The 571,588-nt window shown below is 47.0% G+C and overlaps 13 protein-coding genes, 4 long non-coding RNA genes and 1 pseudogene across 40 annotated transcripts; 11 read left to right on the top strand and 7 right to left on the bottom strand.

Annotated features, from left to right (window-relative positions):
• Window positions 1-10,803: 10,803 nt before the first annotated feature.
• On the bottom strand, window positions 10,804-12,941 carry CLDN3 (claudin 3). The gene has a single exon (XM_083714872.1). The coding sequence runs from the start codon at window positions 12,829-12,831 to the stop codon at window positions 12,184-12,186; it is 648 nt and encodes a 215-aa protein (XP_083570998.1). The 5' UTR covers window positions 12,832-12,941; the 3' UTR covers window positions 10,804-12,183.
• Window positions 12,942-21,549: 8,608 nt separating this feature from the next.
• Window positions 21,550-34,772, top strand: LOC310832676 (claudin-4-like). 3 transcript variants are annotated; one of them, XM_083714849.1, is made up of 3 exons: window positions 21,564-21,664; window positions 29,819-29,946; window positions 32,585-34,772. In XM_083714849.1, exons 2-3 carry the CDS (start codon window positions 29,832-29,834, stop codon window positions 33,247-33,249), a joined length of 780 nt encoding a protein of 259 aa, XP_083570975.1. In that variant the 5' UTR covers window positions 21,564-21,664; window positions 29,819-29,831; the 3' UTR covers window positions 33,250-34,772. The 3 variants fall into 3 exon arrangements, with proteins under 3 accessions (XP_083570977.1, XP_083570975.1, XP_083570976.1); XM_083714851.1 differs by lacking the exon at window positions 29,819-29,946 and having other exon boundaries at window positions 21,550-21,664; XM_083714850.1 differs by lacking the exon at window positions 29,819-29,946 and having other exon boundaries at window positions 21,565-21,664; window positions 32,588-34,772.
• Window positions 27,105-29,085, top strand: LOC310832693 (claudin-4 pseudogene; annotated as a pseudogene). The gene has a single exon. The product of its transcript is annotated as a claudin-4 pseudogene (transcript).
• A 2,970-nt stretch (window positions 34,773-37,742) lies between the features above and the next one.
• On the bottom strand, window positions 37,743-47,957 carry METTL27 (methyltransferase like 27). 2 transcript variants are annotated; one of them, XM_083714884.1, is made up of 5 exons: window positions 47,761-47,950; window positions 43,688-43,816; window positions 42,600-42,735; window positions 39,225-39,317; window positions 37,743-38,064 (listed from the first exon to the last, which is right to left on the bottom strand). In XM_083714884.1, the coding sequence occupies exons 1-5, from the start codon at window positions 47,887-47,889 to the stop codon at window positions 37,841-37,843; spliced, it is 711 nt and encodes a 236-aa protein (XP_083571010.1). In that variant the 5' UTR covers window positions 47,890-47,950; the 3' UTR covers window positions 37,743-37,840. The 2 variants fall into 2 exon arrangements, with proteins under 2 accessions (XP_083571010.1, XP_083571009.1); XM_083714883.1 differs by lacking the exon at window positions 43,688-43,816 and having other exon boundaries at window positions 47,761-47,957.
• Window positions 47,958-49,696: 1,739 nt separating this feature from the next.
• On the bottom strand, window positions 49,697-51,934 carry LOC310832695 (uncharacterized protein). 2 transcript variants are annotated; one of them, XM_083714876.1, is made up of 2 exons: window positions 51,395-51,934; window positions 49,697-49,876 (listed from the first exon to the last, which is right to left on the bottom strand). In XM_083714876.1, exons 1-2 carry the CDS (start codon window positions 51,917-51,919, stop codon window positions 49,853-49,855), a joined length of 549 nt encoding a protein of 182 aa, XP_083571002.1. In that variant the 5' UTR covers window positions 51,920-51,934; the 3' UTR covers window positions 49,697-49,852. The 2 variants fall into 2 exon arrangements, with proteins under 2 accessions (XP_083571002.1, XP_083571001.1); XM_083714875.1 differs by having other exon boundaries at window positions 51,320-51,934.
• A 2,682-nt stretch (window positions 51,935-54,616) lies between these two features.
• VKORC1L1 (vitamin K epoxide reductase complex subunit 1 like 1) lies at window positions 54,617-69,563 on the top strand. Of its 2 annotated transcripts, none has more exons than XM_083714894.1 (3): window positions 54,617-55,032; window positions 62,270-62,379; window positions 64,024-69,563. In XM_083714894.1, the coding sequence occupies exons 1-3, from the start codon at window positions 54,839-54,841 to the stop codon at window positions 64,248-64,250; spliced, it is 531 nt and encodes a 176-aa protein (XP_083571020.1). In that variant the 5' UTR covers window positions 54,617-54,838; the 3' UTR covers window positions 64,251-69,563. The 2 variants fall into 2 exon arrangements, 1 of the variants encoding a protein (XP_083571020.1); XR_014558365.1 differs by having other exon boundaries at window positions 54,727-55,032; window positions 62,270-63,232.
• On the bottom strand, window positions 69,486-85,641 carry GUSB (glucuronidase beta). The gene is made up of 12 exons (XM_083714545.1): window positions 85,373-85,641; window positions 82,462-82,650; window positions 81,553-81,734; window positions 80,576-80,718; window positions 79,706-79,893; window positions 78,489-78,641; window positions 77,192-77,370; window positions 75,556-75,702; window positions 74,258-74,342; window positions 73,280-73,456; window positions 71,934-72,069; window positions 69,486-70,640 (listed from the first exon to the last, which is right to left on the bottom strand). The coding sequence occupies exons 1-12, from the start codon at window positions 85,577-85,579 to the stop codon at window positions 70,462-70,464; spliced, it is 1,965 nt and encodes a 654-aa protein (XP_083570671.1). The 5' UTR covers window positions 85,580-85,641; the 3' UTR covers window positions 69,486-70,461.
• On the bottom strand, window positions 69,486-281,061 carry LOC310832741. The gene is made up of 2 exons (XR_014558392.1): window positions 280,913-281,061; window positions 69,486-69,823 (listed from the first exon to the last, which is right to left on the bottom strand). It is a non-coding gene; the product is annotated as an uncharacterized lncRNA (long non-coding RNA).
• On the bottom strand, window positions 87,681-107,675 carry ASL (argininosuccinate lyase). 2 transcript variants are annotated; one of them, XM_083714701.1, is made up of 17 exons: window positions 107,532-107,675; window positions 101,398-101,469; window positions 98,345-98,539; window positions 97,745-97,828; window positions 96,468-96,524; window positions 93,938-94,035; window positions 93,300-93,377; window positions 92,937-93,014; window positions 92,478-92,530; window positions 92,110-92,172; window positions 91,791-91,905; window positions 90,772-90,856; window positions 90,482-90,541; window positions 89,896-89,979; window positions 89,233-89,313; window positions 88,508-88,614; window positions 87,681-87,932 (listed from the first exon to the last, which is right to left on the bottom strand). In XM_083714701.1, the coding sequence occupies exons 2-17, from the start codon at window positions 101,407-101,409 to the stop codon at window positions 87,788-87,790; spliced, it is 1,395 nt and encodes a 464-aa protein (XP_083570827.1). In that variant the 5' UTR covers window positions 101,410-101,469; window positions 107,532-107,675; the 3' UTR covers window positions 87,681-87,787. The 2 variants fall into 2 exon arrangements, with proteins under 2 accessions (XP_083570827.1, XP_083570826.1); XM_083714700.1 differs by lacking the exon at window positions 107,532-107,675 and adding an exon at window positions 101,673-101,782.
• On the top strand, window positions 107,704-125,263 carry CRCP (CGRP receptor component). Of its 2 annotated transcripts, none has more exons than XM_083714899.1 (6): window positions 107,704-107,810; window positions 113,930-113,966; window positions 114,442-114,540; window positions 115,605-115,699; window positions 119,770-119,827; window positions 123,349-125,263. In XM_083714899.1, exons 1-6 carry the CDS (start codon window positions 107,803-107,805, stop codon window positions 123,493-123,495), a joined length of 444 nt encoding a protein of 147 aa, XP_083571025.1. In that variant the 5' UTR covers window positions 107,704-107,802; the 3' UTR covers window positions 123,496-125,263. The 2 variants fall into 2 exon arrangements, with proteins under 2 accessions (XP_083571025.1, XP_083571024.1); XM_083714898.1 differs by lacking the exon at window positions 107,704-107,810 and adding an exon at window positions 108,153-108,219.
• Window positions 115,695-130,772, bottom strand: LOC310832740. The gene is made up of 4 exons (XR_014558391.1): window positions 130,526-130,772; window positions 127,627-127,800; window positions 118,136-118,222; window positions 115,695-116,679 (listed from the first exon to the last, which is right to left on the bottom strand). It is a non-coding gene; the product is annotated as an uncharacterized lncRNA (long non-coding RNA).
• TPST1 (tyrosylprotein sulfotransferase 1) lies at window positions 130,813-148,318 on the top strand. Of its 4 annotated transcripts, none has more exons than XM_083714729.1 (7): window positions 130,927-131,066; window positions 135,246-136,171; window positions 140,592-140,790; window positions 141,754-141,804; window positions 142,169-142,240; window positions 143,260-143,308; window positions 144,488-148,318. In XM_083714729.1, exons 2-5 carry the CDS (start codon window positions 135,327-135,329, stop codon window positions 142,211-142,213), a joined length of 1,140 nt encoding a protein of 379 aa, XP_083570855.1. In that variant the 5' UTR covers window positions 130,927-131,066; window positions 135,246-135,326; the 3' UTR covers window positions 142,214-142,240; window positions 143,260-143,308; window positions 144,488-148,318. The 4 variants fall into 4 exon arrangements, with proteins under 4 accessions (XP_083570856.1, XP_083570855.1, XP_083570854.1 ...); XM_083714728.1 differs by having other exon boundaries at window positions 142,169-142,232; XM_083714730.1 differs by lacking the exon at window positions 142,169-142,240 and having other exon boundaries at window positions 130,813-131,066.
• KCTD7 (potassium channel tetramerization domain containing 7) lies at window positions 148,707-162,735 on the top strand. 4 transcript variants are annotated; one of them, XR_014558351.1, is made up of 7 exons: window positions 148,708-148,879; window positions 152,769-152,907; window positions 153,617-153,797; window positions 156,795-156,964; window positions 159,629-159,807; window positions 160,518-162,245; window positions 162,286-162,735. XR_014558351.1 is itself a non-coding variant. In XM_083714824.1 (6 exons), the coding sequence occupies exons 3-6, from the start codon at window positions 153,666-153,668 to the stop codon at window positions 160,892-160,894; spliced, it is 858 nt and encodes a 285-aa protein (XP_083570950.1). In that variant the 5' UTR covers window positions 148,708-148,879; window positions 152,769-152,907; window positions 153,617-153,665; the 3' UTR covers window positions 160,895-162,735. The 4 variants fall into 4 exon arrangements, 2 of the variants coding, with proteins under 2 accessions (XP_083570951.1, XP_083570950.1); XR_014558350.1 differs by lacking the exon at window positions 152,769-152,907 and having other exon boundaries at window positions 148,707-148,879; XM_083714824.1 differs by having other exon boundaries at window positions 160,518-162,735.
• On the top strand, window positions 163,855-199,312 carry RABGEF1 (RAB guanine nucleotide exchange factor 1). 9 transcript variants are annotated; one of them, XM_083714601.1, is made up of 10 exons: window positions 163,855-164,013; window positions 174,293-174,481; window positions 176,375-176,541; window positions 186,366-186,386; window positions 187,454-187,620; window positions 188,218-188,299; window positions 189,983-190,115; window positions 191,429-191,520; window positions 193,053-193,309; window positions 195,046-199,312. In XM_083714601.1, the coding sequence occupies exons 2-10, from the start codon at window positions 174,303-174,305 to the stop codon at window positions 195,442-195,444; spliced, it is 1,497 nt and encodes a 498-aa protein (XP_083570727.1). In that variant the 5' UTR covers window positions 163,855-164,013; window positions 174,293-174,302; the 3' UTR covers window positions 195,445-199,312. The 9 variants fall into 9 exon arrangements, with proteins under 9 accessions (XP_083570727.1, XP_083570730.1, XP_083570723.1 ...); XM_083714597.1 differs by lacking the exon at window positions 186,366-186,386 and adding an exon at window positions 177,191-177,310 and having other exon boundaries at window positions 163,904-164,013; XM_083714598.1 differs by lacking the exon at window positions 186,366-186,386 and adding an exon at window positions 177,191-177,310 and having other exon boundaries at window positions 163,924-164,017; window positions 174,296-174,481.
• Window positions 266,391-388,069, top strand: TMEM132E (transmembrane protein 132E). Of its 2 annotated transcripts, none has more exons than XM_083714383.1 (9): window positions 266,391-267,284; window positions 353,541-354,441; window positions 358,310-358,450; window positions 373,318-373,510; window positions 374,403-374,546; window positions 378,767-378,972; window positions 379,563-379,842; window positions 382,231-382,422; window positions 386,406-388,069. In XM_083714383.1, exons 1-9 carry the CDS (start codon window positions 267,209-267,211, stop codon window positions 387,438-387,440), a joined length of 3,168 nt encoding a protein of 1,055 aa, XP_083570509.1. In that variant the 5' UTR covers window positions 266,391-267,208; the 3' UTR covers window positions 387,441-388,069. The 2 variants fall into 2 exon arrangements, with proteins under 2 accessions (XP_083570509.1, XP_083570510.1); XM_083714384.1 differs by lacking the exon at window positions 266,391-267,284 and adding an exon at window positions 348,854-349,012.
• Window positions 388,070-392,797: 4,728 nt separating this feature from the next.
• On the top strand, window positions 392,798-416,553 carry LOC310832778. The gene is made up of 3 exons (XR_014558432.1): window positions 392,798-392,894; window positions 413,873-413,960; window positions 416,487-416,553. It is a non-coding gene; the product is annotated as an uncharacterized lncRNA (long non-coding RNA).
• On the top strand, window positions 399,486-401,062 carry LOC310833023. The gene is made up of 2 exons (XR_014558517.1): window positions 399,486-399,550; window positions 400,659-401,062. It is a non-coding gene; the product is annotated as an uncharacterized lncRNA (long non-coding RNA).
• A 130,803-nt stretch (window positions 416,554-547,356) lies between the features above and the next one.
• LOC310832466 (uncharacterized protein) lies at window positions 547,357-549,993 on the top strand. The gene is made up of 2 exons (XM_083714226.1): window positions 547,357-547,469; window positions 549,340-549,993. The coding sequence occupies exons 1-2, from the start codon at window positions 547,464-547,466 to the stop codon at window positions 549,946-549,948; spliced, it is 615 nt and encodes a 204-aa protein (XP_083570352.1). The 5' UTR covers window positions 547,357-547,463; the 3' UTR covers window positions 549,949-549,993.
• The last annotated feature ends 21,595 nt before the right edge of the window (window positions 549,994-571,588 follow it).

Below are 571,588 nucleotides of genomic sequence, written 5' to 3' on the forward strand. Positions count from 1 at the left end.
AGAGCATTTGAACAGTTTCTTAAGCTCGTTGTAAATCATTTCCCAAAACTGTCTGATGGAATGAAGCAATTTCCAAGCAAGATGACGTGCAGCCACTCAGTTTTTGTTTTACTTTGTAGATGGTAGCTGTTGTGTATTGAGTCAAAGGATTTTATATCTGTATTATTATTGTCTGTATTTGCATTAGGATAAAGTAACTGCCTTTTGGTTCCAGAGGGTACAGCTACTATTGGTTCATTTAAGCTGCTGTCTTTGGATCCTCTGTCTTATTGGTTGCCTCCAAAAGGCAGGACTGTGATTGCCTGATATTGTTCCCTCCAAAATGTATCCTTTCTAGCTAGTTCCCTGTCCCTATAAATGTAGCTCTCCCCTCCTCAAGTTTCAGTCTTGTTGTGTTAATAAAGAAGTGTTACTAGAGAACTGTCTCCAGCATATTATGTCAAGAGAGCTGAAATCACAAACCCCATGTCACAACAACTGGTGACGAGGATGGGATCCGGAATGCTGAGGAGCGGTCAAACGCAGCCCTGCCTCAGAGTCCGGATTGTAGCTAAGATCAAGACTCACGGGCCAGCTGAGAAGACGACCCTGCCCACAGGACAATGGAGAGTCCAAGGGTATTGGAGCCCTTCCAGCCATCAGAGCCCCACACGTGGGAAGACTACGTCGAACGCTTCGAGTTCTTCGCAGTGGCTCAAGGGATCACCGATGCCAGCAAAAGAAGGGCCACATTCCTGAGCTACTGTGGGCCTGAGACCTTCAAGCTGGCCAAGGCATTGCTTGCCCCAGCGAAGCTAAGTGAGACATCTCTCAAAGATATTCTTGCCTGCCTAACAAGCCATTTAGCGCCTAGAGCAGAAAGTGCTTCCTCTCCTGAACCTCCTGTAAGCTCAGAAGAAGTGTCAACATGGCCACACTTGTGGAGAGTGAGACCAGCTTTGGCTTCTCAGGGAGGAAAGTCAGAGTGCTACCAGAGAACCCTCCTGGCCCAAAGATGGAAATCACAAGACATACCAACCATCCAGGAGTGGAAGGTGAAGTTGATAGAATATGCAGAACTTTTTTTAAAAAATAGTATTTATTCAAATTTTAAAGATTACAAAGAGAAACAATAAAAAACAAAAGAAGAAAAATAAAAAATACAAACAATTAAAAAAAAGATCAAACCTTTACATAGCTTTCTTTCCTTTACTTATTTCCTTGACCTCCTCACACCTCCCTTTTTTGTATTCTAGTTCAGTTAGATGTTTCAGCAAATCCTTTCCAGCTTTGTTTTTATCCTAATAATTTATCTTAATATACTGTAATTCTCGTCTTTCACCAATTAATAAATCAATTTTAACCTAATCCTTTATATCATTTCTGTTAAAACTACATTACTTCATTCCAGCAACCTTCTAACATTCCTTAATTTTGCAATGTTTCTGTAAATAAACTTTAATTTTTTCCCAATCTTCTTCCACTGACTAGAATATGCAGAACTTGCCAAATTGTCAGGGAGGATCCGGGACCAGGAAAATCAAAGATACCAAAATAATTGGAGTAAATTTATTGAATATTTAAAGAAGAATTGTAAAGAGGTTAAGACACTAGCAGGATTGACATAATACCTCCAATGTATAACAGTATTATTGTGAGAATGATGTGCGCGATAGAAAGGGGTTAAATATACCAATTGTAGGGAGGGAGGGGTGTCGCGACTTGGCAGGGTCAAAGGGAATGTATGGTATTAGTATGGTTTGTTGGAAAAGAATATGTAAGGAAAACAATAAAAATTCATTTTAAAAAAACCAGTGCTACCAGAGTGGTAGAGCACCTGCTTTGCATGCCGAAGGAGGTTAAATTCCCAGCATCTCCAAGCAGTACAGTGGTACCTCGGGTTACATATGCTTCAGGTTACGTACGCTTCGGGTTACAGACTCCACTAACCCAGAAATATTACCTCAGGTTAAGTACTTTGCTTCAGGATGAGAACAGAAATTGTGCTCCAGCGGCGTGGCGGCAGCAGAAGGCCCCATTAGTTGAAGTGGTGCTTCAGGTTAAGAACAGTTTCAGGTTAAGAACAGACCTCTGGAACGAATTAAGTACTTAACCTGAGGTACCACTGCACTGGGAATGTCCCCTTGTCTGAAACCCTAAAGAGTTGCTGCCAGCCAGTGTAGACAATACCAAGCTAAATTGATGACAGTGAGATGGTAGCTTACCAGTAGAGCATCTGCTTTACATGAAGAAGGTCACGAGTTCAGTCCTCAACAGCATCGCTTGCTAGGTCTGGGAAACACTCCCTGCCTCAAATCCCGGAAAGCTGCTGCCAGTCAGTGCATAGGTAATGCTGAGCTAAATGGACCAATGGCCTGACTCAGTATGAGGCAGCTTCCTGTGTTCCTGTTAAAAAGACCCATGCAGAAAAGGCCCAGTCTCGTGTTGCCACAAAGGAGGCACACAAAGAAGGGCCTCAGATGATGATCACAGGGTCCGGGTTGGTCCTTAGGGGGAAAGGCAGACCTTGACATACTGCTGTCCTGAACCGTTTTAAGGTTTCATTGGTCAAAACCTTCACTTTGAATTGGCCTTGGAAAGTATTATATGCTCAAACCCTTTTACCCTGGAGAGCAACCTGTCTGCTGAATGTGGCACCAGCTGAAGTTTCCAAACCATCTTCAGAGGCAGCCCCACATATAACACATTGTAGTAATCTAACCTATAAATTGCCAGAGCATGCATGATGGAAGTTAGGCTATCCCTGTCCAGATAGGGGCGCAGCTAGGCCATGAGCTGAAGCTGATGGAAAACGCAGCCTGCATGTGCAAAAGCAGCAGGGCAGATGACAGGAGCAATCAATGGGCATTTTCATCGCTTGTGAGCTCCCAGGAGATATTTGGCTGCTGCTGGACCAGAGAGACCTCTGTGGCCCGATCCGTCAGGGATGTTTTTATCTTCCCCTTCACAACGTTGCTTGGCTCGCTTCCTTAAGTCACCTGGAGCTATGTTGTGGTGCAACCACTTCTTGTACACTCTGGTGGTTGGGACCACATGGATCTGTGTGGACTGGTTATGAGTGTCTTGCCTTTGGATTGGGTGGAGCAGTAGTGGACTGGTTGAATTGCCATTTGGTTCCATCCAACTACGAACTCAGAGCAAAATTCTGCCATTCCCCTTCCCAGGACTTAATTTCTGCCAAGACTCAGCTATGAGAAACATTGTGGCATGTGAAGAGCAATGAGTTTGCCTCTGAGCATGCACTGTGTGCCTGTCCCAAACCATTGTGTAATGCCTGCCACATGTAATTTCTTATATATTTATCCCATGTTTCATCCAAGGAGCTCAGGGACCATACATATCCTCCCCACCACCACACCCCAGCTTTACGACAGTGGGAGGTAGGTCAAGCTGAGATATAGCTAGTGGGCATTGCATCACACTGACAACTTTATGCACAAGAGAACTGCATAACCAGTGACAAGGTGTGCTGGTGGTAACTGGCTAAATTCCCTCCCCCATTCTCTCCCCCCCCCCCCCATTCCTCTCTGACTCACTGCAAAACCAGGGAAATCATCCACGGCACAGAGAATAACCACAATGGCTGTGTTCCACCTTCATTGTCTGCTTCTGAATACCAGTTGCTGGAAACCACCGTGGGAGAGTGTTCTTATGCTCGGATCCAGATGAGGCATCTGGTGGATGCTAGACTTGATGGGCCAGCAGGGCTCTTCTTCTGTTCTTAATAACAACCTGGCAGGGTAAGCCAAAGCATGTTGTGTTTTGGGTTATGGAAAGAAGGCAGTGCCGTATTTATCCGGTGAGGCGGGGCAGAATGGGGGCTGGATGTCTTTCTCCTCCTTGCATTGTAGCCAGCACTATCGCCTAACCCTCAGCCAGCACCACCCAGCTCTTCCTAGAAGGACTTGCTGGGCCCAGGAAAGGGTTAAACTGAAGCGGCATGCACAGAGAGGCTGGCAATGGGCCAAGTATCTTGCACCTGTCTCAGTATCACAGGTATCGGTCATGTGCTTTGGGGTGTGACGGTCGCACAAACCCATTCTTTGTTCTGCACTCAGTTGCACAGAGCAGTCCTTGTGTCCTCCGCCGTTAGCCTGCTACGGAGCGTTTCTTAGGGTGCATGGCAGCCCCCACCCTACAGATGCCTTTGCTCTTTTGGCCAAAGCCACAACTCCTGCACCACCCATGCGCTCCTAAGCAGAGACTGGAGCAGGATAGCTGAGTGCTTGTTGTATTTTAAAGGCAACACACGGGACGAAGAGTGATTGCTGGGGAGGACTCTTAACAAAAGTGTGCAGTAACGGAGGTTTGCTGAGTATGTGCAGAGTGCAACCTGGCTAGGCGAAAATGGCCTGCCCAGATTCTCTGCCCTGTTTATGGGTGGTGGAACAGTGTGTGTGTGTGTGTGTGTGTGTGTGTGCATTTCACACTGAACATCCTGCCCTCCAAGGGAAAAAGGTGATCAGCACATTTCTCAGAAAATCCTTCTGAGGAATGCTGAACCGTGCTACCTTTGAAGAAAGTGATAGGCTAAGGAAGAGAAGAATAAAAAGTGTGTGATGGGGGGGCGGTACCTTCAACAATATTTTTTTGGGGGGGAGCCGTGTTACAGATTCTACGCACAAAAGCTCATGCCTTCATAAAAATCGTTTGTCTTTTGGGCACCACTAGACTCTACATCAATTTTGCTTACACACACCCAGTGAGTTGGATCCACTCTGTCCAGAGGACTGAGAAGTTGAAGTCACCCAATAGTCTCCAGGGAAGGGCTTGACTTTAAGAGAAATTCTCAGGAAAACTTTTTTTCAGACATTTTGGCCACCTTCTGCCCTGAACAACTGACCCACACTATATATTTAAAGCCCATCAAATTCTCATTTAAAGCACAAGACTCCCCCCCCCCATACTGTGAACAGTAGCTAACACCCCACAGCGCTACAATTCCCAGTGCCTTTAACAAACTACAGTTCCCAGTATTCTTTGGGCGAAGCCATGAACTTTCAACAGGTGTAGGACGTGCTTTATAGATGTACAGATCTGCCGTGAGTAACTGAAAAGCACGTCTTCCAACCTGAGCTGGAGTCCTCCCAGTCAAGCTTGCAGCATTTTACTAGCTTTTGATTGGCATTAAATGGGCTTAGCCAGGGACTGGATCTTTTATGATGAGGGTGAGGTCTTTGGGAACACGCTGTGCCCTGCCTGCTTTGAGAGCAAACACGGTGTCGTGAAGGGCAGAGTGCAGTTCGCTCCCCTGGATGTTTGAGACTGGAGCAGAAAAGAGCAAACTGACCTCTGCAAACTACGAATTCCCTCTTTAGCTGTGATTCTTGCATTGCAGGGGGTTGGGCTGGATGACCCTTTGGGTCCCTTCCAACTCTACAATTCTATGATTGCTTCCCAGACAGGCAGCTCCTAGTGCTAGTAAGCTTCTGGCTTCTCCGCTCTGAATTGCAAGCAGAATTGCAATTACAGTAGCTTTCTGCCCCATCAGTCGGGCGACTGCAGACTCCTTGTCGAGAATGAAGACTCGGATTTGCAAGAATGTCCTCCTTTGTAAGAAGTGCTGCACATTTAGAAATGGATGAGATGGATGAGGGAGGATCCAATTCGCCAGACTGGATATTTGTAAAGTGGGTGGGAAATCTGAGTATTGGTTTTTCCAAAAAGCACTTAAATCCCGTTACTTGTTTGTCACAAAGTGCTTATTGATTTAAGAGTGATCGTCCTTTATTGCCTGTTAAATGTCAACAACATGGTGTTAAATGTTTGCTTTGGATTGGAAGGGATATTAATTAGGCTGAGGAAACAGATGCTAAAATGATGATAAGCCAGCCTTTTTTTATTCATATATATATATATATATATATATATATATATATATATATAGTGTTTAGCTGTTATAGTGCTCCAGAGCCTTTGGTTAAGCAGTATGTTGTTATTGCTATTTCTTTTTTTTGTTTTTGAAAAAGCCTGAAAAGTGTTTTGAGACCTAATAAAATCGTGATAGTAAAAAAAAACCCCACCAAAAATACAAATGTCCACTTTTTAGGTTTTTACTCTTGCTTTTCGTGTGTGTTTAATGGTTTTTCATTATATTATGTGCAAATTGCATTGAGAAGCTGGTTTAGGAAGTGATTAATGACTTAATTTTAATATTAATATATTTTTTAAAAAATAATGAAGGTGAAATGTAAGCTGAGCTGTGAGGGGTTCAATTGCCCAATAGCACCACTGCCCACTTCATAGAATCAGTTGAAGAACTGGAATGGGCCAAAAAGGTCCTCTAGTCCAGCCCCTGGCAATGCAGAATTTGCAGCTAAAGAATCAGCTAAAGACCAGGCCTCTCAGAAAAAAGGGAAAGAAGTGCCTTTGCCAACCAGGGGCTGATAGGAATTGCAGTCCAAAACATCTGGAGGGCATGGAGTTGGTGAAGGCTGTACTGAATGGAGATGAGGCTAACTAAAAAAACCCGAAAGTTAGACTTCATACAGTAAGGAGAAAATACGGATGGTGCTATCCTACCAATTCATCATCTGATTGACTGCTAAGTTCCTTAAGTCCATTTATTTCAGTGTGTGTCCTCTGAGGAGTGGCTGACATTGGCTGCCCCCAGAAGCAGCACTGGGGAATCATGGGAAGGTTGCAGAAGGATGCCAGGGGGCCGGTGTGAGGGGTGGGCATAACTGGGTGCCTGCCAAGACCTGCTGCCTTGAGGGTGGGCACTGGCATTGTCTGGAGCTCCACAATTTTGCAGATCCTCCTCCTCCTGCCTCTTTCATCTGCCTTTCCATCAATTCCCTCTGGACAGTTGTGCAGCTTTGTGTGAGAAAGAGAGGGTGGGCGTGGGAGAGCTTGGACAGCCATCTGCCAATGATTCTTTAGCGGCGATTCCTGCATTGCATTGGGTTGGACTGGATGACCTTTGGGGGGCCCTTCCAACTCTACAATTCTACGATTGGGGGTGGGGAACCTGATGAAGGCTCCCTTGTTCCACTCCTCCCTCCCCCCAAAATAAAACCTGGCACTGATGATGTATGGACATCCCACCCCAAAGAAATGTGAATGAACAAGGGCTGGGCCATTTTGCTCCCCAAACCACTCCACCCTGCTTCTGTTTCTGCTGAGGATTCCCAGCCCCACCTGCCTCTCTCTCCCCACCCCCAACTCCGCAAGTGTGCTGATCCAAGGAGGAGGGTGTGGGAGCCATTATCCATCACGCTCCCTGCACAAGGAACAGGCGGATATAAACAGAAGCTTGCTCAACCCACTCTCGTCTGGGAACACACCAGCGAAAGGTGGCCAAGGGCTGCTTCTCTTCCTTCTCCCGGCTGAAACGAAGCAGGTTTAAGCCACCCTCTGCAGGAAAACAAGGAACGGGCATATATTGCCAATTCACGTCCTGGTTCAACTGTTGAGATTGCCATTTGCGAGAGCCTTTTGTTTGAGAACCTGCATTCAGCATTTGGGATGGAATGGGGAAAATAATAATAATAATAATATTGCATCACATTGCATAGAGCCAGTGGTGGTGTAGCTGTTAAGAGTGCTGGGAGACCAGGGTTCGAATCCCTAATCAGTCATGAAGCTCACTATTTGTGACCTTGCCTCTCAGCCTGTCCCACCTCACAGGGTTGTTGTGTGAGGATTAAACAGGAGAACCATGCACACCAATTTGAGTTCCTTGGAGAAAAAGGCGGGATATAAATGCAATAATAACATGAGGAAGAGTGCCTCTGATCATGTGCTAAGTGTATTGTAGACACACATGTATGGAGCTCACAAAGTTTCATCCCCCCCTTTTCATTTCCTAAACAGCCTTGGTCCAGTATATCTGAAGGAGCGTCTCCTCCCCCATCGTTCAGCCCGGACACTGAGGTCCAGCTCTGAGGGCCTTCTGGCAGTTCCCTCACTGCGAGAAGCCAAGTTACAGGGAACCAGGCAGAGGGCCTTCTCGGTAGTGGCACCCGCCCTGTAGAACGCCCTCCCACCAGATGTCAAAGAGAACAACAACTACCAGACTTTTAGAAGACATCTAAAGGCAGCCCTGTTTAGGGAAGCTTTTAATGTTTGATGCATTACTGTATTTTAATATTTTGTTGGAAGCCGCCCAGAGTGTGCGGGGTATAAATATTATTATTATTATTATTATTATTATTATTATTATTATTATTCCTTGTTCTTAAACCTTGCTCTCAACCTCTCACCCCAGAACCTCTTATTTTGAGAAACAAAGCCCCGGGCTTTATTTGATGCATTTTGTAATCCATTTCTGATATAACACGGCTCAGTCCTGGAATGATAAACAGACGTAGACAGTTGCCTTTCTGCCTCTCACACTTGCAGTGGGACCCAATCCACCAAGTGTTGCTTCAATTCACCCATTTAGCTCCTGTTGTCATTCGTTATATAATTGTTGACCCCATTGCCACTTCCTCCTCAAAGGATAAAGGTTGGCTGCAGTTGAGCCATATCTTCTTACCTCACCCTGACAACAAGCAACGAACTTTGAATTCAGGGACTTCCCGTAACCAAGAGTAAGGATTTTGGCCCGCAAAGCATCTTACACACATACACAAAACACACACAAAATGTACGAATTGCCTGACTGCGGTGGTAGTTCGGGGATGGGGAACCCTTTTCATCCCAAGGGCCTCATGTCCTCAGAAACCTTCCAGGGGCCAGATGCCAGGGGTGAGTGGGGCCAGTAGCGAAAGTGGGTCGGGCAAAGAATGAAGATGTTTACCTTTGTACAGTCAGGTTGTTTCCACTCACACACCTCTCTTTTCTACTTCCAGGCAACCAAGAAATACGCTCAGAGTTCAAGGACACACTCCAGTCAGGCCAAAACCCTCAAGGAAGGCATGAAGTGTGGTGGCCTGGGGAGAGTCCCAAGGGCCAGAAAGAGAGGCCTGGGGGCCGTATTTGTCCCCTGGGTCTGAGATTCTCCACTCCTCTGACTGAACATCTGTCTTCCAAGAGTGGCAGCTGAGGTGCCTCTGGGAAGTTTCCAAGTGCAGCATGACAGTGATGGCCCATCCATCAGTGTCTATTCCCAGACATCTAATATTCAGAGGTAGACTGTATTTGTGCATGCATGCTCCATTTTGGCATCCTGGGTCCTCTTGGCCCAGTGGTAGGTTCTGCATCCCACAAGCAGGGTATGAGCAAACATCTGGTACTCAAAACTATCCTTGACAAATAGTGACATTCATCTGTTTAATTATCTGTCGTGTCCAATAGCCTACTTTCCTTCCCCTGTCCACACTGTATTTTGTCTAATTTTTTTCCCTCTCACCTCCCATCATGTGGCAGTGAGTCCCTCATGTTAATTACACCTCCTGTGGAGAATGACACCTTTTTGCTACATCCTGAACCCCTTGCAAACTGACTTCCTTTGGGCGGAAAACATTCCTCAGTCATCTTCTTACAAAGCTCCAGTTTTGCTTCAAACTGGACATTCTGGCAGCTCAGCCTTCGCCAACCTGGTGCCCTCCAGATATTTTGGAGTACAACTCTCATTAGCTGCAGTCAGCACAGTCGATGGTCAGGGACGATGGGAGTTGTAGCATGGACATCTGGAGGGCGCAGTGGCTGGGGAGGCTGCAGTGGTTTATGCCCTATGGATCAGACCCGAAGGCTTTTCACTATACAACCCTTAACGTACTGTAAAGTCCTCGCAATGCCACCTCCCCAATTGAGAGCTGGATTATGGCTGCTGCAAGATAGTAAATAAGACCTGCACTTTCTAAATCATTTGTGAAAGCTGGTGGGTACTGTACACCAACTTCTCTCCCCGGCATCAGAATACTTCATCATAGCCACTCAAATTTATGATTTCTAAATTGTTTGTAAAACAGGGCCAGAATACGTCATCATGGACACTCAAAGCTGCAATTTCTAAATCATTTTTTAAAGGTGGTGCACCGATTTTTATCCCTAGCATTGGAACATTTCATTGTAGACACTCAAAACTCATCATTGTACTCTGCTTATAGTATTGTGTGAGGGTCTGGAGTTCCCTAAATTCCCCAACAGTTATAGTTATGCTTAGCACTGCGGCCGGTACAACACAAGCAAACTGTGCAGGTGAGGGGGGAGTGCTATGAAAAGATCCCCACATATCCTCTTGGGACAGAGGATGCTGAAGATGCACATTTTCCCCCTGACCTTTGACACCCAAGAGATGCAGGTGGCCCTGTTACAGGTGCCACATACAACCCCCTCTGCATGTGCATTAAATTGATATTTGAGTATGGCAGCCCCAGAACTCTGGAATTCCTTGCCTCTTGACATCAGGCAGACACCTCCACTGTACTCTTTTCGGCGACTGCTAAAAACATTTTTGTTCAGACAAGCCTACCCAGACATGTAGAATGCAGGTGCATGTTTTATTCTGTTTTGCATTTATTGCTAATTTTATCTTTTGAATGTTCCAAAGAGTTGATTTATGGTTTTCATTGCTAATTTCATTGTTTTATTCTTTTTGCAAACTGTTTTGAGGATTATTGTTTTTATAAAAATCAAGAGGTATATGCATTTTGTGAATAAAATAAATATTTTCAGGCAGACCCACCATTTTCTTCTGATTTTAAACTCTTATTACTGGTTTTAATTTCTTTTTCGCTACGGGATCTCACAGTGGAGGGCAGCCAAGAAACCAAATTAATAAACACAATGACAACAGCAGCAACAGCAATAATAATAGTAAAACAAACTTTGGAGCAAAAGAACAACAGGGGAGCTCTGGAAATGTGGCCAGCCCAGGTTGCCGTTCCTGGAAGAATGGAATTTGCCAGTCCTGGATTGTCAAGTACACCAGAGTTTTATTGGCGCAAAGAAAGTGGGATGGGGGATGAAAGAGAGACAGAAAATACCACATAACTTAGCATATCACAAAGCAAAAGAGGGAAGCAAAACTGCGTTCTTGCATGTGTAACAAAGTTCACCACCACCAACATTGTGTCTCCTTTCCAGAGGAGGGTTGAGGGGAAAAAGGTGACAGGGATCCACCGCAAGTCAAGGTGAATTTTACTTGGCTTAAGCTGCCATTGGTGGCAGATGGTGACCACCGCTGGACATCCTCAAGGAGCCAGACTTGCTGGGCCACTTGTTCCCTTGCGGCCGAAGGGAACTCACTCCGAAGGGCAGGAGGGTGTGACGAGGCAAAGGCTGTCAGCCATCTTTACCCCTCATCTCAGCAACCTACAGTGAGCTTCCCCGCCTGAAGAAAATGCCTCAGGTGCTCAGACGCAGCCTCTCTCTTTTTGTTTTGTTTTGGTTTTTTGCCTCATAGCAACTGCTTTTCTTCAGCAGGACTGTTTGTTTTCTCTTGGATTTCTCTTCATTGCCTCGGGGCAAGATATGGCAGCGTGCACTCTTTCCAAACTAGTCCCTGAAGAGTAAAGAGAGAGGAGGAGGTCTGCAGCCACTAACCTTCTGCCATTTTGCTGACGGAAAAAGACTGGCCGTTTTTGAGACCGGTTCAGCCTCCTTCTGTGCCCTCCCCAAAGTGGTCTATTTTATCTTCCCAAAGCCTGTTTTCTTAACAACTACCGACCTTCATTGGACCTTTTCCCAACACAAATCGGCTCAGGAACAGACTGGGGGGGGGGTGTGTCTCTTTCTGCACCAGAAAATTATCATAGCCCTCCCCCACCCGTTGATTGGTTTCTCAAGTTACCCCTCCATGGAAAACAAAAAGACCCAAACCCACACAAAACAATCCATAGTAGAGAAAATGGAGGCCTAACACAAGGGTGGAACGGCATGAGGCAGGCCATCTGCTAGGAATCTCCCAGGCCTATACAAACCGTCGGCGGTTATGTCCTGGCCCCATAATGGGGATGAGAGGCAAAGTTTGAGCCATGGGGTTTGGGGGTTCAGTCTGCCAGGTGTTGGGTCGAAGTCCAATAAGGGAAGCAAGGAGTGTTCAGCTCAAAGGCAAACAACATCCACACAAAAAAGGAGAGGACAACGGAGGCAGCCAAGTCCATTCCTCTCCCAAGGATGACTTTCAGGTCCTCGGGCGCAAGTCCAGTCCCTAAAGGGCAAGCTGAGCAAAGTCTCTGAACATCTATTCTCCCTCTCAGCGGCTGCTCTTTTCTGGAGGAAGCAAAGGTGAGGGTCAGGAGAGTCCCGGTGGGCACCTCAAACTTCACCCTCGAACAGGGCTGCCCTCCCACTTCACACGTAGTTCTTCTTGTCGTAGCTGGTTGCTATTGACCTGGGTGCTGCAGTGTAAGCCACATTGGTGGGTCTGTACTTGTCCTCCTTGGGGGGGCAGGAGCAGCAGAGCAAGGCACCCCCAAAGAGAAACAAGGCGGCGGCTGCCCAGCCGATGTAGAGAGCTGCTCCCAGCTCTCGCTTCTGGGGTTCGGGAACCAAAACGTTGTAGAATTCACGGATGATTGTGTTGGCCGACCAGCAGACCGGGATGAGGGTCACGACGCCGGCCAGCAGGAAGATCGCCCCGGAGACAATGGTGACTTTGGCCTTTACAGACTCTTCCTCGATGCAGCGGGTGCACTGAGCCCCAGTAAGGAAGAGGAGCACCCCGAATGCCCCAAGGACAATGGCGATGACTATCAGGGCTCGGGCGGCTTGGATGTCCGCCCCCAAAGCCAGCATGGAGTCGTAGACCTTGCATTGCATCTGGCCAGTGCTCTGGACCACGCAGCTCATCCACAGGCCCTCCCAGGTGAACTGAGAGGTGACGATGTTGTAGCCGAGGAAGGCGGTGACTCTCCACATGGGCAGCCCGCAGCACAAGATGGAGCCCACCCAGCCCAAGAAAGAGAGGGAGATGCCCCCGATCTCCAGGCCCATCGACATGTTGTTGCTGCTGCGGAGTCAGTCGCTGTTTCTCCAAGCACAGTGTCGCGGTGGCGGCCTGTCGCTCGCTTGGTTTCGGGCAGAGCCTTTGAGGAACCCAAGCTCATCAGGGTTGATTTATAACAGTTCTGCAGCCAGGGCGGGGTGTGTTAGCACAGGCAGGGGCGTGGCGTCCCTAACGGACTCTCAACATGCCCTTTCCATGCTGTGAACATCCTCTTTCTGCGTTTGTTTGTTTGTAGAAATGGCATGCGTGAAAGATGGCGCTTTGCTAAGGAGGGCAGAGCTGGAAACGGGCCCTGAATTCCAGCTGGTTGCTTGCCGTGACGATCTGGCTAGCAGGCGAGGGCAGGACCCATTTGCAGCAGAAGGCAGAGGCCATACCTGTCGGGGGGGGGGGGCTCTTCATCTGTGGGTCTTCCTTTGTTGAACCTCAGCTTGAAAGTGGATGTTGCTAAAGGTGTGCTTCTGGGCTGATTCATGTTGTTATGTGGCTCCCAGAGCTGCTATCAGGGACGCCTTTTGCCTTGTGCTATAAGACAAGCAACTTGAAGCCCTCTTCAGACATGGGTGCAAATAGAGAGAGGTGCCACATCGGCCATTGGCAGGCAGTAGGAAGCCCCTCACTCATCTTGGCTTCCTATATAAATCAGAGGTGGGGAACCTGAGGCCTGTGGGCCAAAGCTGGCCTTCCATGCTTCTCTTTCTGGTCTGCAGGACTCTCTCCATGCCCACTACCTCACCTGTCCTGTTCCATGCTGCCCTTGAGTACCTTTTCCAGGCTAGAATGCAACCTTGAACTGTAATCATAGCTCCTGTTTGCCCAGATAGACGATGGAGAGATGCAGAAACCTCAGATTTTGTCTGGCTGGACCATTGCGGACAATACAACGTTAAGAGTTGCACCCGTTGTTCTGCCTACATTTGCCTCTAGTGATCATACCCAACAAGGGCATGTGACTATGGAAAGTGTCCTACAAGGGGATGTTCCCCTTGAGTTTGAAAAGTTCCCCCATCCCTGGTACTTGGGTTAAGAACTTAATTCGTTCTGGAGGTCCGTTCTTAACCTGAAACTGGTTACCACTAGTGGTACCAAAACTAGGTACCACTTTGGCTAATGGGGCCTCCGACTGCCGCCCTATGGCAGTGATTTCTGTTCTAATCCTGAAGCAAAGTTCTTAACCCGAGGTACTATTTCTGGGTTAGCGGAGTCTGTAACCTGAAGCATCTGTAACCTGAAGCGTATGTAACCCAAGGTACCACTGTATATATATTGCCAGCTTCACCCTCTTTTTGTCTGTCCTACAGAGCCTGTTGCACTGAGAGATCCTTTCTCACAAGGATGGGGAACCTCCAGATGTTTCTGGACTCCATCTCCCACCATCCCCTGCTACTGCTCATGCTGGCTGATGGGGGTTATATCTGGAGGCTCAGAGGTATTCCCTGCCCTGCCTTTAAACATTAAACCGTTGGACTCAATAAGATTTCAAAGCATATGACCTTAATAGATGGCCAATAAATAAAGGTCCATATTTACATCATATGCACACCCACATGTATAGTGATACTTTCTTTTTTTTAAAAAAACTAAACTGGTCAGAAGTCAGTCTCTGATTGACTCACTCACCGAAAGGCATCAGAGCTGCCAAGGGAATTTCCTAAAGGCTAGAAATCTCACGCACACATATAATCCCTGATTATAGAAAGCCTGGGGAATGAGACACCTTTATGGACGCTCACCCCAAATGGGTGCCACAAAACTCCTCCATAATACCAGCTGGCCCCTCAGTCCATGGGATGCAGACGCAGAAAAGCTTTCCCTTCACACACCACACCTAGGGAGCATTTGCAGTGGCAGAAAAATCCTGGAACAGCAACCACATATCACAGAATAGGGTCGCAGCAGTATGGGTGTCCCCCCCCCCCTCCATGCATGCTATGGTAAAGGGCCACAGTTCAGGGCAATAGGGTGCCTGCTTGGCATGCAAGAGGTTCCAGGTTCAAGGCCCAGGTATGGATGGGCAAAATCTGTCCATTTTAGTTTCTCTAAGATTTCCCCCAATCTTCAGATCTCCACATTGGGGTGCAGATTTCTTTTTCTTTTATTAAGCTGCATTTCCAAGGAGGAAGCTGCATTTCCCAAGGAGAAGGGAGGTTGCCACCTTGAGTGGGCGACTTTGGGGCATCAGCAATTTGCCAGTTATTTAATTATGGTAGTTATGAGCACAAGACCATTTACATTTTTTTTAAGTGCCTAAAAACTGAGATAGAACAGATGTATGATGGAATGCATAGGAATATAGGAAGCAGCTGCTGGATCATCTAGTGGCCCATCTAGTCCAGCATCTAGTCCTCGCGGCAACCAACCAGATGCCCCAATGAGAAGCCCACAAGCGTGACCTGAGCACAACAGCAATTCTCCCTACTTGTGATTCCCAGTTCATATTCAGAGGCATGCCTGCTTTGACAATGGAGGGAGGACATAGCCATTGTGGCTAGTAGCCATGGGAAAGAAACTAGGTGATCTATGGTCCATCCCCAGCTCTACGAGACAACTGGCTGACCATTCTTGGAGTCAAGCATCCTGGACCACAAGCCTTTTCCTGCTCTGCCCTGGAGTTTATGTAAGTGACGATGACCTCTGCAGCAGCCTTGTTTAACCAAGCAGCCCGAGCAAAGACTGTTTGTTTGCAGTTGCTTTTATTCTATCCTTGAGTACATATTCCCAGGCGTTTCTTATCAACAGTTTGGTTTCTCTATAGCTTCGTTGCCTCTTTAGGACCAGGAAACAGAGAGGAGGCGATGAACCATGTCCATTTTTCTTACGAGGCTGAAACCGTTCCCTCGCCCCACACCAACTTGTTGGAGGTGGGGAACCAGGAAGTGAGTGAGTTTCGCCCTCCGCATCACACAGCCCAGAGTTTTATGGAAAGGCAGAGCGATACCTTATAAAAAACCTTTTACAGTCTGGGGCATAAGGGATAGTTTTCTAAATAAGGCAAAGGTGTTTTTCAGCCAACATTTATTGGATGAAAATAGGGACGTCCTAGTTCATACCCTCCAGCATTTCTCTGATGAAAATAGGGACATCCTGCCATACCCTCCAACATGTCTCTGGTAAAAATAGGGGTGTCCTAAGAGAAAGCGGGACATTCTGAGATCAAATCAGAAACTGGGATGAATCTGGGAGTGTCCCTAGAAAACAGGGATACTTGGAGGGTCTGCTCACCCACAGAGCCTGATATATTATGTCACGTGTGGGACAAGTGTATGGTGGTTGGGGTGGGGAATTCAATACAATTAATTCATGGGCCAAACTGGACCCTGGACCTTTACTGGTGGACCAATTGTTACCAGCTGGGTGTTGTGGTTCTCGTTGGTTGGGATGGGTCTTTGTCAGACCCATGTATGCGGTCATCTTAGACTTAAGTTGGGACTTAACGGTCTTATGGGCCCCCTCTCTTTAGAAGGTGTATATATTTATATCAATTGTATACCACTTGAACAGTCATGGTTTCCCTCAAGGAATCCTGGGAACTATAGTTTGCTGGGGCTGCTAGGAATTGTCAGGGGATTTCTATCTCCCTCACAGGCCTACAATTCTCAGAGTTGCCTGGGAAGAAGGATTGACTGTTAGGCCAGTTTAAGTCTATGGAGTGGATGTGCCCTTAGGTCTCCAGAGGAGACCCTGCGGTTGTTTCGTGACCTGAGGATCATTCCTCAGTGGTAACACCGAAGCAGTTCTCCTCAGTCACCGCACACACCCCTCTGGAACGCCCACCCTTGAGTGGGGCATGAGGCGGAGACAGTCACGACCTTTAAACACTTCTTACAAACTTGTATGTTTACCCAAGCTTTGCTGGACTCTGACTCTTCCTTTTTTCTACATGGCTCAGTTTTTATTTGAGATATATGCAGTGGTGGTTTCTTAATCTTATTCTTAATCTGGTTTTCAAGGTAACTGCATTGGATGTTACTTGCATTTTAATTGCCGCCATTGTATCTTTTATTGTAAACCGCTTGGATATTGCAATTATTTGAAGCAGTATCATTTTTAAAAATTGAATAAATGCATAAATAAGTAAAGCTTCCAAATGCAGTAATTGTATTGGGGGGGGGGGCTCATTCTCAGTCTGCATAACAGAGGCCCCAACCTTTGCCGGAAAGTCCCACCTTGATGACCCCAATAAACAAGCATCTTGTGAGATGCTTCTGAACGCTGCTGAGCAAGTACGTGCTTAGCATAGGTCTCTTATAAACTAACCTCCTCCGAGGTGGTGAATTCTTGCTCTGTAAATTTAGAAGACACCAATGGGACCTTAGGGAATTCCAGAAAGGATGGGGAGAGAAGCACAAATGAGGCTAAAGTGATCCTATCCTTTCTCAAGCGCCCGCGCTGCAACATCTTGTTGGCGCTTACAGGACTCTCGGTGGCTTATTGCTGCTTCAAACTAAGGTCACATCCACACCATACCTTTACCAGGTATGGCTTCCTCTGAGGAATCCCAGGAGCTGCAGTTTGTTAAGGGTGCCGACTTCACAGACCTACAGTTCCCAGTATCCAAACTACAGTTCCCAAGATTCTCCATGACTGTTAAGAACAGCCTTCTGGATCAGGCCAGTGGCCCATCTAGTCCAGCATCCTCTTCTCACAGTGGCCAACCAGATGACCGTAGGAAACTCTCAAGCAGGACCCGAGCACAAGAGCCCTCTCTGCTTCTGTGGTTTCCAATAACCGGGATTCACCTGCTTCTGACTGCCAAGGCAGAGCACAGCTGTCATGACTAGTAGCTGCTGGTAGCCCTATGACCCTCTATGAATTTGTCCAGTCCTCTTTTAAAGCCATCCAAGGTGGTGGCCATCGCTGGCCCATGTGGGAGTGAGTTCCATAGATTAACTATGCAATGTGTGAAGAAGTCCCTTCTTTTACCTGTCCTGAATCTTCCAACATTCAGCTTCTTTGGCCATGCCATGCTTAATTTTATAAGCTTCTCTCATTTTATAAGCTTCTATCATGCTGCCTCATACAGTACTTGTCTTTTCTGTATGCTAAAAAGTCCTAAACGCTGCAACCTTTCCTCCTAGGGGAATCTTTTTTTCCTTTATGTTAAAGTGCTTTAAGGGGGCTTTAAATCTGTAGTATGAATGTGACCCAAGACATTCCCTCTCTTAAAATCTGGAGGCCCCACCTGGTTTCACTTCACCGTTTTCCCAACGGGACTTTCTGAACGCTGCTCCTCTCACGTATCATATTTGGGAGATGAGAGAGCCAGGACCTGAGTCATGACGGCTGCTCCTGGGTTTCGAATTTCTTCACTAGAGCACTGGTTTGCAAACACTGCACCTGTCACTCTTCCGTAACGGCTGATTTGCTGTTGCTTAAGAACGATGGCAGAGAGACAGGCACTGGGACAGAGAGAGGGACGTTCTGGTTCACCTCCCTGAACCCCACGAGAATTCATGTGGACTAGCATCAGTTAGAACAAACATCCCCCACGTGGCCGTGTGTGTTCCTCACCAGCTGTGGTTCTGTGACATGTGGGGACTGAGCGAGGGAGGTAACTATGGGAGGTGGAGACCCAAATGGGCAGGTCTTCAGAAAGCAACCCGGTGAAAGATGTCTGCAGAAAAAGCGTGCCTGGAAGGAAAAGCATGTTTGTGTGTAGGCCTGTTCACTTGTGGACACTGGACAAGCCGTCTCTCTACACATCTGCAAGCTTTTGTGTGAAAGGGTGCGGAATCGTTGTACAGCTCAGCTGTTGATTACGGAGGACCACAGACACTACCCTCATTGACGATTATCTGGGAATAACTGTACAGGTGTCGGTTCAACTAGTGTATAAAAAAGCGCACAGATTGTACACTTGTTAAAGATATCATGTGGACACACCTTGTGTGTTTGGCTTTGTCTAGAGAGTAATTTCCCTTATTGGTAAAGAAGCCTAGGAGAAAGAGGGCAGGAAAACCCCAGAAGTCATCAGTGAGCTTAAATGATCTCAGGGCATCAGAGCATGGCAATCCATTGCGACCGCAGAACTCTGGGTCACTGAACATGCTCTAGTGGGACATGAGTGGTGCTGTGGGTTAAACCACAGAGCCTAGGACTTGCTGATCAGAAGGTCGGTGGTTTGAATCCCCGCGACAGGGTGAGCTCCCGTTGCTTGATCCCAGCTCCTGCCAACCTAGCAGTTCAAAAGCACATCAAAGTGCAAGTAGATAAATAGGTACCGCTCCGGCGGGAAGGTAAATGGCATTTCTGTGCGCTGCTCTGGTTCGCCAGAAGCAGCTTAGTCATGCTGGCCACATGACCCGGAAGCTGTACGCCGGCTGCCTCGGCCAATAAAGCAAGATGAGCGCCGCAACCCCAGAGTCGGCCACGACTGGACCTAATGGTCAGAGGTCCCTTTACCTTTACCTTACATGCTCAAGTAGCAATTTTTGTCATTTACTGGAAAAGGGCTGTTTGGGAAAGCAAGTTCAAGACGTTCTGACTGAGGAGGAGCAATAAAATTCTGCCTAAGTGGGGTAACTGAGAAACCCTCCATGCTCTGGCAAATGGCTGGGGAGATAACAAGGCTTTCAAGTTGGTTTGAAACAGCTTATCAAAGAGGAAGTAGGGGAATGGTTTACAATTTTATGACTGTCAGCTGGTCTAAACACATTGGATATGATGCTTGGTCCTGCTCACTGATCACAGCAATAAAGATTTGAATTGATTTGGGTCTTATCCTGTTTGTTTGTTTCTGTTTGTGAATCACTTCCTGTGAAACATCCTGGAGCACCTCAGCAATGAAAAACTCTCAAAAATAAAACATATATAAAACAATTTTATGTATAAAGGCAATTAAAACATTTTCATACACACACGCACACACAAAAACATATATCAGATTAAGACAATTCCATATAAGAGAACAATTTCAAATTGAATACGAGTTCAGACTGGGATAAAGAATCCCCACTGAAAAGGTTGGTTGGAAGAGGAATGTCTTGAATAGACCCCAGAAAGACAATAAGAACTTGTCTGAAACCCACCTGCTATTTGGGGTGGGTGGGTGTAGTTACCAAGAATCAACACATCTGCTGCCATTTTGGGACTCTCTTTGGGGGAGTGGCCATGTGGGCTATAAGGTAAGCCCTTCCCTACTTCTGAAAGTCACTGCTAGGAATGGGGGAGAAATTTGAGCCCACTCACATTCGAAGCCGAACTTAGCAAATCTGTGTTTTGTGAAATAACTTGCAACCCGAAATGCAGCCATCCTTTTAAACCCTAGGGATATGAGAGATTTCTCCCTGCTGTGCATAATGTTATAGGCTTAGTGTGGGAGTGGGTCAATCTGGATGACCCTTCAAAAGCTATGTCTTTGGGGATCGCCCTGGAACTCTAATGGGGAGGGCAGATCAGTTGGGATGTTAATGCTGCGAGTTCCTCCATTCTATGCTCAGGTTGTATATATGTGTAAACAAAACTATATAATCCAAAAGATACTGCAGTCTCTGCTGACCCTTTTCCCAAGGAAACTGAACCTGGATAGGTGATAGAACCTAGTCTCTTGCTGCTCAGAGATTGGGGAACATGCAACACTGGTGTCAGAAGTGGGCTTCCTGGAGGAGGAAGTATGAGCCCTTCCATCCCATGCTCAGGATGTATATATGTGTAAATAAAGCCGTATAATCCTAAAGACACCACAGTCTCCACCTACCTTCATTCCACAGAAACCAAAGTCTGAGTAAGTGCTGGAACCCCTAGATTCTCTTGCTGCTCAGAGATTGGGCTGTGTGTTACAATATCTATCGCGTTCCCAGCTCTTACCTATTTTCTAAACATCATCATCATCATTATTATTATTATTATTATTATTTCACCATTATTATTATTTCAGCCAGCCTGGTGCAGTGGTTAGAATGCTGGACTAGGACTTGGGAGAGACCAGGGTTCAAATCCCCCACTTGGCCATGAAGCTCACTCGGTGGCCTTGGGCCAGTCACTGCCTCTCAGCCTAACCCACCTCACAGGGCTGTTGTGGGAATTAAACGAGGAGGGAGAGAACCATGCACGCCACCTTGAGCTCCTTGGAGAACAAAGTGGGATATAAATGTAATATATCAGTCACAAAATAAAAAATAATCAACGAGGTATCTGGGGTGGGAGTTACTCTCTGTGACAGCTGCTGCAGGAATTCCTGAGCGTGCACTGACATTCTCTCCCCCCATCTCTCTCACAGGAGAGCCAGTGTGGTGTAGTGGTTAAGAGTGGTAGACTCATAATCTGGTGAACCGGGTTTGCGTCCCCGCTCCTCCACATGCAGCTGCTGGGTGACCTTGGGCCAGTCACACTTCTCTGAGGTCTCTCAGCCCTACTCACCTCACAGAGTGTTTGTTGTGGGGAAGGAAGGGAAAGAAGAATGTTAGCTGCTTTGAGACTCCTTAGGGTAGTGATAAAGCAGGATATCAAATCCAAACTCTCCTCCAGGATTCACTGTTGCAAGGCAGGATGAGTTGGAAAGCAGTAGCTCAGCCATGCAGGTCTTTGGTTGCACTCACGTCCTCGCTGGGCCTCCTTAGCCAAAGCTGCCTCCTTCCCTTCCCTCCAGGACAGGCTGTTGATTCCAGGCACACATTCCGCACACCTGCTCTTGATCCCCTGTGGCTTTCTCCGCCTCCCCTGGCGACCTGCCTGGCCCAGCCTTCCCCTCTCAAGGAGCTCGCTCTGCAGCTCCACTCCATGCCCAGGGAGAGACCCCTGCCAGCCGCCCCTTCCCTCCCGTCCCCTCCCTCCCTCCGCCATCTCCTGGGATCCTTCGCTCGCTGGAGGCCGCAGAGAGCTCCGCAGGTGAGTGGACCTCCCCCCATTTCCCCACCCCAGCCACGTCCTGGCCCAGCTGGGCATTTCAGGGGCTCAGCAAACAGGGGGCTAACCTTCAGTCTGCCTGAAGCACCCCAGATTGCCTTGGCAAAGGAAGAAGAGGTTTCTGGGCATCGGTGCCATGGGCCCAGCTGTTGTGGGTTGGGTCAAATGCTGCCTGAGACAGGCTGGGATCCCACCAGAGAGAGACTGGCACCCCACAGGGGTATTTCCACATGCTCATATAGATTCATAGAGTTGGAAGGGACCCTGAGGATCATCAAGTCCAACCCCCTGCAATGCAGGAATATGCAGCTGCCCCTTATGGGGATCGAACCTGCAACCTTGGCATTACCAGCACCATGCTCAAACCAAGTGAGCTATTCAGCTGATATAATGCCCAGTATCATTTCTCCCCAGATCAGCCTTTGTGTGTTCAGGTAGTCTTTGTTTGTTCTGAGAACTACCAAGTCAGACCCTTGGGTCCATCTAGCTCAGTACTGTCTACACTGACTGGCAGCTGCTCCTTGGGGTTACAGGCATAGGGGTGTCTCCAGGGAGGGTCTCCCAGCCCTGCCTGAAGATGCCAGGAATTGAATCTGTGACCTTCTGCCTGCAAAGGAGGTGCTCAACAACCGAGCTAAGATTCCAGTTCCAAACCAAGGGCTGCTTTATAGAGGATTGTAGAAATCTGCCATATACTTCAACAGACCCTTGGTCCATCTAACTCAGTACTGTCTGCACTGACTGGCAGCAGCTCTCCAAGGTTTTAGGCAGCGAGTCTTTTCCCCAGCCCTATTATGAGATGTCACTGAGGATTGAACCTGGGTCCTTCTGAATGCAAAGCAGATGCTCTGCTGCTCAGCTACATTTCTTGATCTATGGAGATGCAACTCAAATCCCACTTTTGTTTTCCTGAGACAGCATCCTTGATTTGCTGCTGGCTCTTAGGCCTGGCGCTGTCCTGGTTGACTTAGCCTTGGTCAGGTGGAAGTGACGGCAGTGACCTGGCCTTACACATTAATCTCCTTTCCTGACCTTTGACCTCTCCAGTTTGTTTTTTTGTGGGACAGTTCCACCTTTGGTGACATTTCCTGTTGACAATCTTCCTGGCTGCTAAGATAAGCTGTTCAGATGCTGTGTTTGTAAGACCTGAGCTGTGTTGCAAACCACTTTGCCTGGATCGATTCTGCTCACACTTGACAAGTGCTGCAGAACTTTCAAAAACATATTGAGTTGTGGAAAGGGCCTGTTCCAAGGCCTTGGGAACTCTGCAAACAGACGGAAATGAATAACTAGCTCAGCTCTATGGTTTTGCAAGCAGAACTGACGGCATGGGCTTTCTCAGAACAGTGTCACCATTACTGGTGTATGATGACTACTAGCTGCTAACTCGTTCTCAGAGCCAAAACTAAACCGCCCAAGCAGGGAAGTATCAGCAGGCTTGCATGAACCTCAGTTTTGCAAAAGTATGACAAATATTTAGAAAATAAACCCCTAAGGGAGAGGGAACCTCCCCAAACAGCCCACAAAGACGTAAGAAGAGCTTGCTGGAACAGGCCAATGGCCCATCTAGTCCAGCACCCTGTTCTCACAGGGGCCAATCAGATGCCCCAATGGGAAACCCACAAGCAGGATTCCAGCACAAAAGCACCCTCCCCTTCTATGCTTTCCAGCAACTGGGATTCAGAAGCCTTGCTGCATCCAACTGTGAAGGCAGAGCACAGCCATTGTGGCTAATAGCCCTTGATAACCTTATGCCTGATGGGACGCGGGTGGCGCTGTGGGTTAAACCACAGAGCCTAGGACTTGCCGATCAGGAGGTTGGCAGTTCGAATCCCTGCGACAGGGTGAGCTCCTGTTGCTCAGTCCCTGCTCCTGCCAACCTAGCAGTCAAAGTGCAAGTAGATAAATAGGTACTGCTCTGGCGGGAAGGTAAATGGCATTTCCGTGCACAGCTCTGGTTCGCCTGAAGCAGCTTAGTCATGCTGGCCACATGACCCGGAAGCTGTACGCCGGCTCCCCTGGCCAATAAAGCAAGATGAGCGCCGCAACCCCAGAGTCGGCCACAACTGGACCTAATGGTCAGGGGTCCCTTTACCTTTACCTAACCTCATGCCCTGCAAGCGTCCCGGAGAAAATGGCCACTGTGAGAAGAGCATGCTGGACTGGATGAGCCACTGGCCTGATCCAGCAGGCTCTCCTTATGGTCTTAGTTCCATCGCCTGCTTGCTGTAAGCATGGAGGGCAATACGGGGCAGAGATCTCTGGAAGCCAACAAGCTGTGCAGATCCCTCGCTGGCCCTTGTCCAGCCTTTCATGACAAAGAACTTTTCATTCTCGGCCCCTGCCCTTCACATTCCTTTGCCAGAGTACGTTCCTAGATAGGTATGCCTTGAATACCTGAGAATTCGCCTCCTCAAAAGGAACACCCGCACATTTGCTCTTGCAAATAAATCTCCCCAACAGAGTGTCGCGCACTTAATGCACCCCGCGTGAGCCACACGCTGTTTTCGCCAGGCGTCTGAATGCATTACCTTTATTTTATCTTCATCATCTATTCAACGTACACCCCTCCCTTCCTCCCTAAGGAGCCGCAGGCAGGAAACTGATCAACAACAACATCGTTCGGAAACATCATGCAAACAGCTTTAAACAGTTGCATTCACTCAGCTGGTAGTTTCAGTGTTATCTGGGACAGTGTCTTTCTGCCACCAAGGCTTGGGTAAAAAAAAAAAATCCTCCTGAAAGTCAATAATGAGGGAAGCAGATGCACCTCACGAGGGAGGGCATTCCACAACCAGGGAGCCACCACTGAAAATGCCCTTTCATGGGTCAACATCAACCAGGCAGCCCAAAGAGGGTGGGTGGGGATACTGGGCAGCCCCAGCCCCAATGTTATCGACTTGGTCTATGTCGCTCCATGAAAATGTGCAGAATTAGAGCATGAGAGTGTTGGTCTAGGACTGTGGAGACCCAGATTCAAAACCCGCAAGCAGGACCTGAGCACAAGCACCATCTCCCCTCGTAGCAGTTCCCAGCAGCAGTTCCCAGTAATGTCCAGTAATGAACCAGCAGTTCGCAGTAATGTCCAAAGCATTACTGCCTCTAGCTGTGGGTCCATGCTAGCCTTCTCCTATGAGAATACTGGGGGGGGGGGTGTCTTTCCAGTACTCCGCTTGTGAGCTTAACAGTGTGCTCAACCTTATTAGGGCGGTCGCTTGATTAAAGAGATCTTATCCGATTCACCGCGTCGTTTAGGGGCTGTGATCCTAAAGATGTTTACAAGGGAAGGAGTGGATGGCAGCAGGTTGCCCTGAGTGGAGCCACCCTCCACGTTCCCTGGCTTCTATTTCCACAGACCTCTGAGATGATGGTTTGCTGGCTGCTGCTGCTGTTGTTGTGCGGTGTGTCTGGTAACATTCACTGCCCAGACCGGTTTGGTGCTTTCAGTGGCAGGGGCGTGGCCCTGCTGCTTGTGGACCTCACGCCTTCCAAGGAGGACAAGACGATGTCTGGAGCAGACTGCATGGAAATGGGAGGGCCATTGACCTAGATAGCTTGCTCTCATAACACTGGCTGGCAGCAGCAATGGCTCTCTGTGGTTTTAGGCAGGGAGTCTATTCCCCAGCTCTACCTGGAGATGCCAGCAGGGATTAGACCCAGGACCTCTTGCATGCAGAGCAGATGCTCTACCGGCCAGAACTACAGCCTTTCTTCTATAAACAGCCCAAGGCTCCAGTCCTCATTGTTCTGACTAAAGGTTTAACACAGGAAGCTGCCTTTTGCCAAGTGAAACCACTGGTCCATCTGGCTCAATATTATCCATACTGACTGGCAGCAGCTCTCCAAGGTCTTAGGGAGTCTTTTCCCAGTTCTGCTTGGAGATGCCAGCAGGGATTGGGCGCTTTGCATGCAAAGGAGACGCTGTGTCCCACCCTGCTTGGTAATCCAATTGTTCCTGCTTTTCCTGATTGAACCTGGGAGCTTTTGCAAGCAAAGCTAATGCTTTGTCACAGAACACCAGTCCTTCCCAATCAGGAATGTAGAAAGCAGCTGCCTTAGAATGAGTCAGTCCAACTTTCCACCTAGTTCAGTATTGCTCACACTGACTGCCAACATGCAAAACAGGAGCTCAGTTACGGAGCTGCAGTCGTCCGCCTTTCCATCATCTCCTACGTGATTCATTTTGACCTGGAGATCAATTCTGGGACTTTCCTTACTGAAAGCAAATCTTCTGTCCCTGAGCTACACACCTGGCACCTGTCAGAAGCTTTCCTGTGGATTAGAGCCCACTTTTACCTAAGGCAGGGAACACGTTCCTCTATTGTCAGGTGTATCCCTCTCTATGCACAAATGGGTGATAAGGAAACAAAATGGCAAAGGTTGGCATTAAGTGGCAATGGCATGCAACAGCTACAGTCCGTGGCAAGTCGATCAGAGCCGAAACGTCAGCAAAAAGACCATTTGAAGCAGTGGTAATTAGTGACAACAGAAATCATGTTTACGTGGTGGAAAATAGAGCCAGAGTTGAAATGATTGCAAAATGAACCCGATGGACCTTCACAACCCACAATTTACTTAGCACTGCTGAGTAAATCAGCCCCTGGAATGGGATAGGAAACTGTTGTCTTGATTCAGACCTGAATGTATCGAATCAAACTATTCAATAAGTTAACCTAAGAATATAAGAAGATCCTACTGGATCAAGCCAATCTAATCCAGCACCCTGTTCTTGCTGTGGCCAGCCAACGGAAAAGCTGCACGCAGGATTTGAGCACAAGAGCTCTCTCTCCCATCTTGGCATTTCCAGGAACTCATATCCAGAAGCATTACTGCCTCCGAACATGTAAGCAGAGCATAGCCATCATGGATATGAGTCACTGATAGCCTTATCTGCATTGAATTTGTCCAATCCTCTTTTACAGCCATCCAAGTTGGTGGCCATCACTGCCTCCTGTGGAAGTGATTCCATCGTTTAACTATTTGCGGTGTGAAGGACTTTCTTTTCTCTGGCCTGAATCTTCCAGCATTCAGCTTCATGGCATGTTCATGAGTTCTAGCATTATGAAAGAGGGAGAAAAAACTTTTCTCTATCCTGCAATGCAGGAGGTTGGATTAGATGACATTTTGGGTCCCTTTGAGTCACTTTCCCCGTGCCATGCATAATTTATTAAGTGTCTATCTTGCCAACTCTCACTCGCTTTCCCCCTGAACTACGGTGCCAAAAACATAGCAAAATCTTCACACCTATGGGAGTGGCTGCATCTCTGGATCATTCCGGAAGCCCTTTTCTGAACTTCCCCCAGCTCTGCAACACCTTTTCTATTCAACAGCATCCGGCCAGCCTCTTTCACCCATCCCATCTTATCCCTGGCTGGTTTCCCCAAGTGATACAGGAACAGGGAAACTCAGCCCTCTCGTCCCAGATGTGCCGCAACAATCCCAGCCTATATGATGCAGAGGAATCCCGGGGAACAGGTTTGAGCCTCTGGGTCCTCTCAGCCAGGATGCAGCCAGGAAACTCCACCCACTGTTGCAGCCTATAATTTTCCCAAATTTCCCCACCTGCCTCACACTCCCAAGTCTTCCCGCTCACCATTCGGCTGCAGGTGCGCAGCAGGGGAGACCAAAGTTCCAGAAGCCATGGCCTCCATGGGAATCCAAGTCCTGGGCATCTCCCTTTCCATCATCGGCTGGCTGGGCTCACTTGTGTGCTGCATTCTCCCCATGTGGAAAGTGGCCATCTCCCAGGAAGACAACATCCTGCTCTCCAAGCGCATCTGGGAGGGCCTGTGGATGAACTGCGTGATGCAGAGCACCGGGCAGATGCAGTGCACGCAGTATGAGGCCATCCTGGGCCTGCCGCAGGACATCCAGGCTGGCCGGGCCCTGGTGGTCATCGCCATTGTGCTGGCGGTGGTGGGCACCTGCTTCGCCATCCTGGGCGGCAAGTGCACCAACTGCGTGGAGGAGGAAGTCCCCAAGGCCCGGGTCATCATCGCGGCTGGAGTCTTCTTCATCCTCTCGGGATTCCTGCTTCTCATCCCCCTCTGCTGGACCACCCATGCCATCATCCAGGACTTCTACAACCCCATGCTTGCCTACAACCAGAGGCGGGATTTCGGGCCCTCCTTGTTCATCGGCTGGGCCTCCAGCAGCCTCCTGATCATCGGCGGGGCCTTGCTGTGCTGCAACTGCCCTCCGAAAAGTGAGAAGCCATATTCAGCAAAGTACATGGCGGCGCGGTCAGTGCCTGCCAGTAACTACGTCTAAGGATCATCCCCTTCTCCTGAGGGACCTTTCCACCATGAAGGCGACTGAGTAGGTTTTACTGCAGATGGAGAGCGACCCTCCTTCGCTGCCTGAGTCTCTCTCCCACCCCCTGCACTTTGTGTCTTGACTCTGGAAGCAGGCCTTTGTTTGCTGTGCCCACCGAATCCTAAAACAGGAATGCGGCTAGGTTGACCACCACCCACCTACCCAAAGCAGGCCGGGAACTGGCTTCCACCACACCGCCTTTGAGCTGCAGAAGCAGAGTGAGATTCCAAACCACCCGGCGGATGTTAGATTTCTAAGCTGGACTGCAGCTTTTGAGGGAAGACTTTGAGACTCAAGAGCCACAAAGGGATGGGACTAACAGCCCCAGGATGGTGGGGGTTGAGGGTTTGTGTGTGTCTCTGTGTTCCAGGAGCATTTCTGGGTTTGCCTAGGATTTGAAGCTGCATCTCGCTACCTGGCTTGGAACTGTGGAGTGGCAGGGGAAGCCAGTGAGAGTTTGGGTGCTAAGACTCTGCATTGTGGTGTTGTGGTTAGAGTGACAGGTTAGGAACTGGGAGAGACCAGGGTTCAAATCCCCACTTGGGCACGAAGCTCACAGGGTGCAACCTTGGGGACCAGTTGCTGACAGAAACGTTGTATTTGGGGCTAGGGACCTCCAGAGACTCTTCAGGATGCTCCAGGTCAATTTCTGAACCTCTTTCCCTCTGGTTTTTCAGTCAGTATCTTTTTTGGGGAAGTGGGTGTTTTGACCTATGCTGGCCTTCTCAGTGTGGCACCCTTCCATCAGTGCCCCCAGCCAGCAGGGCTGTGTGCTCCCATCAGCTACAGTAACATCCAACTATCCTGTTTTCTGTGGCCCAAGCGATGCTCTGAGACTGATCTCTCCTTTGACAGCCAGGCTTTTCATATCCTGCCTCTGCCTGAATCAGGGATGCCCGAGTAGGAAGAGGGGGAGAGAGGTGGGAGAGAGACAGAGAGATAGAGAATCTCAAGTTAGGCATTCTGGTGTTTGTGCGCGTGTGTGTTTCAGTATTTTATTTTTGCATTTTCAAATTGCCTTTTATTTGATTGTAAATTCCATCCAGCAGCCTAGAAACGCTTTGAATAAATAACAAAAAAGAAGCATACCTTTCTGTCCTCTCCATTCCACATACTCCTTTCATCCAATTTCTTTACATCATTTCTGCACTGAGGGGGAAATGAGTCACTTTCTCATTAACGGTTGCAAGATCTTCTATCATCTTCTTGGGGCTGTGACGTTTAGCCTTTTAAGGGAGCCAGCTGTGGTGTAGTGGTTAGAGTGTCGGACTAGGACCTGGGAAAGACCAGGGTTCAAATTCCCCACCACCCCTGAAACTCACTCTTAGCCTCATCTACCTAGCAAGGTTGTTGTGAGGATTAAATGAGGAGGAAGAGAACCATGTAAGTCAATCTGAGCTCCTTGGAGAAAATAGGTGGGATATAAATGCCACAAATAAATATTAAATAAATTATGGGGGCTCTTGTGCCCCTTTTTCAGGGATTGTATTTGATCACTGACCCTTATATATTTCTCTTCAGTTGTTTTTTGCTAGATCATTAACAACCTTGAAGGTCCCTGAGGTAGAATGGGGTGGAGGGTGGGGGAAATGAATAAACACTGGCTTGTGTCTAAGGGCAGGGAGAAATTTGGTTTGGTTTGCATTTCAAGTTGAGCCTGATTTGCTTTCCCAAAACATTTTGCAAATCAAAAAAGTCATCCTTTGAAATCCTGCAGCTCTCTGAATTTTGCACAACCAAATAATGTGTACATGAGGGGAAAGGGCACATTAAAAAATGCCAACATTCATGTAAATAATATTAAAATGCATTATATTGCAGGGGGTTGGACTAGATGACCCTTGAGGTTCCTACCAACTCTACAAATCTATTATTCCGCAATCATTTTGTAGCTACTTCCCCCACCTCCACAATATCCTTTCTGTTAGGTGGGGCAACACGAACATCAGGTAAATATTCCTAATAGGACTGAACCATCTTTCCGGCTGCTTAGTGGGCGGGCGGGCAGGGAGGGAGGTGGGTGAGTCTTTTAGTAACCTGATTGCTCTGACACCTTTGTGTTGGCACATTGGTAATTCCAAGGAAGAGGAAGAAGACACCGTATACCAGATTGGGGCGCATGTGTGTGCCAGGGGTGGGGATAGAACTGGTTTTGAGAGGTAAAGAGCTGAGATAGGTCTCTTGAGCAAGAAAAGGGGAAGTTTTGAGTTTGCAAACAGCCCAGAGGAACATCAGAAGCTGCCTTGTATGGAATCAGGTCATGGGCTCATCTAGCTCGGCACTGTCTAAAGTGATGGGCAGGATTTCAGACTGCAGCCTCCTGTGGAAATGAGTTCCATGGTTCAACTATTTGTGGCAAGAAGAAGGACTTTATTTTCTTTGTCCTGAATCTTCCAGCATTCAGATTAATGACATGTCCTTAGAACATTATGAGAGAGAGAGAGAACACATTCCAGTCAAGCTCCATCAGCGGACCAGATGAGAAATTTAAGCAAAGCAAATGCTTGAAAGGAAATGTTTTCTCTCTGACTTTCTTCTCCCCTTCTCTCTCTTTTTGATGCGCTAAACATTCACAGTAGAAAACCTGATCAGTCAATGGGGCATGGTCTGCAGATGCCAGTATTATACTGGTTGGGATGTCTTGCTTCAGCATTATAGCGGGGGACACAGATAGATCTGAAGTCCATGTTTCTATAAAATAAAAGCCATTTGGAGCTGTGTAGAGGGGAGGCCGGGCAAGTCTCTATATTAGTCTGTCTCCATCCTTTCAACATAAACAGTTCCATACTATCTGCAGGGCCCTGCGGCCTTCTGAAGACTCCTAGTAGACAGCAGAGAAAATGGCGAGAGCCATAGTTTAGCACATGGGTAGGCAAACTGAGGCCTGGGGGCTGGATCCGGCCCAATCGCCTTCTAAATCCGGCCCGTGGTCGGTCCGGGAATCAGCGTGTTTTTACATGAGTAGAATGTGTCCTTTTATTTAAAATGCATCTCTGGGTTATTTGTGGGACATAGGAATCCGTTCATTATTTTTTTCCTCAAAATATAGTCCAGCCCTCCACAAGGTCTGAGGGACAATGGACTGCCCCCCTGCTGAAAAAGTTTGCTGACCCCTGGTCTAGCAACATCATTCTGGAGCAACGGCAGGTTATTTCCTCACACTACAGCTTCTTTCTTAGGTGGAGATGTTTTTGAACATCAGATTTTTTGAACACTGTTCCCACGCGAGGGCTGAAGCAGGCAGGCCGTCCCTTGCCTCAGGCCGCCTCATGGCTTCACATCGGCCGCCATCTTGGGTGGGAGGGCAAACAGAGAGAGGGTGCGGAAGGAGGCACTCCTCCCTCATGGCCAGCGCCACAACAGGAGACTCTTGCTCAAGAGGTGGCAATGCAACGCAGACTCCATGGGAGCGCTTGGGTCTCCTCCTCTCTGAGCCGGAAGCCGAGACTAGTCTCCTAGGGCTGGCAGCAGCTGAGCTACAACCCCCTGAACTACACCCCCTCGTACCCACTCCCTGCCAGGTGTGGCGGCCAGAAAAACAGGCTGTGGGCCTGCTCAAAGGCGGCTGCATTTGGGGTGGAGGTGTTTGCTGAGATCTCTTTGATAACTCAGCAAATGATTGCTCCATCTTCCCACCTGGCAAATTTGAACCTGTATACAAAAATGGAGTGGGATCTGAGAAGTAAAGAACTTAATATTCATCTCTCGGTGGCAGCCTGGGGCTGTGTTGCCGAATCCTGGAAAACCTTTCATAATTTGGATTGCTGGCGCTCTAGGGTTTGGCAAATTGCCCTTCTTGAAAAGGTATCTCATAAGCTAAAAGTATCTAAGGGGCAGAGCTCAAATGACCATATACATATGGTCTGTGTATGTATGTATGTATGTATGTATGTATGTATGTATGTATGCAGTGCTTTTTTTCTTAAAAAACGTTTAGGGGTACTCTCATTTTGACTCAAGAAAACTACCATTTTATAGTTCAAATCGGGAAAAATAAATAGTTAATGGACAAAAGTACAAAGATTCACAAACTGTGTAGGGGTATGCATAACCCTGCGTACCCCTAGGTAGGTATATGTACGTGTAAACAGCCAGAGCTGTTTAGCTTCTTTGAATAAAGGGTCAACTTCACTGAAACCGGGTGTTTTGTGGTTGACATACTCCTGACTCTGGCTCCTGACAATATACAGTGGAACCTCAGTTTTCAAGCATCTCGAAAATCAAACGTTTCGGCTTTTGAACGCCAAAAATCTATAAGTATATGGTTATACCTATAAGTATAGTTATACCTATAAGTATAACTATAACCTATATGGTTTTCGAACGCTTTTCAGAATCTGAACGTGCCACATGGCTTCCGTATAGTTTTTTCTGGGCAGAAATGCTTCCGGAAATGCATGCTTCAGCTTTCAAATGTTTTGGAAGTCAATCGGTCTTCCAGAACTGATTACGTTCAAAAACTGAGGTTCTACTGTATTCAGAATCCCCTCAATCTGCTCTTGAAAAGTTTGGGAAGCTTTATCTGGCATTCTCCCAACCCCAAGGCTCCTGCTTCCAACCTAACCGCCCTCTGTGCTGTTTCCCCAGCAGGGGGGAGCACGATGGCGGTCCTGGCCTTGCAGATGGGAGGCCTGGTGCTGTCGGTCCTGGGCTTCCTGGGCGCCATCTTGGCCTGTGCCATGCCCATGTGGAAGGTGACGGCCTTCATTGGCTCCAACATCATCGTGGCCCAGGTCTTCTGGGAAGGGCTGTGGATGAACTGCGTCTACGAGAGCACCGGCCAGATGCAATGCAAGATTTACGACTCCCTGCTGGACCTCCCCGCTGACCTTCAGGCAGCCCGCGCCCTGGTGGTGGTCTCCATCGCCATCTCCGCCCTGGCCCTGCTCGTGGCCATCACCGGAGCCGAGTGCACCCGCTGCGTGGAGGACCCAGAGGCCAAGGGGAGAGTCTCGGCAGTGGCCGGTGGGGGGTTCATCATGGCCGGGCTGACTCTGCTTGTCCCCATCTCCTGGTCTGCTAGCGCCATCGTCAGCAATTTCTACAACCCCCTGGTGCCCGAGGCCTTGAAGCGAGAGCTGGGCATCTCGCTGTACGTGGGATGGGCAGCCAGTGCCCTCCTGGTCTTTGGAGGGGCCATGCTGTGCTGTCACTTCCCACAGAAGGGGAGCACCAAACCTTACCCAGTGAGATACTCGGTTGGGGGGAGGCACTCCACCCCGGGCAGCTATGCCCGGAAAGACTATGTTTGACTGCTATGTGGGGGCGCACCTCTCGCTTCAGGAGGGGAAAGGTTTCTCACTTCTATAGGATTTGTGAAGGGGGAGAACAAAGAAGCTGCATGTTGCTTCTTGCAAGTCACTCCTTGCTGGAGTATGAACTCAGGGGGCGTTTGGTACTAAAGGGACACCCATCCCTGGCATGACTCGTGATCAGGGAATGGTGGGAGTTGTAGTCAGTCCAGCAAGATCTGGAAGGCCACGGGTTCTCCAGCCATATCAACCTTCGGCAGATCGAATCACATACCCTCCCAAGTGTCCCTGTTTTCCAGGGTCAGTCCCAAATTACAGAAGCAGTCCCAGTTTCTGTTTTGATCCCACAATGTCACAATTTCCCTTTTTCCTCCCCTCCACGTCTCGGAAAACAATTAAAAGTGGTGTGTGTGTGTGTAGTAGCTGCAAAAATGGAGTCCTGTTTATACTGAGAATAAAATTCCTGCACCAAATGAAGGAAATGGTGAAGCTGGTGTATGAAGCCTTGAAGGAAAATGTCGCCAATCCACTTAAAATTGCAATGCTTCAACAGCAAGCCATTTTTAGGAAACGTGTTTATTCCTTGATTGTAAATGGAGCCTTACGTTGTCTACTGTAGAGAAATGAGTCCCACTGTATTCAATGGAGCTTACTCTCAGGTAATTGGGTAAAGACTGTGCAGCTTCACACTGAAATCCTAAGCATTTTTACTCAGATCTAAGTCCCACTGAGTTCAATGGGATTTACTCTCTGGTATGTTCCTGATCATTCTCACACTTATCATCATCGTCATCATCATCTTCATATTAGTATTATATCCTGCCTTTTTCCCTGACAGGAAGGCAGTTTACAGCTTAATTTTTTTCAAATTCCATTTATCTGTTGAAGGTGTTACGCACATTCCCTTCCCTCGCACCTTTTTTTCTTTACAACAGTCCTGTGAGGTAGGTTCAACCGAGAGGTTGTAATTGGCTCAAGGTGACCGATGTAGATGTGAATATGATGTATATGTTTGCAGCAAGATCAAATGTAGGAGAAGCTTCTTGATGTGGAAGAGAATGTCAGAGAAATGTCGGAGGATATGGAATCATGGAATCACAGAATCACCAAAATAGAGTTGGAAGGGGCCTCATCGAGCCCAACCCCGCTGCTATGCAGGAGCCACAGCTAAAGAATCCCTGACAGGCCCCCATCCAACCTCTGCTTAAAAACCTTCAACAAAGTAGAGCCTTTCTGAGAGAGTCAGTTCCATGTTGCTGGACACCCAACTTCCATCAACCCAAGCTAGCATGAGGCTGTGTAACATTTCCAAAAGCATAAATCTGCGCTCGCACGCCTTTGTTCAGCTTCTGCAAACCCCACCCACATTCGTCCTGTAAAAAGAGAGGAGGGAGAGAGGTGTCCTCCCTATGTAAACTTTGGTGTTTTAAAATAAGCAGTGACTCCTCAAAAAAGAGCACAAGGAAGTTGGTGCAGGTTGTAAGCCAGGTGCAAAATGCAAATAAAAATACAACTTTAATGGAGCATTGATGTATCACCGCAGGGCTGTGCTGTGGCAATCTTGCCTTAAAGGCAAGAATCCCATTTGGCCCGGGAGACTCCCAAGCTGGGGCTTTTCTGCCCACAAGGAAGCTGTTGGAGCCAAGAGGTCCTGCGACTCCATTAATTGTGGGCAGGAAGTCAGTATTTATCTGGAGCCTTGATCTCCTTTAAATGGCCCACACCCATTGTTCTTTAGAAGGCATGCATGCACATTGTATTAAATCGCCAGGAACTGCTTTTATATATCCTTCTCTTCTCCATTAGGCTAAGTCAACTTTAGTTAAGCCCTTTACAGAAAGAAGCATTTTCTCGCTCTCTGTCTCGCCATCCCTTCCTCCCTTGCAGACCTGCCGAATTGAGTTATAACCCTCTTTTGCCCATTGGGGAACCAAATTTGGCAACATGGAACTCACCCTTATCCATATTTCTGCAAGGATTTGCCGCTTTCAAGGCCCTTGTTTCAGATTGTTTGGAGAGAGAAGGTGCAAACATTCACACATTTGGGCTTCCTTCCCCCCCTCCCCATTTGGATTTAATATTTCTCTAGTTCCACCATTTTCTGAGGGTTTGTAGAGACTGTCCTGACTATATAGGGTGTTGGGGGGAGGGAGCACCTCTGGTGGGGAACAGATTGTGCTCCTTCCGGGGTAGCTTGTCCACCTTTGGTCCCCACCCTGTACTCAACTCTCACCTGCAACTCCCAGTGGCCACATGTGACAGCAGCCACACCCCTGCAATGGCTTCGACTGGCTGCCTATACCCTCATGAGGGTAGCTGGTGGGTCTAAAACCCTTGGCAAGTTAGGGGCTTTTCCTGCATGCAAAGACAGGCTCCAGAAGATTGAACGGACGAGACCAGCTGTGGGTCCAATGGCCAAGAAGGCAGTTTCTGTGTGTGCCGTAGAAGAAAGTGAGGGGCAGATGGGACTCGTCAACCTGAAAAGGGAGCCCATCTAGGAGAAGGGAAACTCTCATCCTAAGCCTCTGCTGTCTTGCAGGACATCTTCAGGAGAATAAAGGCTAAGGACAGGGGCATCTTACCCACAGAGGTTGGTGGCGCAGGGCGCCAGGGTGCAAAATTCTGGAGGGTGCCAGGGAAGAGGCGGAGGCTGGATGCACCTCCTCCCGGCATCAGCTCGCCACCCTTGCCCACCTCCACCATGCGGCCAGCTGAGCCGGGAGCCGCCGCGTCCAGCCTCTGCCTCTTCCCCGCCGGAGGAGCTGCCCTCAAGCCTCTGCCCGCCTCCTTCAGCCCCGCAAAGCTGGCCTCATTGCTGGCAGTGCCGTCCTCCCTAAAAAGGTCGGCAACTCCAGGAAAGGGCGGGCGCCAGAGGGATCTTCGCACCACGGCACCGGATATGCTTAAGGCGGCCCTGGCTAAGGAGTAAACTCTACTCAAAACTGGAGTGGAGTCCCTGAGACAGTTGGATGGCGCCTTGTACGCCTCCTTCCGGCAACTCCTGCAGCCAAGCTGGTGCCAAACGTATTGATCTGCTTTCCTTTGGACCATATCAGTGAGGCTGAGAGGGGGGTCTTGTCATCTAGGCAGCCCTGGACCTCCATACACACTTGTGCCCTGGGAACGTCACTTTGGTGCTACCAATGCAACAGTTTGACTTCACCCCTGGAGGTGCACTCCATTGTCTCTCGAGACAGACAAATGCCAACAACAGAAACTGTCTACAAACATCTTAAGAGCGTAAGAAGAGCCTGCTGGATGAGGCCAATGGCCCATGTAGTCCATATGTAATAATGTTCACACAATGACCCATCTTGTCTAGCATCCTGTTCTCACAGTGGCCAACCAGAGAAGGAAAGGGCTATCAGTGGCTAACTAGTCACGATGACTATACTCTTCCTTCCCAGTTTGAGGCAGTAAACCCTCTGAATAGCCTTTTCTGGAAACCACAGAAGAGGGGGAAAGGGCTCTTGTGCTCAAATCCTGCTCTCAGCTTTCCCCACAGGGATCTGTTCAGCCACTGTGAGGACAGGATGCTGGATTAGATGGGCCACTGGCCTGATCCAGCAGGCTCCATTTATGTTCTTAAGGGTGGTGCCCTCCCTGCCTTCTCAATGACTCTCCGCTCTCCTGTTCATTTTCAAGGTCCTTAACCAGGTATCCTTCCAGCTACAAATGTTTGCTTATTTTGGTTGCTAGGAGAAGCAATACCAGGGCCAAAATAACAAAGGGTATATTGCCTGAGCTACAAATGAGGAACAATTAAGGAAAAAACCTCACCACCACACACTTCCTTTTATTGCACCGAAAACTGATTTTGCTCAGAAACCTTGATGCCCCATTCATACCACGCACTTAAAGAACTACGATAGCACGTTAAACTCTCAGGGCTTCCCACAAAGAATACTGGGAAGTGTGGTTCATTATGAGAGCAGACAGTTGCTAGGTGACCTCCAATTCCCCTCAGAGAACTATAGTTCCCAGTGAAGAGGGGTTGACTATTAAGCCGCTCTGGGAGTCGTAGCTCTGGGAGAGGGGAATAGGGGCCTTTCCCAGAAACTCTTAGCACCCTTAACAAACTACAGCCCCCATAATTCTTTGGGAGAAAGCCATGACAGCATTGCAAAACTCTGAGAAGTGCAGATTTCTAAGGATAGCTGTGCTTCAGTTCACATTGTTTTGGAAAATGCGACATCGATAAGCTGGGCTTTAAATGCAAATTGAACCCAATTTCTACCACGTTCTGAATCTGAGCCACTGCAGGAGGTTGAGGGAAGGCTGACCCAGTGAAAACCGAAATCTGCCTGTCCTAGCTGGGGTTGATGGGAGTTGTAGTCCAAAATGATGTCTATGTGTATGTACCAAGTTGGAAAAGGCCAGCCTAAGGAAATTTGCCTTTAAGATATATGAAGGTCCCATGGCCATAGAAGCACAAGCCTGGGGTGTGGGGTTTCACGGTGATTATTTAGTGTCCAAAGGCACTCTGCACATGCTCAAGGCACAGACTGCTTTATTAAATGCTCCACCCACTGGACAGCAAAGTTCCAGCCTTGCGGGGTCTCTCAGCAAGTAGAGGAATGGCAGCTTTTCCTCACAAGATAGGACTCTTTTGATACAGGTACACTACGCCAGGGATATACTCCACACCCTGTGCAGACTCCTTCTCCGATGTCGCCCGCTCCCATGCCTCAACTTCCTGCTCCATGACTTTTTGCCACAGTCCCCGCTGCTCCAGCTCGTTCAGGACTTGCTGCAGTTGGGCCTTGTATTCCAGGTTGCCTGGGTTGCTCCGAGTGGTCAGGCACAGGTAGCCTTCTGTTATTAAAGGAGAATGTTGGTCAGATCCAGGGAAAGCCCTGACAGCATCACAGGGACTTATCCACACTTGTCCTGCTGCTTTCCCCCCAGGGGAAACCATTCTTCCCACCCCCCGCCCCCAAAGCGTTGGTGAAACTGACCCCCAAAAAATTCCTCATCTGGACAGATTCATTGGCGGACAGGATGAAGGGAGAGAGAAGGAAATCTGCATTGGCTAAACGGAGAAGGCCTTTCTCCATCACACTTCTATACAGATTAAAATGTCAAGATTAAATGTGTCCAATTCTGTGGGGAAAGTAGTGGAGGATTGAACATGAAATTTCAAGGAGAGTACAGCTCTTTAAGGGGGCATTTCTTTTTTTAAAAAAACCCACAATCCCACAGCAAAGTTTAAGAAACATGGCTGTCAATCCTCACTCCTGGCTGGCAAAACAGTTTTAAAAACTCCAATACAAACACATGTTAAAAGGCATTTCTGCCTTTCATACATTCAATTGAAGAGCACGGGAGAGGCTTAAAAGTGGTTCAGTGTGACTGGTCTGAATTCAAGGAAGTCTTCCGAACAACCAAATGCAAGTGAACTATTCCTCTTCCCCAGCTCCACTGGAGTAGATCTCCTTAGCTGCGGCTGGTTAAAAGGTCTCCCAGCACCATCTAGCGGCCACAGATTCATGGGTGCTCCCTTGGTGGATCAGCCCAACCGCTTGCATGCAGGAATCCCTGACAGACCCCATCCAACCTCTGTTTAAAAACCTCCCTTGAAGGAGATTCCATCACCTTCCAAAGGAACCCATTCCGCTGCCGAACAGCTCTAGCTGTCAGGAAGTTCTTCCTAATATTTAGTAGGGATCTCCTTCCTTGCCATTTGAAGACATTGGTTTGGGTCATCCTCACTGGAGCAGCAGAAACAGGCTTGCTGCATCTTCCATGTGACAGCCCTTCAGGGACTGGAAGATGGTTATCCTATCAGTCTTCTTTTCTCCAGGCTAAACAGACCCAACTCCCTCAACTGTTCCTAATCAAGCTAATTTTGGTCGCTTCTCCTCTGCACACATTCCAGTGATGAACAGTGATGAACCTAGGTGATGCTTCCTGATACATATATATCCACACACACAACCCCCACTGCAACAGGGCATCTCCTACAAAAGCCCCACCTGGTCTTGTGACACGAAGCAACTCTGGAACCACGCTGGTGGGCACCTGTCCTTCGCTGAGTGCCCCCACGATCAGAACAGCGTCATAGCACCCTGGTCAGAAGCAACAGCACTGGTTATTTATTTGTATTTTTTCATCTTAAAAAATTGCCTAACTCTTTGAATTGGGGCTCGGGGATGAACAGACAAATGGCACAGGTGTTTAAGGACAGGTGTAACATGCTCCTTGGCAGAAAAGCCCATCATGTTTCTGGTTGCTGTGTTTTGCACAAGCTGCAGTCTCCAAACCATCTTCAAGGGCAGCCCCATGTAGAGAGAATTACAGGAGTCCAGATTGGGGAGGTTATTGTTTTGTTTTTACTACAGGATGAAGGGCTGTGCCCAGGAATAGTTCGCACCGGCAAACCGGATGGAACTGTGAAAACGACACTCCGCATTACTGATCCCACTTGGGTCTCAAGTGATGTAATGGGCTGGCTAGATCAGGCTTCCTCAACCTCAGCCATTCAGACATTTTTGAGACTACAATTCACATCATCCCTGACCACCGGTCCTGCTAGCTAGGGATCATGGGAGTTGTAGGCCGAGGCTGAGGAAGCCTGGGCTATATGCAGAGGAATGGTGGGAGGAAGGAGCCGGGGAACTCCCCTGGGAAGAAGGCTCAGAGCCAGGGGATTGGTGGTGGGACAATGTTGAGTGGTCAGAGGGGGAAGACTGGGAGGAGGTGGTGCCGGAAGCTGAAGAGGTAACAGGGTTTAGTGAACAGGAAGGGTCTGTGGCAGAAAGAAGTCCAGAATCAGAGACAGAAGCTGAAGCAGGAGAGGAGGGAGGCCAAGAGGCAGAGATCAGGCAGGCTGGTTAAGAGGCACAGGTGTCTTCCCCTCCTGCTGCGACCAGCTCCCTTCGCCTCTGGTCTCCCAGAACCATAAGAGGTATGAAGAGGGAGGAGTAGAGACGGGTGTACCAGCGCAGTCTCAGATTGCTTGGGAAGGACCCAGGAGAGGAGGAGGCTTAGCCAGCTGTGGGAAGGCAGGGATCTTCAGTCCCCACAACTGACTCAGAGGGGCAAGATCTACTTGCTGTGCTCATTAGGCCTGGCACTACTGAGCAGAACTTCTTTCTTCTCATAAAGAGTTAACTTCACTTGCTCCGTGTGATTTATTGCTGACCCACTCCTGACAAGTGACAGACTATTGTCATTCTGGGAGTAGCCCCAGACGATGCACCAGGTCCCATAGGCGCCGACTCCATGGGGCCTGAGGGGGCCCGAGCCCCCTCAAAAATTCGTTTGGGGGGGCTCCGCCCCCCCAATAATTTAAGAAAATTATTACCGTATTTTTCCAGCATTCTGCCTCAGAGTCTTACTGCCCACCCTGCTCTGTTTCCTTGCTGTGTTTGCTCAAACGGAACAAAGAGCAGGGAAAGCCCCTCCCCTCCAGGCAGAGGGAAAGCAGAGTGTGTCTCTGTGCTCCGTGCAGGAGGGAGAGAGAGAGAGCGAGAGAGAGCGCGCGAGCTGGCTGACTTGGGTGGGTAGGTGAGGGAAAACTTTTGCCTTCCTTTCCTCCCTCCTCCTGTTATACCCCTCTCCTGCATTCTTAGCCAGCTGCTTCTCTGCACACCCCTCTCCTGCTCCGTGTCCCTTCTGTGTTTTTCCTTCCCTCCCCACTTAAAATGTGGTTACAAAACATGGATCCACATGGATCCTCAGAATCTTTGCATTGGGTCAGCCCAAATTCACCATCAGAGCACATAGCATGTCCATGGCTACAGCCTGCCCCCCCAAAATCACGCACCCACTGTTGCCTGGGGCTGCAATGGTGCAAAAACGTGGTTACAAAACATGGATCCACATGGATCCTCAGGATCTTTGCACTGGGTCAGCCCAAATTCACCATCAGAGCACATAGCATGTCCATGGCTACAGCCTGCCCCCCCCAAATCACGCACCCACTGTTGCCTGGGGCTGCAATGGTGCAAAAACGTGGTTACAAAACATGGATCCACATGGATCCTCAGGATCTTTGCATTGGGTCAGCCCAAATTCACCATCAGAGCACATAGCATGTCCATGGCTACAGCCTGCCCCCCCAAAATCACGCACCCACTGTTGCCTGGGGCTGCAGTGGTGCAAAAATGTGGTTACAAAACATGGATCCACATGGATCCTCAGGATCTTTGCATTGGGTCAGCCCAAATTCACCATCAGAGCACATAGCATGTCCATGGCTACAGCCTGCCCCCCCAAAATCACGCACCCACTGTTGCCTGGGGCTGCAATGGTGCAAAAACGTGGTTACAAAACATGGATCCACATGGATCCTCAGGATCTTTGCATTGGGTCACCCCAAATTCACCATCAGATCACATGTCTGTGGCCACAGCATGAAGCACAAAAATGATACATCCACTGTTTCATTCAGAATGTTTTTTCCCCTTGTTTTCCTCCTCTAAAAACGATGTGCGTGTTATGGTCAGGTGCGTGTTATAGAGCGAAAAATACGGTAGTTATATTATGCTTTGTAAAATCACAAAATTATGTTGGTATTTTTTATTTTCCTTGTTTGATGATAGTTACCTTTTAAAATACATTCAGTAATGAGTTAAAACAAATAATTATTACGGTAGTAAAAGAGGCGGCGCGAGTAGTTTTGCTCGGTGCGTGCGACTGGCCCAGCCCCTCTTTCCTTTTCCTCTCTTCTGCTCTCCCGCCGGGCGCCTGAGGGAGAGTTACTTAGCGGTTCTGAGGAGCCGCTGTTGTTTCGGCAGGGGAAAAACTGCCGCCCGCGAACCGCCAAGCTCCCTCTCTCTTTCCAGCCTCTCTCTCTCTCTCTCTCTCTCTCGCGCGCGCGCTATGGCCAAGGAGGAGGAGAAGCCCTTCAGCCAGTCTATGGCCGAGTGGCGGAGGTTCATCTACAACCCCAACAGCGGCGAGTTCCTGGGGCGAACGGCCAAGAGCTGGTGTGAGGAGGGCGAGCGAGCGCGCGCGGGGAAGGGAGGGGAGGGGGCGGCCGGCACGAGGGGCGGTGGGAGGCGAGGCGCGGCGGGCACTTGCCTTGCCCACCACGCATCTCTCTCCTTCTCGGTCTCTCTCCCTCCCTCAGCTGGCGAGGGGGCCACGAGGCGGGTGGCAGCAGCAGCAACGGGCCGGGAGCAGATCTTATAAAACTTCCCGGGGCAGGACCCCAGTATGGGCCCCCCCAATATTTTTTATAAGTCGGCGCCCCTGCCAGGTCCTCTGGGGTGAGTTCCAGAGGTTAATGCAGGGAAGCAGCACCAACAGCATCGCCTTGTCCACCCCAGCCTCACCCCCTGCACCCTAACCCCCACCCACTCAACCCATTTCTCAGGAAGGGGTGCACCTCTTGGTCTTGTTACCTTCAGGAGCTGGTAGGGCTTCCTGCCCCAAGAGGCACCTCTTCAGATCCTGGTAGATCCCCTTGCGACACGCGTGTTCCAACATCCCCTGACTGCCATCCAGGCCGTGGAGGCGGCAGAAACCTTTTGCCTGCAGCTTAGAAGGTGCAGCTTAAGTCACATGACATCAGCCTGGAACCACACCCACTCCTGCCTGCCAATCAAACGCAAGCTTACTGGACACCAGGTGGGGGTGGTGTCGGGGTAGCTGGGCAATATCTGGTTTTCAGCATTATGATAAATCACCAGCTAAACATCATGATATACCGATACAGTGTCTGAAATAAAGATGGAGCTCTGTAGAGGCACTGGCTGGCTTCACAGTTTTCCCTATGATTTACACAAACATTTCATGATTTGTGATATATTGCCAAGTGAAAAATTATGAAACTGGTATAACAATATGGACTTCAAACTGATTTTGGACAATATAAGCACAGCCTTCTGGGTACCAGTTGCTGGAATCCGCAAGAGGGGAGAGTGTTTTAGTGCTTGCAGGTTTCCAACAGACACCTGGTCAGCCACAGTGAGAATGGGCTAGACGGGCTATTGGCCTGATCCAATTGGCTCCTCTGACGTTCTTACGGAACTCTCTCCAACTGGAGGCAGGGATAGCTACCAACTTGGATACTTTAAAAGAGGACTAGACAAAACCGTGGAGAAAAATAAGGGTTTAAATGGCTACTGACCACAATGTCTATGCTCTGTCCCCACAGGTGGATGTGGGCCCCGGACTGCAAAATATTTGCTGCCCCAGTTTAACTGATGGATCAACTCCAAACAGCAGCACAAAAATATTAATGAACCTCCTAATCCATTAAAAATTAGATTCAATGAAATAAGACCCCATGACTCAAGTGGCAGCCTCATTAAGATACCCGTCTTTCCCAGAGACGAGAACACCATCAGACTGGGGCAGTCACAGCAAGGTGAGATCACTGTGCCCCAAATAGCTTGATACATCAGCTGATGGTCCCTAGGCCTGGCCAATGACACGGGTGAAGACACACCCCACGATGCCACCTCTGAGATTGGGGCGCCCCAATTACCTCCTTGGCCACAAGTCCTGTGCCACAGGCCACATCGAGCACTAGAGCATCCTGGAGGGGTTCCTGGAAAACGGAGGCCAAACAGGCAGCAGCCACTCGGGGGGCTTGATACTGCAAGACAGCAACATCCTACAGGGGAAAAGAGGTCTAGTCAGGAACAGGGTGGGGACCAAACGTCGTAAGTAGAGCCCGATGAATCAGGCTAATGGCCTATCTGGTCCAGCATCCTGTTCTTACAAGGCCAACACAAACACATGAGCAAACCTCCCTCTCCTGTGGTTTCCAGCAACAGGTTGTTGTTATTATTATTATTGCTATTAGTAGTTTGTACCGCACCCATCTGACTGGGTTGCTCCAGCCACTCTGGGTGGCTTCCAACAGATATAAAAAACATAATAAAGCATCAAATATTTTTTAAAAAACTTCCCTGTATAGGGCTGCCTTCAGATGTCTTCTAAAAGTTGTACTGTATAGCCATTTATCTCCTTGATATCTGATGGGAGGGCATTCCACTTCTTGCAGTGATGAGGGAACCACCAGAAGGCCCTTGCAGCTGGACCTCAGTGTCTGGGCTGAATTCAGAAGCATTACTGCCTCCTTTAAAGCCCTCCAAGTTGGTGTCCAGTGCTGTCTCCTGTGGGAGGGGGTTCCATAGTCTAACCACGCATTGCGTGAAGAAGTCCTTTGACGAGTGCTGAATCTCTGAACATTCAGCTTCACTGGTCCACAAGTTCTAGTGCTATGAGAGAGGGAGGCAAACTTTCCTCTACCCACTTACTCCTTGCGGTGCTTAATTTTATAAACTCCTATCATGTAAGCTCCTATCATGTCAGTATTGTTTTTAACATTCACTTGGGAGCTGCCTAGAGTGGCTGGGGAAACTCAGCCAGATGGGCGGGGTATAAATAAATTATCATCATCATCATAATTATTATTATTTCCAAACTAAAAAGTTGCAAATGCAGCAACCATTCTTCATAGGGAAGTTGCTCCACCCCTGTATCATTCTGGTTGCCCCTTTCTGAACCTTTTCCAACCTCCTGGCATTGGTACTTTTAACCCCTTGCAGCATATGTCTAATAAAATACCGTGTTGGCTGCAGGAAGTGAAAGGAAGGTTTGTCACACGCAGAACTTATGGCTCTGCTAGGAATTGTACTTTTGGCCTTTTCACATCCAAAGAAAACATTCCATTCCCCCTGCTGCCCTGATTTTATTGCTCCAGGTGTTCCAGGGCAGTTGGAGAGCAGATATCTTGGGCTCTGCCCAGTTCCAGAGATGGAGACATTTGCAGTAATAAAATCCTCCTTGCCCCAAACAGGTTGGGCCTGGGGAGGGGCTGGCAAGGCGGAGCAAAAGCTATCAGCATTTCGGATTTTTCAGTCTAGAGAAAATGCGAGCCAGAAGAGACACGATTAGGCGTTTATAGGATAGAGAATGGACAGAGGAAAGTTTTCTTCTCTCTCCAAGGAAACCAAATGTTGGAAGTTTCAGGACAGAGAAAAGAAAGTCCTTCACACAGGGCATAGTTAAACTGTGTAACTCACTGCCACAGGAAGCAGTGAGGGCCACCAACTTGGATGGCTTTAAAGAAAGGATTGGAGGAATTCATGGAAGAGGGAACTATTGATGGCTACTAGCCATGATGGCTCTGCTCTGCTTCCAGAGTCGGAGGCTGTGATGCTTCTGAATATCAGTTTCTGGAAACCACAGGAGAGGACAGGGCTCGTGTGCTCAGGTCCTGTTTGAGGGTTTTTCATTGGGGCATCTGGGTGTCTGCTGTAAGAACAGGATGCTGGACCACATGGGTCATTGGCTGAATCCAGCAAGTTCTTAGCACATGGAAAATGAGTGGAGAAAAGGATGTGCTTGTAGCTAAATGGCCATGGTAAGGATGGATGGAGGATGGACCTGTCATTTTCAGACCTCTCTTTCTCATTTGTCCAGTCTTGAATTCACTTCTCTGCATTTCTGCATCCATTTGCATTAAAAAAAAAATCCTCAGGAAAATTCAACAACATTTTCATGTGAATTTCTTCCAATAAACCGATTTTTGGTTAAGAGTGGTAGTCTCGTAATCTGGGGAACCGGGTTCGAGTCTCCGCTCCTCCACATGCAACTGCTGGGTGACCTTGGGACAGTCACACTTCTCTGAAGTCTCTCAGCCCCACTCACCTCACAGAGTGTTTGTTGTGGGGGAGGAAGGGAAAGGAGAATGTTAGCCGCTTTGAGACTCCTTAAAGGGAGTGAAAGGCGGGATATCAAATCCAAACTCTTCTTCTTCTTCTTTTTCTGTACGTATGCAGTTTTGACCAGCAAACATTTCTGCAAGCAATTTCCCCTAATATAATCCATTTCTGTATGTTGTTTTTAGTGGCATATTTATTCTTACACACATTTTCTGCTAATATATGCATTCGGGTAACCGTTGGGAGAGCTGCATGGCAAAATATGGAGAACTGCAAATTTTGAGGGGTGGCTGTGTTTTGTATTGTTCTGGAAAGAACCTGTTCACCTGTAAATGTGAACTGAATCAAAATTCTCCCCCAAACCTAACTGGTGACTGACTCTTTTTTAAACTCCCATCCTGATTAATTCACCCTCCTTCTGATATAAGCAATTCTTCTCTCTGGCCTCATCACTTGGTTGGATTCTATGTGAGGCATGGATAGTCAAATTGCGGAACCCGTGGCCACAGGAGGAAATAATGGCTACCAAGTCGGATGTACCGTATTTAAAAAAGGATTGGATAAATTTGTGGAGGACAAAGGCTACAGGCCACGATGACTCTCGGCTCTGCCTCCACAGTTCGAAGCAGCAATGCTTCTGAATACCAGCTGCTCGAAATTGTAAGAGGGGAGATTGCTGCTCCTGTGGTCAAATCCTGCTTGTGAGTTTCCCATAGGCATCTGACTGGCCACTGTAAAAATGCATGGATCACATGGGCCATTAGCCTGATCCAGCAGGCAGTGGCGTAGCGTGGGTTGTCAGCACCCGGAGCAAGGCAAGTAATTTGCACCCCCTAACCCGTGGGTTTGCGCCCCCTAACCCGTGGATTTGCGCCCCCTAATCCCCAGATGTTGCGCCCGGTGCGGCCGGCCCCCCCTGCACCCCCCACACTACGCCACTGCCAGCAGGCAATACTTACGATATTGTGTGTGTGTTGAAATATCTTCTTTTCATTATCTGCTATTATTAACTTTATTTTTATACCACTCTTTCTTCCAGTAGGAGGGACCCTTTTCATTTTCCAGCCTTCCCCAACCATCCAGATATTTTGCACGCCAGCTCCAATCAGCCCCCAAAGCAAGCCTGCCCAATGGCAGACTACCTTCCTGATGCCGGCACTCTACACATGCCCAAGAACACCCTCTCTATTATTAATTATGGTGCCCCAGGTGGAGAAGATGGGTTTTGGGGTATTTAAATTCAGAAGGGGGGTGTGCTTTGCCAAAATTGGTCCAAAAGTCCACTAAGCTAGGTATCCACTTTATTTTAGAAGCACCAGCTGCCTCTGAGAAGCCCACAAGCAGGCCTGTTATTTGCCCAACTATCTCATGTATCCTGTGGCTGCAATGGGTGTCAAGGTAGATTGCCTCTGAACATGGAGGTTTTATTTAGGTGAGATGATGGTAGCACCTCTATCCATTAATTTATTACTTATTTACGTATTCCTTTTATATCCCAGCTTTCCCTCCAAGGAGCTGAAGGTGAAGCAAATGGTTCCCCCCTCACGTCTCATTTCATATCCACAGCAACCATCTGAGGTAAGGGCAGGCTGGGAGACAGCGAACCCAAGGTCTCTGAGCCTCATGGCTGAGTGGTAGATTTGAACCTTGTACCCCCAGGTCCTGGTCCGACACTCAATTTCTCTAATCCCCACCCCCAGCTTGGCCTTTAAAATGATGGCTAAACTGCTGACCCGGGATTCGTAGGAGGAGAGAGAAAGGCAGAACTCTGCACGCGCTCAAGAGTCTCCTTAGGGAATGAAAGAGAAGAATGCTCCCAGGAGGCAGAGGGGACGAACTAAGGACAGAAGCGAAGCGGGGTGAGGAGGGGTGGAGGAGGAGTAACCTCTTCGTATTCCGGGGCCCAGCTGTCGTAGAAACGGAGCTGCTGCTCCGGATGGCCTTCGTGGTGCACCTGGGCGACGCGGCGCTGAACCTCGGCAAGGCGGCTGCTGTCTGCGCTGTCATCAGCCATGTCCGATCCGCCCTTCCGCGAGAGCAGCAGCCGCGGCCGCCTCCTTCCCGGCTCCTCCTCTCTCGCCCGCCTCTCTCCTCGTCCTTCCCCTGGCAGGCATGGGGGAACTCCAAGGAGTCGGCTTTTAACTTGTGCTGCGCTGTTTTGTGCTAGTTCTGTAAGAATTGTTTTTCAGCGGTTATCTTCCACATGCTTTTCGCCTTATGTGCCTATATGCCGTTTTAATTTGTGTAAGCAGTTTGGGGGAAAGGTGGGGTATATAAGCGGATCTCAGGGTCATGGATTCCAACCGCATGTTGACATGGGCTTAACCTGGATTTTTTTTGGGGGGAGGGGCAGGATTTATCTGTTAGGGGCCAGAACCTCAGTTAAGTATTTCTGTTGATTTACTTGATGGGGGGCAGCTGCGCCCTTCCTGCCCCCCTGGCTATGCCCATGCACGTTGGGCAAATGATTCCTGCATTGCACGAGGTTGGGTTAGAACTCTACAATTCTATGGTTCTATAACAACATCTGGCAGCCCAGTCCCCTATTCGTGTGGCCACTCAGGATTTTGGTGATGGCATATATATACACACACACACACACACACAAATACAGTGGTACCTCGGGTTACATACGCTTCAGGTTACATACACTTCAGGTTACATACACTTCAGGTTACAGACTCCGCTAACCCAGAAATAGTACCTCGGGTTAAGAATTTTGCTTCAGGATGGGAACAGAAATCGTGCTCCGGTGGCACGGGAAGCCCCATTAGCTAAAGTGGTGCTTCAGGTTAAGAACAGTTTCAGGTTAAGAACGGACCTCCAGAACGAATTAAGTTCTTAACCCGAGGTACCACTGTATATGGATGAATTAAATTTTAGGACATTTCAGCACTGAATTTACTGGGTGCCGTGACAGCAGTCTTTTGTGTGTGTCCCCTAAATTGGCTGTGCATTTTTTCGATCTGCCTGAGAAACAGCAGAAATGGGGGCTGTTCAGCCCAGCATTTTTGGAGGCTGGGATAATAAGACTCCCATGACAACCAGGGTACCTCTCTCCATGGCAACCATCCCATATCATTTGTACAGGGAATCAGAATGCCGAGGCCTTATTTGGTGGAACACAGCGGGGGGGGGCATGCAGGAGTTCCGGGGGAGGCTGGCTAGGGGCCATAATTAGAAGTCTAAACTGTAGATCATGCTTGAAGATGCCTCTGCAAACCATTCCCGTTTATGTGGTGTCTAAAAACATTTTGCTACCTCTATGAGGTGTAGCAACAAATCTCCACCCAACCCTGCTTTGCATGCAAAGTCTCTCATGTTGACAGGAGGCATCTGGCCGGATCTCAAGGGAATGCAGGTGGAGATAGGCCTTTGGTCCAGTCCAGCTGGACTCTTATGAGCCCAGAGTTGTGAGGACAAGGAAATCTACTCCAGGATGGTCAAGGGATTACAGTGCATGATAATTCAGTGGTGCATTATGACTCAGTGCAAGACAGCGTCTTATGTTCATTTTCTACTTTAAGTATGGCCCCAGCCTTCCCGCAACCTGGTACTTCTTATATTTCAGACCACAACTTCCCAACGTCCCCGATGTTTTGGAGCATGTATTCCACTCACCTTAGCCCCAGGAGCTTCAGACTACAACTCCCATCAGCCCCAGGAGCTTCAGACTACAACTCCCATCAGCATGGCTGGAACCAACAAGAGTTGTAATCCAAAACATCTGGAAGGATGTTGGGCAAAGGCTGTCCATACATATTCCAACTTTTATAAATGTGTGTGATCTTGGGAAGTGCCAGACAGATCATGAAACTAAATTTTGCCGGAGAACTTTTGTGTTATTGAAGCGAAACAGCCCTGGAGGATGAGAACCCGGTGGTGTGAAGGGACTCTGCAGCACAGCAGCAAACTCTGCCCAAGGTGTTTTTGGCTACAGAGGAGCTGACATCCAGGATGGCGGTGATGGAAAGCCCTCAGTAGGTGGTCATTTCTTCAACCTGCAAGATAACAAAAAAGGGCCTTGAATTGTCAGGACAAGAGGCTCCCTGGCTTGGCACAGCCAACCCTAATTTGCAGTAGTTCTATAGGGTATTACTTGGATGCTGGCCTTTGGAAGCAGGATCCAGGATCTCTTTCACCCTGACCCCAGGTGCTATGGGCACTTAGGATACAGATACCTCTCCGGAGCCATGGAAGGGGCAAGTCCTATGGTTTGAATCCGTGGGCATCCAGCAGCCTTCATCAACTTCAGGTGCCCTGAATATGTTTTACAAATCTCTCCAGTGGAGGGCAATTGAGGTGATGAAGTCCCTATGAACCTACTTGATGGTAGAGCTTCTAATTTTGAAAAGCCACGGAGAGGGGAGCTATTTTGGCCTTTGAGGGGGTATTATTGCATTTGGGATTCCCAATCGCACCAAGACTCAATGGAGTCATTTAGGTATATCTGAACTCACAGAATTCACAACCACAAAATGTAGAGATGACCGCCAACTTGGATGGCTTTGAAAGAGGATTAAACAAATCCACAAAGGGTAGTCAATGGCTAGTAGTCACAATGGAGATGCCAGAACACAGGCAGTCGCAAGGGAGATGCTCTATCACTGAGCTGTGCCTATGAATAACAGTTGCTGGCAATTGCAGTAGGTTGGGGAAGGCTGATTCTACTTCAGATTAACTTGTCCCAGCTATAGAGAACTACCTTTGGACATGGGATGCAGCAAACCCAAGCCTGGACCCCCAAGGATTATTGCTCAGTGGTATAGCATCTGCCTTGCAAGCAGATCTCTGGTTCAATCCCTGCTGGCATCTCTAGGTAGCATTGGGAGAGAGACTCCTGCCTGAAATTCCAAACAGCCACTGCCAGTTAGTGTATGGTCCAGTCTTTCTATCTTCCTATGAGCTGCAGCCACCAGCTTAAATGGCTTCAAGAGGGTCAGACAAATTCATGGAGGATAAGCAGGCTATTGATGGCTACTAGCCACAATGGCTATGTTCTCCCTCCACTGTCAGAGACCGTAGGGCTCTTAATACTAGTTTCTCAGAATTGCAAGTGAGGAGTGTGCTGCTGCTCTGACTTTTCAGCTTCCCGTTGGGACATCTGGTTAGCCACTGTGAGAAGATGATGCTGGACTAGATGCACCCCCTTTGGCCTGATCCAGCAGGGCTCTTATGTTCTTAGCCCCATTGACCAGGAGCCTCTCAAAGATGGGTGGGGTGGAGCACTGTAGAATACTGAGGGGCCCATCCATATTTCTAAGGATGTATTGGAATCAAGTGTGGGTGCATTACTGCATTGAGCATAGCAGCCAACCCGGGGGAGGGAGGTCCCTTTGCTCCATGAAATATTTGAGGGGGTGTATTATTGCATAGAGGGGGCCAAGTGTGTGCATGTGGGTTCAGCTATTGCAAGGGGGGTTGGGGAGCCAAAACATGCGTACAGGATAGGAGGCGCATAGTTGGTCAGAACAGGGTGAAGAGGCTTCCTCGCTCTCCGATGCTCCTGACGGGCACACCTGCTGCTGGGCAGCAGAGTCGGGGCCTGCCGCTGCTTCTGGCCCCGGGGAGGCGGTGGCGGTGCGGCGCCGGCTCCTGCTGCGGCTCCGGAGCTGGGAGGATCGGGGCCCGCTCTGCTGCTGGCGGCGGCGCTTGGCGATGCTGGCGCGGATCTTGGCGGCGATCTTGCGCTCGTGGCCGGACGGGGAGGTCCAGTTGGTGCGCTGCTCCCTCTCGCGGCGGCTCCGGCCCTTTCCGCCCGCGCCGGGCCCCCGCGGGCCGCCCTGGTGCGTCCGATCCCGCAGCCGCTCCACGCGCTCCTCCGAAGGCGACGAGGAGCGGCCCGACTCCTGCTCTTCCCCGTCCACGCCGGTGGGGGGCTCAGCCGACACAGTTGCCAGAGCAACCTTGGACCGGCTGCGCTCACGCCGCATCTTGGCGCCGCCCTCCTGCTCTGCGCTCCTCCTCCTCCACGAGCTGCCCGGCTTCTGCTTCGCTATTGGCGGCGCGCGGCGCAAATACAGCCCTCCCCCGGGTTGCGTCATAGAGCCATCACCCCCTCCTTCGCCGCAGGGTTGCCATAGCAATGCGTTGCCAAGGCCTAGTGTGAAGCAGGCCCGGCCTTTGCCAACCTGGTGCCCTCCAGGGGGTTTTGGACCACAGTTCCCACCAGCCACCTCGCAGTCCAAAACACCTGGGGGGGGCATCATCACCTTGGGCCTGTGCTATCAATAGCAGATCTGCTATATATATCATATAAAAAGCTGCTTATAAACATTGCAAATAAATACATTTTATTTTATTATTCTATATTATCATTACATTTTTGCATGATAGATAGATGAGGCGTTTCTGTGTGCTGCTCTGGTTCTCCAGAAGTGCCTTAGTCATGCTGGCCACATGACCCGGAAGCCGTCTGCCGGCTCCCTTGGCCAATAAAACAACCCGAGTCGGCCACGACTGGACCTAATGGTCAGGTGTCCCTTTACCTATTATCATTACATTTATTATTATTTGAACATATTTATATATGATGTTCCTATATTTTTGTATAATTATTTAAATCCATTTGATACCACCTTTTATTAAGAAATAACCCCAAGGTGGTTTTCAATGATAACAATTCAATGAAGACATAAAACACTGATCTATTTAGAACAATTCTTAACATTTTTTTAAAGTAGGAGATGAATTTTTAAACTTTATTTTAAAGCCATTGTCATCTCTCTTTTCATTAAGAATAACTCCAAGGTGGTTCACAATAATGATGCAAAATCATTCGCTAAAAACATAAAACATTTATTTATTGGCGGTGGGGAGCATAAGCCACTTCAAGTGGTGAATATCACAAAAAGTACAGTAGCCAAGAATCATTCAAACTGCTAGCAGTGGCCAGGAATTCCCTGGCCAAAAGGTGGCAAAAGAGCCCATTACATTCCTCACTATGGAGATTACATTCAAAAAAGATGTGACCCAAAGTTTTGACAACTTCACCTCTACAGGGACACAGATGACCCTCCTATGGGACAGCTCAGTAACACCTTTCCAAAATTGTGGGAGACAATATTTGGGGATTGTCAGATTATTTAGATACAAAAGGCTTGGTGATATTTGGGGATAGTAAAATTATTCAGATATCTAGCATACCTAGGAAATTCCAATGTTGAATCAAGATATATCGGAGAGCAAGTTCTATGGGCGTATGATATAGAATATTGGCAATCAATATCCTTTGCCCGTTGTGCCGGGAGAATTATTTTGTTTGCAGGGGTAGACCACAGAGAGGCCTAATAGATGCAGTTTAATAGTACTGTATACCATGAACTGATGGTTTAAAGTCTAATTTTAGATTCTCCCTCCCCCCCATGACAATTCCCTTGGCGCTGTTGGTCATACTTAGCGGATGGCGTTCCAGTGCGTCCATAGAATATTCACTCCCATCTTTCTTCCTATGGTCCAAGGGACAATAAAGTCGCACAAGGGTAGCATTCATGGCTCCAAAGGATGTCATCAGGACCCTCTTTGTTTCTCTGAACAAAAGGGACTCATAATGCGGAACGGCCGTCCAGCAAGCCCCAGATAGAGCCAAACAACAGGGGACCTACTGTCTCGATCCAGTGTGTAGATAGTAACTATGCCTGATGTCTTTTAATGCTCTGTCCTTTCAGTATGCGTTAATATAAAGACTGGAGGGGAGAAAGATTGACCTAGAAAATACAGAATAATAGAACTGCAGAGTTGGAAGGGACTCTTAGGGTCATCTAGTCAACCTCCTGCTTCCCATGGCTTTTAACTGAAAAGGCGACTGCTGCATTTCGTTTGTTGAATTTTACAGTACTACTGGCTACATTTAAAGTGGCTGAGTTATTGTGACTGAAACAGTATGTTATAGAGACATTACAGATTTGCTGTCAATGTAAGCTGCTTTGGGAAGTCTTGGAAGAAGGGTTTGAAAATCTCAGGGATAAATAAATAAAACTGGTTAAACAACAAAAACTCCACAAAACAATATTTATAAATCACAAATTAATACATTCAAATAAAAAAGCCGCACATTAAAAGTATTTACGACATAGGGATTCTGCCTGTTTTTAATTTATAATGTTCAAATTGTTGTAATTTGACCTGGGACCTGCTGTTGAAGGGTGGCTGATACATTTATTAATAAAAATAAAAATAAAACTCAATAGCAGATCAATTAAAATGAATGTCTATGATTAATTTAGTTTGGATACAGCTCACTATCAGAAGCATCAAGAGATAATAATCTAATCGGGCCACACACTTGCTGGATTAAGTGGTTGATAATTTTCAAAATAAGATCATTATCATTATATTTATCTACTGCATATCCCATATATTTACCAGATGGGAATGTATGCTGCTTACACAATTTAAAGCAACACAGATAAAACAGGAAAAGCTAAAAACGTATTTTAAGATAATTTAAAACTGTAGTGGAATAAAAACAATACAAAAAAATTAAAGTAACCCCCTGCCAGGAATTGTCTAACAAAGGATTCGAACTCTCAGCCCCGCCAGAATGTAGCAGTGGAGGACCACGCCCATTGGCTTCCCTTGCCACGCACAAGCCTCGCGATATCCTCCTATCTAAGCGCTGCTAGCGGTGCGGTGGGTGGGGCCGGACGGAAGGATGAGAGTGGGCGGGGCCATGAGAACGCACGCGCCCGTTGTTCTGATTGGCCGGCTGGCTCCGCGTCTGAGAGCGCCACGTTCAGAGAGGAGATAGAGAGAAAGGAGGAGGAGGAGGAGGAGAAGCCGCAATAAGAACCCAGGCCGAGGGGCGTGAGGGGGAGGGGGCGTGGCTCCTCTCAGCCAATAGGTGGGTGGGAGGCAACACGCGCGGGCGTGGCGCGACGTGGTTTGCGTCGTGGCGTGAGCTTGCGCGCGCGCAGGGGCGAGAAGTCTCCTGCCGGGTCCGCCTAGGCGAGGGCTGGGCTAAGATGGCGGCGCCCGTCCTCCTGCGAGTCTCGGTGCCGCGCTGGGAGCGGGTGGCCCGCTACGCCGTGTGCCTGGCCGGCATCGCCCTCTCGCTCTACGCCTGCCACCTGGAGCGCGAGAAGGGCCGCGACCTCCACTACCGGGCCCTCTGCGACCTCAGCGACCGCGTCCGCTGCTCCGCCGCCATCGCCTCCAGGTCAGGCGGGCCGGGGAGGAGACCCGCTCGGGGGGAGAGGGTGTCCCCGAACGTGTGCAGAGCGCGTCTGACCTACTCCCCCGCCGCCCCCCGCGAGGGTCTGGGGTGGCCTGAGTTATTTCCCTCCACGGTTCAGAAGGGCCCCTGAGCATGTACAGACCGCACCTGCCCCTTCTCTCTCGCCAGTGACGCCCCGACGCGTATGTCCTGCTGCTTCCACGTCCTTGGCTGGTTTCGGGTCTTGCTGGGCAGGTGCAGAGGGTTCAGTTCCTATTCTGCCCATACTTAGGCCGGGACTGATAGCACCAATGAATTTGGGTGATAAAAGAGTGGAAGGAGTTAGCTGTGGGTAGAGGGTCGGACTGGGAGACCAGGGTCCGCGTCTTAATTCAGCCATGAAGCTTATTGTGTGACCTTGGGTGCCAGTCACTGCCTCTCAGCCTGGCCTACCTAACAGGGGTGGCGTGGGGATTAAATGAGGAGAGGGGAAACCATTTATGCCACCTTGAGCTCCTTGGAGAAAAAGGTGGAAAATAACTGCAATAAGTAAATAAAAAATCTTGGGTCTCACCACTGTATAACTGCCCTAAGGGGGTGATTAATGCTGACCGGTCTACCTACAGGGTTGCAGCTGACAGGTCTTGGAGCAAATATTGGTCACTGCTCTTCAATCTAAGAGCTCTAGCTCATCATAGGATAGTGTGAGAGAGGTTTTGTGGACAAGAGTGTGCTTCATCAGATATGTGAAGTGGTCTTAGTTACCAGACAGAAACATTACAAGAGTGTGAGGCCAAAAGACCACTTGTGTACATGAGAGAGGGTACTGTACATATCACATAGGAAGAAGAGAAGGTATCAAAAGAGTAAAATACCCAGTCAGATTGGGTGTAGCCTTCCATAAGATGAACAATATCTGCTAACACCTAAATTGTTGCATTCAGGAATTTCTGTTGAGGTCACTTGGTGACAAATCTGCAACATTATAGTCAAATAACCCCTAAGATTAGCTTGAAGAATGCCTGTCCTGCAGGGAGTGGTTTTAGGGTGTGCTTTTTGTGGAGAAACTTAAATAAATTGATAAGACTTTTAACCTGAGGACAGGGTTTGATCTTTGTAGTTCTTCTGATCTACTACAGTGGTACCTTGGTTTGCATACATTTTGGATTACAAACACTTCAAATCCCGAAGTGTGTGTCCCAGTTTGCAACCTTTTTTTTGGATTACAACCCTTTTTTTTTTGAGGCCCTATTGGCGAAAGCACGCCTTAGGTTACAACCTGTTTTGGTTTACAAACGGACCTCTGGAACGGATTATGGTTGTAAACCATAGTACCACTGTATACTGATATTTGTAATGAATTCTGGGAGCCTTTTTCAACTAAAGAGTGAGATAAAAGGCTTCAAATGTTGGAAGATTCAGTTACTGAACCAAGTTATGTTGGACCTGTTTGGGAACTTTTTCCAGCAGAGAGTGAGGAGGAGAGGGAAGGCCCTCTATACGTGTTTGGGTTGTTGTATTTGAACAAGTGTTCTAGATCTAGACCGTTGGCTGAATGTAGCCTCTTGTTTTCTCTCCAGACCCTTGGAAGAAATTCTTTTGCAAAGAGGCTTGGGCTCCAGGATAAGAGCTGTGCATGCCAGGAATCTGTATGTGTTGAGCAACATTTTTGAGTAGGAGAGGGAGTGGCAGTGAATGAGTGCAAGGTGGAAGCAGAGAAGGGGAAAAAATGGGTGAGGCTGTGTTAGCCGACGGGTGTGTGTCTTGGACTGTTTTGATTTTGGCTTTGATCTACTGTGTGGGTTTAGAATGTCATGACTGGCGACATCCAGCAGACCTCACTGGGTGGACTGGGTGACTGCTGATAGAAATTAGGCTGTGGGGAGGAAGCAGGAGGTGTCAGCTGACAGATTTATTTGGACTGAGACCAAGTTCCGCAGTAACCATGTGTATCATTGTTAAAGCAGGAACTTGCATGGTGTCTCAGAAGCCAGCAGGTGGGGTGAGGTTGGGTGTGGGAAATGTTTGGGAGGTAAGGTTGGAAAGGTTTATTGTGGAGTGTTGGTTTGGGCAAGCAGCAGTGGGAAAGGAGCTTGTCAGATTGAGGGATGAATTAAATGCACTTATCCAGATAATGTCAAAGAACGTTGTTTATTATGCAGATACAGCCTGTGTTCCTACACCAGCATTTCCCAACCATAGTAAGAGAACTCAGTTCTGTCTTGATCTCCACTGGTGAAAGAGGCCCCAGTACAGGGCAGTTTGACGCATTGTTAAGCCTTCAGTTCTGTTGGAGATCAGCCTCCTAATGCTGTGGTGTTTGCTCAAAGCTACAAATTCCATTCTCCCAAAACTCTCATGCATTTATTACTGCCTTGTATTAGTAATATTGTTGACATCGGTTACAAGGAACTATATGTGGGTGATTTTCAGTGAGCAGATGGGAGGAAGAGGACAGAGTACTTTGACTCGACTCTCATGGGAAGCACAACTATGCAGTGGGCCAGTGCAAGCAGAACAGAGCTTTCCAGGCCTCCTCCACCAGGCTAGTACATACCTTTGCAGGCTAGTGGTTTTTCCTCTTTTATGCAGATATTCCCTAGGTTCTGCACCAAAGTCCAGTGCGTTATATTGACACGCTGCATTTTGCCACAGTGCTAGCTTGCTTGGTGTCATAATACTTTAATCCTTTTCAAAAAGATTTTGTAAATTCCTTGTGCTTTCATAGGGAATTGTGATCCACTTCCTAGAGCCAGAAGTGTTGTGCATGCTCCCTAATACCATGGACTTTTATCAGACATGCTATAGATTTTGCAATATTCAGATACAGTTTTCACCACATTTTGAGCAATTCAGTGAAATAGATTCACTTTTTTTTATTAAAAAAAAGACACACCCTGTGCAAAAACTTCAAATTGGTTTTAAAGCGCTGTGTAATGGGGAGTGTTGTCAGACAAGAGGCTTACTAAACATCATAAGATCCCTGGGGAAATCTTATTTGTGTGAAAGATTTTCATCAGTACACTAGCAGTCTCAGAAAGTCTCAGTTTTGCTATTTATCATGTTGACTTGCGGATAGTTTGGCAGGCAGCAGCTAGGGGTTTTTTGCCTGTATTGTGTGGAGGCTGGATTGACAGCTCATTCCTGTTGGGACAGGGTAGGGGCCCTGTGGTTTGTTTTATCAAACAAATCCCTCAAGTAAAAGCATATTTTCTCCACTCCTTAACAATAGTGTGCTGTTTTATCTTTTTAGTTATACTTTGAACAGAGTTTCCCAACCCATTGTCACAATGACCTTCAGCTCCTATTTGCTGCTAGGCTTCCTGACCTTTCTGATTGACCTCTCCTGCCTCTTTTCCCGTCACATCTTTCCCTGCTGCCCTGCTTATTGAGCATGGCTTGATTCCTAGCTGTTGTTTGCCAGAGTTGGCCAGTAGACAACTGATAGAGTGAGTCGTGGCACAGTAGGATTAGCTTGGCATGCAGGACAGTGTAGAGTCCATCCAGAGGGTCAGTTGAAAGCTAGAGCACTGCCAGGTCAGGGGCTGGCCCAGCAAGCCCATCTAAAGACTGCTGTGATGTGGCTGAAACAAAAGAGAAGCTAGCAGACTGGAGGAACAACAGTTCAGTTGGTTAGAACATGATGCAGATCATGCCAGGTCACAAGTTCAATCCCCCATATGGGACAGCTGCATATTCCTCCATTGCAGGGGGTTGGACTAGATGATCCTCAGGGTCCCTTTCAACTACTATTCTACTATATAGCTTGGCAAAGATACAGGCTCTGGGGAAGGGCCATAACACAGGGATGGAGCATCTGCTTTGCATGCAGAAGGTCCCAGGCCCAATCCCCAGCACTCCCAGGTAGACCTGGGAAAACACCTAACTTGAAACACCAGTCGTTGTTGACAGTACAGAGCTGGATGGACCAGAGGTGTGACTCTATATAAGGCAGTTTGCTGTGTCACTATTGTCCCAACACCCACCCCAAGAAGGAACGTTTTCATTTATATCATTAGCTGATGTGTTTGAAGCACATTGTTGGTCCTGCAAGGGAACTCCCTGAACATTGCAGGGCTCATAGGTCAAGATATGCTCCTCTGGCAGAGCCGAGCAGGAGATCTTGTGCACTACTGGATGAATATCATTCTTCTTTTCACCTTAATTGCAGCCAGATATGAAATTTGATGCCCTGGTAATAATTAGCAGCAATATGGCATAGCTAAAGGGAATTAGTAATCTGGAGACTGGAAACCAAAAGGAATGATTGATTTAACTATTTCTTAAGACCTCCTTCATTCTGCTGTGCAAGGATGTCTTCTGCTCAGAATCGCCCTCCAACCTTTTCAGATGGCACACAAAGTTGTCTTGCTTCTCATTTGGGACTGGAGAAGACCCAGGTGTGTCGTTGTCTAGAAACAGTGGAATTTTCCCTGTCATGTATTCTGGCTAGTTCCTGGAAAATCAATCTTTTTTGGAAGCTGGCTCCCAGACCAGGTGTGCTAGATTTAAACATACAAGGTGTTCTAAGATTTTCACAATTAAACTACAGAAGTACTGTATGGGACCTTAAAAATACTGCCTAAATTGCTGCCAGCTCCACTGTGTTCAAGGTAAAGCTGAATGCTTGCTGGGAAAAAGGAGGCTAGCCTAGCAGGTGTAAGTGTAGGAAAGTTACTAGCCTTCCTCGCCACACATGCTGTATGTTAGCCATTTGTGGCCTTAAAAGGAGCCAAGCTTTCTCTGCATGGTGGCCTAGAGATGAGACTGTTCATCATAGGGGACCAGGCAACTGATTTATTTTCGGCCCTTTGCTACAGCTGAAGTTGGTGGACTTTGCATTAATCACATATGGAATTTCTGTTGGGGTGTGTGGGTGTGTGTCGGGTGTTTAACCTTGGCAGCTCCCTGCACGTTCTCCTGAAATATTTGCTAGCAGTCGTACCATCTGTAGGTGAAATGCTTTCTGAACTTGTGTAATGTTTTAGAATATTTTTTCCCAAACGCATCATGGGTTGGGCATTTGTGTGCTTAGGTAGTGATTAGCAGTGGTTTCCCAGTCTGGAATTGGGTAATGTGGGTGAAACTTGAACGGGAGTGTGAGAAAATCCTTATCGTGTACAGGAAGCCTTCCTTAAAGTTAGGCACTCATTACACTTGGAACCTAAGAAAAGCCCTACAGCTGGATCAGGCCAAAAAGGGGTGTCTTAGTCCAGCATATTATTCCCACAGCAGGTAATCAGAAGCCCCGGTGGGGAGTCTGCAGGGAGGACCTGACTGCAACACCCCCCCTCCATGGTTTGTGATTCTTATCCTCAAGCCCAGCTCAGGCAGAAGTGGAAGGCCAAGGATCATATTCAGTTTTAGTCATACTCAGAGCAGAGCTACTGGAGTTAATAGAAGTGGTTAATGTAGAGCCACTAATTTAATGGGTCTCCTCTGAGTAGAACTTTGATACAGTCTTGAACTCGCCCCCGCTTTGGATGGCATTAAAACAGGATTAGAGAAATTCATGGCAGCAAAGAGGGCTACTATCCAGGATGGCTCTGCTCTGCCTCCACAGTTGGAGCCTCCAGTTCTCCTGAATACAAGTTGCTGGAAACCCCAGGATGGGAGAGTGCTGTTATGCTCGAATCCTGCTTGCTGGTTTGGCACCTGACTGGTCAGTGTGAGAAGAGGGTCTCTGGACTAGATGGGCCATTGGCCTGATTCAGCAGGCTTTTCTTAGGTTCTTATGAACCCCTTTGCTGGCCCTGCCCATTTTAACAAACTCGAATTCGGCCATGGCCCATTCATAGCCTCGCTGGCTACACTACAGTGCAAAAGGACTTGCTAATAACTGGTGCTGCTCATCTGAAACCTGAGTGATTCTTTTAAGGGCAAGTTACATTTCATCTGATGTAAAACCAAAACAAAACAACCACAAAAAACTACAATCCAAAAACCATCAAAAACTAGTAAAGCAGAAAAATTAAAGAGAGCAGCTGACAGAAGACCCACAGTTCCAATAGCAATGCAAGCAACACAGCAAGTTTATGGACGTACTAATTCCCAAATCCTTTATTATCCCATAACAAATTTAATTACTGAGCAGAGGAGCCACAGAGCATCCCGGGAAGAATTAGCAGGAGCAGTTTCTCTTTGAGGTTTGCATAAAGGGTTCTGTTTAGCGGTGGTATGAAGCTGAAGGCTCACCACACTTGCCTGAACTCCACAAATGAGCCCTTTTTATAGCGGCCCTCAAGGGCCGTTGAGGGCACTGCCTGCATTCCTAATGCTGCAGAAAGCCTTCCTTGGCTTGTCTGGAATTATGGTCAGAAATTAAACTCTGAGGTCATGGTTTTAATATGCTTAAACCACTGGGAGAAATGAGGTTGAAAAAGCGGTGAAGTCAGGCTCAGTCTTTGTTAGGGCTAGGCAATATCTGGTTTTCAACTTCGTGATATATCACCAGCTAAACATCACAATATTTCACCCTCAAAGCCAGCCACTAGATGAAAGGAAGCGCTTATTTCATAGTTTTATTTATTTCATAAAATTTATACACCGCTTGACTGTAGGGGAGAAAAACCCCTTTTAAGTGGTTTACAAAAAGCATACAATAAAATTCATAAGAAAAATTAATGGCAATAATTGAAAACTTTCACAAAGTTAAAATAACAATAGACTAAAAACGGATTAAAACTCATCTCAACTTTCTGAAGATCTGTGTCGCCTTGTCTAAACAAGAATGTTTTTAGAAGGTGCTGAAAAGAGTACAGTGAAGGCGCCTGCCCGATGTCAATAGGCAGGGAGTTCCAGAGTGTATGTGTTTGTTTTATTTATTAAATTTGTACCCCGCACTTCCTCTGCAGATCACAACATAAAGTGTAGGTGCTGCCACACTAAAAAGTTGACTTCTTACGATTGTGGAACGGGTATTATGTGGCAGCTAACAGGGCCACTTCTGCTGACTAAATGGTGGGTAAATGGTTCTCAAGTTGTTACGGGCTTTATATGCTAATAGTAGTACCTAGGAAATTGGTAGCCAGTGAGATCTTTGATCACAGTTGCTCCATGCTGTCAATGACTGGGCCACAGCATTTTGCGCTATAACTGCAGCTTCTGAATCAAGTGATTCCAGTCTTCTCTGTCATGTTGTATGTGTGTGGCAGATGTGGCTGAGCTGTGTGTACCCACTTGCCGGAGGCAAAATAATCAGATTCATGCAATGCAGACTAACTGCTCCACTGTCTTTCAGATGGGGTCGAGGTTTTGGCCTGCTGGGTTCCATTTTTGGAAAAGACAGTGCAATAAATCAACCGAACAGCGTCTTCGGTCTTGTGTTCTATGTTCTACAAATGTTACTTGGTAAGTGTCAAAACTTCCCTCCCTCCATTTTCCATTATCTTTTGCCTGTGGTGCTCAGGGTCACACACCTTTTGTTGAATAAACTTGGTTCTTGGCACAGCTGCATCCTGTATCCTCACTGAACTGGCTTTCCTATTCCATGGTCTGAACAAGCAGGTCAACAGCTCATAGTCCTTAACCACAGTAACACCCACAAATCCTAAAGCAGAGCTGGAAAGAATAGCCAATTCCCAGCCATCAAAATTAACACACATTTGTTAGTTGTCAGCCATGTTCAGGGCTGGGGAAAATGTCTCAGCTGCATCAGAAATGATGGGGAATGTGGCGGCAACCATCCCCTGTGTTCCTCACTTCAGATTCCCTCCCCAAACTCCCTTCAGATAATCAAAAACCATATTTTCAGTGAATGCATAGGCTTGCAAATAACCGCTCGTCTGGTTGCCTTTGGTGAGCTGGAATCCATTCCAGGCAAAACCAGGCTGTAACTCAGAAGGAAGCTGGCCCTTCTTGTTTTCAGGCTCCCGGCGGGTTGCAAATCCTTGGAGTCAGTATAACTTTGATGGGGCTTCTTTGCAAGCCTGAGTGGGTGTTTTGCAGCATTTGCTCTCATTAACCCTTCCTTTCCTCCCACCCTCCCCACTCCTGCTGTTCCTGCTCTCCCAGCTGTCAAACTTCAGGTTGTCAGCGTCTTGTGGCAGTGACCACTCTGTGCTTGCAGCTGCTTTAAAATGCTGTGCCCGGTGTTGGCGCTGCATAATGTAACAGAGGAAGGACTTGCACACCTTCTCTGCAAAGGTGCTGTGCATTAAATTTCCTCGCTGGATATCCCGGGAGCCTCAACTGAAGTGTTATGGTAATTGGTGGTCTTTGATATTTTGGTGGTGGGCAGCATTGTGAAGTACCTTTTTGGGTGGAATAGCTGAGGACAGGCCCTGCTTCTCCCTCTATGCGTTTATCTAATCCCCCTTGAAGGCCTTCTGATCCTTACTACTTTTTACAGCCAGTTTCCATGAATCAAGTAAGATGCAGCAGACTTAACATCGGCCCCAGGGCTTGGAGCTCGTAACCTCTGAGGCTTTAAGCATTTTAAGAAAGCAAAAATCCTTGAACAAATCCTGTTTCTCTGCCTGACAGTGGGCGGTCTGTTAGTGCTGCAGTGACTGACCTATTTCTTTCAAAAAATTGATACAGTACACCACTTGATTGTAGTAAAACCACAAAGCGGTTTACAAAAAAAAGATAAAACAATAAAATTATCACTAAGAAAAATTAACCAAAATAATTGAAGACATTCAAAAAGTTAAATTAGCAAAACAAAAAACTTGCATCAGTTTTAAAAACCTGCATCAGTTTTCTAGACATCTGGGTAGGCTTGTCTAAACAAAAATGCTTTTAGCAGATGCCGAAAAGAGTCATGTGAAAGCACCTGCTTGATATCATTAGGCAGGGAGTTCCAAAGTGTAGGTGCTGCTGCTGACTTCAAGCTTCCAGCTGGTGTGTGTGTGTAACATAACACCTCTCCATCTTTCCAAGTCTGCTTTTAATGGTATATTAAAGGTATCTTTTTAAAATTGAGAAATAGGAATGGCTTGGCTGGGCTGTGTTGGGCAAAACTGTGCCAAGTAACTGCTTTGTCTTTTCCAGGTATGACGGCAAGTGCGGTAGCGGCGCTAGTCCTCATGATGTCTTCCATAGTGTCGGTAATAGGATCCTTGTACCTGGCCTACATTCTGTACTTTGTCCTGAAGGAATTCTGCATTATCTGCGTTGTCACGTACTTGCTGAACTTCATTCTCTTTATCATCAACTACAAACGACTAGTTTACTTGAACGAAGCCTGGAAGCGGCAACTCCCGCCCAAACAGGATTAACCCCCTACCCCCCCTCCATGAAAACTTTTGACTGACAGTCTGAAGACCCGACTTCCGTTTCGAGTTTATTTCACAGTAAAAGAAGGTTTTTGTTGTTGTTATTTTTCTTCTCCATATCAGATGCTTTCCCCCAAGGATCGTCACTGGTTTAATGACAGTGAGTGGAAAAGAACCGGGCTCTGTGGTAACTTCTGTCCAATGAATTCAAGGTGGCATCGGTGGAAGTCCTAACCCAATCAAAGACCAGCTTTAACTCTACGCTGAAGGAGTTCTTAGCTGCAGATTCGTTGCACCCTCCCACTCTGTCCTCCCCCCAATATTTCAGGTTGGTAACACTTGCTAGGAAGCCCCCTGCATTCTATGTATAAATTCAGTTTTGGGAGTCTTTAACAGAAGATCATGATAACTTTATTCTAGACTTTAGAGGTACCGTACGGAAATGTTGCTGTTTACATTATGTGTATTTGTAGCTAAGGGGATTTCACTTAGAAGACTTACTGCAACATTGTACATAAGGCTCAGAAGCGCTGGGCAGCGTCCGTGTGAAACCAGAAGCTTATCACGGCTCAAACCGGTTTTTGTTCAGAAGCTTAGCGACTTGAAAAACCTTCCAATACTCGTTGGAATATTTTATTTTTTAATGGAGGATGAAATGAGCCCATCTCTCTGGAGAAAACTGTTGCAGCGAGGGAGAATTAGTTGAGATTCCTTCTTCCTTCTTTTTCTTTGGACATGAAAGTAGAATTTGATGCGGCAAGTTGTGCATGTCTTCAGAAAGCGGCAGGACTTAATACGTGTTCCTGTGCAACACGTGAGCTGTTTGGCGTGGGTGACGAAAGATCTCCTGGGAGGACACTAAGAAGGGTTTGACCTGGGGGAACGGAGGGTTGTGGCATTGGGAGAGCCATCTTCTCAAATAGGCAACCTATAGAAAAAGGGGAGAGCCGGCCTTGCGCTCCAAATCGACGTCAGGCGGCCAAACAGTATTAATGGTTTGAGGTATATTTCAAGCTGCTGCATAGAATTACAACGTTACACTGGATCCCAGTGACTTACTGGCAAACTGATGCACTGAAGTCTTCTTATGCAAGCCAGAATGCAATGGAGGGCAATGTCCAAGGGCACTTAGAGTTTCCCCTGGGCAGTTTCCCTTTGTTTCAATGAGGCTGGCGCATAAAATGATTGTGGCAAACTTTGTAGAGACCTAGTGGTCCCGGATCCTTTTATACAAAATTGGGAGTGAAGTTTAGGGTGGATATTGAACTCTTCCCCCCGCTCCTGAGATGAGGGGTAGGAGGGCTAGGGATTGTGTTAGAAGAAAATGGGCAGGCGAAATGAATAGGCTCGGTTGAAAGGGAAGGCTTAGGATTCCGTAACGGTTCTTGTTGGAAACTGTACGTTCAAGCGAAAGAGCGCATCACTGTGGGTTAATTTCTTTCATTCCATGGCGTCCTGAAATGCAGTGTTTCTTTTTCCTTTTTAAAAAAGTGCCTTCTGTCCTTAAAAAAGAAAAAACCCAAATATTGGGCCAAGGGGTTGGAGGTGTTTGAAACTGGCAGGCAGAAGTATATGAATGAAACAAACCTTTGCAGTATGTAGAAAGTGTTTCTCTTCCCATTGGGGCTCCCCACATAATCAATCACCTCAGATGGGTTCCTCCTATGATCACTTTGGCTAACCTCATGGTTTGGACTATGGTTGAGGAGAGTTGTAGTCCGAAGGCGCCCAGGGGGAAGGCACAAGGCTGCTGTGAAGGCCTTCCAAGGACGTTCCTATGAAGCCTGGTTGGAGGAGGCAGGAATGCCAGTTCTTCGGCCACCACCCAAAACTGGTCCTTTCAGCCAAGTCAATGCTTGGTGCCCACTGCCGACCAGGGCAGCAGTGTGGGCTCCACAGTCCCTGTGACTGGCTTCTGCTCTTTGTGCTGGAGCATCTCCTGGCGGGAAGAGGCTACCTGCCCTTCCTTCCCACACTACATTACCCAACCGTGGAGGCTTTGCCCGGCCAGTTTTGACAGGAAGGCAGGAGCCCGCAAATGGACCGTTTTGCAGGGCTCGAAATCTGGGAAGGCAGGAGCAGCTTCCAGTCTTGACACAGCCGCCACACTCAAAAGATCCCTCCATGGAAGTGCTGCTGTCTTTCCTATTCCCCCTGCCCCCAGCTTCCCGCAGCGGTGGGAAAACGAGGTTGCCGCTTTGTTCTCGTAGAGCAGCAAGAAGGCAAGTGTTTCTGGAGAGCGAGAGTGTGTGTTTTAGAGGTGCTAAGGAGAGTTTGGAAGGGCAGTCTCTGTGGATGACCGTAGCCCCTGTTGGAACCGCACAGCTGCTACAGTCACCTGGAGGCTTCTCTGCATGGGAGGACTACTTGAGGCTCCTGTATGAGTTAGCCTGTGGAATTGATATAGTCACAACAATGCTTCATCCCCAAATATCTCCGGCAGTTGCTTTGGGTGTGCGTGACTACGCACGCTTGTGCAAAAGTATTAAGGGTAGCGGGTTCATTGAGCTCAGTGGCATGTGATCAGAGCACTGGCACCCGACATTCTTTCCTAGGCATCTCACAGTGCCTGTCCTGGGTTGCACAGGACAGTGAAATATCTTGGGGCAGATCTGAATGTATCTAACCAATCCCAAGAGAAACTGAGAGATCCCTGTTCTCCCAAGCGTGTGATGCCAAAAGGATAGCCCTGCACTATTCCCACTGCCCAGTCCCAGTGCAGGGCAGACTCTTTCCTGCCTTCGTATCTGAGAGGGCTGAAAACCTCCTCCGAAGAACCTCCTTCTAGAAAATTCCATTCTGTCTGTGTCTAAATACTTCTCGTGAGTCTGTGTAAGAAGTCCTTGTTTTGATGTACCGTTCTCCTTTTTAAAACAACAACACAAGATTAAGGTGTTAGAATGAAATCCTCTTGTGTCTTGTGAAAAACGCAGTGTGTTTTCAGTGGGATCGGCATCTGCCCCCAATGGTCTTTTTCGACAGTATTTTTAAAGCCTGCCAAATGAACAGTCCAGTTCTCACAAGGGACCACAACTGAGCACAAGAGGGTGGCAGTGGAAGCCTGGTCATATGAGTACTGTTTGATATGTATATGTATTTGTGTATATGTGTGTGTATGTATGTATATATATACACATATATGCATACATGCAGTGTATAAAAGAAAGAAAAAACACTAATAACCGCTCGTTGTCTTCGTCAGGGTGGGGAAAAGTTTCTCAAAAGACATCTTGTGTTAACAAGAGTAAAGCTGAAGCTTGTCTTGAAATTTGTCCGTGGTATAGATTTTTTTTGTTTTTTGCCCTTGCTCTGAAAGATTTTTTTTTTAAAAAAAAAATTCTTGTAATGATGAAATGTAAGGGTTTATTTATTGATTATTATTATTTCTTGACATATCTGAGGGCGAGAGAAGGCTTTGCTTTCCTTGAACCTTTGGTCAAGGAGAAGAGTTCCATTTGTACACGATTGTAACCTTGGCCTTTGTGTTTCCTCCCCGCTTCTTGGGACCAGCCTTTTCCTGCTTTCTGGGGCCAGCAAGCCTCATTGCTCCCACGCAATTTGGCCTGCTTTGCCTGCTGATCTTGAATTGCAAAATCAAAACCTTGGGTGTTGACTTCATCCCTCCCCGTTCATTTTCTTCCCGATGGAGAGAAACCCACCATTTTGTTAAGTGTTCTTCGCAGGCTCTGTGCATCACAGATGTTCCCAGCTTGGTTTGTTTTGACCCCTGCGTAGCAGCCACCCAGGGCACTCGGCAGTTGACTTGTAGCTGCAGGAGAGCCCATCTGGGTCCTTCCCCCTACTCTCATCACCCGGGGGGATGGCAACCCTTCTCCTTTGGCGTAGCCAGGCCCCTTAACGCACTGTGGTGGCTGGACCTGCCTGCAGGGTTGCAAGAAGTGTGCACGCTTCCTTATCGCCCACCCCAATGGGACCCCCAAAAAGCTCCAGCCAACTTTCCCCATAATGTGTCTCAGCCATGAGAGGATAGGACCATCCATGCAAAAAAGCAGTTTCAGTGCAGGTTGCAACATGGTGGTGCCCCATGCAGCACCAGTTGCAACTTGCTCACATGATTTTCTCTTGAGGTCAGCAGACTTCATGGACCTATGTAGAAGAGGGAACCCTTGCCCCTTTTTCCCCATGCGCCTGCCAAAATCCCGTCTTTTTACACAACCATGCTTGGCCAGTTGCATCTGCCTCATTTTATGCCAGAGAGAAACAGGGAAATGCTTGTTGTCTTTCGGTGATCTAAAGGTTCAAGTTCGTATTAGCCCTATGTGTGGGGAAGCCAGACTTTCTGGAGACCAACCTCATGCTCCTCCCTCGCCTGTCATTCCAACCCAACCCCTGAAAATTGAGTGTGGCATGTCCAAGTCCTGCAGACAGGGAGCAGGCAGCTTTTTGCTTAGTGGCGGATGGGAGACAGGGAGCCCTTGTGGGTTGGAGAAACCCATTTTTGTATTACACGTGGGACCCTTCACAGTAGAGTAGGGGGTAGCTGTTGCGTCCAGGAGCTTGTGAATGAAGGCATATTATTTGAGGCAGACAACAATCCAGCTTCCACTCACCCCTTCAAGGTTTTGATCTAGATGAACTGACGTGTTCATGTTGCTTTTGTGCCGCCTTCGCCAACCACGTCTGGAGGGAGCTGGTGAGAGATTGGGGGGGGGGGGTTCCAAAACATCTAGAGAGCATCAGGTTGGCAAAGGGCGGTTGGCGAAGGATGGGATAAATCTGTAGTCCAGGGTGGGTGTGTGTGTTTCTATAAAGGTCCGCTGCTTATGGAAATAATGTTAGCAGACTGCAGAATCAGAACATCTTTTGAAAGGGGTTTTCTTGCTACTTGATGTGGTCTCTGATCCAAAAAGAAAGCTAGGATTTCAGCTAGCAGCTCCTGGCCTACCTGGATTTAAAAATAAAATAAAATACTTTGGCCTCTGTTCTGCCAACGCTATTGAAACACACCCTTGCAAAACTAAGGAAGCTGAAGTATTCCATTACCATTTTTTTAATTAAAAAAAAAAACCTGTATTAAGCATGGACTAAATATTCAATGTGTGTTCTGTCTCGTATGTTTTGATCTGACAATTATTATTTCTTTTTCATGTGTTTCGAACTCGCCACCTGTGTCTAAATTGGAGTCGTTCCGTTTTTCTGTTCAACCTAAGACTGCGACATTCTAAGGTCTGGGGTCCACTTTTTGCTAATGCGAAATTAAAACAGAAACCATGTAAATAATGTAAGAATGTTTTATTTGTTGCACATAACTTTTTTGGTATAAAAAAACAAAAATAAATGTAGAAATTATCTGTGGATGTCTTTGCAGTGTTGTTTCATAATCCGTGCTGCTGTTTCATGTCCTTCTCCCCAGTAAGGCCCCCAGTACTTTGATGTTTAGTCACAGTCTGCATTACAGTGCATAAAGTTATGCACTGTGGAGAAAGAATTGGGAGAAGTTTTTCTCCCTCACATATAATGCTAGCACCCAATAGGGTCATCCGCTAAAGTTGAATGTTGAAAGATTCAGGACAGACAAAATACCGGTAATTCCTTCACACAGCACATAGTTACAACTCTGGAACTCTCTCCCACTGGAGGCAGTGAGGGCCACCAACTTGGATGGCTTTAAAGGAGGATTGGACAAATTCATGGTGGTTAAGGCCACCAATGGCTATGCTCTATCAATCGCTGAGAATTACAAATGGGAAGAGTGTGTCTGTTGTGCTAATCTCCTGCTCAGGGGCTTCCCAGAATATGCATCTGGTTGGCCACTGAAATAGACAAGCATTTCTGCTGAACCAGCAGCTTCTTGCTCATACACCATACTTGTCAAAAAGACCCAAGAGATTGCGGTGATTGTTACACAAGGCTACACTGGCTTTGTGTAAACCAGAATCTATAAACGTGTTCAAAGTGAGAATGTCATGGATGCTTTAGTTGACTTTCCTCCTGCATTGCAGGGGGTTGGACTAGATGACCCTCAGGATCCCAACTCTACAATTCTATGGTTCTATAAGAAAATCTTTGTCCGTTTTCATTTACATTCCTTTTGGCTTTATCATACGGAAGAGCAGAGCTGTGGTTCCTCCGCTGCTTTCATGAAGAAAACACATTGGAGCAAAAACAATCACGGAAATTTAGTCTCTTATTTGGATGCTCAGTAGTGCCTCTCCTTGAATTTCTTCTGCTGTGCTTAACGAAACAGCGTAAGTCAAGTGCACTTGGAGGCCTGAGTTTGGGGCAAACCAATGTCATGGTAATTGGGCCGCGCAAGGGGCCTGCATTCCTCAGCCAGCTTCCAGTATCTCTCCCTTAGGACAAAGGCGGCCGATTTGGGTTGTCGTTGGCGGGTGAAAATACCTTTCTTGTTACCCAAAACCCGCGTTGTGCCTGCAAGATGGGAAAGAAAGTTACAAAGGGAAGGCTCAACGGCAACAGCTTTGTAGAGCGGGGAAGGAACTTGCAGGTAATCCAGACCAAGGATGGGGAATCTGATGGCTCTCCATACATTGTTAGACTCCCAACTCCTATCATTTCTCAGCGCTGGCAAAGCTGTCTGCCTGGGGCTGATAGGAGTTGGAGTCCAACAACATTCAAAGGGCCATGCAGGTTCCCTGTCCCTGATCTCTGGGCCACTTCCTGTCCAGTGCAGGATGCACCCCGCCAGATGCGGTTCAGCTTAAATTCCTTACATGAATGAAAACCCCCTGCTTCACCAGGCAGTCTGGTCTCTTGCCTCAACAGCTCTTGAACACCTGGGAGCTGCTGCCCTGCATTGCCTGTAGCAGGACAGTCCCAACTTTTCATACCAAGTGGGCCGCAAGAGTACTTAGACACAGAACCTGTGGGCTGCACATAACCTTGTTGCACTGGAAGTGCGAGCAAGACTAAAATTTGACCCCCCACGAGGCTGGGGCAGGGTCCAAGAGCCCTCCCACCTCCTTTCTAAATTGGGAAATGCTAACTAAGCTTTTGGAATGAGGCAGGAGGACTATAGGACCCTGCCAGAGCCTCGGTTTTTGAGCGTCTCGGAAGCTAAAAGTTTTGGAACCCAAACACTGAAAACCCAGAAGCATTTGCTTCCGTTTTTGAATGCGCCTCGGAAGTCGAATGGCTTCTGCTGTGTGTTTTTCTTTTTTCTCCATTGACTTTGCCGACCGTCCTTTGTGCCTCGGTTGTTGAACATTTTGGAAGTCGAACAGCCTCCCAGAACGGATTATGTTCTACAACCAAGGTACCACTGTACCTCCAAACCAACGTCAAAAGTTTCCAGAGATTTAAGACTTCCGAGGAGCTGTCGCCAGGGGGCAGCGCTGACTCTAGCATTTGTTTATTGCTGATGAAGATTCTGCAGGATGCTGGAAGCAAATCCCAAGAATTCTAAGACGCCCCTGCCCCTGCCCCATTCCCACCACACCAGAGAAGCTGGCTTGTACATTTTTGAACAAGCAAAGGTAGTCAAGAACCATAGGGGATCAGGCAGGTGTAGAGGGAAGAGAAGGGGTTGGCTAGATGTGGAGGTTTGGGAAAGTGATAGATGGAGTTAGCAAGGCAAAGTGAACAAGGGCGGCATCCCCCATTATTAAATTTATGAGTTGCTTCCCAATGGCAGAGTCCTAAAGAAACTTGGGAGCGGAAGACTTTTGCAGAGGACACGGCAACTTCAACCTGAGACGCCAGTACCTTGGTCTGTCATGAAGTCAGCGAAATTCCAGATGAGTTCTCCAATCACATAGTCCTTCCTTTTTTGGTCTAGGACAGCATGATACTCCTTTAGCACAGCTGCCTGGTATTCCTCAGAGAACATGAGAGGCGGGTCCTGCGGGAATAGGGAAAGGAAGAGGCCTCTCTTGCGAAATGAACAGGAAGGAAGGAAGAGCCCTTATGCGCATGGGACCAGTACAGGCTGCGCAATGCATGAGAGAAGCCATCCAATATTTGGGTCGCTGTCATCCTCTGTTGCTTTAGAGGGGTGGGGGACCTTTGGCCTGTTGTGGGCCTCAGATTGGCCTGCAAGACCACTTTCCCCAAGCAACGCCCACCTATTGATCAACTGATGTGGATGCGGAGCACCTGTTGGGTGCTGTCTCTCCACCATGTTCCCTGTGGAACTCTGCAGAGAGCAGCATTGAACCCTACGCTCATCACCTGATAATAATAATTTTATTATTTGTGCCTCGCCTATCTGACTGGGTTGCCCTGGCCACTCTAGGCAGCTTCCAGCATGTACAAAAACATAATTAAACATTAAAAACTTGCCTATACAGAGCTGCCTTCAAAAGGTTGTATAGTAACTTATCTCATGATAAGTGGAGAGCTCAGTCCTGCTGGGTGCAGGTACACCAGGGTGTTCTGGAGGGGGGGGGAGTGGTGCTGGCAAAACAGACCCCTACCCCCACCTCCCCATGGGTCAATTTCAGATGACTGACAGCGGGGAAGGACCCAGCTTTCAAACTTGTCCCATGAATCAAAAGATTGGCCCACTGGGCCAAAATTTCCCACTGCTGATCTAGAGGGCAGGACTTTTTGTTTGTTTGACTTTTAAACCACCCTTCGTCTAATCAGGATTCCAAAATCCTAATTATTTGCTTATTTTCCTCCCAAGGAGCTCAAGGTGGCATACATAGTTCACCCTGTCCCCATTTCATCCTCAGGCTCACAGACTGTGACTGGCCCAAGGCAACCCATTGGGGTTCCTGGCCAAGTGAGGGATTTGAACCTGGGTCACCCAGGTCTTGGCCCAACACTCTAGCCACTACAACACACTGGCTTAGATAGATATCTGTGAATGTGCACCAAGGAGGGAAGAGGCCTGAAGAGTTCGTGATGGACTAGAAACTTGCTTAAAGGCATAGGGTACTATTGTACCAGTATTGGGTCAAAGCCCAATATATAGAGCATTCTGAGCAGCCACAGATCAGCAACAAGCAGCTGCTCAGTACAGTTCTCCTCTCAGATGTTTGCCATTCTTCATTGGAAAGAAATGTTTTCTGCCTACAGGTGACTGGCCTCAGAAGAGCCGGACTCACCATGTGGAGGCCAGCAATGGCATCTGCTCCGTACTCGCTCTGGATAATGGGCTTCTGGTGAGTTTGGTACCAGTTCTCAAACTGAGAGTTCAGCTGCAGGCGGATGACCTCCAGGTGTCCAGGGTCGTGGTACCAGGAGAAGTAGCTATTTACACAGATGACGTCCACGTAAGGGGCCTGCAGAAATTTCAATTTTGTTTTTAGCTGATTTTGAGGCATGTCCACTAGACGGCAAGCGTTCTCTCTCTCTGTGCCCCCTTTCCCCCATCCCCAAACATATTGGGGGGAAGAGAAGGGTGCAAGCAACTCATTCTTGCATAAGCTTCATAGAATTGTAGAGTTGGAAGGGACCACGACAACGGACAAGACCTGTATCCAGGTGGAATCAAGGTCTCACCTAATTATCCCTGGACTAGATGATGCTTTGAGTCCCTTCTGACTCTGTAATTCTATGAGGACTTGGGGTTGGAGAGTCCCCACCGCTTGGCCTGGATATTCCATGCTGAGCATCTTATGAAATATTGGCATAAAGAAAGTGTTCTTTTTTGGAAGGACAGAAAGCCAGCCTTAAAGGTAAAGGTATAGGGGACCCCTGACCATTAGGTCCAGTCGTGGCCAACTCTGGGGTTGCGGCGCTCATCTTGCTTTATTGCTCGAGGGAGCCGACGTACAGCTTCCGGGTCATGTGGCCAGCATGACTAAGCCGCTTCTGGCGAACCAGAGCAATGCACGGAAACGCCATTTACCTTCCCACCGGAGTGGTACCTATTTATCTACCTGCACTTTGACGTGCTTTCGAACTGCTAGGTTGGCAGGAGCTGGGACCGAGCAATGGGAGCTCACCCCGTCACGGGGATTCGAACCACCGACCTTCTGATTGGCAAGTCCTAGGCTCTGTGGTTTTACCCACAGTGCCACCTGCGTCCCAGCCTTAAATAACATTAAATAAGCAACAGAGACAAAAGGGATGGTGCTTACTCCAAGATCTAGAGCGTAATTTGTGTTCGTGATGAACGTGACTGGGCGCGTGGGGTCCGTGGCTTTGGTGTGAGCAATCACCATCCTGCGTGCAAAGGGTGAAAAATAGACAAAACCACAACTGTTTCTCGCTGTGCAGAATTAACTCATCCACATGTGATTCCACCCTCCTGCACCTCTGAGGCTCTGCATGGCAACCTGAACGGAAGGTTAGTTTGCGTTACAAACTATTTGTTAGACTTGAGAACATAGGAAGAGCCTGCTGGATCAGGCCAGGGTCCCATCTAGTCCAGCATCCTGTTCTCATGGTGGCCAACCAGATGCCCTTAATGTGAAACTGCCAGGCGAGATTAGAGCACAAGAACCCTCTCCCCTCCAGTGGTTTCTAGCAATGGGAATTCAGACACATTACTGCCAGCGACTGTGGAGGCAGAGCATAGCCTTTGCAGCTAGCAGCCATGGATAGCCATGAATTTGTCTCATCCTCTTTTAAAGCCTTCCAAGTTGGTGGCCATCCCTGCCTCCTGTGGGAGGGAGTTCCATAGTTTAACTCTGCGCTGCAAGGACGTTCTTTTATCTGTCCTGAATCCTCTTAAAATTCAGCTTCCTTGGATGTCCATAAGTGCTACTGTTCTGAGGGAGGGAGAAAAACTTTTCTCTATCCGCTTTCTCCATGCCATGTGTAATTTTATAAACTCCTCTCATGTTGCCTCTGACTTACCTTTTCTCTAAACTAAAAAGTCCCAAACACTGCAACCTTTCCTCATAGCGGGTGTCCCTCCATCCTCTCTGTTATTTTGGACTTGTTAAACACTTGGTACCTGTGGGTCTCCAAGCACCTAACAATACTGTTAAACACACAGACATATGTATAACATCTATTTATTTAACGTTTGAGGTTCCGTTTGATTGTAAAAAACAACAACAAAACAATTCCCTAAATTGTTTACTAAAAGAAACATTCTAATTAGCAGATAAGCAGTTAAAAACTTTGAAAAGGTGATCAAGAGTAGCTAAGAACGAATAAAACATGCCTAACTTATACAGGTCTGAGGAGGTGTTTTCTCTAGATAAATAATGTTTTAATTGGGGAGCAAAAAGCACAGCAAAGGTGCCTGCCTGATGTCAAACATCCCCTCAGGTCCATTAAAACCTGGATGAGGGAAGCGAGAAGTCTTTACCTGGTGCCAAAGGTGCCTTTGCTGGGTAAATATATGTGATACTTGAGTTCACTTTGGGCAGGCTGAGTGCCAGGGTACAGACTTCACAGCAGAGTTTTGTGTGTGGCAGATACTCACTTGAAGTAGTAGCCGGCTGGGGGCAGCCAAGAGGCCGGCTCATTGGCCACAGACCACATCACGACTGAGGGACGGTTCTTGTCCCGGCGGATCAGCTCCTCCATCACGGTGAGGTGGTGCTGGAGGCTTTTGTTACCAAAGTTCATGCTTAAATGGAGAGAAGTAAAAAGGGGGGACAAGGGGTCCATCATAAAGCACACTTTTGGCCTCTTTTATAATAATCATAATCATCTTTTATTTGTATCCCACCCTTCCTGGCCGAAACCAGGCTCAGGGCAGCTAACATCGAATATATAACATTGGTATAAATATATAACATCAAATATATAACATTGGTATAAAATCAATGGTAATTAAATTACCTTCTAAAAACAAGTCAGGATCAAATTTAAATCCAATTAGATGGTTTTCAGCAGGATTAGGGTTGGGAACAGTAAATGCTCATCAGGCCTAACTGTTTACGCTGTTCTTATATGGGCCTGTGAGAATGCTGGGAGGATTCTTTCATACTAGTTCTTATACAAAAATAGAAGGGGAGTCAGGCTGAGCCCTGACCAAAGGCCTGGCAGAACAGCTCCATCTTGCAGACCCTGCGGAAAGATGTCAAATCCCACAGGGCCTTGATCTCTTGTGGCAGAGCGTTCCACCAGGCCCTGGTTGAGGCCAGCCTAATCTCCCTGAGGCCTGGGATCTCCAAGATGTTATTATTTGCAGACCGTAAGGTCCTCCGTGGGGCATACCAGGAGAGAGGTCTGAAAGGACCAACCCAGCAGTAAATCACACCATGCAAGTTAGAGTTAACTCTTCATTAGCGGAAGCAGGATCTACACAGGAGTGTCAGGCCTAATGAGCACAGCAACTCATCTCTAGTAGGTCTTGCATCATGGATTGAAAGTCCCTGCCTCCCCACAGCTGCCTAAGTCCCTTCTTCTCCAGGGTTTTCCCCAAGCAGTCGGAGACTGCACCTGCACATTGCCCACCTCTCCACTGCCCTCTTCATACCTCTCCCAGTTCTAGACCAGGAGGGAGAGGAGCTTTTTGCAGCAGGAGGGGGAGACACCTGTGACTCTTCACCAGCCAGATCTCTTTGCCTCTTGGCCTCCCTCCTCTCCTGCTTCAGCTTCTGCCTCTGGGTCTGGACTTCTCTCTGCCACATACTCTCCCTGCTCACTAAGCCCTGTTGCCTCTTCAGCTTCCGACACCACCTCTTCCCAATCTTCTCCCTCTGACCACTTATCACCATCCCACCGCCAGTCTCTGAGCTCTGAGCCTTCTTCCCTTGGGGGTTCCCTAGATGCTTCCTCCTACCATTCCTCTGCATCCAACCAGTCCATGGCATTCTCACATGCTCCTTCTTCACCTCATGTGCAGCCGAATTATTCCGGTCTTCCTCCTCAGCCTCCTGCCTACTAAGGCCCTTACCGTAGTTCCCAAAGTACATCTGCTCCCACTCAACCTCTCGGCTCAGAGCACCCAAGCCAATGGGAGCCTCGGATCCATTGCCCAGCCCCGCCCCTTTGTGACATGAGACTATCTCAGCCAATCATTCCCAAACACTTCACCACCGCTGCCAAATTACCTCAGCGCATTGCTCTATAAATCACTGGGGAGCGCAGGGAAATCGCCACTCGCTCACCTGTCCTTCATGCCCACGGCCGGAGACTCATCGATCACCACGATGCCATAGGCGTCACAAAGCTCCATGATCTCCTCGGCGTAGGGGTAATGGCTGGTACGGAAGGAATTGGCGCCCAGCCACTGCAGGAGGTTGAAGTCCTTCATGATGAGGGGCCAGTCCAGACCTTTGCCACGGATCTGCCACGGGGAACAAACCCAGTGAAACAGTAGAGGCTACAAGTTAGAAGAGCAATGGTCCTTTGCCAACATTTGGCTTCCAGCTGAACTGCTGCTGAGTGATGGTCCTCCTCCTCCAAGATTAAAGCAAGTTTCTAGTCCTCATGGGTCTGAAGGGTTGATTTGACATGGGAAACTATCTCATGCAGAGCCAGTCCGTTGGGCCACCTAGCTCGGAACCATCTAGACCAGGGGTTGTCAACCTGGTCCCTACCGCCCACTAATGGGTGTTTCAGGATTCTAGGTGGGCAGTAGGGCGTTCTACAGCACAAGCTGAAATCTCCTTCCATTGAGCACTGGTGGGCAGTAAGGAAATTTTACCATCAAGAAAGATGCATTAGGGGGTGGTAGGTGTAAACAGGTTGACTACCCCGATCTAGACCAAAGGTTCCCAGACTGGGCGGTACCACTCCATGGCAGGGTGGGAATAGCTAGGGGGGAACTAAGAGGCAAGGGGGCAGCAGAGGGGCCCTAGAGATGGGCCCCTCCGAGTGTATTGATCTCTTATTACGACTGACCATGCTAGAGACTACAGCAAAGCACTTTCCTCACTTCGTATTTAAAGTTTTGCCATTCTTACCGCTTCCCAAGCTATTTCCTTGGGCCATGCTTGTTTGTATTTACAATGCTGAGTTGTCGCAAGATAGCCAAGCTGTTGGTTTTCTTATAAATTAGTTACGACACATCTGTGACAGGTCCATGTTTGGTAAGTCATTACGAATAAATATTTTGTGCTATAAACTTCCTAGTTAAGAATGTGTAAAAATATTTTTCCTACAGTATCAGGTATCATGGGATCATCGGTTTTGTTGAATTAATTAAACTAAATAGCTTTTAACTGAATGCGCAATTAACCATTACCGTTTTGAATTTTATAGTGTTATTAGCTTCCTTAGTGGGTCATGGAAACCACAGTTCTGAATGATGCTTTTTATGGGTGGGTAGTTTGGGAACCACTGATCTAAACCCAGGTTGAGATGTTTCTGGGTGAGGCCCATCCTGCTTCTTAACCCAGCCCCACAGCCCATCACCAGTGCTCAGCAATAACAGATCTGAAAACAAGGCGCCACTCAACTCACATCAGAGTCTTCGTGCTTGTTGACCCCATGGAAGTAGAACGGTTTCCCGTTGATTAGGAACTTGTTGCGGGTGACCTGCACAGTCCGGATGCCTACCAGCTGCGTGTAAGTGTCTTCCGAGACAGTGCCGTCCACCTCGGCAGAAAGCGTGATCTATGGTCCAAAAAAACCACCCTTTTTGTGTCAGCTGTCGGAGCACGCAAGCCTACACCCAACAATCACCAGCCCCCGAATCTGAGATGTAGCATCAGGGGAAGGAGAAATTTCTGTGCTGTGCCAAGGTAACCCATAATCTGCACCCTGCATAATTTGCAGGGAATTTGCTAGACTTGAACCCAAGGCCTCGTTCTCAAACCCAGGAGTAGGCAAAAATGTGCTACAAGGATCAGATGCGGTAGCGGGTGGGCAGGCGGGACCACACCCCTTCTGCCCTCTGTGTATTGTCCTTCCCAACACAATTGCCCCACAAAACTGGCAGTTTTTCACTGGAGGGCTCCCACAAGAGCTGTGAATGGGAAGGATCATAGGAAGTCAGATTGTTAATCCACCGAGCTGAGCATTGTCTACTCTGGCTGGCAGCAGTTCTCCAGAATTTCAGGCAGCCCTACCTGGAGCTGCCACTGGGGATCAAACCAGCTCTACTGCTGAGCTACAGCACTTCCCTAGAATTTGAGTAAAGCGGGCATGGAGGAACGCAGAGATTTATAAAAATGGTTTTAAGCAACGCCAGAGGTACAGACAGATTCCCCAATTCCCTTCTCACTGGACTCAAACCGTGCTTTAAACTGCCATTGCTCCCTCTCCTCAATGTCTCCCCTTGCTCACTCAAATCTCTGCCATGGTTTAAGACCATCACTTTCCCCCTCTCAGTTTCCTTCCATTCCTGCTTTATTCAAACCTCTACTGAAGTTTAAAGCCAGTTCCCTGTGTGTCCCTCCATCCCTTCTTTTCCTGTTGGCAGAGCAAGACAGGAGCCCTTCCTTGCATTGCTCTTAACCACTGGAAATCCTATTCCGCTATGCACACCTGCCTTCTGGATTTTCAAGTCAGCATTCTCTCCTACTCAACTAAGCCCTGAGCAGGGGCCAGAACATTCGTTTTCCACTGGAGGGCAATGCAGATCTGAGGATCCTGGACAGGAGCCACATGCAAGATCTGTGCCTTAGTTTCTCTCCCCTCCTCCCCTCAGGATTGAGTCCAAATAAGGCTTAAGTTACCTTTAGGTAGTAAAGGTATCCAGGACGTTCATGCATCAGGTATGGCCACCAGAATAGAGGGTTCACTACTTTCATCTCGCCAGCGGACCCGTTTCCAGTTGCCACAGTGACACCATCTTGGTCACGCAGTGTCAGGGTCAAGGAGTAACGGGGGCTGCCCCGGACTGAAACCAAATACTGCACCAAGCCTGTCCCAGCAGAAGCAAAATAGGTGAATTGGTGAAGACAGCAGGCTACAAATCAGAACCGCTCCATTTCGGATCCCACTGCTACCACCAACTGAATCCCTTAAGCCCTTTTTAGGGAATGGCCCTGTTTAGGAAAATTTTTAATGTCTGGTGCTGTATTGTTTTTAATATTCAGTTGGAAGCCGTCCAGGGTAGCTGGGGAAAGCCCAGCCAGATGGGCGGGGTATAAATAATAAATTATTATTATTATTATTATTATTATTATTATTATTATTAAGCATCCTAAAGTAGGCCATTTTCTCAGCTGCTGCTCCCACAACAGTTTGGGGAAAGCAACCCCGGCCTACCTCACAAAGTTGTTGTGAAGATTGTGGGATAAACGGCTCTGAAGAGAGAGAATTGGGGCCATCGTTTGGTTAAATAAACCTTAGCTTGTGGGATGCCATCTGGAGGCTAAAACAATCGTTTGGAGACTTCCTGAGGTTGTAGATGGTGTGAATATGTCACGGCAAGAATATTCTAAGGTGAATTTCACTTTGATAAGTGAAATCATTAACAGGTTTCCAGCCACAAACAGCTTGTTCCCACAAGAAGCTTTTCCTCCATAGACACTGCAGGATCGTCGTCCCCGCCCCTTCCAACTTTCCAAATGCTGTTTAGCTCTGGCACTTCAGATACCTACCGACATTTCCCATCACGTCTGTGGTCACAGTGATGTCATCAATGTAGGCCAAGGGGGTGGTGTACAGCAGGACAGGTCGGTGGATCCCAGCGTAGTTGAAGAAGTCAAATTGTGTGTTTTGAACAAAATAGCCTTTGGGGTACCTGGATCAAGGGGGAACGGTTCAAGAAGACATTGAGAGGAATAGGAAATCCCCGCACTTGGAAACAGGGTTGAAAGGCATGATGAAAACAACCAGGTTTGATTCACCGAACACCTGAGGTTCCACGTATTTACGCTGAAATGATAAGTTCTTATCTGGAGGTTGTTTCCTGCAGTCTTGCATAAAATATGGATGTTACAGATTTATTTTAAGTGGATTAGGGAGTAGAATTATAGATGTGCTTCTACTGGTTCTCTGCAAATTTTGCTGTTGATCCATCATCAAAAACTCTTTGAATATTCAGCGAGTCACAATATTTGATTTTGCTATTATGTACCCAATAATACCCAGTTTTAACAGCTGAGGTATGGAAGGTTTTGATAATTGGTCTGTAATGTTTGTAACATTACAAGTTAAAAGGCAGCTGACATGTAATAACACATGGAAGTTCAACAGCTGAAGAGACTTCACAATTGACGGAGAGCAAACCAATAAGAAATGCCAACATGCCTAAACCGCTTGGTAAAGTTGCAGCACCTGGGATTTTGTAAATTCCACAAAATTACAAAATCTGACTGAGGGAAACTGAATTGATTGTTTTTCCTGCAAATAATATGCTTAATCCATTTTTTTAAAGGGGGGGGGAGGGAAAACCCAAGAAAACACCCAAGATTATGTGCGAGAAGAAAGCCTCTTCCCTACACCAGTGGACCACAATGGAATAAAAGCAGGCAAAACGCATTTTAGAGCGACTTCCTTCACCTGTTCTAGACAGAACGTCCCAGAATCTTTGGCTAGAGGGTTGCTGGGTTCCTCAGCGAGGCCTTCAACTCACATAGACTCGTTCTCCATATAATGGATGGTCCCCGGAGGCAGCGTGTGGGGAGTCAGGGTGTTGTTGACAGCAATGGTGATTCGGCAAGGCTCTCCTGGAGCATCGTGGAGGAACTGGTTGATCTCGGCTTCAAAGGGGAGGTGTCCGCCCTCGTGCTCAGTCACCTGGACCCCATTCACCCACTACAATGAAAGAAAACGGGGTATCTAGGTGCAAAGACTCTAAACAATGGGGCCTCAAGGGAGGCATGCAGGTCACATGACTTGGAGCCGTGGGAAAGCTGTGGCTGGACTACAACTCCCAGCATCCCTTGCTATTGGCCATCAATACCCAGAGGGCCACAGGCTCCTCATTCACATGTAATAACTCCTGAACTTGAGAGGCTGTGGTGGTGCAGTGGTTAGAGTGTCAGACTAGGGCCTGGGTTCAAATCCTCACTCAGCCAAGAAGCTCACTGAGTGTGTCTGGGGGTGTGTGTGATCTGGGGAACCGGGTTCGCTTCCCCGCTCCTCCACATGCAGCTGCTGGGTGACCTTGGGCCAGTCACACTTCTCTGAAGTCTCTCAGCCCCACTCACCTCACAGAGTGTTTGTTGTGGGGGAGGAAGGGAAAGGAGAATGTAAGCCGCTTTGAGACTCCCTAGGGTAGTAATAAAGCGGGGTATCAAATCCAAACTCTTCTTCTTCTTCTTCTTCTTCTTCTTCTTCTTCTTCTTCTTCTCTCAGCCTATCCTACCTTGCAGAGTTGGTTTTGGGAATTAAATGAGGAAGAGAGAGAACCATACACACCACCTTTGGTTATTGGAGAAGAGTGCAGGACATAAATGCAGAAAATAAAAAAATGCAATGGTTCCAGAAACCAGGCAGGCTTCCATGGGGAGCTGCACTGCCCAGGAAGCCCCATACTCACCACAATCGAGTAGTAGTTTGCACTGCCAACCCGGAGCACCACTCGTGTCCCAGGATCTCTCAGGAGCCAGCGGGCTGGCGGGAACACCTCCTTCTCGTACCAAACCCAGCCAATGTACTGACGCAGCTTTGGATCTTGCGTGATCTCGTTGAAGCTGGCGGGGACTGGCATGTCAATCACTGGTCCAGACTGAAAGAGATGAGGAAGGTATGCTGGGCATACAGGGCAGAGATGTTCTCCCATGCAGCCCTGGAATTTGGTCCAGACACAGAAACTCTGGGTTCACCTACTGAAAACATGTTGGAAAGGTTGCACAAGATTCGGGATTTTACAGCTGGGACATGCAGCGCTATACCAGGGGCATGATTCTTCTAGGTTTTATGACCTGTATTCCATTTTGTGTTTCATTTCTACATAGCACTCGTATATTCTCCAAAACTATAGCAGTTTGTACATTCTGACAAACAAGCAAACTCCAGAAAACTTTTATCTAGGTTGCCAACGTATTTTTTTTCTGCTCTTCTGCTTTCAAAAATCTGCCTGATACAGAGCAACTTAGCAAGTTATTATTTTTTTCTGCTTAGAGCATAGTGCCAATAATGCCAAGATTGCAAGTTCAATCCCCATATGGGACAGCTGCATATTCCTGTATTGGACTGGCCCAATCGACTTCTCAATCCAGCCTGCGGACAGTCCAGGAATCAGCATGTTTTTACCCAAGTAGAATGTGTCCTTTTATTTAAAATGTATCTCTGGGTTATTTGTGGGGCACAGGAATTTGTTCATTTTCCCCCTCCAAAATATAGTCCGCCCCCCCCCCCAAGGTCTGAGGGACAGTGGACCGGCCCCCTGCTGAAAAAGTTTGCTGACCTCTGCACTAGAATGATCCTCAGGGTCCCTTCCAACTCTACAATTTTGTGATTCTCTGACCTGCTAAATCATGTCTTGGCCTCAGGCGATTCCATTTAGAGTACAGGATCATTTTGGAAGATTAAATGTGGCAATCACACCCAGAAGCCAGTAGAGGGCACTAATGTACAGGCACTGTTTTCCATTCATTGAAGCTGCAAAGAGCTCACTTGCACAAGCAACCCACTATTTACATTTCTATTTTCTTTGGCCTAAAGTCTAACGTGTAAACAGTGGAGAACCACAAACCCAATCTTTGATTTTACTCACCTTTTCTGAAGCACACAGTAAGACTTTTAAACTGCTGTTAGCAAGTTACTAATGATCATGCACATTCTGCTTTTCGAAAACCTTTCAATTCCAGGTGATTATTCAATCAACTGTGCCTGAGTTTGTTTTTCCCCTCCTCCCTCCCAATGCCCTTTCCTTTAGTGTTGCATACTTGAGTTTGGAATACTCAAAGGCATAGACTGTCTTAATATTGATATTTGCAAAGTGCTCTCGGAAGACGTTTTCAGCTGAACAGTGAAATAAAACAATGCATTAAATTTACATCCTTTAAATTTAATGCATTAAATAACATATTTAATGCATTAAATAACATCCTTTCTGTTTCCTGATTCACAGATGCACGTGCCTACTTCCTGCTCTTTGGGGAAACAATTATTTCACCAGCTTTCCACTTAACAGTTCATTTCCTCACTCTTGCACATAGAAATGCTGAGCCACTTCCTGATATTCTAAACTTCTCCTATCTGTTGGAGCTGAAGGGCAATCAATGGCAACTCCTTGCTCTCTCAGCTTCTATCTTTCCAACGAAACTGTTCCAAAGATCCCAGGGCACTGTTCACAAATACAGAAAGCCCACATCTACCCAGTGGCTGTGTGCCCAGAAAGCTAAGTCAAACCTCCATATTCAGTGGCAGTGTACCTCAGAGTACCAGATTTTGGGGGGGACCACAGGGTCTGGACATTGCATTCCCCCCAACCCCCCCCCACTTGTTGGCTCCCTCAAAGCATCTGGGCAGACAGAACCATGGGCATAGCCAGGATTGAGGGGGGCAGAACCTTGGTTTTTATTGATTTTTATTTATTTAGGGGGCCAGCTGCTCCTCCCTGCCCCCCTTGGCTACACCCATGGCAGCCTCTGTGTTGGTTATTTAGGTGAACAGGGCTTTTGGCTTGATCCATTAGGGATTCTCAGATGTTGCTATCAAACAAGAACTAAAAAACTAAACCCATAATTCACTATACTCTTTTTGGCGCCTTTTTTGTTTCGGCAAAACCTACCGAAGCATGTAGAATATCGACATTCGTTTCAGTTTTTCAGCTTATTGTTGATTTTTCTTTTTGAAGGTTTCCAATCGTTGGTTTTAACTGTTTCTTACACTTTAGCTGTAGCTCCTGCATTAAAAGGTAAAGGTAAAGGTACCCCTGCCTGTAAGGGCCAGTCTTGCCAGACTCTGGGGTTGGTGCGCCCATCTCACTCAAGAGGCCAGGGGCCAGCGCTGTCCGGAGACACTTCCGGGTCACGTGGCCAGCATGACATCGCTGCTCTGGCCAGAGCCAGAGCCAGAGCCGCACATGGAAACGCCGTTTACCTTCCCGCTGGTAAGCGGTCCCTATTTATCTACTTGCACCCAGGGGTGCTTTCGAACTGCTAGGTTGACAGGCGCTGGGACCGAGCAGCGGGAGCGCACCCCGCTGCAGGGATTCGAACCGCCGACCTTTCGATCGGCAAGCCCTAGGCGCTGAGGCTTTTACCCACAGCGCCACCTGCGTCCCTGTATTGCAGGGGGTCAAAATGGATGACCCTTGGGGTCCCTTCCCCCTCTTCAATTCTACGGTTCCACGACAAGCTTATTGCTTTCCTTCTTTTCGTAAACTGCTTTGAGGTCGCTGCTTTTGCAATCAATTTATTTATTTCATAAAATTTATCTCAGCAGCTTAAAAAAAAAATCCCGCCTCACCTTGATGGTGCCCGCCTTCTCCGCTCACTCACCTGGGAGAGAGGCTTCTTGTACCAGCCTTCCACAAACCCCGCATCCCTGCGCTCTGACCAGTCTGCCCTGAAGCTCCAGAGGCCTCCCAGCTCCTTCAGCTCCCTGGAAGGAGATTCCCGGGGGTACAGCATCCCTCCATCCAGGGCGCCTCCCTGCTGGCAGCACCCCAGGACCAGGCACAGGGCGCAAAGAAGCAGCAGCTTCATGCTGCCAGACAGCCTGACCCGCTCTCTGCTGAGCCTGGAGAGGCAGTCGGCTGATCTCCAGCCCAGCTGACTGTCGGGAGCCAATCCGAGTCTGTATGCTCAGGAGACGCCCTCTTCCCGCCATGGGGAGGCAGAGGCAGCCATCTTGCTTGAGGGTACTGCCAGGGCTTTGCTAGTATTAAGGTTTTGATATGTCAGAGGGAGTAAAACAAACTAAAAAAAGGTATTTGGATGACTTAAAATATTTATTTCCAGGAACCAAGTAGGGTCAGGGAATATCTGTGGCTTTCCTCCCAATGTTGCTGGACTCCAACTCCCATCATCCCCAGCGAAAATTAGGAGATTATCAGGTTTGTTTTATTTATTGATGGTATATCCTACTCTTCTCCCCCAAGAAGCACACGACTCCCCCCCCCCATTTAATCCCCACAACAACCCTGTGAGGTAGGTAAGGCTGGGAAGCAGTGAGTGGTCCAAGGTCACCCAGTGAGTTTCATATGGCTGAGTTGGAATTTGAACCCTGGTCTTCCAGGTTCTCATGCAACTCTCTAACCACTACGCAACTTTGCCTCCCTATGGAAAGCTGACTCCACAATAAACCTATTGCTTCTTTTTCTACTGTCACTCAAGTTCAATGATTAGCAGACTGCGGAGTTACGCAGTTGTCACTTATTTATGCAAACGGTCCAAACCAGAATCAGCAGCATGGATTGCAAGCGTGAGGGCAAAGTCTGTGCCTTTCATGCGTTCTTTGTATTTTCCTGCTTTGTATGTGTTGTCTTTATAAAAGAAGAGAAAGGGTGGTGCTTTTCAAGAGGCGAGATACTTTGTATGTGCTTAAAGACACTCTGCCTTTACATTTTTATGCTTTTATGATATTTATTTACTGACCTTTTATTGTGGCAGTACCTACACTTCGGAACTCCCTGCCTATTAAACACCAGACAATAGCATTTACTGTACTCTTTTTGTCGACTGCTGAAAAACATTGTTAAGGCAAGCCTACCCAGATATGTAGCGTGTTGACATGTGTTTTAATCTGCTTTTAGTTTACCCCTGATTTTAATCATTACTTTAAGGTTTTAAATAGCTGCTTTTAAAGTGTTTTTGCCCTGTTAATTTTGTTTTATTATTGCAATCCCATCATTCCCCGGGTGGTGGTACCACCCAATTCTGCTGCAATGCTTTCCTCAGACACACATCCTGTTATATTAAAATTGCAAGTGGCTTGGGGCAGAGACATCTTTTCAGCATCTTGCTTATATTTTCCTTTGTGAAGCCTCATTTTTTGTTCAAGGACCCTGCTATAGTAAAGCTTCAGTATTAGGAAGCCGTTCAGACCTCATTCACAAGTGCACTTTGACAGTTAGACCACTGAGAGAACAATTAAAAGCAGGACTAGTGGGGTCTTTCTGAAGACGGGGAATATCCATAATCTTTCCCCCCCTCTTGAACTGAAATTTTGTTAGGAATGAGTGTGAAGGCCTACATTTTCCTCAGAACACCTTATACCACAGCAGGCTGCCAAACCACTCCCCTCACATTCACTTGTGAATACAAAAGTGTTTTAAACACTCGCTTTAAGTTGCAGTGCACTGCCACCCACAGCATTTCCCACCCCTCTGCTTCAAACCATAAGGACTAGAAACTTGATTTTCCAGTTTGTTATCAAACTCTCAGGTGTCAAATTCTCAGGTGTGGATGCTTTCCAAAATTCTCCTCAGGATTTACCCCTGGACAAAATGGCTGCCAGCAGCTACCCTCAGTGAAAACTGTACAGGAGCTAACCTGAGTTTATTTTATTCATTAAACCATGAATGTGGTTTTGTGTGTGAGAGAGATTGTACCCCATACGCAAACCGTCTGATAGGGCCCTCAAACTCCTGGCATGCTGACTGCTGGGAGTTAGGAGTCCGTCACACCAAGAGGGTGTGATGGAAGGAGGATCCAGCTGCCCTTCCTTGTGAGAGAACTTGTTCATTAGAATCACAGAATTGTAGAGTTGGAAGAGGACCTTTGGGTCATCTAGTCCAACCCCCTGCAATGCAGGAAGAGTTGTAACGAAGGAGAAAAGGAAGGGGAGAAAAACCACGCAACAAAGTTTTCTCAGTGAAATCCAATACACCACTGTGTTTATTAACTCGGGATTAAACGTGATAAGCACAACCCGCAGCAAAGGGATAGTTTCCTTCCCCCACACTCAAAAGCTTAATCCTTCTGCTTCTTCAGGAGCTCCTTCAATTGCTCGATCTGGGTGGTCACGCTGCTCTTGGCCGTCCCGCCAGGGGAGGTGTACTGCTCCACGCTGCTCTGCTGGTTGAACACCTGGGAGATGTCACCTCCCAGCATGGGGCTGGAGGGAAAGAAAATGCAGCCAGAGGTCAGTCGGTGAGTATTCAACAATATCCAGAGAACTTTCTCTCTCTCTATATATATATATTTAAATATAATGTTGGTCACTCTTTCAAGTGACCAAGAGACAGTCATGCAGGGCAGAGCTGTGTCAGAGGTGAGGGAACTTCAGACCAGGAGGCCAAATGTACACCTAACAGGTTACTCTGTCCAGTTCTCTCGGCCTTCCCCAGGCCACACATCTCTGAACAAAAGCCATACTCCTTCAAAGCCCCCAGAATATATATATTTTTTTGACTGGCTGGAAGTATCCTTGAACTGGGATGGCTCTCTTTGGCCACCTAACATTCTGCCTTAGAGAGACTCTTGGAAGGAATGGTTTTAACGCAGTATAAGATGTCGACGCCTTGGGTCTGCAGCCGTGAGGGCTAGAAACAGCAGAGGTTGGATGCCCTTTTGTCATGTATGATGCAATTGAGGTTCCTGCATTTCACAGGGTTGGACTAGATGGCCGCTGGGGTTCCTTCCAAATCCACAAAACTTGGTTTTCACGTTTTGCAAAAGGGTGACACTTACTTGATGCTCTTCAGGTCCTCTGGGGATAGATGGTTAAGAGTCACTCCTTTGGTCTCAGCTAAGTGGACTGCTTTCCCGACGGCAGTGTGGGCTTGTCTGAACGGCATCTGCAATCACAAAAGCACACAGTCAGGAGCTTTCCCTTGCGTAGACCTATCTGATCCCTGCAATCTTCAGACTGAATCTACGAAGAGTAGGTGGTTGCTGTGGCAGCTTCCACCCTAGAATAACCTTAAGAGCACAAGTAGAGTCTACTGGATCAGGTCAGTGGTCCATTTGGTCTGAGGGGTATCGCGCAGACAAGGAGCACCCAAACACCTGTTGGAGAGGGGGGTCATCTCTTGGAAAACCAGCCCATCTTGCATCAAAAGGTTGTGCTATCTGAAACTCGGGGTGGGTGTTCCCTGCTGAATTATGTAGTGGAATGTAATGGAAACAGATGCCCACATTTACTGTGCAAGCAGAAATTTGCAGTGGTTTCTCCAGGAGACCAGTTTTTGGTGGCCCTGCATGGTGGTGCCCACCCAGGCCCAGATCCGCTGGGGAAGTCGCTGGATCACAGCTCTCAAGTACAAATGCAAGTGGAATCTACCACTTTGGATCGGGAGTAACCAACATGGTGCAGTGCCCCCTCCAGATGTTTTGGGGCTCCCATCATTCCTGGCTGTTGGTCCCAGCTTCTAGGGAACACCATTGGGGTGGCTACCCCTGCTTTAGACACTCACCCCCTTGCGAACCAGGAGGTTGGCAAGATCCGTAGCCAGCATATCAGGGCTGAGGGCTTTCTCCATGGTTTCCTTGTTGATCTGAAAGAGAATATTTATTTTGTTGTTTTAAAATTTTATACACCACTTGATTGTGAAAAGCAGCAACCTCAGAGCGGTTTACGAAGAGAACAAAACAATCAAGTTATCAGTCAAAGCAGCTCTTTAAAACATTCCAAAGATACAATTGGGAATAAGAAAACAACGCCAAAAAACAGATTAAAACTAACATCCATGTTCTACGTAGGTCTCTGCTTACAAATCCCCTATTATCACATTGAACTTGTTGGTTGCTTAAAAACACACTACACAAAATGCATTTATAACAAAAACGCATGAAATTCATTAAAAAGAAATAAAGAAAAGAAACCCAATAGCAGCAGAAACCTTTGGCAAGAGTAATGAATGCTCCATTGCAAGACATCAGGTATAATGGATAGCCAATTTAAAATACTGTAATCAAATCCACTTTAATTGTGCAACCTGGGATTTGGTGGTATACCAAATTTGAGAAATTGTAACAGTCTGGAACCAGCCTTAGAAAGAGAGGGGGAGAGAATGGGAACGCATATGTGCTTCCTCAGCAAGTAAGGGCAAACCTTCCTAAAAAATAATAATTCTTACCTGGAGAGTAGAGATCACACCAGTGGTGACCTGAAGCACGGCACTCAGGGTGTCAATCACATCGATCACGGCCTCCTTATCTTCCTGTTTGCAGGGGGAAAAACAGACAAATGCTTTTATCTTTTTACATGAGAAATGTTCTGCTGGACCAGACGAGAAGGCCCACCTGGTCCTGCAAAACATCACATACCCTCCAATATTTCTTCAATGAAAATAGGGACATCCTAAGGAAAAGCAGGACATTCTGGGATCAAATCAGAAACAGACGGCTTCTCTAAATCAGAGATGTCCCTGGAACATAGGGACACTTGGAGGGTCTGACATCAATGAGTCAGTTTCCCCCGGGAAGCTCATGAGCAAGGCCTTGTAGGCGATGGCCGTCCCCTGCAATTTGTCCACATTGACCCAGAGAGCAGACTCAAGCCTTCTCTCAACCTGAGCGCTGCACACATCTTGTGGCAAGAAGTTCCGCAGATCCTCTGCTTCTTACCCTCGATCCAAGCCCCAGCTGCAACCCAGCTGCGCCAGAAGGTGGCAGTCTGTAACGGGGACCTAGGTAAAGCCATTAATGCCCCCATCCTTTTACCTGCAGGTCTTTGTTGTAGGCACTGGGGAGTCCTTTCAGTACCACAAGAAGTCCAATAGTCTGCAAAGAACAAGGAAGGAATGAGATGGGAGAGGGCATTTAATAACACTGAAAAAGTATGTGTCACAAATACATTCATGTATGGACAAATCCACTGGATTTTTCTTTTAAAGGAAAGATCAACATATCCCCAATGGTCATCTAGTCCAACCCCCTGCAATGCAGGAATCACAACTAAATTTTTCGAGGCTTTGTCACTGACTGAACCTGAACCAAGCCTGGGCACTCACCCTTCCAATCACACGGCCAGTCTTGCTACGGATCAGTTCGAGGCTGTCCGGATTCTTCTTTTGAGGCATCAGACTGCTCCCGGTGCTTTGAAAATAAAACAGAGTATGTCACACTTAGAGAAAAGCAAGATCTGGTTCAACCTCTCAGGCCGCAGCAGTACTTTTCAGCCTCTCTGTGGGTGGGAGAAAAGCAACCTCTCTATACTGTATTGCTCTGCTTGAAATTGCAGAGGATTCTGGAACATGCCCCATTAGGGGCAGTGGCAGGCACAAACAAGGCTATGAGCCACAGATCTCAGAGTGTTTGAGTAAAATAAAAATGAATTTGGGGGAAATTGAACTGAAGCTGGGTTGAGCTGAGTAACTGCCTGGCGTATTCATTTGGGAAGGGGAACAAATTAAAAGTTTGCATTACCTTGAGATGATTGGTGATAATATAAGGGGAACTGAAATTATTTGGAGCACGATCCATGTGGAAATTGAATTGAATGGAAGGGAAACCACTGCAGAGTGCAAATTAATGGAAGAATTTATCCAAGACAATTTGGGTGGGGGATTAAGTTTTCTTTTCACTCCTCTGACTTTAAGTTCTATGTTTGCTTATACTGTATTAGCATATGCAAATTTGTGCCCTAGTCCCAAATCTTTTAAGTATGTCAATACCTCTGTGCCTTACAGTGCACAGTCAGACCACAAGCTGCAGTTCATTAATTGTGCCATGTGGGCTAGAAGCATGACCCCAGGAATATCAGTGTAGTGGAGGAGGAAGCTGTCATCTTTGCAAGGGGGTGTCTTTTAATCCCCTATCAGCCATCTCGTTCAGAAACTCCTGATAAGTGAGAGCAAGGAAAACAGATCCCCAAATGCCTAGCTTAAAAACCATTGGACATAGAATGATAGATTTACAAGGGACCCCTGCATTGCTAAATATTCTCTGAAAAGGTGGCCCTTCCACCTCTGTTTGGGCAAGGCTGCCGGAGGAATCCCCAGAACAGGGTTAAGAATTTCCACAGCGTTACCAGAATGCATCGGAGAGAGTGATGAATCCGAACTCCTTTGTGGCAAAGAGAATCAGGTCTTCAGCTAATTTGCTCAGGTGGATCATGAGCAGAGAAGAAGTGGAAAGGAACTCCACTGGAGGGGAAAAATGAGGGGAAAAGAAATCTCATTGGTTGCCCTCAAACAGGGAACAAGAATAGAGTCCATCAGGCTGTCCTGTTTGAACTAGCTCACTCTTATTGCAAAGCCTTCAAGGTTCTAGTCCTCTGCAAACCTGCCCCCTGCAACCGATTCCAAATATTCGGAACTCTGCCCTGACACAAAAAACAGCACACTTACCCGCAAAGTCACGGTCGCTCACAGCATCAATGCTGTTGATGCTGATGGAGGCCATCTCGAGTTCTAGAATGAAAAAAGACAGACAAAAAGAGACACGTCAAGGAAATCTGAGCAAAAGAGTAACAAAGTCAGATTGATTCACTTTGCATGCAGATGTTGTCGCAAGCGAAGAGTAGATTAATGGGGTGAGAGAGAGAAAGAAAGTGAATGTATTGTTGTGCGAGAGGGGGAAAAGAGAAAACACCTCAGACCAATTCAGCGTAAAATCTAGGCTCCTTTTATTTTTGGCAGTGTGTAAATGAACTCCCTCAACTTCTGGAAGAATGGTTTTGCTCTGTTTCATTTGGAAGGGAAAATGCACCACTCACCTTTACGGATAAGTTCACGGTCCAGGCCAAGGGGGTTGCCAGCCAGAGCACCACTGCAAAAATAATAATAAAATAAAATAAATGGAGAGACGAGGTAGAAAGAATCCCTCCTCCCCAAAAAGGAACCTCTTCTAACCTCCCGTTCAGAGGAAGGGCAGCAAGGGCTGAAGCCGACTAGCAGGGGAGGCCCACATTGCCCAGCCAAGATCCTTTGCATCCCTGCAGGGAGGTTGTACATGGGGTGGGAGCCATGGAATTGAGAAAACACTTCCCTCCTTTCCCTATGCATACTAACAATTTGCTGTCAGCAGTTACAGGATATATTGGTCCATTACATTACAATTATTCTTAAAGGAGACAGGTGTACACGCAACATCCTCAAGATTCACAGGTGATGATGAGCTACTGGTCTTAGCTGGCCCAGGTGTAACTAACACCAGAAGGAGGTTCAGTTTTTACCTTCCCAAAGGCAGGACGTCAATCCTCTTCTTCACCTCCGAGAGACGCTCAGAATCCCTGGTCAAAGCCACGGCATGGCTGTTGGAAGTCAAGAGGAAGAGACTTGGAAGTCAAGAGGAAGAGGAAGAGGAGGAAGCAAACCCACATCTCTGAAAAGAGGCGCCCGCCCGCCTACCCGCCAGGGCCAAGGAATTTTACTTCTTGGATCTGGAGCCTCCTGGATCATAGAAAGCAGATTTTGGTGACCTAGCACTCTGCACACGCTCAGAGACTACCTCTCCCTTCCAGGTTGAAAGCTGCTGCAGGATGGATTGGGGCAACTTACTAGAAGGAACTGCAGAAGGTGGGGAAGGCATCCGTTACCTTAATAAGAGATGGCTCCATCTGATTGGCTGAGCCCTCTGCAGGTGGGTGTAACCAGGAAGGATCACTTCAATTTCACTGCAAGGAAACACAGGAGACCACCAAGTTACAAAATCACATTTCACTGACTTTGGACCAAGTTTGTTGCCTACTGCACAAAGATTTGCAGTGTTGTCTCCACCCATTATTGGCCTCTGGCCTTGCCCTTTTCTGACACATGGCTCACAGATGGTTGCCCAACAGGGAATGTAGTCCTCGGACTGGGGAAAAGGAAAAGATTCCCTCCTCCAGCTTAGGGCTTCAGAAAGCCAATACCAGCCATTAAAGATGTCCCCAGAAATGAACTGGCAGCCAGTGACTAGTCCAAGAAGAGGGGACAGTGTGGTTTAGTGGTTAGAGTGTTGGGCTAGGGCAGACCAGGGTTTGAATCCACCACTCGGCTCACTGGGCAACCTTGGGCCAGGCACTGCCTCTCTCAGCCTAGCCTACCTCGCAGGGCTGTTATCAGGAATTAAATGGAGAAGCACCATGCACACCACTTTGAGTTCCTTGGAGGAAAAGGATGGGATATAAATGCAATAATATATATATAAGTAAAATGTGGCGGAGGGGCAGGGAGAAAATAAAGAGAAGCTTACGCAGAAGCACGCTCCACCAGGGTGCGGATGAGCTGCTGCAGGTGGCCGGAAAGCACTGTGATAGAGCTCTTCATCAACAACCTCAGGTCGGTCACCACCTGGAAGAAAAGCCACACAGTATCTCACTTCTCAGGCCTCATGGAAGAAAGACCAACAATTCCACCTGGAGACGCTGATCTGGCCCCTTTCACTGAGGATGCTGAAGAAGGTCATTTGGGATCAGTTTAGCCGGTCAAGGATACCGTTCCAAAGGCACGCACCACGTGTCATAGTGGCTGGGCAGTTGCTAAGATTGGGGGGTTCACACTGAAAAAGAGCCCTGCCCTGTGGCCCCTGGCTAGCTCACTTGGCTCTTTTCCTAGTGGGCATGCCAACCGCAACAGTGCCAAGGAAGAGGAGCAGTGAAGGGTGTTTTGTCCAAGCCCTTCTACCCAAGAAACCTGCAGAAGGTCCCGATGGCATCCAAGAAAACTGTTTTAGAATCCATATAGCATTCGATTGCTTGGAGTGGACATCCTTTACCCTGGCCTCAAAGAGGTGCATTATTGGAGCACAGCTGTTACTTCTGAGAAACACGTTGTTCTCTCCTCCTGGGCTGGAGGGTGTGGAGGATAGGAGTGAAGGCCTCTTAGTTTCAGGTTCCCAGCCCTACCCAGAGACACCATTGGAGAACAAACCCAGGACCTTGTGTGCAAAGCAGGTGCTGTATCACTGAGCTATAGCAGCAGCAGCAGCAGCAGCAGAGTGCAGGGCTAGATCCCATGGGCTTGACTTAGAGGAGAGTAGAATTTGGTTCCATAGGAAGATGCCTTCTACAGAACCCATTGGTCCATCTAGCTCAATGCCGGCTCCACTCACTTGCAGCAGCTCTCCAGTTTGCAAACTAACAATCCAGGAGCAAAGCATTGCTCTCCCACTGAGCTATGACCCTTAACTGTCTTGCACACATATGCTCACACACTTTAAAAAATGAATTCATTAAAACACATTTCTATTTCCTACAGCTTGGAAACATTTCTTCCCCTTTTCAGTGACATTCTGGGCAAACATTTTCCTGCACCTCGGTGGCTAATTGGGTAGGACCACATCCCTGGTCTGCCCCTGCTTCCATCCCCCAACTCCTTTGCCTCTGCCGTGGGTTAAAAATTGGTCATTTAATAATGTATTACTATTACTAATTTTAAAAAATTCAGGTAGTGAGTCATGGAAACTTGTCTGCAAAAGCAGATTTTTCTGCTGAGGGTCTCCTGATAAGAACCTGCATGTCTTGGTCCTATACACACTTACCTGGGAGTAAGCCCTATTAAACTCAGTGGGAATTACTTCCAAGTAACCATGTATGGAATTGCATGGGGGGGCACTCAGCTGGAGGCCAGTTAGCTCCCTACAAGGCCTGAAGGGCCAGTATCTGGCTGTGGGGAATGCAGGAATCAATATACAAGATATATTTGCCACAGTTCAGGTACCGCTTCATTGCTGAGTGAACTGGAGGCGGCCATCCAGTGTGAGAATAAGCAGGACTTGAACCCATGGCCTTCAGAGATGCTGACAAGCTCCTTAACCACCAGGCCACTTTGCCTCTCAACTGCAACAGCTCTGGGCTAGAGGAGGAAAAGAGGGCTTTGGAGGAATCAGCTATGGAAAGGGGCCACCTTGAAAGAGCAAACAGACTCCGAATTTTACACAAGCAACTGGTCCCCAAGACCAAGAACATATTTTTAATAATAATAAAGGAGAGACAGAAAGCTCAGTAGCTATGAATGAATAGCTCGTTGTACTCGGTTCAGAGTGTTGGGTACCAGAGCTGTTGGGCTAGGGAGAAAAACAATGGCAGCTGAGTTGGAGATACGGTGGTAACTCAAAGCACATTTGAGTTATACTGTGTGCTGTTCTGGTCGCCTCATCTCAAAAAGGATATTGGAAAAGGTTCAGAAAAGGGCAACCCTAATGATCAAGGGGATGCAGTGACTCCACAGCGCCACCCGCTCCCTCTGATGCTTGACTAAATGGACCATTGACCCGATTCTCTTATTTATGTTGTTACAACCTCAGCAAGGAGGAAGGGCCCTTCCCGAAAACACCATCCCCACCCCAGTGGAGTTGCAGAAGAGGAGCCGGAAAGCTGATCACATGCAAATAGATTCAGAGCATGATGGTGCAACTCCCGAGTTCAGAAATGTGGGATTACTGGCTGTTTATCCTCTGTATCAGAAAATCCCTAAACCTCGCACAATCTGACTTCGGCTGGACACAGGAAGGGGCAAAGGGCAATGGCTTAAATCAGGGTGTCTACAAGAATCCCTCCTCATTTCCCCACCATCTTGTGAGATTTTTTGGAAGTGTGACTTATCTGGAAAGCTTCAAGGACCAGAAACTCAACCTTATATTTTAAAATAGAATAGCTTTTTCAGAACGCTCCCTCCCGCAATACCATCTGCTACTACATTTAGGAAACAGGACAGAGAGAGAGAGAGAGAAACAGGTAGGATAGCTAAAACTGCTAATAAGCCATCCACTCTTGTTTTCCTACTTGATCGTTTCTGCTTCTTCCGGTGTGAAGTTTCCCAGCCACATCACCAATCAGCTCCTGGAAAAAAGGAGTCATCGTCATTGTCAGTCCAATGCTAGATCTTGAAAACAGTTATTCATTGGCTAAGTTTGCATGTAATGCTAAGCCATGGTTTGTCTGAAGCAATGCTTTGCCAAATGAACCATGGTTGTCTCCCCAACAAACAAACAAACCATGGTTCATTACTTTAAAGCTGGGGTCCTTGATGTGGTGTTTGCAGGCGCCATGGTCTCCTCAGACAGCCCCCTTGGCACCCACTTAGGCCCCATGTCCATCCCTTTTTTATTTTCATAATTTGAGGTGATTTATTTATTTTTGCTTGGGGATGATTCTGAGAGGTTTGCCTGTTTGGGGAGGTAGGGCTCTGGGGATCTAAAGCTTGGTTTGTTTTCGACCTGCTTGTGCTTTCGGCCTCTATAATCCTGCTGTCCTATAGTTATCCAACCGTGTTTGTAGCCCAAAAGGGCCATTAGGACACTGGAAATTAGGGTATGGATCTCTTTTGGTGGACAAACAGGAGGTAAGGGGAAGCTTGCTTCTTCCTGAAATGGACATAGCCAAAAATCCCTTAGAATCCCCATTGGAAATGTAAAGAAAAAGAAGGTACCTTTTTTCATATGTGGTGGGAATGTAAGAAGGTAAAATGCTTTTGGGAAATGATTTATAATGAATTGAAGAAAATGTTGAAATATACATTTGTTAAGAAACCAGAAGCATTTTTACTAGGCATTACAGGTAATGAGGTAAATAAGAAAGAAAAGAACTTATTTTTATATGCAGTGACAGCAGCAAGAATATTGATGGCCCAGAAATGGAAACAGGAGGAATTACCTACGATAGAAGAATGGAGAACTAAAATGATGGATTATGCAGAACTGGACAGAATGACAGGAAGGATCCGGAATCGACGAGATCAAAGATTTACAGAAGATTGGGAAAAGTTTATCCAATATATGCAAAAAATGAGTGATAATAAAATTACGTTTGTAAGCTTTAAGAAAGCTCTGTGAGGGGAAAGGGTTAAAAGGACAGAAATGTGTAAAAAGTAACAATAGGAAGGAATGGCAGACAAATTGAGAGAAGTCAAAAAAGAGAAGTAAGTTGTAATTAAGATGTATGGAATGTATAAATTTGTTTTTGTATTTGAAAACTAATAAAAATATAACATAAAAAAATAGAATCTACAGTCCCCAGAAGAAAAAAAGCCACAGAACGTAGATTGAACAGGTGCGCCAAACCTTGAGCCTGCGTTCAATGGTAGTGTGGATGTCCTCATCAGTTTTGGTGATCACCAAAGTGCCCTTGGAAATCTCCTCAGAAATCTACAAAGACAGCAGAAAAAGGGCTGGTTAGTAATTAACAAGGCGGTCTTTGCTGCTTGTGTTTGTGGCGGGATGAGTTAGAGAGCCATTCATGCATTTAACAGCTGAGCTCAAGAAGCTGTGTTTAGGAGCCCTGCTTCTTTCCAGGAGAAAGTCAAAAAGAGCCAGCATGCACTTATGGGTGTCAGCATAGTGGGAAGTGGATGACATCACCCACCACAGAAATATTTTTGGTTCTGGGGTGCTCTTATAAAAGGAACTGTACATTGGATAAGGAGAAGTTGATTCTTCCTTCTAACAAGGAATCCCAGACTGATGTGATGGGGAGATACAAATTGCATGCTCTTGAAGTAGAGATTTACTAACCTGTTATTGGCAAGGAAAGAGGGGAAGCAAACCCACCCAGGCCCCAGTTCTTAAATTCTAATGTTCCCTACTCAAAACGAAACAGTCCCCGCCTCCCAAAGCACCCTTTCTGAATCTTGTAAGCTTGCTTTGAAGTTCCCGGATCAATACCTTCTCAAGGCCACTGATGATCTTCTCCACTTCGGCTTTGGATAAGATCCCAGCTTTCTCCAGAGCCTTGGCATAAGCTATACTTGAGCGGACGTCAACCTCCGCCAAGCGATGGTCTACCTCTATCGAAGAGTTGAGCTTCTCCATGATGGGATCAAGACTCCCCGTCAGCCTTCCTCCGTAAAGTTTATCACCCTGGGGAAAGAAGGAAGATGCCTTGCGCAGGTTAGCAAGAATGAGAAATTAAGAAGGAATGTAGGAAATAACTCTAGCTAAGTACTGTTCACATGGACCGGATCTCTAGGGTTTCAGACAGGGAACATCTCCTAGCCCTATCTGGAAATGCAACTGGGGACTGAGCCTTCCTTGGGCGGGGGGGGGGGGGTTAGCAGAGCTTGGATGGCAAATCTATCATGTATGATTCAGTCAAGATTCCTGCGTTGCAGCGGGTTGGACTAGATGACCCTCAGGGTCCCTTCCAATTCTACAGTTCTATGATTCTAAGCTGCCTTGTACATCGTTACACTGTTGGTCCATCTAGCACTGACTGGTAGTGGCTCTCCGGGGTTTCAGGCAGGGCACGTTCCCAGCCCTACCAGGGTTGAACCTGAGACATCCCCCCCCCCCACGCGGCAGAGCTCCCCTCAAATGTTGAAGTCTGATTCTGAAATCATAGGACTCACAGGTCTACCTCTGGAGCTCACCGCCTCTCCCTCCCCCCCCCCCCCAGCCAACATTTTGGTGAATCCAGCACATATAGCTTATTATTGATCTTCAGCAGAACACTCAGTGGATCACAATCTGCTTCTGTCAGCACAGGGATTCCGTTGCTGCAACTGCTCCCGTTGCCTCAAAACAAATAGGCGGACAACATGTGACTGCTCTGCCTCTTCAGGAGCCAAAGGTCAGCCGGCCAGGAAATATCATTTCAGGGTCAAGCCACACTGAAGCCTGCATTCAGCACTTAAAAAAATAAAAATGCTTCTTTTTCCCAGGCAATGCCAGTAATGGAGGTTAGCATTGAGAAGCATCACTTGCAAATACTCTTTTTTTGCAAGAGACAGCGAGTCTTGTTAGGGGAAGATTCGCTTTCAAAAGGAAGGGTCTCTGAACGCAGGACTGAGTCAGAGCTGCCGGTCCATCCCAGCCCTACTGCATGCAGAGAAGATGCTCTGCCACAGTGCCACAGCCTTTGCCCTGAAAATAAAGTTAAGATTTTAGTCCTCATGCTTTTGAATCAAAGAACTCAGGAAGCTGCCTTACGCTGAGATGCACCGCAGGTCCATCTAACTCAGAATTGTGTGCACTGACTGGCAGTGGCACTCCAGAGGTTTTGGCAGGGAGTCTCTCCCAGCCCTACCTAGAGATGTTATCTGGGAATGAACCCGGGAGGTTCTGCACACCAAGTTGATGCTCTGCCACTGAGCTGCTTGCCCTCTACCCTATGGAGGTTTTCAAACAGAGGATGGGCTGCCATCTGTCAGGGATTATCTAGCTGTGGTTCCTGTGTTGCAGGGGGCTGGACTAGATGACCCTTGGGGTCCTTTCCAACTCTACAGTTCTAGGAATCCGTATAGATCCTTCCAATACAGCATGTGCAAATCAGACTGTGGCTTCACCTTGCCCAAGAGTGTCTGACGTGACCAGAAAATGGCCCTCAGCCATGTGAGTTCCTTTGAAACGGACGTGCCAGGGAGGGCGTCAGACTCCCCAGGAGCCTTCTGTATGCAGTGCAGGTGCACCACCACAAAGCCTGGCCCCTTCCAATCTCTCCCCAACCCCTGGGCCTTCCAGCATTGCAAACCCCTCACATTCCCACCCTAAATTCATTTGCCTCTTGAACATAAGAACCGCCTGCTGGATCAGGCCAGTGGCCCATCTAGTCCAGCATCCAGTTCTCACAGTGACCCCACCCAGATGCCTGTGGGAAACCCCTAAGCAGGGATTTGAGCACAAGAGCATCTCTTCCTTCCTCTGGTTTCCAACAACTGGTTTTCAGAAGCATCGCTGCCTCCAGCTTTGAAGGCAGAGCGCATCCATGATGGTTCCTAGCCACTGATAACCTTCACCTCCGTGAATTTGTCCTATCCTCCTTTAAAGCCATCTAGGTTTGTGGCCATCCCTGCCTCTTGTGGGAGGGAGTTCCATAGTTTAATTATATGCCCTGTAAAGAAGAACTTCCTTCTATGTGTCCTGAAATCTGCCAACATTTAGCTGATGGCACACTATAAATAAGAAGGTTCTATGATTCAATCCTACGACGGGTCAAAAAAATAAATAAATGAAACTTAGATACTCAGCAATAGCTGTTGTCTGAAAACTCAGGCACCAGATGTCAAGAATCTAAATGCTATAAATAAAACCATAAGAATAGCCCTCTTGGGGCTGTTTAGGTCAGTACTCTGCCTCCAACAGAGGGTAGTTCAATGAACTCGCATATATGCATGGTTTAACAGCCAGGCCCTTGTTCACTAATAGCAGTGAGAGAGGTACACTGCCTGTAACCATGGAGGGTATACGAGTCTCAGCTAACCATGCTAACAACCCCAATAAAAGGTTTGCAGCAATGGAACACACCATGTATTTTATTTATTCACATCCTACTCTCCAGCCCTGGAAAAAGTGCTCATCAAGTGGTTTACAAATCTCAGTAATAAAACAACTCCTGATCTCCGGCTTAAATTGTAAAGCACATAACACAAAAGGAAAAGGGATTCGGAGGGAGGAGGAAAAAAGTAAACCCAGAAACTGGTTCTTAGCATGTAAGACCCTTCACCAGCTCTTTGGTGACAGTCAATTCCATCATCCCAAAAAATCCTTATCCCATGCTGCAACCATGCCCTCTCCAGCATGCAAGCTACTGTCGGTGCCATCAAAACAGAAAATGAATCACAGAAATAACTACAAACCCTAATTTTGCTCAAACTCATTTCTGATGTGAAGCCTCTGCGATGACAAATCTTATTGTGAAAAAGGACAGGGATGGAAAGTGGGGTTTTTTGGGGGGTGCAGGGTGGGGAGGGGAGGTGAACTTCCAAAAACTCCCAGCTCACCTCGGATGCCATGTCTGGCGATGTATTCTCCTCCTCCAATTTGGCTTAGAAAGAAAGCAAGCTTTGCAAAATCTGGAAGAGAGCCAGAGATTGGGGGTGGTTTGACACTTGCATAAGAAGCCTGCCCCTCTACCATCCCAGACAGACAGACAGACAGACAGACAGACAGACAGACACAGCGAGACAGAGAGGCGGTGCTTCATTTCCCCTCTCTGCAAAGCTACTGGAGAGACCGCCAGGGAGCGCCCCGCAGCTGCTTCCCACGATGGGCTCACCTGCTGCGCCTCTGAAGCACCAGCCAGCCGATCTGTGCTGTTCCAAGCTGCCCAGGGCTCCCCTTTTCAAGCGGCAGCCTCCAGCAAGCCACGCCCCCTGGGTGGGGCTTGCTGTCAGATCGGATAGTTGGCCCCACCCACCGACCCTCTGGCTTTACCCCAACGCTTCTGGAAGGGCTGCTCTCAAATCTGTATTCCTAATAGCTCGAAGTGATTAAGCTCATCAAGAGATATCAAACTCGCTCTTGTTGCAGAGTTTCGTTTTGTTTTTTTTACCGACTCTGTCTCCAAATCTTAGCAAGTTATGTGTGTGGCGGGGAGAGGGAAGTATTATATGTATAGCTAGATTATGATGATACCTCCCCATCTCTATCATCTATCTATTATCTATCTATCTATCTATCTATCTATCTATCTATCTATCTATCTATCTATCTCTATCTATCTATCTATCTATCTATCTATCTATCTATCTATCTATATCTATCTATATCTATCTATATCTATCTATCTATCTATCTATCTATCTATCTATCTATCTATCTATCATCTATCTATCTATCTATCTATCTATCTATTGCATTTATCTCCCACCTTTTTTTCGAAGAAACCCAGGAGGACTTAGAAAAGTCAGTGCACAGCACTGATTAAACATGTTGGTTGTAGGATGCTGACACGTGTTTTGATCTGTTTTTAGCTTATTGCTGGATTTTTTATTATTTGGATGTTTTAGATTAGCTGCCTTTGACTGGTTTTACTCAGTGGCGTAGCGTGGGTTGTTAGCACCCGGGGCAAGGCAAGTAATTTGCGCCCCCTAACCCGTGGATTTGCGCCCCCTAACCCTACCCCCCAAATGTTGCGCCCGGTGCGGCCGGCCCCCCCTGCACCCCCCACGCTACGCCACTGGTTTTACTGATCATGTTATGTTTTTGTTCTTTTTGTCGCTCTTCCCCTTTTGTATCAAATATTCCAAAATTAGAGGTGGTGTGTTTGTGCAAGGCTTTTGCCATCTAAGAACCAAGAGGCAAAGAATGAAGTGCATCAAAGAATGTCACATTCCTGCTTTTATCATTTATTTTTTATGCTGTGGTGATTTTAAGTTGCTACTCCTGCATTCCAACAGCGGTTGACAAATCAGATCAAGAAAATGGTTTCAAAAGCAACCCTGTCCATCATGTCCAAATTCCTTTCATATGTATCAATCTCTCCCTCCTTGCACCATGTAATAACCTATGTTGTTTAATGGGTTCCCCCCTTTATTAATGGCACAAATCAGATAAGGTTAAGCACTTTAGCTTACTTATTTAAGTAGGAGATGTTATATTCCCTCCCCCTCCTCGCTGGCTTTATCTGGATTGCTTAATTTCTATAAAAAATCTGTCTGGAAATCTAACTTTTGGGTTGCTGTTGTGATGAGAAATGCAGTCTGCACTGGCTCAGGGAAGCAAAGTAACATAGGAAGCTTAATATTTATTTGTTGGTTATTTATTAAATTTGTATACCACGGTTCACAACATAAAAATACAAAATGAGAATACAAAATATATAATAAAAACAAGACCCAAATACCCCCACAAACCAGTAACTCCCCTCCCATAAGCCTCCTTATGCTAAAACCAGGGGGTGAGTCCGCCAACCCTCCTGGGCCCATGTGGAAATCTGAGCAGTTAAGGCACCACAAAATACCCATTTTACAGAAGGAAAAATGGGTGATGTTCAGAAACCACTACCCACAACACAATCCAAACCAGCATGGATGTAGTGGTTAGAGTGTTGGACTAGGGTCCAGGACATGAATTCAAATCTCCACTCCACCATGAAGCTAATTGGGTGTCTTTAGGACAGTCATCTTCTCTTAGCTTTGCAGAGGATAAAATGGAGAGTAAGAGGGTGAGAACTGTGTATTCCACCATGAGCTGATGGGAGTTGTGCTCCTAATTTCTGAAGGGCAGCAAGATGGTAAAGGCTGACCTAAAGGAACAACTGAAGCTGTGTATCCCATTAGCCGATTGCAAAAAATCTAAATTCATATGCAACATTTTGATATGCAGATTCTTATTTCCCCTGAAGGTACTGAAGATGTTGATTTCTGCCTCCCTTTCCCCTGTTGTTGTGTTTTCCCCTATGTCATTTTGTTTATTGTAACCTCCTTGGGGCAAGGACCTGCCTTCTTGTCCCTTGCAAAGTGCCAGGCACATTGACAGATGGACCACAAGCAATTATACTGAAAAAAATTCAGTGTAACTGAATCTACAAATGGTTGGGGCAACGTCTTGTGTCTTTAAGAGTAAGCATATAGGCAGACCCTATCTGCCTGCGGACTGTCTAGCCAGAGTGGTGCATGCTCTGGTTATCTCCCGCTTGGACTACTGCAATGCACTCTACATGGGGCTACCTTTGAAGGTGACTCAGAAACTACAACTAATCCAGAATGCGGCAGCTAGACTGGTGACGGCCGCCGAGACCATATAACACTGGTCTTGAAAGACCTACATTGGCTCCCAGTACGTTTCCGAGCACAATTCAAAGTGTTGGTGCTGACCTTTAAAGCCCTAAACGGCCTCGGTCCAGTATACCTGAAGGAGCGTCTCCACCCCCATCATTCTGCCCGGATGCTGAGGTCCAGCGCCGAGGGCCTTCTGGCGGTTCCCTCATTGCGAGAAGCAAAGCTACAGGGAACCAGGCAGAGGGCCTTCTCGGTAGTGGCGCCCACCCTGTGGAACGCCCTTCCAGCAGATGTCAAAGCGATAAACAACTACCTGACATTCAGAAGACATCTTAAGGCAGCCCTGTTCAGGGAAGTTTTTAACGTGTGATATTTTACTGTATTTTTGGTTTTTATGGAAGCCGCCCAGAGTGGCTGGGGAGGCCCAGCCAGATGGGCGGGGTATAAATAATAAATTATTATTATTATTATTATTATTATTATTATTATTATTATTATTAAAAAGTATTTTTTAATGTTGCATTTTGCATTGCTGTCACCCACTCTGGGACTTTCTGGTGAAGGACAGGTAAGAAATTCCTAGATTTGTGTGTGGTATACTGTAGTGGGTAGTGTCGAACTGGGACCTGGGAGAGACAAGGGTCCAAATAAAATTTGCTGGATGTGACCTTGGAGGCCAGTCACTGACTTTCAGCCTAACCTACCTTGCAAGGTTGTCACAGGGATGAAATTGGAGGGGAAGAGGGGGTTGTAAGTCAACTTGAGCTCCTTGGTGAAAAAGGTAGGATATAAATGCAACAAACCAACAAACCAACAAACCAACAAATAAATAAATAAATAAATAAATAATAAACATCTAATAATAAACATAATATAAAACTCTTTTATTTCATTATTCTTAGATTTATGTGTACAAAAAAAATAAAAGTTCCTTTTAAACCATTTTAAAACTGAATATTATAGCAATGATTCTTTATTCTTTAAGAAGCAATTATGTTTAATGAATGTGGGGTGCTAAAATGAGTTTTTTAAAAAAGTATGTTCAGCATTGCAAGAAAGATTCTGTATACATCCTGAAACTGCTGGTGAAATGCTTGATCAGCTGAACTTGTATGGAGAGGTGTTGACATTTTTATTTTTTTAAAACCAGTTGTTATAATGAATAGGGAATGTTTGTGCGTGTTTCCTTTTTTATAAAAAAGAAAGAAACAGAAAGAAAAGGAAAGGAAAGGGGAGGGAAAAAAGACACTTTGGTGTCATCAGCAAAATGCTGAGCGTAGTAAACATCTTTCATGACAAAGAATACAAAAACTCACAATAGCTGGCGCTGGGCCTCTCTGCTTTCAATAGTTAATACCGACATGCACACAAGCGACCCTGGGCCCCCCTGCCCTCTCACTCAGAACACTGCACCGAAAAACGTTGCTATGCTGAGCACACTTTTTTGGGGAGGAAAAAGGGGACAAAGTGCCTTTGTTCTCTCTGTGTTGTCTAGCAACATGGCTGGGCCAGGGACCAGCAAGAAAGCTCTGTGTGTGTATATATGTTTCTCTTTTGCTAACCAGAGGCTGCTTTCATGCAGCCACTTAACGTAGCTGCTGTTTTTATTTCATAGAATCATAGAACTGTAGAGTTGGATGGGACCACCAAGGCCATCTAGTCCAACCCCCTGCAATACAGGAATCTTTTGCCCAACGTGGGGCTCGAGCCCGTGACCGTGAGGTCAAGAGTCTCTCACTATCTACTAACTGAGCTCTCCCCACTCTGATGTTATTAAGGTGACAGGTACAATAGAGTTCAAAGCTATATATTTCGGAAATTAAGGCTCTCATGCTCTACTGGCTGAGCTATACCATACGGACTTAGCTGTTGCCAAAAACTTACACACTGCTCAGTTGTAGCAGAAAAACCTCGAAGCGGTTTACAAAGAGAATAAAACAATTAAATTATCAGTAAAAACAAGCACGGCCAACAGCCAGGGATTGTAGGAGTTGTAGATCTGCATTAGTAAAAGGGAAAACAATTTCTGTAGCTGCACTGCGTTAGAACGTAAGAAGCGCTTGCATGATCAGGGCCGCGGTCCCACACCAAATGCACATTTTATTTGTTTATTTAATATCCCACCTTTCTTCCAAGGAGTTCAAGGTGGCGTACAGGGCTCTCTCAAAGGGCTGCCTTTGAAATGTGATCAGAAACTTTGACTGGCTCAAAGAGCTGCAGCCAAACTGTTGACAGGGGCTGGTTATAGGGAAGCAGAATGACTCCTTTGCTACAAGAGCTCCACTGTTTCCAGGCACAATTCAAAGTGCTGGTTGTGACTTATAAAGCCCTACATGGCTTAAGTCCAAGCTATCTGAAAGATGGTATTCCCTCACTTGCCCAGGCTCTGAGATCTTCAGGGGAGGCCCTTCTCTTGGTGAATAAATTAAAGCACATCGCTTCCCCCAAAGGATCGTGAGAACTGTTCTCCCCCCCCCCCCGCCCCCAGAGCCACAATTCCCAGAACCCAAACTACTGTTCCCAGGACTCATAGAAGGGATCCTCAGGGTCATCTAGCCTAGCTCACTGCAATGCAGGAATCTCAACACACAGTCCTCCATCCAATTTGAAACCATACCGGACTCTGCTTAGCTTTGCAGATGCGCTAGCATTTTTATTGCTGCACCACATAAGGGGAAGTGGCACACTTTATAAACGTGCCTTGGCTATGCTCTAAAACACATGGTGTGGTTTACTAGGGATAACCTAACAGGTTGTTAATGAGTTTTAGTATCTGCAAGTTGCTTTGAGTCATTTTCAGTGGATAAAGTGACAACAACAACAACAACAACAACAATAATAGATTCAGGTAGGTAGCCGTGTTGGCCTGACGCAGTTGAAATAAAAATAAAAATTGTCCAGTAGCACCTTATAGACCAACTAAGTTTGTTCTGGTATAAACTTAGTTGGTCTATAAGGTGCTACCGGACAATTTTTTATTTCATCATCATCATAATAATAATACACTTGATCTTAGCCAAAAGGCCGAGAAGTGATGTTGATGATGATAATAAAAAATGGGGTAATAGCAGTGGTGGGAATACGATGTGTACCTGCTATAAGGTGGCTGCTGGTTCAATTCTTTTCTATGGTAGAAGTTATTTTACACTGTAAAAAGTACTCTTAAAGTTACATAATAAGATTAAGAATGGTCCTACGAGAGGGACGTGGGTTCGATTTCTTTCTATGCTAGAGGTTATTTTAATTTACACTGTAAAAAGTATTCTTAAAGCGACCTAATCTGTCCCTTCACTAATAATAATAATAATAATAATAATAATAATAATAATAAGGATGGTGCTGCGAGACTGACGCGGGTTCGATTCCTTCTCGGGGCAGAAGTCATACTCCAGCGTGAAAGGTATTATTGATACCTTCATATACTATTTCCTCCCTTTCCTACGCAAAGAGCCGTCCGCCCTGAACTCCCTCGAGGAAGGCGGGAGGAGGCTGCCGAGATCTCCGCTCTGACAGGGCCGCCCTCCCGTCTCGGAAGCGTCGCCCGGAGGGGAAAGAGGCGAAGCGGCCGCTGCCTCAGCAGCAACGCGGACAGAGACAACGCAGCCGGGAAAGGCGGCGGAGGGCCGAGGGGAGGAGCGAGCGAAGGCGGCGCGAGAGGCAGGAAGAGGCCGCGGCGTGGGCAAGATGGAAGTGTAAGATGGCGGAGCGACTGTGCAAGCCCTGCTTGCTCCGAAGACACCCCGTTTCTCTCCCCTCCCCGCCGTAGGATAAGGGGAGGGGTTCCCTGCCTATTAGAGGGGGGGGGCGTGTAAATTCAGGGGAGTGGGTGAGGCCGTTCAAACTCGGGTGGGAGGAAGAGGGGGATTCCTGGAATGGCCCTTTTTCCTGAGGTGGATTTCCTCATATTTAGGTGGCTGAGGGAAAAAAAAAAGGGGGGGGGGAGATATTTCCTACTTGGGGGGATTTTTGGAATTGACCTTTCCCGAGGCAAACTTTCTCACATTTAGATAGCGAAGGGTTTTTTGACGGGGTGGGGGGAGTTTCTGTGATGTGGGGGGAGCAAATGGAGGGGTGGATTTCCAGGAACTGGCAATGCCTGAGGTAATTTCCTACCCTTCCCCACCCCCACCCCCCAAAATACCATTGGAGGGATGGCTGAGGAAAAGTGTGGGGGATAGAAAATGAATCGTTCCTAACAGGGAGAGATGAAATGGGGGTCCTGGAATCGGCATTGCTTGATGAAATTTCCTAAAATAAAAGAACACCAATATATTTGAAGGGATGGTGGAAGAAGTGAGGGTGCTGGTGGGATGTCTATAGAAATTCCTCTCCTCATAAAAGTTCTGAAGGGGTGAATGAACAATCGGACGGGTGCAGGCCTCCTTCTTGGGCACACAACATTATTTTTATTTTTTTCATTTCATAAAATTTATACACCAGATTGTAAAAAAAAAGAAAAACCCTCAAAGTGACATACAATACCAAAAAAGATAAAACAATAAAATTATCACTAGAAACAATTTAAAACATTCAAAAAATTAAAACCAGTAAGGTAAAGAAAAGTGTAAAACAGGCACCAGCATTCTAAGTATCTGGGTAGGCTTGTCTATAAATGATAATATTTTTAGGAAAGACTGAGAAGGGGCTGCCTGATAAACTTGCAGAGATAAAAGGAGAGGACAGTCCCTCCATGCAGGCTCACAATCTAATGCACACAGTACAAAATGAAAAGCGAGTGAGGAGGGCAGAGGAAAGCAGATAAACCCAGGACCCAGTTCTTGAAGTTATATAATCTCAGTGGCATCATCTGGCTCAATGCTTTCAGTGGCCCTGTCAACATTAATTTTAGACTCTAGGTTTAATGTTCTGTTGGGTGGCAATATGTATTTATTCCACTTTTGCCTCCCTCCATTCTGCTGAGGGGAGCTCTGGGCTTCTGCACCAAAATCCTGCCCTGACCATTGCCTGCTTTTTAAGTATACTACACACAATATCCAGCAGCTCTCAGTCTTCTGGCTAATTCATGGGGCCAGAGTGTGGGTACATCTACTGAGAGTAAAACATGCATAGGATTGCACTGTAGATTTTGTTAAGATTTCCCTAACTGCCGGTCACCTGTTTGTGTCACCTACAGGTTACCAGATCTGTGGAGATTTTTATGCATGATCATCTTTTTCTATTTCAGAATGATTAATCTACAAGGGACGGGGGGAAGCACATTTTCGTGTCACATGAATGTCTGTAAAATATTTCCATATAGTATCCTTCACCAACCTGGTATACTCCAGATGCTGGGGACTACAATTCCCACCAGCCCTAGCCAGACTTAAACATCTAGAGCAGGGGTCAGCAAACTTTTTCAGCATGGGGTCACCCTACTATCCCTCAGACATTGTGGGAGGCCAGACTATATTTTGAAAAAATAAATGAACAAATTTCTGTGCCCCACAAATAACTCAGAGATGCATTTTAAATAAAAGGACGCATTCTACTCATGTAAAAACACACTGATTCCCGGACCGTCCGTGGGCCAGATTTAGAAGGTGATTGGGCCCATCCGGCCCCTGTGCCTTAGTTTGCCTACCCATGATCTAGAGGGCACCAGTTCAGCAGTGGCCTTTTTTACAACCGGCACACATAACAGTTTGTGAGCTTAAGTCTGAAAATAGAAAGGATCCTGCACACTGGACAATATTGCCAGCTTTTCTTTCTTCCACACCCTCATCGTTGCTCATTTTCTGCTTTGCTCTGTCCTGGCCCAGTCCCACCCTTGCAAAAACAAAAGTAACAAACAAAAATGAAATGCCTGGGACTGGATAAGTCAAAAGCAAAGTCCATTAGTAGTTGCTAGGATAGAGCAGCTTCATTTTCATGAAGTGAAAATCAAATCCCTGTGTAAAGTCTTTTCATACTTGAGAAATGATCAGATTGGTTCTTCATTTACATAGAAACACTAAGCTTTAATCAGTGCTTCTACAAGAAATGATTAACTGCAGGGCTGACATGTTTATATTCAGATTATTTAATATGAACTCTTTACCTCTGGAGGGCTCCAGGTTCCCCATTCCTGCACTATAGAAATTGGACTTACTCCATCTTCCCATATGATATGCATCATTCATCTTTACTATTTTTTTAATGAAGCTGTTAAAGATAACTTTTAAAAAATAATATGGTTACTGTTGAGTGCCAGATGGAGAGTCATTTTTAAACGCTTTACACATGTAAAAGCGTTTTTCAGAGCAGATTGTGTGGGATGAAGGCCACCATCATGCTGAAGCTAAATAGGTCTTGAGTCTGGTCAGTGTCTGGATGGGAGGCCGGCTGGGAACCACATGTGGGTTCCATGATGAAAAAAGACAGGACATAAATGTAAGAAAAGTAAATTGCAAGCAGTTTTTGTTGCAGATGAAAACTTATGGGTGATAGCAAGGGTCTTGACAAAAAGATGGGTTTTGAGAAGTTCACTTTGAGTTTCTGTTCATAGAAATGTATTTGTTTAATTTGAAAGTTGTACTGGGCATGATTGTCTTTATTTAAATGGAAACCATCTTAAAGATGCACATTTTCTTCGTTTATTACTGTGTCTTCCCCAGAAAGGAAAAAGGTTCTTCCCCCCAGAGTGTCCTGAAGTAGAAATGGATGGGGGTTGTATTTGGTACAATCTGACCCTATGCACTTTTACTCAGAGGTCCCACTGACTTTACTAGTACCCAGTACCCAGTACTTAGGTTGCAATCAAACTGTGTGTGTGTGTGTGGCAATGTCAACTGGTATCATTCTTAGCATATTGATGTAGTTGCATTCAAGATGAAAATAGATTCAATTGTGTGATAGTAGTTCCATATTTTCCAGCAAGACTTAACACACTGAAAAGAGCCTTGACCTCCCTGAACCTTCTGATTTATTATGAAACAATGCAAACTTTTTCTCTTTTTGCTCCAAATGGGACCACCCTTTGTTTTAAATGCACTTCATCAACAATAATTCTTCCTAGGCCCATTGGTACATTCAGTTGCTTTCTGTACTGTGTTCTCCTTTATTTTATTTTACGTGGGGCATTAAAAAAATAGGCTTTGGTCATAGAGAATCTGCAGGGATTTCTCTAGATGTAGATGGAATGCAAAGATAGCCCTCTTCCAAAGAATCAAATATACGTATCAACAAAAAGCAGCAACCGTTTTTGCAATGCATGAATGTGTGTGTTTGTGATCTTGCTTGCTTGCTGAAGTTTCTGCTGGATCAGCAAAATGTGTGATGAGAACTGCACCTCAGCGTATTTTCAGAAGGGGGTCCCCTCTTTCCCCCCTCGCCCTATCCCAATGCAATTTCAAAAACAATGCTAGAAACTGTGGAAGTTTGTGGAAGAGGCGTTGAACTTGTTTGAAAGTGATGAGTATGACAGTTCTATTCAAACAGTTGGCTGTGCTTGACATAATACATTGTACTTTTAAATATGTTGCAATAGGGGGACCCGAGAATAGCATTACCCTCCTCCTTTTATATAGCTGTGGCAACTTTCTGTTGTTAGTGCTGTCTGTCTGTTCAGCAGAACCCATTGTCCTGAGGATGTATAGCGGTCGCGGCTTTGTGGTGTTTTTGTTTTGTTTTAAAAACTAACATTCTATTTATTTATAATGGAAATAAATTAAATAATATTGTCTGTAGCTTAATCGGGATTGTGCTTAAATAGTAAACAATAGCTAGCAAGTCCCAATGGAAGTGAATCTAAGCACTTGTAAATAAGTGTGGGTTGCAGTAGTGCTTGTTGGCTGTGGAACATGCCAGTCTGCTCCATCTCTAGTTGTGCTTTAAAAAGGTATTTATGTGTGGCTGGTTGCTTAAAGTATGAGGGTCCACATTTGTGAATGGTGTTGATGGCAATGTAGGAATCTTGGGAGCTGCCTATCTACCCAATGGAATGACTAAATAGCATTCACAATTGGATGTACATTTGTTCCCTGATTCAGCAGATGATATGATGTTTGTTATCCCACTTCTCCATTTCTAAAGAAACAAGGCAGTGCGAAATTTACAAATAACAAGTAAAGCAATTCAGAAGGTACTGAGACAGTCAGCAAAAGTTTCATGGCAAGTTCAGGCAGCATAGAAAGGGACACCAGCAACTCAACAGGGCCAGCACAATTGTCAAGGTTTCAAGGCAAGCTCAGCCTCCCTAGGCAGGGAATTTTGCAGCCTTCTGATACTGCCAACAAGGCCCTCTCCCAAAGAGCTGTTGTGATCCAGCCAACATTTCTGTTGTTGAGGCACAGAAGGAAACTTCTCCAACAGACCTAAACTCATGGGAATGTTTATAGCTTAGGTCACCAGGGGCATAGATGGATGGTTACTGGTCATTGCTAAGGGGAAAAAATTAAAAGTCCTGCTCAGAAACAGTGTTGTGGTGCTGGAAATATCTGCTCCCTTCATATCTGACAGTTAGTGGCTCTTACAGGGGAGCAGCAAACCCCCACTTTGCATTTACCCCTCCTGCCGCTATAAGCCTTTTGCTGGAAAAATAATAATAAGCAGCAACAGCCGCTACACACAACCAGTGGTTTGAAACTGATTTACAGTGGAATCCTATATATGTGTCTATTTAGAAACAAGACCCATTGGTTTCAGTGGGACTTGCGTCCAGATAAGTGCTTATAGGACTGCAGCCTTAAACATGCAGGAAAGCTCTTTCCTTAGCATATATTTTGACTCCATAGAGGTAGTTTATAGCAAAGTTAGATTATGCATTTCTAGGACCAACTCATGTTTTTAAACAAGGACTTGAGAAGAAGAGTCCTGCTGGATCAGGCCTTAGTCTAGCATCCTATTTCCCACCATGGTCAATCAGATGTCTGTAATCAGCCAACAAAGAGACATGAAAGCAACAGCACTATCCTACTGGTATTCCCCAGCAACTCATATTTACAGGTACTCTGCCTCTGGATGTGGAGGTACATGGACTGTGTACACTGCATAACTTTAAAGCACACCCCTGCCCCCTCCAAAAATGATTATTTAATTTACCGAGGGCCTTCTGGCGGTTCCCTCATTGCGAGAAGTGAGGTTACAGGAAGCAGACAGAGGGCCTTCTCGGTAGGGGCACCCGCCCTGTGGAACGCCCTCCCTTCAGATGTGAAGGAAATAAGCAGCTATCCTATCTTTAAAAGACATCTGAAGGCAGCCCTGTTCAGGGAAGTTTTTAATATTTAACGCTGTACTGTTTTTAACACTTGATTGGGAGCCGCCCAGAGTGGCTGGGGAAACTCAGCCAGATGGGCGGGGTATAAATAATAAATTATTATTATATTATTATTATACCCCTCATAAAGCTGTAATTCCCAGTACCCTTAACAAACTACAGTTCCCAGGATTCTTGGGATACAAAATGTGTCTCAAATGTATGGTATGTGCACAGAAATGATTCACAGACACTGATAGACAAATTCAGAGTGAAGTCTGATCCCTGTCTAAAGCCATCTTGTGGCAATGAATATGTGCTGTGGAAATTAGTGTATCCTTGCCTATTTGGGCAGTGAGTTTCTGAGTTTGCCAGTTGAGTTCTCTTTCAAGCAAAGCTTGTATGTAAGCTTAATTGTAATGGTTGGCTTTGATGAGATGTGTCCACTCACACATGTGTAGCCTCACCCAAGCCTGGCACAAAACACTGGGGAAAAGGGAACTAAGGAAATATACTTTTAAAAAATAGTTCTTTTGGAGCTTTGTAACGGGAGGCAGGGGTTTCTAAGGTGGATTTTCCACACACACGCCAACACATCTAAAGCACCTTAACATATTTTATTTATTGTTTTTCTAGGAAAGATGGAAATGCAGCACTTCTGAGCAATTATGAGGTAAAATCATTTTACTGCAATTATAATTTATGTAAAGTTCTGCCCTATTCAGAATGCTAGTTTTAACCTTTGTTCCATGCCAGATCAACGAACAAAGCTTGCATTGTAGTCATACATTTCTTGGAGGAGTGGGGAACATAAATGTTGAAATGTTCCTACAGCCAAAATTTTAAAAGTTCTTCTCACTGGGGTGAAAGCCGCACCCCTCTGGAAATTTGTTTTTAAGGTCCTATTTTCCATAAAAATTTGTGCTTGCTCTCTCTATCTGCAATAGAATGATATATGCTTGACCTACAATAGTTGTTATGAGCTCATTTTGAAGACCGGGACCTCTTTCAAAAATGGAAGAGAGCCACATACCAAAATTAGCAGAAAGAACAGGCATTAAACAGTTCAGCTCACATGATGAGCTGCTAGCATTATCAAAGCTCTGATGGCGTTTGAGGCCACCTCATAGCAAAGTTCTTTCTTTCAGGTGTATAAGTTGCTGGCTGATCTTAAGCAGCAGCGCCGAGAAACCGGGAGAAGCAAGCAGAGTGCTGGGCAGCAGAATTTGAATACTATCATGTATGAAGTGAGTAAAACCAACGGAAATGATCCTGTCCCAAGCTGCAACCTTCTCTCCACATCCCACTAGCCATGCTTCTATGCACAGGATTTCCTTTTTGCCAGCTCCCCCTCCCTCACCTCTCCCAGCCCTCCTCATACACAAGAGCATTTGAAAAAGAGAGAGAGAGAGAAGGATGGGGGAAAATGTGCTTCTGCTGTCTTGATATCATTCATAATTTTAGGTAGCACAGTTATATCCACATGCAGTTTTCTAAGCCAGAAAAACCAACCCATTTAAGCTCTCTTTTTTTTAAAGGGAACAGAGCCTTTGACTGAACCAGACCAATATGTCTATCTAGTTTTGTACTGTGAACACTGAGTGGCAGCTGCTCTCCAGGATTTCAGGTGGGGTCTTTCCCCAGCCTTACCTGGAGATGGTGGAAATTGAATCTGGGGCCTCCTGCATGTAATGCATGTGTTGTTTATTCCATTGAGCTATGGTCCTTTTCCTGAAAACGAAGATTTCAGTCTTCATGGTTCTGATAAAGGTCTGATTTTAACTAGGAACGTAGGAAGCTGCCTCAGAGTGAATCATAGTGTTGGTCCATCTAGCTCAATATTGTGTACACAGGTAGCCAGTGGCTCTCTGGAGCTTGAGGCAGGAATATTTTTCTAGCCCCACCTGGAGATGCTATTGCGTATTGTACCCTGCAACCTTCTGCATGCTTTATCAGTGAGCTGTGTTCCTTTCCCACATATGCCCCAATCATTTTTATTTATTTTTCTGTACTCTCTTTATTTCTAATTATGAACATTAACAGGTGTGAAATAAGAAAATGTGTTATGTCACCATTAAACATTTGACCTCTGGATTTCCTGCTCAGTGAATATTTTAAAGTTCCCAACAATTTGATTATCATTTCCCTATTTGGTTACAACATTCCTGTGATACATTTGCTAATCTGAAGAGCAGTGTTGCTTTCAGAGAACATTGTTCGTGGCTTGGAGGGATCGGCTTTTGAATTAGACTTGAAAAGGAGGCATGAAGGTAGACTGAATCTGCACAATTATCTTTTTCTGCCCTTCTAGACACTGAAATACATATCTAAGACACCATGCAAATTCCAGAATCCTGAGGTTGTAAGAGACTTCCTCTTGGCACTGAAAAGCCACAAGTTAACGAAGTAAGTCATTAATATTGTAATGTGGCCTGATGGATTGTAGCTGCCAGGTGAGAGGTTCAATTATTCCAACAGTTGACAAGAGGATGGAATTCCTTCCCCCGATCTGCTGCTTCTCCCATGAAATCCCCTCCATCCCAAGCTTTGCAGGAGTGAGGCAGCAACCCAGCACTGTGTTTGTTACTGACTGCTGTGCTTGGCCTTGATGTATGATGCTTTTGAATTTCTGGTTTCAGTATATGCTAACCCATAAAAAAGCATGAGTTTCTGAAGCACAGGGAGGTGTCAAGTGATGAAAGAGCTTGCCGCTGCCAGCAGTCATCGGCTAGGACTTAATTATTTGGTCTGGGCACACTCAGTGTCTTATTTTTCTTCCAATGAACCACTGAAAGAGTGCTTGTAACCTTGGTGGTTGTATATACAGACAGCCACCCTCTTCACAGTCCCTCCAGGGTGTGTGTGACAACTGCATCTCAAGTCTCTTTCTGTGCTCCAGAGGGACTTTGCTATATATTTTTCTCCCAAAGTATGTATGTCTAAATGTATTTTATCCTAAAATAACAATTTTATATACATACTGGTATGCTCTTTGAGCTGAGAGCTGCAATATAGAATTCAAAGAAATACAAAATCTGAAAGGTAACTGCATTCATGGGATTTATGTATTAGATCCATTTGTATCAGAATTAGCAAAGAACAAATTTCTCAGGCTCTTCTGACAGTGCCATCCTGAAATGAGTGGGAGGGTGCTTTCCCTTACCCCCCTTCAAAGCTGACCAAACTCTGTGTTCTGTTTTCAAGCAGATTGGATTGGCTTTTCTCATTCTTCTGTGAGGCGCCAGCGCTAAGTCTTTATCCTTTAGTGCTACTTAGCAGATGTTTGTGCCTTTGCAATCCGGTGGGCTCCATGTTTTCAAAGTAGCAATGAAACTTGTCAAAAGCAATCAGTCCCAAGAGATGGATGAGTGAATCTGCTTTTCAATCTGTTATCTTTTACCAGATTTTCCGGTTTGAAGCATTACTTTTTCCTCAGTGGCTTTGTAGATCTGAAATGCATTTTATTTCCACTGGGCAGGTCCAATTTACAGCAGGAAAAAAAATCCAAGAGGAACATTGCTGATAAGCATGGGATATAAAAATAAAACAAATGACATACCTTGGGTGTCAAAGACCAGTGCATACAAGCATATAGCAGTTATAAATGTGAAAATATATTTAATGACATTCAAGGTACCAGTGTTTTAAACTGAAAGTCCAGGCATTCACTTTAAAAAAGTTTTTATTAATATATTTTCCATAAGTAAAAAAAAAAAATCATCATCTCTGTTTTCAAATTGTAGAGTCCTTCATACAGGTTAGTTGTAGTCAGTTTGAGACATTGTTGTTATAGGCATTTTTTTTTTTTTTTTGGATTTGATACCCCGCCTTTCACTCCCCTTCAGGAGTCTCAAAGCGGCTAACATTCTCCTTTCCCTTCCTCCCCCCCAACAAACACTCTGTGAGGTGAGTGGGGCTGAGAGACTTCAGAGAAGTGTGACTAGCCCAAGGTCACCCAGCAGCTGCATGTGGAGGAGCGGAGACGCGAACCCGGTTCACCAGATTACGAGACTACCGCTCTTAACCACTACACCATACTGGCTCTCTATGGGGTTGACGGGGAGAGTGGTCATTACTTCTCCTAAACCATAAGCATGCAATTTATGAGAAAACATGGAACCGCAGAATGTAAAGTGGGTATTAATTCTGGTGGACTTACCATTGATATCCCTTCCATAAGCCTTTTAAAAATGTATTAGTGATATGCAACATGAGTCATACTCAGAGTAGACTCATTGAGAATGGTAGATACTCTCTGAGTATAAAAAGGTAAAGGACCCCTGACAGTTAAGTCCAGTCACGAATGCCTCTGGGGTTTCAGCACTCATCTCGCTTTACTGGCCAAGGGAGCTGACGTTTGTCCGCAGACAGTTTTCCGGGTCATGTGGCCAGCATGTCTAAGCCACTTCTGGCGAAACCAGAGCAGTGCATGGAAACGCTGTTTACCTTCCCGCCGGAACAGTACCTATTTATCTACTTGCACTTTGACGGGCTTTTGAACTGCTAGGTTGGCAGTAGCAGGGACCGAGCAATGGGAGCTCACCCCGTCGCAAGGATTTGAACCACCGACCTTCCAATCGGCAAGCCCTATGCACAGTGGTTTAGAGCACAGTGCCACCTACGCCCCTTTCTCTGAGTATAACCACCCTGCTATAATTATACAAAATCACAAACGGAACTAGGAATGCATGATACAAAAATATGCCAAAGAACAGTTTGAAAAATAAACGGCTCCCAGTCTGTTTTGAAGTTTGCCTCAAGATTTTGGTGTTACCCTGTAGGAAGTCAGATTTGAAAGATCGGTATTTTTACAATGTTGATTAAACCAAAATAAAAGCTCACCAGATTACATGCAAGGATACTATGCTGACAGCAGAGGGAGCTACTAGTTCAGAGTTCTTGTTTGCGGGATTAGTACGTTATTGCTTCCTGAGTGGAAAGATAGGCAAGAGAAGTAAGTAAATATTGAGCCACAATTTGCCAGGGAGTTCTCCTGAGCAAGCCTTGCTGGATTGAATGGAGACTGAATTTTCCAGGGGGTCTTAAGGCACGAGAAGTTCCCAGTGCCCTTGAATAACCATTGTTCCTTGCTTCTGTTCTTGCATTACCACTTCAGAATAATCTATTTGGTTTAGTTTTGTTTGTCTGGACCTAAACAAATAGAAATTGTTTTTCTATTATTGTTAATATTTTTAAGAACATAAGAAGAGCCTGCTGAATCAGGCCTGTGCCAATCTAGTCCAGCATCCTGTTCTCACAGTAGTCAACCAGATGCCTGTGGGAAACTTATAAGTAGGATTTAAGCACAAGTGCACTTTTCCTGTGTTTTCCTGCAATTAGTATTCAGAAGCATTGCTACCTCCAAGCATTTAGACAGAGCACAGTCATCATGGCTAGTAGCCATTTATAGCTTTTTCCTCCATGAATTTGTCCAGTTGTCTTTTAAAACCATCTAAATTGGTGGCCACCATTGCCTTCCAACTCCGCTCTTTTTTTAGGTGAAGCAGCCATAACTACACAGTACAGTAAGTATGCAACTTGCACACATATAACTTGTGTGCATTCAGCTTTAAGTGAACGGTAAATTAATTTATTTTTTTTCAGAGGGTGGGGTTCTGGGAAAAATGGCTTTGGCAATTTCACCTGCCATTGAACCTTTAGGCACAAACTCTGGAACATAACTCCCATGAGGGCCTAATGTATTCCAAATGCGGCTGCACTGTGTATTTGTGTAGCTACATTATTATATTAGCACTTTTATTTTCAGTTCTGTTCCTACTTATCCCTACCATGGAACTTGCTTTTTTCACAGTTGCTGCTCATAAGAGGATCATACATTCAGCTCTGGGAGATGTTTTAATTGAGTTCAGATTTTTCCTGAGGTTATTTTAAAAACAAACTTATATCTTAACGTTGTTAAGAAATTAAAACTGATTTACATGTTTAAAAATCCATGGTTTTTTTTAAAAAAAATATTTTTATGTACCCTTCTGATGATTCTTCCCTACTCCACTTTTTGTCTTCCTGGAGCATATTTGTGCACCCTAGAATATGAGACTCCTAAAGGGTTTTTTCTGGCGCCTCTGAACTTGAAATATTTTCTTTTCCAACTGTCTCTGGGACAGCTCTATGGAAAAGTGTGCTGTGGGTTGTAGTCGGCATCCAAATAATCCTGGGTTCAGAAAGAGTAGTGGTTTTGAGTGTGTCTGAACAAAGAGTTACAATGAAAATTGGATGGTTTAAAAACTTTCGGGCCACTAAATGCCACAGTGGGTTTGGGTTATGGATGTGGCCATGAGCCTGTTTGCAAGCTCCCAAATGGTTTCATTTTTGCCTGTTGTGCATCTCATCTGAGGTCAAGCTGCAACTTTGGCTCTTCAGCCATTGTTTTGTGGCCAAGAAGTGTTAGCATGCGGATGGCTCCTGTAACCAGAATCCCTAAATTATATGGTGTTGTGTTCTTTGCATTTGCACAGGGCAGAAAAACTGCAACTTCTCAACCTCAGGCCTGTGACTGCCGTTGAGATCCAGTTGGTAAGTTGCGAAGCTTCTAGGTATCCCAAGCCCTTGAAGTGCAGTAACTCTTTTCCTTTTGTTTCCTGAAATGTTCAGAGTCTTTTGATGCTGCTCATTGACCTTTTGATATTTCCTGCTCCTTGTTTGTTGTTTCCCTGACTGCCCTCCACTTACCTTGCTGTTTAATCGGGCCCTAACAACCCCAGTGATTTTGCCAGTGTTGTCACAAAGTGACTTCTGATGTGATGACATCATGGACAACAGTAAATGAGCCACGTAGTTGGACACACCTGCACTGCTTAAATGGCATTCAGGGGGAAATGGGGTGGGAGCCAGCAGAAGACAGATAAATTTCATGCAGCTGTTTAAAATTTTTGTGCCCTGCTTTTTAGTCTGTAGTCAGTTTTTCTTTTCAATATTTTTTTATTGTATCTTTGCTTTTGTGCTGTAAGCCTTCCTTAACAATTTATTTGAGGGCTGGGATCTACATTTCAGGAATAAGTATAATTAATAACTAGATGCTCAAAAAGCAGCATTGGAACAGCACAAAGACATTCATAATCAGAAATCATTTGTGTTTTTGTCAGTCATAAGAATGAACATGATTATTGCATTTCTAGCCCACCTTTCACTCTACGGGGCTCAAGGCTTACATGATTCTCTCTGCCATTTGATTGCCACAACAACCCTGTAAGGTGGAATAGGCTGAAAAAGAATGACTGGCCCAAGGTCACCCAGTGAGCTTCATGGCCAGGTGGGGATTCAAACCCTGGTCTCCTTGGTCCTAACCACTACACCACACTGGCTCTCAAATTTAGTGGTTTTGGCTCAGACCTCTTTATGGCCAAGAGGATGATTGGCAGGGGTGGGCACCAATCTCGTGCCAAAGTGTGTTGCACAGCATAGTGGTCCACATGAGAGGTGGTGAACAGTGAAGGGTGAGGATGCAGGAGGGGAAAGTCTGGTGGCAGTGGTGTATCCTGAAGGAGTGATATGAAAGGCCAGAGGGAAACACATGGAGAAGCAGCGGCTATGTTTGGCTGCCCCCTTTGGTGAGCCAGCTGGGGCTGCAGTTCAGAGGGTTCCACTAGATCAGGGGTCAGCAAACTTTTTCAGCACGGGGCTAGTCCACTGTCCCTCAGACAGTGGGGGGGGCGGACTATATTGGGGGGGGGGAATGATCAAATTCCCATGCCCCACAAATTACCCAGAGGTGCATTTTAAATAAAAGGACACATTCTACTCATGTAAAAACATGCTGATTCCCGGACTGTCCGCTGGCCAGATTTAGAAGGTGATTGGGCCGGATCCGGCCCTTAGTTTGCCTACCCATGCACTGATGATGATGTACCCTCTGTCTCTAGAACGGTTTGCCCTAATCCTGGCTCATTGAGTTGATCTACAAAGGCTAGAAGGTGAGCCCCATTGGGTCTGCTTGCCTGCCTGCCTGCCTGCCTGCCTGCCTGGCTGGCTGCTATATGTGGGTTTTCTCCCTCAGCCACCATTCAGGGACTTGATAAGTCCCAATTTCCACTCTGCTTGCCTCTCCAGGTTACCTAAAGCCTAGCAACCGAAGCTAACAGACCTTAAAGTACTGTGTAATAAACAGGTATTGACTGATGCGTCATTGAGAACCAATGTACCCTTGAGCACATAAAATGTCTGCTGTTTTAGAAGGAGATGAATAGCTGAAGTAAACACTCCGAGATGGCCTCTGCACCCGCTGAAGCTGTGGGAGTTGTTGAGTCAATGAAATGGGAAGAAGGCAATTTCTCTGCTCCCTCTCGCCGCCCCCAACAAAAGGACGTTCATTAGGTTACAGCAGATTGAAGACAAAATGTGACTGCCAGGTTAATCCCCCCAATAAAAGCACTTGTTTCTAAACCTCTTCCTGAATGCAAAGCCTAGGAAATGGATTTGGAAGCTGAAGCATGTGGATATCATTCCATGTTGCAGAATTGACTTAGCAGTAGATTTCCCCTTCTTTATTTATTTGCGTGTCTGTGCTGTCTCTTTTCAAAGCAATGTACAGCAAGCAGGAGGAAAAGAAATTGAAATAATTCACCCAGCTTGAAAAGTACACATATGTGGCAGGCAAGCTATTGCAAGGAGAAATTAATTTGAGATTGAGTATAAAGAAGTTAGAGTGTGGGAGCCTCCGTCAGCAAATGGTTAAGAGATGTTCTATTTCTCATTGAGATAAGAGTTTATGGGCAGAGGCTTATGGGTCAGAGATGGAGACTTACGTATATCTGATTTTACTTGGCACAAGGAATAATTTTCTGTTTGCTCTTGTCATGATCATCATGATATGAAAATGCGACCATCCTTTCAGAGAGTCTTTCTTTATTCCATTGAGGCAAATTCCCTGCAGTTCCAGAGAACAAAGGCCAATTTAAAGGTGTGGGTTGGCAGTTGCCATAGAAAAAGAAGGGACTATCTGGGTGTGTGTCCCCCCCAGAACAAGACATTTCTGAAAACATGATGTGTTAATGTTTGAACATTAAGGGGATTCTGTGTGTGTTTTCCCCCCAATGATCTCTTTGCAGCTTGTGAAAATTTGGTATTGGTTACAGTAATAGTTCGTTGAGTTCCTTTATTCAGTACCATCGCTGTACATTTTTACACTGCCCAGTTTGCTGCTTGAACGACCACAGCAGGACGGCAGCAGCTTCCTGATCTTATCTCTCAGCTTAGCAAAGATGCAGCAGATCTGTGAAGTGCCTGACATCCTGGCATGCTTTGCCCAAAAGGGCCCTGTGGGAAAAATTCAGAGGCCTGGCAGGCCTAATGAGGCCCACAGGCTAGAGATTCAGCAATGCTAGTCTGTCACATAGAAGGAAAACCTCCCTGATTTAGTGACTCTGTCACTTGCTTCTCTGTTTGATTTTATGTCTTTTTCATTGATCCTCTTTTAAAAAACTTTTTAAAGAAGATCTTATTTTTTGTGTTTTAATCTGCTGCAGGTTTTATCCTGTTGTTTTGTGCTTTCTATGAACTGCTGTGTCTCTTGCTCCAAAAGCAGAGTGTTCCAAGCACAAGAGAAATGTCCCAAATAAATAAAGTTAGGTTTGCCAAACTTTCGAGGAACATAAGGAGCAGTTTTAGAAGACACAAGGAATCTTGGATTGAATTCACTGGGTAGAAATGAAGGGTTGGATCTAGACTAAGTTGGAGTGACAGCATGAATGGTTATCCAGAAATAAGTCCCAATGAGTTCCCCTGTAACTGCTTCTAGGATTGCAGCTGTTGGTTTCCATTGAAATCAGTGAAATTTGAGCTCATCACAGCTATCTCTTCACATTTATTTCATTGGGGCCTAAGCATCCCTAACTTAGCCTTGCACCACACCCATTTTGGCTATTTCTGCTTTTACAGTATTAGCCAACTGGCTGGGCCTGATGGGAGTAGTGGTCTGAAAAATCTGGAAGGTACCAGGTTGGCAAAGTTTGTCTGTGCTTTGCCCTAAGGAACGGTTTGCTCTTAGCATGTGATGGTGGCAAGAGACCAGAGGTGGCTCACTGCTTTTTCCTCTGCAGATCGTGGAAGAAAGTGAGGAGAGGCTCACTGAAGAGCAGATTGAATCCCTGCTCCAGACGGTCACTAGAAATCTTCCTGGAGACCCAGAGCAAGAAGAGCAGCAGGAGTCAGCCATGGCTGCAGAGGAAGAAGGAGATCGGGTATAGAAAGACGTGGACCATGTGGGTGGCCTTGCCAAAATGTTATCACTGGGGAGAGTCAGCCAAACATTCCAGTTGCAAAGAGGTTCCAGGGAGGATGAAGATTCCCCCCTCCCTCATTTGCTGACGAACACACAGTGATATCACCCTGCAGTGTGTTTCGTGTTTGTTTATCCTCCACAAGAGCAACAATTACCAACAACAGAATTCTTAACAAATGTTCTATTTGTGGGATAAGAAAACTGGATTTGTCTGAGATGCAGATGCTGTGGTTGGTTCCATGTGCCTTTTATGTGTGTACTCCTTTGAGTAAGATTTACATGCAGTTGGCCTTCTGATTACCAGTTGGTTTCTAGTGCTTCTGAATGACCCGACCTGTTTTGTAAAATACGTCTCACAATTGATTGCAAAATCTTGTTCTGCTTCTTTATTTACTAGAGAGGTGTATCCAGTTTTTCTTCTCTCACATTACCAGAGTGCATGATCACCCAACAAAGTAAACTGGCAGTAGGTTCAGGACTGGCAAAAGGGAGCAGCTCTTGACGCAACACATGACCTTACAGAATTGATAGCCATCACATGAGCTCAGATAGCTGTAAAAAGAATTTGAAGGGCTGCAACTCAGGGGCAAAGCATCTGTTTTGCATGCAGAAGGTCCCAGATTCAATCCCCAATGGCATCTCCAGATAGAGCTGGGATGGACTCCTTGCTTCAAACCCTGGAGAGCAGCTGCTTGTCAGTGTAGACAACCCTGAACTAGATGGAAAACTGATGTTACTTGTATGAGTAAGTGGGGTGACACGATAACTCAATGGAACTTGCATGCACAGAAGCACTAGTACTTCTGAATGCCAGAGGCCAGGGACAAACGAGTGGAGAGTGTTAGATTTGTGCCCTGCTTGTGAGCATTTGGAAGCATCCATCCAGCATTTGGCGGAAATTGAATTCTGGACCTCATTCTGATCTCACAAGGCAAAACTTTCCCTGCTTTATGCCTTTCAACCAACAGCAAACAGTCTCTTATGTCCTTAGGCCCTGTGAATCCCATTTTCCCTTCCCTTATCTTTTATATCCACACCTCATTCTATTAGGCCCTCTGACCCCAGTCATCATCCTTCTCCTTCGCCCAATCTGTGTTCTTCTCTCTTCAGCCTCGTTGCCTCTGGGGCCCCTCATCTCCTTAGTTCCTCAGTCTCCTGGACACTTTTCTCTCTCAGCTTCCTAGATCTCACATACTCTCCCTGCTTAGAACTGGTTTGGACTTAGAAAGCATAAAACATGAAGGACCTGGCTTGCATTACATCACTGTATTTAGAACACCAAGGTTGGAGACATCTGGCTTTTGCTATAGGGTTCCTGCCCTTCCCTGCTCTTGCAGTTCTGGGCATCTGTCAACATCTGCCCACCTCCCTCTCTCCCATTCATGGGAACACAGGGCCCATTTCTGAAACTTTGCATTTTGTGTTTGTAGAAGCTGTGTAAAGAATGAATGCATGAAAAGATAAGCAGAGATGTGATTTAAATTTGGGGTGTGTGCTCTGTTTATCCAGGCAATGATACATATTTTTGCACGGTCTTTATCAGAACTTGACAGTTAATTATTAGGGCCTGTTAGTGTGTGAGGGACCAATCCCTGAAAGCAAAAACAAATAGAAATGTTCCTCAGCAGCTAAGAATGCATTCCCTTTCCCTCCCAGCACATTCTTCTGTTTGCGGATGTCGTGGTTTGTAAGCTTAGCTCGAATAAACCCCAGTCTGCTGTGCGAAGCAACTGCCTGAGGTGTGTCTTGAAAGGTTTTGGAGACCTGGAATGTTTCTGCACCATTTGGTGGCCCAGCCAATAGTTTGGGGGTCCAGCAACATTTGGAGGGCCAAAAGTTACCTATCTCAGATCTAACTCTTCAGAAGCCACATAGTAATGTTAAGTAGTTCACAAATAAACATCATGATCATATTGTGTTATACCTCTTTAGGTATAAAAACTTTGGTCTAGGATACCTTAGGGACCACCTGCTTCCTTCTATTCCTGTTTGATCACTGAGGATTTTTGGGGGAGTAGTCTCCCATGATTCACATGCTGTTTTAGTATTGTAGACCCAATTTTGTAGAACTCCCTCCTGGTTGAGGTCAGATAGACCCCCTTTCTGTTGAACCTCCAGCACCCAATGAATAGTTCTTTATTCCAGCAGGCATTTTAAGTGAATTCTGATGTTATAATTTTAACCACTATTGTATTGGGTTCTTGTATATGCCACATAGAAGCAACTAATTTAGCAGCATATATAAGTTGTCAAAGTAAATAAAATACTTAGCTTTTTTGCTTGAGAATAGCGAAATGAGGAACAGTTCAACCTCCTATGCCCTTTTACTCAAAAGTAAACCCAGTGCTTCCATATACACTGCCCAGGCTTGCACCCCAGAGAGGTCACTGCAGGCGCTGTGATTCTTTAGTGGTTTGACTTCACCCCCGAGGTGCACTCCATTGTCTCCCGAGACAGACAGATGCCAACAAGAAGAAGTAATATTTTAGTTCCTTGAGACTTATGCCCAAGTAAGTCAAGTACAGTACAGGACCTCAGCCTAATACATTTGCTCTGGCAGCGGGTGAGGAAGTGCTACTTGGGCTTTCCTCCTTCACGGCCTCCAAGGCAGATCTCAACAAGCCAGAACACATTTACCAGCCTCTGGTGTTGATGGGAGTTGTAGTCTCTTTTTAGAAAACTGCCTGAAGATTTCTAAGGCAGAAAGCTTGGGAATCTATAAGCAACTATATGAAGTCTTGTTACCTTTTAATTAGATGTTGCATTTTTATTAGATGTTATTTTTTGTGGTTGATTTTTCTGCAGTTGTAACCTCCTTGTAATTTTTAATGTTATATTTTAAATTGTAACCACGCTAAGACCTAAGGGTGGAGGGTGGGCAAATAAAATACAATAAATAGTCTAGAGGGTACCAGGTTGTCAAAGACTGAGCTCGAACAATCAAATTGATTAGAAAAAGACAGCAGCAAGCCACAAATACATTAAAGTTGAATTGAAAACAACTGTTAAGAAGCAGTGGAGCCAGCAGCAGAAGCCTAGGAGAATAAAAAAATGTAACAGAGTCTAGACAATAAATTTGGTAGTTTTTGGATCTCTTTGGAAAAAGATCAAATTGGGGAGTGGGGTAGTTTGGCACCAGAACTTGGGAATGCTTATGTTTCCTGCTACTGAAATCAGCTGGGGGGAATAATTCAGAGAGAGGACATCAGATGAGAGAGAAACAGCTCAGCACTGTGTGTATGGAGGAGTGGGACCTCAGATGGGGTGGATTTGGGGGAGAGGTCAGCAGGAAATGTCTGGGCTGCCAGCTTGAAGTTTTCCCACTCCTTCATTTTTAGGCCCAGGCCAGGGAGACAGCTAATGATAATGCTACAGCCATGTGTGTGCTGCAGGGCTTTCCTAGATAACGCTTCTGTTGATTTTCCTAAGCTTTGCTTTTCAAGCCTCTGACTGTTCCTCAAAAATGACTAGCTTTTTTAGAAAAGAAAAAGATGAGAAAACAAATGTGCTCCTGGTTTTCCATTTGATGCCTGGGTTTAGCCAGTGGTGTTGGGCACTGTCAATGGAGCTGCTGGGATTAGAAGACCTTTCTGGTTTTCCTGCCTGCTGAAGCAGAGATACCCCTCCTGGGTGTGTTCCAAACACACCATACTTAACTTTTAAAATAAGAGTTGTGTGTTTTAACCTTCTAATTATGGCACAGACTGTTCTATGAGCAGGTACGGTCTTTGATCCTTCTGACTCCGGCCTAGTGATGGAGTCAACTCTCTGACTCAACCCCCTCCCCAATCTGCACCATGGTGACAATAAAAGCAGCCTATCCTACAGGGCTATTGTAGAGATTGCTGAGAATCATGACTGTAGAGTTGCTAAACATGATTTCTAGTTTTCCATAGGTTGGAAACACTTTGGGGCAGAGAGATACTTCAGAACAAAGCTTATGTAGGCCGCTAACACACAGCACACAGTCATCAAAACATCTTTAAACGTCCTTCTACATAAAGAAAGGTTAGCGGTCATGGGATGTTAAATACGCACGGCTTCATAATGAGATCAATTTCCTTGGGGTGTTCCAAAACATGTGGTCTCAACTTACAACTTATCAGGCAGTTGTCTAGACAACCAGACCTTCAGTGGAGGCTCTTGACGTTCTTTTCCTGTATCTGTCCCTGGAACTTCTCAAGGAGATGCGGATGCTAACGCACGACAGACATAGGAACACATCCTTCCAGTTGTGCCACTTTCAGGGTCAGATAGGAGAGATGGAATGCTACGTAGGAAGGAGGCATGAGTCACAAAGTGCAGGCATGCAGCAATCATTCATGGATGCATTCTAGTCATTGGCTAAATGCAATTAATAGAACATTTTTAAAATAAAAAAATCTACACCCTGGGTCTCTTAATTCTTATTTCATTAGTGAGACCAAGGCTGCAATTCTATATCCATTTACCTTTGTGTGATCACTGAATACAGCAAAGGCTTACCTCTCATTTAATCCCCAAAACAGGCCTGTGACGTAGGCTAGGCTGAGACATAGTGATTGGCTCAAGGTCACCCAGTGAGCTTCATGGTTGAGTGGGGATTTGAACCTTGGTCTCCCAAGTCTTAGTTCAATTCAACCTCCCAAAGACTCTCTGCACAAATTTCTGAAATAGAGCTGTAGGCTTCCAAAGGGTCTGGAACTTTGTTCCCAGAGTAGATGTTAACAGCCCCCAGACATGTTCCAAAAAGAAGTCAGTTTGAATGAGCACCCCACCCCACAAACTCCAGCCAGGAAACTCCACCTGCTACATTATTTCAGGTCATGCTGCTCTTGAAGGTGCAGAATTAAATGTACACAAAAAACTTACTACATATGTAGAATTATGAGGTTAATTTGGGATGACAGAGAGTACTACATATATGCACAAATGCTTCATGTCCGAACTGAGAGCAATCCATTTCAACCTGTCGGCTCATTGATCGCCCTTTAATCTTCTAAATCCAGGCAGTTCCATTTCTGCACTGTTGCTGATGCAACCCCCGTTCAAATATATAGATTTGGAGGCTAGCATTGCGTGAGTTGTCTCCAGGTACTGCTTGGCGTGTTTAACTTGCTTTTATTAGCAGACTCTCATCTCTCTGCTGTGACACGTCCCAGGTTCAGCTGTCAGCCAAAGTCTGATAGATCAAGCTGCACAGCTGACTTCTCCTAATGCACTGTACGCATTGTATGCATTTTATTAAGCTTCCCTCCTGCCCAGCAGAAAAGCAGATGTTTAGGAAGGTAGAGAGGTTGGGGAAAAGATGGGAGACCTGCAGAGTTTTTAAATACAAGAACAGTGCCAAACATAAATGGTATGGAGAAAGTGGACAGAGATGTTTTTCCTCTGCTGTAATCCCGGGGGGGGGGGGGGGAGGGTCATCCAGTGAAACTGAATGTGGGAAGATTCAGGAAAGACAAAAGGACCTCTTCATATGCTGCAATGGCTACTAGCTCTGATGGTTTTCTCTGCCTCCATGGTTGGAGGCAATGATACTGCTGAATGACATTTGCTAGAAATATTGATATTGAGGTATCTGGACTCTAGCCTGCATAATCCTGAATTCTAGATCAATGTAGAATGACTGCAAGCCCCACAGCCAGCAGAAAGTATTCTGGACATGGGTAGAAGCATCCTGTGGCTGCCTGCAGGTTTTGGGAACCAAATAACTTGTTGATGATTAACATAGAAACTTTGGACTCGCATGCATAATCCGAACTAGTGGCTTGAGAGTTTAGTTTGTATAAAGTGCTTTTTCCTTCCTCCTAGAGGTGACTTTAAATTGGTAAGGCTGCCACCCTATTTCATCTCCCCCAAGTGTTTCAGGTGGGTTCAAATGGATTGAGTGGTGCCAAATAATCTCTCAGTTTGCTCTGAAATCTTTGGAATATCTGGTTTTTATTTCTAAGAAATGTCATCATTCTTTAAAAAAAAAATGAATACACAATGATCCAAGGCAGTTAACAAAAGTCACTATAAAAAAACAACAACAACCACCCACCTCTCAATCAGATTAAAATTTGTATCGTAAAAGACCAACAACCAAAAAGATAAAACATGTTGAGCCATAAAAGGAAGGCTGTGATTCCAAGTATGCTTATGTGGCTGTGCATCCCATAAGAAGAGCCTGCTGGATCAGGCCAATGGCCCACCTAGCCCAAACAGGAAACTCAAGCAGGGCCTGGCCACAAAAGTAGCTCTCCCCTCCTTTGGTTTCCAGCAACTGGCATTCAGAAGCATTGCTGCCTACCTAAGTTAAATATGCTTATCAAAGAAATGCCGGAAATTACAAAAGAGGGGGAAATGTAAAAACCTGCAGGCATAACTTTGAAAAGAGACTTACTGGACTCTCTTTTTAAAAGAAATTGAGCTCTGTGAACCCTGGTGTTCAAAGCAGGTTGCAGGGATGACGTCTGTCTGAGATGCCTCCACCCGATGTGCCATGGATTAATAATTGTGATGCCTCCTCCCCTTCTTTACACTTTGCTCTGGCTTCTGATTAGGCCTCCTTAGCCCTCTGGGGTCATTTGTTCCAGTCTATGAGAAGAGTCTGGCTGCTGGATCAGGCCCATCTAGTCCAGCACCCTGTTCTCACAGTGGCCAACCAGATGGCTGTGTGGGGAAACCCAAAAGCAGGACCTGAGCACAAGAGCCTGCTCCTTTCCTTTGCATTCCAGCAACTGGTGTTCAGAAGCATTGCTGCCTCCAACTTGGAGACTGAGGGCAAAGCCAGCACAACTAGTAGCCACTGATAGCCATATCAGCCATGGATTTGTCTAAGCCTCTTTCTAAGCCCTCCAGGCTGATGGCCATCACTGCCTCTTGTGGCAGAGAGTTCCATAGTTCAACTATGAGCTGCCTGAAGAAGTATTTTCTTTCATCTGTCCTGAATCTCCGAACAATCAGCTTCATGGGGTGTCCACAAATTCTAGTGTAATGAGAGGGGGAGAAAAAACATTTTCTCTACCCACTCTTTCTGTGCCAAGCATCATTTTATAAACTTCTATCGTGCCACATCTTAGTCGTCTTTTCTCTAAACGAAAAACCCCCAAACCTTTCCTCATGAGGGAATCGCTCCATCCCGTTTTAATCTGCAAGGCTTTCTCATGCCTTATCCACGTTGTAGGGAACAGTAGCAGTACTCAATGCAGCTATTATTAGGGTTACGATGCCCATATTTCACGTTAGGTCCATCGTTCCAGCTGCGCTTCTTCTCCCCCCCCCCCCCCGCCGCCAGCTGCCTGTCCAGATGACCCACGTGGGTGGTGATGGGGGAAGCCCAGGCTGGAAGGAATCTGGGGGTGGGGTGGAGCCGGAGGAAGCCCCGCCCTCCTGCCCATCACCCCCTCGCGCCACCAATGGGGCGCGGCGACACAACGGCCAATCCTGGGAGGGCTTGTGATTTCCATGGCAGCGCCGCAGCGGACAGAGCGGACTAGGAGCCTGGCGGGGCTTGGGGGCACAGCGGAATCGGCGGGGACAGGATGGGATCGGCGAGGAGACCCCCGACAGGTAAAGTGGGAGCCCCCACCCCTTGCATCGCAGCGGCTTTCCTGTGTTGTGCATGCGGCTGATCCCTGAACTCCCGGGGGCGGGTAATCGGGAGCTCGGATCCCATTTAACCGACCGCAGAGCCGAGAAGACGACATCCTCTCTGCCTGCGTGGGTGCTGGCTTGATGCTTCTTACTATTTCTTTCTCGTGCTTTCTACAAACTCTGCGTGGTTGCTTTTTCAAAAAACGGGGATCGGGGGAGAGCGTCTCTGAGCATGCACAGATTCCACCAAGCCTGTTTCTTCGTATGTAGGCTTGTTCCCCAACAAAGGGTGCCTCCCACGTGCTCAGAGGTGCTTTGCCCATACCCTGATTTCCCCCCCTTTTTTGTTGAAATAGAAAGTTTCTGACCACGCACAGAATTCCCCCACCTGCTTTATTTTAATCTGCTTTTACGCAAAAGACTGAAGCAGTATGTGTGTCGGAACTGTACTCTGCATGTGCTCGGAGGCGTTTTTAAAAATGCTCTTTTAAAGATACCAACCTCTTGAGAAGAGCAGCCAGCCAGCGTTGCCACCGAGGATTTTGAATGACTCAGTTGCCAACTAAATAATTCATATTTGTGTTTCATTAATTGAGCAGAAAGTTTGTTAAGCCAGAAAAACCAGATATTTGTTTGTCTTTGATCATCTGGATGGTTTCTATTAGAGGTGTTTGTTTAAGATGTAGATAGAAAACCTTTCTGGTCATGTACAATAACTCCATACCCTGTGGTTTTGTTGTTGTTTTTTTTTAAAAAACTGAGTATAGTGGCCTGTACATGCTCAGAGAAACTCTGTTCTTTGCTGTATTTTTAATCTGCTTTCTGTTGGAAATGAAGGATGTTTTATACCTGCTGGGATATACAGTGTCTTTGCTTTGATTGTAAATTGATTCTGACATACATGGGAATCTCTGAGCAGGGCATTTTAAATTTAAAAAGATTGAGAAGGGGCCTCTGAACCTGGTTAGAATGCCCCTTTGAAGAGAATCCTAACACAGCTTTCAGGAGATCTCCTCCACTTACTTGCAAGAGGGCATCTGTCCCAAATAATCTTTCTTACAATGCCTCATAGCACCCTGCAGCAGGTGGGTTGCATAAAAGATTAAGAGTCTGTAGACACAAACTTAAATGTCACAGGAGATGAGCCGGCTAATTTCCTGTCCAAGCTTGCCCCAGGTGAGCTGTTCAGTCAGTCGGCAGCAGCCCACCCAAATTGGTTCATCCCAAGAGAGTTCAGTTCATTTACTCTTTATTCATTTCACAAGAGTTCCTGCTGCAAATCAATTTAGCCCCCCCATCATCTCGAGTTAGTCATCTATGATTAATTTATTTCCCGACGTTAATATTCTGCCCGTGAACCCAGATCACCTCCTAATTCAATTTCCTCTGGGTTCGTTACCCACCCAGAAACACTTGAGGTATTTGGGGGGGGTGTGGGGGGGAGAAATGTGCAGTGGCTTTCCTGCTAGAAACACTCCAGTGTCCCTTGAATATGTGAGTATAGGACAAATTCATGGCTATTATGTGTCTCCACGGTCAGAGGCAGGAACACTTCTGAATACCAGTTGCTGGAAACCGCAGGAGGGGAGAGGGCTCTGGTGCTCAAATCCTGCTCTCCGCTTTTCCTACAGGCATCAGGTTGGCTACTGTAAGACAGGATGCTGACTAGATGGACCATTGACCTGATCCAGCAAGCTTCTCATGTGTTTCCTTTCTTCCCACTAGTCCTCTTTGCTGCTGGATCCAAACTATATCTAGTCCTCCTTCCCATCTCCCACAGTGACCCACCAGATGGTTTGGGGAGGCCTACAAGTGGGGTGTGATTGGAACAGCTTTTGCCTGCAATTCCCCCATAGTAACATCATTTGGAGGTAGACTGCCTCTGAGAGATCTGCATTGGCTCCCAGTACGTTTCCGAGCACAATTCAAAGTGGTGGTGCTGACCTTTAAAGCCCTAAACGGCCTCAGTCCTGTATACCTGAAGGAGCATCTCCACCCCCATCGTTCAGCCCGGACACTGAGATCCAGCACCGAGGGCCTTCTGGCGGTTCCCTCATTGTGAGAAGTAAGGTTACAGGGAACCAGGCGCCCGCCCTGTAGAACGCCCTCCCAGCAGATGTCAAAGCAATAAACAACTATTTTACTTTTAAAAGACAACTGAAGGCAGCCCTCTTTAGGGAAGTTTTTAATGTCTGATGCTGTATTGTTTTTAATATTCAGTTGGAAGCCGCCCAGAGTGGCTGGGGAAACCCAGCCAGATGGGCGGGGTATAAATAATAAATTATTATTATTATGATGATGAATGTGGAGCTTGCTTTCCTGTCGTAGCTGCTGATAGCCTTTTCTGTCTCCATATGCTGATGCAGGTCCCCTTTTATAAGTCTTTGCAGCGACAAACAATAGCGGCTTGCTTTAAATAAAAAGATGGCTTTTTTCAAGAATTGTCGAGGTGGAAAGGGACCTTGAGGGTCATTTAGTCCAACCCCCTGCAATGCAGGAATCTTAGGTAGAGAATCCATGACAGATGACCACCCAACCTCTGCTTAAAAACCTCCTGTGAAAGGGGGTCTGTTTCCTTCAGAGGTAGTCCTCTAGCGATATCCGATCCTCTCCCATGAATTTCTTTGAGCTGCGTTTAGTTAATGGAGCCTCCATGTGCAGAGATGGTTCACCTCTGCATACAGTGCACTTGGGGACAAAGAGACACCTGCCTTGCCACCGCTGGGAGCAACATGGTGATGGGCCTTTGGCCTCACCCAGCAAAAGCAGCTGTCAAAGCAAGATGGAATTAATTTGTCCAAATAGTCAGAACCTCAGCTGTTGGAGGCATCCGTCCCTCGAGGGGCGGCTTGGCGGTGCTTTTGGCTGCCTCTGCTTCTTAGACGGGCAGGTCCAAACCTGTGTTTCCTCTCCACCTGCTGCTGTTGTGGAAATGAGTTGTGGTAGTTCAGCACCAAACAGCTGCTGGAGCAAGCTGGGGGTGGGGACAGGTGAGAGGGTAGAAGAGGCATAAAGTGAGGGGCTTGGTCAGGTGTGGAAGAAGCGTAAAGAGGGGGAGGTGGGGGAGGCACACCCTAATATAGTGGTACCTCGGGTTAAGTACTTAATTCGTTCCGGAGGTCTGTTCTTAACGTGAAACTGTTCTTTAGCTAATGGGGCTTCCTGCCGCCGCCGCATGCTTTCTGTTCTCACCCTGAAGCAAAGTTCTTAACCCGAGGTACTATTTCTGGGTTAGCGGAGTCTGTGACCTGAAGCGTATGTAACCTGAAGTGTATGTAACCTGAGGTACCACTGTATATATATTATTATATGGCAACAGGGACTTAAAACAGTATCTGGGCACCCTGCAATGGGCTGCGCTGGTGACGTCAGCCCTTCATCTTAATTCCCCAGAGGCATCCGTACATATAAATGAACACCTTCAAATCTTAGGCTAATTTGTCTCATGGGCCTATGGCCCCAAGATGTTGGAAGTGCCAAGGAGCACCCTTGTTTCAGTGTCAATAATTTAATCGCAAAATGGCACCTTAAACCTTGGTTGCCACAACAGAATGTCTGGGTGCCATTTTTTCTCCATTGATCTTTGGTGTTCATTTCATTTCTATACTTCTTTATATTTTGAAGAATGAATTTCGAAGTAATTTACAACACATTAAAACCATGCAGAATAAAACAAATTCAAGTTTCACAGAAAATATTTCAGATCCTTCCCTAAGTGACATTTTGCTTACCCCAGTCGCCAAACTGGCACCCAGAGATCTTCCATGTGGTCACAATTGGACCTGTTGCCAGACGCAAAAATGTGCCTTGTTAATTTTGAACACTGCCTTGCTCCTCCTGGGGCAAACGGTACCATTACCTGGGTGCGGCTGTTTCTGAGAACTGTGTCATTTTGACCATGAGAAGAGGCTGCTAGATCACCGGCCAGTGTCCCATCTAGTCCAGCATCCTGTTCTCACAGTGGCCAACCAGATGCCCTTAATGGGAAACCCGCAAGTGAGACCCAAGCACAAGAACGCTGGCACAGACAAGCCTTATTGCCTCTAGCCACGGAGGCAGAACACAGCCTTTGATAGTCCTCCATGAATGTGTGTTGCTATGGGCTGGAGGAGGTTGTATGCAGATTGTCCTGACCGCAATTTCTTTCGCTTTCAGATTTAGCTTCTTCATTGTCTGAATCGTTGACGTGGCCCAAGCGATCTGCTTCAGTCGTGTGAGGCACTGTTCTGCAGGAAGATGGTTGGCAAACTCAAGCAGAACCTGCTGCTGGCATGCTTGGTGGTCAGCTCAGTGACGGTCTTCTACCTGGGCCAGCACGCCATGGAGTGCCACCACCAGATGGAGGAGCGCAGGCAGATAGTCCGCCCGGAGCCGGTCAGGGCCACTTTGAGAGCTGGTTTGGGTTCGCCAGAGAATGCCACCTTGGCCTACCACAAAGACATGCCCTTGATCTTCATCGGAGGGGTCCCTCGAAGTGGCACCACCTTGATGCGGGCGATGCTGGACGCTCACCCAGACATCCGCTGTGGGGAAGAGACGCGGGTGATCCCCCGGATCCTGGCCGTCAAGCAGATGTGGGCTCGGTCGAGCAAGGAGAAGATCCGGCTCGATGAGGCCGGCGTCACGGACGAGGTCTTGGATTCGGCTATGAGGGCGTTCTTACTGGAGATCATTGTGAAGCATGGGGAGCCAGCCCCCTACCTGTGCAATAAGGACCCCTTTGCCCTCAAGTCCCTGGCGTACCTCGCCCGGATCTTCCCCAACGCCAAGTTCGTCTTGATGGTGCGGGACGGCCGGGCCTCCGTCCACTCCATGATCTCCAGGAAGGTCACCATCGCTGGCTTTGACCTCAGCAGCTACAGGGACTGCTTGACCAAGTGGAATCGGGCCATAGAGACCATGTATAACCAGTGCCTGGAGGCTGGCTTGGACCGTTGCATGATGGTCCATTACGAGCAGCTTGTCTTGCACCCCGAGAGGTGGCTACAAACGCTCCTCAAGTTCCTCCACATCCCGTGGGACCCTGCCGTTTTGCACCACGAAGAAATGATTGGGAAAGCCGGGGGCGTCTCCCTCTCAAAGTGAGTCGGTTCCTCCCTGGGGTTGGGCATCCCTTGTGGGTTTTCCAGAAAATCTTTGTAGGGAGAAAATTATCTTAAGGTGGTGTCGGGGTCCTTTTGGAGCCACTTTTTCTTGGAGGGAATCTTCTGTGGGGCACATAGGGGTGGCAAAATTTTCGCATCTGGCGACCAATGCTGGTTTCAGATAGTACATGGGTAGATGAGTCTAAATAGCTCTGGACACAAATATTCATGGCCCCCTAGCGCTTATGGTGGCTCATTTACCAGACGTAATGTGTTTAGCATTAACTCTGGAAGTGTATAGTTTGGTCAGAATCGAGTATGCATTTTTAGAGTTCTTCAAAAACATGCATACTTCATGCCTGACTGACCATCCACTGTATTGTGTTTATCGTAGCTCTAAAGTCTGCACACCAGGGTGAATCGTTATTGCTAACACTCCTGAAATACTTGCAACCCTGCACAGAGTATGAATCCCACCAAGCTAGTTCTAACACAGATGCATCCATTTCCCTCATAAACCACTATTAAACTAAACTCTTTCCTAGCACTAACAGAACATAAGATGTATTGAGACTGTGCTCCTTTCGCACAACATCTAATGCATGTGCTCCATTCACACAGCCCTAAAATCTGCCCCTGCTGGGGATAGTTTTAGGGGGCAGGGGGGGCATTCAGCTATTGGGCCTGAACTTCCCCACGCCACTGCTGCAGATAGTTTGGTTCTACAGTATACAAGGTCTTTATTGTCATTGTCCCATACAGAACAATGAAATTGAAAATATTAGCATTTTAATTTTGCTTACCTTTCGTAAGTAAGTGTTCCATTTTACGTTCTGTATAAATCTCCACCCCCGCCCTGCTTTACTTCGGTCATATTTGATTAGGAAAAAGAAACTTAAAATGTGGTTTCCGTAGTAGTCTGAAAGGGCAGGGGAAAGACTTTTGAGATGGGCTTGTCTGAAAGGCTTTTTGAGGTTGGTTCTGGCGTTGAGCACAAACCCCCATGCTCGGTGTATGCTCAGAGGCACCCCGAACCCTAATGCGGTTCACATGTGTGCCTGGCTGAGTTAATGATATTATACTTGGTTCTGAGTGGTGGGCACTGGGGTTCCAGTAAAGGCTGAAGGAGGAGGTCCCGCGGGCTGGAAATCTGCCCTCCCCTGATGATTGTGATTGGCACTCTTGAGACACCCCCACCTAGCAGTGAGGACTTCCAGGCCAAGGTTTGGAACTTTTTTTGGCTTGGGATGCTTCACCACGAAGCTGTCTTTGATACTTCTCTGTCTGCAGCCCTTGTAGGCTCCTAAATCCCACCTTTGAAGAGGTGGAAGGGTCCCCTCTTTGTAGGGTTCCAGTGTGTTTTGGAGCCATGCATGAACAGCGCAGTTAGCTCAGTGGCAGGGCATGTGGACAGCTTTGCATGTGGACAGGGCATTCTCATTCTTCTGCCCTTCCACCTGCATGTGATAAAAATAGATCTCTTTGGGTGCCTCTCATCTTAGCTGGGGGCTGGCAGGATTGGGAGGAAAATGCCATTTGAGGAACTTCTCTTGATCAGCCTTGCTCAAATGGCTTGAGGCTTGCGGCGGTACTTAAAAGCAGTTTCCATGGGCTAATCAAGCTCATTAAGACAATTTGCAAAATATACGTGTGTGTCTTTTGGGGTAGAAGAACAGGGGAAGAGTTAAAAGAGGGGAAAGGAAGCCCAGTTCATTCCTCCCTTCTCTCTCTAATGATTCCATCCATCTCCCATTACGAAACAATATTTACTTTGAGCTCAGTGGCCTTTGCTGGCGTGTTCCAGCCTGAGCTGTTTTCTGGCCTCTGGATAACCAGGCCTTCTTGCATTTGTCGCTCTGGGCGACTCCGCAGCCCTCTAGCAATTTCCAGGCGTGTTTTTCCTATCTCCCGCGAGCTTGCTTCAAAAGCCAGCGCAAGGGCGTCCAAAAGGAGGCTTTTCGCAGGGAAGGGGTTGGCACCGGCGCAGATCAGCACGGGACTCTCTGTGGCTTGGGGGCATCGCCAGCGTGGCTGCTGGCAGGCAGCCTTGCCATAGCTGAGTGCTGAAAAATTCTGGCATTTGCCCTCTCCTTGATGGAAAACATCTGTGTCTGCAGCAGCCTCTGAAGGGGGGGGGGGAGGTGTCATTTTCCCCGGAGAGGATCTGGGCCAAGTTTCTTTTCATTACTGTAAGCAAAACCCACAAATCTGCAAGAAGGAATGTGCGACGTTTGTGTGTGTGTTGGTTTCTTCACTTGCTTATCTTCTCTTAGGATGTGGCGATGGGGGTATGTGGTGTCTGGATTTCAGTCTGTTCAGACTGACCAGATGCTACCAGGAAACCTACTGGCCAGAGTCATCCCCTGCTCTCGCTCATTCTAGGATGGGGATGGAGAGAGACTCTGCTCCCATCCTCCTTTTTTGATTTTTGTATTTGTTCCCCCCTCCAGCCTGGGCTGCTGTGAAAGTGTAGCACCATATTGACAATCCATTAAGGGAGTTCTGTGTCCAAGAGCATCAGAATGCCTGGGATTCTATTTTAATCTGCTGTGAAATCCAAGGATTGGCAGTTCAGGGCAGAGCTTCTGCCTGGAGCAGTGCTTTACCTTGGCAGATGCAAGTTCCCAAAGCTGACGTTGGCTGGGTAGTGAGAGGGAGAGAAGGGCCATAGCCCAGTGGTGTCTCTAGGCAGGGCTGGGAGGGAACCTTGTCTAAACCCTGGAGAACCATGCTGCCAGTCTGTGTAGACACGACTTAGCTGGTTGGGGCCAATAAGGCAGTTTCCTGTGTTTGGAAAGGAAGGCAACTCCAACCCCCTCCAAATTCTCCTGCCCCTAGCTGTGCTCTCCCTCTTTGCTGGGCTTATCTCTGGCCTCTTTGAGTCATCCACAGAAGAAATTGCGATGTGTGAGCCTTCCCCTGCCCTAGAAAAGTGTGTGTGGTTTAAACTAATTCGCGGAGGAAAAACCTATGATAAGTGGCCGCTAGCCATGATGTCTATGTTCTGCTTTCACTGTCAGAGGCTTCTGAATGTCAGCTGCTGGAAACTGCAGGAGGAGAAAGGGCTCTTGTGCTCAGGTCATGTTTGTGGGTTTCCCTTTGAGGCACCTGGTTGGCCACTGTGAGAACAGGGTGTGGACCAGATGGGCCTGATCCAGCGGGCTCTTCTCATGCACCTTTGGAAAGCTTCCAAGCCACTATATTCTCCAGAATATACAGAGCAAATCTATGGGCTCTGGGTGGCTGTAGTTTTTTTGTAGCTGTCTTGATGTATTTTTTTTTCAGCAGGCTTCTCTTAAGTGTGCAAATAAAATCCAGTGTTCTGATCAATATATATATATTTAAATAAGATATTTATTAAAAATTTTAGAGGTACAAAAAGAAAAGAAGAAAAAATATCATTTTTAACAAAAAAAAGATAAAATACAAAAAATAAAAAAGAAAGAGCAGAGAATTAAAATCCATTAAGCAAAAAGAAAAAGGAAAGAGGAAAAATACAACAAATCTTCCCATTACTTATCTTTCATTAGCTTGTTTCCCTGACCTCCACACCTCCCTTTTTTGTATTCTAGGTCAATTATCCATTTCAGCAAATCCTTTCCCTCTTTTCAAATTTTTGTCCTGTAATTTATCCTGATATTAATATAACTTTACTTTCCCTCCTTTCACCAATTAACAGTCTGTTTTTTCCTAAATCTTTGTAACATTTCTGCTAAAATCACATAAATTCATTCCAACATCATTCTAACATTCATTAATTTTGCAATGTTTCTGTAAATAGTCTTTCAATTTCTTCCAATCTTCCTCCACCGACTCTTCTCCCTGGTCTCGGATTCTGCCAGTCATTTCCGCCAGTTCCATGTAGTCCATCACCTTCATCTGCCATTTTGATCAATAGTCATACCTCAGGTTACAGCCACTTTCAGGTTGGGTTTTTTCAGGTTGAGGACCACCGAAACTTAGAAGTACTGGAACGGGTTACTTCCGGGTTTCAGCGGTTGCGCATACTCAGAAGTGCCGAATCGCAACCCGCACGTGCGCACACACGCGAACACGGGTTGCGAACGCTGCGGGTTGCGAACGTGCATCCCACACAGATCACGTTCGCAACCCGAGTGTCCACTGTACCTGGAAATACATGTATTGCATGTATATCCCACCTTTTCTTCCAAGGAGCACAGGGTGCTGTACAGGTGTTCTCCCTCTCATTTAACCCTCACAACACCCCTGTGAGGTAGGTTAGGCTGAGAGGCAGTGCGTGGCCCAAGGTCACCCAGTTGAGCATCATGGCCAAATTTGGGAGGTGGAGGTGGGGTTGAACCCTGGTCTCCTGGGTCCTAGCGCAACACACTAACCATAGCACCATACTGGCTTTAAATGTGATCATTTTTTATAAACAAAATCCTTTCTTTTGCAGAGTTGAAAGATCTACCGACCAAGTAATCAAGCCAGTGAACGTGGAAGCTTTGTCAAAATGGGTGGGGAAGATCCCCGATGATGTCCTTCACGACATGCCTGTGATCGCTCCGATGCTGGCAAAACTTGGCTATGACCCCTATGCCAACCCCCCTAATTACGGGAAGCCGGATGAGAAAGTTTTGGAAAACACTAGAAGGGTAACAGACAAGGCTTATTGTTACTATAATATTGTTATTTACCTAGAATGATACACTGCACTGTTGGCAAAACTGAAGCATTTGCCCCAAGGAGCATACAGTTAGCATTTGACGTATCTTCATGGTCTTCCACACTCCCCTGCCCCCTCAAAAAAGAGAAAGTGCTTGTGTCAATTTTTATGGTCTTTTCTTTAAATTTATTAAAGCTTTTCAAGTGGCTTTAAGCAGGCTTATTTTTTCTGTTTCTGGAATTTTTTTTAGCTTGATGCTTTGTTTCACTGCTGATATTTGTTATCTGAGTTGAGCATCTTTGTAATAGTTTTTGTTCCTTTGTTAAGTTGCCACATTCATCCTGTCTGAAAGGTACCTGAGAGAAACATATATTTCCCAAGGAGCTTACAGCAGCCTCCATTTTAGCTCCATAAAAACCCAGTAAAGTAAATATGGTGAGAGGTAGTGACTGGGCCAGAGGGACACGGGTGGCGCTGTGGGTTAAACCACAGAGCCTAGGACTTGCCGATCAGAAGGCCGGTGGTTCAAATCCCCACGACGGGATGAGCTCCCGTTGCTCTGTCCCTGCTCCTGCCAACCAAGCAGTTCGAAAGCACGTCAAACTGCAAGTAGATAAATAGGTACCACTCAGGTGGGAAGGTAAATGGCGTTTCCGTGCACTGCTCTGGTTCGCCAGAAGCGGCTTAGTCATGCTGGGCACATGACCCGGAAGCTGTACGCCGGCTCCTTTGGCCAATAAAGCGAGATGAGCACCGCAACCCCAGAGTCGGCCACGACTGGACCTAACGGTCAGGGCCCCCTTTACCTAGTGACTGGGCCAAGATCACTCAGTGAACTCCATAGCTTGTGGGGGGCTATGAACTCGGATCTAACCATATCACTGCACCGGTTCTTAATTAAATCAAAACTTGTGTTTAAAAAGGTTTAAAAGCGCGCTTGTTTTCTTTGAAGGTCTACAAAGGAGAATTTCAACTTCCTGACTTTCTCAAAGGAGTGCCACAGGTAAGGCGCTTTGGAAGCATTCGTCTTGCCTGTTGCACCATAAATATTTTTGGCCCTGTCCATCAACTCATTTGGAGGAGCTTTCTTCATCTTAATTGAGTTTGAGCTAATGGAGAATTTAAAAATACATGACACATGAGGGGGGGGGAAAGCAACAGGAGGGCAGACAAAAAAGCAAGCTCGGGTACAAATTCTTTTAAAAGTTTTACAGTTCAGATTACCAGCCTGCCTTTGGAAATATAACACACAATACTATTCCCCTGTGAAATTAACCCCTTTTTTAAAAAAACCCACTTGGTCAAACTCGAGGCGAGAGCTTTCGTTCCATCCTTAAATGAGCCGTGGCCCTTTCTTCTCATTGCAGCTGCGGAAGACTGTAGAAAGGAAGCCCCAGGTCAAGATAAAATGATTGAGGAGCTGATGTGAAAGTATAGTAGTGTGTGGTGTCTGTCTTGTGTTTTCCCAAACACGGACCCCCCCCGCCCCCCATTTTTGGCTGCAGGCACTGGAATTGCTCGCACCCAGCTCCTTTCATTCATGTGCATGTATGTGTGTGTCTCTGTGTTTCACCTGCTTGGTGCACACAGGGAGGTAGTTCCTTTGGTCTCTCCTGTCCTCTCTGGGCCTCCCTGCCTTGGCTGGCTGTTTCTAACCTGAAGCTGTAGAGGATCTGCCCCTGTTTGGCTTCATATGCTGCCTTGGCTCTGCTCCACTCCAGACTTTGTGTGCTCATCTCCCCCATAAAATAAAGTGTTGCAGAAGCTGTGTATTTTCATTAGAATTGGCATCTAAGTAAAGTCTCTTTCTCTCTCTTTTTTAGTTCATCTGTCCCCCTATATTCTCACTCAACAAATCCTGTCTCTTATGGAGCCTAAAATAATAATTATTTATGGCAGCCTTTGGCAAATGGGGGCACACCAGATGTTGTTGTTGGACTACAACTCCCATCAGCCCCCAGACAGGCACTGTGGCAAAACAGTATGCTGGTCTAGACAGAACTGGCAGAGCCCTTTGTATGCTCTTATTAACAGACTTTTTTTGTTCCAGTCTGCTTTTAAATAAGATGCTTCATAAGGAGCTCTTTCACTGATTGTCCCCCAGCACCTGCTCTTCTTGGGTAGACTGTCTCTGCAGTGGGATGTTCCATTTAGTCACCTAAACCCCAAACCACCAATAGACCACTTCCCCCTTTCCCCTCCTCATTTCCATGTATTTCTGTTGTTCTGTTATTTACATTGCTGGCCGTCACTAAACTTTGCGGCAGTGAGTTTCATAAACTCATTCTGCGTGAAAAGCATAATTGAATTGTTACCAGTCAGTTTTATGGGGTGACAACCCCCTCACTGGTATTTGCCTTTTTCCTTTTCCTGTTTACTAACAAGCATAATTGATTTTAATAGACAGCTGGTATTTACTTGTGAAATTAATGTGCCTTCCATCTCTCTCTCTCTCTAGGCTGATGTGCTGAAATAGAAGTCCTGGTGGAGTTAATTGTGCTTAATTGGTAATAAAAGGCAACATCCTGTCTTTCAACCTTTGTTTGTTAACACACAGTATATGGCTAGGGTGGGGGAAGGTTTATTCTTGCTTTCTGCTTTGAGCCCACCTTCATTGGGCTGTGTTCTCCACAAGCACTCTTGAGATGAGCATGGTAATAAGTGTAAATGTCTGGTGCGTTGTCTCCAGCGAGAGTGAAAACCTTGCAAGCTGTGGTTGAATGTGATGGGCCCCTTTTGGGAGGAAAGCCGCCTGCTGATCACCATACTCTGAGTAGACCCACTGAAATCCACACTATGCAATTAAAGCACTCTCGTGCCATTTAATGCAATTAAAGCACTATAAACTCATGGCTTTCCACAAGTATCCTGGGATCTACGGTTCCCAGAGTTCCCTTGGAAGACGAATTGATTGTTAAACCACTCTAGAAACTATATGCAGCATTTAGCATTAGCTGAAAAAAGTAACTCATAGATTATGTGATGCCAAAGGCTCGGAGGACCTTGAAAAATTTTGTTCTGCTTAATGGGATTCTGAACTCCCTCTCCACAGCACAACTTAAAATTAGGCTTTCCTAACAGTCTTAAGTACTCTACCATCCCAATATTAAGACTTTTATGGATATACTGTGCTGCTTTTGTGGATTTTTGATATATTGATTTTAATTTGTTGTTGTTGTTGTTTAGTCGTTTAGTCGTGTCCGACTCTTCGTGACCCCATGGACCAGAGCACACCAGACACTTCTGATTTTAACTTAGATATATACAAAAAGAATTAGTAGGTTCTGGCTGTCATTGACTCTGGCGCCACCTACTGTTTGGCTCCTTGCCTTCCGCCCTACCAGCCATAATAGGCAGCTGCATCAGTCACTGAGCAGAGGTGCTTGTTCCACGTGTTTGCATGCTGAGCTCCTGTCAATAGCCCAGAGTTGTGTTAACATATGGGGCTGCCATACACTGAGTCAGGCCATTGGACAATCTAGCCTTGGTATTATCTACACGGACTGGCAGCGTTTCACCAGAGTTTCTGGCAGGAGTCCTTCTCCCTGCCTTACTTGGAGATACCAAGGATTGGAACCTGGGACCTTCTGCATGCAAAAAGGAATGAGTCACTGCCCCAAAGCTGCTGCAGGTAGCTCACCCTTGAGTTGCACTTGTTGAAATCTTTTTTCCCCTCTTTTGACCAGGGACGTCAGCTGCCTTTTTGAGGAAACCATTGGGGTGGAATCGTCAAGAACCTGCTGAGCTGTTCTGTTTGTTCAGAATTTTTTCTTTTCATCCTGTGGTTTTTGTTTTGCTTTTTAAAAAGTGGGTATATTTGTGGGAGGGGAAGGGGGTTGTGCACACATGTTAACCCTCTGTGTCTTAGTCCTCGTGCCATTGACTCCATAGCGGCCCCTCTGAAATGCTGGAGCTATTTTGAGTGAGTGATTCCAGGATCACTACACCAAAGAGGGTGCACTGCAGCTGGCGATATCTTCTGTGCAAACCTCTTCAGAACGAATGGACAGTGAGCAAAAGTGCTTTGCTGTGCACACATGCCATTTGATATGTGCAGGAGACGTTCTCCATGAATTCATCCCATGGCCAAATTCTTAAGACTCGTTGCTGGAAATCCAGGACTGTCTTTCTCCATTTACACAGCTCCTCTGAAAGCCATAGGAGCAGAGATTGTTTGGACTGAGCTTGGAGATGCCTAGGCTGCCTGCCTTTTCTCTCTTGTTCTTGCACCTTAGTTTTTACCAGAGCGGGTTTTTGTAAAAACAAAACAAAACACAGATTTGGAATGTCAAATATGTGATTTTTTTGGGGGGGAAAGGTGTTTCTCTGCTGGTTTGAAGATATTTACCTGTGGCCTGCAAGTGTGTGAGCAGCGGGCTGTGACCACACTGGTGAATGTTGGTTTATCTGCATGCCTACCCACTGAGCTAACAGTAGGTGGTCGTTGCTTGACATGGACAATGTCAGTCAATTGTACAGAGTATCTGTGAGGCAATTATTCCCATGAATGTCATTAGGGGCAAAGATCATTCCACACCAGGAGTGCCACCACTAAGAATGCCCTGCTGTGGCTGCCACCTGCTTCACTTCTAAAGACATTGGCATCCGGAGCAGGGCTTCCTGACACAGATCCTAAAGAATAGGTATGTTAAGATCATAAGAAGAGCCTGCTGGATCAGGCCAATGGCCCATCTAGTCCAACATCCTGGCCAACCAGATGCCCCAATGGGAAACACGCAAGCAGGACTCGAACACAAGCCTGTGGCTTCCAGCAACTGGAATTCAGAAGCACCACTGCCTCTGACCATGGAGGCAGAGCATAGCCATTGATCACCCTCTCCCCATGAATTTGCCCAGTCCTCTTTTAAAGCCGTCTAGGTTGGTGGCCACCACTGCCTCCTTTGTGATGGGGTTCAGTAGATGCTGCATAACCCAGTGCTTTCTTTGATCTGTCCATAAATTTGCAAGGGAGCAGATGGTCCTTTGGATAACAACTGTGGCTTGGCATGCCAGATCAAAACTTTAAAATGTTTTCTTTACCTTCAACTCTCAGGGACTGGTGTAGAGCAGACCAAGACTCTGTGGTGGCTGAGCATGGGGAATTGGGAATGGCAGCAAATACGATCTCACTGCTGAAAGCTGCCCATGCCAAATTCCCCCTCTGCCTCCCATGTTTACATTTCAGAATTGCTGAGCCCTTGGGCCTCAGTGGTACAGCATCTGCTTTGCACTCAGGAGGTCCTAGGTTCAATCCCCAATGGCAGCATAGAATCATAGAATCCAACTCCAGGTAGGCTTTGGAATCTCCTGAAAGCCCAGGGGAGCCACAGCCAGTCAGCGTAGATAGTGGTTGGACTCTTCTTGGTAGAAGGTCAGATTTCAGTCAGGGTGCAAAGCCCTGCTCACCTCTATAAGCAAAGTAGCCATTTTCCAGTTCAGCCCAAGCTCATCATTTGGGATTCTTATGAATATGGAATAAGGGTAATCCCACATTCACCACCTATCAGATGCTATAAAAAAGAATAAAAGTGCCTGTTTTCCTGTTTTCCAAATTGACATACTAGAAGGCTTAAGATCAAGTCTGTAAAGGGTGTCAAAACCCAGAACTATTGGAAGACAAAAAAATTATAAAATGCAATAGACAAGCTGAGGGTAACCTCTGCTGGAGGAAGGAGAAAAAGCTGCTTTGGAAATCCTGAGTTGCAGCAACACCCAACATAACAGAAAACTGGCCAATATTTTCCTTAACATTTAAAGGCTTATAACTGGTAGGCAAGCTTTTGCCAACCCGGTGCCCTCCAGTTATTTTGGACTACAATTCTTATCAGCCTCAGTTGTAGTCCAGAACATGTGGAGGACATGAAACTGGTGATGGCTGTGCTAATCCATTTGTCAAAATACCACTTTTTGGCAATTCCTATTTAAAGTTTCGAAACCAGTTTCACTGAGGTATCGACAGACACCCAAGATTAGGAAAGTGTCCTCACAGGTCACACTTGTTCCTTATCATTCAGCTGTGAATTAAAAGGCCAGGAGAAGAGATCTCTCCCCAAATGCACAGAGTTTACAATTTGACTGATCTAAACATCTTTTCATCTTCTGATCACTCTTCAGAGCAACCAAGAGACTGGACAGGGCAATATAAAACAGAGGTGCAATGCAAGACTTTTTCTCAGACACTGTAGCAAACTTCTGTTTGACAGTTCCACAGCTTGAGCTGTAGACTACTCACAACTCCCACCTGGAATAAGGAGAGCTATAATTTTAGCTTGCAGTGGGTGTCAGGCCCATAAAAAAGAAGCTGGCAACCTTGTCCCTGCCTTTTTCTCCCTCCAATAATATTTAATGTACAGGTGGACGTTTTAACATTGGTGGAAAACCTGTTTCAGCCAAAGATTTGCATTCTTGGTGTTTGGCACATTGAGAGCAAAAGCAGGCAAAGTAATGCATGTAATTCTTGCCTTACCTTAGTAGGTTATTTTCTGGCTAGAGAAAAGTCAGTTTGTTCTACAGCTACACCTCTTCAGGGCAAGCAGGAGGCATCATTGCAGTGCAAGAAAACATTCCACCCAGGCAAAACCACCTAAAGGGTGCACAGCAGGGCTGGCAAGGGTGTGTGGCTTGATAAGGCAAAACTCGTTCTGGGGGAAATTGCTGAAACAAAAAGGCAGAGGATCTCTCACCCCATTTTTACACAACAATGAAAGGGCCAGTAACCCACTCATCAGCTGCACCTTTTAATGTCAGATAGGGAGAATGATCTTTCAAGAGCCATAAGGTATGCTTCTCCTAAATAAGACGTTCATTGTTAGCAAAGCTGTCAGTCTTATACTAGGTTTTTCTGAATGTGTTGTGTGGTTATAAACTGCAGCAGGAGAGGGTGCTCTTGTGGTTGAATCCTGCTTTCAGGTTTCCCATTGAGGCACCTGCTTGGCCACAGTAAGAAGAGGATGCTGGACTAGATTGGCAGCTGGCCTAATTCAGGAGGCTGTTATGTTCTTAAATTCTTAACTGGCATATGCCTTGGTAATGCTGCTGCCATTTATAAATAACATTTTTTAAAAAGCATTGTTGTATGACCCCACCCCCAACGCCAATAATCATTATCTCTTTATCCAGGGAATGTGAATGAAACACACCAGATTAATTTTGTGTGCGTGTTTAATTCTAGTTTTCTTTCATTTGTTGTTTTTCTTTCATTTTTTCGTTCTTGTGTGTTTTTGAAGTGTATGTTCTTGTTTAAATAAGTAAAAAAAATGTTTTTTAAAAAATACTGCTGCCATTACCAGTATTTCAGGACCGCTGTATGTATTGTTTTTGTGCTATTGCAAAACTGACAAAGTTTCAGGAAGCATATGTAATTCTAGTCATGTGTATTTTTTAAAAAAAGTTTTGCTGATTTATTCGACCGTCATTGGTAATTCTATTAAGTACACAGCTTCGGGAATTTTCTGATTAAGTGGCCTATAATTTGTTTTCAAAATAAAAAACTGGTTTGTGTGGACTATGCCCATAAATGTGTCCTATAAATGAATATAATTCAGCAGGGGAGGATTTTCCCCATTTGCTGTGGGGAAGAGGATGAAGATTTGGTCGCTTCTCCATCATTAGAGGCCTGCATCCTGTTGCCATGGAGACGGGATGAGTCAAGATGGTACCCGCTCAGACAGTAGGCCGAAAGAAGAAAGCGACCCTCTCTGTCTCTATGGCAGCAAGAAAGCCGCAGGCTCACCGCTTCTCGTCGCTATGGGAGACAGAGAGCGTTCCCTCTCCCCGCGTATTTTGGACTGAACCAATAGGATGTGGGGGTTCCTTACGACACGCCCCTTCCATTGCAACGCCTACATTCCCCCGCTCTGCCTCATCCCCTCCTAGGTCCCGTTAGTTCGGGAGGTACCCGGATGGAGTGGCACGCATGCGCATAAGCTGACAGGCGCGAAGCTGACAGGCACTGAGGAGGTGCTGGTGGGCCTCGCGTGAGGGGGTCGGGGCTGGGGAATAAATATATATACTTAAGGTGGGACGCGCTGAGGAGGAGTGAAGCGCCGTCATTTCCCCACGGAGGGAAAACCAGACAGGTGAGGGCGAAGGCGGGGCTGGAGGGGAGGTTGCTGTGGCAACATGGCCCCTCCCCTTCTTCGGAGAGGGCGAGGTGTGATGACCACGCCCCCTTCTCTTTAAATAAGTCCATCTGGAGGTACATATTAGTAGATCGCTCCTTTTGCGGGTGGGGCATTGTTGCCTGTTATTAAGTGGGGGAGATCCTGCTGGTGTCTCCCCTTTTTGGCATCTGACCCAGAAAGGAAGCCCATTAACTATGGGTGGGTGGAGAGAGGGCAGAAGAAAGGAGGGCGAAGCATTTGCCACCCCACTCCCCATTGGACCACCTCCTGGGCGCCACTGGCTCAAACTTGGGTCCGCAGATGTAACTGGTCTCCAGCTCCCATTAGCCCCAGCCACTAAGGCTGGTGGTTAGAGGACTATTCGAGTTGTAGTTAAGCAAATAATCAGCCAGGGTGGCATAGTGATATTGTGTGGGCTATTGGGATAGTGGTTAGAGTGTTGGAGCAGGACCTGGGAGGCCAGGGTTCAAACTCCCTCTGCTTGGCCATGATGATCTGCTGGGTGACCTTATGCCAGTCACTGCCTCACAGGGTTGCTGTGGGGATTAAATGGCGGAGAGAACCACATACACTGCATTGAGCTCGTTAGAGAAAAAAGAGGGGAATACATTTATTTCTTTCCAACCCCTTTTTAAAACAAAACAAAACAAAACAGTATCTAAAAACAACTAAACCACAGTAAAGAAATATACTCATTAAAACCAGCATAAAAACAATGCAGAGAAAAATCTAAAACAATCTCCTGGATCCAGATTTGGAAAAGTGTGGTCCATTTTGTGGCCCCTCCCTTTTCTTTGTGTGGCATCTCTCTGCCAGAGAAATAGAGGCTATACATAGCTTGCTCTTTTAGATCTGTGAGTGTGGGTTGAGTGTGGCATGTTTCTCCGGGCAGAGGGTTTTTTTTCTTTTTAATTTTATTTATTGCATTTATAGCCCACCTTTCTTTCAAGGAGCTCAAAGTGGCAAAGCGGCCTGTCCCCATTTTATTTGTGCAGTGGCCCAGTGAGGTACAATAGGCTGAAAGATAGTGGTTGGCCAATGTTGCCTAGTAGAGTGTTGTGGCTGTATGGGCATTTGAACTTCGGTTGCCGTGGTCTGACGTCAACCAAGTTGGCAGTTGTCAAATTGTCCCTTGGGTGAGGGAGAGAAGAAGTTTGGGAACCAATGGCCTATATGCATGGAATTTTGCGGAGCATATACAGGGACTATTCTGCTGGCACAGGCTGCGTGGCTTAATCACAACTTTAGTGGCTCTGATACACAACAGGTCTGTCTAGCACAGTGGCACACTACACCTGTTGCGATACCCAGCTGAAAAACAGCCTGGAGCCGCCTTGCCTCTCATCATCCATATAATTGGTGCACCTGCGTCCAGGACCCTGTGGGCAAGACTGGTGTTGTGATCTGCACTCCGCTCCCCCTGGACAGCAGAGGAGGGGGGAAAGTGGCTCCTTTGGTCCCTTATGGCTGAAGCAAAAAAGAGCCATAAACCAAGCCAACTCTGCTTCACTTTTATTGAGCCTCCTGAGCAGCCCTTTCTGCTAATCCACTCAGATGGAATGGCTGTGGATTCCCATTGTGAGAACTTTACTAACAGTGGCAGGTGGTGCCCATTGGGGCTGATGGGGCGGAAGGCAGGGAGCCCAGTAGAAGGTGCAGCCAGAACCAATAACAGGCAGGGCCAACTCATCCTATTTTTGTCCCCATTCTCTTCCTCCCTGCTGAGTTTGACAAGGGCAACACTGAGATTAAGGAAGAAGAGGAGGCTGCCAGCCAGGTCACCTCCCGGGCTGGTTGTAAGTAAGAGGACAGGCAGATCAGGGCTGGATGAGGATAGACAGAGAATGGTGAGGTGCTGCCCATTTGCCCTAATAGACCAGCCTCCACTATCTTTATATAAGAACTTTAGCTTGTCTATAGGTGGTGGGCAACAGCAGAGTAGAAGACTTTAAAGACCACTGTGTAAGAAAGTTATACACCGAAAGTTGTTGAGCTTCTTTTTTAGGAGGCCACCGAATCTAAGGTCCAGAACAAAGTGCCACCTTTTGGAAATTTCTCCAGGCGTCAGTTCCACCTTTGTAATGTCAGGGAAAGTCCAGGCGTGTGGCAGCTCTAAGTATGGTGTAGTGCAGGCATAGGCAAACTCAGCCCTCCAGATGTTTTGGGTCTACAACTCCCATCACCCCTAGCTAACAGGACCACTGGTCAGGGATGATGTGAGTTGTAGTCCCAAAACATCTGGAGGATCGAGTTTGCCTATGCCTGGTGTTGCGGTTAGAGTGCTGGATTACGATCAGGGATACTAGGCTTCTAATCACCACCAAGTCAGCCATGAAGTTTATTGGGTGACCATTGGAGCAGTCACTATATCTCAGCTTAACCACAGGGTTGTTGTGAAGATACAATGGAGAGGTGAAAAAAGTGTGTGGACCAACCTTGAGCTTTATAGTGATTCTAGCTTAGTGCTGGCAGTTTCAGGCAGTGTAGATTCTCAGCCCTTCTTGGAGATTCCAGAAATTGAAACTGGGATCTTTCGCAAGCTGGTGTTCTATCACTGAGCTACAATCCTTCCTCTTTGAAATTTGCTGTATTTCTGTGCTGTTGAGAGAAACCTACCTATTCCCCTGGCTATTCAGTGTGATCCTTTATTTACTATGTTTTGACAGATATTCCCTTTGCCCACTCAGAGACTCATGATCTAAGGGCATAGCTTCTTGGGTTCTTGGGACTGCATTACATTAAACAAAATATGCCAGAATGAGAGCTGGAGAAATACTTCAAATTCCTATGGGTCAGCATTGCAGTTTCAAAGCAGTGCCAGACACCTGGGATGTCTTGAAGGTTGGTTTGAATATTTCCCCCCTCCTTAAGCAGAGAATAGAATCAGTGGTAGCTGGGAGATTTGTGTCTGGTGGTCCCTTGCATCATTTTAAAAAATGAAGGGTTAAGGTCTTTCTAAATCAAGTAGGAACAATTATATTGCTAAGTTCTTCTGTCTGAAAGTTGACATTTCAAATACTGGTATTCTTTCAACTGGGCAGCAATTTTCACAGCAAAAAGAAAATCTTGCAGGTAGCAGAAAACAACAATGATTTCTGTGACATTTTGAAGACATTTAAATTTATTTTATGACAGACTCTTGTGGGAAGCTCTTGCCTTTAAAAATGTGTTAGCTTTTAAGGTGCCACAAGATTTGTTTTTACTGCAACAGGCTAACTCTAACCACCCAACATCAGTTGTAGGAAATGATTTATCCAGCTATGTGGAGAGGTGACAAAATTGCTTGTTGAGGCATTATGAGGAAGTGATCTAATGGTAAGTGATTTGTAAATTGGGAGAACATCTTCCTACGTAATGGAATCAATTAGATGAGACTGTCTTTCAAGCTCAATTTAGAACAGGAGTTTCGATGAAGCTGCACACCAGACCTTTGCAGCTTACCAGTTTGGGGCTCTGAAACAGTTGAAATGAGAGGAAATCGCTGCAAATAAATAAATAAAGTGCAGAGAGGTTTATTCTGTTTGGCCTTTTGAGGTGGACTGTGAAAGATATCAATAGATTTCATTGTGATTAAATCAGATTAATTTATTTGAGACATTGCTGGCTTTGAGCTCACTGTCCTGTGATGTACTGATTCCTTGAGAGCTGCTGTTTTGATTGCCTTTTTGTGTCCATGTGGTAACTTTGCCCGATTCCCTCGTGTAGGCTCATGCCTTTTTGCCATCTAGAGAGAAAAATAGCCAGTTTGTGTCTCCCCCAGCCTGAAGTGCAGGGGTCGGAAATTCATTCTGTAGTACAAACGGATCCCCTTGCAATCAGTCCAGCTGACTTACTTTCATTTCAGACGTTCAGGCAAACCTCCTTATTCCAGCGCCAGTTGCTTGCAGTGCTCTGTTACATGTCAGGATTTGTTTGGACAACCGAGAAATGAAATGGTTATAAGAAGCAATTTCAGCGATCTCTGCATGCACGTCAGAACCCAGGTTAAACTAACTTAAAAATTAAATCCACATCCCTTTTCTGATTGACCATTAGTATGCCTAACTTGATTCTGAATGTCTATGCTGCTGCCAAAACATCCCCAGCCCCCCAGTTTCCCCACTAAAAATAATGTTGGTGGAACTCTGTGGATCGGGCAAGGAATGCTTTCCTTTGTCCATTTCGAAAGGGGCTTGGAGGGGCAGTGTGGTGTTGGGGAACCACAGGCTAGTGGGGCGTGGCCAAGCGCATGCTGAACCAGTCAGACAGCACCTTCGGTTGACAGCTGTGTGGATTGCCAAATGGCTGCTCAGCAGCAGGTGTCCCCAGCAGCTAATCAGATTTGAGCAAGTAAAATGACAGCCTGGGCAGCTGAGAGCAGGTTGAGCTGGTTAGGCGGCCAATAAGAGTGGCTGGCTGTCTCCTCCAGTGAGGGAGTCTCTGGCTGCGAAAGCTGACAGGGAGGTTTCCTGGCGCTGCTGTGCAAATTGGATCCCCTCCCCGTGTGCGCGTGTGCTCCTGACTGGCAGCAGATAGAACAGTCCTGTGTGTTGTGACTCACTCCTGAGAATAGCAATGACACTCGTAAAGGGTTGGCGTGGAGCATCTCTGGGCACCTGCTGCCCCTCAGTGGCCTTTCTTTATTAAGGAAAGTGCCCCCTCCCCTGCTGTGGTCTCCCATCCCAATGAATATGGCCCTTGTCTCCCTGCCAGCTTTGCCACGGCTGCCCGCCCAGCAGACCTGCTTACAAGAGCCGGAGGGATGGTGGTAGTCACGGGGCAGACCAAAGTGAGCGATGCCATGTCGAGTTCGGATGCGGAGGATGACTCTCAAGAACCTGCCACGCCAACGGCCACCCAGGCAGAGCACGCCCTGTCCCTCCTGCCTCAGCAGGTGAGTGAGCTGGTGCCTTTTGCACCCTGGTTGCTTCAGTTTTCAGGGGCTGCCGCTGGAATGGTCCTCTCCCTGGAGGCTTCTCCAGAGCAATACTGAGGATCAGCTTCAGAAACAATACTCTGCTTTCAGCCTGGCTTGTAGCGGTGGGGGCAGGGCAAGCCCCAGAATCAGTGGTTCCCAAAGTGGGTGGTACCACCCCCTGGGCAGAGTGGTGGGATTACCTAGGAAGGCACTAAGAGGCAAGGGGGTGGGAGGGGGATGTTGGAGGTGTAAATGACTATTCAAGTTCAGCAGTTTTGTTGATTGGATTAAACTCAATAGTGTTAATTGGATTTTGAGTAAATGGGCAATTGTTACTGTTTTGAATTTTATTCTGTTTTTATCTGCCGGAGTGGGTTGTGTAAACCACTATTCTGAATAATGTTTTTTATAGGGTACGGTATGGTTGAATGTATGGAACCAAGGGGGGGGGGCAAAAAAGTTTGGGAACCACTGCCCTAAATGGACTTACTTTTAAAAAAAATGTATATTACTGATTTCTTGTTTTTGTAACCAACCCTGAGCTTGAAGGGTGGGGTGAACTAGAAGCTATTCACAAATCATGACTTTCAAAACAACTTTGATTTTAAAAAAGTGTTTATACCTAGCATTTTTAATACCCTGGCTGCTAAGGTTTTTCCAGCTTCACGACTGAGAAAACTCAGTGTAAGTTAGGAATATTCAGACTTGTTAGGTTTCCTGGCGTTAGCATGTTCTATACACCCAACTAGGGGTTGACAGGTGGAGTCTGGGCACAAAATGAGCAGATATCAGTCCACTGGGCACATCACATGACTGTCCTGTTTTTGCAGCTGAGGGAAAACAGGATACTTACAAACTCCTGCTAAGCTGTGTTTGCTTGGGGCCTTGCAGTTCTGTTAGTGCTCTTGAATAGTTGAAAACCCCTACAGTCTGCAGCTCCAGCTGATCTTGGAGATGGATGTGCAGAACTGGGTGCAAGTGCCAGCCCAGAGCGACTGATCACTTGCCAGTACCACCCTTCCTTGTCTCCTCACAGACTGCCTCCTGCTTCTGCCTTCTACACAAAGTCATCTGCTGCTGAGTCATTTTTGAGCAGTGACATGAGCCTAAGAGGAGCCCTGCAGGATCAGTCCAAAGGTCCACCTAGCCCCGTGCATCCTGCCTTCTGCAGTAGCCGACCAGGCGCCTCCATGAAACCCACCATGTACAGGGCAGCAAGGTGACAGCTCTCTCTCTTGCTGTTGCTCCCCTGCAACTGGTACCCAGTGACATCCTGAGCCTGGGAATGCCATATAGGGGTGGGAGTGAACCTGCACTGGGCTTTGGTGCTTCATGGTTAGACAGCAGCTATGGTCCAAGGTACATTGACCTATCTGAGACTGGTGCACCAACTGGGAATTTCAGACCTGAAGGCATGTGCCATAGGCTGGATTGCTGCTTTGTGTGGGGCTACCCCTTGAAGGGACACGGGTGGCGCTGTGGTCTAAACCACTGAGCCTTGGGCTTGCCGATCAGAGGGTTGGCAGTTCAAATTCCTGCGACGGGTGAGCTCCCATTGCTCGGTCCCAGATCCTGCCAACCTAGCAGTTCGAAAGCACGTCAAAGTGCAAGTAGATAAATAGGTACTGCTCTGGCGGGAAGGTAAACGGCATTTCCGTGCGCTGCTCTGGTTCAACAGAAGCGGTTTAGTCATGCTGGCCACATGACCCGGAAGCTGTCTGCGAACAAACGCCAGATCCCTCGGCCAGTAAAGCGAGATGAGCACTGCAACCCCAGAGTAGTCCACGACTGGACTTAACGGTCAGGGGTCCCTTTAGCTTTACCCCTTGAAGCATCTCCTAAGATACTTCAGGCAGTTGATGATGTGTCAGTATGAAGAAAAAGTGCAGCGTTTGGGACTCTTTAGTTTAGAGAAAAGGTGAGTAAGAGGTGGCAAAATACAAGTTTATAAAATTATGCATGGCGTGGGGAAGGTGGATAGAGAAATTTTTTCTGCCTCTCTCATAACACTAGAACTCGTGGACATCCAATGAAACTGAAGGGTGGAAAATTAAGAACAGGTAAAAAAAAAACCATTCTTCACAGAGCACATAGTTAAACTGCCCCCTTGTTTTTGTTTTTTAAAAATTAAAGTTTCAAGCTGTCCCTTTGTTTTTATCTGCCCTGCGTTCATTTTTTTTATTGTTCTTAACTGATTTTACTGTTTTGCTCATGTTATTTTATTTTGTAAATAGATTTGTAATTAGGAAGGAAAGATATACACTCTTTTAAAGAAGTAAAATATAGACCACCTCCCTCTTCTCAAATTTGTCTAGTCCCCTTTTAAAGCCCTCTGAGCTGGTGGCCACTGCCCATATCTTGCAGCAGGGATTTCCACAGCGTGTGACAAAGTCCTCTCTTTTGTCTGCCCTGAAACTCTCACCCTTCAGCTTCCTAAGATTGCCCAATCAGGTTCTAGTATTCTGAGAACCAGCATGGTGTAGTGGTTAGCATCTCAGGCTAGAACCTTGGAGACCAGGGTTAAAATCTCCACTTGGCCATGAAGCTCTCACAGTGGGTGACTTTAGGGGCAGTCATTGCCTCTCAGTTTAACCTACCTCACAGGGTTGTTGTGAGGATAAAATGGAGAGGAGGAAAACTATGTATGGCACCTTGAGTTCCTTGGAGGAAAATTTGGGATACAGATGCAATAAAATAAAAATCAAAAGTATAAAAAGAGGGAGAAATATGTTCATCTACTTTCTCCACACTGGCTTGTTTGTATTCAGTGCAGCCTGAATTAACTTGATCCATCACTGCAAGAAACTGCATACCCCCTAAATCTGTTCTAGGGGGCAGATTTGGGTAGGATGTGGGGCATGGGGAAGATTGGGAAGTTTTATTGGGCAAGCGTAAATTTTCAACTGATGGGAAATGATACTTGAATGCCGACCTATTTGCTGAATTTCGACACAAATTGTTTCTTCCTCCCAGTTCCCTGAAGTGGTTCCACTGAATGTTGGAGGAGCTTATTTCACTACCAGGTTGTCAACACTGCGGCGCCACGAAGACACAATGCTCTCGGCTATGTTCAGTGGCCGTCACTACATCCCAACAGATGCGGAGGGGAGATACTTTATTGACCGAGACGGGAAGTTCTTTGGGTATGTCTTCTTTGCCTGCAGCACTCCCTTAGCTACAAAAGCTCCAGGAGCAAGGCTGTTCCTGTGTCCCTTGGAGGTAGCGTGATCTGTATGCCCCTTCTACCTTCGCACTCATGTTCCCATAGGGGTGATGGGAACTGCTCTAGGCGGCCAAAGAACAGCAGCTGGCAAGGTAGCATCTAGACTTTCAAGATAGGAGATTCCAACTAAACATGAGAAAGAACCTTCTGATGGGAAGAGCTGTTCAAGAGTGGAATGGACTCTCTCAGAAGGTGGTGGACTCCTTCATCTGGGTTTTTTAAGCAGAGGTTGGATGACTGTCAGAGATTCTTTCGCTGTGATTTCTTTGCTGCAGTGGGTTGGAGCAGATGATCTTTGGAGTCTGTTCTAACTTTACGAGTCTATGCTGCTGTTATTCTAAGAAATGAGGGTACCGTAATTGTTTTGGAGGACAATGTTGGTGGAGCTGTTTGTGGTCAGAATGTCAGTCTGTCTGCAGTCTGCTGGACCAGGTCTCCCTGACATATTCCTGTGGTTGGAGGTATATATTGTATTACTGGAAGTGGTGGATTTTGAGTGCTTTTTTGGGTGGCAGGTAGCAGTGTGGCAATGGGTCTTTTCTGTGCTGGATCCACATTGTCCACAGGGCAGCTTGCCTGGTGCCATCATTACATATTTTTAGGCACCAGGCAAAAACATTTATTTTCTGTCAGGCCTTTGGCTTTTAATTATCTGTGGCCTCTTTATTACTTTATTAAACTTAAACCCCACCTTTTTCTCCAAGGAGTCCAAGGTGATGTATGTGGTTCTCATCCTGCCTCATTTAATCCCCCACAACAACCCTGTGAAGAAGGTTAGGCTGACAGGCAATTAATGGCCCAAGGACACAACCAGTGAACTACATGGCTGAGTGCACATTTGAACCCTGGTATCCTGGTCCTAGTCTGACACTCTTAAAAAAAGTACACTACACTGGCTCTCTTGAGTGGGTGGGATGTCTTAATCTTGCCTTTTAAAAATGCAAATTTGCTTTAATACCTTTTTTATCTGTTTTGTTTAATGCTAGTTTTGATGTAAATGCTATTTAATTCTTTCTGAGAATTTGAGTTGCTTTTGTAAAAAAGTGACTAATAAGTTTAATCAATCAATCAATAATACCATATTGGCCTGAATAGAAGCCGCACCCAAATATAAGCTGCACCTTTAAAATTGGAGGGGGTAAAAGAAAAGAAAAAATACCCGAATATAAGCTGTCCCATTCCTAGCTGCTCCTGGCTGCATACTGAGTGGGGGGAGCCATGCTGTGTTGTGAACAGCCTTCTTCGCTCTCTTCCTTCCCAGCCTTTGGGGAGAGGATGGGGGACTATGCGTGGGGTGGGCTGGGCGCCTCTTTGCCACGCTCCTGGTGCGGCTTGCCCCTTGTTCCTGGCTGCATACCGTAAGGTTGCAAATATAAGCCGTACTTTAACTTTTCATGGTCATAATTTGGGGGGAAAGTGAGGCTTATGTTCAGGCCAATACAGTAATAATAATATGAATGGAAACTGCATAAGAGCTTCAGCTCAAGAAATGGTTGGAATGGGGTGGGGCACCCTTCGGATTTTCCGTCTCATGCCTTGACTTTGAGCGCTGGACAGGGTCAGATGGCAAGTAACAGATGCCCTTTGTTTGTGCTGCATGTGGTCACTAATAGGATTGATTAGTCAAAGTGACTGTGCTGCTTTTGCCTCTGGAAACAGGATATTAAAAGGTTCTTCAGCCCTTGGAATGCTGACCTTCCTGTTTCAGAATAAATGTGTAATATCCTGACCTTGCAAAGTCAGCTACTTAAATTAGTGCTGCCATGCGTCCGGAATTTCCTGGACATAGCTGGGATTCAGCCCTCGGAAATGGCATCTGGGTGGAAATAGCTGAAATGTCCGGGAAAATCCAGATATATGGGAAGCCATGTCAGAAGTGTAGATTTAGCTGAATTCCCTTAAAAATAACTCAAAGCCTCATGGTGGGGGTTTTTGGTGGTTTGTTTTTTTTTTTTTGCTAAAAAAACTCAACAACTTTTGTGTCTGGATTTTCATTTTTTGAAATATGGCAACCCTACAAATAGACCCCGTCTTGTTTTGTTCTTATATCCCGACTTTTAAAATAGAAATGGCTGAAAACTCTGAAACACATGTGCAGTGTTATCTTGACAAACATGAAAACAGTATGATTCCCCTTGAGAGAATTTCCCTCTCGGGGCTAGCCCCAAAGACCTGCAGCATTTGTTCCACCATGTGCATCCCAGAATCCCCTGTGGTATATGGCTGCTTCATTGAAACATGTTGGATCTAAGCATCTGCTTGGGTTGCTTGGGTCAGCTGGAGTTTCTTGGGTGAAGATAATTCTAGCTTTAATAACATTATATTATCTAGTCTAGAGCAAATGCAATATATAGTATTAATAAAAGTTATATGATAAAGTAAGATTTAAAAAATCTGCGCTATATCCTTTGAACCCTTTTGCATATTCCCGGAGGTACGAGTTCCACAGTTTGGGAAACTCTGATCTACAGCCCCAGTTTTGAACACATTGCCTGCAATGTAATGAGAAGGAGATGGGGTGTGTGTTTTGGGAACCATCAACCAACCTGTATACTCAAGTTCCTTCTGCCTTATGTTTTTTTAGGGACGTGCTCAATTTCCTGCGGTCTGGCGACTTGCCTCCAAGGGAACGCGTGAGGGCAGTTTACAAGGAAGCCCAATATTATTCCATTGGACCCTTGCTAGACCTTCTTGAGGAGCTCCAGCCCCTCAAAGGAGAAAAAGTCCGGCAGGCTTTCCTGGGCTTGATGCCATATTACAAAGGTAAATTGAAGGGGTGGGGGCAGGCAGCTTGTAGGTGTGTCTTGCAGCAGGCCAGAAGTGCTTTTGAAACAGTGCCCCCCAATGTTTTGAACTGCAACAGAAGCAGATTTAGGGCAGTGCAAGTGGTGTGGTTACACCAGGTGCCGTAAGGGTGTCAAATGGCACGGGGTGGCATATTTCTAAGGTCTGCCCCTGACTGCAACTCCTATCACCTGCAGCCAGCATAGCCATATAATAAAGGTAAAGGGACCCCTGACCATTAGGTCCAGTCGTGGCCGACTCGGGGGTTGTGGCGCTCATCTTGTGGCGAGGGAGCCGGCGTACAGCTTCCGGGTCATGTGGCCAGCATGACTAAGCCGCTTCTGTCGAACCAGAGCAGCGCATGGAAATGCCATTTACCTTCCCGCCAGAGCAGTACCTATTTATCTACTTGCACTTTGATGTGCAGGAGCAGGGACTGAGCAACGGGGGCTCACCCCGTCGTGGGGATTCGAACTGCCGACATTCTGATCGGCAAGTCCTAGGCTCTGTGGTTTAACCCACAGTGCCACCTGCGTCCCAGCCATATAATACTTGGTCTGAAAGGAGCTTGGTTGTGCTGGTTGGGGCTGTGGAAGGTTGAAGTCTGAAACATCTGAAGGCATCCGTTTGAGGAACGCGCATCTTCTCAATGTTTGTTTTTTCACACACCTCTCCTCCTTGCTTTTCAGAGCACCTGGAGCGGATTGTGGAGATTGCAAAGCTGCGCGCCATGCAGCGGAAGGCCCGCTTTGCCAAGCTGAAGATCTGCGTTTTCAAGGAGGAGATGCCCATCACACCCTACGAGTGCCCGCTCTTCAATTCCCTGCGCTTTGAGCGGAGCGAGGGCGAGGCCAAGCTCTTTGAACACCACTGTGAGGTGGACGTGTCCTTTGGGCCTTGGGAGGCCGTGGCGGACGTGTATGACCTTCTCCACTGCATTGTGACGGACCTCTCCAGCAAGGGCATCACGGTGGACCACCAGTGCATTGGGGTCTGCGACAAGCACCTGATCAACCACTACTACTGCAAGCGCCCCATTTACGAGTTCAAGATCACGTGGTGGTGAGCCCATCCGGGCGTGGGAAGAGGTAGCTGGCTGGTTTTGCCATCTTCTCCATGGCCTTGTTGCCCTGCGTTCCGAGAAACGGTGGCACTGCTGATAGCGTGCTGGAGTCTTATCTTGGCAGGAGAACTTAACCTCCATTCATAGCTATGCAGCAAACTGGGGTCTCTCCTGTGATTCTTGCTTCAAGGAAGAGAAATCCTTCTGGAAGGACACATGCTACTGTGGCTGATACATAGGGTCCCAGTAGAGGTATATGCCAGTTGGTGTGTATTGAGGTTTTTGGAAGGGCTCTAACCTGCAATTCAAGCCTTTTTCGGCCCACGCTGGTCTCACTTGCCTGCACTTGCCTAGGGGGCACCGCCACACCGTTGCACAATCTTCCAACTGCACCCCTGGAGACATAGTTAGCTGTTCTGTAGCCACCTGGCGTTGGAAGTGCACAGGAGCACTTTATTTTTACACCACATCCGCTGGCATGTGACTTTTTGCTGCTGTTTCGACCTTCAGGACAGAAGGACAAAGTACTTTTCAGAGATGCTGAGGTTTCAGAAGTGAATTATCTCTACAAATGTCTGAACTTTCTCTGTGTTAAATCCCTGCTTTATTTATGTGTCTGTATTGGTTAATTCTTTTACGTGTTTGTGTTGAAATTTAATTTATTTCCACTCCCCTGACCCCAAAGGGCAGGTGTTGGGTGGTTCTTTTTAACTCCTTGGTGCTTGTTCAGACCACATAGGTTGCATTCTTAAATGAATTCAAAAATAACGGTTATATATATATTAAAAAATGTGCCTGTTTATTGCTTTGGGTGCTTTAGCTGTTGACTATACCTGGATGGAAACTTCTCCCGCACTTTGATGAAGTGTCAGTGAGCCAGCCCCAAATCTCATGGCCAGAAGTTACTGTTAGCATGGAAACTTTCTCAGCTTGGCGATGGCTGGCATGCTTCTTTGGGGATTGGAGCACGCAGGATCATCGCAGCCAGAAGTTTTATTGGATTGGCCTGTTATTGGCTGAATTAAGAGCACATGATTAAACTGTGGAACTTTCTGCCACAGGAGGCAGTGATGACCACCAATTTAGATGTTTTTAAAAGAGGATTGGATAAATTCATGGAGGAAAGGGCTATCGATGGCTGAAAGCCACAGTGATTATGCTCTGCCTCCATGGTCAGAAGCAGTAATGCTGGAAGCCACAGGAAGGAAGAGGGCTCTTGTGCTTGGATCCTGCTTGTGTGCTTACCAAAAGGGGCATCTGGTTGGCCACTGTGAGAAAAGGATGCTGCACTAAATGGGCCGTTGGCCTGATCCAGCATGGCTTATGTTCATTCATTTCAGTGAGTCTACTCTGAGTAAAGGGTAGGGGTACCGTTACCTTTACCTTACTCTGAGTAAAACTTAATTGAATGCAACCCAGTGGAAATTATTTCCAGGAAGACACGTGATTAGAGTAGTCTGGGGTTCTATGAATTGTTCTCATCCCTCTCCCCCTGCCTTCAAATAAGCTGATGTTCATTTATGGGGAGATAAAAAAGGATTCTGAGCATACTCCTTTAGTAGATTTGGCAAGCAATTCATTATGACTGTTAAAACATTTCTTTCAGAGTATATTTTACCCAGATGTCTCTATGCATTACGACCTTCAATGCCTTCTGCAAAAATGAGAAATGTAAATGGATTTGCAAGGTGGGAGTTATTTGTTGTCTTCAAGCAGTGGATACTGCAATGATAAAACCATTCAAGTATGTTATTTCACCTCTCTCCCCTTTTACAGCCCATATTTTGTATTGAAACGTGTTGTGTCTCAGTAACGTGCAATAAATTATCTCACTATGGTCACTATCTGAGCTCACAATTATCTTTTTTTTAAGGCTGCCAAACCCTAAAAGCAGGGCTGGGTGGGTATCATAATATGCTCCTCTCTTTAGGAGACCCCCTACCACTTTTATTTTCTTCCAGAATAGCTTCAAAAAAAACCCAGCAAGCTAATCTCTGTCCTCAGGTTTACAACCTAAAAAAAGCAATGAAAGATGAGGGAAAAGGGACAGGTAGGGAGGAGGAAAAAAGCACACTCAGGTATCAGTTCTTGAAGCTGTAGCTCTTAAAATAGTTCTGGCAGCCAGCCAACATAATGCTCTCCAATTGACAGACACTAACTGTCACCATTCCTGGTAACTGGCAATGCTGGTATAATGATAATTACTTGACGTTTTATATCCCACCATTGCTTCCAAGGAGCTCAAGGTGGAGTACATTGTTCCCCCCACTTCCCATTTTCTCTTCACAACAACCTTGTGAGGTAGGTTAGGCTGAGATAGGGCTGAGCAGGGATTTGAACCCAGGTGTCCCATGTCCTAACCTGACACTAACCACTACACCACTACTGCTTGATGGGGCTTGGAGTCCAACATATGAAAGGACACAATGATGCCTACCCCTTGTGCTTGCCAAAACAGATGAGTGGGATATTAATAGATAGTAATAATAGACAGGGTGAGAGGGTACAAACTTTTAAAAAAATAATAGACAACAAAACTACCTTTTAGCTGCATAGGTGCATAGGATGGTGTACAGAACATTTTACAGTATCCCCAATTCTCAGCACTCTTATCTTTCTCTCTGTGTGTGTTTGTAAAAACAGCTCCCAAATATCCCCCCCCCCACAAAAAAACCCCTGACTTTCATTATTAAAAAAAAATTATATCAGGAATGGGGAACTTTTCCCACTCACGCTCTTCCCTCCTTTTTGGGTATGTGTGAGACATGCACCAACATCTGGCTTCGCGACGAGGCAAAAGTGCTCTCGTGCTCGTCATGAATGCACACGTGCACACGCGCATTAAGCCGGGCTATCCACACGGGGACCCGGAAGTGAGCGGCTACTTACATCTCTACAAACTCCCATATCTCTACAGCGTCTATGAAGTTCCGCCCTCGGCCCCGCCCCGCCCCTCTGTCAGTCTCCGTCACGTGCTCAGGGCGATCGGACACCCGGCGCCGCCCTTCGCTTGCCCCGTTGCGGAAGTGACGCAAGGACGCCGAAGGGCGGGGGAAGGAGGAAGAGGAAGAAGGAGAAACAAGCTGGTGAGGAGACGCAGGAGGCGGCGAAGGGCCCCCCAGGTGAGTGTGGCTGGCTGTGGGGCCGAAGAGGGAGGGGAAAAGGGGTTTCAAAACCCCATGGAGTTTGGGGGTGGATGGGAAGGAGAGTGAAAGGACCCCGCACCCTCCCCCCTCCCATCTCTCCTTCCTTACTGAGTAATCTGGGAGCTTTAATTGCTGTAATTATCGTGTTTGTCACTGAATGGCCCTGCTATTGTTAATTTATCTATTGCATTGATGTCCCACCTTCTTCCCCTCCGAGGAGCTCCAGGTGGGGAACGTGGTTCTTCTACCCCCCCCCCCCCTTCTCCGTGTAATCCCCACAACGACCCTGTGAGGTAGGCTAGGCTGAGAGACAGGGACTGGCCCAAGGTCACCCAGGGAGCTGCATGGTTTAATGGGGATTTGAACCCTGGTCTCAGCCCAACACTTTAACCACTACCCCACACTGGCTCAGTTAGGTTCAGTGGTTTCACAGGGTCAGCTTTGGGTAGAGCTTAGTTGGGTGCAACCTATCATATTATGTGGCTAAGATCAAAGTGAAAGATATGTTGTGTAAATCATATTTACGACGGCTTTATTTTGCAAGTTAACTATAACTACTATCAGTTAATGCATTATATTTACCTTATTACATCTTTACTACTTATGGATCAACTGTACATTATATTATCAGTGAATGATGGTATCGTTTGTTAAAAATAATTTTAGCATTATGGATCTTATCAAATGTTAGCTGCTGTTTCCAGCTGCGTGAATGTTTTGAGGTCTCTGCCTTTTTAAACATATATTTGATTTTTAAAACCGTTTTTCAACCTATTGTTTTGATTATATGGCTGTCATTGCCCTTGAGACTTAAGTGAAAAGTGATCTATAAAGGGATAAATTAATCATAGTAATAGTCATACCTGGCAGTAGATCCGTTGAGTTGCTTCCAGTTAAACTGCACTCAAGAGGAGACCCACCAAAATGAAGGGGCCTAAGAACCTAGGACTTGCCGATCAGAAGCTGCTTAGTCAAGCTGGCCACATGACCCAGAAGTTGTACGCCAGCTCCCTCGGCCAATAAAGCGAGATGAGCGCCACAACCCCAGAGTCGTCCGCTACTGGACTTAACAGTCAGGGGTCCCTTTACCTTTACCCCTTGAAGCATCTCCTAAGATACTTCATGCAGTAGATGATGTGTCAGTATGAAGAAAAAGTGCTGTGTTTGGGATTCTTTAGTTTAGAGAAAAGAGTTGGCCACGATTGGACCTAATGGTCAGGGGTCCCTTTACCTTTAAGGAAGTCATGCCCATTCATTTTAGTGAGTCTACTCTGAGTAGGACCAACACTGGTTACAATGAAATCAGTGGGATTGAGTAACAATGACTTCAGTGGTTGACTTTTTGAGTTGGACGTCACCCTAAGTGCTGCGTAGTGGGTCACTTCTCTCCTCCCCTGAGGACAAGGTGGTCCTTTATGACCACAAATGGTAGGTTTATATACTTTATATACAATTATATACTTTATATTGAATATGTAATTACATTTTATATAAAGACTTAACAACAGTAGATAAAACTGGAATTAAATTTAGTATTACTGTTAAAAAAGAAATCATGGTGAAGAAGCAGTTATAGATGGGCTGGTCTTCCCTGGCTTTGGAGGAAGAGTGCAAAGGTCCCTCTTGCATAAACTGGAAACTTAAAACTATAAATACAACTGTTGTGTGATAAAGTATAATTAGTTTTTGACTTACTTTAATAGTGATTTACAGGCTTATGCAGATTTTTTATTTTATTTTTGCTTGGGAAGTTAGCATGTTCTCCAACTGTTGGTATGGAGGTAATCATGTTTTGTTGTCAACTTATTAACTGTGTTTGTGTGGATTGTAGTAATTTGTCTTAACTTTTTTAATGAGTCATGGGAGCTGCCCTCCCAACATAAGCTGGGAGCTTAACATTATTAAGATTAGTAGTGTTATATGAATTTTATTTATTTTAGCATTATGTTGATATCACTGTTAAATGCAATAATAAACTAGTCAGTGTTGCAGGGTGGTTGTCAGGAGACAAATGGGAGTTTGGGGAAATACTGTAATCATATTGAGGATTGGGGACAAAATCGTAGCTCAGGTGGATGCATGTATGCCAAGAATTAAGCAACAGGTATTCTGAGCGTAATGGGACGCAGGTGGCGCTGTGGGTTAAAGCCTCAGCGCCTAGGACTTGCCGATCGAAAGGTCGGCGGTTCGAATCCCTGCGGCGGGGTGCGCTCCCGCTGCTCGGTCCCAGCGCCTGCCAACCTAGCAGTTCGAAAGCACCTCCGGGTGCAAGTAGATAAATAGGGACCGCTTACCAGCGGGAAGGTAAACGGCGTTTCCGTGTGCAGCTCTGGCTCGCCAGATGCAGCTTTGTCACGCTGGCCACGTGACCCAGAAGTGTCTCCGGACAGCGCTGGCTCCTGGCCTCTTGAGTGAGATGGGCGCACAACCCCAGAGTCTGTCAAGACTGGCCCGTACGGGCAGGGGTACCTTTACCTTTACCTTTATTCTGAGCGTGTGATCAGTCGAGGAATTTTTGTAACCAGTACCAGAATTAGGATTCCATGTTCTGACCCACAAAAGATCACTATTTGCTTTTCCCCAAGTGGTGTTTTCTAGCATAGTAATTTCTTCCTGCATTGCAGGGGCTTGGACTATATGACCCTCAGGATCCCTTTCAACTCCAGAATTCTATGATTCCATGAGCTGTGGGTGGGTGTGTTTTTTTAGTTACTGCTTTTGTTAAACAATTGATAGTTAGCACCCTTTGCTGCTATAAATCAGAGATCTACCAGTAGATCCTAATCTACTTTCTGCCCACCCCTGGCCATACACCACCTTGAGTTCCCTGAGCTGGGAGAAACAATATTATTTTTGTAGCATCACAAGGTGTTTAGTAGTACTTATGGCGTACAAGAAGGCAGATTCCTGCTCTTGAGGGCCTTAGCCTATAAAATGCAGCATCATAAGAACTGATGTCTGAGTTTGTTTCTTCCACTAGGCAAATTTAAGCCTAATCTCTAGTGGCAGGGAGTTCCACACCCAAAAACACACCCCAAAAGGAAAAAAAAAAACATCCAAGCAGTTTACAACACATTAAATAAAACAATCCAGCATAAAACAAATTCAAGCTGCAAGGACAATATTTCATATCCTTCTCTAAGTGACATTTTGCGTTCCTCATATCCATCATCTACTTAATTTTTATAGCTGCCCCATAGCAGAAGTACTCTAGGAAGCCAGTATGGTGCAGTGGTTAGTGTCAGACTTAAGACCTGGGAGATCAGGGTTCAAATCCCCTCTTAGTCATGAAGCTCACTGGGTGACCTTGGGCCAGTCACAGCCTCTTAAACTACCTTACAGTGTTATTGTAGGGATTAACGGAGGAGCAGCGTGAACCATGGACTCCTTGGAGAAAAAGGCAGGATATAAATGCAGTAAGGAAGCTCTTCTGCTTATCTGCTGGAGAGCTGGAGGGGCCAGCTAGATGGAGATGTCTGTCGCCAACATGGCATCCAGATATCTCCATGTGGTTGCAATTGGGCCAGTGTCAGTCGCAAAACGTGCTGGACGCTTGGTTAATTTCTAACACTTATCCCAAGGGTGGTAGAGGGGGTGGGGAGGCTTCCTTTGGGGGTAAACAGAGAATTGAATATAAGGAGGTAAAGAGACATTTCTGTCCTGCGAGCAGATTTAAAAATCTACTTGTAGACACACTAAACTGAAGTGTATATGGACATATGAATATGCCTTACTCTTGTTAATAATAATAATAATAATAATAATAATAATAATAATAATAATTATTATTTATTTATTTATTTAATTATTTCCCGCCCATCTGGCTGGGCTCATGTCCCCTAGTGCTGTTAACTCTCACTAGCAGCAGCTGTCCAGCGTCTCTTATAAAGAGTCCTCTCCCATCTGTTCAGCCTGGGTAGTTCGTCTGGTTAGAGCGTGGTGCTGATAACGCCAAAGTTGCCAGTTTGATACCTTATGGGACAACTGCATATTCCTGCATTGCAGGGGGTTGGACTAGATGATCCTAAGGATCCTTTCCACCTCTACAATTCTATGGTTCTCCTAAAGGGCAAATGCTGTAGCTCAGTGGTTGGGTGTCTGCTTTGCACGCAGAAAGGCTCAGCTTCCATCCTTGGCCTCTCTGGGTAGCACTGGCAGAAACCTGAGTCTGAAACCCTAGAGAGCTGCTGCCAGTGTAAACAGTTCTGAGCTAAAGGGGCCAACTGATTCAGCCTAAGGCATCCCATAACTGAAGGGACCTTTTGCATACACAGCACAGTGTGCTGTACCAGGAAGAGACGGTGGCTCTTCGCTGATGGTGACCCATCAGCACGGCAATCTGCCCAGTGTTTTTTCTTCATGTTTCTCTCACGCTTTTGAAGAGCAACAATGCTTGGAGTTCTAAAACTAGCGGAAGATGCCAACTTCCTTTCCTCGGTCCTTGCTGCCGCTTGAATCCCAGTTCTCTTCCTCTGTCCCTGCCTGCTGCCCCTTGCATTTTCCCCTGCCACTGAGCCTGGTGCTGCCTCTAGCGCAGATGTGGCTCCAGCCAGTTTGTTCCGAAGATTAATCATCTGGAGCTGATTAGTTTATTAGATCGGAAAAGGGCAGGGTGCGTTGGGGAAGAAATGTTAGGAGCTAGTGATGGAAGAACGATTTTGATGTTGGTATGTTACTGTGGTTTGGAAAGTGAAACTTTGGAAAGCAAAACTCCCCTTGAGTGGAGGTGTGCACCCCAGATTTTCTGGTACTAGTTGAATTCCCTACCCTGTGCGCAGAAGATCAGCATTTGGACACCACATGGCTAAATCCAGGACCCAGTTGTGTTTGTGCCCTCTCTTTTACCCCCCCCCTTCTGTCACTAGCAAGAGATTGGTAACTGTGTTAAAGAGGACTTTCTGGGAACTGATTTCCCCCCTGGGCTCTTGCTCTCCCCTCCCTTCTCCACCCCATTTTTCAGATGTAGCTGCTGAAATGCTGCACGACTACTGTTTCCGTTTCTCTTTTTGTAGCAGATTGACACTGATGCCCCTATAAAAATGAGCTCCTGACCCCACAGCTTTCTAGCTCTGGCTGCTGTCTTGACTTGCAGGCAGCTCAGCCCCTCCCCATGATTCTCTGGTGACCTCACAACTTGACTGCCTTTTCAAAATGCCTGTCAGGGGTTGCAGAACGCCTCCCTCTCCCTCTCTTTCTCAGCACCTTTCTGGATTAAATGGGTCAAGGGCAACTATCCCACTGTGTGCTGAGTGCGGCTGTGGAGTCAAGTTGCCTGCAGAGGATTCATGGAAAATACTGATGATGAAGTCATCCCGGTCCTTTCCTCCCCAAGGCTTCTTGCATACCGGTGACATTCCTGAGTGCCTCTGCCTGAGTGCCTCTGCGTGTTTGACTCAGCACGAGCAAACATTTGCACACTCTTAGATGTATTCCAGGCCTGCAAAGGCAGCTCTCCTCTTTCCCCATCAGCATTGGGCTGCCAAGTTTGCTTTCAACCTCCTACTTAGAAAAAGGGTGTTTTCATTCACTGGTTGTCAGCTGCTCCTGAGGAACAGCAGAAGGCTTACTTGCATTCTCGTGGCTTAGTTAGGACAGGCTTAATCATTTTCTGTTTGTTCCTTGTTCTGTATGAACCTGTGCAGTTCCCTTATTCTGAGTGAGGTCACTGGGACAGCTAAACCAAGAAGCTTCTCACCGTCTTGGGAAGAAGGGTATTTTCCCTGTCTTGGGTTGGGTAGAATGAGAACCCCTTGCTTCAAGGGTGGCATAGGCTGAGTAATTCTGCATGACGCTTCCCCTGTTCCAACTTGAAGTGTGCAGATTCTGGGGCTCTACAGTCTTGTACAATGGCATTATTTCTTTCTCAATTTTTTTATGTTAAGCAAAAAAAACCAACAACAAAACACCCCTAACCTGAAGAAGAATGCTGAGGAACTCAGTGCTTTCTTGCTTGGTGACTGTTTAGTTCAACAAAGGCGTTACTGCTGCTACTCTTGGATTCTCTCTCCTTTTGGATGAACATTCTACCTCTAGTTTTAATCTATGTATATTTTTCATATTTGCATCTTGTTGTGAAGTGACCACTTCCCTTGCCTACCAGCTCTATGCAGGTTGCTTTTGCACACAGCTCCTGCTCCAACTGGGCCCTCCTTGCTGGCTTGTTTTATTTTGGTCATTTGAGGGAATGACACTGTCCTTGCAGGCCTCCCCCCACTGGGCCGGACACAGTTTGCTTGAGTAGCCCTTGCATAATCTCCTTGCAGACACACTTTGAGTGAGTTGCATAACAGCGCGTACCTTGCATGATAAATCTTGACAGTGTCAGTTTTTCCTTCTAGGTCCTGGTGATAACTTCATAGCTATCAGGGTGGCTGATAATGCATTTTCTCTCTGTGCTGTCTTGATAGTTTTCCGCAGTTGGCCTCTTGTTCCTGCAATTATACTGAATTGCTGTGAACTCATATTCTTATCACATGATGCCATGAGGCTGTTTCTCTCATGTTTGGGGTGTGTGTCGCTGGCTGTCAGGAGCAGGATGGCAACAAATTACATGGCGTTAGTAGAGTTAACTTTTTATTCAAGGAAACAAGGTCAACTCAGGAGGCCAGGCCTAGTGAGCCCAGCATCTTGCTCCTAGAAGGCAGTTGTGCAGACTGAAGGTCCCTGGCCTTTCCACAGTTGCCTAAGTCTCCTCCTCCGCCCCTGATTCCATCCCAAGCAATCTGAAACTTGGTCACCATGCCTGTCTGCTCCACCCTCTTCATCCCTCTTCTGTCTTTGCTCTGCCGTCTTCTGGTTCTGGGAGACCAGGGGGGAGGTGAGCTGGTCACAGCAGGAGGGGGAGAACCCCTGGCTTTTTCTGCAGCCTGACTCATCTCTGTCAGAATGGTGGAAGAACGATAGTCACAGACCTGTTTTACACACAGACTACACATAGCCCTATATATAATTGTGTTGCCCACTCTAGGCATTGCCATGATAAGAGGGATGCATGTGTAAAAATTACAGTCCCTGAATGCAAAGCATGGCATAGCCTCAGTCAAACAGCACTCATATTTTGGGTGGGCAGGTTGGTGAAATAGTTGACAACCTCCCATAGTGATTTTGGTGCCAAGACTCTCTCTTTCCAGTGCAGATAAGCTAGCCACCAGCCAGGCTGCTGTTTAGCTTGGCCTTAAATCTTGTTTTCTGGGACCATTTTATGTTTATAGCTCAAGTTCTGGACTGTCTTGGCCTGTGTGTGTGTGTTTTCTTTTGCTGCTAAATCTTGCAGCGTGTTACCTTCTAAGAACATGAGAGGAGCCTGCTGGATCAGGCCATTGGCCCATCTAGTCCAGCATCCTGTTCTCACAGTGGGCAACCATATACTTGTGGGAAATCTGCATTCTCTCTTTTTTTTTTTTTTTTTTTATAAAGATATTTATTAGGGTTTTTTATAAAAAATACAAAAATAATAAACAACATTCCTTTTGTCTTAACAAATTTTCAAACCTTTTTGGACTTCCTCACGTTTCCCGTTCACACTTACATTGTCAATACATTTTTCCAAGCAAATTATCATATAATTTATAGTCGCTCTTTTAAATAATAAATAACAATTCTTCAGCGATTTTTGTTTTCTAAAATCTCACTTATCTTCCAATTCAAATCCAAATTAGTGATGGTCAATTTTTTGTAATCAAGCACCCTTCTTAACATTCCACCAAATTACAATATTTTTGTAGATAAATCTTAAATTTCCTCCAGTCTTCTTCAATCTTTTCTTCTCCCAAGTCTCGGATTCTGCCGGTCATTTCCGCCAATTGCATATAGTCCATCAGCTGCATCTGCCATTCTTCCAGTGTGGGTAAATCTTGAGTTTTCCAGTTCTTAGCAATAAGTATCCTTGCTGCCGTTGTAGCATACATAAAGAATGTTCGGTCCTTCTTTAACACCTTCTGGCCGACTATACCCAGGAGGAAGGCCTCTGGTTTCTTAGTGAAAGTATACTTAAATACTTTTTTCAGCTCGTTATATATCATTTCCCAGAAGGCCTTCACTTTCGGGCAAGTCCACCAGAGGTGAAAGAATGTTCCTTCATTTTCCTTACATTTCCAACATTTATTTTCGGACAAGTGGTATATTTTAGCAAGTTTAACAGGGGTCATGTACCATCTATATATCATTTTCATTACATTTTCCTTCAGAGCATTACATGCAGTGAAGTTCAGCCCAGTGGTCCGCAACCTTTCCCAATCTTCAAACATAATATTATACCCAATGTCCTGTGCCCATCTTATCATAGCAGATTTAACCATTTCATCTTGTGTGTTCCATTTCAACAGCAAGTTATACATTCTTGATAATATCTTACTCTTTGGTTCTAACAGTTCTGTCTCTAACTTCGATTTTTCCACCTGGAATCCTAACTTTTTGTCATTTTTAAAAACTTCTTTAATCTGAGCATAATGTAACCAGTCTAGCACTTTACCCTTCATTTTCTCCAAACTCTGCAATTTCCAATTGTCACCATCTTTTTCTAATATTTCCCAATACTTTGGCCAATTGGCCTCCATATTGAGTCTTTTCCGGGCCTTAGCCTCCAGAGGTGAAAGCCACCTTGGGGTTTTGTTTTCCAACAAGTCTTTGTATTTTGTCCAGACATTAAATACAGCTTTCCTGACAATATGGTTCTTAAAGGCCTTATTGGTCTTGACTTTATCATACCATAGATATGCATGCCAACCAAATGCATTGTTAAAACCTTCCAGATCCAACACATCCGTGTCTTCAAGAAGTAGCCAGTCCTTGAGCCAGCAGAAAGCTGCTGCTTCATAGTACAGCTTTAAGTCCGGCAGGGCAAAGCCACCTCTTTCTTTCGCATCAGTTAGTATCTTAAACTTAATTCTAGGCTTTTTGCCCTGCCAGACAAATTTAGAAATATCTCTCTGCCACTTCCTGAAGCACTCCGTCTTATCCACAATTTGTAATGTTTGAAACAAAAACAACATCTTTGGCAATACATTCATCTTAATAGCGGCAATTCGGCCTAGCAAAGAAAGTTTCAATTTTGTCCAACAGTCCAAGTCTCTCTTAATTTCAGACCAGCATTTTTCATAATTATCCTTAAATAGACTCAGATTTTTTGCTGTTATATTTACCCCTAGGTACTTAACTTTTTTCACCAATGTTAGTTCTGTTTCTTTCTGAAACCGTTCTGACTCTATGTCTGTCAAGTTTTTCCCTAATACTTTAGTTTTCTGTTTATTTAGTTTAAATCCCGCCACCCGACCAAAGTCTTGAATCAATTCCAAAACTCTTTTTGTACTAGATTCTGGCTCCTGCAGGGTCAAAACTAGGTCATCTGCAAAAGCTTTAAGTTTATATTGTTTCGCTCCGACCTGAATCCCTTGCACCAACCGGTCCCCTCTGATAAGATTCAGGAGCACCTCCAGGACTGTAATAAACAACAGCGGGGAAATTGGGCAGCCTTGTCGTGTTCCTTTTTCAATTTTAAACCCTTCCGTAACCACATTGTTGACTATCAGTTTTGCCTTTTGTTCTGAATATATCGCATCAATCCCGTTTTCAAAACCCCTCCCCACTCCCATTTCTTTTAAATTTCCCTTCATAAACTTCCAAGAGATATTGTCGTAGGCCTTCTCCGCATCTATAAAAACTAACACTGCTTTGGTATTAATTTCTGTTTGCAACAGCTCCAAAATGTCAATTCTCTCTTGCGGTGGCTTCCAGCAGCTGGTATCTGGAAGCATTGCTGCCTCCAACCATGACGGCACAGCTGAGCCATCCCCTCTCGTAGCCATTGATAGCCTTCTCTTCCATGACGAGACTCATGGAACTCATTGCTAATCTATCTAGTTACAACACTTTGACATCTTTCCCCATCCTGGTGCCCTCCAGATGTTTTGAACTACAGCTCCCATTGTCCCCCAGCAACATGCAGCTGTGCTGGCAGGGACTGATGAGGGTTGTAATGCAAAACATCTGGAGGGTTCCACGTTGAGAAAGAAGGATTTCTAGGATTGCATAACAGGAGCTCTGCATCTTGGAAGATGGCTTTGCTCCAGTAGCATTTTATTATTACCTGTCTTGAACTCCTGAGGAATTAGGGAGGGGAGGTGCTGTGTGGCATTTTATTCCTGGCATTGCAAATGCCACTTTCCCCAGCTGGTTTCTTTGATTTGTGTAGGACCTCCCCCACTTTTACTTATTTGGGTGACATTTAAAAACAACCCCCTTTTCCCTCCCACCACAGCAGGAGCAAGATGAGCCTGAAGTCGGAACGCCGAGGCATCCACGTGGACCAGTCGGAACTGCTCTGCAAGAAAGGATGCGGTTACTATGGCAACCCGGCTTGGCAGGGCTTTTGCTCCAAGTGCTGGAGGGAGGAGTACCAAAAGGCCAGGCAGAAGCAAATCCAGGAGGACTGGGAGCTGGCTGAGAGGTAAGGAGGTGTTGGCGTCAGGGAGAAATGCTTAGCTCCAGCTTTTGTAGCATTGCCACAAATTGCATGTTAATCTGTAGCTTGAATTGCTATTTTAAACAGCAAAGATAATGCTTAGTAACATGTCAGTTATTTGGTAGGATATCGGGTGGGGACAGCTGAAGTGTATGTGTGTGTGTGTGACTGAGAGGGGGCGTTTTGGTCATGTCTGTGCTGAAACTGCAATGTGGAGAGTTCCCCAAGCAGTAAGGAACATGGGAAGCCAGCTCATACTGAATCAGGACACTGGTCCCTCTATCTCAGTATTGCCTACACTGACTGGCAGTGGCTCTCCAGGGTTTCAGGCAAGTAGTCTTTTCCAGCCTTTTCTTTTAAAAAGCTTTCCTTGATCAGAGAAAAAAAAACCCACAGTCTTTCATAAGGCCCTAGTTGTTGTTCTTCACACACAAGATAATTAAAACACGAAACAGCATATACATTTACAAGAAGACTAAAACAAGTGGATGCTTGTGGTATCCAACTGCGAAAGCTTATTGGAACCAAAAACATCTCCAGCTGTTTCTGTAGAGGGCAAATAGAGGATGCCTACTTCAACCAAACCGATCAATGGTTTGGAGCACATTGAGGAACAACATTTTTGGCTTTTTGGTTTAGACAGAGGAATGGAGAGGCCGGGAAACCATAGAAATTCACAAAATTATGCACAGTGGAAGAAGTCTCTCTCTCTCTCTCTCTCTCTCTCTCTCTCTTTCTTTCTTTCTTTCTCTTTCTCTTTCTCCTCTCATCTCATAAAACAAAGACCCAAGGAAACTGAACGCTGGATGACAACTGGAAGTGGTTTTTCACACAGCACATGGTTAACCTGTGGAATTTGCTGCTGCAGGATGTAGCAGTACAGCGTTGTCATACGTTTTGGTTCTTGAACGCTTAAAACCCGGAACTAAATGCTTCCAGTTTTGAACTTTTTTCAGAACCTGAATGTGTGACGCAGCTTCTGCTGAGTGCAAGAAACTCTTGCAACCAATGGGAAGCCATGCCTCGGTTTTTGAACATTTCGGAAGCTGAACGGGCTTCTGGAATGGATTTCGTTTGAGAACTGAGGCACCACTGTATATGATCTAGCAGCTGATTGTCTCCATTCTTGGTCTAGCAGCTGATTGTCTCTGTTCTTGCATTTCCGGCCCTCCTGGGACAGCTAAGGGGAAATAAGCAGAGATTTATACCACAGTTGGTTGGGCAATTGTCTGGATAGGGTAGAACAAAGCTTTCAGAATTCTTACGCTTGGGGTGTGTGTACGTGCGTGTGTGCTCCCGCATTGGAATGGACCTCAACATCCCTTCACACAGTATAAAGGGATCACATTCTTGTGCTGTGGATGCAAATGAATAAATGAAATTTCTGCAAGTAGAAAGTTGGCAGACTGAAACGAGCGAGATAAAACCATTATGCATGAGCTGCTAATTCTTCTGCTTGCGGGGGGCACATTCAGAAATGGTATACACCTACTGCAGTCTATAGTATTGCCATTCCCAGCCTGCTGCAAGGTGTAGGCCAGAAGCCTGGCTTAAATGCATAACTGTCAACCTTCCCTTTTTTTGTGGGAAATTCCCTTATCCCAGCGCCGTTTCCCGCTGCTATCCTGGATTGTTAGATATCCCATAGACTGTCCCCGGGACAGGTGAGGCTGCTGATCCCTTTTTTTTGAGGCTGCTGATCCCTTATTTTCAAATCTGAAAGTTGACAGCTATGCTTAAATGTGTGGCTTGATTTTATTGTGGAGCCAGAATCTGACCCTGGAGGAGACAGGAGAGATTCCCAGCTGCTGGTGAAACTCAGCAGCAGTGCTTCTTGCTGGAACTAACTGTGGCTCTGTTTTCTCCACCCGGCTGCAGGCTTCAGCGTGAGGAGGAGGAGGCCTACGCAAGCACTCAGCACCCTCAAGGGGCTCAGTCGCTCACGTTCACCAAGTTTGAGGAGAAGAAAACCAACGAGAAATCACGGAAGGTGACGACGGTGAAGAAATTCTTTGGGGCGTCATCTCGACCAGGAGCTAAGAAGGGTAAGGGGGGAGAGCGGTTAGGGGGGCTTTTAAAAACAGTTGGGTAATGATTTCATGTTTTTCTGTTTCACTAGTCTTTTGGATTAGTAGACAGCAATTATTGTGGCCCTTTCCAGACTTTTAAATCAGCTGGCCTGAGTCATCACCTAACTCGAAAAAATATTATTTTATGATAAACAAGCAGAGCTCTCAAAGTGCACAACCCACAGCATATACAGCTGCATTACCTTTATTGTAAAGGAAACGCTACAGCTAATAACAGCATTGAGAGCCACGTTTGGTCCTTTGTTCTCAGCAGAGATGATTTTTGAGATGGCCTTTCTGCACAGGGTTGGAAGAAGGGGGCTGGGGGGTGGCGGAAGCCAGAGTTTGCAACCCAAGAGTATCAGTCTGCAGTTTCAAAGGACAGGGCAGGAAGAGACAGTGTAGGCACTGGGAGATTCCCCTCTCTGCCTGTTTTAACCCCTTCACACACCCTTCTCAGCAAGTCCTATCCCACACTCCCAACACTATAAAACTACCTGCAGTTCATCAGGGCCTCCCTTCCTGTCTGCGAACGAGAACTGCCAGATCTTTGGTCTCTCCTCTCCTCCCTCTCCCTTAACTGTGTCACCCTTGGGAGTCCTTGCCTTTTTTGCCTTTGTTCCAGCCGCTCAGGAGTCCAGCGTTAAGTCCGGACAGCTTGGGAAGGAGCTCAGTGCTGATAACCTTCTCAGGGACTTGAAGGAGATTTTTACTCCGCCCTGGGAACTCTCTTCTCCTGCTGAAGGTAACGCGGCCCAGCCGCACCAAACCCGCCTCTCTGCTCATTTTAGCAGCTTTGCCGAATCCAAGGCTAGGGTTGTGCCAGGAGTAGCTCCCATAGAGCCTCTCCTCAATTGATCAAACTGCTTCCTTACCACCTTTCCCATGTTGGAATTGGAGACACCGCAGTCCTTCAAATTGAGCTCATTCATCATTTCCCTGCAAGACGACACAAATAGCAGTTCTATTATTTTGGTTGAACTTTCTGCCGGAAGGGCCAAGACCACGACTCAAGTTAAGCAAAGAACTAAAGCAGCAGGTTTTTATTATTTATTGATTTATTGCATTTTTGTCCCACCTTTTCTCCAAGGAGTACAAGGTGGCAAACACGGTTGCCCCCTCTCCTCATTTAATCTCCCGCAACAACCCAGTGAGGGTCGGTTAGGTTGAGAGGCAGTGAGTGGCTTTTGAAGTTGCCCAGTGAGCTTCATGGCTGAGTGAGGATTCGAACCCTAGTCTCCCAGGTCATAGTCCCAACCATAGTCTTAACCATTATGCTACATTGGTATTTCTACCTTTGCCAGCTTGGGCTATGGAGCAGAAAGCTACAGTTCAATACAGTCATACTTCATGTTACGTTCTTTCAGGTTACGTCCCGCGGCGACCCAGAAGTACCGGAAAGGGTTACTTCTGGGTTTCGCTGCTCGCGCATGCGCAGAAGCGCAAAATGATGTCACGCGCATGCACAGAAGTGGTGAATCGCAACCTGAGCGTGTGCAGATGCGCTGCTGCAGGTTGCATTCTTTTCATGTTGCGAATGGGCCTCCGCAACGGATCCCGTTCGCAACCAGAGATATCACTGTAGAAGGGAGCAATTTCACTATGAGGATGCAAGAACATGGAGGCAGCTGCACTGAGCAAACTGTGGAACCTGCTTCCGCAGGAGGCAGTGATGGCCACCAACGTGGATGGGTTTAAAAGAGGATCAGACAAGTTCATGGAGGATGAGAAGGCTATCCTTGTTTGCAAGCCGTGATGGCTTTACTCTGCCTCTGTGGTTGGAAGCAGCAATGCTTTGAATACCAGTTGTTCTGGAAACCGCAGGAGGAGAGAGAGAGAGCTGTGGTGCTTGAGTCCTGCTTGCAGGCTTCCCAGAAGAGGCATCTGGGTGGCCACTGTGAGAGCAGGATGCTGGCCTAGATGGGCCACTGGCCTGATCCAGCAGGCTCCTCTTCTGTTCTTAGGTATTTGAGCATCACAAGGCTATGTACAAAAATACCTGCAGAATAAATAAAATAGCAGCCGGCATTGGGCCAGAGCAGATATATTTCAAGCTGTTGTGATCACCTGGTATCAGGGTCTAGCAAAGGTGGGAGAGAATATGTTTTTAGTGAGATGCTGAAGGGTCTTCTGTGTCTGCACCTGTCTTGATTCGGAAGGGAGGTCGCAGTCAGGCAGGTCTCTGCAGGCTGCAGCACAGCCATGAGGACCTTGTCAGGCGACCTTAGCTGCTGCGGAAGGAGCAGGCAGCTGCCCAGGGGCTGATGGGAATTGTAGTCCAGAACCTCTGGAGAGCACCTGATCAGCAAAGGCTGCTCTACAATTTGCTGGGGCCTGCAGGGGCTTTTTCTTAGAGAGTTTCTTGCCATTAAGCAGTGTGCAAATCTTGTTTAGATAAATAAAATAAGAAGCCAGAAGCTACCAATGTTCCTTTGGGAGGAAGGGAGGGTTAGAAATGTAATTAAAACATTCCAGAAGCTAGTTTAGGAGCCTAAAAACTTGGTTCTTTCCTTCAAGAAAATATGGATAAAAAGACTTGCTGCATTCCACATGGTTTTAACTTACAAAAGTGTTGAATGTGCATAATGGAGTCTCTTGTGTGCATTGATGTTTCTTTTCTTAGGTTTTAAGCAAAACTAAAAATTCTCAGGCCTTGAGACTATTCTGAATTGGAATATTTCCTTCTGGCTCTAAGAAGGGCAGATTTTTAAAAAAGGCTCTGAGAGATAGAAGCTGTTGGATCAAAGCTGCCCCTCCAGGCCATAACAGTGAAAAGGGGAAATTAGGAGTTGTATGTGACAGAAATGAGATTATATTATTTCTATTTTTTTTTAGGTCAACTGTTAGTGTTCTTCTTCCTTTAAAAAAGCAAGTCTTTGAATGTAGAAATAGAACAGGGCTGAAGGTGCCCTTTGTCATAATTATAACCACACACTATGACTCTGCCCCTAGTCTGCAAATTGACTGACCTTACATAATTCTAGTTTTGCTAGTCTTGGGAGGGGCAGGGACTCTGAATTAATTTTATTTTATTTTTCAGTTCAATTCAGTCCAGTTTATATTCTGCTCCTCTTCACTGAGGAGCCATGGGCAGGAAACAGATGTACCATTTGAAACAAAAACAAAGCAAACATTTTAAAACATTCTAAAAGCATAATAAAAAACATCTACAATCAGTTTACCGTTCAAAAAATTACTCTACAGGCCATTAAACACATTTTCCCATCCCGTGTTCTCAGGGTTGCTAGGAACAGTCTTCTTCAGTCACCATATGCACCTAAAAAAGAAAACTGCGCCAAACATTTAAAAATAATCGCACTAAACTAGAGCCCTCTTATCTTGATGAAAAAAGAAAATATCATTACATTCTGGCCGAAAAGAAACAGAAATACGCAACCCAAAAATGGCTACAATTATTTGACTCAATTCAGAGCAAAAACAACAAAGCGTTCTGGAACCTAGTGTATGGAGGATTGAAAGCCGAAAACCAACTAACTCTACCACCAATTGCAGAATCCAAATGGTTCCAATACTTTACATCTGTATTTAACAATCTACACAGTGAACTTAAAGGAAATGAAACCACCAAAAATAAAATTATTAAACTCCAGGAGTGGCCAAGGGTAGAGGAAGAGGAAATTAGAGAGATAGTTAAAAATTTCAAATCGGGGAAATCTCCTGGGCCAGACGGTCTACCAATAGAATTATTTAAGACCTATATCGATTGGTGGGCAGAACCCTTAGCCCAACTGTTTACGCTTATAGATAAATATGGGATCATACCTGAGATATGGCTAAGATCAATAATTATTCCAATCTTTAAAAATGGCGACCCAAAAGAACCAAGGAATTATAGACCGATAAGCCTTCTATCAGTGATAGGGAAAATCTACGCTAAGCACCTCTTATCTAAACTCCTTACCTGGATGAAAAATCTAAATTTACCAGGGAAAGAACAAATAGGTTTCTCCAAAGGTTGCTCCACACTAGACCACTGTCTTATACTTATGCATCTGGTTGAAAAATACAGATCCCAAAGGCAATCTAAGATATACGCTGCTTTTGTAGATTTTCGTGGTGCATTCGACTCAATTGACCGCCCAAAGTTGTGGAGGAAACTCGCAGAATTAAAAATTGATCAGCGCCTATTGATTCTAATGCAAAATCTACACTCTTCCAATACCTGTCAAGTCAAACTTAACATCAAAGGTCACCTTTCATCAGACATCCCAATCTCGAAAGGGGTAAAACAAGGGTGTATTCTTGCCCCCTTTCTATTTAATTTATTTTTATCAGACTTGCCAGATTACCTTCAAAAAATAGAATCACATGCCCCTAAACTTAATCAGAAACCAGTTCCTCTCTTACTATACGCAGACGATGCTGTCCTACTATCCTTAACGAGCTTGGGTCTGAAACGTCTTATATCTTCACTGATCCTCTATTGCGAATGTAACAAACTCTCTATAAACTATGAGAAGACAAAAATTTTGGTCTTCTCGAATGGTTGGAAATTAGAGAAATGGAAAGTAAGAGGGCAAGAAATCCAACAAGTGAAAATCTATAGGTATCTGGGAATCTTATTCCAGAGCAATTTAGGGTGGGCAACCCATCGCACAAATGCCATAAAACAGGCAAAGTGCATCTCATCAGCAGTTGCCCGTTTTCATTATCAGAAAGGTAATCAATTTATTCCTGCGGCAAATCAGATATTTCAAACAAAAGTGCAATCCCAGATATTCTATGGAATCCCGCTATGGGTCCAAGCATATAACAATGATTTTAAAAAGATTCACTCTAGCTTTCTGAGACGTATTCTTGGACTCCCAGCTATGATCAAATATGAAACAATGTGTGCAGAAATAGGCATACACACAATGGAATATTGGGCATGGTCCACCTCAATAAAGTATTGGTTACGCTGCCACTTTCGCTGCCCTCCATCAAGTCTGCTCGCTGATTTGCTCAAAGACTCCTATAAATCAAGATGGTATCAGCACCTCGAAAAAAAGATTGAATCTTTAGGCATCGAGCTGGAGCCCCTGTACAATTCTAGTGAGCAATATATCTCCCATAATATCCTAACTAGACTAAAGGATGTCGAGAGACAAAATATTATGGCAGCTGTAAACAAAATTTGCTCCCCCATATTCTATGAATTAAATATCTTAGATAGCAGAGCCAATTACGTCACTAAACTAATAATCCCAGCCCAACGTAGGGCTTTTATGCTGGCCCGTTTGAATGTTTTTCCCTCAGCATTTGTCAGGGGAAGATATCAAAACATTCCTAGAAACAAGAGACTCTGCAGATGCTCTATGAATGTCCCGGACACTGTAGAGCATATTCTCCTTCATTGCCCATTGTACAGTACGCTCCGTCAACGCGTGCTGTCCCCTCTTTTGGGTGGTCTGGAACCGCAGCAAGGTGAATGTGTGGGTTTCTACCTATCCGACGTTGACCAAAGGGTAACGGCGGGGGTAGCCGAGTTTTTGGTAGCAGTCCTCCAAGGAACAGGATAACAAGGAAAACCACTGACTCTATATGTATATATATATATGCATTTAGCAAACTGCTGCCTTTTTATATATATTTCAAGGCTTTTATATGTTATTTTCTCTTTTAAGGTTTTATTTCTATAATGCCTAATAAAGGTTTGATAAAGTAAAGTAAGTATATGCACCTGGGTCAATAGGAACATTTCTCCTGAATAAGGACGAAGACAATCACACTTCACTAGGGAAGGTATTCCACAACCAGGGAATCTCCACTGAAAAGGCTCTGTTGTGGGTCAGCACCAGGTGGGTAGCCCTGGTGGCAGCCCCACCAAGAAGGCCTCACTTGTTGGTCATAGGGTCTGAGGTGGTTAGTATTGGGGAAGATGCTCCCCCTCCAGTTGCTTGACCAGTTTTCTTGCTTCTGAGAATTAAGCAGTCTTAACCCACACACTTCCAACCCTAACTTTGTCCCAATAAGGACTAGAAACATGTTTTTAAGAAATAAAAAGAGAGCTGTGTGTATCCACAGCCATATCCTGCACCTTTTTTGGCTTTCCGAATCCAAGCTTTTCTATCTGCAGCGGTTTTTGTTTCTGTTTCTTTGCCTTTCCCTAACCTGTTTTTTCAAGGGTTCTGTGGGGTCCAATTTTAATAGAAACAGCTTCCTACATGGTTTCTGTTGTGCTTGCAGAACACATTTCCCATTCACTATATCTGTCTGGAAGGCTGATGGGAACCCAGGAAACTGCCTTATATTATGCTAAGGCAGATGTTGGTCCATTGAACATGTTGCTTCCTACACTGACTGGCAGCAACTCTCCAGTTAGAGTATTCCCAGAGCTACCTGGAGATGCTGGGGATTGTACCTTGGATGTTTTTGCATGCAAAGCTGATGCTCTCCACCACTGAGCTGTGGCTCTTTCCTGCTGCCACAGAGCTAGATCTGATGTGCTTGAACTATAGGACGGTACAACTCTGTTTCACAGAAAGCTGCCTTATACAGAGTCTGGCCATTGGACCATTTGGCTCAGTATTGTCTACACTGGCAGGCAGCCTCTCTCCAGAGGTTTCAGACAGGGCAACCAGCTCAACTGGAGATACTGGGGATTGAACCTGGGACCTTCTGCATGCAAAGCAGACGCTCTGCCACTGAGCTGCAGCCCTCCTTTAGGTCCCCCAGCTTTTCCTGAGCACTAGCTCTTTGTGTTCTTCTGAACACAGTAGGGCTCTCCTCTTCCTTGCTGCTTTTTGCCAAAATTCTTTTGAGCTGCACTGATTGGCTGTTTCAAAAAATTGTAGTCCCTCCCTCCCCACTCAAAAGTTGGATATCGTATTTTTGAAGTAAAAGGCTGGATCAAATTTATTTTATGTTATTTAGCACATTTATATCCCACCTTTTTCTGCAGGGAGCCCGAGGTGGCATACATGATTCCTCATTTAATCCCCACAATAAACCTGTGAGCTTCAGAGCTGACTGGGGATTCGAACCTTGGTCTCTCCCAGGTCCAACACTAACCACTACACCACATTGGATTAAGCTAGGGGTTTCTGGCAGAAGCCAGCTAGGTGATGCTGGAGTGTCTCCCGGCATGGCATGGTAGCAATGGTGTCCCATATCCTGGACCCCAGCATCCAGCATGAAACGATCCATCACGTCTGATAGTTCTAAGATTCCCTGCTTAGTCTCTTGTCTCTGGAATTTGCCCTCTGAGATAACCTACCTTCCCGATTTCTGCTCCAAATGTAATTGCCGAGGAAGAACATGTGGTTCAAAACCTGGCCTAAATGGCCTTAAATGTCTAGTGAGTTAAATCCTTGCTCTCCATAAAACTGTTAAGATTCCAGAAGTGCATCTGTTCTGAACAGTTACCAGGTTTCGGACAATTTGGGCATCATATCGCCCATGATATTTAGACTCCTGACCGTCTTCTCCCTGCCCTCCCCTCAACGCTACAACCAGAGCGAGGAACCTGTGGCACCCCACGTACAAAGGGACTCCAACTCCCTTCAGCCCTGCTCAGCGTGGTCAGTGGTCGGGGGCAATGGGAGAGTTGTTGGAGGGCTATAGGGCCCCACTCCTACTGGGGTGTTTGGGGACAATCAGGTCTCTTAACCACAATCATGGCTATGCTCTCTCTCAACAGTTACAGTGATGCTTCTGAATAGTGGTTGCTGGAAACCACAGGAGAGGAGAAGGATCTTGTGCTCTGGTACCGCATGCGAGTTCTCACAGGCATCTGGTTGGCCACTGTGAGAAGAAGATGCTAGACATAAGTGGGTCTGATTCAGCTGGGCTCTTCTTCGTATCTTAACCACAACTCTCATCATCTCTTGACCAAGGGTTGGGGCTGATGGGAGTTGGAGCCTGGCAGTGGCTGGAGGGCTATAACCCTACACCCTGCCCCTCAAGCGGGGGGAGGGAGGGGGCTCTGAAGAAGGAACACATTGCTTCCTGTAGTCCTGGAGAAATTATGATCCTCTGGCACTTGCTTAGCCAGGAAAGTGGCACAACCGTAGTGCGAGGCTTTAGGCTGATGTGGATGTTCCTCTAGATGACAGTTTTCACTGATGCTTCTTTGCCTGCCTTTGAGCTTCCTGTGTGTTTCTGTGTCTTGCGGTGAGTCTCCACCTTCCTATCTCCCGCCCCACTTGTTCAAGTAGAGGGTTTGGGGGTTTGGTGTTTGTGCAAAAGGGGCTCTAAAGGAGCAAGCATGCTTTTAAGCCTCCGCCGTGTACAGTGGGCTGCAGCAAAGTCAACAATGAAGACGCTTCGTGAGACCAGTTGCACATCTTCAAGACCCCCATGTAGAAGTCCCTTAAAAGATAATGCCAGGCTGTGTGTCCTCTTTGGGTAGAACACTGTTTCCTGGACACTTTCTGTCTTCGGTGTGTGTTTCTGTGTGTGTGTCTTGTGGTGCTCAGTTCCACTAGTTTCCTAATCCATACATTTTTCCTCTCTTGTGCCCCTGAGCTAGATACACAAACCCAAAAAGGGTGTATGTGCTTTTTGTTTGTGTTTAAAAAACTCAGATAAACTCATTTGTATTGCCATGTGGTTCAGACATCTTAGTGGTGCCTAAAATACAAAAAAGCTGATATTCAATTTTGTTAGGTTTATATGTGCTTAATTTCCTTACCCCATCCGTTAGAAATGAGGTTAGTATAAGCAAATATGAAAGGGACACACTCTTTCTCTCTCCCCCCCTGCCCCCCGGAAATCCGTAGAGAGAGGTGCATTGAAATAAAATTGATAGTGATAATAATAATTGAGACAGGATATGTAAGAGAGAAGATACCATAGCAGGAAAAAAGGAAAAAAGAAAGGGGAAAGAGAGAGATGAAGGAAGAAGAGAAGGAAAGAAGGGGGGGAGGGGGTGAAAGAAGGGGGGAAAGGGAAGAACATTTAAGAGGGGAGTTTTTGTGCAGGTTTAAAAGAAGTTGCTCGGGTGGGAATGTCAGCTCACCTGGACCAGCCCTGCCACAGAGCAGTGATAAGCAATTCATTGCCATCTTCCATCACTGCATACTAAGGAGCTCCTGGTGGCTGGATGCAATGGTTGCTGAGCAGCCATTATTTAACATTTGTATCCCACCTTTTCTTTTCTCCAAGGAGCTCAAGGTGGCATACACGGTTCTGCCTTTCCTTATTTAGCCCCCACAGCAACCCTGTGAAGGGTTATTATTTAATCTATTTATATCCCACACTTTCTCCCAAGCTGAGATTTGAGGCAGCTTCCACCACTTAAAAACATCGTTACAAAACACAAATTAATCATAAAAAACCTAGGTAGTAGTTAAAATATATTAGGTGCATTGCCTGCACCTTGGTTTCCAAAGGCCTCTCTGAACATCAAGATCTTAGCATGCCGGCAGAAGGCAGCCAGCCTGACGTCTCGGAAGGGGATCCTACAATGTGGAATGTGGGAGCAGCCACAGAAAAGGCTCTCTTTCAGGTTGCCAGGGACGCAGGGAAGGTGCTCCCCGAGGACATTAGCACCTGGGCAGATTTGTACAGGGAGATGCGATCTTCCAGGTAGCCTGGGCCCCAGCCCGAAATGGTGAAACGCCTCCTGGTGTCTTCCCCTCCCTCTTGCAAACCGACATCTGTCATCGTGTGCCCTGCCTCTGACACATTTGTGCTTTGCTCGCTGTTGTATTTGTGAAACGCAAACTGAGACTGTCCTGTGTTTTGTTCTCTCTCTCTCTCCTTCTCCCTCTCTCTTTTCGTTCCATCGCTTTTTGCTCGTCTGCCCTGCTCCATTTGCGTCGCCTTCTCACGCTCCAACCCTCCATTCCGAACAGTCCTGGTTGGCAAACGGAGAGGTGGGTGACTTTCTGCTGCATTTTGGAGCGTACCGTGACAATGTTTGGCTTTGCTTGCGCCTTTTTGTGTGTTTGCGGCCTGCGGAACGCTGTCTCGTCTCCTTTTTGATCAGGGCTGGTGGCTGTTTTAAAATACTGTTTTGCTTAATTTATCTTTTGGCAGCCTTTGGAGCCCGCTCTTTGGCTGAAAGGGCTCCCGTAGTGGCTGGCATGCAGTCGAATTGCATCAAGACAGTCCCTGCCTACACAGGCTGCCAAACCATAAACAGAAAGTGCAACATACGAGGGTAAAGGAATGGGCAGGGAAGAGGAAAAAAACAAACTCGGGCACCATGGAATCATAGAATGGTAGAGTTGGAAGGTACCGCTGAGGGTCATTTAGTCCAACCCCCTGCAGCACAGTTCTCAGAACGACCAGCTGTCGCAGTTCAGAAGTAGGAGGTGCCTAAAGCAGCTGGACGTTTGGCAAAGCTGATGGAGTGAGCTGCCTGCTTCCCATCTCTCCCACTGAGGCAGTCTGGTGGTAAGGCTGCCCCCAGGCAACATTTGAGGGAGAGGAAACCTTGTCAGTCTGGAAGTGCCTGGATGGAGCTTTGTGCTTTCTACTCAGGAACAGTTCTCCCACCCCATTATTCTATGGCAGGGGGGGCCATGAGGGTGCCAGTACCTCCTCTGGCGCCAGCGAAATATCACCTCAAAAATCCACAGTGCAGGGGAGACCCTTTTGCTCCTCCAGCTCAGTTTCTGTTTGCACTGGCTTGGCTTTCCAGTGCAAAATTGGATACCCACTTCTTCCCTTCCCTTCCTTTCCGAACAGAGGATAGATGCAATGTTGCCCCCCCCCCCAGTACCTACAGCATTTTTTTGGCTGCTATTTCTGCTCTTTTAGAGGTGGCAACCATTTTGTGTTCTCCCCCTCCCTTGGCAGCCATTTTATGACAGGTGCACCACGGACTTTCTCAACATTCCAAATGGAATGGTTAGTGAAGCTTTTGCAGTTCATAATATAAACCTGGCAGAAGTCAAATAATGGGGTGCCCTAAGGGTTGTGCTCTTCTCTCCTGTAGATGTCCCAGACACTAAGGCTCCCAGCCCTTCGATCAGCCGGCAAGTCAGCATTGAAACAGACCGGGTGTCCAAAGAGTTCATTGAGTTTCTCAAGACATACCATAAATCCGGCCAGGAGATCTACAAGCAGTGCAAACACTTTTTGGAAAACATGCATCACAAGCGGGTAGGTCCCTCTTGCAAGAGCGGAGAGGCCTCACTTTCCGTCGGAGGCTCTGGGAGTGAGGGTGGGTGGAATTAAAACCAGGGACTTGCTTTTGAGGGAGTGAAATTAATGTATATTAGGTGTTGAGCTGACTTGTGAAAATAGAAAAGAACCATGCCCCTTCAAAGAATGTGAATGTCCTGATTATCTGCTCAAGTAGTATGCTTTTGTTATATTTATGGGGAAAATATGCATACGTACTTCAGTCTTTACTGCAGGAATATTTGAGATTTGGCCCAGATGGAGCTGCCACATCTTAAGATAACCTACTCAGATTTTATGTTGGGTTTTTCTTGGGGATAGTTGGTAAACAAGGGGGGAAAGCTTTGGAAATAGATATTGGGGGAAACCAATGCAGGAGTCACAGCTAAAGACCCTCTGGCAGGACGCCATCCAGCCTCTGTTTTCATTGGAAGGTGGCCCACCTTCTGAAGTAGTCTGTTCTACAGCTGAGCAGCTATTGCCGTCAGAAAGTTCTTCCTGATGTTTCGTCGGAATCTTCTTTCTCGTAACTTTGCACTGCCTAATCTCACCTGCATGACTGGTGCTCTTTTCCAGGACCTGAGTATTGAGGAACAGTCCGAATATGCCCAGGACTTCTACCAGAACTTGGCAGATAAGTTGCAGAGCCGCTGGAAAGGTATTTCTCATTTCTGCTCTTAGCTGCCGATAGGTAGTGGGGCTTGGGAGGGGAGGCATGCACACACATTATGGCTTCGGTTGCAAGACAGCTATGGCCGTTCCGGGATTGGGAAAGCTTGAACACAGTTGTCCATTCATTGGTAACTTCACAGCTACCCCATCTTGCTCACAGCGGCCAACCAGATGTCTGGGGGAAACCCTCAAGCAGCACTCTCCCCTCCTGTGGTTTCTAGCAACTGGTGTTTGGAAGTATTTCCGCCTCTGACTGTGGAGGCAGAGCAGAGCCATCATGGCTAGGAGCCCTCCATAGCCTTTTTCGTGATTGCATGGGCCTCTTTTCTGTGGGAGCATGCAAGAGGGAACTTCAAAACACAGCATGAGCACCCGACACTGAGGAGAGCCAATCTCCCCCCCTAACCCTAACCCCCCCACAACAAGAAGGGATTTAGGGCACAAGGGCTTGGTCCTGTGATGCTGTAGAGTTCAGTAAATGGGCCCTCTGACCCTTGGCTCTTGAGCCGGTCTCAAGCTTCTAGTTCAGAAACCACAACAACAGGAATTTATTATCTATACCCTGCCTGGCCACTCCGACTACTTCCAACAAATTATAAAACCACAGTAAAACATCAAACATTAAGAACTTCCATATTCAGATGTTTTCTAAATGTCAGTTGTTTATTTCCTTGACAACTGATGGAAAAGCATTCCACAGGGTGATCAAAACTACTGAGAAGGCCCTCTGCCTGATTCCCTATAACCTCGTTTCTTGCAATGAGGGAACCACCAGAAGGCCCTCGGAGCTGGATCTCAGTTTCTGGGCTGAACGAGTTTCCTTTCCTTTTCTTTTTTGTATATAATTTTTATTAAATTTTCTGTTTCATTTTACATATCATTAATCCCTGCATATTTTACAAAAACTATACCATTCAGCATTCCATTAGTGCATCCATCAAAGCTTACTTACACCGTTGAATTTATCTTAATGCTGCCAGCGTTTTCAGCTGCACACAATTATTTCGCATATATTCAATAAACATTTGCCAATCTTCTCTAAACATATGTTCTTCTTGTTCTCTTTTTCTGTATGTTAAGTCTGCAAGCTGCACATATTATGTCAACTTAAGTTGCAATTCTTCTTTGGTTGGGACCTCGCTCGTTTTCCAGTAGTAGCATACATAAGGGGCTGAACGAGTTCCTGGTTCAAGGGAGCCCACTCCTGGTCTGATCTAGCAGGGCAGCTCTTAAAGGAGAGCTCTTGACTAGAAGATGCTCAGGTGTTTTCTCAGGCAGCATTTGGCTAAAAACAGGTGGTACCGGAAGTTTTGTGCAGACTCTGCCTCCGCTTCTTCGAACTGTGTGGGGAAGCCAGGTACAGTGGTACCTTAGGTTACATATGCTTCAGGTTACGTACACTTCAGGTTACATATGCTTCAGTTTACATACGCTTCAGGTTACAGAGTCCGCTAACCCAGAAATAGTGCTTCAGTTTAAGAACTTTGCTTCAGGATGAGAACAGAAATTGTACTCCGGCGGCCCGGCGGCAGCAGCGGGAGGCCCCATTAGCTAAAGTGGTGCTTCAGGTTAAGAACAGTTTCAGGTTAAGTACGGACCTCTGGAACGAATTAAATACTTAACTCGAGGTACCACTGTATTCTTTGATCTCGGGATGTCGTTTTTTCAGTGTCCCCGGACAAAGCGGAGAAGGCGATGGACCAGATTGAGAAGTACGTCATGACTCGGCTTTACAAATACGTTTTTTGCCCGGAAACCACGGAGGATGAGAAGAAGGACCTTGCTGTCCAAAGGAGGATCAGGTGCGGCTCTGGAAAGGCCCCCTTGGGGGAAGTTGCTCTGCCTTCAGTCAGCTTGATAAACCTGTATGTAGTTGCTACTCTTCTGCCTGTTTCAGGGTGGCACCTTGCCTCGTTTGTAAACCCCCATTTAAAAAAAAAGTTTCAAAATGACATTTGGCAAACAAATAAAAAATGCAAGAAACAAGCAGGAGCATAGTCCACTAAGCTAAAACAACACACAGTCTGGGTGGGTTACCACTGACACTAGCATTACAGGGAAAGCAAGAGATTTTGAATTCATTTTATTACTCATTTATAAACATATTTCTATACCACTGTATATCAATTAAAAATTTATAGCAGTAAAAAGAGAAAATCATATCAAAAACTATCATCTCCGTTTTTGAAAAGCAGACATTCGTTACCCATTGTGGAAGATGATGCATTCTTAATTACCTGCATAAGCCTGGCGGAATGGGGGGGGAAATCAGCAGGCATTTAAAAGTTGGCACAGAAGGCATCTGCTTGACTCTCCAGTGGCAGAGCCTTCCACAGGACTTTTACACAAGTCACAGTAAACACGAGTAGCCCATTTATAAGCCTTTGTGTGCTATTTTGTCTCAGTCCCTGTAGTTTTCAAGCGAGCAACCAATGTTGCTTGGGAATCTTACCCAGCCACACAGATTTTTGAGTGGCAGGTGGAGGAACCTGGCCCTGTCGTTGAGTCATGCAAGTTAGAGGCCACTGCATACTATCAAATGTACATTTTTAGCTGGATTCCCCTTGCATGTCTCATCCCTCCCCCCTAATAAATTTTCTGCTACAGTCAACTTTGGTCCACCAGCCTTTAAAACAAAATGGTGCATGGTATATCCCTAGTGATGAATGTCTAATCGGGCTGCTCCTGATAATGAAAGGAGGATTAATGTCTTGTAATTTGTATTCTGTACACTGTATTAAAAACAGAATAACAATAGCAGCAGCAAAACGATGTTTTGAAAAAAGCAATTTTCTGCTATTCATCCCTGTAATTTACTTAATTGTCAGTTTTTATTTTTACATGGTTTTTACCGCAGGACATCAGGTTCAGAAAGGCGTATTACATGGGTTAGTTACTAATTGTACAAATAAGATTAAATCAATTTCATTTGAAGATTATATATTAGCATACCAGGCCCAAGAAATATGGAAATAAGTAGTTGGTGGTTTCCAGCCCCCTGCAATGCAGGAATCTTTCGCCTGACATGGGGCTCAAACCCACAATCCTGAGATTAAGAGTCTCATGCTCTACCAACTTGATTTCTTAAGATCTTTCTCTCCTCCTCTGCTTTCAGAGCTTTGCACTGGGTCACTCCTCAGATGCTCTGTGTTCCTGTCAATGAAGAAATCCCCGAAGTCTCCGACATGGTCGTAAAGGCCATCACAGGTATGCCGAGGGATGCTGGGTCCCAGCTGGTGCAAGGGTGGGTGGAATGCCATGATCTCTTTGCAAAACCATTTCCCAGCCTTAAAATCACCGACACAGAAACAAATATGTCTCTCTGCTAAAGCACCATAACAGACGGCCCTCAAAAACATGGATGCAGCCCACAAGATTGACCTCTCAAGAAACAGGGGCATCTTTGTGTTTCTTACAAGATTCCCCAATGTTTATTGCTCAGGGCCATAAGCTCAGTAGTAGAACACATGCACTGCCCACAGAAAGCTCTGCTAGGTCCAGGTTCTCAGAGCCAGAGGGAAAAGTAGGCTACATTTTGGGCCACACCTAAGTCAGAAAATTGTACATACATGCACCTGTGTTCTCCAGAGTTAAAGGGCTTATTCCAGCTAGGCAGAAACACTCCAGAAGAATAGGAAGTGGTGGTGGTGAGAGGGCATGGCCCAGGGAGAGTCCCAAGGACATGAGAAGAGTCTCAAGGGTCAGGCCAAAAGCCCATCTAGTCCAGCCTCCTGTTCTCACAGTGCCAGCCAGATGCCAAAAAGGGAAACCAGCAGAAATACAGCAGCATTGCTGCCTCCAGATGTGGAGGCAGGACATAGGTAAAGGTAAAGGGACCCCTGACCATTAGGTCCAGTCGTGGCCGACTCTGGGGTTGCGGTGCTCATCTTGCTTTACTGGCCGAGGGAACCGGCGTACGGCTTCTGGGTCATGTGGCCAGCATGACTAAGCCACTTCTGGCGAACCAGAGCAGTGCACAAAAGCGCCGTTTACCTTCCTGCCGGAGCGGTACCTATTTATCTACTTGTACTTTGATGTGCTTTCGAACTGCTAGGTTGGCAGGAGCAGGGACTGAGCAACGGGAGCTCACCCCATCGCGGGGATTTGAACCGCCGACCTTCTGATCGGCAAGTCCTAGGCTCTGGGGTTTAACCCACAGTGCCACTCGTGTCCCAGGACATAGATAGTAGCCATCAATATCTTTCTCCACGTATTTGTCCAATCCTCTTCTAAAGCCGCCCAAGTTGGTGGCCATCTCTGCCTCCTGCGGCAGGGAGTTCTGATGTTTGTGCTGCATGAAGGGACTTCCTTTTGTCCATCCTGAATTTTCCAACATTCAGCTTCCTCGGGTGCCCACGAGTAGGACAAGAGAGGGAGAAAAACTTTTCTCTACCTGCCTTCCCCGTGCCATGTGTAGTTTTGTAAAGGGTGCATTCGGCTTGCCTTCTCTCCAAGCTGAAACACCCCAAAGGCTGCAACCTTTGCCTCTTCACCCCCTTGACCTTTCCTGATCCTCTACAATATGAGGGGAGGCGACCGGAATTGCATCCCGCATTCCAAATGTGGTTATGCTGCCAGTTTGTATAGCAGCACGAAACCTTGGAGAGCGGCTGCCGTTCAGTGTCGGCAGCGCTGACCCAGAGCCTCTGACCTTCCTATCTGCCAGAGCCTATGTGGGCACATGGCTGCTGGAGATTGCACCCCTCCCTAACCCTCTGGGCTTCTCCCGTGTCTCACAGACATCATTGAGATGGATTCCAAGCGTGTCCCCCGGGACAAGCTGGCCTGCATCACCAGCTGCAGCAAACACATCTTCACTGCCATCCGAACCACGAAGGACGAGCCAGCTTCGGCCGATGACTTCCTGCCCACCCTCATCTACATTGTCCTGAAGGGGAACCCTCCTCGCCTCCAGTCCAACATCCAGTATATCACTCGGTTCTGCAACCCCAGCCGGCTGATGTCTGGCGAAGATGGTTACTACTTTACAAACCTGGTAGGTACATTGCGGGGTGGGGGGCAGGAGGCAGGGGCTGGTTCATTGTTACAGCTGCCCATGCATTGGTAACCTCGTGACTGGACTACTGCGATGCGCTGTGTGGGACTGCCCTTGGGGTTGGTCCAGAGGCTGCAGCTGGTGCAGAAGGAGGCAACTGGTTTGCTGGGGGCGGGGAAGGGGTGGCAAACGTCACCTGCATATGATGCCTTGCTTGTGGGATTTGCACTGGCTGTTGATTTGCTGCTGGGCCTATGTAGCTCAGGGCCTGGTTATTTGAGAGACCACCTTATCATCCCTTGTACACCCAGCTGATTGCAGTCTGTGGGAGAGTCTCCTGCAAGTTTTTCTCTCCCCAAACATCTTTATTGAAAGTTCAAAGGGTACATAATTATATGTGCACTAAACATGGTGGGACGTAAATAAAAAAGAAACAGCACTTGTGTAGAAGGGAAAATAAAGGGGAGAGGGGAAAAACCCAAAACTGTATACTTTACAAAGTTGTTATTGTACTTCACCAGATGTTAACCTGTTACAATATTTGTAAGAGTGGATTCCAGATATCATTGAATTTGTCCATGGCAAGTCTGCGTTTATATGCAAGTTGTTATGTTGCGAGTTTGTATAAGTCTTCAATTGTAGAAGGGAACCACATTTTTATTTTTCTAATGAGACTGATACTAAAGACTGATACTGATGAACTGATGAATTGGAGTCTCCTGCAAGTTGAGGTGGCCAGAACTCTGCACATTATTCCAAATGCACTTGCACCATAGATTTGAATAATGGTGTTAGGGGAGGGCTAGTACCTCTGGTGGGAACACATTGTGTTCCTCCTCGGGTAGTTCACCCACCTTTGGTCCCCACCCTGCACTCAGCTCTCACCTGTGGCTCCTAGAAGCTGTCAGCATTGAACAGCGGCCACACCCTGAGAAACAGCTTCAACTGGCCAGCTAAACCAGGTGATAGTAGTTGATGGATCGCAAACCCTTGGGGAGTTAGGGACTTCCCCTGCATGCAAAGGCAGGTTCTGGATTGAGCGGACGAGACCAGTCATGGGTCCAACGACAATAAGGCAGTTTCTGCCTGTGCTGTAGAGGGATGTGAGGGGCAGATGGGGCTCATCAGCCTGGGAAGGCAGCCCATCTAGGAGAAGGAAAACTGATCCTAAACCTCGCTGCCTTGCGGGATATTTTCAGGAGAAGAAAGGAATAAGGTCTAAACCCTACACAAATCCAGAGTGGAGTCCCTAAGGTGGTTGGATAGTGCCTTGTGCGCCTCCTTCCAGCAACTCCTGCAGCCAAGCTGGTGCCAACATATTGCTCTGCATTCCTTTGAACTGCATTGGTGAGGTTGGGGGTGGGGTCTTGTTGTCTGGCCAACCCAGGACCCCCCTACACACTGCCTAGGCTTGTGCCGGCCCAGGGAGGTCACTTCGGTGCTGCTAACACAGCAGTTAGACTTCACCCCTGAAGGCACACTCCATTGTCTCTCGAGACAGATGGATGCCAACAAAAACTGTGATATTGCCTGTTTCATTTTCAGTTCCTTTCCTAACGCTCCCTAGCATAGAATTCGCCTTTTTCTTCCCCGGCCACTGCTCAAGAGTAACTTCAAGCAGCTGGAATAAGAACAGTGGCTTAGCTAGTTGGGCATGCTATGTGTGATGTGTGTGTATGGATCTTGTGCTTTGTGTAGCGTGGGAATAAACGTGGTGCCTTTCCCCCTGCCTCCAGTGCTGTGCCGTCGCCTTCATAGAGAAGCTGGATGCCCAGTCCCTCAACCTGAGTGAGGAAGACTTTGACCGCTACATGTCTGGCCAAGCATCCCCGAAAAAGCAGGAGCCGGAGAGCTGGCCGGCCGACGTCTGCGTAGGGGTCCGGCAGATGTACAGGAACCTTGACCTCCTCTCCCAGCTCAACGAGCGGCAGGAGAGGATTGTGAGCGAGGCCAAAAAACTCGAGCGGGACCTCATTGACTGGACTGACGGGATCACCAAGGAGGTCCAGGAGATCGTGGAGAAGTATCCCTTGGAAATCAAGCCCCCCAATCCGGCCTTGGCTGCAATTGACTCTGAAAACGTGGAGAATGACAAGCTGCCGCCTCCATTGCAGCCCCAGGTTTACGCTGGGTGATGAGCACCTTCTGGGGCTCAGAGACATCCCTCCCTCTCTGTCCCCCACCCCGCTTCCTTCTGCTTGGGGAGTGGGCTAAAGAGGGGCAGGAAAATCAGAGGAATTTAAAACTGGCACATTTTAAAGGTACTGTTTGCTGGCAAGTGTGTCACATGATACTTATTTTAGCCAGAGTTAGCCAGCTACTATGAGGGCTGTGGGTTTTGTGTGTTCCTCGAACCCAATTTAACTTCTTCCTTTTTACACAAATCCGGTATAATTTTTAAGAAACACAGGTGGTTTTTTCTCTGCTCCCCCTGTTCTCCCTTCCAGGTATGCATGTGTGTGTGTGTGTGTGTGTGTGTGTGTGATATTTGGTTTGTTTCTCTTTTTTAAGTGAAGTTTTTGCTGGTATTTTTTTCCTGCTTCAAAAATAAAAAATAAGGTGGTTATCAGCACTTTGCAAGGGATGCCAAGTTGTAGGTAAAAAAACCTAGAATGGTACTCTTTTATTCCTTCTTGGGGGCGGGGAGAAGGAAATATGTTGTAAAGTAAATATTTAACAATTGTAAATAGGTTTGCAATATTGGGCTTGTGCTTTCACCTGCATGGCATCTGGTAAGGAATGCTAAATGTTGGTTTTTGTTTCTTTACTGTCAATGAGTTAAATTTACTGCTTACAGGTCCCCCCCCCCCCAGGAATTGTGGGGAGGTGGAATGGCAGGAAGTTAGAACCTTGTAGTGGGAAACAATTTGCTTTATCTTAACTCTATACCTTGACCAAGGCCATCTCCTCAATATTCACAATTCCTCATCCAGTTACTCTGGTCTCCCCTAATCTGGTGCCCTTCTGATGTTTTGAACTTTGACTCCCATCAGGTATCCTATGCTGGCTGGAGTTGATGGGAGCTGTATTTCAAAACATCTGGAGAGGGCATCTGGGGGTTTGCAAGCTGAATTTATACAGAGAGAGAGGGAGAGAGATAGGAAAATAACCCTTTCTTCCCGTGTTGTCCTTCAGCACAACTGAGTCTCTTCAAAGTCAGAGCAAAATCGGGTGGGACCCACATGTTTATGAGCCAGTTTTCACTGCTCTAAAAGCAAGCAGGATTTGGCCCATCATCAGTGTGGGATTAAACATGCTCGAAAAGTGTGGCCATTCTCCCTTTGAAAAATAACAACAACCTTGAAATGTTTTGTCATTGCAAAGCATTATTTGGAATTGTGGCACCCTGTGTTGGAGAAAACCAGGCCTGGGCAGTGTATATATACGTAGCCCTGTAATGTTCACTTCTATCTGGAATTGCAGCCTGGCTTTAGTGCAACGCGAGGACCAGATCTGTACTTGCAGGGTAAAAGAAGGCCGGCCAGGGTACAGACATGGAATGTGTAATGGCTGCAGAAGACCATACCAGCCCTCTTCCCCTTTCCCTGCCTTTCCTCATAATATTTGACACAATAGCGGGACGAGATTCTGTGGAATCCTCAACCTCCCGAAGTTGCAGGTATCACTTCTATGGATATACAGTACGAGTGCGTCTTACACGCATTTAACCAGTGCAGTTCCAATCACGCGCTGTTGAAGGCCGGCTGGTTGAAATCCTGCACGTTCAATGCAAGGAAGTTGGAGGGCTTAAAACCTCTCTTTGCCCCAGCTTTTCCACTCTCTTCCTTGCTGGGGTGTGTTTGTATGCTCAGCAATGCGGACTCTGGAAGGGTAGGGATGCTCATGCAGGGGTGGTTTGAGCATATGTGTTTTGGGGTATATGCAGAACCCTTGGAACCAACCCCCCGTGTAAGATGTGATCATATTGTGTATATATATCTGTTTTGGGATTTATATCTGTAATGTTTTGTAGCATTTCCTCAGCACTGGGTTTAAGTGAGGTCTCTGATCACTCCTTCCTTACCAGAAGCTCACTGGAAGGGTCCATATTGCACTGAATTGGGTCTCTCTTTCCTTCCTGCCCCTCTTTCCCAGTCTTTCAGTAGCCTGGGTCCACCCACCCTGTCAAATCCTCTTCCCTTTTGCCAGAGAACTGATGACCCTGTTCAGACACAGTGACTTGCCAGCCTGAATTGATGAACTGGCCCGTAACTGATGCTTTTTCTACATCTATATGGGATTGGCGAAGGGCTGGGAGGTTTGGGTGGTGCTCCCTGTGAGGCGCACGAACCTATCTTAGAAGCTCTTGCCTGCAAAGAGCAAAGCTATTTCCCCTGCTATTAAATTCATCCTAAGTATCTTCTGGTTTTGTTTTGTTTTTTAATGCCAAGCCTGCAAATATAGGAGCATAGGAAGCTGCCTTATATGCTGAGCCAGTCCACCTAGCTCAGTATTGTCCACACTGACTGGCAGCAATTCTCCAGGGTTTTAGACGGGTCTTTCCTTCTCCCTTTCACCTCAAGGTGCCAGGATTTGAGCCTGGGACCTTCTGCAGGGAAAGCAGACACAAGACTTGCAATTTCCCACCCCCTTCAAATGACACAAGGAGAGAAGCTGAGCTTTATAGTGTCAACGGCTTGATGCCGCAGTACAACACGTTTTGGAATCGCCACTTTTTTGCATGTCTTCCCCTAGCCCCCGGGTCTTCCAGTCTTAACCATCTTACTTGTAGATGTGCAGATCATTGATGAACTGTGGAGTAGATTTCCAAGTATCTTGTTTTTCGAGCAGCTTCTGGAACCAAGGCCAGACAGGAAGTTGAGAGGAATCTGCAGGGAGGGATCAGGAAGAACGTGTGGCTTCTGATGGTTAAATGCCTTGGCTTGCAAGGCAGAACGATATTGATGAAACGAAGAGGCAGGTGGGAAAGAGTCTCCAGAAGTGGGGTTTTATGTAGGAAAGACAGTGAGCTCAGTTAACCCCAAGACGGGATTCTTGGGGTCAGAATTCCTTTAAAAGAAAAAAATTAATCATAGGGTTGGAAGGAAACCCAAAGGTCATCTGGTCCAGGGTGAAAAATGAGGTGATAAGGCTTTCAAAGTTTACTATTGTTTCCAACTGATTAACATAGAGGAAGTCAGAAAAAAAGGGAAAGAATCATAGGATGATAAAATTGTAGAGTTGGAAGGAACCCTGAGAGTCATCTAGTCCAAACCCCTGCAGTGCAGGAATCACAGCTAAAGAATCCCTGACAACCTCTTGTTTTAAAACCCCAAATGAAGGAGAGGGCACTTTCCACCCGTGTGGCACCCCCTCAGATACCCAGGACTGTGAGCTCAGTTGAGTTGCAGTACTCAGAATTCATTCCAGGGCTCAGGACTCATTCTTTCTAAGCCTATGTCTTTTGCACCAGCTGGTGGATATTGGGGTTCTCGTAAAATAACAAAGTAGATTCCCGCAAGTCTGCCAAAAGAGCGTGAGTACAGCTGTTCCGCTGTTCAGGACCCTTCTCCAATTTTTTGCAATAAGTTCAGACCGAGACTGTGATCCATTTGTGTCCTCGCTTCCTTTGTGTTCCTTTATTCTGTGAGCTCTTCAGAGTTTCTCAAAAGGTAAATATTTTTATGGCGTTCGCTCCTTAACCCCAGGTACATGGGTGGAACAGACAAAGCTGACTGCAGAGAACCTGTATTTTACCACTTCCGTTCTGAGAGCAGGGGTGCATGTATCTGTGAGTCCCTCCAGCTCTCACTGAGGATATCCCAACTCCTGGCGGCCAGCAGGACTAGTGGTCAGAGGTGCTGAGAGTTGAAGTCCTGAAACATCTGGAGGGCTACAGATAATATCCACCTCTGCCTTAAGAGGGGGGCTCCTTTCCCTGCCGTTGTTCCTCTTTTTGTGACGCCCTTAGGTGCCAATTCTGGTTTCCAGGTCCGTACACTCTGTATCATAGCTGCTGTTACTGAATTGCTGTTGAATGAAATTAAACCTCTTCCACAACAAGGTTCTTTCGCATTCACCGTCTTTTTTGTACAGAAGTCAATGCCTCGTTTCTTAACTCTGGACATGTTAAACCTGTCACAACCTGTGTATCTGAAGAAGTGTGCATGCACACGAAAGCTCATACCAAGAACTGACTTAGTTGGTCTTTAAGGTGCTACTGGAAGGATTTTTTGTTTTGTTTTGACTATGGCAGACCAACACGGCTACCTATCTGTAACTGTCACAACTTGTTCCTCTCACCCAGGAAGGTGGTGGAGGCAGTGGGGCAAGTGATCAGACCAGTGGGCTGTCTCCTCCAGCATCCTGTTCCTACAGTGGCCAACTGGATGCCTGGGGGAGACCAGCAAGCAGGATTCTAGCACAAAAGCCCTCTCCCCTCCTGTGGTTCCCAACAAACCAATACTGCCTCCAACTATGGAGTCTAGTAGCCATTGATAGCCCTCTCTTTCCTGAATTTGCCCACCTCTCTTTTAAAGCCATGCAAGTTGATGGCCGTCACTGCCTCCTGCAGCAGTGAGTTCCAGAGTTCAGCTGTGCCCTGCGTGAAGAAGGACTTTCTTTTGTTTGTCCTGAATCTTCCAACATTCAGCTTCATTGGATGTCCGCGAGCTCTAGTGCTATGACAGAGGAAAGCTGCTCTCTTTCCACTTTCTCTAAGCTGTGCATCCTTTTTTAAACTTCTGTCATGTCACCTTTTACTTGCCTTTTCTCTAAAAGGTCCCAAATGATTCAGCCTTTCTTCATAGGGGTGGATCCCATTGATCATTCTGGATGATCCTTTTCTGAACCTTCTCCCAACCAGAACTGTACACAATTACTCTAAATGTGGTAGCACCATTGATTTGTATAATGGCACGATAATCAGTTTTATTTTCAATTGTGCAGTCAAACTGTGGAGCATCGTGCAGAAAATAGGAGTCTGTGTCCATCTCCATGAAATCTGCCCCTTCACAATTATGAATGGTGTAAGAAGTGGTTCCTGGGCCTACGGTTGTGGTTGGACTTGTGTCCCCTTCTTACTCATTTCTCTGTGTGATGGGAGCTCAGGTCCACATCAGCTGGGACTACCCAGCTGTCAATCACTTGGCATCATTATGGCGCTAGAAGATTGGCAGCTGCGTGGGCCTGTCTGCCTGTCACAGTTGGCCCAAGGCAGTGGGGAAGGTAAAGATCTAGCCCGGTGGGGCGAAAGGTTTTCCCACCTCTGCTCTTAACTACTACAGCACACCATACCCTTTTGCTAACCGGTGTGATGCAGTGGTTAGAGTGCTGGACCAGGACCTGGGAGACCAGGGTTCAAGTCCCCACTCAGCCATTAAGCTCACTGTGCCAGTCACACTTTCTCTGCCTAGCCTACATCAGAGGGTTGTTGTGGGGATTAAATAAGGGGAAGAACCATGTACACCACCTTAAGCTTCTTGGAGAAAAAGGTGGAAATAAATGCTATTATTAAATTATTATTATTATTATTATTATTATTATTGGGGTTATTATTATTTTTCAGAATAGAATTAGAATCATAGAATTGTAGAGTTGGAAGGGACTCAAGGGTAACCTAGTCCCACCCCTACGATGCAGGAATAAAACATCCCTGCAATAAAATATTTCAGTACTGCCCAGATGCTGCTAAGCTCCCTGCCAGAGCCCTGTGGATGTTCCTTTTCTCTAACCCTAGGTGGCAGTGCAGGGAAAGAAATAGGTGCAAGAGCCAATTTCTCCCCACTTATTTAAACCCTCACCAGATGGTACAAATATGTTTCTTTTCCTTCCTCTCTCTTCCCCCTCTCTTTCACCCCTCAAATGTGCAGAGAAATTCCAAAGCACATACTGGAGCAATACTTCCATTAGGCCAATCAACAGGTCCCAAAATAAAGCAGCACACATGCTTTTGAGCATCCCAGGAATGCTTCATCATGCTAGATAATAAAAAAAGGATCCTAGGTCAAGTAGTTGGGAGAGCACAGGCTTCTCAGAGGGATTTCTTCACACGTTTTCATTAGTTGGTGGCATCAAATAACATTTAAAGCCTTCCTACATGCTTGGGATAAGGATGTTCATGGAAAGCCTTGCCTGCTGAAGGCACTGACCCTATTAGTAATAGTTTATGAAAGTCAGGGTAGTGGTTAGAGTGTTAGACTAGGGTTTGAATCCCCACTTGGCTATGAAGTCCCCTGGGTGTCCTTGGGCCAGTCACTTACTCTCAAGGAGGCATGCATGGTTTCCTTCTCTCTTCAATTACAGTGGTACCTCAGGTTAAGTACTTAATTCATTCCGGAGGTCTGTTCTTAACCTGAAACTGTTCTTAACCTGAAGCACCACTTTAGCTAGTGGGGCCTCCTGCTGCCGCCATGCCGCCGGAGCCTGATTTCTGTTCTTATCCTGAAGCAAAGTTCTTAACCTGAAGCACTATTTCTGGGTTAGTGGAGTGTGTAACCTGAAGCGTATGTAACCCGAGGTACCACTGTAATCCCCACAACAATCTTGTGAGGTAGGTTAGGCTGAGAGGCAGTGACTGGTCCACTGAGTGGGGGTGGGATTTGAACCCTGGTCTCCCAGGTCCTAGTGCAGCGCTCTAACCACTACATCACATTGGGCCTCAACACAAACCCAGAGCAATTTCTCTCCCCATCCCTCCCTGAAGCTGTCCGTTAGTGTTGAAACACCTGCAAGCGCACTCCTGCTTATTACATTCTGGTCATTCTTGAGACTGCATTTCTGGCCCGAAGAAATAACCCCGTGCCACGATCTTCGTGGTCACACAGCCTTAAACAATCAGTAACTCTGTTTGCGACCGAACCATCCGGAATGCTCTTGCTGGGAAGCCTGCGTCCAATGATTGTGAGGTTCTTAGCTGTGCCTTGCAAAGATTCATTGCACCACACAGAGCACAAGAATTTCAGGAAGGCAAACTTATTTCTGCCATTGCAGGTAAGTGGGGTTTTTGTTGTTGTTGCTGCCCATATTTTTTAAAATAAGTAGCTTGATTCATGGTGCTTCTCGTCGGGAGCCTTCCCACTGATCCATAATGAAATTCAGACAGGTGGATTTGTTCTTAGCTGCAACTTGAAGCATGTAAAGTTCAGCAGGGGCTGGTATCCAGCAAAGTCATACCCCAGCATAGACCTCCTGAAAGCACTAGGCTTAAGTCCCTTATTTTCGCTTTGTTCCCGAGTATGTTTCAGTGTTTCCCAAACTTGGGTCTCCAGCTGTTTTTGGACTACAGTCCCCATCATCCCTGACCACTGGCTTGCTAGCTAGGGATGATGGGAGTTGTAGTCCAAAACCAGCTGGAGACCCAAGTTTGGCAAACACACTTATAGGGCTGTGATGGGAGTGTGGACCATACTGAGCTGGTTGGACCAATTGGTTTGTTTTCATGGGAAGGACCCATAGCTCAGTGGGTAGAGCATGTGCTTTGCATGCAGAAGATCCCAGGATCCATCCCTTTCCAGGTACGGCAGGGAAAGATCGTTTCTTGAAACCTAGAGAGCCACCGTCTCCTAGTGCAGAGACAATGCTGAACTAGACAGACTCAGGGTCTGATACAGTGAAAAGCAGCTTCCTCTCTTCTTGTTTAAACATTTGAAACCATGAGGACCAGCACCTTGATTTCTCTTTTAAGGGAAGGCACCGCAGCTCAGTGGCAGAGCATACATTTTGCATGCAAGAGGTCTCTGGTTCAGTCCCCAATGACATCTCCAAGGAGGCTGGGGGAGACTTCTGCCTGAAACCCCAGAGAGCCCATTGCCTACCAGTGTCAATAATACTGATCTAGATGGAGCACAGCTTTGACTTTCCTGAAGGTAGCTTCCCATGTCTCTAGAGTGGGAGATTTGCATTAAAAATATATATATCATAAAATACACTGCGTGATTGTTTAAAAGCACTTTGCAAAGAGGAGCAAACAATAAAAGTATCAGTAAAAACATCTCTTTAAAAATTCAAAAGATATCAGCAATAAACTAAAAGCAGATTGAAACACACACCAACATCCTGCATGTCTGGATAGGCTGGTCTAAACAGGTGCTAAAAAGAACAGCGAAGGAGTCTGCCTGGGGTCAAGAGGCAGGGAGTTCCAGAGTGTAGGTGCAGCCACACTAAAAGATGGATTATTTGCACATGCAGAATGGGTATTAGGTGGTACCAACAGGTACATGACTTCTCTGCAATGGGAGAGGTTAATCTTTAGGCTGGAGAACTGGAAATGGGCCCTGCACCCCCCCCCAATTAATCCACTGTCCTCCCACATCACAGCGAGACTTTCTCCTAGCCAAAGGTCTCAAAGGATTCCTGCGTCAGGCGGCCAAGTTCCAGAAAGTGCGGTCCGCGTCAGGAATCTCTTTTTCTCTGCTCTTTCTCTCCCCCCGGATAATGAAATATTGATGGGAGTTAAATATTCATGGATCGTTTGCGTCGGGAGCTTTTTAATCCGTCTATTAAAGGACGAGAGAGAGGCCTTTGATGATGGGAAAACTTTTTGCCAGGCTTCGAAGATCCCTAAATCCTCCAGGTTAAAGTCGGGTTTTTAAATAGGGCCTCCCGTAATGTCCTTGGCGATTTATTTATTTAATTGAAACGCACGTCTGTGTGTCATATATCTTACTTGTCGCTTGAAACACTTGGGAGGATTTTGGAGTTTCTTCGTATGAAACTCAGGCTGGTTTGCAGCAAGGTCAAAGAAGCGTGCGTCTGGACATAATGTGGAGCTATGTACTTGCGCACGAAAACCTCTGCACACACCAATTTATTTTATTAGTTATTTATTAAATTTATCGCTCCTTTTTTTTTTTTTTACCAAACTAGCCTCAAGCGGCTTACAATGTAAAACAAACAAATACATTAATTCAGAAGCATGAGGACCAGAATCTTACTTTTCAAAGGGAGAAGCATGGCCTGTTGCAAACAGAGCTTCATGTCCCAATGGCATCTCCAGATAGGCCTGCGAATGTTCCTTGACTGAAAGAGCAGTGGCATAGCGTGAGTTGCCAGTGCCCGGGGATGTGTGGAGGGTGGGAAGGAAGGAAACAGAGTATGCATGCACTTTCAACTGCCTAGTGGCATCCGCCCCACCCAGGACATTGCAGCTGCAGAGGTAAGAAGAGAAGAGTCATTCCGTTTTCTGGAGCTGTATTGAAGCAGCGCTGGGTGTTGATATCTTGTGCCCCTAAACATTTTGCGCTGGGGCAACTCCCCACCCTATGCCACCTATACTAGGTGGACCCTGTGGTCTGACTCTGCATAAGGAGGCTTCCTGTTTAAGCTGCCCCTTTTATTCAGAACTGGACTGGAACCTCGCTTTGTTTTTTTGGTGGAAGGACTGTCGCCGAGTCCTGCGACAACGAAGCCCCTTCATCTCTGGATTTCAGAGGCGCTCTGACACCGTCTCACGCAGCTCTTCTGAAACAGCGGCAGCGTCGGCTGTCGCCGCACTTCAGAGCGAGGCGAACAGAATTTCGGCTCGTTGCTTTTTGAAATACAGCGGGGGCTTGACAATCTCGGCTTTGTAGCTAAGGGAGCCCCCGCCGAGCTGCGGAGGATGCACAGATGTTCCTCAGAGAGGGATGTGGTTCCCCCTCATTTTGCCTGCCCTGCCTTTGCATCAGGGAACTGCAGCTGCACTGATTACAGAGAAAAAGAGACTCTGCACACCTTGAAAAGTGGTGACATTGGGCACCTAATTTCTAAGCTTTAAACTTGAAAGTGATGGCGATGCTCAGAACGTGGCAAAACCTCCCCAACCTCCAATATTTGTCCTTCACATCTACATCACTGATGTGGATATTGTGTTGTTTTTGCAATTGGTGGAAAGGAATTGGATGTGTGGCACTATTTTGGAAGGGGGCGGCAGGCAGGGGGACAGATGAAAGTTTTTCTGATCTATTTCTGAGCCTGTTTTATGCCCCCAAAGGGCCCTACAAAGAATGATAACAACGACAACAACAAAACCAGCACGGTGCCATCAAGTAAAGCAAAATTGTTATATATCACACTGGCAATGTGTTAGGATCACAGAACTGTAGAATTGGAAGGACACCAAGGGTCATCTAGTCTAACCCTCTCAGTAAACGATCAGCTAAAGAATCCCTGGAAATGGTCCATCCAACCTCTGTGCAAAAAGCTCCCACAAAGGACAGTCCGCCACCTTCCGAGGGAGTCCGTTCTGCTGTTTGAACAACTCTTGCTTTCAGAAAGTTCTTTGAATTTTTTTGTGAGACTCTCCTTTCTTGCCATTCAATCTGGTGGTTGGGTCCTAATCTCTGGAGAAGCAGAAAACAAGCTTGCTTCATCTTCCATGGAGCAGTCCTTCAGATACTTGAAGATGGATAGCATATTACTTCTCAGTCGTCTTGTCTCTGAACATCTCACACTCCCTCAACAGTTCCTCAAAAGCATGGGTAGGCAAACTAAGGCCTGGGGGCCAGATCCGGCGCAATCGCCTTCTCAATCCGGCCCTCGGACAGTCCAGGAAGCAATGTGTTTTTACATGAGTAGAATGTGTCATTTTATTTAAAATCCATCTCTGGGTTATTTGTGGGGCATAGGAATGCGTTCCTTTCCCCCCTGCCCCAAAGTATAGTCCGGCCCCCTACAAAGTCTGAGGGCCAGTGGACCGGCCCCCTGCTGAAAAAGTTTGCTGACCCCTGCTCAAAAGGCTTGCTTCGCAGACCCTTCATCATCTTGGTTGTCCTCCTCTGCCCTCTTTCCAGCTTGTCAACATCCTTCTTAAACGGTGGCACCCTGAACTGGACACAGCACTCCAGGTGGGGTCTGACCAAGACAAATTACCGTAGAAGAAGAAGAAGAAGAGTTTGGATTTGATATCCCGCCTTTCACTCCCCTTAAGGAGTCTCAAAGCGGCTAACATTCTCCTTTCCCTTCCTCCCCCACAACAAACACTCTGTGAGGTGAGTGGGGCTGAGAGACTTCCAAGAAGTGTGACTGGCCCAAGGTCACCCAGCAGCTGTATGTGGAGGAGCGGAGATGCGAACCTGGTTCCCCAGATTACGTGTCTACCACTCTTAACCACTACACCACACTGGCTCTCAGGTGCAATCAGGACACTAGACTTCTGTGGATGCAGCCTGGAACAGCATTAGCCTTTTTTGCTGCTGTATCACACTGTTGCCTCATGTTAAGCATATAGTCTGCTAAGGCCCCTGGGTTGTTTCACCATGTACTGCTGCCAAGCCAGGTGTCCCTTATTTGGGAAACTGTGTACGTGCAGCTACTCGCACAGAGTCAATTAAGGTTTGGTAGACAGCCAGAAGGCAATCTGAAGGAGTAAGTCTGCCTGGAGATAACAGAGACATGAAGACAGCTTCCTGATTGGTCAAGCTCTTTCAAGGGAGTGATAATTAATGGCCCACTAACTGGAATGTGTTAGTTCAGTGGTTCAGTGTGTCAGTGAGTGTAGGAGTTGTGAGTCGTGTCAGAGAGAGCTAGCAAAAGATCCGTGTTCTGTTCCTGTAATTTTTTTTTTAAAAAAAATTTTTATTAACAATTTTTTGTTTAAATCACAATGCCAATAAAACAATACAATATCACATCTTTTAACATAGATCTTTTCACTTCTTTGGACTCCCTCACATCTCCCGCTCCTGCATTCCTGGTTGTAATTTTATTCAGCAAATTTATCCCCTTATTTTTAATCTTCATAATTAATTTTCCAATGTTATATCTCTAGTTTTGGCTATCCTTTTATTCAAATCTTAAAAAGTTTAGACATAACCAATATATTCCAAATTTTTTATCATTTCTTAAATTTATCTTATCTTCATAATTCACTTCCTTAAGCTCAATGGTGCCAAGTTGTTTATACTCTAGCATCCTTCTTAACATTCATATAATTTACAATATTTTTGTAAATAAGTCTTAAATTTCTTCCAATCTTCTTCCACCCTCTCCTCTCCCAGGTCTCGGATTCTGCCGGTCATCTCGGCCAGTTCCATGTAGTCTATCAGTTGCATCTGCCACTCTTCCAGTGTGGGTAGATCTTGTGTTTTCCAATGCCTGGCGACGAGTGTCCGTGCTGCTGTTGTTGCATACATAAAGAATGTTCGGTCCTTCTTTGACACATTCTGGCCGACAATACCCAAAAGAAAGGCCTCTGGTTTCTTAGGGAAGGTATACTTAAATACCTTTTTCAACTCATTATATATCATTTCCCAGAAAGCCTTCACTCTAGGGCAAGTCCACCAGAGGTGAAAGAATGTTCCTTCATTTTCCTTACACTTCCAACATTTGTTATCAGACAAGTGGTATATTTTTGCAAGTTTGACTGGGGTCAGATACCATCTATATATCATTTTCATAACATTTTCTTTCAAAGCATTACATGCAGTAAACTTCAACCCAGTAGTCCACAACCTCTCCCAGTCTTCAAACATAATGTTATATCCAATGTCCTGTGCCCACTTTATCATAGCCGATTTAACCGTTTCATCTTGTGTATTCCACTTCAGCAGCAAGTTATACATTTTTGAAAGTACTTTAGTCTTAGGCTCTAACAATTCCGTTTCTAGCTTCGATTTTTCCACCTGGAATCCTAGCTTTTTATCAAGTTTAAAAACTTCTTTAATCTGAGCATAATGTAGCCAGTCTCGCACTTTGTCTTTCATTTTCTCCTGACTCTGCAATCTGTTCCTGTAAATAGTCCACTGTATATAATAAACAAGTTCCTGGTTCCTGCTTCATCTATCCTGTCTGCAGCCAAGTCGCCAATTGCTTCCGTGGATTCTGCGTGTACTCTGCTAGGTCTGGCTAAGGTCCTGCAACTAGTCAGAAAGTTGCAAAACACCAATAGGTTTTGCCAGTATGTGTGTATGGCTATTCCTGCCTAAATGCGGAACTTTACATTGGTTCCTACTGAAATTCATTTTGTTCTTTTTCATCCAAAGGAGGAGGCCAGCAGTAGGTGGCACCAGAACAAACAACAGGCAGAACCAACTCATGCCAGATTTGTTTCCATCCTCCTCCTTGCTGAGTCCTACATGGGTGAAACTGAGATGGAGGAGGAGGAGGAAGAGGCTGAAAACTAGGCCACCCCCTGGACTGGTTGTCATTAAGGAGGCAGGCAGATCAGGGCTGGATGAGGACAGACTGAGAATGGGGAGGTGGTGCCCCTTTGCCCTAAGGAACCACCCTCCACTGGGTCTCTTTTCAACGCCTCTTTTGCTCATGGTGCTACTAGGGAGTCATGCTTCCTCACTGCCTTCCAGAGGGGAGGACTGGGTTGTAAGGTTACCAGATGTCCCCATTTCCCGGGGACAGTCCCCGGATTTACAAATCAGCCCCCATACAAAATCCTATCATTCCTACTGAAGTTGAAAAAAGTCCCCTTATTCATTGAAAAAAATCTGGTAACCTTACCCTTAGGGTCTCTTCCAACTCTAGAATTCTATTCTTTTTCCACCAGTAGTTTGAGCCCACCCAGGGGTGGTTGGGGGTAGAATTCCTGCATTGCAGTGGGTTGGACTAGATGACTCTTGGGGTCCCTAACTCTATGATTATTAAAAATAAAAAATTTTTCCTTCCAGTAGCACCAAATCTTTCCTTCCAGTAGCAACAAAAATTTTTTGTTTTGACTATGGCAAACCAACACGGCTACCTATCTGTAACTGGATCTATGATTATTAAACTGTGCTGCAGCTTCAGCCCCTGTAGGGGGCAGTAGAGGACAAGGCATTGCCGGGTTCTTGGCAGAGAAACATCCGCGGAATTTTCGGGTTCTTCTATTCCCAAAGACCTCGTATTTCTCACTAAACTGCGGAGCCCCGGAGGGCCCTTTGTCAACTTCTCCGCAAGGCCTAAGTGCCGTAATCCAATTAACACACAGCTGGAGGCAGCTGCCTCGTAAGCCGTGGCTTCAGGCTTTGTTTCTGAAATGGTGGGGTTTGTGGGGCTCAGGCCCCCACTTTTCCAGTGCCTGAGATTGACGGGAGGCAGCTGCAGTTATGGCACTCAGCACATGCACAGAGACGTCTTCTTTCTTGTAACCGCTTGGCATATGGTGGAGAGATGCGCCCCACCAACCCCAGCCTGACCTCAGGCAGATAGCTCAGTCGGTAGAGCATGAGACTTAAACCCAGGGTCAAGGGTTCGAGTGCCATGCTGGGCAAAGGATTCCTGCATTGCATTCTGCTTCTCTTCTTACTTGCAGCCAATCAGGGCTTGTATTTGCCGTTCCTTGGCTCTGGCACCACCTGCTGCTGGGCTCCCTGCCTTCTGTGCTATCTGAGGCACTGGCCACCACTGCAAGGTGGCATGCAAAAATATGTGACAATTATATTAAAACTTCCTTACAGAGAAGGAATCCGAATCAAACCATTGGCCCATCCAGATCAACGTGGTTCACATTGACTGACACCAGTTCTGGGTTCTCATTCAAGGGGAGTTATCTGATGCTTCTAAACTTGAAATGGCAGTAAAACAACCCACTGTACCATCATGTCTGTTCCCTTTAAATCCCACCTTTTTCTCCATGCAGCTCAAGAGGGACCCAGAGGGCCATCTAGTCCAACCCTCTGCAATGCAGGGAACAGGTTCTACCCCCTCTCATTTATTCCCCACAAGAACCCTGTGTGGTAGGTTAGGCTGAGAGGCAGTGACTGGCCCCCAAGGTCATCATTGCTTCATGGCCATTTGGGGATTTGAACCCTGGTCTCCCACGTCCCACAGTCCAATACTCTAACCACCACACTTAAAATGTGGGTGATGGTATTTAAGCTAAACTTCCCTCGAATCATTTTTTGCAAACAGCTTTGCAGACATTCTGCAGCAGCAAATATGCTCTACAGTATTATCCTAATTATTTGGAGCAGGTGCAAGATCTGGGGAGACTTGTTATTGCGCTCACTGATTTATTATTTACCTTTTATACAATGTTTAAAGGTGTTGTACTATAAGAATAATTAAAAACAGTTAAAACCCCTCCCCCCACCGCTCATATACAGCAAGTATACCCTAACAAGCAATTGCCCAATTATCCAGCTGGGAAAGAAAAACTGACTGTTGGAACAAAAATGCCTCCAACTGTTTCCAGAAAGTGCCACTAGGGGGCACTTGTCACACCTAGACGGGAATGCTGTTCCACAAAACAGGGGCAATCACACTTAAGGCCCTGCTCTGAGTTATTACAAGTTGCGCAAGTGACTGACAAAATTGGGAGGGGAAGAAATCAGAGCAGATTTATTAGTTTCTAGTCATTAGACTCATGTGGCAATGAGTTCCAGAGTTTAACTCTGTGATGCATGTCCCGAATCTCCCAACATTCAGCTTCATTGAATGCCCACAAGTTCCAGCATTGCAAGAGAGGAAGAGAAGCTGTTCTCCACCTACAATTTTGCAAGCTTCCATCAAGTTGCTTTACCTTTTTTCCACTCGCCTTTTCTCTAAACTCCATCACCTTGATTGGGCCATTTCTGGGACTTTTTTCAACTCTTCAATATCCTTTTTTTTTTTTTAGACGAGGCTCCGGAGAGATTCAGTCGCATCCTTGCAAGCCTCCGTTTCCTTTTCACTTGATTTTAGCCAAACTAATAACATTTTGGACACCTTGGATTAAAAAAAACGGCTGCGAAACTCAGGCGGTCCCTCCTCGCTCCTTCTCTCTTTCTCGCCCCCTCCCTCCCCACTCGTTTCCGACAAATCTTTCCCCGCAGTTACTGGAGCAGAAAGAACGCGCTCAGCGCTGCACGCCGCTTGCTGGAGGCATGTAAAGTCTCGAGTGGTGGATGGCCCAGATAGAGCAGCGGTGCAGCGGAGCGGGCCCGGCAGGTCTCTGTCCGCCGCAGCGCCTGGAACCCCCCGGAGTGGCTGATTTTTGGCGTCCCTGCTCGCCTCTCGGTACAAGAAGCAATTTTATACATGAACGCCTTTGCATAATCCTCGGGTTTGGAGGAGAGAGGGGGCCCTTTTGCACACACACCCCCGCCAGGACAGCTGTGCCTCCACTTATCGGAGAGGCTTAATTGCCACGAGAGCAAAGGTGGGCTGGGGGCGGCCAGCCTGTCTTCCCAGGCAGAGAAGACCTTTGGTCCATCTTGCTCAGTAATGTTTGCACTGACTGGCAGCAGGTCTCCAGGGTGCTCAGAGGCATTTCCTGTCCTATACAGAGCGGCCAGGGGTTGAAGAAGCATCTCCACCCCTATCGTTCAGCCCAGACACTGAGGTCCAGCTCCGAGGGTCTTCTGGTGGTTCCCTCACTGCAAGAAGCCAAGTTACAGGGAACCAGGCAGAGGGCCTTCTTGGTGGTGGCGCCCGCCCTGTGGAACGTCCTCCCATCAGATGTCAAGGAAATAAACAACTATCTGACTTTTAGAAGACATCTGAAGGCAGCCCTGTTTGGGAAGTTTTTAATGTTTGATGTTTGATCGTGATTTTAATATTCTGTTGGTAGCTGCCCGAGGGACGCAGGTGGCGCTGTGGGTAAAAGCCTCAGCACCTAGGACTTGCCGATTGAAAGGTCGGCGGTTCGAATCCCTGCGGCGGGGTGCGCTCCCGCTGCTCGGTCCCAGCGCCTGCCAACCTAGCAGTTCGAAAGCACCTCCGGGTGCAAGTAGATAAATAGGGACCGCTTACCAGCGGGAAGGTAAACGGCGTTTCCGTGTGCAGCTCTGGCTCGCCAGATGCAGCTTTGTCACGCTGGCCACGTGACCCGGAAGTGTCTCTGGACAGCGCTGGCCCCTGGCCTCTTAAGTGAGATGGGCGCACAACCCCAGAGTCTGTCAAGACTGGCCCATACGGGCAGGGGTACCTTTACCTTTACCTTTTACCTGGTAGCTGCCCAGAGTGGCTGGGGAAACCCAGCCAGATGGGTGGGGTATAAATAATAAATTATTATTATTAAGGCCTTCAAACGTTTACATGAAACTGCAGAGAGAAGATGTCCAGAGCTTTGGGGTGCAGGATAGGAGGATGAGGCCCAGCTTTGCCTCTCTTTTGCACCTTCTGATCCCATGGAGGATGCTAAAATCCTGAACTGCTTATTGGATATGGTTTTTGGATGGATGAAGGCAAACAGCCCAAAGTTAAGCTATACAAAGTTGGACAGAATCACATAATCACAGAGTTAGAAGGGACCCCCTGAGGGTTATCTAATCCAACGCCCCACCAAGCAATTGACAAAGCATGTGAGTCCATGCACAACCTATACATGTCTACTCAGAAGTAAGTCCTATTATGTACAGTAGGCCTCACCTCATCCCTAAGTGTGCCTAGGATTGCATCTGTAAACAACACAATCCTAGGGAGGTCTACTCAGAAGTAAGCCCTTGTGCCTCTGACGGGGCACAGCAGGATCGCAGCCTAAGTGTGGTTTCCCGTGTGGGCAGCTATTTTTGGAGTTAATGGAGTCCCTAATTCGGCATTCAAACAGCTAACAGCTTAATGATTTTGAAAAGAGCCTTAGGAAGGCCCCTGGAGCAGAGACTCCATCAAGGAATACCTAATGGGTCCTTTGGAGCCACAGCCTCATATGGCAAGATAATAAGGAGCAGAAGGCAAGGAGGGGAGGCGAGGGAAATGCTGGGGCCGTAAACAGCCAACCTCTTCTTCATGACTTTAAAACTTGATGCAGGCAGGGAAAGAGCAGTTCAAATCACTGCAACACGTAACATACAATGATAGGACTGAGCAGAGACGTTCTGGGTTTATAGGTCTGTTCTCCACCAAACACTGCAAAAACAGGGCCTGGTCCAACCTGAATCGGCCCCCTCTAAAGCCGGCCAGTTCATATCAGTCAGGATATCCTTCATGTCCCTGATTTGGAGTTTCCTGATGAGGTTTCTGGCATAAACTGCATTTTTAAAAGATAAAAGCTGTTTGGGGGTGGGTGGGGGGAAGGATGGTCGTGGTGGTGAAAGTTGAAACAGTCCTTTGGTGAGTTAAGGGGCTTTCCCTGCATGCGAGAAGACAGGCTTCGGTGAACTGAGCAAACGAGACCAATTGTGGGCCCAGTGGTCAAGAAGTTGGTTTCTACACGTGCTGTAGGGGGAAGTGAGGGGCAGATGGGGCTCATTCACCTGGGAAGGCAGCTCATCTAGGAGAAGGAAAACTCTGGTCCTAAACCTCCACTGCCTTACAGAATATCTTCAGGAGAAGATGAGTCTAAGGAGTAAACTCTACACAAATCTGGAGTGGAGTCCCTGAGGCAGTTGGATCGCACCTTGTATACCTCCTTCCGGCAACTCCTGCAGCCAAGCTGGTGCCAAATGTCTTGCCAGTGTGGTGTAGTCGTTAAGAGCAGTGGACTCGTAATCTGGTGAACCGGGTTCGATTCCTCGCTCCTCCACATGCAGCTGCTGGGTGACCTTGGGCTAGTCACACTTCTCTGAAGTCTCTCAGCCTCATGCTTGTTGTGGGGGAGGAAGGGAAAGGAGAATGTTAGCCGCTTTGAGACTCCTATGGGTAGTGATAAAGCGGGATATCAAATCCAAACTCCTCCTCCTCCTCTTCTTCTTCTTCTTCTTCTTCTTCTTCTTCTTCTTCTTCTTCTTCTTCTTCTTCTTCTCCTCTGCTTTCCTTTGGACCTTCTTCTCTGCTTTCCTTTGTCATCTAGGCACTGGGACACACTGCCCAGGCTTGTGCCCTGGGAAAGTCACTTTGGTACTACCAATGCAACGGTTTGACTTCATCCCCAGGGGCACACTCCATTGTCTCTCGAGACAGGCGGATGCCAACAACAGTGATACTACTTTGAACAGTCATGGCTTCCCCAAAGAATCATGGGAGCTGTAGTTTGTTGAGGGGGCTTAGAGTTGCTAGCAGACTCCTCTGTCCCTCCTACAGCAACAATTCTCAGAGTGGTTGAACAATCAATCCCTCTTCCCAGGGAATTTTGGGAGTTGTAGCTCCGTGAGGGGAATAGGAGATCTTCTAACAACTCTCAGTGCCCTTAACAAACTACAGCTCCCAGAATTCTTTGGGGAAAGCCATGACGGTTTAAAGTGGTATGATATACAGTGTAGATGTAGCCTCAGTTTGCTTTCAGCCTCTGTCGGATCACTTTGCTCCGCCAGAGCTCTCCATGGTCCTGAACGTCCTGAGCTGCCTTGTCCCATGTACAGTGTGGATGTGGCTTAAGTTGGATGCAGCCCCTCATTCCACACAGCTCACAAGCAAGGAAGGGTCGACATGCTTGGCTCAAAGATGTTAATAAAATATATCTAGTAGACAGTTTTAGAGATGCATTTATATTTGAATGGGGGTATGCAGATTAAGTCACAACTATTCCTTTGTGTTTTGTTTTTCCCGCTTGTAAAAGTAATGCGGTGCTCTGGGATGGATTCTGTTTTTTATTTTCTCCTTGCTTCATATCCCGAGGCTTTGATGAGCAGAAGTGGCAACCCAGTGACCTAGAATCTGTGTGCGGGGGGGGGGGGGGGGGAGGGGAGGGAGCAGGAGGAAAAGATTCTGCAAAATAAGGGTGAGGAGAAAAGAACAGGAACACTGGCGTGTCTGCCAGCCTTGCTGTGTGGAGGTGCTGAGTTGCTGGCCCAGGGACCTGATCCACCACACACTTTCTTACATGCAGGAGCTCAAGGGGAAAGGCAGTGTGGTGTAGTGGTTAGAGAGTTGATCTAGGACCTGGGAGAGACCAGGGTTTAAATCCCTGCTCAGCCATGAAGCTCACTGGTTGTCCTTGGGGGCCAGTCCTGGCCTCTCAGCCTTGGCTACCTCTCATGGTTGTTGTGGGGTACAAATGAGGAGGGGGAAGAACCATGTGTGCTACCTTGAGCTCTGCAGAGAAACAGCTGGAATAGAAATGCAATGAATAAATCAATAAATGACTAGGCAGAGGAACAGCAGCAACCCTGCAGCTGAAGCGGGTTTGGATCTGGTGTAACTTTACGCCAGCTTAAGTCACATTGGATTGCTTGGGATTGCATCCTAACTGAGCTCCAGTAATCACAATGGGCCTCCTATGAGTAAGGCTTGGTTGATGACAACCCTATCACCTAAACAGCAGCTGATTTGGATCTGAATTCTCGGAATGTAGCCTTGCATCAATGAATCCTTAAGGCGAATCAGTCAAAAAACCCTTGGCATCCATTCAAAAGGGGCTCCCAGTTAGCTGAGTGGCAGGTCTCCCCCCCACCTTAAACATTAATTATTTTAAAACCATAATTAGAAAAATGAGGGTTGGCAGGAGCCACTTCCTTCTCCAGATCTTGTAAGGGAGAGTTTGCTCCATTATGTCCATGCTGATGTTCTAAGAAGCAAAGGGAAAAAGAAAAATGAATGTGTTTTCCTTCAGAATGATTGTTTTCTTTATTTGCAGATTCATGCAGATTTAATTGATTAATGAAGGCATTCAAATACATACAATGAATTGACTGAGACTGGGTGACCATTTTGAATCCTGATCTACAAAAAGTTCTAGAACTGTAGAGTTGGAAGGTACCCCGAGGTCATCTAGTCAAACCCCCGAAACTCAGGAACCACAGCTATAAAATCCCTGATGAATGGCCACCCAACCTCTGTCTAAAACCCTACAGTGACACAGACTCCATCACTTTCTGAAGTAGACTGTTCCATGCAGCAAGACAGGGTTTTGGTTTTTGTTTTAAATCCCAGTTGATACTTGAATTGAATTGATTTTTATATAGGCATTGTTGTTTGAAATGGCACATACACGTGATCATATTTATATATGCAAAGCTTTAAACCTCTTTTATATATGCAATAGCTCTCTCTATATGCCTTCATTGTCTTGCAAAATGTTTTGGGGAGCCTCTGGGGGAAACGATCCATAACTGAAATAAAGAATCACTATGATGCATCTCCAACGATGCTGCTCTGCGTATCCCATTGAACTTCTGCAGGGCTTGGTTCCAGGAAACCATCTCTGGATTGCATTGTGCAAAAATTCAGTTTTCTCTCTCTCTCTCAGCTGCACAGGAGCCAATTCTGATACCCCAGCCACCCCCAGACCCAAGCCCCCTGCTTTGATTCCCCTTTCCCACATTTGATTTCCTGCCAGGGCTTCCCAGCAATGAATTATTTAATCTCCTTAATGTGCGCTGGGAACTTCGGCGCTGCGGCTCGTGCCCTCTCTCAGTGGCTCAGGTTCCACCTTGGCACAGCCGGCCCTTGTCGGTAACCGATCTCCGTCGAGGAGAATCCTCCAAAGGCCTCTCGGAGCCTGGTGAGCTCAGCGCCGTCTGCCTGTGACCTTCCTCAGGACTAGTGTCTTGTGTCCCTCCTGGGAGGCAAGCCAGTTTCACGATACAGTAGGAAGAGAAAAGGAGATCCCAACCGAGTCCCTTCAGAGGAGCTGTTGCCAGATAATAATGAGGGGAAGAGGAAAAAAAGAAAACCCTTTTCGAGGCATTTTATGGGAATTATCTTGTCACCTTTATGACAACCGTGTAAGGCAGATCAGCTCTTCTGACAGTAAGGAAGGCACTACCTTGGAAGGTAGTGACTTCTCTAGCATTGGAAGATTTGGATGGCCACCCACCAAGGATTCTTTAGCTGAGTTTCCTGTGGGAATGTTAAGGATTGTAGGAAAGGATATATTGAATAAGTATTGTTGTTGTTTACTCGTGTCCGACTCTTCGTGACCCCAGGGACCAGAGCACGCCAGGCACTCCTGTCTTCCGCTGCCTCCCGCAGTTTGGCCATACTCATGCTGGTAGCTTCGAGAACACTGTCCAACCATCTTGTCCTCTGTCGTCCCCTTCTCCTTGTGCCCTCCATCTTTCCCAACATCAGGGTCTTCTCCAGGGAGTCTTCTCTTCTTATGAGGTGGCTAAAGTATTGGAGCCTCAGCTTCAGGATCTGCCCTTCCAGTGAGCACTCAGGGCTGATTTCCTTAAGAATGGAGAGGTTTGATCTTCTTGCAGTCCATGGGACTCTCAAGAGTCTCCTCCAGCACAATATTTCAAAATATATATTTTATGGAGTCAGCCAGGGCCATGTCCATCTCCTAGATCACATGCAGGGAGAGGATGCTCCAGACAGGTAGAAGAGGAAGTTACAGTGACTGGAGTAACATCCCCTTGCCTGTGCCCACTCTAGGGAAATAAGGAATGTTGCATTTGACTGTCCCAATGGATTACATGCCACATTTCTGGCACTTTAGGGGGTTGGACTAGATGACACCTTGGGGTCCCTCCCAGCTCTACAATTCTGATTTCTTCCCTCATAGCACAGATAGGAAAACTGAGTCTGAGAGCGTGGGTTGATCTAGGGCACTGAGAGCATTCATGACAGAACCCAAAGATGTCTTGATTTGTGGCTCAGTCTCTTCACTGCTGTTGGGCCAGAGATGAGACCGTTGGTGAGTTCTGGGTTCCTTTAAAATGGGACGAGTTTTTCAGCAAAGTGTTTCTGGTGCCCTTTCCCTGAAGAGTGGGGAAGTCAGGGCTGTCCCTGATGGTGGGGTCTTTGTTTGAAGGAAGGAGCCTCAATATCTTGTACTTACGGCACCCCATAAATAGTAGGGTAATGGCAAATTCAGAAGGCCAGGGCCTCTCTATGGTAGCCACAGCAACATCACCTTCTAAGATGATACAGTGGTACCTTGGTTGTCAAACGCTTCGGAAACTGAATGTTTCGGTTGTCGAACGCTGAAAACCTGGAAGTGAATGCTTCCGTTTTCAAACGCACCTCAGAAGTCAAATGGCTTCCAAGGTGCATTTCTCCATTTTCTCAATGGAATTTGCTGACTGCCCATTGCGCTTCGGTTGTCAAACGTTTCAGAAGTTGAACAGTCTTCTGGAATGGATTGCGTTTGACAACCGAGGTACCACTGTACAACCTTCTAAGATTGTATGATACTCAATACAATATGATACTGTTTTCTCTTGCAAAGATTAATGTTGTGCAATGACATGTCTCCCGGGGGAGGGTGGTCTCAGAGAGATTTGCCTGTGTCCACGGATGTATGTTGATTCTCCATCTGAGCTGAGTGAGAAGGGCCAGCTCAAGACATTTGGCCGCATGAGGCAAAGCACAAGACAGCTTCCTCCCCATTCAATGTATGAAAGTGGACTATCAATACTGGTGATGGGAGAGAGTCCCCTGCTGCACCTAACAGGGGTAAGCTAGTTATGAAGTGGCAGTAAATGCCCAGTGGCATGCATGGAACCTGCAGAACTGTGGAACTCCCTCCCACAGGAGCCAGAGATGGCCACCAGCTTGGATGGCTTGAAAAGGGGATTTGACAAAATCACAGAGGAGTGGGCTATCAGTGGCTACTAGCCATTATGGCTTATGTTCTGCCTCCAATATCAGAGGCTGCAATGCCTCTGGATACAACTTTCTGTGAACCGTAGGAGGGGAGATGGCTCTTGTGCTCGGATCCTGCTTCTGGTTGGCCACTGTGGGAACAGGATGCTGGCCTCTATGGGCCACTGGCCTGATCCATCAGGCTCTTCTGATGTTCTTGCAACCCTGTTGTCCAACAGAAGGGCCCCCCAATATCTGCCACCCGAGACGGTTGCCTCACTCTGCCCAACGGTAGAGTTGGCCATGTACTGGAAGTGGTCCCTGTTCACTTCTGATTTGGGCTGGTCGCCTCTGGGAAGGCCCTGAGGGTAACAAGCCAAGCCCAGTTCCACAAGAGAGGCCTCTCCCCGTTCCACAGGACGCAGCGGAGCACCGTCTGCATGCCTCAGCTGTCTCTTTGCCTCGTGAGCAATTCCCGGCCTGAATAAATGATAAACTTTGGAACAATTATAGAGCACTCACCAAGGAAGATTTAGCCGAGGAACGAGAGGCAAGAGCTTCTCGGCTTCTCCCTTTAATGCATTCAATAAAAGTTTATTAAGATATTAACGGCTTATTAAAGAGGAAAGCACCGGTGAGCATAATGGAAGGTGCCTGAGGCTGGGAGGTGGCCGGACTGAGAGGCAGTTCCCGTTAAAGGCATGGTGGGAGCGCTTGAAAGCAAACTTGGCAGAGAGGAATGAAGGAGGCGGTTTGGGGAGCGTGGTCCTCTGTTTGCCTGAGGGTGCAGAGTAGGGTCTGAATTCATGCCCAAGACAGTGCAGTGGCAATTCTGGGAAGAGGTGGGCCTTTTATTTTTTTGTAGCTGGAAAGTAACTTGCTGTTCCAACCTTGTTTTGCACAGTGCATCAAACTGGAGAGAGAGAGAGAGAGAAAGAGAGAGAGAGAGAGTCCGGATTCCGGTTTGGAGAAAGCCAGGGTTGCCACAGAACTTTCTAGCTCCAAGACAATCTATCTGTCTATCTGTGGGTCAAATAGAGAGGCTTGAAGTGAGGGGTTTAGCCTGGGAAGAAGGGGTGTGACTGGGGAGAGGGGGTGGCATGAGGATAGTTAGCCCTAGGGTGCCAGTCCCTAGGGGGCTGCATTTGACACTTGGGGCTAGAGGAAGGCCTGAGAATGACTCATAGACCAGTATCAGGGATTCACAGGTTCAGAAGGTTTTCTATTAATACACTGATTTTTTAACACGGATGCCTTCTGTCGCTCTCAGCTTTGTGACGTGCTGATGATTCATAGGTACCATTTTTCAGACCATCGTAGCTGGTCACTTTCATACCTCAGACAGGTTTTAAGGTGCTCCTTTTACGGAGCTTATTTCTTATATTTCTTAAAATGACATTTTTAAAAATAAGAGAACAGAAAAGTCTCTCCTCCCTACTTTATCACCCTGGACATTTATTGCTGTTTATATCTTCGCACCTGTCAGAGCCTGTATCTGTCTACTGCATTTTTTATTTATTTTTATGATTACCTTGCAGAACAGCCCGAGGCTGGTGTATGTTAAAATACAGGACAGGATGTGGTCTCTAGATTATGGCTTCTCTCTGATCCCCCCCCCCCATTTTCAGTCTAGGAAAATAGGGCCTGGTGGAATTCAAACAAATAATAATATGCTACATTGTAATCAGAGGCAGGGACCCTGTGGCCCTCCAGAAGTGGTTGAACTACAACTCCCATCAGCCACCGGGACCTGGGGGTCCCCACCACTGCTTCTGGTTTCCTTTATATCATAACCTGCCTTTACTGTTTCTGTGCTTGTTGCCTTCTGATAGCATATGAAAGGCGGTGAAGCCTGGGAGGGGCACAGACATCTATTCCCGATACCTTCTTGGCACCAGTATGGGGTATAACCTGAGCTGAGGGCCAGATGGAGTGTTCTGGGGGGCCACATTTGGCCCACAGACTTGTGTTTTCTTCTCCTCAATCTACAACAGTGGCTCCCAAAACTTTTTGTGCCACTGTCCCCTTGGTTCAATAAAGTCATCCCCCGTGCCTCCTGTGAAAAGTATTATTTAAAACAGCAGTTTACTATTTGCTGAGGAAGATAATAAAACAATAAAAACCCCAGTAACAATTAAGTGCGCATTTATTCAAAAGCAGTTGAAAGTATTTCGTTTAATTAATTCACCAACATGGTTGTGAACTTGATCCAGTGAGACTGTCTTATCAAAGTCTGATTGTCATTTATACCTCTAGCGCCTCCCATAATAATACTAATAGGTAAAGGGACCCTTGACCATTAGGTCCAGTTGTGACCGACTCTGGGGTTGTGGTGCTCATCTGGCCGAGGGAGCCGGCGTACAGCTTCCGGGTCATGTGACCAGCATGACTAAGCCGCTTCTGGCGAACCAGAGCAGCGCATGGAAACGCCCTTTACCTTCCCGCCAGAGCGGTACCTATTTATCTACTTGTACATTGATGTGCTTTCGAACTGCTAGGTTGGCAGGAGCAGGGACCGAGCAACGGGAGCTCACCCCGTCACGGGGATTCGAACCGCCCACCTTCTGATCAGCAAGTCCTAGGCTCTGTGGTTTAACCTACAGCGCTACCCGCGTCCCTTATAATAATAGTAATACTACTTTATTATTTATACCCTGCCCATCTCTTATACACCCTTGCCTCTTAGTGCCCCCTAGGTAACTCCACCGCCCCTCCAGGGGGCGCTACCACCCACTTTGGGAAGCAGTGCTCTGTCTTTCCCCTATTGCTATCACTATTTTGGCTTCCATCATCCTTATGACCCTCACAGTTCTTTTCAGCACTACAATTCTATGATTCAGTTTATCTGGGCTCTAGATATCAAATGAAGAACCACAACAGATTAAAAAAAAATATTAGGAACACTTGATTCTGCTAACGTTGATGTGAGGGCTATAGTCACAGAAATGGATGGCTCTCTGATTTTCCTCTCTTACCTTTCCTCACGCTCTCCAATGGCTCCCTCTGGTCTCTCCCTCTTTTGCATATTGATTTGGGTACTGCTTTTCCAGCTCTTCTTTCCTAGGATGCGTCATCCCTCCGTAGGCCCTTGTTTTCTTCAAGCCTTTCTTTCCCAGGCCCGTCTGTCAGCCTGACCCCTTTGTGGGATCTTAGCAGCTTGGCACCAGCAGCCACAAACTGTTTTCCTCCTTGCCTCAGCTCTCTGTGACATCAGAGCAGCTCAACCAATTGCAGGCCCAGGAGACCTAATTGCTGCCACTAATTTGTGTTTCGTCTATTGTTATTTAAACTTCTTGAAAGTTTTAAATGATTGTTTATTTTTCCTGTTGATCATTTTATTTTTTTTATGGGGTTTGTTTTGTAAACCACTTTGAGTTTTTTAAAAAAGCAACAACAATCAAGCAGTCGATAAATTTTATGAAATAAATGAATAGATTGCACTATTGAGTCTCTACCCCTTACATTCAGTTTGATTATTTTTTCTTACTCACATCCTCAGAGATACTTGATTCTGCATGAGACTGGGCAGCTTTTCAGGAGGGAACTTCAGAAGGAAAGGTGTGTGTGCACACGCGCATGCGAAGGCAACTCAAACAATCTGGGGATATATATGAGGGACGTGGGTGGCACTGTGGTCTAAACCACTGAGCCTCTTGGGCTTGCCATTCAGAAGGTTGGCTGTTCAAATCCCTGTTATGGGGTGAGCTCCCGTTGCTCTGTCCCAGTTTCTGCCAACCTAGCAATTTGAATGCATACCAGTGCAAGTAGATAAATAGGTACTGCTGTGGCGGTAAGGTAGACAGCATTTCTGTGCTCTCTGGCACTCGTCACGGTGTCCCGTTGTGCCAGAAGCGGTTTAGTCATGCTGGCCACATGACCTGGAAAGCTGTGGACAAATGCCGGCTCCCTCGGCCTGAAAGCAAGATGAGCGCTGTACCCCATAGTTGCCTTTGACTGGACTGTCCAGGGGTCCTTTACCCCCCTCTATATGCACCCCCAAATAATGCCGTGTGGGACAGCATCTGATAGAATTGATTCCTTTTGCATGCGCGTTGATGAGAGATATCTCCCTTTGTCAGAAAAATGAAAAGAACCAGCAATTCCTCAGTGTAGTTGAGCCTTATCAAGACGTTGCAGGGAAGAAAGAGAAATTTGCAATAACCTTTCTCTGTTTTTGGAAACTCACGTATTGGAGCAAGAGACATTGGCATTGAATATATACATATATAGATCTCATCCTATATAGCGCTTGTGTCTTTGGCTTCTCCGTCTCTGGCTGCTGACGCACTGGGAGCTTCAGGTTGGGCAGTCGGCAGCTGAATTCAGTGTAGAGAGAAACAAACAGACCTTGTCATGTTCGATGTCAGGAACGTGTTGCGTTTGCAGTGAAGGCAACCCTGAGAAGCGACGGCGGGACTCAGTGGGTGGTTAATTTTCAGTCTGTGTATCCGGGTGTCATGGCATGTGCGATTTTTTTTGCCTGACGAGGGAGGGAAGCAGACAATATAAGGAGGTTTTCTTGCAGGGAATGGCAGGGTGGATTTCAGCAGAAAGTGAGCTTCCAACTGCAAATCTGGGCAAACCCTCTCCTTTGAAAACAGATTGCACGCCCTGCACTTCATTCCCTTATAAATTACGCAGCCAGAGCACATTTGCATTCAGGATGCATAATTCATTTCTGCACTGGTTAGCCATGTAGAAGGACCACGAGGCTGGCCAGGGGTACAGCTGTCATTGGACTCCAACTCCCATCAGCCCTAGCAGCCTGCTGGCATGGTCATAGTTGATGGACACCTCAGGAAGATCCCTTCTATCTGTAGCATCTGCAGTTTCAAGGGAACTGATAGCCGTCATTGGACACACAGCCCAGTTCCAGAACCTCCACTGAGAACCCCAGGAGATAGCAGTGAATCTGAGCCAAAGGCCAGAGTATTTCTACCAGAAGGTACCAGAACTTATCTGGTCTCACAAGACTTTACTCAGGAGCAGGAAGCAAGAAGCAGCATGTGTTCTGGGTTAGGAGTCAGTTAGTTCTCACTTAAGGGATGGGGTTAGGGTTGCCATCTGTCCAGATTTTCCGCATTATCAGGGTGGAAATCGGGACAATCCGGACGTATGGCAGCCCCTGTTGGTAGTGCTGTTTTTGCCGTTTTTCCAACCTTATAACTGTTTGCTCACAGTGTAACAGAACTTGTTGAGTTACCGTAGAGATGGAAAAGGTTAAGAAAAGGGAAACCAAAATGATCCAGGGCAGGAGCAGCTACCCGGTGAGGAAAGGCTACAGCATTTAGGACTTTTAGTTTAGGGAAAAGGCAAGCAATAATAATAATAACAATAATAATAATTTATTATTTATACCCTGCCCATCTTGTTGGGTTTCCCCAGCCACTCTGGGCAGCTCCCAACAAAACACTAGAAGCAGAATAAAACTTCAAACATTAAAAACTTCCCTAAACAGGGCTGCCTTCAGATGTCTTCTAAAAGTCAGATAGTTGTTTATTTCCTTGGCATCTGATGGGAGGGATTTCCACAGGGCAGGTGCCACTACTGAGAAGTCCTTCTGCCTGGTTCCCTGTAACTTCGCTTCTTGTGGAGAGGGAAGTTCCAGAAGGCCCTCGGAGCTGGACCTCAGTGTCTGGGCTGAATGATGGGGGTGAAGACATCACAGAAGTTTATAAATTTATGCATGGCATGGAAGAAGTGGATAGAGAAAAGGGTTTTTTTCCCCCCTTCCCCTCCCGTAATTCAAGAACTTGTGGACATCCCATAAAGTTCTGACCCTCCATGTGTCCCTTTCTTCTAGGTATGCCTGTGGATTTACAGAAGCAGTCCCGGTTTCTGATTTGACTCTGGAATGTCCTACATTTCTTTAGGACATCCCTATTTCCATCGCAGAATTTCCATCGCAGAAATGTTGGAGGATACGACCCTTGAGCCAAGCACAGAAGTAACTATCCAAGTCATCTGACGGCAGCCCTGTGTAGGGAAGTTTTTATATGTTAAATGTTTTATTATGTTGGAAGCCTCCCAGAGTGGCTGGGACAACCCAGTCAGATGGGAGGTTGTTGTTGTTGTTAAATAGGACATCCATATTTTCATCGGGGAAATGTTGGAGGGTATGGAAGTTGAATCTTGGAGGATTCGGGGCAGATGAAAGAAAGAACTTCTCAATGCAGCACCTAGTTGGTGGAACGGTGGAACTCGCTCTCCCAAGGAGGCAGTGATGGCCCCAACTTGGATGACTTTAAAAGAGGATTTGATAAATTCATGTTGCAGTGGCATGATCTCATGTTCTTACTATCAGCCCCAGGCCTAGAGAAAGGGATAAATCTGAGCTGAAAGTCAGAGTAGGATGTATAGAGCTTGTCTGGCAACACAGGGGGCCCTACTCAGGAACAGGAAGGAAGAAGCCATGTCTGTTCTGCATTAGGGCTGAGTTGATTCTCACTTAAGAGGTGGTTAGTGGGGCCCATTGGCAAGTAAGGCTGAGTTTACCCATTTTGTATTTTATACTGGGGTCCCCACTATCTGCGCTATGGTGTCCTCAGGCACCCACTGAGCCCCCCTTCTCCCCCAATTGCAGTCATTCTTAGTTTCCTTCCCCAGAATGCCTCTTATTTGCATGGAGGTTCGAATCCCTGCGGCGGGGTGCGCTCCCGCTGCTCGGTCCCAGCGCCTGCCAACCTAGCAGTTCGAAAGCACCTCCGGGTGCAAGTAGATAAATAGGGACCGCTTACCAGCGGGAAGGTAAACGGCGTTTCCATGTGCGGCTCTGGCTCGCCAGAGCAGCGATGTCACGCTGGCCACGTGACCCGGAAGTGTCTCCGGACAGCGCTGGCCCCTGGCCTCTTGAGTGAGATGGGCGCACAACCCCAGAGTCTGTCAAGACTGGCCCGTATGGGCAGGGGTACCTTTACCTTTTTATTTTGCTTGCCTTTTTGTGTACAGTGGTACCTCAGGTTAAGTACTTAATTCGTTCCGGAGGTCCGTACTTAACCTGAAACTGTTCTTAACCTGAAGCACCACTTTAGCTAATGGGGCCTCCCGCTGCCGCCGCACCGCCACCACGCGATTTCTGTTCTCATCCTGAAGCAAAGTTCTTAACCCGAGGTACTATTTCTGGGTTAGCGGAGTCTGTAACCTGAAGCGTCTGTAACCTGAAGCGTATGTAACCTGAGGTACCACTGTATTTGTGTGGAGACGAGGATGGCTTGTTTTTCCTGGTTTCTTCGTGGGGGAAGGGTTTTTTTCTTCTTCTGTGTTTATTTGTTTTGTGGTACATATAGATGTTTCCTCTCCACTCTCTCTCTATATTTTTTGGGGGGCGCAATCTGCCCATCTTGAGCAGCACCAGTATTTCTTTCTGTGAAATGGGCACCCTGGAATGTTCCTCTGATCCCCAGACATGCCTGAACATGCCGTGGCTTTCCTGATTCAGCTGATTCCATCGCCTGCTTGTTCCAACAATGAACGTGGCTTTGGCTTCTTTTCCGTTTTGATCTGCGCTGTGTTTTTTGGTGCGGCTGACAAAACTCTGAATATTTTGTGTGAATGGAGCTGCTCTTCCGTTTGATGTTTGCTGCTCCAGGCTTCCCCCAGGAAGGCAGAGCAGAATGTAAGCAAGACATGAAATGAAATTAGCCCAGAAATACCTTTTTAAAGATTCTCTAGAACTCTAGATGACTCACTACCAGCACATGTTCTAGCCCTGTTCCCTCAGGCTCAGCATCCCCCATGTTAGCCTGGGAGGATGCAGGATTCTGGAAGTAAAAAAAGGGGCCTTTTTTTGTCTGGGGCTGGGGCTAGAGGCAGCTGAGGGCTGGGGAAGGGTCTTCGCCTCTGCCAGCCAATTCACTGCTTTTGGATGCTAATCAGGGACCCCTTTGCCGGGAGAGGAAGCTGATGGCAGTTTTGTCCATTTTAATTTCTGGGACCTGTGCGTATGTGTGCGAAATTCACAAATATCCACCCACATTGCACAGATGCTGCTCACTCGCCACGTGGGTGTGAAATGTATAAACATGCACACACAGAGAGATAGTCATATTCACTACCTATGTGTGTTTATGTACTTATTAACCTCACTCGGTTAGAGCGTGGTGCTGATAAGGCCTAGGTTGCAGGTTCGATCCCTGTATGGGACGACTGCATATTCCTGCCTTGCAGGGAATTGGAGTAGACCAGGCATAGGCAATCTCGGCCCTCCAGATGTTTTGGGACTACAACTCCCATCATCCCTGGCTAACGGTCAGGGATGATGGGAGTTGTAGTCCCAAAACAACTCCTATGCCTGAAATAGACAATCCTCATGGTCCCTTCCTTTTTTCTCCAAAGAGCTCAAATGTGGCACATGTGGTTCTTTCCTTATTTATTTAATCCCTGAAACAACCCTGCAAGGCAGGTGAGGCTGAGAGGCCTGAGGTCACACCCAATGAGCTTCAGGGCCACATGGGGATTCGAACTCTGCTCTCCCGAGCTCCAGCCTGACCCTCTAACTTTTCCGCCGTCTGTGTAAGAGTTGTATAAATAGCAAGCTCGCCCTCTTAACCTGCGAAGCTCACAGTGGCCTTGATGCAGCCCAGATTTCCCTGCGCCCAACACCCCAGTGACAAAATGACGAGAGAGAGAGAAAGGCCATTCATAAAGGAGGGCAGACTCTTTTTGAGGGTCTCTCTCTCTGTGTGTCTGTGTCTGCCTTGGAGCCAAGAGCTTTCCTTCCCCTATGCCAAGCTATCCCAGGGCCATCGCATTTTCTTTTTCGGTTGGAGGAGGAGGAGGGCTGTGTGTCTGTGCTGATCTCTCTCTCTCTCTCTCTCTCTCTCTCTCTCTCTCTCTCTCTCTTTCTCCTCTCCATCGCCTCAGCCGTCTCTGTCTTGGCAAAAAGACACTGGCTGGCTGGCAGGAAAGGTGGGCTGCGCAGAGATTTCCCTGGAATTAGGGCACGGCAGGGAGGAGGCGAGTGGAGCCATTTCAGATGCTTCTCAGTGTGCCAGCTGGGCGTTCCAGGATCCTGGTGGACCCTCTCAGGTGGGGACAAGCCTTTTCTCGGAGTTCCTGTTTAACCCGGGAGGCCTGGGCCTTTCTGCCTGTGAATGCTGATGCTCTCCCATCCGGACAAGACCCCTACACCATTAATCATAGAACTGTAGAATTGGTGATTTGGGAGAGTCTGTGGCAGAAAAAAGTCCAGAATCAGAGGCAGAAACTGAAGCTGGGGAGGCCAAGAGGCAGAGATGAGTCCGGCTGGTGAAGAGTCACAGGTGTCTCCCCCTCCTGCTGCGACAAGCTCCCCTCTCCCCTTGTTTCGCAGAACCAAAAGAGGCATGAAAAGGGCGGAGGAGAGGTTGGCTTCATGCAGGCGCAGTCTTAGATTGCTTGGGGAAAGCCCTGGAGAAGAAGGGACTTGGACAGCTGTGGGGCGGCGAGGAGTTCAGTCCCTCCAAGACCTACTGGGGATGAGCTGCAGTGCTCATTAGGCCTGACACGCCACCAAGTCTGTGCAGATCATGTTCTTGCCAATAAAGTGTTTATTCCTACTTGCCCAGTGCGATTTTCTGCTGGCTTGCTCCTGACAACCAAGCAACTTCCTACTCATTTCCCTTAGGTGTCACAGAGAGGCTATTGAGGCAACAGGAGCCACAACTGAGGGTCACCCTCATTCTGCTGCCCTTCGCAATCTGCTGCCTGAGGCAAGCGCCTCTTCCCTCAGCCTGGAAGCTTATTCTCAGGGTCAATGTTAGGGTGATGCCGAGCACAACTTGGGGGAGCAGTTTCCCTCTCAGATGGCATGTTTGACCTTCTTGGTGGAGAGGTGCAATTCAAGATAGTTGCTCTCCATTCCATTTCCGCCGCAGCTGTGCGGGTGGCAGGCGAGGCGGCGGGAGGCGGCCTCTCCCGCTGTCAGTCACCAGGTGCTAATAGACTCTGGGTTTCTGGCCATTAATTTGTACCGTAATTAAGAGTTAATTGCCTACACCCCCCACGCCTAACGCAGCCATCGCCAGCCATTTGGATCTAATTGAATGGAGCTCAAGGTCCTTGATATCAACAGACTCGGCTGAGGTCGGGGTTGGGAGATCATGTTGACTTCAGGTCCTTGCTTTTCCAACCTTAAGTTTAGTTCTCCACTTTTGTACCTCAGTTTGAGATTTCTCTCCCCGCCCCCCTGGCATCGTTTTGGAAAATTCAAAAAGTGCATAATTGTATGTGCATTAAAGATGAGACGTAACTAAAACAGAGAGAAAGAAAAATAGAAACAGCGCCTGTGTAGAAGGGAAAATAAAGGGGGGAGAGCAAAAAACCCCAAACTGTATACTTTTCAAAGTTGTCATTGAACTTCACCAGATCTTAACCTGTTACAGTATTTGTAAGTGTGGATTCCAAATATCATTGAATTTGCCCATGGCGAGTCTGCGTTTATACGAAAGTTGTTCATATGTTGCGAGTTTGTATAAGTCTTGAATCCAATTGTAGAAGGGAGCCACATTTTTATTTTTCCAATTTATCAGTACAGTGGTACCTCAGGTTACATACGCTTCAGGTTACATATGCTTCAGGTTACAGACTCCGCTAACCCAGAAATAGTGCCTCAGGTTAAGAACGTTGCTTCAGGATGAGAACAGAAATCGTGCTCTGGTGGCGCGGCAGCAGTAGGAGGCCCCATTAGCTAAAGTGGTGCTTCAGGTTAAGAACAGTTTCAGGTTAAGAACGGACCTCCGGAATGAATTAAGTACTTAACCCAAGGTACCACTGTATCAGTCTTTTTGCTGTGGTAAAGGCACAGAGAGTCCACTCATATTGTCCTTTTGTAAGGTTCCATGTGCTGGGTATATACCGTATTTTTCGCTCTATAACACGCACCTGACCATAACACGCACATCGTTTTTAGAGGAGGAAAACAAGGGAAAAAACATTCTGAATGAAACAGTGGATGTATCATTTTTGTGCTTCATGCTGTGGCCACAGACATGTGATCTGATGGTGAATTTGGGCTGACCCAATGCAAAAATCCTGAGAATCCCTGTGCATCCATGGTTTGTAACCACGTTTTTGCACCATTGCAGCCCCAGGCAACAGTGGGTGCGTGATTTTTGGTGCAGGCTGTAGCTATGGACATGCTATGTGATCTGATGGTGAATTTGGGGTGACCCAATGCAAGGATCCTGAGAATCCCTGTGGATCCATGCTTTTTAACCACATTTTTGCACCATTGCAGCCCCAGGCAACAGTGGGTGCGTGATTTTTTTGGTGCAGGCTGTAGCTATGGACATGCTATGTGATCTGATGGTGAATTTGGGGTGACCCAATGCAAAGATCCTGAGGATCCATGCTTTGTAACCACATTTTAAGTGGGGAGGGAAGGAAAAACACAGAAGGGACAAGGAGCAGGAGAGGGGTGTGCAGAGAAGCAGCTGGCTAAGAATGCAGGAGAGGGGTAGGGAGGAAAGGAAGGCAAAAGTTTTCCCCCACCCAAGCCAGCCAGCCAGCCAGCCAGCCATCTCTCTCTCTCTCTCTCTCTCTCTCTCTCTCTCTCTCTCTCTCTCTCTCCCTCCCTCCCTCCCTCCCTCCCCCCCTCTCTCTCTCCCTCCCCCCTCTCTCTCTCCCTTCCCCCCTCTCTCTCCCTCTCCCCCAGCAGCACCGGAGCTTGCCTGGAGGGGAGGGGCTTTCCCTGCTCTTTGTTCCGTTTCAGCAAACACAGCAACGAAACAGAGGAGGGTGGGCAGTAAGACCCTGAGGCAGAATGCAGGAAAGCAGCCGCTTCCTCTTCTCAGGTTTCGCTTCTCCGTGCAGCGTGCAGCGCCGCGATTTGATTTTTGCATGATTTTTCGGCTCCAGGGACCACACATTCGCTCTATAACACGCACAGACATTTCCCCTTCCTTTTTAGAAGAAAAAATCTGCGTGTTATAGAAGGAAAAATACGGTAATTCAAAAGGATATTTTGCTCTGTAAATGTAATTGTTGTTCCATACAGTTCTGTTGAAAGTTTTTTTTTTTTAATGTCCCCATGAAGGTTTGCCAGCACTTGTCTGCAAATATGTCCTGCTATAAGAGGTTTCCTCCACAATGCTGCCTGGTTTTCACATTTTCTTTCAATGCCATATAAATGCATTATGTTATTTCACTAACAAGTACACTGAAAGGAGATTCCAACTGAGCATTAGGTAGGGTTGCCATACGTCCTGACATAGTATGCAGCCCCCTTAAGAAGAGTCCGGGCAGCTCAACAACTTTTGTGTCTGGATTTTCACTTTTTGGAATGACAACCCTCACATCAGGAAGAACTTTCTGACAATGAGAGCAGTTTAACAGTGGAACGAAGTAACCCAGAAAGTGGTGGACTCTCTTCACTGGAAGTTTTAAAGCAGAGCTTAGATGCCCATCTGTCAGGGATTCTTTAGCTGTGTTTCCTGCATTGCAAGGGGGTTGGACTAGATGACCATTGGGGTCCCTTCCAACTCTCCAATTCCATGGTTCTATGTTGGTGCATAAATCCAATTATCATTGCTGTTATGCCCCACCTTTTTTCTCCAAGGAGCTCAGGGTGGCTTGCATGGTTGACCCCCATTTAATTCCCCACAACAACCCTGTGGGGTAGGTTAGGCTGAGGTGCCAATGACCAGCCCAAGTGAGGATTCGAACCCATGTCCCCCAGGTCCTAGCCCAACACTCTAGGCACAACACACCACTAGCTTCCCTTGTTTTGGTTGCTAAGCTCCCTGCCCTTCCAACACCCCCTTTATCCCTTCTCTCCCTCACTCAGGCATCTGCTGCCTTCCTTCGCGGACCCTCTCTTCCTCATCTTGCAATCTGTCCACGATGACCTAAGGGCAGTGTAAAAAACAACAAGGGAGAGGCCAAATATTGTCCCTAAAGCTGATGGATCCCTCTGAAAGTTTAATGAGCTAGTTAAAAATGCATGGGGGCAGATTGCCTTCTCAGGGTGGGCATAATTTGGGGGCGGGGTGGGGGCTGATGGTTCCATTAAGCCTGAGAAGCAGATGGGGCTGCGGGAATGATTTTCATCCTCCTCCTTTCTCAGCAGGCAACCGTTCCACTTCAGTGCATTGAAGGCAAGCAGATTGGGGGTGGCCACTGGGTCGCCATGGCATGCCGTCCGGCCAGATTTTCTGGATCCGTCGTGAGGACTAGGTGGTGGCTCTCACTGTCCATTTGACTGGGAAAGGGGACAAGATACCCTTTAACTCAGTGGCTCCAAACATTTATTTTATTTTATTTCTATTTATGGTTTTCAGTTTTATACATTTCAATAATTTTACAATCATTTTAACATTTTAAAAACTCAACTTCCTTCCCACCTCTTCCTGCGGTTCCTTAAATTTGTTTTTTTTAAAAAATATATTTTCCAAATTAACTTTATTTACTCATCTACTTTAAGTATGTACTCTTATAAAACTTCAGGCTGTTACAATAATCCTGCCAATGTTCTTATCTGTTTACAGTTTATTTGTAAATATTCCAAAACATTTTTGGGTCCCCACCCCTTTGGTTCCATAAACTTAACTCCAGTGAACCCCTACCCTATAAAAAACCATTATTCCGAACAGCAGTTTGCATGAATCACTAAGGAAGAGAACAACACAATGAAATTTGGAAGAGTAGCAATAAATTGCACATATATTCACAGCCCAGCTAAAGCTGTTTTATTTAACTAATTCAGCAAAACTGATGAACACGATCTAGTGAGACCAGAGTTTCAAAGTCTTCCAAAGTCCTCTATACCTCTTGTGTAACCCTGCTACCCCCTTAGCCTCTTAGCACCCCACCCCTAGGCAACCCCATTGCCCTATCTGCTTGGCTGCATTAGGTTTCATTGGTTTAGATCTGCAGTTTTTAATATTTTTTAATCACTTTGCTGCAATCAGAATTTATCACGCTGTAAACCGCCCTGGGCTCCAATAAGAGGAAAATCAGACTTAAGAAATAATCACCACCCTGAACAGTTTTCACAGGTCCCCCCCCCCCCCCGACAATGTAAGTTCAATTCTTCAGATTTAAACATCATTTCTCACTTAAGAAACTCCTCATGAAAATTCATCAGTATTTGAATGTAACCCTCCCCCCGGAATATACACATTTATCAAATGTATTTAGAGTGGTACCTTGGGTTACATACGCTTCAGGTTACATACACTTCAGGTTACTGACTCTGCTAACCCAGAAATAGTACCTCAGGTTAAGAACTTTGCTTCAGGATGGGAGCAGAAATCGCATGGCAGCAGCGGGAGGTAGTGGCGTAGCGTGGGTTGTCAGCACCCGGGGCAAGGCAAGTAATTTGCACCCCCTAACCCGTGGATTTGCGCCCCCTAACCCGTGGATTTGCGCCCCCTAACCCTAACCCCCAGATGTTGCGCCCGGTGTGGCCGGGCCCCCCTGCACCCCCCACGCTACGCCACTGGCGGGAGGCCCCATTAGCTAAAGTGGTACTTCAGGTTAAGAACAGTTTCAGGTTAAGAGCGGACCTCCAGAAGGAAAAAAGTTCTTAACCTGAGGTACCACTGTATTTGATTTTATAGACAACAAAACAATGCAAATGAAGTACTGTCGCAGGACAGAGTCCTGACGAAGTATACGTAGAATTATAGAATGGCAGAGTTGGAAGGGGTCCCAAGGGACATCTAGTCTAACGCCCTGAAATGCAGGAATCACAGGAATCATTTCTCTTCTCCCAGGCACTGGCGGGGCTAATCTTTGAGAGCTGAGATTGTTACTGGTCCGTGGACTGCTGCAATCCTGGTTTTTTAGTGTGTTTTTTTAGAAGTTTCTTATTGGTTTTTCCGTTTAGATTTGTTTTTAATCGAGTTGTTTTCTAAGCAGGAAACTGTCCTGATGTGATGAAGGATGCACCATAAAACCAATTTAATAAAGAAAGGAAACTAATGAATATGCTCATAAGCACCACGCAGACAGATCTTTATCAGATAATATTCAATAATAAGTCCCTGTGGTCCTGTTTACTGTAGCGTGCTTTTAAATTCACAGAAACCCACATTTAAATTGTACTCGTTGTCACACTTGCTTTCTCCCCTGAAGCGGAGAGGCAGTGTGGTGCTGTGGTTAGAGCATTCGTCTAGGGAGCCTGAATCCTGGCTCTGCAATCGGGGCTCATGGGTGACTTTTGGCCAGTCGCTATCTCTCAGCCTAGCCAACCTCACAAGGTTGTGGTTAAAATGACAAAATCGTGAGGGAGGGAAGAGTGTTCACCACCTCGAGCTCCTTGGAAGGAAGGTAGGACGAAAATGGAGTATTACTACTAACCCACTACTTGAAATCCCCTCTCATGGTTGCGAATCAGTAGGATCAGGGAGGGAGCAATATCTCTTCATGGACCCAAACTATAGCAAGTCACTAGACCCTGTGAGCACAAACCAAACCTATCCACTGTGTCGCCACATAAAATAACTGATGGCTTGGGATGTGGTGTTGACTGTCAGCTTTGAAAGGATGGGCTTGAAAAGCTGGTGTGACTTTCCACTGGCCCGAGCACCTGGTAACCATAGATGATGATAATGATGATGATGATGATGATGATAATTTATTATTTATACCCAGCCCAACTGGCTGGGTTTCCCCAGCCACTCTGGGTGGCTTTCAACCGAATATTAAAAACAATACAGCGTCAGACATTAAAAACTTCCCTAAACAGGGCTGCCTTCAGTTGTCTTTTAAAAGTAAAATAGTTGTTTATTTCCTTGACATCTGGTGGGAGGGCGTTCTACAGGGCGGGCGCCACTACCGAGAAGGCCCTCTGTCTGGTTCCCTGTAACCTCACTTCTCGCAATGAGGGAACCACCAGAAGGCCCTCGGCACTGGACCTCAGTGTCCAGGCCAAACGATGCGGGTGGAAATGCTCCTTCAGGTATACAGGATGGAGGCCGTTTAGGGCTTTAAAGGTCAACACCAACACTTTGAATTGCGCTTGGAAACATACTGGGAGGCAATGAAGATCTTTCAGGACCGGTGTTATGTGGTCTCAGCAGCCATTCCCAGTCACCAGTCTAGCTGCCGCATTCTGGATTAATTGCAGTTTCTGAGTCACCTTCAAAGGTAGCCTCACATAGAGCGCATTGCAGTAGTCCAAGATATACTGCCTCTGTCCATTGAGGTTCCAAGGCAAAGTCATGGAGAGGAGGGCTAACTGTTATAAATGACACAGAAGCGAGTGGTCATAGGAATCAGATCAATGGTCCATCTAGCTGGCATGATCTTCTCATAGTGGCCAGCCAGATGCATGTGGGAATCCTGCAAGCAGGATTCAGGCAGAGGAGCCCTCTCCCCTCCTGTGGTTTCCATCAAATGATGCTCAGAAACATTGCTGCCTCCAGCCTTGGAGCAGAGCGTAGCCATCATGGTTAGCAGCCATCAATAGCCCTCTCCTCCTCCATGAATATGTCTAATCCTCTTTGAAAGCCATCCAAGTTGGTCGCCATCACTGCCTCCTGTGGCAGGGAGTTCCACAGTTTAACTATGCACTGCACGAAGAAGGGCTTCATGTTGCCCGTTCTACACTTCCCAACATTCAGCTTCATGAGTTCTAGCGTTATGAGAGAGGGAGAAAAGCTTTTCTCCATCCACATAATTCTGCAAACGTCTACCATGCCATGTCTTGCCTTTTTCTCTAGACTAAAACGTCCCAGACCCTACAACTTTTCTTCATAGGGGAGTTGCTCCGTCCCCTGATCATTTCAGCTGCCCGTTTCTGAACTTTTCAAACTCTGTAGTATCCTTTGTAAGGGAGGCGACTGGAATTGCACACATGGTCATCATGTGGCAGGAAATTCCACAAGCTGGGGCACTGAGCGAGAAAGCCACAAGCTTCTGAATCATGGGAAGCAGCCCTCTGCTAAAAAAATGGGAAGGGAGAAGGACTGAACACACTGTTTGTGCCTGGCCCCCCTGCACTGCCCCCCCTCTCCCTGTCCCACACCCTGGGCGCAGTGTCAAGCTAATGAGATGCTAATGTTAGGGAAATTGTTCCGACTGCAAAAGTGACATTCCGAGAGAGAGAAACAGGAAGCCCCAAAGCATCCGGCTCTCGTTAGCTCAGCTGTCCAAATGTCAGTTTTCATTACGGGCTACAATGAGCTTCCGGGCGAGACTCGGGTGGCGGAGGCAATGGTGGTGAACCTGGGCGAAGGATGGAGGAAGAACACTCCATCTGCAATCCCGCCTTCTTTGCTTCCCTTCAACGCCCCCCCCCCATTCTGCCCCAGATCTAGATGTGGTTCATTTGTCAAATGTGTTTCGATGAGGTTCATAAATGCAATGTGATGAATCTGATTGGATAGTGCCACAAATGGTGGAGCTGTTCCCCTTGGGCCATAGAATGTCAGGGTTTGGTAGCCAGGAGGGCCATTAGTGGTCCAGGCATGATCTAGACCAAACACAGGTTCACAGCAGACCCTGGGCCTCCTTTCATGTGGGTGGTGGGAGACCAAAGGGAGAGACAAAGGTTGGGGATGAAATGGGCAGTGATGGAAGAATAATAGAATCATAGAATTGTAGAGCTGGAAGGGACCACAAAAGTCCTCTAGTTCAACCCCCTGCAATGAAGGAATCTTTCGCTCAACATGGGGCCCACAACCCTGAGATTAAAAGTCTCATGCTCTACCTATGAAAAAAATGTCCTCTGCAAGTGATCAACTCAGGCCTCTGATGGGAAAGATGTGTTGCTCTCTTGGTGGCTTATTTGGTTTGAAAGGAAGAGGGAGAAAGAGAAAAGAGAAGCAGTGGCAGAAAGAGAGGGGGCAGCAGGAAGAAACAGAAGTGGGTAAGAAAGCAGGGGTGGTTAGAAGAAAACTGGTTGGGAAGTATTGTTAAGGGAAGAACAAGCCTTGCTGTAGCAGAGTCAGCATGGCTTCTGCAAGGTCAAGTACTGTCTCGCAAACCTAGTAGCATTCTTAGAGAGTGTCAACAAGTCTATAGATAAAGGTGATCCAGTTGGCATTGTTGATTTGGACTTTCACAAAGCTTTTGACAAGGTACCTCACCAAAGACTTCTGAGTAAGCTTAGCAGTCATGGGATAAGAGGAGAGGTCCTCTTGTGGATCGGGAATTGGTTAAGAAACAGGAAGCAGAGAGCAGGAATACATTGACAGTTCTTTTGATGGAGGGATGTAGAAAGTGGAATCCCTCAAGGATTGGTATTGGGACTTGTGCTTTGAATCTTGTTCATAAATGATCTAGGATTTGGGGTGAGCAGTGAGGTAGCTAGGTTTGCTGATGATACTTGATTGTTCCGGGTGGTCAAATCAGAAAGGCCTTGCAAAGAGCCCCCAAAGGCAAATTTCATGCAAGGAACCATTAAGGAAGGAATTGAAAATAAAAGTGCCAGTATCAAAATACCATTACACAAATCTAAGGTGAGACCACACTTGGAATATTGTGTCACCTCATCTCAAAATGACGAGCAGGAAAAGATTCAGAAGAGGGCTACCCAAACAATCAAGTTGATGGAATGACTCCCCTATGAGGAAATGTTGCAATGTTTGGAACATTTTTGGTTTAGAGAAAAGGCAAGTGAGTGGTGACGTGGTAGAAGTTTATAAAATGATGCCTGGCGTGGAGAAAATGGACAGAGAGAAGTTTCCCTCCCTTTCTCAGAACACTAGAACTCACGTTGGGTGATTCAGGACAGAGAAAAGAACGTCCTCCTTCATGAAGCACATGGTTAAACTATGGAACTCACCCCCACAGGAGGCAGGGATGCCCCCTAGTTCAGATGGTTTTAACAGAGGATGAGACATGACTTCCAACCCCAAAGGCTATGATCTACCTCCACTGTCAGAGACAGCAGGTTTCTCAGTACCAGTTGCTGGAACGACAGGTGGGGAAAGCGCTCCTGTGCTCGGATCCTGCAGGCACTTGGGCAGCCACTGGGAGAACAGGATGCTGGGCTAGATGGGCCATTGGCCTGACACAGGGAGAAGATAAGGGGCAGCAGAAAGAAAGCAAGGCGGACAGAGAAAGGGAGGGAGACACAGAGGGAGAGAATGACCCCATTCATTCCTGGCACGCTTCCCTCCACAGATTACCTCCAAGGAAATGCTTCCCTTGACAGAAAGAAAGTTCCTCACCCCAGATCTAATATATATTGATGGCTCTTAAATTTAATATATTGGCAGCTTTTAAATTTCTACTCAGCTTGAAATAACTCAAGCATGCTTTCAGGGTGGTCAGTGAGATATCAGATTGCAGCTTTCCCTGCTCTCTTCACAATTTCTCACTAGCCCTGCACAGTGCAGCTGAACATGGTGGAGCACGTTTAGCTGCTGGGTTCCAGTCCTGATTCTGCCCAGCTACCGAGCAGCTGAGACACATGGACTACCATGGGTCATAAGGGATGACAGAGCGAATGAGCCCTGGCTCCTTTAAAGAAATGTAGGCCTCTGCTGGAGAAGATTCCATTCTCTCTCTTGCTGTTCCTGACCTTTGTGCAAGATTCCATACGCTCCAGGTCAGGCATAGGCAAACGTGGCCCTCCAGATGTTTTGGGACTACAACTCCCATCATCTTTGACCACTGGTCCTGTTAGCTAGGGATGATGGGAGTTGTAGTCCCAAAACATCTGGAGGGCTGAGTTGGCCTATGCCTGCTCCAGGTGTTTCGTCAACGACATCAATATTTCCTTACAAGTAGGCTGTGTGTGCTCCCCGACAAGATTTTGGTTCCTAAGAACATAAGAACCTGAGAAGAGCCTGCTGGGTCAGGCCAATGGCTCATCTAGTCCAGCATGCTGTTCTCACAGTGGCCAGCCAGCAGGACCTGAGCACAAGAACCCTTTCTCCTCTGCGGTTTCAAGCAACTGGCATTCAGAAGCATTGCTGTCTCTGATCATGGAGGCAGAGCAGAGCCATGATGGCTAGTAGCCATTGATAGCCTTCATGACTTTGCTCACTCCTCTTTTAAAGCCATCCACAGTGGTGGCCAGTACAAGAGGTTGGTGGCTTCCGGTTGGGGAAGTCAGGTTGGCCACTGTGAGATTAGAGTCCTGGACTACAGATGGGCCACAGAATCATCAAATTGTAGAGTTGGAAGGGGACCATAGGGTCATCTGTTCCGACCCCCTGCAATGCACGAATCACGGCGAAAGAATCCCTTATATTATAACAACAACAACAACAACAACAACAATTTATTATTTGTACCCCGCCCATCTGGCTGGGTCTCCCCAGCCACTCTGGGCGGCTTCCAACAAAGACCAAAAATACACTAAAATGTCACACATTAAAAACCTCCCTGCTTCAGATGTCTTCTAAATGTCTGGTAGTTGTTTATCTCTTTGATATCTGGTGGGAGGGCATTCTCGCAGTGAGGGAACCGTCAGAAGGCCCTCAGCGCTGGACCTCAGTGTCTGGGCTGAACGATGGGGGTGGAGACGCTCCTTCAGGTATACTGGACCAAGGCCGTTTAGGGCTTTAAAGGTCAGCACCAACACTTTGAATTGTGCTCGGAAGCGTACTGGGAGCCAATGTAGGTCTTTCAAGACTGGTGTTGTAGCCTTATGAGGCTTTGCCCTCGGGTGGGAAAAATATTGCGCCTGGGAAAGGGAAGTGGGAGTCAACAGACACTCAAGGAATAGTTTCTCACCAACCAGCTACCCTGAACCTCATACTGTCTGGGTTTTTGAGGTTTTCTTCTTTGGGTTTTTGTGTTATGTGGTCTCGGCGGCTGTCCCCAGTCCCTAGTCTAGCTGCCGCATTCTGGATCCCTTGGCCTGTTCCAGCTGCAGGTCTCCCGATTCAATCCCCAGTGTCTCCCTTTTCCTTAAAACACTCAGATATTGGCCTGAGAGTCACTGCGAGTCAGTATAGATGGGCAAATTATTTTGGCAGAAGGCAACTCAAAACAAAACAAAAGCACATCCTGACAAGTAGTTGAAAGGTTCTCCCGAATGTGACGAGGCCGTGGGTGCCAGGGTCTGGGCTCTTGGCCCCCTCTGTCCCTCCTGGGTTCGCAGGCGAGAGTGTGCCCGGTCTTGCTAAATGGTTGCCTTCTGGGGCCAGAGAGGGCCCAGTTGAGCAGACGGGATTTGGAAACGCAGCTGGAAACTCGAGTCGATGGCTGTCTGCTTCTGCTAATGCTGGAGAGATGGCTCCTGCATAATTGAGAAAGGGTCCTGGGTGCCAGGCACTGTGGGGAGAGAGAAGGGGGAGCGGGAGATAGGAGGGGGCGCTATTAAGTGGCACTAAAAGCTCATTAGCTGATAAATTATTCAGTCTCAGCATCTGCAGATGGGGTGGAAGCTGTGCCAGAGGGATTCGGGATGGAGAGAGGCCTGTGTGGGCATCAAACAGGGCTTATTCCACGCACTGATGCTGCAAAGAAACCCAGTTGCTGCAGTCTGTTTAAGGTGGTTGCCATGAACAGAAGTCACTTCATCAGCTTTTCTAACAATTAATTTATATTATCCCTGAACACCCTGTGAAACGCCTTATGACAACCTGCATTCCCATCCACACACACCACAACTTTTTATTATTAATATAATTTATTTTTTAAAAAAAATAAAATTAAAATTTACCAAATGGATACGTCAAGATATAAAGCAACAAAACTGTAGGCACACTATTTGTCGTGTTCGATTCAATAGGACTTGCTGTAAATCCAGCCAGTATGATGTTGCAAATAAAAATAAAATGGATTTAAACAATAAAACCATTTATCCCTTCCCCCAGCAGAATTAAATAACCCTTTACTAGCCATCCAAAAGCAGTGTACCATGAGAGAGAAAAATTACTTTAGCAAATACTGTTATCTTCCATGGAAGACAAAGGGAATACGTAGATGGGATTGAGATATCTTATTAAAACAGGATGTAAATGAATTACGGTAGGTTGACACCCATAAATTCTTTGAGTAAGGCAGATGAGCTAAGAGCGGAGATAGGAGCACTAAGCATTCCAAATCACACCATGACTTATAAAAGTATACATCTGTGAAACATGTTCTTCTTATGTGATTCTCATGGAGGAGAGGGCTATCGAAGGCTACTAGCCATGATGGCTGTGCCTCTGCCTCTATGACCAGAGGCAGGAATGCTTCTGAATACCAGTTGCTGGGAACCGCAGAAAGGGAGAGGGCTCTTGGGCCTGAATCCTGCTTTCTGGCTTGCTACAGGCATCTGGTTGGCCACTGTGGGAACAGGATGCTAGACTAGATGGGTCACTGGCCTGATCCAGCAGGTCTGATCCAGTATAAACTCTTGGGACTGGTCTTTGGTGTTGTTTTTTGTGGGGGAGAATTCGTAAATGAAATAGAGCTCCAACATCATCCTGCAAAGGTGTCTTTGTGCTTTCTTGCCAGTCTGAAGTTGTGAGTCAACCACACATGCTGCCACTACAAGAAATCCAATTAATCGTTTATCCATCAATTCCTGATTCTCATTTAAATACAGATGCGTTCATGAAAGCTCTGGAGATTTCACGATATGCTGATGAGTAGTTTTACTTATCTCATTAAACATTTGTTCACAAATCAGTTTTGGCAGCTTTCCCCCCAAACGCTGGTTGATCCATTAGAGGAGGTGCCGCAGTGGTACAAAAGAAAAGGACTAAGTAGAGCATCCCTCATCAGGGGCACTGTACCTCCAAATTCTCCTCTCTGGGGAGCAGTGGTTGGAAAATGCCAGCATATCCTAGATTTACCTGCCCCCTTCCCTTCTTCTTCTTCTCTCTGATACAAATCAGATTATATTATAGTTGTGATTCCTGCATTGCAGGGGTTGGACTAGATGACACTGAATCCTTTCCAGCTCTACAACTCTATGATAGAAACTGTAGCTAAACCCCCACAAAGAGGAATGAAGATGTGAGCCCGTATTTTTGTATCCAAATAAATGTAACCACGTTTCCCTACCTGTCAGTAGAATTCTTTGATGGTGCATCTCATTTTTGCATGCTGATGGAAGTATAGGTCTCAGTGCGAGGTCTGCTGAGTGGTTCAGTGAATTGATAGATATTTTAAGGGACTTGTTTCCAGTAGGGTAGCCATATGTCCGGATTTCCCCATATCTGGAATACTGTGGTCGGCAGCAGTGTCCGGGCAGAAACTGGGCAAATGTCCAGATGTATGGCAGCCCATGTCGGCAATGCCATTTTGTTCAACAACTTTGCAAAATACAAAACAAAACCTTCAACAACTTTTCTGTCCGAATTTTCAGTGTTTGGAAAATGGCAACCATGGGCATAGGCAGTGGGGGGTGGGGGGGCAGGGAGGGGCAGCTCCCCCCCATCAATAAAAAGAAATAAAAATACATAGCTAATGGAGATTCTGCCCCCCTAACAAAAGGCCTGCCCCCCCACGCAAAAATCCTGGCTATGCCCATGAAGGCAACCCTCGTTTCCAGAGCCACTTGGCAGGCTAACTTTGCAGAGAAGGATGCTGGACTCAGTGGGCCTTTGTTTTGATCCAGCAAGGGGCCTCTTCTGTTCTTAAATCTCCCTGCATGTCACAGAAAGCAAAATCCCGTTCTTCCGATGGAACCTTAGGAAGAACTTTGTGAGAGCAAGAGCCGCCTGACAGTGGAACGGATTCCCTCGGAAGGTGGTGGACTCTCCCTGGTTGGAGCTTTCGACACAGAATGGCCATCTGTCAATGAGTCTTTAGCTGTGATTCTTGCATTGCAAGGGGCTGGACTAGATGACTCTAGGGGTCCCTTCCAACTCTACAGTTCTGTGATTCTATGTTTGACTCCTTTTGATTCCTCCAGAAAGAAGAGATGATACGAATGGGCTGGGGGGGGGGAGGGAGAGAAGAAAAGAAAAGAAAAGAAAAGAAAAGGGGCTTCTTGTTGCTCCAACTATTCTCTCTTGAGTTTCCACCATCTGGAACTGAGCCAGGGAATCTGATGCAGACGTTGAAAAGCCATTAAGGCAGTAATCCAATTGCACAGGCATTTTAGTCCTTCCAGAAGGAGCCATTTCAGAACGGATCAACATTCCTATCTGATGCATTTTGAGCTAGCTGGTTGTAGCTGCCCCTGAAGGGGACTCAGAGCGAGCGAGGGAGAATGGTCCCCATCCACCCAGGTGGGTCGGCTGGATAATTGCTACCCTCCCCAACCACACAGCTGCACTGAAAGCTATTACGTGCTTGTATGTTTCCCATAGGACACGGGTGGTGCTGTGGGTTAAACCACAGAGCCTAGGACTTGCCGAACAGAAGGTTGATGGTTCGAATCCCCGTGGCAGGGTGAGCTCCCATTGCTCGGTCTCAGCTCCTGCCCACCTAACAGTTCGAATGCACGTCAAGTGCAAGTAGATAAATTGGTACCGCTCCGGCGGGAAGGTAAACGGCATTTCCGTGCGCTGCTCTGGTTTGCCAGAAGCTACTTAGTCATGCTGGCCACATGACCCGGAAGCTGTGCGCCAGCTCCCTCGGCCAATAAAGCGAGATGAGCGCCGCAACCCCAGAATCGACCATGACTGGACCTAGTGGTCAGGGGTCCCTTTACCTTTATGTTTCCCATAACAGGCCTCTAGGTGGTCAGTATGAGAACAGGATGCTGTACTAGATGAGTGAGTGGCCTGATCCAGGAAGCTCTTCTTAGGTTCTTATGATGCTGGACTAGATGGGCCACTGGTCTCATCCAGTCCTCCTCTTCATGTTTCCACACACTCCATTGCATTCCCCTTCCTACCCCATCTGAAGTTTCTGCAAGAGTCAGTCAGCATTTTATGCCATTTGAGAATGCTCAGTCCTCATTGGGCTGTTTTGGAAGATGCTGACCAATCCCAGCTCCAGGAACATCTTGCATTCCTCCACTCACTTTGCTCCCCGGTGGTGGTGCCAGCCCTATCCTTAGATGGGGTGAGGCTGCTGCCTCAGGCAGCTGATTTTGGCTATCTAGCAGCTGGTCTCTTCTCTGCGTGCTTCTCTTTAACATGGACACATAATCGGTCTCTGACTCTGACTTTCCAAGAAGGCTGCCCAATGATTAGCTCCTATGGCAACAAATCACCTGTACGTGTCCAACTCCTTCACATAACAAAGCCAGACTGCTCTGGTAGGCTTGAACACTTAAAGTAGTCCTTCCACTCTCTGGAACACAACACATGCAATAAACCAACTGGTCAGTCATAGGATCACTGCCTAGGAATGAACCTTGAGGTCATCCAGCTCAACCCGGCAATCGCATGGCAATGCATTTTATTGAAAAATCACCTGGTTGAACAATATTTATAGAAGTGGTCCAAAGCAAATATGGCTGTAGATCGCCCTTCTTGATCTCTCTCCCACTCCACGGAAGGGAATTTTGACTGTTTCAGTTCGATTATCTCTGAACAGAGTTCCTTCTCCACTTCCAGGCTGCCTCGTGATTTGCCTCTGCTGCCAATAGCATCTTTGCCCACCAGCTGTGCCCCCCCCCCCGTTTTGGAATCCTGCCATCTCTTTGTTGACCTCCTCACTGTGGCTCCGATGGAGACAGCATGAAAAGTGCCTGGCTCGCTGGCAGGCCCAAGACCTGCATCTCCTCAGAGCCTTGAGTTAACGTAATCCCTGCACCTGGATCATTAGGTGGTTCCCCCAGGAAGCTCTGGCCTTCTCCTGCCCTCCTGGGAATCCCCCTGATTGAATCAGGAAATGATCAATGCTCTTGGACAAACTGCCAGGCCAATTCTGGAGCTGGAAGGCTTTTGATTTTCTCATTTATTGTGTTTTTCAGCACACGCATACGAAAAGGCTTCAAAGGACTCGGTCGGGGAACGGCAATAGGAAGCGAGCCCAGGTGCAGCCCCGCCTGGTCAAGGCAAAGGCCCATCTAATTCAGCATCTTCTCCCTGCCCCCAGCTGCCAATCATAGAATCAGGGAGTTGGAAGGGACCCCGAGGGACATCTAGTCCAACCCCCTGCAATGTAAGAATCGCAGCTAAAGCATCCATGACAGGTGGTCATCCAACCTCTATTGAAAACCCTCCAGTGAAGGAGAGGCTGCTGCCAGTGGAACAGGGAGTCTGTTCCACTGTCAAACAGCTTTCATCACCAGAAAGTTCTTCCTAATGTTCAGTCGGAATCTTGTTTCTTGTCACTTGGATCCATTGGAGAGCTAAAGCAATCCTTTGCAGAGGACTCTCCTCTGGCTACTGTTCCATTGAGACATCTGTTTTGTTCACCTTCAGATTCTGCCCCTTTCCTTTTTCTAAACCAGGGGTCAGCAAACTTTTCCAGCAGAGGGCTGGTTCACTGTCCCTCAGATCATGTGGGGGGCCAGACTATTTTTTTTTTGGGGGGGGGAGGAAGAACGAATAACCCAGAGATGCATTTTAAATAAAAGCACACATTCTAGTCATGTAAAAACATGCTGATTCCCGGACCATCCACGGGCCGGATTTAGAAGGCAATTGGGCCAGATCTGGCCCCCGAGCCTTAGTTTGTCTATCCATGTTCTAATCTTTTTTTTTTTAATTATAAATTTTTATTAATTTTTTTCCATAAAATCTCCAATCATACAAATTTCACATCACATATTTTAACTTTTTGGACCTCCCTCAACTCCTCTAACAATCATCCGTAGTTGAATTCCTAGCTTCACATTCCTTAATTATAGTATCGCCTTTAAATAAATTCCCCCCCCTCATTTACATTCTTACAATATTTCTTATTTTTTTCACAAAGCTTCTTTAAAACACACTGGCGTTGTATGCTCTTCACATATAGTTTTCAAATATTCTCTGAACTTTCCCCAGTCCTCTAGAATCCTATGGTCCCTTTGGAATCTAATTTTTCTAGTTAATTTATCCAGTTCCGCATAGTCTGTTAGTTTTGTTCTCCATTCTTCCAAAGTCGGTACTTCTTCTTGTTTCCATTTTTGAGCCATCAATATTCTCGCTGCTGTTATTGCGTACTGAAAGAGTTTACAGTCCCTCTTATTTATTTCTTTTCTAGTTATTCCCAGTAAGAAGGTTTCTGGTTTCTTTACAAAGCTATATTTCAGCATTTTCTTTAACTCATTGTAAATCATTTCCCAGAACCCCTTCACTTTCTTACACTCCCACCACATATGAATAAATGTACCCTCTTTCTCTTTACATTTCCAACATTTGTTACATGTTTTGTACATTTTTGCCAATTTAACTGGTGTCATATACCATCTGTATACCATTTTCATAACATTTTCTTTTAATGTAGTACACGCTGTAAACCTCAGATTTTCATTCCATATTTTTTGCCAATCTTCCATATCTATATTATATCCTAAATCTCTGGCCCATTGAATCATAACCACTTTTACTTCCTCATCTATTGTGTGCCATTCCAATAAAATTTTATACAAAAAATAAAATAAAATAAAAAATATAAAATTGTATAAAATGTGTATAATACCCATGTTCTAATCTAAACCATCTTCCTTCCAGCTTCATTCATAGCATGGCTCCCTGAGATCTGTCCAGGGTCCTGATCTGTCTTCACTTGGCTTGGAACAGAACCTGCTGAGTTTGACCAGACTCTGGAAGAGCCTCTGACCATCACTAGTCTAGGCAAAATCATTCCTCTTCACCAGGGCCTTTGGCCATTAAATAATCTATTGCTTGTTAAAACTGTTAAAACTAAGGGTGGGGCTGTTATTAAGATCATTTTATTATTACGCTGTCTATCAATTGTGCCAACTTGAACAAAACATGGGGGGGCAGGTAAGTCCCGCCCCACCTAATTTGCACATGTACACCATTTGAATGGCAATGTCCATCAACTGGTGGGGTGGACAGCCCCACATGACAATATGGGGGGGGGGGGCTGAAGGGACCTCGGTCCCTAGGAGTTGGCTCCTATGCTTCTTATTATGTTTTTATTATCATGCTCCATAAAATGTGTTCTTAATCCCACCCTGGGATCTTTTGATAAAGGGTATCATCATCATCATCATCATCATCATCATCATCTCAAACCCCAGCAGAGCAGGAAAGACTGCTAAGACCCTGATTCAAAGACACCACGTGCCCTTGAGAGGCATGTAACACTGTAAGAAGATCTACAATTGGAATATTGTGTTCTGGTCGGCTCACCTCAAAAAGCATATTGTAGAGTTGGAAAAGGTTCAGAAAGGAGCCACCAAAATGTTCAAAGGGATGGAACTCTAAAAGATGATGGGCAAATTCTTGGAGGAGAGGGTTGTTGAAGTCTACTAGCCACAATGGTTATGCTCAGCCTCCACAAGTGGAGGCAGTGATGCTTCTGAATGCCACTGTACAAAGGGGGTGTGACAGTTCCTACCATTTGCAGCAATGAAGCTGCTAGCACGTTTGCAAACCTAAGCAGGGTCTGGTCTGGTTTCAAATTGGGTGGGGGACCACGTGTTGAGATTCCTGAATTGTGGGGGGTTTGGCTAGATGACCCTTGGCGTCCCTTCCAACTCCACAGTTCTAGGATTCACCACCCCCTGAGCTCCTCTTCATTTTTAGAAGGCTACAGTGGGGTTGTGATTTGGCTAAAGGTGGTGTTGGTCAGTGGGTGCAGTGCTTGAATTTCATTAAAGACCTCCCAATTATTTCAGCGCTACGCAACAAGACAACCGAGGGTGTCAGGCAGATCTGTGGCCTTCGGCAGAGCCTCCCATGGCGTTCCTCCAGCGATGGCTTATCGACGGCAATAAACCTCAACAATTCCATGTTTAATAATCGCCAGGAATTTATTTAACATACAATAACAGCCGGCAATAAATCCCAATTAAATACCCAGTGGGGAAAACTGGCTTCAAGATTGTTTGAAGGCTTGAACAAATAGGATAATATTAGCTGGAAGTGAAGATGGTTTTGAAGCGGCTCTGCGAACCACGGCAGGCGTTTCAGGGTATGCAGCACCCCTGATGGAACCCTTTTAGATCTTGGGGCTCTTTGGGGCCTGCGTGGTACAGATCTCAGTGGTACAGTCCCAATAGGGAGCCGGGACTGTACCACCTCATTCTGTGGCTGGGATGAGTGCTTCATAGACCCAAATGTTTCCATTTGAAAAAAAAACATCCCTGCACTCAGAAAACTAGTGTGTCAGGAGGAAGGCTGTCCTTCTCAAGATGTTACAGATACAGAACCCTGCCTGTAGTCTGCAGAGGTACAGACAATACTGAAGTGATGCATTTGGATCATCTCATAAAGAACAAGGCCCGAGATTGGCTGCATTCCTTGAGCAAGGATGTTCAACACTCTCATGGACAACTCTACAGGCATAAGATCTCCCTCTCCTCCTGTGGTTCCCAGCAACTGGCATTCACTTTCTCCATGTCTTGCATAATTTTATGAGCATCGTCGTGCTGCCTTAAATGATAATAACAACAATAATTCCAGGCCTTTGGAAGCTAAAGTGCAGGCAATGCTGGCCACTGGGCTCCTGTCAGAGCAAACGGCACTTTAGTTTCTGGTTCTCACTATGTCTTTTAATTATTGTCTCCAACGAGCTTGTTTTTATCGCTTTGTATTTTACAGTGGCGTTTCTGAACGCTGCGAATCCTAATTTGGGAGGAAGGTGGGAGAGACATACTTTAAACAAACAAGCAGGCGTCTGGAAGGCGCTGAGGCAGCCTGCTTGAGGCCACATGCTGAGTGGATATCAGGCTGTGACTGATGATGGCATCCAGGGAAACCTCGCTGCTTTCTCCTGGCTTTTGTCCATGCCCCCAAGGAGAGCCTTCTCTTGTGTGAGCAAGGCTTTCCCCATGCCAGGAGTTGGCACCCGATACAGAGCAGAATGTTCCAGAATGCCCTGTGGTTCCTCCCTCAGTGCGGCTTATCTGAGGGGGGACCTGGTGGCTCTGTTTCAACCAGGCATAAATGGAGAAAACTCCGGAAGAATGTGACCTCCTTCCTTCTGAGCAGTGGAGATATTTCCTCCCAAGAGTATCCTTCTTCGGCTCCTGTCCTCTGCTGCAGATAAAGAGAACACTGGGATAAAAACTGGGGGAAATGAGTTTAAACTGAAAGCATGTGCTGATGATTTGGTGATTATAGTGGAAGAGAAGATCCAAAAAATTCTCTCCCTAGAGTTATAGAAAAAATTCAGAAATTTGGGGAAGTGGCAGGATTTAAATTAAATAGTGACCTCCCTGCTTCTGAGCAGTGGAGATATTTCCTCCCAAGAGTATTTTGCTCCTGTCCTCTGCTGCCACCAGTGTGACCTAGTGGTTCGAGGGCTGGACCAGGGTTCAACTCCCCACATGGCAGTGGTGGACTTCGGCTACTGTGAGATGGGTCCTTGGTCTGATCCAGCAGGCCCTTCGTTATGTTCTTAGGTTCCCATGCATGGATGTTTTGAAAGATGCCTTGACAAGGGAGGTTTAAAATAACACGAGTGAGGAAATGGTCAGAAACTCAGAAGAATACAGATCAGTCCAGTGAGATGGGGGTGGAGTTGCATATCTGAAAGCGTGGTACATTTATGGAATAGATTGAACCTGGATTTGCTTTCCTTTAAAAAGAAAAGTCAAATGGCATATTTTGCTTAAAGCAGTCCAGGATCCAGGCTCATTCCTCATGCTTGGCTTTTGATGCTCCTTAATTCTGGAGCTCCCAGCTCAGCCATGATCTTTTATTTACTGCCTTTTAGCACCGTCGCGAGTACAGGCTGGTCTTCAGAGACCGGTTGCGCTCTCTGCGTGTCATTTGTATCAGAGATGCCTGTAAACACCATCTCTGAAGGCGAATTGCAAAAGACCCAGCAGTTATCACAGGGGCGAGGGGGTTCGTGCTGCCAATGCATCCCACTGTGGGTTGCAAATGGCGCCCCATTTTTCACCAGGGCACAGCGGCAAACATTTTGCAAAATTTTGCCTCCTCAGATATTGCTCAGAAGGGATACATTTGTACACAAAACGCCTGGGTTCTGTATGAGTGTCCTGGGGGCGGCCGGCTTGCCAGTTGTCAGTGCTACTGAAGCAATAGAATAACTCCATGCTCTGGTGCCTTGTCTCAGATGTGCCAACCATGGCCAAGGGAAAGGCCTTCTGCACATGCTCAAGCACATTGCCCATTACTCTTCCAGGGCTGTGGCCTTGCTTTCAAAATGGGCTGCCGAGACGCAACTTAAACCAAGCCTTGCTCTCTGCGATCTGGCAAGATGGAAGCTATGTCCTCACAGCAATTTATTCTGTTTCCCTGGCATTTCCTTAACTGTTAATTTCCATAATCTGTCTGACCGATGTTCTGACTCAGTATAAGTCCCCTCCATGTATGGACTGTGTGACTTCAGCAGACCTTCCAAGTGTCCCTATTTTCCAGGGACAGACCCAGTTTACAGAAGCTGTACCAGTTCCTGATTTAATCTTGGAATGTCTCTCTTTTCCTTAGGACGTCCCTATTTTCATCGGAGAAATGTTGGAGGGCATGGAGTTATACGACCCCTGAGACAAGGAAATAAGTAACTATACATCCTTTAGAAGACATCTGAAGGCAGCCCTGAACAGGGAAGTTTTTTAAATGTTTGATGTTTTTATTATGTTTTTATATATGTTGGAAGCCGCCCAGGGTGGCTGGGGCAATCTAGTCAGGTGGGCGTGGTAATACTACTACTGGAATAGGACATCCCTATTTTCATTGGAGAAATATTGGAGGGTATGCTTCAGGATGCAGGTGGAGGCATAGACTGCTCCTTCGTGGGAATTAATCCTAGCACATGGAATGCTGGTATGGCAAGGAAACAGCTAGGCCAGAACTCTTTCCCATGAAAAAGGCTTGTTTTCTATAGGTAGGGGCTAATCTTTGGGAGGGGACGCAGGTGGCGCTGTGGGTTAAAGCCTCAGCGCCTAGGACTTGCCGATCGAAAGGTCGGCGGTTCGAATCCCTGCGGCGGGGTGCGCTCCCGCTGCTCGGTCCCAGCGCCTGCCAACCTAGCAGTTCGAAAGCACCTCCGGGTGCAAGTAGATAAATAGGGACCGCTTACCAGCGGGAAGGTAAACGGCGTTTCCGTGTGCAGCTCTGGCTCGCCAGAGCAGCGATGTCACGCTGGCCACGTGACCCGGAAGTGTCTCCGGACAGCGCTGGCCCCTGGCCTCTTGAGTGAGATGGGCGCACAACCCCAGAGTCTGGCAAGACTGGCCCGTACGGGCAGGGGTACCTTTACCTTTACCTTAATCTTTGGGAGGAGAATTCAGTCTGGCAAGCTTCCATCTAAAGGGGCATAGCCTAGACACCTCCTGGAGAACAGAGCTTTTGTGATTTCCGTGTCTTGGGGTTTCAATATTTTTGCATTTGATGCTGGGAACCCCGTGCAGTGGCACCATACCACACTGAATGCATACAGGACTGAAAGCTGATATTTGCAAAGGAATGACAAAGCATGGTACCTCTGAGCATAAGCAGAGTGGCTTCCTGTCCTTGTGCTGTGAGCTGCAACCAGACTCTGCACAATTTAGAGAAAGCAACTTTCACACTACAGAGCACAAATCTCAAAGTCTTTGGACTCTGGTGCCCATAATTTTAGGAATTAAGGACCCTCCTCCCGTTCCCCCCACCCCCCACAACAATCACAAGGAAAGGGGAAACCGCAAATCCTTCGGGTTTTCCTATCAAAGGAGACAACTCTGCAAAAAGAACAATCGATTGCGCCAGGCGACAATTCTCTCACTCTCTCTTCCCTCTCCGAGTAACAAGGGATAAAGCCTCAGAGTATCAAAGAAGGATTTGCAAACAGGATCCACTTAGAATACGCAAAGGAAATGAAATCCCAGGGAAAGCCTGCGATGCAGAGGATTTCTACAGCTCAGGCTCTTGTCAGCTGAAAATGGAGTGGCACTGAGCAAAAAAAAAAAAAAGGAGTGTGGTTTGGTGGTGTGAGCATTGAACTAGGACATAGGAAACTGTGGTTTGAATGCCCACTGGGCCATATGAAGCTCACTGGGTGAGACTTTGGGCCAGTCACTGTCTCTCAGTCTCACCTACCTCACAGTGTTGTTGTGAGGATTAAAGAGGAAGAGAACTAGGTATACCACCTTCAGTTTCTTAGAGGAGAGGAGGCCTGAGAATGCAGTAAATAAATAAATAAAATCACGGGCCCCCAGGGGCCCCTGTGAGCCTCCCATCTCCCAACGCCAAAAATGTCTGTGCCTAGGAGAAGTCAGGGGCCTGGAATATGTGGATGGGTGGGTTTGGGGGGGGGCGCTGGACACCTGTGCAAAGAAAAGGATGCACCTGCCAGCCCCACACCCAGAACAGACATTTCCAAGGCTGTGCACACATTGTACATTTAAAGCAAGCCCGCTGGAAAATCCCGGGAACTATAGTTTGTTAAGGGCTTGGGAAACAGTAACTCTGTGAAGGGTAAACTACATTTCCCAGGATTCCTGGGAGGAGGGGCATGCACTTTAAATGCATGGTGTGTGCATGGCTCAGATCTGCCATGGGCCACCCATCAGGTCTCAAAGCAGCCTGTTTTGGGAGAGGGTCTCCAACAAGAGAAGGCAGGGGATCAGATTCTGGGGCTCATTCATGGAGTTGCAGAATCAAGGCTGGAGATGCAATCGGTGCCATTCAGAAACCTCCACAATTCTGCTTGGACTTGTGGACCTCCTTTAGCTTGTCTTGATGTAAGTTTTCCTCCTACAGTTTTCGTGGTGCATGCTCTAGTTGTCTCCCGCTTGGACTACTGCAATGTGGGGCTACTTTTGAAGGTGACCTGGAAACTACAACTAATCCAGAATGTGGCTGCCAGACTGGTGACTGGGAGTGGCTGCCGAGACCACATACTGTAACACCGGTCCTGAAAGACCTACATTGGCTCCCAGTATGTTTCCAAGCACAATTCAAAGTGTTGGTGCTGACCTTTAAAGCCTTAAATGGCCTTGGCCCAGTTTAGCGAGCGTCTCCACCCCCATCGTTTTGCCCGGACACTGAGGTCCAGCTCCGAGGGCCTTCTGGTGGTTCCCTCACTGCGAGAAGCGAAGCTACAGGGAACCAGACAGAGGGCCTTCTCGGTAGTGGCACCCACCCTGTGGAACGCCCTCCCATCAGATGCCAAGGAAATAAACAACCACCTGACTTTTAGAAGACATCTGAAGACAGGGAAGTTTTTAATATTTGATGTTTCCTTGTATTTTTAATATTTTGTTGGAAGCTGCTCAGAGTGGCCAGGGAAACCCAGCCAGATGGCAAGGGTATAAATAAAGTATATTATTATTATTATTAATTTCCCCACTAAAACTAACCTCCAGACTCTCCCAACACTGAACGCTTTGCCCACAATTGCTAAATGCCCATTTGACAGGCCTCATGGATGTGTCCCCCTCCTCCAGAAAGGACCAGCCAGTCTCTGCCCAGAGCCTTGATCTGTGAGCCGCTGGGAATCCCATCGAGTGTGAATTAGGATTGTGTTTTGAAGCTTTTAAGGCACTTCATGTTTTCAGGGAAGGGACACTTTGCTTGGTGGAGGTCTATCGAGTGTGAATCTGTCACCAAAGGCTGTGCCAGAGGCTATTGGGGGTGACCCTGACTGTGTACCTGGGATGCCCCTCCGACGAAATCATGCAAGTCTTCATGTGCAAATCCACAAGAGACATTGCAGCAGAAAAACAACAATGGCTGGTCTGTCCAGGGAGATGCAGGAAGCCAGCAAATCCATCTGAACATCACTACCTGGTAGCATCAGCCCGGCTGAGCTTGTACTTGGTTAAATTGGAAATATTAATTTATGTTGTTTTAATTTTGCTTATCATAGAATTGTTCCATTGTTTATCGGTCCTCTTTACATGATTTTGCAATTTTTGTATAAAGTCGACTTGCATCTTGCGCGTTTAACTTGTGCAATTTCAACTTTGTGCGGCTGGCCAGTCGAAATTGCTCAAATTAATTGCACGCATGTCCGAGAGCTTAAAAGCTCTTTCTGCGCTGGGTTTTCCTGGCATAGAAACAGCTTTTAAGCTCTCGGACATGCTTCCTGGGCTCTGGTGAGATGTCGTGGAAAATCAGACGGCCCGTAACATCTCACAAGCGCCTCACAGACCCTAGTAAGCAAGGCAGAGAGCTTAGAATTGTTCTACCTTGCTACTGGGGTGTGTGCAAACTCAGCAACATGAGTTTTGTTTTTTTTTAAAAAGTGTTTTAGATGTGTGACACCAGATGGCACTGTAGAGCGCCATCTTTTGACAATGTGATTTCCCATAATGAGGTTGACAACACTTTTTCCTTAAACGTTTTTTTTTATGCATCTAGATCCAGCCTGTGTCTGTGTGTAGGTTGAGACCCATCCGGTGGGAAGTAAGATCGCTTGTGCAGAGGTGGTTCCAAGGGAGCGTTTTGAATATATGCCTTTTCCCCGTATATGTGCCATCGACCGAAACGTAACCCCAGTGCAGATGTGAGTCAAATGTAATGGTTTTTCTTTCTTTCTTTTTGTTCCTTTCAGAATGAAAACATTCCATGAAGAATGAGCTATAAATACAGCAAACAAACAAACAAACAAACAAACAAACAAAGCATAGATCCATAATTCTCAAACTGTTTGCCAGGGCACACCTTTCAGACAAGAGGAGTAAATGTGTTACATTAATTTAAGCACTTTGTTTTTGTGCCACAGATGGTTTCCTTTAGGAGTGGGAGCAAGAGTGACAATTGGAGAATACACTTGATTCCCTCCACTCTTGTAAAGCCCTCTAGGTTAGTGGTCCTCAGGAGGGAGTTACACAGGTTAACTATGTGCTGCACAAAGAAGGGCTTCATTTTCTCTGTCCTGAATCTTCTAGCGTTTGGCTTCCTGGGATGTCCACAAGTTCTAATGTGAGGAGGGTGGCAAACTTTTCCCTCCCCACTTTCTCCATGCCCTGCATCATTTCCCTCCAAGTCACTTCTTGCTCTCCTTTCCTCCAAACCGAAAAGCCCCAGACGCTGCAACCTGTCTCCATAGGAGAGTCGCTCCACTCCCTGAATAGTTTTGCTTTGCCTTTTCTGCCGAAATATCTTTGCCGCTTCCAGCAGAAGTGGCAGCTTTGTTGGGAACGTTGCCTTCGGCTCCGGCTCCGCTTCCAAATGTGCAATTGTGAGGAGCTCGGGAGAAGAAAAGGAAACCGTCCCCCCTTTTCCAGGCAAGCAGACGACGTGATGATTCCAACCTAAACTTGGCTGGGGCCTCTGTCTAAGCAGCAGGTGGAAGGACGTGGGGTGGCTCTGGCAAAGCCAAGACACAGCCAGCCATCTGCTCCTCGAGGGCTCTTTGGGGTTTGCCGAATGGCATCGGAAACCCCCGTCTGGAAGGAAACCTGTTTTGCTGGAAGCGTCTTTGCGATTTGGGTTTCTTTTGCGAAAGACAGGCAGCCTGGAGACACCTGCCTCCATTGTAGTGGGGCACTCCAGGGCATAGCCCTTGGCACAGATGGGGAACCTGTGGCCCTCCAGATGTTGGGGCCACAGGAAGCAGCCAGGGCCTTGGTCTATCTAGCTCAGTATTGTCTACACTGACTGGCAGTGACTTTCTGGGCTTCGGATACTCTCAGCCCTACCTGGAGATGCTGGGGATTTGAACCTGGGACATTCTGAATGCAAAGCAGATGCGCTGCCACTGAGCTATGAATGCACATGATGAAAACTGGAACAGCTCGGTCGGTAGAGCATGAGACTCTTAATCTCAGGGCCGTGAGTTCGAGCCCTACATTGGGGCAAGAGATTTCTGTATTGCAGGGGGTGGGACTAGATGACCCTGGTGGTCTCTTCCAACTCTACAGTTCTGTGGTTCTATGAAAACTGGAAGCTGCCTTATCCTGAATCAGGCCTTTGGAATAGTATTTGCTGGGAATTGGAATTCTGCTTGGGTCTTGCTTGTGGGCTTCCCAGAAGAGGCATCTGGTTGGCCACTGTGAGAACAGGATCCTAGATTAATGGGTCATTGGCCTGATCCAGTTGCAGGACTCTTTTGATGTCACCCCACCCCCACTTTTTAAAGAAAAGCTCAAATAAACCCTTCCATATGATCATGTGTTTCAGATATATTAGAGCTGCCTCATAATTGTTTTTTTCTGTGTGTTGGGGGGTGTCAAGGAATGCCTGCCCCATGGAAAATGGAGCAAGCTTGATTTCTGCTGCTCCAAAGTTACAAGAAAAGACATTCCGACTAAACATCAGGAAGAACTTTCTGAGGGTAATAATAATAAGAATAATTTTTATTTATACCCTGCCCTCCCCAGCCAAGGCTGGGCTCAGGGCGGCTAACAAGCAATAATAAAAACAAGTTGAATGAATACAACTTAAAAACAAGATTAAAATGCAACATTAAAATATTGAAACAGTAAAATGTTAAAATGCAGCCTCATCACAGGAGGAGAAAGAAAAAAGAAAGAGCTGTTCAGCAGTGGAACAGACTCCCACAAGAGGTGATGGGCTCTCTTTCCTTGGGAGTTTTTTAACAGAGGTTGGATGGCCCTCTTACAGTGATTCTTCAGTAGTGATTCCTGCATTGCAGGGAATTGGACTAGCTGCCCTTTGGGGATACCTTCCAACCCTACAATGCTCTGATAGGCTCAGGTTGTATATGTGTGTAAATAAACCATATGTCATAAAGACACCATGGTCTCTGCTGTGCCTGAAACCCCTGGAACCTCATGCCACTTGGAGATTGGGGTGGCGTGCAACACTGGTGTAAGAAGTGGGATTTGTGTTTCCTTTTGGAAATGAGGCACAGTGGAGACTGTGCCGGCTTTACGATATATGGTTTATTTACACGTATATACAACCTGAGCCTACGATGGAAGGGTTCACAGAATCGACACCCCTAGAGGGCCTTGCTTCTCTCATTGCCGCAGCCTTGGATTCCAGGCAGAAAACATCCATGGCGCTTTCTCTCTCTGCCTTTCCACCCTGCAGCTTTTCCCTTCTAGGTCACATCGCAGCAAACTCTGCTGGGGCCCTTGCCAGAAACAGGAGCTGACAACCGCTGCGTCTTGGTTGCCATGGATTATTTCGCACGGTGGCCAGAGGCTTATGCTATAAAAAAAACCCCAGGAAGCTGTGACAGTGGCAAACGCCTTGGTTGACAACTCTCTCTCCCCGCCCTCTGCAAATCTGGGGTGCCTGGGGGATTACACTCTGATCAAGGCAGGGAGTTTGAGCCAAGAGTGCTCCAGAAAGTGTGTGAAATTCTGGGAATTCACAATAACATGGGCTACCTATGTGAGCCCAAAGTCAGACAGCATGGTGGAAAGACCTGGCTGCACCTTGGGTGTACGACTGGCCATGTTTGTCCAAAAGGACTGGGATGGACATTTCCCCCTCCTTCTGATGGCATAAAGGACAGAAGTTAAGCACCAGGTGTACTCCAACCCTTCTCATGAATTGAGGACTCCACTCGTCTCCTTTAAGGTGCCCTCAGTGATGGACAGAGAGATTGAGGGCAGAATTTGCCTGGGGGGGGGGGAGCAGCAGCAGGAACTGTGGTCTGGAAAGGCAGAGTGAACCATGGCTGATTTCTGCTTGAATCCAGGGCTACAGCTACGAGAGAAGCAAGGCCCTTTTGGGATGTTGATGCTGTGAGCCCATCCTTCGTAGGCTCAGGTTGCATATATGTTTATAAACCATATATCACAAAGCCACTACAGTCTCTGCGATGCCTCATTTCCAAAAGAAAACACAGACCCTGGGGTCAGGAAACCAAGCCCTATGAGGAACTTTATGTGGGAGACATGATAGTGGTCTTCAAATACCTGAACGACGCTCATGCAGGAACTGAGTGGACATTCTCTGTAGCTCCATAACCACCTTCTCTAAGCTGGTGCCCTCTCATAGGCATAGCCAATCAACAAGGGACACTGGGAGTAGTAGTTGAAAACATTTGGAGGGCACCACATTTGGGAAGGTTCCTCAAGCAGGCAGGTCTATAGTGTTTTATAGCTTATAATTGTTCTATTGATGATTTGTTAATTATTTTATATCATTGGTGCTGCATTTCGGATGTTCTATTGTGCCATTTTTGAAGGGACGTGGGTGGCGCTGTGGGTTAAACCACAGAGCCTAAGACTTGCTGATCAGAAGGTCGGCAGTTTGAATCCCCGCAACGGGGTGAGCTCCCGTTGCTCGGTCCCTGCTCCTGCCAACCTAGCAGTTTGAAAGCACGTCAAAGTGCAAGTAGATAAATAGGTATTGCTCTGGCGGGAAGGTAAACGGCGTTTCCGTGCGCTGCTCTGGTTCGCCAGAAGCGGCTTAGTCATGCTGGCCACATGACCCGGAAGCTGTACACCGGCTCCTTCAGCCAATAAAGCAAGATGAGAGCCGCAACCCCAGAGTTGGCCACGACTGGAGCTAATGGTCAGGGGTCCCTTTACCTTTACCTATAGTGCTATTTATTGCTTGTAAACCACTTTGGGATTCATTTGAATTGAAATTGTCATAGAAATACAATAAAACCATCAAATCCCTGGAATCTTGCAGGAGATCAGGGTGGTCTGCAGAAGGAAGCTATTCAGAACCCCGTTGAGAATAGGTTGAAAGGGAAGACGTAGTATTCAGCCCTATCATTTCACCAAGACTTGGGAAAGATTTAGAACTAGAAAGATTTGGGATGTTTTTACGTTTTTCACTGCTTCCGTGCCCTTCCGGTGAGCTTCCAAGCTTTTCCAAGAGGCAGAGCACCCAGCAAAGTGAGAGGAGTCGTTCCCTTGCAGTGCTTCCAGCGGGAGCCAGAGGGTGCCGTGCTTCTCCTCTGCTTGGGAGAAGTGTCTGGGTGAAATTTGCAAACAGTTGTCTAGCAAGGAGCTGGAGGTAGCAATTAAGCCATGAGCCAGATAGAGGGCATGCCTGGGGGTGCGGTGGGGAAGTGGCAGGAGGGACCCGCCTCTCGCACAGATTAGCAGCAAACCTCAGTCAGGGCTCTTCGCTTGAAGGGGGACTGCGGCTTGATAGAACTGCTAGGGATCATTTTCTTCTATGCTTGCGGTGCTAGTTTCTGGGCACTGCTCAGCGAATTCAAGCTGTGCAATTGCATTTGATCTGGTGCTCCTAAGGACATAGGAAGAGCCTGCTGGATCAGGCCAATGACCCGTCTAGTCCAGCTTCCTGCTCTCACAGTAGGAAAGCAGCAAGCAGGATTTGAGCACATGAGCCCTCTCCCATCCTGTGGTTTCCTGTAAGTGCTATTCAGAAGCATTGCTGCCTCTGACTGCAGAGGCAGATCAGAGCCATCCTGGCTAGAAGCCATCAAGAGCCCTCTCTTCCATATTGTTGTTGTTGTTTAGTCATTTAGTTGTGTCCGACTCTTTGTGACCCCATGGACCAGAGAACGCCAGGCACTCCTGTCTTCCACTGCCTCCCGCAGTTTGGTCAAACTCATGCTGGTAGCTTCGAGAACACTGTCCAACCATCTCATCCTCTGCCGTCCCCTTCTCCTTGTGCCCTCCATCTTAGCCTACATCAGGGTCTTTTCCAGGGAGTCTTCTCTTCTCATGAGGTGACCAAAGTATTGGAGCCTCAGCTTCAGGATCTGTCCTTCCAGTGAGCACTCAGGGCTGATTTCCTTCAGAATGGAGAGGTTTGATCTTCTTGCAGTCCATGGGACTCTCAAGAGTCTCCTCCAGCAACATAATTCAAAAGCATCAATTCTTTGGCGATCAGCCTTCTTTATGGTCCAGCTCTCACTTCCATACAACACTACTGGGAAAACCATGGCTTTAACTATATGGACCTTTGTTGGCAAGGTGAGGTCTCTGCTTTCCTCTCTTCCATATATTTGTCCAATTCTATTTTAAAGCCACCCAAGCTGGTGGCCATTGCTGCCTCTTGTGGCAGGGAGTTCCATAAGCGTGTTGGTTTTTTTTGTACAAGTCAAATATTTTTATTATTGTTATTATTTTCCAGTTTGTAGTTCAGCAATCAAGTCTGGATTTCCCTCCCCTGGAATTCTTATATGCACTTTTAGCAAAATTAGTCCGCCTTTGGACAGCATAATGCATGGGGAAAGATCATTTCTGTATTAGCTGAATAATTATATGTATCGCTTAAATAAAAACTTGGCATCTTTTTGGACACACTCTACTCCCTTAATTGAACTATGCACAAGAGATTCTCCCCAATCCCACGGAACTTTTTGCAGAAAGGAGAATGGCAGGGAGATGCACCGGGAAGTGTGGGGCAGCGGTTGCTTGACTTTTCCTGATATGCTACAGCACAGGTTTTCAACCAGTGGGTCAAGACCCAAAGGTGGTTCCTGAAGCCACGGCAAGTGAGCTCCCAGCAAAACTGTTGCCGCTATGTAGGATTCCACCAGTCAAAGGAGCACTATAAAATTCACACAATTCCTCATTGCATGGAGAAAGTGGACAGAGGAAAGTTTTTCTCCCTTTCCCATGAAGCTGAACGTTGGAAGACTCAGGACAGATTTTTAAACATCCTTCTTCATGCAGAACATTTTTAAATTCCTTCCTGTAGGATAATCAGCCTCATATAACCAACATGCTTAAGTCGAATTAATGCATGAAGAGGTTAAGACCATAGAGTAAGCTGTCCTGCCAGGCTTAGCTAGGCCACTCCGCCTCACTCTTTACTTTGCTGCATATTTTGTGATTTAAAATCTCTGCCAGGGCTCTCTGTCTCGTCAAAGAGTATTTGCCCCAAACCTGGATCTAGGCATCCAGGAAATTCTCCTTTTTATTTACCATACCTATTTTCCTTTAACCAAAAAATAATACTTCCTGGTTCCCACAGAAAGCAGGAGACATGTAGTCATCCTTACAAGACGTTATGACAAGCCTTACATGGCAGGGCTGCTGTTAGGATAAAATGAGAGGGAGAGCCCTGGCACTCTGCATGGAACTTATTGGTGCAAATAAATGTGGGATATTATTACAATTAACAAACAAAGTAAAATGGGACTTTTCCAAGGTCACCCGGTGTCCTTCAGAGCTCTTCAGGGATTTGAACTCAGCGCCTCCCTCGTAAACTCTCTCTATCCAATTCAGCACAGTGGTCCTCAGTGTCCAGCATTGATTTTCTGCCCCTTCCCCCTTCCACCAGAGGATTTGATTTACCAGCCTGGGCAGTGACTGGAATTATACTCAATTGGAAGTTTTAAATTCTGCTGTGGGGTTCCAATTCTCCTTCCCTTTCCTGGACATTTATCTTCTGCGGATCCTGGCAATGCCTAAAAGGGTAGCTTGATTATTTTTCTATCCCTCTGATAAACTACCATTTCACACACACACACACACACGCATACACCGTCCCCAGATTCAGTCGTTATTTATGGCTCCTGTTTCGACAAGTCCTGGAGCTGTCCTGAGACCAAAAAGGTAGAGCCAGGGCTCACTGGCGTATTGAGTGAGATCTGTCAGTGGGGCTTCAGATTATAAGGCCGCAGTGGGAATTGCATCGAAGATAAATGACGGAACTTTTATGAAAAGAACAACAATGCAACTAAGGTCAATTTCCAATGCCAGTGGCGTCATACTTGCCTTGCAATAAAAATTATTTAAGCCGTTGCACCAGTCCCCTCCTCTCAGCCCTATTTGCATGTCTAGCAACCAACATCCCTTCAACAGGGAGAAAATCACACAGGTGAGCAGCAGGAACTGTGTGCGTTGAACATGCTATTGTGGTTAGGAGCATCAGGCTGGGGCTGAGAAGACCCAGGCCTGAATCCTCACTCAGCCAGATTGATCCTGCACCAGTCACTATGTCTCAGCCCAGCCAATCTTGCAGGGTCGTTGTGAGGCTAAAAAAGAAAGCTGATATGACTGTCCTCAGGAATTTTTCAATGAGGGTGGAGTGGGGCTAATGCAAAACACTGAAAGTGGCGAGCAGGCTGGTTTCTCACAGAAAAGGAGAAGAATATGGTCAGTGTAGATTTTATCCCCAATCTCAGGTTCTGCATTTGCCAGAAACTTAAATCTAAAGAAATACAAAAGCTGTTTGTCTGAAGATCGTTCAGAGAAGTCATCCCGAGTTCCTTAGATTATTGAAAGGATAAAAAGTTAATAATTTACATCTGGGCATCTTTCAGCACATATAAAAACATGGTAAGATACCAAACATTAAAAGCTGCTCAGCACAGGGCTGGCTTCAGATGTCTTCTAAAAGTTGCATAGTTCTTTATCTCCTTGACATCTGGTGGGAGGGTGTTCTGCAGGGAGGGCACCACTACCGAGAAAGCCCTCTGTTTTCATTGCAGATTCATAGACTCTCTCCTTGTCCCTAAAAACAGTTTCTGAGACCGAACTCATTCCTTGCCAGGGGACATTTCTGCTGAACGCGTCTGTGCCATGCTCTTAACACATAAGAGAGTTTTCACAAGTCCTGACATTTACAGAATTATACTTGGGATGCTTATTGAAATTCCCTGTTCGTAGATTCAGTGTTTGCTTCTCGCTTGCTTGCTACTGAGAAGGGAGCAGGTATCATCTGTCTAGTTCATGGTTCCAAATTTCAGGATAATGAGAGAAATCTGATGAGTCTGATGGCTGGGGCTTTTCCATCCTGGTTGGTTCTCCCACAAAAAAGAATTGTGATAGACTTCCTGAGACGCCTTAGTCTGCTTAGCTGTTTGGGGACACTTCTGAGCCCCAGGGGATTGAAAATCATTTGCATATTGTTGTACAGACCAGAGTGAGGGTGGGGATGTCTTCATTTGATTAGAATTACCTGGTTTATTTCTTCACACCTACAGACACACACCCCGTTCTCTATTTCAGTAAAGATGTCATCTGAGCATGCTCAATGGCTGTCTGAAATGTACACACCTCAGTTCAACCATGGCTCCCATTTTCAAAATGGGCCAGTGGGCCTAGTCCAGAATCCTGTTCTCACAGAGGCCAACCAGATGCCTGAGGGAAACCCACAAGCAGGACCCAAACACAAGATCCCCTCCTGTGGCTTCCAGCAACTGGTATTCATAAGCATCACTGCCTCCAACCATGGAGGCAGAGCACAGTCATTGTGGCTAAAGGTAAAGGTAAAGTGAGCCCTGACCATTAGGACCTGTCGTGATTGACTCTGGGGTTGTGGCGCTCATCTCACGTTATTGACCGAGGGAGCCGGCATACAGCTTCTGGTTCATGTGGCCAGCATGACTAAGCCACTTCTGGCGAACCAGAGCAGCGCACGGAAACGCCGTTTACCTTCCCGCCGTAGTGGTACCTATTTATCTACTTGCACTTTGACGTGCTTTCGAACTGCTATGTTGGCAGGAGCAGGGACCGAGCAACAGGAGCTCACTCTGCCGCGGGGATTTGAACCCCCGACCTTCTGATCGGCAAGTCCTAGGCTCTGTGGTTTAACCCACAGCGCCACCCATTTTGGCTAGTAGCCATCAAAATCCTAATCTTCTTCTAATGCCAACTAAGTTGGTGTCCATCACCGTTCTTGTGGGAAGGAGTTCCACAGTCCGATTATGCGCTATATGAAGACTGAACCCAGGAGCTTCTGGATGCAAAGCAGATGCTCTCCCACTGAATGACCTTCCCTAATCATCTTAGTGGAACATCTGGGGGAATGTTACTCATAGCTCTGCACCCTACAAAACATCACAAGGTGGGGATCCAGTTCTATGGAGGGCCTGTTCTATGGAGCGCCCTTTCCTCTGCCATATATAAAGCATCATCCATCAGTTGCTTCAAACATTTTTAAAGGCATGCATATATTTCTTTGGTCATGCTTTCCCTGACCCATGAGGTTGGACTCTGTTCTTGCCAGTTTTCTGGGTTTTGTTTTTGTTTTTTGCAATGACTATTGTTTCACTATTTTCCTGCAAGCATTTTCCTGCACCACTTAAGAGCTTTTAAAAAAACAAACAAAACAAAAACAGGCGGTTCAGAAATGCTTCTGAAGATTAAAAATAAATAAATGTGCAAAACTGTCAGCGCAGAGGACAGGATCTCTGGATCATTCACACGACACTTACCTGTCAGTGAAAGCCATTTGCACATCAAGATAAATCTGCCTGCAGCTGGATCATAATCACACACACACACACACACACACACACACACTCACACACACACACACACACACACACACACACGTCAATAAGTTTGAATCACTCATCTTTATTTCTCTTTATTTAGAAGATTCCCCATCTTGCACCTCGTTCAGAATAGCTGTGGCCTGGGATGTGATGGATTGAATTGTAATAAAACTGCAATTTATCATCAAACCCAGCAACAACAAAAGAGTTAAGAGCAGAACGGGGAGTCCAAAGAGGTCATGCAGAGCCCTCCCCACAGTGCAGCAATTTAGCAAAAAAACCTGTTATAGTGAAGGATTGAAACCTTAGCAGGAGGCATGAATGAGGCGATAGAATGGACCATACCACTTCAGACAGCAGGTGGGTGATGTCATTTTGTAAAAAGCACCTCCCTGCAATTAATCCTTGCAGATAGAGGGGAGGGGAACAGCACAAGGGAGAAAAGGGTTCTGTTTAGGCCACCAGGCTTTGTTTCATACTTAACAGGGAATTTTTCCACAAGGGAGCATTCAAAACTGCAGTTCTGCCCCCTGTGAAATGATGCAGTCCATGCTGCCACCTGAGGACCCCCCCCCCCCATGGCCATCTCTCAAACTGATGAGTGGGTCAGAAAAGGCCACACTGTCCAGCCAGCCTTGTAAGTCTGATCAAGATCTCTCTCTCTCTCTGAAAGGGAAGCATTCACTTCTGGGAAATTTTCCAGGGGCCACATGCAGGCAGTGAGCAGGGCCAGAAGCAAAAATGGGCAGAGAGAGAAAAAAAGTGAGAACGTTACCTTTGTGCAACAGGGCTATCATTATTATAACATTTATACCCTGCAGTTTATTTTAATATTGTATTTTTAGATTGGTGTCACCCACCCTAAGATCTCAGATGAAGAAATATTAATACTACTGCTAATACAACTAATAAAGATACTATTCAGTACTGGAGCAGTTGTCATTTTTTACCCTGGACTTTAATATCTTTATTCCCTCCCCTTTAAAAGGAAATAATGTGTACTACTGATCTTTCCGCACTGATCTTTTAGTGCGGCAGCATCTATCCCCTGGAACTGTCTGCCTCTTGATATTGGATGGGCACCTCTGCTGTACAGCTTTCAATTTCTGTTAAAAACTCCCCCTCCCCAGCAAGCACATAATAAATCTATTTATTTCCGCCCTACATTTTAATGAATTAATTACATTTACATTCTTAAAGTCTATTTTTATAGCAATTTTAAAGTGAATATTCTACATCATATGTTATATCATATTTTGGCATCAAGCAATATTTACATCTTGTTAAATAAAGTCTGGTGTGTGTGTGGCATTCACAGTCCAAACTGAATGTGCCCCTGGAGATCAAACCTAAGACCTTATAACGTCAGTCCATCTGCCTCAGTGTTGTCTACATGGACTGGCAACAGCTCCGGGATTTCAGGCAGGGGATGCTCCCAGCCCTACCTGGAGGTGCTGCCTGGATTGACCTGGGGACCTTCTGCATGCAAAGCAGTTGCTCTGCCCGTCAAGCTTAGGCCCCATCCCCTGAGAAATAATGCAAAGATTCTAGTCCTCATTGCTCTGCATAATGGGATGAAATAAATGGGAAGGTAGGAAAAGGTGCTGAGTCAGACCTTTGTTAGCATTGTTTACTCTCTTACAAGGGACGCGGATGGCGCTATGGGTTAAACCACAGAGCCTTGGACTTGCCGAACAGAAGGTCGGCGGTTCGAATCCCCACGACGGGGTGAGCTCCTGTTGCTCAGTCCCTGCTCCTGCCGACCTAGCAGTTCGAAAGTACGTCAAAAGTGCAAGTAGATAAATAGGTACCGCTCCGGCGGGAAGGTAAACGGCGTTTCCATGTGCTGTTCTGGTTTGCCAGAAGCGGCTTAGTCATGCTGGCCACATGACCCAGAAGCTGTACGCCGGCTCCCTCAGCCAATAAAGAGAGATGAGCGCCGCAACCCCAGAGTCGTCCGTGACTGGACCTAATGGTCAAGGGTCCCTTTACCTTTACCCTCTCACACTGACTAGACACTGAGCTTTAGCTTGGTTGGTAGAGAGTGAGACTTACTCTCTGGGTCATGGGTTCGAGTCTCGCGTTGAGCAAAAGATTCCTGCATTGCAGGGGGTTGGACTAGATGACCCTCAGGGTCCCTTCCAACTCTACAGTTCTATGATTCTATGGTTGCAGCTCTCCCGGGTTCCAGCTGCTTCCCCCTGGTCTCCCTCCTCCAACACTCTAGCCACTATGCCAGGGTTCAGCAAACGTTTTCAGCAGGGGGCCGGTCCACTGTCCTTCAGACCTTGTGGGGGGCCGGACTATGTTTTGAAAAAAATAAATGAACGAATTCCTATTCCCCACAAATAGCCCAGATATGCATTTTAAATAAAAGCACACATTCTACTCGTGTAAAAACACGCTGATTCCGATTTAGAAGGCGATTGGGCCGGATCCGGCCCCCGGCCTTAGTTTGCCAACCCATGCACTACGCCATGCTGGCGCGATCTACTCTGACTGGCAGAGGCTTGCCATGGTTTTGGACAGGGCACCCTACCCAGAGATGCTGCCAGGGGCTTTCTGCGTGCCAAGCAGGTGTTCCTTACCTTTGAGTTACCGCCCTTTCCCATTAAGACCCAGAGCATTAACGCCTCCAGCCCCGAACACGGGCCGGCAGCTGCTCCCCCGGCTTTCCGAGACAGGGGTGTTTTCTGGATCCCTGCCTGGAGACGCCGGGGATTGCAAGCGGGTCCTTCTGCATTCAAAGCACGCGCGCCTTGCCACCGAGCGCAAACCCTCCCCCGGAGACCGTATACACAGCCTTATACCTCCCCCCCCCGCTCCGAAATGTGTACGCGAGTGTGCAAACGCATCCTGACCCTGGAATGAGGGGGGGGCGTGCACACGGCGGCAGAAACTCTGGGGAAAACACGTGATGGGAGGAAAAGCGGGGGCCCGGAGGAGGAGGAGGAGGGGGTGGGCGGCTGGCGGGGGGCGGAGGGAGTTTCTCCGGCGCTCGCCGTTCCCGGCAGAGAGCTCAGATCGGCGCAGCCTCGCCGCGGAGGAGGACCCGGGAGGCGAGGCAGGAGCCAGCCGGAGCGGCGCTTCTCCCCGGGCTCGGCTAGGCGCTCGCCCGGGCCGGCTCCTGCCTCGGACGCCCCTTCGCAGGCCGGGCCTTCGGATAGCCTCCTCGGACGCCCCGGCGGAGAAGCAGGAGCGCTTTGGATTATAGCAGCGCCACCCCCCAAATCGCCCCAACACTTTTTGGTGTGGCGGGGCTCTCTTGTTTTCTATCCTCTCTACTTTTTTCTCTGCCCCCCATTTTTAATTGGGGGGATTTGATTTTTTCCTATTGGGGGCTTTGCCATTTTTATTTGGGGGGGCTCTAAGATTTTTTTTAAAAGGGGCTTTGCATCAAGACTTCGTCGGCTGCCCTGTTCTCTCCCCACATCCATCCGTTTGTATTCCCCCCCCCCCCGCCCAGATTCCCCTCCTGCCATTATTACTGCCTAACACCCCCCAATCGCCTCCCCCGATTCTTTCGAACCAATTTCGCCAGGGTTTGCACGTGGGATTCGCTCCCCCTCCCTCTCGCCCCAAGCTTCTTGATATATATATATATTGGTGGGGGTAGACAAAAAGGGGGGACCCTCCCCCCCTTGGGTGGAAATCTGGGGTGGCTCGAGGAAGGAGCAGGTGGGACCCCCCTCCTTGGCCCATCTCCCTCTGGACCCCCCACCTTTGTCTCCGGGGTGGCCCCGCCCCTTACCTCGCCCCCCCCTCCCCACGTCTCGGCTTGGGCTCGTCTTTCCGTTCGCACGTGCTTGGATTTCGCTTCTGCCCGCTCCACGCCTCGACCCGGATTCCGCCATGGCCGCCTCGGCGGGGAGGGCTCGCTCCGGACCCGCCGCCCTTTTCTGCTGCATCGGGGCTCTGATCAGCCATGGTGAGTTTCCCCCCTATGCCGGATGCGGAGGGAGGACGGGGCGGGTTTCGTCCCTTGGCTCCGGAGCATGCTTTTTGGAAACCAGAAACAATTTGGAAAGACAAGAGTGTCTCTGGGCCTGTGCAGAGAGCACCCCGGCCCAACTTGGATTGCATTTGGGGGGGGGGGCTAGGCGCTAGCAGACAAGCGAGCTGTTCTTTCGTGGTCCGGAAATGTAGGAGAAAGGTGTGTGTGTGGGGGGGGTGTATATACCTCGGGGTATGTGCAGAGTGCGTTTTGGAGCCAGCCCAACAAGCATCCGTGGAACACCCCCCCCCCCTTGAGCAGACCAAGTGTCGTGTTGGTTGTTGTCTGGGGAAACAGAGAAATATTTCGATTTCCCTTGGGCATCTGAGCATTTGCAGAGTGTATTTCGATTACCGCTGTCTGCAGAAATGTGAAGCTGATGAATGGACTTCTTGGGTCGGTGTAGCTGCTAGACTGGACGTGAGTCTCTCTGATAGGAGTGGGGTGGCGTCCATGAACCCCTAATTCAGGCTTTTGTCTCCCTCTCTCCTCCCTCCCTCTCATTGAAGCTGGAACTCCAGACTTGTTCTGAAGGAGGGGAGCTCAGATCTGGGACACAACGACACAACTTCAAAAAGGCGGCTCTGAAAACATGTGGAGTGGTTTGAGGCTAACAAGGAAAGGAGCACGGGGCATGTACAGAGTGCCTTCCTCTCCTCTCATCAAGGTTGAGAGCAAGCCGAGGCCTATATCAACCCCTTGATTTTAATGTTGGGTCTCAGCCTCGTCCCATGAAGCGGAGCCTCTGAGCATAAGCAGAGGGCTTTCCCTCACTCCAACCATCCTGCTGTCAAAATTAACTCTTGACTGGCTGGCTTCTTAGCAGGTGTGGAAAAACCCCAAAGGTTTCTTTGGTTTGTGCCTAGCAGATGCCCCTTTTGAAGCACTTCACCCATGGGGGGGGGGGCCCACAAACAGTAACACAGCTCTCCCCTTGTTGCTGGTCCCTGGAGCAGCTTTTCTTTACAGGTAGACTACTTCTGGACCTGAAGGTTCTGCATACCTTCTTTATCAACCCCCTCCCTTCCTTCTTTGCAGCAGGGGCTATTTCATTCTTGGGAGTGGGATGCTCCCTGATCATTAGGAGAAAGTGGGGCTTGCCTCTTAGTCTTCCCTGACACAACTTTTGCTATCACGCCCTGTCTCAATGGAAGAGGTTTGTGAATATGTGCATTTTTAAAATAATAATAAAAAAGCTTAATATAATGGCAGGCTATCTGCCCCTCTGATTAGAAGAGGGAAGGGAAGAATGTCAGTGCTGAGGGGGGGGGGAGACCATGTAGACATGGCTGAATCTGAGATCACACCCTCCCGCTCAAAGATTAATGGCTGTGAAACAAGCTTCCTCCCCTGGCTTCTCTGTGATAATTGCTGGAGTGGTTCTGAACCTCCTCCTGACTTCCTGCGGTACCAAAAAGACCCCCCTCCCTATTTAAACAGCCCCTTGATGGTGTGGCAGGGTCCTCAACATGGTTCATTGGCAGAGAAGTTCCAAGCAGATAGGTCCAGGGGTTCAGCTATCTGGAATCCCTGCCCAGGACGCTTGTGTGTGGAGGCTCGCTGAGGACAAGGCACTCTGCACATGCCTAGAGGCCGTGTTGTGTTGTGGGGTTTTAAGCCCTTTCAGGGGAAGGAATCGATACATGGCGGTGTGTCATTCGGAGTGTACACTGGCATCTGGCTTCTTGAGCTTAGACTGGCACCTTCTCTTACCCACTTCCTTTGTGTTTCCCCTCTTTCCACCCCTAAAGTGCTCAAGCTGCCCCTACCCTCGCGCCAACCCTGTGAGGTAGGCTGAGGACAGCAACCGTGCGCTCCTGGTAGGGATTTCAACCAGGATCTGCCCAGGCCTTCTCTGACACTCTAAGCACTACTCCACCCTGGGCTTGAATGCGTTTACACTGAGACCCCAGCTTCATTTGTGTGTGTGTGTGGTTTTTTTTTTGGTTTTTTTTTGGTGGGGGCACAACGACCACAGAGAGTTTGTGGGTGTCTCTTGCAACCTTGCACCTGAATCACCCCTTCCCTCTAGAACTGCAAAACGGCTAGTAGCCGCTAGGGATTTTGGCACTATCTTTCTGCCCAGGGAGTGGATTCCCTGATCTGTCTGCAGTGGACCACGGACAATGCTATGTATTCAACACCTCCCTCACTTTTCCTTTTTGCAAACTGGCTTTTTGGGGGTTCACTGTGCTAGGTGTGTGTGTGTCAGTCAGAGGCAGGTTGGATTGCATGAGAAACACTTTTTTCTCTGTGGTGCTTATAATACCGGGTGCAATTCAGGACCTGTGTATGGCGCAAAGAAAAACAGAAATATTGCTGTGTGTTTCTGGCAGATCTGGGGCAGGTGCACGGCACCCCATTTCCTCCCCCCGCAATTGGTTTTTGTGTGTGTGCAAAGGGCTCTCTGGAAGGCACAACGTCAGGGTGGTGGTGGTGGTGTTCGTGGCGGGTGGTACGCGTGTGGGACTTCTTGGAAGCAATGATCCCCCCCCCAACACAAACACATGAATACATTTCCTGTCGTGTAACAGTGGCTCTCTATACAAATCTTTGCACCTCTCCGTTGGGAAAGTCTGATCTTGTACACAGCAATCGAGAAAGACGAGACTGCCTGCCTTCTTTTTTACTCATCCTTTTTGCAGGAAAGAAGGGAAGGAAGGTGGGGAGAGGGCTTTACTCCTGGGGGGGCACGCGTGCTGGTGAAGTTGTCAGTGGGGCTGAGCTTCCATCTCCCCTCCTCCCCGACCTGTGCATTTCAAGGGAATCTGGATTTATCACAGGTCTGGGGAGAAACTGCTCATCAGTCAAACACGTCGCTTTGCCAGAAGAGGCTGGCGATGGGTTACATCCAGCCAGAGGAATGAGCGAACTGATTTGGTCTCTCATTTGCCCATTTCTCTAACGTTGGAGAGGACCCGGTGTTTTGTCCCTGCAGACCCGAACCGAAACTGTGCCCCAGTCTTGGTGGGGGTGACAACTTTCCCCTTTTTGCTCCTGTTTGCTTTCCGCCTTCCAGTTTTTCTCCTGTTCCCGCATCACCCCTCCTGTTCAAGCCCTGTGGTGTGTTTCCTATGTGCGTACAGTTAGCTATTCCAGCAGCTGCCTCTTCTCCTTGCACTGTGGAAGGGTGTGTGTTTGTGTGTGAGAGTGGGGGGGGGGGGGGAATCAGCATGCTGCCCCCTTTCCTCCCTCTCCCCCCACACCCAGCCAAACCCCAGGAATGGGAACGGAGCCCCGAGCGACAGCAATCTATGGCATCGCATTATAAAAACGATTAATAATATATCACGGCGCAGCGTTCAAAAGCTCTGGGTCGGAGCGCGGGGCTTTACTGCCTGCGTCGCTTTCTACGCGCTTAAGTTTACAAGTAGGCTGGGAGCTCATTGGTGGGGGCCTCCTTCCCCCCTCCCTGGGCGAGCAGATGGCAGATGAGTCTGGGGATGATGGTGGGGACAGGAGCTGGCTGCAAATTGCAGCGGACTCTCCTTCTTGGCCGCGGTGATGTGTGTTCATTGGAGAGGGTTGCTATATTTAATGTTTTCGAGCTGTGATTGCTTGAGGTCGAAAGCGGTGTGTATGTGTGCTTGGGGACCCACCCCACAAATAAATGCTCCCGCTCGTCTTCTCTCGCCTTGTATGCTTTCATATGAATCATCCATATCTTCCCCCCACCCCCCCACTCCGAATCTCAGCCCTTGAAAATTGAGAGCGCTGAAAAGGAAGGCTGTTTTCTAAGCTGCAACTGGTCCTTGGTGGTGGTCACTGGATCAGGCCAAGGGACAGCAGTTCTGGCAGCAGTGAACCACATGCCTCTTCTGTGAAACCAGCAAGCAGGATTCAAGCACAAGAGCCCTCTTGCCTACTGTGGTTTCCGATCCTCTTTTAAAGCCATCCAAGTTGGTGGCTGTCACTGCCTCCTGTGGGAGGGAGTTCCATAGTTTAGCCATGTGCTGCATGAAAAAATGGTTAACTGACGGGTGGAATCTGCCAGCCCAAGAATGTGAGGATGGCCGAAAGAACAGACAGCTTTGAAAAAGATGAGTTTGACAAATTCGTGGAGGACCAACCCAGCCACAGCAATTGGCCAGGATGTGACTCCTTATCCAGTGACTGTGGAGGCTCAATGGAACCCCCTTGTCCAGATGCAGTATACCAGATATTTGTGGGGACAAACAAGGCGGCCAAGAAGAGTCCTTTGGCATGAAACCTGCTGGAATGCCAAAGAGGGTTTCAGTTTGGTCCACTGGAGTAGCTATATAAAGGTAAAGGTAAAGGTAAAGGTACCCCTGCCCGTACGGGCCAGTCTTGACAGACTCTGGGGTTGTGCGCCCATCTCACTTAAGAGGCCAGGGGCCAGCGCTGTCCGGAGACACTTCCGGGTCACGTGGCCAGCGTGACATTGCTGCTCTGGCGAGCCAGAGCCGCACACGGAAACGCCGTTTACCTTCCCGCTGGTAAGCGGTCCCTATTTATCTACTTGCACCCGGAGGTGCTTTCGAACTGCTAGGTTGGCAGGCGCTGGGACCGAGCAGCGGGAGCGCACCCCGCCGCAGGGATTCGAACCGCCGACCTTTCGATCGGCAAGTCCTAGGCGCTGAGGCTTTAACCCACAGCGCCACCTGCGTCCCTGGAGTAGCTATATACAGGTGGGGAACTTGCAGATGTGTTCCGGGCCCCCTGTGAACCAGCTGCCAGTGGCGGACTTTGGGCTTTAAAGTTTCAGCGGCGCCCTGTGTACTGCCAAAATTCAGCACTCCACCGCCTTTTGCCTTCCATAGTTCAGTGTTGTCGTGGTACCTCCTGCGATGCCCTCTCGGCTTGGTGCCCAGTGAACTGGTTGCACTCCTCTAAATCTGCCTCTGCAGCCGCACCCTCCTCGTTTGCTTCCTGTTCCAGACTTTCAGCGGCTATGTGTTGCAGAAGAATCAGCAGCAGAATCCTAAGACCCAGGTGGGGAACCTGAAGCCAAGGGGCCAAATGGACCCCAGCCGCACACCCTCTTCCCAGCCATGCCTCTCACTGGCCCCAGTGTTTTTGCTTGGCTGGACTGTGTCCTCGAACTCTTGACAACGCCTCTCACTTGTCTGGCTGGAGGATCAAGAGCGGTGTGTAGAAACTCGCTTGGGTAACATCTGGATTTGTTGCTGCTCCCCTTTCCCTTCCCTGGCCATGCTCACCGCTGGCATTTGGCCTTCTCAGAAGGGAATGTAGCCCTTCTTGGACCCACAGAAGATCCCCAGCCCTGCTGTACATCCTCGAACGTTGACCCTTTAATTACGGCACCAGATTTTGCAGACTCTCGTCCACTTCATCAGATGAAAGGACCAGCATCTTGTGTCTGATGATGCAGATGGTCGTCCACATTAGCAATTATATTAGCTTTAAGGTAAAGGTAAAGGTACCCCTGCCCGTAGGGGCCAGTCTTGACAGACTCTGGGGTTGTGCGCCCATCTCACTCAAGAGGCCAGGGGCCAGCGCTGTCCGGAGACACTTCCGGGTCACGTGGCCAGCGTGACATCGCTGCTCTGGCGAGCCAGAGCCGCACACGGAAACGCCGTTTACCTTCCCGCTGGTAAGCGGTCCCTATTTATCTACTTGCACCCGGAGGTGCTTTCGAACTGCTAGGTTGGCAGGCGCTGGGACCGAGCAGCGGGAGTGCACCACGCCGCAGGGATTTGAACCACCGACCTTTCAATCGGCAAGTCCTAGGTGCTGAGGCTTTAACCCACAGCGCCACCTGCGTCCCATATTAGCTTTAGTGAAGCACATATATTCTCTCTCTCTCTCTCTCTCTCTCTCTCTCTCTCTCTCTCTCTCCCCTTGATGGGAGGCCTCAGTTTTGGGACCAAAATAGCAATTTCGAGTATTATATTAATATCCAGTACAAATTTGTGGCTCGTGGCATGGCAACCATCTTGTAAATGACAGGGAACGGGATATATATAGAGTACAGCACCACTCTGTTCTCCTGCCTGGAGCGCTGTGTCCAGTTCGGGGCACCTCAGTTTAAGAAGGATGTCGACAAGCTGGATGGTGTGCAGAGGAGGGCGAGCGAGATGATGAAAGGGCTTGAGAACCAAGCCTTATGAGGAATGATTGATGCAGTTGGCTGTGTTTAGCCCAGATAAGAGAAGATGGAGAGGTGACGTGGTAGCCAACGACCTGAAGGGCTGTCCCGTGGAAGATGGAACAAACTTGTTTTCTGCTGTTCCAAATGACAAGAAAGGAGATTCTGACTAAGCATTAGAAGGTGCTTTCTGGCAGTAAGAGCTGTTTGACAGTGGCACAGATTACCTGGGAAGATGGACTCTCCTTTACTGGAGGTTTTTCAACAGAGGTTGGATGGATAGCTCAGTTGGTTAGAGCGTGGTGCTGATAATGTGGTTGCAGGTTCAATCCCCATATAGGACAGCTGCATGTTCCTGCATTGCAGGGGGTTGGACTAGATGATCCTCAGGGTCCCTTCCAGCTCTTTGATTCCATGAAATGATCAAGGGGATGGATCACCTGCCAGCGATACCTTAGCTGTGATTCCTGCATGGTGGCGGCGGCGGGGTTGGGCTAGATTCTGTGATTCTATATCTGTGAACGAAGGACCTAGAATTTAGTGGCAAGAGGCATAACCAGCTTCTCTTGTGAACCAGTTCAAGCTGTTTTGGAGTAACTTTCATGGGGGGGAGAGCCTGTACTCCCCACCCTCTTCATTGCTGGAGGGCTTTCTTTTCCCAAGGGGTATGGGGGGCTGGTGGGGTGGGGGCTTGAAGGAGAGAGAGAGAGAGAGGAGACTTGCCTCAGATTCCTGGAAACAATTTTCTCCTCTCGTATGCATCTCCAAAGAATTTGCCTTGGGGCTTAAGCTGAATCACTGCAACATCCTGTTTACACATTCCTTTAGGCCGGGTTGACAACCTGTGAACCTGCTCCCATTTGTCAGGATTCAGAAAGGGGCTGGTAGGGAGCAGGGGTGAACTCAGATAAAATGAAGCTATAATCCTCCCCCCCCCCCAGTCCAAACTCTTGCAGATGTGGCCTTCCCTTGAGGCAAAAATAAAATAAAATGAGAAGCTGGGTTAAGTGCAGAAAAACATAAGAAGAGCCTGCTGGATCAGGCCAGTGGCCCATACTGTCCAACATCCTGTTCTCACTGGGGCTTCTTTCTACCCCCCCCCCCAAGCAGGACCCCAACACAAGAGCATTCTCCCCTCCTGTGGTTTCCAGCAACTAGTATTCAGAAGCATTGCTGCCTCCCACTGTGGAAGCCCAGCCAAGCCATCATGACTTGTTGTTTAGTCGTTTAGTCGTGTCCGACTCTTCGTGACCCCATGGACCAGAGCACACCAGGCACTCCTGTCTTCCACTGCCTCCCACAGTTTGGTCAAACTCATGCTGGTAGCTTCGAGAACACTATTCAACCATCTCGTCCTCTGTCGTCCCCTTCTCCTTGTGCCCTCAATCTTCCCAACATCAGGGTCTTCTCCAGGGAGTCTTCTCTTCTCATGAGGTGGCCAAAGTATTGGAGTCTCAGCTTCAGGATCTGTCCTTCCAGTGAGCACTCAGGGCTGATTTCCTGAAGAATGGATAGGTTTGTGTCAACCTATGGCATGAATGATAAAGATGAAGTCATCCATGGAAATGGGCATACTGCGGGTCTAAGAGGGAAGGTAACGTGATATTGGTTGCTGTTTAGGTGCAGAAATGGGTTTCCATGGGGTTTAAACAGATAAAGCAATTGACCTCCAGACGCCCAGACTCTACCCTTAACCTCTATGCTGACTTCCCTAGCCATTAAAATTTCCACTGTTTTTTAGAACTCACTGCTGCTGCAATGGCTGCAAGGGTACAGAAATAAGCAAACAAACCTCTAAGAGGGTATGGGAAGGTTTTGGTCCCTACAGCAGGGATGGTGAAACACCCGCAGCCCTCCAGATGTTTTTGGCATCCAACTCCCATCATCCCTGGACCATTGGGTATGTCGGCTGGGGACAGATGGGAGTTGGAGTCCCACAATATTCGGAAGCGCACAGATCTTTCCCATACAAGTGCTAGAGTGAAGTTGCTTCCAAAGTGAGCTAGGAGATTTCCAGTTGACATTGTCCTTCACTCTATGGAACCTCAGAACTTAAGAAGGGTCCTGCTGGATCAGGCCAGTGGCCCATCTAGTCCAGCACCCCATTCTCACAGTGGGAAACCTCCAAGCAGGATTTGTGCAGAGGAGCTCTTGCCCTCCTGTGGTTCCCAGCAACCTGCTTCTGAGATATTTTGGGTTTCTGACTGACAGCTTGATGGCCTGTGTGAAATTTGTCTCAGAGTGCTTTTTTGGGCTCCATCCTGTTAGCGGTGCACCTTTGCGAAAGGCGAAGGCTCAGGTCTTCAAATGCATTTGTAGCAGGTTCTTAAAATCAATTGATGGCCCTCCAGGAAAAATAGAGTTGTAAGTGCAACCCCTGCCAGCTTCCCCGTGTTGCGTGTCATCAGCGATCAGATGCGCTTGATCTGAAGTCTGTTCCTCATCTTTCAAAGAGTCGTCCACATTTGGAAATGGCTTTCTTTCACTCCCCTAACCTGGCACCCTTTGGGTGTTGTAGGGCTGCGAGTTCGAGTCTGGCAGCAGCATCTGGAGGAAGGTCACAGACTCCTCCTTCCCTGCCTTAGTTGTTGTTGAGTAGAGCATGAGAATCTCAGAGTCCTGGGTTCGAGCCCCACCTTGGGCAAAAGATTCCTGCATTGCAAGGGGTTGAGCTAGATGACCCTCGTGGTCCCTTCCGACTCTACAAGTCTATGATTCCCATCTGAGTTCCCTGTCTCCCCTCCCATCTATGGTGAAGCTGATAAAGGTTGTTGTCGTTATATGTATTTATATCCTGCCATTGTCCCAACTTGGGATTCAAGGCGGCTTGCATCATTATGAAATGCCAAGTAATAGAAACACAAACTAGTTTAAAATGTTCTTGCATTCAGGGAGGAGAGGGTTGTTGATGGCTGCTGGCCAGAGTTAGAAACTCAGATATACAGAATAAGCTAATTTCCAAATGCCGCCTTAAACCTCCGTTACGGTCATCGCCACAGTATGTCTAGGTGCCATTCATCAAGATGATTATCATTTTCATTTCTATATCGCTTTATATTTCAAAGGAAAAAAATCACAAAGTGGTTGACGACACATTGAAACATCCAAGCCATCCAGAATAAAAGGAATTTACGTTTCAAGGAAAATATTTCAGATCCTTCTCTAAGGGACATTTGGCTTCACCCATATTTATTTGCCTACTTAGTTTATAGAGCTGCCGCGTAGCAGAGGTACTCTAGGAAGCCAGTGTGGTGTGGTGGTGAGAGTATCAGACTAAGACGTGGGAGATCAGGGTTCAAATCCCCACTCAGCCATGAAGCTCAATGGGTGACCTTGGAGTCACTCACAGCCTCTGAACTTCCCTCACAAGGTCGTTGTTGGGATTAACTGAGGAGGGGGTGAACCATGTACTCCTTGGAAGAAAAAAGTGGGCTATAGATGCAATAAATAAGCTCTTCTGCTTACCTGGTTAAGAACGCTGACATGTTAATCTCTTTCAGTTTCACCGGAGGGCAGAGATGGCGGAAGGGGATGGAAATTATGGTGCGGGGTGTGTGTGTGTGTGTGTGTGTGTGTGTGGAGCAAGAGGAGGAAGATAATGCAGAGAGTTGAGGGGGTGCCGGAAGGAGTATTCACACCCCCATAATATTGCCAGCTGTGTCATGGTGGGGAGGGGGGAGTTGTACCTGAATTTAGCTGTGCTGGCTGGTATCTGGGCAGGTGAGGAAATATCCCATTTTGTGCCACCTGGAGAGGGAGCTTGGTGATCTTTAACGAAGCAAAATCAAAACCTATAAACAGCGACAATGGACGTTAACTGAATGGGTGAAGGCTCCTGAATGCTCATTAAAGCGTATTAAAATATACATGTGTCTTGGGCCCAAGGAAGGACATGATAGCTGGTCATAAAATTCTGAACGGCTTTGCTCTTGCTTCCGCAGTCGGCTGCAGTGATGCCTCTGAATGCTGGTTGCTGGAAGCCGCAGGAGGAGAGAGCGCTCTTGGGCCCCAATCCTGCTTTTGGGCTTCCCGGGGGGGCATCTGATTGGTCTCTGTCAGAGCAGGGTGCTGGACTAGATGGGCCTTTGGTCTGACCCAGCAGGCTCTTAAGTTCTTATGAATCATATGGAAAGTGGGACTCCCCCCCTCGCCCCGTTCCTCATAATACTAAAACTTGAGGGGAAGCTGATGAAATGTGGGCCTTATGTTCAGAACTCACAGAAAGGGAGGGAGTACTAGGTACTCCCTCACACCATACAAAGGCAAACTTATGGAACTCACTGCCACAAGACGTGGTGGTGGACGCTAGTTAAGTTTGTGTCCTTCTGCACCCGGTTTTGAATGGAGTGGTGGGATCCTGGAATGTACCGCTTCAGATGGCAGGGATTTGGGTGCATTTGTATTGCATAAACATATGAAACATAGAGGCCTTGTAGTTTGAAGACACACTGCAGGTCATCTAATGCAGCCCTCCTAGTCAATGCAAGATGCAACTCCAGCAAACGGCCGTCAAGTCCTTGCTCCTGCGGAGGAAATCCTGCAGCCTCTCAGGGCATCCCGTGTCACGGTCAAACAGTGTTTGCTGTTAGGACATTTCTCCCAACGCTCTGCCCATATTCGCTTCTGTTCCCTCTGCTCTGACCGGGAGCAAGCCTGCTGTTGCACATATGCTGCAGAATAGCCCTTCGGATAAGAGCCACATGAGAAACAAAGGGAGCTCAAAAACCAAAACACAGTTCCTTTTGGTGGAGCCTCCACAGTCAAGGAGAGTATAGCCGCGAGGAGCGGACAAGAAGGCAAAACGAGGACACCTTTGTGCCTCGATTTGCCGCTGCATCTTTATAGAGACACAGGCTGGGCATTGCTGGAGGCCAAAATGGTGGGTAAATCTAGCCTTGTAGTAGCTGGTAGAAACAACAACCCTCCCTTCTCGTCTCTTCCCTTCCTTCTCCTCCTCTCTCCATCCCTCCCTCCCTACTGCGTAGGTGAGAATATGGCACTCGCTGGCTGCTGGGGAAATGGACTGGGGAAATGGACTGGGGAAATGCCATCTTTATCAAGCGGGAGCATCATAAAGCACAGGCGTCTTGCCAGCTCCCGCTCTCCTCTGATGAGATCGCCAGGGCCATATATCACCTCCCCCTCCCAGAGAGCGTGACGCTAAAATATTCCAGATGCCCACTTTTATTTCCTGTCAGCCCTGCAGCTCTTTCTGCACCTGGGGGGCTGGGAAAAGGAGGGAGGAGAAGCCAGGAAGAGGAACAGATATAGAACATGGGGAGAGGTAATTGCTGGGATGTTATTTGTTGGAGCAATCGGTCAGGAAAATTGTGTTGTTTCCCACCCCCCCCCCCAGCCTGCTGCCTTTTGCTAGTTTCCACCCCCCCCCCACCACCGCAGGCCGTATGCATGCTGGGAACCGGGCCTGATTTCAGCCTCAGAGAAAACCAGCATCTGTTTGAGAAGGCCAGTAGATGGGGGTGTGTATTAAATTTGGTGGCCAGATGATGGTCTCTGCATTTCCTCTCCCTCCCCCCCCACGCCTCTTCCTATGTTGTCACTAATGAAGAAGAAGAAGAGTTTGGATTTGATATCCCGCCTTTCACTCCCCTTCAGGAGTTTCAAAGCGGCTAACAATCTCCTTTCCCTCCCCCCCCCCAACAAACACTCTGTGAGGTGAGTGGGGTTGAGAGACTTCAGAGAAGTGTGACTGGCCCAAGGTCACCCAGCAGCTGCATGTGGAGGAGCGGAGAAGCGAACCCGGTTCCCCAGATTACGAGACTACCGCTCTTAACCACTACACCATACTGGCTCATCCGCAGAGGATATTCTTCTGGGTTTTTTTGGGAGGGTCAGTCTGGATGGTGCCCTGAGCCCCCTCCAATCCTTGGGGCCCTGTACCCGGTGAGGGTTAGACTGTGATAGAGGATTCTGTCACTGAAATCTTCAGGCAAGTTTCTTTGTAAGATGGCAGCTGGCCACTTCGGTGTCCTCCTTAGCATCACAACAGAATGAGCTCATCTGCAAGATTTGCACCTAAGTGTTGGTGCCCCTCAGGCTAAGGAGGCCGTTTCCTTTCACCCTCCTCACCTAGCTGCTAGGTAGGAGACCAAGTGTTGGCATGGGGTGTGTGAACTGAGCTCGAAACAATCTGGAAGCCAGAGAGACACAGACCTGCTTGCTCTGTCCTGGATCTAAAACGGTGACTAATGGAAAAACAAGATCTGTTAGGGTGCTGATGTTGCGAGCCCCTCCATCTTTTGCTGATGTTGTACTTCTTCTTCTTCTTCTTCTTCTTCTTCTTCTTCTTCTTCTTCTTCTTCTTCTTCCACATGCAGGATGTTTAGACATGCAAGAGTTTAGAAGCTGCATGTAGGATGAAGAAGTGTGCATGCACACGAAAGCTCATACCAAGAACTAACTTAGTTGGTCTTTAAGGTGCTACTGGAAGGAATTTTTTTGTTTCTTCTTCTTCTTCTTCTTCTTCTTCTTCTTCTTCTTCTTCTTCTTCTTCTTCTTTTTCTTCTTCTTCTTCTTCTTCTTCTTCTTCCTTGGCATGGCTCATGGCTGAGGAAGATGGTCTTCCATGAACACAGTTTTAACAGTGAGTCCATAAGGGACTGTGGAGGCCAATTCTGGATCCACATGTCCTTCCACAGTGGGGACATAGGTTTCTAGACAAGAGTTGATCACGGTGAGGGTTGCCAAGCGTGCCTTCGTCTTAGCACATTTCTCCCTTTCATCCTGAGTTCGAGCATCTTCAGAGCCCATGACACCTTTGGTAAAGGCTGTTCTCCAATTGGAGCTCTCGCAGGCCAGTGTTTCCCAGTTGTTGGTGTACTACCTTTTTTTTAGATTTGCCTTGAGAGAGTCTTTAAACCTCTTTTGTTGACCACCAGCATTACGCTTTCCATTTTTAAGTTCGGAAAAGAGTAGTTGCTTTGGAAGTAAATAATTAGGGATCTGAGCAACAAGACCATTCCAGTGAAGGTAATGTTGAAGAATCATTGCTTTGACACTGGTGTATAGATATATATGTGTGTGTATATATATATGTGTAAATAAAACCATATATCCTAAAGACACCACAGTCTCCACTGACCTACATCCAAGGAAACCAGACCTGGGCAAATGCCTGGAACCCCCAGAGTCTCTCCTCGCTTGGAAATTGGGGTGATAATATTTAGGGGAAGGCTAGATGTGTTCCTGCTTGTTAGCACCAGCAGCAACAATTTCAGACCTCGGTTGCAGACGTCATTCTGCAGCCAGCCAGCCCAGGCTCACGAGTCAAGCCTTTTAATTTCAGTTTCTACCATTTGCATCCTACTCCTCATTAGAATCAGCCAGAGACAGAACCACTGACACTTCCTTAATTGCAGTTAACAATGGCGGGAGAGCATTAGAACATTGTGGACAGAATGTAGGAAGCAGAATGCAGGAAGATTCAGCAGCAATAGAAGAGAGTCCTTCCTCACATGGTACAGAGTTAAACTGTGGAACTCTCTCCCACTGGAGGCAGGGATGGCCACCAACTTGGATGGCTTTAAAAGAGGATTGGACAAATGAATGGAGGGGAGGGATGTCAATGGTTGTTCTCTGTCTCCACAGCTGGAGGCAGCAGTGAGGTTGGAGGTTGCTAGAAACCACAGGAAAGGAGAGGGGTCTTGTGCACGAATCCTGCTTATGGGTTTCCCACAGGCAACTGAGTGGCCATTGTGATGCTCAACTAGATGGGCCACTGGCCTGATCCAGGTAGGGTTGCTTATTTACACTTCTTGAAATAGGCCATGGACCAAAAGCATAGCTATCTTTCTGATCATTGTGTGTGTGGAAGAAAAAAATATTGTGCTCCAAATTGCTCCAGCGAGTGATAGCTGGGATAGCTCAGTTGGTAGAGCAGGAGACTCTTAATCTCAGGGTCCCGGGTTTGAGCCCCACCTTGTGATCCCTTGAAACTCTACAGTTCCATGATTCTATACCCCAAAATGCATCTTATTCAGTGAAACTTCATACACGAATGTCTTCAGTCAGGAGAAATGCTTGCTAATGCCTGATGAATATCCGCAAAGCCTTTCTTTTTTTTAATTAAAACAGTGGCTAAATGATGTGGGAATGTGCCGAAGTGAGAGAGCAAAGCAAATGGGCCTATTTTTCTATTGCAGCAAAGAGTTTAGAAGCTGCATGTAGGATTCTTCCCCAGCTGATGCCTTAATCGAGATTGAGGAATATGCAGGCACAACCACTGAGCTTTTACCAACCAACATATAAGCCAGACATGGTGCTCTCTCGAGGTGCTGTTGGACTATAACACCCATCAGCCCTCACCAGCATGGCCAGTGGCCAGGGATGATGGGAGTTGTAGTTCAGCAGTGCAGGGTTATTCACCCAGCTCTAGCTGTAGAGGCTCCTGGGGATTGAACCTGGGACCTTCTGCATTCAAAGTAGTTGCTCTGCCACTGAGCTACAGCCCTTGAGTAGCTCAATAGCTGTTCAGTGGGAGAGTTTGCCTCCTGGCATGGGAGAGTCTGCTGGAACCATCATGGGGAAGCTTTTCCACCTGCTTGGGTGGTGTTCTTTATTTCGCCGGTCTTTGGATGCTTAGCATTTTGTTGCAGCGTTTGAAATCCCTCAGGGGCCAGGCACTTTTTGCAACTGGCGTGGGTCCAATTGCAACTATGTGGAGATCTCTGGGTGCCAGGTTGGCCAGAGACATCTCCATCTGGTTGGCCCCTCCAGCTCTCTTAAGCAGGTCAGCAGAATAGCTTATTCCTTGCATTTATATCCCACCTTTTCCTCCAAGAAGTGCATGGTTCACCCCTCTCTTCAGTTAATCTCTACAACGACCCTGTGAGGTAGGTTAGGAGGCTGTGACTGGCTCTAAGCTCACCCAGTGAGCTTCCTGACTGAGTGGGGATTTGAACCCTGATCTCCCGGGTCCTAGTCCGACACTCTAACCTCTACACTACACTGGCTTTCTAGAGTGCATCTGCTGTGGGGAAGCTGTATAAATTAAGCAAGCAAATAAATATGGGGGAAGCAAAATGTTACTTCGAGAAGGAGCTGAAATATTTCCCTTGAAGTTTGAATTTGTTCTATTCTGGATTGTTTTATTTTATGTTCCGATGTGCTGTAAACCACTTTGAGTTTTTTTCCTTTAAAATATGAAATGAAAGATAATAATACTAATAAAAAAAAAATCATGGGGGGTGGGGAATGGCGCCTAGACATTCTGTTGTGGTGACCACAACCTAGGTTTAGGGGTTTAGGGTGCCATTTGGCCATTACCTATGGTTACCAGATTTTTTTCAATGAATCCGGGGACCCTTTTTTTTTTTTTTTGAAGCTGAGTAGCAACAGGGAGTCAGTACTGGGGATGGAGAGGCAAAAGACCCTGGGCCCAAGCACACATGCATATTGTATAAAGGTGCAAAACCCTTCTTTTGCACCCTGTGAAACATAAATGCAGAGTTTTTTAAAAACGGCAACGGTGCGCCACCCACCTGTGAATTCTGAGCCTCCCCCGATATCCTCCCCCCTCCCCCTTTGTTTTGACTGATTGGGGGAGGCTTGGGAGTCACGGGTGGGCAGCCGTTGCCCAGTTTTTTTAAAAAACTGTGCGTTTATGTTTCACAGGTTGCGAAAGAAGGGCTTTGCACCTTGCCTGGCAGAGAAACTGCACGCCTTGCGTCCCTCCTGGGCAACGGCCACCTACTCGCGACTCCCGAACCTCCCCCAATCTGTCAAAACAAAGGGGGAAGGGGGCAGGAGATCTGTACCGCCGGACGTCCCCGGTTCCCCTTTGGCAGTGGCAGCAGCAGTGAGCAGCTCCTGAAGCCAGCCAGAGCCAACAGTGCTACCAGGCTGGCTCCAGGCTGCTGAGGCTGCTGCTGCCATGTTTCCCGGGGACAGATTTGCAAATCTGAGGACATTCCGGGGACAGAATTTGTCCAGGGACAGATTTGCAAATCCGGGGACTGTCCCTGGGAAGTGGGGACATCTGGTAACCCTACCATTACCCTATATTTAAAGAGTTTCTAACGCTGTTTTGTTGTTAGGCATTGTTTCAGTGTTTAGTAACATGAGATGCTTGCTTGCCTTCCTGATATTAGTGTGAATTCTTTTTGTTTACATGGTGCTCTGCTTTGCACCTGTTCCTGCATTATCTTGGCATGTTGTTACGTCTTATATTTTGTGTGTCGTTGGAAGCGGCTTTGAGGGTGCTTTGGCGTAGAGAAGCGGCACCCGAATAAACTCCTGAGCAGAAGGATGAAAAAGGCTCCTTTTTCGGGCCCTTCAGCAAACCCCCACAGTGGCAGCTCCCCTTGAATTGGAAGGGGAAAGGAGGAATCCAGCTTCAGTTCCCGAAGCTTGGCACAGGGAAGGAAAGCCCCCCTCCCCTGAGCTGCAGAGTAGCCACGGCTTCTCCATTCCAGCAGGGATTGCCACGCTGGGCAGTTATCCAGATGGCAAAGCACTGCCGCGATGCCCTTGGCTGCCTGGAAGGTTGAGCTGCCTGGCAGAATTGCAGCCTCCTCTGGGGGAGGGACGTTGGCGGCAGCATTAGAAACTCAGGTATTTAAGCCAGGCGCCAAATGGTACTTTAAACCAAGGTTACAGTCGCCAAAATGGAACGTCTGGTTGCCATTTTGAGGCAGGTATAGGTAAAGGGACCCCTGACCATTAGGTCCAGTCGTGGACGACTCTGGGGTTGCGGCGCTCGCTTTATTGGCTGAGGGAGCCGGCGTACAGCTTCCGGGTCATGTGGCCAGCATGACTAAGCCGCTTCTGGCGAACCAGAGCAGCACATGGAAACGCTGTTTACCTTCCCGCCAGAGCAGTACCTATTTATCTACTTGCACTTTGACGTGCTTTCGAACTGCTAGGTTGGCAGGAGCAGGGACCAAACAACGGGAGCTCACCCTGTCGCGGGGATTCAAACCGCCGACCTTCTGATCTCCAGGTCCTAGGCTCTGTGGTTTAACCCACAGCGCCACCTGCATCCCACACAAAATGCACTTAGTGCCTGGCTAATTTCGAACATTGGTTGGCGGGCAAGGAGTGGGCCTGTGCCGTTGCGCCTCCCCAGAGAACGGAACTCTGGACAAGATGAGCCATTGACCTGCCCCATCAGGGCTCCTCATATGTTCTTAAGGAGAGCTGAAATTGCGCAAGCTGTCCTTTCCTTCTGACAACTTGTGGCAGCTTGGATTCCTTCAGTCGCACATTCCCTCACACCTCCATGAAGCTCTCCAAAAATGGAACTTTTGTGGGGGCTTTGGAGCTGCTATTTTTGTCCTTCTCTACAGTTTGTTGATATAGCAGGCTCCAGGGTGTGTGTGTGTGTGTGTGTGTGTGTAGTGCTTTTCGCAGACGGGTATTCACATTTATTTATTTTTTGTTTCTGTTTAATTGAGGAACTCAGTAGTTTCTCCAACTTTCCTGCCTTTGGGGAATCCCTTCCAACCGGATTTGTCTACAGAGGGGACACTGAGCATCTGCTAGTCCTGAGGCAGAGGAATCTGGGATGTATTTTGTGATATACATGTGCAGTACACATTGGGGCTCTCTTGGGGTACTATGATCTCCCCAAAATATCATAACATTGGAGCAAGACTGCCTGACAGCTGTCCCCCTCCCCCACTGCCCACCGTGTTGCACACCTGACTTTTCTCCAAGCAAAAGGTTGGTGGTTTGAGTCCACCCAGGGATAGCTGTGGGCAGGATTCATGCATTACATTGGGGTTGGACTGGATGACCCTCAGGGTCCCTTGCAATGCTATAATCCTATGATTTATATCCTGCTTTTTCCTCTAAGGAGCTGAAGGGGGGTGTACATGGGTCTCCCCCTTCCTCATTTAATTGCCTTGGCAACCCTTGGAGCCTGGGAGACCAGGGTTCAAATCCCCACTCAGCCAAGAATCTAGCTGGTGATCTTGGGACAGTCCCTGTCTCTCAGCCTAGCCCACCCCGCAGGGTTGTGTGGAGGTGAAATGAGGGAGGGGGGGTAGCCATGTATTGCCACTTTGTGCTCCTTGGAGGAAAAGGTGGGACACAAATACAATCAATAAACAAGAAAATAAGTAACACAGTGATGCTGCCCTGACAGAAGATATTAAATTCAATCCTAGGAACGGAGGAGAGCGTCATTCTGGGCACATTTCAGAGCAAATTAACATAGACTGCAGTCACACAGCTGTCTGTTTCTCTGACATTTCCCTTACTGTTAACTTCCACATTTATATTATATTATATTATATTATATTATATTATATTATATTATATTATATTATATTATATTATATTATAATTATATTATATTATATTATATTATATTATATTATATTATATTATATTATATTATATTATATTATATTATTATATTATAATATACCATTGCTAACAACCCAAAAGTGCAGTAGCAAGATATTGCATCATAAAGAAGGCTGATCGCCAAAGAATTGATGCTTTTGAATTATGGTGCTGGAGGAGACTCTTGAGAGTCCCATGGACTGCAAGAAGATCAAACCTATCCATTCTTAAGGAAATCAGCCCTGAGTGCTCACTGGAAGGACAGATCCTGAAGCTGAGGCTCCAATGCTTTGGCCACCTCATGAGAAGAGAAGACTCCCTGGAAAAGACCCTGATGTTGGGAAGATGGAGGGCACAAGGAAAAGGGGACGACAGAGGACGAGATGGTTGGACAGTGTTCTCGAAGCTACCAGCATGAGTTTGACCAAACTGTGGGAGGCAGTGGAAGACAGGAGTGCCTGGCGTGCTCTGGTCCATGGGGTCACGAAGAGTCGGACACGACTAAACGACTAAACAACAACAACAACAACCAAGGTCCACATGTTCTTAGAACACAAATAACAAGTGCAGATTTTCCCCAAGGTTTTCCATTGCTGGGCTGTTGAAATGCTAGCTGCCCCTGAAACCCAGGTCAAAGGTTCTTCAGCAGTATTGCCAGTCCACACATGCAGTAACACGGCAATCTTGGGGAGGCCTGAACAGGCGATTGAATTATTTTAGATATTTATTTAAATTGGCGCTCCTGGAAAAGTTTAGCGCTTGTGTCGGCATTAATTGCTTCCAGAAAAAGAAAATCTGTCTGCAGACCCATTAGCTCAGAAAATTGCGGGAGCAAAGTGATAAAATTTGGGGCGGTTTGCAAATCTTTCCTGCCGTCTCCATGGAAGAATCATTGGGGGGGGGGGCAGAAGCAGGCATGTATAGAAAGGGCAGGAGGAGTCACAAAGTTGTCCAATTGCGTTTGTCGTTGTGCGTCTCTTCCTCATCCCCCCCCCCCGTGCCCAACGGTGCAAATGAAATTTCGCATGACATCCTGGCACAGAGGTGGTTGTGTAATGCAACAGGTACCGCAGTGTGGAAGGAACAGTAGAAGACGGGACAGAAGTACCGGCATTACAATAAGCGGGAAACTAATGGAAAATATGGTGTGGGAATATGTGTCTGGTACAGGGAGATTCCCAGCTGGTTCAGGTGGTTGGTTGAAACACAGCAATCATTATTGTGTGCGTTTGAGGGAGAGGGGAGTGTGTTTGTGAGAGAGGGAAGGGGTGTGTGTGTGCAAGAGAGAGGGTGGGGTGTGTGCGTGAGGGAGTGAGAAAGAAAGAAAGAGTGCGGGGCATTTTTTTGGCAGAGCTTGCTGCCCCCTCTCAGGTGGGCTCCATTGCCATTCTAAGAGAACAAGAGAAAAGTTCAGCACCTCTTTTTTTATATAGAAACGTAGTGCTGGAGGGGAGTTTGTGTGTGTGTGTGTGTGTGTGTGTGTGTGTGTGCGAGAGAGAGAGAGAGAGAGAGAGAGAGAGAGAGAGAGAGAGATATAGAAGTTTGAATTTTAATGCAGGCTTAAATCCTTTCCTGAGCAGCTGCCTGATGTGAAGGTTCCTTTCTGCCTCCTAGCAACAAGTTGTTCTCTTTTGAAGGAGAAAAGGGACATCAAGCAAGCCGTTTGTTTTCCAGCAATTCTTTTTAAAAAGCTCTGGCAGGCCCCTTGATTTCCTCTGTGGGGAATGGGGTGTGTGTGTGTTTGCATGTGACTTTCCCCCAAAGGATTGGTGGAAGTGGGAATCCCTCCTTTCCCCAACAGGGAGTCCCAGTGCCCTCAGCCTGATGCCTCAGGAAGGGGGATCTCATCCAGGAATGGCGGGTTCCCCTGCTGGAATGTGATGCTCTTTCGTTTGGGACAGACAGTTATTGTTGGAGGTCCAAGAGGGACCCACTGAATCTCCTTTTTTAAAAAAGGTTAGGAGTCGATGTGTGAGGATGGGTTGCTAATGACAGAACTGTAGAATTGGAAGACACCCCAAGGCTCTTCTCCTCCAATCCCTTGCAATGCCAGGAATCACAGCTAACAAATCTCTCACAGATGGCCCTACAGCCTCTGTTTGAAAGCCTCCAAGGAAGGAGAGCTCACCACCTTCTGAGGAAGTCCATTCCACTGTTGAACACCTCTTACCATCAGAAAGTTCTTCCTAATTTTTAGTCAGAACATCTTCAGAAATCGGAAGTTGGCTATCATATCTCTCAGTAGTCTCTTCCCCTGATCAAACACACCCAACTCCTTCAACCGTTCCTCATCAGGCTTGGTTTCCAGACCCTTGACCATCTTGGTTGCCCTCCTCTGCTTGCATTCCAGCTTGTCAATATCCTTCTTAAATTGTGGTGCCCAGAAATGGACACAGAACACCAGGTGTGTTTTGACCAAGGCAGAATAGAGTGGGACTGTTACTTCTCTTGACCTGGACACTATATTTTTAAAGGTAAAGTAAAAGGACCACTGACCATTAGGTCCAGTCGTGGCCGACTCTGGGGCTGCGGTGCTCATCTCACTTTATTGGCCGAGGGAGCCGGCGTACAGCTTCTGGGTCATGTGGCCAGCATGACTAAGCCGCTTCTGGCAAACCAGAGCAGCGCACGGAAACGCCGTTTACCTTCCCGCCGGAGCGGTACCTATTTATCTACTTGCACTTTGACGTGCTTTCGAACTGCTAGGTTGGCAGGAGCAGGGACCGAGCAACGGGAGCTCACCCCGTTACGGGGATTCGAACCGCCGACCTATTGATCGGCAAGTCCTAGGCTCTGTGGTTTAACCCACAGTGCCACCTGCGTCCCTACTATCTTTTTAGAATCCCTAGAATAGCATTAGCTTCCCATCCACCCAGTGACAGGATTCAGATGCAAGGTGGAGGACCACGGAAGTTGGTGCAAGGCAGAGGTTGTTGTTGTTTTTTGTTTGTTTAGGGAGCTATGTAAACCAAGCTTGGGCCTTGAACTGCTTTGCCTTCAACTTGTCACAATAGCCCTGTTAGCATCTCCTCTCTTGAAAGGCCAGTTCTGCCTCCCAGGATTATAGTTCTGACACCTGAAATAGGATTAGATGAGCACACAGTCAGGGGGGCACCACCCCTCCCCGTGCGGCTGCGTCAGAAGATGAATGGTTGGGGGGGGGGGTGCTTTGGCTCTTGGAATGTTTACATGGCATAACTCGATTTCGGCATTGGTAATCGCATCACCAAAAAAAGCATGAAATTGGAAAGATGGGGGGGGGGAGGAGAGCTATTACAAAGCGCCTGCTTCTCCCCCTGCCACGCGAGCGGATATGTGGCGGAAATATCAAATCCTTTAGCGGTGACGGGTGTCGGAGAAAATCATTTGCTTCTATGATCTGGGCTTGTAGTTGGAGATGAGTCCGTTGCGATCTGTCAAGGGTGGAAATGCAGCTAGTTTTGGGGAGGAGCATAGCAGGGCGGGGGGAAGTCCATATGAAATACACATGAAGCACGGTTTAAGAGTTGGAAGGGGACCCTAGAGATCATCCGTCAGTTCTCCCCACTTGCTGCTGAACTGGGTTCAAGATTCTTACATTCATTTACAAAGCCCTGAACAACTTAGGCCCAGGGATCACCTGAACCCTTCTTCCCTTGCTTGATCCCTGAGATCTGCTGGCTGTTCCTCGAGTTGGTGAGGCTCGTTTGACAACAGCAAGGAGTCGAGCCTTCAGTGTCATTGGCCCGGTCCTGTGGAACATTCTCCCACTGGAGATTCAGTGGGCGCCTTCTAGGCCAACCTTTGAATGCCTGCTGAAAACTTTCCTGTTCCTCCAGGCCCACTGCAGCCTTCCCCAGTGCTTCTAATATGGGATAACTTTAGCATCCTCAGAAATCAAAGGTTTTGTGTTTCCTTGGTAGGAAATGTATACAGTTGTACCTTGGTTTTCAAACAGCTTAGTTCCCGAACGTTTTGGCTCCTGAACGCTGCAAACCCGGAAGTGACTGTTCCGGTTTGCGAACTATTTTTGGAAGCCGAACATCCGACGGGGCTTCTGAGGCTTCCGATTGGCTGCAGGAGCTTCCTGCAGCCAATCAGAAGCTTTGCTTTGGTTTCTGGACATTTTGGAAGTCAAACGGAGTTCCGTAACGGATTCCGTTCGGCTTCCGAGTTACGACTGCACTTTTTTGTGCATTTCAGCAGTTTTTATTAAGAACACGTGGTTCCACAGTGGTTAATGGTTAACAGGAGTCACTAGATCCCCTTGATCTTTTCGCTTGCCCCTTTCTGAACATTTTCCCAGCTCTGCAATATCTTTTTTTGAGACCAGGCCACCAAAGAGGCAGAAATGAGAGGGCCAGCCTTGTGGGCTGTGCTGAGCCGCCCCGCACTTGACTTTGTAAAGAAATTGAAGCGCTGCGAGGTGTGTTTGCCAACGCTTTGAGTTAACTGTTCCCAAGGCAGTCCTCACGGCATTCCCCTCCTGGAGAGAGAGAGCCTCTTTCTGGCTTTCTCTTCTGCACTCCAAATGAGAGGATCTGAAGATGGTTTGCTGAGACGACGCTCCTTTTCTCCAGAGGAGACGGCGTTTGGGCCTCGCCTGCTTCTTTTTCAAGTCCCCAGTGCCAGCGCAAAGCTGCCTCTTTGTCGGCAGGGCATTTGATCTGGGGCCTCGTTAGCGGAGCTTCCTTGGGTCGACTTCCGCAAGGGTGTTATCGCTTCCAGCAGGAGTCATATCTCTCTCAGGAGATCTGAGGACAGGGAAGGACGAGAAGGGTGTTCTCGGCGCTGGATGTAGGATGGATGGGAAGCTGGCTCCAAGAAACTCTTTGCCGCTTTGGGTGGAAAATCCCAATGGTATCCCCTCTCATTAATGAGAGCTGGCCAATAGGACATTAGGAAGCTGCCTTATATTGAGTCAGACCACTGGCCCATTGAACCCACTATCACCTACACTGACTGGCAGTGGTTTGCCAGGATTTCAGGCAGGAATCTGTCTCAGTGTTAGAAACTCAGATACAGTGGTACCTCGGGTTACATACTCTTCAGGTTACATACGCTTTAGATTACAGACTCCGCCAACCCAGAAATAGTACCTCGGGTTAAGAACTTTGCTTCAGGATGAGAACAGAAATAGCGCGGTGGCAGTGGGAGGCCCCAAAACCTAAAGTGTTACCTCAGGTTAAGAACAGTTTCAGGTTAAGAATGGACCTCCAGAACAAATTAAGTTCTTAACCAGAGGTACCACTGTATAAGCTAATCGCCAAATGGAACCTTAAACTAGGTTACGGTCGCCACCTCAGAATGTCTAGGCGCCATTTTTTTAATAGTAAAATTTATTATTATTAATAATAATAGTAGTAATTTCTATACTGTTTTGTATTTTAAAAGAAAAATTCTCAAAGCAACACATTAAATAAAACGATCCAAAATAAAACAAATTCAAGCTTCAAGGAAAATATTTCAGATCCTTCTCTAACTGACATTTCGCTTCCCCCCATATTTATTTGCCTACTTAATTTATAGAGCTGTTCCATAGCAGAAGTACTTCTGGATTGCTTATTCTGGGTGTCTCTTAATTCATTGTTTTGTGAGAGAGATGCGCTGCAACAACAAAAAACAAACAAACTGGGAAGCAACCCCTGCAGTTGAGGAACCACAGTGAGAGAATCCCTGGCAGATGGGCACCCAGCCTCAGCTTGGAAGCCTCCCACCAAGGAGAGTATACTCTGCCTCTTCCTCTGCCTTGCTTAGCTGGTGGGCTTCCTCTCTGACCAAAGCGTATTTCTCTGCCAGCTCAGGGGGTTGGCAAAGCTCATCCGGGGAGGTGGTATCGCTGTTCTTGCTGCTGTGAAACTGCTATCGCTCCCCAGGCTCCGCTGTGCCAGCGCTGTTCTGGGTTGGCATTCCGGCAGCCAGCAATCCTGGGGAACCGCAGAGGATCCAGCCCGATTCATCCTTCTTCGTAGCTGAGAGTGTGCAGGGGTCTCCGAGGTCGGCTATAACTTCGGGCGAAGGGAGGCTCATCTCTCTAAGTCTCTATTGTTTGCTTTTCTGTTTTGAAAGGAAAGGGCATCAACCTGTTTGTCTCTTTCTGCCTCCTCATGGGGCTTTTCTATTCCCAATTTCCCAGCTAGCACATCATCTCATTTACCAGCCAATTCGGTTTAAAGAGAGCCCAGACTCTCCTTTGATTTCTATAAAAAAGTGCCTCTCTCTCTCTCTCGCAACTCCCTCCCCTGCCCTTGAAATGATTTGTGTAAATTGCCTTGAGTAGCCGGGAAATAAAAGCCTTGTTAGTGAATGGTATTTATATTTATATATATGTATGTATTTTTGCAGGATTTTATTTTTTAAATGCACCATCTCTTTTTTCTCCCCACCCACTTTGACGTTCTTAGTAATTTGTAATAAAAGAGGCTTTCCTGAGAATGGGTAGGGCTCTGAAGCGTGATACGTAATGTGTGTGTGGATCTCAGCAAAACTGCCGTGGTGATTTTCTATTTATATTTTTATTAATATCCTGCCTTTCCTCCAGACTGGAACTCAAGGTGACTCACAAATTAAAACAACAGAGATAATATACAAAAGGCTAAGAAACATATTAAAGATAATTGCTATAAAGTAATTAAGCTCTAACAAAATTACAACAACAAAAACCCAAATCTGTTAAAATACAGATGGTGAGAGTAGCAGTACGCTACTTAAAAGCCCTTTCAATTAAAACAAAACAAAACAGTCAGTTCCCAAAAGCCTGTTGGAAGAAGTGGAAGGACAGCAAGGAGAGAGCCAGTCTGGCTACTCTAGGGAGGGAGTTGCAAAGCCTGGGAGCAGCCGCCAAGAAGGCCCTGCCCCACATCCCTGCCAAGCATGCCTGTGAGGGAGGCAGGACTGAGAGAAGCTGAGAGCCCAGACATCTTTATGTGGCAGATAGCCTGGTCCAAAGCTATATAGGGCTTTGCAGGTCATAACCAGCACTTGGAGTTGTGCCTGGAAAGAGACTTGTAGCTAGTGGAGCTGTTGTTGCAAGGGAGCGAAGGCTCCAGCTTCTAAGGGCGATTGCAGGGCCAACGTCGCATGTGTGACATCATGACGTTGGGAGGAGCCAGTGGTGGTTCACATGTGGCGGCTGTGCAGCTTCAATGGCTGTCTGCTCCTCTCCTCCTGGCACCACCACTGGCAGGAGGCTGCTTTGACCCCCCACCCCAGAAATATTCAGGGCCCCCCAAAAGTCTCAGCCCCCAGGAACTGGTGGGTCTGCAAGTGAATCATGTGCTTCCTATAACTAGCAGGTGTTGACCTATAAAGCCTTACATGGCTCAGGACTTCAATACCTTAAGGACTGCCTTTCCCCATGCGAACTGCCTGATCCTGCACTTGTCACCTGAAGCCCTTCTCTGTGTTTCCCCTCCTTGAGAGGTTCGGAGGGTGGCAACATGAGAGCAGGTATTTCCTGTGGTGGCTCCCCTGCTGTGGATTGCTCTCCCCAGAAAAGCTCGCCTGATGCCATCGTTACAAGTCTTTAGATGCCTGGCAAAAATATTCCTCTTTACCCTTTGGCCATTAAATAATCTATGACCTGTTAAAGCTGGGGGGGGGGCTAGGGGACTGTCATTATGATTATTTTATTATTATGCTGCCTTTTATTACGTATTATTGGGATGCGGGTGGCGCTGTAGGTTAAACCGCAGAGCCTAGGACTTGCAGATCAGAAGGTCAGCGGTTCGAATCCCCATGATGGGGTGAGCTCCCATTGCTCGGTCCCTGCTCCTGCCCAGCTAGCAGTTCGAAAGCACGTCAAGTGCAAGTAGATAAATAGGTACCGCTCGGGCGGGAAGGTAAACGGCGTTTCTGTGCGCTGCTCTGGTTTGCCAGAAGCGGCTTAGTCATGCTGGCTACGTGACCCAGAAGCTGTACGCTGGCTCCCTTGGCCACTAAAGAGAGATGAGCGCCGCAACCCCAGAGTCGGTTACGACTGGACCTAAGGGTCAGAGGTTCCTTTACCTTTTTATTATGTATTATTAATGTCTATTAGCCACAGTGGTTATGCTCTGCTTCCACAGTTGGAGGCAGCAATGCTTATGGATACCAGTTGTTGGAAACCACAAGAGGGAAGATGCTCTTGTGCTCAGGTCTTGCTTGTGGGTTTCCCACAGGCATCTGGGTGGCCACTGTGAGAACAGGATGCTGACTTAAAGGGGCTGTTGGCCTGATCCATTTGGCTCCGACATTCTTAAGATCACAGGTTCAATCCCCAGCCAGAGAGCGAACAACCCGCCCCCGCTTCCAACATAGGATGTGGTCTACAGAAATTTGGGGAAAGGGGAGTCTCTTTGCATGCAGAAGGTTCCAGGTTCAATCCCTGTAGCTTCTGCAGGTAGATCTGGGAATCTCCCCTTTCAGAAACCCCCTATAGTTGCTGCTGGTCAGCGTAGACAATATGGAGCTGGATGGATCAAAGGTCTGATTCAATATAAAGCAGATCCCTGCACTCCAGTTTCAAAAGTGCCGTATTTTAAACACCAAATGAGATTTCTCTTCCCTGAGCTCACCTGCTCAGAAGCTGTGAAGTCAAGGTAATTGGTGAACCTGCTCCAGGAAGTCACCTCTTCCCCTTCCCTGCCAGAGTTCACCAGTGGGGGTGGGAGGTGTCGCGGGACACAATACACCCCCCCAGCCCTCCCCCAGCTCTGAGTCATCTGGAATTCAGAGGCACCGGTTCTCCTCTATGCCAGGGTGGAAGGTAATTATTACATTTGTAACAATTATTCACTTAATTGAGTTCCAATTAAAGAGGAGTTTTTCTGCACGTCAAAGGGAGCTCTTTGCCTTGTTGTCCCTTTTATCTAATTTGTCACTGTAATTTGCTCTTTCTTGTTTAAAGGGCATCTCAGAGTGCCTTGGAAGGGTCCCAGGGCTGGTTCTTTTTATCCCTTCCCGGAGGCAGCCTGTCCTTGAAGCTGGGTGAGGTGTGCCAGGTCTATCCAATACCGTTACAAAAATAGGAGCTTATGCTCAGTCAGGGCATTGGCCCATTATTCTCAGTATTGTCTGCACTGACTGGCAGAGGCTGCCTGGGATTTCTGGCAGGGGTCTCTCTCAGCCCTACCCGGAGAGGCCGGGGACTGAACCAGGGACCTTCTGCATGCAAGGCAGATGCCCTACCCACTGAGCTATGGGCCTTCCCACTAGGTTGCAACCACATTTGGAACACTATATACAGTTCTGGTTTCCTCCCTTCAAAATGGATGTTGTTGAGTTGGAAAAGGTTTAAAAAAGGGAAAGCAAAATGATCAAGGTGATGGAGCAACACCCTTATGAAGAAAGGTTTCAACGTTTGGGACTTAGGTCGTTTAGAGAAAAGGAGAATAATAATCAACCAGATAGGAGTGAAATTATGCATGGCATGGAGAAAGCAAATAGAGAATTTTTTCCCCCTGCCTCTCTCTCAGAACACTAGAACCTAGTGAAGCTGAATGTGGGAAGATTCAGAACAGAGAAAAAGGAAGTCCTTCTTTACATAGCGCACTGTTAAACTGTGGAACTCCTGCCCACAGGAGGCAGTGATGGGCATCAATCTAGAAAGCTTTATAAGAGGGCTGTGCAAATCTATGTAAGAGAGAGATATTGGTGACTACTGGCCATGATTGCTATGCCTTCCCTCCTTGGTTGGAGGCATTACTGCTTCTGAATGCTGGAAACTGCAGGAGGGGAGAGTGTTTTCGCACTCGCATCCTGTGTGAGGGGCATCATTTCCTGCATTGCAGGGGGTTGGACTGGGTCTCTTCCACCTCTACAATTCTACGATCTGGTTGGCCACTGTGAGATTAGGATGCTGATCCAAAATGTTCTTCTTACGTTTTTTAAGTTCTTTTGCCAAATGACATTTCCAACTGGATTTCCAGCTGTGGAAATCCCCAGGGCTCCCTCCATTCCCCCAAGGAGTTTCTGGAGCAGACATGAAGAGATTTCTTCAGCTTGCGGAACCTGGCTTTTCCCCCCGGGTGCAGGATGCTGCCTTTTTTCCTTTCCTTTTGCTAGGCCAGTTCAGAGCGGCCTGTTTCGCACGCAGAGGCGCCTGGCACTCCCTTGGGGGGTTTCCTCTGATGTAAGGGCCTCGGCAGATCACAGCCGGAGGGTGGCTGTCAGCAGGAATCGGCCACTCTGGGGTGGAGCATTGGCCTGACTCGACGCCAGTGTGCGGCCCACCCCTCTCCCCCTTAGACCCCTCTTGCCTCTTCAGCGCCCTGAGCTGACCCTGCAGCCCTGGGGGAGGTGAGCGGCTGCAGACTCCTCCAGGCCTTGAGAGCTCATCCCATCAGACCGGATCAGGCCGTTCGTATCGGCTGCTCGGTCGGCTGCGAGTGATGTGTCCCCTGAGGGTCCCCGGGCAGGAGCAGTGGCCTTATCACAGGGCAGGGAGGTCTCTGGTCTTGGCAGCCGAGAGAGACTTCTCTCGCTCAGACGTGCTTTCCTGCGACATGGCTGGTTCGGAAGGGACTGACCTCTTCATGGAATTGTGGAGTTGGAAAAGACCCCTGAGGGCCATCCGTCCGGCCCTCGGCAATGCAGGAATCACAGCTGAAGATTCTCTGGCAGATGGCCACCCAACATTCAAGTCCGATGAAGGGGACTCCACCACCTTCCAAGGGAGTCCATTCTGCTGTCAAACTGCTCTTACCATAATAATCGCCAGAGCACGATTTCTGTTCTCATCCTGAAGCAAAGTACTTAACCTGAAGCACTATTTCTGGGTTAACGGAGTCTGTAACCTGAAGCGTATGTAACCTGAGGTACCACTGTAATAATAATAATAATAATAATAATAATAATAATAATAATAATAATAATAAAAATTTATTTATACCCTGCCCTCCCCAGCCAAGACCGGGCCCAGGGTGGCTAACAGCCAATATAAAAGCAAATTGATTGATATACAACTTAAAAAACAAGATTAAGATACAGAATTAAAACATTAAAATTTTAAAATGCAGCCTCATTTCAATGGAAACTCAAATAAAAAATGTTTTTGGGGGGATGAAGGCATCAAGTCTTCACCAAGGCTAACTATCTAGACTGGTCCTACATGGGCCAGAAAAAAGCCAGGGAAGTCCCCATTTAGAAGTTCCATCACAGGAGGAGAAAGGAAAAAAAGAAAGAGGGGAAGGGAATCAAACTGATTCCAAGCCAAAGGCCAGGTGGAACAACTCTGTCTTACAGGCCATGCGGAAAGAAATCAGATCCTGCAGGGACCTGGTCTCATGAGACACAGCGTTCCACTAGGCTGGAGCCAGTGCTGAAAAGGCCCTGGCTCTGGTTGAGGCTAATCTAACTTCCTTAGAGAGTTCTTCCTTGATGTTTAGTTGAAATCTCCTTTCTCATCATTTGAAGTTCTGGTCCTCCCCTCCAGAGCAGCAGAGTTGCATCTTCCATGTGACAGCCCTTCAGGTATTTGAAGATAGCTGTCATATCACTTCTTAGTCTTCTCTTCCCCAGGCTAAAGATACCCAAATCCCTAGACTGTTCCTCAGAAGGCATTGTGTCCAGACCTTTTATCATCTCGGCCATCCTCCTCTGCACTACATTCTGTGCCAAGGAAAAGACCAACCGTGGGCCAAAAGCGAGCAGCCTGTGTTTATTTATTTCCGAAAACGTTTACACCACTTGATTGGAAAAACCCCACACACCATTCAAAACAGTTTGCAAACAATAAAATTGCCAGTAGAAAACACTCTTCCAAACATTCAAAAGATAAAATCAGCAATCAAATAAAAAGTAGTTAGAACACACATCAACATTCTGCATGGTTTGGTAGACTTGCCTAAACTATAATGTTTTTAGTAGGTGCCTAAAAGAGTATGGCTGACATGCTTGCCTGGTGTCAATAGGCAGGGAGTTCCAGAGTTGCCACTCTAAAAGACCATTTTCTTGCAAATGTGGAACAGGTATTATGATGTAGCACCTAGAACAGTGCCAGTTCCTCAAGTGGTTGAGTGGGATATATGGGTAAGGTCACCTTGCAGACGTTCATTGGGCTCCCACTGGTCATGGAAGAGAGGGGTGAGGGAGTTCAGGTTCACAGCCCAAATGCAGTCCTCCAGGCCTCTCTATGTGGAGGACTACCTAAGCCACACCCCGTCCCCAGGCCACACCCCTCACCATCACTACTTCATACCCTCCTTGCTTGTTTTTGCCTGACTGGGATTTGTCCTCGAACCCTTATCTTGTCTCTTTGATTTTCTGAATGATGGATAGAGAGATGCGTGTAGAAACTGGCCTACTCCTACAAAGGGAAAAGCTCCCACGTTTGCCTCTGGTTCTTCCAGTGTCCAGACCAGGGTTTCCCCCAACTTGGGTCTCCAGCTGCTGTTGGACTACAACTCCCATCATCCCTAGCTAGTAAGACCTGTGGTAAGGGATGTTGGAAATTTCTTTCTGGAAACAGCTGGAGAACCAAGTTTGGGAAACCCTGGGCTAGACCAATGCAGTGCCTAATTTTGGTCAGCAGCCTGCTTCTTCTGAAAAAAAGGTGACCTTTATAATGTGTTTCTGCTACATACATAAGGCTCTGAGTCTGCTTTGTGCTTTGTCTTAACAGTTTTTAATTACTGACTTTTTAAAAAATAAAGCAAAGAAACTTTTTTTTTACACATCTGTAAGCTGCTCTTGGATTTTGATAGGAGAGGAAAAGTTGAATTAAGCTAGATTGAATCTTGGAAAGCTGTGTGTGTACTTCGTAGTGCAAAGTAATCTGAAACCTGTGGAAACAATAGCTGGATTTTGTGACTCTATGAAATGGTGTGCATTTGATGATATAGCGGTGGGTTTTTTTTTTTGTATTTAGCTGAATTTGTTCTGCATTTACTCTCGTTATTCTAGTTTGTACGTTCTCTTCTGTCACTCTTTCTGTGTGGCTTGGCCCCCCATGGAGAGCAGCAAGTGATTTATGTAAGCCGTCCTGGGAACTTTTTCCGCTGAAAAGCGGGGTGAAAGCCTTTGAATGGATGAATGAAATAACAGAGGACCTTGACACCCTGCTGTCTAATCACAGCAAATCCCATTCAGATCTCTGGCTTCTGAAATCTCAGCTGGGGATTGCCCCATGATCCCTGCAAGCCCCTCCCATATCCTGAGCCATGCTAGCCATTGGCTAGATTTCAGTATGGTCACGGAATGTTCACAGACATCAAACGCTCGAATCCTGCTTGTTGGTTTCCCATTAGGGCATCCGGTTCACCCCTGTGAGAACAGAATGCTGGACCAGATGGGCTATTGGCCTGATCCAGCAAGCTCTCCTTATGTTCTTATGCAGGGTCAGACCATTGGGGGGTCTTTCTAGCTCAGTATTCCCTTCCCTGACTAGCAGTGGCCTTCCTGGGGTTCAGGAAGGAGGTTTGATTATTTTAAATTTATGTTTTTATTATGACTTTTTTGTATTGGATCAGATTGTTATAAGCAGTGTGGTCTTTGTTGTATATTTTGTTGCCCCACCACAACTTTTAAGCCAATATAGAGGGACACAGGTAGCGCTGTGAGTTAAACCACAGAGCCTAGGACTTGCTGATCAGAAGGTCGGCAGTTCGAATCCCCACGACGGGGTGAGCTCCCATTGCTCGGTCCCTGCTCCTGCCAACCTAGCAGTTTGAAAGCATGTCAAAGTGCAAGTAGATAAATAGGTACCGCTCCGGCGGGAAGGTAAACGGCGTTTCCGTGCGCTGCTCTGGTTCGCCAGAAGCGGCATAGTCATGCTGGCCACATGACCAGCTGTACGCCGGCTCCCTCGGCCAATAAAGCGAGATGAGTGCCGCAACCCCAGAGTCGGCCACGACTGGACCTAATGGTCAGGGGTCCCTTTACCTTTACTAGCAAGATAGAAAGCGGTATACGAATTAAAAGGGGGGGAAAGGGAAAACAAAATTTCCCAAACAGAGCTGCAGGGGATTGAACCTGGGACCCCCTGAGTGAAATGCTAGAGCTCTACCACTAACCTATGGCTCTTCTCATATTAGTAACCCAGGAAACTGATTTTTGTTGAGTCAGACCTTTGATCCATTAGCTCAGTATTGTCTACAATGACTGGCAGCTGATCTGCAGGGTTTCCGACGGGACACTCCCAACCATACCATAGACACCAGGGATCGCAACCTGGACTGCTTGCATGGTCCGACTCTGCTTGAAGCACCTTCCTGTGCTCCTTTGCCCCCGCAGCACCAGCCACCACAAAAGGCTTGCCCACCCCTGGCAAAGTCTTTCATTCATGCCACATGACACCGGGCCCTGAAGACTCTTTGCCTCCTCCAGTCTTCTTCCCGGTGTAACGAAGAGGCTTTTCTGATGTTTGGGGTAGCGGCAGAGGCGCCTTTTGAACTTGCTCCAGGGGGAACACTTGTCTTGGGGCCTTAGAAGGGAGCAGGAGATGACATGGCTTGAAAGGAATCCCCCAGACGCTCTTCTCGATAATCAGAGGTGTTTGTTCATGTCCGAACCACTCTCTTTCTTTCCTCCTCTCCTCGAGATCCTCATAGCTGACGTCAATGCAGAGGCAGAACCTAGCACTGGCGAGGTAAGTAGGAGCGGCATTATACTGAGTCCGTAGATCTCAGTGTTTCCTACAGTGGCTGGCAGGGTCTTAGGCAGGGGCCCTACCTGCAAACACAGTGGATTGGGGCCTTCTGTATGGCCATAGGAAGGCAGAGTCCATCTAGATCAGTGTTGTCGACTCTGACCGGCAGTGCCCTCTAAGATTTCAGGCGTGGCTCTCTCCCAGTCCTGTCTGAAGACACCAGGGAGTGACATGGAGACCTCTGCATGCAAAGCAGAGCCTCTGCTACTGAGCGACACCCCTTTGCTCTGCTCAGTGAAGCCACTGGTCCATATAGCTCAGTATTGCCCACACTGACTGGCAGCATCTCTCCAGGATTTCAGGCATGGTCCTGTCCTGTCTGGAGATGCCAGAGCAGGCTTCCTCAGACTTGGCCCGCCAGATGTTTTGGGCCTACAACTCCCATGATCCCTAGCTAGCAGGACCAGTGGTCAGGGATGTTGGGAATTGTAGTCTCAAAAATATCTGGAGGGCTGAGTTTGAGGAAGCCTGTGCCAGAGAGTCAACCTGAGACCTTCAGCCTTCAAAGGAGGTGCTGTAGTGCAGCATATTCCTTTGCAGATGGAATATGTTTCCTGGCCTGGGGAAACTCACATAGGGAAAAAAAATACCACATTTTTGCCTTGTTTCCCCTCTTGGGAATTCAGTCGTCAAAACCCACTTCCGTGTTGTCTATGTGTTCTGTATAGTGTGATTGTCGGGTATGAACAAATCTGTCAATTTCTCTCAGTTTCTCTATTTATTTATTTTTCTAATCCAAAGTTCAGTTCAGTACATTTCCACATCTCTTCGTGATTAAAACAACAACAACAACAACAACAACAGCAGCAACGGATAAAAGATGCTTATGAAGTTTCGTTAGCATCTGAGGGTCTGGACCACTGCTGGGTCCAGGAGTCACAACAGTGTGGGGGGTGTAGTTTAATTTCTTCAGCCACCCAGAGAAGATATGTAGCAGCTGATCACATCTCAGCTCACGAGTGGACTCCTCTAGGAAGAGGGAGTTTGTCAGTGATGTCAGTCGGCAATGAACCTCCCCCTCTGGCCTGCGGGCCAGATGTGGCTCACAGCTGGATTTTGCCCTGTCCTCTGGGTCTCCTCCCTCTGCCAGTTTTCAGTGGGCAGCAGGTGAGAGAGGAAAGGCTCTGACACTGAGCAAAGGGTGTCACTGCAGCTCCCGTCTTCTGCAGGAAGATCTGCTGCAAGAATTTCCAAGCAGAGGGGAGAATATATTGGAAGAGAGGTAGACTCTAGCTCAGAGGTAGGCAAACTAAGGCCCGGGTGCCGGATCTGGCCCAATCGCCTTCTCAATTTGGCCCGTGGATGGTCCGGGAATCAGTGTGTTTTTACATGAGTAGAATGTGTCCTTTTATTTAAAATGCATCTCTGGGATAATAATAATACTAATACTAATACTAATACTAATAATAATAATAATAATAATTTTTATACCCCGCCCTCCCCAGCCAAGACCGGGCTCAGGGCCGCTAACAACCAATAATAAAAACAAGTTGCTTACAATTTAAAAGATTAAGATACAACATTAAAACAATTAGGGAGCAACCTCTTCATAGGAGGAGAAAGGAAAAAGAAAGAGGGGGAGGGGATCAAACTGATTCTGAGCCAAAGGCCAGGTGGAACAACTCTGTCTTACAGGCCCTGTGGAAAGAGATCAGATCCCACAGGGCCCTGGTCTCAAGAGACAGAGTGTTCCACCAGGCTGGAGCCAGTGTTGAGAAGGCCCTGGCTCTGGTTGAGGCTAATCTAACTTCCTTAGGGCCTGGGACCTCTAGGGTGTTGCTATTTATGGACCTTAAGGTCCTCTGTGGGGCATACCAGGAGAGGCGGTCCCGTAGGTACGAGGGTCCTAGGCCGTGAAGAGCTTTAAAAGTCAAAACCAGCACCTTAAATCTGACCTTCTACTCCACCGGGTATTTGTGGGGCACAGTAGTTTCGTTCATTCCCCGCCCCCCCCCCCAAATATAGTCTGGCCTACCACATGGTCTGAGGGACAATGGACTGGCCCACAGCTGAAAAAAGGTTGCTGATCCCTGCTCCTTACTCAAAGTGTAGTCCATGCATTTTGCAATTGCCTGCCTGTGATTTTCAGAAAGTTTTTTTTTTTTTTTAGTTTCAAGTGGCTGCAATGTAGGTCTTGCAGTTCAGCTGCACATTGACCTCATTTGCAATTCCCAGCTGAGGTTTTACCTTTTGCACTGTGAGAGTATTGGAGAATCTTCTCCTTCTCCTTTATTGTGGTTGTTATTGTTATCATTATTATTGCAGTCTTTGTAAGTAAAGCCCCTGCCAGTTTCCACTGGGCTAAAACTGAGATTGCCTTACCGCATAAATGCCCACTCAAATGCTTCAATCTGTGGAACTGGGCTAAAACTGTGAGATTGCCTTACCGCATAAATGCCCACTCAAATGCTTCAATCTGTGGAACTAGCGCTGTTACAGAGGCCACGTGATACGCATTCCACATCTGTAAGAAATCCATCTCATAGTGTGGCAGCACCTACACTTTGGAACTCCCTGCCACTTGAGACCAGGCAGGCACCTTCACTGTATTCTTTCCGGCACCTGATGAAAACGTTTTTGTTTAGAGAAGCCTACTCAAATATCTAGAATATTGATGTGTGTTTCAATCGGGTCTTAGCTTATGGTTGATTTCATTTTTTAAAAAATGTTTTCAGTAGCTGTTTTTACTGATAATTTTATTGTGTAATTCTTTTTGTAAACCACTTTGAGTTTTCTTCTTCTTTATGGTCAAGCAGTATATTCAATTTTATGAAATAATAATAATAATAATAATAATAATAATAATAATAATAATAATTTATACCCCGCCCATCTGGCTGGGCCCCCCCCCCAACAAAACACCAAAATACAATAACCTATTAAACATTAAAAGCTTCCCTAAACAGGGCTGCCTTCAGATGTCTTCTAAAAGATTGGTATTTTTCTCTTTGACATCTGGTGGGAGGGCGTTCCACAGGGCAGGTGCCACTGCCGAGAAGGCCCTCTGCCTGGTTCCCTGTAACTTGGCTTCTCGCAGCGAGGGAACCATCAGAAGCCCTGGGCGCTGGACCTCAGTGTCCGGGCAGAAATGAAAATATAAACTGCCTGCGGCCCCCAAATTGTTCCCCACCCCTGCCCTAGAGAACTTTAAAGGTTGAAGCCAGCACCTTGAACTGAACTCCACAGCCAATTAGTTACCAAGAGGTGCAAATTAGCTTGAACTTGAACACAACTCCCCTTCCCTGATAGGAGATGCACAGGTGAATCAGTGTTGGAGTTCTGTTCAAGGGCAGCCCCATGCCCAGCATATTGCAGTAGCCAAGCCTAGAAGTTACAGAAGCATGGATCCGCCTCTCCTGTGCTTCCCATCCTGATGCAGATAATTCCTGCTTCCCATTCCCCTCTTTGTTAGTTTCAGAGCAGAAACTCCTTTTGCACAGCCTCATCCAAGAATCCCTGTTTCTTTCTGGAAGCAAGGGAGGGTGCTTGAAAGTTAATAAATTTGCATGGGGAAGGGGAGAGGGAAAGCCACGCACAGCAGCAGGCTTGTGAATTACTGTCTTCAAAGCAGAGCCTGTCATTGATATTCAAATTTGCTCCAGCTTGAATAGAAGGAGCAGACAAAGCGGAAAGGGAAAGTGGCTGGAAAGTGGCTGGAGAGCGAAACTCCCTTTTTGTGTTGCCTGACTCATCAGTGGGCAGATTGGCAGAAAACAAAGTTGGTGTTACGGTTCTGCCTTCTTCCTTGAGGGACCCAGTAGTCCAATCCTCAGGGAGTGGCTCTTGATCCATGGCATCCATAGTGGGAGAGGCAAAAATGTGAGCTCCATTTTTAAAAGTTTTTTATATTTTCCAAATTTATACATTTCATAACTTTTGCAATCAATTTAACATTTCCAAATTTTGACTCCCTTCCCCCTCTTTCTGCGGTTCCTAAAATTATTATTTTTAAAATCTCTTCTACATATCCAAATTAACCTAATTTGCTCATTTATTCATCTCCTTTAACTATACAGTGGTACCTCGGGTTACATACGCTTCAGGTTGCACACTCCGCTAACCCAGAAATAGTGCTTCAGGTTAAGAACTTTGCTTCAGGATAAGAACAGAAATCGTGCTCCGGTGGCGTGGCAGCAGCGGGAGGCCCCATTAGCTAAAGTGGTGCTTCAGGTTAAGAACAGTTTCAGGTTAAGAACGGACCTCCAGAACGAATTAAGTACTTAACCTGAGGTACCACTGTATACTCTTACAAGACTGAAGGTTGTTACATTAATCCTGCTAATGTTTTTATCTGTTTACAATTTATCTCTAAATATTCAACAAACCATTTCCATTCTTTTATAAAACGTTTGCTATCTTGATAAGTTTTTGTATCCATTCTTCTTTTTCTGGGACTTGTGCTTCTTTCCGCTTTTGGGCCAAGTAACATTCTTCCTGCTGCAGTAGTGTACATAAATAAAATTCTGGTTAGGTAAATTGTGTGCTCCAGTTTTCAGTGGGGTTGATGAGGGTGCAGTCACTCTGGCAACACTGAGGCTTTGTTTACTTATTTAATACATTTATGGCCCACCGATACACAGTGATAAATAACGAAACACAATATTTTAAAAATATTAGGAACATTTGTAATAACAATTAAAAATCAGTGAGAATATTTAATGTGCTGCTTTCACCTTTCTTCACACACACACACACAGCTGAACTTTATATTATTATTATCATCCCACCTTTTTCGCCAGTGAGCTCAAGTAAAAACTAAACTGGCTGGCATCAATGACTCTCTGGGCAATGACTCATCCTGGAGACACCGGGCATCAAATCTGGGGTTTCCTGCATGCAAGGCGGATGCTCTCCCCACTGAGCTGATGAGGGGAGACGGCAGCCCAGAGGGTCAGAGATCCAAAGAGGATCTGTACTGCAAGCCAAGCAAAAGGGAGAGAGATCAGTTGCACCTTTCGCAAAGGCCGCTTGGATGAGGCCCAGCCTCAGATGGTGCCACCAGCGAAATGGGAGAGGTCAGGGCAATGCTTCCTTTTTCTTCAGATTTTAAAACTGGCGAGTTGCCACCCATGGTGCATTTAGGGAGTTTGAGTCTGGACTTCAGAGCGGGTGGAGGTGGGGCTCTTGAGATGGCAATGCGTACGACTTCACTTACTTCAAGCTCTGCTGGATTTGACCCCTGCCACTGCTCATTCTGCTGAGTGGGGGACCTGGACGTCTGCCCTGAACTCCTACTGAGGTGACATCATTGATTGGGCTATGAATATGGTGCTCCCTACAAACCTTTCCTCCAAGGAAGTCAACGTGGCACACACAGTTCTCCCCCTACAACAACCCTGTGAGGTAGGTTAGGCTGAGAGGCAGTGACTGGCCCAAGGCCACCCAGTGAGCTTTATAGCTGAGGGGGGATTCGAACTGTGGTCTCCTAGGCCCCAGTCTAACACTCTAACCACTTGCTGAATTACAACTTACGTATTACTAAACTATGGAGAGACCTGGCCTGAATAGAGATATTGGATTATTGTCTCATTACATATGCTAAAGCTAATTTTAGTCATCTGCATACTATCCCTTGCTTTTTCCTGAAGGACTTAATTGCATTTGTTAACAGTTTACTATACCCATTGAGTCAATCACCCATCTCCCACTACCCGTCTGAGAAAATCCCCTCCCACTATGTATTAGGGTCTGGTGACTTCTGTTTCAGTGTATCTGAAGAAGTGTGCATGCACATGAAAGCTCATACCCAGAACAAACTTAGTTGGTTTCTAAGGTGCTACTGGACAGTTTTTTTAGTTTTTTTACTCTAACCACTGAACCACATAGGTGTCCATTGAACAGCCAGGGTTACCAGCTCTCTGACTTCTGGATGATGATGATATTATTTTGCAAGTTTCCCTCATACACTTCCAGGCTTAGATTTGCTGCCATGAAGACTATTTATTATTATTATTACTTGTTCAATTTATATACCGCCCTTTATCAAAAGATCCCAGGGTGGTGTACCTCATAAAGAATACATTTTGCAGAGGACCAGTAATTAAAACATCATAAAAAGCATAGTAACAGACAGCATAATAATAAACATTGCTCGTTTAAAAACAAAAACAGACCCTCAGAGAGCTAAATTCTCTGATACTGTCAATTTCTCTCTGTTTTTCATTTTGCCAGCTTTAAACTCATAGAATCATATAATTATAGAGGCTCCAAGAGTCATTTAGTCCAATCCCCTGCAATGCAGTTTGCTCCATATCTATATCTTTTTTTTAAAGGTCCCTATGAAAATTGGTTTTAATTTTCATGTCCATTTCTCCCAATATATACACATTCTCGCACATTCTTTCCCCTAATGTGTATATTCCCCCAAGCAATTTCCCCTGATATGATACATTTTTTGTACATTATTGGCAGAAACATACATTTTTGAGTGCATCTTTTGACACATGTGCTATTTGGAGAACCAACCACACTGCAAAATTCAGAGATATATGAATTTTGAAGTACAGCTGCTTTTTCACTTGACTTATCATTTTGGAAAGGGCGAATTTGATGGGTTTGCATTCAAATGTGTTGTGGACAAACCTTTCTCCCCACCTGACCAGAACCCTTAATTCTGAGTCTGCTGGTGCGGTTCCTGCAACTTAATCATGGCAGACATCCACCCTCCCAATTAGTCCTAAAGACCATTAAAGCAAAGACTTGTGAGGAACTATGAGATAGTCACATTGACTGTTTTGCACCAAAACAAGGAGAATGCAAAAGCTGCCAAATGAGATAAGAATTATTGGCTGGTTGTTCATCTGCCTCTTAACTGATTAATCAATAATAATAATGATAATGATAATAATAATTTTATTATTTATACTCCAGCCTTCTGGGCGGCTTACAGCATATCTAAAAATATAATAAAAACATCAAGCATTAAAAACCTCCCGATACAGGGCTGCCTTCAGATGTCTCCTACAGGTAGTGTAATTCTTTTATCTCCTTGACATCTGAAGGGAGGGTGTTCCACAGGGAAGGCACCACTATCAAGAAGGCCCTCTGCCAAGTTCCTGGAATATGTGCTCATATTCTCCAAATCTGGAGAAATTGTGGACATCTAATGTTGGAAGATTCAGGTAAGATGATAAAAAAGGGTTCTCACCACACAGTTCTTTGTTAAACTGTGGAACTCATTGCCACAGGAGGCAGTGATGGCTGACTTGGATGGCTTTGAAAGCGGATTGGACAAATTCATGGAGGAGAGGGCCATCAATGGTTATTAGTCATGGTGGCTATGCCCTGCCTTCATGGTGAGAGGCCACAATGCTCCTGAATACCAGTTGCTGGAGACCAGAGGAGGGGAGAAGCCTCTTGTGCTCAGATCCTGCTTGCTGGTTTCCCAGATGGGGCATCTGGTTGGCCACGGTGAGAACAGCACGCTGGACTAGATGGGCCATTGACATGTCCCACAGGCCTTGTTATGCTTTTACGCCTTCAAGAAACTAGAAGGAAGTGTCATAGGGTACCAATGATGGAGTGAAAGGGGACTGTGGGTGGACTATACGTATTGTATTGCTGGAAAATATGCCTGTTGAGCTGCCCTGTGATGTTTGGGTGAAGAGCAGGGAATGTGGTCTCTGGTCTGAAAAAGCTCCCCCTTGCTTGCCATGTATCAGTTATTCCACTCTATTCTGACTTGGTCAGACTCCACCTCCAGTCCTGTGTCCCGTTCTGAGCATCACAGTCTAAGAAGGATACAGTGGTACTCAGGTTAAGAATTTAATTCGTTCTGGAGGTCCGTTCTTAACCTGAACCTGAAGCACCACTTTAGCTAATGGGGCCTCCTGCTGCCACTGTGCCGCCACAACACGATTTCTGTTCTTATCCTGAAGCAAACTTCTTAAACCAAGATAATATTTCTGGGTTAGCGGAGTCTGTAACCTGAAGCGTATGTAACCTGAAGCGTCTGTAACCCGAAGTGTCTGTAACCCGAGGTATCACTGTATTGACAAGCTGGACGAGTGCAGAGGAGGGGGACCAAGGTGACCAAGGGTCTGGAAATGAAGCCTTAGGCAGAACGGGCGAGTGATTTGGGTATGTTTAGCCTTGAAAAGTGGAGAGTGATTGGTGATACGAGAGAAAATCTGTAAATACCTGAAGGGTTGTCATGTGGAAGATGGAGCAAGCTTGATCCCTGCTGCTCCAGAAGGGAAGACCCAAACCATTGGGCTCAAATGACAGGAAAGGAGATTTTTGTGGGCTGTGACAGTTCTTCCTCAGAAGGTGGAGGTCCCTCCTTCCATGGAGGTTTCTAAACAGAAGCTGCCTGGCCATTGCAGGGATTCTTGGGCTGCAATTCCTACATTGATGGGTGCTGCAATAGATGACCTTTGGGGGTCCCTTCCAAGGCTACGAATCCATGATTCTATGGGCTAGGCGTCGTTTTGTTTGATCCGGTGTGCCGAATTCTCGTGTTATCTTTCTCCGTCGAGGCAGCGCGGTAATTGTGTCCAGCGAGCAGATTGCTTCTTTCATCTATGAGCAGGGACAGATTGCATTTTCCCTGTCACTTGGCAACCATCTCTCATCCCCCCCCCCCCGTATTTTGAAACGGGCCTCCCCCCTCCCCAGCCCAGAGAATATCCGGAAGGCCTTCCTTCCTGCCCCTGCTAAATGGGGAGTGAGGGATTCAGCTGCCCTCCGTGTGGCACCTTGGCTGCCCTGTTCCACTTAGGTACCTCAGTGAGCAGACCGCCTTCCAGATGTTGCCACTCCGCTCTGGACCCAGCCAGGCGAACGCCGGAGTTGATCCCGCCGACTGGCGAAGGGTCTCTGGGGGTTTAGGGCCGGGATGGATGAATGAGGCCGATGTGAGCAGCAGCTGAGTCACCAAAGGACTCCTGCCTGGAGTTAATCAACTGTTTGAGCTCCATTGAAGCGCTTTGCAGAGAGAGAGAGAGAGAGAGAGAGAGAGAGAGAGAGAGGGGAAAACCCAACAGACATGTTGCCAGGAGGATTAGAGCTGGCTGAGGCATCGGCAGGGGTTGGATGTGTCTGTGTGTGCTAAAAGGAGTGTAATATTTGTAAAATGAAGCTGAATGTCAGACGATTTGGGGCAGATGAAAGGGAGCCTTTCACGCACCACCTTGCTAAATTGTGGAACTTGCTCCCACAGGAGGCAGCGTTGGCTCCTACTCTATGGGGCTGAGGGTACCTCAGCCACCCCCAATATATTGGGACAGAGCTGAGCCCCCAGCAATCTTAAGGGGCTGGGTCTCATTGGGTCTCCTGGTGGCTGCAGTGGGCCTCGTGTCCTCCTCTCGCCGTGTGTCGTCACACATGCATGTCGTGCGCATGACGTCACGCACTTGCGATGGCCCCCCAAAAAGTTGGGCAGAACCTGATGCCTATGGGAAGCAGTGATGAACACCGACCTGGATGACTTTAAAAGACGATTAGACACATTCCAGGAGAAGAAGGCTATCAAAGCCCACTAGCCGTGATGGTTATGTTCTGCCTCCATGGTTGGAAGCTTCAGAATTGTTGGAAACCACAGGAAGGGAGAGGGCTGTTGTGGTCGGATCCTGGTTTCCCAGAGGCATCTGGTTGGCCACTGTGAGAAAAGGATGCTGGACTGGATGGCTGCTCTTAGATCCGTATGCCTACCCACCAACCACGAAACGTTGCAAGGAGTTCCGCCTTCCGAATCCCACCACCTGGGGTCTTCCAAATGCTTATTTTGCCTCTGAAGAGAGACTGTGCTGTATCTTCACGCCTGCTTTGTGCGAAGTCCATTCTCCTCATGTACAGTGCATTAGTGAGCTGCGCTGACATGCTAACTGCTGGCAGTTTTCTCCAAGCTTGACGGAGAGGTGTGATGTCAGCTGTCCCCTGCAGCGGGGGCTGCTACCACTGAACTGCGCCAAGCAGCCTCGAGGGCAGATGCCGGGTCACACTGGCTAAAATAAGCTAGCGAGTGAGAAAGAGGAAGGCAGAGAAGTTGCCAAGGGTGTTCCCGTGGCTCTTTCTGCACCACCCCCAACGCAAGACGCGAGAGGGAAAGGAGAGTCCACCTAAACATTAGGAAGAACTCTGACAGTGAAAACGGTTCGACAGTGGAACAGGCTACAGTGGTACCTCGGGTTACATACGCTTCAGGTTACAGACTCCGCTAGCCCAGAAATAGTACCTCGGGTTAAGAACTTTGCTTCAGGATGAGAACAGAAATCGTGCTCCGGTGGCGCAGTGGCAGCGGGAGGCCCCATTAGCTAAAGTGGTACCTCAGTTTAAAAACAGTTTCAGGTTAAGAACGGACCTCCAGAATAAATTAAGTTCTTAACCCGAGGTATCACTGTACACGGAAAGTGGTGGCTTCTCCTTCTTTGGAATTTTTAACCAGATGTTGGACAGCCATCTGTCAGGGATTCTTTACCTGTGATTGCTGCAGGTTGGGCTAGATGACCCCTGGGCACCTTCCAACTTCACAGTTCTACATCTATGATTGTTCTAGAAGGCAGCCTGAGAGGGACCTCTTCTTGCTGGCATGGCTTGCACGGTTGGGACGGGAATGAATTATCATAGAACCATAGAACTGTAGAGTTTTAGGGTGCCCCCCGGTCATTTACAACCCCTTGTAAATGCAGGAATCACAGCTGAAGAATCCCTGACAGATGGCTGTCCAACCTCTGCTTTGAAACCTCCAGTGAAAGAGAGTTCACCACTTTCTGAGGGAGTCTCACTGTCAGACAGCTCTGCCTAAGTTTTGGTCAGAGCCTCCTCTACCCTTGTCATTTGAAACCACTGGTTTGGGCCCTGCTTTCTAGAGCAGCAGAAAACAAACTGTCTCCTACTTCCATGTGAAAAGCTCTGCAGCTCTTTGAAGATGGCGATCGAGTCACCTCCAAGCCCTCTCTTCTCCAGGCTAAACATCCACAACTCGCTCAGCGATTGGATGGTTGAAAGACATCAGAAAGCATCAGTGCCAGATCAGGCCCCTCTAGTCGAGCATCCAGTTTCTCACGGTGGCCAAACGGATGCCTCTTCTGGTAGCCCCTCATGTGGGGCAAGAATGGAACAGCACCAACTGGTATTTGGTGATACAGTGGTACCTCAGGTTACATACACTTCAGGTTACATAGCTTCAGGTTACAGACTCTGCTAACCCAGAAATAGTGCTTCAGGTTAAGAACTTTGTTTCAGGATAAGAACAGAAATCGGGCTCCTGCGGCGCGGCGGCCGCAGGAGGCCCCATTAGCTAAAGTGGTGCTTCAGGTTAAGAACAGTTTCAGGTTAAGTATGGACCTCCGGAACGAATTAAGTACTTAACCTGAGGTACCACTGTATACTGCCCCTGAACATGAAGGTTCCCCTGAGATACCATGCCTGATAAAACCTGTTTGCTGGATCAGAGCAAAGGCCCTGTTCCTCTGCTGCGATCAGTCAGAGGCCACTGAGAAGCCCTCAAGCAGAACATGAAAGCTGGCCGCTTTTTGCTTTACCTAAGCATCTCTGATAACTCTATGTTAGGCCCGCATATAGCATCATAAAATTGTAGAACCAGAAGGGACCCCGAGGACCATTTAGTCCAGGCACCCCCAAACTCGGCCCTCCAGATGTTTTGGGACTACAACTCCCATCATCCCTAGCTAACAGGACCAGTGGTCAGGGATGATGGGAATTGTAGTTCCAAAATATCTGGAGGGCTGAGTTTGGGGATGGCTGATTTAGTCTAACCCCCTGCAATGCAGGAATATGTAGCTGTCCCATATCTGGATTGAACCTGCAACCTTGGTGTTATCAGCACCGTGCTCTAACCAGCTGAGCTATCTATTGGCTTGTGGGCAGCTCTCCATGCTAGTGGAGGCTTGAGAGTTCCCCACAGGCATCTGGCTGACCTTCGTGAGAACAGGATGCTAGACTAGATGGGCCATTGACCCGACGCAGCAAGCTCTTCTTTTGTTCCTATGGAGGGACCCAGGCCAGCAAGACAGGCAGAGATGGTCGCTTCAGCACCATGGAGAGCTCCTGGTAAGCAGTGTTTTCTGACCAGAGCTGGATGGGGAGCTCTTTCGAGCCTCTGTCTTTAGCCTGCCTTTCCCAGGCTGCTGGAGAACTGGAGTCTATTCGAGGCCCAACCCTCTGGCCTGGAAGTGAGCATGTCTCCTGCACTCCATGGCTTGCTATCTCTCATGGGCCAGGGGTTCAGGGCCACAACATAGTGGTAGAGCCCATGCCTTGCACACAGAAGGTCACAGGTTTAGTCTCCAGGTAGGACCGAGAGAGTGCTGTGATCCCATTGACTGGCACCTGATCTGAGGATTTTGTTTTTAATACTGGTTATGATGATCCTTCTAGCCTTTGCCTTTCTTTGGAATGTGGTAAGGGCAGTAGCCATTAATGGCGGTAGATCTCATGCAGAAGGTCGCAGGTATAATCCCCAATGGCATTTCCAGGTAGGACTTGGATTGTCCCCTGTCTCAAACCCAGTTTTAGAAATCTGTTGGGCACTAGGCACGTCTTGCGACTGGCTCGGGTCCAATTTTGACCACGTGGAGATCTCTGGATGCCAAGTTGGTGTTTGGGAAGGCAAAATGTCACACAGAGAAGGATCTGAAATATTTTCCTTGAAGCTTGATTTTTTCAAATTCTGGATTGAATAATAATAATAATAATAATAATAATAATAATAATAATAATAATTTATACCCTACCCAGCTGGCTAGGTTTCCCCAGCAACTCATGGTGTCTCCCAACAGGATATTAAAAGCACAATAAAACATCAAACATTGAAAAATTCCCTAAACAGGGCTGCCTTCAGATGTCTTCTAAAAGTCAGATAGTTGTTTATTTCCTTGATATCTGATGGGAGGGTGTTCCACACGGCACGTGCCACTACTGAGATGGCCTTCTGCCTGGTTCCCTGTAACCTCACTTTTCACAGTGAGGGAACTGCCAGAAGGCTCTCGGAGTTGGACCTCAGTGTCTGGGCTGAATGATGGGGGTGTTGTAAACTAATTTGAGATTTGTTCTTTTATATTATATATCCGAGTTTCTAACACTGCTCAGACCCCAGAGTGCTGCTGTCGTTCAGTGTAGACAATACTGGGCTGACTCATAAGGCAGCTTGCTTTGTTCCTATGTGCACTCCTCATTGCTGTATTGCAGGGCATTGTGGGTGGCATTCAGTTCCGGAGCCGGAGCGTCCTGGCTCTCGTTCCATGGGACCCCATGCTGTGTGATCTGGCTCTGTGGGCTCCTGCCTCAGATCCAATGGCCCCCTCTTCACCAGCTTTAGAGTCTGCAATTGGGTCTGGATTTTTGACCCTGTAGCCTTTGGCTTGGCCTGCTGATCACCACTGGACTCTGGGGTCATGAGCCTGAGGTCGGCAGGGTGCGATGAGACCAGAAGCCTGATCTTCCTCATGGATCTGGGCCTCAACTTTCCTGCTGCCCTCAGGCAATCAGTGATGAAGCTGTCTCTGGGATCGAAGAACCCGGCAAAGGAAACACTGCTATTCCTGCCCGTGAAAAATGCAAAGTTATTCCTTGATTATGAACCACAAAAAGACGGGGGAAAGGAAGCAAATTATTTCTGTATGAAAGATGTGGGCAGCCTATGAGACATGAGGCGTATTTTATTTTTTGACAAGATGGAAAGCCTGCGATTGGTGTGTGGTTGGGGGGGGGGATTAGAAAGGACGTCTTCTTCCTTTTGCCACAAGAGATTGTTAACATTTCGATGTAGCGATTCTTTGATTTCATAGAACATTGCTTCACTCAAGGGGTAGACAAGGGTGCACTTAATATCTGTTAGCGAGGCAACACCATCCCTCAATTCCACTTCAGCTGCTTCCTCCACCCGAGGAATTAAATCATTTACCGGCAGCCGAAGTGAGATGGAATCTCTCTCTCTCTGGCAACTGCAGGGCCAGCCCACAGCCTGGTGTAAAAGTGGTGTGTGTGTGTGTGTGTGTGTGTGTGTGTGTGTGTGAATATTGGGGGTGTTGGCCAAAGGGCAACACAACCTTTTGTAAAAAAAATATAACAAATTGTTTTGTAATGCATCTAAAGCAGAGAGAACAGTTATAACAACAGATGCAAATTAAAAGACGGAAAACAATGCGGTAAAATAGGCATGTAGACTGAGTACAGTTGCACATGGATCAAAATAACGAAGTAAAAGGCTATCAAAGTTATCAGATCATCAAGCCTAGTTCCAGATTTTCAAGGCTGGTGACAAGGACTGCCTTGAGAATGATGGTTTCGCTGTATATGTCACCAAGGAATGCCAAATCATATAAAATGTGTCTGGAGGTTTCCGGTCCTTGTCAAAATCTCAAATGATGTGCAATTTTCTCCATCGTAGCTATATTCCAGAGTGAGTGGAACCAAACACCCAGTGTAAGATTTTGGGCTGCTTTCCACTTGAGCTGTAATTACTATTTGAGCTGCCAAGATTGTATATATTATATTAAAAAATTCAGTAACGTTAAGTCCAGACAACGGACAATTGTTTAGTGATATTTATCACGATTTGTCCCCATAAAGCTCAGGGCTTATAGCAGATAGGTGGAACCTAAGAGAAAAAGTCAGGGGTCTTAAGACCCTGTGACTCACAGATATCTTTCACCACCCAGGCTAGCAAGAGACATTATCACACTTCAAGGATATTTCCAGACAGTCCAAAGGACACATGGAAGGTGCAGAATAGGGGTGTTCAGAGGGCGTGTGGCCTGAGGATGGGTGCGGCCTGGACTGACTACCGAGGACCAAATTGAGAGGCTTGGAGGGCCAAAGTTTTGCCTGCAGGCCTGAGATCCCACACCCCAGGTTTATTGGGCCATCTGCTGGAACAGTGAGTTGCACTCAGCCGTAGCCTTACTCAGAGCAGACCTGTTGACATTAATGAACCTTACATAAGCCCACTCTACCACTTTGGTCTGTGGAACCGGTACTGCCACAAAATGCCTGTTCTGCGTCTGCAAGAAAGCAATCTTTTAGTGTGGCAGCACCGACACTTTGGAACTCCCTGCCTCTTGAGATCAACCAGCCACCTACCCTGTACTCTTTTCAGCACCCGCTAAAAACATGTTAGTTTAGGCAAGTCTACCCAGACATGTGGAATATCGATGTACGTTCTAATCTCTTTCTAGCTCATTGCTGATTTGAAGAAGCTGTCTTGACTGTTTTTGCAGATAAACTTATTATTTTATTCTCTTTGTAAACTGCTTTGAAGCTGTTGTTGTTTTTCTTTTTCTTTTTTTACAATCAAATGGAGTACAGATTTGATGAACTAAATAAATAAATACTTGGGTTCATTAACGTCAGTTGGTTTACAACCTTGGGTGCGTCAAGGAGCAACATTCTTGAGTTAAAGGGGTTCAAGAGGGTACAGGAATCTCTGACCTTTGACCATTTCCCCTTTGCTTTTTCTTTCTAGGAGAGCTAGAGAATTGCCTCCCCCTCAAAAAATGAAAGTCAGGGGCCATGACGCCTGTGGGTGCTGGTTTGGGGGTCTCTGCCTAAGACCCTCCAGTGATTCCTGAAGGACAGTGGCCTTCCCTCTCCCTCTCCCTCTTCTTCCTCCCTCAGGCAACAGCTGGCCCAGCTTGGGAAAGTTGTCTGTAAAGCAATTACTGGAGCTGACACCATGATGAAAATCCCCAATAAATTCATCAGGAAGGGGCCGCTGGGAGAGAGAGCTGGTTGTGTGCGTTGGGAGGGAGTTACTTTATTATCCGTCACCTGCAAACAGCTGGCTCCCGACTGATTTAGAGCCCCAGCGCCTGGGACTCTCTTATTGCCTGCTGGAGCTCAGGATTTGCGGGGCTGGGGGGGAGGCTGGACTTGCCTGGGGGAAGAGAGGGAAATGAGAGCAGCACCCCTGCTGGTTCAGGCCAGAGGGTCATCTGGTCCAGCATCCTCTACTCTCAGTGGCCCAAACACACACCTTCAGAAATAATACGATTAACAACAGTAATAAATAATGAGAGCAGCATCGTCTCATCCTGCAACTTACAGCAAATAGCATTCAGAAGCTTTGCTGCCTCTGTACATGGAGGCGGAGCATAGGGATCCTGGCTAGCAGCCTTTGACAGCCTTCCTCCTCCTCCATGAATCTATCGAATCCTCTTTAAAAGCTATCCAAGTTGATGGCCACCAGTGCCTCCTGTGGCAGGGAGTTCCATAGTTGAAATACATAGTGTGTGATTGGAAGTAGTTTGTTTTCTCTGCCCTGAATCTTTCAGCGTTCAGCTTGACATCCTTGTAGGGCAATGGCAGGAAAGAGAGTAATGCTGGGATAGCTCAGTCAGTAAAGAGCATAGACTCCCTGTTGTTAGCCGCCCTGAGCCCGGCTTCGGCTGGGGAGGGCGGGATATAAATAAAATTTATTATTATTATTATTATTATTATTATTATTATTATTATTATTATTAACCTCAGGGTTGTGGGTTCAAGCTCCATGTCGGGCAAAAGATTCCTGCATTGCTGGGGGTTGGACTAGATGACCCTCGGGGTCCCTTCTAGCTATGATTCTAAGTGAGGGTCATCAAACAGTGAATGATGTGAAGCCAAGAGGCAGGTGGAAGGTCTCTGCGACAGTGGTTGGCATTCATCTGTCTCGAGAGATAATGGAGCGTGCTTCTTTTCCAGGGTGCAAGGCTGGGCAGTGTATATGGAGGTCCTGTGCTTCCTAGACAACAAGATCTCCCTTTGGGCCTCACTGATGTGGTCCAAAGGAAAGCAGAGCAATACATTGGCACCATCCTGGCTGTGGGAGTTGTCAGAAGGAGGCATACAAAACCCCATCCAACCATCTGAGGGTCTCCTCTCTGGATTTGTGTAGGGTTGACCCAATGGCCTTTTCCTTTCCCGCTCCAGCAGCAGAACAAACAACATTGAGTGGTGATGGATGAACCAAAGGAGCCCTTCTTCCCACATGGCACAATTAGCATGAATCAAGCGCAGGTTGGCATTTGACGAGACGTCACACTCTCGCTACAGGCAGCTCTCTGGATTTGATGTGGCAGGAGCCAGGCATCAAAGAGGAAGCCTGGAGGAATTGATTGGCGCTGTCACACATGCCAGTTTCTCTGGGAAGCGGAGCACTTCCAACCACAGTCCTGCTAGGTAGGGAAAGCCCGTTATAATTATCATCTGAGGGTGGGGAGCAGAGAAAGGGGAATCCCTGCCTGTGTAATAAACGAAAATCTGCCCTTATTCCCTTATGGGGGACACAAGAGCCCTCTGTCCTTTGTAGGTTCCCCATAGGTCGGAGATAAGAACAGAGGCCAACCAGAGGATACTGAGAAGCAAAGGAGCTAGTAAGCCTGATCTTTATTGAACTGTTGCAACAGGGTCTCCCCTCACATGCAGGAAAGGAGGAGGACCCAGAACCCAGGTGTGCCCGCCCTTATATAGACATTCTAAATTGCCTGCCTTGGAGTTCAAGACCACCCCCAGAAACATCATACCTACATCACAGAAAGGGTGGGCTAAAGCAGAAATCTGAGCGGGTTGTTTACCTCCTGTCTGGCAAGTTACCTGTTAATGCTTACTTTATTAGATTACCTGGGGAGCCTGGCCAGTCTTTTGTAATGATAAATACTTAGTTCCTGAGCCAGGTCACAGGCTCACCTATTCATACACAGACATACCCTTAAGACAGGATTTGTAAAGGAAAAGACAATGGGGAGGCTTTTCCATTTTCTTTTGACTTTGCAGAAAAAACATTTGGTCAGTTTGGGAGTCAAAATGGTTCCAGGGCTGTTTTCCTGTGCTGCTTCAGACATGTGGTTTATATATTTATGTACGTGTTTGCTTGGTACATTTACGAACATTTATTTTATATATAAGACCTTAATTTTTTTTATTTCACCTGCGGGCAGGGGGGGGTCTATGTTCTCCCATGCCTTTTTTTGGGGTGCTCTTGGAAGTTGCACATGTACTTTGTAGAATTGGTCGAGCGGGAGGGCACCCAAAGGTCATCCAGTCCAACCCCACACGATCCACTGGAACAGACAAATTTGTTGAGCAGGAGAAGGTGAACAATGGCTACAAGCCATGAGGCTGTGTGCCACTTCCAATATTAGAGGTGGTCAGCCTTTGGATACAAGTTACTGTTGAGAGAGAGAGGGAGCTCTTTTGCCCTCCAGTCTTGCTTGCGTGTTTCCCTTTGGGGCACCTTTTTGGTGATTCTGATAACAGGTCCCTGGACTAGATGGGCCATAGGGCTAATCCAGCAGGACTCTATAACATGGCTGGGATTTTTCCCGCCATACACTTGTAAAAGAAGGGGGAAAAGTTTCTCTGAGAAGCATGTCCCTTTGGCATTTTCTTTTTCAAATTCACAAAACAAAGTGCCACTGAATTATTATTATTATTATTATTATTATTATTATTATTATTATTTTGCACAGCTGAAAGCTGACAGGCTTGTCAGAGTTTTGGGGAGGCTGGGTAGTGGCCTTTACAGTTGTCTTGCTGAGGTTGTCCACAATGCCCTTGTCGCAAAGAAGGCTAATCCCCCCCCCCCGCTGTTCCAATTTTCTGGTGGTAGGAGGAGTGATAGACAGGAAATTGTTGCGTTAGAGATGAGATGTTAGAAGGCTGTTCTAATAGGGATGGGACCTGTCCCCCAGTATTTTTCAGGTAAAGGAAAAATAACAGCCTGTTTTGAGATGGCAGGGTTTTATATTTTGGGGAGGGGGGGAACCTTGGGAGAGGGAAGCCGAAATCGACAGGTGAGCGGCTTCGATGTTGACAAGCTGATAAAAGCATCACTTGAAGGTTGTCTGTGAGCGACTGGCATAGCAGTGCAGAGAAAACAATACTTATCACAGCAAAGTGTCTTGGCAGGACCCGGGACAGATCCATCAAGCACATTTACTTTGGAGGAAAGAAGAAATTGAAGCCATCCATCAGCTAGGGTTGCCTTGCCAGTGCCAGTTCCATTTCTCCTTCACAGCCCTGGGAATTTATAGGCAGCAAAGTTTTTATCTCAGAAATCTCCCCAGACACTTAATGCTCTTAAGCCAAGGGGAGCGTGGAGAAAAAACCCGAGACCTATCTCTCATCTGATAGCCTGCAGACTTTAGACCCACAAATGGTTGGAATCAAAGGGTCAATTCAGACCCTTTGAGGACCTTCCAATAGGCCTCTTGAAGCCAACCATATAAAAAAAAAATTGGGGGGGGGGGGAGCAGAGTCATCTTTAGCTTGGACATGCCAAATGTTATTTGTGCACTCCAGATGTTGCAAGGCAGATGCTCTTCCCCATATCCACCGTAGTCATTGGAGATGCAGTGTTCGAAATTATCCAGGTGCCAGGCTCATTTTGTGACCAAGTGAAGATGCCTGGGCGCTGGGATGGCACCTGCCATGTGGGAATCATTGAATCTGGACTCCTTTCACACCCTAATGTCCCATCCTGTTGAATTACATCAATGATATGTTCTCTGCACAGTTGGAATGAATTTCTGGAACCAAATTACATTCTCTGTGCGGCCTGAGCAGGAGCAGTCACTGTTAAGAAAAAGAGGCAGGAGTAGGCCAATACAGTGGTACTTTGGGTTAAGTACTTAATTCGTTCTGGAGGTCTGTTCTTAACCTGAAACTGTTCTTAACCCGAAGCGCCACTTTAGCTAATGGGGCCTCCTGCTGCTGCTGCGCCGCTGGAGCACAATTTCTGTTCTCATCCTGAAGCAAAGTTCTTAACCTGAGGTAATATTTCTGGGTTAGTGAGTCTGTAACCTGAAGCATATGTAACCTGAAGCATATGTAACCCGAGGTACCACTGTATATATGTTGACTGTCCCTGGATCGAGTGACTTTTCTAAGTTCTCATAGCTCTTAACCATGGGTAGGCAAACCAAGGCCCGGGGGCCGGATCCGACCCAATCGACTTCTAAATCTGGCCCGCAGACGGTCCGGGAATCAGTGTGTTTTTACATGAGTAGAATGTGTGCTTTTCTTTAAAATGCATCTCTGTGTTATTTGTGGGGCATAGGAACTCGTTCATTCCCCCCTGCCCCCCCCAAATATAGTCCAGCCTCCCACAAGGTCTGAGGGACAGTGGACTGGCCCCCTGCTCAAAAAGTTTGCTGACCCCTGCTTAACTGAGCTCAAGATTGTCATCTGAACTAGCCAGGTGTTTAACTGAGAATCAATCACAGTCAGTCCCATCATTTGAAAAACAAGACCCCGAAATGGCAACTAGACATTCTGTTCTGGCGACTGTAAGCTTGGTTTAAAGAGCCATTTGGCGCTTAGCTTATATATCTGAGTTTTTAACATTCCCAATGGAAACTGGTGTCAAACAGCCTCTGGGAGGCACCTGCCTGGGGAAGGCTGGTCTGCAACCTGAGAACCTCTGGGGTGGCCTTCTCCAGTATGAGCACACCCCCAGTAGTACGTCCAGCTTTCTTGAGAAAAGCAGAGCTTGTTCTGTGGTGACCTTTGGAACTCATGCCCACTGGAGGTTTCAGTAGGCACAATCTCTTCTCTCTTTTTCGGTGAGCTCGAGGGTGTGGAGATAATGAACGGAAGCCTAACCATTCCCTACCCTGTGCATTCAGAAATTCAATTTATGCCCATGGCCTGTATAGTCCGGCATCCTGTTCTCACAGCAGCCAACCAGATGCCTGTGGGAAAACTGCAAGAAGGAGTTGAGCACAAGAGCCCTCTCCCCTTCTGTGGCTTATAGCCATTGGTATTCAGAAGCATTGCTGCCTCCAACCATGGAGGCAGAAAATAGCTATTTTGCCTGGTGGTCATTGATAGCCTTATACTCCATGAATTTATCTAATCATCTTTTAAAGCCGTGGAAGCTGGTGGCCATCGCTGCCTCCTGTGGCAGGGAGTTCCACAGCTCTGCACTGCATGAAGAAGTCCTTTCTTTTATCTGTCTTGAATCTTCCATCGCTCGGCTTCATTGGATGTGAAGGAGTTCTAGCATTATGAGAGAGAAGAGGAAAGCTTTTCTTTTCCTACTTTCTCAATGTCCGGCATACCTTTATAAACTTCTACCATATCACCACTTACTTGGCTTTTCTCTCAACTAAAAATCCCAGACGCTGCAACCAACCCTTCCTTGTAGGAGAGGCCCTCCAGCCTCTCCATCATTTTGGTTTCCCTTTTCTGAACCTTCTCCAAGTGTATAATATCCTTTTTGAGGAAAGGCGCCCAGAATTCTACACCGTATTCCAAATGTGGTTGCACCATGGATTTGTAGAACGGCATTATGACTATCGGCAGTTTTATTTTCAATTACTTTCCTAACAATCCCTAGCATGGGTTTTGCCTTTTCCACACTGGGTCAACATCTTGTTTCTGAGCTATCCACTAAGACTCCTGGGGTCTTGTACCCGGTCCATCCCTGCCAGTTCAGGCTCCGGGAGCGCATTTGTGAAAGGAAGACTTTTTTTGGCCACATTACACTTGTTTACATTGCATTTGCCATTTTGCCGCCCATTCGCACACTTCGGAGAGGTCGCTCCCTTTGCAAAACAGATGCTGTGCCAGTGAACGTTTGCCCTTTTCCTCACAGTCTGCTCAGCATCATCCCAGTCATTTGAAGGGCTTATGCTGCCTTAGTCTGCTTTTAGGTCTTTTTTTTTATTTGAAAAAAAGAATAAGCTTTTGCTTCCTCTCGGACATGAAGAATGTGGTTTGATTATATTGGAATCTTGTATAATTTTTTGTTTTGTTTTCATGTTCACTGTGTGTGCACCGCCCTGGAATCTATTGGAGGAAAGGCAATTTAGGCATATTGTGATGAACACAATTGAGTAGATGAGCTTTGCTGTGGATTTCAGGTAGGAGCACATCAGAGCCAAAAGTTCTTTGTAGTGAGGCATGGCCTTCGCCAGACCTGCTCTGCAAACTCCTTGCAAACTGCCTTTGCCTGGCTTGGATTTGTCATTGAACTCAGATCATAGAATTGTTGACTTCGAAAAGGACCACAAGTGTCATCCAGTCCAACCCAATGCACTGCAGGAATCTTTTGCCCAGTGTGGGGCTCGAACCCACAACCCTGAGATTAAGAGTCTCATGCTCTACTGACTGAGCCATCCATGCCTCTTGATTGTCTGGATGGAAGATAGAGAAGGGTATTCGAGAGCATTTGAGTGTGTGCAGTGCAGAGGTTAATGTTACTCTACCCATTTTTATTCATTCATTCATTTATTATTTCATAACATTTATATACTGCTTTATACACACGGGTGGTGCTGTGGTCTAAACCACTGAGCCTCTTGGGCTTCCTGATCGGAAGGTCGGTGGTTCGAATCCCCGCAACAGAGTGAGCTCCCATTGCTCAGTCCCAGCTCCTGCCAACCTAGCAGTTTGAAAGCACGTCAAAGTGCAAGTAGATCAATAGGTACTGCTCCGGCGGGAAGGTAAACGGCGTTTCCGTGCGCTGCTCTGGTTTCGCCAGAAGCGGCTCAGTTATGCTGGCCACATGACCCGGAAAAACTGTCTGCGGACAAACACTGGCTCCCTCGGCCAGTAAAGTGAGATGAGCACCGCAACCCCACAGTCGTCTGCAACTGGACTTAACTGTCAGGGGTCCTTTACCTTTACCTTTTTATTATCTTAAAAAGGTGGTTTACAAAAAAATACAAATCAATAATAAAAACGATTAACCCCCAAATTTAAGACAGTTGAAAAGTTAAAAAAGCAGTAAGCTAAAAGTAGATTGGACAGTGCATCAAATTTCTAAATATCTGAGTAGGCTTGGTTTAAACAAGGAACGGGTATAATGTGGTTCTTGTAACAGTGCTGAAGGTCATAGATGGGCTAAGACTATCTCACGGGTAAACTGTTTGTATGACATCTTTCCCGATGTACACTTTTTGCAAAGCAATGTTCTCTGAAATAATGCGTTTTGGTTTGCCACTTTCACTGATATATGCATTTCCATGCACGCTGTTCCCTGCAATATCCAATTTTGTACACATTACTTGGCTGGAGAATCACATTGCAAAATTCGGAGGAGGGTGGCTTTCAAAGGATGACCACGTTCCTTTTGGGAAAGTGGAGATTAAGTTGGTTTGTCTTATCGCAAACTGAATCTCCTCCATGCCCAGCGTGGCAGTTAGATTTATCATAGAAGTGAAGAGATGGAAGGGACCCCAGTGTTCATCAAGACCAACCCCGTGCAGTGCAGCTAAAGAATCCCTGACACATTGGTCCACTTAAAGGTAAAGGGACCCCTGACCATTAGGTCCAGTCGTGACCGACTCTGGGGTTGCGGCGCTCATCTCACTTTATTGGCTGAGGGAGCCGGTGTACAGCTTCCGGGTCATGTGGCCAGCATGACTAAGCTGCTTCTGGCGAACCAGAGCAGTGCACAGAAACACCATTTACCTTCCTGCCAGAGTTGTACCTATTTATCTACTTGCCCTTTGACGTGCTTTCGAACTGCTAGGTTTGCAGGAGCAGGGACCGAGCAACAGGAGCTCACCCCGTCGCGGGGATTCGAACCGCCGACCTTCTGATCGGCAAGTCCTAGGCTCTGTGGTTTATCCCACAGCGCCACCCACATCCTTGTCCACTTAACCTCTGCTTAAAAACCTCAGAGGAAGGAGAGTCTACCTCCTTCTGAAGGAGTCCGATTCACTGTCGAACAGCTCTTACTGGCTGTTGGAAACTCTGGCTCTTAATCAGCTCATCTCTGTTCAAGACATGGGCGTGTTCCTCTGCTGCTGACCCCCCCCCCCCCAGGAAAGGACCTGAGAGACCCTTTTTTTCCCTTACTGGAGCCATACGCAGATAAAGTCACGCAGGCTGTAAACCTGTGTGCCGTAAAGCCGGGTGTTGGTTTGGAACGCCGGGAAGACCCTGATTTAAGCCTCTTAATAAAACTCCAGGAAATTGTCCTTGGTTACTTCTGCGCCGCTAGAACGGTGCCAGGGTATAAAAAGGCAAATAAAACTTTTTAAAGGCACATAACTTATTCCCTCCCTGCGCTAGTGGCTCAGCACAGTTAAGGTGCATCATGGAACATATTCTCGCTGTATTTCACTTCGCTCTTTCTTTCTAGCGCAATGGCTTCCCCCAGAGAAGGGAGATTGTTCCAGCGTAAGGGCTGTGATCCATCACAGGCTGCAATTCCTGTGATGGGGGGCACGGTGACCTTGGACCAAACACTGCCTCTCAGCCTAACCTACCTTGCAGGGTTGTCAAGAGGATAATATAGAGAGGGAGGAGAACTCTGTATGCCACTTTCAGCTCCTTGCGCTATAAATGTAAAAATCAACCAATCAGCCAATGCCTTGGCTCCCTGAGACTGATAATTCCCTGGCCCTGGCCTAAGGCAACCACATCCCCCAAGAATACAATCAAACCCTTTCTGCTGCAGCATACAACATTGATACCAGCTCTACCTGTGTGGAAGGGACGCAGGTGGCCCTGTGGGTTAAAGCCTCAGTGCCTAGGACTTGCCGATCGAAAGGTCGGCGGTTCGAATCCCTGCGGCGGGGTGCGCTCCCGCTGCTCGGTCCCAGCGCCTGCCAACCTAGCAGTTCGAAAGCACCTCCGGGTGCAAGTAGATAAATAGGGACCGCTTACCAGCGGGAAGGTAAACGGCGTTTCCGTGTGCGGCTCTGGCTCGCCAGATGCAGCTTTGTCACGCTGGCCACGTGACCCGGAAGTGTCTCCGGACAGCGCTGGCCCCTGGCCTCTTAAGTGAGATGGGCGCACAACCCCAGAGTCTGTCAAGACTGGCCCGTACGGGCAGGGGTACCTTTACCTTTACCTACCTGTGTGGAAGGATTTAGGAGGCATCTTTGACTATAACAAACCCCTTGCATGCAGAAAGTTAAGCTCATCAGGAAATTGTGTTTGGCCTAGACTTCTGTTGTTGTTGTTTAGTCATGTCCGCCTCTTCGTGACCCCATGGACCAGAGCATGCCAGGCACTCCTGTCTTCCACTGCCTCCCGCAGTTTGGTCAAACTCATGCTGGTAGCTTAGAGAGCACTGTCCAACCATCTTGTCCTCTGTCGTCCCCTTCTCCTTGTGCCCTCCATCTTTCCCAACATCAGGGCCTTTTCCAGGAAGTCTTCTCTTCTCATGAGGTGGCCAAAGTATTGGAGTCTCAGCTTCAGGATCTGTCCTTCCAGTGAGCACTCAGGGCTGATTTCCTTAAGAATGGAGAGGTTTGATCTTCTTGCAGTCCATGGGACTCTCAAGTGTCTCCTCCAGCATCATAATTCAAAAGCATCAATTCTTCGGCGATCAGCCTTCTTTGCGGTCCAGCTCTCAGGGCAAGGCTATTGAAGGCTACTGGCCACTGGTTACTGGGAATCACAAGTGGGGAGAGTTCTGTTCACTAGGGTGGCCCTGTGCCCTCGTGCCCAGAGTGGTTTACCAGCCAATCCCTCTTCCCTGGGGACTCTAGGATTCCCATTATTTCCCAGGCTCCGTGGCTGACATTTCCCACCCAGTGGGAGAGCCTGGAGGGGTGAGTATTAATGATTTGGGCTGCGTCAACAAGGGGATTATTGCTCCAATCTGATTCACGGGGATTGCCAGGGAATGATCCTGTGGATTTCCCCCCACCCGCCAGGCAATAGTCTGGGAGCTGCATTAGGGGAGCAGATGTTCTTTCCAGCTGCGGACTAAGATATATGGGGCAGGCGTCCCTCTCCATTCCTCGAGTGCAGAAAGGAGGTGAATGCTGTCTGGGAGACTCAAAGTTAACATGGGGATGCATTTGGCTGACACAGATTCCTCCCCGAACCCACCCAGTTTGAATTTCTTTGTGAAATGGTTGCTACTGTTTGTAATATAGAATGGTAGAATTCGGAAGGGTGCCCTGAGGGTCATCCAGTCCACCCCCCTGCCACGCAGGAATCTCTGCTAAAGCATTCAGGACAAATGACCCTCCAACCTCTGCTTAAAAACCTCCAAAAAGGAGAGTCCACCATCCCCCAAGGGACACAGTTCCACTATCAAACAGCTCTTACTGCTAGAAAGTTCTTCCCGACGTTTTGACGGAATCTCCTTTCTTGTAACTTGAAGCCATTGGTTCGAGTCCTGACCCTCTGGAGCAGCAGAAAACAAGCTTGCTCCATCTTCCATGTGGCAGCCCTTGAGATATTTGAGGGTGGCTATCCTGTCTCCTCTCAGTCTCAGCTTTGTATTGCTTTGAAATGTTTCGATGCTGATGTACATCGCACTGACCTTTTGTGGGAGGGTGGTATATAAATACTTTTGTGAATAACTGAATGAACGACTGAGTAAAATGTGCAGACATTAGGCTTCCTATCCCTTCTCAGCCCCTCTGACCCCCTTGGCCTGCCTTCTCCATTTATTGCCCTGGTCCTCATGAGACCATCATCAGACCATCCTCAGACCATGCGAGAGAGCTGTGCGCTCCCCAGGTTCACAACAGAAGAATGTAAGAAGAGAGTGCTGGATCAGACCAATGGCCCATCAAGCCCAGCATTCTGCTATTGACATAAGAAGAGCCTGCTGAATATTGTCCCAGATGCCTGTAGGAGACTCCTAGCCAAAAACTGGCATTCCTAAGGATTGCTGCCTCCAACTGTGGAGGTAGAGCATAGCCATCCTGGCCATAGATAACCCTCTTTTCCATGCATTCGTCCAGTCTTCTTTTAAGGCCATTCAAGATGGTAGCTATTACTGCCTCCTGTGGCGGAGAGTTCCATAGTTTAACTCTGCTCTTTCCTCCATCCGCATCTTCCACCAATCGGCTTCAAGGGATGCCCACGAGTTCTGGTGCTGTTACACAATCCATGCGTGAGGGTATAAACTTCCATCATGCCCTCTCTTATTCACTTTTTCTCTAAACCAGGAAGCCTGAAATACTTCATCCTTTCTCAACTGGGGAGTCACTCTCTCCCCTGGATAATTTTGGTTGCCATTTTCTTGAACCTTTTCCTACTCTACAATATCCCTTTTGAGGACTGCATCTTGCTTAACCAGAGCCAACCTACATCTTCCCTGCCCCACAAGCCCCTGTTTTCTCCCCTTAAACACCCTCCCAGTAGGAACTTGATTAAGGCCATGAGGACCTGGGGATTTAAGCCCCCACCCCCATTATAAGACCACCATAATCAAGAGCTAAAGTTTTATCCCTCACCCAGATGTTTTCCCCTGCAAGGATTCTCTATCCCCACTGAATTTGAGGAGGGGGACGTTATCCCCCCTGAGAGGGATCAAAAGGATGCCATCTTGTCTCATCTCTTTGTCTAGTGTCTGCTGGGAGTCTGTGTGTGTCTGATTTTTCCTCTCCTTAGAATTCCCCCCCTTTCCCCCCAGATCATCTAAGAAAGGATAGTCTGGAAAGGGGGGGGGTCTGAGCCCCAGACCTACTCTGTTTTGGACCACAAAGTCCCCTGATTCTGCTCTCTTTGCCTGTTCCAGATTGCCACTGTTTTGGGGTGTGATTCAACCACCTACCAGCAAGTTCAGGTATTGCAATGATACTTTATTGGGAGGTCTTGTGTAAAAAATAATAATACCCCAAATATGTCTTGCAATATGGAAAAGTCATAGGTAAATGCACTTGTAGGTTTGGGGTAGACCCTTGTCTCAATGCAACATCATCTCACTTCTCTGCAACATCATTTTGCTTCCCTGCAAACAAATCAGAATGAATGAATATGCCAGATACTTTGGTTTCTCCATCCATTTGTTTGTTCTCTACACGTTCAGACGCCTCTTGAGATATTGCCAAACTTGGCAAGAGGGTTCCCCAGGGCTCTTCATTGATGCTTGGTTTCCAGGTGCCATTTTGAATCAAGATGGCTGCCCGAAATGCAACTTCGATGTGACTTCACCTGTTTTTCAGCATAGGTTTAGCTGCGTCTCATGGTTGCCAAATTTGGCATGGGGGTTCCTTGTGTGAAAGTGGTAGTCTTTGCTGATGTTTGAATGCCAGGCACAATTTTGAATCAAAATGGCAGACCAAAAACGTGACTTTTACATGACTTTACCCAATTTTTGGCTGTGCCAATCTGGACACTTTTGAAGGTATTCACTGCCCCCATTTGGCAGAACATCACACAATTTGGTGTGATGGGCTCAACCTGTGGCAATTTGGATGGTTCTGAAGATTTTGCCACCCTCTTTGGCATGGCAGTTCTAATTACCTGCAGCAATTTGGATGTCTCTCAAGATAACTTCCCAGTCTTGCATGTTCTTGACTGCAATTACTCCTCTTTCCTCTGCAGATTAACATTTGCCATTCTTTCAAATGATTCTCAAGGTGTTAGCTACGGCCTCTTTGGAGTGTTCTTTTTGGCTGGCAGTAGGGCCAAGGAGGGAGATCCCTTTTTATCCTCAGCTTCTGTACTTGCCCAGAAAGCATAGGGTGGGCGCATAGAAGAGAAATCCAGGATAGACTTGATTAGATTAGTCCACAGAGAGCCAGTGTGGCGTAATGGTTAGGATGTCAGACTTGGACCTGGGTTCAAATCCTCACTTAGCTATCAAGCCACAGCCTACTGTACAAGGTTGTTGTAGGGATTAAAGGAGGAGTGGGGAGAGCCATTCTCATTCCACCTTGAGCTCCTTGAAGGAAAAGGTGGGATGGACAATAAAGAAAGAAAGAAAGAAAGAAAGAAAGAAAGAAAGAAAGAAAGAAAGAAAGAAAGAAAGAAAAACAACCTTTAAAACTCCACATATGCACAAAGGTGAATTGGGCCGCTGCAAAAACAAAATGAAAATATGAGTTAGGGTCAAATATGCTGTCACAAAACCTTATAAAATACCCCTCATTGCCTTAGCGGGCCACAGCAACCCCAAGATATGTGTTAGTTTGGCAATCGCAGGCATGGCCAATGTCGTGACCGCCAGATGTTGCTGGACTCCCCCATCCGCCCCAGCCAGCATGCCCAGTGGTCAGGGTTGATGGGCGTTGTAGTTCAGTGATCTCTGGAGGGTGCTCTTAAATCAGCTCAGATAATACCCTGTGCAGTATTGTCAAATGCTGGGGTGGGTAGGTGGGTGTTATGATAGGAAATATCTGCTGGGGGAGGCAGGGGGTGCTTTCAAGGCATTAGTGCCTGTAATCGGATCATCCGATGCCGATCATATGGGGGTAAGCGAGCTAAGCGGATTTCCCGCGGGGTGTAATGGAGAGGGCTGGCTGGGGGACTGGCGGACTGGCTGGCAGGTGCAGCGGGGAAGGCGCTAGCTCTCCGAGGTGCTGGTGGGAATTCAGTCTGTCGGAACACTGATGTCTCTTTATCCCCTCTTCCCGAGAGTGTTGGATTGAGGCAGGTGGGAGGGAGAGGGATGGTTGCAGCACCCAAGATGGAACATCTGGAATGGACTGCTAGTCTGGAGGCTACCTGGAGATGTTGTCAAGGACCTAACCAGGTGCTTTGCCCCTGAGCTACGGCCCTTATCTTATATGGGGCTCCCCAGCCCTCTACAGTAAAAAAAACCCCAACCCAACCCAAAATTTTCCACTTCGTTTGCAGGTGGCAAAGTTGGAGGTTTGCCCCCCGGGTGGTGGTGGGTGGGAATCATTTCTGCAATCATAGAACTGAAGGGCTGGAAGGGATGCCAGGGGCCATCTAGTCCAACCCTCCTGTGGTGCAGGAGTCGCAGCTGATTGCCAGGGGTGACACTGGGCTGGGCTCTCTAGCCAATCAGGCTTGGTGATGATGCTGACAGCAAACAAAGTCGGTTCAGATTGAGGGCAGCGTTTCTGAATGGACGGGCGCTTTCCAAGCACCCACCAAAAGATTGCCAAAAATGACTGTTGGGGGAAAAAGCAAGTGCTTTGGGGTGAATGTGGGATTGGGAGCTTTTCGGGACACCTCAGCCCTATCTCTCTCTCTCTCTCTCTCTCTCTCTCTCTCTCTCTATCATCTATCTACCTACTGTATCTACTGTATCATCTATCTATCTACCTATCATCTATCTATCTATCTATCTATCTATCTATCTATCTATCTATCTATCTATCTATCTATCTATCATCTATCTCTATCTATCTATCTATCTATCATCTATCTATCTATCTATCTATCTATCTATCTATCTATCTATCATCTATCTATCTATCTATCTATCTATCATCTATCTATCTAATCTACCTATCTATCATCTATATCTATCTATCATCTATCTATCTATCTGTCTGTCTGTCTATCATCTATCTATCTATCTATCTATCTATCTATCTATCTATCTATCTATCTATCTATCATCTATCTATATCTATCTATCTATCTATCTATCTATCTATCTATCTATCATCTATCTATCTATCATCTATCTATCTATCATCTATCTTACTTCATTTATATCCCACCTTTTTCTCTAAGGAGCTCCACACTCCTCATGGTTTCCCCTCCCCTCATTTAATCCCCACAGCAACCCTGTGAGGTAGGTTAGGCTGAGAAGTGGTGACTGCCTCAAGGTCACAACCAGTGAGTTTCATGGCTGAGTGGGGATTTGAACCCTGGTCGCTTCTAGTTTCTGGTCTTTTTTATTTAAAATTTTATTGAGCTTATTATAATACTGTAAGTTAAGCTAAAGAAGAAAGAAGGAAAAAGAAAGAATAGAAAAGGGGGCAGGGAGATAGAATACATAAACTAAAAAGCAGAGGAAAGCAGCAATAACAAAATAACTATAAAATATATATGTAGATGGATAAACTTACTGTTTCCCTCAAGTATATGTCAATCCATGTGTCACCATCCTTTTGACAAATACATTCCAAATATCATTAAAATTGTCTATGCATAATCTTCGTCTGAAGGGGATCTGTTCATGGGTTGCAAGGCTTGTCATCTGTCCATTGATCAATTGGGGGGGGATATTTTTTGTTCTTCTGATGTATCAATTATCAATCTTTTTGCAGCAATACCAGTATCGGGTATATGGTTTAAACATGGGTAGGCAAACTAAGGTCCGGGGGCTTGATCTGGCCCAATCGCCTTCTAAATCCGGCCTGCAGACGGTCTGGGAATCAGCGTGTTTTTACATGAGTAGAATGTGTCCTTTTATTTAAAATGCATCTCTGGGTTATTTGTGGGGCATAGGAATTCGTTCATTCTCCCCCCCCCCAAAAAAAAAATATAGTCCAGCCCCCCACAAGGTCTGAGGGACAGTGGACTGGCCCCCTGCTGAAAAAGTTTGCTGACCCTTGATTTAAGATGTTATCTTTTGAAATTTTCAGCTCTTTCCCCTTCCCAGGTCCCGGTCCGATACTCTAACCATAGAGTGCCTCGCCCTAGCAAATGAGGGTGCCTCCTCTCACGGGTTTGAGGATAGCAATTCCACAGCCAGATGTGAATGGCAGGCAGGAAAGAGGCCCGGCCAACGAGGCTGCTCCGTTGCTTGGAGCTGGCAGGCTTGCTGTGCCTGGGAGTGCCTTGCTGTCATTAGCATTCAGGCCGGGTCTGCTGTGTCCGCCACTCAGACAGCCAAGTGGCTTTAAAGAGCTGTTTGGAAGGCAGCTGGTACATTGCGTACATTCTGGGGCAGGCTGGCATTGTGGGACGCGGGCAGGCTGGAACGGGGAGGGGGCGAGGAGAGAGGAGGGTGGCTCAGTTCACAGCGGAGCAGCAAAAGGCTGCCCGACATGGAGGCTGTGTGCTGGGAAGGAACCAAGCCTATGGCTTGAGCCCCAAAGGAGTCAGGCCAGATAGGTTTGTCAAACTGACTCATGGCTCCGTGATAGAACATCCATCTTGCAAGCAGAAGGTCCTGGGTTCAATCCCCAGGTAGGGTTGGGAGAGACTAGCTTGCCTGAATCCCAGAGAGCGGCTGCCAGCCAGTATAGACAATACTGAGCCTGATGGACCAAAGTCTGGCTCAGTATAAGGCAGCTTCCTGTGTAAGATACAACTTGGGAAGGCGGTGCTCTGCTCCCTTTCAACCTAGAAGCTTTATTACAGCTTCCCACAAGCTGATGCCCTCCATTCATTCTATACAACTCCCACTGTCTCTGACCATTGGTCCTGCTGGCTGATGGGGCTGATGGAAGCTGGAGTCTGAAATAGCTGCTTTCTAGGATATACCTGCTTAGTTTTTTATTTTTTTAAGTAAAAAGGCTAAGTGGCAAGCTGAAATGTTCACAGCTTAATCTTTCCCCTTTTGAGCAAGCCTTTCTCTAGCTTGGTGCATTCAAAATGCTTTGGGCAACAATTCCCATCCACCCTTAGCCAGCATGGCCAATGATCTAGTGCAGTGGTTTTCAGCCAGTGTGCCGTGGCACCCTGGGGTGCCTTGAATGATGGTCAGGGTTGGCGCGGGCAACACAGGCCTCTGCCCCTCTTTCCTTCCCTCCCACCTCAGGTGCCCTCTCATGTCTTTGCCTCCCAAAGACTTGCACAGCTGTTTGTTGCAGCAGCCCTGGCTACCAGCTCCGCAGGCGAATGGTGCCTCTAGGGCTGGCCAAGGGGTGTTTCCCAGTCCGCTGTGGGGCAGTCGGAGGTGGCACTTCTCTTTGGGGCAGGGGGCATCTCAGAGACCAGGGGTGGCAGCAGCAGCAGTAGCAGCAGCTGCCCAGAGGACTCCCAAGGAGTGGGGAGAGGAGAGGAGGCTAAGGGAGCACTCCCCAAGGGAGGGTGTTTGGAAAAGGGTCAGAGGCTGCCAGCTCTGCAGGCAAGGGGTGACATAACTGGGCTCCTGTCGTAGAAAGAACGTAGTTGGTCAAGGCAGCCATGGACTCAAAAAGGTTGAAAATCTCTGGTCTAGTGACTCTTGAGAGTCCCATGGACTGCAAGAAGATCAAACCTCTCCATTCTTAAGGAAATCAGCCCTGAGTGCTCACTGGAAGGACAGATCGTGAAGCTGAGGCTCCAATACTTTGGCCACCTCATGAGAAGAGAAGACTCCCTGGAAAAGACCCTGATGTTGGGAAAGATGGAGGGCACAAGGAGAAGGGGACGACAGAGGATGAGATGGTTGGATAGTACTCTCGAAGCTACCAGCATGAGTTTGACCAAACTGTGGGAGGCAGTGGAAGACAGGAGTGCCTGGCGTGCTCTGGTCCACGGGGTCACGAAGAGTCGGACTCGACTAAACAACAACAAGTGAGTCCCTTAAGAAAATCAGAAGAGCACTGCAGCTGGATCAGCCCATGGAGGGGGTGGGCATTTAGGGCAGCATCCTGCTCTCACCTTGTCCAACCAGATGCTGTAGGAAACCTGCATGCAGGACCCACGTGCAAGAGCAACACTCTCCCCATTGGAATTCCCAGCCATTGGCATTCAGGAGCATTCTGGCCTCTGACATATTGGCTGGTAGCTGTTGGGTAGTGCTATCTTTGTGAATGCATCCAACCCTCTGTTGAAGCCACCCAAGTTGGTGGCCATCGCGGCTTCTTGTGGTTATGAAGTCCACAATTTTGCTGCCGGCAAAATGAAGACCTCCCAAGCCCACATCTGCAGCATGTTTTGCACTCCTGTCTCAGCAACTTCTATGCTGGCTCGGTCAGAATGGAAGAGGGCAGGTTCCCTAAGGAGGTGCTCTACGGGCAGCTGGCTTCAGGCTCCAGGCCCGTTGGCAGACCAACTCGGTGTTACAAAGACATCTGCAGATGGGACATGAAGGCTGACGTCAACTCTGCTTTGTGGTTATCCCTTGCAGACGACCGCAATGCCTGGAGACAGGCAGTCAGGTTGTGCGTCCATAGCAGGGACCAGAGGAGAAATGACCGCTGGGCGGTGTGCAGAGAGAAGCACAACCGGACGCCTTCATCTTCCCCAGCTGCAACAAAACATGTCTTTCCTGTATTGGTCTCTACAGCCACAGCAGGCGCTGCAACCGTCCAATAATTTGACTGCAGCCCCAGATCTTCCAATATTCATCTTCATTGGATGTCCATGAGTTGTAGTGTTAGGAGAGAGGGAGAAAACGTCCCTGCCTGCTTTCTCTACGCTGTGCATCATCTTTTGCAAGTCTGTCGTGTTTCCCTGTTGCTCAGCATTTTTCTTTAAAAAGCCCCAAGATTGGAGGCAGCAATGCTTTTGAACGCCAGTTGCTGGAAACTACAGTGGTGAGGCAGGGAGAGTCCTCTGGTACTCAGGCCCTGCTTTTGCGCTTCCCAAAATGGGCACCTGGTTGGCCACTGTGAGAAAAAAAAGATGATGGATTAGATGGGCTATTGACCTGATCCTGCGGGCTCTTCATAGCTTCTTCCATTCGTGATTTCTCTCTCCTAAACTCAAAAGCCTGCTCTGTTTCTGGTGGAAATCACATTGTGCAACAAAACAAGGCTAAACAAGATTCCTGCCACACATCCCATTACATGCCGACATTCAGCCTCTGTGCACCATCCACTGCTCTGTGTGGGAAGATTAGATAGCTTTCCCTGCAGGATTAGCATTGTGTCCCCTTTGTGCTCTCCCTCCACCTTTCCCCCCCCTCCCCCTGGCCAGCTGCCCTCTTTGGGGCGAGAGATTACGAGGGCGCTTTAAATGCATTTTCTTCTTAAGAGGAAATCAAGCCCGTTTGGTGCTGTGATCCAGATTTTGCTCAACTAATCTTGGCCAGATCCATAATCTAGCCCCCCCCCCTGCTGTGTTGGTTGCCAGGGAATCCGGGACCATCTGATGTGCAGGATGAGATCAGGAACAGCAGCAGAAGGGGGAGAGAAAGGCATCCCATTTGGGTGAAACCCTGAATCCTTGGATCTTGGTCTTTTTCCTAGGCTAGTAATCACATAGATTTGGTTTAAGCTACTGCTTTCAAAACAAGGGGGTGAAACACATTTTCCAAAAAGATGTTCAGTGAATCTGTGAGTGGAATAAAGAGAGTTTAACTCTGAGTTAGGATTCCCCAACGCTTATTAGTCTTTCAAACCTATTTTTGTGGGCAGGATTCAGCCCTGAATCCTGGGCTGTAATGAAGAGGGTGTCAATGAGCAGAATCAAAGAATTGTAGAGTTGGAATGTACCCAAGGGTCATCTAGTTCAACCCCCTGAAATGCAGGAATCTCAGCTAAAGGGTTCTTTTTTGTGAAAAAATAAAAATAAAAAAATCTATCTACATTTTAAAAAGAACCACAGCTAAAAGAATTCATCACAGGGAACTGTAATGAATGTATGGGGGTTGCTCGTGCGTAAGTTGCTACCATGCCTAGCTAGTTAGCCTGGTTAAACCTGGTTAAACTTCGTGGCTGTTCAGTCGCTAGCAGAATCCGTCAGTGGGCGTTTCTTAAACTTCTTCCAGCACAAAAGCTCTTTGACGCCAAGTCTACGCCTACTTTCCCTGCGTGGAAGTCTTCTGCGCAGGGTGGGTGTGGGCAGAGGAGGACCAGTGCTCTCCCCGCTGGTCTCCAGCGAAGAGTCCTGGAGACCCCTCTCCGATTCCCCCAACCGCCCCCCTTTATCCCTGGTGTTACGCTGATTTCCTTCCCCAGCCGATGAGTTCCCTCTCTCCCTGCTTGCCCCTTCTCCGGCATCGCTTGGGAGCTCTGCCTCCACTCCTGGCTCCGATGTCAGTTCCCTGACAGGAACCATTCACCTTTTGTTTAAAAACATCCAGTGAAGAGAGTCCACCACCTGCTGATGGAGTCCATTGTACTGTCAAACAGCTCTTTCTGTCAAAAAGTTCTTCCTGACATTTCTGGTCATTTGAATTCATTGGTTCAAGTCCTCCTCTCTGGAGCAGCAGAAAAGAAGGTTGCTCCATCCTCCATCAGATATTTGAAGATGGCATCTTCTCTTCTCCAGGCTAAACATACTCAACTCCCTCAACCTTTCCTCCTAAGGCTTGGTTTCCAGACCCTTGATCATCTTGGTAGCTCTCCTTTGCACACCTTCCAGCTGATCAATATCCTTCTCAAACTGAGGTGCCCAGAACTGGTCACAGAACTCCAGATGGGGGCCTAACTAAGGCACAATGGAGCTGTACAGTGGTACCTCAGGTTAAGTACTTAAGTCGTTCCAGAGGTCCGTTCTTAACCTGAAACTGTTCTTAACCTGAAGCACCACTTTAGTTAATGGGGCCTCCTGCTGTTGCTGTGCTGCCGGAGCACGATTTCTGTTCTCATCCTGAAGCAAAGTTCTTAACCTGAAGCACTATTTCTGGGTTAGCGGAGTCTGTAACCTGAAGCGTATGTAACCTGAAGCGTATGTAACCTGAAGCGTATGTAACCCGAGGTACCACTGTACTTCCCTTGATCTGGACACCATATATGCCCGCTGCTACATCAAGAGCATCCTCAACTGGGATTCCCCTCCCCCCCTGTTTTTTATTTTTATTGAAAAAAATTGCAGTTAAAAAACTCCACAATTAAAAAACCATGCCTTTCTTTAAATATTGTGGAACCAAATTGAATTGTTAGCCAGCTTTTTGGGCATGGGTACAGCACCTAATCCTCCAGTATTCCCTGGGAGGCGATTTTTTTTTGGGGGGGGGGACATGCCTGGTAGCTGGACCAATTATCTGATTCAACATAAGGCAGGTGTCTTAAGGGCCGTAGCTCGAGTGATAGAGCATCTGATTTCCATGCAAGAAACACTAGGTTCAACCCCAATGTCCCCAAGGAGTATTTGGGGGAAGAAAGATCCCTGCCTGGAACCCTGAAGAGCTGCTGCCGGTCAGTGTTGGACAGATCTATGGTGCAGGAGCCCAGCGGAATCATAGAATTGTAGGGATCACCAAGGGTCATCAAGTCCAACCCCCCTGCGATGTAGGAATCGCAGCTCAAGAACTCCTGATAGATGGGTCATCCAACTTCTGCTTAAAAACCTCCAGATGTTGTTGGACTACAACTCCCATCATCCCTGAGCTCTGGCCTTGCTAGCTAGGGGTGATGGGAGTTGTAGTTCAACAACATCTGGTTGAGAAAGGCTGGCTTAGAGGGAGACGAGGTAGTGGTGGCTGGGTGGGGGAAGAGATTGACAGCGACAGTTGGCAAGAAATTAAGGACCCTCCCACCCACGCGTTCCCATCAGTCACCACCGCATCCCACCGGAAGGAAGAAATGCAGAGGCCTCCAATTAAGGCCCCTGATTTATGCTGTCTCCCAGGGCGGCCATTTTCCTCACGCTCCCTTAAATGCTGACTTCACAGTGGTGCCAATGAGCCATGTTTATTCACAAGCCGCGTAATGGACTGGATCGTAAATAGACTGCAGGCCTGCCCGGCCTCCCTCTGCTCCTGGGAAGGTGGCCCTGCGTGAGGGGTGGGGGCCAAAGTCTGCAGTTGCCACTTGTTGTTTTTTTTCCAGGGGAGTCTACTGCGCAGTTCAAAGCTAGCGTTGCCAACTGACCGGGGATACAAATGGTCTTGTGCCTTTAATGGCAGGATGTGGTTCATAGGAGCTTAGAGGAAAGGCCATGGCTCAGTGGCGGAGTGGCTGATTTGCATGGAGAAGGTCCGGGTTCAACCCCCAGTGGCATCTCCAGGTAGAGCTGCTGCCAGTCAGTGTAGACAATACTAAGCTACGTCGACCGATAGTCTGACTTTGCATGAGGCAGCTTCTTACTTTTCTATTTAAACCATCCTGACATTTAGAATCCTGAGGACTAGAGTCTTAACTTTTATTTTTTTAGCGAAAGGAGGTAGAGCATACATCAGTGGCAGAGCACCTGATTTAGGGTTCCCTTTGAAGAATTGCCCAGGAATCCTCTTTGCGCAGGAGGAGGGGTAGAGGCAGAGGCACTTAAGCGGAGAGGCCACGTTTTTCCATAACGGTTATGCATTTAGCCATTTTAATTGGATTTGAGTAGAAATTTAACGAGATAACGTTATCTGCACCTCTCCATCTATCGTTCCCCACCGTTTGCTTTCAAGTCAGGGCAGGCTCCAACTTCAAATTAATGGCTAAATGAATATGCAAATGAATGAGTCTCTCTCTCTCTCCCCCCTTCTGCCTTCTACAGCTTCTTCTCTATCTGCTTGGTTGCTTGTAGACATATTGGCCATGGGGGTGGGGAGGGGAGCTGAATCATCCAATCAGAGCCCAGGATGGTCTCTCCTCTCCTCCTTTTGAAGGTGACCTGTGAGATTGCCTTACCCCCATATGCCCCACTGCCTCAATCTGCAGAACTGGCCCTGTTACAGGAGCCACATTGTAAGTGTGGCAGCACCCACACTGTGGAACTCCCTGCCTCTTGACATCAGGCAGGCGGCTTCACTGTACTCCTTTTGGTGCCTGTTAAAAACATTTTTGTTTAGGCAAGAATACCCAGATGCTTAGAAAGTTGGTGCGAGTTTTAATTCTGTTTTTACTCTATTGTTACTTTAAGTTTTTGAAAGATTCAATTTGCTATTAATTCTTCTTATTGATAATGTTTTTAAACTTTTTTTTCAAAAACAGCTTTGAGGTTTTTTGGTTTTTTTTAAGAATCAAGCAGTATGCAAATCTTATGAAATAGATAAACAAATGAATGATGATGAAACGACTTGCTTCTGAATACCAGGTTTGTCTTGCCTGCAGTGTTGGGCTGCATTTTGAATTGAGTATTATTTGCCCTAGAAGCTCATCTTTGAATCAAGTGATCTTTCTTCCCAATCTGCTTCCTTTCCTGGATCCACAAATGTTGCACCAACAGGGCCTCAGGTTCTGGGAACCCTGGGAAATAAAACCCAGCAGATTGTCATAAGGACTGTGATTTTAAGAATGGGTGCCTGAGCCTGTTTTTTTCTTCCTCCCTCCCCATTGCCTTTTCCTTGTGTGATGTGCCTTTTAGAATTGAAACGGGCATGGAAGGCAGGGTCTCTCTCACTACTGAGCTGTGTAAGCTGCCCAGAGCACCTTTTCAGCTAGAGTGTGGCAAAATATTTTAAAACAAAAGAAGTATAGTTCCCAAGGTGCCCATGTCCTTCTGAGGATTTGGGTACCAAGGGAGAACTACATTTCCCAGTGTCCTGGAAGCAAGTCCCATTATGTTGAATGCATAGGATTTCAACAGACATTTGCCTAAGAAACAAAATCAAAGGCTGATCTTGAGAGTCTCTCTCCAAGAGCTTTTGAAGGGTCTTAAAAGAACATTGGCGAGAGGAGATTAGCAGCATTTCTCAAGTGTGTGAAGGACTTGGTGCGTTGTACATCTCTATAATTGCCAACTATTTTCACCTAAATTGCAATATGAGCATCGTTGGAAGTGGATCACCTGCAGGGATTTATTTGTTTACTTATCTGAGGGGTGGTGGGTGGGAAAGAAATGGAATGCAATTAATGAATTTTCAAATGGAAATCACACTTAGAAGATGGCATTCATGCTTTCGGTACCAGGACTCTGAAGCATTTGAAGCAATAATGCAGGGTCCATCTTCCTCTGAGGATGTGCAGAGCGCCTTCCCTTCCCCCCCCTCAAGAATATTTATTAAGGTTTTCAATAATAATACAATAAAAATCAAAAAGTAAAAAGACAAAAATAATAACAAAAATACAAAAATAAAAATAATTAAAAAACACATAAAGTTTCCATTACTTATTTTTCATTAACTTATTTCCCAGACCTCCTCATACCTCCCTTTTTTGTATTGCCTTTCCATTCACTAGCAACCATATGACTATGCATTCTAGAGTTCTGCACATGTGTGGACTTTGATACTCCATGTGATGGTCTCCACCCTAAGAATCTTGGCTTTGTTTCTCATGAATTAAGTTTCCAGTCCTCTTGGCTGGGTGGACAGTTTTTGCAAATCCATCATAAGCCGTGCCTGACGGAAATCTTGAAAGGCAGCAGTGCAGGCAAATAAACCTCCCAGTTACCCAGCTCGGCTTCTTCCAAAGAATGAGTTCAAGTAGGAATAAATGGATGCAGAGCATGTACGCTTGAAATGTATTACGTTGCAATTTTGCTATCCAATTACGGAGAGTGCGTCTGTTGCTTACAGTTTTGCCCAGAGTGGCTTCGGATAGGGATTAGGGGTGGGTTTGACACAGAAAGGAAATGAATTATCTATAACAGCGGTGGACATTTTTCTGAGTGGCCGATTCACCTGCAGGGTCTGAAGCAAGTGGCTGGTGTATGTGTGTTTGTGTGTGTGTATTCATATGCTTAGCAGAAGTTTTCCAGCTGGAATTGACTTTGGAGGTGGGGTGAAGAAAACCCGTATTGACCCCTGAGGAGTTCCACTTTACACCAGCGACAAAAATCCAGCTGAGCCCAGTTTACTTCTAAAGATAATTCCTAGGCTCCCAGGGCAGTGTATGATCAGTAATAAAATTATAATGAAACGATGTAAGAAGAGGCCAATAAGGTTTTTCCTTCACCATCTCAGCTGTCTACCTCTGGACCAGTCTTAAAAACTCCTATACAGTGGAACCTCCGTTTTCAAACATACGTCTGTTTGACTTTTGCAATTCTGGGCTGCATCAATAGGAGTATAGCATCTAGATCAAGGGAAGTAATAGTGCCATTGTATTCTGCTCTGGTCAGACCTCACCTGGAGTACTGTGTCCAGTTCTGGGCACCACAGTTCAAGAAGGACACTGACAAACTGGAACGTGTCCAGAGGAGGGCAACCAAAATGGTCAAAGGCCTGGAAACAATGTCTTATGAGGAACGGCAAAGGGAGCTGGGCATGTTTAGCCTGGAGAAGAGGAGGTTAAGGGGTGATATGATAGCCATGTTCAAATATATAAAAGGATGTCACATAGAGGAGGGAGAAAGGTTGTTTTCTGCTGCTCCAGAGAAGTGGACACGGAGCAATGGTTCCAAACTACAAGAAAGAAGATTCCACCTAAACATTAGGAAGAACTTCCTGACAGTAAGAGCTGTTCGACAGTGGAATTTTCTGCCAAGGAGTGTGGTGGAGTCTCCTTCTTTGGAGGTCTTTAAGCAGAGGCTTGACAACCATATGTCAGGAGTGCTCTGATGGTGTTTCCTGCTTGGCAGGGGGTTGGACTCGATGGCCCTTTTGGTCTCTTCCAACTCTATGATTCTATGATTCTATGACTTCTGAAATGTTCGAAAACCGAAAATCAAAGAGTGAATGGTGACAATGGAAAAATGCACTGCAAAAGCCGTTTGACTTCCGAGGTGTGTTCAAAAGTGGAAGCATTCACTTCCGGGTTTTTGGCGTTTGGTGCCTTAAACCTGGGTTACGGTCGCCACAATTCGATGTCTAGGCCCCATTTTTGTTTGTTTTTATAATACGTCAGATAAAGCAATCCAGAATAAAACACCTTCAAGCTTCAAGGGCAATATCTCAGATCCTTCTGTAAGTGACATTTTGCTTTTCCCAGTCGCTACCTTGGCATCCGGAGCTCTCCAGGTGGTCGCAATTGGACCTGCGCCAGTTGCAAAACATGTCTGGCGCCTGACTAATTTCAAACACTGCTCCGTCCAGTGAAGACACCATAAGGAAATCAGGAGAGCCTCCTGGTTCAGACCACTGGCCCATTTAGTCCAATCAATAGCCCTCCGTGATTTTGTCCAGTCCTCATTTAAAGTCATCCAGGTTAATGACCATTGGTGACCTCCAAGCTGCTTTCAACCCTGTGTATGTGGCAGAGCTCCTTTCTCCCATCTCAGACCTTCTTGTGGATAGTGCCCGAGGGTTGCTGACACGTTAAGGGTGTGTGTGTGTCTCTTCACTTAGGGGGCGGGATGAGGCCGTGTGGCAGCCTCCCGGTGATGGATGGGCCCTGGCATGCGCCGGAGTGGAGCATCTGATTATCACACCGCTTTGCCCATGTCGCAAAGGTTTCCCACACGCTGCCATTAGCCCTGCTCATAATGGGCTTATCGCTCAACCTTAAACACTCAGCCGGAGTGGCTCCATCCATCCATATAAATGCAAGCAGGGAGGGGGGAACCCTCGGCCAGTTATTGCTCCCCCCCTCCCAAATTGGCTCTTTGGCTCTGCTTGGCTGGAGATGAACCGGTACAGAGGGGGAGAGACAGCTACCGGCTTCGACTTCTGTTCTGCTTTCCAGCAGCTGCAAGATCAGCAGGGCGCCTCTCCCTCTCCTTTTCTTGGTTTCCCACGACCCTGTGGAGGAGGCCCCGCGCCTTTACTTACAAACCACCGAGGGGATTCCATTGATTCAGCTAATCGAACGGAAAGCTTAGCAGGGACGCGGAGGCGACGTTCTCTCTCTCTCTGTCGCGGGGAGGAGATCAGAGATAGCTGAGGGCTCTTTAATCTCACAGGCGCCGGAGGAAAATGTCCCCGAGTCTGGGCGTAATGGAGATGAATAATTCATAGACCCGGCGCAATCCGGTGGCCTCAGTGAATGGGCCGCCGCAGCTCGGCTGCAGAGCATCGTGTTGCCTGCAGAAGTTCCAAGTTCAGTCCTTGGCATCTAAGGATGCAAGGATAGTCTGCCGGATCAGGCCGATGGCCCATCGAGTCCAGCATCCTGTTCTCACAGTGGCCAGCCAGATGCCTCTTCTGGGAAACCAGCAAGCAGGATCTTAGCATAAGAACAGCCCTCTCCCCTCCTGTGGTTTCCAGCAACTAGTATCCATAAGCATACAACCTTTGACTGTGAAGGCACAGCAGAACTCTCATGGCTAGTAGCCGATGATAGTTTCTCCTCCTCCATGAATTTGCTAATCCCCTTTTAAAGTCGTTCAAGCTGGTGCCTCACTGCCTCCTGTGGCAGGGAGTTCCATAGTTTACGGTAACTATGCATGAAGAAGAACTGTCTCGATTCTCTCAGCTTTATTGGATGTCCATGAGTTCTAGCGTTAAGGAGAAAAACTTCCCTCCGTCCACCTTCTCCATGCCCTGTGTGCATCTTTCTGAGAGAGAGTCACCCCTCCCTACTGAGACTCTGGACAGCGGCAGACCAGGGATAGCCAGTTTGATGACTTCCATATCGAGCTAGTGTGGCATAATGGTTGGACTGGGACCTGGTAGGCCAGGGTTTGAATCCCCACTTGGCCAGGAAGCTCACTGGTTGTGACCTTGGGCCAGTCCCTGCCTCTCAGCCTAACCTACCTCACAGGGTTGTTGTGGGAACTGAATGAGGAGGGGGAGAACTATGTATGCCACCTTGAGTTTCTCAGAGAAAAAAGTGGGATATAAATACAATAAATAGATTTTTTTGGGGGGACTCCAACTCCCATCATCCACTGCAATAGCTGGGCATGATGGGAGTTGTAGTCCACCGCATTTGGAGGGCACCACAGTGGTCAGATGGACAAATGGCCTTGACTCACTGCTGGCCAGTTCATCTATTTAAATCTGAGCAAAAGTTTCCTGTTGCTATTGTTGCTTTCCCATCTCTTCTCTGGAGCTGTATATCACGGCTATAAATTTCAAGTGTATTCAGATGGTTTATTGAGAATTCCTGGCTGCTTGCTGCGATATAAACAGGTAGCGTCGAGGGCTGCTTTCTTCTGAAGCTTTTAATTGAATTACTAGCAGGCTCTCGGGAATAATGAAAACACGCTATCATGCTACCGGGTATTCCACGGGATTGATGGAAGGCTGGCGCCGGATTTCTGCCGCTGCCTTGGGGGTAGAGGTGCCCCTTCCAGCCCAAGGGACTCGCTCCCTTTGGGGGCAATACTTTCGGGGGCAGAGGCAAAAACAGGCGGAACAACGAATGTGAATTTCACCTTTGATACCGTAGTCTGGTTTCTCTGTACACCCCTCCATTCTCTTTCCACCATTCAGGGAAGTGGCAGAGTTGAAGGAGACCTTGTAGCTGGGCAAAAACACTCAAGGAAGACATGATATGTGGCTTAGGGAGAGAGGTGTGACCTAGAGAAATCCCAAGGGCCAGAAAGATAGCTCCGAAAGGCTGCATTCGGCCCCAGTGTGTGTGTGGTGAGATTTGATCCCCGAGCCACAAGAGGACCGACACACACAATCACACATGTTAATGCAAGGCAAGGTTAGGCCTATTATGGACAAGGGGTATCCCATTCCTGACTGCAACCATAGATCCCTGCCGCGGAGGAGCCTGCAGTCTTAAAATTCAGCCCTGACAGAAAGTGATTGGGGCTGAGACAGCGTCTTTTGAACCAGGGGCCACACTTCGAGTTTTAGGAAGAGAGCTGAGTGCCAGTCGCAAGATGGCTGTCCTGGGTAGGCATGGCACCTGACAAAATTGCTGGCCATGGTTGGGCCTGGTACAGTATAAAATGACTGCCACGAGTGGGCATGGCATCACGTTAAATGGCTGCCACAGAGAGTTTAATATATGGCAAAATTCTGGAGACAACTGCCCTTGACAGCAGTTTTGGGAATTCCCCAGACACCAGGTGTGTTTTGTGACTGGCGTGGGTCTAATTGTGACCCTGTGGAGATCTCTGGATGCCAGGTTGACCTCTGCCCCTTGCTGGCTCCTCCAGCTTTCTTATGCAGGCAAACAGAAGAGCTTATTTGTTGTATTTATATCCCATAGTAGCAGTTAATGGTGGTAGTGATCAGTGGTTAGAGCAGAAGATCCCAGGTAGGGCTTGGACTTCCCTTGCCTGAAACCTTGGAGAGCTGCTGCCAGTCAGTGTGGACAGTACTGAGCTAGACAAACCAATAAGGCACCTTGCTATGTTCCTATGAGAGGATGGGCTGCTTCTATTGATTATGCGTTAAACCCCTTTAAAAGTATTTCCATCTTTCTTTCATTATGCTTTATGGCATTCCACTATAGTAGTCAAAAAGAAGGAAAGCTTCGAGCATTTGAAAAACAGATATAAACAGGCCAGTTTGAAGAGTGGGTGTAAATAATTATCACATCTCACTATAGTGCTATATATATCTTCCAAAATAATAATATTGAAGTGCATAAATAATCTAAGTATTGGAATGCCATTAACAGCTTCTTGTGTAAACACCATCAAATCCATTGCCTGAATTATGCATGTTTGATAAGAATTCAAAAGCATGTATAGAAAGCATGCATAAATAAATATAGAACCCCCTCTACATAAAAGCAAAAAATAAGAAATGAAACACAAAGGACTTGATATGATGCTGTGTGTTTTTGTTTTGCTCGTGTTATGGGGTGCTTACAGACAGAACATTTATTATTACCATTAAAACAATATATATACTGCTTAACTACAAGGGCCTCTGAGCAGTTTACAAAGATACAACAGGAAAAATAAGAATCTGTTATATCTGTATAATCAAAGTGAAAATAAAATACCCTCTTGAGTGAAACAGTCTTCAGGAGGTGGTGGAAGTTCAAAGGGAGGGGGCCTGCCTCACCTCAACTGCAAGGGAGTTCTGCAAAATTTGGGCCACAGTACTCAATGCAGCATGGCTTCTGGCGGAACTGAGGCATGGATCTGAGTTATGGGGGACCAGTAACAGGGACTCCCCTTAAGAGCTCAGTGATCAGGCAGGGATATACTGTAAGAGAACAGTTGGTCCTGGGTTTTGCATACATACATACATTTGTTGTTTAGTCGTTTAGTCGTGTCCGACTCTTCGTGACCCCATGGACCAGAGCACGCCAGGCCCTCCTGTCTTCCACTGCCTCCCGCAGTTTGGTCAAACTCATGTTTGTAGCTTCGAGAGCACTGTCCAACCATCTCGTCCTCTGTCGTCCCCTTCTCCTTGTGCCCTCCATCTTTCCCAACATCAGGGTCTTTTCCAGGGAGTCTTCTCATGAGGTGGCAAAAGTACTGGAGCCTCAGTTTCAGGATCTGTCCTTCCAGTGAGCACTCAGGGCTGATTTCCTTAAGAATGGATAGGTTTGATCTTCTTGCAGTCCATGGGACTCTCAAGAGTCTCCTCCAGCACCATAATTCAAAAGCATCAATTCTTCGGCGATCAGCCTTCTTTATGGTCCAGCTCTCACTTCCATACATCACTACTGGGAAAACCATAGCTTTAACTATACGGACCTTTGTCAGCAAGGTGATGTCTCTGCTTTTGCTGTCTAGGTTTGTCATCACCTAGGTTTGTCATACATACATACATACATACATACATACATACATATTATGTTTTTGTATGTGCTGGAAGCCACCCAGAGTGGCTGAGGAAACCCAGCCAGATGGGCGGGGTATAAATGTTGTTGTTGTTTCATTTGTATGCTGCAGTTCCACAGTTGAAAACATGCTCAAGGTGGCTTATGAAATTAAAAATAAATAATTACAGCATAAAAAACACATAAATGCAACATACGTAAGTACAGGCAACTCCCCACTTACGCAAATCCACTCTATAATTTGATTACTGTATCTACATGAATTTAATGCGCCTTCGAATCTAATGCACACCTCAATTTTTCCAAACCTTAAAAACCAAAAAAGTATTCGCTGGCGAATGTAAATGTGCCATCAAATCTAACGTGCACCCTAATTTGGCCAAAAGGAGGTGTGAATTAGTAAATACGGTACTTCCAAGAAATTCTCTTCTTCTGATTGTTGGCTACATAAACAGTGCACCCCTAATCCACCCCAGAGCTTACTATGTGTCCACCAAGCTCCCGTTTTCATTACGACCTCTTGCCGCACACACAGAAAGAGAGAGAGAGAGAGAGAGAGACCCTGGGCCTCTCCCACACATACTGGGCAGGGCGCCAGCCATCTCTAGCCTGCTTCATAGCTCTGTTGCTCTGCACGACGCAAAATAACTCCTGGCTTCAGTATGCTGCGGAGAGTGTGGTCGCAACGGGGAGGCCTTTTGTGGTCGCTCCGACAAGAGCCAAGAATATCTGGACATTAGCTACGACTCTCCGCTGAGATATTAGGCTGAGACAAATTGATAGGAGCTGCAGCCAGGCTCTGAAGGCAGAGCGGAGCTGGCACGGGTCAGATAAAACCGCACAGATGAGAAGGGAAAGATTGGGGTGGGGGAGAAGAAGGGAGGTTTGGGGTGGGGGGTTGTGAGAACATGCTGGATTGATGCACACAGCCGAAGGAGATGGTAGAGTCCTGGAGAGGCAGAATGGACTGTACCACATCTTTGTTTATTGCCTTTGCATCCCACCTTTCTCTCCAAGGAGCTTAAGGTGACACACACCAGTCTCTTCCTCCCCATTTTATCCTCACAACAACCCTGTGAGGTAGGTTAGTCTGAGATTCTGCGACTGACCTGCATGGTTTTGAAACAGAGCTTGGATGGCCACCTGCCAGGGATTCTGGAGCGGCGGTCCCTGCATTGCAGGGGCTTGAACTGGATGACCCACGGGGGGGGGGGGGGTTTAATTCCGCGTTTCTAACCCAAATGGAGAGATGCAGCCATCCTGTCTCTGTGAAATTCGTAGGATCTTTTCTGTAAGGATCCATGGGAGAATTTGGTTCTGTTTCCTCTACCCAAGCCCGTAGCAGGCTTCCTTTAGGGGAGCAATCGCTGGGCTTTGAAAGCTACTGTTCTGTAGCTGGCTGGCAGGCAACTCTCTGCGGATTTAACTCTTGCACCTGCCTCCCCCCACCCCCACCCCCTCAGCAAAGCTGTCTACCTATTAACACCAGGCTAAGCTGGGAATCTCTGTGCCTTAATTTCCAGATGCTAATTGCAAGACAGATTGCAAGCAGTTTTGCAGGGCGCTTTGGATCATGTGGGGGCAATGCACAGATTGCTTGTGGAGGGGAGGGCGGCAGCAGCAGCGAGATCACTCCATTTCTGCTTTATCTCATGTTATTTAAGGGGGTGTCTGGAGGATATGACCTGCAGCCCGTGGTTGGACATTGCTGCAAGGAGCTGGTGAAGTCCTGGTTTCTCATGTGTTGATCCACAGAGGCCCAACAAGCTTGTCCCCTGGATAGTCAGTGAGACATTTTGCCCCCTCTCTCTGCCATCATTTCAGAACCCAATAGGGGTGCGCATCATAGAGTTGGAAGGGACCATAAGATCATCTGGTCCAACCCCCTGCAATGCAGGAATTTTTTGAACAGCGTGGGGCTAGAACCCACCACCCTGGGATTAAGAGACTCATGCTTTATTGACTGAGTTATCGATTTGACTTTTCCAAAGGGTTGCTTCACTTTCTTTTGCCTCTATCCCAGGCCACTATTAGCACGTGGCCCCCAGAAGGCTCTCCAAAAGCAAATGAGGCCCTTAGGCTGGAAAAGACACCCCCGCTGGGCTTTAAACCTCTGTATCTCAGCCTTTTCCCACCTGAACCTTTTAAAATTTGGCCCCCTGACAGCTCTTCCCACCCAGACTCTCTGTGCAGAGTGTCACAAAATTGGGGTGCACGGTCGTAGTTTTATGTGGAGTAAAATGGGTCATGTGTTACCTTCTTTAAAAAAAAGAGAGAGAGTAGGGAACTCTAAATCCCACAGATAACAGCCTACAATGGAAAACTAAGAAAACCTACAAAGAGATACCAGAAATCCTGGAAAAGATACGGTAGCAGGATATACTGCCCTGAGATCTGCGGATCTCACTTTAGTGGCGGCCTTCAGACACTATTGGACTAAAGGTCCCCTCATCCCTGACAATTGGCCATGATCTAGGATTGACGGCAGTTGTAGTCCGACAACCTCTGGACAGAACTAGGTTGGTGAAGACTGTGATAGGCAATAAGAGCTGCCTGAACATTCTCGTATGTAGAGGGAAAAGATTGTTGAAAATCTGCTTTGTGGCAGTGGCTGCCAATGCTTTGGGGCCTGTGGGCGCCACTTCCCCCAAAATGGCTGCCATGCGAGTGGAGCATAATGCAAAATGGCTGCCTGAGGTGGGGCGTAACACAAGATGGCTGCTTCTTCTAAAAGAGCATAAAAAGAGAGAGGCTCGCCAAGTAGTGTGGAAATGCCCCAGTTTATTGGGAAAAGACACCTGCACCAGCCACTGCTGTGCTTCCTCACAGGGGAAAACAGCTCTTTGCCTTTGTCCTCTGTTCAGAAAGTGGCAGAGTGTCCCATCCTCATCTCCAATGAAATGTAGGTGGTTGAGGCAGCCTGGTGCAGTGGTTAGAGTATTGGACTAGGAGCTGAGAGACCAGGGTTTCAAACCTCACTTGGCTGGAGAAGCTCATTGGGTGACCTTGGGCCAGCTTAAACTACCTCACCGGGTTGTTGTGGGAATTAAATGAGGATAGGGGTTAGTTTACCAAGAAGGAAGACCCTCATGCATGCTAGATTTTTGAAGATATATTTATTGAGATTTTCGCAGGCACCATACAAGGTACAGATGTGCACTCTGCTGCCCGTGGGCGCTGCGTTGGCAACTTCTGATTTGAAAAGTTCACAGAGGGAGATCAAGGCTAGCATTGCATTAAAAATGATCCATATTTCTTGCTTTCCCCCAAAGAATGTAATTCATCTGTGTCCATCAACCATGGTTTGGGTGACACCCTAATTGTTGCGGCATCTATTGCAAGCCGATAGGTGGGATGTCTCGCCTGATCTCTGATTTCTGTATGATGTTGGCTTGCGTGGCGTAACAGGAGAATGAAAAGAAAAGAAAATGATTCATTCATTCATTTGTTTGCTTGTTTTGTTTTCGGGATTTATACCCCGTCCAATAAAATCCCCAGGATGGCTTACAAAATTTCAGGGCACAATAAAACAAATTGAAAACATACAAAAGAAGCAATAAAAAAGCAATAGCAGTAGCATAAAAAATACCCCCATACAATCCCAGCCAAGATAAAACAGAGCAAATTGAATTAAAAGGCCTGAGAAAATTAAGCACGTCTTTGCTTGGTGCCAAAACTGCAGAAGAGAGCCAGCAGGGGGCACCATTTTTTTATTGGGGAGGGGCTGTCCATTCACAAATTTGGAATTTGGGGAGATTGACACAGGTTGCTTCTCCTGCCCTGCCTTCCCCCAGGTCACACCCCTCAGAGAGAGAGAGAGAGAGAGAGAGAGAGAGAGAGAGAGAGAAAGCAAAGATACACCCCGACAATAGTTTGCTTTTTCCATGGAGTCCGGGTAAAAATTGGATCCTGCAGAATAAAAATGGGTCCTCTTGAATTTGCACAGTTTTACCATCATCAGATTAAAAGATGAGGATAATGATTCTGCTCTTCAACTGAAAGGTTTCCCAGGGCAATACACAAACCATTTGTTCTTTGTATTTTACTAGTGGGGTGTGCTCAGAACTGCCCAGGACTTTTTTGAAACCAGTAAACAATACAGTTTTTAAACGGATAGTGTAACGTGAGCTGAGTGATATCTCTTTGAGGGGGAAACCGCAGGTGCCAGGAGTTTTGTGGGGAAGTCCTGTGCATTAAATTATGTGTGTTGAACGTGCTTTAAGTGTATTGTGTGGCTCTGCCCAAAGTGTGTCCATGACTATTAGCTTTGCTAGCGAAGTAGAACCTCCATGTTCAGAAGCAGCCTGTCTGAATAGCCAAGGGGGAAGGGAGCCATCTTCTGAGCTGGCAGTGACTGAGCAGCAGGGCTGGATAGAGGAGGGCTTCATACTGTACACATACAGCCATCTCTGTGGATCTGAATCATAACAATAAAACTCGTGGGCATCCAATGAAGCTGAATGTTGGAAGATTCAGGACAGACAAAAAAAAGTCTTTCTCCTCTCAGTGCAGAGTTAGCCTACAGAACTCCCTCCCACAGGAGGCAGTGATGGCCACCCCCTTGGGTGGTTTTAAAAGAGGCTTGGACAAATTCATGGAGTTTGAGAGGGCTGCTGATGGAAGCTGTGCCGTGCCTCCACAGTTGCTGGAAACCACAGGAGGGGAGAGCTCTCCTGCGTTCAAATCCTGCTTGTGGGCTCCCCATAAGGGGAATCTGGTTGGCCACTGTGAGAACAGGATGCTGGGCTGCATGGGCCATTGGTTGGACCCAGCAGACTCTTCTTATCTTCTTTTGTGAAATTTATTAACCAAAGAAGGATGTAGATTACCACCTGTGCATTATTTGGGGCACATTTCCCCCTTTGTTCTTGCAGAGGATGATCGGAAAGGACTCTTGTCCCAAACACGATTCCAGCCGTTAACATTAACGGGGTTGCTCATGTCTCTCTCCCAATGCCTTTTCTTTTCAATTGTATTTTATTAAGTCTCAACATTTTTGTCGACTTTCCACCCCGTTTCCCATGGAGTTGTTTCTTCACTCTATCATCTGTCTATTAAAGCACAACCGCAATATTATAATCTAATTACTTCTGTTGCTCATAGCTCAAATCCTGCTCGCGAGGTCATTGTACTATAATATTTCTTCAAGTGGTCCGAAAAAGGCACCCGTTCTTCCAAAAAACGTTCATTGATACATCCTCTTAATTTTGCTGTTAATTTGCCAGTTCTGCATTGAGGAGTGGGTGTATCTCCCGATGGCTCTTTAATGTTGGGGTTCCTTGCTGCTGGGCTCGTGGTTCTCTGTTCCTGACCAGGAACCATAGCGACTGTTATTTGTTATGTCCTGAATTGCAGCATATGGTATTTTAGTGGGACGGGTCAGGTCTTTCCTTGGACTGGCAGGCATTCTGCCATTTGACCAGCACATCGGGACCTCTGCATTGCACCTCTGAGCAGCAGCAGCAACCGGGAGTGGGTGGGTCCCAGCTGCCCTCTGATCTCCCGAGCTGCGAGACGGAGTCAGAGTTATTAATAAGCAATCACCTTCATTAACCCACTTAATTGCATGCAGATTGTGTCCTTCAATCAGCAGCTCTTGGCAGAGCGGAGATGCCTCCACAAAGTATTTATGGTTCACAGCCAAAATGTCTGTCAGGGAGATGGGGATGGAAAGGAGTGGGGGTGTTGCTTGTGTCAGAAAAGGGGGCAAAGAGGGGGTGGTGTCAGTGTGTCTTAACCCCAGGCGGAAGCATTTGGAAGGGACGCAATCCGTAGAAACGAGTCATAATATTTTGGTACCCGGTTCCAAAGGGTGCGAACCAGAGCTGGCAACAATACAAAAAGGGAGGATAAAAGAAATGGCTATGCACTCTTATTTCGTTGTTCTTTTTCCGTTGTCTTTAACCGCTTTCCTAGCATGGAGGGCACCTGTTTGGTCAGCTGGGTTGACACTTTGTGGAACTCCCCACCACCACAAAATTCCTTTCCTGATCAGTAAGAGTGCATCTCAGTTTCCATGCCAGTTTCGCATGCATTCCATATTAAGCCCTGGTTGCAAAAAAGTATGCACCTCTGCACTTGCTTTCCCCTAAAACAGACAGGCAGTGTAGTATAGTGGTTAGTGTTCCATGCTAGGAAGTGGGAGATGTAGGTTCAAATCCCTACTTGGGCATAAGGCTCCTTGGGTGACCAGGGACCAGTCACTGTCTCTCGGCCTAACCTACCTCACAGGGTTGTTGAGGGGATAAAATGGGGACAGGGAGAAAACTGTGTGAACCACCTCAAGTTCCTTGGAGGAAATGTTGAATATAAATGGACTAGATGGTCCATGGGCCTGATCCACCAGCCTCTTTTTAATGTTCTCATGAAAGAAAGGACTTTTGCAAAACTCTTGGCTTCCTCGAAAGTAAGGAACTGCCAAGGGGAATCCCTGCCAAGGGGAATCCCTGCTTTCTGCCTGTGAGGATTTCACAGAGATGTCCTCTCCCCTGTTTCAACTGTTCTGTTAACTGGTAGAGAATGCAGGAGTATTTTTTTCATGTGTGTTGGACTTGTAAGAAAGTGAAGGTATTTGGGGAAATGATAGCTTTTCTCTCAGGGGTTTTAGGGACAGAAGTTCAAAAAAAAGAAAAGAAAAAAGAGAGAAGATAATTAAGCTGTTTATGTATGTAGTGACAGCATCTAGAATTCTCTATGCACAAAAATGGAAAGAAGAAGTAGTAGTTCCTATCAAAGAAGAATGGATAAGTAAGGTGATGGACTATGTGGAATTGGCAGTTAGCAGCCAAAATAAGAGAAACTCATGACAATTGTTTTGTGGAAGAATGGAAGCCTTTTCGGAATACTTAAAGAAATACTATAGTATGGTGAACTCAGGATTTGAACAATGAACAACAGAAGGACTTAGAGATTATTGTATTGTTGTTGCATAGCTGTCAACTTTTCCCTTTTCTTGCAAGGAATCCTATTCGGAATAAGGGAATTTCCTTTAAAAAAGGGAAACGTTGACAGCTATGTGTTGTTGTGGTATAAGAAATAGAAGGGAGGAGAAATAAGAAACACAATGGAAAATGGGGCGGGAAGTCAGCAAGACAGATGAAAACTATTATTATGTATTGGAACGTTTGAACATTTAATAAAGTATAGCGGGGGGTGGGGGAGAGAACGCAGGAGTAATTTTTGAAAACCTTGAATTATTGTGGCCCGTTCTTGTTGATACTTAATTATATTGCTTTATCTTTTTTTGCAAACCGCTTTGAGGTTTTTCGTTTTTGCAACCAAGTGGGATATAGATTTCATGAAGTGGACAATCCTATTTCTGGGAAAGCCGACGTTACTGCAGTGGCACCCCCTAGTGTCTGGGAGGTGCATTGCAGGGTGACCGGCCTGACCTCCTTTGACTCCCTCCTTCTCTCTCTCTTTTTCTGCAGCTCACGCCAAGGTCCTCCCCACCAGCTCGGAGCCCCCAGAGACCTCCCAGCCTCCCTCGGCTCCTGCCACTCTCCCGGTGAGCTACCGCCTGTCCAACACCCGACTGGCCTTCTTCCTGCGGGAGACGCGGCCTCCAGGCTGGAACGCCAGCCTGACGCGCTCGGAGCCCTTTGTTGTCTTCCAGACCAAGGAGTTGCCCATCCTGAACGTCTCCCTGGGGCCTTTTGGCGCCAGCCTGGCCTTGCCCAAAGAACTCCTCCAGCCTTCCAGCACCCTGGAGATCCCCGAGCGGCTGACGGTCAACTGGAAGGTGCGCGCCTTCATCGTCCGAACGCGGGTGCCGGCCACCCAGCCCACGGCGCAGGTTCTTTTCTACGTCGCCGGCAGGGACTGGGACGACTTCGGCGCCACCGAGCGGCTCCCCTGCGTGAGGCTGCACGCTTTCCGTGAGGCCCGCGAGCTGCGCACCTCCTGCCGCCTGCGGGGGGTCCTGGCCTCCTGCCTGGCCCAGGCTGAGCTGCCCCAGGCCTGGTTCGGACCCTCGGCCGTGCCCCTGGGGCGGAGGAAAGCGCCGGAGGGGATGGACCTTTCCGGGGACACCCAGCAGGTGGAGCTGTACTACACCCTCCATGCACCCGATGGGGCAGGGGACTGCGGGGGAGAGGGGGCTGGGCGAAGGGGGGGAGGAGGGGCACGGGCAGAGGGTCCCACGCAGCACCCGCTGCTCCGCATTGGCAGCCTGAGGCTGGTGCAGCCGCCCCCCGCCCCAGTCTTCCAGGAGCAGCGGCTAGACGACAACGTCTTCATTCAGCTGCCAGAGAAACCTCTCAAGCCTGGGGAGGTGCTGAGCATCGTCCTCTACCTGATGAACAACTCGACGGTCGAGCACTTCACCCTCAGGTAAGCAGCGCCTCGGGCAGTGGTTGGACGGGATGGTTGCTGCAGCGTCCAAATCACATGTGTCGCTCTCTAGGTGGGAGTGTTGCTTGGCTAGGACTCACTGACAGTAATGCATGAGGGAAGGAGAGGGAAACGTCTTTACCCGCAGGAAGCTGGCTTCCAAGGAGGTCTCTGAAAGCAAGGTTCTAGTCCTCATGGTTCTAAATAAAGGACTGAATCAGGAATCGTAGCATCGTAGAGTTGGAAGGCACCCCAAGGATAATCTAGTCCAACCCCCCGCAATGCAGGCATCTCAACCAAAGCTTCCATGACAGATGGCCATCCAACCTCTGCTTAAAAACCTCCAAGGAAGGAGACTCCACAACTTCCAGAGGGAGACCGTTCCACTGTCAAACAGCTCTGACTGTCAGAAAGTTCTTCCAGATGTTTAGATCAAATCTCCTTTCTTGTCATTGGAAGCCATTGGTTCGAGTCCTGTCCTCCAGAGCAGGAGAAAACAAGCTTGTTCCAACTTCCATGTGACAACCCTTGAGATATTTGAAGATGGCTCTCATATCTCTTCTCAAGTCTTCTCTTTTCCAGGCTAAACATGCCCAGTTCCTTCAAGCGCTCCTCATAAGACTTAGTTTCCAGACCCTTGATCATCTTGGTTGCCCTCCTCTGCACACATTCCAGCTTGTCAATATCCATCTTAAATTGTGGTACCCAGAAATGGACACAGTATTCCAGGTGGGGTCTGACCAAGGCAGAATAGAGTGGTCCTATGACTTCCCTTGATCAGGACAGTATATTTCCGCTGATGCAGCCTAGAATAGCATTAGGAAGCCTCTTCATGCCAAGTCTATTGGCCCATCCAGCACAGCTTTGTCTACACTGATTGCCAGTGGCTTTCCTGGGCATCACGCATGAATCTCTCTCAGCGCTGCCTTTGGAGAACCTAGGGGATCGAACCTGCGACCTTTTGCTTGCAGGTCAGATGTTCTGCCCCTGAGCTGTTGTCCTCCAAGAGTAAAGCAATATTGCAGTCCTCATGGGTCGGGGGGGGGGGGGGGAGACTGATTCAAATAGGAACATACTGTATACTGAATCTAGCCATTGGTCCACCTACCTCAATATTGTCAGCACGGAATGGCAGCAGATCGCCAGGGCTTCAGGAGTGAGTCTCTGCCAGAGCCTTGCCTGGAGATGATCTACCCTGGAGCTCTGGTCTGCCTCCATGTAAGGTAGCTTTTTAATGTAGTTGCCTGGAGACTTGATTTTTTTCCTTATCACCCTTGAGCTGTGAATTTAAAATCCACCTCCGTGTCTTGTTTGTATCTGGAGACCCAGCAACGATCCTTCTGGGTTCTCCTTTCAATGAGACCTTCTCAATATTCATGGATTTATTCATGGTGTTAGAAAGCAGCCACATTCTACACACCCTGGAAATCTGTGTTCGGCGCCAGGAACAGCTGATTTCAGCGCCTTATGTCAATTAGGCAAAGTGGGGGACATTTGCATAATTTATTTCATTTTGCATCATCTCCTCGGATCAACTGTTCACATCACTTCTGGGTTTTTTTTGCTTGTTGGCTCAGGGAGCTATCCAAGCTGGCAAACATTCATAGAATTGTAGAGTTGGAAAGGACACCTAGCATCATCTAGACTAACCCTCCTGCAATGCAAGAATCAGAGATAAAGAATCCCTTACAGATGTTTTGAAAACTTCCCATGAATCACAGAATTGTAGAACTATGGAGCTGGAAGGTTCTTGACTTTTTGCGAAACGGCATCATTCACTCGGCACATGACCTGTGCTAAAAAGCAACCCCGCATTGCAAATAGATGCAAATGGGTTGTATTATTTATTCATCATTGTTCTCATCACAGAGTTGGATGTTTTCCCTGGGATCCAAATTCGAGCAGCAAGGTTTTCCAGCTCCCAGGGATCCAGAGCCCCTGTTGGGCCCTCTGCCTTTCTTTCCATCTATTCAGTCCGTCTGTTATTTATTTATTCCTCCCACCCACCCTGAAGATGAAAGTTCGACTTGCCTCACGAATCAAAAACAAGACAATATGAGCTTTTGGAATTGGCAGAAAGCTAGCATTGCAGCAGCAATTGGAACATGGAAGGAAAACCCTTGTCAGGTCAAGCACAACAATCCCTTGTGAGCAACTCCTTGAGAGCCACATGCTGCTGGTAGGCCGGGCCTGAGGCCAAAAGCGGGTGGCAAAATATTTCATAGAATTGTAGAGTTGGAAGGGACCCACTCAAGGGTCATTTAGTCCAACCCCCTGCTGAATCTCAGCTAAAGCATCCATGACAGATGGCCATCCAAGCTCTGCTTGAAAACCTCCCAAAGGAGACTGTTCATTTTCACATTTACTGTACAGTAGGCTACATTCCAGCCAGTGGTTGCTGGTGCTGTTTGGGGCTGGTGGGGAGAAGGCAGGTAGCCCAAACAGTACAGTGGTACCTCGAGTTAAGAACTTAATTTGTTCTGGAGGTGCGTTCTTAACCTGAAACTGTTCTTAACCTGAGGTACCACTTTAGCTAATGGAGCCTCCCGCTGTTGCTGTGCTGCCGTCACACAATTTCTGTTCTCATCCTGAGGTAAAGTTCTTAACCTGAGGTACTATTTCTGGGTTAGCGGAGTCTATAACCTGAAGCGTCTGTAACCTGAAGCGTATGTAACCTGAGGTACCACTGTAATGGGAGCTGGAGCCATTAGAAAGCAGAGTCAACTCATTCTCACTCTGCCCCTATCCTCCCCACCCCGCAAGTTCTGCAAGGGAAAAAGATGAGAGACAGGTGAAATGAAATCCATGTGAAGCATAATGAAACTATGGAACTCACTGCCACAGGATGCAGTGTTGGTATCCCAACTCAAATGACTTCAAAAGAGGATTGTACACAATATGGCTAACCTGCCTGCTCTGACCCCGATATAAAACAAACATGCCCCACTGCAATCAACTGAATGCAGCCAACCAAGCTGTGGGCCCCCTGATCTCTCGCAATGTCAGTAACGATAAATGAATATATAAGCAATGGACCTGCCCAAGTGATGCTGACACAAACCCCTGCGCTAACACTATGCAACAGGGCCGAAAGAACAACACTCTTCCTCCCTCTCTTTCCCCCCCAACCACATCTACGACAGAAGTGTCTCTCACTTTGAAAAATGTGAAATGTGAAAAATATGAAAAAGACTGTGAATTGAAAGTGGAGATGATAGACACCCTTTTCCCTGCTTGTTTGTTTGTTTGTTTGGTTGGTTGGTTTGTAACACAATAAAAACTTTGATAAAAACTATTTAAAAAAAAAAGAATTGGACAGATTCATGGAAGATAAGGCAATCCATGACTGCTATTCCTGGTTACCATTCTCTGCCTCCATGGTTTGAGGCAGCAATGCTTATGAATACCAGTTGCTTGGTTTCTGCTGCTCCAGAGGGTAGGACTCAAATGGTGATTCAAATGGTGAGAAAGGAGATTAAAGATTAGGAAGAACTTTCTGAGGGTAAGAGCTGTTCAACCATGGAATGGCTATTTCAGAAAGTGGTGGGCTCTCCTTCATATATTTTTTAAAAGAGAGGTTGGACAGCCACCTGTCAGGGATTCTTTAGCTGTCATTCCCGCACTGCCAAGGGGGTTGGGATAGAGGACCTCTGGGGATCCCTTCCAACTTCACCATTCTGATTCTAACCCACCGTTATGGCTGCCACCTTCTGGTAAAGGCCGAGCTTGCCATTTCAGTTCATTCAAACAAATTTGGGAAGGTTTAAGCGACTTGCCCGAGGGCGCATGAGGAGGAGGGGGTGGGAGCCAAACTTGAGGGTCCTTCAGAAACAGGTGTTGCTCTCCTCTGTCTCTTCCTGCTTGGCAGAGTGAAGGCCAAGAAAGGGGTGAATCTCCTCACGACCAGATCCAGGCACCCCAAGTGGCTTGTGAATTCGGAGTTTCAGACTGGCAGCAAACACTCCACCTCAACCGTCGATGTGGCCTGGATCGGCGGTGCTCAACCCAGGTAGGATGCGCTTCTGAGATTTTTGGCCAGCATTGCCCATGCGCTTTTAAATTTTTTAATGCAATGGCTGTGTTTCACGTGTGCTTGTCAGGTAGACTGTCCCACTTACTGGCACCAAGCTTGGTTAGCGTTGGATACCAGCTGAAGACTTTCCTTTTCAGCAGATTTTTTTTGGGGGGGGGGTGCAGAGAGATGACTGGATTGCAGGGAACTGTCTTATTGCACAGTACTAGTGCATGTGTTTGGTTTTTTTGCGGTCATTTTTAAATAAATTTTATTTTTCAGTTTTACATTTTTTACAAACATACAAATCCAATGATTTCCCAGTAAACATATATATTTTGACTCCCCACCCCACCCTTTTGCGGTTTCTTATATTTTTAATTCTTAACACTGCATTCCTCACCTTATTCCAATTATTAATTACTCCCCAATTTTTCTTTAACATTACATTTAGCTGCTTGTTTTAGGTCAATGTTGCTAATGAACTTATTATATGTGTACAAAAACCTTTCAGATATTCCACGAATTTCCCCTGTCCTATAATAAAGTTTCTTTCTTCTTGGTTTCTTATTGTTCCAGTAAGTTTTGCCATTTCGGCATAGTCCATTAATTTAATCTGCCACTCCTCCTTGTTTGGGACAGGGTCTTCTTTCCATCTCTGAGCATGAATTATTCTGACTGCAGTTGTAGCATACATAAACAGGGTTTTTTTTTGTCTTTAGGTAGCTCGGGTTCAATCCAAGCAAGGCGAAGAGCTTAAAAGACCTTTTTGCTCAGTGTCCATTTGGGGTTTCCCAGTGCAGAAAGAACTTTTAAGCTCTCTGCCTTGTTTCTAGGAGCATTGGGGAAACTTTTTCTCCTCTTTGCCTTCTAGATGTGGGGCAGTTCTAAAGATTTGGGTGTACCTGACTTTCAGGCAGTGGCGTAGCGTTGGGGGTGCAGGGGTGGCCGGCCGCACCGGGCGCAACATCTGGGGGTTAGGGTTAAGGGGGCGCAAATCCACGGGTTGGGGGCGCAAATTACTTGCCTTGCCCCGGGTGCTGACAACCCACGCTACGCCACTGCTTTCATGTATGCACAGAACTCATGTATCTGAACCCCCATGTAAGGTGCAGTCGTACTGTATAGTTGATTGCCCTGTATTCTTGTTGAATTGATTCAAACCTTTTCTTTTCCTGTTCCTAAGTGGTTTGTGCTTGTGTCCTTATTGTATTTAGCAAGATTTATATTCTGCTTAATTAAAAAGAAAAAGAAAAAAACCTCTAAGCAGTTTACATAAAAGCATTCATTCAAAACTGCAGCAAAAGCACTTTCAGAACAGCAGACATAATGCAATCAAGTGACTATAGATAAAATCAGTGGTTTTTAAAACATGTATACCGAATGAAATGTTGAGAAGGGAGGTGGAGATTGATAAATTGGCAGGATTTATTTGGGACAGTTGAGGGAGTTGGGTATGTTTAGCTTGGAAAAGAGGAGACTGAGAGGAGATAGGAGAGCCATCTTCTAGTATCTAAAGGGCTGCCACATGGAAGCTGGAGCAAGCTTGTTTTCACCTGCTCTGGAGGACAGGACTCGAACCAATGGCATCAAATAATGAGAAAGGAGATTCTGTCTAAACATCAGGAAGAACTTTCTGACAGTCAGAGCTGTTGGACAGTGGAACGGTCTCCCTCTGGAGGTTGTGGACTCTCCTTCCTTGGAGGTTTTTAAGCAGAGGTTGGATGGCCATCTGCCATGGATGCTTTGGTTTCCTGAATTTCAGGGGGTTGGACCAGATGACCCTCAGGGTCCCTTCCTGCTCTACGCCTCTATGATTCTGTGAGCTACAGTTTCGCAACGTTTTAAATAAACTTGTCGTATCCAGCAGTAATTAAAAAGTGGCTTAAGATACAGGCATAATGGTTTAGTGTGGATGAACTCCTGTGAACTGGTCTGTATGCTAGTGATTAATGTTAATGAGATTTTCTTAGAACGGATTCATTCTGTCTTTGTTCTTTTAATCTCTGATTGTTTACAGCTGCGCCTCTTTGGAGTCTTGCAGACTGGTGGTAGTTGTTTTTAAAATTACATTTCTGCGGAGGCTTGCCTGAACCTAGAAAGAAGTATGTTAGCTGGCATTTATTCACAGAACTTGTATCTTGCCCTTTATCTCAGGCGGGGGGGGGGGGCGGGGGAGCCAGTTTCCACTCCCCAAGAAATGCTTTCAGCCCCATCATTTTCACCCGCTCCATGGGTTGGCATCCGTCAGTCTCGGGAGACAATGGAGGATTGCGCCTTTGGGGGTGAAGTCAAACCGCTGGGCGGTTGCAGCGCCTGCTGTGTCTGTAGAGACTGACATGGGAGAGACATGTTTTGTTGCAGCTGGGCAGATGAAAGTGTCTGCTTGTGCTGCTGCAGATGCACCACAGCATTCCTTCTCTCTGCGCTCCTCCTCTGGTCACTGCTGTGGATACACGACCTGACTGCCTGTCTCCAGGTGCTGCGGTCGTCTGCAAGGGATTCCCACATGGCGTGGATTGACGTTGCCAGCCTTCATGCCATGTTTGCAGACATCTTTGTAACGCCGACTTGGTCTGCCAGCAGTCCTGGTGCCTGAAGCCAGTTCCCCCATACAGCACGTCCTCCGACCTGGTGGAATGCTCTGTCCCATGAGACTAGGGCCGTTCAGGATTTAACCTCCTTCCATCGGGCCTGTAAAACAGAACTATTCTGCCTGGCCTTTAATTTGAATTCACCCTGATCTTTTATTTCCCTTCTCTTCTCTTCCCTTCCCCTCCCCATTTTTATGAAGATCACCTGCTCTGAGACCCTGCAGCAAATTCTCCCCGGCCTCCTCGCTGGCCCAAGTAGGACCAATTCAGCCAGCTAGCCCTGGGGATTAACTGATTGATTTTTTTATTTTTGAATTTTATTGTTATTCATGTTATTCATACCGTATTTTATGCTGCTTTTATAATTTAAGTGTTTCAAGGGGTTTTAAACTTGTTAGCCTCCCTGAGCCTGGTTTTTGAACTGGGAAGGGTGGGGTATAAATCAAAATTTATTATTATTATTTATTATTCTTTGGGGATCCTGCCCTCTTCCAATCTGTGAACATGGCTGAGCTAGCCTAGAATGGAGGTCATGGGCAACTTCGGATTTACCATTGTGGTGTTTGTAAAGAGCCCCCGGTTGTTTCACATACTATTGACCACAATTTTATTCTTCCGCTGCCACCAATTTTGTGGGAAAAACCCAGGATTCCCTGGTGAAGTATTGAGTCTCAGTCAGGTAGAGTTAACATTGAAGATTAAAGTTTATTTTAAACATGAACAAGTTTTAAAATATATTTGAAACACTGTCACTCTGTTCCCTCTCAGTCTTGTCCCTATCTCTAGCTCATTCTGACTCCTCTATCTCTCCCCCCCCCCCCCAAAAAAAGAACCAACCGAACTGTCAAAACCTCTGGGCTGAGCCTCAAAATCAGGTAAGCTCCGCCCTGGGCTTTCTTATTGGTCCACCTATTCACCCTTTCTCTCCCCCAGTACAAATGTATCCCCAAAGAATGGGCAAACGCCACAACCGCTTTACACATGTAGAAAGTACAGTGGTACCTCAGGTTACATACACTTCGGGTTACATATGCTTCAGGTTACAGACTCCACTAACCCAGAAATAGTGCTTCAGGTTAAGAACTTTGCTTCAGGATGAGAACAGAAATCGTACTCTGGCGGCGCGGCAGCAGTGGGAGGCCCCATTAGCTAAAGTGGTGCTTCAGCTTAAGAACAGTTTCAGGTTAAGAACGGACGTCCGGAACGAATTAAGTACTTAACCCGAGGTAAGACTGTACCAGGTCCTTTCCCCAGGATCTTCGGTGAGAGCTAGGAGGCACCCCTGCCTGAAACTTTTGGAGAGCCATTCTCAGCCACTGTTGAGTATTCTGAGCTAGATGAACCAGTATTCTGACTCAGTAGAAGGCATCTTCCTGTTTTCATCAAGTGCATTCATAGAATCATAGAGTTGGAAGAGACCAAAAGGGCCATCGAGTCCAACCCCCTGCCAAGCAGGAAACACCATCAGAGCACTCCAGACATATGGTTGTCAAGCCTTTGCTTGAAGACCTCCAAAGAAGGAGACTCCACCTCATTCCTTGGCAGCAAATTCCACTGTCGAACAGCTCTTACTGTCAGGAAGTTCTTCCTAATGTTTAGGTGGAATCTTCTTTCTTGTAGTTTGGATCCATTGCTCCGTGTCTGCTTCTCTGGAGCAGCAGAAAACAACCTTTCTCCCTCCTCTATGTGACATCCTTTTATATATTTGAACATGGCTATCATATCACCCCGTAACCTCCTCTTCTCCAGGCTAAACATGCCCAGCTCCCTTAGCCGTTCCTCATAAGGCATCGTTTCCAGGCCTTTGACCATTTTGGTTGCCCTCCTCTGGACACGTTCCAGTTTGTCAGTGTCCTTCTTGAACTGTGGTGCCCAGAACTGGACACAGTACTCCAGGTGAGGTCTGACCAGAGCAGAATACAGTGGCACTATTACTTCCCTTGATCTAGATGCTATACTCCTATTGATGCAGCCCAGAATCGCATTGGCTTTTTTAGCTGCCGTGTCACAGTGTTGGCTCATGTCAAGTTTGTGGTCAACCAAGACTCCTAGATCCTTTTCACATATACTGCTCTCAAGCCAGGAGTCACCCATCTTGTATTTGTGCCTCTCATTTTTTTTGCCCAAGTGCAATACTTTACATTTCTCCCTGTTAATATTCATCTTGTTTGTTTTGGCCCAGTTCTCTAATCTGTCAAGGTCATTTTGAAGTGTGATCCTGTCCTCTGGGGTGTTAGCCACCCCTCCCAGTTTGGTGTCATCTGAAAATTTGATCAGGATGTCCTTGAGTCCATCATCCAAGTCGTTGATAAAGATGTTGAATAAGACCGGGCCCAAGACATAGCTCAGTGGGAGAGCACCAGCTTTTTCTTGCAGGAAGTCCTGGGTTCAATCACTGTATCTGCAGGTAGAGCTGGGGGGGGGAATAATAATAATAATAATAATAATAATAATAATAATAATAATAATAATAATATATTATTTGTACCCCTCCCATCTGGCTGGGTTTCTCCAGCCACTCTGGGCAGCTTCCAACAAAGATTAAAAATACATTAAAATGTCACACATTAAAAACTTCCCTGAACAGGGCTACCTTCAGATGTCTTCTAAATGTCAGGTAGTTGTTTATCTCTTTGACATCTGATGGGAGGGCGTTCCACAGGGCGGGTGCCATTACCAAGAAGGCCCTCTGCCTGGTTTCCTGTAGCTTTGCTTTTCGCAATGAGGGAACTGCCAGAAGGCACTCAGTGCTGGACCTCAGTGTCTGGGCAGAATGATGGGGGTGGTGACGCTCCTTCAGGTATACTGGGAAAGAGCCCTGTTTGAAATCAGACTCAGTTAGTGGGGACAATATTGAGCTATAGGTACCAGTTGCATAAGGCATCTTCTTTTCATAGAACTGTAGAGTAGGAAGGGATCAGAAGAGTCATCAAGTCCATCTCCCTGCAAATGCAGGAATCTTTCCACCCAATGTAGAGCTTAAACCCACAACCCTGAGATTAAGGGCCTCATGCTCTACCGACTGAGCTATCCCAGAGCATTCTATTCCAATGTAATTCTTTATTCAGAACCATAAGGTCTATGATCCTAAAAAGAAAAGGAGGTTCATAGCTCAGTGGCAGAGCAAGATCTCTGTTCAGTCTCCAGATAGGACAGGGAACGTTCCTCATACGAAACCCTGGAGAACGGCTGCTGCCAGTCAGTGCAGGCAATGCTGGGCTAAATGGACCAAGGGTCTTGGACGGCTTCTGCTGTTAGGAGAGAAGGGTTGTTGGTCAATGGTAGGAATTTTGCTTTGCAAAGGTCCCAAGTCCAGTCTCCAGGTAGGACAGAGAATACCCCTTGCCTAAAACCCTGGAGAGATGCTGCCAGTCAGTGTTGGCAGGCCTGAACTAAAGGTAGCAAAGGTCTGCCTTGGCGTAAGGCAACTTCCTATGGGGGCCAGGAGTAACTTTTTGGGAGGAGGCAGAGAGGCCTAGGAAGAGGTAAGGAAGTTAGGAGCAGAGGGGGGGGGGGCTGGAGCAAGATTGATGGACACCTGAGGAAGACCTGTCTAGTCGAGCATCCTGTTCTCAAAGGGGCTGAACAGTGGCAGAAAGCAGAATTCAAGCACAAGAGCCGTTTCCCCTCCTGTGGTTTCCGGCAACTGATATCCACCGACCTGAATGGTAACTGGTGACCCGAACTCACCCTTTGTAAGGTCTTTTTGGCTGCAGGGCTCTCGTCGATTATTCATCCGGCACCTAAAACCACTCACTACTGTACAAAGTAGGTGAGGCCGACAAAGGACTCTGCCTGCAGGCTTACAATCCAAGAGGAAACATGAAAGAAAGCTGGAGACGAGAATGTACAGAAATCAAAAGACTTTCCTGAGCAGGGAGGAAAGGTGTTTTACCTGCTCGGCAAACCAATTGTTTCGGGCGTTAGAAGGTCTCCCCTGGGTGGGTGGGGGTCTTGGTCTGTAAAGCAGGGCATAGAAAGCCCTTCTTCATGCGATTCTGCAGAATTAAACCGTGGAACTCTCTCCCACATGATTATGGTGAGAGCCGCTCATTTGGATGAGGCAAATTCATGGAGGATAAGGAGGGTACCAACAGCTTCTAGCCACAATGGTTGTGTTCTGCCTCCACTGCCAGATGCAATGTGGCAGATTAAGGACAAATGAAAGTATTTCTGCGCACAGTGCATAGTTAAACCATGGAACTCCCTCCCACAAGATGGCCACCAACAAGAACACACACCCCTCCTGTGGTTTCCAGCAACTGGAATTCAGAAGCATTGCTGCCTCTGACCAAGGGTAAATAATAGCCATCAGGGATGGTAGCCATCGATATCCCTTTCTTCCACGAATTTGCCTAATCCTCTTTTAAAGACATCCAAGTTGGTGACTTGCTTATTTGTTTACTTATTAAGCATCAGGTTGGCATGTACACTGTTTTTGTGCGTCAATTCTATCCACAAAATTAACTCAAACGTAAACTCTCAAGTTGCTTAACTCTTGCCTGAAACTCAAGGAAGAAGGGGAAAGTAAGAAAAACTTCCCAAAAGGGGGAAAGAGGAAAAAAGAAAGATTAATTAATCTGTTCAAGCTCCCCCTTCCCTGTTGCTATTATTTGGTTGGTAGAAAAGGTGAAATCACATAGAATTAAGGTTGGGATTTACCAGCCAGGCAAAACAGATGATTAAATGGTTTGGTAGGCTTGGTCTCTTGATGTTTGTGCCTTTCTGTGAAGTTGTTTGAATGCTATTTGATTGGAGATCATTTAAAAGATAGCTACAACAGCGCTTTGGAATTGTGATAATAATAATAATAATAATAATAATAATAATAATAATAATAATAATAATAATAATAATATGTCCTTCATGATGCCTGAGTGTTGGCACTGCTGCCCAGGTCTGATAGCAGTCCTGCTTCAGTTCCTGCCTCCGACATGTGGCCTTCGACAAGCCTCTTTCACTCAGCCTTAGCTCCTTACACTGTCTGCAAAATGGGGAAAATAATCATAATACCCGCCTCCCTCAGATGATGGTTGTATGGATTGCAAGAAGGCATTGTATCAAAAGCTCTGGAGGGCTGCATGAGATTCATCCTATTATTCTGTTTGATTATTTATTGATACGTAACTGAATGTTCTATGAATGGCCTCTCTGTTTTCACTGATGTATTTCTTTGTGTTTTGGGTTCCAAATGTTGTGTACACATTTTCCTTTCCCCTTTTAAAATTATCTTACTGTGTTTTATGTAAACCGCTTAGCAGTTTTGCATATTAAGTGTATAAATATTATTGATGAAGATAATGATGATATTAATACAGTGCTTTTTGATATTATTTTGGTCTTCTCCCACTTCTCTTATTGATTTGTTACATTTCGATCCTGCATTTCTGTCCCAGTATAACTCAAGGAAGCAGGAGTCTGAATAGTTCCCAAGTGGTCTCCCATGCACAAACTGAGCAGACTCAGCTACGGATGGATTAAATTTCAGCTTCTCATTTTTCCAGAGTCCAGTATGCTTTTTTCCTTTTTTAAGTCCTCGTGAAAACTCTCCAGCATTTTAGTGCAAATTTCTCCTGATACACTCATCCTTGCATGCAATTTCACCTCATATGCATTTTGCAAAGCACCTTTGCACATTTATTTTCACTAACATGGGCATTTACATGCACACTTGATTTCAGAATGTTCTCATTCACATTCCTTGATTGGAGCATAGCCGCTGCAAAATTAGGAGAGGCATGTAATAATAATAATAATAATAATAATAATAATTTATTGTTTATATCCCATCCATCTGGCTGGGCCTCCCCAGCCACTCTGGATGGCTCCCAACAGAATTAAAACCACAATAATCATCAAACATTAAAAACTTCCCTAAACAGGACTGGCTTCAGATGTTTTCTAAATGTCAGATAGTTGTTAATTTCCTTGACATCTGATGGGAGGGTGTTCCACAGGGCAGGCGCCACTACTGAGAAGGCCCCCTGCCTGGTTCCCTGTAACCTCACTTTTCGTAGGGAGGGAACCACCAGAAGGCCCTCTGCGCTGGACCTCAGTGTCCGGGCTGAACGATGGGGGTGGAGGCGCTCCTTCAGGTATACAGGACCGAGGCCGTTTAGGGCTTTAAAGGTCAGCACCAACACTTTGAGTTGTGCTTGGAAACATACTGGGAAGGGTACATATGAAGGGTGGTTCTGTGTTTCAGTTTGCATATTGTTACGGAAACTGCAGATGAGGCTGGTTCCCCTATACATGTGAACTGAATCCGGTTTCTCTCCTACCTGAGTCACTCTGAGCTGCTTTCCTTCAGCAAAGTGGCTGCATCATACATCTTTGGACCATGCCCTGCACTCACATTTGCAGTCAGATGGGTTCTTCCCCATTCTTCATCTCACCCTTTGCACAGCTACCCCTTTATCTTTGTCTGATTGCTGCATTCAACTTCTGCTCAGCTTTCTGAAGCCCCTCACAAATCCACCCTTCCTCCTTTCATCCTGTTCCACCTTGATTTTGGCTCCCTTCCTCGAGATCTTCCGACGACGCCACAGCCTGGCAGAGCCTCTGATCGGCCAGATGTTCTGGCTGCGACTGATAACTCTTGTCCCCCATCCTGAGCCGATTGCTCACCCCCAGCAGGGAATATGGTTATCTCCACCAGACAGACTTCTTTTTCATCTGGAAGCCCAGAGTACTCTCTTCCTTGAGGCTTGTGGCTTCAGAGGTGGCACCGAAACACGTCCCTGCCAGAGTCTCCGGATTTGGGAATGCACCTGAGTTCAGGGAAATGATTAAGGAGGTGGGGGTGAAGCAAGGGGGAGATAAAGATCTTTCTACCCAACTCCCTCCCATCCCCATCCTCCGGTAGGACTCTTTATGCCTGTGACACCTGCGTAACACATGCTCAAGGGGAGAGGGTTTACCTCGTTTGCATTCCTGCTCACCATGCAGTTATTAAATGCACAGGAATCTTTCCAGGAGAACAAGTTGGCAACCCAACCTTACAGGCCACACGCTTGGCCCACTGGCCCTTTTTTCCAGCATCCATGTACAGAGAACTGGACACGGAGTCATTGTGTGATGAGCTCCCTCCTGGCCTTGATGCCTTTACCTGTAAAATGGGTGTAATAAAAATTGGTGTGCTGTAATATAAAAAATCAATCAAAGCGGGTTGCAACAAACAAAACCATAAAAAGTTAAAAACTGATGTCAATTAATCATTGTGGAAGGATGTGTTCTTAATTGTTTTTATAGTCCTGGCAGCAGGTGTTTAAAAGTTGACACAGAAAGTACTCCTCTTCTTCCTCTTCTTCTTCTTGTTCTTTTTCTTCTTCTTCCTCTTCTTCTTCGGCGATCACTTATAGCTGAGTAAGATTGTCTTCTGTAAGTGACTGTGGAGGCCAATTCTGGATCCACATGTCCTTCCACAGTGGGGACATAGGTTTCCGGACGGGAGTCGATCACAGTGAGGGTTTGCCAAGCGTTCCTTCCTCTTAGCACGTTTCTCCCTTTTGTCCTGAGTTTGAGCGTCTTCAAAGCCCATGACACCTCTGGTAAAAGCTGTTCTCCGGTTGGGGCACTCACAGGCCAGTGTTTCCCAGTTGTTGGTGTTTATACTACATTTTTAAAGATTTGCCTTGAGAGAGTCTTTAAACCTCTTATCGACCACCAGCCTTACACTTTCCATTTTTAAGTTCGGAATAGAGTAGTTGCTTTGGAAGACGATAATCAGGCATCTGAACAACATGACCAGTCCAACGAAGTTGATGTTGAAGAATCATTGCTTCGACACTGGTGATCTTTGCTTCTTCCTGTACACTGGCATTAGTTTGCCTGTCTTCCCAGGTGATAAAGGAAGTACTAAAGGATCTATGACAGATGGCCATCTAGCCTCTGCTTAAATAACTCCAATGAAGGAAAGTCCACCACCTCCCGAGGAAGTCTATTCCACTGTTGAACACTGTTGACTGTCAGAAAGCTCTTCTTAGAAGATGGTGGACTCTTCTTCATTGGAGGTACTTAAGCAGAGGTTGGATGTTCCTCTGCCAAGCATTCTCTAGCTGCGATTCCTGCATTGCAGGGGTTTGGACTAGAGGACTCTTGGATTCCCTTCTAACTCTACATTTCTACGATTCTATCCTGGCAGTGTGGGCCAGGATACAGTGAGTCAGATCTGTGTAGCTCCTTTGACCTCCCGGTTCCTCTCCTCTCCTCAAGGTAAAGCCCACCTATGCAGGGGGGCAAGGAGGTCCCTGCCATGCGGTGAGGAGGGGCTCGAATTGAACGCCCACAAGACCCGGCTCTGCCATTAAAGGAAGGTTGAAAAATGCACGGAGAGTGGAGCATTACAAAAATAATACAGCCATCTCGGAAACCAAAGGCAGGGATCAAAGGCCGGGCTTGGCTGCCCCGCAGAGGCTTCCTGCAGAGCTCCTGATAAGCCTTTGTAGTGGGCTTGTTTTAAACCGAGCTCCTCAAGGAAGGGAACAGCTCAGATGCTTGGCTGAGATTTCTTAGACTCCAAGATAAATTGGGAAGAAAGCGGAGGAGCAGGCGGGGGAGGTGGTCGGGAGGTTCCAGCAGCGAGCAAGGCAAACATCAAAAGCGCCCAGCCCAGAATCAGAAGCTGGCGAGCATCAAACAGCAGGCTGGCTCTCAGGTTTAGGGACAGCGGTGTCACACGGGGGTCTGTTGGCTGTGGGAGTGCTGCTTTCATGGGATGATCTTGAACTGCAGAGAAGGTTGCACCTGAATCTCATTAATCCGATTTAGTGGCTTACGCAAAAGCAGAACCAAAGCAGTCGTTCTGGTCAACATTGCTGGCCCCCACCCAGGTGGGCCAACTCTAGGCGGTGGAGGTGTCTTCAGCCCCCTCAATATTTGAAGGAGGCCCAGCCCCCTCCCCAACAGTATTGAGGGGGGCTGGGGCAGCCTAGCAGAAGGCTGCCCTGCACAGCATTGGGAGACATGTGTGATGTCACACATGTGACATCACACGCTCACGATGTACACCAGCCCCCCTAATCTTGGGAGCAACCCAGCACCTCTACCCCCTGCCCTTCATAAAAGCATATGAACAACCTTGCTGGATCAGACCTGTGACCCACCTAGTCCAGCATCTTGTTCTCACTGTGTCTTCAGGGAGGGTTGTGGGTTCTGATCCCGGGCACCTTTCTAAACTTAAGCTCCCATTCCAGTGGCTTGTAGAAAATGGTGGCAATAGGGTTTCATTGGTGGGCCGTTTCAGGGGGGCTTTGCCAACTACTGCATCTTAGGTTTCCTGGAGATGATTTCCAAATAACCCTCCGCTCCTGCAACATGCCGTGCCCGGGGAGGTCTGCAGTTTTGCAGAGAGGCCAATCTACCACGCTGCTCAATTTATATATTTTTAGCTGTAACGAGATGAAGGGGCTGGACAAGGCACCAGAGGAGGACTGGCTGACTGGCTCCTTCCCGGGCTGCAGATTAAACTCAGCCTTGGAAGATTGGAGGCAGGTGATGAATTCAAAGTGATTACAGTCACCTTTTAAGAAGAAAAAAACACACGCCCCTGGATCAAATACTGCAGCTGGGGAGTGAAACGCGTCTCAGTCCGCACCGCTCTCGGGGATTTGGACATCAAAGGCTTTCATTTGCCTTGGCATTTTGACTCCTTGACGTCCGATCCGTGGGCGAAAGTTTTCCAGGGGGAGAGGGTGCAGAAGGGTTGGGAGGGAGCTTTGGGGCTCTGGCGTGACAAGAGCGGATGGGCTGTAGGGGGTGCTGTGGAGTTGCGGGTTCCAATCCATTTGCTCATCATGGTGCTGATGGAGGAGACACCCATATTATGACTTGATTTTGGTTTAAAAATACGGTGGATGCTCGGCTTGCGAACGTGATCCGTGCGGGATGCACGTTCGCAACCTGCAGCGTTTGGAACCCGCGTCTGCGCATACACATGTTGCGATTTGGCGCTTCTGTGCATGCACAAAGCATGATTTAGCGCTTCTGCACATGCGCGACCGCCGAAACCTGGAAGTAACCTGTTCTGGTACTTCCAGGTTTCGGCGTGTCCATAACCTGAAAACAACGCAACCTGAAGCGGCTGTAACCCGAGGTATGACTGTAAAAATAAAACAAATAAACGACACTTTGATATGTATAAGAAGGCAGTGTCCAAAACAGAAACACAATCCTACACTAACCGCAGTGAGACAATTCATATTCTAGATTCCTTACTCTTTATGGACCGGCATCAGGGATAAGAGGTTTTTAAATGGGATAACAGGTGAACAGTGTTAACTTTTGATTCCGCTAATCAGAGGCATACTGCTTCCAGTAAAAGAGGTGGGGCATAGGAACCATGGCTAGTAGCCACAGATATTCCTTATTATCCTTGAGGAATTTGCCCAATCCTCTTCTAAAGCCATCCAAGTCGGTGGCCATCGCTGCCTCCTGTGGGAGGGAGTTCCAAATGTTAACTGTGCGAATAAGTCCTTCTTTTCATCTCCTTGGAATCTGCCAACATTCAGCTTTACAGCCTATGAGTTCTGGAGAGAAGGAAGGGGACATTTCTCTATCCATTCTCTCAGTTCCAGGACCCAGGGATTATTATTTTTTAGCTGGAACTCAATCCTGGCATCTCTCAGGTGGGTGCTACAGCCATTAGAATAAAACAAGGGAGGTATTTCTAGAAAAATAGCGCTGCCAAGACACTTAAATTCTGATGACCAGACATGCCATTCCCCAATAGCCTCCTAGTAAATAACTCTCTCTCTCTCTCTCTCTCTCCGCCCCTCCTTAAAATCTATCTTCTAAAGAGCCCCTATTTCTCATTAAGCTTGTTCCTTAAACCTCTTAATGCTCATCTCCACCCACACAGAAGTCTCTAAGTGAGGCCTCGTTCCCATTGAAGAGGCAACACTTCAGACGGCAGGTGGGGCCTCACACACTAAGATGCTCCTGCATGCAATAAATGTGGTACCCAGACTGCTTTTTTGTCCATTCGTGGGAGGTGGAAATTCAAAAGCCTGTGAAGATGGCTGGGAAAATTTCATTGAACTCTTTTGGAGGGAGAAGGGAGGGTTCAGCTTATGTTACATAAAAGAGGCGCAGAGAGTCTGTCTTGTCTGTATCTCTCTCTTGTGACTCCCCCCCTTTCAGATCTTCAGCACCTCATTTAAGTAAAGGAAGCCAAACTCAAGGTAATTTGTAAGAAGTTGATCTATTAGTGCGGCAGCTCCTGCACTTTGGAACTCCCTGCCTATTGACATGGGGCAGGCGTTTGTGGTTAGGCAAGGCTATGCTGAAACGTAGAACTCGGAGGTGCCCTTTAATCTGCTTTTTAGCTTATCGTTGATTTTATTTTCGTGTGAATGTTTTAAATAGCTTTCAAACTGGTATTTACCAATAATTTTCATTCTTTTTGTAACTGGCTTTGAGGCTTCTTTCTTACAATCCTGTAGTATATAAAATTTGTGAAATAAATAAATGTTTTACATCAATCAATTTAATGTGGGGTGTTTTTTTTTGTTTCTTTGGTAAAATGCTTAGAGGTTTTATTATGATCAAGCAGTATATAAATGTTTTCAAACAAACAAGTAAAACTCTTTAAGGACTTAGATGCAAGGGATAAAAACGGCCACCTTGGAATCTTCCAATCTGTGTAAAGAAACCACCTCCCTCTTTCCACCTCCATTGATTTACTTATTTTATTACTATTTCTATCCTACCCTTCCTCCAAGGAGCTCATGGTGGCCTACATAGTTCTCCTTCTCCACATTTTATCCTCACAAGAACTCTGCAAAGTACCAAAGAATCATAGAGTTGGAAGGGACCCTAAGGATTATCTAGTCCAACCCCCTGCAATGCAGGAATACGCCGCTGTCTCCTAAGAGAAGCGAACCTGCACCCTTGGGGCTATCAGCACTGTGCTTTAACCTACTGAGGTATAATTAGTATGTTAGACTGAGATGGAGTGCTTGGCTCAAGGTCACCCAGTGAGCTTCTTGACTGGGCGGGGATTCAAACCCGGGTCTCCCAGGTCCCAACACTCTGTAACCAACACACTGATGACATCCGCCTTCTTACATAGAGGTTTCCTAACATGCTCAGAGGTGTTATTATGGTCAAGCGGTCTTTAAGTGTCATCAAATAAGTAATTTAAATATTTCCGAAGATCTGGATGTGGAAATGACCAGCTTGGAGTCTTCCAATCTGTGTAAAGAAACCATTTCTGTGTTCTTCCACTGCTGGCGTCTACCTTTCTCTCTCTCTCCCCCCGCCCCTCTACAGGGCTGAGGATTCCCCCTATGAGGTCATGCAACTGGACTTTGAAATGGAGAACTTCACCAGCCAATCGGTGACCCGGCGCATCATGTGGCATATAGACTACCGAGGCCGAAACCCTCCACCCGACTTAGAGAAGGCTGTGACGGAGCTAGCGGTCATCCAGAGGGACATTCGTGCCATCCTGCCTCTGGCCATGGTGAGGGTCCCAGTAGTCAGGCTGGAAGTTGGTTTGTGTCTGTGTGCCCAGTGCTATTTTTCTAGAAAAAGAGTTCTGGAACTCACTATGAATGCCTCCCATGTTCTCTAAGAATGGCAATGGTGCCCACCTGAGAGGTGCCAGAACTGAGTTCCAGTGAGTTTTGGCTGAGAAAAAGCCTTGTGTGCTATCCCTTTTGTTTCCTGACCTGCCCGTATCCTGAAACTGGCCCACCGGACCCATTGCATGATCTCATTCCCCCGACTCAAGTAAAGAAGCCTGTGTTTCCCACGCTTCTGGGGCCTGGAATGTAGTTCTATCACAGACGCAGGTGGCGCTGTGGTCTAAACCACTGAGCCTCTTGGGCTTGCTGTTCAGAAGGTTGGCAGTTCGAATCCCTGCGACCAAGTGAGTTCCTGTTGCTCTGTCCCAGCTCCTGCCAACTTAGCAGTTCGAAAGCATACCAGTGCAAGTAGATAAATAGATATCTGTGTGGCGGGAAGGTAAACAGCATTTCCATGCGCTCTGGTTTCCATCACGGTGTTCCGTTGCGCCAGAAGTGATTTAGTCATGCTGGCCACATGACCTGGAAAGCTGTCTGTGGACAAACGCTGGCTCCCTCGGCCTGAAAGCGAGATGAGCGCCGCAACCCCATAGTTGCTTTTGGCTGGACTTAACCGTCCAGGGGTCTTTTACCTTTTTACCTTTTTCTATCCCCTCACAAAAACTGGAGCCAGCAGTACAAGGGACTTTTACAGGGCAGTTGGCCAGTCCAGGTGTCAAAACTGGCCCACAGGAGGCAGAGGGTGAGGAAGACCAGAAAGGCCTCCGCCCTCCCTGCAGTGTAGGATCCGGGCACTGTAACTACCACAGCCTCCTTTGTCCCCTCAAGGACACGGAGATCATCAATACGGCCATCCTAACAGGTCGGACGGTGGCCATCCCAGTCAAGGTCATTGCCATTGAGATGACGGGCGTCATTGTGGACATCTCGACCGACGCAGAATGCAAGTCCACCAATGAGGACATCATCAAGGTGGGTGGGTGGGTGGGATTCAAGGTGGGTGATGGGGAACCAGGCTGTGTGGGTATATGGGAGGCACAACTGCATTTGTATGATCAGTCCCAACATGGCTAACCAGAGGTATCTGCATTTTATTACATTTTTTTGTATTATTTTAATTACTTTTTAACAATGTCTGTGTGTGTGTGTTTGTGTGTGTTTATCTGTTTTACAATTTAAAATATTCATTTAAACAACCTTAAAATATCAATGACTTCCCTTCTTCCCTTTCCATGGTTCATTTTGCATAACACAAATCCCTGCATATTTTATATAAACTAAATCATTCAGCATTCCATTATGACATCCATCAATACTTATTTACACAGTTGAATTTATCTTAATGCTCCCAACGTTTTCAAGTGTACACACTTTCCCCCTGTATATTCAACAAACATTTTTCAATCTTCTTTACACATATGTTCTTCTTGTTCTCTTATTCTATAAGTTAGGCCCGCTTCTGGTTAGCTTTTGGTATTTTATCTGTGTTGTTTTGATTTCTGTAAGCCACTTTCAGTCCCAGTCTGGGAAAATGACAGTAATTATTATTAGTATTATTAGTATTATTTTGTTCTAACCCAAAAGTCCCAATTCCTTGTGTGAAAGGTGCTTTGAACTTTATGCAGCTTCTCCACCCCATAATACACACTTCCACCACTTTCACATACTCCCTGCTCCAGAAGCAGCAGCAGCCAGCCCACTCCCTGCCAAATTCCTCACAGTGCATATGGAACTCCCTCCCACTGGAGGCAATGATGGCCACCAACTTGGATGGCTTTAAAAGAGGATTAGAGGAGAAGGCTCTCAATGGCTGCTAGCCATGATGGCTGTTTTCTGTTTCCATGGTCAGAGGCAGTGATGCTTCTGAATACCAGTTGCTGGAAGCTACAGGAGGGGAGAGGGCTCTTGCGCTCGAATCCTGCTTGTGTGTTTCCCAGAGGCATCTGGCTGGCCAACGTGAGAACAGGATGCGGGACTAGACAGAGCCTCTGGCCTGATCCGGCATACTCTTCTTCTATTCTTACACCCCTCGCCCACTGCCTGGACTGAAAACAATCAAGTTTGATTTACCATTGCCAGGTTTTAATGGTTCCCTTTCAGCCTGAGCGAGCACGCTAGCAATCCTGCATTTCTGGACAGGCTCCGAGACACTCTGATGGGGCTAATGTGCTCCTTCCCCACTCGTAAATCTCTCTGGTCGCCGGCCCTCGAATCCGGGGACGGGACCGAGCCTGCGAGCCGGGTTGAATAATTGATCAAGTCACTGCCCCTTTGCCTCCTCTTCTGACTTACCTTCCTCTATTCCTTTTCTGTCGCCCCCCCCCAACCTACTGAGTTATGTTGACATTGCTCCGAACGAGGTATGCTTGGCAGGAACTCTTGCGTACCTGGAGAGACTGGAGGGAGGGCGATTGCTCTGTCAGGACTATAAACCTGCACCATCCATCAGGCAACCTGCTATCTGTTACTGTAAATAATTCAGCATTAAGGAGAGCCGTGGCGTCGTCGGTGGCTCCACTCCCCGGGTGTGTATTGCAAAGAGGGGGCATAAACAACAGGAGTAGCTCTATCGATCTCCGGGCTTGAGGAGCGCGGAGGAACAAGCCTCCGGTTATCTGTGCAGCAAGAGGCTGATGGATGCCGTGGCCCCGTCTGGTTCAGAGCGACGCGGATCCCTTGCGGAGCAAGCGCGTTGCGCTCTGGAGAACATGAGAACTCATGGTCATCCAGTGAACAGGAGCTAGCCAGCCGTGAATCACGTAGTGCAAGTCGCAGTTAACTCCTTATTAGCGAAAATATTATCAGCAGCAGGAATGCCAGGCATAATAAGCACAGCAACTTGTCTCCGGTAGATGTTGCCCGCATGAAGCAGTTGCCGAGACTGAAGCAATCCCCAAGCAATCAGAGACTGTGTCTGCACGTCACCAGTCTCTGCCCTCTTCATGCCTCTTCTTGTTCTGGGAAATCAGAGAGGAGGGGAGCTGGTTGCAGCAGGAAGGGGAGACATCCGTGCCTCTTCACCAGCCAGATCTCTCTGCCTCTTGGCCTCCCTCCTCTCCTGCTTCAGCTTCTGCCTCTGATTCTGGACTTCTCTCTGCCACAGACTCTCCCAGCTCACTAAGCCCTGTTGCTCCTTCAGCTTCTGACACCTCCTCCCCAAAGTCTTCTCCCTCTGACCGCTCATCGTCATCCTACCAACATTCCCTGCACTCCGAGACTTCTTCCCCTGGGGGTTCCCCAGCTGGTTCCTCCCACCATTCCTCTGCGTCCAACCAGTCCATGACACAGAGCCATGGAGCTCCCATTAGCCTGCCTTATCTTGAGACATAACTATTTGATCCTCCTAGGGATGGCTCAAATGCGGACCACGAGCAGCCCAGCCCAGCCGGCTTCCTCCCTGATCCTGCAATCTGGCAGTGTTGTTGTTGTTTAGTTGTTTAGTCGTGTCTGACTCTTCGTGACCCCATGGACAGAGCATGCCAGGCACTCCTGTCTTCCACTGCCTCCCACAGTTTGGTCAGGCTTATGCTGGTAGCTTCGAGAATGCTGTCTAGCCATCTCGTCCTCTGTCGTCCCCTTCTCCTTGCGCCCTCCATCTTTCCCAACATCAGGGTCTTTTCCAGGGAGTCTCAGCTTCAGGATCTGTCCTTCCAGTGAGCACTCAGGGCTGATTTCCTTCAGAATGGAGAGGTTTGATCTTCTTGCAGTCCATGGGACTCTCAAGAGTCTCCTCCAGACCAGAATTCAAAAGCATCAGTTCTTTGGCGATCAGCCTTCTTTATGGTCCAGCTCTCACTTCCATACATCACTACTGGGAAAACCATAGCTTTAACTATATGGACCTTTGTTGGCAAGGTGAGGTCTCTGCTTTTTAAGATGCTGATCTGGCAATGCCAGGGATCAAACCTGGGACCTGAGAACCTGCTGGATCAGGCCAGTGGCCCAGCTAGTTCAGCATCCTGTACCCACAGTGGCCAACCAGATGCCTCTGCTGGGAAGCCTACAAGCAGGATTTGAGCACAAGAGCATTCTCCCCTCTTGCGTCCTCCAGCAACTAGTTTTCAGGAGCATTGCTGCCTCCAACTACAGTCATCACAGCAGACAGTAATCGATTGCCTTCCCCTCCATGTACTTGTTCAATCCTCTTTTAAAGCCGTCCAAATTGCTGGCCATAGCTTGCCTCCTGTGGGAGGGAGTTCCACAGTTGAACTATGCGCTGCACGAAGAAAATGGATAAACTATGCCGAGTTGGTGATACATACAGGAAGAATTAGAAACCAGGAAGAGACTGACTTTAACAAAGAATGGGGAAAGTTTATAATTTATTTTTAAAGATTACTGTAAACCATTACACACATTGGTAGGATGGACAGAAATCTATGGAGTGATAAAGGATTTATAAAAATAGAGCTACGGAAGAGATGCAGAGGGGGAGATCATTATATGAAGAGCCACAGTGGGAGGGGAGGGAAGTCAAAGGGGATTATATGTTTATGTTGTTGTTGTTTTCTGTTTGTAAAAATGCAAAAATTAGATTTAAAAAGAAGACGAAGGGTTTTCTTTTCTCTCTCCCAAACCTGATTTTCTTCCCCATCCAGGGATGGATGTTACCCAAAGTGTAGCTAGCGTACAGCACGAGGCATTGGGGAGTTTTTCTCCAGCAGCGTTTCAAGACAGATGCTATTATTTGTCGTCCCTGGAAGGGCTGGGAGTGAGCCTGCTTCGGACTGTGTTGCTGGGTGTGTTTATTAGCGCAGAGGAGGCAAGCGCTGTGGCGTCGTCTTTATTTTGATGAACGACACAATATCCAGAGATGCATTTCAGGGCTCATTTTTATTCCGATGCCGAGCTGAGATTGCCTTTGCAGACATGCTGAGCTGGTGTCTCTTGGATGTTGAAGGCAAGCTTAAGTAGCCCCGGGGGAATAAGAAGAAATAGACCCCAGCTAATGTCTAACACACACACACACACACACACACACACACACCACGTATCCCTGACGCCAGAACAACCAGCCAGCTTCATAGATGAGAGGAAAGGTTTTCCCAAACAGTGGTCCACAAAGCACCAGTAGTTTGTGAGAGGCAGTTCGTGACCTCTAGCGTGGGAATTCAGCTTTGTCTTGGCCAAAGCATCCTGGGTCCCATCTCTTCCTCTTCCTCGGTACCCTAACCCACCAGTTTTGCCTGCAGGTTTCCAGCAGCTGCGACTATGTCTTTGTGAGTGGCAAAGAATCGAGGGGCTCCATGAATGCTGGGGTGTCCTTCAGCTACGAGCACCTTACCGCCCTCCTGGAGATGACCGTCTGGGTCCCCAAACTCCCGCTGCACATCGAGCTCTCTGACTCCCGGCTCAGCCAGGTGAAAGGGTGGCGAGTTCCAATCTTACCCGATAGGAGGTAAGCCAGGAGTTGGGGAAGGAGTGGGGTGGTTGGAAATCCTCTTGGGGATTGTGTTTGAGAGCCTCTAGGCATGCACAGTGAAGACTAGTGGCCATTCTTGATCCCATTGCCCAGAAGCTTCAGCTCATGGCAGAATTCTCCTCTAGGTGTGCTCACCTCTTTAGAACACGCAAGGACATGCAACTCTCTTATTTGAGAAACCTATCTGCTACAAAAAGCATCATCCTTTTTCAGACATTAACTAATTTTAATAGCATGTTTTTTAATTATTGTAACCTACCATAGTCCCTCATGGTGAAGAGATAATAATAATAATAATAATAATAATAATAATAATAATAATAATAATAAAATGGGCTGGAAATATCCACCCTTTTAGAGTGAGGGAAGGCAGCACAGCCATCGCTCTGATTTGACTTTGCGATGTTATGTCACGTGAAATCCGATTGGCTACGTGGTGTCATTACGCCAGATGCACGATCCCTGATTGGTTGGATTGGCTGGTTAGTGGAAACTCCTTTTTAGGAAAAAAAGCGGGGAAGCGCCAGAGCAGCTGCCGGCTGACCCAACTGCTTTGGCTCCCACAGGTCTGTCCGGGAGAGCGAGGATGATGAAGAAGAGGAAGAGCGGCGGCAGAGCCGGGGCTGCACCCTCCAGTACCAGCATGCCACCCTGCAGGTCTTCACCCAGTTCCACACCACCTCCTCGGAGGGCACGGACCAGGTGGTCACCATGCTGGGCCCGGAGTGGATGGTTGAGGTCACGGACCTGGTCAGCGACTTCATGAAGGTCGATGACCCTCGGGTGGCACACATGGTGGACACCAACACCCTCGCCGGCCGGGAGCCTGGCACCACCCTCTTCAAGGTAAGAGCGTAACAGGTACCCAGCAAGGAAAGGACCATAGCTCTGTTCTAGATCACATGCTTTTCATGCAGAAGGTTCCAGGTTCAATCCCTAGTGGCATCTCCAGGTAAGGCATTCGAGAGACTCCTTGCCTGAAACCCTGGAGAGCTGCTACCAGTCAGTGTAGACTGTACAGAGCTAGATGGACCAGTGGCTCCTATTTAAATAAGCCCTTGATTGGGAGCCACGAGGACTGGAATCTGAGCTTAGTGGCGGAGCCTCTGCTTTGCAGGCAGAATGTCTTAAGGTCCCATTCCTAGAATCTCCTGGAAAGCCAATTCCATTCCATGTAGACAATACTGAGATGGATGAGCCAATCATCAGTATAATGAATCCTCCAATGCTCTTCTTAAAATTAGCCCTTTATTTGGAATAGTGAGGACTAGAATCTTGGCTTGCTTTTAAGTAAAAATTCAGTGATGAAGAAAAGATCCCAGGCTTAATCCCCAATGGCAGCTACAGGTAAGGTTGGGGGAAAGACCTGGAGAGCTTGCACCAGTTAGATAGATAGACACAATTGCCTTGTTCTATATCAGGCAATATCCTATATTAAGGAGCAGGGGTTATCTGCCTCCGTTAGGGGAGGCAAAGGAGGTGCAGCTGTAAGCATCAGTTTCCCCAACCATCTGAGCACCTTTAGATTTGCAGCTCCCCTCTCCTCCCCTGGCACTAGATACTCCTCATATCGGAGGCCCCTTTCCCACATGTTCATAGAATTGTAGAGTTGAAGCAGACCCCCAAAAGTCATCCAGCCTCACGTAAAGGAGAGTCAAGCACCTTCCACGGGAATCCATTCCATGGCCGAACGGCTCTGGCCGTCCATAAGTTCCTCCTAAAGTATTTCCAGAATTCCCTTTCTTGCCACTGAAAGTCATCATTTCGGGTCCTCCGCTCTGAAGCAGCAGAAAGCAAGCTCCCTCCGTCTTCCATGTGACAGCTCTTCAGATTTTTGAAGGTGGCTGTTATCTCACCTCTCAGTCTCCTCCAGGCTAAGTATACCCAACTCCCTCAACAGAGGCCCTCTCTTCATTCTCGCTTCACACATCCCAGGGCTAAGAAAACAGATCTGTTTTCCTTGGTGGGAAGGGGGGCTTGTCTGCATTTTCCTGCCTCTACATTCCTCTTCCTCCTCGGCTGCACACCCCTACGCCCCTTCTTCCTCCCTCTCTCTCTCTCTCTCTCCCTCTCTCTCTCCCTCTCTCTCGTTTTCTCCCCGAACCAGCTCCTCTTGAGCCTGTGCCAAGCATCTCTTAACTACAATTAGTTCCAAGCCTGGGCACTGTATTGCCTTCCTAAGCAGAAATTCCCAGGCTCCCAGATGCTGCCTTCAAAGATTTGAGCAGTTCAAGGTCGGAGTGTCTTCCCCCGGTGAAATGTACTTCGGAGAATTGTGTGTGCGTGTGTTTGCAGGGCGAGTGCATGAAGGGAAGGCCATGGAGTGGTGCTGTTCTCTGGCTTGGCTCATTAGCATCGCTGGCCTGGGTTGGAAAGAGAGAAGCAATGCTTAGCTAGAGACCTCAGCAGGCAATTTCTCCATCAAGAATCACAGAATTGGAAGGGTCCAAGAGGATCATCTTTCGCCCAGCGTGGGACTTGAACCCACAACCCTAAGATTAAGAGTCTCGTGCTCTACCGATTGAGCTATCCTCTGGCTTTTTAAAAGGATCTCCCAGCTTGGGGTGTGGGATGACACTTTTCCATTCCATGGCATTCATCCCTTTAATATATATCATCGTTTTTTTACACACAACACACAGGGCTCATCCAGACTTCCTTTTTGAGCTTAGTTTCTAGGCGCCGGTCAAGGACATCCCTGCAGAGAGTGCACTACAGCAATCCACAAGGATGATGCACAGATATATAAGCTAGGCACCAAATAACTCATTAAATGAGGGTTATAGTCGCCAAAGTAGAAGGCCTGGTTGCCCTTTGGGGCCAGACGACTTTTGGGCTCCTGAAACCCGTTCTGATTGTGCAGATAAAATATAACTGATATAATTCTGCAGGATGTGTTGCTGGTGTGCTCAGGGAAGTTTTTAATTTTTATTGTGTTTTTAATATCGGTTGGAAGCCGCCCAGAGTGGCTGGGGAGGCCCAGCCAGATGGTTGGGGTATAGATAATAAATTGTTATTGTTGTTGTTGTTGAAAACAGTCCAGATCCACAGATCCCCAGGCATGCACCACCAGGTGGTGGAGATGTCAGGCCCCATCCTGGCACCTGGGCATCTTCACTAGAACGCATGTTGGCCAATAGCCAAGTGCAAAATACACCTGGCGCTGGTGGTGATGAGGAATGTGACTGGGCGTTCCTCCTAATCCCAACCAGAGGAGATGTTCTCTTCCCGTAGGTGGTCTCTCCGCTCATGGAGGCGGTCCTTGGGGAGACCTTGGTGACGGTGGCGGACGAGAAGGTCAGCATCACCGAACTGAAGGCCCAGGTCATCTCAAACCTCTCCCTCTCCCTCCACCCCAGCCCTGGGAACAGCCACACCATCGTGGCCAAGACGACAGCCCAGCAGACTCTGAACTTCTCCAAGCAGGTACTTCTTCTGGGGCAGCCCTCATGGACTGGGGGCAGGGGAGGGGGTAGAGTTAATTAATTAATTGTCCCATTCTTTCATTTAGAACCCACTTTTTCTCCAAGGAACTCTAGGGGCCGCCCGCACTTCTCCCCTCCCTGTTTTATCCTCACAACAACCCTGTGAGGTAGGTTTGGTGGAGCAGTAGTGACAGGCCCCAGGTCACCTGGCGGGTGGTCCTAGCCCAACACTCTAACCCAGGGGTCAGCAAACTTTTTCAGCAAGGGGCCAGTCCACTGTCCCTCAGACCATGTGGTGGGCTGGACTATATTTTTTTTTTGGGGGGGGGGAATAAAAAATGAACAAATTCCTGTTCCCCACAAATAACCCAGAGATGCATTTTAAATAAAAGGACACATTCTACTCATGTAAAAACACGCTGATTCCCGGACCATCCGCTGGCCAGATTTAGAAGGCGATTGGGCCGCATCCGGCCCCATCCTTAGTTTGCCTACCCATGCTCTAACCACTACACCACACTGCCTCTTGCTTGCCTTCTCTCACTCTAATCATTTCCTTAAGTTTACATGTCATTGCTGCTGCCCAATATTTTTGCTAACCGTTCCTGCACTGTGGGAGGTGACCTATTTCCCTCCCCCCCATTTGTCACAAAACGAGTGTCTGATCAGCTGCTATCAAATTCCATATTAAGTTTTTATGTTTTTCTCGAGGGTCTAAATCCTTTCTGAGACAATTATCAGAGCATCCAATGGCAACTCATACAATGTCTGTGGTGATACAATCTCTACTGTCTTGCCCTAAAAGATGATAGATAGATAGATAGATGAAAGATAGATAGATAGATAGATAGATAGATAGATAGATAGATAGATAGATAGATGATAGATAGATAGATAGATGATTGATAGATAGATAGATAGATGATAGATAGATAGATAGATAGATAGATATAGATGATAGATAGATAGATAGATAGATAGATAGAGATAGATAGATAGATGATAGATAGATTAGTTTTTATTCACTGTATTCATTTTCATCTTCAAACTGTTTAGCATGCCTGCACAGAGATATATCTCTGTTTACATTAGAGCATATGGCACGCAACAATTACATAAAATTAAAAGTAACCCAACAATAAACACTCAGATAATCGTTTTCTGAATATATTAGCAAAGTTGTGTCGGAAGTGCACATACCCAAATTATTGCAATTATTACAGATATGAAAATGAGGTATAGCAACATGTAGATTGGTGAACATACATAACTCAAAAGATTTCAGTCATTGGACCAATCTACCGAATGTGTCCAAAACTTCCCATTGCAGAGAGGATAAATTTTACTTTGTGGAGTCATAGACCATTGAGAGAGCAGCTTGTAATGTTTTTCTGTAACGTTAACACAAACAGGTCCTGCTGGATGAGAAATTAGAACCCCTATTATTTCCTTTTAAAGCTTGTACGCAGATGCGATTTCAAAGTATTAAGGCAAAAAAAGATATATTTTGAATAGAACAACTGCTCATGTTTCCCTTCTTATAAATTATTACCTCAGGACTTGACATTTTACCACAAAACTCACACCATCTTATTGATCCGTTATATTTTATTCTACATAACTTATCCATTGTCTGTACTGAAAGCATTTGAGGCCTTCCCACCATCATTTTGAAATTGCCATTATTTACAATTCCTTGATATGTAATTACATTGTGATTTACCCAGTTAGCCGTTTGGCCTCCTGCTACCTTACATACTTATTTATTTTATATATTAAAAAATGTTTATAGACTGCTATCTCATTTTTTAAAAAATTCAAAGCGGTTTGCAACAAAAATACATAAAAACATGTTTTTAAAAGCTTTTAAACAGACGTCAATTAAGCACTGAGGAAAGGTGTGTGCTCAGTTGCCTGCATAGGCCTGACAGAATAGAAAAGCTTCCACCAGAAGGTCTCTTTGTTTAAAAGAAAAGAAAAGATGTGAGCAAGGATATATTTAGGTGTTGACTTTGTATTTAAGCTTTTCCAAACATCTCAGACTGCATCTGTACAAGGATTTTGTATTTGAATAAAAATCCGTTGTCACAGGATCCTAGAACCGTAGAGTTTAAAGGGACACCCAGGGGTCATTCAGTCCAACCCCCTGCAATGCAGGAATCTCAGCTAAAGCATCCATGACAGAGGGTCCACCCAGCCTCTGCTTCAAAACCTCCATTGAAGAGTCCTTTCCCCTCTCTATAGTAACCATGGAATAACTGTGAGCTCTGCTTTCACTTACACCATGGAATTACCTTTGAGACATTCAGCCATTGGGCTATTACTTTTAGATGTGTAGCTTTATATTAATCTACTATATCGAGACATTTTATTCCTCCTTTGTTGTAGCTTGTCTCCAAGGTTGCCATGGGAACGCTAGCTCTTTTTTTCTTTTTTGCCTCACAAAGTTTGTAAGTAGTTTTTGCTGGTTCAATCATACCCTTTTGTCACTCTTGGCCATTACGTTTTCAAATAGATAAAGCAGCCTAGAAATTTCTAATGCCACAATGTTACATAAACATGTGAGTCCTGCCTAAGTCCATTTTAAAAACTCTTTTCAACCTTCATAACTTCCATTTAATTTAAAATATATGGTTGAAGACAACCCAATTCCTAGATACGTTATCAGCATAACTGCCCAATTAATTGCTCCCCCTTTCATCAAATTTGCATTAATTGATTGCAACACATTTATTTCAGGTTTGGATGAGCTCATTTTTGTAGCCAAATGATGTCGCCAAACCTCCCTATTATTTCAAGGAATTTCTGGTGCAGATTTTAAGGGACGAGTTAAAGAAAGCATTACATCATCAATGTACAAACAGATTTTGGAACTCGTAGACTGAACCTTCATCCCCGTTGCATCTTCTGTTGATCTTATTAGGACCGCTAACGATTCAATACATACAGTATTAGAAGAAGGAAAGGGCAACAACTGCAGAGGGCAACAATTCGTTTCTGGCTCTTCTGTTTACATAAACTGTCCAGCAAAGGGCACCTAAAATGATTCAGGGGATGGAATAATAGAATCATAAAATTGTAGAGTTGGGAGGGACTCCCGAGGGTCATCTAGTCCAAACCATTGCAGTGCAGGACTCTCAGCTATAGCATCCATGTAAGATGGTCATCTCCATGGAAGGAGAGTCCACAACTTCACAAGGGAGCCCATTCCTCTGTCAGACAGCTCTTACTCTCAGGAAGTTCTTCCTGATGGAGCTGCTCCCTTATGAGGAAAGATTGCCACATTTGGGGTTTACTAGTTTAGAGAAAAGGCAAGGAAGAGGGAGCATGACAGAACTTTATACAGTTAGGCATGGCACGGAGAAAGAAGATAGTGAGAAGTTTTCCTTTCTCACTAGAACTTGTGGCCATCCAACAAAGCTGAACGTTGGCAGATTCAGGACAGATAAGCGAAAGATAAACGTGGAACTGTGGAAATCACTCCCACAGGAGGCAGTGAAGGCCGCCAACCCTGATGGGTTTAAAACAGGATTGGACAAATTCATGGAGGGCTATTGATGGCTGACAGCCATGACAGCTGTGCTTTGCCTCCACAGTTGGAGGCAGCAATGCTTCTGAATGCCACAGGAGGGGAGAGGGCTCTTGTGACTGGGTCTTCCTTGCAGGGACATCAGGTGGGCGACTGTGAGAATGGGATTCTGGGTGGGCCACTGCCCTGATCCAGTAGGCTCATCTTATGTAAGAGAATGGGGATCTGGGCCAGCGAAAGGGTGTGGCCTCAGAAAGGGGCATGCATGGCTTCCAAAGAGGGCGTGTGGCCTGACCAAGAGACATTGCCTGGGGAAAGTTTGAAGGGCCAGGCAAAGAAACCCATGGGGGCCACATTCAGTCCACAGTCTCGAGGTTTCCTGCTCCTGATGTGAAAAGGGACGGGGGGTTTCCACACAGTTTGTTTCCCACCTTTCATTTCTCCTTCTTCCGCAGGAGGCCTTGCTGAGCCTCTGGGTGTCGTACAGCGATGGCACGACCGCTCCGCTTTCCTTGTACGACCCCAAGGACTACACGCTGGTGGTGACCAGCCAGGACCGGGCGGTGGTGTCGGTGATGCCTGAGAGAGCCTTTCCGCTGGTGATGGCCGAAGGCGAGGGGGCTGGCGAACTGGTCAGGGCCGAGCTCATGATCTGCGAGAGCTGTCAGAAGACCAAGAGGAAGAGCGTGCTAGCCACTGCCCTGGCTAGCGTCCGAGTGCATTTCAGCTCCGAGGAGGAGCCCACCTACGACTATGAGCCTGTCCAAACGCCAAGCAGGCCTGGGCGGGAGAAGGGGAGCCCTGGCACCACGCCCCGGGTGGAAGGCGACTGGCACTTGCCGCCCAGCCCGGAGAGCCGGCCGCCCAGCGCTGCCCTCCCGACCGAGGACTTTCCCACCATCCCCACAGGTTATGTGCAGGTGACGCGGGGCCTGACGGACCTCGAGATCGGCATGTACGCCCTGCTGGGCGTCTTCTGCCTCGCCATCCTCGTCTTCCTCATCAACTGCATCGTCTTCGTCCTCAAGTACCGTCACAAGCGGATCCCGCCGGAAGGCCAGACCAACATGGACCACTCTCACCACTGGGTTTTCCTGGGCAACGGGCAGCCCTTGCGGGCCCAGAACGACCTCTCGCCGCAGCCCGAGAGCTTGGGCAACCCTCTGGAGAACGTCCAGACCTGCTGCCACGCCGACCACCACAGCAGCGGCTCCTCACAGACCAGCGTGCAGAGCCAAGTGCACGGGCGGGGGGACGGCTCCTCGGGGGGCTCCACCAGGGACCAGAGCGAGGACCCGCTCAACTCGCCCACCTCCAAGCGGAAGCGGGTCAAGTTCACCACCTTCGCCACCATGCCCTCCGAGGAGCTGGCGTACAACTCCATCCCCATCGCCGACGAGGAGGACTTGGAGTGGGTCTGCCAGGACATGGGTCTGCAGGAACCCGAGGAACTGCACAACTACATCCACAGGATCAAGGAGATTGCATAGCAGGCTTGGGCCCCACGCTTACAGGAGGCAGAAGGGGCTCCCTTTGGAGAATTGGAATGGATCAACCGCATCGCCCTTCGGCGTTCGCCGGGCTCCCCTGCGGCCCTGCTCTAAGTGGACCAGCCCGCCGCTGGCCCTGCTATGTTCAGAGAGAGAAGGAGGGCGACCCCCTAGGAGGGGGATGGATCCTTTTGCTCAGTGGGGGAGCCGGATGTGCGGAAAGCAGCTTCTGCTGCAACTGTGGAAGTGCCAGGCGACGCGCTGGGATTGGGTGGGGGAGACTGGGCCAGCTGAGGCCAGCTGGTGCTTCTGCCCAGAGCCAAGTATTTAAAGGGGGGTGGGGTGGGTGGCGCCGCCAAGCAGGCCGGGAGGAGTGGAGAGCTCAGGAGCCACCGTATGGAATTGCCCCACAGAGGGGATAAGTCCTTGCACCTGATTTCGGTTTGGCCGGGGGAGAGGGGAAGCTTGCTCCTGGCCTCCCCAAAACGACCACTGCTGCCTTTGCTGCCGCCCGTCTCTGAAAGGCAATCCTCCCCTCGGCTTTTCTTCTTCATTTTTTTTTTTTGCACAATAAATGTTGACTGTTTTTTTTATATATATAAAAAATAAAATAAAAAAGATAATATTCAGGGATTCTGTCTGATCGGGTGGGACCCGTGTGGAGCGGTGCTGGCTGCCCAAGCCGTCATCTGATTCCTGCGTTGCCCTGCCCATGCACCTGGTCCCAATTCTTCCGAGACTGGGTTTGTTTACCTGATACGCAATCTGGTTTTCCCAGTGAGGGGGTGGGTGCGTTGTGGAACAAAGCTGGAAGCCAGGAGCCTCGCGGGCATGCACATCCTTGGTCCAAATATCAGTGGAATAAGTCCCAGGAAGAGACTGTCAGGTTCCCATTCTGGGACAGCCTCCCAGTGTTTACTTGCTTGGTGGGCCAACTGGGTGGGCCTTGCAGCCCAACCAGCAGTCATAATGGTGGTTGCAGCGTTCCTTCCCTTCTGCTCAGCAGTGCTTCTAGTCCCTAGAGAGGGGGGGGGGGGGTGGACGACATGCTGTCCCTTTCCTGTAAACTCTCTTCCATTCCTCTTCTGGGAAGGGAGCTCCTCTGTGTGCCCCAAGGAAGGAGGGCTTGCAGAAGGGGGAGGCAGGCTAGGAGGCAAGGCTTAAACAGGGCATTGGGACAGTTGTGGCTGTGCTGTCTGGGGCAAGGGCCGTAGCTCAGTGACAGGGCATTTCTTTGCACGCATAAAGTCCCATGTTTCATCCCCAACAGCATCTTCGGGTCGGGCTGGGAATCTCCCCTGCCTGATACCCTGGGAAGCAGCTGCCAGTTAGTGTAGACAATACTGAGCTAGATGGACCAGTGTTTTAGGGCAGGTCCCTATGGTCCAGTGGGTCAGTGTGGGAGGAGGGCTGGATTTCACATTTTGGTTAAAAAAAACAAGCTCCTCTTGGGTGCAGGATTCTCATTTCCCCCTTCATAGATCTCTCTTTATTTCTCCTTGGGTTGATCTTCTTTTCCTTGGTTTGGGGTGGGGTTGGGGAGGCAGGGATGTTGGTCCCGCAGGTGAAAACATTCATTTGGACGAGACTCCAAAAAGGATTTGGAACTCAAGTGTTGCTGGCAGGGGTGGCGCCTTTCGATGAAATCTGAGAGTCTGTGGCAGCGAGCATCACAAGGCTGATTGACCCCCCGAGACTCAGAGGGGGTTTAGGCACTAGGGGGATATCTTGTTCAGAGTGGGCCTTGGATAACTGCCCTTCCATGTCAGTCATTCCGAAAGATCTCCTTTCCTTTGGATCAGAACCAGTCTACCCATGCAGGAGAATCACATGGTATGGTTCCTAGGTGGACCCAGGTTGCAAGGGGTGGGGGTGGAATCTCAGAATGAAAAAAAACACATGACACCCTCCCCCTCCAATTGGGACTTCGTTGCCATCTCATGTTTGAAAGAAAAACTGGGAACTGAAGCCCAGTGGTGGACTATAGCCAATGGTGGCAGTCCATGGAGTAGAACTCTATGATGTCATTTGCCCTGGACTGTACCACTGAAGGGGGAGGGAAGGGGAGCCCCATGGCGTTGGATATCGCTCCCCACAGACCCGACCCACACTCTCAATTAAAGCAATGTAAAATAAATGTATTAAAATTCAGCTAGTAAAAAGAGCACAGCATAATTAAAAGCCCTCCCTTTTTTAAAAAAGAGCTCCCAAAGACCTGTTGGAAAGACAGCAAGGAGCATAGAAGCCAACTCCTAGAGGCCAAGGTCCCTTTGGGCCCCCAATAAAATATTTGAGGGGGCTGCCCCCCCAAGTTGATAGGGATTGCCATTCAAATAGTGTGGGTGTCCCCCGTCATGTGATTGATTATGTGGGATGGGGCTTACCTGCCCCACCAATATTTTATTCAAGTTGCCACCCCTGGCAAGGAGGGAGCCAGTCTGGCTTCTCTAGGGAGGGAGTTGCAAAGTCTGGGAGCAGCCACCGAGAAGGCCCTGCCCCGCACCAAGCACGCCTGTGAGGGGAATGGGACTGAGAGAAGGGTCTCCCTCGAAGATCCCAGAGCCCAGGCAGGTTTGTAGGGGAGAATATGGTCTTTCAGCTAGCCTGGGCCTAAGCTATATAGGGCCTTCTAGGTTATAACCAGCTACATTTCAGCCACTCAGAGAAGTGTTTGCACAGACATTTCTCTATCCTTCATCCAGAAGAGGTAAAATCAGCCTCAGAGTTCAAGGAAGGTTTCCAGCCAGGCAAAAGCATTCAGAGAGGGAGCAGGAAGTGGTCTGAAAGAGTCCAGGCAGCCAGTCTAGAGGGCCACATTTGGCCACTGGGCCTGAAGTCGCCCACCCTTGTACTGTTGCTATTTATTTATATAAATATTTATAAACCAGCTGCTCATATAACATTTCCAAAGTGGTGTATAGCAATATATGCCAATACAATCAAATGTAAGACACTGATTTAAAAAACAAAACAGCAACAACGATTGGCTCGCCTTAAGAAAATGTAAATCACTGAATTGTCCTGTTAGCACAAAAAAACTCCCATTTATTTTCTTGATATAGTCCCATTTACACAATCCACCCTTCCTCCACGGAGCTCAAGTACATGGTTCTCCTCCCCATTTTATCCTTGCAACAACCCTGTGAGGTAGGTTAGGCATAGAGGCAGGGACTGGCCCAAGGTCACCCAGTGAGCATCATTCAAACCATTGTTTCCCAGGCCCTAGTCTGACGCTCTAACCGCTGGCTCTCTTAAGATGAAGCTCCGGCCTAAGTTTTCACGTGATGAAACTACTGCTTGGGTTATTGCATTTATTTCCCACCCTTTTCTCCCAGAAGCTCAAGGAGCTGTGCATTGTTCTTCCACTCCATAAATTACCGTATTTTTTGCTCTATAAGACTCACCTTTTCCCTCCTAAAAAGTAAGGGGGGAATGTGTGTGCATCTTATGGAGCGAATGCAGGCTGCACAGCTATCCCAGAAGCCAGAACAGCAAGAGGGATTGCTGCTTTCACTGTGCAGTGATCCCTCTTGCTGTTCTGGCTTCTGAGATTCAGAATATTTTTTTTCTTGTTTTCCTCCTCCAAAAATTAGGTGTGTCTTGTGGTCTGGTGCGTCTTTCTTTCCTCTCCTTATTTAATCCTCACAACAACCCTGTGAGTTAGGTTACGCTGAGAGGCAGCAACCGGCCCAGCGTCAACCAGTGAACTTCATGGCTGAGTGGGGATTTGAACCCTGGTGTCTCAGAGGCCTTGGTCCAGCACTCTACCCGCTAGACCGAATTGGCTTTCTAGAGATGCCTGCAGGTTAGCAGCAGGGATGCCAGCCGTTAACTCTGCTCATAGCGTGGGACCAGCGGCGCAGAATGCCTGACTTCCAGCTGAAGTCGGCCAGGCAGTTTTGAAGCGCAGGGGGGAACCAGCAGCTTTCTCTGGATGGTCTCGGTGATTGTATTAAACAGTTTGAGCTCTGTAAATCCCACTGTGTGGAATGAGATAATGGAGCTCGCCTATCACATTTCTTCCTGTTCACTGAATGTGGTCTAAGGCTGTAGTTTTCCTCCAGAAAGTGTGAGGAACAGCAAAGTGTTCTGAAATCCCCATTGTTGGTCTGCTGCTGCCGCCGCTGAATATTCAGCCAACAGTTGAATTGCAGCAGTTCTCCAGGGCAAGAAAGACAGGTATCGCATTGCCCAAAGTCCAGTTTCTTGAGAGCCAGTTGTGAGAGTGTCAGACTAGCAGCTGGAAGTAGACCAAGGTTCGAATCCCCCCAGCTGACCTTGGGGGACAGTTACTGCCTCTCAGCCTTGCCTACCTCACAAGGTTGTTGTGGGGATTAATTTGAGGAGGGGTAGAACCATGTACCCCACATTGAGCTCCTTGAAGAAAAAGGTGGGATAAATATGGGGTTTTCGGTTGTATAGAGAACAAACTGAAATTTTAAAGTCGACAGAAAACGCCTCCCCCGGGTGCCAACTTGAATATAATACTGGGGGGGGGGGTAGGTAAGCCCTGCTCCACATAATTGATCATATGACATGGTGCGCACACAGCATTTGAATGGTAATGCCCATCCACTTTGGGGGGGTGGCCCCCTCAATATTTTATTGGGGGGCCAAAGACCCCCAGCCCCTAGGAGTTGGCTCCTATGCTCCCCTCCCCATGACAGAACAGGAGAGCAGAAGCATTATCAGCATATATAAGGAAAGAATACATCAATGAGAAGCAAAAGCAGGTGTAAATTCAAGAATAGGAACTGGACCCTGGCAGAAGATCACGAGAACGTCAGGCATGCCTCAATTGTGCTGGCAGTTTCTGACAGATGTTCTTATCTGTGATTCAGCGGTACAGAAGATAAAGTCCAACCGTAGCACACCAGAAGACTGTGGCTGTTCTTTACCCTGCAGGAAATGTAGGTTGTGGGTAATTTTCTTCTAAAATTGCAAGGTTACAAAAAAAAAAAAATTATGCCATGCTTGTGAGGCTAGATAAATGAATAATAATGAAGAGATAATTTGGATTCCCTGCATAAATGCTAGCCAAGCGGTGCATCCTGGAAGCTGGGCAGTCCCCAGAACTGCAAACGTTGGATGGATGGACATCCAATTAAGCCGAGTGTTGGAAGATTCAGGACAGATAAAAGAACGCCCTCATTCATGCAGCACGTAGTGAAACTATGGAACTCTCTCCCACAGGAGCCAGAGATGGCCACCAACTTGGATGGCTTTCAAAGAGGATTGGACAAATTCATGGAGGAGAGAGAACTATCAATGATTTCTAATCATGATGGTTATGCTTTGCTTCCACTGGTGCCATCTATAGGGGGCTGTGGGGGCCATGCCCAATATTTCCAAGGTGGTCCTGGGCCTTCTAAAAATCCACTGCAATCCTCAAAAGGACACATCAGCAGAAAGCATGTTTGCACTGGTGCCTCCTCCACCAGGGATGCAGCAAAGGTAAGGCGGCTCGCAGTGGGGAGGTGGTGGGCCAAGTCAGCCTGGCTGGATTTGGGGCAGTGGCGCACGTGTGACATCACACACATGCATCAGGCCCCCACAATGTTGGGAGCAACTCGGCGTGCCTGTCTGCCTTTATTGTTGGAGGCAGCGATGCTTTAGAGTATCAATTGCTGGAAACCTTTGGTCCTGCTTGCAGGTTTCCCAGATGGGGCATCTGGTTGTCCTCTGTGAGAACAGCATGCTGGACTAGATGGGCCATTGATTCTGATCCAGCAGGCTCTTCTTTTGCAAGGATAGATCAATAAATAGATTGGATTTCCCACAGGCGTGCAAGCCAAGCGGTGCACCCTGGAATTTGGGCAGTTCCCAAATCTGGAAGCCATCTGGAGACTTGGCTGCTTGCAAAAGGAATGCACCCCCCCCAAAAAAAAAATTCTCTTGGACGGGTTTAATGCGGAAAAGTGACCAGATCCCGTGAGGTTTTCCCCAATCTCACAGCTTCTGCTTCCTGTAACTTCTGGAAACGACTGGCGTTTCCACAGCACCGCCTGGAGATTTCCCTCGGGTGCCTGATTTCTAATGTGTGGAATATATCTTTATTTTAGAACTCGGTTTTGAAATAGGCCTCATGTTTCGAGATGGCCGTGCGCATCACTTAAAAGTCCCCCCCCCCCGGTTCCCTCCTGGTGCACGATTGCTGTAATTACATTCGTCTTCCCAAGGCATGGGGGCTGGGGGGGACAATCTGGCTCAGATCGACACCAGAATGGCTTCAGATTCCATGCCTGCTGCGAAAACATGCCACCTTCGCTGCCGGATAATTGAAAGAGCCGCTGGCCTGACAGAAGTATAGTGTCCAGATCAGGGGAAGTAATAGTACCGCTCTATTCTGCCTTAGCCAGACCACACTTGGAATACTGTGTCCAATTCTGGGCACCGCAATTTAAGAAGGATGTTGACAAGCTGGAAGGTGTGCAGAGGAGGGCAGCCAAGATGGTCAAGGGTCTGGAAACGAAGCCTTATGAGCAATGGTTGAAGGAGCTTGGTATGTTCAGCCTGAAAAAGAGGAGACTGGGAGGAGATATGATAGCCATCTTCAGATATCTTAAGGGCTGTCACACAGAGGAGGGAGCATGCTTGTTTTCTCCTGCTCTGGAGAATAGGACTCAAACCAATGGCTTCAAGTTGCAAGAAAGGAGATTCCAACTAAACATTCAGAAAAGCTTTCTGACGCTAAGAGCTGTTCAGAAGGGGACAGACTCCCATGAGAGGTGGTTGACTCTCCTTCCTTGGAGGTTTTTAAACAGAGGTTGGATGGCCGTCTGTCATGGATGCTTTAGCAGAGATTCCTGCCTTGCAGGGGGTTGGACTAGATGACCTGGTGGTCCCTTCACTTCCAACGATTCTATGATTCTGTGTCCTGTGCTGACAATATCGGTGGCATCACCAAGCACCCTTTCCACAGAGCAGCTGGCTGCTCCTGAATGTGGGGAGGGCAGACCTTGGGACAATATTTTCTTTGGAACTGTCAATTCTTTTTTTGGAGAGCTGAAAGCAAACCACAAACAGACACTGTGTTAAATTCCTCCCATGGGTGTACCCAGGATTTATGTTGGGGAGGGCAGGTAGCCAGGATTTATGTTAAGGGTGCAGGACACCCCCCTCTGGCTCTGTCTAGCAGATTCGGAATGAGATGTCTCAACAACAGTTGTTTTGGATTACTTTTGACTCCAAGTGCTCAGAAAAATATGCCAAAATCTGCCTACAATTTCTACTTTTAGTTAAGTATTTTTATTTATTTACCTGATGGGGGGCAGCTGCCTCCCCCTCCCTCCTGCCTACGCCCATTATTCCTTCCATATTATAATTCAGATGATCAGTCTGATGAAAGGATTTAGGGATGTGGCTGCAATCCTAAACTCCCTTGCTTGGGAGTAAGACCCCCTGAAACACAATGAAGCTTCCTTCTGAGTAAACATGTATAACCTGGGTGAAGTGAAACCTCAGTGGCCTATGAAGTTCTCCCCAGGCCACGCCCCTTCCCAGGCCACGCCCCCTCACCCCCTTCAGTTCCCAGCCCACCCCCTACCTGGATGGAGGAGGGAGAGGCTAGACATCAGTCCTACTAAAAGAAGGAGGGAAATTATTCATTGCTCCACCCCTCTTGACTCTGGCCACACCCACCACTGACATGTGACACAAGGGAAAGGAAAGGAAGGGAAGTTTCTTTATAAAGTTTCCTGCTGCTCCCGAGGGTAGGACTCAAACCAATGGAGCTGAGTGACAAGGAGATTATGACTCTACTTTAAGAAGAACTTTCTGACTACAAGAGCTGTTTGGCAGTGGAAGGGATTGTTTCGGAAGGTGGTACGACTCTCCTGTTGGAAGTTTTTAAACAGAGGTTGGATTTTGTGACATTCCCACCACATGTGGAAGTATGTGCCTGTGGAGATGCAAAAACAAATCTCACTACAGTCAACCAAAGACAACCAGCCACACCCTAGGCCAACCCCAACCTCTCACCACCAAGGAAACACGACGAGCCATATGAGTAACGCTGATACAAAACACACATACACTAAGTACACCTTTATTTTATCTTGATGTGTTACATAATTGATGTTAGCCACTCTGAGCCCGATTTTGGCTGGGGAGGGCGGGGTATAAATAAATTATCATCATCATCATCATTTAGAAGAATAGAATCATAACCACCCCACCCCACTCACCATTCCCCCTCTCTCCCCCTCTTTTTTCCTAACCTAACATTGTATGTAACACTAATATCTCACAACAAATGAAACTGAATTGTAGAAAACAACTTGAAAAAGAAACAGCGCCTGTGTTATTGTACACTAAGAAATCTTTAATAAAAATACATTTTTTAAAAAAAACACAAAAAAAAGAAACAGAGGTTGGGAATTTGGATGGCCATTAGGGATTTATTTATTTATTAGCTGTGATTCCTGCATTGGAGGGGGTGGGACTGGATGACCCTGCAATTCTATGATTCTCAGCTGGAAAAGGCCTCTTTGCATGGTCGCATATTTCTCTCTTCACAAGCACAGAAAGGGGCAAATTTGGTTTGTCATAGCAACAACAAAAATCTGTGTTTAGCCTCTCTATGCTTTGAACAATTTTCAGCTGAGGGTCAGATCTCCCAGAATTCATTTGCAGTGGAGTCGGTTCCAGATCTATTTATTTATTTTAAAAACTTGGTCCCTTTCGGTTTGAAGACATAGCAACCCCAACCTACAACATGCTCCTGACTTAACACAGGTATGGTAGTTTACCTCCAACATTCATGGGATGTCTGTGAGTTCTAGTGCTTGAATTTTTCTCTACCCATTGTCTCCATGCTATGCATGATTTTATAAGCTTCTATCATGTCTCCTCTGCCTTGCCTTTTCTCTAAACTAAATTGCAGGGGTTGGACTAGATAGTGCTTGGGGTCCCTTCCAACTCTATGATTCTAAAAAAAACTCCCAAATTCTGCAATCTTTCCTCATAAGGCAACCTTCTCCATCTCTATGATATTCAAATGCAGCGCTAACCGAGCAAGGTGAGGCTGCCTCTTCAGGCAGTGAAAGTCACTGATGTGGCAACCCTACAAGTCCTGCCACCTTTACCTGTGGCAGAGAAGCAGGGCTGACATCAGCACCGATTTGGGTTGAGATCTCACCTGAAAATGGTGCCCATGCTGGCACCGTTTCACTGCCATTGCTGGAGATGGCAGTGCAAGTGCAACAGGCAGCAGTTGCGGCAAGTATTGGGGTTTTGTTGGGGGCCACAGAGGCAGCAGCAGAGTAGGGCAGGACTTCCCGTTTTGTCTCGAGCAGCAAAACACGATGTGCCATGCCAAATGACAGGGCCGGCCCTTCTTTGAGCATAATAATGGAAAAGGACGCCATCGTGATGTGCTGTTTGCGCCTCTACAAGTTCCCCGCTTGGCAGCCGCCTGCTGTTGAGAGATTCCCCCAGTCTCCCAGGGACGCTGCCTAGGAGATGGGACAGTCTCCAGCAACAGCTGGGACACCAAGTTCCCAACGAGAGGGGCTTAAGGGTTGACAATCTGTTCAGCGGATCAAAAGATTAGAAAGTTGGTGGCGCTTTGGCGCCCAACAAGAGCTTTCCTGGGGTGAAAATCCGAGGCACTGAATGACAGTGTGGGAAGGCAGCAAAGAGACCCAGCAAGCTGAGAGAGAGAGAGAGAGAGAGAGAGAGAGAGAGAGAGAGAGAGAGAACCCAGAAGAAAGAAACCATGTTCTCCCACTTCTGGAAAAACACCAGTTGCTGCTTTGAAACTTGCATGCTTATTATGAAAGGATGCTTGCCAGCAGCCAAGTCATTTTGGAGGGGGTAGTGAAGACCATCTCATGCCCAACCTCCTGCTTGAACCAGAACAACATAGTATTGTAGCATTGGAAAAGGGACACCGAAATGACCCATCTTATTTTTTAAAATCCGGTTTGGTGAAGGTGGATGATCCCCAGTGAGCATCTTGAAGCTAGGAAGACCTTTGCACCACTTTCTTTTATTTATTTATCTATCAATACATTTACACCTCAAATTTCCTCCAATGGACTCGAGGTGGTATACATGGTTTTCCATATCACCATTCCATCATCACAACAGCCCTGTGAGGTAGGTCATGCTGAGAGGCAGTGACCGTCCCAAGGTCACCTTGCGAGCATCATGTCTGAGTGGGGGTATGAACCCAGGTCCTATCCTTACACTCTTAACAACTACACTGTAAATCAGGGAGCCTTCTTGGTGGCTGCTTCCAGACACTGGAACTCCTTCTCTTGAGAAACCAGACTGGCTCCTTCCTTGTCCTTCGGCCAGCAGGTAGAACTGACTGGTTTTTAAGGAAAGGGCTTTTAATAGTGCCATGCTGTTTTTATCATTTGTATATGGACAGATTTGTCTGTTGTTTTAATTTATTGCTTTAATTACATTTGAGTTTAATTACCTTTGAATCTTTGAATTAAGTTTTCATATTTTACTTGTGTCTTAATTTTGGAAAGGCTCTGCCATGGACTGGCAGGATACAGAGGAGTGGTGTGAGGCATCAGCTGGGGAACCCCCAAGGGAAACCCCAGGGGAAGATGCTCAGAGCCAGAGGACTGGTGGTGAGATGGCAATGAGTAGTCAGAGGGAGAAGGAGCAGACTGGGAGGAAGAGGTCTCAGAAGGTGAAGAGGCAACAGGATTAAGTGAGCAAGAAGAGACTGTGACAGAGAGCAGTCCAGACCTGGAGGGAGGCCAGAAGAGGGATGAGTCAGGTTGCAGAACAATCCAGGGAGTCTCCCCCTCCTGCTGTGACCAGTTTCCCTCCCTACTGGTCTCCTAGAAGTTGCAGAGAAAGGAAAAGAGCAGAGCAGAGATTGGTTGTACGCAGACACGGCCTGTGACTGCTTAGGCAGCCCTGGGAAGGTGGTGACTTTCAGTCCCTACAACTGCCTCATTGGGACAAGGCCGACTGGTAAGATTACTGTGATTACTGTTTTGGTTTCTTTAAATAAAGAGTTAACTTCACTGACATGAGGCAGAGGGCCTTCTCTTTAGTGGCGCCCGCCCTGTGGAACACCCTCCCACCAGATGTCAAAATGTCAAGATGTCAAACAACTATCTGACTTTTAGAAGACATCTGAAGGCAGCCCTGTTTAGGGAAGTTTTTAATATTCAATGTTTTATCGCTTTTTTATTACAGTGGTACCTCGGGTTAAGTACTTCATTCCGGAGGTCCGTTCTTAACCTGAAACTGTTCTTAACCTGAAGCACCACTTTAGCTAATGAGGCCTCCTGCTGCTGCTGTGCCGCTGGAGCACAATTTCTGTTCTCATCCTGAAGCAAAGTTCTTAACGCGAGATAATATTTCTGGGTTAGTGGTGTCTGTAACCTGAAGAGTATGTAACCTGAAGCATATGTAACCTGAGGTACCACTGTATTAATATTAATATTCTGTTGGGAGCCGCCCAGAGTGGCTGGGGAAATCCAGCCAGGTGGGCGGGGTAATAATAATAATAATAATAATAATAATAATAATAATAATAATAATAATAATTGCTGCTGACCTTCACCTGACTCTGGCTCCTGACAGCTGCCTTGAGTCATCGTCTAGAAAAAAGGCGGGATATAAACAAATATACTGCTGCTAATAATAATAATAATAATAATAATAATAATAATAATAATAATAATAATAATAGATCATCTGTAACTACATGTAACATCATATTCAGGATTACAGCTGAAAACAGCCTCCTTGTACTGCACTGCTGCCTGCCTTCCCTTGCCAATAGCACCTGGTTCCATTTAGAGCCGATCCTTAGCAAAGGTCACACTCCAGGTCAGCTGTCGTGTCCCAAGGGACCAGAAACAGATAGCCTCTTGAAAAGACAGAGGTGAAGCTCAAGAGGAGCAAATCGGGAACAGAAGCAGATGTGTACTTAAAACTGGGCAGAGGTCCAGATCCAAGACAGCACTCAAAAAAGGCGATTCAGGCTGTGATGTCACAAAGAACCCTGCAGGTAGGCTTTCCTAGGGGTTGGTGAGCAGGGACTGGCTGCTGGGAGACCAGCTGCTGGGGTGCCAGGGAAGCATGGTACTGCAGCCTAGATGGCACCCTGGCAGCAGGGGCTCCGTCTGCAGGTGGGAAATGGGGCAGTGGCAGAGAAGGAGATGAGTTTGAGCACTGGGAGCCCCCGGTTGAAACTGCCATGGCTTCATGGCCAAGTGGGGATTTGAACTCTGGTCTCTCCTAGGTCCTGGTCCAACATTCTAACCAGCGCTTTTATTTGTAGTAAATAAGGTGTTGGTACACTGGGACGCAGGTGGCGCTGTGGGTTAAACCACAGAGCCTAGGGCGTGCTGATCAGAAGGTTGGCGGTTCGAATCCCTGTGATGGGGTGAGCTCCCGTTGTTTGGTCCCTGCTCCTGTCAACCTAGCAGTTCGAAAGCACATCAAAGTGCAAGTAGATAAATAGGTACCACTCCGGCAGGAAGGTATACGGCATTTCCGTGCGCTGCTCTGCTTCGCCAGAAGCGGCTTAGTCATGCTGGCCACATGACCCAGAAGCTGTACGCCGGCTCCCTCGGCCAATAAAGCGAGATGAGTGCTGCAACCCCAGAGTCGGCCACGACTGGACTTAATGGTCAAGGGTCCCTTTACCTTTACTCACCATGGTTACACTTTTAACATGGGGGGGGAGGTGCCAATATTGCTTACCTGTGAGTACCCCCCAGAAAAAAGCAGTGACTCTAACCACTGCACTACACTGCCTCACTGATGCCACAGGCAATTCTGGTGGGCACACTGGTGCTCACGGGCGCCACATTGGCGACTTCACTAGTCCTTAGGGAAGAGGACCTCTTATTGCAGTTTTTTGCACACACCAAAGGGACCATCCAGCAGAGCCCTTGGATGTCGGCCTTCCCCAAGCAGCAGCAGGAAGGCAGATTTCCACGCATCTCCACCCGCAGGTAACTGCTGCCTCTCTCCACAGAGGGATCTCTGAGTATTTGATTTGGATACAACTGACAGATAAGGCCGAACAGGCTGCAGGATGTTAGACTCGGCCTCCCCGGAGGATTGCAGACAAAATAAGCTTGCTAACTTGGAGGCGCTCCCCTCGCGTCTCTTCCCCGCAAGCCCCCTCGAGCAGCGTGTTAGATCTCCGTCTCTCCATCTCCATCTAACAGGGCAAGTGAGACAGACAAATTTATTTGGCCAGCAAATATTGTTTTCTCTCTTTATTAGATGGAGGCTTTGAATGTTTTATGAGCTCCGGTATTATAAGATCGTGGTGGGGGAGAAGAAAGCATCACCTCCAAAAAGAAAAAGAAAAAAAATAGCAAGCCTGGTGGACTCCTAAGATGGGGAGGGCCGGGGAAGAGCGCCCAGACGGCCCTCGTGGATGGCGGCAGGTACTTTGCGCTGCTTGCGGAGACTGCATTAAAATGCAAATTTCTCTCTGCCTGCTGGGAGCAGATAGTAAAACGCTAAAGAGGCAGGAGGCTTCTCTTTCGCAAGAGAGGCAGGCAGGCCCGCGACGGAGCATGGGGCACTTTTTAATTATTTTCCTCGGCGCCTTTTTAAATGAGATTGGAAGTGTTTTCTCTTGCTGCAGAGGCTGAAAATAAACAAAGCCAGAGGGTTTTTTTGCGGGGGGGGGGAGAGAAGCAGGGCTTTCAGGGGGTTTCTCGAAGGCCAATTGGGATTGAGAGACAGTGCGGAGTAGTGGTTAGAGCAGGCATGGCCAAACTTGGCCCTCCAGCTGTTTGGGGACTACAACTCCTATCATCCCTAGCTAACAGGACCACTGGTCAGGGATGATGGGAATTGTAGTCCCAAGGTTGGGATACACTGCTTCACCGTGCAAAGGTCGTCTCTTCCTTGGCTTTCGGAACTGTAGTCCCAAAACAGCTGGAGGGCCACGTTTGGCCAGGCCTGGGTTAGAGTTTCAGACTAGCACGTGAGAGAGAGAGAGACCAGGGTTCAAACCCCTCATTCTGCCATGAAGCTTTCCCTGGCTGTGGCCTTGCCTAGTCACTGCCACTCAGCCTCTCCTACCTCACAGGATTGTTGTGGAGGCGGAGAACCATGCACACTACTGTGAGCTCCTTGGAGGAAAAGGCAGGATATAAATTCAATAAATAATTCGGAAACAGGTGGGGAGAGAAACTTAGGCTTAGGTCCTGCTTGCCCAAAACAGCATCTGGTTGGCCACTGTGAGAACGCGATGCTGGATTAGATGGGTCAGTGGCGTGATCCAGCTATGGAGCTCAATTTAGGATCTTATGAGAGAACCAGGTATGCCACTATGAGCTCTTTGGGAGGAAAGGCAGTGGTGGTGTAGTGGTTAGAGCATGGGTAGGCAAACTAAGGCCTGGGGGCCAGATCCAGCCCAATCACCTTCTATATCCAGCCTGCGGACAGTCCAGGAATCAGCATATTTTTACATGAGTAGAATGTGTCCTTTTATTTAAAATGCATCTCTGGATTATTTGTGGGGCCTGTCTGGTGTTTTTGCATGAGTAGAATGTGTGCTTTTATTTAAAATGCATCTCTGGGTTATTTGTGGGGCATAGGAATTCGTTCTCCCCCCCCCAAAAAAAATATAGTCCAGCCCCCACAAGGTCTGAGGGACAGTGGACCGGCTCCCTGCTGAAAAAGTTTGCTGACCCCTTTTAGAGTGTCTGACTAGGACCCCAGAGAAACCAGGGTTCAAATCCCGCAATACATCTGGAAACCCACCCGGAAGCCTAATGAGGCATACCATGGTTCTCCCCCCATCAATTAATCCCCCCAACAGCCCTGTGAGGTAGGTTAGGCTTTCCCCATATATACCAAACCAGACTCTGCATTCATAATCTGAGGCCCTTTGTTGTGTCTGCAGGGTGGCAACATGAGAATGGGGTCTTCTCTGTCCTAGTTCACTGTCTGTGAAATGTTCTCCCCAGGAAGGTTCACCTGGTGCTTTCATTATGCATCTTTAGGTGCCAGGTGAAACCGTTCCTCTTCAACCAGGCCTTCGACTGATGAACATTCAACAGCTTTTTAAATGTGTGTGCGGGAAATTGGGGGAGGGTATTGTTTTGTTGTTTTGTTTTAAGTATTTACTTGTGATTTTATACTGTATTTTATTCTGTGAACCGCCCTGAGATCTTACGATGAACGATGATTTATACATTATTATTATTATTATTATTACTATTTAACATCTTTATTGAAAGTTCAAAAAGTACATAATTATATGTGCACTAAACATGATGAGACGTAAATAAAAGAGAGAAAAGGAAAAAGAGAAACAGCACCCATGTAGAAGGAAAAAAGGTGGGAGGGAGGGGGAAAACCCCCAAACTGTATACTTTACAAGGTTGTTATTGTACTTCACCAGAACTTAACTGATTACAGTATTTGTAAGCATGGATTCGAAATATCATTGAATCTGTCCACGGCAATTCTGCGTTTATATGCAAGTTGTTCATATGTTGTGAGTTTGTATAAGTCTTCAATCCAATCATAGAAGGGAGCCGCATTTTTATTTTATTTTATTTTTCCAATTCATCAGTATTAGTCTTTTTCCTGTGGTAAGGGCACGGAGACTCCACTCGTGTTGTCCTTTTGTAAGGTTTCATGTATAGGGAAGCGGATGGCGCTGTGGGTTAAACCACAGAGTCTAGGACTTGCCTATCAGAAGATCGGCTATTCGAATCCCCTCTACGGGGTGAGCTCCCGTTGCTCGGTCCCTGCTCTTGCCAACCTAGCAGTTCGAAAGCACCTCAAAGTGCAGGCAGATAAATAGGTACCACTCTGGCGGGAAGGTAAACGGCGTTTCCGTGCGCTGCTCTGGTTCACCAGAAGCAGCTTAGTCATGCTGGCCACATGACCCGGAAGCTGTACGCTGGCTCCCTCGGCCAGTAAAGCGAGATGAGCGCCACAACCCCAGAGTCGGTCACGACTGGACCTAATGGTCAGGGGTCCCTTTACCTTTACCTAAGGTTTCATGTGCTGGGTATATAATTCAAGAGCATATTTGCTCTGTATTATTATTATTATTATTATTATTATTATTATTATTATTATTATTATTATTATTAAGGTTGAGAGGCAGTGATCGACTGAAGGCCACATCCGGCGAAACCTTCATGGCAGAGTGGGAGATTCGAACCCTGATCTCTCCCACGTCCTAGTCTGACCACTAGACTGCATTGCTGGACTGAACGCAGTTGTGGAGTTGTGGAGGAGGAGGCTGGACTTTTCTATCCCGCTCCCTTGCGCGCTCACAAACCCCTCGCCAACTGCCGCAGGAGACTCTGCCGCTGCTCCTCTTGCCAGGCGTAAGGCAGGCGCGAAAGACAGGTCTGCAGGAAATGGCAGGATGCAGAAAAGGAGCAAAGATTCTCCGGGCAGCCAGCGAGCTATTATTCCCCCCGCAAATCGCATCCGATGAGGTGCCCCCCGCGGAGTCCCCCTCCATTCAGTCGCGAGCCATTGATTAAGTGCTTTGCGTAAATCTCTGCGCCAGTGTGACATCCCGGTCTACAGGGCCGGTTTTCGACAGCCATGCTGGTTTAAAACGCAGGGCCCTCCCCGCGAAAAGCCGGGACAAAGGCAGGCCCTGATGGAAGACAGTTAATCGGATGCGATGGACGAGCTGGTGGCCGCGGAGAGAGGAGGAGGGAGAAAAAGACAAGGTCCTTCCCCGGTTCTTCCAAGCTGCGCTCAGCGGAGCGAAGAGCAAACGGCACATCAAAGGCAGCGCGGAAATGAGCCTGTGTAATCCGAGGGGGAAAAATAGCCACCAGCGCTTCAAGAAATGAGCCGCCCCATCTCATCTCGAGCAAATCCTGGCACCCCCCTGCTCACACACACCTTTAAAAAAAAGGAGAGAAAGGCCTCATGTCAGCAGATTCCACTCTCGGCTTCGCCTTAGGCGATCCTGGTCGCCTCGGCGTCCCGTCAGCTTTCCGCCTCGCTAATACTTGCACATTTCTTCAACTCAGCAGGGCCCTGACGAGCTGGAGGAGAGGAGATTTATCCAGCCAAATTGGTCTGAGTAATAGGGAGTGCGGCTCTTAGCTGGGATCAATAGTGTGTGTGTGTGGGGGGGTGCGGTTTAATGTAGAGAAAGGGGAGCTGAGAGAAGCATTGGGTTGGTTTTCCACTGAGAACCTAGACCCAATTTGCACACCCCAAAATAAGAGGTGTACCAAGCGTCCTTCGGGATTTGTTTATTTTATTATTGATCTCATGAAATGTATACACTTCTTGATTATTAAAAACCAAACAAACTCTCAAAGAAAACAATACAATAAAATTATCAGCAAAAAACAACTCTTTAAAACATTCAAAAAATAAAATTGTGTACATTTGAAATCACTGGTAGCACTAAGATAAATTCAACAGTGTAAATAAGTTTTGATGGATGGAATACTGAATGGTTTGGGTTTGGAATGGAATTTGGGTTTGGAATGGATGGAATGGAATACTGAATGGTTTGGGTTTATGTAAAATATGCAGGAATGTATGGCGTGCATTGGGGACGCGGGTGGCACTGTGGGTTAAACCACAGAGCCTAGGGCTTGCCAATCAGAAGGTCGGCGGTTCGAATCCCCGCGACGGGGTGAGCTCCTGTTGCTCTGTCCCAGCTCCTGCCAACCTAGCAGTTCGAAAGCACGTCAAAGTGCAAGTAGATAAATAGATACCACCCTGGCAGGAAGGTAAACGGCGTTTCCGTGCGCTGCTCTGGCTTGCCAGAAGTGGCTCAGTCATGCTGGCCACATGACCCGGAAGCTGTACGCCGGCTCCTTCGGCCAATAAAGCGAGATGAGTGCCGCAACCCCAGAGTCGGCCACGACTGGACCTAATGGTCAGGGGTCCCTTTACCTTTACCTTTATGGTATGCAAAATTAACCATGGAAAGGAAAGAAGGGAAGTCATTGGTTTAAGGTTCTTTAAATGAATATTTTGAAATGTAAATTAGAAATTATATATATATATGAACCGCTTCTGCCACAATAAAACAGATTTAAACTTGCATCAATTTTCTGAACATCAGGGTAGGCTTGTCTAAACAAAAATGCTCTTAGCTGGTGCCAAAAACTGTACAGTGAAGGCACCTGCCTGATGTCAACAGGCAGGGAGTTCCAAAGTGCCACACTATTTCTTACAAATGTGGACTGTGTATTGTTGCAAGCTCCTCCAATGTCTGTGCAGTGTGAGATTCCAGGTGCTCCAGGTACTTACTCAGTTTCCTCGGAATAAGGCACAGTGGAGACTGTGGTGTCTTTATGATGTTTATTTACACATATATACAACCTGAGCCTAAGATGGAGGGGCTCACAGCATTAACCCCCCAAGAGGGTCTTGCTTCTCCCATAGCCACAGCCTAGGATTCCAGCAGAAATCAGGCATGGCTCTGACTCTCTGCCTTCCCAGTCTGCTGCTTTGCTTCCAGCTTCCACTCATACCACTCTGGCTTTTGTCTTTCTAACTACCAGGGAGTTGAGGGAGAGGGGCTACCCATTTGTCTCCTGGCACAGAGCCCCTTCCTTTGCTTCCTTAATGGCCCATACTTAGAGGGCCATTACCAAGAACTTTGGCCAGTCCCTTGTTGGATCCAGGAATTGGAATGCGCCATGGGAAAACAGCCCTCTTCTCCTAGGCCTCTGGCTAATTAAATAAGCTATGACTTTTTAAACAGTGTGTGTCAGAGGGGTGTCGTTATTTCGTTTGCTATTATGTTATGGATTTTTGTGTTTTGATGTTGCAAATTTCAAAGGATAAAGAGAGGTCAGCGTAGAGGTTAAAGATGAGTCTGAGAATCTGGAGGTCCCTTACTCTGTCTTTTAAACCTCTTTCTGCAAGCTGAGCTGCCCCCAAACGTCCAACAAAGGCAGCATAAAAAATGCATGCAATAGTGAAAATAACTTGCAGAAATGCACTGTTAGGGAAAATTTGTGGGAAAATGTGCATATCTGCATAGAAAAATGTGCGACTGGACACAAAATGTACAGCAAAATGCTGACTGGTTTCTATGAGGCCTTTAAATAATAATCATCGCAAACTGATGCAGAAATACGGCAAAGTGTGTTTAAGGCTGGACAGATTAGGACCTGAGGGGAATGGAAATTGGCTGTCTTGTCCACTGCTATCCTTAAGCTATTACAATCTAAGCATAGGCACCTTGTTCCTGCCTTTGCTTCGTGAGACAGCTTGTAATGAGGTCCAGACAGACAGCAGAGATGGTGCCTGGCCTGGTGGAAGGATTCCTGCAGAGAGGAATGCAACTTCTAGGTTTTAAAAGGTTCTAAGCCCACCTCCTGCTCTCACAGCAGCCAACCAGAGGCCTCTTGAGGAGGATGCAAACGCAAGAACATTCTCTCCACCGAAGATTCATGGCAACTGACATTCATAGGCATACCATTTCTGACAGTGGTGGTGTTTCAGAGGTCTGCTGAATTTTATTTTTTATTTCTGCAATTCTAGCTGGACATAAAATTCAGTCACCTGTGTATAGAGAATCAACCCTAAAACTCATATATAGTGGTACCTCGGGTTACAGACGCTTCAGGTTACAGACACTTCAGGTTACAGACTCTGCTAACCCAGAAATAGTACCTCGGGTTAAGAACTTTGCTTCAGGATGAGAGCAGAAATTGTGCGGCGGCAGCAGGAGGCCCCATTAACTAAAGTGTTGCCTCAGGTTAAGAACGGACCTCCAGAACGAATTAAGTTCTTAACCTGAGGTACCACTGTATAAGTGGTACCTGACCCCTTGGAAGCTGGCCCTGATCCAATCTGGTGCCTTACCACATTGCTAGAGGGGCTGCCCCACACCTGGTAAACATCTCCACATGTGGTGGGAATATACAAAAAACTAGCCTTTCTAGAATTCAATATTCCGAGAAATTAATAAAGTAACAAAACAACAATTGGAAGTCAAGCCAGAATTAGTTTAATTAAATATAACTTTCCCTTATAGGGTAGTCACGGATGAAGGCAGTCCTGTAGAGGGAAATTTTTAATGTTTAATGCTTTACAGTGGCACCTCGGGTTAAGTACTTAATTCGTTCCGGAGGTCCGTTCTTAACCTGAAACTGTTCTTAACCTGAAGCACCACTTTAGCTAATGGGACCTCCTGCTGCCGCCGCACCGCCGGAGCACGATTTCTGTTCTCATCCTGAAGCAAAGTTCTTAACCCGAGGTAATATTTCTGGACTTTTTTGAACTCTACAATTTCCTTTTTGAATGAAGGTGACCAGGACTTTGGAGGTGCTTTTTACATGAGGGATGGCTCTGCTGTAGCTGAGCACCTTGCCTGGCACCAGCCTGGCACCAGGGGTGATTGGTGGGCTACTCTGGCCCAGCCTCTGTCTCCACTGCAGTGAGCTCCTTGGCACCATTTCCAAGGCAGGTTGCTATTCCTCATGCCTAAACGGAGTCTTTTCATACCCTTCTGTTTGGCGAGAGCCTCCTGCTGCGTGGAGCTATTTCCAGACGCTAATTAGCAATCCATCGATTGGTTGCAGGGGCTGTTTAATGTCTGCGCTTCAGACATACAGACTCAGCGGGTGTCGTTTCAGAGTGGGAGAATGAGGACCACAGTCTCCACTTCTCCAGCATATGTTGAGCGCACAGGGGCCCCCGCCGACAGCGCTTTCGCATGCCACCCCAGTCTCCGGAGTGCTAGGGAGACGCCAGGGGTTCCATTTTGGTGGAATGAAGGCCAGCAGAGACCGTGGTGTCATTAGGATCTGTGGCTTTATTAATACATGCATCCTTTCCCGCTTTGTTTATGTAATTTATACACTGCCCTGTTATGTACTGAGTTGAATAGGATCCAAAATGCAGCAGTCTGATTGGTCCTAGAACAATAGGATTCAGAATGCAGCAGTCTGATTGGTCCTAGAACAATAGGATTCAGAATGCAGCAGTCTGATTGGTCCACAGGAGCCACCCAATCCAGCTCCAGGTGGAAGTGAATCCGAAACCTGATTGGCCTACAGGAGAATCCCGGAATTAGCCAATCACATGGGGCCCATTGTGTAAATAATGTATATAAAGCAGACATTCTGGGGGAACTTCCATTCCTCCTCACCACTATGAGCTGAATAAAGAGCATGAAATCCACTCTCGACTCTGAGTATATTTCACTGGCGACGAAGGTGGGATCCCTCATGCCCCTCATCAAAAGATGGCAGGCAAGTATACCAATACTGCCAAATAGTTGATTTTTGTCGCTTTTGAATTTACTGGCACTTTCTGTATTTTGTATATTTGTATTTCCAATGCTCTGGATTTTGATGTTTTGAATGTTTAATGTAAGCCACTGTGGACACAGCTTATTGTGGGAAAGTGGCCTACAAGGATTTGCAATCCATCAATATCGAGACATAATATCAGTACACAAATCTCTACATAAGGTAAGAGCCAAAACAGTTATATGCATAAAATTATAGTAAGAAACATAATATGCAACACATAATAAAATACATAATAAAAAACAGATTGGTACAACAACAACGACATAAAAATAAAAAGAAATTCAGCTACAGGGGAAAAACAAAAGCAGTGCACAGATACAAATCTTTCTGTCCAGTGGTAGTTTTTAATCCACGGAAAATGACAGGCCTGCCCAGATCTCACCTGGGAGGTCTCATTTCCTCTCCCAGTCCCTGATGCCTTAAGAGCTTATTCCTCCTGCCTCTCCCTTATTCCTCATGCATAAGATGGAGGGGCTCACAGCACTGACACTCCCAACGGATCTGGCTTGTCGGTTAGTCACAGTCTTAGAAGCTCATTGGACAACAAGAAGTAACGAAGCCTTTGGTGTCATTGACCCAGACCTGTGGAACTCTCTGACACTAGAGATTCAGCAGGGACCTTACTCCTCAACTTTTAAATGCCTGCAGAAAACTTTTCTATTCTACCAGGCTTATGCATAGGGTTGCCATGTTCGGGATTTCCCGGACATGTCCTCTTTTTGGGATTTCTGCATTTTACATGAAGTGTCTGGGTTTTGGGTTTTAACAATATATAAACTGGGTGTGGGGTGGGGCCTGTGCTAGGGCGGCAATTGGCCTTGTATTGTTTCCGGCACCTGCCAGGCCTTGCATGGCCTTCCTGGGGCCGTTCAGCCTCTTATCATCTGCAGACGAAGCATCTCCTGAGCCAAAGACAGCCAGGGCAAGAGAGGGGAGGGGAGGAGGCGGCAAGCAGGCAGATGAGGAAGGGCTCAGTGGCAGGGAGAGGGTGAGCGACAGAGATGCAGGATGGTGAGGTGTTTCCCAGAATGTTTCCGGGTTTTTGCTCTTTGGAATATGGCAACCCTAGTTATGCAGGTGTCAGGCTTCCCTCCCATGGTGGCAGCAAAGAAGCAGAGAAAAACAAAGAAGGGTTCTTACTAGTTAGTTTATTCAATAATCACAGCGAGAGACAAAGGAATGCAGTCTCTATATAATGGCGTTGCTCCAAGTAAAGTCCCACCCCCCTACGTTGTCCCTATTCTACGTCACCCCTGCGCCGGCTAATCTGAACTTTCTGCTTTTGAGCTCTCTGTTCTACTCCCTGCAATGCTTGCCAGGTCCTGGGAGAGGGGGGTGGGGTAAGGAATGCTTTCCAAAGACACTGAGTCTGCACCCTTGTGCTTCTTCTTCTTCTTCCTCCTGCGCCTCTTCCAATATTTCCCAGCTTCTGCCCTCTGCAGCCTCTGAACCAAGCCCTTCTGCAAACCATTGTTCTAAATCTATCCTGTCCTCCTGTTCTCGGAAAGGTTCAGGAGAAAAGGGAGGGGGTGGTCACCACCATTCCTTCTCAGTCCAGCCCCTGAGAACAGGCAATTGAGAATACGCCCTTTCACAATAGTCAGCTGGTTTCTGATTTTAACTTTTTAAAATATGTTTTTTATGGGTTTTTTTTGCACATACAATTGTTGCAGACTGTTCTGATAGCCTTTTCATGAATAGCGGTGTAGAAATGTATATTTACAGTGGTACCTCTGGTTGCGAACGGGATCCGTTCCGGAGTCCCGTTCGCAACATGAAAAGAGCACAACTCGCAGTGGCGTGTCTGTGCACCCGCAGGTTGCGACTCACTGCTTCTGCGCATGCGCGTGATGTCATTTTGTGCTTCTGCACATGCGCAAGCGTCAAAACCCGGAAGTAACCCTTTCTGGTACTTCCAGCTCGCCATGGGACATAACCTGAAAGAACGTAACATGAAGCGGATGTAACATGAGGCATGACTGTACAGGGTGCTGATAATGCCACAGTTGCAGGTTCGATTCTCGTATATTCCCCTCCTGCATTGTAGGGGGCTGGACTAGATGACCCTCAGGGTACCTTCCAACTCTACAATTCTATGATTTATTTATTTTAAAATCCCCATTGGGTTCTCCCTCCTGCCCCCTGACCTCCTAGAAACAACAATAACAAGCTTAGAGGACTCGAGATGACTGCCATAAATCCAATTAGAGCGGGGTTAAGCACTCTGTAGTCGGAACAGGCCAGTTTGAGCTGCTGAACAAGCAGCTGCTGGATTGCCCATTGATTCGAGGTAAATAATATTAGCTCTTATGGATCTCCTCTCTTTTCTGTTCCGAAGGAGACATCCATCTAATATGGCAGGCCTCAGTGCAAAAGGCCGACCCACCTGGCCTCTGTCATGTCGAAACTATTACACGGGAGCAAGAGTAATTGTCCCTCACACTGAAGTCATCCCCCCCCCCCGCAAGTCTTGAAAAGGACCCAGAGTTACTTAGCAAATGAAGAATATTACAGCCGCAGTGACTGTCGCAGATGAAAAGGCAACGTTGTGGGTCGAGGTGCAATCCAATCATCGGTTTATGGACCCAGCATCCTCCGGGGAGCATCAGGCATGCGTTGGATCTCCCTGGTCCTAGCCTGGGGCGGAGCTCAGAGACGGGCAAAAGGATCTGGGTGGCTCAGGACTGACAGCAAACGGACAGGGGTCATGATGCTGGAGGAAGAAGGGTGGGAGGGTCAGCTCCAGGGAGGGGCTGCTGGGGGCAAACTGCCTCCCTACGTCAGAGCACCCCCCCCCATTTATCAGCTGCATGTATTGATTCCGCCCCACTGGAGAGCTTAGATATATTTACTGTAACGTAGCAGTTAAATGACAAAAAGTGCCTAATTCCAATCTTGCTGTACTGCTGTTTCAGAAACTCAGTTTCCATCCTTTCCTTCTACTGATATAACATATAAAATGGTTGAGCTGGAAGGGACCTCAAGGGTCACCTTGTTCTACGATGCAGGAATCACGGCTGAAGAAGCCCTGACAGATGACCACCCAACCTCAGTTTAAAAACAAAGGAGAGTCCACCACCTTCAGAGGGAGTCCGTCCTGCTTTCGAACGGCTCTTACTGCCAGAAAGTTCTTCCTAAGGTTGAGTCGGAATTCTTTCTCGTCATTTGCACACATTGGTTCAGGTCCTGCCCCTCAGAGAACTAGAAAACAATCTGGCTACGTCTTCCATGTGACAACAGCCCTTCAGAGATTTGAAGATGGGCATTTCAGTCAATGCGCCCAGAACCCTCAACCATTCCTCATAATCATCTTGATCATCTTGGTTGCCTTTCTCTACACTTCCTCCAGTTTGTCAATATCCTTTTTCAGCTGTGGTGCCCAGAACTGGCCTCGGCCCAGTATAACTGAAGGAGTGTCTCCATCCCCATTGTTCTACCTGGACACTGAGGTCCAGCGCCGATGGCCTTCTGGCGGTTCCCTCACTGCGAGAAGCTAAGTTATAGGGAACCAGGCAGAGGGCCTTCTTGGTAGTGGCACCCGCCCTGTGGAACGCCCTCCCACCAGATGTCAAAGAGAACAACAACTACCAGACTTTTAGAAGACATCTGAAGGCAGCACTCTTTAGGGAAGCTTTTAATGTTTGATGCATTACTGTATTTTAATATTTTGTTGGAAGCCGCCCAGAGTGGCTGGGGAAACCCAGTCAGATGGGCGGGGTATAAATAATAAATTATTATTATTAATTATTATAGAAATCACCAAGACAGAATAGAGGGGCACTATGACTTCCCTTGATCTGGGAAATATACTTCTGTGGATGTTGCCTAGAATAGCATTAGCTTTTTTTGCTGCTGCATCACTCTGTTGGCTGATGTTCAGCTTGTGGTCTGCTTGGACCCCTAGATCCGTTTCCCTTGTACTGCTGTCAAGTGGAGAGCAGGAGGCTCACATAGGAATGCAGGAGCAATCGCTCGGTGGAATGGCTGAGGAACCCTTTACCAGCAGAAATTTGTGACAATCGTTTTAGGAACAACAACAAACATCTCTGCAGCTCCTTCCCTCCCTGAGGGCATCGCAGGTGATGGCACAGCTGTCTGGTAAACAAACCTGCTTTCTATTAATCCACTCGCTCAGCTGTCTATTGCTACCTCTTCCACAAACAGCACCACCATTGATTTAGTGTCCCTTGGCTGGATCGATTTTTCCTTGTCAATCAAGTGCATGACCATGCAGACCCGTCTCCTCCATGCTTGCATGTTCCCTCCTCATCCTGCGATTGGCTCCAGGAAGGAATTGGCTAGAGGGGCAGGAAAGCAGGGATGGAGAAAAATGGCAATTTGGGTGTCGCTCACTTTCTCTTTTCTACAGTCCGATTCTCCACATGCCCACATCAGTTTGCAATTTGTTTCTGTTCGTTTTGAAGAAATTGGTCCTCGTGAAAACCCACCCACGTTTTAGTTTGGATTTATTCTCTCACACACTTTTTTCTCCCCCCTAAGCCGTGTTGTCCAAGATACACATTTCTGCACAGCAAGTTCCCAATTGCAAAGCATTTCTGATTTCACAGTTTGCAACAGCAGATGCATTTTTGCGCTTGGCTGGAGAACCGCAATGCAGAATTCAGTGCGAATTTTAGAGAGTGGTGTTGTTTCAGTTTGCATCTCGTTTCAGAAATCACGAATTAGGCCAGTTTGCCTTTAGGTGTGAACGGAATCAAATTTCTCCCCAGAGAGGTTGAATACAATAAAGTTGTGGTTTTTTTTTTTAAAAAAAGCACTGCTAGATCAGGCACAAATCAGTCCATCCAATCTATCATCCTCTTCTCAGTGTGGCCAACCAGATGCCTCTGCAAGCAGGACCTGAGTGCAACAGGGCTCTCTCCTCATTCGCGACCCCCAGAAACTGGTTTTCAGAGGCCGATTGGCTCCGACAGTAGAGACCAAAATAGGCAATCCAAGGCCAGTAGCCTTTTCACAACTTGCCACATGCATTGTGGAGCCAGAGTCCACAGAGCAGGGATCTGGGGGTAGCTTGGCCAGTTGTGCCAAACTGGTCACGTATGAATTGGAGCGAAGAAGAAGCGGTTGATGACTAGCAGCCGGCCTCCCTGTCCCGAAGACGGGCTTTAATAGCTTTCCTTTGTATTTCTCTACAAACATCCCCTTTCCTGACCTGCTCTCCTTTGCTCTCAATGCTTCCAGATAAATGCAGCATCTGTTAAAAAATAAGCCTGAAAAACTCATGCCGGCTCAGCCCTGCTCAGAGGGGAAGTGCTCTGCGTCTAATTGGGTAAGTAGACTTCACTGTAATGTCAAGCTGATGGCGAATTTTGCCTGAGGACGAGTGGAGGGAGAGGCAAGGAGAGGTTCTGGAGTGCCGTTGTAGATCTTAACAGCCTTGGATTTTAACTAGCTGCTCGCAAGCCTGAGGATGCTTCCCGGTTTTGTCTTCTGATGGTGCTCTTAAAAGCCAGCATCCTTGGGAGGCTTGGGGGGGGGGGGATACAGTGGATGAACACACAGAATCATAGAACTGTAGTGTTGGAAGGGATCCCAAAAGTCATCTGGCTCAACCCCCCAATGCAGGATTCACAGCTAAATCTAGAACCTCCCTTTGGAGTGCAGAGTAGATTCCTGAAAACTCCTCTTTAAAATACAACAGAAGTCTTTGCTTACTAACTCCCACCCAGAGTTAGGGTTTTTCCAGAGCACAGCCTGACTGGGTGAATCCACTAGAGGTGGGGGAGAAATCTGATATAGTTTGCATGTATTTATTAATTATTATTAATAATAATCACATGCCCTTTGCCCTAATAAGGTCCCAGGGCAGGTTACAGGGTGGATCACAACATTAAAAGACAATATCAAAAACAGTTTAGAACAACTTACGATCACAAAAATTAGGTGGTTCCTGAAATGTGCTAACGCAACTTCTTGTCTTGTCAATTGGTGGAGGTGGCACGACGTAGCATGAATTTCTGGCACAACCTTAATATGTAAAAATAGTAATAGCAACAATTGGTTAATTCATAAATTACCCACTTTTCACCCTAAGGTCCCAGGACTGGTGACAACATTAAATCGCAGTATTAAAAACAGTTTTATACAACTTCCAACTGCAAAGAAATCAAGTGGATTCTTAAAATACACACCTCAAGGGTCAAAAGCCAGGATTAAAGAGAATGTGTGTTCATCACCCTCTGGTAGAAGCATAATGAAGCCAGATACACCGCTGTGGAAACAATTTCCCACAGTTTAGGAGTTGCCTCAGAAAAGGCCCTCTCCCTCCTTCCAAGCCTCTGAGGGTGGAGGAACTGCCAAGAGAGCCCCCTCTGCTGATCTCAGCACCTGAGAGGGTCTTTCGGGAAGAAGGCAACCTCTTGTGTATTTGGGGGCTGAGTCTTTAAAGATTTGCTCTGTCCAAAATGGCATGAGAACCAAAACACAGCTGTCGGAGTCTGAATACAGATACGGATACAGACAGTCCTTGGCCTTCATTGCAGGATCCTGGCTCCTTGCTCCTCATTCCCAGAACCTGCCCCAGGACCTGGTATAAGACCAGGGTCTCCTATTCATCCTCTGAAGAGGAATCGCTTGACTGAGGCATGACAAGATGCCACTCCCCTCTCTCTGTGTTTGTGTTTCTTCTAAGCATCCTGGGTCTTCCTCTGTTGGAGGACAGAGCTGTATCTGTTACATAGCCTTCTCTGGCCTGATGTTCTCAGGTGGACCAGTGATTCTTTTCCCTTCAGAAATGTTGAAGCCACAGTCAATTATGGGTACAGCCGGCTTCTGTATCCGGAATGAGAAAGGGAGCGCCATCCTTTCCTTTGCCCGAGGCAGCAAAATGTCTTGAGCTGGCCCTGCCGAGAGGCATGTCATTTGCAATTAATAAAGGTCAAATAACAAATCAGAAGCAAAGGGCCTTTGGGAAGGGCTGTAGCTCAGTGATAGAGCATCTGCTTTTCACACAGAAGATCTCATGTTCAGTTCCCACTGGCTTCTCCAGGTGGGAGAGCCAGTGTGGTGTAGTGGTTAAGAGCAGGGGACTCGTAACCTGGGGAACCGGGTTCGATTCCTCGCTCCTCCACATGCAGCTGCTGGGTGACCTTGGGCTAGTTACACTTCTCTGAAATCTCTCAGCCTCACTCACCTCACAGAGTGTTTGTTGTGGGGGAGGAAGGGAAAGGAGAGTGTTAGCCGTTTTGAGACTCCTTAAGGGGAATGAAAGGCGGGATATCAATTCTTCTTTTTCTTCCAGGTAGGGCTGGCTCAGTTTAAGGCCAGCCCTATTTCAGCCCTTGAGTTGGGCGCATGAGGACTGGAATATCAGTTTAGCGGCAGAGCCTCTGTTTTGCATGCAGAAGCCTGGAGCAGGGGTGCCATGGCCTCGGGTGCAGACTTTCTGAGCAGGCACTAACCAGGTGCCCCCCCCAGGCATGGCCTGGCCTGGTGCTCCTCTATCTCTACCCAACAAGGGCCACCTCGGCCAGCAGGGCTCCTGCTTGCATGGGTGGGCAGGCAGCTCAGCATGACCCTGCTTTGCACTGGTGGGGGTGGGGTCACTCTGGAGGCAAGGGCTGGGCTGTCAATCCCCCCACCTGATGTGTGTGCGTATATGCCCGCCCCGGGCTCCAGCAACTGAAGCTACACCACTGGCCTGGAGAGCCTTTGCCAGTCAACATTGATGGATCAATGGTCTGACTCAGTCTGCAGCAGCTTCTTAATGTTTCCTAAAAAAACCAAAGCAAATACAGTATTGTGCACCACTTGCCTATTGAATTAAAAACAAATACGCCTCTCCTTTATATTCCAGTAACTATAGCAAAGATTTCCAGGTGGGATCAAGCCATTCTGTTTATTGCAAACTTTTCCTTTGGTTGATCTCTGGAACATGCAGTTATAGCATCTGACTCAGCCAGCATTTGATAAGAATATTGTTTTTAAATTTAATATGCTTCTCTCTCTCTCTCTCTCTCTCTCTCTCTCTCTCTCTCTCTCTCTTTCCCTGCATGCTTGTGAGAGCATTTTACCATGTTTATCACAGTGAAATAAACCACATTTATTAAGGTAACATCTTTTATTAAAATGCTTATTAAGTTCAGTGTGCTTGATTTCTTCCAGCCGTCGGCCATAACAAAGCATAAAAGAGATGCCCACCTTTAAGAATATATCAGGCAATCCAATTTGAAATTCTCAGGTTGCTAAAAGACTCTCACACACATTTATTATTTTATTTTATGTTACTACTGTAAGTGTAAACGAATAAGCCTGGGCAAGAGTTGATAAAAAATGGGGGGAAATGTATCCCATAATGAACAAGACCTGTGGAGTGGAGTTACAGCTCAGGGTAGATCAGAAAAGGGCAACCAAAATATAGCATGCCTGGATAGCTCAGTTGGTTAGAGCATGGTGCTGATAATGCCAAGGTTGCAGGTTCAATCCCCATATGGGACAGCTGCATATTCCTGCATTGCAGGGGGTTGGACTAGATGATCCTTAGGGTCCCTTCCAGCTCTTTGATTCCATGAAATGATCAAGGGGATGGAGCAGTTCCTCTTTGAAGAGAGCTTGCAGCATCTGGAGCTTTTTAGCTTACAGAGGAAAGGTGACATAATAATAACAAAATTTTATTTATATCCCGCCCTCCCCAGCTGAAGCCGGGCTCAGAGCGGCTAACAACACTAAAAGTAACACAGTTTACATAAAATCACAATCAATTAATTGAAATACATTCTATTTTTTTTAAAAATGATATTTATTGGAGTTTCAAATAATACAAAAAAGAAAAACAAAAAAACAAAAGAGAAAAAACAGAATTAAAAAAAAAAGCATTCAACATTTACAATCCTTATTTTTGATAACTTTTTTCTACGACTTCCCCTCAGCTCCCCTTCTTGTATTCCGTGTCCAAATATTTATTCAACAAGTTCTTATCTTTAGTTTTTAACCCTAGTTTGTTATTATACTTAATTCAATTTATGTATCAAATTTTAACTTATATGCATTGATCATTATACTTAAAGTCTTTTTCTAAGTTCGACCCAGTTTCCCTTACACAAATTCCCCAGTTTTATACTAATAGCAATACAAAAAAAGAAACAATAGAAAGGATCAGAATGTATTTGTACACCCTTCAGATTCCCAAACCCCACCCTCCCTTTCCCGGTTTCAATCCCCAAACCATTGTCCATTAGTCCATCTACTATCAGCCTGGATTCCTCACGTCAGAGGCTCTTAATTCTCTCTCAGTTCCTTTCTGCTGGTTTTTTTTTGATAGTCCTTTGTATTAACCACCAAATCTCGGAAGGGCTCTGTCCCAAAATTGTCCATGTTCCATCCGGCCGGGCTTCCAAATTTAAAGGAGGAGCTCAAAACTTGTTTCTTAATCCTTTTAGGTCCAAATGTCCCAAAATCTTCAGATCTCCACAATGGGAGATCTTTCCATTCCTCCTTCTTCAGTTCAAACCAAATTTTCACCATCCAGTCCTTTTTTTCTTTTATATCCATCTTGACAGGCCTCCGGCTCCCTTTTGCCTTCTGCAACATTTCAGCCCCTCCTTCCTGGTGCTCCTGTTCAACAAATATCTCTTTCTCCACTTCCTCAAGTTTCTCAAGTTTCTTTTCTTGTTCAGCTGCCTGGGCTGTAGACAAAACATGACTCTGCTCTACCAGTTTTCTCATGAGAAAAGCAACCTCGTCCAGATCAGCTAGTATTTTTTGACCTATTTCCATTCTTGTAGTGTCCCTGAACCCCCTCTAGAGGGATTCTGGTTATTGAGTATTCCTTACACTTCCAGCCCAAAAGTCCAGGTAACTTGTTTCAATTCTTCTTTATTTTCAACAATTTATCACTATATTGTAGCTAATGTAACCAGCAAAAACATCAGAAACAAAGTTCTCTATTTTTTCCCACTTTGACAGCTAATTTTGACAGCTGTCAAAGTCTTCTATGTCTCCTCAGCAGGCTCCTCTCGTGGATCGCTCCCGGGTCTCGGGGGGGGGGGGGGCACTTTGGTTCTCAAAGTTAGCTCTTATCCTCCAGCACAATTACTTATACTGTCAATCCGTGTAATTGATAGTTTTATCCAATAAAAAGGAGATATTCTCTCGACCTTAATTATTTAGTCCTTGCTTCAGATTGTTTACAAGGCAGGGGAGACGGACTTCCTCTTTGCGTCTTCCCCGATCGTGCCAAATTCAGAAAAATTCTTTCTTTTATAAATCCAATTTCCGTATTACTCACGGGTTGTTGCTTTTAATCCGAATGTTCACAGGAAAAAGTCAGCGCTCTCTGTCCATGGCATGCGGCTTCACTCAGCAGGGGAAGCAGAGGACTCTCAGCACCACGCCGCTTCCCGTCCCCAGTTCCGCAGCCTTTAAAAAGGCTCCTTTGCAGGTCGGGGGGGGGCGCAAATGGTGCCCACCGAGTCACCAGGTCCACAGGCTTCCGCGCCTGTGGTTTTTTAGGGTCCCTAAAATACATTCTAAAATCAATTCATTCTAAAATCAATTCAGAATCAAATTAATGGCAACCACTGGGCTAGAGTTCTATGAGGATTACCAAAGGAGGGGGTCAGACTGTGCCTTGGCCAAAGGCCTGGTGGAACAGCTCTGTCTTGCAGGCCCTGTGGAAAGATGTCAAGTCCTGCAGGGCCCTGGTCTCTTGCAAAAGAGCATTCCACCAGATCGGGGCCACAGCCAAAAAAGCCCTGGCTCTGGTTGAGGCCAGCCTAACCTCCCTGTGGCCCAGGATCTCCAAGATGTTTTTATTTGAAGACCGTAAGGTCCTCTGTGGGACATACCAGGAGAGGCGGTCCCGTAGGTATGAGGGTCCTAGGCTGTATAGGGCTTTAAATGTTAAAACCAGCACCTTAAACCTGATCCTGTACTCCACTGGGAGCCAGTGCAGCTGGTATATATATGATAGAATATATGGTATATATGGTAGAAGTTTATAAAATTATGCATGGCATGCATGCGGAAAATTTTAACTCCCCTCTCTCCTAGCACTAGAACTCTGGGACATCTCATGGAGCTGAATGTTGGAAGATTCAGGACAGATGAAAGGAAGGACCTTTTTCATGCAGCACGTTATTAACCTATGGAACTCCCTCCCACAAGAGGCAGTGATGGCTGCCAACCTGAATGGCACCTGCTTTCCATTCAGAAGGCCCCAGGCTTCTCCAAGTAGGGCTCAAAATCCTGGAGAGCTGTTGCCAGCCAGTGTGGACGACATGGAGCTAGACGGAGCAGCGGCTTTGTAAAGTAGCTTCCGAGGTGGATCAGGCCCCGTTCAGAGATGTTCCATGCCAGCGGGCTTGTTGGTTAATTTGCATCGAAACCGTTTCGTCAGGCTTGTCCCGTCTCGTTAGCGTCCGGAGATGGAAGGAGATGAGGTGGAGAGGAAATGGAGACTGACGCAGCAGGCAAGGACCAATTAGAGAGGCAGCCACACTCTCCCCTCGTTGCGGGTGAAAGGAGCCCTGAGCTGGCAGAGCAGTCAGGCAATCTCGTCGAGGGTCTTCGTTTTGAGGGCTGCACTTTCCGTGGACTTGGGAGACACAATCAGTCTTCTTTCCCAGCATTCGGTCCCAGATTGCATCAAAAGGGAACAGCTGCGGGGAGAAAGGCTTGGTGAGGGACGCGACACGAGGGAAATTGTTACTCTGGGCCTCGGGTCAGTGGTGGACCTTGGCACCTCACATTTCAGTGGCGCCCTGTGTGGTGCCAAAATCCGACGCACGCCCCCCCCACCTCATGCCTTCTGTTGGACTTTATAGTTGTGGCACTTGCTGCAGCGTCCCTGAAGCTCTGCAAGCGGTGGGACAACACTGGCCACGCTCCCCCCTTTGCTTGGGTTTCTGCAAGATCCTTTCTGTTTTGATGCATTCCATTTATTGCATTTAGATTATGGTTACCGGATTTTTTTCAATGAATCCGGGGACAGTTTTTTTTTTTTTTTTGAAGCTGAGTAGCAACAGGGAGTCGGTAGTGGGGATGGTGAGGCAAAAGACCCTGGGCCCAAACACACATGCATATTGTATAAAGGTGCAAAGCCCTTCTTTCACACTCTGTGAAACATAACGGTGCACTGCCTGCCCGTGATTCCCGAGCCTCCCCCAATCTCCTGCCCTCTCCCCCATTTGTTTTGACTGATCAGGGGAGTCTTTGGAAGTCGTGGGTGGGTGGCCGTTGCCCAGTTTTTAAAAAACTCTGTGGATTTATGTTTCACAGGGTGCGAAAGAAGGGCTTTGCACCTTGCCTGGCAGAGAAACCGTGCGCTTTGAGCCCCTCCTGGGCAATGGCTGCCCGCCTGTGACTCCCAAGCCCCCCCATCTGTCAAAACAAAGGGAGAAGGGGGCAGAAGATCTGTACCACCGGACGTCCCTGGTTCCCCCTCAGCAGTGGTGGCGGCAGTGAGCAGTGAGCAGCTCCTGAAGCCAACCAGAGCCAACTGTGCTACCAGGCTGGCTCCAGGCTGCTGAGGCTGCCGCTGCCACATTTCCCGGGGACAGATTTGCAAATCCAGGGACTGTCCCTGGGAACCGGGGATATCTGGTAACCCTAATTTAGATCCCACCTCTCTCTTATAATCAATTTTCATTAAAAGTTTTCAACATAAAATACAGCAAAAGCCCAGCTAATCTAGTGAAGAAGAAAGAAAACAAAACAACAAGAAGAAAATGAAGGAGGAGGAGGAGGAGGAGGAAGATAATAAAGGGCTGTCTATCACAGTTATATTGCAACCCTTATTCCTCACACAGAGGAGTCCAAGGCCACCCAGAGAGCTGCTGCTTCTTTCTTTCTTTTTTTACAAATTTATTTATTTGGTTTTTCAAATTAAAATTTTACAGAGGTCTATCAAACATAAATCATAAAAGCAAGATTCCAAGGAATCTCCTGGACTTCCACCCTCCCCTTTGTGGGTCCTATTATTAATCATTTCCTCCCACGGCTTTTATGATACTCCAAATCCTTTACCTCTTCCGTTATGTCCAGAATTCAACCTTAAACTACAAGTGATATTGCAATCCTGCTAAGGATTTTAACTATTTACAATGGTCTTTAAGATAACTTATCAATTTCCCCCCATTCCTTATTAAAATTTTGGTCTTCCTGATTTCTGACTCTTCTGGTCATTTTAGCCATTTCAGCAGTGAGCTTCATGGCTGAGTGAGGGAGATTTGAACCCTGGTCTCTCCCAGGTCATAGTCCAACACTCTAACCACTACACCACACTGTTTCTGTCATGACTTCCTGTGGCCGTCACAGAGGACCATCAGAAGAGCCTGCTGGATCAGGCCAAAGGAGGACCATCTATTCCAGCTTCCTGTTCTCACAGTGGCCAACCAGACGTCTGTGGGAAACCCGCAACAGGACCCGAGTGCAAGAGCAGCCCCCTCCCCTCCTGTGTTTTTCCATTCAGAAGCATGGCTGCCTCCGACTGTGGGTGCAGAGCAGAGCCATCATGACTGGTAGCCACTGACAGCCTTGATAGTTCCTCAGTCAAGGAATGAAGCTGGACTGCGTGTCACCAGGTGTGGGGCGGATCGGTGGGGCTTCTTGGAAAAAGCCTCGTGAGCCAAACGGGGAGTCCTGGTGAGTGGGTCACATTTGGCCTTTGGGATAGAGGTTCCCCACCGTTGTCACAGCTGGAGAGATTGCTGTGGTCAAGTTGGGAATGGGACAGAAACTGGTGCCAAATGACCCTTCCCTCCCCAATGCAAAACTCCGAGGAGCCCAGCTTTCCTTGTTGCAGACTTGAAACTTATTTTTTACCTCTGGGGTGGAGATCACTCAGCCCCAGATCTCTCTCTGGGGTGGTCATTTCCTCAGCCCAGACAGAGTCATCTTTCATTCCTCCAACCCTGGCTCCAAGGAGACTGGTAGGTTTGGACTGAAAGGTCCGCCTGAGACTTTGCTGCCTAATATGGCCTTGCTCTTAGGACCCAGGGATATATGGCAGAGGAAGGAGGGCTTGGCCGCCCATCGGACATCTTCACTTAATGGCGTTAGCATTTCCATGGTCACAGCCTGGCAGTGAGTCTGATTGAAGATGAGCTAATCAGCGATCATAATCTCTCAGTGTAATGAACAAATTAAAAGGGAAGGAAGGAAGTTCGTACTTCTGGCTCGGGAGGTTGCCTCAGCCTGTTGGCCTGTAGAATCGATAAGACAGGGGCACATTGATTTGCAGCAGGAATGGGGGCAAGAAGACACAAGTTGCCAGCCAACCAGAACAGAATACTGCCCTGGCTGACTTTGGGGGGCTCTGGGCCAATTGCCAGGCGCTCTCTCTCTCTCTCTCTCTCTCTCTCTCTCTCTCTCTGTGTGTGTGTTAAAAAGCCACAAATGTGGGTTTGTAGCTAGTGTTTTGATGCTTAAAGCTAGAAGGTTGGGAGTGACAGACAGCAGGCACACATTTAACGCACACATTGAGACATTGGCAGCCATGTTCCACTGCACTGGTGCTTGGCTCCTGCTTACAAGTTTCCCACAGGCATCTGAGACAAGAATGCTGGACTAGCTGGGCCATTGGCCTGATCCAGCAAGCTATTTTTAAGAACATAAGAAGAGCCTGCTGGATCAGGCCAATGGCCCAGCTAGTCCAGCATCCTGTCCTCACAGTGGCCAACCAGATGCCTTTGCTGGGAAGCCTACAAGCAGGATTCAAGCACAAAAGCCCTCTCCCCTCCTGTGGACTCCAAATAAGGCAGCTTCCCGGGTTCTTATGCCACACCAGGGTGCAACAGATCACATTCGTGCATGCAGTCACTTTCCTCCTGAACCATGTTTTTCTTTAGCTCTGTTTTTCTTTAAAGGTAAAGGTAAAGGGACCCCTGACTGTTAAGTCCAGTCGCAGACGACTCTGGGGTTGCAGCACTCATCTTGCTTTACTGGCTGAGGGTCCTCAGACAGCTTCCGGGTCATGTGGCCAGCATGACTAAGCCACTTCTGGTGAACCAGAGCAGTGCATGGAAACGTCGTTTACCATCCCGCTGGAGCGGTACCTATTTGTCTACTTGCACTTTGATGTGCTTTCAAACTGCTGGGTTGGCAGGAGCTGGGCCTGAGCAATGGGAGCTCACCCCGTTGTGGGGATTCGAACTGCCGACCTTCTGATTGGTAAGCCCAAGAGGCTCAGTGGTTTAGACCACAGCACCACCCACATCTTTAGCCCTCAAGTTTTAGTTTTCTTTAGCCCTCATGTTTTTCTTTAGCCCTGTTTATTTATTACTGACTTGCCATATTTATAACCTACTTTTAAGGCAGACCTCCCAAAACATTTTACAGAAGATTATCACAAGCATCACTTAAAAAAAAGAAAAGACAAGTGTTTGTTTAGCAAAACCTATTCCTGTTTCTTCTCCCTTCCCCTTAGGGCAATATTGTGGCAGTTGAGTGGGGGTGGGGAGAAAAGTCCACTTTGGGGGCTGGATGGTGATAGTTCCTCAAGCTTCTTCATTCTCCTTGCTGTCATCTTGCCTGGAACTTCTACTCCGCAACCCCATTTAAATCCATTGATTTACCTCCCAGTCTTTGATAAGCAATTTAGAGAGATTTAGCCTGTTATCCCACGCTGGATCACAGCAGGACCAGAGTGGAGAGCCAAACTGATGAATCTAAAACCCTTTGGTGGGAAAATGACTGACCTTAGTCACATCAGCTTCTGCTACTTGGAGGTTGGGACACATTGTCCTTTCTGTTCCCACACCCTCTTCAAATGTGGTTTTTTTTATTTTGAACCCCTGAAAAAACCCTGCAAAGACTTTCAGCAGATGAAATATTATTCCTATTGCAGTTGATGCTGTTATTGATTACCCTTATACTTTGCTTCTCTGTCTGCAGTGGACGGGGAGTTAAAGCAAGGGTGAAAAACCTTATAAAAAATTAAGCAAGGGGATAATGAAAAGGGAGGGGTAGTTTTAACCACAGTCACTCCCTAAAACCATTTCACACAGAACCGCATTCATCAAAATTCAGACATTGCAATGAAATAAAATCCACTTTCCCTCCTCGTTTTCTCTCTATGCTAAGAAAAAAACTTTGCTTGTTCAATTTCTGGAGGGCAGGTTTCTGTTCCTTGCTGGGGAAGAGCAAGACAGCTCTTTATTTCTAACAGGGAAAGTTCAGCTGAGACGTCCCTACAATGGATTTGGTGAGTGAGGGAGAAAGAAGACTAGAAATGATTTAAATCAGGAATCATTATGCCCTGCTTTTTTATGAACATTTGCGACATTGACATTTTGCTGATCAGCCTCCATTTGACTTCCCATCTCTGGGCAATAAAACGGCAGGCTCACTCGGCCTGGTGGCATCTGTAGCAGTTTCTCGGACACCTGCACAGAGAGCACAACCTTGCTATAGAATCACAGAATTGTAGAGTTGCAAGGGATCCCAGTTGTCATGTAGTCCATCATCCTGCAATGGAGGGAGCACAACTAAAGAATCAGTTAGAGCTGGTCCTGGTTCCAGATCCTAAGAATATAACATAACAGGAGCCTACTGGATCAGGCCAGTGGCCCATCTGGTCCAGCATCCTGTTTTCACAGTAGCCAGGAAGATGCCTGTGTGGAACCTGCAAGCTGGATTCGAGCACAAGAGCCCTCTAACCTCCTGTGGTTTCCACTGCTGCCTCCAACAATGGAGGCAGAGCATAGCCATCATGGTTAGTAGCCAACAATAGCCGTCTCCTCTATGAATTTGCTCGATCTTCTTTTAAAGCCAACTACGTTGGTGGCCATCATTGCCTCCTGTGGGAGTGAGTTCCATAGTTCAACTATGTGCTGCATAAAGAAGTACTTCCTTTTATCTGCCCCGAGTCTTCCAACATTCAGCTTCACTGGATGTCCACAAATTTTATTGTTGTGCGACAGGAGCTCTCCATGGTTCTGCAGCTCATAACCTACAGTGCAATGAGCTGTAGGACCACGGACAGCTCCAAGAGAGTAATTTGTTCAGAGAGGGGTTAAAGGAAACTTGGTCTCTGTAAGCCTCTGCCCAGAGGATACATCCCTAGGCTCTACTTCCTTGAGGGGAGTTGTCCAACCTGGGCCAGTTGTCCAACCTGAAGTCAGACCCCTTTCCTATGTTCCTTGGTCTCCTGCCTGCTGTGCCCAGTGCACTGTTGGAGGCGTTAGCCTCCTCAGATTAAGGGCCTATAAGAGTCCTCGCTCATAGTCTACCTACAGGCCTGGTGCTATGATTCTATGAATGTTGGAATGATGAAATTGAGGGGAAGTTCATCAAATTTGCAGATGACACCAATGTGGGAGGGGTAGCTAATTTTGCAGACGGCAGAATCGGGATTCAGTATGACTTTAACAGACTGGAGAACTGGGCCAAAACAAAATGAATTTCAATAGAGACAAATGTAAGATTTTACACTTACTGCACAAACATAAGATGGGGGACACCTGGCTTGCAAGTAGTACATGTGAAAAAGGATCTAAGGGACCACAAGCTTAACACAAATCAACAGTGTGATGCAGTACTGCTCTATTCTGCATTGGTCAGGCCTGTTCTGTGCACCACAATTTAAGAATGATATCGACAAGCTGGAACGCTTGTAGAGGAGGGCAACCAAGATGTTCACGGAAACCAAGCCTGATGAGGAACGTTTGAGGGAGTTGGGTATGTTTAGCCCGGAAAAGAAGAGACTGAGATATGATAGCCATTTTCAAATATCTAAAGGGCTGTTACATGGAAGTTGGAACTAGATTGTTTTCTCCTGCTGTGGAGGGTAGGACCTGAGCCAACAGCTTCAATTTACAAGAAAGGCGATTCCGACTAAACATCAGGAATAACTGTCAGGGTGTTGTCGGCAGCTGCTGGCTGATTCTCAGGCAGGCAGTGAGATAGAGAAACAGCCAGCTTTTTCAGTTCTGTTTACAGTAGTACCTCGGGTTACAGATGCTTCAGGTTACAGACGCTTCAGGTTACAGACTCCGCTAACCCAGAAATAGTACCTCGGGTTAAGAACTTTGCTTCAGGATGAGAACAGAAATCGCGTGGTGGCGGTGTGGCGGCAGCGGGAGGCCCCATTAGCTAAAGTGGTGCTTCAGGTTAAGAATGGTTTCAGGTTAAGAACGTACCCCCAGAACGAATTAAGTACTTAACCCGAGGTACCACTGTATTAATACAATTTACAAAGACAAAGTCAAGATGCACCGTAATGCCTAACGTTGCCCCAGGAGAAGCTCCACCCCCTTCTCTGTTACTTCCCTATTTATCTGACTCCTCCTCCTGCCTCCGATGATGGCTGGTACATGACAGTTGCCTCTGAGCTCTCTGTTCTGCTATACTCAGCAGACACCTGGTTTTGGAATGAGGGTACGGGTTCTGGGATACTCCCCAGGGAAAGCATCTCATTCAGCTGCTCCACCATTCTTCCTCATCTGCTCAGTTCCTGACAATACGGTAACTTTCTGATTGTAAGAGCCATTCGACAGTGGAACGGACTCCCTAAGAAGGTGGTGGACTCTCCTTCCTTGGAGGTTTATAAGCAGAGGTTGGGTGGCCACCTGTCATAGATGCTTTAGTTGAGATTCCTGCATTCCTAGGGTTGGACTAGATGACTCTTAGGGTCCCTTCCAACTCAACAACTCTCTGATTCTATGTAATAGGGGGGAAACTGCAGATTTTGCTGTGCTTTGCCTTCTGCTGATAAAGGGCAAAACAACCAGGATTTGTTACTCTTGGTCCCTGCTGAGGGGTCCGTATTTATAGCCAATTGACTTTGCACATGGTCTGACATCAGGTAATGCCACTTACCTGGGCACTCTTGAGCAGTCAGCAGGGGGCGCACCTTCTTACCCTACCTGGAAACAAGAGCCAGTGTGGTGTAGTGGTTAAGAGTGATAGACTCGTAATCAGGTGAACCGGGTTCGCGTCTCCGCTCCTCCACATGCAGCTGCTGGGTGACCTTGGGTCAGTCACACTTCTCTGAAGTCTCTCAGCCCTACTCACCTCAGAGTGTTTGTTGTGGGGGAGGAAGGGAAAGGAGAATGTTAGCCGCTTTGAGGCTCCTTAGGGTAGTGATAAGCGGGATATCAAATCCAAACTCTTCTTCTTTTTCTTCATGGGATGAAGATGGTCCCAGGCCTCATACCCTCCTCTCTATTTGAGCAACAAGTTTGCAAAAGCTTTGAAGCTATTTATAATCTGAAGAGACAGCAGGGACTTGATAGAACAATGGCTGGATTCAATATGAGGCAGCAATGCCCAGCCGTGACCAGCGGGAACAGCCAACAGCTGTATTCCCAGGGGACACTTTGTTCTCTGGACCCTCCTTTCAGCATGGAAATTACCAGCCAGTGACTACAGCCTGCCTGCAATTTCCCACTAAGTGGCTGGAAGAGCTGAGTTTGCATCAAAAGGAATCTGAAAGACTATATCCCACCGGGGGCAGAAGGTAATGGTGGTTGAGTTGCAATTAGATAGTGCTGGAGAAAGGAGAGCTACTTTCTCTCTTGCTTCAAAACAGAACAGAGTTAAATCTGCTGTTATCTTGCCGCAAACTCTGCTTAGCACAAGTATATTCCCTGGATGGCAGAGAAGAACATCCGCCTCTAGACCTGGCCGTTGAACTCCAAAAGCCGCAAATTGGGACACCCATAAGTATGCCATAAAGGGAAGAAACTTCATGATGCTAGAACCTATGGAAATCCTATGAAGCTGACCGTCATAGAATTGTAGAGTTGGAAGGGACTCTGAGGATCATCTAGTCCAAGCCCCTGCAATGCAGGAATATGCAGCTGTCCCATACAGGGATCGAACCTGCAACCTTCGTGTTATCAGCACCACAGTCTAACCAACTGAGCTATCCAGGATGGAATGCTGGAAGATTGTCTTACCCCATATATGACCACTCCACCCTTCGATCTGCAGAACTCGCACTGTTACGGGTGCCACATCATACACATTCTGTATTTATAAGAAATTGATCTTTTAGTGTGGCAGCACCTGCACTTTGGAACTCCCTGCATACTGACACCAGGCAGCCGCCTTTGCTGTTCTCTTTCGGCACTTGTGAAAAACATTATTGTTTAACAAGGCAGGTATTTAGAATACCGATGTATTCTCAGTTCATTGCTGCTCTTAAATTTTTGAACTCTTTTAAATTGTTTTTCTTTTACAGTCGTACCTTGGTTCTTGAACAGAATGTGTTCTGGGAGTCCATTCGACTTCTGGAACTGTTTGAAAACCAAGGCAGAGCTTCTGATTGGCTGCAGGAGTGTCCTGCAGCCAATCGGAAGCCGTGGAAGCCGTGCTGGCCGTTCGACTTCCGAAAATCATTCGAAAACCAGAACACTTACTTCCAGATTTCAATCATTCGGGAGCTGATTTGTTTGGGAGCCAAGGTGTTTGATATCCAAGGTATGACTGTACTAGTAATCCTGTTGTTTTATTCTTTTTAAAAATCGCTTTGAAGTTTTTTACAATAAATGCTATGAAATAATAATGTAAAAACGTAATTTTGGGAGATTCAGGACAGAGAAAATAAAGTCCTTCACGCAAGGATAAACTGTGAAACTCCCTCTCATGGGATACAATAATGGTCTCTAACTTGGATGGCTTGCCTGCATCCCCGTCTGCCCACGCTGCCTGACCTGTGAAACCCTCACGGGGAGAGACACCTCATTAAATCCTCTCCAAAGTTTAAACTGAAATGTGAGAATCCGCGTGGGATGCATAGTTCACACCACAGGGGAGTTTTATTTTTAATTTTATTATTACATTCCTATCCCACTTTTCTCCCCCAAGGAGCTCCAGGTGGTGTGTGGGGTCCTTGCCCTCCAAATCTCATCTTTGCAACAACCCAAGCAGAAGAGGCAGGGACTGACTCCCAAGATCACCTGGTGAGATTCAAGGCCAAGTAAGGCATTTGAACCCGGGCCTCCCAGGCCCTAGCTGGGCCCTCTAACCACTGTTCCACACTACAGATGGTGATGGGAGACGATTTGTTAAATGAAGGAAAAGTACATAACCCACCATCCAAGACAAAAATAATAGACGTATAGCAAAACCCCTGCAACCCACCTATGGGATTTTCCAGCAAAATTTACTCTCCCTTTTGATATTATACCTCTTCTTCCATTCATTGACTGGGAGCAGGCGGGAACCGCAGGAGAATTCTTTTCCAGGCTGCAGAATTGTGCTGCAGAGGTGAGCGAAGCAGCAGACCCCAGAAATTCTTTTTTCTGTGTCGCTGCACAATCTCAGGTGCAGGAGACCCCCTGTTAACGTCTCTCCACCTGACCGCCACTTGAGTGACAAGCGTAGCAGTACAAGACAGGGGATGCTCCATTGCTCCCTGGCTGTGGCAGCTTGTCTTGGCTCACTGCCCCCTTGCAACGCTGATTGCGGTAAATCCCAGCTGAATTGCTGACCTTTGAGCTTCTTGATGGAGCTTTCCTTTCTGAAGGCTTCTGCTGAGTCATCCCAGGGCTGCGGTCCTTCCAGAGTCCATCTGCTCCAGACCTGACTAGGTGCATCTGAATACCTTCCCTGCTTCTGATTGTTGTTTTTTCATTCATTCATTCATACACACACACACACTTTTCTGTTTTACAATTTAAAATACTCATTTTACATCCTTAAGATACCAATGACTTCCCTTCTTCTCTTTCCATGGTTCATTTTACATATTATAAATCCCTGCATATTTTACAAAAACTATACCATTCAGTATTCCATTATTGCATCCATCAAAACTTATTTACACCGTTGAATTTATCTTAATGCTGCCAGCCTTTTCAGCTGTGCACAATTATTTCCCATATTTTCAATAAACGTTTGCCAATCTCCTTCAAAAGTATGTTCTTCTTGTTCTCTTATTCTATATGTTAAGTCTGTGAGTTGTGCATATTCTGTCAACTTAAGGTGCCATTCTTCTTTGGTTGGGACCTCACTCTTTTTTTATTATTATGTATAATTTTCATTAGATTTTCTGTTTTATAATTTAAAATACTCATTTTGCACCCTTAAGATATCAATGTGTGTTGTGTTTTTTCTGGCCTCATGCCTCGCCTTAAGGGTAAGGCTACCAATGGCTACCAGTAATGACAGCTGTGCTTTGCCTCCATGGTCAGAGGAAGCAATGCTCCTGAATGCTATTTGCTGGAAGCCACAGGAGGGGACAAGACTGTTGGGTCTGAGTCCTCCCTGAAGGTTTGCCACAAGCATCTGGCTGGCCACTATGAGAACAGGATGCTGTACTAGGTGGGCTCTTGGTCTAATCCCATGCCCTCCAAAATTTCTCTGATGAAAACAGGGACATCCTATTCAACAACAACAACAACATTTATACTCCACCCACCTGACTGGGTTGCCCCAGCCACTCTGGGCGACTTCCAACAGATATAAGAACATAATAAAACATTAAACATTAAAAAAAACCTTTCCCTATACAAGGCTGTTTTCAGATGTCTTCTAAAGTTCGTATAGTTACTCATCTCCTTCGCTCAGGGGGTCTCATAACTCTATATCCTACAACATTTCCCTGATGAAAATAGGGGCATTCTAAGGAAATTTGGGATCAAATTTTAAACTGGGAGTGCTTCTGTAAATCCAGGACTGTCCCTGGAAAATAGGGACACTTGAAAGGTCTATGATCCAGTAAGGTAAAGGCAGCATAGCTGTCAACTTTTCCCTTTTCTTGTGAGGAATCCTATTCGGAATAAGGGAATTTCCCTTAAAAAAAGGGAAACATTGACAGCTATGAAAGGCAGGGGTGTAGCTAGCTGCTCTGGCACCCAGAGCAGTGGGGCAATCCACCCACAGGGGAGGGGCGAGCTGCCCACAGAGTCCTCTTGGTGGACACAAGCCCCATGCTGCCATTTTGGGCAGCGTGGGGCCCTGAGCCAACATATCACTCCCAGGAGAGACGTGTGGCTCGGGCACACTGCAGGCTAGGCCTTGCGGTAAGTGCTGCCCCCTGTGGTGTGCCGTTTTGTCACCCCCTCAGGGATGACACCTGGGGCAACCACCCCCCTGCACCCGCTTTCCTATGCCCCTGGGTAAAGGTAAATGGTAAAGGACCCCTGGACAATTAAGTCCAGTCAAAGGAGTCTATGGGGTTGTGGCTCTCATCTTGCTTTCAGGCCGAGGGAGCCAGCATTTGTCCACAGACAGCTTTCCGAGTCATGTGGTCAACATGACCAAACCGCTTCTGGCACAACAGAACACCGTGACAGAAACCAGAGTGCACAGGAACTCTGTTTACCTTCCTGCCACAGCTGTACCTATTTATCTACTTGCACTGGCATGCTTTCGAACTGCTATGTTGGCAGGAGCTGGGACAGAGCAACAGGAGCTCATTCCATCTTGGGGATTTGAACTGCCCACCTTCTGATCAGCAAGCCCAAGAGGCTCAGTGGTTTAGACTACAGCGCCACCCGTGCCCTGATCCAGCAAGGATCCTCTGCACAGTGGGACTTCCTTCTTGCTTCACGGATTACAGTTGTACCTCGGACTAAGAACTTAATTCGTTCCGGAGGTCCATTCTTAACCTGAAACTGATCTTAACCTGAGGTACCACTTTAGCTAATGGGGCCTCCCACTGCAGCTGCACGATTTCTGTTCATATCCTGAAGCAAAGTTCTTAACCCGAGGTACTATTTCTGGGTTGGCGGAGTCTGTAACCTGAAGCGTCTGTAACCCAAGGTACCACTGTATTGGATTCAGCTTTGCCACTGGAGACTGGTTCTTGAACTCTCCATGAAAAGGAGGCTGTGCCCAAGTCCCATCCCTCAAAATAGACCGTCTCCTCCTCGTATGATGCTCCTTTTATCATCCTGCATATCTGACAGCCCATCACCGCGCAAGATAGCTTTCCTTGGCAGTAGCTCTGAAATTATTAGGCCCTTAATTGAATTAGGTAGTCTTGCCTCTTGCATCTAAGTGACTCTGAATCTCAGGGAGCAGGGAGCAAAATCACGCTCACAGCCCCCCCCCCCCGGACTAAATGAAATGAGTGTCGATGTGCAAGCCATGATCAATGTCGGGGTTTGTCCCACCTGCCACTGGAACGCAATCCCTAATGCAGTTCTGGCAGCGGGCCCACATATGATTTTCTGTGGACCACCTGAACCTTGAGTGAGGAAAAAGGGAACATTTCCTGTCCCCAGATGCAAATGGAGAGAGTGTTACACAGCTTTTAGAGTCATAACCCTGTAGAGTTGAAAGGGGACCCAAGGGTCATCCAGCCCAACCCTGTGTGATGAATGTTCTCAGTTTCATCAGGGATGGAGGGATCTATTTTGCCCAAGCCTACCCAGATTTGTATGGTGGGTTAAACCACAGGGCCTAGGACTTGTCGATCAGAAGGTCAGCAGTTTGAATCCCTGTGACGGGGCGAGCTCCTGTGGCTCAGTCCCTGCTCCTGCCAACCTAGCAGCTCGAAAACACGTCAAAGTGCAAGTAGATAAATAGGTACTGCTCTGGCGGGAAGTTAAACTGCGTTTCTGTGCACTGCTCTGGTTCACCAGAAGCGGCTTAGTCATGCTGGCCACATGACCCGGAAGCTGTACGCCGGCTCCCGCGGCCAATAAAGCGAGATGAGCATCGCAACCCCAGAGTCGGTCACGACTGGACCTAATGGTCAGGGGTCCCTTTACCTTTACTTTACCCAGATTTGTATAGTTGTCATGCATTTTAATATTCAGCTTAATTGTATAACGCATAATTTTTAGCAGGTGATTTTTATTTATATTTTGAGATTTGTAGGTCAACTTGTTTTTAGCTTCTGGTTTCCATCGATAATTTGGGTGTATATGGAGCCATTGAAAAAGAGCCAACGTGTGCTCTTTGTCAACATTCTGATGCTCACAGCTTCTCTTTCAGCAGCGAGATTGCCCATGAACCTCACATGGCTTCACACCGGATCCAGCAATTTTTGAAGACCTGTGTGGCTCTTTCTCTCTTCCCAAGCCCCTGAAGTCTCCTATTTCCCTTTCTCTGCTTCCCAGAATTTCTTTTCCTGCTTAATTCTTTCTTTCTCATGCCAAGCTCTGCATTATTCTCTCCACGTATTCCCCCCCTTCAATAGAATCATAAATAAGACATGAGAGGAGCTAAAACAGAAAAAAGTGTCCAATCTTTTATTCTGGTTTATTGCAAATTCAAGACGGAGCCGTCTGCGCTCGTGGCCCCTGGGAGTCCCTGGCTTGCACCCCATGGCCAGAACGAGCTTGTTACTATCCTGTTTGTTTTGTAAGTTGGGAAGCAGTTTTCCTTCGTTACCGTGAAAACTGACTCCCTGTCTTTCTACCCAACAAAGGGAACTCAACGTTGGCTTGAAGACAGATTCCCCATTGTTTGGGGGAATAGAGGCATCGTTTGCTTTTCAGTGAAACAGGCGTACCTCTGAAATGTATGGCCTTAAACAAACCAACAGCCATCCTATCTCACAGGGCTGTTGCTTGACAGAGAACCTGGTGATTTGACAATATTGAAATTGTATACACAATGAATGTGCTGTTTCGGGACCCTCTCGGCTTATCTGAAACCTCTTCTTTCCAATCTCCACATAATCTCAAGTCCATATGTGGCAGGATTGTGTGCATGTCAACAAGTTTGGGGACTGTGTCCAGGCCAAATAACACTGGTTGTATTAATTTTCCATGTTTGTAGGAAGTAACTCCAATTAACAGAACAAGATACTGATAATTCATTTGCCAACAGCTCAAGACTGGAAGGACCTTCTATGTTCTCTGTCATGAACTGGTTTTAAAAAGCCTTATTTATAGCTGCATCAGAGAAATTGACCCACCAACTCTGGGTTCTCAGAAGGGAAGAGGGGCCTATAGGGCTTTGTGGCTGCCTGGTGGTCCTTTGCAGCTTATTTAATAACACAGTCACCATGCAGTGGTGAACCATATTCTGATCTGAGGATTAGCTCATTTCGCTTTTATTTTATTATTTTATTTATACCCTACCTTTCCAAGGGGCTCAAGCTGGTGTACTTGGTCCTCACCTCCTCACCTAATTCTCACAACAGCCCTGTGAGGTAGGTAGGGCGAGAGGCAGGGACTGGCCCCCACGGCCACTCAGTGAGCTTCATCGCCAAGTGGGGATTCGAACCCTGGTCTCCCAGGTCCTAGTCTGACACGCCACCCATTGCACTGCACTGGCTCTCCTTTGAAATGCTGTTACAGCATGCTGGAAATGCTAACTTGACATGACTTAGGAGTTTGGGGAGAGCTGAGAGGCAATCTCTCCGCTCTAAGACAAATTGCTTTAAGCAGAAAACGACCACCAGAGAGATTAAAGTTTCAGAGAGAGGGGGAAGGAGAATCTACCCCCTGTTAGCTTCCAAATGTTTCTAATCAGTATTTCCATTATGTTTTTTTTCTTTTTCTTTTAGGGCTCTAAGTATTTCTTCTTAGACAGAAGATTCTGCCTCAGTCGGAGGTTTAATAAATGATATTCAGAGGCCGAAGACATCGTGAAAGTATCTGACCCTTGGCAGTGATGGGGAGGAGGCAGAGATCTAAGTGGAAGTGTCAGTTAAAAGGCCTTCCGTGAGCCCCGCTAGTATTCAGCTGCTCTGTTCTTCTACGACGGCAACGTAGATCTGCACTTAAGGAAGCATCACAGTGTTTCCTGAGACGCCTTGGGGAGCAGGGAAAGAGAACGAGGTTGCTACTGTGCCACAATTCTGGCTTGGCCCCAGCCTGCCTCTTTTACAACTGGCACTCAGCCTCCATGCCTCAGAGGCGGACAGTCCATATGGCCTCCGCCAAGTCTCAGTGCACAAGCTGAGGAATGAAAGCAAAAAGGTAAAGGCAAAGGACCCCTGGACGGTTAAGTCCAGTCAAAGGTGATTATGGGGTGCAGCGTTCATCTTGTTTTTCAGGCTGACGGATTTGGCGTTTATCTGCAGCCAGCATTCCGGGTCATGTGGCCGGCATGACTAAACTGCTTCTGGCACAACGTGACAAGTGCCAGAGCACACAGAAAAGCCTCTTACCTTCCCACCGCAGCGGTACCTATTTATCTACTCGCGCTGGTGTGCTTTCGAACTGCTAGATTGGTGTCTTGCCAAAGGCAAGGTGGTCCATTTAAAATGAGGTTCAGAAGCAATACTAAATACACAAGTTAGTGAGAAGATTAAAGATTTTATTCTGAAATAGCAAGCAGTGCATACATACCAAGCAAGCACTTCAATCTGCCACTTGGAAGCCCTCAAGAAGCAGCAAAGGGACTCCCCCAGGTAGCCTCAGTTTGCACAGCCCTGTGGCCGATCAGTCCATGCACAAGTTTCAAAGAAACTCTGCCCCAACCGTCTGATTTTATAGATAGCATATGTGGCTTGCAGATCATCCATTAGCCACCCCCTCCCAATGCCTCACTTTCTCAAAACAATGTCTAGCATTCAAGAAGGTCCCCGGCATTATTCTCCACAACTGATTAAGACAACTGGGGGGGGGGGGCTTCACCTCCTCCTAACAGTCTCAGGACATTAAAAACTGTTCTCAAACCATCAAAAAACTTAACAAGAGCGGGGCGGGGGGGGGGGGACAGAAGCAGGAACGGCTTTGTGTCAGACCACTTAACTCCTTGATACATTTTGTCTTCCTGATGCATTTTCCGCGGTTTAGACCACACCTCCCCCACTCCATTGTCATGGTTGATTGATGGATTGAGTTCACTTATATGCTCCTTTCCCACAATGAGCTGCACCCAAAGCACCTTACAGCTCACATTCAAAACATCCTACTACACAGCATTGGAAATACCAAACGCACAACACAGAGACCATTCAAAATTCAAAAATGACAAAAAACCAACAACAATTCAGGAAACAAAGAATAAATTCAGTATTACAGAAAAAACAACAACAACAAACCATTCTACGCTTAAGTCTAGTCAGCTTCATAGAAAGTCTTGCCAGGATCCCTGATGGTGGGAGGAACAAACAGTGCTGTAAGGGCAGCCCACTTTTTGAAGCATCTCTCCCCTCACCTGGGAGGAGTGACCCCTGGCTCTTTCTGACCAATGGGAGGCCAGAGTCAGTTGCTCAGGTACCTCATGCCTCTCAGGTAGGCATCTTAAGTATTCTTTTTTTTGTATTTGAAGAGGTGGCAGGAGTCACGTGACAGACTGGCTTGGAGAACTGGTGGGGCGGATCGAGGCTGTTCTTCACAATGCCCATGTCCCAGCCTATGTGCGGTTTCTGTGGCTCACTGGCCACCTGTCCATTAGAGCCCACCTGGATCAAGAGCCCTTAAAGATGGAACGGTGCTGTTACAATGCAAGCACCAACCTCATCCCTGGCAAGGCCTTGCAGAGGACTCAGGCTGGCCTACAGGAGAGCAACATGCCATCCAACATTTCTCCATTGAAAATAGGGGTGTATTATTATTATTATTATTATTATTATTATTCCCCACCGATCTGAAAAAAAAACTTCCCTATACAGGGCTGCCTTCAGATGTCTTCTAAAGGTTGTATAGTTACTTATTTCCTGGGCTTCCTGGGGTCACATAACTCCAACATTTCTCCAATGAAAACAGGGATGTCCTAAGAAAAAGCAGGACATTCCAGGATCAAATCAAATCAGAAACCAGGATGGCTTCAGTAAATCCAGGACTGTCCCTGGAAAATAGGGGCACTTGGAGGGTCTGGAGCAATGTGGTAAAGAAGCAGTTGTTGTTGTTTAGTTGTTTAGTCATGTCCGACTCTTCATGACCCCATGGATCAGAGCACATCAGGCACTCCTGTCTTCCACTGCCTACCACAGTTTGGTCAAACTGGTAGCTTCTGTCCAGCCATCTCATCCTCTGTCGTCCCCTTCTCCTTGTGCCCTCCAAGTTTCCCAGCATCAGGGTCTTTTCCAGGGAGTCTTCTCTTCTCATGAGGTGGCCAAAGTATTGGAGTCTCAGCTTCAGGATCTGTCCTCCTTTTATTTCCCTTCATGGATCACTGCCTTGCCGTGGTGAAGGGGCTTGAATAACTCAGAGAAGCTATGAACTATGCCGAGCAGGGCACCCAAGATGGACAGGTCATAGTGGAGAGTTTTGGGCAAACATGGTCCACCTGGAGCAGGAACCGGCAAGCCACTCCAGTATCCCTGCCAAGAAAACTCCAGGGACAAAGACAATAGGCATATAAAAGAAGCAGTACCTGTGATTGAGGAAGCAGCAGTCATCAAAGGAGAAGGGAGAGCTTCAAAGACTTAAGCAGCATAGTGGAAATTAGCTTAAGAGGAAATAGTGAAGTTTTGATGGAGGTCTCCTGGGAGCACAGCGCTACTCGGCAGAATGTAGGCCATTTGTTAGACAATGCTGATGAAATGCTCGACGCTTCTAAATGGACTGAGATGGCGGGAGCTGACAAAGGAGGACAGCAGCGAAATGGGTCAGACAATTACGAAGCGATCGCAGAAATTGCGCTGGGTAAAGCCAGGTGGGCAGATTCTAGAAAATGCAAAGCTTCCCACGGAACAATCTCAAAGGCCCCAAAGGAATTGTCGAGGAACACAGACAGCTTCTTGAAAGATTTGGGGCAGACAAAAGGAAGCACTCCTTCCTGCAGCGCAGAGTTAAACTCTGGAACTCTCTCCCACAGGAGGCAGTGATGGCCACCAACTTGGACGGCTTTAAAAGAGGATTGGACAAATTCATGGAGGAGGATATGGCTATTGTTGGAGACTAGCCATGACGGCTCTGCTCTGCTTCCACAGCTGGAGGCAGCAATGCTTCTGAAGACCAGTTGCTGGAAACCACAGGAGGGGAGAGGGCTCTTGTGTTCGAATCCTGCTTGGACATACACTTATTTGTATGCTGCTTTCCCACAATCCAAACCATGCCGAAGCCGCTAACAACACGAATAAAATACATAACTACAACGTAACAAAAGTAGTCACGAACAACAAATAAAACATCAGGACCCAATTGTTCAATTTCCACATTAATAATAACATTCTTTCATATAAAGTATAAATTTGCTCCTTTTTGAAACAGTTTGTCGTGCTGATTTCGGATCTTCCCCATCAACTTTGCCAATTTTACGTATTTAATCATCTTAGTCTGCCATTTCTCCAATGTTGGAAGTTCCTGCTGCTTCCATTTCTGAGTCAAAAGAATCCTTGCTGCCGTTGTGGCATACATAAACAGATTTACATCTTTTTTTGGTAAGTGAATATCTAAGAAAGCCAGAGAGGGGGATGGGAGGAGGTCGATGCTCAGTCTGAGCAATGCCTTGGGTTATGGAATTATGTAATGGAATGTGATTATGATAAAATGTAAACTCAATAAAAATCATTAACAAACAAACAAACAAACAAAAACAAACGGTACAAATATTAATATCTGTAACAGCAACAACCACCTCTAAACAATACCCCAACCCAAGTGTCTGTTCAGCAGGCTCAGCTTTTGGAGCTGGAGTCAGGCAGGCACTACTCTCCCAGGAATGAGATTATCACCCCTCTCTTGTTGTCCATTCCGGGTCGCCCAACCACTGCCACAGCGTCCTTTCTCCTGGCAGATCAGGAGGAGCAGATGACAGCAAAGGTTGCAAGGTTTTTAGCTGGGGCAATCAGAATAAGGTCCACTATTTGACTGCTGATTCAGGACCCTAAAGTGTGTTTTATATAATCGACTTTTTATTGCCTTTCTATGTATATTGCATTGCTGTTTTGTTCCTATGGCTGATGGCTGACGCAAATATGGATCCATTCATTCATTCATTCATTCATTTTCTCCCAGGCCAGGTGGGAAAGGCTTGCGAGGCATGGAGCAGGACTCACAGCAAGATGGACCTCCCATTGGAGCATCTGGTCAGCCACTGTGAGATCAAGATGCTGGACTAGACAGGTCATCTGCCTGGTGCAGCAGGCTCTGCTTTTGTTCTTCTTTTGGGTATACGACAGATGTAACAGGGGAACAATATATTTGGGGGGTTGGGGTGAAAGGAAGGTCGGAGTGATAACTGGGAAGGCTCCTGAATTTCTTTGCACACGAACACTTCTCCCTGGATTTTATTTACAATGTTTCTGCACCACCCCTTAAGCAAAGTCCTCTGCGTCACAGTTCCCAGTTACCTGCCATCATTATTATTCCACAAACTTATAGACTGAAGATCCAACATGAAAACGCAAGTTCTGAAAACCAATAAAATCATTTCAACCGTCTTTACAAATCCTAAAAAAACAAAAATATAATGAAGTGATTTCTGCAGTTAAGCAATTGGTATTCTGTCAATGGCTGGGTTACACCTCAGGGAAGGTTTCTACTGTATGCAAAATGCAAATTCTGGTGTAATGGTTCAATCACCTGACTAGGACCTTGGAGACCAGGGTTCAAGTCCCCACTCAGCCAGGAAGCTCACCTGGTGACCGGGGACCAGTCACTTGCAATTAATAAATGAATGTTAACAACAGCAGCAGCATTTTTTTATGAGGGTGTAAGAGTGGCTTTGTTGAATTTGAGTTAACCATAAACTAAGTCTCCTGTGAGAAGTGAGAAAACTATTTATTGCCTTGCAACCTGCTGCCTAAGTCTCTTTCCCATCCACAAATCAAATGAGTCCCAAGCCTGAGGAACACATTCTTACCTTGGTGTGTGTGGAGTTCTACCAAACTGTGTTTTAAGCATAATATTAATTGGTTAAAGGGAATAAGGGCTGGCATACAATTTGGTCTCAGTTTGATTTCAAAGGGAAGGACTGCCTTTGACCATATTTTCCCCTGTCCAAGGTGCTGAAGGATCTTTCCCAGGCTGTGTTGCAATAAAGCAGGGAAAAGGCACAAACAATCCCATGGGATCCCAAGGAATCACCTTTGCCACTGATCCAACATGTTGCACATTGAAACAGAAGAGCCTGAAAGAAGCCAGGATGCATCCCCCCACAACACACTGGATTAGGAATGATTTAATCTTAAATAAAACCATGCGCTCTTCAACCCCCTTCTTTGTTGCACGATTCTGAATGATGTGTTGACAAATTGCTTTTTAATTGGTCTCACTGCAAGAAACTCCAGGAATCCCTTCTGTTTCCTTTTTTTGTGTGTGTTTTAAACAAGGGAGTTGCATTTGCCACTGCATGGAGATTTGAGATGGGAGAAAAAGGAGACAGGGGAAGTGAAGGGAGGCTGGGATATGGAGCCCTCAGTTGCGATTCAAGAAGACTCAGAGCACTGAAAACCATTGCTCACATGTGGGGAGATTCATTGCTGCAGGCAGATGGTATTGGTGGATGCTGGGATGTAACAAAAGAGTAAAAGGTGCAAGGCTTGGAGAGGAAAGGCAATAATAGGAGCCAATTCCTAGGGGCTGTGGGGTCTTTGGCCCCCAATAAAATATTTGAGGGGGACGCCCCCAAGTTGTTGGGCACTGCCATTCAAATGATGTTCATGCACCGTGTCATGTGCTTGATTCTGCAAAGCAGGGATTACTCCTCCCCCACCCACTATTTCATTCAAGATGGAGCCCCTGAAGGCAGTCAATAGATTGATTACATTTATATCCCTGCTTTCCTCCCAAAGAAGCCCAGGGTAGCAACAAACTGTGGTGTCTGTTCCCATTCCTGACCAATACCAGTCCAGGCTAGCTCTAACTATTTTAAGGTCTTAGCACAGTGGTAAGGAAAATATCAATATCTAGTCAGGGCCTTGAGCCTGATTCAGATTGGAGAAAAGAGCACAAGAAATGGCTTCCATCTCCAGAGATCTGAAGGGCTTGGAAGATGGAGGAAGCTTGTTTTCAGGGCAGGACCTGAACTAGTAGATTCAAATGACAAGGGAGGAGATTCTGACTAAATGTTTGGGAGAACCTTCTGATGGTAAGAGACATTCGGCAGTGGAACTGGCTCCCTCGGAAGGCGGTGGACTCACCTGCATTGGAGGTTTTTAAGCTGAGTTTGGATGGCCACCTGTCAGGGCTCCATTAGCTGTGATTCTTGCCATTCAGGAAGTTGGACTAAATGGCCCTTGCAGATACCTTCCAACTCTATAACTCTGTGAAATGCCCTGGTGGATCCGTCCAATCTAATCCTGCAATTTGCACCAAGTCAAACCATCTAGCTCAATACAGTCCACACTGACTGGCAGCAGCTCTGAGCTACTCAGACCAATGGTCCTACTCAGTCCAAGGCAGCTTCCAGATGTAAGATGGATGTTCCTTCATTTCCCTTCCTTTGCAAATAGCAGCCAAGGGGAGGGGAAAGCAAGAATGCAGACTGCATCTACTATTGATTACTTGGAGACTTGGGACTGATGGGTTGTGTGGGTTTGAGGCTTGTGTGTGCAACAGCAATCTAGTGTAAACTGCCTTGAACATCCTTCAGCCCAAACATGGGACAGAAGATGTCTAAATAAATATAAACACATGAAGAAATATTATATATATCACACATAGAAACCTCAGCAGTGTTTTGCTATGACAGCGTGTTTTATGCTGTCATGCTTGTGCAGGAGATTTTCCTTCTGTTTTGTTTCTTTATAGTCTGACAATTTCTATACCCCTTGTTTGCAATCACCACTAAGTGGTGTGCAAGTAACCAAAGGCAGTTCTGATAAAATCAGAATTCAATGGAAATGCCTGCTCTTCCACTCATGGCTACTAATCCCCATTTAGCCTGAACCAGGTACTTAACTAGAAGGTAAAAGTTGGACACTATCCTTCACAGATCACCAGCGGATGAAAGGAAGGCACAAAACTAATTGGTCACCTCAAAAGTAAGGTAAGCACACAAAATAGACCCCCACATTCAACCCATCTCAGAGAATTTCGTCAAATTTCACTCCCTTCTGCTTCCACAACCTGCAAATGCAGCTTCTGTTCTTTTTAATTGATGTGTGTGGATGGATGTGAGATAAAAATTTACACTACATGTCAAGAAAGGGGATTCCAACCAAACATAAGAATTAACTTTCTGAGGGCAAGAGCCATTCAACAGTGGAATAGCCTCCCTTGGAAGGTGGTGGACTCTCCTCCACTGCAGGTTTTTAGACATGGAACAGATGGCCACCTGCCCATGATTCTTTAGCTGTGATTCCTGCATTGCAGAGGGTTGTACTAGATGACCAACTGAGGATCCTTCTGTGGGATAACCAGCCTCATATAACCAAAATGCTTAAGTCAAATCAATACAATAAGGAGTTAAGACCATAGTCTTGCCATGCTTAGCTGGTATGTCCACTTCCCCTCACCTTGGGAGGAACTAGATAGTCAAGCCTTTGTTCAGCCCTCAGTCTGTGAGGAGGTCTGAGCTGGTTGCTCCAATTCAGACCACATGGCTCTTGAGTTCCTATATCAATAGGAATTTTCACCAAGTTTTACTGTCTGGGCAATATTTCTGAATGTTGTATGGAAAAGCATATGACTCCAGACTTTGTGGAGAGTTTGTAAGTAAACAAACTTTAACTTACCCAATGTGTGGTCTTTTTCTTTTCTGGGGGAAGTGGCAAATTTATGAAAGAAACCTTTTAAGGGGACATTTGGAACTCATATAAGGGGCATATTTTAAAGGTCTAACAGCCTATATTTCCACTGCATGTTTTGTGATTTTAAATCTCTGCTGGGGTTGTCTCACCAAGGATTACTTGTCCCAAACCTGGATCTTGGCATCCAGGAATTCTCCTTTTGTACCTATATATTTTCTGGCAACCAGTACCTTCCAGCCCTACAATTCTATGACATGGTGTGTGTGTGTGTGTGTGTGTGTGTGTGTGTGTGTGTGTCCCCTGCTCCATTTGCTCATCCTCTGAGGAGACCTCAAATTTGTAGACAGGCCAGGATTGGACCCTGACGCATTTTCCCTTTGCTCTCAAAATTCCCAAGCTACCTGCAAATTCTTCTGCCTTTATCTTACACTTGTGCGCGCGCGCGCGCACACACACACACACGCACACACACACGCACGCGCGCGCACACACACACACACACACACTGTACAGTTACGTGCTGAAAGTAAGAATGAAAAATGGATTGCTCTTGAAAATCTTAAATGTTCACATAAAGGAAAAGGTTCCAACGGAAAGCAAATTAGGATTGGGGAAAAAAGGCATTAAAGGTAATGGAGAGAGGGTGAGTGAGAAGGACCTGCCAGCCTGCATCCCATCAGCATTCATCACATGGCAGGCAGAAGGAAGAGTCTTCCCAGAATGCTTCGCTTCCCCAGCCCCTGATTGGCTGCAGCCCAAACTTGCTGGCCAATCGCTCCCCTACCAGATGGGCTTTGGCAACGGAGAGCCCCGGGAGACCATTTCCGGCAGCTGTTGGGCTGATGGCCCCCAATTAATGGGCAGGAAACGGGAAGGGCAGCCGCGGCAGCCTCCTGAAGGTGAGCTGTTCCTTAATGGAATTGGTTTAAGGCTTCCTTGTTTATGGGCAATTGCATCGCGCAAGTGGCAATAACTTGGGAGTGAGTTATGACCCGCTGTCGGGCAAAGGGATGAGAATACCGTCTGATGTTTAGGAGTCATTGGAGGGCCCTGCATCCAGCCAGACAATTAGGGCCAACCATCAATATCCCATTTAACAGGTGCTGGAAGGCACCAGGGGCTGTTAATCTCCCATCGTAAATACCCACAAAAGCCAGAGGCAAATCCCTGATCTTCTTTATCAATACCCCTTCACAGAAGAGATGCAACCGTAGGCACAGAATGCTAAGGAGCAGCTTTAACCTTCTGAAGCAGGTGGGGCGTCAGACTTCATGCCAGGGCTAATGAATGATTTGGGGCGGCATTCAGCTCAGACTCAGAAAGTGTCTTCTATACAGTCGTAGCTTGATTCTCAAACGACTTGGCTCCCGAACAAATCGGCTCTCAAAAGCCGCAAACTTGGAAGTCAGTGTTCCGGTTTGCGAACATTTTTTGGAAGCCGAACGGAAGCTGCGCCTTGGCTTTCGAATGGTTCCGGGAGTCGAACGGACTCCCGGTATGGATTAAGTTCGACAACCAAGGTACCACAGAGAGACAGCGTGGTGTAGTAGTTAGTGTGTTTGGTTAGGACTTGGGGAGACCCACTTAGCCATGAGAAGAGGATATTAAACTAGATGGGCCAGTGGCCTGATCCAGCATTCTCTTATGTTCAGTGCAATTGGACCAGGATTGGTGCTATCTATGTGCTGAGACCAGTGGCATGCGGTCAGTGGACTAGGGGGACTAGGCTAGTCCCCGAAATCTTCCCCTGGTGCCTCCTTCCCAAAGCCTGGGAAGTTTCTGCCTGGCTTACGGAAGAGGGTGACGTGCTCACACACATGAGACATGAGGATGTCGAGATGTCACACATGCAATGTTGGCTTCCCCATCGCCCTCACAAGCTGGTGCCTCTGACCCTAACTGTACCCCTCCAAAAAAATTTGTTGCAGGACACTGCTCAAACCATCTTGTTCTGGGGAGCAACCTGGCCACTGAATTCTGTGCCAGCTGAAGTCTCCGAACCATCTTCAAAGGCAGCCCCATTTCTTCATGAGGTGCATTGTTAAATTATGCAACTCCCTCCCACAGGAGGCAGCGATGGTTGCCGATTTTGATGGCTGTAAACAAGGATCGGACAAGTTCATGAATAATAAGTCTCTCAATGGCTACTAGCTGCGATGGCCTTGCTCTGCCTTGACGGTCAGAGGCAGCAATGCTTCTGAATACCAGTTGCTGGAAACCACAGGAGGGGAGAGGGCTCTTGAATTCAGGTCCTGCATGTGGGCTTTGTCAGGAGTTCAGCCTACACTCGAGTAGGACCCTGGCAGAGACACATGCCCAACTGGCATGTTCCCTCCCTCCTGGTCTTTCGTTTGGGAGCTTCAAAAGCTTTCTTCAGCCCAAACATCACAGCAACACTGGCACACAGGGATCCGCAGAGTTTGCGCAGTTCATGCGTAACAGACCTCAGCAACTCAGCATTTTGGCTAATCTACTTTATTTACATATAAACACACACGGAGCACTGTAACATGGCTCCTGCTTTCTCTAGCATCAGACAGCAAAGAGAAAGAGCAAAGGACTATAGTCCCACTTCATGGAACACAGTAACACAAACATCCTGTCTCCCGTCACTTCCCACTCTGTTGAGTCAAAACATACACCGTCATGTGATAGACAAAAATCCCATGACTGCAACCACGGAGCAGAAATTTTAACAGGCTTCCCAGCAGAGGCCACTGTGAGAACAAGATGTGGGATGAGATGAGCCATTGGCCTGACCCAGCAGTCTTTTCCTAGGCTCTTAGGCCTAAATGCAGCCCGTGTTTGTCCACAAAAGCTGGTAATCAGTGGGATAACACCTTTTGATACTCTTCAACTAATTTCATCACGATAAGGGGACTTGGGGGTCACTGTTTCATCATCAGAGATTCCCTATTAGATCTTTGCAACAAAGAAAAAATCGCCAGGTTAATCCGCTTATTTCTCAGACAAATGAGAGAGGGACAGATGCAGGGATGCTGGAGGAACTTAGCATCTGCAGGGCATTACCTTGGCTGAGACCTTTTAATCTGACAGCACAGGGAAATTGAACAAACAGGTACAGGGCGAAGACAAGCTATTTGTCTACCCATGTATTTATTATTCATTAAATTTCTATACTGCCCTTCATCCGAGGGTCACAGGGCAGTTAATGATATAAAAACACAGAAATACACTCCATAGCGACAAACAGGGTTGTCTTAAGCATATCCGGTGCTGTGGTGCAAAGATCCTTCTGGCGCCCCCCACCCCCTGTTTCCCAGAGTTGTTGACCTAACTCTAACAAGCCCTCAGAACAAAATAAAATGAAAAGGCAGAAGAAAATCTAATGAAGTCCTTGATTCCAAAGCAAGACTCATTCAAGACTCAGCGGTTCTTCTAATTCATCCTCATGATTCAAATCACCACATGTCAAAAAGTTAAAGTGATCACCAGTTTGTTGTTATTTAAATAAATTGATAAAGACACAGAGAATGAAGTTCCCGGGCAATTTATGTTTAAGTACAAAGCTGACGTTTTCAAATATTGTGGGGGGTGGGTGTAAAGCAGTGAAATCCTGAACCTAAAAAGGACCCAAAACTTGGGTTACAAAGGCTGCAGCCCTAACTGCACTTACCTGAGAGTAAACCCTCCTGAATCTAATAGGATCTTAAAACCCGCCCCCGTCTTTAAAGGACTTTTTGTTGGTGTTTGTTTGTTTTTAACCACTAACTGCACGGAGAGCACCCTCTCGAGTCCATCCTTACCTCCGAACTGTGTCCTAATGGTAATGCGCCCCCCCTCAGCTTTCCCCTTCCACTGCCCCAAATCTGAATGAATCCTTCCTCCACCATTTTCCTCGATGGAAGGGGCGGGGGGCGGGGCGATGTTCTCGGCTAACCCTAATGGGTAAGATGGCCCTGGTAACAAACGAAAACAATACCTGTACACACAGTTTAAAATGCCATAGCTTGCTTAATTAGCCAAAGGCCTAGGAGAAGAGGAATGTTTTTGCCTGGCACCTAAATACATGCAACGAAGGCTCAAGGCAAGCCTCCCTGGGGAGAGCATTCTACAAGCAGGGAGCCACCACAGAAAAGGCCTCTTCTTGTGTTGCTGCCTTCAGATTTCTCATGGCGGAAGCATACAAAGAAGGGGCTCAGATGACGATCGCAGGGTCCGGGTCAGTTCATAGAGGGAAGAGGTGGTCCTTGACGTATTGTGGCCCTGAGCCTGATAACAACAACAACAGCAGCAGCAGCAGCAGCAGCAGCAGCAGCAGCAGCAGCAACAAAATTTATTATTTATACCCTGCCCATCTGGCTGGGTTTCCCAAGCCACTCTGGGCAGCTTCCAACAAAGTATTAAAATACAGTGGTCTGTTAAATATTAAAAGCTTCCCAAAAGAGGACTGTCTTCAGATGTCTTCTAAAAGTCTGGTAGTTGTTCTTCTCTTTGACATCTGGTGGGAGGGCATTCCACAGGGCGGGTGCCACTACCGAGAAGGCCCTCTGCCTGGTTCCCTGTAACTTGGCTTCTTGCAGGGACAGAACCGCCAGAAGGCCTTTGGCGCTGGACCTCAGTGTCTGGGCATAACACCTTATAGGTCAAAACCAGTACTTTGAATTGGGCCAACTAATTGGCAGTCAGTGCAATCGGGCCAGGACTGGCATGACATGCTCAAACCATCTAGCCCCAGTGAGTATCATGGCAGCTGAATTCTGCACCAGCTGAAGTTTCTGAACTGTCTTCAGAGGCAGCCCTATGGATAACTCATTGCAGTATTTTAACTTAGAAGGCAGGATCTGAGTGCAACAGCACAACTGGCACCCAGAGGCTATTACCGGTACTTCCAAATGTGGAGGCAGAGCCTAGTCATCATGGCTCATAGCCACTGATAGCCTTGTTTTTCATTAATTCGTGCAACTCTCCTTTAGAGTCATTCAGGTCCCTGGCCATCCTTGCCTCCCGGGGAAGCGAGTTCCATAGTTTAACAGTGCATTGCATGAAGAGTTCATTGTTCCTGAATCTTCTGACATTCGGTTTTATTGAATGTCTGTGAGTTCTAGTCTTAGCAGTTATTGCTAGCCTTATCCTCCATGAAATGAGAAGCTCCTCTCTCATTTTCTCCATCACTGGTTCCATTTGCCCCATATCCCCGTTAAGTCTGCAGAACTCTCCGCGCTACTTGTATGCAGAGAAATTGGGGCTGGACTGGGGACATTCAACAAATGTCTCCAGGCGTAGAGGAGGGAAAATACTCCAAATGTTTTGTTGTTATTTAGTCATTTAGTCGTGTCTGACTCTTCGTGATTCCATGGACCAGAGCACGCCAGGCACTCCTGTCTTCCACTGCCTCCCGCAGTTTGGGCAAACTCATGCTGGTAGCTTCGAGAACACTGTCCAGCCATCGCATCCTCTGTCGTCCCCTTCTCCTTGTGCCCTCCATCTTTCCCAACATCAGGGTCTTTTGCAGGGAGTCTTCTCTTCTCATGAGGTGGCCAAAGCATTGGAGCCTCAGCTTCACGATCTGTCCTTCCAGTGAGCACTCAGGGCTGATTTCCTTAAGAATGGATAGGTTTGATCTTCTTGCAGTCCATGGGACTCTCAAGAGTCTCCTCCAGCACCATAATTCAAAAGCATCAATTATTTGGCGATTAGCCTTCTTTATGGTCCAGCTCCCACTTCCATACATCACTACTGGGAAAACTCCAAATGGTTACTGGGGTGCAAATCCCTACATTCTCAATGAGGGTCAGTGCAGTGTAGTGGTTAGAGTGCTGTAATGGGATCTGGCAGACCAAGGTTCAAATCCCCACTCGGCCATGAAGTTCACTGGGTGACCTTGGGCCAGTCGGTCTAGCCTACTTCACAGGGTTGTTGTGGGGACTGAATGAGGAGGAGAGCCATGTGCATCAGAGCTGCTTTGAGAAAAAGCTGGGATATAAATGAGATAGAGAGAGCTGACCTAGTGTTATGCTGGAGTCGTGTGTGAGAGAAAAAGCCGTCACGAAATCAGCAGTGAATATTCGGGGGGAATTCTGCAAAGTGGCAGGGGCGTGTGAGAAAATGAAACATCTCATAAATGTTGTTTTTTGGGGGGTGGGGGAAGATGCCTATTGGAGAAATATTGGCTCAGCTGTGCTCTGAAGGCAATGAATAGACTTGTGGAGCCGAGGAGAGTAACAGATTTATTATGGCTGGTGCTTTTGTGGACCCAAGCCCATTTCACGAAGTGGGATCTAATCCACGAATGCGTTTTGCCACAATAAAGCTGCCAGTCTTTAAGGTGTCATATGTGTGTATTATGCCCTCACATATGGAGGGTGCTTGAACAGACTTGCTGGAGGTTGCTCCGAAGCGCAAGAGCGAAAAGAACTATAAATGTATGTGCTCCAAATTAATGTTTCTACTCAAAATCGAAAAGGTTTGGAGCCAAACAGGAGGAATGATAAACACCCACCTAAAACATGGCTGCAGTTCAGATCTCTAAATCCATCATACAACGTTTGAAAACAATGGGAAGGGGAACCTGGTGAGACTGAAGCCAGGTTCACACAACACATTTCATAGAAACATGGAGTTGGAAGGGACCATGAGGATCATCTAGTCCAACCCCCTGCAACACAGGAATGGTTTGCCCAGTGTGGGGCTCAAACCCTTGACTCTGAGATTAAGAATCTCACTCTCTACTAACTGAGCTGTCTCAACTGTTAAACCACTATGATTCTACTTTCAGCAACCATGGCTTCCCCCAAAAGAATCCTGGGAGCTGTAGTCTGTTATGGGTGCTGGGAGTTTTAACAAGAGAGACCCTGATTCCCCTCCCAGATCTACATTTCCCAGAGTGGTTTCACGCTCAATCCCTCTTCCATCTTCCAAGCTTGGGAGTTTGGTGGGAAACCACAAAACACGTTTCCCCCTGTTAGTCTCAACACTGCCCTCTGCTGGCCGAAGGCATGCCTTCTTCACCCACCCCTTGACCATACAGAAAATAGCGATGCAGTCGGGAGTTAAAAACGTGCTTGGTCTCTCAGCTGAGCAAAGTATTTCTAATGGATCCATCAGCTACCTTTAACTGACTAATTGGTTAATTAGTTGTTTGCGCTGGAACCAACAGGCACACAACTGAATCTTCAATTTTGGGGTTTTCTTTCTTTTCTTTTTTTAGATACCAGAGAAGCAGTCTGGGAGAACTGAGCATTGATTGAGAGAGAAGGAATCATCCACGTTTCACCACAAAAAATCAAAGGAGCCACAAAGATAAACAAGCATGTACTTTAAATCTCCATGCTGCTGATGAAAATTGGCCGTTATTGATTGGAATTGGTCCCTACCGTTATTCAGTGGGACCCTTGGCTGATTTGTCTCTTGATTAATTCCTGGTCAGCAACTTGATGCGGGTTGTTTTGAGATGCAGAGTGGAAGGCGGTGAATGAAGGCCTTGTTTGCCATCCAAATCAGCTCCTGAATCCCATTAAAGCACAGATCCATCATTTCCCATGTTTTTCCCGTTTGCTTCCTGGTTTACAACAGGTCCAAGGCTTGGTGAGTTTCCCAGTTCCGCACTGGGTCGCGCCCCCTCTGGAGGAGCAGGTACGCTCTTTTGGGGGTGCTCCAGGGCCGCATTTAGATTTGATGAGGCCCTAAGCTGCTGAAAGTAATGGGGCCCTTTATATGTCCAACTGTCCTTTGACAACAACAAATTGTCGCTGTTTTTGTGTGTTGAATATAAGCTATATGGTAAATTATGGACCTAATAGGTATCTAAAGTCATTTGCACATGTTGCCATGCAACCAGTCCATGTAGAATGTAGGCACCCTATATATAGAAAGGAGCAAACCAGGGATATTTGAGGGAGCAGGCGAGCAGGCAGGGCCCATTACTTACAGCATAGGAGCCTACACAAGACAAAACACTGTTGCTGTATGTAGGTTTTACAGTGGTACCTTGGGTTACATATGCTTCAGGTTACATATGCTTCAGGTTACAGACTCCGCTAACCCAGAAATATTACCTCGGGTTAAGAACTTTGCTTCAGGATGAGAACAGAAATTGTGCTCCGGCGGCGCGGCGGCAGCAGGAGGCCCCATTAGCTAAAGTGGTGCTTCAGGTTAAGAAAAGTTTCAGGTTAAGAACAGACCTCCAGAACGAATTAAGTTCTTAACCCGAGGTACCACTGTATTTTATTTGTTTTTTATTTTATATTTTGGAAATGTACATCCAGTTTTTTCCCCTTTAAATTTTTTTGGGGCCCCCAAGTGAGTGGGGCCCTAAGCTATAGCCTGTTTAGCTTATACATAAATCTGACACTGGGATGCTTCTAGATCCATCTTTGTCACCAGCTAACCTCTTTGCGGTGAAGAATAGCCCTTCCTAACTTAGGTTTCTGTGCCAGCTACACTCTCTCCTTGACAGGGACAGCTCAGCCACCATGATGCATGCATTGGTAACCTCAGTAGCTGGACTACTGTAATGCTCTCTATGGGGGACGTCCCTTGAGACTGGTTCAAAAGCTGTGGCCTGGTTGCTGAGTGGAGCCCCTGTCTGTGCCCATCTTTCACCTGTGCTGTGGGTGCCAATCAGTGACATAGGCACATCAGTCACAGCAATTTGGGACAGAATTTTCTGAAAGTCGCAGAACTGTCAAGTTGGGAGGGACCCCAAAGGCCATCTATCCCAACCCCGTGCAAATGCAGGAATCACAGCCAAAGGATTCCTGACAGATGGCCACCCAACCTCTGCTTGAAAATGAAATCTCAATGTCAAGTTTATTCCCACATATATTTTTTAAAAATAGTCCTACCTCACTTCTTGATCTCAACAAGAAGCGAGGTTTTTCCTTGGTCCCGCTAAATAATGCAATATTTTATACCTTATTTTACGCATGATCACGCATATATATGAATACTGCATGCCTTTACACTCCAGGTTTCCTAAAGTAACCAGCGCATAAATGCATATAACTGTATCCAAAATCCTTATGCATGGATGTGTTTAAAACCAATCTGCAGAAATATAGTACTGCACAGCGATTGACTCTTTTACACATGCTATGCATATAATCCATATCAGGAAGAGCCATAGCTCAGCGGTAGAGCAGCACCTACTCTGCACAAAGAAGGTCCAGGATTCAACCCCCAGTGGCATCTCCAGGTGAGACTGGGAATGTTCTTTGCCTGGTACTCTGGAGAGCAGCTGCTAGTCAGTGTAGACATCACTGGGCTACATGGATCAATAGACCGGACTCTGTATAAGGCAGTTTTCAATATTCTTACATACCTCTTGGGTGCTACGGTTGGTGGTGGGTGCTTTCTTGGCTGTTCCTCCACCAAGAAGCTTGGTGTTAGGGTGGCCCAGGAGAGGACCTTATCTATGGAGGCTCCTATGTTGTTGGGCTCCCTCCACAAAGAGGCATTTTCATTATACAGCTTCTGATGAGTGTTGCAGCCAACACTGGGACCTTAAGGTGAGAGGGCGGTAAATAATGATGATGATAAACACCAGGAAATTTTTCTGATGGTCATAGAATCCTAGAACTGTAGATATGGAAGATATCCTGTGGTGGGTCATTGAAATATACTCAGAGTGATTTCATGCTCTTGATTGCAGCTTATAAAACAGGGATTGAATTGCCCCCCCCCCAAAAAAAACCTCAGGCTTTTATATACATAATTTACACAATGAGTCCCGTCTGATTGGCTGATTCTGCTTCCCTCCTGGAGCCTGATTGGTCTTTTCCTGCAGGCCAATCAGTTGTTGCATTCTAGGATCCGACCAGTCTAATAGGCTGATTAACTTCCTCCTGGAGCCTGATTGGTCTTTTCCTGCAAGCCAATCAGTTGTTGCATTCTAGGATCCTACTTGCCTATTGTTCTAGGGTCCAAGCTTAGTACATAACAGTCATCTTAGCCCAACCCTCTGCAATGCAGGAAACTGACGCTGTCCCATATGGGCATCGAACCAGCAACCTTGGTATTATCGGCACCACGCTCTAACCAGTGGAGCTATCTAGGCTGGTCAGAGCTGGTTGACAGTGGAACGGACTTCCTCAGATTGTGGACTCTCCTTTGCTGGAGGGTTTTAAGCACAGGTTGGATGGCCTCCTGTCAGGAATTCTTTAGCTGTGATTCCTGCATCATTGCAGAGGCTCCTTTGGAACCCTTGCAACTCTACAATTCTATGATATAATAATCACCATAATATTAGAATTTTCTGCATAATTTTGCATATAATTGGTCAGCTTCTTTTTTTTAAAAAAAGATAAGGACTGTGCACAAACAGCTTGGACATAGATTGGTGCTTGATGCAAGAGGTGGTCCGATACAGGTGCACCTCACTCGCATCAAAACCATCAAATTCTGAATATAAATCCATTTAAAACAGTCCGCCCTCCTCTCCGTACTTCCTCTCACTGTGAATAAAACCACCATCCCCTTCAGATCAACATAATGCGAGAGTTCGCCCTCTGCTCTGGCGCTGCTGCGTCTAAGTCCTCCGTCGCTTTAGAGGCACGGAGCGAAACGCCCCTCTCTTGAAAGCATAAATAGCTCGGTACTGGCAATCGCCATGGCAACTCTCGCATCCCATGCCCTCCTTTCCTGGTCTGCCTTTTCGGCACCTGGAATAGCCGCTCAGTCATTTTGCCAGCTTTTATTTTTATGCTGTGGATTTCAGAGGTTGGATGAGCAGGTGTATGTGTGTGAGATAGAGAGAGAGAGAGAATACGAGCTCAGCAAATTGTGAGCAATAGGTGCTAGTCCATAAGGCCAAATGGCCTTTGCCGCACCACAACAGTCCACCCTCAGTCAGCCCCCTATCTGCCTTACATCCAGCCAGCGGGTGACTCTACACTTACTGTTGCCCTAGAATAACTCCACAGGGAGCAGGATTTGCTTGGCTCTGCCTGCATGATGAGATCAGGGGCTATCTCTCGTTGGCAATTGTGCCACCTACTGCTGGGCTCCTTGCCTTCCACCCTACCAGCTTCAGTGGGCACTGGCCACAGCTGACTGTGTGCAGGAGGAGCATGGCTGGAGTTGCCAGCTCCCGGAGAGCGGTGGGTGGGGAAAGCCAAGGAAATCCAAGGAGAGAGGGTGGGAGAAGACATTTGGAAAGAAGCTCCGCCATATGGTGAGTCAATTCCCGGAGGCAGAGCACACATTAGCCATTAATCTCTATAAATAATTTTCGCCACAAAGCCTCTTAAGTGGGGGCTAGTCAAAGCTTATGTTTAAAAAATTGCTTTTGTTTCTTTTTTTAAAAAAAGAAAGGAAAGGGAAACCAAACACATACCCACAATATGCTGCAGCGCTTGGGACTTTTAAGGTTAGGGGGAAAGTGAGAAAGAAACGACACGACAGAAGTTTATAAAATGATACAGGGCGTAGAGAGAGAGGGGAGAGGAAATGTTTTCTCCTCCCTCTCTCATAAGACTAGAACTCACGGACATCCGATGAAGCTGAATGCAGGCAGGTTCATGCAGTGCTTTCCCCAAAGAAAAATAGGTGCTGGAAGTTGTTACTGTAAATTGCTGGGCAGCCCTGAACAGATGCCGGTTTAACAACACTGCATTCACTGCCTGTGGAGGTGGTAAAAACCACAGCAAGCAGCCTCCTTAGCTGGTTTGGGGGTTACCCCTGGTTTTGGTGCAGGTCAAATAAATGTGCCTCCGTCTCCCTCGTGTGTGTGCGTGCGAGCAATGGTTAGAGGCCTGGCTGGAAAGCAAACCTGCCTTCACTACCCAGGAGATGGATGGAAGAAAAGGAAATCCAAATTGGCCCCACCCCGTAGCTTGACCAATCGTGGCTCGGAGCGCCTAGGAGCTAGGTGGAGTCATAAGGTAAAGGTAAAGGTACCCCTGCCCGTACGGGCCAGTCTTGCCAGACTCTGGGGTTGTGCGCCCATCTCACTCAAGAGGCCAGGGGCCAGCGCTGTCCGGAGACACTTCCGGGTCACGTGGCCAGCGTGACAAAGCTGCATCTGGCGAGCCAGAGCCGCACACGGAAACGCCGTTTACCTTCCTGCTGGTAAGCGGTCCCTATTTATCTACTTGCACCCGGAGGTGCTTTCGAACTGCTAGGTTGGCAGGCGCTGGGACCGAGCAGCGGGAGCGCACCCCGCCGCAGGGATTCGAACCGCCGACCTTTCGATCGGCAAGTCCTAGGCGCTGAGGCTTTAACCCACAGTGCCACCTGCGTCCCTAGGTGGAGTCATAGATCTTTTAAAAAGTGTAGATTCGCACACGCTGGTCAGTTTTTGTTTTGCCTTGAAATGTTCATTTTGGGCTTCTCAGAAGTACGTAAAGGCAAGAAATGGGCGGGGGTAGCACTGACCCACAATGGCACCCACCTGAGAGGTGCCGGAACTGTGTTCTGGTGCGTTCTGGCTGAAAAAACACATACGCTGGGTTCAGGACTCATAGAAGGAAACACTTGGTTAAACTGTGGAACTCCCTCCCACAGGATGCAGTGAAGGCCACCAACTTGGATGGCTTGAAAAGAGGATTAGAGAGGTTTGTGGAAGGTTATTAAAGGCTGCTGGACCATAAAGAAGGCTGAGAGCTGGACCATAAAGAAGGCTGATCACCAAAGAATTGATGCTTTTGAATTATGGTGCTGGAGGAGACTCTTGAGAGTCCCATGGACTGCAAGAAGATCAAACCTATCCATTCTTAAGGAAATCAGCTCTGAGTGCTGACTGGAAGGACAGATCCTGAAGCTGAGGCTCCAATACTTTGGCCACCTCATGAGAAGAGAAGAATCCCTGGAAAAGACCCTGATGTTGGGAAAGATGGAGGGCACAAGGAGAAGGGGACGACAGAGGACGAGATGGTTGGACAGTGTTCTCGAAGCTACCAGCATGAGTTTGACCAAACTGCGGGAGGCAGTGGAAGACAGGAGGGCCTGGCGTGCTCTGGTCCATGGGGTCACAAAGAGTCGGGCACGACTAAATGACTAAACAACAATAACATCAATGGCTGCAGGCACAGCTAGGATGGAGGCTATGATCTCTGCCTCCACAGTCAGAGGCAGTGAGGCTTCTGAATACCAGTTGCTGGAAACCACAGAAGGGGAGTGTAAACTCTTGTTAATGGGTTTCCCAGAAAAAGCATGTGGTCAGCCCCTGTGAGAACAGGATGCTGGACTAGATGGGCCATTGGCCTGATCCAGCAGCCTTTGTTTATATTATGGCCTTATTAATACTGAGCAAATAGCCAGGCAATTTTCCTTTCCCCCTCAGAAGCCGGGTCCTAGTTCAACTCCAAAGTGCACCGCTGCGATCCCGGTGTAATAAACCATCTCCAAACAGCCCACCTAACTGCGGTCCGTAAATGAGAATTCCACCAAGGCAACGGCGTAGCAAATGATCTAGCCGGCAGGTTGTAAAAACATGATATTAAGGAGGTCTGACAGCAATTATCTCACGGGGAAGGGAAAAGTGTTTCTGTGCCAGTAATATTATGTAGGACACAAAGTAACACATAAGATGGTGAAGAAGGTAACGAGGAGCTACGACAGGTACGAGGCAAACATCTAATTAGAAAGACGCCTTATTTTGTTTAATCATTTGCAAAGAGAGGCCGTCACAAGGAGAAGGCTTGGGATAAAGAGTTTGCACCCAGGGAGGAAAAGCTAATCAGGTTGGCATCAGAATGGGCACACACTTCTCACCCACAAACTTTGCCCTGCAGAGAGAGTCTGCAAGCTCCACGTAGATTTTTTTGCTTTATGCTGAGGGCACACTATGCGCAGGGCAATTTTGCCCAGAAAGTGCTTCCTGTCAGGCTCTCTGGGGCTCTCAGGGGACAGAGTGATCCTGTGGGGTGACTGAGGAGGAGCTGGGGCTTTTTAAAGGCCTCACATGCAAGGGTTTGGGGCTATTTCCCCTCAAAAATGATCTCGCACCGTGCCCCCCAAAAGCGCTTTTTGGGGGAGGGACCGCAGCACAAAATCAAGCGAGATCATGACAGCCAAAATGTCCACTGTGCTCTCATGATTAAAAAAACACACACACCAGGAAGATGGCATCTGGGAAAATAGCATTCCAGATTTTGGCTTCAAAGTGTTGGAGGGTATGTTGATTTTTAATGATGTTGTATGGATCCTTTGATGATTTTATCCTTATATGTCATACTCTGCCTTGCTGCATTCACCCCTACCCCCAGTTACAGATTATAAATTTGCAGGTAGATAATAATAATAATAATAATAATAATAATTTATTTTTTGTACTCCGCCCATCTGCCTGGGTTGTGGAGAGAGAGGGGGTGGCTAAATAAGTATGTATGTATTTAATTTAATTTAATTTTATTCAATTTAATTTAAATTACTGAGACCACCCTATATCCGGAGGTCTCAGTAAGAAAATGCATATTTTGCCTGTGCCCTGTATGCCGTTGTTAGAGGGCAAAACCACTGGCATTTGTTTCTCTTGGTCCCTGCTGCAGGATCCCCATTTAGACCCAACTGACTATGCACACAGTCCAATATCGGGTAATAGCACTCATCAGGGGCTCCCTTGAGCAATCAGCTGGGCTGGGGCTTCCCCAGGCTGCTGTGCCTGAAATTATCCCCCTCCCCTCCCTCCTCAAGCACCTGACCTTTTGGGGGATTTTACTGCCTTTTTCCTAGGCTTGAGAATTTTAATGCGGAGGGATCTGCGGTCCAGTGACATTCAACGGCTAACGACCAGCTTCTTAAATGATTTCACTCAGCCACCCACCGGAGCAGGTTCACAAAACTTAATAATTGCCGGCAAGTTACATAAATGCCTCCTGGCGGGATGTTCACAAGGAAAGGAGAGCAATCAGCCTCTGATTGCTAAGGATAAGTCTGGGCGACTAAAAATGGCACGTTCCCTTTGCTGTTGCTTCTACTGTAAGTGCTTCTTGGCTGAGACTCATTCTGTGCACACACGGCATGGGGCGACATTGCCCAGCAGCGCATGGCCCAGAGAGGGGTGAGGAGGGCAGAGGGCCACCTTCTTGTCAGGGCTCTTGTGAGATTCTGTGAGAGGAGGTATTGCAAGAGGAGGAGGGGGCAGAGCATTAGCCTTCATCTTGCCCCATGCACTTGGTGTTATGTATTCAGTGGTCTGTGTTTGCCTGAGCTTGAGACTGGACTAAGGATTCTGAGACCCTGTGTTCTGATTCGATACATGATATCAGTCACAGACCATTTCAGGATTTGGGCCTCTGCCATTGGCCCTTAAACTCTGAGTCGTGATTCACAGCTTGGAAGTTTAGACAGCCAATCACGTTGGGAGTGGGAGTGGCCCGGGCCTTCAGAAATATATATAAGCAGTTGCTTTGTCCCGGTTGTCCAGTTCTGTTAGTTCAATGCTGTTATCACTGTGTACAGTATTGCCTCATGGGAACCTACCAACACTTCACTTCCCACCCACCATTTGGTTAGAGCTAGAGATGCCACCTTTGGTCAGGGAAAATATGGGGCACGTTGGGGGGGGAGGGAGAATTGGGGGGCTAAAAATTACTCTGCCCGGCGCAGAAATGACTTCCAAGCAATCCATTACAATGGCACTTAGGGTCTACAGTGGTTTTATTTGATGAAGAAAACAACAAAAGCACTATGATTTACAACCGTAAGAAAAATACTGCATTTTGCATGTTTAGCTGGGCTTTAAAATGCTAATTGGTTTGACACAAACCCACTTCTGCCCACGCAAAAACCCTCTTTCCTCCCCTTCTCCACCAGGGTCGTGCAACGCCTCCGCTCTCACTCTCCAGATCCAACCCATCTCCACCCCCTCTGCCGGTGCAAATCTCTCTCTCCTGCACCGGATCAGGCCCCTGAAACTCCCCCTCTCACTCCCCAACACCCCCCTCATTGCTCATGCAAAACCTGAGCCTCCACCATAGCAGGCCCATGCACTGCAACACCCCCCTCTCTCCGCGACCCCCCCTGCCTCAAACACCTTCAAACGCCTTCTCCCGGGCTCACTCCATCCTCTGCCTGCCCCCTGCAATAACTCTCGCTCACAAACTCCCACTCAGGCTCTCATCATCCTCTTCCCACCCTCTGCCTCCTCAGTTTCAAGGAGGAGGAGCTAAAATTCGGGTGGGAAAGGTGTCCCATTTGAAGTCCAAACAGGACAGGGGATGCTTTTTCTCAAAAAAAAAGGGGGGGGGGAATGACAATCACGTTTTTCTAGGGACAGGTGGCAACTCTGGTTAGAGCCTACATTAAGCTAAGAATAGAAGAACATAAGAAGACTGGCTGGACCAAGCCAGCATGCTGTTCACAAAAGCCAAATTGCAGGATTTGGTGGGAGAAGAGAGTTTTCTACACATTCAGATTTGAGAGGAACTTAACAGATTGGAGAACTAGCCCAAACTCACAGAATGCATTTCAGTAGGATCAAATGTAAGGTTTCTTCACTTAGCAAGAATAAGCACATGCACAAGTGTAGGGGGGGCACCTGGCTTGCTAGTAGTACATGTGAAAAGGGTTCTAGGGGTCTCAGCAGAGCACAAGCTCAGCATGAGTCAACACTGCGATGCAGCAGTAAAAAGCACCACCTCCCAGCCTAACCTGCCTCGTAGGGTTGTTGTGAGAATAAAATGAGGAAGAGAAGTATGTACCAGCTCCCAGGAGGAAAGAGGTGGGAGATATAAATGGATTCAATCAATTGATTTGTGGGAGATGTCTAGATGACTGGAAGTGATAGTGCTCCCAGACTCCAGCTCGTTCCCCAAGCGGCGCATCCTCAATCCTCTTGCCTGGCCGCCAACGTCAAATGCTTCCACCCTAAGCCCAATCACAGCCGCTTAGCGGCGAATTACGACTTAAAGCTCTTTCGGGGAGATTTAGGGTGATTTAGTTCTTTTTTTAAACTGTGGAAGAGCAGTGTAAGATTCTCAGCTGGTGGAAGCAGCAATTGCCCAGCTGAGAGGGGAACCTGCCCTGCCAAGTGTCAGGGTTTCAGGGACAGAGAGCGAGGGGGAGGGGTCCCAGGGTGACGAGGAAGAGGACGACGATGACCCGAGGTTGTCAGTGAGTCCGTCAAGTGAATCAGAGGATTCCCAAAAGGGAGCCCCCCTGGTCAGGCCAAGGGGCAGTAGAGAGGGAAGCAGTCAGAAGCAGGGGAATGAAGAGGGAATCCCCAGTGGGGGTTGGAGATCGGGACCGGCCTCTCCGTCGGAACGGAGTGAAGGGGGTGGAGTTACCAGTGTGTCAGAAGGAGCAGAACAGGGAGCAGAGAGGGGAAGGAGTTCGGAGCAGAACGTCCTGCCGGAAGGGGAGGAGTGTAGTACCGAGAGTAGCGTAACGGTCGAAAGGAAGGTCAGAGGCAACGTACGCGCGCCAAGTTCAAATGTGGAGGCGCGCGGAAATGAGGAGAGCCCTGAGGAGGAGCCTGGTCCCAAAGCACGAAGGAGGGGGGAGCAGGCGTCAGAAGACTCAGCCTCGGGGGAGTCCCGAAGGGAGGGAGCACAGGGGGGCAGGAAGACCCTGCGGAAAAGGAAGGAGAGGAAAAGGTGGAGCAGTACAAGCCTCTTAAGCTGGTGCAGGGGCGGGACTGACTCAGAGGGGACTACAAACATCTAAGGGTAACAGATGCTGAGCCACGGAGCTTGGATGTAACGACAACAATGTTCTTCAATAAAACCTTTTGTATATAACTTGGACTGGATTTTGGTCTCTTGTGAGCTGGGACCTCGGGTGGCTCTGACACCAAGGTTAACCCTTGCAAGTTAGTTCAGGAAGAGGAGCTAAGGCTTCCTGGGAGGTGCACGGCCATTGGAGGCCGTCTGGAAATCGCAGCTGGTCCAAGATGCGTCGGACCAGTGGCAAGCTGGGACTGGCCACAGGGAAGGCATTAAAAGGATTTCACTTCTTCACTCCACTCATAGTTAAACTATGGAACTCCCTTCCTCAGGAGGCAGTGATGGCCACCAACCTGGATTGCTTTAAAAGAGGATGGGACAAATTCATGTGAGAGAGGAGGAGGAACCGGCCTCAGTGCCCAAGAAAGTCTGTAGGGAATAACATTGAAATAAAGTCCTGTAGTGATTTTATGCTCTTGATTGCAGCTTGTAAAACAGTGATTGAATTGCCCCCCAAACCTCAGGCCTTTATATACATTATTTACACAATGAGTCCTGTCTGATTGGCTGATTCTGCTTCCCTCCTGCAGCCTGATTGGTCTTTTGCTGTAGGCCAATCAGTTGTTGCATTCTACGATCCTACCAGCCTAATAGGCTGATTAACTTCCTCCTGGAGCCTGATTGGTCTTTTCCTGCAAGCCAATCAGTTGTTGCATTCTAGGATCCTACTTGCCTATTGTTCTAGGATCCAAGCTTAGTACATAACAGACATGCATGGCCTTTCAGGAACTGAAGATCTGAGTCATTTAAAGATTTAAATGCTAATGTGAGCACCTTGAATTGAACAGGCAACCAGAGCAGGTGTTTTAAAACAGGGGTGATGTGAGATCTGAAAGGAATCGCAATCAGTAACCGGGCTGCTGTATTTTGGATGTTTCTGACCCATCTTAAAAGGACAGCCTTACATAGAGCATGTTACGGTTGTCCAATGTAGAAGTTACTAGAGCATTGAGTACAGTAGCCAAGCCACCTCTGTCCAAAAGGGGCTGTAGCTGGAGACCAGAAAAGGGCGCTGCTAGTCACTGGGGGTGTTGAATCCAGGAGACCCACCAAATTGCAGAGGGCTTCCCCCCTCCCTTGCCACTAAAAGGAACTCCAGCCAGTAATATGGCTGCTTCGTTTGGGGTCAATTGAAGTTTCCAAGTCGTCTTCGAGGGCAGCCCCACACAGAGGGCATTGTGACACTCCAATCTGGGAGCTAGCAGAACGTGGAGTTCTGGTGGCAAACTCTCCAAAGCTCCTCTCCATCCCATACTAATGCGGAAAAGCCTGCCGCAGGTGCATCTCCAATGCGGTTGGGAGGGGGAACCCAAACCCATCTTTCCTGCAACCTGCAGGGGCTAATTAATGGGTTTTTCTGACCTGGTGATTAGCAATTTCCCCTTAATTGCTGGAGGATGTTCCAGCTTGTTCTTCGTCCGCCCTCCTCCTCCTCAAGACGGGGCCCCGGGGGAAGTGAGCATCCAGCCAGGAGAGCTCCTGCTTCCTGCCTCTTGTTTTTCCGTCTCTCCTCCTTGTTTCCATGTCCTCCCCATTATGTGCCGTATGTTAGACTCATTACTGGGCTAAATATAAACTCATAAATAAGAAAAGCAGCTGCGAGGAAGGCGTGCGGGGCAGGCCGGAATAATTACGCTGGCTGGATGGGTGCCAAGGCATGGTGGCACGCAGTGACACAGGATCTTAATTACCACAACTGGCCTGGTCAGGAGTGGGAAGCTGCCTCTGGGTGACGACGCTTCCAGAAAACAGGCACTGGCTGCGATTTGGCATCCAGCTCGAGGCGTGAGGTCTTCCTGGGCCTCAAAGCAAACAGCACCACCTACTGGCGGCCTTGGGCTCTGCCGCGCACACCCCTGTCTTCAGAGCAGAGATGGGAGGTGACATTTTTGGCCTGGGGGCCACATTCTCACATGGGCAAGCTCCCAAGGGACATATGACAATGACATACCCTCCAACATTTTCCTGATGAAAATAGGGATGTCATATTTCATAATAATAATCAGCGCTTTTTTTCTAGAAAAAGAGGTCCCGGTACTCATCATTATAGTAAGTTACAGTAAGTGTCACACTTTTTAACCAATTCTATGTACCCTTGAGTACCCCCTGAAAAAGCAATAATAATAATAATAATAATAATTTAATTACTTGTTCCCCACCCATCTGACTGGGTTGCCCCAACCACTCTGGGTGGCTCCCAACATATTGTATTGGCCTGAATATAAGCTTCACCCGAATATAAGCTGGACCTTTAAAATTCAAGGGGAAACCTGTTTCGTTTTACCATACATCTGTTTCAGCAACGATATCGTAAAAGCCAATTTTTGTAAGGTTGCAAATTTAAGTCGCACTTTAACTTTTCACACTCGGAAATTGGAAAAATGTGAGGCTTATATTCAGGCCAATACGGTATATAAAAACATAATAAAGCATTAAACTTTTTTAAAAAGTTCATTATACAGGGCTGCCTTCAGATGTCTTCTGAAGGCTGTACTTATCTCCTTGGCTTGGGGTGTGTTTATGTGTGTCGCATAACTCCATACCCTTTAGCATTTCTCCAATGAAAACAGGGACATCCTAAGTGGGATATTCTGAGATCAAATCAGAAACTGAGATGGCTTCTGTAAATCAGGGACTGTCAATGGAAAATAGGGACACTTGGAGGGTTTGCAGTGATGGGCAGGGCAAAAGTGGGCAGAGCAAGGAATGTCCCTTTTACCTTTGCTCAGTAGACTAGTTTCTATACCTGCTCCCTGCACTCTGTCCTCCATGCAGGCCAGAAGGAAGCACAAGCAGAATCCAGGGACACAGCCCAGCCAGGAAGAAAAATTTCGAGGAGGATGTGAAGCATAAGAACCTAAGAAGAGCCTACTGGATCAGGCCAAAGGCCCCTCTAGCCTAGCATCCTATCATCACAGTGGCCAACTGGATAGTCAGGATCTGAGTGCAAGAGCCCTCTCCTCTTCTGTGGCTTCCAGGTGCTGGTGTTCAGAAGTATTGCTGCCTCCAGCCATGATGGAAGGAATTGGGAGCCTTGGGTGTCTGAATTATCTGAGCCACTTCTTTTGGCAGGATGGCGCTGATTACTGGCTTAGAAGAAGAAGAAGAGAAGAAGAGTTTGGATTTGATATTCCACTACCCTAAGGCGTCTCAAAGCGGCTAACAATCTCCTTCCCCTTCCTCCCCCACAACAAACACTCTGTGAGGTGAGTGAGGCTGAGAGGCTTCAGAGAAGTGTGACTGGCCCAAGGTCACCCAGCAGCTGCATGTGGAGGAGCGGGGAAGCGAACCTGGTTCCCCAAGTTACGAGTCCACCGCTCTTAACCACTACACCACACTGGCTCTTAGCACAGGTTGGCAGGGACATTCTCGGGACTTGGTGCCATGGCCCAGAGAGAGGTTCATAGAGTCACAGAACTGTAGAGTGGCAAGTAGCCATTGCTAGCCCTCTCCTCCATTAATTTGTCTTTTAAAGTCATCCAAGTTGGTGGCCACTGTGCCTTGTGTGAAGAAGAAGTCCATTGTTTTCTCTGTCCTGAACCACCCAATATTCAACTTCAATGCATGCCCAGGAGTTCTAGTGTTATGAGAAGGAAAAACTTCCTCTGTCCGCTTTGTCCATGCCTTGCACAATTTTCTTCTGGACTCTGAATGGTGATACTGAGCTGCCCTCCCTCCCAAAATCATTTTGGTAGCTAACATGCCCCCCCCCCCACTACATGCCACCCCAAACTGGCAAGGTGTGGAGAGAAAGGATGAAAGCTTAACTCGAGATATGACCCCCCCTGCCCCACACCATGGCAATTTCTCTTCACTGACACTCTTTACAATGCCTAAAACTGCTGGAGGGCGAACTCCTCTCATTCTCTCTTTCTAATGGTGTCATTAGTAATTAATGATATTTTAGTGGATACATTTTATTTTTAATTAAAAGAAGGCACATGCAATAAAATCGCCCTTTTTTATCTCACAGAGAGGCCACCCTTGCTTCCAAGCCCTGTAAGCAGACTGGCCAAGATGCTGCCCCCTAGTGAAAAGGAAAGGTGTGGGGCAGCCACATTTCCATCTGTCAAAAGAGAGGGGCTGAAAGCAAATATTCAAAAACATTTGAGACTTGGGCAGATATATCCCTGTTTCACCATCCAAGATCCCCAATGCAACATTTCAACTGCGAAAGCTGAATTTAACCATGAACCTGAATTTGGACCAAAAGATCTTAAATTGGTCTCAGCTTCTTGACCATCCAGAACTTAAAAAACAACAACACCGCAAACTAGCAAGACTTGCTATGGCTGTGTGAAGCACATACACACTGGACTCAAGGTTTATGGGTTAGGACTGGTGGGGTAGATGATGATGTTTGTACACAGGGGCGCCATTAAGTGAGGAAAAAAGGGCTCTGGCCCAAATGCTGCAAGGAGGACTTGACACATTTTGGAAGTAAGCAAAATGATATGGGGGAATGATCGGTGATGGAACAGCTGCCTTACATGCAGAATGTCCCAGTTTCAATCTCCAGCTAAGGCTGGGAACGTTCTCTGCCTGAAACCCTGGCAAGTTGCTGAGTCAGTGTGGACACTACTGGGCTCAATAGACCAGTAAGTCTGACTCAGCACAACATAGCATCTTATATTACAAATGCTTAAATTATGTGAAGGCCCATTACTCAGTGGACAAACCACCTGCTTGGCATGCAGAAGGTCCCAGGTTCAATCATGGGGGTAGAGCACAGCCATTGTGGCTAGTAGCCATCAATGGCCTCCTCCTCTTCCATGACTTTGTCCAACACCCAGTTGGGTGCCATCCCTGTCTCCTGTGGGAGTGAGTTCCATAGTTTAACTATGCTTCTGGGCCTTGTGTTGAGTCTGCAGTGTGCTATTAGACTGAATAAATATCTCCTCCTTGCTTTCAAGTAAAAGTCACTGTCTTTGTGTATTGCGACAGGAGCCCGATATCAGTGCTGTAAGCAAATCCTCTTTTGGCTCAGACATTGAATTATATCAGGTGTAGAATAGGCAGTTGTGTGTTGGCCAAGACAGTTTTATGGGCCAAATGAAGAGGACTGATTAGGCCTGTGGACTCTAGGTTGCTGACCCTCAGTCTAAAAATAACCCATCTTCACTACTGCCCAGACACCTGCTTCTGAAACCAGAAAGTTGAGTGATACTACATTGCCCTTGTATTGAAGCCAGCTTTGATGGCTGTGTTTGCCACACCCACAGGGTTCCTTACCTGTCGACAGACAGTCTGGTGTAGTGGTTAGAGTATCAAACTATGGCCTGGGAGAGAGCAGGGTTTGAATGACCATGTAGCCACAAATGAAGCTCACTGGGTGACCTGGTGGTCTGTCATAGAATCTTAGAAGGGACCCTGAAGATCTGAAATGCAGAAATATGAAATGCAGGAATATGCAGCATGTCCGATATGGGAATCGAACCTGCAATCTTGGTGTTATCAGTACTAGCCTACTGCCTCTCAGCCTAACCCACCTCACAGGGTTGTTGTGGTGATTAAATAAAGAGAGGAAAGAAAGGTGGGGAAAAGGTGGGATAAGAAACAAATGATTAATACCTGGCTGGGATTATTCTCATGCAAGGAGGATCAGACGGCAGCCCTCAGCAAAAAATAATAATAATAAAAAGCTCGATGATGCTAAATTATTGAGAGTAGCTTCGTAAAAGCAGCAGCCCCAGCAAAATAAAAGAAAACAAACTGGAAAACTTGCCGACGTGTGGAACCTTTCGGGGGGTTATGAAACAAGGGGTTTGGGGAAAACCCTCGCTGTGATGTCTGGAATAGCTAAATGCGCTCCAATGGGTTCAGAATTAGCAGCCAGCTCCCAGGAAAAGCTGCTGAGTGCTGGGGGACACCTGACGGTGACTGCAGCTTGGTCAGCTGTGTTGAAATGAAACATCAGGAAGGTATTAAGTCAGCAGTTGGCACTTTGAATTGTGCCCCAAAACTAATTGCTACTCAGAAGAGTCAAGCAAGGATGGGCGTTGTGCGGTCAGACCGTCTTGGCCTGGTGAGAAACCTGTCTGCTGAATTCTGCACCGGCTGCAGTTTCTGGATTGCCCATCGAGGGAAGCCCCACATCTAATGCATCACTGTATTCTAAGCTGGAGGTTATCAGAGCACAGGCAAGAGAAGTTAGGCCGTCCCTGTCCAGATAGGGGTGCAGCTAGGCACCAAGCCAAGCTGGTGGAAGGCACTCTGTGCCACTGAGGGTCACATAAGCCAGTGATGGATCCAGGAGTACCCCCAAGGTATGTACTTGCTCCTTTAGAGGGGCTGCGGCATCACCTACACTTTGCAACGCCTTGCCTATTGATATCAGGGAGGTGCGTTCACTGTATTCTTTTTGGCAGATACTAAAAACATTTTTGTTTATACAAATCTCCCCAGATGCTTAGAAAGTTGATGTGAGTTTTAATCTGCTTTTAGTCTATTGTTATTTTAACTTTTTGAAGGTCTTAAATTATTGTTAAAATAAAAAAAATTCCTTCCAGTAGCACCTTAAAGACCAACTAAGTCAGTTCTTGGTATGAGCTTTCGTGTGCATGCACACTTCTTCAGATACGGGAAGGAATTTTTTTTATTTTGACTATGGCAGACCAACACGGCTACCTATCTGTAACTTAAATTATTGTTGTTCATTTTCCTTGGTGATAATTGTTTCCTCTCTTTTGTAAACCCCTTTGAGGTTTTTATGCTTTTGTTCTTACAATCAAGCAGCACATAATTTCTATGAAATAAAAATAGAACAAAAAATGTTGAGAGCAGATCACCTTCCACCAATCTGGCCTAGGGATCCACCTGTCAGCGGTGCCTCATTCTTGTCTGGATTGAGCTTTAGTTTACTGGCTCTCATACAGTTTCTCCCTGGGAGCTCTCCATGGTGCTGAAACAATGACTACCTGCTCAGCGGGTTCCTCCAAGAGACCCAAACTTTGAAGCACACTATGCCTCGGGAGGGGAGGGGTAGAGCTCTCCCGTTTCCTCTCACTGCAGGCTGCAGCTGCTCTCAACAGCATCAGCTGGAAGGCCTTGAAGGTGAGGTGCAAGTACTGTTAAGTCCACTATTAGTGAGGCCATTGTCCCATACACAAGAATGCCATGTGACCACAAAACTGGTAGGAACCAGTAAAAGGTGAAATGAATGGCTGATCGTTAAAGTGGAAAACAACTCCATATTAGGTACAAAGAGGGTTCCAACATATACAGCAAAAAAATTGGTTGAAGATAATGCAGAAATGGCATTTAACCCCAGTTAAACTTTCATCTATGCATAAATATACTCGACCTCTGTGCTGGCAAGAGTGTGGGAACAGAGGCAGCTATAGGCACTTGTGGTGGACATGCCTAAAGGTGGCAAATTTGGGAGAACAAGCATTTAACGAGATAAGAAAGATCACTCATTGGCATGCCACAAAGTCTGCAGAGCTTGCAATAATGAATCTGTATTTAAATCTGTATTGGTGGATAAACCATTAATTGGATTTCTCTTAGTGGCCGTATGGATGGCTATAGCCACAAGGACTTAAAAAGTATGAATGCGAATGATTGGTTCAAGACAGGGTGACTTATTTCTCTTATGAAAAGACCGACTCTCAAATTGAGACTGGCAAGAGGAACAAATCACCTTTGCAAGAGAATGGTGGAGTTTTACTGCATTTGCAAATTCTCTAAAAACAACAACCCTAAAGACCTGTCCCAAAGGTTTATACCAACTTGTGGATCGCTTAAAAAGAAGTGCTTTGCGGATGAACAAGCTCTACTGAGCTGCCCCAGAGACAGCGTCAAAGCTAGGTGGAACCATATCGAAGAGGCGATCTACAACACAGCTACGTCTTCCTTTGGCAAAAGAGAGCAACAGATCCCTGACTGGTCTGAAGCCGGCATAAAGGGCATGGAGCTTGTTATCACTGCAAAGAGCGAGGCTCATTGCAAGCATGTGCCCTTCAAAAATATGCTTGCTACACCGAGAAGAGCTAGATGTCCATTCCTCCCTTGATGAGCTGAAGAACGCCATCAACTCTCAGGCCTGTGGTTAATGCCTCTGGTGGCACAACATAGCCACTATGGCTAGTAGCCCTTGGTAGCCCTCTCCTCCATGAATCGGCCTCATCTTCTTTTAAAGCCAGTTGAGTTGGTGGCCATCAGTACCTCATGTGGAAGTGAGTTCCACAGACTGACTAGGAGCTGAACTATGAACTATGAGACTCTATTGGGTCTCTATGAGTTCTGGTGGTAAGAGAGAGGGAGAAAAACTTTCCTCCATCAACCTTCTCCATGCCACACATAATTTTATAAAATTGGGACTGATTAAACAACCTATGACCTTCTAAATGTGTCTTTTGTTGTTGCTGTTATGTGATGTATTTTGTGTTTTGATACTATAAACCACCTTGTGTCTTTCAGATGATGGGTGATTAGTAGTAGTAGTAGTAATAAAGGTAAAGGAAAAGGGACCCCTGACCATTAGGTCCAGTCGTGGCCGACTCTGGAGTTGCGGTGCTCATCTCACTTTATTGGCTGAGGGAGCTTCCGGGTCATGTGGCCAGCACGACTAAGCCGGTTATGGTAACCAGAGCAGCGCACGGAAATGCTGTTTACCTTCCCGCCAGAGTGGTAGCTATTTATCTACTTACACTTTTGACGTGCTTTCAAACTGCTAGGTGGGCAGGAGCTTGGGCCCGAACAATGGGAGCTCACCCCATTGCGGGGATTCAAACACCCGACCTTCTGATTGGCAAGTCCTAGGACAGTGCCACCTGCGTCCCAGTAGTAGTAATAATTAATAATAATAATATCTCCCCTTAAAAGTAAAGGTAAAGGTACCCCTGCCCGTACGGGCCACTCTTGACAGACTCTAGGGTTGTGCGCTCATCTCACTCTATAGGCCGGGAGCCAGCGCTGTCCGTAGACACTTCCGGGTCACGTGGCCAGTGTGACAAGCTGCATCTGGCGAGCCAGTGCAGCACACGGAACACCGTTTACCTTCCCGCTGGTAAGCGGTCCCTATTTATCTACTTGCACCCAGGGGTGCTTTCAAACTGCTAGGTTGGCATGCGCTGGGACCGAACGACGGGAGCGCACCCCGCTGCGGGGATTTGAACCGCCGACCATGCGATCGGCAAGTCCTAGGCGCTGAGGTTTTACCCACAGTGCCACCCGCGTCCCTATCTCCCCTTACCTTTTCTCTAAACTAAAAATCTTCAAATCTTGCAACCCAGCTTCACAGGGCCATTACTCCATGATCATTTTGCTTGCCTTTTTCTGAACCTTTTCCAATTCGACAACATCATTTTTGAGGCGAGGCAGCATCTTTTTTGAGGTTAGCCTTATGAGTACCCCCCACCCCTTATCTTAGAGTTTTTCTGGCCTCTCTCCAACTTCAGCAAAATCCTGTCAATGCAAGCACCCGACTTGTCACAAAAACACATCTGTGCTGTGCGTCCGCCCACCTTGCAGACTTGCTCCTATTCTGGGGGTGGCGGAACAGCGACAACACCCCACCAGGTTGCCCTTGCCCCACGAGGAACACACCCACACATTTCCTTATGTCGCAGTCGGCAAACAAGCTCCCGTCCAGTTTAAAAAAGAGGAATTCCTGGGGTGGGGAGGACGCTCTTGGATATGCACACCACCCAGGGCCGCAGTGTATCAAATGGGTGTGATTAAGCGAGGAAAGATTTTCATGACCGATTAAATATCTAAATGGGGATAAATGCATTTGTGCACATTCGCCCTCCGTTTCCACGGCCTTCTCCTTTCTTTCTCCCCCTGCTGTGTCACCCGCCGCTGCTGGAATCTGGATTGCAAGCAACTTGCAGCAGGGGAGCTGTGATTTTGCTCTGTGTAAAGGGGCCCCACAGTCGATTGAGCTACAAAAGTAAATGGGGAACCGTGGCAGACTTTCAAGCGGATTGCTTTCAAAGAGTTAGCAGTGATTGACTGATAATTTCTTCATCACAAGCGAATGCTCAGGAGGGAAAGGGGTTGTCGGGGCTTTGCTAGGAGCTGTGGGGCTGAGCTCCTGTCAGAGTTGCCGAATCAGGCCAGACAAAACCACAGGGAAAGGAGGTTCCAAAAAAAGCTTAGGAAGAATTTTCTGGGAGGGTAAACACTGTTTATTGGCTCTCACACAGTTTCTCCCTGGGAGCTCTCCATGGTGCTGAAACAATGACGACCTGCTCAGTGGGTTCCTCCAAGAGACCACTGTTTGGCAGTGGAACGGCTCAGAAGGTGGTAGACTCTCCTTCACTGGAGGTTTTTAAGCAGAGGTTGGATGGCCATCTGCCAGGACTTATTTAGCTGTGATTCCTACACTGCAGGGGGTCAGACTAGATGATCCTTGGGGATCCCTTCCAACTCTACAATTTTGCGATTCCATGAAAAGGGGAAACTGGGAGTGCTGTTCCCATTCTGGGCACCACATGTTCATCTCAGTTCCTGCATTGCTTCAGAAAATTGATAAATTCGAACTGAATCGACTTCCTTTCCCATCCCTCACCCAAGCGAGGCTTGTTCTTCAGAACTGATTTCTCTCGCAGTGGGATTCCCTTTCCCCCTCTTACATTGCTCCCAGGTCCCCTGCCTTATTCCCCAATTTTATTTCCTGGTGTTCTCTGGGAAGCCTGTATTAGCCGGAGTTGGGAGGAGGCAATCAAGCTATTTTGAAGACGAGAACTAATTTAATGCATGGATGGTTTTAGCTCAAAAGAAGAAATAAGGACAATCAGGAATCCTAAGGGAAGAGAATAATGGGGTAATTTGCACAGGCAGATGAGGGAGGGAGAAAGGAACCAGGACGTATTTTGCATAATCTTTATCAATCTTTTTGTGGTCCTCTTTCATCGCTGGTAGGATTTATGTGCTTTTCCAGGCAGACAACCAGTGAAATACAGTCACATATACTGATACGACCTGAGGAGGGTTTACCTGGGCCAAAGGTGAGCCAGGCTGAGTCCAGGCCATTGGCGTATTGGACGGTCAGAAGAAAAAGGAAAGAAGGTTAGACAAAAAGAAAACATTGGGGACAGACATACAGTGGTACCTTGGTTTAAGAACAGCTTGGTTTATGAACAACTTGGATTAAGAACGCTGCAAACCTAGAAGTAGGTGTTTCGGTTTGTGAACTTTGCCTTGGAATAAGAACATGTTTAGCTTCCTGTTGAGTGTGTTCCATTTGTAAATTGAGTCCCCCGCTGCTATGGGAAAGCACGCCTTGGTTTAAGAACGCTTTGGTTTAAGAACGGACTTCCAGAGTGGACTAAGTTCGTAAACCAAGGTACCACTGTAGAATAATAGAATTGTAGAGTTAGAATGGGTTTCGAGGGTCATCTAGTCTGACCCCCTAGCAATGCAGGAATCACAGGTAATCAAGAGAGATGATGAAGGAGGGTGCTAACCTAGCTCAGTGGTGGAGCATCTGGGTTTGCATGCATAAGGTTTGAGGTTCAGTCCCTGGTACCTACAGGTAGGGAGTTGGGAAAGACTCTCTGCCTGGAACCCTGACAAGCACTGCCAGTCCGTGTGGACAACAGTGAGCTAGATGTCCCCAATGATCCAACTCTGCAATATGGCAGCTTCGTATGTTAGGGGAAAGTTGGTAGCTCAATGGCAGAGCATTGTTTTGCATGCTGGCAGACCCTGGTTCAAGCCTCAATAGCATTTCCAGCTGTATTGTTTTTAACACTCGATTGGGAGTCACCCAGAGTGGCTGGGGAAACTCAGCCAGATGGGCGGGGTATAAATAATAAATAAATAAATAAATAAATAAATAAATAAATAAATAAATAAATAAATAAATAATATTCCAGGTAGGGGGCTGGGAAAGACTGCCTGCTGAGAACTCCAGAGAGCTTCTGCCAGCCAGTGCGGGTGACCCTGAGCCAGGTTTTGCTAATATGCATTTTTGTGCAAACTTCTCTAAGAATATACAGGTTTTTGTAGAGCTTTTGTGTGCATTTTGAAGGATAGCTGTGTTTACCCCACAAATAACCCAGAGATGCATTTTAAATAAAAGCACACATTCTAGTCATATAAAAACACGCTGATTCCCGGACTGTCCATTGGCCAGATTTAGAAGGCCATTGGGCCGGATCCAGCCCCTGGGCCTTAGTTTGCCTACCCATGACTTAGGAGGAATGGCTGAAGGAGCTGCCCATGTTTATCCTGAGGAGAAGACTGAGAGGTGATGTGAGAGCCATCTTCAAACACCTGAAGGGCTGTCACATGGAATATGGAGCAAGATTGTTTTTTGCTGGCTCCAGAGGGGAGAACCTGAACCAATGGATTCGAGTTACAAGCAAGGAGATTCCGCCTAAATGTTAGAAACTTTCCAATGGTAAGAGCTGTTTGACCGTGGAATGGATTTCCTGAGAAGGTGGTGGACTCTCCTTCCTTGAAAACAGAGGTTGGGTGGCCATCTGTGAGGGATTCCTTAGCTGTGATTCCTGCACTGCAAGGGGTTGGATAGATGATGATGATGATGATGATGATGATGATGATGAAGAAGAAGAAGAGGAGGAGGAGGAGGAGGAGGAGGAGTAGTTTGGAATTGATATCCTGCTTTATCACTATCCAAAGGAGTCTCAAAACATTGTCTTTCCCTTCCTCCCCCACAACAAACACTCTGTGAGGTGAGTGGGGCTGAGAGACTTCAGAGAAGTGGGACTAGTCCAAGGTCCACCCAGCAGCTGCATGTGGAGGAACAGGGACGCGAACCTGGTTCATCAGATTACAAGTCCACTGCTCTTAACCACTACACCACACTGGCTCTCTCAGTGACCCTTGGGATCCCTGCCACCCTATGATTCCATGAAGCTCAAACATTAAAATGTGACGTGAGGGGATTTCTTCCCCATCTCTAATGCAACTTGTTCATTGACTCGGTCTGAGCAAGGTAAGGGAGCTCCACATCTCTTGCCAAGCAAATGAGCCGTACCCCCTATCCAGATCCGAGGGATGGTTCACAGTATTTTCCCCTTCCAGATTCCCATTTTCACACGTGTGAATAAGAGGCCAGTGCTTGGCTGAACGAGGACAAAGATGTTTACCATGCGCTGCTAGCGCTCAGCGACAGAAGTCAGCGAGGGTCGATCTGTGTAATGCAAGAGAGTGCGTCTGTATGTACAGTGTGCTCACTTATTGATGTTTTGAGTGTCTTCCCATTTCAGAGGGGAAAGCATCCAAGATGATTATGAGTTTCTCCCAGCCTGCTCCCTGCAAAGACCTCTGTAAATAAACATTAATAATGCACTGATCTCTCTCCGCCAGCCCCGGCTTGGCCACTGCTTTCAGGGATGATGCACAGTGTTCAAAGAAGGCTGTTGCAATAAGCCGTAAACATGAACAAAAGTGCAGGCTACATCATCAAATTCAGATTCCTGCTTGAATCCAGCAAAAGCCATTATATTCATAAGAACCTAAGAAGGACCTGCTGGATCAAGACAATGGCCCATCTAGTCTAGCATCCTCTCCTCACAGTGGCCAACTGGATAGTCAGGATCTGAGTGCAAGAGCCCTCTCCTCTTCTTTTTTTTTATATAAATATTTATTAAGGTTTTTTTTATAAAAGAAATACATAGATAATAAACAACATTACTTATATCATAACAAAATTTCATAACTTGTTTGGACTTCCTCACGTCTCCTGCTCCCACTTACATCATTAAAAGGTTTTTTTCAAGCAAATTATCATCTTGTTTACAATCTTATATCCACTCATTTAAGTATAGTCTAGCAATTCTCCGAAAGGTTTATGTTTTCCTTAATCTCACTTATCATCAAGTTCCAGTCTAGTTTAGTGGTGGCCAATTATTTATGGTCAAGCATCCTTCTTAACATTCAACCAAATTACAATATTTTTGCAAATAGATCTTAAATTTCTTCCAATCTTCTTCAATCCTTTCTTCTCCCAGGTCTCGGATTCTGCCAGTCATCTCCGCCAATTGCATATAGTCCATCAGCTGCATCTGCCACTCTTCCAGTGTGGGTAGATCTTGTGTTTTCCAATTCTTAGCGATGAGTATCCTTGCTGCCGTTGTTGCATACATAAAAAATGTTCGGTCCTTCTTTAACACCTTCTGGTCGACAATACCCAGGAGGAAAGCCTCTGGTTTCTTAGTGAAGGTATACTTAAATACCTTTTTCAACTCATTATATATCATTTCCCAGAAGGCCTTCACTTTAGGGCAAGTCCACCAGAGGTGAAAGAATGTTCCTTCATTTCCTTTACATTTCCAGCATTTATTATCAGATGAATGGTATATTTTGGCAAGTTTAACTGGGGTCATGTACCATCTGTATATCATTTTCATTACATTTTCCTTCAAAGCATTACATGCAGTGAAGTTCAGCCCAGTGGTCCACAACCTTTCCCAGTCCTCAAACATAATGTTATGCCCAATATCCTGTGCCCACCTTATCATAGCAGATTTAACCATTTCGTCTTGTGTGTTCCATTTTAACAGCAAGTTATACATTCTTGATAGTACCTTAGTCTTTGGTTCTAACAATTCTGTCTCCAACTTCGATTTCTCCACCTGGAACCCTAGTTTTTTGTCATTTTTAAAAACTTCTTTAATCTGGGCGTAATGTAACCAGTCTCGCACTTTACCCTTCATTTTCTCCAAACTCTGCAATTTCCAATTGTCACCGTCTTTTTCTAATATTTCCCAATATTTTGGCCATTTGGCCTCCATATTGGGTCTTTTTCGGGCCTTAGCTTCCAGAGGGGAGAGCCACCTCGGAGTTTTGTTTTCCAATAAGTCTTTGTATTTTGTCCAGACATTGAATACTGCTTTCCTGACAATATGGTTCTTAAAGGCCTTATTGATCATAACTTTGTCATACCATAAGTATGCATGCCAACCAAAAGCGTTGTTAAAACCTTCCAAATCCAACACATCAGTGTCTTCAAGAAGTAGCCAGTCTTTTAGCCAGCAGAAAGCTGCGGCTTCATAGTACAGCTTTAAGTCTGGCAGGGCAAAGCCCCCTCGTTCTTTCGCATCAGTTAATATCTTAAACTTAATTCTGGGCTTTTTGCCCTGCCAGACAAATTTAGAAATATCTCTCTGCCACTTCCGGAAACACTCCGTCTTGTCCACAATTTGCAATGTTTGAAACAAAAACAACATCTTTGGCAATACATTCATCTTAATAGCAGCAATTCGGCCTAACAAAGAAAGCTTCAATTTTGTCCAACTGTCCAAGTCTCTCTTAATTTCAGACCAACATTTTTCATAGTTATCCTTAAATAGACTCAGATTTTTTGCTGTTATATTTACCCCTAGGTACTTTACTTTTTTAACCACAGTTAGTTCTGTTTCTCTCTGAAACCGTTCTGACTCTGTATCTGTCAAGTTTTTCCCCAACACCTTAGTTTTCTGTTTATTTAGTTTAAATCCCGCCACCCGACCAAAGTCTTGAATCAGTTGTAATACTCTTTTTGTACTAGATTCTGGCTCCTGCAGAGTCAAAACTAGATCATCTGCAAAAGCTTTAAGTGAGCCCTCTCCTCTTCTGTGGCTTCCAGGTGTTGGTGTTCAGAAGCCTTGCTGCCTCCAGCCGTGGTGGAAGGAATTGGGACCCTTGGGTGATTGAATTATCTGAGCCACTTCTTTTGGCAGGATGGTGCTGATTACTGGCTTAGCACAGGTTGACAGGGACATTCTGGGGACTTCTGCCATCGCCCAGAGAGAGGTTCATAGAATCATAGAATTGTAGAGTTGGAAGGGGTCCTGAGGATCATCTAGTCCAGCCCCCTGCAATGCAGCAAACTTTTGCCTAATGTGGGTCTTGAACCCACAACCTTGAGATTGAGAATCTTAAGTTTTACTTGACTGAGCTGGTTCAAGTTGCTAACTTTTGCTTCTGGTTCAGGGAAGAGTGAGAGGGAGCAGCTGTAAGACCCAAGCAAAAGAGTCATTTAATGAGCCAGGATTGCGCGAGAGACCCAGAAGCGATGGCCGAAATCCTGGCTGGTTTCAAATGAGCAGGGCAGGCACCATCAGCTCCTTCAAAGTGCTTCTTGATACTTGATAGGAATGAAAGGCACAAACAAGAGAAAGTTATGCCTCCTGCTGCTTTCCAGGAGAAATTTGTAAATTTCAATGCACACACAGACATGCCAAATTAAAAACAGTGACGATGCAGTTTTAACATCATTGTTTAACTCACTTTCCAATCACTATTAGTCCAGCAGAATTATATAGAGCACCTGACTATCTAAATATACTTTCACAAAATTCATGCCTTGGAATAAACAGTAGGGACCATATATCCAAGCACTTCTTCTTAAGAACATAAGACGAGCCTCCTGGATCAGGCCTCTGGCTCATCTAGTCCAGCATCCTGTTCTCCCAGTGGCCAACCAGATGCCTGTGGGAAACCCTCAAACAGATTCCAAGCAGAAGAACCCTCTCCCTTCCTGCGGTTTCCAGTAACTGGTATTCAGAAGCATTGCTGCCTCTGATTGTGGAGGCAGAGCAGAGTCAACAGGACCAGTTCCATAAATAGTCCTCTTCTTCTCCATGAATTTCTCCAATCCTCTTTTTAAAGCCATCCAAGTTGGTGGCCCTCACTGCCTCCTGTGGGAGGGAGTTCCATAGTTTAACTATGTGCTGGAGGAAGAAGGGCTTCCTTTCACCTGTCCTGAATCTCCCAAACATTCAGCTTCATTGGATGTCCACAACTTCTAGTGTTATGAGAGAGAGAAAAACTTTCCTCTATCCACTTTCTCTATGCCAGAGGTCGGCAGCCTAAGGCCCATGGGCCGGGAGCAGCCCATGAGGGTCGTTTAAGTGGCCCATGAACCGCCCCTGAACCGAGCCACCTGCTCGGTGAGTCCCTGCGCCCCGCGTTAAACCGGCACAGCGCGGCGTGGGGACTCTCTTCTGTGGCTCTGGAAATCACTTCTGCGCATGCCCAGCCGCTGGAAATCGCATCTGCACGTGTTTGCGGCACCGGAAATCGCTTCTGCGCATGCCCAGATGCCGGAAATCGTGTCTGCGCAGAAGCAATTTCTGGCGTCATGCTGCACTGGCCCAGCCCACGGGGGAACTCCGCAGGGGTGATCTGGCCCATGCCCAGTAAGCCTGTTAGAATTCTTGCTTCATGATTACAGTCATGGGATTTTTGTCTATCACATGACGGTGTATGTTTTGACTCCACAGAGTGGGAATTGACGGAGACAGGATGTTTGTGTTACTGTGTTCCGTGAAGTGGGACTATTGTCCTTTGTTCTTTTTCTCTTTGCTGTCTGATGCTAGAGAGAGAGGGAGCCATGTTGCAGTGCTCCGTGTGTGTTTATATGTAAATAAAGTAGATTAGCCAAAATGCTGATTTGCTGGGGTTCTGTTACGCAAGCTGCAAAGACCCTGTAGATCCCTAAGTGTGCCGATGTCTGTTGGCATCGGTCGCTGTGATGTTCGGGCTGAAGAAAGCTTTTGAAGCTCCTGAATGAACGACCAGGAGGGAGAGAACATGCCAGTCGGGCATGTGTCTCTGCCAGGGTCCTACTCGAGTGTAGGACGAGCTCCTGACAAAGCCTTGCTGACCCCTGCTCTATGCCATGCATCATTTTATAAACCTCTATCCTGTCACCTCTTTACTCGCCTTTTCTCTAAAGCCGCAAGCACTGCAACCATTCTTTGTAGGGGAGTTGCTCCTCTCACTTGATAATTTTGGTTGCCCTTTTCTGAACCTTTCCAAATTCTAGAATATCCCTTTTGAGGTGAGACAATAAAATGCGTACTCCAAATGTGGCTGCACCCAAGATTGTACATGTTCAAGGCGCATATTCCTGCCACACAAAAGTTCGCTTTTAATTGCAAGCTGAATCCACTTCCCGTCTCCTCCTTACCAATGACCCCCAGTCCTTCCTCGTCCCCCAAGCCCGTCTCATCCTAGCCATGCTGCTATAGCAGGATTTTCACGGTCTGGGTGTAGCAGGACTTCAAGGATAAGCCAGGGGCCCCTTTCCACAACATCAAACTCCTCATTCTCGCTGCAAATCTCCCCCCCCCCCAGCCAAATGTGAAATAGATGCGGAGCCACTCTAATGCTTTCGTCCCCCCTTTTTTTCCAAAAGAGGAATTAATTTTGCCTTTGCCTAAGTACTTGTCACTGCAAATTAATGTCTGCGATAGTGAAAATGACGAAGAAGCTGGGTCATTAGGCAAATTTTAATTAGAGGCTCAGATGTCCTTTGCTAATAAGATGCTACGTATATTTCATTTTTTGCTCTTGCGTCCATGGGCTTCTCTATCTCTCCCCCCATCCTCCCGCCCACCGTTTTGCCTAGACGGTGCCCACATATGCAAAGAATAGGGATGGAGCGGGGATCTGTTTTTAATGGATTTCTGCATGGGATTTGGGAGTTCTGAGCGAGCTTTGACGGCAACGGACTGCCTTTTGCCTGAGGCAGCCGATAATGCTCAAACCGCTCATGCACTGCTGGAAGATGGAACGGTAGCTCCAGTTGCATGATAGCTTCTCTTGCATGGACTCTCAAAATCACAGGTTCTTAGAGCTGGAAGGGACCACGAGGGTCATCTAGTCCAACCTCCTGCAAGGCAGGAATCTTTTGTCCAAGGTGGGGCTCGAACCAACAGCCATGAGATCAAGAATCTCATGCTCTAATAACTAAGCTATCCCTCTGTGTAACTATTCTAGCAAATGACGGAGGAATGTGGGATTTCCGCCAACTCCTCTGACACTGATAGCCACTCACTTCCAAGCTAGCTATCAACAGCAGAGGATATGATATCCAGGCTGTTTGCCTGTCACCATGGAGAAGACTTAAGATATAAATAGAATATTTGATATAAACAGAATATATTTATTGCATTATTCTTTATTATTATTTACCCACCCTTCCCTCTAAGTTGCAGGTTGCAACATTAAAGCCCAAGATGAAAACTAGAAATCAATCACAGAAACAAGGTGAGTCTTAAAAACAGACACCTCCAATGTCTAAAGGATAAAGAGCTGCATCCTTCAGCTGTATATTATGGGTTTGGGGAATGGTTAGTCACTAAATCAGAGTATACCTGAAGGAGCGTCTCCACCCCCATCATTCAGCTGGGACACTGAGGTCCAGCTTCGAGGGCCTTCTGGCGGATCCCTCACTGTGAGAAGTGAGGTTACAGGGAAACAGGCAGAAGGCCTTCTTGGTGGTGGCGCCTGCCCTGTGGAAACCCTCCCATCAGATGTCAAAGAAATAAACAACTATATGACTTTTAGAAGACATCTGAAGTTTAGGGAAGTTTTTAATGACTGATGTTTTAATGTATTTTAAATCTTTTGTTGGAAGCCGCCCAGAGTGGTTGGGGAAACCCAGCCAGATAGGTGGGGTATAAATAAATCATCATCATCATCATCGAATTGTAGAGTTGGAAGGGACCGCAAGGGTCATCTAGTACAATCCCCTGCAATAAATGAATTGCGGTCAAAGAATCCCTGACAGACGACCATCAAACTTCAAATGCAGTAGTCTACCACCTTCCAAGGGAGTCTCTTCCTCTGTCAGCCGGCTCTCACCATCCAAAAGCTCTTCCTAATGTTGAGTCGGAATCTCCTATCTTGTCGTATGACTCTATTGGTTTGTGTCCTACACTCTGGAGAACGAGGAAAAACAAGCTTGCACCATCTTCCATATGAAGAGAGAGGGAAATAGGTGTAGATAGCAAACAATATGAGGGACGTGGGTGGTGCTGTGGTCTAAACCACTGAGTCACTTGGGCTTGCTCATCAGAGTGTCAGCGGTTCGAATCCCTGTGACAGGGTAAGCTCCAGTTGCTCAGTCCCAGCTCCCGCCAACCTAGCAGTTCGAAAGCACAGCAGTGCAAGTAGATAAATAGGTACTCCTCCGGCGGGAAGGCAAATGGTGTTTCCCTGCGCTGCTCTGGTTTCGCCAGAAGCAGCTCAGTCATGTTGGCCACGTGACCCGGAAAAACTGTCTGCGGACAAACGCTGGCTCCCTCGGCCTGTTAAGCAAGATGAGCGCCGCAACCCCAGAGTCGTTTGCGACTGGACTTAAGTGCCAGGGGTCCTTTACCTTTACCATTTAAACATACAATATGATGTATTTGAACATAATCCGTGCATTTTGGAAAGATTGTGGATCCCTTTGAGGTCTTCCATTAACACATCGGATATAAATTTGCTCGATAAATAAACAAAATACATTCCCACCAACACCACAAGCTAGGCTGGGTGGGGTGGGGGTACATACACACATCCCAAAGCATTTTTTGGGATGCTGGCAAAAATGACTGAAACATTTCTGTCCACCTCAAATGTAGCTGCAACTGAAGACTGGCCTCTGTCGAAATGCGCTTGTGTCCATGCGAGTGTGTTTTGTGTGCAGATCTTCTTCCCTCGTTCTCCTCCTCATTTGTTTCAGGCTGTCTGTGGTGCATTCAATTACGCCTATTAGGATGTGTTTTCCTACAAAGCATTGCCCACAGCACCCGTTAAGAGAGTTTATTTGAAAAAAAAGAAAGAAAGAAAAGAAATAAGAGAAAATTACCAGCGAGGCTTTTCACAGCTGAAGAAATAGCTCTCCTGACCTCTGGCTAATTTAAGTGTAGGGCCAGCAAGCTGAAAAAGAAAAAGGGGAAAAAAGGAATTAGTCATGAAAATTAGAACATTCTACCCAAGGCATAATATACAAAAAAAGTATGAATTCTTTGAGAGAGAGATCTTCTGGAGAGGAGGTGTGGTGGTATGCGCAATTCTCATGAGCTACAACTGGAAGAAGGAGACTATTGTGGGAAGATAGTTTAGATATATGGCTGGTTATGACCTATAAAGCCCTATACGGCTTAGCCCCAGGCTATCTGAAGGACCATATTCTCCTATATGAACCTGCCCAGGCTCTGGGATTGTCCGGGGAGGCTCCTCTCTCAGTCCGTCTGCCCTCATAGGCCAGTCTGGTAGGGTTTGGGAGAGGGCCTTCTCGGTGGCTGCTCCCAGTCTTTGGAACTCCCTCTCTAGAGAAGCCAGACTGGCTCCCTCCTTGCTGCCCTTTTGTCAGCAGATGAAGACTCTTTCATTCTGACAGGCCTTTGGCAGCTGACTGGATTTTTTAAAAGGGTTTTTAATAGTTTTTATTATCTTTGTTTTAATAGATTTAAAATGTTTTATTTATTTATTTAATTCCATTAGGGTTTAATTACTTTTTAATTATTTTTTTGGCAAAAAAAGAGGAAAAACAGCAGACATTTTTTCGATTTCTGCCCAGGCACTGATAGTCAGCTCGATTCTGGGATATCGTGGACATACACCAGCCCTACTTTTATATGTATCAAATCTGGACACCATATGTGTCAGGGTTTCAGGGACAGAGAGCGAGGGGGAGGGGTCCCAGGGTGACGAGGAAGAGGACGACGATGACCCGAGGTTGTCAGTGAGTCCGTCAAGTGAATCCGAGGATTCCCAAAAGGGAGCCCCCCTGGTCAGGCCAAGGGGCAGTAGAGAGGGAAGCAGTCAGAAGCAGGGGAACGAAGAGGGAATCCCCAGTGGGGGTTGGAGATCGGGACCGGCCTCTCCGTAGGAACGGAGTGAAGGGGGTGGAGTTACCAGTGTGTCAGAAGGAGCAGAACAGGGAGCAGAGAGGGGAAGGAGTTCGGAGCAGAACGTCCTGCAGGAAGGGGAGGAGTGTAGTACCGAGAGTAGCGTAACGGTCGAAAGGAAGGTCAGAAGCAACGTACGCGCGCCAAGTTCAAATGTGGAGGCGCGCGGAAATGCCACAGCAACCGTGGGAGAGGGTAGCCCTGGACTTCGTTACTGACCTGCCCAGCTCCAGAGGGAAGACAGCGGTACTGGTGGTTGTGGACCTGTTCACCAAGATGGCGCACTTCATTCCGTGCGCAAAGGTGGCGACGGCGGAGCAGACTGCCAAACTCTTCATTGATCACGTGTTCAAGGTGCATGGGCTGCCGCAGTCCATCCTGTCCGACAGGGGGCGCCAGTTTGTTTCCAATTTTTGGCAGAAGCTTTTAGGTATCCTGAACGTCAAGATCAACCTTACGTCGGCGAGACACCCACAGACCAACGGCCAAGCTGAGAGGGTCAACGCGATCATGCAGCAGTACCTGAGATGTTACGCCAATCAGCGACTCGCAGCTTGGGTGGACTACCTGCCGATGGCAGAGTTTGCCTATAACAACACGAAGCACGCGTCCACGGGGGTGACGCCGTTCTTCGCGAACAACGGTCGGCATCCCAGAACCTTCCCGGGGTTCGGGGCACCGAGAGAGGGGGTGCCGCAAGAAGCCGACCAGTTTGCAGCGGAGCTGCAGGAGGTGCACGAAGAGTTGCGGAGACATTTGGAGCTGGCCAAGCAAGCATATAAGGTGCAGGCAGACAAAAACAGGAGAGCGGGGGAGGAGATCCAGGTGGGGGACTGGGTGTGGTTAGCCGCCCAAGCCATGCCAGCCAAGTCGTTGGCCAAGAAGAAGCTAGGGCACAGGCAGTTAGGGCCGTACCAAGTGGAGGCTAAGATCAACCCTGTAGCCTTTCGACTAGCCCTCCCTGAAGGTTCCAGAGTGCATCCGGTATTTCATAGGTCGGTGCTCACCCCCTACAAGGCACCGCACAGGTTTCAGGAGTCTGAAACAGTCCCGCAACTACACACTAAGTCACAGGAGAGGGAGAGGGCGCCTAGGGCCGAACCACTCAACGAGGTCACAGAAATCCTGGACTCGAGGTGGGGGGAAGAGGGGGTAGAATACTTTCTAGCCACAGAGGGCACTCCAGCCAGTGCCAACGGTTGGGTGCCGGGCTACGCTTTAGACGAACCTCTTCTAAAAGACGAGTTCCATGCCCTTTTCCCGCATAGACCCATGCCAGCCGAGTACTTTGATGACTGGCTCTTTACGCCCACACTCTCAGGCAGTACTTTCCGGGGTTTTTCTTCAGCCGAGGAGAGAACGCCAGAATCTAGCCCGCCCAGGGGATCGTGCTCAGGGGTGGACACAGAAACCTCCTATTGGTGGGACGAGCAACCAGAGGAGGACTGGCGCAGGAAATGGCTGACGGGACCTTGGCCGGCAGCACCAGACGAGGTACCAATGGAAGAGGGAGAAGAGAACACTTTGGGTCAAGAACCCGAATTCGAACACTCATACACCGAACTGCAAGCAGAGGATATGGAGGTACACAACCTGTATCCTGCATCCACCTCCGAAGAGCTGCAGCTCCTACAACCTGCACCCGATGGGCGGGAGGGGGGAAGGGGGGGCTTCGAGGGGGGGATGGATGTCAGGGTTTCAGGGACAGAGAGCGAGGGGGAGGGGTCCCAGGGTGACGAGGAAGAGGACGACGATGACCCGAGGTTGTCAGTGAGTCCGTCAAGTGAATCTGAGGATTCCCAAAAGGGAGCCCCCCTGGTCAGGCCAAGGGGCAGTAGAGAGGGAAGCAGTCAGAAGCAGGGGAACGAAGAGGGAATCCCCAGTGGGGGTTGGAGATCGGGACCGGCCTCTCCGTCGGAACGGAGTGAAGGGGGTGGAGTTACCAGTGTGTCAGAAGGAGCAGAACAGGGAGCAGAGAGGGGAAGGAGTTCGGAGCAGAACGTCCTGCAGGAAGGGGAGGAGTGTAGTACCGAGAGTAGCGTAACGGTCGAAAGGAAGGTCAGAAGCAACGTACGCGCGCCAAGTTCAAATGTGGAGGCGCGCGGAAATGAGGAGAGCCCTGAGGAGGAGCCTGGTCCCAAAGCACGAAGGAGGGGGGAGCAGGCGTCAGAAGACTCAGCCTCGGGGGAGTCCCGAAGGGAGGGAGCACAGGGGGGCAGGAAGACCCTGCGGAAAAGGAAGGAGAGGAAAAGGTGGAGCAGTACAAGCCTCTTAAGCTGGTGCAGGGGCGGGACTGACTCAGAGGGGACTTCAAACATCTAAGGGTAACAGATGCTGAGCCACGGAGCTTGGATGTAACAACAACAATGTTCTTCAATAAAACCTTTTGTATATAACTTGGACTGGATTTTGGTCTCTTGTGAGCTGGGACCTCGGGTGGCTTTGACAATATGTCTAGTGTCTAGTGATGCAGTTTAAAATAGCATTAGCTTTTTTTGCTGCTGCATCACACTGTTGACTCATGTGAAACTTGTGAAACATGTACTGCTGGCAAGCCAGGTGTCCTCCATCTTATATTTGTGCGGCTGGTTTTCCTGCCTAAGTGCACGAAGCTCACTGGGTGACCTTGGGCCAGTCACTGTCTCTGAACCTAACCTACCTCACAGGGTAGTTATGGGGATTCGATGAAGAGGAAAACAATGTATGCCACTTTCAGCTTTTGGGAGAAAAAGCTGGGGTATAAATGCAATGGGGAAAAAATGACGACGACGATGGTGGTGGTGGTGATGATGGAACTCTTTGACAGCCACCGACGCTTTTGCCTGTATCTCCATCTCTTCTGCTCTTCTGCTGTAGCAGGAGATTCCCCACTTTCCCCCAAGTTCAGGGTTGTAACGACTGCAGAGGGAATAATGGGTGCGCTCTTCCCACCTTGGATCAAATCTATGCTTCCAGGTGCCATAAGAAAGCTGCAGAGATAGCGCAGGATAGTGCACACCCCAGAAATGATCTCTTTCAGCTTCTACAGGGTTATAAAGACTAGGACTAGCCGTCTGAGAATAAAGATTATCGTATTGTATTGTATCGTATCATATCATAAGTGTGCCCCAGCAACATTCATAATGGCCAAGCTGAGCAAACAGGAGTTTAGTCCAGTACCAATTCAGACTCACAGGTCTGTAGGTGCAAGAATCATACAGAGCCGGGTGCCTTTCCCTGAGCACCTGCAAAGTGCCTTTTTTACAGGGAAACAGAACTGCAGCATGCAGAAGGAAGGAAAGTGCTTTGCAATTTTGCACAATCTGTGTGTGCCGCTGTCTCCCTGCCTACATCTCTACCAACACCTCTCTTTTTAAAAAGCAGGCCTTTTTAGTGAACGCCGTCCCCCTCCCAGGAGAAAATTAAATTGAACTCCAAATTTACAGAACCTCCGTGCTGTTCAAACGGTAATGAATTAAGCTCTCTCTGACAGTTATATTGCGGGAGGAATAAGTACTTTTTAGCGGGGCAGGGGGAGAAAGAAATCATACTTCATATTGGGAAGTGTCTCCAATTTACATCCATTTAATCCTTCCATTTACTAATTTCCTTATGCCGCTCAGGTACTAAACCTCGGTTCTCTTTGCCAGCCGCATGACAGAGATTTGACTCACTTGGAGCCTCTCGGAGGTGCGAGGAAATAGTGTGTATGTGCAGGTGGGCGGAGGAACCATCCTTGAGGGGTCAGAGCATTCTGGAGGATGCTGAGCAGCTGAAGAGGAGCAAACTGTAGACTGCAAGCTCATTGGGTCGGAGACATCCTTCTTGCAATTGCTCCATAGAGCAGCCTGATCTTGGATACATGGACTTTCTGCCCCTTAAAAGTGATGCACATACATGTTTAAAGACAACCGGATAGCTCAGTTGGTTAGAGCATGGTTCTGATAACACCAAGGTTGCAGGTTTGATCCCCATATGGGAAAGCTGCAGATTCCTGCATTGGAGAGGGTGGAACAAGATGGTCTTCAGAGTCCCTTCTAACACCACAATTCTATGATTCTAATCAAGGATGGGTCCAAGCTGACTTGTGTTTAGAGCAGGGGTCAGCAAACTTTTTCAGCAGGGGGCTGGTCCACTGTCCCCCAGACCTTGTGGGGGGCCAGACTATATTTTGAAGGGAAAAAATGAACAAATTCCTATGCCCCACAAATAACCCAGAGATGCATTTTAAATAAAAGCACACATTCTATTCATGTAAAAACATGCTGATTCCCGGCCGGATTTAGAAGGCGATTGGGCTGGATCCGGCCCCCGGGCCTTAGTTTGCCTACCCATTAGAGCATGCCCCTGAGTTAAAGCAGAATGATCCCTGCTGGAGCTGCAGAAAATGAGCTGGCTTCATTTCCCGTGTGTGATGACCCTTTGAGTATTTGAAGATGGCTACCTTATCACCTCTCAGTCTTCTCTTCTCCAGGCTAAACATACCCATTTCCCTCAACTGTTCCTCATCAGGCTTGGTTTCCAGATCCTTCATCACCTTGGTCGCCCTCCTCTGCACAAGCTCCATGCATTCTTTTCTCGTTTTAAAAAAAATGCAAATATGAAACCATTGCAAAAGACCCACAATATATTATCGATATATGTAAACATGAAATATAATTTCATAATGTGCATTCATACAAAGGCAGTTATGGTTTTAGAAGAGTGTCGTGGACAATTCTTAGCTTTGCTTGGTTGGTATTACACTTTAAGCAGGGTATGAGATTTTACAAGCGACAAGGCTGTTCATTGTCCTAGAATGTTACATTCTGTTAATTAACAGATTCTGCTTTTTCCAATCCATATGTCTGGTGCATATCAGTCAATATTTCTTTCATAATACATAATCCCGCCCCCCCATGCTCATCTACCATACATTTTTTACACCTTTGCAGAATGTTAGCTGGTTTATCTGATTTCCATTTTCTTGACATGACGAGTCTATCACACATTCTTCTGAACCCTTGAAAATGGTCCTGGTCTGGATCCAACCCTTGCACAATAAGATAACATGCTTTGTTTATTTTTGAAGAGTCTGGGAGGAGATTGCATGAAATTTGGAATGCTATGACAAGGGTTAAAGACAGAGAGCTTGGGGAGATGAAAACTTCATTCATTCATTCATTGTATTTATATTACAGCTTTTCCTCCAAGGAGCTCCAACATAGTGTACTGTACATAGTTCTTCTCCCCATCCTTGTTTTATCCTCATAACAACCCTGTGAGGTAGGCTAGGCTGAAAGGCAATGATAGGTCCAAAGTCACCCATTGAGCTTTATGGCTAGGTATAGATTTGAACCCTGGTCTTTCCCAGGTCCTGGTCCAGCACTCTAACTACTATGCCACACTGCCTCTCAATTTTGACAGTGGGTAAGGTAGGGGGCTGGAGGGATAAGCTGGGGTGGGGTGGGGTGGGGTGAGAAGGCGTGGGTTTAGGAGATTGCTCCTTCCGATCACATTCTTCAGAGAATTCAGTTAAGCATGAATTTACTTTTCCGACTTCCAAAAATAAACCACTCTTGTCTGTGGATAACCCTGGGAAATTGTCACCCAAACCCATACTTAAAGGGTTTGAATACCTATTCTGAAACCTGCATCGCCTACATGATTGCTGTTCTCACAGCGAGATGGTGACAATTCTTTGTTTTAAAAGGGAAAAGCCAACACAGGCCCCACAGAAAGAGACAACGGAATTGGCAGAGAAGCAAACAGTGGAACTAGACTCCAGAAAGAATGCAAATCCATTAAAAGGCTTGGCAACTGAGAAGTTTTCGATCCTGCAATGAAATGACAAAATTCTTAGAATTTTATTCCTTACGGGTGGTAACCAACCAAGTCCTGTTTGGTGTAGACCCATTGAAATTAATGGATCCCAGTTAATCTCAGTTAGCCATATCCATTAATTTCAATGGGTGCACTTTGAGTAGGACGTAACTGGCTACAGACAAATATGAGCTGAATAAAGCAAATCTCTCCTAGACCAAAGTGCAGTTGTCCTATGGAGTGCACTCAACCGCGCTTTGCAAGAGAGTTCTTGGCTCAAAAGATGTGCCAAAATGCATCACAAAATGCATATATTTTTGGGATGAAATAGGTATAGGAATGCACACCGCAAGAGATAATGTATTTAAAAATATATGTTTTGTGTCCCAATGCATTAAAAAATGGGTTGCGGTGCATAGATAAATGCTGTTTTTTGTGTGCATATTCTAAATCAGGGGTTAGCAACCTTTTTACAGCTGGTCCACCATCCCTCAGACCATGTGGTGGGCCGGACTATATTTTGGAAAAAACTATGAACAAATTCCTATGCCCCACAAATAACCCAGAGGTGCATTTTAAATAAAAGGACACATTCTACTCATTAAAAAACTCACCGAATCCCGGACCGTGCACCGGCCGGAATCAAGAAGTCAATTGGGCCACATCTGGCCCTTGGGCCTTAGGTTGCCTAAAGTAAAGGTAAAGGAACCCCTGACTATTAGGTCCAGTCGTGGCCAACTCTGGGGTTGCGGCGCTCATCTCGCTTTATTGGCCGAGGGAGCTGGCGTACAGCTTCCGGGTCATGCGGCCAGCATGACTAAGCTGCTTCTGGCGAACCAGAGCACACGGAAATGCCATTTACCTTCCCACTGGAGTGGTACCTATTTATCTACTTGCACTTTGATGTGCTTTCGAACTGCTAGGTTGGCAGGAGCAGGGACCGAGCAACGGGAGCTCACCCCATCGTGGGGATTCGAACCGCCGACCTTCTGATTGGCAAGTCCTAGGCTTTGTGGTTTAATCCACGTCCCTTGTTCTAAATCCTACCGCGTGCCTACCCCTGTTCTAAATCCTGAGAAAAATGCAGGAAGCGGATTATGAATGTGTGTATGCAGAACAGACTGGCGAAGGCATGCATGTGGAACAGACTGGTACTAGCCTGCTCTGTCCCCCTCTCATTAGAGATGCTTAATTCAAACAGGTGTAGCCGGAGCCTTTGCCTCTGCAGAACATTAATGGAACTTCCTGACATCATTATCTTGAGTGCCCACTGCCCGTTCCTCACTCAGCAGCTCAAATATTGAGTTCCAGCCAAGCCAGGAAGGGACGCCGGTCCATTTCCTTGATGAATGGATGCGTTCCAGAAAATGCCGAAGGATGCATAAGGAAATGGCTAGCCTCTCTAAGAGTTGGTAGAGATGCTGTCTTCTCCATTGCCTAGCTCAGCCTTGGCCAAGCTGCTGCCCTCTAGTGCCTATTGGACCACAACTCCCATCAGTCCCAGACTGCCCTCCAACATTTCTTGGGTGGCAGTGAGAGGCTCACCATGAGAAGCACAGTTTCTTTAACTCGGCTGCCATTTCCCCCGCCACTCTGGGCAGCTCCCAACAGAATATTAAAAACATGATAAAACTTCAAACATTAAAAACTTCCCTAAACAGGGCTGCCTTCAGATGTCTTCTAAAAGTCAGATAGTTGTTTATTTCCTTGACATCTGATGGGAGGGTGTTCCACAGGGCAGGTGCCACCACCAAGAAGGCCCTCTGCCTGGTTCCCTGTAACCTCACTTCTTGCAGTGAGGGAACCGCCAGAAGGACCTTGGAGCTGAATGATGGGGGTGAAGATGCTCCTTCAGGTATACTGGACTGAGGCCATTGAGGGCTTCCAAGGTCAGCACCAACACTTTGAATTGTGCTCGGAAATTTACTGGGAGCCAATGCAGGTCTTTCAGGACCGGTCTTATATGGTCTCATCGGCCGCTCCCAGTCACCGTCTAGCTGTTCCCCTTGACTCACGTAGACGGGCAGGGGACAGGGGTAGATGGCTGGATCCCATGGGCAACTTGAGCCACAGCTCAAGCTTCTCGCCCATGCTGGCAGTGGAACAGACTCAAACACGGAGGTAGAGGAGGGAGGAGGGAGAAGGGAGAAGGAGAGGTTCGGCTGGGGTGATGGAGGGGGGCAAGCTGCGGCGGACCTATTCTACACCAGTGGATGGTGGCTGAGGAGGAGCACCAGAGAGAGGGAAGGAAGGAGGGGGTGACGGAAGGCGAGGAATTCACTCCTTCATCCTTCTCTCTATTGTCACTCATCCTGGGCCGGGCTCCTCAGCTTCACTGACAGCAATGCAGGATCTATTTTGGGCTGGCCAACATCGAATACGGGGGGAAATGCATCCTGTTTGAAGTCCAAAAGTGACAGAGGAAGCTTTTGTCCCAAAACAGGGTGGTCTTGTTTTTCTAGGGACATGTGGCAACGCTAGTGGCTACTAGTCCTGATGGCTATGTTCTGTCTCCGTGGTCAGAGGCAGTAATGTTTCTGAATACTAGTGGATGGAGAGTGCAGGAGGTGAGTGGGCTCCTGCACTCAGGTCCTGCTTGCTGGTTTCCCGCACGCATCTGGTTAGCCCCTGTGAGCACAGGATGCTGGACTGAGTTCCTGAAGGCACTTCTTAGGTTCTTATATTGTGGCAGCCCTTCTGCCAGCATAGAACCACCGCTGGAGACCACCCAGATATTGAGCTGCACCGCTGCAAGCTCAAGGCCAATGATCAAGGCCTCTGGTCAGCCTCTGCCTGCGTCCCTCCAGGGCTGTCGCTGAGATGTGCTGAACCCTCTCCCCCTCTCCCCTGATGGTCCTCATGCCAGCAAACAGGCAGCCAAGCCCGCTCTGCAAACAGGAGTCTGCCCGCCAGAATGCCTCTCTCCATCCCCAAGGCCTGCAAATGGAAAATCAATGCTGTCTCCCATTGTCTCAGCAGCTGCCATTGATTTATGGCCTGGTTAAAAGGCCTTGATCGCCCACAATTATCAGGATTTTGCCTCCCCATTTCCTCACAGCCGTCCCCCACCCCACCCCTCCATGTCTCTGTTGGCTGCTGATCTTTGGGCAGGCTTCAGCTGGGGGCTCACAATTACTGCATCAGGGAGGGCCGGGTTAGAGGCAGACCCGGCTGATCTTTCTGGTGGTGCCTTTGTTTCTGCTGAATGCAGCTGTATCGAGCCACTCCGTGCAAAGGGGTGACCTCCAAAAGCCTCCTGCGTCTCTGCTCCCAGTAAAGGGCAGGCTCACGGATTCGAGAAAGGGATTATGGGGAGACAAAGGGGCAGGTGCGGATGCATACCATTCAACATGTTGCCGGGGAAAAGCAGGACAGACATATTCCAGGGCCGTGCTCCTGGGTGAGTCACATGATGGACATGAGATTGCGGCACCCGAAACAGAATATCCCAATTTAAACGGGACAGTTGAGGGTCATAGCGGATGTAGCCCCACAATAGCAGACCTGGTCTGATGATTAAACATGGGGTGAACTTGCCAGGACCCCAGGTTTGACCTAAAGCAGGGGTCAGAAAACTTTTTCAGCTGGGGGCCGGTACACTGACCCTCAGACCTTGTGGGGGGCCAGACTATATTTTTTGGGGGGAAATGAACAAATTCCTATGCCCAACAAATAACCCAGAGATGCATTTTAAATAAAAGGACACATTCTATTCATGTGAAACACGCTGATTCCCAATCCGTCTGCAGGCTGGATTTAGAAGGCGATTGGGCCAGATCTGGCCCCCGGGCCTTAGTTTGCCTACCCACAACCTAAAGCCTCTAACGCTTGATGACCCCCTCTAGATGGCAGGTGGATGGCTTGGCTCTCTGAGTGGGGAGAAACTCCAGGGCTTCCAAGCGCTAACTAAGGGTCTGTTTCCATGGAATTACAGCCTCTGACCATGGAAGCAGAGCACAGTCGTCATGGCTAAGTAGTCATTGATAGTCTTATCCTTCACAAATTTCTCCATTCCTCTTTTAAACCATCCAAGTCGGTGGCCATCACTAACTCCTGTCAGATGGAGTTCCATAGTTTAACTATGCGCTGCATGAAGAAATCTTTTCTCTGTCCTGAATCTTCCAACATTGGAGGTCCGTGATGTCTAGTTTAATGAGAGAGGGAGAAAGCCTTTTCTCCAACCACTTCCTCTATTCCACACCGCCTTAAAAAAATTTAAAAATCTATCATGCCACCTCTTAAGACTTGTCTACACTTCTGCTTTCCATGCTGGAAAAACCCACTTTTTACCTGGGTTTTCTGTGGAAAATCACTCCGACCCTGGCCTAGAAAGCATGAAACAAGCAGAAAACAACAACAACAACAACAATTTTGTTATTTACACCCCGCCCATTTAGCTGGGTTTCCCCAGCCACTCTGGCTGGCTCCCAACAGAATATTAAAAACACGATAAAACATTAGACACTAAAAACTTCTCTAAACAGGGCTGCCTTCAGATGTCTTCTAAAAGATAGATAGTTGTTTATTTCCTGGACATCTGATGGGAGGGTGTTCTACAGGGCAGGAACCACTACCAAGAAGGCCCTCTGCCTGGTTCCCTTGGCACTGGACCTCAGTGTCCGGGCTGAACGATGGGGGTGGAGGCGCTCCTTCAGGTATACTGGGCCTAGGCCATTTAGGGCTTTAAAGGATATCATCAACACTTTGAATTGTGCTCGGAAACTGGAAGCCAATGTAGGTCTTTCCGGACTGGTGTTATATGGTCTTGGTGGCCACTCCCAGTCACCAGTCTAGCTGCCACATTCTGGATTAGTTGTAGTTTCCGAGTCAGCTTCAAAAGTAGCCCCAAGTAGAGCGCACTGCAGTAGTCCAAGTGGGAGATAACTAGCACATGCACCACTCTGGCAAGACAGTCTGTGGGCCGGTAGGATCTCAGCCTGCGTACCAGATGGAGCTGGTAGACAGCCACCCTGGACACAGAATTGACCTGCGCCTCCATGACTGCTTGGACTCACACCTTCTAGGCATGGGACAAGAGAAGTGGGGACAGATCCTTCTTTGCCTTTTCTCTAAACTAAAAAGACCCAAATGCTGCAACATTTCCTCACAGGGGCATTACTTGACCATTGCAGTTGCCCTTTTTTGAAACTTTTCCAACTGTAAATATTCTTTTTGAGGTGGGGCCACCAGAACTGTTTGCAGTATTCCAAGTGCAGTTGCACCATGGATTTTTATTATATTGGCAGTTTTAATTTCAATTCCTTTCCTAATGACCCCAACATGGACTTTACCTTTTCCCCAGCTCCTGCAGCCAGGGGTAACAACTTCGTTGAGCTATCCACCATGACCCCAAGGTCAAATTGCTGCTCCATCACTGCCAGTTCAGGTCTGATGAGTCTAGGTGATGGCAGTTGTGGTCCATCTGCATGACCCCAGGAGTCCTCCATCACTGATCCAACCATAAGCCTACAGACCTCCCAGCTCTCAAGGCCAGCTACCCACAAGCTACTGCTCATTCAACCTGGTCAAAATACCATGACCTTAGATTCCTTTCATCAGCACGTGGCTCTTTTCTCACCTACATATTTATTTTTGAAATATGTGTGGGCAGTTTCGGCTGCGAAATGCATTAGAGGAACAGCTCCTTGGCCTCTTATCTCACATGTGGTAATGAGCAGAAGTTAGGCCGCCGAATGCTAATTGGATTTCTTTTTGCAGAGCAATAATAGTTCTGGTTTCATGAAGATCCTGAATCTGGAAACAGAAGTGCCCCCGCCACCCACCCCCATGGTTATCAGCTTATGACAGAAAGCCCATTATTTGCACGATGGTCGTCTAAAACACCTGATAACTGGGCCGTCTGGATCCATGGCTATTAGGGATTTGCGCTAGGCTGGAAGCTCTGATCTAGCAGACAATTCGCCAGATTGTTCCATAAGCAACTTCTTTTGTTACACAAGCTAAAATGTTCAAGTAGGCAGTGAACACATTAGATAACAAAACCCAGCCTCTGAATGTGGTGGGAGAGGTGGTAAAGATTCAGAAAGTTGAATATCACAAAAAGGGGCTGCTGAACTGATTCAGATGCACAAAAGAGAGATACAGGTATGACATGAGATGTTTAAAAATTCTAGGTTCAAGTATATCTGTTTCAGCCCTAGTAATGTTGCATAATGTGCTGGAGGAGTCATGGGCAGAAAGCAAGAAGATCCTGCTGAATCAGGCCGATGGCCCATCTAGTGCAGTAACTTCTTCTCACTGCGGCCAACCAGATGCCTGTAGGAAACCAGCAAGCAGGACCTGAGCCCAAGAGACTTCTCCCCTCCTGCAGTTTCCAGGAGCTGACCTTCAGAAGCATTGCTGCAGAGAATAACTGTCATGGCCAATGAGTGGCCTTTGATAGTTCTTTCCTCCATGAATTTGTCCAATCCTCTTTTAAAGCCATCTCGGTTGATGGCCATCCTTGCCAAGTCTCGCAGGAGTGAGTTGGGTTGTATCTCATGCCAGCCCTGCTCAGAAAAGACCCATTGAAACGAATGAACACGACTAAAGTCTGTGCCTTCATTTCAAGGTGTCTAAGCCACCTGCCCCTAAAATGGTGGGAAATATTCTAGGCTACGTGAACAGAATAACAGTGTCCAGATGAAAGGAATTAATGGTACCACTCTATTCTGCCTTGGACAGACCATACCTGGAATACGGTGTCCAGTTCTGGGTACCACAGATTAAGAAGGATATTGACAGCTGGAACATGGACAGTGGAGGGTGACCAAGGTGATCAAGGATCGGGAAACCATGGCTTACGGGGAAAGGTTGAGGGAGCTGGGTATGTTTAGCCTGGAAAAGAGGAGACCGAGAGGAGATATGACTACCACCTTCAAATATCTGGATGGCTGTCATGTGGAAGATGAGCAAGCTTGCTTTCTGCAGCTCCAAAGGATAGGACCTGAACCGATGGATTGAAATGACAAGATCGAGATTCCGATAAACTTTAGGAAGAACTTTATAATGTCTCTTTAAGAAGTCCCATGTTTTCTGGGGGATGGCAATCACCCACTGCATCTAAAAATTATTGATGGAAAAAACAGAAGAAATCCATTTCCCACTAGGAGAAATCAGATTTTTTTGTTTTGTTAAAAAACTGTTATTCTTTCTTCTTCTAACTCTCAACCATTCCACCCCCCCTCAAATTCTTAATCCATCCATCTCTTTCACATTATTAAATCCTATTGACTCTCACTGCTCCCTTTCCAAGTTCACATATAAGACAAAATAAGACTCAATGGACTTCCAGAGAAAAATGTTTATTGCAGGAGTGGGCCGGTTCATTTTTCATCATGGTTTTTGCACGATCAAAAACTCAATCAATTAAAATGCACATTTTTTTGTTGATGAATATAAACCAGGTCAGGAGGAGATAATGAGGCATCATTTTCTTTTAATGCCAGATATTTCAACTCCATTCTGAAAGGTGAGTAAAAGACACTCAGTAGGAGGGGGAAGGCACAAGTCTATCTTGAATTGTAGATATGTGGAAAAGGGAATGAATCTTCCATTTTCTTCCCTCCAAAATACACCTGGCATTAGAGAAGGACAAAAAACGGTAAATTTCAGCTTCTCTCTATTTCTCACCCCCTCCAGTCTCATACCAATCCTTTCCCCCGCTTTTGCTTCCCTTGCGAAAAACAAACTCTATATGAAAATCCGTACACAATTCTGTGCAGTGAGCTTCTCCTGTCTTAGAGGTGTCTTTTAGAAATAGTGGGAATCAGTATTAAAGACAGAATTGCCAAGCATTTGGACACTTGAAATGCACTTTCGTACAAGACACAAGGGTCTTTTACTTAGACTCTGTGTTGGACTCCGAATTGTTTTTCTGTATGTTTCTTATTGCTAAATGGCTTTGGGATGCTTTATGCGATGCGATTCAGAAATGAAATGAAGGGATGCGGCAGCTCATTGGTTGAACAGATGCCCCCTGGCTGGCTTCGATTCATCAAAAGAGGATCTCCAGCAACATTAAACCTTGGAGAGCCACTGCCAGCCAAGGTAGACCAGGGCTTGTGGTCATCACTATGCACCTGCAAAAGATAAATAACCGCTCCAAAAACCGTAATGCGCAGGAGACACTTTGCTCTCAATGGCTACCAGCCACAATCACTACACTCTGCTTCCACAGTTGGAAGCAGTAATGCTCCTGAATGCCAGTCGCTGGAAGCCACAGGAGGGGAGAGGGCTCTTGTGCTCAGATCCTGTTTGCAGGTTTCCCACAGGCATCTGGTTGGCCACTGTGAGAACAGGATGCTGGACTAAATGGGCCATTGGCCTGATCCAGCAGACGCTTCTTATGATCTTAGCTCTCTGGAACTCGGTCCCCCTTAGCTATGTGGTTCTATGGCATCACCCCGCCATTGCCCTTGACCACCTTCTTTCTATCTCTAAGATGTTCAGCCCTGATCTGGGTTTCTGGGATTCCCACCTCTAGTGTAGTGGTTTAACAGTCAAGGGAACTTTGGGAATTGTAAATCTGGGATGGGAACAAGGGTTCTCTTAACAGCTTTCAGCATCCTCAATGAACCCCAGAATTCTTTGGGAGAAGCCTTGGCAGTTTAGAGTGGTACCCTAGTGCTTGGAGTGTGTGATGTGATTGCGGCCTAACTTTTGGGATTGGGGTGGGGCAATGCAGCCAGGAAGAAAGAGATGGTTGTAGAGATGCTATCTCTGCCAAAGGGATCTGAGGAGAGGCACTTTCACTCAGCCTTATGTGCAAACGTCCCCCCAAGGAGGAACTCTGAAAGACGAGCTCAAGGTGCAAGCAGATGGGTGTGTGGGTTAATGAGCCTTTTTGGGAGCAATTGTTCTGCAAGGATCCTGCACTGCCTTGGAGAGACAGAGGCACTTGAAAAAGCAACTTGAGTCTGGCTTAAGCTGGTTATCTGCCCTGATTTGCATAATAATTATGCAAACGGTACTTTGCATAATGCCACTATGATCTACAGTCACATTAGTTTTTTATTGTGGAGAGAGAGAGAGATGGGAGCAGCTGCCCATTCTCTCACTAACAATTTTGTCTCCCTCTCTGTGGCCCAGAGGCTGCTGGGAAAATTGCAACCATTTGTCTTTCAGGAGGAGAAACTCCTGGAGATTCCAGGTGGTGAATTGGGGACGGAGGAATGGGTGCCACGTTTGGGGCTTTTTAGATTAGAGAAAAGGCGAGTTAAGAAGTGACATGATAGAATTTTATAAAAATTATGCGTGGCATGGAGAAAGCAGATAGAGACAAGTTTTTCCTCTCTCGTGAGACTAGAATTCATGAGCATTCAATGAAGCTGGATTTTGGAAAATTAGGGACAGGCAGAAGAAAGTGAGCCTTTATGCAGCGATAGTTGAAATTATGGAACTCGCACGCTCAGGAGGCAGTGATGGCAAACAACTTGGATGGCCTGGCCTCCCCCCAACCCCCAACTCTGGAAAAATGCATGGAGAATAAGCCTTTTAATGGCTGTTAGTCCTTACTGCCATGCTCTGTTTCCTTGGCCAGAGTTATTAATGCTTCTGAATGCCAGTTGCTGGAAACCACAAGAGGGGAGAATGCTCTTGGGCTTGGGGGTTTCACCTTGGTGCATCTGGTTGGCGCCTGTGAGAACAGGATGCTGGCTTGATTCATTGGCCTGATCCAGCAGGTCTCTCTTCTATCTGTATTTGAGAAGTCCAATATGGGATATAAGGGACAAAGCAACCCTACAGGTAAGCTGTTCCCAAGGCACCAAGGTTTCTAACAGGGAAAACCTCAGCTGAAGTGACCCTCTTTTTGCTTCTATCCATGCTCACCCTCTGTGTGACTGCTGAACAGGATCTTCTCAGAGGCTGCAAAGGAAGTGTTTGCCATTGAGAGAGAGAGAACTTTTGAGAGCCTTCATGCACTGCATCAAAGCTATGTAGGGGGTGATTTATGGGACTGCTTAATTTATGTTAGAATTTGCAGCACAGCCCTTTCCAGATTAGTTAGGCAGCATATTAAATGCCTGTTATGGATGTATAATTGCAATAGCCGATGGGTAATAAATAAAAGAAAAAAACAGGGGGAGAAGGAACAAATGTCCTAGTACTAATAGCTTCTTTGCATCAAGAATGTGACCAGGGGGGCAGGGTGGTGTGTAACCCGTGTGTATGAGCAGAGAGGCTCTGGGTGGCTTCCTGTTCCTTCTTTCACACACAGAGTAGACCTAGACTCATAGAATCATAGAAGTGTAGAGTCAGAAGGGATCCCAAGGGTGACCTAGTCCAACTCGCTGCAATGCAGGAAGCATGGATGAAGAATCCAAGACAGATTCCCTCCAGTGAAGGAGAGTCCACCACATTCTGAGGTAGGCAGTTCCACTGTCAAACAGCTCTTAACTTTCAGAAAGTTCTTCCTCTGCTTTAGTCATAATCTTCTTTCTTGCCATTGGAATCCTCTGGTTTGGATCGTTCCTTCTGGAGGAGGATAAAATAAGCTTGTTGGACCCCAGCACTCCCAGAGCCTACATGTCAAATGTGTGGGATGTTGAAACACATAGCAGTCAAGTACAACATTCCTAGAGTGGACATGAGGGATGTTTGGTCCAGCCAGTAGAAAACTTCCTGTTTCCTCCTGGGCTGGGACAAACTTCCTCTACATGTCACCAGAGATGGGCATGACCTTACCTGTTCAGGTGACAAAAGGACCAGGAACAAAGCCACCCCCCCGACTCCATTCCTCTTCAGCTAGAGGTGCTCTGTTGGCTATCAGCCAACAAGGGACAAAGGAACTATCTCCTTATGGGATAGATTCCACGTGTGTATACTTTTGTAACCAAAGTCTGCCTTCAGGGATCCATCTGTGAAGTGAATGAAAGTGAGTAAACTACTTCTATACTTTTTACGCAAGACTGTGTCTTGTCTATTCTTTTAATAAGGGGGAGAAAAGGGAATTGCCAGAAATATCTTATTGAGAAGCTCAAACAAGCTTACAACAAGCTAACCACTGTGCATTTAAAAGGGGAATGTTAAAACTCTGCTAAGTTGCAGAACTTGCTAGTGCAAGTTAGGAAGGATATTATTAAACAATAAATCCTCTCTTGCCTCCCTGAACATTCACACAAAACGGGCCTTGCGAGGTGGAGAGCTTAAAGCCACTTTTCACACTAGGTAACCCAAGTGGACCTGGTGCAAAAACAAGCTCTCCACCTTGTTTGGATTTAACACACAATTTCAAGTAGCCTGCCTTCAACCATGTACGGTTGAAATTGTGAACATTAGATGCACATAAGATGTTTTGGGAATTATAGGGAAAGAACTACCTAAATTGTATAGAAATTTATTCATGTATGTGACTACAGTGGCAAGAATGTTACTTGCCCCCAAATGGAAAGAAACAGAAGTCCCAGCAAAGGAAGAATGGATACAAAAACTTATGGAATATGCAGAAATGGTGAAACTTACCGGAAGAATAAAAAATCAAGATAACAAACTTTTTATAAAAGAATGGAAATGGTTTATGGACTATTTACATATAAATTGTAAACAGATAAGAACACCGGCAGGATTATTGTAACAACCTGCAGTTTCACATAAGAGTATAAGAGTATATATATAAAGAAGATGAACAAATGAGCAAATTAGGTTGATTTGGATCTGCAGAAGAGATTAAAAATAAATTTAAGGAAAAGCAGAAGGAGGGAAAACTGTGGGAGGCAGTGGAAGACAGAAGTGCCTGGCGTGCTCTGGTCCATGGGGTCACGAAGAGTCGGACACGACTAAACGACTATACAAAGAAGGAGGGAAAGGAAGTCAAGTTTTGAGATGTCAAAATGATTGTAAAATCAATGAAATGTATAAAATTAGTGAAATGTATAAACTTGAAAAGTATAATTTTTTTTTAAAAAAATGCACATAAGATGTGATTGTGCTGTATATGCAAATGAAACCCTTTATTCTAAAGACACTATTGTCTCTGTTGACATTCATTCCAAAGGAACCAAACATCGGATAAGAGCAGGAACCTCTGGAGTCTCTTGCTGCTTGGAGACTGGGGTGGCAGTAACAATGTGTGTGTGTGTGTGTGTGTGTGTGTGTGTGGAGAGAGAGAGAGAGAGAGAGAGAGATAGCCCCATCAGAACAAGATGGCATTGACTTTAGCCGATTAAGCATTACATTAAACCCATTAAAATTTGCAGCCCTTGTTATATCGAGAAGGACATACACATGAGCCGAGTGGACAGAGAGGAAAGCGAAGCGAAGCCAGGCTCCTCCTGTGTCAGAAGCTTCTGATTGGAAAATGTGAGCCGGTTTCTCCTCAATCACTCTGCAAATTGACGCTGTTAAATTGGCGTAACCCCTGTGTGCAGAAAACTCCTCCATTAGCTCCTGCTTGTCAGAAATCTGCCTGGAAGGGGGAGAGATATTCTCTCCTCCCCAAAGCTGAATGACAACAGGCAACAGGCTAACGTGATAACCGGAGCTTGACATTCTCTCCCTGGCAGAAGGCGGCCAAGCTGAGGATGCCGTCATCCACGGACGCCTGGGCACGGCTTCCTCCCTTCCTCATTGTCGATTACCTCGGAACTTATCGAGAAAGAAAAGTTTTGATCCCGTAATAATTGTGCTCCCACCCACCCAGGGCTCTCCAAGATGCACAGGCAGCAAAGACTGCATTGCAAGGCATCTGCTGATTTCCAAAACCTTGCACCTTCACCCATCGCAACATCCCCATGTTTAGGGAAGCTTTTAATGTTTGATGCATTACTGTAGTTCAATATTTTGTTGAAAGCCACCCAGAGTGGCTGGGGAGGCTCACCCATCATCATCATCATCATCATCATTATTATTATTATCCCATGAATCTAATGCAGTCATAACATAAGGACATAAGAAGAGTTTGCTGGAGCAGGCCAGTGGCCCACTGAGTCCGGCATCCTTTTTCTCACAGCCAGAAGCCCCAATGGGAAACCCACAAGCAGGATCTGAGCCCATGAGCCCTCTCCCCTCTTGCAGTTTCCTGCAACTGGTTTTCAGAGGCATTGCTGCCTCTGACTGTGAAGTCAAAGCACAGCCATTGTGGCTGCTAGACACTGATAGCCAACTATTCCATGATTTTCTCCAACCCTCCTTGAAAGTCATCTAGGTTGGTGGCCCTCACTGCCTCTTGTGGGAGAGAGTTCCGTAGTCTAACTAATATGCATGCATTTGACAGAGGAGAGTTTTCATGGATTTTAATGCATTGATTTGCTTATTCTTACATGTATATCCCACCTTTCCTCTGGGGAGCTCAAGGTGGCCTATGTGGAGCTCACCTCTCTTGTTATTAACATCACAACGACCTTGTTGGGTAGGGCAGGCAGAGAACTGGCAAGTGGCCTGGAGTTGCCTGGACCCGTCCCAGTTCCAACCGACCCTGTTTCCCGGCAGATTCTTAAGAGGAAACCACTAGAAAGGTTCAGAAAAGGACAACCTGGTTCTAGTCTCCTAGAGTCCAGCAAACTTAACAATTGCACCACCGCCTGGGTGTAGTTTTAGGGACATTTTATTTTTTTGTATAAAATTTAAATGGGGATTTGGAAGTTCCTGCTCATTGCGAAACATCTGGAGGATTTAGAGGAAAGTGTAAAAGGCGGGCAAGACCACCAGTATTGACAAACCTTTTTAGTTTTAAGCCTAATAAGCTTTAGCAAGAAACTGAAATAGATCCCGACAGATGGCAGGAGGTAAAATTTTCTTGGACAGGGAATGTGTTGATCATAAAAACAAATGTGCTTCCACGGGTCATTTTTCTATTTCTAACTGTTTCTCTGCAGGTGAACCCTTCAATATTAGCCAAATGACCAAAAAAACAAACAAACAAACAAAATAACAGCTTTGGAGTTTTTAATTGGCTGGTTAAAAAAGGAAGTGTCACAGCCAGGGCCTTATGTCAGCCAGTGAGATCAGGGGCACAACACTTCCCATGTTTTAAATGACCTGGAAAGGCTGCAGTTCTGACCAACACAACTGGCTGTTTCACTGCAGATAAAGGAACTTAGGGTTTACCCACAGTTACCTTTCCTTTGGGCTTTCCAGGCACCGTCCGTGCTTAAAAGCTCCATGACAGATTGCTTGTTTCTTTGCTCTGGAGCTTTCCCCGCAAAAATCTCATTCTTCACCACTGAATCGGAGCAAAAAGCAGTCCATGGAAAACCCAAATTGCTGTTTGTTGTGCTTCAGCTTTAGAGAGTGGGCTTTTGTGGGAAATGATCTGGGATGGAAAAGAAACAGTGCTCAGACACAGACCCTGCGCCTGGAAAGCGTGAGGCAAAAGGTAAGGGGTAGATAAGCCCTAAGCTAGTCCACACATTCGAAGCACCATGACAAACTCTACACGTGTCCCTATTTTCCAGAGACAGTCTCAGATTTACAGAAGCTGTCCAAGTTTCTGATTTGATCTAGGAATGTCCCGCTTTTCCTTAGGACGTTCCTTTTTTTATTGGAGAAATGTTGGAGGGCGTCCCTATTTTCATTCAGTAATAATAAGAATAAGAATAATTTTATTATTTATACCTCCTTGGCTAAGGGGTCACATAACTCCATACCCTCCAACTTTTCTCCAATGAAAATATAGACGTTCTAAGGGGTGCGGGTGGCGTTGTAGGTTAAACCACAGAGCCTAGGACTTGCCAATCAGAAGGTCGGTGGTTTGAATCCCCGCGATGGGGTGAGTTCCCGTTGCTCGGTCCCTGCTCCTACCAACCTAGCAGTTCGAAAGCATGTCAAAGTGCAAGTAGATAAATAGGTACCACTCTGGCGGGAAGGTAAACGGCGTTTCTGCGCGCTGCTCTGGTTCGCCAGAAATGGCTTAGTCCTGCTGGCCACATGACCTGGTAGCTGTATGCCTGCTCCCTCGGCCAATAAAGCGAGATGAGCGCTGTCAGAATTGCCCTAGGTCCCAGCTCACAAAGGACCAACGCCAGGTCGTTGTTATATATACAAAAGTCTTTATTGAAGTTCAGTTTCCATTTTAAAGCCTTGGCGCGCAGCTCTATGTCTTAAACTCTAGACCGCCGAAGCTCCGTCTGAATCTCCTCCCCTTCCACACCAGTTTAAGACTCTAGCCTTGCTCCACCTCCTCCTTAGCTCCTTCCTCCTCTGGGCCCTCCTGCCCGCTGGGGTCTCAGCCTTTCTGGACTCCTCTGACTCTGATTCCCTGGATTCACTCCCCACCCTCCGGCGGGCTTTAGGACCTGGTTCCCTATCCGGGCTACCTGCTGTGCCGCTCGCCTGTACATTTGAACTTGGCGCGCGCGCCCAGTCGGCAACCTTCCTTTCGACCGTTCCCTCGCTCCCCGATGGAGGCGTGGTCAGCCCTAACTCATCTTCTCTCTCTCCTGGAGGAGACGCTGGCCCTGATACCTGGGATTCTTCCCCCCCACAACGCTCTGGTGGGGAAGCTGGTCCTGACCTCCACCCGCTGCTCTGGGAGTCACCGCTGGCTCCTTGCTCCTGGCGCGTCCCCCCTGGGACCCCCCTTGCCCTGGCCATCGGCGCCCCCCTCTGGGAATCTTCCGATTCGCTGGAAAGGCTCACGGAATCTCTCGGGCCACTGTCATCTTCTCCCACGCTGCCCTCAGACTCCTCCCCTTCGCTCTCCATTTCCTCTCTTCCCTGTGCCTCTGCTCCTGAGCCCCTGACAAGCGCCATAACCCCAGAGTCGGCCACGACCGGACCTAATGATTAGGGGTCCCTTTACCTTTACCTTTAAGGCAGAGTAGGACATTTCAGGATCATATCAGAAACCGGGACTCTCCCTGGAAAATCAGGACTCTTGGAGGGTTTGCATTCCTGGTCAACAGTCTGGCTGCAATTCTTTGAGCCAGTTGGCATTTCTGAACACTTTTCAAAGGCAGCTTCATGTAGAGAGCATTGCAGGAGTAGATGGGCCTTTGGCTTGATCCAGCAAGGCATCTTTTTTAAAAAACCCCTCATGTTAATTAAGCTGTGCTGTTAGGGATGGAATGAATTTCCATCACCCTGTTCCTTTATTTCCCTCTGGGTTTGCTCTGCCCTGAGATCCACTGCTCTTGAATTCAGAGTCAACGAGAGAACTCCTAAAACCAATTTTGTAATTAGGGCACCCGCTGTTTGCCAGAGCAGGCATCCTGTTCCTTCAGCTCATTTGAGTCTTTGTACAATCTCATGCATATGATTCCCTGCAGATAGCTTTCCTTATCACGCCCTCCCCCTCCGCCACTTTCTGCAGCATGTATCAATGTACACAAGCATCTATTGTTAATGGAAAGTAGGGGAGGGGTATAGGAAGGAACTGATAGCTGTGTCAACCTGAGCATATGTTGCTCTGCTAGAACATTTGGCGATGGGAAGAAAAGAACAATGGGGAAATTTGAACGCATCAGTACTCTTCAGAAACGAGAGTGGGTAACTAAGGGCACCAATACCTCTGGAGAAATCTGTGCCACATTTGCACCATACATAGAAAGCATACCCTCCAATGTTCCTCAGATGAAAATAGGGACATTTCTCTTTTTTATATATAATTTTTATTAAATTTTCTGTTTTACATTTTAGAATATTCGTTTAAGCAACCTTAAAATAGCAATGATTTCCCCTCTTTTCTTTCCATGGTTTGTTTTCCATAACATAAATCCCTGCATATTTTATATAAACTAAGCCATTCAGTATTCCATTGCTGCATCCATCAAAACTTATTTACACTGTTGAATTCATCTTAATGCTGCCAATGTTTTCAAGTACAGTGGTACCTTGGGTTACATACGCTTCAGGTTACATACGCCTCAGGTTACAGACTCCACTAAACTAGAAATAGTACCTTGGGTTAAGAACTTTGCTTCAGGATGAGAACAAAAATCATGCTCTGGCGGTGCGGCGGCAGTGGGAGGCCCCATTAGCTAAAGTGATGCTTCAGGTTAAGAACAGTTTCAGGTTAAGAACGGACCTCCAGAACGAATTAAGTACTTAACCTGAGGTACCATTGTATACCTCCCCCCCATAAATTCAATAAACATTCTTCCAACCTTCTTTAAACGTACACTCTTCTTGTTCTCTTATTCTATTTGTTAAGTTTGCAAACCGTGCATATTCCATCAGTTTAAGTTGCCATTCTTCTTTGGTTGGGACCTTGCTCGTTTTCCATTTTTGAGCTAACAAAACATGGGCCACAGTGGTGGCATACATAAACAACCTTTTTTGACACCTGGGAATTTCCATCTGAATTATCCCCAACTCTTGGGTTTTTTGGGGGGGGAAAGTACTTTTAAACATTTCCCCCCCAATTCATTATAAATTATTTCCCAGTACTCTTTTACCCTTTTACAAGTCCACCACATATGATAGAATGTACCCTCAGTCTCACTGCATCTCCAAAACAGGGACATTTCTCACTCCTCCCCAAACTAACCCTCCTCGACTGCACATTTTTGTCCCTGTCTCCGACACAGAACATTTCCTTTCAGAAGAAGGGCAATTGCCACCACACACGTCCTCCACTACCCCGAGAAAACCCTTTAATCCTGGTTTTATTTTACAGTGGTACCTTTGGTTACGAACTTAATTCGTTCTGGAGGTCCATTCTTAACCTGAAACCGTTCTTAACCTAAGGTACCACTTTAGCTAATGGGGCCTCCTGCTGCTGCCAAGCTGCCGCTCCCAGGGTTCTTGTGAGGACTGAATGAAGAGAGGGAGAACCGTGTAAGTCGCCTCGAGCTCCTGGGAGGAAAGGAGGGATATAAATAAAATTAATAATAAAAAATAAGAACAATAATGCAGGGCCACCAAAGCGGTTTCTGCATCAAACGCAGGAGTAAACCCCAGTTTACAATCCACGCTGAAAAATAATTTTGGTGGGGGAAATGAGACATTTTGTAACTCAGCCAAGCAATGCCTACATAAAATTTTGGCAAAAGCACTAGCAACAATCAGATCATCTCCAGGCTCCCTCTTCCAGAATTCTCCATCTCACATTTGATCCCAGACCTCCATCTCCAGGTTCACTTTTCTCCTGGCTCCATCACTTCCTCTGCCACTAAAAATACCGCTCACTTCAAAAGCTTTTGCAAACAGACCCACAAAGAGCTCCCCGGACTTCAAAAGCAATTTCTCTCCCTTTGTGCTCTGCATTGCTAAGCCGCTGGGACAGCTTCTGAGAAAAGGACTTTGAAGGCTAGTTCCACCATTGGGAGAAAGATAAATGCACAGGAGAAAGTTCATACTTGCTTGGAGGTTTGTGGGGATGTCTTTTAGGAGAGCCTGTTTTTCTCTGTTCCTCTCCACTCCCTCATCCCCCCCCCCCGACCCCAGCATTTTTGAGTGGCTTAGTGTCTCCATTCTGGAGGAGTTAGCTGGAGCCACCAGAGAGGAATGGCAGATGGCTATCGAGGGCTTGGGCTCAGTCACTGGAAAATTGAGGTTCTCAGGAACATGTTTTATTCATTGGGTCGTCATCCCTATAGCTCAGCTTGAAACACCAGGAGCTTCTCAGGGCTGGGTGGCCCACAGCCTGGGAATAAGCTTTGTCTACTGCATAAGAGGCAGGAGAGTAAGAGAGTCAGCCTTTAGAAAATTGGCTAGCTCAGTTTGGTTAAAGCATGGTGCTGTTGATGCCAGGGTTGCAGGTCCAATGCCCGTATGAGGCAACTGCATATTCCTGAATTGCAGGGGTTTGGACTAGGTGATCCTCAGGGTCCCTTCCAACTCTACAATTCCAAGCTAGCAGGACTAGTGGTCAGGGATGATGGGAACTGTAGTCCAAAAACAGCTGGAGACCCAAGTTTGTTTCAATGATCGAGTTCAATCGCATGCAATGCAGGAAGTGCAACTGAAGAATCCCTGGCAGATGGCTATCCAACTTCTGTCAAGAAATCTCCAGTGACTGAGAGTCCACCATCTTCCAAGGAAGTCAGTTGAACGGCTGTGACCCTAAGATAGTTTTATTCCTACTCTTGAGCTGAAATCTCATTTCTTGTAATTTGAATCCCTTGGTTCAGATCTCCCATCTGGAGCAGCAGAAAACAAACTTGTTCCACCCTCCATGTGGCAGCTCTTCAAATCTTTGAAGATAGTTCTCATATCACCTCTCAGTCTTTTCTTCTCCAGGCTAAACATACCCAGCTCTCTCAACCCTTCTCAATAAGACTTACAGTTGGAAATAATTGATCACTTTGACTTTTTACGTCCAGCAACTGAGTTGTGGCTGTTTTCAGTATTCTCTTGGTATCTGCCATTTTAGCCAGTCTGTAGCCCTCAGCATCAGGATCTGACATATGAAGACTTTTCAGCAACAATCTGAATCTGGCGTGCATCCGTCAGCTTTTGACAATGTTTGACAACCGACAGGCAGTAATGGTTGACATCTGACAGCAGACAGACAACAGCAATCAGGGTTAGGCGTTAGACTTCCTGTGGAATTTGGGGTGTCTGTTGGTTAATATTGTCCATACATGTCAGCAATGAAAAGAGGTGACCGGGACAGATGAGTCTTGCACTTTATGGATTCCCCCACTCAACTCCAAAGCTTTCATGGGTCAGGTGTCACAAATAATTTAATAAGAGGGGCCAGATTAAAATTTCAAGAGATAAAGTGGATAGAGAAATGTTTTCCTCCCTCTCTCATAACATTAGAACTCATGGACATCCCATAATGCAAATGTGGGAAGATTCAGGACAGATAAAAGAAAGTCCTTCTTCACACAGAGCAGAGTTAAACTATGGAACTCCCTCCCACAGGAGGCAGTGATGGCTACCAACCTAGATGGCTTTGAAAGGATGACTCAAATTCATGGAGGAGAAGACTATACAGTGCAATGCTTCTGAATGCCAGTTGCTGGAAGCCACAGGAGGGGAGAATGCTCTTATGCTCAAATCCTGCTTGTGGGTTTCCCAAAGGCATCTGGCTGGCCACTGTGAGGACAGGACGTTGGATGAGATGGGCCATTGGCCTGATCCTGCAGGCTCTTCTTATGTTCTTACAGAATCATATAAGTATAGAGCTGGAAGGGACTCTGGGGATCATCTAGGCCAGGGGTCAGCAAACTTACTGCGCCTTGGGCTGGTGTCTCCAGTGCCAATCGTGTGGAGGGCCGGAGGGCGGGGGAGCGTGTGCCCATACGTGTATGCACACGCTATTTCCGATGCATTTCCGGTTTGGAGGAGCACTGGAAATAGCTTGTGCATGGGCCTCCTCTGACCCGGATGTGCACTGGAAATAACACTTGCGCATGCACAAATAATGCTTGTGTATGCACACAAGCTATTTCCGGTGCTCCTCCGACCCGGAAGTGGGCAGTAGCACAGCGCCAGTAAGAGCGGGCGGCAGGGTGTGCCGCAGGCAGGATAAACAAGTCCCTTGGGCCTTATCTGACCTGTGGGCCTTAATTTGGGGGCCCCTGATCTAGGCTAACCCCCTGCAATGTAGGAATATGCAGCAGTCCCATATGGGGATCAAACCTGCAGCTTTGGATTATCAGCACCACACTCTAACCAACTGAGCTATCCTTACATACGAGATGTCTCAGCTGCTGCCTCCTCTCAGCAGCTCAACCCCAGAGGACTGGAGATGGCATCAGGTCACCATTGAGTGAGACATTCCCAATGAGGGGCGACAGGCTTGCCACTGCCATCATGTCAATGTTTCTAGGCCACACAAAACACACAGGAACCCTGCTCTTTTGCCACCACCAGTAGCACAGAGATCAGCTGTCCTGGCCTGGGCTGGGAAATATTTTAGGAGGCCAAGAGAGTGGTGCTTGAGAGCATCAGGAAGGAGAAATTTTTTTTTTTGGCATTTTTTATTTCATTTTAAATACGCACAGAAGACTATGCATGGAGCAAATAAATGCATTTGTTAGGTAACTATGCTGAGTAGCTTTGGGTCATCTGAAAAGACCTGCTCACCTTTTATATGGTGCTGTCAATAGCCCCGACTGTGTTGGAAATCGCATCCTGTCACCTGCCCTATTTTTGGAGCGAGCTGACTGCCTGCTGGAGCATGTGAGTGACAAAATTATCACCTTTTGGGGGGAAGCAAATGGCTCCCATTAATTATCCACACAGCGGAAACCTTTCTACTGTGTGGCCATTTCTAAGTGCTCTCCGATGAGATTAAGTGCAGGTAATTAATCTTAGGAGCTTAGATAACGGGAGTGCTTGGGTGGCGGAAAGGGGCCATTTGTTAGGGTTAGGGAGCCAGAACTGAGGTGAGGAGTCAGCAGGAATTAACTGCCAGCTACATAGAAGTGTAGAGACCCAGAAGATTCCAGGTTCAATCCCCAGCGTCTCCAGGTGCGCCCGGGAGAGACTCCTGCCCAAAATATTGGAGAGCCACTGCCAATCAGTACACGCAATATTGAACTAGATAGACCAGTAGTTTGACTCAGCTTCATCTGCTCATGTGTGTTTGTAAATAGATTGCTTAAAATAAATGCTCTTGCGTTTTAAGGGCTGTAGCTCAGTGGTTAGAGCATCTGCTTTGCATGCTGAAGGGCCCAAGTTCAATTCATTGTGGCACCTCTAGAGCTAGGAGAATACCTTGTCTGAAATTGAATTGACATTGAAATGCTTTATTATAACTTGTATACAGTGAGATTACACGAGCACCCCCCACTCAGCTCTCTTAGTCTTATTTCCCCTTGTTTACTGACGCACACCCACCAAACCCGAAAGTCAGTTGCCCTGTTGTTATCTTTTCATTCAGCAGCCTAACAGCCCACAGATAGAAGCAGTTCTTTACCCTGTTGGTGCGACTAATCATGCTTCTATATCTTCTGACTGAGGGCAGGAGATCAAGAAAGTGCTGGCCACTTGTTAAAAGGGAATAGAAAAAGAAAGGCTCAAATAATGACAATACAAACCTAAGGAATGCGTAACTTAAATAATGACTATGAATGATTTACGGAAAAGCTGAAGGAAGTCCAGAAAAGAAACTTTGTGAAAAATTGGATGCGAAATTATTGTGTGTTTTTGTTTTTGTTGTAAATTAATAAAAATTATTATATATATATATATATTTTAAAAAAGAAAGTGCTGGCCAGAGTGTGAATCATCCCTGAAAATTTTCCTCACTCTCCTGAGGCAATGTTCTTGCACTATTTCATCCAGCGGATTCACAGAACAGCCCATAATATCTTGTGCTGTATTCACCACCCTCTGTAGGCACTTCCTATCAGTTGATGTCAAACCAGCATACCACACCGTGATGCAGTATGAAAGGACACTTTCTATTGTTGACCGGTAGAAGGATATCATCAAATGTTGATTGACATTGGTCTTCCGCAATACTCTGAGGAGATGGAGTCTTTCTTAACCACCTGGGTTGTATTTATTTTCCAAGTAAGGTCTTCACTGAGATAAACTCCTAGGAATTTCTTCCAGTCACTCCTGCTCCCAAGGCTCACAGTGATGGAACTGCCAGAAGGCACTCGGCACTGGACCTCAGTGTCCGGGCAGAATGATGGGGGTGGATACGCTCCTTCAGGTATACTGGACCGAGGCCACTTAGGGTTTTAAAGCTCAGCACCAACACTTTGAATTGTGCTCAGAAACGTACTGGGAGCCAATGTAGGTCTTTCAGGACTGGTGTTATATGGTCTCGGTGGCCGCCCCCAGTCACCAGTCTAGCTGCCACATTCTGGATTAGTTGTAGTTTCCGGGTCACCTTCAAAGGTAGCCCCACATAGAGCGCATTGCAGTAGTCCAAGTGAGAGATAATCAGAGCATGCACCACTCTGGCGAGACAGTCCGCAGGCAGATAGGGTCTCAGCCTGCATACCAGGTAAACAGCTGCCTTGGACACAGGACACAGGGTGATAGCCTTAGGTCACCAGTAGGGCATCTGCTTTGCAGGCTCAATCCCTGGCATCTCTGGGCATGGCTGGGAAAGACTCTGTGTCTAAAACCTTAGAGAGCTGCTGCCAGTCAGTGTAGACAATGCTGAACTAGACAGACCAACGATCTGACTCAGGACAAGTCTGTGTTACTATGTAGGATTGTTTCCAATGTTATTTATGGAACCAAATGCTGAGATGTCCCCTCTGTCAGATGGTCACCTCGGGCTAAGCTTTGAGGAGATGGGAAGCGTCTGTTTTCCTCCATCCTCTCCACCGGCAAAGCGTTCTTCCGACTCATCCGCTATTAATAGGCCTTTTTCCATTTTTGATTCCTGCAACGTAACTAAGTGAATGCGCTGACATGTTGAAGAGGGGAGTCTTTTATTACCAGCTACTTATATCATTAAGGCAATACCCTCCCTTGCAATCACAAAGCAATGGATTCATATTTTAAGAAGCTTGAACGTTCCTTCCCTGTCATTTACTCCTGCCTCTGTTTCGCGGAGACGGCAGGCCCAGATTCGGAAGAGCAATCACACCCTCTTCGCCTCTTTCTGCTCTGACGTTGATTTATGTTCAACTGGCGATGGCTGCACCCAATTACCTTTGCTTTGCTTTCCTTAATGCCAGAGACACGATACCAAAATAATACAAACCTCTTTATTCTTAATGAAATATTATCCTTTGGCACGATGGGAGATTATTCATTGCTTTGCTTGTTGTTCAGCGCTTCTTTCCATGGGAAATGGGAGGCTGCTGATTGCCGCCCAAGCTAGGGATGGAGGGATGGATCCATCTATTTTCAGTGTGTGCTGGGCTCTGTATCGTTAAAGCACTTCTCCCATCCCTGCAAATAAACCCCCAAAATGTAGTTTGCTATGGGTGCTGGGAGTTGTAGTTCTGCTGAGGGACAAACCACGGTTCCCAGGATTCTTTGGGGAAGGTGCTTTATGTTAGAATTCCTGCTCCATGATTGCAGTCATGGGATTGTTGTCTTTCACATGACGGTATATGTTTTGACTCCACAGAGTGGGAAGTGACGGAGACAGGATGTTTGTGTTACTGTGTTCTGTGAAGTGGGACTATTGGCCTTTGTTCATTTGTTCATTCTTTTTGCTGTCTGATGCTAGAGAGAGAGGGAGCCATGTTGCAGTGCTCCGTGTGTATTTTTATGTAAATAAAGTAGATTAGCCAAAATGCTGAGTTGCTGGGGTTCTGTTACGCAAGATGCGAAGGCTCTGCGGATCCCTAAGTGTGCCGATGTCTGCTGGCATCTGTCACTGTGATGTTCGGGCTGAAGAAACGACCGACCAGGAAGGAGAGAACATGCCAGTCGGGCATGTGTCTCTGCCAGGGTCATACTGGAGTGTAGGACGAACTCCTGACAATTTACAGGTATGGTGTATAGGAAGCTCTGCCACTGAACTACAATCTCTCCCTGGAGTCAATTTAGCTTGGTATTTACACTGATTAGCAGAGACTCTTTAGAGCTTCAGACAAGAGAATCTTTCCCAGCCCTGCTTGCAAATGCCGGGGAGTGAACCTGCAACCTTCTTCATTCAAAGTAGATGCCCTACCACTGAGCTAAACCCCTTCATTACACTCAGTCAAGCCACTGGCTCACCTTGCTCAGTATTGCCTACACTGACTGGCAGCAGCTCCCCAGGTTTCTAGGTAGGAAGTCTTCCCCACCCTGCCTGGAGATACTGGGGACTGAACCTGGGACCTTCTGCATGCAAACCAGATGCTCAAACAACTGAGGTATCGCTACAACCAACTGCTCCTGGTCTTAGGTGGAATCTAGACACATATAAAAAAACGTTGTGGAAATGGTTTTTAAAAAACGTTTTGAAAAACATATTGAATTTTCCATAGCTCACCATCGCCATCTAGTGTATAATGCACTTTGCAACACACTTAAAACATTTTATTTGCAGCTGTATAGCTGAGTCCAGAGGATAACATTGATATAGTTGCCGCAACAGAAACCTGGTGGAATGGAGAGAACTAGTGGGATGCATGTGTTCCCCCCCCCATTCATTTTGTGGTGGGACCCCACTGCGGAAATAGAAATGGGTTTTTGACAACTCATGATCCCAGACACCTCCAAATAGAATACAAACATGTGTGGACATCCCCTGCCCACGCTGTGATTCCTTTCTCTCTGCAATGCTTCCAAGCACCAGGAAGCCCGGCTTCCCAAATGCGGAGAATGCCCACCCCATGTCTGTTCCCAAGTGACCCCAAGCCCCCACAAACATCAGGAACTGAAGCTGGATGTTGGGAGGTTCAGGACAGATAAAAGGAAGTTATACATGCAGTGCAAACTATGGAACTCCCTCCCACAGGATGCTGCAATGACTACCAGCGTGGGGGGCTTTCGAAAAGGATTGGACAAATTCATTGGACAACTTCCGTCGCAGTCTGAGGCAGCAATGCTTCTGAATACCAGTTGCGTACCCTCCAACATTTCTCCGATGAAAATAGGGACATACTGTTCAACAATAACATCAGCAGCAGCAGCAGCAGCATTTATACCCTGCTCATCTGACTGTATTGCCCCAGGCATTCTATGCAGCTTCCAACATAAAAAACACATAATAAATCATTAGACATAGATGGCTATAGCCCTATAGAGGGCTGCCTTCAGAAGTCTTCTAAAGGTTGTACAATTGTACCTTGGAAGTCAAACGGAATCCGTTCCAAAAGGTTCGTAAACCAAAGTGCGGCTTCTGATTGGCTACAGGAAGCTCCTGCAGCCAATCAGAAGCCATGGAAGCCCCATCAGACATTCAGGTTCCCAAGAGCGTTTGCAAACCGGAATACTCACTTCCGGATATGCAGTGTTCAGGAGCCAAAACGCCTGAGTACCAAGGCGTTTGGGATCCAAGGTACGACTGTATAGTTACCCATCTCCTTAGCTCAGGAGTCACATAACTCCATAACTCCAGCATTTATCCAATGAAAATAGGGATGTCCTAAGGAAAAGTGGGACATTCCGGGATCAAATCAGGAACTGGGGAGGCTTCTGTCCCTGGAAAATAGGGACACTTGGAGGGTCTGCAGTTTCTGGAGAGTGCTGGAAGGCAGTTCTTGGGTTTGGGGCCTGCTAGAGGGTCTCCCTTTAAGGCAGTGGTTCTCAACCTGTGGGTCCCCAACTCCCATCATCCCTGAGCTCTGGCCTTGCTAGCTAGGGGTGATAGGAGTTGTACTTCAACAACATCTGGGGACCCGCAGGTTGAGAAAGGCTGCTTTCGGGCATCTGGTCAGCCACTGTGAGAACAGGATGCTGGGTCAGGTGGACCATTAGCCTGACCCATCAAGATTTTCTTATGTTCTTATGTTGGGATTCAGGAGGGGTAGCATGTCAAATGCAAGACCACATACCTCAGCAGTTTCCACTTTAAAAATTAAGCCTATTTCCTCAGGATGTCTCTCTGGAGGAAAACATTATGTCGAAGCCAGCTCCACTAAGCTTGAGATGTAGTGAGGAACATATGGCAAATCTACTCCTCGAATGCTCAGTCCTCTTCAGCAATTAATTAATTAATGTGCTCTGCTCGTTCATGGCTCTCCTTCCCTCATTAAGCCCTGCTCCCAGTCTCCCGGCAGGATTGTCATCTTTCCAAGATACACCTGGCCTCTGTCCCATCCTGGTGACCTCATCATCCACAAAACATAATCACATGGCTGCAGGAGCCCTAGATAGAAGGCTCAACAGCCAATCCCAGGTCAGGATGCCCTGTGGGCCAGCCTCCTCCATCCCTCTGTCCCTCCTCCCCAGAGTTACTTTGATGGTTCCATTTGGCTGATGAACAGGAGTGCCTCCCTATTAGAAGTTTGATGGATGGTCCCAATTATAGATCCCCTCCCCCTCCCCCAGCCTTGATTTAATGTAATGTTTTATTAATGGCAACAATTGGAAGAAAGCAAACAGCTCATTCCGAGCACGGCGGCCCAGTTTTGGAGGTTTCTCCGTTTAAGATTCACACCGAGTGCTCAATGTCAAGGAATTAAGGGTGGAAACGCAACCCAAGAACAATTCATTGAACAGGGAAATAGCCCATTAGGAGCCTCTTGACAAAATTAACAGAAGCATGACAAAGTTCCCCCATCACTCCCAGCCTGGAAGGGGAAGGCTTCCAAGTGAATGCTAAGTCCTTGCCTCCCAACCTATGGGATATTGCAAAATTTATTGAGTTTCAAGTCATTTGGAGAATTCAGCTACCTTCCAGGACCTGTGTTAGGCTCGTATTCACATTCTACATTTCTGTCTGTCTATATCTATATCTATCTATCTATCTATCTATCTATCTATCTATCTATCTATCTATATCATCTATCTATCTATATCTATCTATCTATCTATCTATCTATCTATCTATCTATCTATCTATCTATCATCTATATTTAAATTATTTCAAATATATAACAACAACATACATATACATAATAAAATAAGCCACCCTATCTGGTGTTTAAGCAATCAACATGCACCATTCATTTCAAGCACTATGCTACCCTTTTAAAGGTAAAAAAGGAAAAAAAGGTAAAGGACCCCTGGACGGTTAAGTCCAGTTAAAGGTCACTATGAGGTTGCGGCGCTCATCTCACTTTCAGGCCGAGGAAGCCGGCGTTTTTCCACAGACAGCTCTCCAGGTCATGTGGACTCTCCAGGTCATGACTAAACTGCTTCTGGCACATCGGAACACCGTGATGGAAACCAGAACTTACGGAAGCACCGTTTACCTTCCTGCTGCAGCGGTACCTATTGATCTACTTGCACTGGTGTGCTTTCGAACTGCTAGGTTGGCAGGAGCTGGGACAGAGCTCACTCTGTCGTGGGGATCTGAACCACTGACCTTCCGATTGGCTAGCCCAAGAGGCTCAGTGGTTTAGACCACAGTGCCACCCGCATCCCTTTTAAACAGTCATGGCTCCCTCCACCCCACCCCCAGGAATTCTGGGAGCTGTTTTTAGTTAAGGGTGCTGAGAGTTCTTGAAATTGCAAAGCAGCAAAAACATAAGATTTAGGTGCATCGTAGTTGGCCCCTCCCCCAAAGAAAACACACACAAAAGAAAAGAACCTACCTCCCTGCTCTTTTTAACTCAGCTCTCAATTACAATATGTAATGCTCTGAGTTTGGGGATGGGTTTGATAAACTGTGGCTTAATAAATCATTAAACTGCTGCTTGGAGGGAACGTACATCTGGAATGTGGTGCCCTGAAGCTATTATCGAAGTGCCAAAGCTCAGATGGGCTCATTACAGCATTGTGGGCCAATGAAGTCTTGTTAAGTGCAGCTGCCCTTCCTTTAAGCTTCGCAAATGGTGAGAGAGGGGGCCATGGAAATGAAGGGGTGATGGTCCCAGCAGGAAATTCTCTATTTCCTAGCATCTGGAATGTTGCACTGGGGTCAGGGAAGCTTTCAGATTTCTCCTTTTCAAAATTCCCTTGATTCCCAGCTATTGGGATTTGGAACAGATTGGGTCCAATTTCAAAGGTAAGGTTCTACACTTAGGCAGGAAAGACCAGCCGCACAACTAGAAGATGGGAGTCACCTGGTTTACCAGTAGTACATGTGAAAATGATCTAAGGGTCTTAGTAGACCACAGGCTTAGCTTGAGTCAATAGTGTGATGAAGCAGCAAAAGAAGAAGAAGCTAATGCTATTCTAGGCTGCATCAACAGAACTACAGTGTCCTGATCAAGGGAAGTTATTTTGTTGTTGTTGTTTAGTTGTTTAGTCGTGTCCACCTCTTCGTGACCCCATGGGCCAGAGCACACCAGGCACTCCTGTCTTCCACTGCCTCCCACAGTTTGGTCAAACTCATGCTGGTAGCTTTGAGAACACTGTCCAACCATCTCGTCCTCTGTCGTCCCCTTCTCCTTGTGCCCTCAATCTTTCCCAACATCAGGGTCTTTTCCAGGGAGTCTTCTCTTCTCATGAGGTGGCCAAAGTATTGGAGCCTCAGCTTCACGATCTGTCCTTCCAGTGAGCACTCAGAGCTGATTTCCTTAAGAATGGATAGGTTTGATCTTCTTGCAGTCCATGGGACTCTCAAGAGTCTCCTCCAGCACCATAATTCAAAAGCATCAATTCTTCGACGATCAGTCTTATTTATGGTACAGCTCTCACTTCCATACAACACTACTGGGAAAACCATAGCTTTAACTATACGGACTCTGTCTTGGCCAGACCACACCTGGAGTACTGTGATCAGTTCTAGGTGCTACAATTAAAGAATGACATTGACAAGCTGGAACATGTGCAGAGGAGGGTGACTGAGATGATCAAGGGTCTGGAAACCAAGTCTTAGGAGGAATGGATGGGGGAGTTGGGAGTTGAGAGAAGATACGATATCCATCTTCAAATATCTAAAGGGCTATCTCCCGGAAGATGGAGCAACCTTATTTTCTCCTGCTCTGCAGGGAAGGACTCAAACCAATGGATTCAAGTTACAAGAAAGGTGATTCCGACTAAACATCATAAAGACCTTTCTGACAGAAAGAGCTGTTCAACAGTGGAATGGACTTCCTCAGGAGACTGGGGACTCTTCTTCCTTGGAAGTTTATAAGCAGAGGCTGGATGGCCATCTGTCACGGATGTTTTTCTTGTCATTTGAAATCATTGGTTCAGGTCCTACCCACCAGAGCACCAGAAAACGAGCTTGCTCCATCTTCCACGTGACAGCCCATAAGGAATTTGAGGCTATCATATACATAATTTTATTTGTATGCCGCTTTTCCATAGTTCAAACCAGGTTCAAAGTGCTTACAGTACAGAAAAAATACATAATTATGACATAAACAGTAAATAAAACATCAAAAAATACACAACCAAATGGCTCAATTTCCACATAAATCATAGGATCTAAAATGAAGATACAAAAAAATTAATATCAATAACAGCAGCAACTCCCTTCCATCAAATCCCCCTAAACAATATCCCAGCCCAGGGCTGGATTTAGGTTTGATGAGGCCCTAAGCTACTGAAGGTAATGGGGCCCTTTATATGTCCAGCTTCCCTTTATCAACAACAAATTGTCATGGTTTTTTGTGTTGAATATATGCTATATGGTAATTTATGGACCTAATAGGTATCTAACCAGTGATATTTTAGGGAGCAGGCTAGCATGCAGGGCCCATTACTTATATTATAGGGGCCCACACAACACAAAACACTGTTGCTGTATGTAGGTTTTATTTTATTTGTTTTTTTATCTTATATTTTGGAAATGCACATCCAGGTTTTTTTCCCTTTAATTTTTTTGGGGCCCCCAAGAGAGTGGGGCCCTAAGCCAGGCATAGCCAAACTTGACCCTCCAGCTGTTTTGGGACTACAATTCCCATCATCCCTGACCACTGGTCCTGTTAGCTAGGGATGATGGGAGTTGTAGTCCCAAACAGCTGGAGGGCTAAGTTTGGCCATGCCTGCTATGCTATAGCTTGTTTAGCTTATACGTAAATCCAGCACTGCCCCAGCCCAAGAGACTGTTCAGCAGCCTCAGTTTTTGTAGCTGCAGTCGGCCAGTCAGTCAAGGCACTATCCTCACAGGTCAAGCAGAAAAGTCCCACAAGCCAGGGAGCCGGTCTTCCAGGAGTCACAGCCAAGATGGTCTCTTGCCTCATATCACCTCTTAGTCACCTCCAAGTCCCCCAACTCCCACACCTGGGTGGAGGGACGTCCGTGGCACTGCCCAGATGTTGCTGGGCTCCAGCTCCCTTCATCTCTGAGCACTGGCCATACACGCCGACACTCCCCATGTTTTGTTTTGGTTTTTTTGAGGAGGCCGGATCCCCTCAACGTTCAGAGGGCATTCGGCTCTGCCTCCTGGCTCCTCATGACATCACGCTTGCAATGGACCCCTTCAATCAACTTGCGAAGATGGCATCTTTGGCATTGGCTGCCTGTTGGGGATGATGGGAGAGGGGCTCCGGTCCACTACCACGAAATTAAATCTTCCCAGTGTTCTGTTCTCCCCCCTCCCTCCCTGCTGCTCCACCTCCCCCCCCCCACATAACCTTCCTATGAACCAGGTAGGCGTGCTTTCGACAATGCATGCCGAAAAGATGTAATGCAAAGCAATACCTGCCCTGCAAAATAATTGAAAACAAATTGAAATTGATTTCAGCTGATCTGCTCATTTGCCACCCCTCTCCCCAAATTCATTTCCCCCCTTTTATAGTCATTTACAGTATGAAAAATGAATAAAACAAATGGGCCTCATTTGCTCTTTTCCCCATTTGTCTTTTAAATGGACACATATCCCTATTTGAGACTAGGGTGGTTGATCCAAGCATCAGTTTCTTCCACTGCAGCCTCTGGCCAATCTAAAATGAAGGAAATATTGCAACAAAAAAACAAAGCAAAAAACCTTTCGCTAGCAGTTCCTAAACTTTTTGGGCTGCCACCCCCTTGGTTCCATAAACCCAACCGCATTGCCCCCTGCACTATAAAAGGCAATATTTAAAATAGTGGTTTGCACAACCCACTAATGAAGATAATAATACAATAAAATAAAATTTTAGTGTGATTAATTCAACAAAACTGCTTAACTTGATCCAATGATACCGGCTTTTCAAAGTCTGATGGTCCTTTACACATCAAATGTCCCCCTGTCACCCCCATGCCTCTTAGCCCCTGCCTAGGTAACCCACCCCACCCTCCTGGGGGTGCAATGACCCCCTATGGGTACAATTGCTTTCCACTTTCTGTGCTTCCTCTCCAGTTGAGTATCCCATTAAGTTGGGGAAACTCAAAGCAACACTCAGAATACTCCAGTGTTTCGATAGCTTTAGATGACTCTTCTGCATATGGATGACTCAACACACAATTCTCCATGGGCAGACCCCCCCCCCCCCCATGCAGACTGGACTAGCCTGCTCAAAGATCTTTTGAACTGATCCTCTGATTATAAGTTATGTATGTCTCAGCCCACATGTGTATCCAAGAAGTCACTCATGTTCCTACCCTCACTGCCAAGAGGTTTAGGATCTTTTGCTAGATTTGTAAATTGTGTTTGTTATGGGCATGGCCTGTGCAGAGGGGTGGGTTATGTAGCCGGATACAGGCCCAGACTGGGGGGGGGGGGCATATGGGCCACTTGGCCCGGGCCTCCGATTCCAAAGGGGGCCTCGGTCAGCATATTCTAGGCAAAGTTGATTTTTCCTGTGTAATTCAAGAATTCGCAGATAAGAAAGTTAGGAAAGCATTTTTAAATGTAAATACTTAAAATAATCCTTTTCCCTATGTATTTTTAAAAAGCACTATTGTATATCTATATTTTCCATTTTGTCTTTATATGCAGATACGGTTCAAGCCTTGAAATAAAATTATTTGTCAGCATAACTTTTGTGAAAATTATTTATATACTTACTTATTTATAAGACTTCAGTTATCCCCAGGGTAAAAAAAAAGGGGGGGCATATTATCTACCTGACCTGGGCCTCTGCCTGGCTCTGCACGGCCCTGGCCGGGTATACTTGCCTCAGGCCTTGGAGGGCTAAGCTGGCTGGAGGTCCCTACCAGGGGCCTGCGGGACGTACCCTGTCATGCCAGGGACTTAATGGGCATCTGATTGGCTGCTGTGAGAAGAAGATGATGGACTAGATGGACCATTGGCCCGATCCAGCAGGCTCTTTGGTTCCTATGTTCTTTAGACCTTGTTTCAGTGGGTCTTCTTAGAGTATGTCTTACATTGGACGTCACTCTGTATAAACTGGAAGTCAAAACTGAAATAATCATATCTCCAAACCTTATATCTTTCTTATTATCACTACTGACTTTGATGGGGGCACTGAATACACATTTTTGAAGAGTGCATTAATAGAACTGATCTCTGTTAGAAATAGAAGGAAGCCCGAGAAGGGACTAAATCAGAAGAAAAATTAGCAGAAGATGGGGAGATGAAAGGATTCTTTCTTTTCCTCAGAGAAAGCCGAATGTTAGGCTTGCCTACAGCGGAAGTGAAATTGAGTTTCACTCTCCGTTGAGATATCGGATTTCAGAATCCTAACTCAGTTTGGATTTCAAAGCAGCAAAAAATTGAGGAAAAATTCTCGGGGGCCTCTTAACTTAAATCTAAATACAATTTATTAATTTTTTTCACAGGGGAGAGAATGCCCAAATCAAATAGTATGAGTCATAGAGTACAGTTAGACACAGGAGTTGAGGATTCACAACCATATCTTCTTCTTCTGCTGCTGCTTCTGCTTCCATTTTTTTTTAAAAGCAGTCAGGGGTGATCTGGACCACAATGGGGTGTTCAGGAAAATGGGAACAGCTGCTGAGGGAAGGAAAGTGCCAAAGAGTGGGGCAGAAGGAGGCTCTGTAGTTAGGTGGGTTTAGCTGAAGAAAAGAAGACTGAAAGTTGATAGTTATTTCCAAGTATCTGAAAGACTGTCACGTGGAAAATGAGGTAAGCTAGTTTTCTGCTGTTCCAAGAGACCCAAACCAATGGATACAAATGACAAGTAAGGAATGTCTGACTAAACTTTAGAAAGAACTTTCTGGTGGTGAGAACTGTTTGGCAGTGGAATGGATGACCTCAGAAGGTGGTGGATTCTCCTTCATGGGAAAGCTTGGATGGATGGCCATCTGTCAGGGTTGGTGCTGACCTTTAAAGCCCTAAATGACCTCAGCCAAGTACACCTGAAGGAGCTTCTCCACCCCCATCGTTCAGCCCAGACACTGAGGTCCAGCGCTGAGGGCCTTCTGGCAGTTCCCTCCCTGTGAGAAGTGAGGTTACAGGGAACCAGGCAGAGGGCCTCCTCGGCAGTGGCACCCGCCCTGTGGAACGTCCTCCCATCAGATGTCAAGGAAATAAACAACTATCAGACTTTTAGAAAACATCTGAAGGCAGCCCTATTTTTAATGTTTGATGTTTCATCATGTTTTTAATATTCTGTTGGGAGTGACGCAGAGTGGCTGGAGAGGCCTGGCCAGATGGGCGGGGTATAAGTAAATAATAATAATAATAATAATAATAATAATAATAATAATAATAATAATACCAAGGCTTGTTTTGCTGTGATCCTACATTGCAGGGGGGTTGGACTACTTGAGCCTTGGGGTCCCTTCCAATTCTACAATTCTATGAGGCAGCAGTGGAAGGGAGAGGCTGAAGGGGGTGCCATTTTATGGCTCACCTCAGGCAGCAAATTGACTTAGGCTGGCCCAGTTGCCTAAAGCACCCCAGATAACGAGAGCCAGTCTTGGGTGAGAGGGATAAGTCATTGCCGAAAAGCAATTTTGGGCAGTGTCTGTGTGATAAACCAAATGTGTAGACTAACCCTTCAGGAGCAGAACCCATTGCCACCTTAACTTCCGTATCGATTCTGCTGAGGCCAGCAGATTCGCACAGCTCATAAACTGCATGATTACATTTATAGCCATGTTCCTATTAAGTGAGAGGCGCGGCAGAGATTAATCTCGTGTGTCCCTTCCAGCAAGGAGGTGGGGAAACCAATGTCAGAGGCAGGATCCTAAATCTCCCGGAGCTAATAAAGTCCCCGACTTTCACAAGAGGGAGAGGGTGCAGGGGAAATAGAATGGGTCCATAAGAAAACAAAATTCATTTTGCCACAATGGCTGGGTTTCTGCTCCAGCCAAGACAATTCCCAGCAAATGGTGAGCAGAAGTGGCATGGCAGTTAGGGATGTTGTGAAGGTCCTGATCTTCTCTCCAAGTGAAAAAAATGTTCTTTTATGTCGGGGGGGGGGGGAATGTGGAAAAATATTGGGGTTTTTCTAAATGAAGAATGTCATGGGTCTGTCTATCAAGTGAGCAGATTCCTGCCTTATCTTTTTGCCTGAGGGAAGAGTATGATAACAAGAGAGCCTATGTGGTGCAGTGGTTAGAGCATCGGACTAGGACCTGGGAGAGATGAGGGTTCAGATCCCCTCACTTGGGTATGAAGCTCACTGGGTGACCTTGTGCCAGTCACGGCAGCTTTCAGTCTAGGTAAAGGTAAAGGGACCCCTGACCATTAGGTCCAGTCATGGCCGACTCTGGGGTGGCAGCACTCATCTTGCTTTATTGGCCGAGGGAGCGGGCGTACAGCTTCCGGGTCATGTGGCCAGCATGACTAAGCCGCTTCTGGCGAACCAGAGCAGCACACGGAAACGCCCTTTACCTTCCCGCCAGAGCGGTACCTATTTATCTACTTGCACTTCATGCTTTCGAACTGCTAGGTTGGCAGGAGCAGAGACCGAGCAACGGGAGCTCACCCCATCACAGGGATTTGAACCGCCAACCTTCTGATCAGCAAGCCCTAGGCTCTGTGGTTTAACCCACAGCGCCACCCGCGTCCCTAGCCTACCTCAAAGGGTTGTTGTGGGGATTAAGCGAGGAGTGAGTACCATTTACACCAGCTTGAGCTCCTTGGTGGAATATCAATGCAGATATTTGAACTCTACAATTCTGTGGTGACTAGCCATGATGACTGTGCTATGGTCTCTATGGTCAGAGACAGCTAGGCTGCTGAATACCAGTTGCTAGAAGCCATAGGAGAGGGAGAGTGTTTTTTTGCTTAGTCCTGCTTTCTGGTTTCCCATGGTCATCTGGTTGGCCACTGTAAGAACAGAGTGCTGGATTAGAGGGGTCCCTTTGGCCTGGTCCAGCAGGCTCCTCTTACGCTTTCATGGAAACTTACCCATAAGGGAATGAGGTTCCTGGGGGGTGGGGAGAAGTCCTTTCAACTCTTGTCTAGGCTCACAGGAGCCTAGAAAGGAGACCTTGAAAATGATCCTGCCCAGGAAACATTCCAACGCTCTCCATCTTCCTTCTGCCTGCCTGTTAATAAACCTCAGAGTAGTCATGGCAACTAGAAAGAGCCAAGGAGGGGGACTTTGCCAAGGTAGAAGAATGAAGGAGGTAGCCAGACGAGGGTGACCCCCAATGCTGCCTTCTAAGGCTGTCAATCAATACAATATTAATTTGAGACCAAAAGGATTAGGCAGTTGTGTGTCTGGGATCAGCGAGCAAGTGTAGGAATGAGTTCAAGGTTCGTGCAAAAATGGTTTAGATCTATCTCCTGGCTGTCTTGAGAAGGCTCCCTCCCCATCTGAGGATTATGAAGTGCTTCATTCCATCACACATCAGGCATGCCCCCATCTCCAGCCATTTCCCTGCCTGCCATCTTTCCAGGTAGAACTGTAGAGTTGGAAGGCACCCAAAGGCCATCTAGTCCAGCCCTCTGCGAGGCAGAAGACACAGCTAAAGAATCCCTGCCAGATGGCCATCCGTCGGCAACTGCAACCCCCAGTCTGAGACCACTTCAGATGTTTGCAGAGAGGGGAAGAGAGCTGAAATGTCCTCAAAGACATTTTTGAAGATAATTCTGAGGAACACCTGAGGCTGCATAGGAACACAGCATCTGACACAGTCAGCCCCATTGTCAGGCTTCGGGGAATCAGATCCCTCCCCTGGTGGCAGTAATTAAGCAGATCAAACGAAAGCAGCGTTCTTACCAGGTAAGTTATTTAATAATCACAGCGAGAGACAAAGGAAGGCATAGCATGCTAAAAATTGCCTTGCTCCCAGTAAAGGTTCACCCCCTCCGTCCCCATTAATCTACATTACTCCTACATCAGGTCATCTGAGCTTGTTGCCGTTGTGCTTTCTGTTCCATCACTTTCCAAGCCCATCTAGTCTTAGGGGAAGGGGGGGGGGCATCAGGAATGCTGTCCAAGGACACTGAATCAGCCAGCTGTCTGTCTGTCTGTCTGTCTGTCTGTCTGTCTGTCTGTCTGTCTCTCTCTCTCTCTCTCTCTCTCTCTCTCTCTCTCTCTCCTAGTGTGCTCTTCTAGCTACTCCTTACCCAGTATTTCCCAGCTTTCCCCCTCTGGACTATGCCCTTCTGCAAACCACTGTTCTAAATCAATACTGTCCTCCTGCCCTTGGGAAGGTTCATAAAAGGGGGGGGGGCTCCCACCATTCCTCCTCAGTCCAGTCCCAATACCATCAAGCTTGGTATTGTATTGTCTACACTGGCTGGCAGCAGCTCTGCAGACATTTCAGGCAGTGTGGGGAGGGGCAGTGTTTGACTCACTGGTATTCCACTCTGGAACTCACTTCCACAAGAAAGTAAAGATGACCATCAACTTGCATGGCTTTAAAAGAAGGTGAGGCATATTCATAGATATTGAGATGCTTCCCATTCTGTTCAGCTTCACCTTCACTCATATATATATATATATATATATATATATATATATATATATATATTTGCTTTCGTAGATTTTCACGGGTACAGGAATGCAGGTTTTGGTGTCCTCGGGTGTCTTCCCGTGTAAAAGTTGGGGTGTCTAGGCGACGTTTCGACGAGGTCTCACTCGTCATCTTCAGGCTGGTGCTTTCGGCTTCTTGTTACTGGAACAGAGCGGGATCTCAATGTTTGAGTTCCTATAAATACTGTAGAGGGGGTGTGGTGTCTAGCCTCCAATGTTCTGGGCAGAGAGGAAGTTCCCAGGCTAGTGTGCCTTTTCTTCTTTTGTTCCTTAATTACTTGAGAGATACCTTGAGTGATTTCTTGAGTGATATCCTGAGTACCACTTAGGTGGGTCATTAGGTGTGGATTAGTTGCTAAAGTCTTTGTGTCTTGACCTCTTGAACTTTGTGAAGAGTTTTCCTGAGAAGATGGCTGTATTGCACTTAGTTGTGCTTTGGCTTGGCTTCGTGTATAGGGGCGAGCTGTGGTTTTGTGGCTTGTGTCAGCCAGATCTGTGTAGGGATTGCAGGGGGGTGCAGCATCCGGAGGTGCCACCATGGATTGGCTACTGGATGGTGTCAGTAATTCATCTGTGGAGAGGGTCTGGGTTTGGGTCTGGTGTGGTTGATTGGTGTTGGCGTTCTGTGTGCCTCTGGATCTGGTGTCAGTTTTTGTGGGGAGGGCTAATTTCCAGATGTCTGGCAAGCGGGATGTGTCGTCACGCTTGTTCATGTTGTGAGGGTGTTTCTCTATCTCGATGGCTTCCATGATTATTCTCTTGTGGTGATGTTCCGTGTTAAAGAGCAATTTGGAATCTGCAAAATTAATTTCGTGTCCTGTTTCTTTCATGTGTTGGAAAAGAGAGGAAGTTTTTTCTTCTTTTTTGACGGCATTCTTGTGTTCTGCGATACGTGCATTTATTCGTCTGTTTGTTTGTCCAATGTACGTGGCTGGGCAGACTTTGCAGGGTATTTCATAGATCCCTTGGTTTTCCAACTGGATTTTATCCTTGGGGTTTCTGAGGATATTGGCTATTTTTTGGTTGGTGCAAAAGGCTGTTTTGATATTGTGTTTATGGAGGATTTTGCTAATTTTATCTGTAGTGCCCTTGATATAAGGAAGGAGGGCCATGCCATTGTTTTCTTCTGTGTCTTGGTTTTTGGGGGGTGTTTCCTTTTGGATTAGCTTCGTAATCCTGTTTTGCTGGTATCCATTGGCAATTAACACATTTGAGAGATTCTGTAACTCAGTTGTCAAGTGGTCTTTGTCAGCCAGGCGTTTGGTTCTGGAGATGAGAGTCTTGGCTACGGAGTTTATTTGTGCAGGGTGGTGGTGTGATTGTGCATGTAAGTAGCGGTTGGTGTGTGTTTTTTTCTGGTAGATAGTGTGTCCTAGGGAGCCATCAGGTTTTTTGTAGATTAGGACGTCAAGGAAGGGAAGTTGGTTGTTGGCTTCTATTTCCATAGTGAATTGTATTTTGGGGTGTAAGTTGTTGAGATGTGTGAGGAAGCTATCCAGTTTTTCCTTCCCGTGTGGCCAAATTACAAAGGTGTCGTCAACATATCTGAGCCAAAGTTTGGGTTTGTGTTCTGACTTGTCTAAAGCATTGGTTTCAAAGTGTTCCATGTACAGGTTTGCGATGACCGGTGAGAGGGGTGATCCCATAGGTGCTCCTTCTATCTGTTTGTATCTTTGTCCATTGTGGATGAAGTACGTGTTGGTTAGGCAGTGGTTGGTCAGGTCCAAGATGTATTCGGGGGGATTGTATTTGTTTTGAATAGCTGTCAAGGCTTCATTAATGGGCACTTGTGTGAAGAGAGATACAACATCGAAGCTCACAAGTAGGTCATTAGGATGTAGGTTTTGCTTCTTTATTGTTTCTATGAACTGGAAGGAGTTTGGTACGTGTGAAGAGATGGATTCTGCATAGGGCTGAAGTTGCTTGGCGAGAAATTTAGCGAGATTTTGTAGAGGTGAGCCTATGGAGCTGACTATTGGTCTGAGTGGTGTTCCTTCTTTGTGTATCTTGGGGAGGCCGTAGAGTTTGGGGCATCTGGATGATTTTTCTCTGGGGATGATTCTTAGCTGGATTTCTTCACTGATAGGAGAGGCTTTTATTTTGGATTTGGTGGTTTTTTCCAGATAGGTGGTGGGATCTGTTTTTATAGGTTTGTAGGCAGGATCTTGGAGTAGCTTTGATAGTTTTGCTTGGTAGTCCGATGTGTTCAAAAAAGAAGAAAAAACTTCCTCTCTTTTCCAACACATGAAAGAAACAGGACACGAAATTAATTTTGCAGATTCCAAATTGCTCTTTAACACGGAACATCACCACAAGAGAATAATCATGGAAGCCATCGAGATAGAGAAACACCCTCACAACATGAACAAGCGTGACGACACATCCCGCTTGCCAGACATCTGGAAATTAGCCCTCCCCACAAAAACTGACACCAGATCCAGAGGCACACAGAACGCCAACACCAATCAACCACACCAGACCCAAACCCAGACCCTCTCCACAGATGAATTACTGACACCATCCAGTAGCCAATCCATGGTGGCACCTCCGGATGCTGCACCCCCCTGCAATCCCTACACAGATCTGGCTGACACAAGCCACAAAACCACAGCTCGCCCCTATACACGAAGCCAAGCCAAAGCACAACTAAGTGCAATACAGCCATCTTCTCAGGAAAACTCTTCACAAAGTTCAAGAGGTCAAGACACAAAGACTTTAGCAACTAATCCACACCTAATGACCCACCTAAGTGGTACTCAGGATATCACTCAAGAAATCACTCAAGGTATCTCTCAAGTAATTAAGGAACAAAAGAAGAAAAGGCACACTAGCCTGGGAACTTCCTCTCTGCCCAGAACATTGGAGGCTAGACACCACACCCCCTCTACAGTATTTATAGGAACTCAAACATTGAGATCCCGCTCTGTTCCAGTAACAAGAAGCCGAAAGCACCAGCCTGAAGATGACGAGTGAGACCTCGTCGAAACGTCGCCTAGACACCCCAACTTTTACACGGGAAGACACCCGAGGACACCAAAACCTGCATATATATATATATATATATATATATCTCCACATACCATACCATCAAGCAAAGTGCAGAAACATTCATTACCACTGTGTTCCTCGCAAGGGCTGGTTGCTGCAGCTAAGTCCTGAAGGGCTCATTAATCAAAAGGCAATTAATTCTCCATCACAGGGGCAAAAAAAAGCACAAATACCCATCATTTTATAAGGCTCCATTTTTTTTCCACAGGTGAGAAAAATTCTCTGATTCATGCAGGAAAAAATGCATGATTAAACACTTCATTAGCATCTCACAAAGGGGAAGCTGTGGCCTGGGTTGCATAATTCCGTTGCCACAGAGATGTGCAGAGCAAGGTGGCCAGCATCTTGGGGCAAACTGTGGAGGAAGAGAACTCTGAGCGTAGAAAGAAGCGATGCCCAGCGCTTCTACTGGGGAAGGGCTACAACTTAGTGACAGAGCACCTGCCTTGCATGAAGAAGGTCCAGAACCCAACGGCATCTCCAGGGAAGGTTGAGAGAGACCCATCATGAGGGCTGGAGTCTTGCTTTATTTTGACAGGAACGGCCATAGCTCAATGGTAGAGCATCTACTTTGCACTCCAGAAGCCATGGGTTCAATCCCTGCTGGCATCTCCAGGTAGAGGCAGTGTGATGTAATGGTTAAGAGTGGTAGACTCGTAATCTGGTGAACCGGGTTCGCTTCCCCGCTCCTCCACATGCAGCTGCTGGGTGACCTTGGGCCATTCACACTTCTCTGAAGTCTCTCAGCCCCACTCACCTCACAGAGTGTTTGTTGTGGGGGAGGAAGGGAAAGGAGAATGTTAGCCGCTTTGAGACTCCTTAGGGTAGTGATAAAGTGGGATATCCAATCCAAACTCCTTCTCCTCCTCCTCTTCTAGAGCTGGGGGGAGTTCCCTGTCTGAAACCCTGGAGAGCCTCTGACAGTCAGTGTAGACAACACTGAACTAGACAGACCAATGACCTGATTTAGTAGAAGGCAGCTTATGTTTAATTCACACACTGTAGAGGTATTTTGGGATGGAGGTGGGGTCCATAAAGCAGGGAGCAAGCTTTGGGCAAAAATCCCACCCCAGCCCAGGGGTCATCTCCAGTTAAATATTCTCTCATCAGAACTGGGAAAAAGCACTGGGATCTGCTGCCAGCGAGAGGAGAAAAGTCTGGACTCCACATAAAGTCCACTTCCTGCGTTTCCAAGCTTCTAGTTCATAAAGTAGCAGAGGAAACTGCCTTCTCACTTCTGGCTGCAAAGACTTTTGAGGCTGGAAGCTCGATGAGCTTGATCTCCTGCCGTCTTTCCCCAACAGCATCAGCAGGAATCAAGCCAAGTTAAATATTCTCTAAAGTACAGGTGGGTAACTGCAGACAAAGGGGGCAACATGTGGCCCTTGGCATCCTTTTATATGGCCCCCAATACCTCCTGAAGCTGCTCCATCGGTTCCCGTTCATAACAGAGACCAGGCAGTTTGAAAACCTCTCCATTTGGGGGGTGAGGAGGCGAGTTTTGGAAGCAGCAGTAAAAGAGGCAGAAGGAGATTTGAATGCTACTCTTCTCAAAGCGGGCTTCAGATTTCGCCAAGTCGTCTGCAGATCTCACCCCATGTGAAATCCCATGGTACTGCCTCTCAGAGTTTTGTTCTGCTTCTTTTTTCCTGCAGAGAATTCAAACGTGCCCAGATATTTGCTAGAGCTAGACTAATTAAGGCGCCCTTACAACCCCGATGCATTAAAACGAGGAGTGTTTCTGCTTCACATTTGTTTTGGGGGTTTCCCCCTCCCCTTCCCAAATGAGCTCAACTTCAGATGCACAGATGTGGCTGGCCTGGGGGGCCCCTCTCTCCAAATCCGTGGCGACTCTGCCCTCGCAGCCACCCAGCCGAAGGTTGGCACGTCTAATAATGCATTAGTCACTGTCAAGTTTCCCAGGGGGCAATGTGCCTGAAGAACTTTGCAGACGGAGCCCTGCCAATGGCGTTGGGGCTTTCAGATGCTGCAGCTGTTGAGCCAGATGCTCTGCCCTGTGGCTGACGCACTGTATAATGTTGCCCATGTACTGCAAAGATTTCACACCGGAAAGCCGATTCCCCAGTCTATTTACACTTATTGATCGCGGAACTGTCCATAGCGGTGCTCGCTGACCTGGAACACGGATAGAGAGGCTGTCAGGCAGCCTCAGGGATGCAGGAAGGGGGCGGGCGGGTGATGGATAGGGGGTGAAAGCAAGAGACAGAGGGGGCTTCCTCCATCCTCTTTTCACACTCAGAGCAGCCCAAGAGGTGTCAATTGGCGAGGAAGTCATCAGAGTGAAATCGCTGAGCGCGAGGAGGCAGCTGACGAGGCGAAAAAAGCCCTTGATATAAGTTGGCGAGCAGGTCAGAAGGAGACGTGGGTGGCAGCTGATTCCACTTTTGATTGGAGCAGGGTGAGGCGGGGACTTGTTGCTCTCCACATGTTGGACTCCAGTGCTGGCATCTCTGACCATCACTGTGTACAGCTCTGGTCACCTCACCTGAACAAGGATATTGTAGAGCTGGAAAAAGGTTCAGACAGGGCAAGCAGAACGGTCAAGGGGGTGATGGCACAACTCCCCTATGAAAGGGGGCAGTGTTTGGGGCTTTGAAGTTTAGGGGGAAAGCCAAGGAAGAGGCAACCTTTGCACGGCGAAGCGGTGTATCCCAAACTTGGGACTACAGTTCCCATCATCCTGACCACTGGTCTTGCTAGCTAGGGATGATGGGAGTTGTAGTCCAAAAACAGCTGCAGACCCAAGTTTGGGAAACACTGGAGGGAAAAGGCTTTCTTCTTTCTCTCATAGTACTACTAAAGCATCATGGGCATCCAATGAAGAATCAGGACAGGGACTGACAAATGCAATTCAGTGTAAACATGTGCAAGGCAATGCATGTTGTCACACAAAAAATCCTTCTTTCACATAGAGGCACACCTCAGAGATATTGTGGGTTCAGTTCCAAACAATGAAGTGTATATCTCAATAAAGCAAGACACCCACAGTCAGAGGCAAAAAATGCTTCTGAAAACCAGTTGTGTTCTTAAATCTGATAGCATGAGTTTTCTGAACCCTGTAGCCTCTTCTTATGAAACTACAGCAAGGAACCTCTCAGTTCCAAAACCTTGTTGGCTCATGCTGGTAGGATGAAAACTGTGTGTGTGACTTTTAGCTCTTTTTGAAAACTGTTAACCCCCTTTCCCTTTAATTTCTTCTTTGCATTTCCTTGGCCTCAAGACTGGCACACCTCTTTTCCCATTCCAGGGCACACGGCTAGTGAAAGAGGGGCTTTGGTGGGTCCAAAGTCTCCCCTTCTCTGCCTGTGAGGTGCCTCTGGAATACCCCTGTTTTCCCCTCTCTACTCAATCATCTGGAAAACTGCTGTTCATGGTTGATTTATCGCCTTGGAATCCTCATAGTTCAACCTTCCAGTGATCAAACAAATAAATGCTATCCCAAATGCTCGGCCCACTCCATTCATCATGGGATATTAAGTGAAAATAATTGTGGATTATTAAAGCAATTACCAGATAATCGTTGCCACTCACAAAACTCCATTAATCTTTATTTGGGCCTCTTCAAGGCCAGTTCTTTATTTGGGCATCCTTCAAGGCCAGTTCGGCTAATTTGGCTTCTTAGGGAGATACAAGCTGCTCTGTTGCTCGCACAGGGGGCGCAAGGAGGGTGTTTTGGAATGCAGGGTGCCACCAGAGACAACAATCTGGGTGGGGTGGCAATTGCAAGGGACCTGGCTCACTCACTCCACTGCTGCAGTGGCTAAACCCAGCATCCCTCCAACCTGTGGGTCTGTTCCTGTTCTCTTCGGGCTCAAACCCCCCAGTCAGCCCTAAAGCTCACTGGGTGGTCTTGGGCCAGTTACTGTCTCTCAACCTGACCTACCTTTGAGTTCTGCTCGGGGGAAAAGAACCACACAGTCTTCCTTCCTTCCTTCCTTCCTTCCTTCCTTCCTTCCTTCCTCCCTTCCTCCCTTCCTCCCTTCCTCCCTTCCTTCCTTTTGCAGTGTTTTGATCCATGCTGCATGCTAACAAGCAGAAGAATACAGCAGATTCTCCCTGTCCGGGTGTCAGTTTTATAAGTTCAAGGCTGGAGTACTGCAATGCACACTATGTGGTGCTTCCCTTGTGCTTCAGTTAGGCTGCAGTTAGTGCAAAATGCTACAGCACGAATGCTGACAGGCCTTTTCAGCATGTAACAACTGTGCTCAGAGATCTGCACTAGTTGCTGGCTTTTTACCGGGTGAAGTTCAAGGTGTTACTTTTGGTATTTCCTGTAAAGCCCTTAAAGAGCTTGGGACAAGTTTATCTGACAGATTGCTATGCTTCATATATGCTCACTTCCATCTGAGGAACTGGCACTGTCTCAGGTGCCACACTTGTAAGAAATTGATATTTTAGTATTGACATCAGGCAGGCACCTTCACTGTTGGTTTCTGAATGTCTGATGTAGATTTTCAATTTCGTTGTTCTGTATGGGACAATGACAATAAAGATTATCGTATCGTATCATACTTATTTTTTGGCACATGCTAAAAAAATTTTTGTTTAGCCAAGTCTACCTGGAATGTTGTTGCACATTTTAATTTGTTTTCAGTTTATCTCTGGTTTTAATTCTTTAATGTTTAAAATTGTGCTTGTTGATTATTTCATCAATACTTTTATTATTTTCTTCTTTTTGTAAACAGCATTGGGGTTTTTTTTAACAATAAAGTGGTGTATAGATTTAATGAAATAAATAGTAAGCAAGTGTCCCTCGGACTAGATGTGAAGAGCAGCAAAATGCAGTGCAGAACAATCATCTCTGCATCATTAAAGGGATGGAATGGGTGCCGGGGGACCATCCACTCACCTCCAGATTCAGGGTCTTAAACGTCTGGTCTTTTGTTTCGTCCGGTGGCAGCTAGGAGCGGAGACTATGATGAGCCCAAAAGCAGAAAGTCCAGTGCACACTGTGAAACTCGCTCCCACAGGAGGCAGAAATGGCCACCAGCTTAGATGGCTCTTCAAGAAGATTGGACAAATCCATGGCTGGCAAGGCTATTGATGGTTACTAGCCGTGGAGGCAATAATGTTTCTGAATACTAGTTGCTGGAAGCCACAGGAGAGGCAAGGGCTCTTGTGCTTGGCTCCCTCTTGTGTGTTTCCCACGGGCAACTGGTTGCAGGCTGTGAGAACAGGATACTGCACTAGATGGGCCATTAGCTTGATCCAGCAGACTTATCTCCTTGTCTTTTTACATCTGATAGCATGAGCTTTCTGAAGCCTACTTGAAAGGAGGGAGCAAGTTGATGTGTCCTGTAGAATTAAGGCCTTGTTGAGCCTCCAGGAGAGGCAGCTATAAAACTCTATGATTCTATTCTTTGCTGCCTAGTTGTTGCTTGTGCAACAGCTCCTGCTGCCCAGCTCCTGGTCTTGTGCTGGCCAGCTCCCCAGCTGCTTCAGCAACATCTCATGCTGGCCAGCTCCTTTCCCTGGTGGACAGCTCCCCAGTCTCTGTAATATCATGGGGAATCCAAGCCACAGAGCAGCAGTGAAGGGGACAGACATTTAATGTAAAGACTAGAGGGAGGAAGATGGGAAAATCTAGGGAACCTCCTTCCCCACCACGTCTCCTCTAAGAACCTTCCCTCCTCCCTTTTCTTTTCTATGGAAACAATGGAGATTTTAGGGAACGCTGCCAAAAGCGCCATATGCAATATTTTTAAAGACAGCATGGCATGCATCTTAAAACAATGCTTTACTTTTTAAAAAATGAGTAGTATTGAGATTTTTTTTTTTTTAATGAAAGGCAATTAGGGAATGCATCCAAGCTGACTTTAAAAGAGGGTTGGACAAATTCATGAAGGAGCTTTTTAAGCAGAGGTTGGGTGGCCATCTGTCATGGATGCTTTAGCTGACATTCCTGCATCGCAGGGGGTTGGACCAGATGTCCCTTGGGATCCCAACCCTACAGTTTTATGATTCTATGATAAGACTATGGGTGGCTACTAGCAATTATGGCTGTGCTCTGCCTCCACAGTTGAAGTCATCAATGCTTCTGAATACAAGTTGCTGGAAACCACAGGAGGGGAGAGGGCTCTTGGGGCCAGGTCTTGCTTGCGGGTTTCCCATTGGGACATCTGGCTGGCCCCTGTGAGAACAGGATGCTGGACTAAATGGGCCACTGGCCTGATCCAGCAAAGCTCTTCTTATGTTCTTAGGACAGTTACATCACCTTAAAGGGACCCAGAGAGAAAGGAGTTCTGGAATCTTATCTTATATATGGTATTTGTTAAACTCTGTCAAAACAAACATTTCATGTTACTGGAGTGAAGAGATCTCCATCTTGCATGCAGAACTGCTCTTGGGAGAACTTAGCAGCGACATCAAAACTTGCTAATTGTGTCCACCTCCATGGAGGCAGAGTAGACAACCCGCAATGTTTTAACCCTTTGCGAATACTGTATGTGTTTCAAATGACAACTAATATGACAGGAGTGTTGACAGATTTGTGCTCCTCTCTCCAAACTAATACCTTGTAAATATTAGCATGCAAATGTTATCGCACTTGGGTATCTGATTGTATTATGTTAGCTGTTGAAGTACACATTTTCATAAAACGTGGCACAGAAATGAAAGTATCAAAGAGCTGATGCATCCCTGATGAAATCCTTCCTATTTGTGCTGTTTGGGACCCACACCATCTGTCCCCCCCCCCACTAGAAATGAATATTGTAAACACCTCAGGGCAGAGATCCGTCTTAATATTGCTGTAGTCTGAATACTGCTGCCTGCTCTGTTGCATTGTATCGCTGATACTGATTTCAACTTTTGCTTTATGCTGAGTTTATTGTTATTTATAAGGGAAGGAGTGAAGGAAACAAGATAAATACTACAGCAACAACACTGTAAAGCTGTGGCTCAGTGGTAGAGCAGCTGCTTTTTATGCAGAACATCCCAGGTTTGATCCCCAGCATTTCCACACAGGGTTGGGGAAAACACACTGGTGAGATGCTGCTGGTCACACTAGGCGTAAGGCAGTTTCCTTTCTAGCTTTGCTCCTGACAGGCAGCTTTCAGCCAGCCTTAAGAGCACAGGAAGAGCCGACTGGATCAGGCCAATGGCCCCATCTAGGCCAGCATCCTGTTTTCACAGTGGCCAGCCACATGCCCCAGTGGGAAACCCACAAGAAGGACCCAAGCACAAGAGCCCTTTATCCTCCTGTGGTTCCCACCAGCTGGCATTTAGAAGCATTAATGACTCCAGCTGAGGAGGCAGAGCATAGCTATCGTGACTAGTAGCCATCGATGGCCCTCTCCTCCTTGAATTTGCCAAATCCTCTTCTAAAGCTGTACAAGTTGGTGGCCATCACTGCGTCCTTGTGATGGCCTGGGACTCGGGCTTGGGCTCGGACTCGGAACCAGAGGAGACTCAGTCTGCACCAGATCCTTTGCCTCAGGCATCATCTGAACCTAGTCTGGGGCCTGGTCTGGAAGAGTCCCAGTTTGCACAGGTTCCCCTGCAACAAACACCAGCTGGGCCGAGTCAGGGGCCTGAGCCTGCCCTGGCTTCAGATGCGGGGATTACCTCATTGCCTTCAGCTGGGCCATCACTTACAGCTGCTCCACTACTGGTTTGCTCAGGGGAGGCTGAGGCGGCCTCTGGGTCTAGTAACCCACCGATGTCTCCTGAGCTGCAGACACTAAGGTCTGAGAGAAGGAGAGACCTGAGTACTCACAGGAGGAGTACTCACCTTCAGGCAAAAGAGGGAGGTGAGTCACTGGGGGATCAGGACCAGTCATTACCCCGACAAAGATAAAAGTCCGTTGGACCCCACCCCAGGTTGCAGGAGCAACATTGCTGTATGCCAGCTCCTGCCTGAAATCCTGTACCTGTCCTTGCCTGGTTTCCTGCCTCGTGTCCTGCCTTGACCCTGTTGGACTGACTCCTAGTGGAACCTTCGGATTCTGAACTGGTCCTGGACTGCATTTCACGAGTTACCCCCGGGCCCAGCACACTCCTGTAGGAGGAAGTTCCATAGTTTAACAATGCACTGCATGAATACCGTCTTTTTCGCTCTATAAGACTCACCAGACCACAAGACACACCTAGTTTTTGGAGGAGGAAAACAAGAAAAAAAATATTCTGAATCCCAGAAGCCAGAACCCAGCAAGAGGAATCGCTGCGCAGTGAAAGCAGCAATCCCTCTTGCTGTTCTGGCTTCTGAGATTGCTGAACAGCCTGCATTCGCTCCATAGGATGCACACACATTTCCCCTTACTTTTTAGGAGGGAAAAAGTGAATCTTATGGAGCAAAAAATACGGTAAGACCTTTTATATATTTGACCCGAATCTTCCAACATTCAGCTTTGCTGGATGCCCATGAGTTCTAATATTATGAGAAAGGGAGAAAAAAATTTCCTTTATCCACTTTCTCCATACAATGCAAAATTTTACAAACTTCTGTCAGGTCACCTCTTAGTGGACAGAGGAGGCAGAAAATAGCCATTATGGCTATTAGCCATTGATAGCCTCCTCCATGAAATCAGAAGTTTCAGAAGAGGCATTCTCCTGTCTCCCACGCACAAGAGGAAAAGCCTCTTCCAAGACAGTGCTTTGCAGACAATGGTTTTCCCACGTTTTTTTACACCCAGTAATCAATGGCAGGTTACAGCATTAATAATAAATCTCCCCTCAAGTGCCAACATTTATCTCTGCCCTTAAAGCTAATCATCTCCCCCCACTAACCAACTCCCCCCCCCCCGCCCAGTCTCCGTCAAGGTCCTTCTCCATGACCTCCATCTGTAATTCAATTCCATCCTCTTATATCCTGCTGGGTTGTTTTGGTGGATGCTGTTTGCTTTGCTCGGCACTGGTGGGCAGAATTAAATTCCGCCTGCTGTTACCCCTGTGAATTACACGCTTCTCGATACATCACCCTCAGAGGCCTGCTGTGTTTTTGGAGGTTGTAAACCACAGCAAGCAATTAATAAAAGAGAGATCTGCACATTGCCGCACCCCCTTCTTCTCATATTGCGAGGAAGCCTCTGGATCTGTCCCAGGCTGAGTTATGGTGGGGCAGGTAGCAATTTATCAAAGACAAGGAAGAGGCCTGGATTAAAGGAGATAAGAATGATAAAAAGGGCCTGGTTGCCCGATCAGACCAAAGGCCCATCTGATCCAGGATCTTGTTCTTACAATGGCTGACCTGCGGGACACACACAGCCAGGATTTGAGCACAACAATCTTCTCCCCTCCTGTGGTTTCTAGCACCTGGTATTCTGAAGCATTGCCACCTCCAACTGTGGAGACAGACCATAGCCTCCATGATGGTTAGTAGCCACTGATAGCCCTCTCCTCCTCCATGAATTTGTCCTGTCCTCTTTTAAAGCCATTCAAGTCGGTGGCCATCACCGCCTCCTGAATCTTTGATCTGCTCTGAATCTCCCAAAGTTCAGCTTCATTGGATGTCCGCTAATTATAGTGTTTAGAGAGAGGGAGGAAGACTTTTCTCTATCCACTTTCTCTATGCCAGACATCATTTTACAAATATATATTTCATTTTATAAACTTCTATCTACTTTCTATATAAAGCCATCTAGGTTGGTGGCCATCATTACATCTCAAGGGAGTGAATTCCATATCTTTTTGTATTAATTTTTTTATTGTAGCATTGGAAAGTCCCCCAGAGTCATCTAGTCCAACCCCCTGCCATGCAGGAATGACAGCTCAAGAATCCCTGACAGATGGCCACCCAACCTCTGCTTAAAAACCTCCAAGGAAGAGATGCTCTCTGTTCCACTGTTGAATGGCTGCCACTGCTAGGAAGTTGTTCTCAATGTTCAATCAGAATCTCATTTCTTGTTATTTGAATCCATTGGTTCAGGTCCTACCCCCTGGAGCAGCGGAAAACAAGTTTGTTCCATCTTCCATATGACAGCCCTTCAGATATTTGAAGATGGCTGTCATATCACCTCTCAGTCTTCTCTTCTCCAGGCTAAACATACCCAACTCTTTCATCTCAGCTCTAGCCGCTTGAGCCATTGGTGGTGGTGGTAGCAATATCTTATAGTTCAGCTTTCACTGACCTGGTGCTACAAGTCCCATCAGCCTCAGCTAGCATAGCCAATGGACATGCATAGAGGGCACCAGTTTGATGTAGTCTTCGGTAGTCTATTAATTGCCCTTGAGGCCTATCAAGGTACCATGGACAGTGTCATATGAAGCTCCACTCTGGTCTACACTCTGCGATTTAGCTAAGCGAATATAATTACTTTACAACAAAGATGGCAAACTCAATAAGGCTAAGTGTAGGTTACACAGACAGCTCCTTGCTAGCACTTAAGGCATATGACTCAGACCTCCTGGTGGTAACAATCTTCTATGTTTGATGAGCTACAAGGTTCAGGCTTTCTTCTCAACACATCCCACAGAAGTCGTCTCATCTTTTATTTCTCAGCTCACTTGCAGTCCAGGAGGGCTCATAACAGATACCCATTTGAAGCCTCTCTGTTGGGGGGCATTGCTCTCGAGTGAACACAACTGTCTGCCTGACTCGTTTACAGAAGGAAGGTTGACTTTTCTGTGTGTCTGCTTGTGGGCAGGTGTGCGTGGGGAAGATTTGATATGATTTGGAGCTGTCTGTGGTGTTGCAAAGACTATGCAGGTCACCCCCTTGAGAGACTCCATTTGTCTTTCTCAATTTCACACCCTTCCCTCCATTTAGCGGTGTAATGGTGCAATACTCAGATCTTCCTCTCTCAAAGAAGGAGACTAGGGTTCGTAGAGGACAGGGAGGCTTGGATCAGCAACCACCACATATTTCTAACCTGGACTCCTTTGAGAGGAAGGATACAATACAATTTGATAATGATATATGGACACAACCCACAGGCATGTTATTTGCCACTGTGAGAATGGAATGCTGGACCAGATGAGACATTGACCTAATCCAGCAGGCACTTCTTATTTTCTTATCCCTGACTGTGCTGAATGTGGTTGATGGGACTTTAAAAGCATTTGGAGGGCCACTGGGGTATTTTTTTTTCTAATGCAAGCAAGCAAGCAAGCAAGCAAGCAAACAAACAAACAAACAAACTTGCTTATCATTATCTTTGTGGGTAAAAATATTCCCTCCAGGAAAACAATGAAATTGCCTTTTACTGAGTCAGATCATTAGTCTGTCCAGTTTGTATTATATCACATTGACTGACCCAGTGTCCTCTGAGTTTTCCAGCAGGGGACATTCCTAACCCCACTTGCAGATGGCCTTCAGGATTGAACCTGGGACCTTCTGCAGAGAAAACAGATGCTCTACCACTGAACTTCAGCCCCTTCTCCTAACAAGTCCCTCTCCATCACTGGTACGTTGTCTTGGAATGCATTCCAGCTCCATTTAAGAGAAGCAAACCACTTCTAACTAGATGACATAGTATTGGTAATATTATCCTCCTAATTTGATTTCCTATACAAGCAGCTGGGCTAATGTACCACCACCTTTAGGCTCTCATAATGGGCCTTCCCTGTAGACCGAGATGATGAGCACTTAGAAACAGCATCTAGTTTAATTAGAGTAAAACCTGATGCTCTCTCCTCCCCTCTCCCTTTTGGCCAACTGGAGCAGAATCTCTTTTTGATATTCACTAGCTAGCCCTTGTCTAATAGGCTAAGTCCTTCTCTTTGTGTGTGTGTGTGTGTGTGTGTGTGTGTGAGAGAGAGAGAGAGAGAGAGAGAGAGAGAGAGAGAGAGAGAACTCCCCAAAAGCCATCTCGGCCTCCCCTCATTCCAAATGACTGATAAGGGTGGATGCCGACAGCTGGCTTGGCAGATTGATGGCGAGGCAATGTCGCCCTCCACCTTGAGGTCACAGGTTTGAATCCAGCCCTGCGCTGACCATGATGTGAAATCACTACTCCACAACAGCTGCCTTATGGCCCATCCCGGGTCTCAAGCCAGTTCCTCATGGACAGGTGTCTGTCGCTCAGATGAATGCTTTTGTATTTTGCACTGATGTCCCTCGCTGGCAGTCTCTGTAGAGAAGTGTGGGACTGAATGTCAATCAAGCAGCCCTCCTTCTCTCTCTCTCCCCCTCCCAACAGGAGTTGACCATATAAGTCAGGGGAGCTGCTTGGCATGGTGGACATGGCCAAACATGGGCAGGGCTAGCTAGGAAGTGTGGGCACTGGTGCATATGGCTCTCAGCTTTTGTACGTTACATTGCATGCCAGCAGCACAATATTTTTTTTATCTATTCCATGTATACCTTGCTTTACAACCCAATATATCTCAAAGCGGTTGACATTCACTGCAAGCACGATAAAGCCATGTCAAATGATTCGCATAATGAAAAACATTTTAAAATATCCATATTCATAAACATAATATAAAACAAAATTGGAGAGCACTGCTAGGCAGTAAGGACATAATGGCATAAGAAAAGCCTGCTGTCTTGGGCCAATGATCCATCTAGTCCTGATCCTGTCCTCATAGTGAGAACAGTGTTAGGAGAACCCTGTTCTCCTCCTGGAGCTACAATCCCCAGAGTTCTCTGTGAAGAGGGATTGGTTGCTAAGCCACTCTGGGAATCGTAGCACTGGGAGCAGAATGGGGCTGGGTCTCTGAATAACTCTCAGCACCCTTAACAAGGTAAAGGTACAAGGATTCCTTGGGGGAAGCCATGGCTGCTTCAAGTGGTATCTTAGCGGTTTAACTGTATGGTGTGAATGTGGGACATACATACCCTCCAAGTGTCCTGATTTTCCAGGGACAGCCCCGAAATTATGAAAGCCATGCTGGCTTCTGATTTGATCACGGAATGCCCCTGTTAACCCCACCAGTGCTTCTGCCACTGTCCCAAGTGGCGGCAGCAGCAGCAGCGAGGGAGACCTTGTTGCCTCTCTATGGCCACCACTCCCAGCCTCTACCCTTCAGCAGCTCATAATGGCTACTGAAGAGTGGGCAAGAAGGAGAAGAGTCTGCCATTGCTGAAGCCCACCTGTGCTGGCTCTGAGGGGCATGCAGAGGGCAGGGGCTTTCTCAGGATGGTGGAGGGTGTGTGAGCTGTATTCTGTTGGTGTAGCGGAGGGGGGCACTCATCCTTATTCTTTTTTTTAAAGAATATTTATTAAGATTTTACAAAGCCATAAATACAAAAATGCATTAAAAAAAGAAAAAACAAATACAAAAATACAAATACAAAATACAGAAAACGAGAAAAATAGAAAAAAAGAAGTTAAAAACAAATCCATTTTTTATAACTTTGCACTCATTAGCTTGTTTCTTTGACCTCCTCACGCCTCCCCTTTTTGTATTCCCATTTACATAATCAAATCAGCAAATCCTTACCCTCTTTCATTTATCTTAACTCTATATCTTAACATGTTATAACTCTATATTTTATCTATTATCAATTCATTTTTGCATATTCTTATTAATTTTGTTGCTAATACCACTTATTTTCAATCCAACATCATTTTAACATTCATTAGTTTTACAGTGTTTCTGCAGATAGTCTTTAAATTTCTTCCAATCTTCTTCCACCAACTCTTCTCCCAGGTCTCGGATTCTGCCAGTCATTTCCGCCAATTCCATATAGTCCATCACCTTCATCTGCCACTCTTCCAGGGTGGGTAGATCTTGTGTCTTCCAATACTTTGCAATAAGTATTCTTGCTGCTGTTGTTGCATACATGAAGAAAGTTCTATCCTTCTTTGGCACCATTTGGCCGACTATACCCAGGAGAAAGGCCTCTGGTTTCTTTTATTCTGATGGGAAATGGGGTGTTGAGAAGGGTTAGTTGGTGTGTGTGTGTGTGTGTGTGTGTGTGTGTGTGTGTGAGAGAGAGAGAGAGAGAGAGAGAGATGTCCCTATTTTCATCTGAGGAATGTTGGAGGGTATAGACGTATATCCTTCATTCAGAGCAAACTGAAGGCCCTAGAGTCTCTCACCACTCAGAGATTGGGGTTCACACAACCAGTGCCAGATTTACCTATAAGCTAAACAAACTAGAGCTTAGGGCCCCATTCTCTTGGGGCCCCAAAAAAATTTAAAGGAAAAAAACAACTGGATCTACATTTTCAAAATATAAGATAAAAAATAAATAAAACCTACATACGGCAACTGTCTTTTGTGCTGTATAGGCTCCTATGATGTAAATCATGGGCCCCACCTGCTGGTCTTCTTCCTAAAATATCACTGGTTTGCTCATTTCTATATATAGGGTGCCTACATTCTGCATGTGCAAATGGCTTTAGATACCTATTAAGCCCATAAATTATCATACAGCATATATTCAACACAAAAAGTGGCAATTTGTTGTTGACAGCTGGACATATAAAAGGCCCCATTACCTTCTGCAGCTTAGGGCCTCATCAAACCTAAATCCGACCCTGCGCACAACAGTATTTTTTTTGGCTTGGAAACAAAATCACATGGGCTGCTGTAGCCAATCAGATGGCCCAGGTGTGTGGGCATATGAGTCGGTGTGTGTGTGAAGGCCAAAGAAGGATGGAGACACCACCAGGAAGCTGCAGGAGGAGGGTGGGGGTGGGGGAGAAGGAATGGAACAAAATGGCATTCAGCAGCATTTTAAAAACACACGCGGCACAAATATTCAATGGGGGGGGGGATATTTTCCATCTGCATCTAATGCACTAATACCGAGATGAATGTCAAAGTTAGCGAGTATTTGCTGCAACCCCATCGAGGACACGGATCTCGTTCTCGCTTCCCCTCTGTTGCCTTTCAAGATGAAAGGCTGCAGCGCATCCCCTGCTTACCAGACCTCAGATAAGCCACAGGCTCCTCTGTTGAGGTTGTGATTTTTCTGGCTGTTGCTTCCTGCCTTTTACTTTGCTTAATGAACTCAAGGCTCCAGACTCAGCCTAGGACATTAATATAACATAAAGGCGCAGGGAACACACGGCATCCTTGTGCTGGGACGCAGGAGAGGGCAAGAAGGGAGGGGAGCAGGGCTGAGGAGCTTGCCAAGAAGCTATGAGGCCATCGGGACTCAAAACCCAGAGCAAGTGGAGCCAGCCAACCCTTCTTTGTTTAACCCCCCCCCCACCTCTTATCTCAGTCAGGGGTGATCAAGGGCTGCATAGTGCCCTTGGCCTAATTGCACCTGAGCAGGAAGGAAGGGGGGAAAGGGGTGTCAGAAGGGGAGAGAGAAGAGAGATAGGGGAGAGAGAGAGAGAACCTGTAGAGGAGAGAGAGAGAGAGGCAGGCAGGCAGGCAGGCAGAGAGGAGGACAGGTGAGCCTCCACAGGGAGACATTTCCAGAGGCAGGGGCTCTGAAAAGGCCTATTCTCACATTGCTTCATTGCCCCCCTAGCCCCCCACCAAGTGGCAAGCCATGCAAGGTAGCTGGAGAATTGAACTATTCCCAAGTACCACTTGTTTTTTCACTAAAGCTAGGATAAATTGCTTGCGGTCCACTGTACTGGATGGCCAGTTTAAAGGTATGCAATGAATGACTCTGTCCTTGTGGATATAGAATCATTGCCTCATGTGCTTCTTCTCTGTAATTTCTATAAAGGCAACCGAATCAGATTGGCAGCTACTCTCAAAATTTCCAGGTAGGACTTCTGAATGCTATCAGGCCTACCTTTTGGCAGATTCAAACAGATTATTAACAGAAATTGTGGCCAGATTTCTCCCTCTGGCTGCACGAATATATAAGATATTCTCTCCCGATTAAACCTATTCTGTCCTGCCACTGCTACCGTTTTTAATCTAGTTACATTATTTACTTTAATTTCTATCTTACATCTAGCATCCATATTTTAAGGTAGCATGGTGCACAGCTTAGTTTAGCCCTCTCCTTCATGAATTTGATTATCTTAAAGGTAAAGGGACCCCTGACCATTAGGTCCAGTCGTGACCGACTCTGGGGTTGCGGTGCTCGTCTCGCTTTATTGGCCGAGGGAGCCGGCATACAGCTTCCAGGTCATGTGGCCAGCATGACTAAGCCACTTCTGGCGAACCAGAGCAGTGCACGGAAATGCTGTTTACCTTCCCGCTGGAGCGGTACCTATTTATCTACTTGCACTTTGACGTGCTTTTGAATTGCTAGGTTGGCAGGAGCAGAGGCCGAGCAACAGGAGCTCACCCCATCGTGGGGATTTGAACCGCCGACCTTCTGATCAGCAAGTCCTAGGCTCTGTGGTTTAACTCACAGCGCCACCTGCGTCCCTTAGTTTGATTATCTTAGGGTTGCCATAGTTCAAACTGAAAATCCAGACAGAAAAGTTTTTGAGCTATTTTTAAGGGAAATTGCCAAAAACGACACTGCCGGCATGGACATTTTAGCAATTTTCACCTGGACACCGCTTATGACTGCAGTATTCTGTATATGTTGGGGAAATTCTGGACATATGGCAACCCTAAATTATTTTTTCAAGACATCTAGGTTGGTGGCCCTCACTGCCTCTTGCGGGAGCGAGTTCCATAATTTCATTGCTGCATGAAGAACTCCTTTCTTTTTCTTCTGTCCTGAATCTTCAAACATTCAGCTTTGTTGGATGTCCACAAATTCCAGTGTGATAAGACAGGGAGAAAAGCTTCTCCGTTCCACACATCATTTCCTAAATTTCCATTGTGCTGCCTCTTATTCTCCTTTTCTCTAAACCAAACTCTGCAACCCAAACTCTGCGCCCTTTCTCCACAGGGGAGCTATTCCCTCCCTTTGATCATTTGGTTGCCATTTTCCGAACCTTTCCAAACTCTGCAATATCCTTTTTGATGTGAGGCGACTGAAACGGTACCCAGTATTCCAAGTGTGCCTGTGTCGTGGCCCGGTCCAAATCCCATTGCCAAGCAAGCAGGGGCAGAGAGAAGAACACACACACAAAGTCAGACAGTCCAGAGCTCAGGGAATCCAGATGATTACAGCACCAACGGTCCATTCCAGAGGTCAGGGAATCTAGATGATCACAGGGCCAAGGATCCAGATGAGGAGCAGGAAGCAACAAGGTAGGTTTAGGAACCACAGACATTGTTTCCAGCATCTGACTGCTGCTGAGAGCTCTGTTTAAGAAGCCTGAAGCCTGCTGGTTCTCACCAGTGCCAGCTAGTTCTCATCAGTGTCTTCTCCTCTGTTTCCTTGAAGGCTGATCAACTGCAGGTGGAATCATTCCCCCTTCTCCCTCTTCAGGCTTCTGTTCAGTAGGTGAAGCTGACTTCTAGCCCATGACAGGCTGCACCCTAGGCATGACATTATGATTCCAGCAGTTTTTTTCTTTGGTTCCTTTCCTGATGATTGTTCTACATGGAACAGTCCTTGGAGAAATCTGGAAGTATGTTCTCACTTCATGCGCTGAGGCCTGGCCTCATTGTTCCCCCATGTGAACTGGAGGGTTACCCTAAATCCACTCAGCACACCCCTTGGTTTGACCATTGCAGAGGGAAATCCATCATGAACTCGTAAATGGCTTTAGAAAATGTGTCCACCAAGATGGCCCTCTGGCTTCCGCAGAATGCAGGGGGATGAGAAAGGAGGGTGTTCCGTGAGACAGAAACCTGGATTGTAGAATACAAAACTTTGAATAAAGAGCTCTATTTGTAGCCATCCTTGGAGGCTGCAGCCACAAAGAACTGGATGCATGTAGCAATGTGTCTTGCCTGAATGATAGGCAGACAGCGAGGAACAAAGTGCTGGCGGGCAGCCCTGGTTGCAAGAAATGTGTAGCTATCTGCAAAGCCTCAGCTCGCTGCTGCACGATCCTGTGCCAAAACCATTCCAAACACAGCAGAGCCTCATTCAGGGGATTCATAGGATCACAGAATAACAGAGTTGCAGAGTTGGAAGGGACCTCAAGGGTCATCTAGTCCAACCCCCTGCAATGCAGGAATTGCAGCTAAGGAATCCCTGGCCAGATGACCACCCAACCTTTGCTTAAGATCCACTTGGGGAGGAGAATCTACCACCTTCTGAGGTAGCCCATTGCACTGCTGAACGGCTGTTACCACCAAAAAGTTCTTCCTATGCTTTAGTTGGAATCTCCAACAGAAAACAAGCTTCCTCCATCTTCCATGTGACAACCCATCAGCATTGTATTTATTTGCTGCATTTATATGGCAACTTTTTCTCAAAGGAGCATACATGGTTACCCCCCTTGTTTAAACTCCACAGCAGCCCTATAAGGTGGGTTAGGCTGAGAGGTAGCGTCTGGCCCCCAAGGTCACCCAGTGAGCTTCATGGCTGAGTGGGGATTCAAACCCTGGTCTTCCAGGTCCTAGTCCAACACTCTAACCCTATAAAATGGAAGAATTATTGCAAATTATTGCAAAAGGTGGGGGAAGCAATTTGCATTTGTCGGAGACCTCTGCACATGCTCCAGACATAATGTAGTCTCCCAAGGAACATAGGAAGCTGAACCCCCCCCCCCAATGCAGTTCAAGCTTAATGTTGTAGCTTAATAAATTGATCCTCATGAAAGGGGGCAGCAGCTTCCTTTGTTCATTGAGGGACTATTTTTTACCCACAAATGTAATTAAAGCCTGTGACAGGCCAGCTCCATCAGGCCTCCTCTCCCTCACCTGTCACTGGAGGCAGCCAGAGAAGAGGAGCGGAGGGGGAAGAGCTTGTTGGATCAGGCCAATGGCCCATCTAGTCCAGCATCCTGTTCTCACAGTGGACAATCAGATGCCCCCAAACCCACAAGCAGGACCTCTCCCCGCCTGCCATTTCCAGCAACTGTTATTCAGAAGCATCGCTGCCTCCCAGCTTTGGAGGCAGAGCAGAGTTGTCATGGTTTGTAGTGGAGCCACTGATAGTCTTCTCCTCCATGAATTTGTTGAATTAAGTTGATGAATTAAGCCATCTTGGTTGGTGGCCTTTACCGCCTTCTGTAGGAATGAGTTCCATAGCTTATGCGCTGCAGGAAGAAGTGCAAGTTTGTATTAGCGTGGGGGAACATCCCCAGTTGCCTCCTGAGATGCGTTTAGTCTCCCATCAGCCCCAACCATCATGACAAATGGTGACCAATGCTGAGAGCTACCACTGGAGAGAGACAGGGTAGTGAGCCTTCATGTTCTAAGTCACATCTACAAAAGCATTGGCATGACCCGCCTCCTATTTCTGCTCCCTCTCCTTCCCATTTTCTTGCTCTCAGTTTGGGCCTCTGTGATTGGTAGGCCACCCCCAGGCCAGGCGACTTCACAATAGTGAAGTCTCGGGTAACTCCTGCCAAAGAAACCCCAGCCCAGTGAGAACTGCACATCCACCTTGAAAGGGGGATATCCTGTGCAGGACTGAATAGAAAGCAGTCTGAGATGTTGGTAAGGTCCCAAGGCAGATCCACTTAGCTGCTTCCAGTTCAAGGATTCCAAACCCAATTTCCTTTGGTCTCTATCAAGTCTCTAGCCATCACCCTCAGTCACCCCCCCCCCAAGAAGCTCCAGCTATTCTTATTCTTATTATCAATGGTTCTCCTCCTCCTCATTTTATCCTCACAACAACCCTGTGAGGTAGGTTAGGTAGTGCGTGATTGGTCCAAAGTCATCCAATGAGCTTCATGGCCAAGTGGGGATTTGAACCTCTGTCTCCCAGGTCCTAGCCTGGCGCTCTTAACCACTATGCCACACTGGCCAGGAGTAGTCAACACGGTCCCTTCCAGCTATTTTTGGACTCCAATCAGCCCCAGCCAGCATGGCCCATGCTCAGGGATAATGGAAAGTCACAGTTTAACTACATCTGGAGGACAGCCAGGTTGCTGGAAGGTGTTTTGGCTTCATATGGAAAGCAGTGCACAGCTGGAGGCAGTGATGCTTCTGAATACCAGTTGCTGGAAGCCACAGAAAGGGAGAAGGCTCTTGCGCTTGAATCCTGCTTGCTGGTTTCCCAGGCATCTGGTTGGCCTCTGTGAGAACAGGATGCTGGAGGAGATATCCTGCAGACTCTTTTTATGTGTTTATGGTAAAGGGAAATCTATCAGTGCTTAAAATTTCATAAAACCTCTTCCATGTTTATGCACACCCTTCTTATCCCCTAAACCAAAAACTATGGATGAGTGGGGGGAAAGGGAGAGCGAAAATGACTTCCCTAAAATTTCTTCATGTTATTTGTGAGTGGGCAAGCAGGGGGTATATTTTGCCAAATATTCTTCAGGGCCATATTGAACTTCTCTTAACAGTTTGTGGTGGGGGGTGGAAAGGGGAAATGGTTAAAGGGGGAGAAATTTTTGGATTGGACCTACTAAAAAATCCTCACACACTTTGCAAGGAAGGTTCTGCAGGCTCTTGAATAATCGTGGCTGCCCTTTTCAATATCTTTCCCAGCTCTTTGACATCCAGCTTGAGAGACTGGGTGACCAGAACAGGACACTGTGTCCCCAGCATGGCTATGCCTTAGATTTATATAATGACGCTGATGCTTGCAATTTTATTTTCAATCACTTTCCTAATAATTCCTAGCATAGAACATTCAATTCCTTATGTCTGTAGCATACTGAGTATGCATACTTGAAGGTATCTTTCTTGGGTAGTTACAGACAATTGCATAGAATAAAAAAAAAATGGTAGAGTTGGAAGGGGGTTCCCCAAGAGTCATCTAGTCCAACCCCCTGCAATGCAGGAATCACAGCTAAAGTATCCCTAACAGGTGGCCATCCGACCTCTGCTTAAATACCTCCAGTGAAGGAGCGTCCACCTGCTTCCCAGGTAGTCTGCTCTGCTGCCAAACATCTCTTACCATCTGCATGCAAGGCTGATGCTCTGAGCTGTGGTCCTTCCCCTATATCAAGACATCGCTGGAGAGAAAATAAGGTTGAGGACAACAGGAATGAAAAAGCAAAAAGGGGAGAGGCTATTTCATTTTGCTCCCTGCAGACAATGCAAGTAGTTTAGCTGTAATAAGGCCATCCCCTCAATCCTAAAGAACATAAAAACTGAAAAATGAACCCTGCTGGATCAGACCAATGGCCCATCTAGTCCAGCATCAGAAGAACATAAGGAGAGTGTGCTGGATCAGGCCAATGACCCATCTAGTCCAACATCCTATCCTCACAGTGGCCAACTAGACACAAGCAGGATATGAGCACCAAACCACTTTCCCTGCTTGTGATGCCCAGAAACTAGTATTCAGAGGCAGGCTGTCTCCAACAGTGAAGGCAGAGTCATTGCCTCCCTAAATTGTGTGGTCTCTTTGCAGGGGAAAACAGCTGCCATGCCAATGCCTGCCCCCCAGAGACAGCGGCAGGATGTCTTCTACTGCCCATCTGGGTACCAGTCCGAGTACACACTCTTTCACACCAGCCGGGTCATCAAGTACGTCTTTTTGGATGGGAGTCAGAACATTGTCCCAGCTGCTGCAGCAGCAGCTGCAGCACACACTTCGCCAGCCTTGGAGTCTCAAGTGAGCTACCTGGAGTCAACTAAGGGCTACTATTACCCATTCATCATTCCTGACCACAGCCTAGCCAGTTCTTACTGGTCCCCTGACCTGGAGAGACTCCCCATCTTTGTCACTCTCTCCAAGAGCCAGGAGAAGCTGAGCGGTGGCTGGGGACGCCCACTCATCTCCCGGGACCGGCTGCCCATCTTTCGGCAGTTGTGCGGAGAATTGGCTGGGTTGGCAGTCCACAACCGTGAGGACCTAATGGTACCCAAAGCTGCAAAGGAGGAGATGGAGAAGCCTGAGGACCTTGAGGCAGTGGGACTTGGCAATCTGCTGGACAGTGAGGATGGGGAGGAGAAGGAAGGGGAGTCTGGCAGTTGCATGATCCAGACTTCTCCTAGGGAAAGGGAAACTGAGCTCTAAGGGGCTTCTCTCGGAATTCACAATATAATCTGTGATGCCAAAAGACCAGTGCGTTTTCTTTTTTCTTCTACGGTTTTCTAGCTGAAAGTCCTGGGGGATAACCAGCTTCATATAACCAACACACTTAATTCTAATAAATACACAAAGGGGTTAATACCACAGAGTAAGCTCTCCTGACACTCACCTTGGGAGGGACTAGGTTATCAAGCCTAGGTTATCCAGCTCAACCGCATGGCTTTCACAAGCCACTCTTGAGTTCCTACGCCAATAATCTAGGAACTTTCACCTTAGCTTTGTAACTAAGCTAAGCTTTACTGCCTGTGCAACTATTCTGAAGCACACGGATCTGATTTTTGGAGAGTTTGTAAGTAAATTGTTTTTTAACTTACCAAATGTATGGTATTTTCCTAAGCTGGGGGAAGAGGGGAAATTTGGAAAGAAACTTTTTTAAGGGGACATTTTGGAACTCACCTTAAAGGGCATATTTTAAATGTCTAAAAACCTATATTTTCATGCTTTACATTGCTGCATATTTTGTGTTTTTAAATCTCTAATGTGGTTCTCTCACCAAGGAGTACTTGCCCCAAACCTGGATCTTGGCATTCAGGGGTGTTTGTGTGTGTGTTGCCTAAGAAGTTCCCTGTGTCGCTTGGGAGTTCTTAGAAATCAAAATGTATTTATAAATTAACAGTGTAATTTGTTAGCTTCTACACACCCACATGGCACCCAATTATATCTAAATAAAATGGAGAAACTTCCTCCTCAATCTCAGGAACTACCACGCCAGACTTGGTTATGAGATCTTCAGAAATGTCCCAGTTGGCCCCTTTTAGAATTGTTCAATCTGCCATCTTGATTCAAAACTGCATATTGTTAGTTTCCAAACATAGACAAAACCCGGCTCCTCTATCTTGGGAAGTTGGTGTCTTATCTTCTCCCCTCCCCACCCCACCTCTCTCTCTTAAATTGTTTGCATAATACCAATTAGATTGGGAGCTATTATGGCAAAGAACAGTGTCTCCCCCCCCCCCCAGGGGCTACTCAAGGCACGCAGTACCAGCACCTCTTTTTGTTGCTGTTAAAAAGTGTGGCACTTACTGTAACAAGTTCATGGCGAGTACTGCCACCTATTTTTCTAGGGGGAAAAGCACTGGCAAGGAACATTCCGTTCTGCCCATCTTCTGCATTGCATTATCAAGATCATAACAGAGAAGCAAATGGCAACACAGGCGATCTAATCCACATTCCGTTAATTTTCCATTGGATGCCTGACTGTCTGTTTGAACAGGGACATTTTGGTGCTTGAGACAGGAAATTAAAACGACATCACTAGAGTTGGGCTGGGCACCTAATTTCATCCCATTTCAGGCTCACTGACGCTCAAGTCACTGGTCTGTTACCATGCTGTTGCATCCCATTCCATTGCATGCTGTCCTGTTGTATGCATTTTGGGTACACGGTTTGCACAAAATGAGCATTCGGACTTCCTGTTGCTTTTCGAGGCACCCATTACTGAAATGCGTGTTTTGTAGGCATCCCATACTTATTGCAATACAGTGGTACCTCAGGTTACAGACGCTTCAGGTTACAGACACTTCAGGTTACAGACTCCGCTAACCCAGAAATAGTACCTCGGGTTAAGAACTTTGCTTCAGGATGAGAACAAAAATCGTGTGGCGGTGGCGCAGCAGCAGCAGCGGGAGACCCCATTAGTTAAAGTGGTGCTTCAGGTTAAGAACAGTTTCAGGTTAAGAATGGACCTTCAGAACAAATTAAGTTCTTAACCAGATGTACCACTCTAATAGTGACACTGCACTCTGCAGCTTTCACAAATACCTGTACGTCCTGGAAACCCCACAATGCTATCAACTGATGCACAACTAGGGTGAGGGAAACCTGGCTTGACAGCAGTACAGTGGTACTTTGGGTTACAGACACTTCAGGTTACAGACTCCGCGAACCCAGAAATAGTACCTCGGGTTAAGAACTTTGCTTCAGGATGAGAAGAGAAATCATGTGGTGACTGCAGGAGGCTCCATTAGCTAAAGTGGTACCTCAGGTTAAGAACAGTTTCAGGCTAAGAACAGACCTCCAGAATGAATTAAGTTCTTAACCAGAGGTACCATGTATTTCTTTGAGGCCTCGCTTTCTGCATGGAACTCACAGAGGCTCTACAAACCCTTTGCTGATGCTGCGAGCCCATCTCCCTTGACTCACCACACGGGGGGGGGGGGGAGAAAACCCACCCACCTCTCCCTCAAACCACTGGTTTATTAAAAGCAGCCCATCCCAGGAAACCTTTGCATGGCATTCATTAACTAATTAACTGTGCTGACTGTCTCCATATTTATCCGTGCCCCCTTGACGACCTGCTCTGAAAAGCTGCACCAGGCTTCGTGTCAGGCACCCTTGGTGGAAAAATGCAGACACCAGTGACTGAGATCCTGGTGGGCTTTGAGCCAGGAGAGGTTCTGGGGCACAGAGCAAGGAGGAGGTGTGGAAAGATGAGAGAGAAACTAGAAGCAATTACAGAGGCTTTTCATTACATCCACAATATTACGCTGTGGTGCAAAAGAGGCTAATTTTCCCCACCCACCCGGCCTGGCGACCCACCTTAATGGAAAGCATTTTAAATATTTCAACAATTTACATGAAAAGGGAACTTTTGCAGAGAATATCATCTCCCCTTCTCTCGGTAGCTGCCCCCGCCCACCTACACATCCTTCAAGTGCCATGACAACTCCCATTATCTCTTAATGAAGTGAGCATCTTATTGGCGGTCAGTGAGCATTCCCTCCCCATTCAACACTCCCCCCCCCCTGCTCATACATTCTTCCCCACAAGGTTAATAAGAAGCTGTGAGCTAAAAATATTGTGGTAGACAGCAAAGGAAGGTGGGAAGAATTGGGTGGAAATCTATTCTTTTATTTTCAAGCTTTTCCTCAACCTTTCCAGAAATATCTCTCTCTCTCTCTCTCTCTCTCTCTCTCTCTCTCTCTCTCTCTCTCTGTGTGTGTGTGTGTGTATCAAAGTGGATTTATTAACTTTATTAGCAGAGTCATAGAACGGTAGCATTGGAAGGGTACCCAAAGGTCATCTGCACTTTCTGTGCCATTCATGAAGGGCAGAGGGAATAGGAACCTCTTTTTATTAAAGACTGCTGTATGGGACAGCTGCATTTTCCTGCATTTCAGGGGTTTGAACTGGATGAGCCTCAGAGTGCCTCTCCAATTCTATGATTCTATTATTCTACAGTCAGCCTACACTATCGTTCTGGGTTTGATTCCTGCCCCTGTTTTAAAAGGATAATGTTTTAGAGAGTTGTGGTTATATCAAAAGCTCCAAACAAGAGGAAAAGGATTAGTTTATGCACCACGAGCAAAGGCTGAAATGGAAGGTGTTCACACACAACCCTCTTCTGTACACTTTGCTGTCTCCCTGGAAGCTAAAAATAGAGCGAGGCCCTTTGCTTTGAGTTACAAGACATTTACCTCTTCGGGTCATGCCCACGGACTGTCTGCGTCTATGTGAGTCCACAAGAGTACATTTCCATTTCATGTTCCTCTGTCGAAGAATGGCTCCCTGCTATTTAACTCTCCTCTTGACCCCTTTTATCTTGCCTTGAAGCTTCCGGAAAATTCCAACCGGAGAAATGTCAGGGCTGCAGCATGCCCAACGCTGACATGTTTTCTCTCGAGCGAAAATGACAAGAAGAACCGTGACTCTTTGGAGTTGAATGAGAAAGGGGAACAGCCTGGAAGACTGAGGTCAGGTAGGCCAGCTCCAGAGCCTGAGCAGAGTGCAAACCAGAGATTTATCAATGGCATGTTCATTTGCTTGTTCGATACAATTATTCACATTCTGCCTATTTTATTTGGCACGGAAAACTCTGAAACAGACATTTAAACGCATCCACGTGAAAATACTGATAAGGTGGTCTGAAAGTTGCAAACTGTCTCCAAAGAGCCAGTGTGGTGTAGTGGTTAAGAGCGGTAGACTCATAATCTGGTGAACCGGGTTCGCTTCCCTGCTCCTCCACATGCAGCTGCTGGGTGACCTTGGGCTAGTCACACTTCTCTGAAGCCTCACTCACCTCACAGAGTGTTTGTTGTGGGGGAGGAGGGGAAAGGAGACTGTTAGCCGCTTTGAGATTCCTTTGGGTAGTGATAAAGCGGGATATCAAATCCAAACTACTCCTCCTCCTCCTCTTCTTCTTCTCTATCTCCCCCACCATTTCTTTTTTCTTTTCCCACCTCAGAAATAGGTTAGCACCGAGAGAACAGAGGTTTGGACTTCCAGGGAGGAAGATGGTGGACTGGACCTCTTTTGTTGACAGCTCATCGACAGAGATACCTTATTGGTGATTAATGATAGTCAAGCTATCTTTCCCCCCTAATTTTTAAAAATTAATTTTCACAAAATTGTAAACAAACAAACAAACAAACAAACAAACAAGTAAACAAACAAACATAAATCATAACCTTATGAAAATTACACTTATTAACATTATTAAGTGATTTCCTCACTTCCCTTTGGTTGAATTTCAATGCATATCCTTTTAACGGTTTTCCAAATGGTGATTAATGATAGCCAAGTTATCTTGGTTAACAGATTTGCTATGGAAAAACAGAGGGAACAAAGGATCAACCTCTGATTCACTGGGGGGACAGGACACTTTCCATGCCAGGAAACTGAGAAGCTTTGGGGAACCCAGACAGGGATGAGCAACTTAGAGGAGATGAACCGTTGTCTTGCTCAAACACCACATAACAGCCCTGTTGGTGAGCCCTCAGGGAATAAGGTCAGCAAAGTCTCTCTTTCTTTAATTACTTTTGAGGCTGTTATAAATCATGACTGAGGTGATCTGTCTGCAGGTTGAAATTTACATCTGGCGTATGATCTGACTTCTGGCTTAAGAAGAGACAATCATTAAAAGACAAAGCAAAATGGAAAGCATATTTTAATCGTTTGCAAGAGATAAAAAGTTTTTAAATGACTAAGGGGTGTTAGAAACCTTCATTTTATTTTATTTTTAAAAAAATTAAATTTCTGGCTCCTCGAGGAAAATGCTGTCTTCGTATTCTTTTCTCTTTGTCACTGTGGGAAAAGAATGCAGTTTGATAAGGAATGCTTTGTAGACCTCAAGGTGGCAACGGGAGACTGAAACTCTTTAGGTAGAGATTGTGAAGACCTTAAGGGCAGGGGGGGGGGCGTTGAGTTGTTAATTAGGCGTAGAACATTCAGTATGGCAAGAATGCTGGACATCCCATTGTCACAGAGGGATTGGCACATGATCTAATGTTCTCTCTCTCTCTCTCTTTAAAAAATATTTATACTTTTCAGATATATACATTTCACATATTTTATATTCATTTTGACATTTTAAAACCTGACTTCCTTCCCCCCTTTCTGCAGTTCCTTAAATTTATTTTTAATATCTTCTGCATATCCAAATTAATGTACTCATTTATTTGTCTTCTTTATATTTATACACTTATATACCTGCAGGCTATTACAATAATCCTGCCAGTGTTTTTATCTGTTTACAATTTATCTGTAAATATTCAGTGAACCATTTCCATTCTTTTGTAAAAAGTTTGTTATCTTGATTTCTTATTCTTTCAGTAAGTTTTGCCATTTCTGCACATCCCATAAGTTTTTATATCCGTTCTTCCTTTGCTGGGACTTCTTCTTCTTTCCATTTTTGGGCAAGTAACATTCTTGCCTCTGCAGTCACGTGCATGAGTAAATTTCTATACAATTTAGGTAGTTCTATCCCTATAATGGGACGCGGGTGGCGCTGTGGGTAAAAGCCTCAGCACCTAGGACTTGCCGATTGAAAGGTCAGCGGTTCGAATCCCCACGGCGGGGTGCACTCCCGTCGCTCGGTCCCAGCGCCTGCCAACCTAGCAGTTCGAAAGCACCCCCGGGTGCAAGTAGATAAATAGGGACCGCTTACTAGCGGGAAGGTAAACAGCGTTCCATGTGCTGCGCTGGCTCGCCAGATGCAGCTTGTCACGCTGGCTACGTGACCCGGAAGTGTCTGCGGACAGCGCTGGCTCCCGGCCTATAGAGTGTGATGAGCGCACAACCCTAGAGTCTGTCAAGACTGGCCCGTACGGGCAGGGGTACCTTTACCTTTACCTATCCCTATAATTCCCAGGTACAGTATAATGTTCTCGAATCTGCCCCAGACTCAACCCAGGAGCATTCTAACTCACACTTCCAAATATCACTTTTTACTTGAGACTGCGGTTTGTTTTCACTCTGGTTGACATCCTACCCCACCCTCTCCCCTCATTCCACCCTTCTGAAAGTTTCTTCCCTAGGAAATTGCCATGTTTTCTCTACAGTATTTGACACACACCTACTTCTTCTATCATGAATATTTCACAACTTATGATCTCCTCCTCTCTCTTTCTCTTTCCATTCTGCCAACCTCTTTTGCCAGCACATCCATGAAAGAAGACTCAGGACACCTTATCGTGGTGGTGGGAGCTCATGTTGATCCAAATATTTAGCCAAACTAAAATATAATCCAGGCTGGAGAATTTCCTAATACAGGAGTAATCATACACATGTTTACAGGCATCACCTCTGGCCCTGCAGCAAAGGATTGGAAGCAATATTTCCTCCTTGCTATGAGAACCTGGAGTATGTGAACCTGGCAAGTGCCCCCTGGTCCCCAGGGTCAGAGGTCACTTCATTGCGCCTGGCAGGCCTAAAGGACACCCCCAAGGAACCCAACACTAAGGCAGTGTAGGACAACCAAATAAGTGCCCTCAACCCAATAATTCATCAGGTATTTATCCCATCAAATCTTAACTTGCATTTCCTGCTGGAACTGAAAGCCAGCTCAGGCAATAAGCAATGCCAAGAGCAGCATGGAGGAGTCCCACGGCAAATCAAGGGCTCCCCTGAAAATTCCTACTTAAGCCCCAAACAGGCCACTAGCAAAGCCCAGGGAGAGAGAGGAGGAGGAAGGGCAAGGCAAAAAGAGAAGAGTGGAGTCTGGCTTCCTCTTCACCCTGATTGATCTGATAACCTACCTGGCCATAGGCACCAACTCTATCAGACCCTCCAAGTGTCCCTATTTTCCATGGATGTCCCTGATTTAGAGAAGCCATCCCGGTTTCTGATTTGAACCCAGAATGTCCCACTTTTCCTTAGGATGTCCCTATTTTCACTGGAGAAATGTTGGAGGGCTGGGGCAACCCAGTATGGTGTAGGGGTTTAAATCGTAAAATTATTGTTATGGAATGGGACGTCCCTATTTTTATCGGAGAAATGTTGGAGGGTATGCTCTATAGGGCTGAATTATCTTCAGCCTCCCTCCATGTCTGTTGAGATGGAGCTGCGCCCCCCCCCCATCTTGAGGGGGCAGAGGAGGCCGAGCCCTTCCTTGCCCACCCACCTACTCCCTTCCCCCCGCCACCTGTGTCCGCTGTCTTCTGCCACCTTGGAAGATGATGTGTGGCCTGGCCTAGCCTGGCTGGAGGTTGCCCTGCCTGGGCAGTATCAGGAGACAACTTACAGACACTTGGGAGGTCTGTGACAGTTACGGCGTGTGTGATGTCATGACGTGCGTGATGTCACACATCACATGTGTGATATCACGCACATGCGGTGGCTCCCCTCAATGTTGTGCACCTCTGGCCCCTCCTTAACTCTTCCCCAGAGCAAAATCATTCTGTGTCTTCTTCCCAAAGGAGCTGGGTTGTGGGAAATTCACCCTCACCTAAGTGTGGGAACTTGCCAGAATCCATTTGTTTTGGTATCTCTCACTTCTTCTTCTTCTTCTTCTTCTTCTTCTTCTTCTTCTCCTCCTCCTCCTCCTCCAATTAAAGATGACTCCCAGTGTAGCTTCTCAGGCCTAAAGTAAACAACGTTACAACTTGGCAATGCTGAAGATGGAAAATTGTGTGACACGTCAAAGGGCTTTGTGCAGAATGCTTGCACAAAGTCACGTCTGCGTTGCAGAGCCGCGTGTCAAAAAGCCATAACCTCGTTCTCAGTGTTCACAATTTTAATATCATAGCAAGTCTAAGAACAATGCATTTTAAAAATAAAAAACCCTGAACATCTGTCAAGAGTACAGTAGACAGCCTCCCTGCCTTCCCACGCTTACAAAAAGAAATCCAAGTCAATTGTTTTAATTTGCTGTAAGCTTTGTTGGAGAATGTGTGACCCAGAAGCAGGCTCAAACTATTTTAAATACATACATACGCACCAGTCTAATGAGAGCTGGGTTCTGGTCTTTTCCTCAAAAAGACCATTGTTGGGTTGTAGAAAAGGTACAGAAAAGGTTGCCATGGTTGGTTTAGAGAACAGGTGAGTTAAGAGGTTGACCATAGTGAGGATAGGAGTTAAGAGGCGATGTGACAGAATTTTACAAAATTATCCATGGCATGGTGAAAGCGGGTTGAAAAGTGTTCCTCCCTTCTCATTGATAACTGGAACTCACAGGGAACCCACAAAGCTGAATCTTGGCCTCCTGCTCCATCTAGCTAAAAAATTATTACTTATTTACTTTACATTTCTATCATACCTTTTCTCCCCAAGCAGCTCAAGGCAGTGTGCACATCTCTTTCTTTCCTCATTTAATCCCCACGACAAACCTGTGAGGTGGGTTAGGCTGAGAGGCTGCGACTGCCCCCCCCAAGTCACACACAGTAGGCTTTAGTGGGGAGATTTGAACCTGTCTTCTACACTGGTAGTGTCCACACTGACTGGCAGAGGCTTTGAGACCAGGAATCTTGTTTCCCGGCCTGACCTGGGGATGTCAGGACTTGAACCCGGAGCCTCCTGAATGCCGTTCCAGCCTTCTTCCTCTGAGCTATGCCACTTCCCCTGGTGCCATACAAAAGCGTGCAGGGGGTTGGGGAAGGAAACACAGCCCCCAATGAAACGATGCCATGAGATCAACTTAGACCCATCCTCTCATCCTGAGAGCTTTTGCAAGATCGTGGGGGAAGGGAGGGTCTCCGCCTGCCCAGCAGCACTTCGCCGGGTTTATTCAGCCTCGCCGCTATTTTCGCAACCATTACCAGGCAGCACTCTCAGCCCGGAGAGCTAATGGTGTAATCGCCACCATGCCGTGCGGCTGTGTGGGAGCCGAGCGCCATCAATCCCATTCAGGCAATGCGAGCCTTTGATTAAAGGTCGCGGGGTTAACTCTCTCCCATTCACTGGGCCACGGTTGGGGAGGCGAGAGATGAGGGGGGAAGGAAGGGTGTGGGTCTGGATTGCCTTCGCTCGAGCACATAGCACTTCTATTAAGCGCCATTGCCCCCTTCACCCCCATAGAGCTCCGCCAGCCACGGCGATGCCTGGGAGCAAACGAGCTCGGAAAGGCGAAGTCAAGCAGGTTAACGGTGGCGCAGGCAAAATTCAATGAGGCAAGATTTCCTCGGCTCGGTCCTCCACGGGGCCTCCTCTTCGCTGTGCCCTTTGGAGTGCTCCCCCCTCCTCTCCTCTCTCTGGAAATGGGCTACAGGAGGATCCAGCGGCTTTGCAGCAGCCAAGAGGAAATGAATGGGACATCTCGCATGTCAGGCAGAAGGCTAGGCTAAAGCCCCGTCTGAAGGGAGCATTTTTACCACCTCAGAAAGAACTGAGAGTACACTTATTTTAGAAGTGTGGGAAGGAGGGCAGGGAGGCACTACATAGTATATCCTTTTTTTATTAGATAATTGAATACGTTAAGGCAGGGATGTGGAAACTGTTGGGTGTCATAATCCAACAACATCTGGAGGTTCACAGCTTCCTCGTTCTTGTGTTAGAGATCTGTGCATTCCTCATGTTAGTTGTTTAGGTACTTTGGAATATATGTGCAATTTCAACACAGTCTTACCTCGGGTTGAATGTGCTTCAGGTTGAGCACTTTCGGGTTGCGCTCTGCAGCAACCTGGAAGTCATGGAGTGCTTTACTTCCAGGTTTCGCCTCTTGCGCATGCGCAGACGCTCAAAATGACATCACGCGCATGCGCGGAAGTGGCAAAAGGTGAGCCATGCACATCGCGTCTTACGTTCCGTTCAGGATGCGAACGGGGCTCCAGAATTAATCCCGTTCACATCCCGAGGTACCACTGTATATATTTTTCTCCAGTCCACTTGAGTCGCTGCTTGTCTTGCTGCTCTCTTGATTTGTATTAGGAATCCACTGTGCCGATCCTCTCAACAAGAAGCTCAACAACTGTGTGCACCCCCCAAAAAGCTCAACAACTTTGGACACCCCCCAAAAGCTCTCTACAACTTTGGGAACTCAAAATTTGGCAGGAAGTCCTTGCGGGTGGGTGAAAAAAATAATAATCCGCACTGGGTACCACCTGACCTTGCGACGCCACTGTGGCTTGGTTATCTATCTGTGGCAGATGGAAGGTGTCTACAGAGCCATCGCAACAGACGCACACACCCTTCTTCCTACTCTGGCATCAAGGGCTGAGTGGGCAGCTGTGATGTCATCATGTGTGCACGCAGGCAGGATGGGCTGGACCCACCTAGAGGGAGCAATTCCAAAGCCAGGCAGCCGAACCTTCACAGAGTCGATTTCACAGAGGTATCTTACAGTGAAACACACCACCTCCTACAAATCCAGGATGGAGCACCACAGGGGCTCCCTAATGGAGCGTTGATATAATCTGCTTTCTTCATTTCTCAGTTCTCCAGCCGTTCTGGAATGAACTGCTAACACAGCCTTTGGAGACACTGCTAACACAGCCTTTGGAGACACCGTTCCCCACGTGTTGCTCAGCAAAGGCTGCTTGGCCGTGTGCCTACTTGGAAGTGCTATCCTTCCACGGAGCTCCATCTACAGTAGGCGGCCTGCTGGGTCACAGACAGGTGTGGCATGTGCACTGCTGAGAGCTAAGAGGTCTCCTACCTAGCTCTTCATCACAGTAAAATAGCCAAGACGTGTGGGGTCCTTCACTGGCCTGTGGGTTGCTAGTGACACCCAGTGGCATTAGATAGGCTGCATGAGGAAGGGCCCTGCACTCTTTGATCTGGGAGATGAGATTTGCAGGAAAGGGAAATGTTCTCCCTGTGTGGAAGAGCAGAGTAGGGTGAGGTGAAAAAGGCTTTCCATAGCAGCTAGCTAGGCAGACAGGAAGGCAAGCAGGCAGGCAGGCAGGCAGGCAGATGGAAACCACAGGAGGGGGAGGGCTCTTGTGCTTGGGTTTTGCTTGAAGGTTTCCCAGAAGAGGCATCTGGTTGGCCACTGTGAATGCTGGACTAGATAGGCCACTGTCCTGAGCAAGGAGGCTCTTCTTATGTGAACATCCAGGCATGCAGGTGAAAGAATGGTTAGCTGGTTGGTTGGTTGGTTGGTTGGTTGGTTGGTTGGTTGGTTGGATGGACAAACAGACAGGTAACTGCTTTATGCTGCAGTGTTTAAAAGCCCTGTGGAATCTGTCACAGACAACATCTGTCCAAGGATCCTGGCCCCAACAGTGCCCAGCCAGATCCCTTTGGGAACCCCAGAAGCAGGCCCAGAAACAGATATTTAAGGGTACAACATCATGACATTCCATGTTAGCTCTCCTGCCTGATGTCCACTGGTAGACCCGTTGAATCCTCTTCACTCCGTGAATTTTAAATCCATTTATGCCAGTGGCCATCGTGCCAATGAACTGCGTTCATTAATAATTATGCACTGAGTGACAAAGTCCTTCTTTTTGGCTGCCCTGAATCCACTGTCCATCAGTTTCATTAGGGGATCCCAATTGCTAATGCATTAGTGAGGGTGAAATATATGTCTCTGTGTTCTATGGTCCATGCATAACTTTATTCAATTCTACATCTCCCCACTTAGACATATTTTCTAAGCATCAAAAGCCACAGGCACTTTAGTTATTCCATGTAAAGGGAGAGGAACATTGGTACATCAGGCCCAGAGGAGGGGAAGCTGGGTCCCTTCCTTGTGGGTTTTCAAGCAAAGGTTGAATGGCCATCAGTCATGGATGCTTTAGCTGAGATTCCTGCATTGCAGGGGGTTGGACTAGATGACTCTTAAGGTCCCTTCAAACACTACAGTTCTAAGATTCTATGATTCTATGTTGTTGTTGGATTCCCAAAAGACATAAACTCTGACCACTTGTGCATTAAAGGTGGCGTGATAGGCCTGTATAAAAGCATGCAAAGCATGGAGAGAGTGGAAAGAGGGAAGTTTTTCTCCCTCTCTCATAACACTGGAACTTGTGGACATCCAATGAAGCTGAATGTTGGAAGATTCAGGACACAGGGAAGACAATTCTTCTTCAAGCAGGTAAAAGGTAAAGGTAAACAATCCCTGGACAGTTAAGTCCAGACAAAGGTGACTATGGGGTTGCGGTGCTCATCTCGCTTTCAGGCCAAGGGAGTCAGCGTTTGCCCACAAACAGCTTTCCAGGTCATGTGGCCAGCATGACTAGACTGCTTCTGGTGCAATGGGACACTGTGACAGAAACCAGAGTGCATGGAAACGCCATCTACCTTCCCACCGCAGCGGTACCTATTTATCTACTCACACTGGCGTGCTTTCGAACTGCTAGGTTGGCAGGAGCTGGGGCAGAGTGATGGGAACTCACTCCATTGCAGGGATTCGAACCACCGACCTTCTGATCGGCAAGCCCAAGAGGCTCAGTGGTTTAGACCACAGCGCCACCCGCATCCTTCTTCAAGCAGCACATAGTTAAGCTATGGAGCTCACTCCCAAAGGAGGCAGTGATGGTCACCACCTTGGATGGCTTTAAAAGAGGATTCAATCAATTCATGGAGGAGAAGGCTACCAATGACTACCAGCCACAATGCCAATGTTCTACCTCCCCAGTTGGAGGCAGCATGCTTCTGAATACCAGTTGCTGGAAATTACAAGTGGGGAGAGTTACTGTCCCACTCAAATCCTGCTTGTGGGCTTCCCACTGAAGCATCTCATTGAGCACCATGAAAACAAGGTGGTGGACTCTCCTTCACTGGAAGATTTTGAGCACAGGTTGGAGAGCCCTCTCTCTCAGAGATTCCTTAGCTGTGATTAGTGCACAGGTTGGACTAGAGGTCCCTTGGCATCACTTCCAAGTCCACAATTCTGTGATTCCATGATGCTGGTCTAGATAGGCCTTTAGTCTGTTCCACCAAAGCACTTCTTATGTTCTTATATTCTGATCTGGGCCCAGGAAACCTGATCTACACCTAGGGAGCTGTGGGCCCCTGGGGTGGGTGGGGAATATGACCTTCTAATTTGTTTCCATTTCAAATGCCTCATGTGCACTTAATGACATACAAACAGAGGCAGGCGAAGCAAGCAGCCTGGCTGTTAGCATCGACACTTTTATCATTAATATTATGGCCAGGGACAGCTTATCAATTTCTGCTCAATGCCACAAAGTAGAGTGTCAATTCCTCTGGCCTGAGGGTCACGGAGCACTTCGGCACCTTTCCCCTTGCATTAAATGTTGATGGACAAGAGAAGCTGTTGTCTATACTATCCATCTCCTGCTGTTGATATTAAAAGCAGGGGGAGCTACTCCTGGTGTGTGGGGTATTATCATACCCTCCAGCATTTCTCCAATGAAAATAGGGACACACTATTCCATACCCTCCAAAATTTTTCTGATGAAAATAGGGAAGTCCTAAGGAAAAATGGGACATATCAGTATCAAATAAAAAACCAGGACAGCTTCTGTAAATCCGGGACTAACCCAGGAAAATAAGTACACTTAGAGGGTCTATATCAGGCATAGGCCAACCCAGCTCTCCAGATGTTTTGAGACTACAATTCCCATCATGCCCGACCACTGGTCCTGTTAGCTAGGGATGATGGGAGTTGTAGTCCCAAAATATCTGGAGGGCCGTGTTGGCCTATGCCTGGTCTATATTATCCCATAAGGGCAAAGGACCATTGCACTTCCTAGGAGTGAAGAGGTCTCTTAGCACACCTAAATGGTCAACTCACCAAGGCTTAGTCCTGGTCTGTAAGAACTTTACATAAGAGCATAAGAAGTAGCCTGCTGGGTCAGGCCAAAGGCCCACCTAGTCCAGCTTCCTGTCCTCACAGTGGGCAACAGATGCCTGTGCGAAACCCATAAGCAGGATGCGAGCACAAGAGCATTCTCCCCTCCTGTGGTCTCCAGCAGCTGGTATTCAGAAGCATTACAGCCTCCAGGCTTGGAAGCAGAGCAGAGCCATTGTGGTTAGCAGCCTTTTGTAGCCTTTTCCTCCCTGAAACCACCACCATCATCTTCCCCCTCCTTTTCTTTTTCTTTCTCCTTCTGTCAAGAGCCACATTCTAGGGGGCAATGTGCTGGGTGCTATATGCTACTTTGGGAGGACGACCAGAGCCAGTGGTGGTAGGATCAGAGCCATAAATGGGTGTGGTCACACTTTTTCTACCTCTTTCTGCCACCTGCTTCCCCCTTCCCCTCTTCTCTCTTTGCAAACTCCTCCTCTCTTTCTCTTTTTCTGACTCCCTCTTCTACCCACCCCCAGGGGTTTGAACCAGCAGCTTATTGAGGGCTCCCCCGTTCTTCCATCCCTCCATCCATTTCACCAATGTCATGTCTTCATCATCACAATGTCTTTTCTCCGCCTGACCTCTTCCTCTCCCTCTGGACTTTCCCTGTCCTTATGACGTCACACTGAGGGTCACACAGATGCCCCTTGAGCTGCAAGTCTCCCACCCCTGAGATAAACTCTGACACCCCAGAATCAAGAAGACCAGGAATCTGTGCATTTCCCCCTATTTAATTACCGGGGAGAAATCCAGATTCTGCACCAGATTTCAAATGGAATTAATTCTGCACATGCTGGACAGCGGAAGACAAACTGCCTCGGTTTTAGTATCCTGTATTTATCTGTTGTCATGCCAAAGCAAGGAAAGATAATAACAGCTCCTTCTCTCTCTCCCCCCCCGCCCCCCTGAATGGATGGCAGCAACAACGATGGTGGCGCATTAACAGAGAGAATCCTTGAGCCAATCTGATTAAGGTTTTCAAACAGGAGAAGCATTGCGTTTAAATGTGAGAATTTGCATTTCCAATCGCTGCCATAATGAGAGGCCACAGGCAGCCTGATATAACAATCTCTCTGGCTGAGAGTCCCGACTACAAAGCAGGGAGAACAGCAAAGAGCCTCTTCAGGCAGGAATAATTCTTAGCATGTGCCAGAGCCATTCTTTATTTCCTCCGCCCCGCTCCCCTCCTCCTCCACCTCTCTCTCTCTCTCTTTCTTGTGCTACTCATCTCCGCAAAGCCATTTGAACACTTGTAAATTTGTTTTAGGATTAGATTAATAGGTTTCGTGATTTGTAAACCACCACCATGACATCATGAAGCCACGGAAGGCCTTCCCAACTCAATCGAGAGGTTTAGGAAGAAATTGCTTTCTTAATAAGCTTGGAACAGGCCGTAATCGTAAGAAGAGAAGAGCCTCTCGGGTAGATCAGGCCAAAGGCAGTAACAGCAGCCTTCTCTCACAGGGGCCAAGCAGATGCTTCTTCTGGGAAGCCCACAAACAGGACCCAAGTGCAACAAAACTCTCCCTTTCCTGTGGTTTCCAGCAAATGCAGTTCAGAAGAGAGCCAGCGTGGTGTAGTGGTTAAGAGTGGTGGACTCGTAATCTGGTGAACCGGGTTCGCTTCCCCGCTCCTCCACAGGCAGCTGCTGGGTGACCTTGGGCTAGTCACACTTCTCTGAAGTCTCTCAGCCTCACTCACCTCACAGAGTGTTTGTTGTGGGGGCAGAAGGGAAAGGAGAATGTTAGCCGCTTTGAGACTCCTTCGGGTAGCGATAAAGCGGGATATCAAATCCAAATTGCTGCTAGCAGAGCCTAGATGTTGTGGCTAGTAGTCATTGATAGCCTCCTCCTCCTCCGTGAATTAGTCCAATCCTCTTTTGAGGCTATCCAAGTTGGTTCCCATCACTGCCTCCTGCAGAATTGTCCCATTGTTCAGTGATGCACTGCTTGAAGAAGGACTTCTGAAAGGATGCCAAGGAGACAGCAACCGTTAGATCATAAGAAGAGTCTCTCAGCTGGATCAGGCCATAGGAGGTCCATCTAGTCCAGTATCCTGTTCTCACACACGATGTCCCAGTTCCCTTTGTGGAATATCTCCACCCAGGCTCTGGGAAGAGTTGGAGTGGCTCACCAGAGCTGGATGCTCCCATCACCTGGAGAAGGGATGAAGAGACAGGGTACAAAACAGCAGAGAGTCTTGTGGTACCTTAAAGGCTGGCAGTGCAATCCTAACCATCTCTGCTCAGAAGCAATCCTACTGAATTAAGAAGACAAGAACATGTAAGGCCTTACACAGGTTAGAGGTTTTTGAAATATTAAGCTTGTGGTCTCCTAAGAAAGTGCAAATTTAGGTGGGTCCCACCCATATAAGCCACCCTCCAAATAAATAGCCACCCACCCTGCTCAGGAAGCTGTCTGGAGATTACCCCCCACTCCGCAAAAACTTTCATGGATTGTTAATGAATTTAAATGCTGGGGATTTTCGTTTTGATGCTTCCTTGTCTGTGTGCTTCACAATATGCTAATTAAGAGCAGTGCATCTTTCCAATCCCAAAGCAGGCTGGTTGCATTGAAAAGAACTGATGGGGAGACCCTATCTATGATGTGGGTTGCAGGCATTCTTGCCCATCTCTTATCAGGGTCTGATAAATGATACGCTGAATAGAGTTAAATAGACTTATTCCCGGGGTGGCTGGAGACTCATCACAGCGGCTTCATGAGAGAATTTAATTACCGATCTGACTTCCGGACACGAGTTAAATTGGTTAAGGATTCCTGCTTTTTACTTCTCCTTTTTAAAATCCACTTGGGGACTTCTCATTCTTTCAGTACTCACCCACCCAATTTGTATTTCTCTTGCAACTGCTTCTTGGAGTATAACTGGGGAGACCAGGTGTTTGGGCTCGTTTAAATGGGGGGAATGGATGACATCCTGGCGAGCCTCCACAAATTTTGACACAGCAGCAGAGTGTGATAAATTTTTCAGGGGTCCAATTACCTTCCAGCTTTTTTTTTAAATGGTGTTCCTGGACTGCAAAAAATAGAGGGGGAGAAACAATGTGAAACATTTGGAAGCATAGGAGCCAACTGCTAGGGGCCTTTGCCTCCATTAAAATATTTTGGGGGGCTCCCAAAGTTGATGGGTATTGCTATTCAAATAGTGTGCCTGCACCATGTCTTGTGATCAGTTACGTGGGGCAGGGCTTACCTGCCCCCCCTCCCCAATACAGTGGTACCTCGGGTTAAGTACTTAATTCGTTCCGGAGGGCCGTTCTTAACCTGAAACTGTTCTTAACCTGAAGCACCACTTTAGCTAATGGGGCCTCCTGCTGCCACTGCGTTGCTGCTGCACGATTTCTGTTCTCATCCTGAAGCAAAGTTCTTACCCTGAGGTGCTATTTCTGGGTTAGCGGAGTCTGTAACCTGAAGCGTATGTAACCTGAAGCGTATGTAACCCGAGGTACCACTCTATTTCATTCAAGTTAGCACCTGTCAAGGAGCTGTCAGGAGACAGCTCCACAGGGCGGGAAAGAATGTGAGGCACAAAATGCAACTAGCTTTTATTCACAGAAAGTAACAACACAGCAGAGTACCCTAGTTCACCTCATTCAGCTTGAGAAGGTGCTGAAACTGACCACTGGCCCTGCCCTTTCTCTCTAACCTCTCCTTCTGGATCCCTCCCAAGCAGAGGAAACTGTGATGAGGAGGTGGGCTCCTCCTCTGAGCAAAGTGCAGGACTCTCCATGTGTGGGATGTCAGATGGGGAGGAGAGTCAGCAGGACTGAGTTTCTGGAGTCCTGGGACTCAGAAGACATCCTGCCATTGCAGTTCTTACCTGATAGAGCAGGAACTGGCTTCAGAACTGCACAATGGCCCTTTAAGAGCACTGAGAACTCCTCAGAGGAGGTGGGGCTAACAGCAGGACCAGGCCAGTCTCAAGAAGGCCTCTGAACTCTGAAGAGGTAGGTAACTGCTCTCCTTGTGTGAGTGAAAAAGCTGGGAGCAACGTCATCCACAATGCTCTGTCCAGGGTGCTGATCTTGCCTTGCCTTGCCCGCTGTATGGGTAATTGCCCCTCTTTCCCTTGAATAACGCTGGACGCTAGTGTAACAAGAATTAGTCTTCTTGAATTCCCACACTGTATCTTTCTGACTGTATGGCAGGAGACTGCTGGCAAGTGATGCACGAGACGAAACCTCTAAGAACAAAGTTAGTAATTTTCAAAGGAAGAAAAAGTCTTAAGAGGATTCCATAGCAAATCAAGAAATGTATATTCGCTCGGGGTGGTCTATCTCCTTCCCTGCAACCGTAAAGTGAGAGGGACCCACTAGGTTTGCATTTATTTTGGATTTATTTGCTGATTCCGTTTCATCTTCTTCCATCCCCTCAAGGCCCACACTTACAAAAAGGCCAAGGGCTGGGGGTGGGGTGGGAGGGTGGGGTTGAATTGCAAGGAGCTAGTGGCCGGGGAGAGATAGGACTGAGGTGGCTAATCCAGGTCCCACATTTGCTGATCTTCAGAACTTGAGCAAAGCTGTGAAACTGGAGCTGATCTGCAAATCCTGGACCCCAGGCAGTTCTGCAATGTAACTGAGAGCAAGGAGAAATCAATTTGTGAGATATCAGCCAGTGGGAAAAGTAGAACTGAAAGGGATACACTGCTGGGTACACCAATTGTGCCCACCCGCCGCGGCTCCCCTTTCTTCCAAAAATTTGCAAGGAAAAAAACTACAGGATCTTTCTGTGTGTGAATGAGTGTGTGAGAGAGACACACACAGAGAGATAGTTGCTCTCTCAGTTATTGGAAGGAACTTTTTGAAAGGAATTGCTTTCCCTTCCAGCTCCCTTGTGGAGAATAAAGACTTATGTGGTGTTTCTTCATAGAATCCTAGAGTTGGAAGGGATCCAAAGGGTCATCTAGACCAACACTCTGCAAGGCAGGGATCAAAATCAATTTTTTTGTTTGTTTCATAAAATGTATAAACTCACAAAAGCTCAAAGTATTTTTTTAAAAGATCAATTAAAAACAACTATTTAAAACATTTAAAAAAATTTCTTTGCTACATAATAAAAACAGATTGAAACACATATCAGCATTCCAGTTATTCCAGCTGGTTTTTAGTTGACATTTTTAATATGGAGTTTAATATGGAGTCCATCAACTGTCATTGCTGGATCACATCAGCAGGTAGGTGGAAAGTTCAGTCCTGCTGGTGGACAGGCTAGGGGAGCAGACCCTTCCCCCCACCACATGGGTCTTCTTTGACAGGTGAGCAGTACCGCCCACCTGTCAGTCACCCGGCACCAGATGATTGACAGGTGTACAGGACAGCCCACCTGTCAAAGGTGGCCTGTTGGGTGAGCTGAAAAGGTTCCTCACCTCTGCCTTTTGAGGTGGCCCAAGGCTTGCAGAACTTCTGCTGCTTCATTTATCACACACATTGTAAAGAAATAGTACAAGTCCCCCATGGATTGAAGGGCCATGGCTCAGTGGTTGAGCATTTGCTCTGCATGCTGAAGGTTCAGTCCCCAGCCTTTCCAGATAAGGCAGGGAAAAAGCCCCTTCCTGAAACCATTGAGAGTTGCTGCCAGTCAATATGGGCAACGTTAAGCAAGATGGAGCAATTGGCTGACTCAGAATAAGACAGTTTCCCCGTGTTACAATAATGGGACTTTAATAAGTGTTAAGCGATGCATGTCATGGCCAAAAACAATCTTAATTTCATATCTACCCTCATGGGGTCTGAGCTAGGGGTGACAAGACCTCACAGTAGATAGTTTGATGAAGATGTTGACCCAGTGTGTGACAGCTGTGAAAAAGGCCAATTCCATGCTAAGCAACATTGGGAGAAGAACTGATGGAGGGGATGGAGTGAAGAAAGGTTGCCACATTTGGGTCTTTTTAGTTTAGAGAAAAGGAGAGTATGAGGTGACATGGTAGTTTTTAAAAAGATGCATGGGCGTGGAAAAGGTGGATAGAGAAAGTTTTCCTCTCTTATAACTCATGTGCTGAATGTTGGAAGATTCAGGACAAGTAGACAATAAGGTCCTTCTTCACACAGTGCACAGTTAAACTATGGAACTCCCTCCCACAGGAGGCAGGGATGGTCACCAACTTGGAGAGCTTTAAAAGTGGATTAGACCAATTCAGCAACCACTGGCCACAATTGGCTATGCTCTGTCTCCATTTCAGGAAGCAGGAAGGTTTCTGACTACCCATTGATGGGAACCACAACAGGGGAGAGTGCTCAGTTCCTGCTTGCAGGTTTCCCATTAGAGCAGCGGTTCTCAAGCTGTGGATCCCCAGATGTTGTTGGACTACAACTCCCATCATCCCTGAGCTCTGGGCTTGCTAGCTAGGGATGATGGGAGTTGTAGTCCAACAAATCCTAATTAGAGCATCTGGCTGGCCATTGCGAGAACAGGATGCTGGACTATATGGGCCCTTGGCCTGATCCAGCAGGCTGTTATCCTGCTCATATGTCCTTGATGACATGCCTTCATTCTCAGGGGAATTGTGTCAGAAAACACTGAGGGCAGACCCTGCAGAACCGGTATCGGCTGGAATTCGCCCAATGCAAACCACCCCTTGTTTCTGGGCAGGTTTCAGCCTCTCAGCACCCTCCATTAACTGAGTGCTGAGTGCACCCATTGTGAAATATGTTTTATAATTTACAGGCGGTGCAAGTGATTCCTTTCAAAGAGAATCTAATATTGTATTGGCAACATTTTTGTGTGTGTTTCTGCCTTAGGCATGGAAGTGCCAACGTTCTGCTGCCATTGCACAGGAGGAGGGGAGGGGAGGCTCCATTTCTGCACTGCCTGGCCCCCGGGAGGCAAAACCGCCCAGCTGTCACTGCCAGCATGACAGAGTCCCCTCCCTTTCCCATTCCTGTAAGAGGTTGATCAGACTTAAGTGCATTGTCTTAGGGAAGAGCTGAGGCCTGTCACTTTCCATGCTTTAATCTCCTCCTCCTGAAATTCCTTAACATGTTCCGTGTCATCTGCCATCTCTGTTGCCACCTAATAAATGTTTAAACTCTCGTTAGGAGAGGACTGAAGGCTGGGAGGAAACAGCGTGGAACAGGATGACAAGTTGGGCTCGTCTTGCCAGCACAGACTGGGAAGAGTGGCAGGCTGGCTTTACTTTCCGACAGCTGCCATGGAAGGCTTCTCTTCTGCCAGGGGCAGCCAATATGTTGCCCTCTAGTTGCTGGTGGATGCCAACTCCCAATAGTCAATAGTGATGGGGTGATGGGAGGCGAAGCCCCTCAACATCTGGCAGGAACCATATCGGTAGACTCCAGCTCCCAGCAGCCAGCATCAGCAGTCAAGAATGATGGGAGGTGAGGTCCACCAATGTCTGAAGGGCACCATGTGGGCTACCTCTGTCCTGCGCCAAGAGCCAGAGCTTAACAGTAGGTTCTCTTGCTCCACACACTGGTGCCCCTAGTGGTGAAGAAAGTTACGAAACAAAAGCACAGATTCATCTCTAAGACTTGGGCACCTGGCAGGCAGCACCATTGCTAATAATGCAATTAGAAGGCGGAGGGGGAGAGAGAAGGGAGGGAGAGAGAGAAATAAGGAGAGAGCGAGAGAAGAAAAGAGAGAGAGAGGAAAGAGAGAGAAGGAAGGGGGAGAGAGAAGCAAG

Source organism: Podarcis gaigeae (genome assembly GCF_964106915.1).
Source record: "Podarcis gaigeae genome assembly, chromosome: 15".
In the NCBI taxonomy this organism is placed as follows: domain Eukaryota; kingdom Metazoa; phylum Chordata; class Lepidosauria; order Squamata; family Lacertidae; genus Podarcis; species Podarcis gaigeae.

Bases quoted from the DNA above. Each gene is read 5' to 3' on its own strand.
- GUSB (XM_083714545.1), bottom strand. From the start codon at position 85,579: ATGAAGCTGCTGCTTCTTTGCGCCCTGTGCCTGGTCCTGGGGTGCTGC. The intron at 82,651-85,372 runs GTGAGTGAGCGG...CATCTCTTTCAG, and splicing joins ACAAGAAGCCTCTCTCCCAG to TCTGGACCAGTGATTGACAT. The intron at 74,343-75,555 runs GTGAGTATCTGC...CTTTGCACGCAG, and splicing joins CCAGCCGGCTACTACTTCAA to GATGGTGATTGCTCACACCA.
- KCTD7 (XM_083714825.1), top strand. From the start codon at position 153,666: ATGGTGGTAGTCACGGGGCAGACCAAAGTGAGCGATGCCATGTCGAGT. The intron at 153,798-156,794 runs GTGAGTGAGCTG...TCTTCCTCCCAG, and splicing joins TGTCCCTCCTGCCTCAGCAG to TTCCCTGAAGTGGTTCCACT. The intron at 159,808-160,517 runs GTAAATTGAAGG...CTTGCTTTTCAG, and splicing joins CTTGATGCCATATTACAAAG to AGCACCTGGAGCGGATTGTG.
- METTL27 (XM_083714884.1), bottom strand. From the start codon at position 47,889: ATGGCTGATGACAGCGCAGACAGCAGCCGCCTTGCCGAGGTTCAGCGC. The intron at 43,817-47,760 runs GTTACTCCTCCT...TTTCCCCTGTAG, and splicing joins GGGCCCCGGAATACGAAGAG to GATGTTGCTGTCTTGCAGTA. The intron at 42,736-43,687 runs GTAATTGGGGCG...GCACCTTCTAAG, and splicing joins CAGGACTTGTGGCCAAGGAG to CTGCAGGCAAAAGGTTTCTG.
- LOC310832676 (XM_083714849.1), top strand. From the start codon at position 29,832: ATGACCCTTGAGGTTCCTACCAACTCTACAAATCTATTATTCCGCAAT. The intron at 29,947-32,584 runs GTAAATATTCCT...CTGTTTCCCCAG, and splicing joins TGGGGCAACACGAACATCAG to CAGGGGGGAGCACGATGGCG.
- LOC310832695 (XM_083714875.1), bottom strand. From the start codon at position 51,919: ATGACGCAACCCGGGGGAGGGCTGTATTTGCGCCGCGCGCCGCCAATA. The intron at 49,877-51,319 runs GTACGCATGTTT...GTTATCTTGCAG, and splicing joins AACTATGCGCCTCCTATCCT to GTTGAAGAAATGACCACCTA.
- VKORC1L1 (XM_083714894.1), top strand. From the start codon at position 54,839: ATGGCGGCGCCCGTCCTCCTGCGAGTCTCGGTGCCGCGCTGGGAGCGG. The intron at 55,033-62,269 runs GTCAGGCGGGCC...ACTGTCTTTCAG, and splicing joins TCCGCCGCCATCGCCTCCAG to ATGGGGTCGAGGTTTTGGCC. The intron at 62,380-64,023 runs GTAAGTGTCAAA...TGTCTTTTCCAG, and splicing joins TGTTCTACAAATGTTACTTG to GTATGACGGCAAGTGCGGTA.
- TMEM132E (XM_083714383.1), top strand. From the start codon at position 267,209: ATGGCCGCCTCGGCGGGGAGGGCTCGCTCCGGACCCGCCGCCCTTTTC. The intron at 374,547-378,766 runs GTGGGTGGGTGG...TTTTGCCTGCAG, and splicing joins CCAATGAGGACATCATCAAG to GTTTCCAGCAGCTGCGACTA. The intron at 378,973-379,562 runs GTAAGCCAGGAG...TGGCTCCCACAG, and splicing joins CCAATCTTACCCGATAGGAG to GTCTGTCCGGGAGAGCGAGG.
- RABGEF1 (XM_083714597.1), top strand. From the start codon at position 174,303: ATGAGCCTGAAGTCGGAACGCCGAGGCATCCACGTGGACCAGTCGGAA. The intron at 188,300-189,982 runs GTATTTCTCATT...TCGTTTTTTCAG, and splicing joins GTTGCAGAGCCGCTGGAAAG to TGTCCCCGGACAAAGCGGAG. The intron at 191,521-193,052 runs GTATGCCGAGGG...CGTGTCTCACAG, and splicing joins GGTCGTAAAGGCCATCACAG to ACATCATTGAGATGGATTCC.
- CLDN3 (XM_083714872.1), bottom strand. From the start codon at position 12,831: ATGTCGATGGGCCTGGAGATCGGGGGCATCTCCCTCTCTTTCTTGGGC.
- CRCP (XM_083714898.1), top strand. From the start codon at position 108,167: ATGTGGGGGGAGCAAATGGAGGGGTGGATTTCCAGGAACTGGCAATGC. The intron at 113,967-114,441 runs GTAAAATCATTT...TCTTTCTTTCAG, and splicing joins CACTTCTGAGCAATTATGAG to GTGTATAAGTTGCTGGCTGA. The intron at 115,700-119,769 runs GTAAGTCATTAA...GCATTTGCACAG, and splicing joins AAAAGCCACAAGTTAACGAA to GGCAGAAAAACTGCAACTTC.
- ASL (XM_083714701.1), bottom strand. The intron at 96,525-97,744 runs GTTTGGCGCACC...CCTTTTTTCCAG, and splicing joins CCATTGAACGCAGGCTCAAG to GAGCTGATTGGTGATGTGGC. The intron at 92,173-92,477 runs GTGAGTGGTGCA...TTTTCATTCTAG, and splicing joins CCGTGAACTTATCCGTAAAG to AACTCGAGATGGCCTCCATC.
- TPST1 (XM_083714729.1), top strand. From the start codon at position 135,327: ATGGTTGGCAAACTCAAGCAGAACCTGCTGCTGGCATGCTTGGTGGTC. The intron at 136,172-140,591 runs GTGAGTCGGTTC...TTTCTTTTGCAG, and splicing joins GGGGGCGTCTCCCTCTCAAA to AGTTGAAAGATCTACCGACC. The intron at 140,791-141,753 runs GTAACAGACAAG...TTTTCTTTGAAG, and splicing joins TTTTGGAAAACACTAGAAGG to GTCTACAAAGGAGAATTTCA.